The 424,372-nt window shown below is 49.4% G+C and overlaps 123 protein-coding genes across 123 annotated transcripts; 56 read left to right on the top strand and 67 right to left on the bottom strand.

Annotated features, from left to right (window-relative positions):
* Positions 1 to 4,931: 4,931 nt before the first annotated feature.
* T069G_06569 (uncharacterized protein) lies at positions 4,932 to 6,894 on the bottom strand (the record flags this gene model as incomplete). Its single annotated transcript, XM_056173779.1, has 6 exons — positions 4,932 to 5,093; positions 5,154 to 5,812; positions 5,884 to 5,945; positions 6,011 to 6,092; positions 6,145 to 6,390; positions 6,537 to 6,894. The coding sequence occupies 6 exons, from the start codon at positions 6,892 to 6,894 to the stop codon at positions 4,932 to 4,934; spliced, it is 1,569 nt and encodes a 522-aa protein (XP_056027358.1).
* A 12,624-nt stretch (positions 6,895 to 19,518) lies between these two features.
* Positions 19,519 to 20,561, top strand: T069G_06568 (uncharacterized protein; the record flags this gene model as incomplete). Its single annotated transcript, XM_056173778.1, has 3 exons — positions 19,519 to 19,539; positions 20,035 to 20,118; positions 20,286 to 20,561. 3 exons carry the CDS (start codon positions 19,519 to 19,521, stop codon positions 20,559 to 20,561), a joined length of 381 nt encoding a protein of 126 aa, XP_056027357.1.
* A 4,560-nt stretch (positions 20,562 to 25,121) lies between these two features.
* T069G_06567 (CLN3 protein domain-containing protein) lies at positions 25,122 to 26,474 on the bottom strand (the record flags this gene model as incomplete). Its single annotated transcript, XM_056173777.1, has 2 exons — positions 25,122 to 26,293; positions 26,384 to 26,474. 2 exons carry the CDS (start codon positions 26,472 to 26,474, stop codon positions 25,122 to 25,124), a joined length of 1,263 nt encoding a protein of 420 aa, XP_056027356.1.
* Positions 26,475 to 27,964: 1,490 nt separating this feature from the next.
* T069G_06566 (uncharacterized protein) lies at positions 27,965 to 29,395 on the top strand (the record flags this gene model as incomplete). Its single annotated transcript, XM_056173776.1, has 1 exon — positions 27,965 to 29,395. The coding sequence occupies one exon, from the start codon at positions 27,965 to 27,967 to the stop codon at positions 29,393 to 29,395; it is 1,431 nt and encodes a 476-aa protein (XP_056027355.1).
* Positions 29,396 to 29,873: 478 nt separating this feature from the next.
* Positions 29,874 to 32,030, bottom strand: T069G_06565 (uncharacterized protein; the record flags this gene model as incomplete). Its single annotated transcript, XM_056173775.1, has 1 exon — positions 29,874 to 32,030. The coding sequence occupies one exon, from the start codon at positions 32,028 to 32,030 to the stop codon at positions 29,874 to 29,876; it is 2,157 nt and encodes a 718-aa protein (XP_056027354.1).
* Positions 32,031 to 34,719: 2,689 nt separating this feature from the next.
* Positions 34,720 to 36,032, top strand: T069G_06564 (uncharacterized protein; the record flags this gene model as incomplete). Its single annotated transcript, XM_056173774.1, has 2 exons — positions 34,720 to 35,055; positions 35,166 to 36,032. The coding sequence occupies 2 exons, from the start codon at positions 34,720 to 34,722 to the stop codon at positions 36,030 to 36,032; spliced, it is 1,203 nt and encodes a 400-aa protein (XP_056027353.1).
* Positions 36,033 to 37,040: 1,008 nt separating this feature from the next.
* T069G_06563 (complex 1 protein (LYR family) domain-containing protein) lies at positions 37,041 to 37,728 on the top strand (the record flags this gene model as incomplete). The annotated part of the gene is made up of 5 exons (XM_056173773.1): positions 37,041 to 37,094; positions 37,269 to 37,433; positions 37,498 to 37,560; positions 37,618 to 37,664; positions 37,719 to 37,728. The coding sequence occupies 5 exons, from the start codon at positions 37,041 to 37,043 to the stop codon at positions 37,726 to 37,728; spliced, it is 339 nt and encodes a 112-aa protein (XP_056027352.1).
* Positions 37,729 to 38,591: 863 nt separating this feature from the next.
* Positions 38,592 to 41,180, top strand: T069G_06562 (uncharacterized protein; the record flags this gene model as incomplete). The annotated part of the gene is made up of 5 exons (XM_056173772.1): positions 38,592 to 38,603; positions 38,663 to 38,711; positions 38,770 to 38,940; positions 38,998 to 39,515; positions 39,573 to 41,180. 5 exons carry the CDS (start codon positions 38,592 to 38,594, stop codon positions 41,178 to 41,180), a joined length of 2,358 nt encoding a protein of 785 aa, XP_056027351.1.
* A 388-nt stretch (positions 41,181 to 41,568) lies between these two features.
* Positions 41,569 to 42,816, bottom strand: T069G_06561 (uncharacterized protein; the record flags this gene model as incomplete). Its single annotated transcript, XM_056173771.1, has 2 exons — positions 41,569 to 42,403; positions 42,473 to 42,816. The coding sequence occupies 2 exons, from the start codon at positions 42,814 to 42,816 to the stop codon at positions 41,569 to 41,571; spliced, it is 1,179 nt and encodes a 392-aa protein (XP_056027350.1).
* Positions 42,817 to 43,605: 789 nt separating this feature from the next.
* T069G_06560 (glycosyltransferase family 20 domain-containing protein) lies at positions 43,606 to 45,860 on the bottom strand (the record flags this gene model as incomplete). The annotated part of the gene is made up of 5 exons (XM_056173770.1): positions 43,606 to 43,923; positions 43,993 to 44,084; positions 44,133 to 45,132; positions 45,211 to 45,474; positions 45,528 to 45,860. 5 exons carry the CDS (start codon positions 45,858 to 45,860, stop codon positions 43,606 to 43,608), a joined length of 2,007 nt encoding a protein of 668 aa, XP_056027349.1.
* An 851-nt stretch (positions 45,861 to 46,711) lies between these two features.
* On the top strand, positions 46,712 to 47,005 carry T069G_06559 (uncharacterized protein; the record flags this gene model as incomplete). The annotated part of the gene is made up of 2 exons (XM_056173769.1): positions 46,712 to 46,910; positions 46,986 to 47,005. The coding sequence occupies 2 exons, from the start codon at positions 46,712 to 46,714 to the stop codon at positions 47,003 to 47,005; spliced, it is 219 nt and encodes a 72-aa protein (XP_056027348.1).
* A 241-nt stretch (positions 47,006 to 47,246) lies between these two features.
* On the bottom strand, positions 47,247 to 48,103 carry T069G_06558 (uncharacterized protein; the record flags this gene model as incomplete). The annotated part of the gene is made up of 2 exons (XM_056173768.1): positions 47,247 to 47,676; positions 47,751 to 48,103. 2 exons carry the CDS (start codon positions 48,101 to 48,103, stop codon positions 47,247 to 47,249), a joined length of 783 nt encoding a protein of 260 aa, XP_056027347.1.
* A 1,153-nt stretch (positions 48,104 to 49,256) lies between these two features.
* On the top strand, positions 49,257 to 51,405 carry T069G_06557 (uncharacterized protein; the record flags this gene model as incomplete). The annotated part of the gene is made up of 4 exons (XM_056173767.1): positions 49,257 to 50,089; positions 50,156 to 50,377; positions 50,443 to 50,735; positions 50,804 to 51,405. The coding sequence occupies 4 exons, from the start codon at positions 49,257 to 49,259 to the stop codon at positions 51,403 to 51,405; spliced, it is 1,950 nt and encodes a 649-aa protein (XP_056027346.1).
* A 1,539-nt stretch (positions 51,406 to 52,944) lies between these two features.
* T069G_06556 (d-isomer specific 2-hydroxyacid dehydrogenase, NAD binding domain-containing protein) lies at positions 52,945 to 54,251 on the top strand (the record flags this gene model as incomplete). The annotated part of the gene is made up of 4 exons (XM_056173766.1): positions 52,945 to 52,985; positions 53,084 to 53,298; positions 53,428 to 53,831; positions 53,907 to 54,251. 4 exons carry the CDS (start codon positions 52,945 to 52,947, stop codon positions 54,249 to 54,251), a joined length of 1,005 nt encoding a protein of 334 aa, XP_056027345.1.
* Positions 54,252 to 55,125: 874 nt separating this feature from the next.
* On the bottom strand, positions 55,126 to 56,607 carry T069G_06555 (s-adenosyl-L-homocysteine hydrolase domain-containing protein; the record flags this gene model as incomplete). Its single annotated transcript, XM_056173765.1, has 3 exons — positions 55,126 to 55,138; positions 55,206 to 55,641; positions 55,707 to 56,607. The coding sequence occupies 3 exons, from the start codon at positions 56,605 to 56,607 to the stop codon at positions 55,126 to 55,128; spliced, it is 1,350 nt and encodes a 449-aa protein (XP_056027344.1).
* A 1,344-nt stretch (positions 56,608 to 57,951) lies between these two features.
* T069G_06554 (JAB1/Mov34/MPN/PAD-1 ubiquitin protease domain-containing protein) lies at positions 57,952 to 59,188 on the bottom strand (the record flags this gene model as incomplete). Its single annotated transcript, XM_056173764.1, has 3 exons — positions 57,952 to 58,510; positions 58,593 to 59,059; positions 59,135 to 59,188. 3 exons carry the CDS (start codon positions 59,186 to 59,188, stop codon positions 57,952 to 57,954), a joined length of 1,080 nt encoding a protein of 359 aa, XP_056027343.1.
* Positions 59,189 to 59,935: 747 nt separating this feature from the next.
* T069G_06553 (uncharacterized protein) lies at positions 59,936 to 60,641 on the bottom strand (the record flags this gene model as incomplete). Its single annotated transcript, XM_056173763.1, has 2 exons — positions 59,936 to 60,146; positions 60,211 to 60,641. The coding sequence occupies 2 exons, from the start codon at positions 60,639 to 60,641 to the stop codon at positions 59,936 to 59,938; spliced, it is 642 nt and encodes a 213-aa protein (XP_056027342.1).
* A 3,654-nt stretch (positions 60,642 to 64,295) lies between these two features.
* Positions 64,296 to 66,076, top strand: T069G_06552 (fungal zn(2)-Cys(6) binuclear cluster domain-containing protein; the record flags this gene model as incomplete). Its single annotated transcript, XM_056173762.1, has 4 exons — positions 64,296 to 64,390; positions 64,462 to 64,571; positions 64,629 to 65,310; positions 65,377 to 66,076. 4 exons carry the CDS (start codon positions 64,296 to 64,298, stop codon positions 66,074 to 66,076), a joined length of 1,587 nt encoding a protein of 528 aa, XP_056027341.1.
* Positions 66,077 to 66,229: 153 nt separating this feature from the next.
* Positions 66,230 to 67,798, bottom strand: T069G_06551 (aldo/keto reductase family domain-containing protein; the record flags this gene model as incomplete). The annotated part of the gene is made up of 8 exons (XM_056173761.1): positions 66,230 to 66,259; positions 66,321 to 66,864; positions 66,920 to 67,044; positions 67,095 to 67,240; positions 67,310 to 67,405; positions 67,471 to 67,474; positions 67,553 to 67,604; positions 67,656 to 67,798. The coding sequence occupies 8 exons, from the start codon at positions 67,796 to 67,798 to the stop codon at positions 66,230 to 66,232; spliced, it is 1,140 nt and encodes a 379-aa protein (XP_056027340.1).
* A 1,087-nt stretch (positions 67,799 to 68,885) lies between these two features.
* On the top strand, positions 68,886 to 69,406 carry T069G_06550 (ethD domain-containing protein; the record flags this gene model as incomplete). Its single annotated transcript, XM_056173760.1, has 2 exons — positions 68,886 to 69,038; positions 69,125 to 69,406. 2 exons carry the CDS (start codon positions 68,886 to 68,888, stop codon positions 69,404 to 69,406), a joined length of 435 nt encoding a protein of 144 aa, XP_056027339.1.
* A 171-nt stretch (positions 69,407 to 69,577) lies between these two features.
* Positions 69,578 to 71,040, bottom strand: T069G_06549 (uncharacterized protein; the record flags this gene model as incomplete). The annotated part of the gene is made up of 3 exons (XM_056173759.1): positions 69,578 to 70,321; positions 70,384 to 70,527; positions 70,597 to 71,040. 3 exons carry the CDS (start codon positions 71,038 to 71,040, stop codon positions 69,578 to 69,580), a joined length of 1,332 nt encoding a protein of 443 aa, XP_056027338.1.
* A 1,538-nt stretch (positions 71,041 to 72,578) lies between these two features.
* T069G_06548 (uncharacterized protein) lies at positions 72,579 to 75,353 on the bottom strand (the record flags this gene model as incomplete). The annotated part of the gene is made up of 1 exon (XM_056173758.1): positions 72,579 to 75,353. The coding sequence occupies one exon, from the start codon at positions 75,351 to 75,353 to the stop codon at positions 72,579 to 72,581; it is 2,775 nt and encodes a 924-aa protein (XP_056027337.1).
* A 6,735-nt stretch (positions 75,354 to 82,088) lies between these two features.
* On the top strand, positions 82,089 to 82,789 carry T069G_06547 (erv1 / alr family domain-containing protein; the record flags this gene model as incomplete). The annotated part of the gene is made up of 2 exons (XM_056173757.1): positions 82,089 to 82,309; positions 82,399 to 82,789. The coding sequence occupies 2 exons, from the start codon at positions 82,089 to 82,091 to the stop codon at positions 82,787 to 82,789; spliced, it is 612 nt and encodes a 203-aa protein (XP_056027336.1).
* A 357-nt stretch (positions 82,790 to 83,146) lies between these two features.
* T069G_06546 (proteasome subunit domain-containing protein) lies at positions 83,147 to 84,339 on the top strand (the record flags this gene model as incomplete). Its single annotated transcript, XM_056173756.1, has 5 exons — positions 83,147 to 83,372; positions 83,446 to 83,491; positions 83,615 to 83,649; positions 83,721 to 83,961; positions 84,021 to 84,339. 5 exons carry the CDS (start codon positions 83,147 to 83,149, stop codon positions 84,337 to 84,339), a joined length of 867 nt encoding a protein of 288 aa, XP_056027335.1.
* Positions 84,340 to 88,438: 4,099 nt separating this feature from the next.
* T069G_06545 (cyclin domain-containing protein) lies at positions 88,439 to 90,013 on the top strand (the record flags this gene model as incomplete). The annotated part of the gene is made up of 2 exons (XM_056173755.1): positions 88,439 to 89,788; positions 89,849 to 90,013. The coding sequence occupies 2 exons, from the start codon at positions 88,439 to 88,441 to the stop codon at positions 90,011 to 90,013; spliced, it is 1,515 nt and encodes a 504-aa protein (XP_056027334.1).
* A 1,536-nt stretch (positions 90,014 to 91,549) lies between these two features.
* On the bottom strand, positions 91,550 to 93,045 carry T069G_06544 (uncharacterized protein; the record flags this gene model as incomplete). Its single annotated transcript, XM_056173754.1, has 2 exons — positions 91,550 to 92,163; positions 92,307 to 93,045. 2 exons carry the CDS (start codon positions 93,043 to 93,045, stop codon positions 91,550 to 91,552), a joined length of 1,353 nt encoding a protein of 450 aa, XP_056027333.1.
* Positions 93,046 to 100,977: 7,932 nt separating this feature from the next.
* Positions 100,978 to 103,053, bottom strand: T069G_06543 (common central domain of tyrosinase domain-containing protein; the record flags this gene model as incomplete). The annotated part of the gene is made up of 6 exons (XM_056173753.1): positions 100,978 to 101,414; positions 101,484 to 101,965; positions 102,014 to 102,165; positions 102,219 to 102,485; positions 102,570 to 102,700; positions 102,765 to 103,053. 6 exons carry the CDS (start codon positions 103,051 to 103,053, stop codon positions 100,978 to 100,980), a joined length of 1,758 nt encoding a protein of 585 aa, XP_056027332.1.
* Positions 103,054 to 104,247: 1,194 nt separating this feature from the next.
* T069G_06542 (RNA polymerase rpb2, domain 6 domain-containing protein) lies at positions 104,248 to 108,008 on the bottom strand (the record flags this gene model as incomplete). The annotated part of the gene is made up of 4 exons (XM_056173752.1): positions 104,248 to 106,287; positions 106,384 to 106,616; positions 106,671 to 107,469; positions 107,538 to 108,008. 4 exons carry the CDS (start codon positions 108,006 to 108,008, stop codon positions 104,248 to 104,250), a joined length of 3,543 nt encoding a protein of 1,180 aa, XP_056027331.1.
* Positions 108,009 to 108,872: 864 nt separating this feature from the next.
* T069G_06541 (uncharacterized protein) lies at positions 108,873 to 109,738 on the top strand (the record flags this gene model as incomplete). Its single annotated transcript, XM_056173751.1, has 2 exons — positions 108,873 to 109,440; positions 109,500 to 109,738. The coding sequence occupies 2 exons, from the start codon at positions 108,873 to 108,875 to the stop codon at positions 109,736 to 109,738; spliced, it is 807 nt and encodes a 268-aa protein (XP_056027330.1).
* A 348-nt stretch (positions 109,739 to 110,086) lies between these two features.
* On the bottom strand, positions 110,087 to 111,866 carry T069G_06540 (uncharacterized protein; the record flags this gene model as incomplete). The annotated part of the gene is made up of 3 exons (XM_056173750.1): positions 110,087 to 111,379; positions 111,437 to 111,740; positions 111,805 to 111,866. 3 exons carry the CDS (start codon positions 111,864 to 111,866, stop codon positions 110,087 to 110,089), a joined length of 1,659 nt encoding a protein of 552 aa, XP_056027329.1.
* A 1,010-nt stretch (positions 111,867 to 112,876) lies between these two features.
* On the top strand, positions 112,877 to 115,144 carry T069G_06539 (ATPase family associated with various cellular activities (AAA) domain-containing protein; the record flags this gene model as incomplete). The annotated part of the gene is made up of 1 exon (XM_056173749.1): positions 112,877 to 115,144. One exon carries the CDS (start codon positions 112,877 to 112,879, stop codon positions 115,142 to 115,144), a length of 2,268 nt encoding a protein of 755 aa, XP_056027328.1.
* Positions 115,145 to 118,531: 3,387 nt separating this feature from the next.
* T069G_06538 (ADP-ribosylation factor family domain-containing protein) lies at positions 118,532 to 119,501 on the top strand (the record flags this gene model as incomplete). The annotated part of the gene is made up of 4 exons (XM_056173748.1): positions 118,532 to 118,581; positions 118,755 to 118,827; positions 118,898 to 118,917; positions 119,093 to 119,501. 4 exons carry the CDS (start codon positions 118,532 to 118,534, stop codon positions 119,499 to 119,501), a joined length of 552 nt encoding a protein of 183 aa, XP_056027327.1.
* A 4,326-nt stretch (positions 119,502 to 123,827) lies between these two features.
* Positions 123,828 to 124,946, bottom strand: T069G_06537 (glycosyltransferase family 17 domain-containing protein; the record flags this gene model as incomplete). The annotated part of the gene is made up of 1 exon (XM_056173747.1): positions 123,828 to 124,946. The coding sequence occupies one exon, from the start codon at positions 124,944 to 124,946 to the stop codon at positions 123,828 to 123,830; it is 1,119 nt and encodes a 372-aa protein (XP_056027326.1).
* A 1,633-nt stretch (positions 124,947 to 126,579) lies between these two features.
* T069G_06536 (beta-eliminating lyase domain-containing protein) lies at positions 126,580 to 127,810 on the top strand (the record flags this gene model as incomplete). The annotated part of the gene is made up of 3 exons (XM_056173746.1): positions 126,580 to 126,643; positions 126,710 to 126,968; positions 127,048 to 127,810. The coding sequence occupies 3 exons, from the start codon at positions 126,580 to 126,582 to the stop codon at positions 127,808 to 127,810; spliced, it is 1,086 nt and encodes a 361-aa protein (XP_056027325.1).
* Positions 127,811 to 129,170: 1,360 nt separating this feature from the next.
* Positions 129,171 to 131,299, top strand: T069G_06535 (trehalase domain-containing protein; the record flags this gene model as incomplete). The annotated part of the gene is made up of 2 exons (XM_056173745.1): positions 129,171 to 129,364; positions 129,424 to 131,299. The coding sequence occupies 2 exons, from the start codon at positions 129,171 to 129,173 to the stop codon at positions 131,297 to 131,299; spliced, it is 2,070 nt and encodes a 689-aa protein (XP_056027324.1).
* Positions 131,300 to 132,603: 1,304 nt separating this feature from the next.
* T069G_06534 (uncharacterized protein) lies at positions 132,604 to 135,275 on the bottom strand (the record flags this gene model as incomplete). The annotated part of the gene is made up of 4 exons (XM_056173744.1): positions 132,604 to 133,541; positions 133,605 to 133,734; positions 133,870 to 135,073; positions 135,157 to 135,275. The coding sequence occupies 4 exons, from the start codon at positions 135,273 to 135,275 to the stop codon at positions 132,604 to 132,606; spliced, it is 2,391 nt and encodes a 796-aa protein (XP_056027323.1).
* Positions 135,276 to 139,140: 3,865 nt separating this feature from the next.
* T069G_06533 (putative heavy-metal-binding domain-containing protein) lies at positions 139,141 to 139,709 on the top strand (the record flags this gene model as incomplete). The annotated part of the gene is made up of 2 exons (XM_056173743.1): positions 139,141 to 139,249; positions 139,357 to 139,709. The coding sequence occupies 2 exons, from the start codon at positions 139,141 to 139,143 to the stop codon at positions 139,707 to 139,709; spliced, it is 462 nt and encodes a 153-aa protein (XP_056027322.1).
* Positions 139,710 to 140,806: 1,097 nt separating this feature from the next.
* On the top strand, positions 140,807 to 143,608 carry T069G_06532 (prolyl oligopeptidase family domain-containing protein; the record flags this gene model as incomplete). Its single annotated transcript, XM_056173742.1, has 3 exons — positions 140,807 to 141,349; positions 141,398 to 143,435; positions 143,526 to 143,608. The coding sequence occupies 3 exons, from the start codon at positions 140,807 to 140,809 to the stop codon at positions 143,606 to 143,608; spliced, it is 2,664 nt and encodes an 887-aa protein (XP_056027321.1).
* A 715-nt stretch (positions 143,609 to 144,323) lies between these two features.
* T069G_06531 (uncharacterized protein) lies at positions 144,324 to 149,579 on the bottom strand (the record flags this gene model as incomplete). The annotated part of the gene is made up of 4 exons (XM_056173741.1): positions 144,324 to 144,674; positions 144,734 to 148,966; positions 149,029 to 149,400; positions 149,493 to 149,579. The coding sequence occupies 4 exons, from the start codon at positions 149,577 to 149,579 to the stop codon at positions 144,324 to 144,326; spliced, it is 5,043 nt and encodes a 1,680-aa protein (XP_056027320.1).
* Positions 149,580 to 151,155: 1,576 nt separating this feature from the next.
* On the bottom strand, positions 151,156 to 151,776 carry T069G_06530 (uncharacterized protein; the record flags this gene model as incomplete). Its single annotated transcript, XM_056173740.1, has 1 exon — positions 151,156 to 151,776. One exon carries the CDS (start codon positions 151,774 to 151,776, stop codon positions 151,156 to 151,158), a length of 621 nt encoding a protein of 206 aa, XP_056027319.1.
* Positions 151,777 to 152,958: 1,182 nt separating this feature from the next.
* On the top strand, positions 152,959 to 153,292 carry T069G_06529 (stress-induced bacterial acidophilic repeat motif domain-containing protein; the record flags this gene model as incomplete). Its single annotated transcript, XM_056173739.1, has 3 exons — positions 152,959 to 152,996; positions 153,049 to 153,136; positions 153,194 to 153,292. The coding sequence occupies 3 exons, from the start codon at positions 152,959 to 152,961 to the stop codon at positions 153,290 to 153,292; spliced, it is 225 nt and encodes a 74-aa protein (XP_056027318.1).
* A 2,275-nt stretch (positions 153,293 to 155,567) lies between these two features.
* T069G_06528 (glycosyl hydrolase family 12 domain-containing protein) lies at positions 155,568 to 156,398 on the top strand (the record flags this gene model as incomplete). Its single annotated transcript, XM_056173738.1, has 3 exons — positions 155,568 to 155,977; positions 156,034 to 156,254; positions 156,322 to 156,398. 3 exons carry the CDS (start codon positions 155,568 to 155,570, stop codon positions 156,396 to 156,398), a joined length of 708 nt encoding a protein of 235 aa, XP_056027317.1.
* A 924-nt stretch (positions 156,399 to 157,322) lies between these two features.
* T069G_06527 (amino acid permease domain-containing protein) lies at positions 157,323 to 158,999 on the top strand (the record flags this gene model as incomplete). Its single annotated transcript, XM_056173737.1, has 1 exon — positions 157,323 to 158,999. The coding sequence occupies one exon, from the start codon at positions 157,323 to 157,325 to the stop codon at positions 158,997 to 158,999; it is 1,677 nt and encodes a 558-aa protein (XP_056027316.1).
* Positions 159,000 to 159,384: 385 nt separating this feature from the next.
* Positions 159,385 to 160,465, bottom strand: T069G_06526 (phytanoyl-CoA dioxygenase (PhyH) domain-containing protein; the record flags this gene model as incomplete). Its single annotated transcript, XM_056173736.1, has 2 exons — positions 159,385 to 160,019; positions 160,090 to 160,465. The coding sequence occupies 2 exons, from the start codon at positions 160,463 to 160,465 to the stop codon at positions 159,385 to 159,387; spliced, it is 1,011 nt and encodes a 336-aa protein (XP_056027315.1).
* A 197-nt stretch (positions 160,466 to 160,662) lies between these two features.
* On the bottom strand, positions 160,663 to 162,717 carry T069G_06525 (uncharacterized protein; the record flags this gene model as incomplete). The annotated part of the gene is made up of 5 exons (XM_056173735.1): positions 160,663 to 160,880; positions 160,949 to 161,173; positions 161,250 to 161,672; positions 161,741 to 162,118; positions 162,600 to 162,717. 5 exons carry the CDS (start codon positions 162,715 to 162,717, stop codon positions 160,663 to 160,665), a joined length of 1,362 nt encoding a protein of 453 aa, XP_056027314.1.
* A 3,933-nt stretch (positions 162,718 to 166,650) lies between these two features.
* T069G_06524 (subtilase family domain-containing protein) lies at positions 166,651 to 167,966 on the top strand (the record flags this gene model as incomplete). The annotated part of the gene is made up of 3 exons (XM_056173734.1): positions 166,651 to 166,932; positions 167,001 to 167,186; positions 167,259 to 167,966. The coding sequence occupies 3 exons, from the start codon at positions 166,651 to 166,653 to the stop codon at positions 167,964 to 167,966; spliced, it is 1,176 nt and encodes a 391-aa protein (XP_056027313.1).
* A 1,359-nt stretch (positions 167,967 to 169,325) lies between these two features.
* On the top strand, positions 169,326 to 169,774 carry T069G_06523 (uncharacterized protein; the record flags this gene model as incomplete). Its single annotated transcript, XM_056173733.1, has 3 exons — positions 169,326 to 169,357; positions 169,411 to 169,418; positions 169,476 to 169,774. 3 exons carry the CDS (start codon positions 169,326 to 169,328, stop codon positions 169,772 to 169,774), a joined length of 339 nt encoding a protein of 112 aa, XP_056027312.1.
* A 1,345-nt stretch (positions 169,775 to 171,119) lies between these two features.
* T069G_06522 (acetyltransferase (GNAT) domain-containing protein) lies at positions 171,120 to 171,902 on the top strand (the record flags this gene model as incomplete). Its single annotated transcript, XM_056173732.1, has 2 exons — positions 171,120 to 171,652; positions 171,740 to 171,902. 2 exons carry the CDS (start codon positions 171,120 to 171,122, stop codon positions 171,900 to 171,902), a joined length of 696 nt encoding a protein of 231 aa, XP_056027311.1.
* A 1,493-nt stretch (positions 171,903 to 173,395) lies between these two features.
* T069G_06521 (uncharacterized protein) lies at positions 173,396 to 175,063 on the top strand (the record flags this gene model as incomplete). The annotated part of the gene is made up of 1 exon (XM_056173731.1): positions 173,396 to 175,063. One exon carries the CDS (start codon positions 173,396 to 173,398, stop codon positions 175,061 to 175,063), a length of 1,668 nt encoding a protein of 555 aa, XP_056027310.1.
* Positions 175,064 to 175,322: 259 nt separating this feature from the next.
* On the bottom strand, positions 175,323 to 176,678 carry T069G_06520 (alpha/beta hydrolase fold domain-containing protein; the record flags this gene model as incomplete). Its single annotated transcript, XM_056173730.1, has 4 exons — positions 175,323 to 175,744; positions 175,805 to 176,011; positions 176,089 to 176,292; positions 176,354 to 176,678. 4 exons carry the CDS (start codon positions 176,676 to 176,678, stop codon positions 175,323 to 175,325), a joined length of 1,158 nt encoding a protein of 385 aa, XP_056027309.1.
* Positions 176,679 to 177,691: 1,013 nt separating this feature from the next.
* Positions 177,692 to 184,683, bottom strand: T069G_06519 (ATPase family associated with various cellular activities (AAA) domain-containing protein; the record flags this gene model as incomplete). Its single annotated transcript, XM_056173729.1, has 6 exons — positions 177,692 to 181,331; positions 181,379 to 181,734; positions 181,786 to 182,499; positions 182,551 to 183,459; positions 183,508 to 183,738; positions 183,796 to 184,683. The coding sequence occupies 6 exons, from the start codon at positions 184,681 to 184,683 to the stop codon at positions 177,692 to 177,694; spliced, it is 6,738 nt and encodes a 2,245-aa protein (XP_056027308.1).
* Positions 184,684 to 185,525: 842 nt separating this feature from the next.
* T069G_06518 (uncharacterized protein) lies at positions 185,526 to 186,974 on the top strand (the record flags this gene model as incomplete). The annotated part of the gene is made up of 2 exons (XM_056173728.1): positions 185,526 to 185,766; positions 185,827 to 186,974. 2 exons carry the CDS (start codon positions 185,526 to 185,528, stop codon positions 186,972 to 186,974), a joined length of 1,389 nt encoding a protein of 462 aa, XP_056027307.1.
* Positions 186,975 to 187,784: 810 nt separating this feature from the next.
* Positions 187,785 to 188,411, top strand: T069G_06517 (uncharacterized protein; the record flags this gene model as incomplete). The annotated part of the gene is made up of 1 exon (XM_056173727.1): positions 187,785 to 188,411. The coding sequence occupies one exon, from the start codon at positions 187,785 to 187,787 to the stop codon at positions 188,409 to 188,411; it is 627 nt and encodes a 208-aa protein (XP_056027306.1).
* Positions 188,412 to 188,539: 128 nt separating this feature from the next.
* T069G_06516 (uncharacterized protein) lies at positions 188,540 to 190,558 on the bottom strand (the record flags this gene model as incomplete). Its single annotated transcript, XM_056173726.1, has 1 exon — positions 188,540 to 190,558. One exon carries the CDS (start codon positions 190,556 to 190,558, stop codon positions 188,540 to 188,542), a length of 2,019 nt encoding a protein of 672 aa, XP_056027305.1.
* A 687-nt stretch (positions 190,559 to 191,245) lies between these two features.
* T069G_06515 (glycosyl transferase family 90 domain-containing protein) lies at positions 191,246 to 192,982 on the bottom strand (the record flags this gene model as incomplete). Its single annotated transcript, XM_056173725.1, has 3 exons — positions 191,246 to 191,683; positions 191,750 to 192,208; positions 192,263 to 192,982. The coding sequence occupies 3 exons, from the start codon at positions 192,980 to 192,982 to the stop codon at positions 191,246 to 191,248; spliced, it is 1,617 nt and encodes a 538-aa protein (XP_056027304.1).
* A 1,869-nt stretch (positions 192,983 to 194,851) lies between these two features.
* T069G_06514 (major facilitator superfamily domain-containing protein) lies at positions 194,852 to 197,062 on the bottom strand (the record flags this gene model as incomplete). Its single annotated transcript, XM_056173724.1, has 10 exons — positions 194,852 to 195,066; positions 195,121 to 195,249; positions 195,315 to 195,494; positions 195,550 to 195,686; positions 195,748 to 195,974; positions 196,043 to 196,216; positions 196,272 to 196,489; positions 196,547 to 196,737; positions 196,799 to 196,854; positions 196,907 to 197,062. The coding sequence occupies 10 exons, from the start codon at positions 197,060 to 197,062 to the stop codon at positions 194,852 to 194,854; spliced, it is 1,683 nt and encodes a 560-aa protein (XP_056027303.1).
* A 1,745-nt stretch (positions 197,063 to 198,807) lies between these two features.
* T069G_06513 (taurine catabolism dioxygenase tauD, tfdA family domain-containing protein) lies at positions 198,808 to 200,070 on the top strand (the record flags this gene model as incomplete). The annotated part of the gene is made up of 4 exons (XM_056173723.1): positions 198,808 to 199,021; positions 199,082 to 199,423; positions 199,484 to 199,858; positions 199,916 to 200,070. 4 exons carry the CDS (start codon positions 198,808 to 198,810, stop codon positions 200,068 to 200,070), a joined length of 1,086 nt encoding a protein of 361 aa, XP_056027302.1.
* Positions 200,071 to 201,672: 1,602 nt separating this feature from the next.
* On the bottom strand, positions 201,673 to 202,949 carry T069G_06512 (GDSL-like lipase/Acylhydrolase domain-containing protein; the record flags this gene model as incomplete). Its single annotated transcript, XM_056173722.1, has 4 exons — positions 201,673 to 201,923; positions 201,994 to 202,524; positions 202,608 to 202,664; positions 202,724 to 202,949. 4 exons carry the CDS (start codon positions 202,947 to 202,949, stop codon positions 201,673 to 201,675), a joined length of 1,065 nt encoding a protein of 354 aa, XP_056027301.1.
* An 872-nt stretch (positions 202,950 to 203,821) lies between these two features.
* T069G_06511 (PIF1-like helicase domain-containing protein) lies at positions 203,822 to 205,663 on the bottom strand (the record flags this gene model as incomplete). Its single annotated transcript, XM_056173721.1, has 5 exons — positions 203,822 to 203,896; positions 203,948 to 204,070; positions 204,131 to 204,470; positions 204,519 to 204,824; positions 204,897 to 205,663. The coding sequence occupies 5 exons, from the start codon at positions 205,661 to 205,663 to the stop codon at positions 203,822 to 203,824; spliced, it is 1,611 nt and encodes a 536-aa protein (XP_056027300.1).
* A 1,478-nt stretch (positions 205,664 to 207,141) lies between these two features.
* Positions 207,142 to 208,626, bottom strand: T069G_06510 (uncharacterized protein; the record flags this gene model as incomplete). The annotated part of the gene is made up of 4 exons (XM_056173720.1): positions 207,142 to 207,317; positions 207,389 to 207,977; positions 208,042 to 208,251; positions 208,318 to 208,626. The coding sequence occupies 4 exons, from the start codon at positions 208,624 to 208,626 to the stop codon at positions 207,142 to 207,144; spliced, it is 1,284 nt and encodes a 427-aa protein (XP_056027299.1).
* A 3,395-nt stretch (positions 208,627 to 212,021) lies between these two features.
* Positions 212,022 to 213,147, bottom strand: T069G_06509 (fungal specific transcription factor domain-containing protein; the record flags this gene model as incomplete). Its single annotated transcript, XM_056173719.1, has 2 exons — positions 212,022 to 212,854; positions 212,922 to 213,147. The coding sequence occupies 2 exons, from the start codon at positions 213,145 to 213,147 to the stop codon at positions 212,022 to 212,024; spliced, it is 1,059 nt and encodes a 352-aa protein (XP_056027298.1).
* A 1,382-nt stretch (positions 213,148 to 214,529) lies between these two features.
* Positions 214,530 to 215,010, top strand: T069G_06508 (glutathione-dependent formaldehyde-activating enzyme domain-containing protein; the record flags this gene model as incomplete). Its single annotated transcript, XM_056173718.1, has 2 exons — positions 214,530 to 214,595; positions 214,654 to 215,010. The coding sequence occupies 2 exons, from the start codon at positions 214,530 to 214,532 to the stop codon at positions 215,008 to 215,010; spliced, it is 423 nt and encodes a 140-aa protein (XP_056027297.1).
* A 2,093-nt stretch (positions 215,011 to 217,103) lies between these two features.
* T069G_06507 (uncharacterized protein) lies at positions 217,104 to 218,396 on the bottom strand (the record flags this gene model as incomplete). Its single annotated transcript, XM_056173717.1, has 4 exons — positions 217,104 to 217,501; positions 217,558 to 217,743; positions 217,802 to 218,174; positions 218,241 to 218,396. 4 exons carry the CDS (start codon positions 218,394 to 218,396, stop codon positions 217,104 to 217,106), a joined length of 1,113 nt encoding a protein of 370 aa, XP_056027296.1.
* Positions 218,397 to 220,362: 1,966 nt separating this feature from the next.
* On the top strand, positions 220,363 to 221,680 carry T069G_06506 (o-methyltransferase domain-containing protein; the record flags this gene model as incomplete). The annotated part of the gene is made up of 2 exons (XM_056173716.1): positions 220,363 to 220,587; positions 220,649 to 221,680. The coding sequence occupies 2 exons, from the start codon at positions 220,363 to 220,365 to the stop codon at positions 221,678 to 221,680; spliced, it is 1,257 nt and encodes a 418-aa protein (XP_056027295.1).
* A 95-nt stretch (positions 221,681 to 221,775) lies between these two features.
* Positions 221,776 to 222,324, bottom strand: T069G_06505 (scytalone dehydratase domain-containing protein; the record flags this gene model as incomplete). Its single annotated transcript, XM_056173715.1, has 2 exons — positions 221,776 to 222,236; positions 222,300 to 222,324. The coding sequence occupies 2 exons, from the start codon at positions 222,322 to 222,324 to the stop codon at positions 221,776 to 221,778; spliced, it is 486 nt and encodes a 161-aa protein (XP_056027294.1).
* A 1,506-nt stretch (positions 222,325 to 223,830) lies between these two features.
* Positions 223,831 to 229,308, top strand: T069G_06504 (methyltransferase domain-containing protein; the record flags this gene model as incomplete). The annotated part of the gene is made up of 3 exons (XM_056173714.1): positions 223,831 to 225,740; positions 225,804 to 226,486; positions 226,574 to 229,308. The coding sequence occupies 3 exons, from the start codon at positions 223,831 to 223,833 to the stop codon at positions 229,306 to 229,308; spliced, it is 5,328 nt and encodes a 1,775-aa protein (XP_056027293.1).
* A 2,661-nt stretch (positions 229,309 to 231,969) lies between these two features.
* On the top strand, positions 231,970 to 233,092 carry T069G_06503 (major intrinsic protein domain-containing protein; the record flags this gene model as incomplete). Its single annotated transcript, XM_056173713.1, has 2 exons — positions 231,970 to 232,015; positions 232,098 to 233,092. The coding sequence occupies 2 exons, from the start codon at positions 231,970 to 231,972 to the stop codon at positions 233,090 to 233,092; spliced, it is 1,041 nt and encodes a 346-aa protein (XP_056027292.1).
* Positions 233,093 to 234,991: 1,899 nt separating this feature from the next.
* Positions 234,992 to 236,221, bottom strand: T069G_06502 (uncharacterized protein; the record flags this gene model as incomplete). The annotated part of the gene is made up of 1 exon (XM_056173712.1): positions 234,992 to 236,221. One exon carries the CDS (start codon positions 236,219 to 236,221, stop codon positions 234,992 to 234,994), a length of 1,230 nt encoding a protein of 409 aa, XP_056027291.1.
* A 152-nt stretch (positions 236,222 to 236,373) lies between these two features.
* On the top strand, positions 236,374 to 237,341 carry T069G_06501 (uncharacterized protein; the record flags this gene model as incomplete). Its single annotated transcript, XM_056173711.1, has 3 exons — positions 236,374 to 236,491; positions 236,545 to 236,762; positions 236,880 to 237,341. The coding sequence occupies 3 exons, from the start codon at positions 236,374 to 236,376 to the stop codon at positions 237,339 to 237,341; spliced, it is 798 nt and encodes a 265-aa protein (XP_056027290.1).
* Positions 237,342 to 239,215: 1,874 nt separating this feature from the next.
* On the bottom strand, positions 239,216 to 241,065 carry T069G_06500 (amino acid permease domain-containing protein; the record flags this gene model as incomplete). The annotated part of the gene is made up of 4 exons (XM_056173710.1): positions 239,216 to 239,378; positions 239,434 to 240,255; positions 240,334 to 240,710; positions 240,796 to 241,065. The coding sequence occupies 4 exons, from the start codon at positions 241,063 to 241,065 to the stop codon at positions 239,216 to 239,218; spliced, it is 1,632 nt and encodes a 543-aa protein (XP_056027289.1).
* Positions 241,066 to 241,506: 441 nt separating this feature from the next.
* On the top strand, positions 241,507 to 242,778 carry T069G_06499 (fumarylacetoacetate (FAA) hydrolase family domain-containing protein; the record flags this gene model as incomplete). Its single annotated transcript, XM_056173709.1, has 6 exons — positions 241,507 to 241,536; positions 241,618 to 241,696; positions 241,780 to 241,889; positions 241,947 to 242,018; positions 242,082 to 242,525; positions 242,581 to 242,778. The coding sequence occupies 6 exons, from the start codon at positions 241,507 to 241,509 to the stop codon at positions 242,776 to 242,778; spliced, it is 933 nt and encodes a 310-aa protein (XP_056027288.1).
* A 116-nt stretch (positions 242,779 to 242,894) lies between these two features.
* T069G_06498 (fungal specific transcription factor domain-containing protein) lies at positions 242,895 to 244,752 on the bottom strand (the record flags this gene model as incomplete). Its single annotated transcript, XM_056173708.1, has 3 exons — positions 242,895 to 243,974; positions 244,033 to 244,203; positions 244,273 to 244,752. 3 exons carry the CDS (start codon positions 244,750 to 244,752, stop codon positions 242,895 to 242,897), a joined length of 1,731 nt encoding a protein of 576 aa, XP_056027287.1.
* Positions 244,753 to 245,683: 931 nt separating this feature from the next.
* Positions 245,684 to 246,098, bottom strand: T069G_06497 (chrR cupin-like domain-containing protein; the record flags this gene model as incomplete). Its single annotated transcript, XM_056173707.1, has 2 exons — positions 245,684 to 245,697; positions 245,759 to 246,098. The coding sequence occupies 2 exons, from the start codon at positions 246,096 to 246,098 to the stop codon at positions 245,684 to 245,686; spliced, it is 354 nt and encodes a 117-aa protein (XP_056027286.1).
* Positions 246,099 to 246,643: 545 nt separating this feature from the next.
* T069G_06496 (carbon-nitrogen hydrolase domain-containing protein) lies at positions 246,644 to 247,576 on the top strand (the record flags this gene model as incomplete). Its single annotated transcript, XM_056173706.1, has 2 exons — positions 246,644 to 247,154; positions 247,200 to 247,576. 2 exons carry the CDS (start codon positions 246,644 to 246,646, stop codon positions 247,574 to 247,576), a joined length of 888 nt encoding a protein of 295 aa, XP_056027285.1.
* A 350-nt stretch (positions 247,577 to 247,926) lies between these two features.
* T069G_06495 (flavin reductase like domain-containing protein) lies at positions 247,927 to 248,670 on the bottom strand (the record flags this gene model as incomplete). Its single annotated transcript, XM_056173705.1, has 1 exon — positions 247,927 to 248,670. The coding sequence occupies one exon, from the start codon at positions 248,668 to 248,670 to the stop codon at positions 247,927 to 247,929; it is 744 nt and encodes a 247-aa protein (XP_056027284.1).
* A 1,081-nt stretch (positions 248,671 to 249,751) lies between these two features.
* On the top strand, positions 249,752 to 250,538 carry T069G_06494 (isy1-like splicing family domain-containing protein; the record flags this gene model as incomplete). Its single annotated transcript, XM_056173704.1, has 2 exons — positions 249,752 to 249,754; positions 249,807 to 250,538. The coding sequence occupies 2 exons, from the start codon at positions 249,752 to 249,754 to the stop codon at positions 250,536 to 250,538; spliced, it is 735 nt and encodes a 244-aa protein (XP_056027283.1).
* A 3,121-nt stretch (positions 250,539 to 253,659) lies between these two features.
* Positions 253,660 to 256,171, top strand: T069G_06493 (uncharacterized protein; the record flags this gene model as incomplete). Its single annotated transcript, XM_056173703.1, has 2 exons — positions 253,660 to 253,709; positions 253,792 to 256,171. 2 exons carry the CDS (start codon positions 253,660 to 253,662, stop codon positions 256,169 to 256,171), a joined length of 2,430 nt encoding a protein of 809 aa, XP_056027282.1.
* Positions 256,172 to 256,760: 589 nt separating this feature from the next.
* On the bottom strand, positions 256,761 to 258,410 carry T069G_06492 (alpha/beta hydrolase fold domain-containing protein; the record flags this gene model as incomplete). The annotated part of the gene is made up of 1 exon (XM_056173702.1): positions 256,761 to 258,410. One exon carries the CDS (start codon positions 258,408 to 258,410, stop codon positions 256,761 to 256,763), a length of 1,650 nt encoding a protein of 549 aa, XP_056027281.1.
* Positions 258,411 to 258,984: 574 nt separating this feature from the next.
* On the bottom strand, positions 258,985 to 260,002 carry T069G_06491 (uncharacterized protein; the record flags this gene model as incomplete). The annotated part of the gene is made up of 2 exons (XM_056173701.1): positions 258,985 to 259,385; positions 259,438 to 260,002. The coding sequence occupies 2 exons, from the start codon at positions 260,000 to 260,002 to the stop codon at positions 258,985 to 258,987; spliced, it is 966 nt and encodes a 321-aa protein (XP_056027280.1).
* Positions 260,003 to 263,286: 3,284 nt separating this feature from the next.
* T069G_06490 (heterokaryon incompatibility protein (HET) domain-containing protein) lies at positions 263,287 to 265,274 on the bottom strand (the record flags this gene model as incomplete). Its single annotated transcript, XM_056173700.1, has 2 exons — positions 263,287 to 264,820; positions 264,910 to 265,274. 2 exons carry the CDS (start codon positions 265,272 to 265,274, stop codon positions 263,287 to 263,289), a joined length of 1,899 nt encoding a protein of 632 aa, XP_056027279.1.
* A 795-nt stretch (positions 265,275 to 266,069) lies between these two features.
* On the bottom strand, positions 266,070 to 267,568 carry T069G_06489 (uncharacterized protein; the record flags this gene model as incomplete). The annotated part of the gene is made up of 6 exons (XM_056173699.1): positions 266,070 to 266,389; positions 266,445 to 266,575; positions 266,637 to 266,884; positions 266,973 to 267,196; positions 267,268 to 267,307; positions 267,386 to 267,568. The coding sequence occupies 6 exons, from the start codon at positions 267,566 to 267,568 to the stop codon at positions 266,070 to 266,072; spliced, it is 1,146 nt and encodes a 381-aa protein (XP_056027278.1).
* An 876-nt stretch (positions 267,569 to 268,444) lies between these two features.
* On the bottom strand, positions 268,445 to 270,172 carry T069G_06488 (uncharacterized protein; the record flags this gene model as incomplete). Its single annotated transcript, XM_056173698.1, has 1 exon — positions 268,445 to 270,172. One exon carries the CDS (start codon positions 270,170 to 270,172, stop codon positions 268,445 to 268,447), a length of 1,728 nt encoding a protein of 575 aa, XP_056027277.1.
* Positions 270,173 to 270,624: 452 nt separating this feature from the next.
* Positions 270,625 to 271,684, bottom strand: T069G_06487 (phosphoenolpyruvate phosphomutase domain-containing protein; the record flags this gene model as incomplete). The annotated part of the gene is made up of 4 exons (XM_056173697.1): positions 270,625 to 271,256; positions 271,345 to 271,389; positions 271,444 to 271,489; positions 271,541 to 271,684. 4 exons carry the CDS (start codon positions 271,682 to 271,684, stop codon positions 270,625 to 270,627), a joined length of 867 nt encoding a protein of 288 aa, XP_056027276.1.
* Positions 271,685 to 272,073: 389 nt separating this feature from the next.
* Positions 272,074 to 273,555, top strand: T069G_06486 (mmgE/PrpD family domain-containing protein; the record flags this gene model as incomplete). The annotated part of the gene is made up of 1 exon (XM_056173696.1): positions 272,074 to 273,555. The coding sequence occupies one exon, from the start codon at positions 272,074 to 272,076 to the stop codon at positions 273,553 to 273,555; it is 1,482 nt and encodes a 493-aa protein (XP_056027275.1).
* A 261-nt stretch (positions 273,556 to 273,816) lies between these two features.
* On the bottom strand, positions 273,817 to 279,229 carry T069G_06485 (aconitase family (aconitate hydratase) domain-containing protein; the record flags this gene model as incomplete). Its single annotated transcript, XM_056173695.1, has 15 exons — positions 273,817 to 273,986; positions 274,045 to 274,509; positions 274,627 to 274,901; positions 274,961 to 275,398; positions 275,455 to 275,939; positions 276,004 to 276,130; positions 276,290 to 276,632; positions 276,707 to 276,884; positions 276,940 to 277,183; positions 277,268 to 277,310; positions 277,366 to 277,909; positions 277,971 to 278,330; positions 278,402 to 278,584; positions 278,656 to 278,858; positions 278,932 to 279,229. 15 exons carry the CDS (start codon positions 279,227 to 279,229, stop codon positions 273,817 to 273,819), a joined length of 4,356 nt encoding a protein of 1,451 aa, XP_056027274.1.
* A 574-nt stretch (positions 279,230 to 279,803) lies between these two features.
* On the bottom strand, positions 279,804 to 280,375 carry T069G_06484 (core histone h2A/H2B/H3/H4 domain-containing protein; the record flags this gene model as incomplete). Its single annotated transcript, XM_056173694.1, has 3 exons — positions 279,804 to 279,925; positions 279,974 to 280,126; positions 280,177 to 280,375. The coding sequence occupies 3 exons, from the start codon at positions 280,373 to 280,375 to the stop codon at positions 279,804 to 279,806; spliced, it is 474 nt and encodes a 157-aa protein (XP_056027273.1).
* A 1,681-nt stretch (positions 280,376 to 282,056) lies between these two features.
* On the top strand, positions 282,057 to 282,969 carry T069G_06483 (uncharacterized protein; the record flags this gene model as incomplete). The annotated part of the gene is made up of 5 exons (XM_056173693.1): positions 282,057 to 282,152; positions 282,219 to 282,443; positions 282,512 to 282,569; positions 282,628 to 282,795; positions 282,869 to 282,969. 5 exons carry the CDS (start codon positions 282,057 to 282,059, stop codon positions 282,967 to 282,969), a joined length of 648 nt encoding a protein of 215 aa, XP_056027272.1.
* Positions 282,970 to 283,062: 93 nt separating this feature from the next.
* Positions 283,063 to 284,645, bottom strand: T069G_06482 (uncharacterized protein; the record flags this gene model as incomplete). The annotated part of the gene is made up of 4 exons (XM_056173692.1): positions 283,063 to 283,363; positions 283,427 to 283,648; positions 283,714 to 284,491; positions 284,549 to 284,645. 4 exons carry the CDS (start codon positions 284,643 to 284,645, stop codon positions 283,063 to 283,065), a joined length of 1,398 nt encoding a protein of 465 aa, XP_056027271.1.
* A 314-nt stretch (positions 284,646 to 284,959) lies between these two features.
* Positions 284,960 to 287,451, top strand: T069G_06481 (sugar transporter domain-containing protein; the record flags this gene model as incomplete). Its single annotated transcript, XM_056173691.1, has 12 exons — positions 284,960 to 285,037; positions 285,286 to 285,339; positions 285,406 to 285,421; positions 285,494 to 285,771; positions 285,826 to 285,860; positions 285,910 to 286,045; positions 286,102 to 286,359; positions 286,411 to 286,442; positions 286,498 to 286,715; positions 286,776 to 286,987; positions 287,040 to 287,086; positions 287,154 to 287,451. The coding sequence occupies 12 exons, from the start codon at positions 284,960 to 284,962 to the stop codon at positions 287,449 to 287,451; spliced, it is 1,662 nt and encodes a 553-aa protein (XP_056027270.1).
* A 458-nt stretch (positions 287,452 to 287,909) lies between these two features.
* T069G_06480 (fungal specific transcription factor domain-containing protein) lies at positions 287,910 to 290,246 on the bottom strand (the record flags this gene model as incomplete). The annotated part of the gene is made up of 5 exons (XM_056173690.1): positions 287,910 to 288,504; positions 288,562 to 288,726; positions 288,799 to 289,382; positions 289,450 to 289,530; positions 289,593 to 290,246. 5 exons carry the CDS (start codon positions 290,244 to 290,246, stop codon positions 287,910 to 287,912), a joined length of 2,079 nt encoding a protein of 692 aa, XP_056027269.1.
* A 2,321-nt stretch (positions 290,247 to 292,567) lies between these two features.
* On the bottom strand, positions 292,568 to 294,208 carry T069G_06479 (oligosaccharyltransferase 48 kDa subunit beta domain-containing protein; the record flags this gene model as incomplete). Its single annotated transcript, XM_056173689.1, has 5 exons — positions 292,568 to 292,981; positions 293,047 to 293,217; positions 293,272 to 293,744; positions 293,827 to 293,937; positions 294,067 to 294,208. 5 exons carry the CDS (start codon positions 294,206 to 294,208, stop codon positions 292,568 to 292,570), a joined length of 1,311 nt encoding a protein of 436 aa, XP_056027268.1.
* Positions 294,209 to 294,674: 466 nt separating this feature from the next.
* On the top strand, positions 294,675 to 295,039 carry T069G_06478 (uncharacterized protein; the record flags this gene model as incomplete). The annotated part of the gene is made up of 2 exons (XM_056173688.1): positions 294,675 to 294,858; positions 294,993 to 295,039. The coding sequence occupies 2 exons, from the start codon at positions 294,675 to 294,677 to the stop codon at positions 295,037 to 295,039; spliced, it is 231 nt and encodes a 76-aa protein (XP_056027267.1).
* A 544-nt stretch (positions 295,040 to 295,583) lies between these two features.
* T069G_06477 (beige/BEACH domain-containing protein) lies at positions 295,584 to 303,682 on the bottom strand (the record flags this gene model as incomplete). The annotated part of the gene is made up of 10 exons (XM_056173687.1): positions 295,584 to 295,616; positions 295,680 to 297,875; positions 297,939 to 298,171; positions 298,217 to 299,992; positions 300,048 to 300,525; positions 300,603 to 301,000; positions 301,066 to 301,317; positions 301,381 to 302,128; positions 302,186 to 302,940; positions 302,986 to 303,682. The coding sequence occupies 10 exons, from the start codon at positions 303,680 to 303,682 to the stop codon at positions 295,584 to 295,586; spliced, it is 7,566 nt and encodes a 2,521-aa protein (XP_056027266.1).
* Positions 303,683 to 307,024: 3,342 nt separating this feature from the next.
* Positions 307,025 to 308,711, top strand: T069G_06476 (subtilase family domain-containing protein; the record flags this gene model as incomplete). The annotated part of the gene is made up of 2 exons (XM_056173686.1): positions 307,025 to 307,390; positions 307,461 to 308,711. 2 exons carry the CDS (start codon positions 307,025 to 307,027, stop codon positions 308,709 to 308,711), a joined length of 1,617 nt encoding a protein of 538 aa, XP_056027265.1.
* A 999-nt stretch (positions 308,712 to 309,710) lies between these two features.
* T069G_06475 (uncharacterized protein) lies at positions 309,711 to 312,734 on the top strand (the record flags this gene model as incomplete). Its single annotated transcript, XM_056173685.1, has 1 exon — positions 309,711 to 312,734. The coding sequence occupies one exon, from the start codon at positions 309,711 to 309,713 to the stop codon at positions 312,732 to 312,734; it is 3,024 nt and encodes a 1,007-aa protein (XP_056027264.1).
* A 220-nt stretch (positions 312,735 to 312,954) lies between these two features.
* T069G_06474 (protein kinase domain-containing protein) lies at positions 312,955 to 313,989 on the bottom strand (the record flags this gene model as incomplete). The annotated part of the gene is made up of 2 exons (XM_056173684.1): positions 312,955 to 313,466; positions 313,512 to 313,989. 2 exons carry the CDS (start codon positions 313,987 to 313,989, stop codon positions 312,955 to 312,957), a joined length of 990 nt encoding a protein of 329 aa, XP_056027263.1.
* Positions 313,990 to 314,448: 459 nt separating this feature from the next.
* Positions 314,449 to 316,227, bottom strand: T069G_06473 (the record flags this gene model as incomplete). The annotated part of the gene is made up of 2 exons (XM_056173683.1): positions 314,449 to 314,617; positions 314,666 to 316,227. The coding sequence occupies 2 exons, from the start codon at positions 316,225 to 316,227 to the stop codon at positions 314,449 to 314,451; spliced, it is 1,731 nt and encodes a 576-aa protein (XP_056027262.1).
* Positions 316,228 to 321,594: 5,367 nt separating this feature from the next.
* On the top strand, positions 321,595 to 323,442 carry T069G_06472 (uncharacterized protein; the record flags this gene model as incomplete). The annotated part of the gene is made up of 5 exons (XM_056173682.1): positions 321,595 to 321,679; positions 321,749 to 321,802; positions 322,054 to 322,116; positions 322,291 to 322,509; positions 322,829 to 323,442. The coding sequence occupies 5 exons, from the start codon at positions 321,595 to 321,597 to the stop codon at positions 323,440 to 323,442; spliced, it is 1,035 nt and encodes a 344-aa protein (XP_056027261.1).
* Positions 323,443 to 325,168: 1,726 nt separating this feature from the next.
* On the bottom strand, positions 325,169 to 326,169 carry T069G_06471 (uncharacterized protein; the record flags this gene model as incomplete). The annotated part of the gene is made up of 3 exons (XM_056173681.1): positions 325,169 to 325,394; positions 325,482 to 325,686; positions 325,830 to 326,169. 3 exons carry the CDS (start codon positions 326,167 to 326,169, stop codon positions 325,169 to 325,171), a joined length of 771 nt encoding a protein of 256 aa, XP_056027260.1.
* Positions 326,170 to 333,678: 7,509 nt separating this feature from the next.
* On the top strand, positions 333,679 to 337,775 carry T069G_06470 (cid1 family poly A polymerase domain-containing protein; the record flags this gene model as incomplete). Its single annotated transcript, XM_056173680.1, has 5 exons — positions 333,679 to 334,696; positions 334,776 to 334,847; positions 334,913 to 335,131; positions 335,215 to 335,889; positions 335,938 to 337,775. 5 exons carry the CDS (start codon positions 333,679 to 333,681, stop codon positions 337,773 to 337,775), a joined length of 3,822 nt encoding a protein of 1,273 aa, XP_056027259.1.
* Positions 337,776 to 340,613: 2,838 nt separating this feature from the next.
* Positions 340,614 to 343,934, top strand: T069G_06469 (uncharacterized protein; the record flags this gene model as incomplete). The annotated part of the gene is made up of 3 exons (XM_056173679.1): positions 340,614 to 340,748; positions 340,941 to 341,573; positions 341,643 to 343,934. The coding sequence occupies 3 exons, from the start codon at positions 340,614 to 340,616 to the stop codon at positions 343,932 to 343,934; spliced, it is 3,060 nt and encodes a 1,019-aa protein (XP_056027258.1).
* Positions 343,935 to 344,622: 688 nt separating this feature from the next.
* T069G_06468 (uncharacterized protein) lies at positions 344,623 to 345,888 on the bottom strand (the record flags this gene model as incomplete). Its single annotated transcript, XM_056173678.1, has 2 exons — positions 344,623 to 345,218; positions 345,333 to 345,888. The coding sequence occupies 2 exons, from the start codon at positions 345,886 to 345,888 to the stop codon at positions 344,623 to 344,625; spliced, it is 1,152 nt and encodes a 383-aa protein (XP_056027257.1).
* A 1,528-nt stretch (positions 345,889 to 347,416) lies between these two features.
* Positions 347,417 to 349,629, top strand: T069G_06467 (hsp70 protein domain-containing protein; the record flags this gene model as incomplete). Its single annotated transcript, XM_056173677.1, has 7 exons — positions 347,417 to 348,064; positions 348,123 to 348,167; positions 348,227 to 348,296; positions 348,396 to 348,876; positions 348,932 to 349,145; positions 349,211 to 349,346; positions 349,412 to 349,629. The coding sequence occupies 7 exons, from the start codon at positions 347,417 to 347,419 to the stop codon at positions 349,627 to 349,629; spliced, it is 1,812 nt and encodes a 603-aa protein (XP_056027256.1).
* A 538-nt stretch (positions 349,630 to 350,167) lies between these two features.
* On the bottom strand, positions 350,168 to 351,430 carry T069G_06466 (solute carrier family 35 domain-containing protein; the record flags this gene model as incomplete). Its single annotated transcript, XM_056173676.1, has 1 exon — positions 350,168 to 351,430. The coding sequence occupies one exon, from the start codon at positions 351,428 to 351,430 to the stop codon at positions 350,168 to 350,170; it is 1,263 nt and encodes a 420-aa protein (XP_056027255.1).
* Positions 351,431 to 353,785: 2,355 nt separating this feature from the next.
* On the bottom strand, positions 353,786 to 354,401 carry T069G_06465 (uncharacterized protein; the record flags this gene model as incomplete). The annotated part of the gene is made up of 3 exons (XM_056173675.1): positions 353,786 to 353,889; positions 353,997 to 354,167; positions 354,236 to 354,401. The coding sequence occupies 3 exons, from the start codon at positions 354,399 to 354,401 to the stop codon at positions 353,786 to 353,788; spliced, it is 441 nt and encodes a 146-aa protein (XP_056027254.1).
* A 2,540-nt stretch (positions 354,402 to 356,941) lies between these two features.
* T069G_06464 (uncharacterized protein) lies at positions 356,942 to 357,714 on the bottom strand (the record flags this gene model as incomplete). The annotated part of the gene is made up of 2 exons (XM_056173674.1): positions 356,942 to 357,427; positions 357,649 to 357,714. 2 exons carry the CDS (start codon positions 357,712 to 357,714, stop codon positions 356,942 to 356,944), a joined length of 552 nt encoding a protein of 183 aa, XP_056027253.1.
* A 4,190-nt stretch (positions 357,715 to 361,904) lies between these two features.
* T069G_06463 (uncharacterized protein) lies at positions 361,905 to 363,140 on the top strand (the record flags this gene model as incomplete). The annotated part of the gene is made up of 1 exon (XM_056173673.1): positions 361,905 to 363,140. The coding sequence occupies one exon, from the start codon at positions 361,905 to 361,907 to the stop codon at positions 363,138 to 363,140; it is 1,236 nt and encodes a 411-aa protein (XP_056027252.1).
* Positions 363,141 to 363,594: 454 nt separating this feature from the next.
* Positions 363,595 to 364,860, bottom strand: T069G_06462 (oxidoreductase NAD-binding domain-containing protein; the record flags this gene model as incomplete). The annotated part of the gene is made up of 1 exon (XM_056173672.1): positions 363,595 to 364,860. One exon carries the CDS (start codon positions 364,858 to 364,860, stop codon positions 363,595 to 363,597), a length of 1,266 nt encoding a protein of 421 aa, XP_056027251.1.
* Positions 364,861 to 366,765: 1,905 nt separating this feature from the next.
* On the top strand, positions 366,766 to 369,734 carry T069G_06461 (PQQ-like domain-containing protein; the record flags this gene model as incomplete). The annotated part of the gene is made up of 2 exons (XM_056173671.1): positions 366,766 to 369,636; positions 369,690 to 369,734. 2 exons carry the CDS (start codon positions 366,766 to 366,768, stop codon positions 369,732 to 369,734), a joined length of 2,916 nt encoding a protein of 971 aa, XP_056027250.1.
* Positions 369,735 to 369,959: 225 nt separating this feature from the next.
* Positions 369,960 to 370,748, bottom strand: T069G_06460 (short chain dehydrogenase domain-containing protein; the record flags this gene model as incomplete). The annotated part of the gene is made up of 1 exon (XM_056173670.1): positions 369,960 to 370,748. The coding sequence occupies one exon, from the start codon at positions 370,746 to 370,748 to the stop codon at positions 369,960 to 369,962; it is 789 nt and encodes a 262-aa protein (XP_056027249.1).
* Positions 370,749 to 372,029: 1,281 nt separating this feature from the next.
* T069G_06459 (AMP-binding enzyme domain-containing protein) lies at positions 372,030 to 391,695 on the bottom strand (the record flags this gene model as incomplete). The annotated part of the gene is made up of 5 exons (XM_056173669.1): positions 372,030 to 372,224; positions 372,280 to 373,904; positions 373,980 to 382,662; positions 382,723 to 387,188; positions 387,294 to 391,695. 5 exons carry the CDS (start codon positions 391,693 to 391,695, stop codon positions 372,030 to 372,032), a joined length of 19,371 nt encoding a protein of 6,456 aa, XP_056027248.1.
* A 2,094-nt stretch (positions 391,696 to 393,789) lies between these two features.
* T069G_06458 (uncharacterized protein) lies at positions 393,790 to 394,452 on the top strand (the record flags this gene model as incomplete). Its single annotated transcript, XM_056173668.1, has 1 exon — positions 393,790 to 394,452. One exon carries the CDS (start codon positions 393,790 to 393,792, stop codon positions 394,450 to 394,452), a length of 663 nt encoding a protein of 220 aa, XP_056027247.1.
* A 215-nt stretch (positions 394,453 to 394,667) lies between these two features.
* T069G_06457 (uncharacterized protein) lies at positions 394,668 to 395,231 on the top strand (the record flags this gene model as incomplete). The annotated part of the gene is made up of 1 exon (XM_056173667.1): positions 394,668 to 395,231. One exon carries the CDS (start codon positions 394,668 to 394,670, stop codon positions 395,229 to 395,231), a length of 564 nt encoding a protein of 187 aa, XP_056027246.1.
* Positions 395,232 to 395,933: 702 nt separating this feature from the next.
* Positions 395,934 to 399,696, bottom strand: T069G_06456 (ankyrin repeats (3 copies) domain-containing protein; the record flags this gene model as incomplete). Its single annotated transcript, XM_056173666.1, has 4 exons — positions 395,934 to 397,731; positions 397,797 to 398,403; positions 398,463 to 399,096; positions 399,154 to 399,696. The coding sequence occupies 4 exons, from the start codon at positions 399,694 to 399,696 to the stop codon at positions 395,934 to 395,936; spliced, it is 3,582 nt and encodes a 1,193-aa protein (XP_056027245.1).
* Positions 399,697 to 400,098: 402 nt separating this feature from the next.
* Positions 400,099 to 402,089, bottom strand: T069G_06455 (calcineurin-like phosphoesterase domain-containing protein; the record flags this gene model as incomplete). Its single annotated transcript, XM_056173665.1, has 2 exons — positions 400,099 to 401,797; positions 401,920 to 402,089. 2 exons carry the CDS (start codon positions 402,087 to 402,089, stop codon positions 400,099 to 400,101), a joined length of 1,869 nt encoding a protein of 622 aa, XP_056027244.1.
* A 621-nt stretch (positions 402,090 to 402,710) lies between these two features.
* Positions 402,711 to 403,994, top strand: T069G_06454 (pyridine nucleotide-disulfide oxidoreductase domain-containing protein; the record flags this gene model as incomplete). Its single annotated transcript, XM_056173664.1, has 1 exon — positions 402,711 to 403,994. The coding sequence occupies one exon, from the start codon at positions 402,711 to 402,713 to the stop codon at positions 403,992 to 403,994; it is 1,284 nt and encodes a 427-aa protein (XP_056027243.1).
* A 423-nt stretch (positions 403,995 to 404,417) lies between these two features.
* Positions 404,418 to 405,860, bottom strand: T069G_06453 (uncharacterized protein; the record flags this gene model as incomplete). The annotated part of the gene is made up of 1 exon (XM_056173663.1): positions 404,418 to 405,860. One exon carries the CDS (start codon positions 405,858 to 405,860, stop codon positions 404,418 to 404,420), a length of 1,443 nt encoding a protein of 480 aa, XP_056027242.1.
* A 1,336-nt stretch (positions 405,861 to 407,196) lies between these two features.
* On the bottom strand, positions 407,197 to 409,087 carry T069G_06452 (major facilitator superfamily domain-containing protein; the record flags this gene model as incomplete). Its single annotated transcript, XM_056173662.1, has 2 exons — positions 407,197 to 407,508; positions 407,573 to 409,087. 2 exons carry the CDS (start codon positions 409,085 to 409,087, stop codon positions 407,197 to 407,199), a joined length of 1,827 nt encoding a protein of 608 aa, XP_056027241.1.
* Positions 409,088 to 411,304: 2,217 nt separating this feature from the next.
* On the top strand, positions 411,305 to 412,413 carry T069G_06451 (pyridoxal-phosphate dependent enzyme domain-containing protein; the record flags this gene model as incomplete). Its single annotated transcript, XM_056173661.1, has 2 exons — positions 411,305 to 411,489; positions 411,561 to 412,413. 2 exons carry the CDS (start codon positions 411,305 to 411,307, stop codon positions 412,411 to 412,413), a joined length of 1,038 nt encoding a protein of 345 aa, XP_056027240.1.
* Positions 412,414 to 412,569: 156 nt separating this feature from the next.
* On the bottom strand, positions 412,570 to 415,437 carry T069G_06450 (fibronectin type III-like domain-containing protein; the record flags this gene model as incomplete). The annotated part of the gene is made up of 4 exons (XM_056173660.1): positions 412,570 to 413,400; positions 413,464 to 413,876; positions 413,922 to 414,021; positions 414,082 to 415,437. 4 exons carry the CDS (start codon positions 415,435 to 415,437, stop codon positions 412,570 to 412,572), a joined length of 2,700 nt encoding a protein of 899 aa, XP_056027239.1.
* A 528-nt stretch (positions 415,438 to 415,965) lies between these two features.
* T069G_06449 (uncharacterized protein) lies at positions 415,966 to 416,545 on the bottom strand (the record flags this gene model as incomplete). The annotated part of the gene is made up of 2 exons (XM_056173659.1): positions 415,966 to 415,979; positions 416,044 to 416,545. The coding sequence occupies 2 exons, from the start codon at positions 416,543 to 416,545 to the stop codon at positions 415,966 to 415,968; spliced, it is 516 nt and encodes a 171-aa protein (XP_056027238.1).
* A 1,227-nt stretch (positions 416,546 to 417,772) lies between these two features.
* T069G_06448 (ras family domain-containing protein) lies at positions 417,773 to 418,759 on the bottom strand (the record flags this gene model as incomplete). The annotated part of the gene is made up of 5 exons (XM_056173658.1): positions 417,773 to 418,155; positions 418,218 to 418,307; positions 418,370 to 418,419; positions 418,574 to 418,624; positions 418,710 to 418,759. 5 exons carry the CDS (start codon positions 418,757 to 418,759, stop codon positions 417,773 to 417,775), a joined length of 624 nt encoding a protein of 207 aa, XP_056027237.1.
* A 4,307-nt stretch (positions 418,760 to 423,066) lies between these two features.
* Positions 423,067 to 423,819, top strand: T069G_06447 (alginate lyase domain-containing protein; the record flags this gene model as incomplete). Its single annotated transcript, XM_056173657.1, has 1 exon — positions 423,067 to 423,819. One exon carries the CDS (start codon positions 423,067 to 423,069, stop codon positions 423,817 to 423,819), a length of 753 nt encoding a protein of 250 aa, XP_056027236.1.
* Positions 423,820 to 424,372: the final 553 nt, after the last annotated feature.

Genomic DNA, 424,372 nt, shown 5'->3' with positions numbered 1-424,372 from the left:
GAAAACATCTGACATCCCGTGTTAGCGTAAATACTGTATCCCTATCATAGCCGAGGCTTCTTCGCTGGTCAGGCACCAAACCCAACGCTTGGCTTCGCCTACTATGCTCTTGGACCAACAATACCTTAGGCAAATATGAAGTACTATATAGCTAATTTCCCAACAGCTTGCCAAGTAGCATGGCATTAAATAGATTAGAGTTACTTTTGATATGGAGTAGACGTAATTACAAGATGTTATGCGAGTAATCCTGCCTCCATCTGTCAGACCATATTCATTCCATTTCTATTAGAAGATCAATCTCTATGATAATTATGCAGCTTGTCGATCAAATGCTGACGCAGGATATCGAAGTTGTTACTCAGACCGGCTGTTTAGAAGCATAATGTCTCAAATTCAGAGTGAAGGATGAGTGAGGCTGAGAAGGTGTTTACGATAAGGCGTCCATTCTGCATTATTCTTTCCATCTTCTGTTTACTATGTGACGCCATCAGACCTCTCCAACGGTAGGTTCTTATCTAATGGTTCTTAATAGAGACTCCGTGCAAGCTCATATTTGTTCTGCGTTAGGTAGATGATTGTACAGGTCACTAAGCTTTATGAACGGCAAAGCATAATACTATGCAATAATGTTGTATCAGCCACCCTCTTGAATTCTTTTACGCCAAGGATTCGTATGTCTCCCTAGTTAATTGTGATGAAGCAAGAGTCCGACATCCCATATGTTGTAGGATTTCAGTGTGGTAGTAATGCATATCATGCGAAAGAATGAAATATGTCTATGACGTGTCTTCTCGATAAGGATGTCATTACACCCGATATCATCCGTTAGATGTCATGGTTTACTTCTCCCACCTCTCATGTGGTTGTTCTCATGTGAAAATTAATATACAACACCTAGCTCCTGTCTCAGGAGAAGGGATCCCACGTGTGTCGACACAGGGCGACGATGCCCACGAGGAACTGAGAGGATGCCTCACTCCCTATTCTATTTTTAAGGAGTAAGGGGTAAATTCTTTCTATGTATGCTCACTTATAGAAGAGGCTGATGCGTTTGAGATAGTGTTGTTCGAAAAGGCATCCTTCTCAGCTGCTCATGAACCTGTCAACACTCTTCGACACTTACGAATATTCGGCACTCTGACTTTTTAAACGGTCTAGAAAACCCTCTCATAATCTTCATTTTTAACTCATAATAGGGAAGACGACTGTACGATATCACATCGGAGTTCCCGCCACTGAACATTTTGCGAACATTGAAACTGAGGTTAGATGATCTCTGAAATGGAACTACAGAAGATTGACAACACGACCAAATTCGAATAGAAGTCTATTGGACCTATGTATTTCTCGATAAGTCTTGTTTTACTCTATTGTCAATGACCTGAGATACCATGTGCGTTACGGCACTCACATACAATGAGATTGTCTTCAAATCAAGCTCAATAAACAGCCCTTGAGACTCCAGATACTATGCTCTTTAGGCTACAGTCTTAATTGCTCATGGTCAGTATAGTTTCTATTCTCCAACAACATATTGATGCATTTCGATCTGGTTCTAACATCCTAAAGGGAAAGCTCTGTCCTCTTTCCGCTCCGAAATTCCTCTTCTCGACCTACGTGTTGAGCACGATTTTTTCAACCCTTGTACCAGCAATTATCAAAGACGGCCGAGACTTTACAACGTTCCCTCTATAAATACAGTTTAGAAACAAATCGATAGCCATGTATACGGATTCGTGATAAAGAGGAGGAGAATATTCCATCATGATACTCTTACTCGATGATATATGCTCACAACCCATCAATATCAATGCTAGATTTTTGAGTAAACAACTCTCAGAGACATATTAGGAGGCACAAAGGGCAGCTGAGACAGAAAAGTACAGTCTGGACTATATCTCTTGTGGGTATGAGCAACTAGCTCGGTTAAACTATTTCATCTTTATAGTTTTGCATCTTGGTTTGAACACAACTAACTATGCTTTCTTAAGGCTCTCATTATGCAGTCACACGCCGCACGCCATCGATGCTATCCTGAGCCACCCGCAAATGGCATCAGCAGAGAAAATCTCAACAAAGCGCTGAAACCGCTGCCATCTATCGCCAAGACAACCCAAAGAAGGGGAATCTTGCTGTTTTGGGCACCTAATTCATTGCATGGGGAATATATTAGATCTCCAGATCTTGTCCATAGAGGCTGCGATAGCCGCGGCCGACTTACTCTCTCAACTTCCAACCTTTGACACCCAAAGACAGGCAGGCGCCAATCCAACACTTATCCTGTGCGTTTAGATATACCACCGGCTCCCATATACATCTTCTCACTCCGGGTTTCACTCACTAACTCTGGAAGATACAATAATAAGCTTCTTCAAATTTCCTATCTGACCTCTCATTGGTAACCAACTCCCATTGCTCCCGTTCAGTCAGGCCTCTACTCTCGCTGGCCGCCTGGGGTACACGGCCCATCGAGGGTGCTGTATTCTCAGCTTACATGCACTCTACACCGTATTCATGCACTGTGTTTTTAGTGCTGAATGCAAATCCAACGCCTGTCAGACATTTACGATGTTGAACGAATCGACAATTACGGACTTCGAGAGAGAACGGATGGAGATGTCTCGTTGCTTTGGTCCAAGCTCTGCCGATGTTACATCCATGCTGACAACAGCCTGACGACTTTTTTCCCCAGCCTATTTACTGCAGCATCCATTGCCCAGTAAACAGAAACAATGCCAAACTACATAATAATAATACTGGGTTGGAGCTTATTCCCTGTGCCTTGGCACATACAAGCATTAGCTCTAACGTACGTCCAACCACTCAAAGGCGACTCTCCTTCACCGACTCATGGCATACTCTTCGTTATTGATCAATCCTCGACGTCCAGAGTAGCAGCCTATATCCACAAACTGCCTATTATTCGCCGAATGGTACAGATTGCAACTCACGCAACCAATATTACCCTCCTACGATGCTACCACGCCCATCCTTACCCCGACACACGTCAACCGTACTCCTTATTGCATACATCCAACCTCCAGCGCTTGGGCCTCTGAAAGCAACGCTGAATTATTTCTCCCCGACACCCCTGTCGGAAAATAGCATCATCAGCAGCAATAAAAGTCCCGGTAGCGGGGAAATACCAGTTCGTATGGATTGCCGCTTGCACCACCTACACTGCCATGAGACGCAGACTGCCCACAAGGGCAACTATTCTATCTGAAAGACAAGGATAACACTGCAGAATGGTGGTAAAATGAGGAAACGAATCAAACCGTTATACGGTTGTCAGCATCGCTTGCTAGTCCCCCACATGATTCAGCCCATGGAAGAGTTACATCGCAAGCACCCGCGTCTCCAATCTACGGCCGAACCAGGTACGCCATCATAAGGCAAGCGAGTCTCGAATCTTGCATGAAGAGAGAGAGAGAAGATGAAAGAAATGGAAAACAACAGGACGACATCGAAATTCTGGAAGGCTGATGGACCCAACTACCTACATGACTCTGGGTCTCTCCACCATTGGTCCTACGCTGAGTGAGCTCTTCGTATACAGCCGCCGCGCAAATCACCATGCTCTTGTTCTGAACCTATCAAAATAAGTCCATGGCCCTCCCTTTAGTACATACCAAGCGCTACACATCCTCTCCAAATAGCTGGAAAGTCTCGAGGTATTACGTTTCGTTATCACAAAGACACGATTTCTTTGAAAACGTCCCCTCCATAGCAGGGGCCTCAGAACCCATATCCCATACTTTGCTTACGACATCTTACAGGACAAAGAGGCACCTTGCAGTAATGAATCCCACCATCTGCCAGGAGCCCTGACTGTTGGTGGGATGAAGTCGGTAACGGAATGTAGGATAGCGGTACCAGATGATGCCAGTCCCGACCCGAAGCCTTTTCAGCTGGGTTTGCTTCGTTCAGTATGTCGATGATCTTCGAAGCAACCTAGTCTGAGTGAATGAGGATAGCGTTCAATTACTTCCAAGCTCCTCCAAATAACTTACTTCCTTCAGGCTGATGTTCTTATATAACACCGCCTAACACACTCATACTAGGAAGATGACAGCCAATGAGAGAGGTTATAGGGAAGGTTCTACGAAATATGAGGCACAGAACGGCGGACTAGCAAACAAATAAATTAACCTCCCGCTAACGGTCTGTGATTCCTAACTTATTTTTGGTTGCCAGTTCTGGCTGATATCCATAAACTCCCACAACGCCTCTCGTTGTAAGTTTTTGACCTGCTTTTCGCCTAATGTCCCCATTACAGAGCTAGTCTGCAGCCGTCCATCCGGATGTGTCCATGTACACCATGATGACATGCATCCCAAATATTTTTTGGTGGGATCTATCCCCGCAAAAGTCCCCCGAAATCTCACCAATGGACAATTGATGGATCATAAAAAACCCCGTAGCATTGAGGTGTTACCACCAAAGCGGCTTTGAACATGTATACTCGGGTATACGTAATTTATTTTGTAGAGGATCGTCTTCTCTTGTTGTAGTAAAGATATAAGAATGGAGAATCAAGGGAGTGTGAGAGCTCAACATCAGTTGAGAAGAAAAGGGAAATCAGAAAAAGAAATCCAGTGAAAAAAATGGCTTGACATAGCCAGAGCCAAATTGATCTCATAAAGTAAACCCGTTGTAGATCGTCACCGGATAATGTTTATGATAATCGCAGTGGTGTCTCAAATACGGGCTAGCACGCAGCTGCGATAGTAGTTTGATCTCAAATCTAACGACAGAGCTGTGCCTGTCAGCCGAAATTCCAAAGGAATATGGGCTGCTGCAATTGTCTTTTATAGGCAACGTACCAATTTTTGCGACAGCAGTTCAAGCCAACCACAACACCTGCATGTTGAAAAGCAACCACACAGGTGTGCCTTTAACCGGTAAGACCAACCATGCATCCGCTTTCAAAGACATGCACACAAAATCTGGAGCAGCTGATCTTTGGGCATCCGACCTGAGAAATTGACGAGGAGAGTTGTTGCCAGGGCTGTATTTGAGCGGTCTCTTTGAAAGGAATTGCGGGTGCCAGAAGCCAGAGCCATTGTTAGAGCCCATGAATTGGGTAGCTTAGCCGAGTTAGCAGTTCATTCTAAGATACACGACGATTCAACGGCGAAACTGCTCACCTCATCTTGAATAGATCGTTTAAGATTGATAAGAGCATCCGCAGTGGCATCCGGGTTAGTTGGGTCGTGTGAGTCTAGTAGAGGCTCAATCTTGGACATTACAGAAGACCGAGCGCCGTCGCCCTCTGATATCAACATAGCTTCGGAGGTTTTGAGTATCTCCTCCTGAAACCCACGGCGTTCCCACGTGCTCCATCCTTTGGTTGCTTGGAACACATCGGCAATCACCTTTGGAAGCCGCCTATTGCGACTCAGACGTTGTTCATTAGCCAGAGAAGAAGCTTCTCCAAACGTATCACAGTAATACGCAGAGACAAGGGCGTCAAAGCTATCAAATCCAGCTGCCTGGACGGCCTCCATGATACTTCCGATGCGCTCTCCTAAAGCAGTTTGGGTGACTGGCTGAGGCGCAGGCCGCAGGTTTTGATTGGAGCTCTCGGGAACGGGACTGTTTAGAACTGCGCTGGGAGTAGCGGCAGCAGGAAGTGGTGGGAAAGTAATGGCATTGTCAGATGCAGGCGGAGGGCGACTCTTGGGTATGGTATCTGTCTTCCACAAGTCTGCGCTGGACTCGTAGGAGAACTCCATAGCCTCCGCATTGGTAGGGGAAAAGGAATCTGAGCACTGGGCATGCTCAGGTTGGGCCAAGTTGTCTAGAGCTATAATTCAGTCAGCCCATGCTGTTTCTCTCCCAGCAATGTTGGAGTAGTGGATCTGGATTACAACTCACGCTGTGGCGGCGCAGCATTGCTCGGGGTGTAAGAAGGAGTGAAATGGGCCTCTTGCTGTAGACTATTAAGGCGGTTCAAAAGTTGCGTTTGAAAACGCAAACAGTCGAGCACGAAATCGTGGGGTACTTTGGAAACTCGTTCTGAGGGGGGTTGACCCAGAGGAGAGAGCAGGCCATTGGCTTCGGGGGAGGGCTGCGTTTGCGCCGGGCTGTTGAGTGTATTGCGAGGCAAATGCTGGAATACGAGCTCGGCTTCATTACCAGGCCGTTCATACATGGCTGGCTGCTGCACCTGGGATTGGCTAATGGGAGTCTTATCCTGGGGCATAGGAGGTGGGGATGATTCGACGCCGGAGATCTGATTGTTGATAGCTGTAAAACCTCTAACAGATCCGCTGGTCGAAGATGAATCGACGTTCTCCAAATTTTCTGTCTGCTGAGCCTTGTTCCGTTCGTGGCTATCCAGTCGGGCTTGTAGCTCGCCAAGGCGTGCCTTCATACGGTGACCTGTAGTTTTTGATGTACTTTGGTTAGCAATGCAACACCCCCTCCACAGCTATAATGTTGTATGAAGGTAATGTGGCTAACGGCCAATGGCAGTAAAAATGAAAGTAAAGGGTAGCTGATAGTAAGGAAGAGATGGGTAGTCTTACGGTATGTTCTTTGGGCAACGCGGTTCTGTATCCTCTTCTTTTCCTTGGGATCTGAGACCTTTGTCCAATCGTCTTCTTCTCGGTACGGGCCGTGGTAAACAGGCATCAAAGCCTTCTTCTTCTTGCTGGAACGAGCAGGAGTTGTTGAAATATCCGCTGGGTCAACCGTCCCTGGAGGAGTCGAAATAGAAAACCTGGGTGGTGATTCTAAAGACACTGGCTGTGACTGAACTTGGAAAGTTGAGTCTCGTGGTGAAGATGAAGGTGAAGTTACTGAGGTGGAAGAGGCACATGCCGTCATTGGAGGAGTGATGGAAGAGGGCGAAGGATAGTCCCAGATTCCAGATGTAAAGGACATGTCGTCTATGGAATCCTCTTTGAGAAGATGCAAGAGGATGTATGTAACTGATGGGATGTATAAAACAAGGCGATATGATATTATATGAGATGTGATGACTCGATCTTTATAGAGCTGGAATAGGAATACGAATCCCTCAACAGGATAACGGCAATGGCTTGATATATATACAGACGTCGAGGAGATGCGATGCCTCTGATATTATATACATGTAAATGTACTGAATACGATGTAAAAAGCAAGAGAGAGCACTAGCAGCATCCCACCACCTTGGACAAGGATAGCCCTGGGACGATGCTCCCGCATTTCCAGAGTACCTGAACCTTTCCTGAGCTGCCTGAAGGCGCAAGTATTCATCATGTACAAGTACGAGGAAAAGGCTTTTAATGCTTCCTTACCCGACCACAGTCGCACATCCGCGATGTATTAGAGACGCGGTCCGTACCTTGGCAACCAGGGGTGTCTTGGGGGTTCGCTCATCATCCAGGCTCAGGCTTACACGCCCCCAGCCAAATCGGTAGAATACACGCCTCCCCCGCCGTGGGTGTTCCACAAGTGAAGGATTCCCTCTGCTGCTTCGACTAGCTTGCTCAAGCCCTGGTCCACACCTCCTTCGACCCCTGTCAGCTTTTCTCAGCAACTTGTTTACGCCCAGCTGGGCGGCTGCCCAAGCCCAAAGCACGAGATACTACTACTCGTACCTACATAGTAGGTTGTATGCGGTGCAAGTATACGGCACGGCAAAGGCGAGGCCGGGCCCTGGTTATACTCATACCTGACATGGACCTTTTTAAAAGCGCGGGGGCAGATTCGGCTTGATGACACCTCTCCGCAAGCCTCTTGCTGGCTTGGCTTGAGGACACGAAGGAAACTCACCGTCCAGTGGCCATGCGGCCAGTGTAATTGAGCACATCATATTCAGGCACCAGAACACAGACATTAGTTACCACCTCCTCCTAGTACTGACCGACTGCTGTACTGCTGCAGAGCATCTGCAGGCTCAACTTAGGCTCCTGTAGCCCTGCTGTTGCTCTGCTGTACTTGGATATACGTGGAGATGCAGGCACAGGTTCAGGCACACCCGCGTACATGTAGGTACTTCATACTCGTACGTGCTGCACATGCGCTGGCCTCAAGGTAGGGCATCTATCCTGGTAAGGGTCTCGTTTTAGTAGAGTGTGCTCGTACAGCAGCTCTGTGGACTAGACAAGGGCTTATAGCGGCTTGAACGCGCCTCATCGTCTTGGTTTACAGCCGCCCGTTCGTCCATGTTTCATCCGCCCATCGCCGAATGATCCTAGCAGTTCCAATGGACCAATGACACCCATCAGCACATCAGTTCATCTGCCAGTGACGCTCTTATCGCCGACTATGCTTCTAGCTTCGAGTTTCCCGTTCAATTCGTCCCAATATGAAGTCATCCGGCAGCACACAATGCAATCCCCATGTGGATACCCCATCTCGGGTCCTCAGGAGAATGGCATCTCGCATACTATTGAAGCAAGGTATGGGAAGATGAACAGGTCGAGATATCAATCCTAATGGGAAGGCAATAAGTAAGCATCAATCAATGGGTGAATATGGAATATCTCGTTTTGTACCTATTAAAATGATGTAATAGGAGCGTCAAGTACTGCTGAAGGGAATTTCCACGCCCCTCAAGCGAGACATGGCTTGATGGAGCGATATGAGACCTGGAAAAACTAATGTAGGGACAGCCGATGTCAGATATCACATTTGGACTCTATCCTAATCGTACTTGTAGGTGCTTTTGATCTGGCATCCAGCAAATGGGTGTGCGGCCGACGGTTATGACATAGCGCTCTACAGCCAACAGGAGAGAAAACTCATCCTCCATTACACTCAGTACTACGAGATGCTGTAGAGATGCTGTATTAAGGTTTTTTGTCCAGCCGACCGAGGCATCAAACCAACAAGTTGGCGGCTTGGTGCAGTATACTTTGTACGACATCCCATCTGCCGGGTCTCTGGATCTCGACTTTAGAGCGGAAAAGCATGTTCTGGTCCAGCTAGCCACACGCATCCCTAAATCCACTTTCATGTTGTCTTGTCTCTTGTTCAACCTTGCCTTTACTCTGCCAGAGACGGAGCGGCTTCCGATTCAAGCACACTCTTCTCCAGTTAGTTCGCCCAGCCTTCAGTTTTCCCTTTGGATGTCTCGGCCGATCAGCGACGGCGTTCATATAGCCGCTTGGGGTCTCTCCTTTCCGCCGCCTAATAGCGGTCTGGCAATATCAGACGCCTAATGGAGACCACAGGAAGCAATCTTGTTCGTCGATGGCATGTCTTGCGCTAGTTGGCTAGTAGCTGCATGTATGAGATGGAGCCTGCATTCCCAAGTCGGTGGCGTAGGCTCGTATGAGCTCATGGGAAACCAATCTGGCAGCCATCATCTCGCTTTCTACTAGTATGTAATTCCGAAAATGGATCCTTATGCGCAATTAGTCGCAAACATCTTTTGAGATGGATATTCCGCACCTAGTTGTGGTAGTACGAAGAGCGGGCGAGCTAGCTCACAAGGCGGCTGTATTACCATCGCATCTGCCAGTTTAGCATCCAACTCCCGAGTTTAGAATGCCTTGGTCAAGAAACGCGCAACATGGCACATTGTCGCTGTCATCTCGTGGCTGTACGGGCACTGTCGAGTTGTACAGCAGGTGGCGAAAGGAGATAGGGGGGAGGGGACCTATGGCAGTTGTCCTTTGCCAAATCGTTCCGTCTGAGGTGTCGATGGGGAATGCAGAGCATGACGAAGCGGGAACTTTTGTGTTACCTGCTACCGACCAGGAGATTCACAAGAACATTCTAACAACTCTCTCCAAGCTCAGAGCCTAGGGAGAGAACACGCCTCTTGGATTGTCAGCAAGACACCCAAACAGAGTCCGTGCGGTGAGAAGAAAATGAAATTGGAAGAGAAAAAGAAAAGAAAAAAAACCACTCAGAAGTCTTAATCATGTGGCTGTCCACATTGATTCCCACTTGGCTACCTCGGCTCTCTTCCCGTGCCATCAATACCCTTGCCAGACTTTAGTTGAGTGGTACCACAAGGTCGCAGCCCAGCTGTCCAGTCGCAGGTAAGCTTTTCCTGACTGATACTCATGGCAGGGCTACGGCATACAAGTTCAGCACAGCAAGGGAAACACGGAACCAAATCCAAGCAGGTGCGTCCTTTTCCGTCCTACCGGTGCTTTGGTTTACCTTGCTGCATTTTGTGGCTGTCTCGGTGAGGTAGCATGAGCATCGCCTGAGACACGGTGCGTCCAAAGAGCTGCGCGCATCGCATCGTGTCTCGGGGTAAGTAACCACATTTTGCCGCCGCCCATCTCCTGTCCGTCTGTGCTCTTTGCGGAACCCGGTCTCTGCCGCCTGTGAAAAGAGACGGCAAAAGGGCTGAAAGAAAGAAGGACAAGAGAAGAACAAGGAAGATACACGGTACGTTGAGCTAACAGAGCGGCAGATGAGAGCAACGTATCTCGGAAGATAAAGACAGGAACAAGGACAAGGACAAGGCCCAAGTGCTACCACACGATGCTTGTGCCTACATTCCCAAGCTCAAAGTTCCGATAGGTACCCGCACCCATGAGCATCGGGTCCGCAGCTCATCGCCCAATGGGGACGATCTACTATCAGATAGAGGCAAGGGATGTGTTTAGAGGAGGCCCACAGAGCAAGGGCCGGGACCTGAGAGATCTCTCCTTCTCCTGGCGCCAGTCCAGTAATCGAGATCGCTTAGATGCGGCCAGAGTCCCCTCTCCTTTTGTGCCGTGCAAGACGCGAATCACAAACCTCCAAGTTGTAGCTGCTTAGACTCGTTGGCTCTAGCATGCTGCCTCTCTACCTCGCCCGTTCTCAGTAGAATTGGTTTCAATGGCCCTGGATTTCACACTTTTCTCAATAGGATGGGTGGGCCAAAGATGCAATGCGACGAAAAGGAGAAGAAGGGGGCTGCTGCAGTGCAGACCGGCCACTGGTGAGCCAGAGACGCCCTTCGTGCTCGTCTAGCCGTTGCTCGTCTTCCCTTTCGTCTCTTTTCACATTCACATACGCAACGGCAGTACTATGCTGCCATTATTACCTGCTGCTAGATAATTGCTCGGACATTTTGCACAATCTACGCTAGCAAGGACTGCCCACCGCTCCATGCAATGGGATCAACGCCATGATGGTCCCTTCTGGGGAAAGGGAGAATTCCTTGATCCCCGCTACGGAGCCGCTACGGCACCATCCGCCTCTCCATTTTCGCCTGGTTCGGTAGAGCGTCACATTGAATCCACAACCAAGACCTTTATTTGCACACGTGGGCCTTTTCTGAGGTCATGGCCCTCGATTCTGGTTCGGCCAGTCCATCATCCGGCTATCGGTGACAGCAGAGCACCAACTGATGGGCCAGGGGGTTCTCAAGTGCAGGACAGAGATGCCCTAGGCAAAAGAGCAGGCCTTCAGTGCTGTGTATTATGATAGGAGGCAGAGGAGTTGGGGAGACAGGCAACTGCAGCCACCATGTCGCCAGTTCACATGCATTACTCCTCGCCCAGCCCTGCTTACCTGCTTTCCGATATTGCATTGTAAACGGCGTGGTGCAGGTGAGAATTGCGTCTTATTCTCGCTGTCAACGCCAGAAATGCCCACTAGCTAGGATAGGTAACATACCTACGGAATAATTTTCTGGAAACATGTAATCAACCAGACCGGCTGAATTCTTAGAATCTCACGACCCGTCGCACCCCCTTAGTTTGTTCTTCTTATTCTCTTCTATTCTCTTCTCTTCTCTTCTCTTCTTTTCCTTTATTATCGGGATATTTTTGCAGAAGCAATTTCTTTTCGGTGACTGTTCACGTTGCTCAGCTTTGGCGGCGAACACAGCGTCCCATAACTCACATTGGTTGAGCAGCAACTCACTACTGCATCTATATCCAAGGCTCATATTGGAGTGAAACCATGGCAGGCACCCTAGGATGTCCAAGTAGAGCCCTAATGGCGTCATTATCTTCCCGCAAAGATCAAGAAGGGACAAGGAAAAAATTGTCCACTCCAAGACATACCAATGTCTATTCTCCATACGAAATGTCGTTGGTTGTGAGCCCGTGGAAATCGACTTTGGGCGCTGGTGGCGCACGGCAAGGAGATCAAGAAGAGACACGCATGCTGGGAACCTTTTGCTCAATACGCTACACATCATCACTACATACCTGCTCTGTCTGTCTCTCACTTCCCAGGATGTGGCGTACGGCATACAGGTTCTCGCTGCGAATGAGCATTGTGGGATGGCTGGCGACCGATCAATCAGCTTGGCACTTGACTCCTTGTGTGCTTGAGCTTCGACGAAGCTGAAGCTATTTTCTGCGTGTCTCATTAAGGCTGCATTACGTGCTGCAACCATCCAGGCACTGTCCAGCTCTTCGGCCTTGGATGGTACGTATAGTCAACGATTCTTCGCGAGACCTGGGCATGATTAACTCCGAGAGCTTGATTTCATCTAGAGTCTCTGAGACTAAGAACTAAATGTAAAAGCCCAAGATCTATACAATACTTCGCGAGCAGAATAAACGTAGCATCTTAACCCTGGTACGTGGTTACTAACAAAAAGATACAAAACCAGCCATCACGGGTAGTCATAGGGTAACAATCGGCACAAAGCAATACCTTGTCGTGTGACGATATTTGCAGCATAAGCTCTATGCCTCTTTGAAACCGGGGACGAGCAGAAAGGATTTTCGTGTCGGGGCCAAGAGCTCAAAGGGCTGATGATGCGACGCAACTTATTTGGAGGGTGCCAGGAATGAGATGTTTCATTGGCTTTGGTCTCAATTGAGGCTTCTGATTGGAGTGATTCTTTATGACGCCTGCAAGTCTAGAGCGGCGCAACCGCATCCTCTTGGGCCTTGAATCGGGCTGCCCGCCCTCAAGCGCTTCCAAGAGGAACCTTTGAGAGCTTTTGTTCAATAAACATGAACCGGATACCACTTTCATTGCTTTCCAAATAAGGCACGTAGAGAATCAAATATGAAGAGTTCTTGGCCCAGACACGCCCATGTGATACGCACACCACTAACATCTGACGAGGGATGGCATGCGTAAGAAGCTGAAAAAATTGTTCATACCCGCCGAGATATCCCCTACACTATTACAATTCTGTACTATTTTATGAAGCCTCTAGAGGTCACTTGCTCTCTAGCACAAGGCAGCAACTTGGGGGCAAGTTTTTATTCAAGCAGCTGCCCATCTTCAACGGTGGCTGAGCAACACAACAACATGCCTCAACGTCTGCCTCCGCGTTCATATTCCCTGACTGAGACCCGATCCGGGCGCATTAGCGGCGCGTCGTTCCGAGCCTAGGCGGAAGGGAGGGGGCTCCCCGTCGGTCTAACGCCGATGATGCCTCTAGCCGTACAACGGGGCAACAGAAATCTAAGCGTGTACTACGAGAGGACCTAAGCATTCCCTGTGGATGTACCTGGACCTCAAGTGTTTTGTACAAGATATCCCCGAGGAATGTACAGGTAGCATGTCAGGGCTGATGTCGCTTGGGCATCTTGCCCCTCCTAACAGCTCTTACAGAAGGTTCACATGGCTGCCCTTGGGATTCCTCGAGCCGTAGTGAGCAAATTGATAGACATGAACATATGATTAGCGGCATATAAGAATACCTAATATCTACGTGCGGAGACGCGGAACAGACTGCATCCAAGCTGGTCTGTTGGCGGTTAAGTGCAGCCCTCCCGGAACCGTCCCGAGGTTACACTCAACGTAGGTGCTTCCCATGAAGGCCGTTTGGCGTTGCATTCGAACGGCTGTGCAAGGTAAAACGTGGCAATTTACGTTGTAACGACACGTTTAGGAGAATACAAAGCCTTTCTACAATGAACGGCTAAAAGCCTATTAATCTTGGTCATCTTGAGGTGAATTGGGGAAGAGCCGTGGAGGTACACAGATACGTAGGAGTAATCGATCAAGATGGCTCATCAGCTAACACGAGTGAAACTGTGTAGTGAGGGTCAGAAGTATTATTTCCTTCCCACTATTCTGGTTACTCTGCAAGGGGCGGCAAGACAGAATTTGCAAAATATTTCCACGGAAGAAGACTTTGGGACTTGGTGGACGGCACATGGATCAGCCACACCTCGGTTGCTGAAATTGCAAACTTGGTGTTCTTGATTCAATGGCGTTTTCCCGCGGGCACATCTATTCCCACTTTGATTAAAAGCAGTGGCTCCTGCATGCCGTGGCAATCAGATAAACCTCGTAAATGCGAGGTACATGTTCATATCCTACTGCTGATGGAGGGCACCATGGCAGCATGTGCAGAATTGAGGGGTGGCGAGGGAGGAGGAGAGTCTGTGGGGTGTTAGCACGATACCACCTCACACCGCACGTATCTCAATCAGATAACACCCTTAAGCATTGAGGTAGTATTCGTTTTACATCAAAACATCAAGCTAGGAGAGCTAAGAAGAATGTTATTACTCGTACAACTCAAAACTAAGCCTTTCCAGTATCCTAGAGGCTCAAAATGTGAATGAAGCTCGAAGGAGCAAACCATCCCGACACTAGCCCTTCCACACTTTCGGAACACTACAGCCGGAGACGTGAGCTAGCACGAAAATTAAAGATGATGCCATGCTACCCACAACGGAAAGGTATCTATGCCTAATGACCAACCTTTATAGAAGATCTTGGGTGTTTGAGTCACATAGCACAGTATTGTGCGCAGATTGAGCCCGTATAGAGGTTGGTTCAGTGGCGCGTATGCAGATCAGGGGGCGAGCTGAGATCAAATGGGATTGTATAAAAGGGTGCCCATCTATAGACCGGAATTCCATGACGCTGTTTTGAGCTCAAGAACAGGCTGTATACCGATCTTGGAGTTGCGAGATGTTGTCTCAAAGTGACTTCCGGCGTGACTGTCTTATCTCTTCAACGCGGCTCCATGTCCTACCTAGGTGCCGCCCAGGTATCTACCACGACTGAGGTAGATATGTAGGCACAGGTACAAATTGTTCGTATGATGATATGTACACCAAGAAACATGCTTGCTATCTGTTAGTTCATTCGCTACTCCGGAAGCCCTTCATTTGCCGACAGGGTCAGGAGAGCTTGTGGCCCGTAGCTTATGGCCACGTTCCTGCAGCTTGCAAAGTGGGTTCGTGGAACACATGAGCTTTATGTTTCCAGTGTGCTTTGTACCCATGGACATTTTTGTGTGGTTCTCTGTGGGAGGGAGGGACCCTGATCTTTTATACGCAATACCTGGGCTACGAGCAAAAGGTCGGGTTCATTCTACCATTCTACCACAGACATCGGGTGTCATTTAGAATCCATACAGTTGATAGAATCGTTTTAACAAAATAATTGAGGCTCAAACTCAGTTAGTAGAGATGGATATATTACAGGCAGGGAGCAAGCATGAGCGCAGCATCGCACCCTACGAGCTAATGAACATCAGATGAACTAATGGGTGTTTCTCGTGCGGGGAGAATTAAACCAGATGAGACGCTAATTGAGGTTGTTCATCGCGGCACGACCGCTGGATTTGCCGCCTGTAACCACGGGATATCATGCTTGGCGTTTACAGCATGAGTACAACACCTCCTCCATTTGTAGACCCATGTTTCTTACAAGTTTTGTACAGAAACTGGATTTCTTTGGTATATTATAAATAAATTGAACCGATAATAGAAACCGAGAACTTCCCAGTCCAATCAAGGTGCTACAAGTACAGCCCGTATGCAAGTCTCAGCGCCTCTTGTCTTCTCGCCCCTGCTCTTTGGCCACACGTCAGGCGTTGCTCGGCGATTTCTGGAGCCCATTGTTTCGCACATACAATCAGTATCTGGCCAGCAGTATCAAGATTATATGGGCGGGAACAAATTCAATCTGAACTGGATGAGACACGAAGAAGCAGGAGGTGCAAGCCGTGTACTTTGACCATAGGAGTACGAGTACTTGAAAGATTCTGATATGGTGACGTTGAGAGTCTTGCTCAGATGGAAGCCATTCGTGGAATGAACACACTAGAGGTGCCATTTCTTGGTAAACTGCCAAAGTCCAGCATTTCCTTGATCCACACATCAGTGATTCTTGCCTTTCGATCGGGAATATTCTTGCTCAGAACTTGCTCCAACCAATGACCCCTCCCCTCATCCTGAGTCCTGGATATCACACACCATTCTCAATCCAGATGCTATTCAAACCTCGTTTACCGCAAATTCCTTCCTCTTGTACACAAAACACGAATCATGGACAATTTTCAAGACCACTCCACTCACATTGATTCGGTCTAATCGAAGCCCGACTGTACGGCCGAGATGCGAGCTGTCCATCTGCTGTCAGCAAGTGGCCGGCTCGTTGACTGCCCGAAATTCTTAGAGAGAGCCAGGCGGTTTATGCGTTCTTAAATTACCAAGAAATCTAAAATAAGAATTCCATGAAGCAATTTTCTTGTATTTCTAGTTCAGAGTAGCAAATGAGCCTATCCCTTGGCACATACTAAGAAAGGTGAGGTATCAAAGTAATACTGCAACCCCCCTGCATTGAATGGGAATGTTAGCTACTCACGTAATCGCGGCACATCAGCTGAAGGATGGTCAGCACACAACGCCTCTCACTGCCAAACGGCCATCCACGGTAAGGAGATGGTATGAGCCATCGCCGCTGCCTTCTCCTCCTCCTTGTATATGCTTCCCGTTGACCCGGTTCAGCTGAATCAACCTTTCTTGACACGGATATCCCGAATGAGACACCTAGTGGTTATCCCCCGTCTCAGCATCGGCCGATGAAGCTGGTAATCTAGTATAGTACATAGTATGCAAACCACCGTCCGCATCATGAGCCGATTACGCCTTACAAGATGAAATTAAAACAGGACTAAATGATCGGCACATCTCGGCCAGCGCCGCAGATCTCGAGGCTAGTTTACTGGGCCGCGGAGCGGCAGCAGGGGTGCTTTCGTACTAATACTTCATCAATCTGAGTATTACCCGTCCAGCCTCCCTCTGGCTTGCGCCGGCGTGCTGTCATTGCCATTAGCATGCTTAGTGTCGAGACGCAAGATTGTCACAGCCGCCAATAAAAAATACGAGGCAATTTGGGGTGCTGGCACTTTTCAGTAGCGTCAGTAAGATGCGTTTCAAATTCTCCGTAGGATTTAATAGTGTGCTACAGTTGTCGTGACTTCGTCCCTAGAGTGATGAGACAATTTTGAGTGTTTCAAAGCAGCCAGCCACCAAAAACACAAGAAAAATCTGCCAAGCCGCTCGTGAGGCAATCAAATCATCTTGACTTCATCAATTTGGCACACGATTCCAGCACACAAATACTCGGATATCGTCCTTCGTAAACCGACCCATTAGGAGCCTGCAATTCTGTGTCTTACTACGAGCCGTGGGGGGCTCAACCAAGTGAGGCATCTTTTCCTACCTGTCACAAAATAACAACTCGGGCTGCCATGCCAAGCAGGGAGAGAATATCCAATCCAACTCTGCCGTCCTCGGCACAAACCCCCAGCCGGAGCCTGAGTCCGCCAATACCATTGCTTTGTTTGAATCAATCGCCGAGCAAACGCTTTAGGCTTTCGAACCATCTAACTCCATGTCTTACTTCTCCAATCCATGATGCTTAATATTGGGCTATCACTTCAATAGTTCCTCGTAGGCTACATCGAGCTCACTGCGGACCGGATGCTGTGTGCTCTGTCACGTCATATGTCCAGAATACAACAGGCCTTCAGGTTTTTCTGAGGCGCTAAGCTGTTGAGCTGTCATGCAGAGACATTCAATACCGCTCCAGCTCAATTAGAGGTAATCTAGGGAGAACAGCCACCAGTGCTACACCATATAGTAGTAAGTTTTCACATGAATGAAGCAAAACGTAACACCCTACACTTCACTACTCGTTCTTTTTAGGTTCCGTTTTTATGCACAAGAAGAGATTACCATAGTTGGGGAGCGCTATTCGACGTGAATGCTCCTTTCTAATCACCTATATGCAGAATTTCTACAGAATAGAGTACACACCACTAAAACGGATTTTTGTCTTCATTTTACGTATGTTACATATACCAATAAAAAAAAGTGCTGTCCACACAGCAAGCCAAAGGCGTCATAAGGGTATCATTATGCGTAAGAAGTCTATTCATGTACGTAAAGATATTGCTTGGCTTCTGCATTGCGATGTCGGCACTCGCATCCCTTCTTTCAACAATCTTACCTAAGTCGTTATTCTACTACTAAGCTCGGTTACCGTTCAACGTTTCATCGTCGAGACTCGGATGCCTCAATCCTGTCAATCATGCATCTCCGGCACTCACATAGCCTTCTCCCTAATGAATAACCCTCCCTTCATTTGGCTGGGTCGTCCCGCTTCCTTTTCTTCAGACATGTTCTCGTTCTTAACCTTTGATCTGTTTTAGATTCACATGAATGAATACATTGAGACTTCTCCCATAAAATCTCGTTTGAGCATTTGGTACCTCCAATTCTTCGGTAATATCACTATTTGCCGTGTAACCGCGACTGGACTGAAACCGGTGCTCAGGCCAGGCGCGGGCTCACACTTGGTCTGCTGCAGACAGAGTTCAGCCTTACTGGTTAACCGACTTCACGAGGCCGGAGAATCTACCCTGGCGCTGCCAGCATTTTCCTTCGGAAGTGGTGTCGTGCGTGGAGGGCTCATTGGAGCTCTGGGGGTCATCTCATTGGCATTCCCTGTAACGAGATGCATTTGGGGGGCCACGGGTAAGCCCACGTTCTGCCTTTTGCCACCCCTCTTTTCTCCGCACTCGCTGCGTTTCCGGGGCGGCTAAGGCTACATCGCCCGCCGGTTGTTGTATGAGAGGCTATCGACGGCATGCGAACTGGTGTCGAGCGGCAGCTATATCCTTGACCAAGGGGACTCGGTCACTACGAGAGAAGCATTGTCAAATTGAGTACGAGCCTCTTTATCCTTTCTTGTGATTAAGAAGGGGGAGGAGGAGAAAAGAAGAAAATACTTTGTTCCCCAAAAGATAACTTCTGGCGTCTAATTTAGCTCCCCAGACCAAATCTCCGGACCTGCGTGTCATCTGCACTCAACCAGCCGCTACTTAATCCCTGACTACCTCAATGGTGTGGAGACAGCCTCTTTCTTGACCATTTCGAAGATACTCGACATCATATACATTCCAACGAATTCTACTCTCAAATCACTTAAATCGACTAACGCTGCGTGGAGCCGAACAACGTTAGAAGCACACGCACTGCCGTCATATCCTCTGCTGTTTTGTCATCCCCACCAGACGAGCAGCAATTCGTATATGGTGGCTATCAAAAACTACTGGCGAGTTACGGGTCATCTTCTCGCCCCAATTGTCACCGTCTCGACCACACCAGCTTTGTCCCAAGTTCCGAAGGAAGCAGGCCTCCGAGGGCGTGCGCGCACAACAAGTGTGCCACCAGACTAAGCCTGAATAATTGCTCTTGCTCCTTTGCTATCATCTTGTCGTTAAAAATCATCATCGACAGTAGTGAACCCCTCTCCATCTGACAGCAGGCTATTGAACACGTTGGGGTAGTTCGGAACGGCTAGCCGACGGTTTTGTGTTAGATGCCGCGCCAGAGAACTTCCAACATGACTTCAGAACCCCCAGCTGTGAGTATGCTCTTGACTCCTAAATTGTTGAACTAATTTGTCTTTTCGCTCATCAAGTGGCTAATCTCAACATCATTTGAAAGAAAAAGGGACCAATCTGGGCAACGCCTTGTCGGCCGTGCGCTGGGCGAATGGTCAAAACTCCCGGCCATGTATGTCGTGGACAGGGTGGTTCGTCTTCTCCCCCTTTTCCATATCAAACTACTTCATTCCTCTTTCTACCCGAGGGGTGTTTCGCTACGGATCCTCTGCGCATCCGCTGCGAGTGAGATATGATATAGCTAACATGGGCCCTGAACACTGGGCTGGCACTTAATATAGAGAAGAGCGCCAAGTGTTCTCACTGCGTCGCCGGCCACCATAAGTGCGAGGACGTACGTGGTCCCTTTAGTCGTCATTGCCGTTGTCTGTATTTGGTATTCTTACTATTAGACCGCCTCCAACGACGTCATTGCCTTGCTTACAATACTCCTGCTGAACACCTCCTGTACATAGTTGCTTGTAGACAAAGATGGCAGAATCAAGCCCGCCGCGCGCGCCGTTGCAGCTGCATCCCTCAAAGTGTCCCAGGGTGAGGAGGTCAGTGTTTCATTACGAAATTATTTGCCGGTCATGTTGACTTTTTCCACACTCAGCATTAGTGTGCGTATTGGAGGAAGTGAATGACTCTGCATGAGTGTTTCCCACAATGCAAACGTTAGCTTCATCGGCTTTGGCTAACAATTTCCACGTTGCTTATTCAACAGGTTCCAGAATACGAAGACTTAGCCACCAAGTATAACTTGCTTGCACGCCGAGAAGCCAAGCGAAGATCACCGACAGCAGCTGGCTCTGCTTCAGCTGCTGGTGCTGCCGTGAGCACGGATGCTCTGGCGGAGCTTATGCGCCGGCAAAATGAGATCCTCCTGGATATACGAGCTGAGCTGAGCGCATTGCGCGAGAAGACTGGCGCGGGGACGCCGCCAGTGGAAGACTCGGATACTTATGACGACGACTATGGCTTTGACCTAGCAGTAAATTGACAAGTTGGGGGGTGAAGAGTTGAATGCTTATACACGCAGCGCTTTTTATTGGATTACGGACTGGTTACATGGGGTTTCGACTGTCTTACAGGCAACAATCGTGTTGTTCGCGTGCATTTTGTGTGTATTTAGATTTATTTTGCTTAGAAGGATAGAAAAAGGCCATGTCAAAACTAAAAGTCAACGTAAATGGACTCATTTAGACCTTCTTGCTCAAGAGCGTATATTTTGAATATGGATGAAGTTGTAGCCCGTTTTGGTGGTGAGAGAAGCTGATCCAAATGTCTGCATGAAGACCCCAATCTCTAAATGCTTAATTCACATGTAAGGCAGGAGACCAATCTAGAGAATATTTACAGAGCTCGTGAAAAGCATCTTGAAACAAGCTACATAGCGTCGCCGACTTTTTTTGGTTGATACACGATTGCAATTGGAGCATCCATACGAATATTCTGCGTGGGGGCAACATGGTTTGCCACGGGACCTTAAAAATATGTAACTGTGACATGCATGGCGAGTTTTTCTAGGCCTATTTCCGTCGCCTACTTCAAACTATTAACTTGTGCATGCACGCCAAAGAAGCCTGGAAGTTGAATGGTGATCGCGGTGGCGAGGTAGGTCGGACACGTGGTTGATTTGCAGTAGGTTCAGTGCTTTCATTGCCAAGTATGAAGTATTCAGGCTTTTAATGAGTAATATCAACATATTTTTCAGCCAACTCGGAAAACAAATCCATATAACCAGAGATATAGATCTGCACAGGGGAAGCATGTGTGTTCCTCATGTCATGATGTATTTGCTTCTTTCTGCGAATTCAACTGCCGAACCCGGCGGATTGCCGAATTAGGAAATCAACCTGATGCATGGACCAATTATCGTTGAGCGGAAAAGGGAGGTGGGGCCACCATAGTTGGCGGATAAAATGACCGAGTCATGAGCGGCAGATTTCAGGATAAAGCAATGATTCAATAATTAATTTTCTCTTCCTTAGGCAAATAATTTGATTTGATATTACAACTGTAGCTCCCAACCCCAACTGCTGTGCTGACATGGATGTAAAAGAACTTGCTGCGGAATTGCACACCGTACGTGAGCGATAGCGGGGATGCTCCTCAACAAATTTCCTTCTCATGCATTCATTCTGGTCCCCCGCCATAGCTGTGATACACACCAGATACCCAATATTCCTCCCTTCAAGCCGCAAAAGTGAAACTAATAGACTTGTAATTTTAAATAGGGGACCATAGTATCTGCGAGTGAATCTTTCTTCCCACCCTTCCACTTCGTTCTCAGGCTCATGTGAACAATTCAACGACGCGATTGGTTCGGAGCCCCCAGGATTGGAGGGGGCTTCTGATGGTGTGGACGTAGTGAAGAAAACCGTTAGGAGAGTTGACAGACCGCATCCCCCACCAGTCCGCTTAGATCCAAAAGATGAGCAGTAAATTTTGCACTTTATCTCTTTGAGAAGAAGATCGTCTGCCGGTCAGATGCAAACTAAGTATCTAGCTTACGCTGTACCATGTACATGCTCTACGAGTATGCCCCCTGCGAGCGGAGAGTTGCTGGTGATAGGTGGATACAGCAGACAGGTTAGCAGTGAGGAAACAGAGCTAACGAGATGGTGAGAAAGATATTCCCATACCGAAGTTAAAGTAGATGGTGTCTAACCATAGCAAGGTATCATATAAATGCCGAACCCTTGCAGCGACTCGTCGAGAAGGTGAGATACTCGGAATGTAGGAAATAGCCTAGCCAGAAAATTCGCCGTAGCTGGAGGCTCACAGGAATCTTAGTGCTCCTTCAAGGCTAGAAGTTAATGCAAGGAAGAGGTGACTAGCTTGGCTTCCCAAATGAAGTAAAATGACCGTTTAAAAAGCGGAGAGGAGACCTCAGAAGTGCCACTAAACTCAGCCGCAAAGAATGCAACTGACCTACGGAGAAAATTGATGGTGACAACACTATTTGGATTGGAAGACGACGAGTCTCGTGTGTGCATTACAACTCTGGGGCTACTGCTCACGCGCAGCAGTATTTAACGCTTATGAGTACTTGCATCACAACGTCGGGGCTGCCGAGAAGCACATTAGCCCAGGCGTGTAGCAGCGTAAAGGCCAATCGGAACACTGTTGAAGCTGCCAAGCCTGCAGAGTGACGGCGCTGGCCGTGGCAGGACTATGAAAACTCGTATGTTTTTTCTCAAGATAACAGGGGAAAAGGGAACCTTCTTCCCCTTTAGCTTGCCTTCGGACTAATTATTCCGTTGGTACCTGTCATGTTCGGTATTCGATTTTGTCCGAACCATCTCGGTTGTGATAGTACCCCGCAATGATCTGCGACAAAGAAGCCATAATCATTCCACGCAGGCACAACTGGTTTGGTTTAAACCTCAATACTGTGTAACGGGACTCATATGGAAATATTTAATGGCCTAAGTCGTTTGAAGCTGGCAACCCATCACCAGCCAGACGTGGACACGATCAACATCAACAGCCTCAAAAACAAGTTTCACGCCTGGTTAGCCGGTTGCTTGACCAGGAATCCTTGCGTATACTACAGCAGACACTGGGGTTGCTGACCAACTCCTCATTTGAGCGCGAACCTGCGAACACCCCATGAAGCACTTACACGGCAGTGTGAAAATAAAAAAGCTTCAAATCCAGGTACACGTCGCTAACCTCCGAAGGAGTCCTACCCCATTCCACGAACCCATGCAGACAGCAAACCCTGCTCTATCTTCTTCCGGCTACCAGTGCAGACCTATTATATGCTAGTGTATAGGTCTTTTGCCAGAGCATTTGGTATCTTTAGAACCAAGAATGCTTGACACTCCTCTGGATCGCATTACCAGGCTCAGAGTCCAAACATGTGAAACTTACATTATTATATGAGTAGGGCCCTAAAAAATGCATTTATGACTTGTCACTTATTGCCGTTGTCCCCCGGATTGCGGCCTCTAGAGGATTGCGGAGTGCAATGTCAAAGGCGTGATGCCGTTTCTATTTTCACTCCCATACAAGCTTCTCGGTGACCGAATTTAGTCTTGGAGCATATTATACGTGGGAAAAATTGGAAGGGCTATACAGTAGTCAACAATCAACATGCCAAGATGGCGTATCTCTCGTATATGCCATGTTATACCTACGCCCAAAACTGCTCCAATTGACGGCAATTCATGATATTTTGGTGCCATACTTGTCACATCTTAGTCATAGTCTGGACGGGCGTGAGGCTGCTCAAGTAGCTCTTACATGTCGTCATAAAGACAAGATATTGCGGACATCTGCTAGATTGATCCAGGTCCCGATCGGAACAAAGCTTTGTAATATAAACCGTTGAACTTTTCTGGTATTTTCTTACCCACTCAATCAACAAAAAGTTTGGTAATTGTAATTATATCCGTATGCAGCCAATGCCACCGGTATCTGGGGTCTTTTTGAAGAGGGTGCGTGATCTTACGTGCTTGGATCCAGACAAACGGGCACTCGTCAGCATAGGGTTTCATCTGACGTGGAAGAAGCTAGAGTAAAATCCGAACTGATTCCGACAAATTAAAAAAGGGATATCTTTGCATGCTTAATTCGACCCTCCTGAGAACTTGTAAATGGTGGAGTGTGCATAACCGGTTTTAGTGCAATATGTTGTCATCCGGGAAGAAAGTATCCGGGGATAATTGTGATATCTTCGCCTCTTTTAGCGTTTGATATGTCAAACCAATGGAAGCACTTCCGTCTTAGCTCTATATGGAGTTGATAGGTTGAGCCTGAGGCAGAGTAGCAAGTACTGGGTAACTGCTGAAAGTATGCTCTTCATGAAGAAGGCCGTATAAAACTAGGCTTCAAGAGCTTGAGCATTAATATACCAAACTCTAGAAATACAGGAGAATGAGACTCGGCAAATGCGGGTTTGGTGTAGTAGCGGATTTTATAAAACCGAAGATAAAACCGAAGATATGGAGAACCCCTGACCTATCGCAAATAATATGCGCCGTATCGTTAGAGGTTCAATCATCGCCTGGCCAAAAGCACATATATACATCAGTAAACCTTATTGTTTGATCAAAGAGTAATATGTAAGAGCTTTCAAAGGCTGTATTTTATCTCTGTGCTCATCAAATAGTCGGTCGGCCTGCTGATTGCTCCTTAGTTTGAATGAGAGGTTTTGGAGTTCGGAACTCACATATAGGGGCTAATTCTACCTATGCTATGATAAGGTATTTATCTAAGAGTTTTGATTTATGATGAATCATCAAATTAATTTCATTATTGAGAAAAAATGGAAATGATTTCTATTAGATACTGATGGACTTTACTGATTCAATCCGTCCTTACGTATAATTGAAGCTCTTTCGAGTATGTCAGTGAGAACACATGAAAGACACATAAATGTAGAAGTCGACATCATTGTGGCTCAATATTGAAACATGGTAGCAAATAACATCTTACGAGCTTATTGTTTACTCTTGCAATATGCAATCAGACTGTTTAATTTCGGCTTAACATGGTGAGATTACGAACGCGAAAAATAGGCTTGAACACGAAAGTTATCTTTTCGATCAATCTATGTGATGGTGGAACACCACCGTCCCTTTTGACTGGCTAGTCCACAAAGTTGGGATTCAAATGTGACAGCAGCAAGGGATCCAATCAACATTCCCACTGTCTCTCCCACTCCAATGCTTCCAAGTGCAAATTCTGCGTCGTCATCTGGATTCCTGCTCAGATACTCCATTGCGGCATTATATATATGCATATACATCATGCCACTAAGCCAACCAATGGAAGATATAAGGCCAAGTACAACATATTTGTTGGCACTCAGCATAAGTGATGTGTTGAGGATGGCAATAAGACAACACACCACCAACAAGGCGAAGAGGAGTCTCGGTCTTCTGTTGCGAAATAACAAGGCGGTTGAACGAGCAATAGCATCTCCAATATGGAATGCGAGACCATATGTGGCTGAAAACGATTGATATCCTGAGAAACCTCGTAGTTTGCGACTGGCACGAGGTGTTCCTGTGGACACGAGGGCCTGTACTGCAGTAACAAGAAGAAGAGGATCTATACATAGCCGAAGGAACTTGCCGCTCATTAGCTGCATGTTACGATGAATGCGTTCCCAAAAGCCAATCGTTTGCGAGTGATTTTCCGCAGTGAGCAAGGAGGATTTGGGACTTTCCATCTCGATTGTATCTTCTTCTTCCCTGGCCAATTCATTGACTGCCATAGTGTCCAGCATAGGAGGAGGCAGCACCAGGAAATAAGCAGCTACCATGGCCACCAGCAAATAGTAGACATATCTCGTAGCATTACGCATCATAAGGCCCATGTGAATTGTTAATATTGTCGGCAGGACGGCGCGCAATGCACCGCCGGCTGCGGATCCAGTTCCCCATCCTGCCAGAGCCGTCTTGCCGTAATGGGATAGCTGGCTCAAGAAGAAAACCTCAGCAACTGCAGTATTCGCTGAAGCAAGTAGGGCAATCAGAGTGCGGATATGGGCGATAACGTTTGGAGGCGCGGCATTGGCAGCGACTGTAGCCAAGATCCAGCAACCAGAAAGCAAGGCCAGCCAAACCCAGTGCGGCGTGTAATGCAAGATGTGTGGAACGAGGAGCTTAACCGCAATAGCAGGAAGCAACTCTATGAGCAAGACAACAGGCAGCGAAAAGGGCACAATGAGATAAAGGCTTGAAAAGATGATGTATGGAAGAAGGGTATTCGCAAAGCCTGGAGTAGCTCATGTTAGCTTGCATGCGGTTGGTGATGGATGGCTCAAGCGACGGTGCCTCCACCAGCCAGCACAATACGTGTACTCACCAACAATTCCAAAAGCAGTAAATGTCCGCAAGTCCCATCCGGCAGTAAAGATGGATCCGGATCCGCGAGCAGGAGGCTTCACTGCCGGCATGACGGAGATGTAAGGCGGCAATCAGCAGTGTAAGCCGGCGTTGATGTTAGAGCTACAACTAGCTCAAGTAGCCTCACTACTCGGTGTAAAATCTGCCCTCTTTTCTTGACTCTGCGAGCCTATGCTGTATTGCAAAATTTGCGGCTCTGATCAATAGAGGTAGATCACATGGGTATCATGAGTTTTGAGCCGTGCTCTTCTCTTATCGGCACTCAACAGGCGTCAGCCTTGGCATCGATCACCCAGGTGACCAAGCTGCGGTGAACTGTCCTCAATCTTTCCAAAGCCGCCAATCCTTTGTATGAGGCACATTCAATTTCACACTCACAAGCAGAGAAACGGTCAAGGCCCAGAAAATAGGATGACGTTGATGGTGTGGAAATCGGCCCCTTAGAGGATGATCCTCGCCCACGTGCGGTAGCGCCAAACAGTCCCGGATCCGCCTGACTCGAAGCTGCAGAGACGGACGACGATAGCACGACTAAGGCCCCTTATGTATGTAGTATATACGGAGTGCCTCAAACCGACTCTCGGGTAATCGAGTGCCAAGTCCTGGCGACGCGCAAGCTAAAGCCTATATCCGCATTCTCCGTTGAATCCCCTTGGATGGAGAAGCCAATCACTGCTTGATTCGATTACCCGTCGCCGCAACGACCCACGTTTTGTAAGTTACATGTAAGCTGTACATAATGGACGTTGAAACTCGCATAATGATGGGCAACAAATCAATGGTACAGTACCACGAGGTGCAAAAATGAGGGGACTAAGATATGATCAGCATACAGAAACAGATAACCCACGCATATGCACCACACTAAACTCATATAGAATGGTGGGCGTATTCTCCTCATGTATGTCTGAGGAGCTACTAGGGGAAATTAATTATTGTTCCTAGTTGATACTATTCTTTTCTTTCCTTATCCTACCAATACTGTGACCAGAGAGACAGTATCGAAGCATGCGTTGGTTGCGGTGTTCTCTAAAAGCTCAATAATCGTTCAAAACGCCGAAGCATCTCGTCGGTGTTTAGTGAAGATGAGACGCGCGTCCTCTCGCATCTTTGCCAGTGTGTTTAGCCGATCCGCATCGAATAGAGAGTATCGCGTTCTACCAAGTCACGAGCATCATGAACATCAACCGGTGTCTACCAAAAGCACCGCATTGCGGCGATTTTCATTGTTAGTATGCCAAGGTGCGGTATGGCGAGTGTTGGGCCTGGTGGTTCTCACCATCAGCCTCTTCTTTTCCGCTCTGGTAATTATGTGGTTGTCCTTTTATTCTCCAAATTCCATCTAATCGAGCGATAGTCTGCTTCTGCACAACTGCGATATGGTACCTCTTCATCAGGTAAAGCACCGCCTTCAGGTGTCCTGCCGCGAGAAGCCCTAGAAGCCTTCAACTCCGTCGCCGCAAAAGATGCAGGCGGCGAGCGACAGCTGCGAATCTTCATGCCCGCTGATTCACCTCACATTAACTTATGTAAAAGCATCATGTCCGCGGTCGCTCTGGGCTATCCTCTGCCTACGTTGCTAAACTGGGACGGCGAATTTAACCGCCCGGAGTGGCACTTTGCAGGAAGCCACATTGCAAAACTCGAGAGCTTGCTCGCCGTGATTGAGGAAACACTGGGCGGAGCCCAAGTCGATGGAGGCGCCGACGACGATGACCTGGCAGTTCTTGTTGATGCGTATGATATATGGTTCCAGCTACCCCCCTCGGTGCTCATCCAGCGATACCATCAGCTCAACAACGAGGCCAACGAGCGGCTACGCAAAGAGTGGCAAGCAGCACAAAAGGATCCAGCTTCTGCCTTTCCAGTATCACCTCCGAAACAATCCATCATCGTCACCACTGCCAAGGATTGCCAGCCGGACAGCGAATCCGGCTCCGACCCTCACTATGACCACTGGCCGCAGTCTCCCATGCCAAGAGATCTATATGGAGAGGGCACCGACCAAGTTCTGCCTCTCCTCTTCGACCCAGCCCGCAAATACAAAAAGATCCGGCCCCGTTGCATCAACAGCGGCATGATCATAGGCACCATGCGCTCCCTCCGCCAAGTCCTCAGGCGCTGCAAGCGCAAAATCGAGACCGTCGCCCGCAGCGGCCGCCAGCTCTGGAGCGATCAGGCCTTGCTTGGCGAGGTCATTGGCGACCAGGAGATGTGGCGCGAGTGGATGCGAGAACTGGGCAGCTCGTGGGACGGTAGCGGTTCAAAGTACGACTTATCGACGCTCAGCCCCGAAGTTCGCGATATTGCTGCAAAGGCCCTCGTGGGCGAGCAGTTTGAGTTTGGAATTGGACTGGATTACAATTTTACGACTATTCCAGCTACGTGTTCTGCAGAGGAAGATGGTTACTTTGTCAAACTCGACGACAAGAAGGCTGTGAAGGAACAATCTCTGAAAGCTGGCGTGCCCAACGGCGCTCGCATAAGCGGCACCCCAAAGGAATTGAAACTCGACAATCCTATTAAAAGCCCCCTTTCCAAAGTTTCATGGGGCAAGGTTCCTCTCTATACCGACTTCTTCTTCGGCGTCGCCCCTGTGGGAATCCACCACAACGCATACATCAACGGCCTCAAGTCCTGGAGATTGAACAATTGGTGGTCCATGATGTGGTTCTATCCCCAGCTGCGAGAGCTCGTTTCTGCGCACCTAGAACCACCCCAGAACGATGATGACGCAAGACCGCTTCTAAACATATCTTCGCAGCAATATGGAGGCTCAAACCTGGTCTACTGGCCACCGAGGGCGCAACGCCAGGACAAGCAAGTAACCGTCTTTGAGCTAGCAAAAGAGGAGCACCCAGCTAGACTCAAACCCATAGATTGGGACGGTGTCTGCCAAAAGGGAAGCAAGCCGTGGCATGAGACGCTGTTTGGGGACGGAAAAGGACCGTTGGAAACACGACGGTCCTAAGGATTTATGACTGCTACACGGCTGAGATTGTTATTCAGCAGAGTTTGGAAGAAGATGATACACTTGGCAACTTTAACACTTGGATGAAATTGAATGATACCCTTTGATCTCTGGTCTAGTTCATAGCATAACTCGGATTTCATGACTATTAATGCATTACTGACGGTTGTCCCAAATACGTTATGTATTAAGGGTCAATTTGATCTTGTTATAAGTCACTGTGATCTCCGTAAATCTCCATCAAGATAATAGCACTCATATCTCCTTCATGGCGTTTATCCTGCTAGATTCTTAAACCTAATCCACATGGATTGTATCCTTCACATGAGAACTACATCAGTATGTTATAATAGCCTGATACGACACAAAATCCAAGAAAAGGCAACTCATTTAACGGTATCAACATAATAACATTTCTCTTTCGACTCATAGAATAGATAAGATTGATTTATAAACATACTCAAAATTGACACATGATTTACACATAAGCTGCTTCTTCATTCACCCTAACAATCTCACAGAGACTGCGCATAAACAGCACGTCCGCATCCTCAATGTCCATCTCCACCATTTTCTCATCTACACCGTCACTTTCAGCCATCAGTCTCGCGGTTGCAATCAGACGTCGTATGCACCGCAACAGCTCAGTTTGAATGCTCCTGATCGCCATATCCTGGTGAGGCGAAGTAGACAAAGGACTCGTGGCCATGAAATCCTCCCTACCCCAGTGCGACGAGCTGAATCGCTTTGCAGAACGGATGGATGCAGCTGAAGTGGAGTTGGCTCTTTCATTGAGACCCAAGAGAGAAGCTGCCTTCTTGGGGATGTCGTCATGTTGTGATCCAACGGGCGAGGAGCATGAGCGCCCACAGCCAAGTGATGTCGGATACCGCGCAACAAGGGCGGAAATGTAATTATAGGCAACAATGTGGGAGTAAAGCGCATCGCAAATGTAATCAGAGCAGTTGCCAAATACATTCTTGATCGATGTCCACGGCTTGGGGGATTCCAGCGAGCTTAAGCTGGGTGATTGCAGCAAACTTGCAGTTGGGGTGTGCACATCACGCGTCCGTTGGTTCGACTGCTGTGATCCGCGCTTTACCACCCTTCTCCATAGTGACTGCTTCGACGTAGGGGTCGAGCATCGTGACGTTGGGGGAGGAGTAAATTCTGCCCCAGGATTCCTAGCTTTCCTGGAATACGCTCGAATCGTCTCAATAGTCAAGCTAGAAGAGAGGAGCATTGTCTCTGGAAAACATGCCGTAGTGACTCTCAGCGTCTCCATAACATCAGGTGGTAGAGGCACTACCCGAGCCAACTCATCGCTCTGGAATGGCAGAGAAAAGAGCTGCGCGCTCCCGTTGAGCCACATCTGCACGCTAGGAAGAGGTGATGGAGGGGGTGAGGGGCGGATATAGACACTATCAGCCCTCGGTGCATACTTTGAATCAAGAGATGAGACAAATTGATTGTATTCCGTTCTAGCACAGTCGTCAATCACTGTAGCGTCGGTGGTATGATATATCGCTGGTCTTATAATTGACCGGTTGCTAGCACGCCGAGCGAGGCCACTCTCTGGCGTATAATGCATCTTCTGTGAATGCGGCGTGGGAGGAGTGTATTGGGACATGGGTAGATAAAGGCTTTCGGGGCTGTCGGGGCACTGCATTTGAGTCTGGGAGTGCCTGGAGTACTGCGTGGAACTCGGCCGCCACGCCTGGGCCGTCGAGTTGCTCAAGTGTTGCCCTGGATGTGACGCGAGAGCGGCGGCGTCTGCGACCGAATGTGATTTCCGATGCAGAAATTTATGCATGTTTCCGCTTGAGGATCTAGAGTCAACTCTGGATTCGAATTCTGGGGGCGTTGGCGGTCTTGGTGAAAGGTGAAGAACGGTGCCATAAATGGCATCTTCCTCGCGGTCATCCTCTACATCTGAATCGGTTTCAATCCAGCTGCTTTCGCAGCGAGAGCTCTCCGACGGCGACATTGTTGACAACCTTGGCGGAGCCATCTTTGCTTTTGTCGGATCCAGCGAGGGCACATTTGTGTCCATGGACTGGCGTCGTAAGAAAAAGGAGGGGGGAGCCGCGTCGTATACAGACGACGCATCAGTTTCGGTTGCAGAGCACGAATCAGATGCTGCATCACCAGACCTCTCATCTTCCTGCTGATCGAGGAATGAGACCATTGAGTTTCGCTCCTGGATAGCTCCGAGGGTCTGAACGCGCAAATAACCTGATTGGTATGGTGACAGAGAAGAGGCTCGATAAGGATTCATGGTGGCTATTGACTTGTCGGTGCAGTCGTCAGATGGTAAGAGTGAGGAAGAAGTAGGTGAGCCAGCTGTCATACTTCGAGCTTCAAAGATGATCTTGGACAACTCTAGGTCTTGAACCAAAACTTCGGGAAAATAGTCATCTACACGTTGTTCAAGAGCTTCTTCGGGAAGTTGATTTGCAAGGCTCGTACAGGAAGATGTCGACAAGGTAAGTGGTAGCAGGCCCTTCATACTTGATACCGATCTCCGCGTGGCCTTGGCCAGGGGCTTGTTGGTCGGTGCGCTCTTTAAATTGTTGGTAGGTCGTTCTAGAAAACCAGCTGGCGAAGTCGCGATTTGTGAGCTGGCCTCCGACATCTAGGCTACCTCTGTCGCAATATTTGTCCCGGCAGTATCAGACTTATACCATGAAAGGATCGGCCAAGCTATATCTATCAGAATTCCTCGGCCACTGACGGAGGGTAGGGTTGTTGAACGGGTGCCTGGTGGCAGAAAGAGCGAGACACGGACAGAGTCAAACCCAAGGGATGAAATGTTGGTGAGGCGTCTGTTGTGTTGCGTCCGTACTAGAAATTTTAAGAAGGGGAGGGGAGAAGAAGGAGAAAAGGGTCATATGATGGCGCTTGGAGAATAACAGCTTGAGATGGCTATATTTCCAACAGCATAGATCATACTCGTAAAATGTGGTGAGCGGCTGAAACTGAATACACTCAGGACCGGCTGAGAAGCCGATCTGGCACATGCATACATACGAGAGCAAGATATCTCAGGTCTCGACTAGAATAGCAGCGTTCCTGTAGGGAGCCTCATTGGGATGGATGGAGCATGGAGACTTTTGAAAAGGGTGGCTGCATCCTAGTTAGTGGCACAACCAAAACGAGCAAAGACCATCTCCAGGGGTTGGCGCGGACCAGAAGAAAGATGCAGCTCTCGTTTAGTGCAAGGGCACTGCTAGCCCGTGATTTATTGACTTCGAGGGGGAGGGTTACCAGAACAAAAGCAAAACTAGAGCATGGCCAAGATCCAACCGCTCAAGGTCAACGCTCAGGCCGCCACCTGGCCATGGATCCTCAGATGGCTGACTGCCGGTTCGTTCCAGAGAAGCACCGAGCAGGAATTCGGCATACTTGTATGCCGTCTGCCTCAGACTTGTATCATTTTTGTGAGTGGCATGAAACAACGGCAGCCCGTGAGAGGGGCATAGATGTTGGCAAATGTGTGTCATGGTCGAGAGAGTGCTGGCCCATGTTGCCTCTTTCATATGGTATCTTCCCCTCCTCCATAGCTTTCTGCAAGGGATCAATGCTGCGCAGCCAATCATCCCTCCTGGCTATCATAGTCGGGTTGAATCCCAGCTAGCGAGAGCCAAGGACGAATAATGCCTGCCCTCCTCGATATGCGCAAATGATGTATATCATGTCGTACCAAGATGGCGATGGCAAATCTCGGCTCGGTATGAATCCTTTTAAAGCGCGACAGTCATTTCCCGGAAGCCAGGAGCCTGCCGTCCTCGGGTAGCTTGAATAAGACAGTCTTGTGCGACTACAACCCGAAACCCACGGAAGCAGCACAAGAACCAAAGCCAGAGTACTTGACTAGTAGTGGTCCTTGTCAGTGGCTTTTCCTTTTTTCTTTTCGTCTCTTTTGGCCGTCAGAGAATGGCGTGAGGAGCGGAGTTTTCGGAGTCCTTGGTAGTACTTGTAATTAGCTGCATCATATCCGTCTTCGTGCACGGCCAGCAGGTCAGAGCAACAAGACATAGAGATGTGGGCAACACTCCGCAGCCAGAGTGAATTAGCCACAGCTTTCTGGTACGATTCCCGACAGGTGGGAGGAGCACGGAACTCTGTCCCGTGCGATATGGGGCGCTGAGGCTGCCACCCCTGCACTTGTTGTTGGCTGCTAACAAGAAAAAGAAACGAAAGAAAAAAGCAAGTAGAGCCACGAGTCCAGGCCTGGAAAGGACAGGGTCCGCAGCGTATCCCGTGCCTTGCAAGGACAATAGATAGCTATTGAAGCCGTGATGCTAATTGGCCCATCGACACCTCACCATGGGTATCCTTGAGGGCATCCAGGTATAAGCAATGCAAGCCATTTCATCTCATTGTGCTTCGGAGCTGCAGTTCCTGTGGGGGCTCGAGGCATCCACCACCACATGGCCTCGCTCTGGGTAATGAGCTGAGCAAGTCCGGAGACCCCACAGATCAACCTGCAGTTAGATTAGATATGGCGGCAGAGAAGGGGATCGGGGATTTGCCAAGGGAGAGGCAGTCCAGTCAAGACCAAGGCTTCTCGACGCAAGGGACGTAGGTGATGAGCTGGCATCTGGTTAAGAGCGATGATATGCAGGGGCACGGCCTTGAGGGGCTGCGGCAGCAATAGATGCAGCCATTTGGACGGGTGGACGAGACATTGAACTTGACAGCCACAGCAGCAGGCGATAGATTGAAGGCGGAGATGAAGTTGAGGAGACATAGATGAGGTCATGCAGGGAGAGGCGTGCTAGAGCTGCAATAAGGTACATAATCAGATAAGTCACTTGCATGAGCGCTAGATCGGGCGCCGCCTGGCAGTAGTAGCCACTAAGGATGGAGCGCTAGCGGCCGGCTTCAGAGGGCCGAGTGGGCTTGGAGGCGCTGAAAAGGCCTGGAGCGACAGCTTATACTGGCTGCAGCACAGAGCGGGTCACCATGCACTCCATCGGACCTCAAAATTCTTTTTTTTTTTTTCTTCTTCCAACGGCTAGCCAGCCTTCTTCCCTTGCTTCAAACATTCGAGCGTGAGAGATCATACGACGCCCACAAGACCAAGCGGATAGTTTGTCAAGCGCTTGTCACTTTAGTGTAACGCACGTCTGCAGCCAATTCAACCGAGGGAACCATTGGCAGTAGCATCTCCTTGGCAGAAACTGAGCTTGTTGTCCCGACTCGACCATCAACCGTCTGTCAACCCCGGCGGCATTGATATCAACCTGGTAACTTCAACATTACAGAGGCACCCAAAACGCCACTGTCCAACGTCTAGCCAATCTCAAACCATAGCCGTTATGCTGTCGGACGAGCTCTTTTCGTCGGTGTGCGGCCCGCCCATCGCTGCCAACACGGCGATATCAAAAGACGTTGGCATCTATGCCCACACACTCACTCCCACGTGGGCCGTCAAGGCATCCTTCAAGAAAAGCTCAGCTCCGGTTCACTGCCTGGCTCTAAGCGATAGCCACGTGTACGCTGCCCAGGATCAGAAAGCCCATGTCCATGTGTATTCTCGAGCTCGGGGAAATCAAGAAGCTCTTGTGCCCTTCCAGGAAAGGATTCGGTGTATTGCCCTCGCTGGTGATGTTCTCGTTCTGGGAACAGCCGAGGGCCGGCTTATTCTTTGGGAGGTATGTTTATCTTTTCTTTTTATGTTCCTTTGTTCCTTTATGTTTTCATGAAAGCCAGGGGCTTGAGTTCCCTGAGAGAGATGGTACGCATGCTGACAGCCATTGTCTAGACCTGTACTGGGCGGCAAATCACAACGCCTCCGTGCCATGTGCAGGCTGTAAGCTGTATTGCTGTGTCTCCCCACCATGTACTCTCTGCCTCAGATGACTCCAACATCAATGTCTGGTCTTTGCCGCGCCTCCTTGAGCCTGGGCAGGATATCGGGCATGAGCCAGACAGGACACTGTCCAATCACCGAGGTGCCATTACCGATCTTGTCCTAGGTCCAGGCTCCAACCCCGAGACAAATCTGTGTGTATCTGCAAGCAAGGACAAGACTTGCATATTGTGGAACTATCAGACAGGCCAAGTGCTGCGAACACTGCTGTTTCCTACGGCACCTCTTTGTATCTCTTTAGATCCTTGTGCCCGAGCCCTCTTTGTCTCTGCTGAAGATAGAAGCCTCTATCTCGTTGAGTTCTATGGCGACAAGCCGCTTCTGGGATCCCGCAGCGCCGAACTTGCATCTATAGTTATGCAAATCAATTCCCCCTTGGGGGTGGCTGATGAGGACGTCGGGCCCGCCTCTTGCATGGCAGTAAGCTATGATGGCACCTCAATTGTCACAGGCCACGTCAAGGGAAAGATTCTGAAGTGGAATCTCATCGACAACAATCATCCCACAGAACTAGCAAACCTCAACGCATCCGTCACCAATCTCGCCTTTACTCCTCTCCTCTCAGAGAAGCAGAACAGCCAAGCTGCCACAATCATCAAGCCGAACCAATCTCAACGTCAATATACTCTGACAGCTCAGTTGCAAGGTGACCTGAATCAGGGCACGAGATTCGATCGCATGCTTAATACCAATGGCTTCTCTGACGAAACCATTGCACAGGCTTTAGCTTCATTTGGTGCCTCTACGTCCAGCTCATGACCGGAAATAAACACTCTACTCTAAGAATTTCCCGGCTATGTCACGACTGGAGGGATTTCTTTCTTTTTTTCGCAGACAGCAGCGTCAACGCTTCAGACGGATCATTGCATTGGAGGATCATTAAAAGTTAATGTTATTTTGGGAGGCCCAGGAGGGCTTTGGCACTGCCTCAATGTCATCTTCTGATAGGCGAGCATACTATTCCTACACGTCCTTATTTTCAGTTCAGTTTCAGCGCATACCGTCTTGTTTCGATCAGGGATAAAGATCATACAGGAGTTTGGCCCTTGAGGATTGCATTTGGTGAGCGCATCAATATTCTGATACCCCAAGGGAGCCTGGCCGTGCAAAAGTTTTGGATATTCACAACATATCAAGTCGAGATAGAAACGCGAATCATATATTAGGTTTCAGCCCACCTATCCCCAACATTTCTAAGAGTTGGTATATGGTATAGGTGATATTATAGATGCGTATATAGAAATAGAAATCTGGACATTATTGTAAATACATATGCACATATTCAGGAAAGAATAGAAGTGTCTATAGCTTCATCGGCATTTTCGCTCATTCAAGGTGCAGGGTGACTGGTTCGTCCGGATGGCGAGAAAGCGAATGCTTCTTTTTTGGATTACATGCGTACTACAAGTCTGCGTAAGACGTACTGCAGTCACGCAGGACTAACGCTAGCAGGCACTTCCACGTAGGACATGATCAACTTGAAGCCCTGGCTAAGACGGGCCACAGCCTCAATATCCCGAATCCTCTCGGCTTCTCGGAGACAAGGCCAGAATCGAGTTGAAAAAAGCGGCGGCCAAGGCTCAAGATGCGGAAGAGATTTGCCGGGCAAAGCTCGGATGGAGCAGCTTTTTCGGAGCAGGGATTTCTCCGGCCCGACTAACACCGAACCGCAGGATTCCCGGCTCGTCATTATCAATTGTCTGGGATATGGGAATTTGAATGCCCATACTTGCCAGAGGCAACAACACGCCAAGTCACCAGCATACAATGTCTTTAGTCCGCACCTTACGGGGTGACTTACCGCAGCAGGCGCGATCACTGGTACGTTGGCTTATTGCGATCCATGCGAATTGCGCGAGCAGCTTTGTTGCGTCAAAGCGGCGTAAATGATGTAGTGGGGGAAACCGTGAAAAGAGCAATATTGGGTCTTTTTCAGCTTTGGATACAGTCTCTGGCCTCGCGATACAGCTCAGCTAACTCTACGACACTATTTAGTATCGACAGCTGCTGAGACAAAGCAACGAATTCGGCTCTTACAATTTCCGCGAGTATGCGAAGCGACGGACCCGAGATGCTTTCCGAGAAAACGCTGCGGTAGAGGATTCGCGCAAGATCCAGGAGCTGATTCAGAAGGGACTCAAGGAGCTTCAGACGATGAAGGTATGCTAGAGGATTGCTCACTTGTGCTCCCTCCAGCACGGAAGATGCTGACGGCGCATGGCAGCGACAAACAGTTATTGGACAGTTCTACAAGCTGGATCGATTAGTGGTCGAGGGAGGACAGTCGGTAGGTTTGACTGTAGCTTTATGTCGTTCGGCCCCATCTCTAATGCAAAGGGTTCAGGGCAAAGAAACAAAATCAGGAGAGATAGTACGGCAAAGGGAGCAAGGGTGAGTCAAGACTCTTCAACAGCGGGGGCAGCGCGCTAACATATTCACCTTCAGTTACGACTGAGTTAATGAAAATCATGCGAAAACGACAATGATAAATACGGAGGGATTGATGGCTGTATAGTAGGGTGGCAATGGGGCTTGTACATCATACATATATCACAGGAGCATCGAGAGACCGGCTTTTCGGCTCGGCTTGGGAGTATTGCGGGATCGTTACGGGACAAACTTTAGACTACACAATCTCAACACCGATTGCGATAACTCGCGAGCGCCCAAGCAGGGCTCACCCAGAGAGAGCTTTGGCTCGTCTATATGACCTCGATGTTCAGATTTAGTGCTGCAGGTCACCAATTGAGGGCAAAGGAATGCACTGCAGTATCTCATCTTGCACGCTAGATGCAGCGCTCAATCTAAGATTCTATGTGAACGGTTAAGGTGGCGGCTATCGCAAAGTACAATGCAGAATCTATGCCACTTATAAAAGTTTACAGGGTTCGCAAGTTACGCAGTTAATCATACCTAACTTCTCAAAACACCCCAAATCTTCATCACAATACCGCATCTACAGTAGAATGCTCAATTATGAAATTCCAGCCTTTCATGTATGCGCAGGCACTAAAATATTGATGCATTGAATCCTTCTCACTGCAGCATGCGTGCTTATGTCATCGCCTTACACTTGCTTCCAATTGGCTGATACGCCGTAGTCACATTCGTTTTCGCCAAACACTTTGGAGCGTGTTCACCATCAGTTGACTCTATCACTAACACGGTCACTCCAGCCGTTGCAGAATTACTCTACTCCAGGCATCGCCGGCTTTGCCTCGCCTTTCTCAGCACTCATTGATCCCCTGCCGCTGTGCTAATTCCAGTGTTGCGCCGTAACGGACAAAGGCCTCTACTGCTGCAATTCGCCCAGGCGCAATGGCCCCAGGAGTACGCTTTTCTCGTGTCTATTCTCTCGCGGCGCCCGTAAGCTGACAGTATTGCTCCAGACTAGACGCGCAAATCGCAGCGGCTACGTTGAGCACGACGATTTCGAAGGTTCGCCGCCATCGCGCATCCCATTAACACGCGACACCAGCTGAACTGATTGACGCAGGTCTCCCCGTCCGACAATGGCGCCACGAATGGGTCAACGTCGCGCCTCCGGTCCAGCAGGAGCAGCAGCAGCAGAATGACATCTGGGCCATCGAACTCATCCACGGCATGCCCAAGGACGCGACTCTGCTTCCTCCCCATACGCAAGAGCTGCTGCGCGCTGCGCGTTCCGGTCGCCTCTACAAACGACCACATCCTAGCGAAGACGATGAGGCAGATGGCGAAACAGCCATCCAGGACAAGCCAGAGAAGAAGGAGGAGGACGCGAGCGCCCAGGGCTACCAGATAAGGATCTGGAAGCAACTCCCTAAGAATGTTGAGGCACCGGGCATCTCGCACCTTGCGAAGCGGAGGAAGAACATCGTTACCATAGCGAGTCGGACCGTGGAGGAGAAGGTCCAGGGACCTACGGTGACGCGGGCCACGGTCAGGCGGATGGACGCAGCCGGAAATCCTTACACGGAAGAAGTTACACTGTCAGAGGGCCAGCGTGTGGAAGGCGAAGTCATTGCGACCAGAGTCGAGGCCATCGCCGCGCCACAGCAGAATGCCTTTGCAGCCCCGCCACCATCGGCAGTCAGGAGACGACCACCGCCGCCCAAGAGAAAAGCAAAGGCAGGACCTGGAAGAGGCAAGAAGAAGATTAAGCAGCCGCTGTCAGCAGAACCGCAGACTTCTGGAGCTGCTCCCGTTGCAGGGGCTGGAGCCGCCGTAACAACGGTCAAGACGGAGGCCAAAGACTTGCTCGTAAGTGGCATTGAGACAATTACCATCTAATGATGAAGCTAATTTATGTACAAATAGACGCCCACACCGAACCCGAGCGAAGCGCGGAACCCAGACAGCGAGATGGGTGACGTTGATGGCGACGATGACGATGAAGAAGAAGAAGAAGGTGACGACGGCGATGAGGGCGAGGATGGAGATGAAGGCGAAGGCGACGAGACTGAGCTGCAAGATGAATCAATCCTCGACGTCACCAGAGATCAAGACGAGGAAATGGTTGATGCTTCTCATATCATTGATCACCCCGACACCGAAATGAAGGATGAGCAGCCGGCACCATCAGAGCCTGCGCCCAAGGAGCCCTCTCCTCTTCCGCCACCAAGCATCCCGGCGCTTGAAGAGCCATTGGAACGTCCAACTTCTGTACCGCTCAAACAAGAAGACACACCACCCAGGAATCCCGTCATTGTGCCGTCGCCATCTGAGCCATCGGTAGTTGCCGAGCCCACAGCGGAAACGATTCAACCTATGTTGGATGCGCTTCCCGATAACACAGCGGACTCCACCATCGCTGAACCCCCTTCGACAATCGTCGGAGAGGCTCCTCAGGAGGCCATGGATCGTGACGTGCCACAGGCTGAGGATCTACCTCCCCCTGACCAAGTGGGCAACATCTCCAGCCCAAAAACTGAGGATGAAAACTCCCGAATCTCTGAGGGAACGCCCAAGGGACAAACGAGCAGCCAGCCAGATCTCAACATCCAAAAGCCGGTATTGTTACATACACTGTCTACCATGACGGAGGATACCATCAAGCCAGAGGACTCGGTCTCAGTAACGGCACCTTTACCAGAATCGGAGGCACCTTCAGAGGTTGGAAATGTGTCAATAGATGACGCAAAGGAGGAAATTGCCCCCGCTAACACCGTGGCAGAACTCACCGAACCAGAGCTGACAGCTCCCGAGCTCGATGGTGACACCCACATGACTCAGGAGAATGAGCCAGATCTGCTCGGTGGTTTGATGGGAGAGCTGGATCGTCAGGCGGCAGCATCACAGCTGTTGGAAGAAGCTATGCCGAACACTGCACCCGCCGCTGAGGTCAAGCCCGAGAGCCCTGCCGAACCGACACTGCCTGAGGTTCCAGAGCCGGCACCTGAAGCTGCACCACCCATCACCGAAGAGGCCCCCGAACCTGCTCCGGAGTCAGAGCAGCAGCCAGGGCCGGAGTCAAGGCCGGAACTAGAATTGGAGCCGGAACCTGAACCTAAAGCTGAACCTGAGTCTGAGCCTATGGTAGAGGCTGAGCCTATGGTAGAGGCTGAGCCTATGGTAGAGGCTGAGCCTATGGTAGAGGCTGAGCCTATGGTAGAGGCTGAGCCTGTGGCAGAGGCTGAACCTGTCGTAGAGTCCGAACCTGTGGCAGAATCCGAACCTGTGGCAGAATCCGAACCTGTGGCAGAGTCGGGCCCTGTTGCAGAATCCGAGCCTGTTGCAGAACCCGAGCCTGTGGCTGAACCTGAACCTGAACCCAAAGCCGAGGCAGAGCCCGAGTCTGAATCTCTACCTGTACCCGCACCAGAGGAGCAACCCAAGGAGGAACTATCACCTCCAGTGAAAACAGAGCCTTCTGCTGCAGAAGAGGAGAAGGGAGAGGAGAAGGAAGACCCGGCAGCCAACGCGTAGGTCGTCTTGGCGGCTCAGCATTGGATTCGACCTCTTTTGCACATGGGGAGATGTACTTGTATATGGCGGCGTTTGGATTCCTTGGGTCTGTTGGTTGTGCTCCCCCCGATATTGATATACGAGTTAGCTTTTAGATGAGAATGCCTCAGTTTCCATTCATGACCGTCTACGTTTTCTCTTTTTCGATGCCTTTTATGTGTCATGTTTTTTTCTTTTATTTGATGAGAGCATCTTCTATTGGTTCGTCTTGATACAACTGTTTATAAAGAAAGAGAAACCTGATATACATCGCAAAACAGAAAACAAAAAATCCGGTTGGTATCTCTCGTGTATATCTAAACCTAGCATGCGCCGCCTTTCAAAAACAGTCCGAAAATGAGAAACCTCCTCAGTTACTGACCACCGGCACAATGTGAACAGGCATCCCGTCCGCCGTCGTATCTACCTGCCCAGACACCGCCATGCCCGGGTCCAGCGGCGCAATCTTGACCTTTTCCACCTTTAACCGCCCGACGCGCCGGCCGTGCATCTGCATGCTCGTCGCGTGGGCGTTGCTCAAGCCTAGAAGGCCTGCACTGACAAGTAGAAGCGACATGAGCACCACGGCGCCCGCCTGGGAGAGATTGCCGCTCAGAGAAGCCACCATGTAGACGATGAGCTTGGACATTGCCTCGAGGTAGCCTTCTAGAGTCGTCTTCGCACGCAGCCAGGCTTCGGTAGTGACGGCTCGTAGATCTGCGTCCTCGCCTTTGAGGATCACGCGCCGGTTGTCCCCCCAGTCGATGGTATACTGCGTCATGCTCGAATCTTGTCGCTTGAACGTGAGCGGCAGCGCCAGCGACTGCTTCGACTCCCCCACCGCCGTCCCGTGCGCAGGAGGAGGAGTCGAAGGAGGAGGAGGTGGTGATTTGGGCTTCTCGTCATCATCCAAGGGAGGCAACGGCGGCGGCGGCGAACCCCCAGGCCTCGCACGCTCCTTGATGGCCCAAATATTCGCCAACCGCGACACCATGAGTGCAATCAAGAATCCCAACCCCCACCAATCCTGCAACAACACCATAAACACAATCGCCGTCACCGTGAGCAGCGGACTCAGCAGATACAGCGCGTGGCTCACCCAGTCCATCTCAAGAACCTCCCTGACATGACTCTTATGCTCCGCCTCAAGCTGCCTCCTCAAATCCCTCTGCCATCTTCTCTGACTCCTCCTCCGCGAATCATCCCTCCCCAACAATAACGATAACGACGACGCAAACGATATTCCTCCCACGCCATTCTCCGCCCTGACATACAGCGTCACGACCCCGTATTTCCCTTCCCTCTCCCATAAACTACGTAAATACTTCACCATGGCGACATTGCTCACGACAAACTGCCTCGCCCCGCCGTCCAGCGTCGACAGCACCAGCTTCCCGGATCCATATTCAGGCGTTAGCAAGTCCGCCGCCTGCTGGTAGTGCAGACCCGGCGCGAGCACAAAGGCATCTAGCCATGATGAACCGCCAGCAATCGCCGTGCGCTGGGCAATAGTGTTTAGATCCGCGAGCGCAAGTAGACCACCAGCAGAGAGTGAGAGGTTCGGGATCGGGGTGGATGTCCAAGCAGCGATTAACGGATGATTACTAGTAGGCTCCATAGAGGTTTAATGATATAGAAAAGATGCTTTAATGAGAAGTCTAAATGCGGGTGCGTAAGAATTAGAGTCCACGCCCATCAGCCCGAATCCCTACACATATATAACATATACCTACCTACCAGCTACCTAGATATATATAAGCCTCAAAACACATCATCCACTCACTCATCCAAACAAAGGAACATACAAACCCAGACATTCCTAAAAAGAACAAAAACACCTATTCCAGGCAGTCAACGTCATTCATCCATCCCCTCAAAAAAACGCCCGCTCAACACAAACCCAAAAGCCGCAATATCAACACAAAGAAGAAGCAAAAAGCAATCACTCCCCCATACGAGCTCACCTGGCCAAAAATCCTCTTTGCCTCCTCCCGCCCTAAACCACACAGGCAGAATCCGCCCCCACGAGACCAGGCCTTTGTTATCGTTTTCCTTTTACGGGGCCAGAGTGCTGATCATCGTGGTCAAAGGCTGTCGGCTGATAGGTGGTGATAAAAAGGCTTGATTTTAGTCCCGTGTGCTTGAGAGATCTTGTGACTTGAGCTGCACGGGTTCTGCGCATTTTAGGAGCCTCGATGCTACCCTACACAACGACGGCAAAGACACGGGACGGGCATTTGGAGATATTGATGGTTGCTGTACTCATTTATTTATTTATGCATGCTATCTAGGTAGTTGTTAATTTTGAGTTTAAACTGATTTCTGATCCGTCTCCAGCATCTCGCTTTGCATCGCTGCTGCAAACTTTCATACCTTATACAACCCATGTCGAGAATGCATCTCCAACTTAGCCACAACTATATCGTGGTAGCATGCGCCTGCTCAGCATTTGCCTTGTACTTTGAACAGGTTCAGATTGAGCCCTGTAAAGTACATTTATGAGACCTTCAGCGTTCTCTTCATCGCCGTCATCAGGCTCCGGCGTTGTCCTGCTTGTGGAATCTGAATCTTCTCCGTCGCTGCCATAACCACTGTCATCAGGCCAACTCTCATCCGAATCCCAGAAATCGCTGGAATCATCCATATTGCGTAGAGTGTCATCGCTTTCATTACCATCGCCTTCATCGCCGCCGTTGGGACGAGTTTCACCACGCTCAGTTGAATCCTAAGGAACAGGATTTGCGAAGCGACACTGTAGCACCCTGTCTACAAGTCTAGCCGTTATGCTGCTCACCCACTCCTCTACAGTGGGTATCATCAAAGGCTCCAACACCCTGTGTGGTGTCATCGACGGCCGGTTAGAGCACTCAGGGCACTCCAAGGCACCTGGCTGGTTATGACACATAGGGCACTCAAAGGAAAACTCCAAGGCACGGTCCAGTGCCTTTGCAATGCCGTCGACATCTCCTCGGGGGAACAAGATCGCTCTTGGTAGCTGGAATCTTAATGGACTAGTTTCCGATATGACGGGTCGTTTGTTGCTTCCTCGCTGGCAAAGCATAAAGTCTAGCCCTGCCTTTATCAGGGCCTCAGGCGCAAAGGGGAAGATGGTTGCGTCACTGGCTCGTAGCAGAGCATAGTGTTCGGTTTCTACAAGCTGGTCTTTGAATGATTTCTTGCTGCTGTTTTGGGCAGCCAAGGTATCGACGAGTGTCTCACCTGACTCAGAGGCCCCTTCGTCTCTGTACAACCATGGCAAGCTTGTAATCTGTAGCATGACTACCTTCCCTCTCCACCGGGGGAACAGCGTCTCGAGTCGATCAAAAGCTTGCGTCACATAAGCCGTCTCTTCGTTGAAGCCAGGCGTACTGTATGAAACGATAATCTTCTTGTCTTCGAATGCGCTCTTCAGAGAGTCACATATTTGGGAGACCTCTTCGCTCGATGCCAACGATGTGACTCGGGATGCGTCAATGGCCATTGGATGTACGAAACATAAATCTGCTACCCTCCCAAGCAGGAAATCTTGATGTGGTGCCCATGCAGGGGCCTCTTGTGCGCACCAGCCTAGAAATTGATCAGAGTGTATGAATGCCTGGAAGGTCAAGAGATCCGCGCCGAAAGGACCTTGCAGCACTTTGGAGAGTAGCCGCATATTTGTGCCGGGAGGTATATGACTGGGGCAGCTGGCGTGTAATGAAAAGGTGAGATGGATGTGTGGCAAACGAGCTCGGAGGATTCGAGGAAGCAGCATAAGGGCATAATCGTGGACCATGACTATATCTCCAGGCTGCCACAAGTCACATAATTTGTCGGCAAAGGCGTCCATCAGGCCGAGGTAATCACACCATCCGTTCTCTCCCTTAGTAATTGTCATCTCAGTGGAACGACCCTCGTGGAACAGCGGGAAGAGGAAGTCATCGACAAACCGTCGCTATCTGGCCTGGTCTCCCAAATTGATTCCTTTCCTGACAAGATCCCGTGAACTCGCCATCCAGACAGGCGCTGTTACCAGTTCTGCGCTGGCTAGCTGTTGATCTAGTACCTGCTGGTTGTGGCAACTAACAAACAGGTTATCTCTCGGTTGAGCCAGGGAATTTGCGTCGTTGCTTAACCGGGGGCTAGGATCATCCGCGCGGCTATGAGTTGCATCAGGACTTGAGATTTCTCCGGTCCAGCCGATGACAATGTGATGCTGAGGGCACTTTGCCGAAGAAAGGTGGGATAGGATATCGAACTGCACGGAATGTTCCATCCGGCTACGAATCGACACCTCCTGCTCGGGTTACTGACAGATTCTCAAGGAGAAGGCTGATTAGAGATGCTCACCCATTCTTGGCCTTGGTCTCCCGGAGCTCGTATAGAGTACGGAATGGTAAAAGTGACGGATATAACTCTCCCACTTAGCGGGAGTAATGGGATGTTGTTGCTAGGGATCAACGGTATATCTGAATATTCATGACTGGGCTGTGGAGCATCAAAATGTGAATATTCATGACTGGGTTGTAGCGTGTCAACATGTCCATATTCATGACTAGGTTGTGGTGCCTCAAAAAGCAATCGCTGGTTAGGATCCGCCGAGAAGTAGCCAGAGTTGTCTGACATGACTTCATCGCCGTCTTCGTCTAGCTGGACTCTAAAGTAGTACCTCTCGTCGTCCATTTTATCTTTATTTATCACAAAAGATTGGTGTCCTGTGTTGGTGATTTGAGATATGTTGTTGTAAATAGCCTAGGTGCGAATATGGAAAAGACTGGGGATCAAATATATTCGCTGATGGTGCTGGAGGAGAGATTTTGTTTTCCAACTGCATCGAACCGAGTCGACATTTGATCAGCTCTATAGAGTTTACCACTTTGTATGAAGGAAGGAAGGCTGACGAGACGCTGGTTTGGTCAAGTGCTGCCTGCTGCTATTTTCTCTGCTGTCAGCAACGATGGGAGATGGTGCAAGAGAGCGGCGAGAGCTGAATTGCCTGCACCGTCCTAGTTAATATTGATGGGATGTCCATAACGATCATTGCAGTTGAATCCCCTTGATGATTTACGTATCAACTACCTCTTTCTTTCACCTCCATCACCAAGGTCCGACGTTAACCGAATAGTTTATATGCAGTAATGCCTCAAACAATTGCAATTCACCTGCCATGCTTAGTACCTATCATTCTTTTCTCCAGTTTCATCAGCCGTCTTGCAGCATCTCCAACATTGACTATTGGTCAATAAACTAATGCCGAGGCACACTTTGTAAAGATGACTTCATCCCGCCCAACCAAAGAATAGCAGCCAAACCCTAAACAAAGTCCACAAGCTCCTTTCCCTCAGCTCGACACCACATGCCATAAATCGTCACTGTGCTGTCATACGCAAAGCTAAACCAGCCATTCCGTATAAAAGCGGCACGGATCCCATTTGCTCAAACTTCCATCCCTCAATCGCAGCATCATATCCATATTCTTGATCCAAAAACCAATTGACACCTAAAGCTTCAATAATCTAATTCTCTTGTTCACGATGAAGAAAGCTGCACCTGCTGCAAACGCTGCCCGAGACGCCGGATCTCACGATCATATGCTCCAAGGAGGGCATGCAATCATGAAAGACGACCCGGAGGACTTCAATGCTCCCAAGCTTTCCGAGAACATGTCGAAGCAGACTGGCCTTGGGGGATCCAAGCAGGGCAACTTGCTAGGCGGCCCCAGCACAGGCGATAGTATGAGGCAGCGAGACACTCAAAGCCATGTAGGTCAAACATGCGTTGGTATACCATTGTGCTGACTAGTATGAGTGATGAATACGGCCACGTAAAAAACGAGACTGCATTGCCGATTCGAACAGTTGATATCAATGGAGTATGCACACGATAATAGGGGTTGACGAGAATCCCAAGTTTGAAATATGTTGAAATAGGTCGTATAATATCATGGCGAGCAAAACAAAAATTGAAACTATTTACAAACGCTTTGGGTTCGAATGATGATTGTATAATGCACGATTATTCACAAATGCCCGTCATCTAAAACACCACCTCCAAGACGCATCATGTCTCTTACATGAGCAGTCTCCAAGCACCAAGCAGCAGCGCCGCAAAACCAGTACACACACCCATCAGCCACTGCAGCGTCTGGAACTTGACCTGCTCCAGCTTCTCCCTCAGCGCCGCCACCTCTTGTTCAATCTTGGTCTCAGTCTCCTTGATCTTGAGCTCCTGGCCCACGGCTTCTTCTCGGATGCGGCCCTTTTCCAGGTTGAGGTCCAGCCGCACGCTGGCCTGGGTGCGGCCAATCTCGTCTCGTAGCCGGCTGCTGAGCTTGGCAATATCGTTGGTGAGGCGCTCGTGCGCACTGCGCGTCGTGTTGGACTCGGTGCTGTCCGCCGAAGTGAGCTCGGAACGGAGCTTTGCAAAGTCGACCTTTTGCGTGTATGTGGTTCTGGCAGCATCGTCGCGGAGGACCATGGTTCGGGTCAGGTTTTGGATGCTGCATTGGAGTGTTGGTATTAGCATTAAGGTAGCACGCTCGTCGATGAGCCTCCAGAGATTGCAAACACAAACCTCTCCTGAATGACGTCGTTGAGGACCTTCATCATGGCGACTGATTGCTCCTCGGTAAAGCCCTCATCCTTGAGTTGTTTGACAAACTTGAGCGTGTCGAAATGATGCTCCCGGGCTCGTCGACTCGTCGCGTGAAAACCTCGCCTCAGCGCCGGTGTCTGGCCATTGTTGTATCGTCTGGCCGAGAAGTTGGTGTTGAATGCGGGCACTGCTCTTTGGTTCGTTCGTGCTTGTAGAGGGGCAAAGGGTTGGGCTGCAGCAGATCGAGATGCGGCGAGCGGCGCAGTCCAGCTGAGCCGTGGGAGGAGGAATCGGGGCAGCGTCTCGACTGCAACAAGGCCAGTGACGGCCATTTTGAGGGTGAGGCTATTTCTGAGAGAGCTGAGAGAGCTGGATATGAGATGCGGGTGAATATGGTGTCTCTTCAGCAGTGCAAGATGTAAATTGGAGCCTTGCTTCAATGGTGGTGGCTAGCTTCGGATAACCGCCCATGTGCCGGTTCTCGGCGGCGAAAACATTTGCCGAAGTGGCAGATGCGCTGCGGTACCTGGAGATTAAGGTTACCTGACCCTGTCCCTGTATAAACATGAATTGGCTTTGATCTCTTCGTGCTTACTGCTTACTGTAGATAGTTGCGATTTGCACGAGCTGCAATGGCCTGGATAATTCATTGCAATTCGAGTTGCTTCACTGCCATGGCTTGCACTTACGCTGGAGATTTGTGGTGTCATTCTTCTTGACAAGCAATGCTCCTGTTGGATTGACCACAGCAGCCTCATATGCTCTGAGCCTGTATGTTGACCTCGATGTCTAGATATTCGTCTTTGGTATCTTCACATCTCAGGTAGTGCCAAAGCCAAGACATCGCTGACTATCAAATGGCTTCCATGCAATTCGCCCATTGAACAAGCTGGGCCGGCCCCTTGAGCCCGTTTTCTCCTCCGGCCCCGCCCTCTCACGAACCGGAACTCCAGCAGGGTTGGTGATACGCAGCACAGCCTCAACCCTTTTGGAGAGGCACACAATCTACAAGCAATTGCCTCTTACAACGTGCTGCAGTATCAATGGTTTACGACTCTTTTGATTCCTTCTGCCGCCCCAATCAGGCTTGTTTAAATTCAGCGTCTGTTTACTCCCTAATGGCTGCATATCAATACACGGCATTGGAGGAAGCGCGCTTCTCTCTCGGACTTCGGAATGCTAACCGCCACCGGGACTCCGACCACATCCTCCCAAGATGCTGATTCAGCCAGGCCATCCAGGCCATGCTACAGGCCATGCTCCTACTAGGCACGCTCCAACGAACCCCGTTGCTCTCTGCCAAACGCGAGAGTTTCCATCCACCATCCTCTACGGAATAAGGGAGTCGCCCCAATCCCGGCTGCGCGTCCCCGTCGATGCTTCGCTCTCACCACTGCGAATCTTTGCGTCGGACGGGTTTGGCTCATCAACTGTGTTAAACGCCTCTCTGGTTCTGGTTTGGGCTCCATTGCATCCCGTGAGACAATGGCCCCGGCGCCGCCTCCCCCAGACGCCGCCTCTGCTGCTGGCATCCCGGCGGGCTATGGCCGTTCGTGCACCAACTGCTCGCGCGCCAAGTGTCGGTGCATCTTGAGGCCAGAGGGCGGCAAATGCGACCGCTGCCATCGCCTGGGCAAAGAGTGCCAGCAGATGGTGACATCGCGCAAGCGGGTGGCCAAGAGGACCACCGCCTCGAGGACCGCCCAGCTGGAGGAGAAGCTGGACGACCTGGTGTCGATTCTGAGGGCGACACAGCAGCAGCAGCAACAACAGCACCAGCATCATCAGCATCCGCATTCGCAGCAGGCACAGCAGGCTCATCATGTCAACCATTTGCAGCAGGCTCAGCAGCCGTCGTCTTCGCAGCCATCCATCAACGGCGTGTCCAACTGCGACATCCCTTCGTCGTCCTCAACCTCGCCCAACTGCCAGCCCTATGTAAGCCGGCTCGACTCGTTGGCCGACGCAGCAACGACATCGCATCCACGCTCCTCGAGCATCTTGAGTCTGACGCCCCGGCCGTTGGATAGCGACAGACTACCAGAGCCAACTCCTAGCGAAGCTGAAGTCTATCTGGTCAAGTTTCGCCAATGGCTCGAGTACTTCCCCTTCATACACCTGGACCCCGACCTCACAGCCGAAGCTCTTCATAGAGAACGTCCCTTTCTCTGGCTCTGCATTATGAATGTCACAAGCATGTCCATGACGCAGCAGGCGGTCATGCGAGAGAGAGTGCGACAGGAAATTGCGCAGCGGATGATTATCAATCACGATCGGAGCCTAGAGATCGTGCAGGGTTTGATCGCTCTGATGTCTTGGTAAATCCAACCTTCCCATGTGTCCTATTTCCTTCATATTAATGACTGACAACTTTGTTTTCATAGGGCAACGATGAGCGCTGGTGTCGGCGGCAAACCTTTTCTGACTCTGTACATGCATATATGCAGCTGCATCATCTACGAGACGAACCTCACAAAATTTCCCAACGAGGAGCAATTTTCGACTGTCTGTTTCAAGGCTTGGGGAGGCAGGGCTGCTCCTCCAGCCAAAGAGCGCACAATGGAAGAGCGGAGGATGGTGCTTAGCTTTTGGTATATTACCTCAATGTAAGTGACTCCCCCCTTCTCTCTCCTTCGTTTTTTGCCACCTTTCTTAACCATTAGCAAAGTAGATGTGCGGCTTTCCTCGGCAAAGCCGAGTCATTGGTATGGACGCAGCACATGCAAGAATCGTTGGAAGTTCTCGAGAGTGAAAAGGAGTACCCATCAGACGAAATCTTGGTGGCAATGGTGAAGCTTCAGTTGATTGGAGAGGAAGCCCGAAAACTCCTAGTATGCGACTTTGTCGGTCGTGATTTTGGCAGAGTCGACCCCGACAAGCCCCCCACATACGTCTACAAGAGAAGTCTACTCCTCCAGTTGCAAAAGATTCGTGATACTCTACCGCAGGGAGTAGCGTCCAAACGTAAGTCGCCAATATCTCGAGTCTGGCCAAAGTCAGTGTAAACTGTGCTAACTCTTGTCGGTTTTCAGCTGTGATACAAATGCAGCTCTACAGCACTGAAACACAGGTCCACTCGATTGGGCTCTTTGGCGCACCGAGAATTCCAGACACACCGCGAATCGATGCCATGTATGCAGGTATCATGGCTGCCCGGGCCTGGTATGATGTTTTGTTTGCCATTCCGCTCGCAGAGTTCATTGGCATGCCGTTTACTCTCTACGTGGAGCTTGCCCAGATTCACGCTTTGCTATATAGAGTCACGACCCTGGACGATCCTGCCTGGGACAAGGAGATTGTCCGTAGTACGGCAGATCTAGGTAACTACCTGGACAGGACCATTGACCTGTTTACAAAGGCGGATGCATTGTACCCCCTGAGAGGTGGACCAGAGGATATATCCATCTTTGGGAAATGCACAAAGGTGCTTCGCAATGTGCGCTCGAATTGGGAGCCAGCCATCGTGCAGCAACCTATGGGAGGGCTCCCAACGCCCAACAGCTCCGTTATCCCGGGTGCGGCGCCGCAGCCTCCCTTGTTGGTGGACCACTCTATGCTACCTGACCAAGACCTATCAGCCGATTTTGGTGACATTAACTGGATGACACAGGTGTTTGGGCCATGGGAGTTTTGAGAAGTGCGTACTGCACCTTTGATGGCGAATGCATAGGATGACCTTGAGCATCACCGGTCATACCCAATGCTACCTGCTAGCATGTATATATGCCCGGGAGAGGAGAAGACAAGAGGTTGAATGAAGACGCCGGGTTTGTCAACAAAAAAGTATAAACTTGGACGAAGGGGGCACACATCCTAACGGCATGGGAATGGCGGATGTTGTCTTCTGTCATTATATGGAGAAGAAATTGCTAGAAAGCAGCGGTTGAGACACTCGCACCTTGGACGATATTTTTTTTTTTTTTTTCTTTTGGAGTTATTGGGACCCTTTTCATCATGGATGAGAAGCATATTAGCGGCCGGGCAAAGTTTGTTTTGGTATTTGAAGATCGACTCCCTAGACCACGGCTTCATGTTGTGTATAATTCTCGGATCACGGTTTCGGATGTTTTATACGAATAAATAAATCTCTATTCACTATTTACATTGCAAGGTTGTGGATGCCATATGCAACTGTGATGAATTGGGTACTATGTCTACTAATCTTAAGGACGGGAGGTGTGAGTTTGAGTTGTCGCCCATAAGGTTGTATGGATGGACTATAAGCCGAGTTCCAATATGATGCGTCTGTTAGCCTCCGATTTCGCCGATGCCATGGATAAATTGAATTCGGCAACGGCCATCCGATGCGTAAATCAGCATGCCATGCGCTCTTACCTATAGCCGCGCATCTACTCGAGTATATATAGCCATGATGTTGACTGTTGACTCTTCAGATACATGATACATTCCATTGAGGAAACGGACAAACTTGATCAGTCCCGGGATAATTTCCTGCCGGCACAATGAATATTCTGAACGCGATGAGATTAGCTGTGAGTGTATGTGGTTGTGTCCAGCTGCAGAGGTAATTTCTCCGTCTAATGTCCGCCCGCTTTGTCTGAAAGGGGGGTCCAGTTCGGCGGGAGATGCCCGAAATAGCGATGTAGCTAAAAGATGTTGTTGAATTCACCAGATAGAGATATTCATTCTCTCGAGCACTTTGCTGTTAAGATCAGATACTTTATGTAACAAGACTTAAAATATATAGATCTAATTGGAAGTAGAGTAATTTCGGAATGGTTTTCTTTCACTCTATATGAAGCAACAACAGTCCTCAATCTCAGCACGACAAGCAAATGATAAGACAAGACAAACCCCACGCTGAATTTGACACCAAAAACCTCCCCCGCGCTACGGGGGCCAGTTTCTCAGTTTTTAGTGAACTTTTACCCCGCCGAAACGGCGCCTTCGCAACTACAACCCACTTTGACGGTGATGATGGGGACCCGGTTTGATGAATCCCATTTCTTTTTTTTTTCTTCTCTGCTCTGCTTTTCTCCTCTCTTTTTAAATCCCTAGACCTTTTTTTTTTTCTTTCACTTGATTTCGTCTTTTCTGTTAGAATTCCAATTCCTGTTTCCTTCTTCTAGATACCCCCCCTGACGCTGGTGCAATTGCATCATCCCCTCCTCCTCTTATCCAATTCCATCTATACAAGACAATTTCCTCCAAGATGAGCCGTCCCAAGGTTCTCCTCCTGGGCAAGATTGACCAGTAAGTCAGGAACCATAACCTTAGAGGCCTCCCTTCTTTTTCTATTATTCCAAGTCAAAGCTTGTTGCATCCAGAGCTGACAATCATCTCTCGTCCAGCGCTCACGTAGCATGGCAAACCATCGCCGACATCGCAGACGTGATCCAGCCCAAGGCCACCAACCGAGACGAATTCATTGCCGAGTGCAAATCCGGTGCCCTGGACGGCATCAGCGTCGCATACAGGACATTTGATTCCGTCAAGATCACGGGCAAGATTGACAGCGAGCTGCTGGATGCGTTCCCCAAGAGCATCAAGTTTCTGTGCCACAATGGTGAGAAACTCTCTCCTATCTATTCCTCGCTCGTCTCTACTCCCATTGTCTCTCTAGACTTATACTCCAGAAAAACCATGAACATACAAAACAGAACAGAACACTTGCTAACTCCAAACTCCATCACAGGCGCTGGCTACGACCAGATCGACATCCCCGCCTGCACCGCCCACGACGTCCGCGTCTCAAACACTCCCACTGCCGTCGACGATGCCACCGCCGACGTCACCATCTGGCTGCTCATCGGCGCCCTTCGCAACCTCCCCATTGGCATTGAAGCCCTGCGAGCCGGCAAGTGGCGCGGCTCGCCTCCTCCCGCGCTGGGCCACGACCCTCAGGGCAAGATCCTGGGAATCTTGGGTATGGGCGGCATTGGCCGCAACGTCGCTACCAAGGCGAGGGCCTTTGGAATGCGTATTCGATACCACAATCGCTCGCGCCTGAGTCCTGAGTTGGAGGATGGTGCTGAGTATGTTAGTCTTGAGACGTTGCTGGCGGAGAGTGACGTCCTGAGTCTGAACCTGCCTCTCAACGTAAGTTCTACTCCTGTTTTTCCTTACCTCGCGAACATCACCTTACATATATATAAACTAACACCCCATTCACAGCCCAGCACCCGCCACACCATCGCCGCCCCCCAATTCGCCCTCATGAAGCCCGGCATCGTCATCGTAAACACCGCCCGCGGCGCAGTCATGGACGAGGCCGCCCTCGTAGACGCCCTCGCCTCCGGGCAAGTCTCCTCCGTCGGCCTCGACGTCTACGAGAACGAGCCCGAGATCCACCCGGGCCTGCTCGCCAACCCAAACGTCCTGCTCGTCCCCCACATGGGCACCTGGACCCAGGAGACCCAGCAGAAGATGGAGGAGTGGACCATTGACAATGTCCGGTTGGCGGTCAAGGAGGGGAAGCTCAAGAGCATTGTTCCCGAGCAGACGGGGTTGGCTGCGTGACTGCATGGCGGTGCGAGGAGCTCGAAGCTGTGAGGTTTGATCTTGTGTCTGATTTGTTGAAAATGCGTCATGTCATGTTATAGAATTAGAAGGAAGAAAATAAAAGGCGTGGTCTGGTGAGACTGACATCTAGATGAAAGTTGTTTTGAGGTTATGGCCAGAAATGTGATTTGAGTGATGATGGTATAGAGAATCGCTATAATGTCGATAGCCCAACCACCCTGAGTGAGTCCTACGATATCTCTAGATACTAATTACGCAGACAGTAACTCAAATTAACAAGTCCACATACATACAACGAAATCAGTACCAAGTATAAGATCACACACATTCATTCATTCATGCGCTTGCAAGCCATGGAAACATTGCTTTGCCCAGACAAGGGACAAAAAATCTTTGCCCGCCATTTTCATTTTTTCTAATTGCTATGTCCATCCACTGCAGCCGCGGTTGACGGGCTTCCTCAAATCGCGCCCATCTCTGAGCGCCTCTCCCGTCTCATAATCTTTGTGTATCACGTTTGTCTCGCCATTGGGGGGAATCATCATTAGCAAAAATAAATTTACCCGACGCCGTTTTTGTTGAAAAGGCCATGTTCTTTTCTGCCCCATCCGCCCAGCGAGAAAAACCCCAAGTCTTTTGAGGAAAGAAGAAAAGGGGATGAAAATCAAATCATAAAAAAAAAAACCAAAACCAAAACCCATGGGCTTTTATATTTTTCCCTGCCCATATATATGCCCCCCTGCCAGTTCATGATGCTGTTGAAATCACAAGTGTTCCCATTGACCGGATGATTGACCCGGATGAAATGTCGTTACACGTAGGAGTCCAGTTGAAGGATCCTTGGGGGTATGTATGAATACATGAAAGGTGCTTAGTAGCGGTAGCTGTAGGAAGAAGCTTGGTCAGTACATTTTCGGTTTTAATGTCAATCATGTTAGGGGGAACGCTTACATCTCAGCCTTGAAGGGGCCCTCGACGGGAAGGCCAAGGTACTCAGCCTGGACGGGGGAGAGGGTGGTCAGCTCAGCCTGGACGTGGGCCAGGTGCAGCTTGGCAACCTCCTCATCCAAAATCTTGGGGAGGACGAAGACGCCAACATCGAGCTTGCCAGTGGTGCCGAACTCGACGTACTTCTCAGCCCAAGCCTTGTCCTCGGCCTTGTACAGAGCAATCTGGGCAAGGACCTGGTTGGAGAAGGAGCAGGACATGACGAAAGAAGAGTGGCCGGTAGCACAGCCAAGGTTGACCAGACGACCCTCAGCCAGGAGGATGATGTGGCGGCCGCTGGCCATGGTGAATCGGTCGACCTGGGGCTTGATGTTCTGGACAGACTTGGCGTTGGCCTTGAGCCAAGCAACATCGATCTCAATGTCGAAGTGGCCAATGTCTAAAGTGCGGCTGTTAGCTCACATGCAAAATAAATGATAGTCTTAGATTGTGGTTCAAACTTACTGCAAACAATGGCGTCGTTGGGCATGGCCTCGAAGTGAGCACCAGTCAGAATGTCACGGCAGCCAGTGGTGGTGACGAAGATCTGGCCGATGGGGGCAGCCTTCTCCATGGTGGTGACCTGGTAGCCGGCCATGGCAGCCTGGAGGGCGTTGATGGGGTCGATCTCGGTAACGATGACACGGGCACCCATGCCGTGGAGAGCCATGGCGCAGCCCTTGCCGACATCTCCGAATCCAGCAACAACGGCAACCTTGCCAGCAATCATGACATCGGTGGCACGCTTGATACCGTCAATGAGGGACTCACGGCAGCCGTACAAGTTGTCGAACTTGGACTTGGTGACGGAGTCGTTGACGTTGATGGCAGGGACCAGTAGCTTGCCGTCCTTGAGCATGCGGTACAGGTGGTGGACACCAGTGGTGGTCTCCTCAGAGACACCGTAGCAGTCCTTGAGCTGCTCGGGGTACTTGGTGTGGACCAGGGAGGTCAGGTCACCACCGTCGTCGAGGATCAGGTTCAGCTTCTTGCCGTCCTTGAAGGCAACGAGCTGCTGCTCGAGACACCAGTTGTACTCCTCCTCGGACTCGCCCTTCCAGGCGAAGACGGGGACACCAGCGGCGGCAATGGCAGCGGCGGCGTGGTCCTGGGTGCTGAAGATGTTGCAGCTGGTCCAGGTGACCTCGGCACCAAGAGCGACGAGGGTCTCGATCAGGACGGCAGTCTGGATGGTCATGTGCAGGCAGCCAGCAATGCGGGCACCGGCGAGAGGCTGGTCGGCGGCATACTTCTTGCGGATGGCCATCAGACCGGGCATCTCGTTCTCAGCGAGATCAATCTCCCTGCGGCCAAAGGCGGCCAGGGACAGGTCGGCGACCTTGAACTTGTGGGCGGGGGCAGACATTGTGAGGGAATTGAGCTGAAGAAGAGGCTCAAGGACTGATGAATAAAAGATAAAAAGACGTGGGAGGAGGAATTGAGGTGCGGGATGAAGAGAGCAGAGAGGTAGAAGAAGAAGAAAAATCGAGTGGGATGTGCCCAAATAAAAAGAAGTTACAAGCAGCGGCCGAGGAGGGGAAATCCCGTTGAAAAGCGGGCGGTGTGTTTAGAGGGGCAAAATTTCTCACCAAGCGGGGCAGATTAGATTCGGATGGATTTCGATTTTTCGAGGAGCGAATAAGAAGGGCGGCTGGACTGCACACTTGACGGCTTATGGTTGTTGGGGATCCCAATGGCACCGACTTGCTTGCACATGCAAAAAAGCGAAGCCAGGCCGGGCCACGTCTCACCAGGAGCCGGGGGGTTGATACGCAGGATGCTGGGATTCTGCGGTGATTATGGGCGGTTGAGCCTGTCAAGGCCTGTCAGATGTCAGACTGTGGTGACGCTGGATGGATGGATTGGGATGGGACATGGACATGGAGAGGACAGGCAGAGAATAGCCCGGGTATATACATTTGGGCATCAGCGGGATGAAGATTCATCTGCATTTCTGCATTTCTTTAGGCTCTCGACTCAATGGGGAGCAAATCAACAAAATACACGTATATACACACATTCCTCAAGCATTAGTACAGACAAACGCCGATGGGCCGACCAAAATTCAACTACTGCCTACTAGTACTAATAGAATCTCTCGCTCTCGTACTCGTATATACTCACTTATTTCCTTGGGCCTCGCTCAGTCGGCCTAATCGCCGTGTGTCCTGTCTTACTTACTTGACTGTTACGGCGATATTTCGTCCTTCTGCCGCATCCTGCTGCTCCCCTATCGGTGCTTTTCCCCTTCAGGATTCCCCGCATGCATCCTGCGTATCAGCAACAGGCCCAGGGGGAAAAGCCCCGAATTTCGATATAAGCAAACAGGAAGGTCCAAGAAAAGGCGAGGTGATCAATTGCAATAGATATGAAGCCAAAGAGCGAGATATGGACCGTCTATCTGCGGGTTTGACACACCAGCAGACAGTCAGGATATGGAAGCAAAAGAAGAAAGAAAAAATTACCTAGGTAAAGAAGAAAAAAAAGTTCACAGTGGTATCTACCTTAACAGCAAAATACAAGTCGAAGCCGTAGAAATCCTTCATTTCAAACACTTCTTTTTTATGACTCTCTTGTCGCTGCAGATCTAGACCAGAAGTACTTTATTATATTCCACCCAAACCGGAACGCCGTCAATGCACCCTGCCGCCAATTGCCTCACCCCACTAAAGACCTTTACAAGAGTTTTTTAAGTTGAGCTCAAATCCGCTTACTGAGGCAGCAGGTTTTCCCGAACGGCAAACATCTTTGCGCTGATGTTGGCCGTGAATCCGTCCACCTGCTTGCTGTACTGCTCAACCTGTTTGGCGTTGAGCATGCCCTCCAGCCGGCTGGGCTCCTGAGGCAGCTTGAACAGCCGCTGCCACTCGTCTTCCGGTAGCGGGGCCTGCTTGGCAAGAGTGCGCTGCGCATTCTCCGCCTTTCGCTTGGCCTGCCATTGTGTAATCTTGGTCTGCTCACGCGCCAGCTGGCGTTGGTAGAACTGGAAGTTGTTGAGGTCCACGTAGTGGGACTCGATGCTCTCGAGCAGCAGGTCGCAGGTCTTCTCAAGGAAGGGGTCGACAGACAGGTCCAGGTTGTCGATGGAAGGGTATAGAGGAGCCTTGATGCGGTCGTTGTTGAGCTCGCTGAGGGTTGGCTCCTTGGCCTCGGCGGCGACGGCGGGCGAGGGCAGCTGGTGGAGGAAGGAGGTGAGGAGGTGTGAGTTGTAGACGTTGAGAGGATACTCCTGGAGAATGTCGCGGAACGAGAGCTTGGACTTTTGCAGGCTATTTCAAAAACACGTCAGCATCATCATGTCCAACCCACCAATGCCGAATTCCCGCGCTGATTGCAAACAAACCGACTCACCTCTCAGTAGTAAACTTGCCCTCCTTGTAAACAGTCATGAAGAGGTTGGTCAGGCGGTAGGCCTTGAGAGCCAAGGTTCCCTGTGAGCTGCGGCTGGTGTCATATACCAGGGCAATGGTCTTCTCGTTATCCTTCTGGTAGTGGAACTGGTTCTCGATAAAGGCAAGGTTGACAAAGTTGCCCATGGTTGCGCTTGTGTACCATCCGACGTTGTTGGCATCCACATTGACCTCCTTCAGGTGTCGGATCATCTCGCCCTGGTAGGTGATGTTGGCCTTTGCGCGGGGTGCCGCGGCGGCAGCGTTTGTGGCATCGTTCTGGTGAGTGTCGGCGGCGGAGTTGTCGACGGTAGGGAAAGCGAAGGTGTTTGTGATCTCCAGGGTGCCATTCTGGTCCATGCCCACGAGGGAGCCGGTGGCCACGGTCGGGAAGGTCGACGAGCAGTGTCTGGCGATTTTCAGAATGACCTTTGCCAGGTGTCAGTCCTTGGATCATCATCGTCTTCGTCGAGGCAAGGTGGGGCAATGCGAGCTGCAACTCACCAGAGCATCGACCTGCACCGCCTGGAAAGGCGCATCTTTCGGAGCTTCGCTCATTTTGGGAGGTTCTGGGAGGCGAGAAGGAGAGAAATGGGCGGGTGACGAGCCGAGGTTGACGCCGAGAGTCGCTGGATGATGAGCTTCAGGAGCGCTCGCTCTTGGTGTTGGGAATATCGAACTTTTCGCCTACCAGATTTGTGGGCGTTGTGGGTTCGGGGCGGTGGGCGGTGGCAGAATTTGAGGGGGCCAAATACGCCGCCAAACCGCCAACCTTTTGCGTCCTCCAACCTTACCTTGCGACATTTCCAGCATCACACGGGATTCGCCGCCTCTCGAAATGACTTTTGCGACACTCTAGAAATAGCCATAAGTAGACGAATACATCAAGATTTACATCTCACAAAACGTTCAGAAGTCAACATGCCCTAGCCAAGCATTCGGGAGTCCTGATGCCCTGGCTGTGCCGGCGCGTTTCGCGTCTCGCGCCTCACTGCAAATCGCTTTCTTTTTGTCAAGTCATGCAAGTATTACTTCAATCTATTTCTACTCTATCCTCCAGTTGCTTCATTTTTGTTTTGAAATCCCAACACAATGCTCGCTTGCCCCTCATGATATCATACATAAAGAAAAATTGCACTTTTGGCAATGACGCTTTTCAATCCCAAACATATCCCAGAATGCTCCAAAGTCCCTTTGTTTCGTTCAAAAAAAAAAAAAAAATCATCGTCCTTGTCTCGCTCTCTCAAAAGTTAAGACTGGGCAGCCAAGCAAAGTTGCTTAGCTAGGTGTCAAATGCCCATTAGTTCACTCCCAGTCCTCAATCACCCAGTCGTCCACATTGTCGCGGATGGTGAGTCGGTGCTGGTCAATCTTCCAGAAAGCATACAAGTTTCGGGTGGCGCCGACTGCCTTGCGGTGCGCTGGTCCTCTACCACCGACCATTGCGTCCTCTCTCGATCTCCAAACGCAGGTTGCCAGATTTCTGAGCTCAGGATCAGGCGAACCAAACCAATATCTGTTTCATTCGGTTAGCGCGACGTCAAAGTGAGCGGCGAAGCACCCGGGCGTCTCTCTCTTACTTCAAGAAGCCTCCACTGGCAACGGCTTCAGCATGAGAAGCCTTATCCAACACGCCAAGGTCGCCATAATGGGTGCTCGGCTTAATCTGCGACCGGAATGCGACGATGTAGAAAGAAATCTCTTTGAACGGCCTTCCGGATTGCTGAGCCAAGCGCTTCACCTCCTCGAGGACTTCAGGCCAGTTGAATGATTCGACATAGGGTGCAGTGGCATAGTCATCGCGAATTGACTTGAAGGTTTGCAAAGCCCTCGCCACTATGGCGCCTTCATGAGAAAGGGTATCCAGGTCAAGCAGATGCTCCTTATCTGTGTATGGCGACTTGACGATGAACCTCTCTTCGTCAATAGGGTTCAATTCCAGAACCGGGGTGGCCTCCTTGGGCAATGAGGCCACGTCCAGAGGCTGCACCAACTCGACTGAAGCGGCCATGATGATTGATTATGGATATACTGAGGATTTTGTTCCAGAGAGAGAATCGTCTGCGTGGGAGGATACAATCCGACTTTTATCGAACCAATTCGCTTTTCTGGGGAAGAATAAAGACAGAAAGGGGGAAGAAAAGGGCTGAAGATGGATGGGAGGCCAAAAGAGTATTTATTTTGCAGTGGCTGGCTGGATGTGACACAACGCCGAGCCGTCTGTACACCGCCCGGACTTCGCAGAGGAACTCGTCTCAGCTCCCAACGGCGGCTAAGCTAGGCGGTTGAACAGGAGCAATCACGAGATATCTTACTCAATGATGCCACGACTCGTGGGGTTATGGGCCCAGAGGCAGATGCGTACCTACTATATCGAGTACCAAGATCGATTGCGTGACTGGTACTTAATGAGGTGGACCGTGGTTCAAATTTCGCAATACCGGATCTGCGCCAACAATCCTTCTACAGTACAAAGTGCGACGCACAGGACACGAAACGGTGGCCATTGGCATGCCAGAACTCTTTATATGAGATTCCAATCAGCTGGAATTAGACTTTCTGCTACGTGCTGATTCTTCAGATGGCCTCAGAGAGACCCTTTTGGACCCTTGGAGAATCTTACAGATAATACGGCTTTCCCATTATTCATCGGGATTTCTCAAGATTTTGCCCCGCGCTACTTCCAGCGGTCATCTTTGGAGAAGACCAGGGCGACAACGGATCCCGCTTTAGCGTGCAACGCCACGCATGGTCTGAATGACACCATTCTGGTGGCACCCAACCATGAATCAAGAGCGCATTTGTTTTAGGTGCGAGAAATTTTATGTCCGCAGTTTGACAGCCCAAGGGCTCGCTTGGCTGCCAATAGGAAGAAAAGGAGTTGAGATTTGGATGTGCGGCTCGACTCAGAAGAGGTTAAGCTGCCTACGCAACGAGCTGGCCTGCATCCCTAGGGGAGACAGAGGCATGAACCAATGCATCCCGGCTTCTTGCAACGTGGAGAGGGAGTCCCCGACAGCCGGCCTGCCTCGAAATGCTTTGGCGGACAGATTTCCCCTACTTACTGGACCCATTTCCCGGATCTGCCATTGGCCACTAAGATTTCTCCCTCGCAGAGTTTGCACAAGTCAAAGGGTTAGCCGGTGAGGACCCGAGCAAGCCGGGATCGCCGATACTGGCGCGGAACAAGGAACATGGTCCCTGAAGATCAATAGGGCCCCGCCCACACTGTTGATGCATTCACATCCGTACCAGCGTGATAGTTCACAGAGTGCAGACAAGAGGCGCACAAGCCGGCTTGCGAAGAGATTTACGGTCGAGCTGTTTTAGGGTCTAGGACGGAGACGGTACTGCGCTAGAAGTTTCGGGACGACTTGCCGGATCGGACACTGGCCGGCAGTGGCTTCGGAGTGCATGGCCTGGTCTCAACGCGGTGTCTGCAAACTTGAGAATCGGCGTCTGTGAAGAAATTCCTTTTTTTTTTTTTACCTCGTGGCAAACACTTAGCCCAAATCTCTTCAGTATTATGCCATTGGGTCTTAAGATGGTCCGAGTCGCCATCACTACTTGATGTCGAGGTTTTTTAAAGTCTCCCAGCTCCAAGTTGTCTACGCACCAGTTGAAAAACTAGCTGATACAACATGATAACGGCCCCCAAGAAAGGATAAATTAGTACAAGGTAGCTTGGACTTTCTTCTTGTTGGTTGTTTAGCCTATCCAAAGCGGTCATCCGTAAATGTAGCATAAAACTTGGAGCGCCCTCCCACGTCATCTCGATAGGGCAGCTTCTCACATGGTGTGGATACAGCTCCTCAAAGCATGCTCACCTCACACTACAGCAACAGCTCAGAATACTTTATACAAAAACCATCTCTACCGTTTGGCTCCATTATAGTTTGTTCGCAGAGCCATTGCAGCATTTAAAATTTCATCATATCTGAAATGCCTGCCCTACCGCCAGTTCACAAGTAAAAACAACAAACAACGACACAGATACAACTCATACACTGGATGACTCTTAATGTTTCCTTCTAGTGGAATGCTCATCAGCTTCCAATCCGGAAGGTGACATGCCCAGAGCTAGAAAAACTCGTGTTTCACCCCGCCATCAGAGTTTTATCCTCTTGGCACATCTTTTGTCATTCTTTTGTGCTCTTTCTGGTTCCATCCGGATGTCGCGAATACCGGTCAGCCGTGAGCCCTTGACGTTGTTGACTGAAGATTAATTTGACAACTTGCGGTTACATAATCGTTTGATGAGATTAGATGCATAGATGGATATGGAGAGTGGTTGGTTACAATGCCCCAGTGACAACGTGGAGTTCAAGAGTCTCAAACAATCGTGGAGGATGCGCCCTCCATCTACAAGATACCTAGTCCTTCAAGTGTCTTCTGATGATTGCTTGTGTTTTCTAGGTTCTAATCCCCTCACTACGTATCAAAATTAGGACATGAGATATCAGATGGCCACCCCCCATATATGAAGTTCGTCTGCTTCCTAGTGCACCAACGGCGTCTCTTTCAATGCGCAAGATGGTGGCCCACAGACTTGCAATGATTCAACCATAAAATATTAATTTTGTGCATTTATCCTGTTTTATTATGCGTGGTATCCAGATGGCGCCTCTGTGTGAAATAACGATGACGCTTGTTGTACAGCAGATTACTTTCATAAACTCACAATGAGAAGCTGCCGCCGCAGGAAGAGCTTTATCAAGACCCACGTTTCCATAGTCGAGGATTAAAGAAGGAATGCAAACAAAGTCTTTCTGCCACGGAGATAGAAAGTCTGCTCCGGTTTATTTCCTCGTTCTACAGCCCCAGTCATTTCCAGATGAGAAGATTTAACCGTAGGATGTTTTAGTAGCACTACTGATTAATGCGAAGATTGCATCGTCAAAGGAAGTGGCTAAAAAAGCACAGACACTGTTCTTTATGATCTGCAATTGGAATATAGATCCGAAAACACCTTTTGTGGCGTAAAAAAGCAATCAGTTGCGCCTTAATTGCACATATCTTTTTCAAGCGTTGTTGCAGCCACACAAGATCAGTTTCTATGCGGTATATCAGTAATTATAGGTACATCAAGGCTGTCAAGCTATTAATATATAGGTAACTACTGACTTTATAGGAGCCCTTCACGAGAGTCGTGATATGTCATTTCAGAGCACCAGGTCATATAGAGAGTTGCGTCTAATTTATATAGCTCATATACCGGTTAAATGTGTATATCATTCACATATTTTAATACATGGCACAGAGACGGCTATAACAAACAAAAGAATCGCATCAAAGATTTCCAGCTAAATACCGTTTCCAGTATCTTGACTGGATGAGGAATATTCCCGGTGAGATCTGGCACCGATTGGCGACCGGGGCTACGTGTAACTCCGTCCGGCACAAAAGGCGAGGAGGGTCTGGAGAGGACTAGTGCTGGATTGATACCGTTCCGGCCAATCATAAGGCGAATGATCCGAAGCAACCAGTGGATAATCTTTTAACAGTTTGGTATGGGGATTGCCTATCTCGTTACTTTGGCATCTGAGAGAAGTACATCTCAGCAACTTGCGACTCTCTGAAGTATTCCTTTTCATATATTTATTTTTCTCATTATTATTCGTTTCTTCTGCTTTCAATTATTCCATAGAGTTTTGCAAGCTCCTAAATGGGACTGAAGAGCGTGATGGAAGCTCCTGAGGTTCCGAAAACTAATAGGCCCCAAAACCGCCGCAAGGTGAAAACAGGCTGTCTGACTTGCAAGTATGCGTTCCTCTACCATCATTTAGCCCGGCCATTCCGCCACAGTTGGTCCAGCTGACGAACCAAAAAAGAAAACGTCGAGTAAAATGTGATGAGGCAAGACCTTCTTGTGAAAGATGTCTCTCAACGGGTCGTGTGTGTGACGGCTACGGAATCTGGGATAGTGTTAGCAAAGCCCCCAGCAAGCTGAAAGACAAGCGAGCCAGTGCGCTTTCAAACACCATTGTACTCTCTCAAGTTCAGGAGATTTCTGGAAAACCCTGCAGCATCGGATTTGAATACTTTCGCAAGTATACTGTCAACAAATTGCCCGGGGTCTTTGAATCCGGTTTCTGGAATTCGCTGGTATTCCAAGCTTGCGTTGAAGACCCTGCTGTTCTCCATGCGGCAACTGCTCTTGGTGCAGCGCATAAGAATGAGGAGGCAATCTCTTTGGTGGAGTATAACCAAGCAATACAACACCTTCGTCGACATCTCAATCGTCTCGACAATGACGCACTCCGCGTGTCACTGATAACATGCATGATCTTCGCCTGTCTTGAATTACTGAGGGGAGGCTTCAAAACCGGGCACGCGCACTTGACCAATGGTATGCAGCTCCTTCGAGAAATCCAAACACGTCAGGGCATCACATCGTTGGATGGTCCTATTGTTTTGCGGACGCATCCTCAGTCTGTCGAGGACGCGTTGGTCGAAGTGTTTTCTCGACTCAACATCCAGGCAATGCTTTTCGGACAAGTATCAAACCATCACATTTTTGTTAGTGAACGCGCGCCAGACGGACCGAAATACAATATTCCCTCAAGTTTTCAGAACCATACTGAAGCTCGAAAACATCTTGATTCTCTCATCAACGGCGTCTATAATCTAACCCAGCAGGGCAGAAATATCCTTCACAATCAGAAGCAGGTCTCAGAACAGTTATATCAATGGAAAGAGGAACTCGACATCGCCCTGATACGATGGCTGCAGGCTTTCAATTCCAGCCAGAGAGGATTACTTGCGGATCTTACCCCGCGGAAAATGTATCGTACACCACTTCTGCGTCTATATCATACAATGGCCACAATCATGGCCGCAACCTCTTTGCGTGGCACCGATGAGATGATCTTTGATTCGTATAACTCAAATTTCGAAGCCCTTCTTAGACAAGCCACCGAGCTATGGGACGTGATGCACAACGCGTACCTAGCATTCAAAAAGCTTACCGGATATGTAATGCCTGCGATTTGCTTCACGGCAGACATGGGGTTCATTCCACCGTTATATTTCACAGTTATCAAGTGTCGTCAGCCCAACTTGCGGCGAATGGCTATCGAAATTCTCATGTCAGCTCCTCATCGAGAAGGAGCCTGGAGCGGCCCTCTTGTAGCTCGTATGGCAGAACACATTATGGCTAGAGAAGAAGAGGGTATATATGAGGATCTTGATATCATGCCGACCTGTCAGCCAGGGAGTGCGCTGCCTGTTGTACCTCACTCATCACGGTTTAACGATATTAAAGTTTCTCTGCCTGAGCGTGTCGGCGGTAAAGCAGTTTTATTTTGTAGTCGATATCTGGGGGGAGGGGAGTGGATCGCAGACAATCAAGAGTTTGCCGTCTCATTGGAAGATAGCGTTAGTTCTCGCATCTGGGACTCTGATGCTACCGCATATTTTGCCAGATTATGGAATGGACAAATTTGAGAAGAGTCATTGTTTAGAAACCAGCTGAAGATGACTGAAATTTCTATAGCTAACAATCAGAAATTCTCTCAAATTCTATGCTGCAATATTCGTGGGATTGACCAAAGCAAAAAATATTCACAATTTCCTTCCGGCTTCCAAGCTAGAAGTAAGCTACTCTTCAGCCCAGGACGGTGAAATAGGCTATTGAAGTTAGCAATAATCCAGCGTAAATATATATCCAAGCTCATGGTCGATTACATACCTGTTGCTCTGGCACGTACTCAAAGTTACCAGCGTTATCGAGAAGACCAACATTCTGCACATTGTCAGGAACCTCCGCACCCCACAAAAGGTCATACGGAAAGCCCAGTTCAAACGGCACCGCAGCTTCAATCTCCGCAATGTCCTCCTCGGTCAGCTTGAGCGTCAGAGCTGCGATGTTCTCCTTCAGCTGCTCTACCTTGCGGCCACCAACAATAGGAAAGACATAGGGCGCTTTGTGCATTACGTATGCCAGCGCAACGCTCGTAATAATCGAGTTCTTGCGAGTAGCAACAGCCTCCAACACTTTGCTAACCTTGATCTCCCCTTCGGTTGCCTCCACATTGCGTCCGCCTGGAGCGTTGCGTTGCTCTTCGGTCTTGAATCTACCAGCTCCGAGAGCACCCCAGGGAGCTATACCCATACCTTCGGCTTTGCACATGGGGATAATATCTCGTTCAAATTCTCGTGCGGCGGCGGACCAACGTCCCTGGTATACAGAAAACTGTCGAAGGCCATGGTTTCTTGCATACTCGTTTGCTTTGCTGTATATTCCGTTGTTAATTCAGAAATTTGCACCGTTATACTTGATGAACATACCTCACGACCCATGCTGGGCTGTCACTGATTCCTAGATACAAGACCTTTCCGGAATTCACGAGATTATTCAGGGATATCATCAGCTCTGAAGTTGAGGTGCTAAAATCCCACCAGTGGACATAGAGCTAAAAGCAGATGTCAGCAGAAATGAGTGACTGGATAACAGGGTGCTCACGAGATCGATATAATCAGTCTGCAGCTTCTTCAAGCTTGCTTCGACAGAAACATGGAGACTTTTAGAGCCGTTACCGGTATAGTTGGCTTTCAATTTCTTCGAATCGGGATGGTTTTCGTAATTTGTCGTGTACTTCGTAGCAATCACTTGAAGCAATTAAGTTCGTTAGCATAAAACCGACTTGATGTATTCGTAAAGTCATTAGGGAATCACACCCATCTCGTCACGGTTTCCGCGTTTTTTCATCCATTCGCCAATAATCGTTTCAGACTCCCCCAATTGATAATTGTTGGACGTGTCAATGAAGTTGCCTGATATGAAGATGTGAGCCACGAAAACCCGTGAAAAGAATTCGTTCTATCCAAACATAACGAACCTCCCTAGTTAAGATTTTCGTTAGTAAATAATCCATCTTAATCGAACCTCAGACGCATATGACTTGCCTGTTGATAAAAAACGTCAAGAATCTCTTCAGAAGCCTTTTGATCACAGTCTCCCAAATATCCTTTCCTAACAACAAAGTCAGAAATGTCTACCATCAGCGGCGTACGCGACACAAACCATCCCGAGCCAAAGCTCATTGCTCCAAGACAAAGGGGGCTGACTCTCACAGCGCCAGATGGGGATAACAAGCGGTATTTGTTCAATGGGCCAACTGGAGTAGGTGCTGCCCCTAGAATCCTTCGGTTGACTTTCGGTGCCATTTTGTATTGTTCGGGGTCAATATGAGCAAGACTAGAAGAGTATCTTAGTATTTGTTCAGTTCTGAGAGCTCTGTTGATTTCGAGTGAATTGATCACAGAGAAGGGGGAAGAAGGGTTATTTATAAAAGCATTCCTTGCGATACATCTCTACTTCAGCCAAATTACTCTCCCTGGTTTGATAAACATTTCTATGACATCAACGTTGTTGATTATTTACGTCGTACTCGCGTTGTCGATGAAACGGAGATAGAGTGCACCAATCTACAATTGAAAGATCCGACCGAACCAATCAGGTGCGATAGAATCCAATTTCAGATACTACATCTGGAATTGGCCCATAGGCGGACTTAAAGATACTAACTCCAAAATTCCGTGATTGTGTTCTACGACTTGACAGATTTCGAGATATATATATTGCCACACTTATCTAGGTAGGCTATACACGCGGTGTCTCTCATTAGGATAATCTATCCTCTATCAATGTTCCAGACGTATCGCTGTTGGCGCTGAATTAGATAACCCTGCATATTTGAACATGCGATTTTTCTTACTAATCCAAAATCATTTTCCCCCCAATTTTGCCACTACACTCTCAATAATAAAGCATCCATGAGTATTATTCATTCATAGATGCTATGTAATGGACTCCAGTCATACATGTATACAACTTGCCAAGCATATTACATACAGAGGTGGGGTTAAGTAAGCCTTTCAACGCTCACAAATCCCAATTCCAGAAACGGCAACACAATCGTTTATTAGCGCCGCTTGTGTTATACACAAAATCCGCCGTTGAAAGAACCTCGGCACTCCATAGTTTACAGAAGAGATGGCTGAAAATGGAAGAAAACTCGCAGAGTAGCGCAACGATGTACGAAAGCCAGCTCCAACTCGCATGTTGAATTCGCAAATACGCTCGGGATCTATTAGAAATGTTTGCCCGATTCTCCTGTCCGCTTGCGTGTGACATCAAGTATAAAGCCATGCCGCCATGTCCAACGTAGTCGTCCATCAACTCAAAAACTCAACACCTAAAACTCAAAAGAACTTCATTACCTCCATCTTACCAGTTTATCCACCAGAAACAATGGCTACCAAGCAAAGACTCCTCCGCTTGACGCTCATGCAGTACAAGAACCCCAAGATCACCGATGAAGAATTCCAAAAGCACTGGAGCGAGCACCACGCACCAATCGCCTCCAGCTGGCTCGCTCGCAACGGAATCGTGGGATACACACAGGTAAAAACAAATCTGCCTCTCTCAAAATTAATCATATTATTCCTAGGAATTCATGCTAAAGTGAAAACGAATCAACCGTCATGTAGTACCACACACCTCCCGAAACACGCAACCTAGCCACTGCCCTCGCCGAGACAGTGGGAGCTACTGTCGCGCCGTTTGACGGCTACGTCGAGTTTTTTGTTAACAACCCCGAGGATCTGTGGAAGGCTACTTCGGACCCGGAGTATCCTGTTAAGATGCACCCTGACGAGCAGTACATGTTTGATAGTAGCAAGATGCAGGTCACGATTGGGTGGGTCGAGGTGTATATCCAGAACGGAAAGGTGGTCAACATTGTTGATGGCAAGTCTGCATATGCCCAGTAGAGAGCATCATGTAAACGTATATATGTCTTTGATAAATCGACTATAAGCCTAGATGTTTGCTTCAACTGTCTTTAGTTGTTTGTCTATCATAGTAGTCGTTGATCTGATGAACAAGCGACAACCAGGGGGAAGACACCCGTTATAATACAAGTATATCAACCAGTAACTCATTCAATCTTCTACACCCACCCGATTCTTTGCCCTGAGATATTTCCCCAGCACCAAAGCCTGCCCAATCCCCCACCGACTCCCCATGAGCTCAAGCATCTCACTCAACCAATCGGCATCCTCACGACCGATATCTACAACACCTATCAAGACCTGTATCGAGCCCAGTAGCCCAAACACCCCCGAATGCTCAGGCGACAAAGAATTGCTCGTCTTCGTCGTCTCGTACATCCCGAGAATATACGACACGCTGCCGCGAATATCGAGCATCATTGTCGCCAGAATCTTGCGCGAAGCTTCCTGTTGCGAGGCATGAGCCGCCATCAGCGCGGGGTGTGCCTGCGTGACGGGCAAAGAGAGTGAATCGAGATATCGTAACAGCATGGTATGGACAAGGATTCGGCATATGCGGTATTGGTTCCAGATGAACACTTGCCAGGCGCATGCGTAAACGTGGTGGGAATTTCCGTGGCCCTTGTCAGGATCGGTATATCTACATGCGGGTGGGAGATTTGACTCCCACGATAGCAGCTCCTCTTCCAAGCTCACAGCTCTGGACACCCTCTCGGTGATTTTCGTCACTTGGTCGGTATTCTCTAATGAATGCATATCCGTAAACCTACATATTCTGCCGAATAGTTGCCTAGCGGGCAAGAGATCCCCGTCTGATATTAACGCGGGAGAAGAGCGACAAAGCTCCCGGATGTGAGTAGGAACAGGTACACGTCTGATAAGACAACTCATCGCCTATGCAGCAAAGCCCAAGTTAGAATAAATCGTCATATATCATTTCGTAGGGCATCAATTACCAGCAAGTAGAACAAGTGCAGAAAGGGCCGCACATCAATCGCCTTCTTCCACTCATCCTCACTCCAATGCCGTATCAACGTCGCCGCCGCCTGCGTATGGCAAACCCAAGCCTCAAGCGACGAACTATCCCGGCATGCAATAATCTAATCAAAACTCATCAATCTCCCATTCCTCTCACCCCACACACAAAAACAGAGAAAGAAAATACTCACCTCAAACATGGCCATCATCACCACCGCCCCGACCGTACACTCCGTCGTCGCCTCCCCCCGCTTCTGAATAGCATCATTGATCGAATGCAGCGTCAGTCCGTACTTTGTCCTCGCCAACGCCATCACGCCATGATCCTTCTCAGAATTCGCCACGCCCGCCAGCCCCACGGCCCAGATCCCCAGCATCTTCGCCGTCGGCAACCCCGTCGCGCTCTGTATCGCGTAGAACTTGTTCGCGCCCGTCATGGAAAAATGGCGGAAGAAGAAGACCTGCGCCACTGACTCCGTGGGGATGGAAAAGTTGAACCGCGGAAGCGATAGCAGCTCACCGTGCTGTTGTCGACGACTTGATGATGAAGAAGCCTTGTCGGCTGTGGAATCAGAGTCATTTGGGTTGGATCGCTTCTTCTGCTTCTTCTTCTTGCCAACTTGCGTCCCCGCCATGTTGACGATGCGGAGCTCCGTCTGGCTTCTATATCCCCAGCAGACCAGTCCGGCCCTCGCGCACTGCGCGCACCGCGGCTTGGATTCATTGCACTGTCCTTCTTAGTCTTCGCTCTTCTTCACGTATAGACTGCATTAATGGGCAAAGAGGAAATGTATAAAAGGAGCAGACGTACTTTGATTCGCCGAGACCTGCAGTTGACGCAAGCTGTGCTAGTCGGTCGCGAACCCATTGTTCAATACCAGGTCACCGCTGTCAAAGGGGAAAAGAAAGCTCAGAACCTATGTAAATCAACTTCACTTATACACATATAACTCATAGAATTCAAATCACAAACAAAACAGAGTCAAATTGTCATGATGAAGTGATAAAGTTGAATGAATTAAAGGTCAGCAACTTCGAGGTTGGTTGAATCCCCCAACTTCTAGCGAATAAGCCAATCGCGCTCATAGAAATACCCAAGTAGTAATCTAGCGTATCTTTTTTATTTCCGACTCATCGACCTTTTTCCTAGTCAGCGTAACCCCTAGAACACTCATACAGTCGGAGCGAAACTCTCTCCCCTGCGGAATAAGTAAGCCACCTCAGAGTTATTAAGCGGTGTGGACTTCGAAACAGGGGCCTAAAGCCAAAAGTTCAGCTTCTCATCTCAGTTCAGCTTCTCATCTCAGTTCAGCTTCTCATCTCACACCGTGCCGCCAAAGTCCGGCCTTCACATCGCTCACCACCCCCTCTCATTCTTCATCTCATCTTGCAACACCAAAAAAAGACACACAAATCCATTTCCCGGCATCATCTGTGAATTAATTGATTTATTGTCGTCTATGTGAAAACATAACACACCCCTCCCATTCACAACTCAACACACAAAGTCCATTGAATTTTCAAACATTTTTGTTTTAAAAAAACCGCTATCTTGACTCTCCCAACTCTCTCTCACGCTCGCTCTCACTCAGTCCTATCTGACATGTTTGATTTCGAGGACGCCGCCTCAACGTCCCACCTCTTTCTTTCTTTCTCTTTTTTTCTTCTTCAAAGTAAAAAAAAAAATTCACTCCAAGAGGTTGCACGACAACGCTGGCCCTAGAAGGCATCGTCACAAGACCATCTATTCTCATTCCAACTCCGGACAAGGCTAAGAATATTAAAAACAAATGCCAAGATCCACCAGGATGGAGCCAAAGAAGAAGAAAGCAACGGTCGGCGCCATCCTGTAACAGGTGGTCGGCGTAAGTGTAAAAAATAATGGAGGAGTGGTCAGCGGCCAAGGATAAAACTCCCACTGCGCGCTGGACGAAACTACCACAAGGAGGAGGCCCAAGCAACCGGGGAGTGGGTTTTTCAAAGAGTTCCCAGTCAACTTGGTAAGACATCAAGAAATTCGTAGACATCGTCCTACATCCTCATGAGCAAAAGCTCCCCCAAGGGTATCGAAATTTAAGTAAGGAAAAAAAATATGATGCACGGATATCCAAAAGGAAAAAATAAATAAAAATGGAGGCGAAAAAAAAAGGCCGATATAAAAGCGTGTAGATCATCAGTTCCAGCCAAGGGAATTCTCAGCCGCAACAGGAGCGGAGATGTTGGCAGTGCGAGCAGAGCTCGTTCCGCTGTTGTGGCTGTTGCGAATTCCGGTTCCACCATAGCTGGACATGTCGCGGCTCATCAGAGCACCGCCCATGAGGGCAGGGCTTCCGTTGCCAGCATACTGCATGCCAGAGGAACGCTGGCTGCCATCAAGGGAGCTGCTGCGGCGGTGAGCCTGCTTCTTGCGCTTGTAACGACGAGCAATGATGAACATGGCACCACCATACAGAGCACCCAGGCCGACGGCACCGACGGCAATACCGGCGGTGGTGGCCTTTTGCTTAGAGGTCTGGCTATCGGTGCTGCTGGTGCCAAAGGCGTCGTTGTTGCTGGAGCCAGGGGCAGGACCGTTGCCACCGCTGCCGCTGCCGCTGCCATCACTGCCATCGGTAGAACCACCGCCGGTAACTTGGCCAAAGATGTTAATCTTGGGGTTGATCAGGGCGGTCAGGTTGCGGACAATGGGGTCGGGGTTGTTGTAGATGAGAGAGTTGGCAACCGACATGTCCAGCTGAAGCTTGTCAATCAGGTTCTGGGGGTAGTTGATCTTGGCAAGAGTGGTAATGTAACCCCACTGAGTTCGGGTGTCGTAAGGAACAAGCTTGGCAACCTGAACCTTCTCCACATCGATGCCGGCAGCGTTGGCGAGAGCTTGGGGAAGGTACTTGAAGATCTGAGCGGCGGCGACGGTGTTGCCGGCAACGAACAAGTAGTTAAGAGGATACAGGAATCCAACCTGGATCGGGACAGTGCCTTCAGCAGCGGGGGTGTTGGGATCATCGGGGTAGATGATCTTGGGAACATTGGTTGGCAGTGCTGTTGAGGCAGAGGCAGTCTCGGAGGAAGTAACCGGGGTGAAGACCATTGTGGTAGGCTCAATGACAATGGTTGTTGGCAGCCAGTCGGCGGTGTTCGTCAAGGTGGCAGTAGGTCGAATGCTCGTGACGGGTTCAGCGGTTGACGTCGGGACAACAGGGATAGTGACAACCGGGGTGGAAGATTTCGAGACAGTCACCAGTGTGGATGACGAACCGCCGGTCGCAGTAGCACCAGCACCTGATGTTGCCGGGGTCGACGATTGGGTCGCGGGAGCAGAGGTCTCCGTGTTGTTGCCCGAGACACCGGTCTCGACCGCAGAGGAAGAGGCGGTACCCGAGGCAGTGGCTGGGCCGGTGACTGAGCCAGTAGCTGAGCCAGTAACTGAGGCGGTAGGCGAAGAAGTAATCGGGCCAGTTGGCTCGGCGCTGGTGCTGTTGCCGACGGGGGAACCTGTCACTGAGCTGGTGGGGGCGCTTGAGGTGCCTCCCGGAGGGCCAGTAACAGTCGCAGAACCAGTAACGGGAGGCTCAGTGCTGGTGGAGTTGGCGACAGAACCGTCAGAGCTCGTAGCGGAGGTGGCCGAGTTAGTAACTGAGACCGGGATGGTGGGGATCGAGATCGAGAGCGGGATGCTGAGACTAGGAGTAGTCGAGGGCCCTGCGGAGGAAGTCGTGTTGGCTCCATCCTGGGATGTCGCCGGAGCAGAGCTAGAGGCGGGAGACGATGAGGTTCCAGTAGGAATCACCGGTGGCAGCGTCAAGGGCAGGGACAAGCTAGGAAGAATGCCTCCATCCGAAGAGGTGGTCTTCTGAGCAGACGTAGTAGATCCGGTGCCAGCGGGAGATGACTGGACTGGCAGGCCAGAAGAAGTTTCGGAAGCAGGTCCCGTCGTCTCGGCAGCGGAGGTGGCAGAGGTCTTTGTTGGATCCAGGATGGACTTGATGGGATCCAAAAGACCACCACCAGTGGAAGACGGCTTCGCAGAGGTGGAACTGACATTTTCGATGGTGGAGTTGCCTGAAGAGCTGCTATCGGGAACACCGCTGCTGGTGGAAGAGGCAGCGCTGGAAGACCCAGTTTCAGCCGGAGCGGTGGTCGAAGGGAAGCGGACGCCAGTGGGATCAATCACGATTCCAGTCTCACTGGCCTTGCTAGACGTGGCACGGGAAGAGGACTGAGCACTGCTGTCAGAAGAGGTCGTCTGAGGAGGTGTCGTCTCGGCAGAGGTAGCAGCAGAAGAAGTCGTAGAGGACGTTTTGCCTCCAAGGGGGAGGCTGAGGCCAATGCTAAGGCCCAGCCCATCGCTGCTCGAGGAGGACGATGGCGCATCAGAAGAGCTAGTTCCGGCAGGAGCAGAGGTGGAAGAACCCTGAGAAGAGGAAGCTTGGCTGGAGGTTCCTGATGGTGCCGTTTCGGACTGGGTGCTACTTCTAGTAGGCTTGAAAGGGGTGGGCGAGCTGCTGCTGCCGGTGCCTTCGGGAGTAGGCGTAACGATGACTGTTTTCCTCGTAACAATGGTCGTCACACTGCCCTGGATCGAAGAGGAGGTCTCGGAAGAGCTGCTCGAGCTCGACGATACACTGCTCGACGAGCTGCTGGTGGAAGAGACATCGCTAGAAGAGCTGCTGGTGGAAGAGACGTCGGTAGAAGAGCTGCCGGTAGAAGTGACGTCGGTAGAAGAGCTCGTGGTGGAAGAGCTCGTGGTGGTGCGATGATGATGATGCCCAAAGAGGCCAGGAATGCCATCAAAGTCCGACGACGTCGTCGTTGAGCTAGAGGGGATGGTTGAGTTGGAACCTCCCAAGTCGCGCTTGATCTTGTGGGGGTAGTAGATGCGAGGGCGATCAGCCTTTGCGGCCACCGACATGGCCAGGGTGGCCAGCAGGAACAGCGATTTGGTCTGCATGGTTGCGAATCGTTTCCCGGTAGTGTTTTTTAAGTAATGAATGTATATCCCTGTGATGAAGGAGTGTGGAGTTTTGTATTTTGAGGTGAATATACTGCTCCTCCAGTTAGCAATGCGTAATTGACAGAGAAACAAAAGCTGTCAAGCTGGATAGGATGCCTCACTGTCAGAAACAGTTTTCAACGAATGTACTTGACAAGTGTCAATGAGCGTGTTGGTCTAGAAGGCCATGTTAGCAGAGATTCTCGAATACTCTCGTACACCAGTAGATTTCCCATTCAAGGTTTGCGCCATCCCCGGGCCATTGGCGATTTCATCTTCTTTTTCAATTTTTTTTCCCTTCCTTTCAATCAAACAATTCCATAAATGGCAATGAAGAATACCAATTGCCGGCCGGACGACACCCTCGTATGCGTGCGCAACCATATGTCCATTGATCGCCCCTCATTTCCTCGCTCTTATTGTCCTCGCCCAACAAAGCCCTTTGATCCAACCGTCTGGCACATCTGATGAATACTCACATTTTATCTTCGTATACCGGTGCGTATGTGCGACGAAAAAAAAGCAATAAAGGAGCGTCTGGGTGTTGAATCAATCGTCATATAGCGTCCGTCACCGGGGAAGCGTAGCGGCGTATTGGTCCCGCAGAAGTAGTAGTCGAACGAAGGTGTAGAGTCGCGAGAAGCTCCCGAAGCCCCAAGGTCATTCAGTCATGAAAAACCGAATCTCGACAGAGGGCGTTGACGCGCGGGCGGCGCAGTGTCGAGAGCCGAAGGGGGAACCGTCGCCGAGAGGTTGTCGAATGAGCGGGATGGCGATGGATTGGGAGGGGGGAGGATGGGAAGGGCGGGAGAGGGAGAGGGAAGAAGGAAATAAGACGCAGCCCAGCCTGTGAAGATGACCCAGAGCCAGAGAGAAACGAGAGACAGTGGATGGGAGACACAAACAGAACAGGGCCCCAAGGGGGGTGTGGCATCTGGCAGGGGAAGGGAAACGAGAAAGAGGAGAGACGACAGGACAGAGATTGTGTGCTGCTCTCTAGCGCCCGTGGCAGTAGGACCGACCGTCGCGGATACCACCTGGGCCGTAGCAGGCAGGTACTGTTTGGCAGCGGCTGCGGTGTGGAGGTACGGGGCAGCGCACGAGGAGGCATGTAACAGGTACGGGGGGGTGCTGGGCTGACAGGGGATGTGCAGGTACCTGCAAACTGCTCCCCACAGAGTTTCAAGGCTACAGGCCGGAGAAGAAGCTGCTTGGCTTGGTCTCTGTAAGTACGGAGTACGAGTACCTGCAGCAGTTCTCGTACAGTACAGGTAGGGTATTCGTCACCTCCAGCAAGAATGAGTACAGTGCTGGACTGCTTCGCACAGGCCCCCCCGATGTCACACAACGGGCTGGGGTTGGCCCTGGGCGGCTTTGTGTGGAATGGATGGAATGGAGGGCACAAAAGCGCGAGCCAACGTCGCGATGCTTGGCCCAGTACCTCCACGATGGGCGTCCACAGGGGCGGCAGTACAGGGCGTCAACATGCGTGAACCGGCGGCAAAGCAGGTACCGTCAGCGGCAGCCGAAGGTCTCTGTCGCTCTGCAGGTACATAATGTGCATTCGCGATGGTACCAGAATCCAGGATCCAAAATGTTACTTACCAGGTTGATACCTGTACAGTTAGTTGGCCTCTCTCTGCAAGCGTAGCCGAGACTCCAGGCTTCTCAAGGATTCCCTTGTCCCAAGCGAGCGTCAAAGAAACTTTTTTTGATTCATGCGTGCGAGCCTCCAAGAGAAAGCACTGCCACGGTTGGAAATTGCACCCGCCAAAACGGGCCTGGTACCAGCTCGTCGTCGCACCGGCGTGGACGGCCAGAATCCCGAACAATAGCGCAGTACCTGTCCGGCGTTACGACGTTGCGGCCAAGCTCTGCGGTGCGCCCATAGCCGCCCTCCACCGGCCTTAAACACGCGTCAGGTACCGCCCCAACATGTCCCGGCCACGTTCACTTCGGGCGGGCCAGGGGTAAAACCAGTGACCTTCTGATCCATTGGGCCAGCGCCCCACCGGCCCACGCTACGGGTGATTTTTTTTTAGATGCTTGGTGCGGCGGCGAAACGGCTTCGGGTACCTCGCAAGTACCGCCGCACCGTTTCTGCCAACCTCGCCCTGGACTCTCTTCTTCGTCCTTCTGCACCTGTCGATCAATCGCCATGCCTCAGATTGCCGTGAAGGAAAGCTGGTCGAGCTCATTGCCGAAGGTGGCGGAGGCATGCCGTGCAACAACGCCAGAGGTTTGCGATTCAGCACCGGTGGCTTGCATTCACGTTCAGGTTGGTTGTTTACACACCACATTCAGTATACCTGTATGCACTTGTACTTACACCGACAGCCAACAACGCGCATGAGGATTCCTTGGGTGCAATTTCGTCCTGCGCCCAATGGCCGAACCGCGTGAGCTTCGTATTACACACTGGTTCGATGAATTCGTATGCCGCCACAAGCAAATTAAAGCACCTGTAAGCAGTAAGAGCTCACGGCATCTCAGCTAATGCATCCCGCACAGCACGGGTTGTCGCCTGATTCCACGGAAAGCTTGTGCATGTACGGTACCTACCGAACAGAATAGAACCGTACAGTATCGATTACAGAAGCATGTCGAAAATGCCTCGCTCGCGCCGTGGAATCCGGCACCGTCTGGCGGTGGAGAGAAAAGCGTTCCTGGAGCTGCCCTGCCCGTCCAAGTTTTTGTTTTGTTGCCTTGATTCCCACGAACAGGGATCCCAGCTCTCTTGGCCTTCTCGGTGATGTGCGACAAGTGACTTGCCAGATACCTTCGCACCCTGAACGAGCACCCGCGCGAACCCCTGGCGCCCGGAAGGGTTCCTGGACCAATGGCAAGGGCGCTAGGAGCCTTAGCTCGTCTCGGGGCAGGATTGGCGTCGTACCTTTAATATTAACGACCAGGGGGCCAGCAAGCAAGTACTCTGGCACTGTAGATTGCGTGGCGAGGTACTTGTTTTTCGCGGCCTTACTCCAGTCATGGCCCACGATATCCTCTTCTGCACGTACCACTTTTCTCTATCCCGTTTCTTCAGTTTTTTTTTTTGTTCTATCGTTTTCTGTTCAGGTGTTCCGTACACTCCCACCGCGGCTGCTTCAGGCTCGCCGTTGGCATGAAATCGCCTCTTTTCCTGCAAGCCATTTAGCTGTCACCGGGCTTAGCGTCGACGGCTCAATAGTTCCTGGCGCTAAAGATTCCATGAGAGCAAACGAGGCTCGACGCGCGCCATCGACAATGATTCAGATGCTGCAATGGAATCCTGCTTGTGTTGCTACTGTACTTGTGGTACTCTCAAGCCTAGTGTAGGTATTCTCTACATGATGATGGGTGTCCGGCATAGAGCTGTTGTAGGTACCCAGTACACGCTCTCACAGGAGCGTAGATCAATTACTGCTATCAGATAGTCATTTCCAAGGAAGCGAGCCGCTAAAAGCAGATAATTCATGCAAATCAGATCATCCGGCACCTTCCAGACCAGCGGATAATCAAAAGACATGCACAGCAAAAACAGCTCATTTAGATAGCTTCCACGGCTTATGTAACTGGATGCTTGGCCCAATAACCGCCCCCAATTGATACAGCAGTGTAACGAACGCCTTGCTGCGGTTTATTACTTGTGCTTGTTTAATGAGATTGGCGCATAGTACAGTAGCCAAGCATATGCATACATTCGCTCAATATTACTTGTTATTGCATTGCTGCAGGCTCGCTCACACACACTCTCATACAAGTAGGCACCAGCCAATGCGCGTGCTTTCTTCGACTCTCGTCCCAGAAATGAATGTCGAATGCACGTGCGGGCCTCAATTGGTCTCTGATCGTCAAAGCGCTCAGAAACGGCAATGGCCGTACTGTAACGTATGCAGCCCACCGCCTCCGTACGGAGCTTCAAGTTTCAATCAAATCTTTTTTTGGACCGCGGGAAAGGCGTGAGATTACGGGGCGGTGCCAAGCTGCCGCTATTGCTATTGGTACACACGCGCACCGTCAACACCGCAGACGCTCATTTCAACGGTACCTCGTACATGTAGCGGCTGTACAGTTTCTAACTCAGCTGGAATGTGTGCCAACTCACTCTGTAACAAGCCCATATTTTTGGTTTCTGCTTTTTTTTTTTCCCCCCGAATGATCATCCATACTGCGCTGAAGAATCCGTAGTCTCAGACCATCGGCGGTGGTGCCCAATGTTTTTGTTTCATCGAGGCTGAAGCCTCTCCTCAAACCGAGACATGGATTGGCCTCCTTTTTTTCAGGCATGCGATGCTACTCTAGTCTGCCGTAATCGACCAATGTCGGCGTAGTGCTAGTAATACGAGCAACACGCTCCCACATGCCGGACAAGCTGTAGTAGCTCCATCCGTAGCAGATAGTGTCACTCAACTTGTTCTCAAAGGGGACATCCATTGCGCTTTGACCTCGAACTTACAAGGCTAGGGAGCTATACGCCCTTGAGCTGTCAGAGGGCGAAAGAGCCTCAGCCTTGTCAGCTCGGCATCGTCACTTGCCGTCATCCGCATCCCGAACCGTAATATTCCGTATATGCCGTCAAGGATTGGTACAGCCTCTCCGTTTGTCATGTACTTGCACCTATTTGGGTTTATTCTACGACGCACCTTCGGTATAAGTGATAGTCGCACAGAAGAGAAGAAAAGAAAAGGGGCATTTAACTACCACATGTTATCAGAAGACTACTACGAAGGATACGAGCCATGCTAACGGAAATTGACCATCACCACCTAGCTTTAGGTCACGTCTTGGCAGATCCTTCATTGGTGCGCAGCGGTGCGAACCAGCCATGAATTACTACCGTTCAAGTGCCACGGAAGCAGGGGAAGTGTCCTTGTCAGACTTGAAGTATGTTCTAACACAAGTCTGGATACAAAAAAAAGAGAGAGAAATACGAGTATAGCACAGTGACTACAAAGGTTGTTAGTTGCGAAGCAGCAACTTAGTCTCAGACCATCTTGTTGATGTCGGGAGTGAGTGGCTTGAAGAATCGTCGCCTCCCTAGTGTTTCTCTCATCCGCCTTCCAATGATCTGAGTCGCGTCCTAGATGGGCGTCATTTATAAAATATGTAACGGCTTGTATGTATTACCCGTTATACGAGTATGCGGCAGAACCACTGCTGTGTTGACTGTTTGTGGTTGTTATCTCGCCAAACGAATGGCGAGATGGAATGTCAAGCAGAATGCATGCCCAGAGGAAGGCTGTGCAATACCTAGATATCGGCAGCTATCCGTGTATTGCTGACTAGGTACATGTTGCTTTCGTTTCCCGTCCCTTTCACTGTAATCATGACATAAACATCCGATATGCCCCCTTTCGAGTCCTATACGCGTGTTTGCGGCGAGTGATGTGGCAATTTGAGCAGTAATGACAAGTACGGCGGTCTATTGTTTTGTTTCAAGCTCTTTTAGTCTTCAGCAAGAATTAACCTACAGCCGCAAATCTAAACGTTATCATGATGGTAACTACTTGTCGCCGAGTTTAGAGCCCGTCTACCAGTCAACCCAAGTTTGGTCGCCAAACACTCGCCAGTCATACAACTCAGTGAATGTAATGAGCGGTAGACAAGTAGGGTACCTTCCCAACGCGTAGTACTCTTAATGGTGATCAATTTATGTCATTTGGATTCAGCACACTAAGTCGACTCTCTAACTCCTTCACAGTTGCATGGAGTTCAAGTGCAGTAGCAACATAATACCGCTTGTCCGGTACAAGATACATGGTTCCTCAAGTACCTGCTATTCTTGTTACCCTCTCCCAAAATTGCCACTTATTTCTGATTGTCTTCTACTGTCTACCAAATTTGGGATGTAAGATGTTGGATAGCCATCTCCTAAGTTTAACATACCGAGTGTATATGGATGCTTTCGCCTTTTGGATTCGAATTAAATCGTGAGCATCTATGCTTCGCTGCGTCATGTGCCTATTAGTAAGTATGGTACGAAATCATCATACCTTTTAGTACAATTATACCAATGTGGCTGGTAAAGGCGCTGCAGTTGTTGTACCATGACCAATGTTTCTTGTTGGGATATCATCACGAAGAAGTAGAGCCTTGGACCAATTGCTTAATACTCCTGCGTTATGATGGGCATCTTCTGTGGCAGATGTAATTCTAGCGGAGGCACTACTAGATTAGCTGTAGAAATGAAATTCCATGGCTTGTACATATATTGGATGAAGATTCTTATTTTCTATGTTTTTCGTTCGGTTCCCTGCTTCTTGTTGTTGTGAGTGATATATTGGCGAGTAAGCTACATGGCGATGTGATTCTTTATTCGGATGCTATGAAAAGCTTACACTCTATGACAACATGCCTTCTTGCAAATTGTTCAAATTACCATTCAAATAGAATGCTCAAAATCCCCATCCAACTCCATCGTTTGGATATAAGTAGAGCACAAACCGCATCTCCAAATTCCGCTGTAGGGTAGCCCGGTGCGATATCTCATCTCAGCCACAGATCGATCTCAAAACGTGCCTTTAATCGTGGCGTATTAAGACCCCACTACACCAAAAACGTGGTCCCATCAACCTCCCTTGTGGCGCCCCCGACCGCGGTGTGGCGCGAGCCCATCATGCGACATTCAAAACCGTGTCTGGATTTCCAACCCTTATCTCATGAAGCGGTAACCACTCACCAAAGGGAGCGGCTCTCCCTGACATTCATTCCACCATGGCGCGCCGTCAGCATCTCACAGCGTCTATCCTGTTGGTCGTCGTCCTGTTCTTCAGCATCTCGTATTTCCTGTCCGGCTCGTCTAGCCACGATGTGGACCGAATCCATGAGCCTGCGGGAGAGCCCAAGTCGGAATTCAAAGTGGACCTGGGTGGCATGCCAGCTAGTCTGCTTGACGGAGAGTCTATAGCCCCCAAGCTGGAGAATGCAACACTCAAGTAAGTCTCTACATATATAACGGCTGACATCTGATATCGTACCCTTAATCTACATGGATTACCCATCTTCTAACACTTGCAACGAATAGGGCCGAACTGGGTCGTGCAACATGGAAGTTCATGCACACAATGGTCGCCAGATTCCCCGAGGAGCCCTCACAGGAAGAGCGTAAGACCCTCGAGACGTTCATCTACCTCTTCAGCCGCCTATACCCATGCGGTGACTGTGCGAGGCACTTCCGAGGGCTGCTGTCAAAGTACCCTCCCCAGACGAGCAGTAGAAATGCGGCGGCTGGATGGCTGTGCTTTGTGCACAACCAGGTCAACGAGAGACTGAAGAAGCCAATATTTGACTGCAACAACATTGGCGACTTTTACGACTGCGGCTGCGGAGATGAGGATAAGAAGAAGGGGGACAAGGGCAAGGAGGGAGGGGAGAAGGAGGAAGCCAAGGCTGGAACAGAACTCATTAAGGATTAGACCGGATCAATTGTAATAAAGGCTATCTAGAGGTAGATTTGACGAACTCTTTATAATGGATATCATATTATACGACTAAGTAACGGTTGCTGTCTATATTGCCACTGGGGTAATGATCAAACTTGTCAAGGTATTATCTCAATGTGGCATATAAGACAGCTGCACCAACAACGCTCCGCCTCCAGCTTCAACAAAACATGATACATGATCATGTACGGCGATTTCGAGAGAAAACAGCTATATTATGCAACCTACTTTTTCTATTCCATGATTGTCGAATTGCCATGCTTCGTTCTTAATTCTCTTGCCATTATACCGAAATTCAATATCACGTGCAAAATCATGTGCCGATACAAAATGTGGGGCGACGGCGCGGCTGCGCGTTCTCAGAGCTGCCTGAGCTTTGATGTGGCGGAACTGCTGGTCGAGCTCCAGCCTTCCCAGACAACCTCAGAACCACGACGAATCCACAGCACACGACTCTTGTTTTTGCAACGCTTCCGAATTACCACTACCTCTACGATCCTACACTGCAATTCATCTGCAATCATGGAGTTTGGCCGTGCTGGTGTGCTGAATGAAGGTACGATTGCGGCACTCTGTCCGGCATTCTGCCGATGACCCCTCGCTGACTTGATGCTTGATGGGACAATTAGATGGCATTCATGTCGATATGGACCGGTTGAAGAAGGGTGAAGTCAAGTGAGTCGATGCTTTAGATGCTGTCCAGATTGCTTTTACTGACTGGTGTTAGCTTGGGTACTTCCATGTATGCTCCTTGACCCCGCCGAAGCGACCCATTGAATTGATCTGACGACATGATAGTATGGCTGTGACATTCAAGGATGGAGTTATCTTGGGTACGTGGGCATCGGCAGAGATGCACTGTTACATTTACCAGTTGGGGGAGGCGCTGACCACGAGCCTACAGGAGCTGATTCGAGAACAACGACCGGTGCCTACATTGCCAACCGAGTGACAGACAAGCTGACCCGAGTACACGACACCATCTGGTGCTGCCGATCCGGTTCAGCCGCCGACACACAGGCCGTTGCCGACATTGTACAGTACCAGCTGGGCCTCTTTTCCATGACCAGCGGCCGGCCTCCGATGACACAGACAGCAGCATCCATTTTCCAGGAGATTTGCTACGCCAACAAGGACATGCTATCGTTAGTAACGTGTCCATTTCCCTCGACTCATATCTGATACAGATGCTAACGCTGCGTAGAGCTGGTCTGATTATCGCGGGCTGGGACGAGAGATTCGGTGGCCAGGTGTACTCTATTCCCCTGGGAGGATCATTGCACAAGCAGGCGTACGCCATCGGCGGTTCAGGATCGACATACATCTACGGATACTGTGATGCCAACTGGAAGGAGGGAATGGAGGAGGAAGAGGCAGTTTCGTTTGTCAAGGGAGCGCTAAGAGAGGCTATCAAATGGGACGGAAGCTCTGGTGGTGTCATTCGCATGGTGGTGTTGACCAAGAAGGGAGCCGACCGACACCTGTACCTACCGGATACAGACTACAAGGTGCGACAGCAGTAGAGGATGGACGATGACGGAACAACCTGTAGCCATGGGTTCATAATCCGTGAGCTTTTTGCAGGATAGCTTAGGTGAAGCACCACGCATGTGTCGACATTCGACAAGCCGACTGGGACTAGGCTTAATAGAAACGAAACAAAGACAACTGAACAAGTGCAGACTACTTTGGTAGATGTTGAATTTAGTCAACGATGTAAGCGGTCAGAGCATCAAATACCTCACTGGTATGCGAATGACTAAATGAGAAGAGGATTGAACCAAGCCATTGCTTCTTTGCAGAATCAGGGTGTCTTGTGCACGAGCGTGATGTTGGAAAGAAACAAGGTTACGGGAGTGGGGATGGAGGCGGCCCGAGGCAGGATGAGACAAAAGAGGAAAAGGATGAGGCTCGTTGGGGGGTTTTGACGTTGAGTGATGTGTTTGTATTGCAATATTATCGATTTGTATGGATATGACGCAAAAAGGTTAAACACGGCTGGGGAAACCGGGCCGTTGGGAGCTTTTCTCGTGGAGGGAAAAAGCTTAGACTTTTAGGCTGGGACGTTGATGTTGAACCTTGACAAGTGACGTATGTCAGAAGAAGGCTGCTTGGCTGCTTATCCAGGCAAAGCTTCATATGATATGATAGGTATCCAAGGACTCTGCTGTATGTAGGTCATACGAGCACGCTCCATCTTTGGCACCGTGAGGGAGAGAAAAAGATGATGATCCGTGACTGTACGATGAAATCAGTGATCTCGATGATTGCGAGGCTCAACTCGCAGCAAGCTATAAACTACACACGTTGAATGGCCAATTACAGAGTGGACCATGGCTGACTTTGACGGAACTGATCTGCAACCCCACTGGCCGCATCGCAAGGGCCCTTGTGCGCGAGTCACTGGCTACTGGCTCTAAGGATGATGGAGGGCAGATCAGCGAGATTTAAGCATTCGGGTGACGCCTGAGCCAAGTCTTGGGAGGCGAATTTCTTCTTGATACGCCTGGTGTGTGCTGGAGGAGAACTGACGTATACTCCATATTCTATGGGAGCTGGATGGGCGAGGGATGGGCGTCATTTGGCATCAGGAGAGGGGTTCTGTATTACCTGTTTTTGATCTTTTCTTCTTTTATGTTCTCTGGCTTCAGTTCAGTTCAGCTCGGCATGTATCGTGTTAGTCAAGGGTCATCCATGCTATGCCTGGTAGCATCTGGTGCTGCACGAGAAAAGGGCAAGGCGAGACGGCACGATGCATGAACAACGGTATTATTAGAGTACAGACATCAATTTTTGAAGGGCCGCCGAAAATCGCCGTGGCGCTGGTTGCAGCTCAGGTTGTTGCTGTGGCGCTTTCAACTGCTTTAGCCGTACGCAGCAAGACAAAAAAAAAAAAAAAAAAAAAGGGACCCTGGTTTTGGACAAGCCCACGTGCGGCATGTCTTGGCTAGGAGCGCAGCGATTTTAGAGGGGTCCGGGGCCTTGGCCTATGAGATGCAGGGCAGAGAGGCACGAAGCACGTACAGGAATCGGGAGCTGGGAAAAGTGCTAAGGACCACGTTGGACGGGGGTTGGACAGCGCTGTATTTTTGTTTGTTTGGCCTGTGATTTTTGTTTTTGTTGGTGCTGGCTTTGTCCCTTTTTGCTTGATGACTTTTTTTGTTCTCTCTTTTTGCTGCTGGGATGGCGAGTATCTTACTGGTGTTGGCGGCAGTGACGGAACTTTACTTTGTTCGTGTAAGCGAGCTGAGAGAATGATAAGACGGAGCAAGTACATGTATTGAGCATCCAGTTGATCGAATTCATCGTTGTTCTTCAGGTTAATTACCTTAGTGGACACCCCGTTGTTTCCCGCTCCCGTGTTTGTTTTCTGAGCCCTGACCTGACCGAGGGTGGCCCCATTTCCCTTTGTTTTGACCTTGGTTTTTAATTCCTCTACTATCCGTATACCCGCTGCCTTTTGCTCATTCCAATACGCGCTCCCGATATACTCGTACTCGGTGCTTGTGCCTGTTGCTCTGCTGAGAGACAAGCTGAGATCGACCCCCAGAGATCCGAGCTTCGTCCCTATCGCCAGTTTGGCTGGACAGGCAAGCCGGCCATCTATTTGCCATCTGGTGGACGACATCTCCACCGCCAATCCCTTCTTGTCATACGTACTCGTACATATCCTCGTACATATACGCATACCTCACCTTACATATACCTACATAACACGGGCACATACTTGGTTGGCACGTCCGAGCAGATAGGGCCATTTCCCTGCTCTTTTGTCCTGTCCGTGTCGGCCACCCCCCCTTTTCTCTTTTCTCTTCTCCTCCTCTTGCAGTTCTGTTCCCCCCCTCCCCTCTTTTCGGAACCCAGAAACGAGGCCAACGGCTGTCTATCCACGCCATCAGCGCTGCTCGCGAGCTTGACGAACGAGCTAGCTACCTTAGTAGCTTATCTTGGACGCCCCATAGCTATACCCAGGCAGAACGGCCAAGTTGCTTCGCACGGAGCTGAGGCTGGCAAACTCGTGGTTAATAAACGGTTTTTGCCTCGCGCGGAGAAAGGCGACCCTTGCTTGCGAGATCGATCCGATCGCGAGCTGAGTTGAGCCTTGCTCGTTCTGTTCTATCCTATCTTGGTTTCGCCGGCGTTCTTTTATGCTCTGCGCTGTGTCCCGATCAGTCGACGGTGATTTTTTTTTTGTTGGAGCCCAACCCCTCATACGTTGCTCTATTTTTATATAAGATACCACGATACTTGCATCTGCTATCTCTTATACACACCCACACGCATACACACGCATTATATCATTGATATCAAATAGTGAGCTTTCCCTTGAACTTGTCATCTAACCCACCGCATCCACATAGACTTGTGAGTTGTTTCTTCTATTCTATTCTATTATTGTTTTCCCCAATTCTTTCGTCTTCTTCTTTTCTCTTTACTTTCTGCCCGCCCTGCTTCTGCCCCTCCTTCTTCTCGCGCATTGCATGCCCATGCCCCCGCTTTCATGAACCATTCAATCCATTGCATGGGGATTTTCCCGAGCTCAGGCACATGCTAGCAGTTTAAAGCCTCCCTGCCTTGCTTGCTCGCATCTGCTGCCATGCCCATACCTGCCTATCTCCGCCTAGCACGCACAGTTGAGAGCTCCATTGCCGTTCATGGCATTTGCCACCCACTGTGAGTGACGCTGAGCGGCGGCGCCACAGATGCGATGGGCCACGACGCCACCGAAGACCGGGCGAGTGCCATCGGGGTCGCCTTGAGGTTAATGGGGGATGCCGGCTGGAAGGGGCTGCTGTGCTTGTCGATTCATGAGTTGTTTCTGGGGGCCTGAAAGTATCAAATCAAATCATCACGGGCGGACGGAGAGCGATGTCGGGGGTTGTCGATCCTGTCTGCTGTTGCTGTTGATGATGATGATGGCTGAGACTCAGAGTCTGATACAGACCGTGCATGTTCAGAAGATGAACAAGACAAACAAAGCAAACAACAGCCTTATCAGCACATGCAAAACCCCTTGATGACAAGCGTCATCTCGTTGTCCCCCCTCCATCCTTTCCGCCGTCTCCGGCTTTTTGTCGCGACCTCTGTCTGTCTGGCACTTCGTTCTGCCTGCTGAGTCGTCGACAATTGCATGTGGTCGAACCACTCTCCTCACTGGCTGCTGAACAATCCCCACTGCCGATACCACTGTGGTCCCCTAACCCGCTCCCTGCAGCAGCGCTTCTTCACTGCCCGCCGCCGCTAAAGCAGTGGTTCGCCTGCCGTGCAGCTCCCTAAACCTCCATCTCCCCTCCCCAGTGCCTAGAACTCAACTTGCCTTTTTTCTCTCTCTTCCTCTTCCTCCTCTCCTCTTCTCAACCTCAACTGCGCTTGTCGCAGCTGTATTTGTTCGAATCCTTCCTTAACGACTGCCCACGTCTCCTTTTTTGCTAATTTTTAATGATTTGCCCTGCGCTTCTAGTTGGTCGCCCTTTTTAATATTCTTTTCCTTGTGCCTCTCTTTCCCACCTCTGCCGGTCGCTGCCGCATCTCCGCTTCCCCCCCAATCCAAATCTCCTCCATTATCTCCATCCTCAACTCCAAGCGCGCGCGCTCTCTTCCCCCGCCATACAATACGACGCAATGGCAGCCGTCATCGGCGACTTTGTTCCTGACCTCTCGCGCTTCCACAGCATGATCTCCAGCTCTTCGACATCGACAACCTCCATCCCACAGCGCTCCGATAGCCAGGCCCACGACTCGGCTGCCCCCTACCGTTCGTCCAGCCGGCACCGGTTGTCTGGCTCCGTGCCGCGGTCTCAGACACCAGCGTCAGACACCTCCAGCAGAGGAGCCAGATCGGCGCAGCAGGGCCAGGCGCTGGCAGGACAGCCCGCATCGCGCGCGGCATCAGGCGGAGCGTCGCGTTTCCCCTCGCCGCCGCCGTCGTCGTCCCCAGCAGCTGCCCCCGGCCCTGTCGCCGCCGACGATGCGAATCGTCCGTCCATGGCAACACAGATGGGAGACAGCGTCTCCGCACCGGCCCTGCCATCGCAGCCGTCATCCTCTAGCATAGCCGCGCCTCAGAACCAGCAGCCTTCTCCCACCTCGGACGACTATCCGCTGCGATCAGGCCCGCCCGACTCGTACCTGGTTTCCAACGCCGAGGCCGCAGCCGCCCCCGAGCAGAATGTCATCCACATCCGGGACCTTGCTCACATAGAACAGCTCGCCCAGGCCGACCTGGCGGGCGCCGCCGACCGGTCAGGTATCCTCCACGACCCGCCGCTACACCAGACCAAGTACGAGATCAGCGCGATGCCCATTGCAGACGTCATCGAAATGGTGGCTGCCCTGCTGACCAAAATCACAACCACAAACGACCTGCAGCACGATGCCATGCAGCGCAATGTTGCCCACCAGCAGCAGGCCAATCAGACCGCGGACCCCCACGGGAACTCCCAGATGAGTCCGCTCAGCCATTCGGTGCTTGCGTTCCACGGAAAGAACGTTCCGGCTATAACGATCCTGAGCTACCTCTCGCGAATCGACAAGTACTGCCCGACCACGTACGAGGTCTTCTTGAGCCTGCTAGTCTACTTTGATCGCATGACGGAGAGGGTCAACGACATGGTTTCTCGCACCGAGCGCAGCAGGCGGTCGTCCACGTCACGGACGCGAGGGTCGGCCTCAGTCGCATCACACGACACCCCGATGGGCGAGGCCTCTAGGAGTCCCGACGAGAGCGATGAGGATTTAGCCGACGACGACGATAGCGACGACGAGGTCATGGTGGACCCTCCGACCAGATTCGCTCGGGAGGCGGCCAGAAGTGCCGCGACGCACGTTCCCGAGCGCTCCCTCGGCGTGCCGACACCGGCAACGTATTTTGTAGTGGACAGCTTCAACATCCACCGATTGATCATCGCCGGAGTTACTTGCTCCAGCAAGTTCTTCTCAGATGTCTTTTACACCAACTCGCGATACGCAAAGGTAAGAGCCAGAGACTTGTGCAGATTATGTGATGATGCGATATTAATCTTTGGGTGATAGGTTGGTGGACTTCCTTTGCCCGAACTGAACCACCTGGAACTTCAATTCCTAGTGCTCAACGACTTCCGACTTGCCATTCCGGTGGAAGAGCTGGAGGCATATGCCACCATGCTAGTGGAGTTTTACGCCCGAGAAGTGGTGGCTCCTCGGAGTCGTCGCACTTAAACCCCCGGGGGACCACAGCGAAATCCGTGGTGTCCAGATAGGAACCAAGTCGGGGAACCAGGAACATGACGCAACGACAATCCATCTTTGTGACGGGCTCGGTGACATGGGCATAACCGTCACTGGACCTCAGTCGGCGCCACGATGCTTCAAATTGAATGCAACAACAAAGCATCGTGTGGAGCGTGCGCGCATTGGAAATACTTTTTTTTCTTATCAAAGGGTGGCTGTGGCCAGCCTGACCATGCAAGACCAAGACAGCCTTGCGATCCCTGGAGGATGTTATATGGCGGCCATCAGAACGATGAGAAAAGCCTCTTGGAGGCACAACCAACACCACTCTGTCTTTCTTTCTTTTTCTTTTCTTGATCTAAAGGACGCAAAATTTGGGTCATTATACCAGCGAACTTGAAGAGAGTAGGTGAGCACGCCGAGGATGTCTTGAGCCCTTACAGCAAGACTACATGGACAAGACGTTTTCTTAATTGAGGGCGAGAAAGAGGGGGAGCCGTGTTTGTGTGTATGACATGTTAGCAAACGACTTTTTGGTTAGACCTGGGAGAAAGGCTGCATAGGCAGGCATGACATGGCAAGGAGGACAGAGGGGGAGCTCTGATGGGATTGGCAAATTCATTGCAACGGCGCTGGGGTTTGTTAGGCCTTGGGATATTCTTTTTATTAACCTTTTTTATTTTTCTGTTCTTGTTCGCTTTGAAGGAGTGGGGGGTGGATGATGTTAAGAAGATTGCGTGGCGATGGGATTTTTTTTGGCATGCTAGATAGGTAGATTTTATGACGCACAATACGATACATTACGCTCTACTTGTCTTTGATATAACAGGAGAAAGCAATGTTGGGGGTATTGGATGGCAATAGTGAGATTTTGATTGAGAGAGATTTTGCAATCTGAAACCGTATATGACGCGTACCAGGCCGTGTAACAATAAAAAGCTCTATCTAGGTATATATATATAGTATTAAGGAAATTCGGTTCAATCGACTCATCGCTATAATGACAACCAAAAAACATGTAAATGATTAGGAAATTAAACAAAAAAAGAGAGAATAGTTTGAGCGTCTGAGCAAAAGGAGATGTGGGGGTTTATACAGGATAACAAAGCAGAGAGACCGTCTTTTTCGTTGCCGTGATAATATCAAAACACCACTCTTCTCTTATATCGAAAACGCCTCTTTTGCTCGATTAGGAAAAAAAGGAATTAGGGAGTGTATGTTGTTGTGTTAAATGACGACTGGTTAAAGAGAGTTTGTTGTATGTCGTGTTATATGTATGTGTGTGTATATGTTAGGTCCATGGATTCTTGGTGATTCAAAAGCCCCGATCGATATATTAGAAAAAGAAAATGAGTAGCCCCGGTTTGCCGTGTTGCCGTTTCTTTGGATTTCCCCGTTAATGCGCCGTCGTGTATATTTTGATCGTGGAAAAGACTGTTGCCCCCTTTCCCCTAAACCAACCGGATCTTTTTTTTGCTTCCCCCTAGTAGACAAAAATAAGAGGTTTTTTTGGTGTTTTGTTTTCTAGTTGAAATAGTCGTTTAGGAAGTTTCCGGAACCCCATTGTCTCGGAGTTTGTGCCGCTGCCTCTATATTTACTTGCTCCGGCGTAAAGGTATTTTCGTCCATCGCCCTTGGTGTTGTAGCCTCGCCAATCACGTCCCCCCTTTCCCACGTCTCCTCCGGAATCTCAAACGTCAAATCAGCGTCCTTCATCTTCAGCCCAACCTGCCACCTCCCCAACCAAGGCAAAAAGTTCTTGTGCCCACCACAAGCCTCCCCTCCATCGGGCTGTTCGACATCATACCAGCCGACGGAGCTGCTGGCGCAGTACTGCTTGGTGACGAGGCTGATCCAGCGCGAGGTGGCGGGGAGCTCGCCGTAGGAGCCGTTGCCCGCGGGCAGGGGCGGCATGACGAGGGTGGTGTTGAAGCCGAGGTGGTCGACCCAGCTGGTGGCGAAGGGGAAGCGCGGGAGGAGGGACATGGGCTTGAAGGTGGTGGCGAAGAAGGGCCGGGGCGAGGGCTGGGACTCGTCGAGGTTGGAGGGGTCGTCGTGGGGGAAGATTTGGATGGTGGTTGAGCCGTCGGGGTGGTGGTCCCAGACGAATTTGGCGAGGTGCTTGGGGGTGTTCCAGTCTGAGAGATGAGTGTTAGCTTTTGTATAAGTTGAGTTAAAGAGGACTATGATGATGGATAGGGGGGCAAGGGGGTTGATGATATCCCCCTGATTCCATCACAAAACGATATAATAACGACAAACAAAATCCAAAAAAACTTACTCGTCCTCCCGTTGAAGCAACTGTTTGGCGTTGATACATAGATTCTCGTAATCTTGGGGTTGCAGCCCCTCTTCTTCTCGCCTCCAGGCTCCGTCCTCTCCCACTCAAAGCTGCCCGGTGCCACCAGCATCTCGTCGTAAGGCCCCACTGGAGAGTCCGTGTAGCTCAGGATCTGGATCATGCTCAGGCCACCAACCGGCCTGCTCATTGTCTCGTCGGCAAACGACGTCTTTCCCTCGAGCGGTGAGTAGGCGTGTTCGGGCAGAGAGCTGGCAGCCGAAGGAGGAGTCCAGAAGGAAAAGGTGTAAATGTCGCCTTTGAGGGCCCATTTCGGCGGGATATGCTTGATTGGGCCCCCCATTGATTCAGGGGGCACCTTCACATCTGTGGTTTCTGTCACATCTGTGGTTTCTGAAGGGGGCGACTGAGGTGAAGGCTGCTGGGTTTTGCTGGGGAAATCTGGGAGTAGCAGAGGGAAAGAGGCCGTATGCAGAGCATCGTTGACGCTGACTTGCGTTGTGGGCGTTGACGGTATGCTTGCTTCGGTTGATGCAGCCGAGGCATCTTCCCAGGGCGACGCTGACACCGGTGACAGGGGTGAGCACGGCTGGTCGTTGCCGTCGTCTTCTTGCGGCTTCATGGTGGTATCGACAACGTAGAGTTGAGGAAGCTTTGATCTGGCGTTGGGATAGGGCGATGAACGCAGAGGAGGAGTTTGTGGAGAGTCGTTATGAGACATGATTGATAATTGGCGAGAGAGAAGATGAGTCTGAGAGCTACGTCCAAGGAAGAGAGGTATCGTGATAGAGAGAGATAGAGAGGGAGGAAGGGTCAGTTAAGAGCCTGACTTGCAGGCGTGGGAATGATGCCGTGGCCCAGCTACAAGCAGGAGAGAGACTATGAAACGGAAATTGTAATAAATCGTCCAATGTGACGACGATGATGAAGATGGTGGGATTGGAAAACAAAGAAGAAGAAAAAAAAAAAGGGAAAATTCCAGACTAAAGAACGAGAGCGAGAGAGAAGACGGCAGAGAAGTCTCTTGGACTACTGCATAGGCGAGGCGGTGGTGTGTGAGTCGGCTGAGAATGAGCCAAGGGGGGTGGGTATGCCAGCCGTTAAAGATCTAACAAAGAGACAGAGACGGAGTTGCAGGAATTCCGGTTGCGCTACCCAGTCTCTATCATTAACAAGCAGGACGCCAGCTAGTGCAAAAGGGCCTCGGGAGCCAAGTGGAGGCTGTGGACGCCCGGCCTCGATCTCGGCGCGGCAATAGGGCTTGATGTCCGAGTGTCCTTTTCAGCTGGTTTGTGCTTGAGGATCTGGAATGCTGGTGCGGAGCTCATGTATGCGCGCACCGGGATTGATGCGTATATACGGAGTATACGCGAGTATGTATGTATATATATGGAGTATATACGGTGTATATGCGTACTCAATGTGATGATGGCTGAGATATATCAAGCAAGAAGAAGAGGAATCATGAAGAAGAAGATGATGATGATGAAGGAGGAGGACGATGAGGAAGGAAATGCAAATGGTCGAAATAAGGTGTAGCCGAGGTGGATTAAGGAACGGGTACAATTAACAAGGACAAAAAAAGAACCAAGGCTAAAAAGAGAATGACTGCAGATGCAGCAGAAAAAAAGAGCCAGGAAAATAGTGCCAGACGCAAGCAAGTGAGACGATGCTCTGCGTTGCTGGTGGTCTCAGGTCTTAGTCTCTTCTTCGCCGCGGCATGCGGGCTTGGTTAATTGGGGGGTCCGGGCCCCAGAAAGAGACAAGATCACGACGGCCGGACGCAAAAAGGGCCTGTCCCCAGCTTTTGCTCCCCCCTCGGGTCGAAGAGAGAGAATATTGGTTCAGGATTGGTCCAGAACCAGCAGCTTGGCAGAGCTTGTGCGAAGCCTGCATGGGATTGGGAAGAGACCAACACCAACCACCAGTAATGCAATGCAGCTTCTCCGCACTGCTGGGTTCAAGGGAGTTCTGCAAACTCTCGTGCTTTTTGTATGTATGCACAATATAGTATGGATTTTCTGGGGGTTTGACACACAGAAAGCAGCGAGTTACTGTATGTAAGGAAAGGGAGTGTGTGTGTGTGTGTATGCGTGAGTGAGGGGGTGAGAGATGGGGGGAGGGATTGGCTGCAGAAAAGCTGACCGAAGCGTGTCAGAATGGGGGAGAGAAGAAAAGAAGGAGGAGGAGATTGGGCAGAGAACGGGAGTGTCCCAGCACAAAGTTTAGGCTGGCTTGGCGATCGAGCAGCGGGATGGATGGGATGGGATGGGATGGAAGATGGATATGGAAGATGGAATTGGATAGGATATACAGGTACTGTACCTACTAATACTAGCAGGCCTGGGTCCGGGTCCGGGTCCGTCTGGGCCAAGGAGCTTGTACTCGCATGTACATACACGGACACTTGTATGGATATGGGTTATGGAGATAAAGATGGATATCCAGGTAGGTATGGATGTTGATATGGATTGATAATGGATGCACGTACGAGCACTGTAGGGAGAATTGAGTGAATATGGAGATGGAATGGGATTTGGATGGACGTGAAATTGTTACTCTTTGTGCTTGTAAGTGATGTTGTTGGTTGGTGATACTGTGTCTGTGTCTGTATGCACGTACTTGGCGGTACAGCTGCGAGGCAAGACAAAACAGAGGCCTAGACAAGACAAGACGAGACAAACCAAGACAAGACACCGAAAAAAGCACAGCGAGAGAATGAGCGAGGCAAGAAAAGATGGTTGCGTGACGGGGCAGGCCAAAGCAAAGCCGTTGATCCTTGTCCTTGTCTTTTGTCTGAGTGATCCCGGTCTGGATACATGCTACATTGCTAAAGTCCAGGTACAGGTACAAGGGCCGTAGGGGTCCGGTTCTGTCCTGGGTTCCGGGTTTTGCAGCTGTTCCTGTACCGGTACTCGTACCTGCCTCTAGGGGATACTGGAAGGTTACTTGGCGGTACAATTTAAGATGACATACATGCGTGGGCGAGACGTATCGAGGAGTTGTGGCAAGGTAGACCGACGCGGGTGCGGATCCGACACTACATCTATATACCGCAAAGGGAAGCTGTAATTAAAAGTACTGGTAAGGGCTGGCACGGAGTTTATGCAGCCATCAAACTAGGGGGTTACTTCAATGCTCTAGTCAAGCAGGGTACCGGTACTCGCATAGAGGGTCTGCATCAGTATCTCATCAGTATTGAGAAGTACACAGACTCGTTCATCTTGCTCTGATACAGGTCAGCACGTGGGAATGCATGCACTCGGACGCGTGCATTTGTGACTAATACGCCACGATACCTTTTGTCTCTTTTTCATCTCGTCTTGCACTTTGTAGGCCCCAAAAGTATTCGCGACAGCCGGGCGTGGAGTATCCCGATTCAGCATCACCGCTTCGGGAGCCTCCAGGCCCCCGTATCCCGTACAAGTCATTATACAAAAAGGGAACCACGCTTCTCTTTTGTCTCTCTCCCTTGGCCGGGCAGAGCAAGGGAGACAAAAGAGAAGTACGAGTAAAACGAAGCAACGGAACGGACACTTTTTTTCGAACGAGCCCAAAAAGCCCACTAATAACGGCGCCTCCAAGCCGGTCTTGTGTCTAGGGCCGGGCCAAGATGCGCAAAACAGGGTAGAAACTCGAGCCCCAAATCTCAGAGGTGTCGCACGGACGGACGGGCTGGTTATTTTTTTTTTCTTGCTAGGCTTGACAGGGAACTAAAACCAGAGAGAGACGACGCGAGGCGAGATGGTGTCCATCGGGGCTGAAGCCCAAAGAAAGAGGCGCGATTTCGCTAGCTAGGCCCCGGCTTTGGCGCAAGTGTACGAGATGTACGAGTGTAAGTGATGGACCAGCGCTGCAGGCTTTGGAATACTAATCCTGCGGAAGCTACTATCAAATCCGGGTAACGGTAACCTGTCAATATATTGAGAGGAGCACATGGCAATAGACTCGTTTTGTCGGTTAGCTCCACGAAGGGCCGGTTGACAGGCTGCAGTAGCTGATAGAAACCATCTGTCTTGGCTATGTCTTGGTGTCTTGGGAAGACATCTCGGGAGCACACTAGCTAATTCTTACATGAGCGTACGTGTGCGTGCAGGCATTGATTTCTTGGACCTCGCTTGGCGCTCTCAGCAATTCAATGGTCAAACTTCCTTGCAGCATCTCAGCCACGGAACATGCTCCGGAGGCCACACTAGCAGAGGCCAGGGGTCCCGTCCTGCTGGCCAGATGACCACATCTCAATTGGCACTACGAGCGATGGATGATGGCTCTAGCTGGACTAAGACAACGTGATAGAAACTCCCCAAGCTTGCCGAGCTAGACAAAAAGATAATCTATCGTGCAGCAACCTCCGCGTGGCAACATCACATCAAACATCGCGCCCTTTTTGCTGTATCCGCCGTATGTAACACAAAATGGCCAATTCGAAGGGTCCAAAGGAGAAACATGAAACCTAAATAACAATACCCACAAGCATATGGGTACGGGTCGCCGTCTAATATCAACCCAGCTCCGTACTCCCTGCGTCCGCCGGCGACTAAAGAGAAAATAGCAGAGTGATCTACCTACCACTAATACGCTTCCACTCGACTTCGTAAAGGAACGAATAACTAATCTAGTTTCCTATCAGACGCCCCCCTGTCATTCGTCTTTCTCTCTTACTGTATTCTGCTTCACATGTCTCCGGGATTATTATTACAAAGCAAACCCAGCAAGAAGCCCAAAACAGCTGAAAAAGAAGGCGACAAATCCCAAAGTCCATGGACTTTCCATCACGATCATGTTTCCGCCTTTGTTGGCCCCCCCGGAGAGTTGCATTTCCCTCGCGTTTCCGTTTGGGAAGACGCCCCTCTCTTCCCTCCATCTACTTTTGGCATACAGTACTCCGTACGGAGAACACTTTTTTTTCTCTCTGGATTTTTTTTTTTTTTGCTCTGCCGGGAGAATTCACGCCCCTCCCCTGACGTCGTGTCGTTTTTTCTTTTGTTCCTCTGTGACTCTTATTCGAGTCGTGTTTTCCGTTTTGGCTCTTTATTTTCCCGTCCCGGTGGAGAGAACGAACGGGGGAGTGGAGCAATTCTCTGCTTCTTTTTTTTCCTTTCTTTTTTTCCACCCTCGTAAAACGGTACATCTTCCGCTACTGGACTGGACTCGTGGTTTCTTCCCGTCAGAATAGGTTCGCTCGCGTTTCATCTCCGCTGCAGGTCAGCACCTAAAAAGACAATACACGCACACACACGAGAGAGAAGCTAGCCCGGGACCTCGGCACGACTTTCAAGGGCGGCACTCCGACCCTACAAGTACGGCATACGAGTAGTAGTAAGAAAAAGAGCCTTTTTTTATGGAGGCCATTCTGGTTTATCGTACTCCGTAGTTTATTTTTTTTCTCTTCTGCCGGCGCTGTCGTTTCATAAGGCTAGACTGTTTTCTGCTATTTGCGCAAGGGGGCGTGGAACAGACGGAGAAAATAAAAAAAGGAGGTAAAAGACACATACAAAGACAGCATTGAAGTTAACCGCGATTAGCTCGCCAGCTGAAAAGTCCGCAGAGTTTAAACAACCCCCAGAACAAAATACATACAGTAAGAAAATACGGAGTAAAAGGGTTGGAACTCGCCGAGGTTGCTTATTCCTGCTTAGCTTTTTTTTTTTTTCTTCCTGCAGCCCAACCCGGTTTGCAGTGCAGCGTTGCATCCGCCGGCCACATGTCTGATATGTATGTACATTATGTACATGTACGGATACAGAGCGCTCCGTTTATGGAACTTGGACAAGCATTTCCTTTCTCTTTTGCGTTGCAGAAAAGAACCAAGGGGGGAGGGAGGTGGAGGGGGACGGGGGAGGGCGGGCATAAAAAAACGGGGTGGGAATGGGTTTGCCGCCATGATACGCCAACACGCGACTGTTCCTGATTTTTTCTCCGTTCTGGAAGGGAAGGGAAAAAAAAGGGCCAGCGAAGCATACAGATGCTGCATGGAGGGGGTGCGGCTTGTTTGTTGCTTTCTTGCCCAGCCTTTTTGACGTGCGGAGTCTCGGATGATCTTGTTTGACAAGTTTGCCTGCTTACACGGTTGGTGATGGACGAACTTTGGTTTTGAGTCTCCAGCAGGCCGGTAAGATGCAATGAAACCGTCCCGACGGCCAACAGCAATCTGCGATGATCAACCCCCCCTCTCTCTTCTCGAAGCAGAACCAACAGCATAAAAAAAAGAGGCTCGGACCGGGCCCCCTTTCGGTATCCCCGGCCAGAAAACCTCTTTGTTCTTCCATTCCCACACCCCCCTCGCTGCAACTCTGCGACTCTAATACGCAACACAACCAACACCGATTTTGAGTGCTTTTTGTTCCTTCGCCTTTGGGTCTCTCTCTTTTAATCTATTCGTATCTCGCCAACCCAACCGCAAACCCCCCCCAGTGCCGGATCCCGAGGAGCTGGTCCCGATCCCTCCGTTCCCAGCTCTTATTTTAGTTTCGAGGTGCTTTTTTGTAACCAACCCCCTGGTCGTGCTGGTTACTGCTCTGCTCTACCCAAGACGACTCAGCTCACTCACACACACACAAGCTTTCAAGCTCCTTCCTCTCTGTGTGTAGATGCTCAGCGTCCGAGCGTAAGTAAGGGAATGTTCGATCACGACCCTGTAAAAATGGATTCCGTTCCCTGTAAGCACCCCCCGGCGGCGCCGATTCTTCGGCATCAGAGCTTCTTCTTTCTGCTCTCCAGGCTTCCTTTTAAACAAGCTTCCATTTTTCGTATCGCAATGGGTGCTTAATCTCATCGTTTGGTTTGTTTCCACCTGTAGATATCCTCATGTCCACCATACCGAGCGGGCAGATTCCGAAGGGCGTATTTTCCCTTTTCCCTCTCCACAGTCACGTTGCAATGTAACAAGTCGAGTCCCTTACCTCCATACCTAGGTACCTTTCATGCCGCCGTCGCGATCTCGCAAGTGTCGGTGTACTCGTACTTTCGCTGTGCTCCGTTCCCGTACAGTAAACTGCACCTTGTAATCAAATTCGCCCATCCATCAAAACCAACTGCATAATAGCTTCTGACATAATGGGAGGGGGAGGGCTGACAAGTTCTCCGGAAAGCCCGCAATGTATGCATCATCTCGGGATATTTTCCGTTCTTCTTCATCGCATCATCGTCGCCTCATACAGTAATCAATCATACATTGGACCTTCGCATTCGCATCTCGCACTCAGTCGGAGATCCGGATTTCCATTTCCGCCCCTCGCAAGCCCTAAACGTGATCGGAGCATTTCCTTCTTTTTGTCGCTGTCTCTCGCAGTCTATTTTCCCTTTTTTCTCATGCTCGCTGCCGAACACCAGGAATCCCATCGCGCATACATGGCCGAAATATACGCATACCCATGTACTTGAACTTGGTGAACACAACAACAACGATTGGACCCCCCCTCAAAAGGCCCGCGGACCCTCCATCAGCCTCACTTGGGAACCTTGTCCGTGGGAATAAAGAACCTGGCCCCCGAAAACGTGCAGCAGCCACACCCTTCCACCGCGCTGGAATTCCGTACAAGACACGTCAAAGAATCTAGTGCGGCCCCCATACCCGTTTCTCCCTCGCCAGACGACCCAACAGCCAGGCAAATCATGAGCTCCCATCGGTTGTACTAGAGCATCAGTGCATATATAGCACCGTGAAACCAAATGTATGGTTGCATGCAACACACGCCGTTTGTATGGCCTGTGTTTCCCCAAGAACAGCCCAATGCATCTCATTTCCCCTCCCCCTTCCAGCCACCTGCACGTTTTGCTGTAAAAAGCACATTCCACGCAGAAACGCTAGACATACAGCATGGCTTCCAGACTCTCCAATCATCCGCCCCCTTCTATCCGAACAGCTTCCAACATGCATAACTTCCAAGACAAAAGATCCCCAAAATACCCCCTCTAGAACATACGACTCTGCATGTCTGCGTCATTTCCTAATTATCCGCATTCCATGGCGTTCCCTACCTCGGTAGCCCATCACGCACGTGTCTCCCGCCGGCTGATTCACATGGCCCTTCTGTACAACATGAGGCTGCAGAGCGCATTCCATTAGCTTCATGCTCTGCCGTCATCGTCCTTCGGACCCTTAGACTCTGCCCAGTGACTTCCCCAGGCATTGCCCTTGTCTGGTACACCATCAATTCATCTCGGTCATCGTCCTTCGTGTTCATCGACCCGCTCCTCTTCATCGGGACCCTCCTGATCAGCACCCCGCAAACCCTTGCTCGGCAGATCACTTCGCCACCATCGCAGGTTCCTTTACGCAGTGGCACATGCATATCTTTCCAGTGACTTACTTGCCACTGCAAATCTGATTGATCTCGCTATGATTCAATGAAAGCCGAGGTGGCGAATGAGAGTGCCTTCCATGTGCCGAAAACCACCCCGTAGGACCGTTATCTGTATCACAGTATCATGGACACGGCATTGAGTATCAAATGCTTTTGGTAACTAAATTGTCAACGTTAATGAACTCACAAGACATTACGTACATTACTTTGTGGTAAAACCACCACCATGCAAATACCGTCGTTAATAGACTCCCAAAATTACCTGCGACATTACGAACCCACAGTTCCATCTTTGTGCCCCCCTGACTTGAGATATTCGAAGAAGTAAAAGCGCCTATATCCTTTTTCTATTCCCATATTGTCAGCCTCAAGGCTGGCTGACCCCATTGCGGGAATTCAACCTCGCTCCCAGGCAATCTCACCCTACTGCTGCTGATGCCAATGTAGAGCCCATTCACCTGCTCTGGGTCGACCTCCTTGTTATCAATGCTAGCAATACGAAAGTGTAGAGTCTGTTGAAGAAACGGCACCACTGAGCTTGATTCAGTATCTTGGAGTGCTCCCAGGTCGACAAGCCTCATCAATGCTATGGTCAATGGCACTGTCCCGGAGATTTTAGAATGTGAGCCGCTCATGCCGCTCATGGTGAAGATTCCAACTGATCCTATGAGATTTGGAGCAATCCCCCAAGTGCCAGCATCGCCTGGTGGCTGTCCGGCAAACAAGTAAATGCTGAATGACCCGTCTAAAGCTCCGTGGTTCACATAAACATTCGCGATCCACTCTGTATAATGGTCATCTGCTGCATTATTCTTCGCGTCTGCTTTAAGGCTGGGCTGAAAGCCTTTGACACCTGGACTGCCCTTCCATAAGCCGCTTGGCCGCCGGTGTTGTGCCTGACTCTTGATCCGAATCATGGCCGGGCTGTTCATCCCAATCCATTTGTTGATCTTCCTGATCAACTTGTTTCGTGGGTTCTCGCCGTCTCCGGGCAGAGCTGATGTGTCTCCATATGAGTAGCCAAACACTTCAGTAGTCCTAGACATGTCAGAATCCCAGAACGTGCCGTCGGCAGAAGACATGAAGGGAGTAAGGGGCGTGCTGGAGTTTTGCATGGTTCCTTTCAACGCAGTGTATGTGGCCTCTCCTGATACCTGGGGTGTTATCCATGCCGTGGGGTTGAGAAGTTGCCACATCGATATCAACCTGTCTGTCATGGCGTGATGTAAGAAGAAGAGCGGATCAAAGGAGGACAGAGGAACATAGGTCATATGTCCCCTGGAGCCTCCATATATGTGAATAATGTCGTGAACTGCCTCGATGGAGTCTAGATGGCTGAGATTCTGGGAGATGGCGTAATTTTTGTTGCTAAACGAATCGAACTCGTGATAACTAGAAAAGAGTATGTATAAACGCTGCTGTATCTCGGGTAACTTGGCGAGCAAAGCAGTGTTCACTTGGTCATTCATCGAAGGAGGCTCAAGCTCACTGATGTCGGTATTTGGAGCTCGCTTTGTCTCATTCCAGCTTCTCAGCTATGAATTGTTAGTAATTGATGAGTTTCATGTCGCAATTCATTCACACGCACCGGTGGCCAGATGAGTGCCTCTGCATCCAACGGATGAAATGAGTACGAGTACAAAGGGTTACGAATGACTTGGACGCCGTTGGGGCCGTATTGAGCCATTGTGGAATTCCAGAAGACATCGGGGAAGTGGCTTTGGCCAGGCGGTGCAGGAGATGCCCAATCCCAGTATGGTATTCGAAAATCCGATGCAGCTTGCATATATAGCAAACGTTCAGTGACATTGCTAAACATGCGAGAAATAGCATCGGCAAGCTTGAACAGCTCTTGCTGTGAATAGGAGTTAGCATCTCATCCCAAGAATGGTTTACGAGCTGTGTTGACACCGGCTGTCTGGATCTGAGAATGGCTCACCTCGTACAGGGCAAGATATGGCCGGTGCCACGTTGGAAATAAGACTGAACTATGTGGACAGTAACCTGACTGGCTGGCTCCGGCTGCTGGTCCAACATCGTTCCATGTCACAAAAGGCACACCGTGTATCCCTAAACCCAGAGAAATCCGTCAGAGGAGCGAAGACAAAGACATTTTGAACATAGTCTCACTCACCGGCAACCTGGTAATACGACAGGGGATCGTCCTGACTGACTGACTGAAACATACTCAGAGCTAGAATGAACAGATCCCACTTGCGTTTGTCTGCCTTCATGTCGCGAACCTCGAGCCTCAGGGGTATGCTCCCGTTGGAGGCCAGTGGGAGGCGACTGACGACGATGGGCGCATTGGGATCTTGTCGACGAGTGAGAGACACTACATCGACACCAAAGTCATAGTCCTGAGCAGACACCAGAGAGATGAATAAGCTCAAGACCCAACCGAAGCAGACAAGGAAGCGCATGGCTGTGTTTGCCTTTTCGTCGTTCCAGAGACTCGATTATAAAGGGGTTGCCGAGTTTGGCGCCTATGCGGCAAATGCTGGTTCAAGCTCGCCAATATGCCAAGAGTGTTGAAGAGTGGACGAAGAGGGAATGAGAGTGAGTGATAGAGGAATAGAAAGAATAAATGACGAAAATGAGAGGTAATGGTGCTGATGACTGTTTTATCGTCTTGTGCCAAAAGATCGAAATAGCGAGAGTGATGAATCTCGCGAATGACGGCCAAGATTCGAAGGAAAAGGTTAAAAAGGAATATCGCCCCAGCGGTGTCTGATTGAGCGAATGCGCAACAGCCGTCAGTGTATTATGAGTCAAGAAAAGAAAAGGAAAACGAGAGATGAAAAGGAAAAAGATCCAATAAGAAAAAAAAGACGTTGGGGGAACAACAGGGAAGGTAGGCATCAGAGTGCCTTCGCAAACGACCCGACTTGGTACCAATGCCAAGGTACCAATTCGGCCTGATGATCCGGATTTCCGATTTTTGGGGAAACCACATGCAGCTTCAAGCCACGTGAGGATGCAAATCAACTCAACTTTCTCAACTTGAGATAACTCTCTCTTGCTTCCCATGCCCTGGTTCAGACGTCGATCTGAGCCGATGATGAGGTGATTCCCTCTTTGACGAGTGGCTTGGCCCTGTCTTGGCTTAGCAAAGAGATATAGATAGGAAAGACGAGTTTCTGTTTCTTACTCTCGCGTAGCCTGACAGGTTTCAGGGCTCAGGGGCCAAGACACAAGCATCTCATCTCGAGGGAAACAGCAACACGTAGGCACAGGAGCGTCTTGAATCGTCTGACTTTTGTTTCGTTACACCGATCTCTTATTAAAAGACACAATTTCAGCAGGTCTGGCCGCCTTATCCGTCCCCGCGCAGTCGACGGGAGCCTGCATATCGACCACCGTCACACAAGAAAATTGAGCCCCTGATATCATCAAGCATCAGTGATGCCTTATCACCACTGAGCCATTGGCTTTCACAAATCGAGACTTGAACTATACCATCAATCACAATCCAGCTGTAGTTCAAATAAACAGTAAATTCTGTATCACATTGCCCAAATATGCATCTAATACCTTACTAATGCAGCCATCATCAACGTATATACAACCCCGTTTTGTATCCCATCCAATCCCATTACTTTTGTGTCTCAAACAAACTAAGCAGCCGCCGTAATCTGCTTCAGCGGCTTCATCGGTCCCTTGCGAGGCTCGTCCGTCCGGTCTATTCTGTACTTGAGCTTGACGCCCATGGCCGCCAACTCCACATCCAAAAACTTGAGCGCACCGGGGACCACAACCTGCGTCGTCTGGTCGCCGCCCACCCAGCAGTTGCCCTGGCCATCCTCCCAAATCTCTCCCTGAATTTCCGTCAAGTCGATGCCCTCGCTGTCGTCGAGCCTGACGGCACAGTTTCGGCAACGGACCATGCTGGGAGCCTTCTTCTTTCCTGGTGCGAATTGAGATACTGTGGGCTGCACGGACAAGAATGATCCGCAGCGACGGCAGATCCATGATCGAGTGTAATCTGAGCAGTTGAGCAGTCTGTCTTGCAGCAAAAAGGCTGTGCCGTGTGCCAACAGGGCATCACGTTCCATTTCTCCCACACGGATACCACCACCTCTCTTTCTGCCCTTGATGGGCTGGCCTGTTGTGGGCACCACAGGACCAGTGGTTCGCACCTGGTACTTGTCGTTAACCATGTGACGTAGTCTCTGGTAGTAGACTACACCGATGTAGATATCGGCACCGAGCTCCTCTCCCGTGATGCCAGAATACATGGGCTCGTTTCCGTGGTAGTTGAATCCGGCCTTCATGAGCTGGTGTCCGAAGTAGTCTGCTGCCGTGTTCTCTTCGTCAAACCTGAATGGAGTAGAATCCTGCGCCAGTCCATGCAGAGCACCAGCTTTTCCGGCCAGCGACTCCACAAACATACCAATCGTCATTCGAGACGGGAAAGCGTGAGGGTTGATGATGACATCGGGCTGAATACCAGTCTCGGAAAAGGGCATATCCACCATCGGCCATTTTTGTGACAAGACACCCTTCTGTCCGTGTCTGGATGAGAACTTGTCACCAATGACGGGAGAACGAGGGATACGGATCTTGATGGAAATCGTCTGCAGAGGCTCAGAGCCTGATTCGGCACCAATCAGTCGGACCTCTTCGATGAATCCAATCTCAGAGTCCTTGTATTTCTCGTAGTGGGTGAGTCCGTCAAGGTTGACCAGGTTTCCGTTGTAATCGGGGGTGACTGTGTGCCATGCGCACAAAACATCATCTTCCTTTACCATTCGGCCAACGTGCGGCAAACCATCGTCATCAAGCATGCCCTGGTACGCCGCGCTGACATAGCTGTGAGGGGCGAAACCAAACATTTTGACAACGCTCTTGGCAGCCCTGGTTCTTGAGTCATCCTTGAGCGTGATCTTCTTGGTCTTGTAGACGGTACCGTGACCGAAGCCTCTTTCGTGAGCAGACTTATTGATGATCATAGCATCGTCCATGTCGTAACCGGTGTAAGAAATGACAGCAACCACTGCGTTCATGCCGTTGGGGAAGTTGTCGAAGCCATAAGTGTTGTGAAGAGGGGCACGGACAATGGGGGTTTGACCCGTTTGTATCCTATAGGACTTGTTGTCTGTTCGGTGTCGAATGGCCGTACCTGGAGTTCCCATAGTTTGTTTACCCATCTGACACTGGTACATGTTTCGGGGAGATTGGTTAAAGTCGGAGAACGGCGTCATGTTGGCAAGGATGGAGAGCATGTTGGTTGGGTCGAATTCAACGTGTGTAGACACACCAGACTCAATCTCCTGCGGAACGACAGCGATTGACATGTAAGGCTGCTCGTAGGGGCCGACAAAGTCTTCTTTCTGTAGGGGCAGGTATTTGACGGGTCGAACCATTCTGGACGGGGTGGATGTCAGATACAGACCCGGGTATGAACCGCCGTTTGATGGGGGTACGTATCCGATCTCGAGCTGCAAAGGTACGTTGTGCGAGCCCTCGACCTTCCAGTATCTCAAGCAGTCCCCGATTCGCAGTGACTCCTTCGGGGTGGACCATCCGAGGATCTTGCCATCCAGCATGACAACAACACTCTCATCAGTGGACGCGGATGATGTTTCAACAGCACCGAGCTCAGCGACCAGCGCAGGAATGCTGGAAACATCGATGTAATCCGTCATAATCTTGCACTTGTGCGTCATGTGGTTCAGCAAGCCGCAGGGAGAACCATCAGGTGTGTGGACAGGGCACATGAAGCCCCAAGATTCCGGCAGCAGTTTACGCACGGCTGTTGTCTTGAGTTGGGCGAAGAAGGCACCACGGTGAACCATTCTGAAGTGGCTGATGAAACGCAAAAAGTTGAGCTTCTCTGCCACCACAGTGAAGCCTGCTGTTTGCTGTAGATCCAGACCAGAGGCACTAACCAAATTACCGGTGGAAAGGAAGTATTCGAGGCCATTGGCGATATTTTCGTTTGACTTTCTGAAGATGCCACCAGGGAACTCCTTTCGGAATTCTTCTGAGGTGAAATTCACAGCAGGGTGTCTTCTCAGGTAGTCTCGGATGGCCGTACGAACGCTCACGCTAAGGAACTCGTCTAGCCTCTCCTTCAAAATCTGCGAGTAAAGGAATCCACCGAGCAGAATTTCCTGGTTCTGGATGGCATCGGGATTGTCGACGGCGCATTCACCAGCGGCCAAGGCGTAGAGCTTCCGAATCATGAACAGCACCATGTGGAACTTGTCGAGATCTTGCTTCTCAGTGACGTCGACATTGCCCAGATGCACGCAGACAATTTTTCGCAGGAATTCAGTTCCAACCTCGTAATCTGACATGGTCTCCGGAACTCCCAAGACGACCCTGAACTTTTGGCCCAAGTAGGCACGTGTTTCAGACTTGCTGTAGAGGCGATAGGCCTTGTATGTTCGCAACAGGAGTTCTACACGATCTGTGAGGAAAGTGTTTTGGGCCGACTTAGAGCCCATGGGTCCAATCAGTCCCTCAAAGATTTCTCGGTCGTTGGTTTCCACCAGTGCCTTGAGAATCATGATGACGGGGATAAGGTATTCGTTCTTGCGCCAAGAAAACCTGAAGGTCACATTTCCATCCTTCAAGTAATGCAAAACATTTGTCTGCGACGTCTCGTCTGGTCGTACTGATCGCAGAATGATACCGTATGTGGTGTATCCGGCACCTCGATTTGTGAAACTCGGACGGTTGATGGCCATGGGAAAGTTTCGCTTGTTCACCTGCAGGAGACGGATAATCTTTTCATTACCGTTGACAATAAAGTATCCACCAAGCTCTTCGGACTCTTCTTTTCGTGAAACCAACAAAGCAGGCGAGTTATTCTCGAGGTGACATCTGTTTGACTGTTTGTAACTCGTGAGTACGGCTCGTCGATGATAAACACGCTGGGAGAGATGTAGGAGCGTCATACCTTGATCATAATAGGAACCTGGCCAAGCTCTCTGGTAAATTCAATGACATCGCCTCCATTGATGCTGTACTCAAAAGTGGCGGAGAGCTTTCCTCTGTAGGTAGCGTGTCTCTCTCTGCACTCGGCCGGGAAAATTTCTCTGTTCAGGGCCAGCTTGTTGGATGGCGGCACCTGCGGCTTTTGCAGGGTCACCTCCTTGATCCGAATCTGGAGGCGGTTTTTGCCTTCTGGGCCAGCGCGGTCGTTGCCATCGAGGAAAACTTTTGTGCCAATATCCGCCAGGCCATGGGCCAGAAGGCCGGGCTTTCCATCGCCGCGGAAGATGGCGTTGAACGACTCAATGTGGGGGTTGACTGCTAACTGGAGAGCAGGATATGCGGAATGATCGGTAGGAGGATTGCGGAAGAGATCCTGGCGACGCAGAGTGTGAAACTGGTGGTCCCATTCCGTGCTGGTGGCTGAGGGCGCCATGATGTCGAAGTAGCTTTAAGCTCGGATCGCAATTCTTGCTTGAAGATGAATGACGAGGTATTGGGGTGTTTATGAGATGCAATGCCTGAATCTTAATGCATCGAGACAGGCAGCTTCTTCTTGCGCGCGGTGAATATTAATGAAGCGCCTGTCCCAACTCAATTGCAATTGGAGGCTATCCGGCAGACCCTTCACACAGGTAGCTTGCGATTGCAGAAGAAAAAAAAAAGTTGACGATAAGACTGGGTCACATGAGATAGCGCTATCGATAGTGGCAGTCCACAGTGACATATGTCAGCAAGCAAAAGCGAGGCGGGGCACGTTTGATGCCACTTTGTGCTGCGGGGTGGCTTCACTGTGAGGTACCTCTGTACAAACTGTGGCTTCACTTTGATGCGCCACTCCAGGAACAGCTTCTGATATGATGGATCCAATGGTTTTATAGGGAATTGCTAGCCAGTATCCCAAGTGTACCATCTAACATTTCGTGTCTTAGATCTAATGCTACATGGGTAGGTAGCGAGTGATGATACCAGAAACTAGAGGGGATTTAACGGTAGTAGTAGATACTAGAAAAATATAGGGATGGCAGCAGATACTAGAAACGTGTAGCCATAATAGCAGATACTTGAGCTGGATATTTATTTCTTAATAGACTAGTAACTGCCAGATAAAAGGCTTCCTTTAGCATTCTGTTCTGAGACTTGAACCGCTTACATGAATTCCCATCCTTACATCAACTTAAGCCTGTTAGTTCGTCAGCCATCTTTTACTTAAGTCTTTAGTGCTATAGGCAAAATATCACTCCTTCGCGTCTTTTATAGCCTACAAAGCCATCCATCGTATAAACTTCATCATATCATCATGGCAGCTGCGCAGTCGATCCAATCAGATGAACCTCCATATCCCTCATTCGAGGAGCTTCGGAGGAATGAGCAGCGTGTCCTCTTCTCTCCCGCCGCCAAGCGTCTCTACTGGCCTCTGGAAGGCGTCTTCCCTTCCACAATATCCGTCATGAGGACTGCTCGCAGCGTCGGCGAGCTTGACCCCTTCTTCAGACCAGACACCAGCGGCAGCGGTAGTGGTACCTGGCATGAGATTTCATCGCTGCCTCTGACCGACCCAAAGGTCTCTTCTATTGAGGCTTCACTGCGCGATCTTGACCAATGGGAGTCTGATTGGCTAGCATGGCATAGGGACCATATAGCTCCTGAGTTTAACGCCGAGTATACCACCTATGGAGATCTCAGCGATGAAGACCGGCCATATGCGAACGAGCCCAAGGAGGATGGGAGCTGGGAGGAGGACTCGGATACGGAGTTTCTCATACGATGTTGCGGAGACGATAGACCGCTTAGGAAGAGAGGGTTGAAGATCAAAGTGACACCTTCCGCCGGCAATAACTTTGTCACTGTGCATGACTATGTCCGTGGTAAGTCTTAAAGTCTCTCTCCTAGGATGTTGAAGAGCTTTTCCAACGATCACTCTTAGCTGTGCATCCATGGCTCATGGGCCTACGTGGGGATATTATACGAGCAAAGGCTGTTGCTCGTCCCATGCCTTATCCTGAGTCAGGGGTCAACCTCGAATGGATAGTTAGCAACCTGACAGCGCCGCAACACGAAATAATGACGAAAGAATTTTGGACTGAGATGCATCGCCCGCCACGTCCCATAGACGCTGCAACCTCTAGATTACTGCAAAGAATAGGCGCAAGGACGGCCCAGTAATTTACGGTCTATCTTGTCGTCTAGTCCAACCCTCAGCCATACTGGACACGAAATTCCTCATCCTACATGTAATATGGACGTTGAAGAAATGGTGCTCGGCTGTTAATAGGAATTGTGAAGGGTATCAGGGTACAGAGTTGAAGTGCTAACCACATGACTGAGTAAGTTTGTAGAATTTGTGGAATGTTGTGACTGACTGGGCTGCTAACAAATAATAGCATATGAACATACGAGAGATTCTTGTATCTTATACCACCTTTTTGAGTTCAATATAGCGACTCGGAAAGCTCTTTCAGTTTGATCTATCGGGCCCAGGTATCATCATAATTATATTAGAGGGGCTGGCCATTACCTGTTATACATGGCCTGTAACCCAACATTTCTTCTGGTCCTAATAATGGAAGAGCCCTGCTTGCGGGCCCTCGCTACAGATGCTCGAGTCTGTCTCACCCCACCAACCGACACAACGAGATCCTGACAATCCTTTCTGAACGGGCCTTTAAGTAGTGGTGAGCCATAGCTGATTAAAGCTACTTTGACAATTGTCCCAATATTGCGTGCTGAGAGCTCGGAGAACATTTTTAGGAATGATGCCGGCCAGAAATCCTCTGTCAATGTCCTCAAATTTTGGCTTAAGACTTCAACATCGATGATAATATAGAGACGCGGTATACCCTGGAGGACTGCTGCAAGAATATTAATCCAGTCTTCTTCTGACTTTGCGTCAATATGAGACTTGAGATGAGGGACCAGAGCTGCATCGGTGTGGATACTTTTGTTGACAGAAATGGCCTGTGAAATTATATACTTAAGTAGGTCGATTGTCGACACTTGTGCTTGATCGGCAGGTGTTTTGTCAACGTTGAGCGCTTTCAATGCCCAAATAACCGGACACTTTGCATCAAATAGTATCGCGATAGATCTTACGCAAAAACTCTGGAGATGGAAACGTGTCTTCCATGTTCCATTAATAATAACAAGAGACGAGTCTTTGTCTTTATTCCATTTTTGGATTCTTGAATCAAGCCAAAATGCCTCTCCTTTGATTGACGATTTCGGCTGTCGCTTCTTAGACACGAACAATAGCAACTGAAAAGCTTTGATGGGATCTGGAAGGACAGCAACAGATAATTGGCTCAAGAGCTGCATAAGCTGGACTTCGGATAGCCTCTGCCGAAATTCGATTCTCGCCGACGCATTGATGCCCTGTTCAGTCACCATAGAGATTTTCATGTCCGAAACTGCTGTTATTAGTTCTGTAATACTTTCGCGAGTCAGCTTTTGCTCATGCATCATTTGAGCAATACATGTGTGCATATCTCGCTGCTCAGCGTGACTGCTGTCTAGAGCCATCTTAGACATTGTATCAGATAGAGACGATATAGTTGCCAAAATATCACCATATCGCAGCTTAGTAGGCATCGTGATTGATTGCAGCATATGCGTCATTTTACTCTCTCGGTACCAGCTAAGGGCCCGCAAAAGAAATTTGAGTATATTGACATATATCTCAACAATGACTTGCCTGATTTGCCGAGTTGGGTAGAGTCGTATGATGAGTTGTGCGCGCGATATGACATGTGCGATGCTATTGAGCCCAACACAGAGTTGCGAAACAAGTTTATGATGGTTTATGACTGACTACAAGCTTTATCTCAGACAACCAGAAACGAAAGATATGACTAAGGATAAACCTACGAGAAGAAGAAACTTCATAGCACTGTAGGCTAAAGTCGAGTATTCCGGTTGTTGTGGGAGTAGCACGTCCATGATACTACTATAACTGTATAATTTCTCCGAGAGATGCAATAATCCTTTACGAAGTCTTGAATTGCCTTTTCGTTCTTCGTAGTAAACTCGGGCCTCTTCGACAGAAGCGAGGACGCTCTCAAAGTTCCCATACTTAGAATCAGTGATCCACTGCTGCTGCTTTCCATCTTTTGAGAACTCTGCAGAAAATTCCGCTAGAGCTTCCTCGAAAATGCGCTCAGCGCCGGCCGTACTTCGATGAAAATCGTATCAGCCACCGATATTCTTCTTTAGTATACCGACTGTGGAAAACTTACCATTGGGATGCTTCTGATGAAATATACCAAGCACTAAGCGCACTTGATTCCGAAGTCTCCATTGTCAAAAAATATCTTTAAGGTCAAATATCGGGGGATTAGTCAATGAACTGCTGTCGTTCTGCTACCAAAGGTCGACAATTTCATTAGCATAACTTGAGAACATTGAACGGGACACTGTCGCCTGCATGCTACGTGTGACTAGGTAGTTGGCCAGCCTCAGAATCATACCCAACATATTGTACATGCAGCAGCGTTCATAAAACTGCGCCACTGCGTGCGTTGTACTATACCAACTGGTAGCCTCTTACTTTCGGAGCACCAGGCTGATAAGTACATGCATGTACATTGCTGCCTAATGCCCAGGTACTTGTGCGTTGGGCAGCCTGGATTTGACACTGCCTCCATGTATGTATACCAAGGACCGCCGTGACGTGCAAAGTGAAATTGTATCTCTGTCAACAAAATACTCGTAAGAATACGCGCAAATTATATCGTTAATAACGCCCCAGCGAGCAAAGGATCTGGAACCGCTAGCACAGGTGAACAAAATGCTAGTATCCGTTAAGCCGCCACGGCACAAAATGCTGTCAGAATATAAAAGCAAACGCTCGGAAAATATCCATCACAGAGAAAATGATAACGACGATGGATATCCGGGCGGCGCAGCCTCTCCTAACGAAGAGCAAGTTGGTAAACAGAAGTCAAACAAGGCTAATCAGTTGCCATCTTCTGGGAGATTGACATCGATACAAACTACTATTTCAGATGACAGAAGTCAAGGAAGTGAATTTCATCGCAATAGCCACATTCTCTATGCATTAGACAGAACTACTGCAAATGATAAATCTCAAGACGAGAGGAGTTTTGGCCGTAGCCCTGGAAAGATAAAGTATGTAAATGTATTATGCATATCCATCCTCTTATACCCAATGTTACCGACTACCAAACTAGATACATATTTAGCTAAATGTTCTATTATAGTACTGTAGACATGGACACTGTACCAGACTCTCTATCGCTGTCAAGGTTGCTGGAAGAGCAAAATAAAACACGTCTTATGTTGCAAACAATGAAACATCAACTACAGGAACTTGATCTTCATCAAGAACAGCAGCATCAACAGCATCAACAACAACAGCTACAACATCAACAACAACAACAGCGACAGCCAGAAGAAAATTTTATAGAACACTCTGACTCACTGAACTCTGCTCTTCAATTGATCACAAGAGCCCTGAATATCCAGGACGAGCCAATGTTGACCATGGAAACTTTGCAGGCATACGTGCTGGACCTCAAACTGAAAGAGAAAGCGCAACAAGCAGCTTATCCAAAAGTTCAATTAGTACATCGAGTATTGAAACAGATCCAAGACCCAGATAGGGAGAAAGAAATGCACATGTACCTTGATCAGCCAATGTGGTTAGGGGGAGCGACATCACATAGGGAGGCTCTTGCTGGTAATCTTCCACTGCAGAGCACCTCATCTTACCTATCAAAACGCCCCGAGGTCTGTTGTCTTATATACAGAGATTATGATGTCACTTATATCAATCGAATGGAAGTTTTGGACGAAGACCACGACCAACCAGTTAAACCAAAGCATACTGCAGAAACTGTTGCGTTGGTAACCGCGAGCCTTACCACTGCGGTAGCCAAGTTCCTGAAATACTACAGTTTCAATACACCAGATGATGTTACGGTGGAATCAGTAGAATTTTCAGGTCTGTGCATTGCCATATATCATGCACGAGGCGACGCCTTGATACCATTTTTGGAAACATTGGAGGGCGAACAACGTGATCAATTGCAAGTGCTACTAAATTTCTTCATATCTCAGTATGAAGATGAGTATAGCCTTGTTGATCATATGACTCGCAGAGGTATAATCACCCAAGAGTACATTAAATATCTCTTCAAGCCTGGGGAAGTTATTGTGAAAGACCATGATCAAGACGCAAGAGGTTATTTGAGTATGTCTTGGCTCAAAGACATCGACACGGCAGATAAGTCAGACCGGAGCTCAAGCCAGACTAAAACTAAGAAAGCTTTCAGCATGAAAGCTTGGAGCTGGGAATTGGATAGCGGGTTCTCAAGAGAAGCCAAAAATCTCATTCTACAATTCGATACGAAAGACTCCCCAGAGAGAAAAATTAGTGATATGAACTTTCGACCACTCCGTTACGTGGATGAGCAAACGCAAACAAGGCTGAAAGCAAGAGGAGAATGGTTCTGGAAATGTCGTGTGAGACGCATGGTATGTTACGATGACACACAAAACAGCCAATATTACTCTGGTGATGAACGATACATGGTCGATATGATGATATATCACGAATTACACAAACCTGACTTCTTCATGCGGCGTCCACTTATTGACTCTGAAGCACTGAAGCAGGAAAATCCTCCTGACGAGAATTTCCTTTATCTATCGCCTCTGACAGTAAAGGCATACAATCTCAAGAGGAAGAAATGGGTGGATTTAAAACTTGACGGGCTCCGCGAGATTTCTTGGAACAAACAAGCGTTTGAGAGCCTTGTGCTCAAGGAAAAAACGAAGCGGCTGATTCGAGCTCTCGTAAGCAATCAAATCGAAGCAGAAAAATCCACAGATCTTATCAGTGGTAAAGGAAACGGCTTAATCATGTTACTCCATGGGGGACCGGGTACAGGTAAGACATTGACCGCTGAAAGTGTGGCCGAAATCGCCAAGCGGCCACTGTATCCCGTTACATGTGGAGATATTGGAACTAAGCCAGAAGATGTTGAGAGGTATCTCGAGTCTGTTCTTTATCTGGGAAAGACCTGGGGGTGTGTAGTCTTGCTTGATGAAGCAGATGTCTTCCTGGAGCAGCGCAGCTTGGAAGATCTACACCGTAATGCGCTGGTGTCGGTATTTCTAAGAGTTCTGGAATACTACGACGGGATCCTGATCCTGACAAGCAACCGGGTTGGCACCTTTGACGAGGCATTCAAATCCCGCATTCAACTGGCAGTCCATTACAATAGCCTGGACTTGGACCAAAGGACCCAGATTTGGCGCAACTTCACACGGCGTTTAAAAGACCTGAATGAAGAAGGCATCGATTTTGCAGATTTGATGGATAACATCCCACAACTTGCTCGCAAAGAGATGAACGGAAGGGAGATTCGCAATGCTATTACAACAGCGAGACAATATGCTAGATGGGAGCGACAGCAGGATCATAGTTTCAAGCTGGACTATAAGGTAATGAAAGAAGTGATTGAAACGGCTGGAGAATTTGACGACTATATCAATACTTTGAATGGTGGATTTACGCAAGAGCAGTTGGCAAAAGACGAGGGAATACGCTAGTGGTATCTTCAGATTGTAATTTTCATCAATATATTCATACTATTTTCATTAGTATATTCATATTATTTCCGTTAGTATCTTCATATTCTCTCCTCTAGTATCTTCATATTATTTCCTTTTTGGAACACTATTACTTGCACCTAGTTTTTCATGCGAGGATGTGATTAAATCTCGATCAAATAACCGTGACTCGCTTGTCAGAGCTTCAACAAAGTAGGCCATCAACACCTTATTAACGAAGTGTTATGAATTGATATTTGATAAGATGTCCATAAAGGCAAACATCATATGCTCTGTGTAGAAGATGTGATGGACATGTCTCTTCCCAGCCCTTGTCTTTGCATTAGTCATCTTCATCAGCAAGAGGCGATTCGAGGGAACATATGATATCGATGCAAAGCTGGGTCCATATAGCGTGATGGCTTAGCATTTGCCAAGCTGTAGAGTGCTGCTAGGCCTCATTGCGTATAAATCGACATTCCTAGCAGCTTATGTGTGTTCTGATTCAAAGATGGCTTTCGTATGCTGTGTCTGATTCCGAGTTTAGTGCCTCTGTACTGGGTGGGAGACTAACAGTGGCCGAGCATCACAGTCGTCAAAGTGACGGATGACCTCGAATGTTGGTTGGTGTGCCTAGTACTCTATTTGGGAGATATCAAGGTGTCATAAAGTGGTGCTCGACGTAATAATGCCTAGCTTCCCCCTCCAAAGCGGCCCCCCTGGTCGTGATATTTCCGCATCTTGTCTCGTACATGGAGCTTAGGTATCTGTGTTCCACATTCAACCCATCTTCTTCATCTTGACCATGCTAGGAATTGCAGGTCCTATTACAGTGCTCTATATCAGTCATCTTCATCATTTTTTTTTTTCCAGGCCAGCTGCTCTTACCAGGGGCACTCTAGCGTGCAAATGTAGCACTTATTCAGAGCAGGGTGCCAGAGATATTAAAAAGCTGCCAGGGTCCCAGCATCTCTCTCGGTTCTGTAGGCGCCGGGACTTTTGCCTCGAGGACTGAAACCTCGCTTTCGATGCCTGCACCTCACCTGTCGATAAAGTGCTAGGCGCCGGAGCAGGGGCTCCAAATCGGAAACGTCGTCGCATCCATTTTCTCGCAAGAGGCGCCCCGATCGTCCAGATCAGGATGCAGCCCTCAAAGGAGGCAAAAGAGAGCTAGCAGGGCCTCGTGAACAGAGCACTGGGCTCGATGTCTTCGTGTGTGACGGGAGGTGCAGCATCCAAGTTTATGCGGTGAAAGAGCGTGCCCGTTTTCTGTTTTCAATTTTCAATTTTTTCTTCCCATTTGACCCATTAGATTGGAGGGAATTTTGAAACGAACATGGATTCGATTACTGGAATTTCGTGATATTTGATACAGATGGAGCCTCTATTACTACTAGACCCCAAGCTATGGACACGGACATACTACATACAGTACAAGTCCCAGGTTCAGTGGCGGGGCAGAGGGACAAAGAAAAAAAGAACCGACGAAAAAAAATCAATGAAAATGGGCAAATAAATCGCTGCCTGTCATTGAACCTTATCCGGCCCGCCAAAGCTAGCAGCGGCAGGTACTAAGCAGGCCGACCACTTTCCACTTTCCAACCCCGCCATCGTCAGACGTGCATCTTCGTCCTCCTCATCCTTATCGATATTCCGCCATCAGTCATCCATTTCCGGCTTCACGACTCGTCTGCTCCTCCTCGTCTGCTCCTCTACAACAACATAACATCAACATCATCACCATCGCCATCACCACAATATCGATCACAACAGAACTACCGGCTGCAAGACACACCCCAGCACGGCACAGAGACAGAGACGAGACACCGCAGCAGCTGCCAGACCAGACCTTGCTATTCCTGTAGGCGCTGTGCTCCAGAATCCACCGTTGCAGGCGCTGGAAATGGCATAGCACAGCTGCAGCCTGTCACTGAGAATCACCACATACTCGTACATACTCGTACATCAGTCCTGCCCCAAGGCAAATCGTCCATCACCAGGCCTGTCCTCGCATTACTAGCCGCAGGACTAATCACCTTCTACCTTACTATCCCATACCTGCACAGTACAGTACGGGGTTGCTGCCAGTGAGAGTGAGTACTACAGACAATCCATCTGAGACACACTGGGCCAAAAGGTCCAGGTCTGCTTGCACAAGATACGGGGTGCCTTTTATGCATCCTCACGAGCCAAACCCCCGGCTCATGATCGGCCCAGTCTGCACAAACGAATGAAACGGCACACTTTGCACAGGGCAGCGGTTAACCTCGATTGGCAGCGTAGGTCTGGTGACTCGACAAACACAGCATACCCGCTTCCATACGACGTCCCGAAGTTGCGCACGCACGCACGGTACAGCTTCTCTTGGTGCGCCGCTGCGACAAACCACAGCTGCGCTTTGGTTGGCTGTCCCTTTTTTCCCTCTCTCTTCTAGCCATCCTTCTGGCCACTAGCCGTCCAGATAGCGGAGCAGAGCAGCTTGCCGTCCTCATGCTCCCAGTTTGCCAGCTTCGGACCTACGTCAACAGGTACTAGCTGTCGTTGCGATACGCCATCTCTACGCCAGGCCCTACGCCCTGCTCTACACTCCAATTTTTTTTTTTTTGGCTGCTCCATCTCCATCACCCTGCTCTCTACGCATCTTCTACGCATCTACGCTCATCTCTGCCGCCGCCCTCGCATTCCAGACGAGCTCGCGGCGCCCCAGGTTAGCTCTCCCAAGACCCCCAGGAGCTCGTGCTTCGACGCCCGTCAGCCCGCTCGCTGCTCTTGTCTCGACCACCATCCATCTCCCAGGTGGGGTTCCCTCTACTTCTGCCGCCAGGCGTCACCTCAAGCCCTCATGTCACTTGGACCAACCGTTGCGCAACAACCTTGAATCTTGCTCTCTCCGCATCCCTATCTTGCCCCATCTCTCGCTTTTTTCTCCCTGATTTTTTTTCTCTTCCCTGCAAGGGCATTACGCATCGCCCAAACGCAGTCGACGAGCTTCGGCACGAGCTTACCTATTCTTCCACAGTTATAGAGTGTCGACCTCCGCTACTGCTCCATCTAGCCGCATCGGCCCTATCGCATGCCAGGCGGCAAGCTTTGCACCCGCACGACCTTTGCGCCGTTGTCGGTAAATCGATAGATTTGTCCACGAGCTCACGCAGCGACGTTTCTCGACTGTACCATTCGTATTATACATTTGGCAACGACGGCCGCCATCGCGCGACTTCCTGAGACATCGACAAACGTTTGACCGCCGGTCGTACCGCCGAATCGACTTCTTGCAACGCCATCCGCTGATACCGTTTCCCCTCATCCTCATCCTCATCCTCATCCTCCCCCCTCCTCCCTCCTTGTACCAACATACGATCGACGTCTCGCATAAACGATTTAAACATGGCCGGGTTATTCAGAAAGGTGTATGACTGGTTGTTGAGGACGTTTTGGTGAGTCGCTCTGCTGCGCCGGTATTAGAGGCGGGGGTCCCACGATACACTGGGTGGTGGTGTGTGTGTGGCGTTGCTGTGTGTAGATGCGATGCTGGCCGTGCTGCGAACCCGAATCCTGTCCCGTGCTATGAGCCATGTGTGTGCCTGTGAAATCTGACTGGTGTCGATAGGGCGATGGAAATGGAAGTGACCATGGTTGGTCTGCAAAATGCCGGAAAGACATCGTTGCTGCGAGTACTGGCTGTAGGTTTCCCCCTTGCCACACCTTGCTGCTTGGGGCCAGGCTGACTGAGTTGTTGGGATGATCCTTTAGGGTGGAGAGTTTACTCTTGAGTAAGTGCCCTTCCATTGCCCCATCCCCCTTCTGCCTCTTCCTGCTGCCATGGAGGATCTGCCGTGGAGGATCTGCACTGGTCAGCTGCTCCCTCTCGGAACCATGGCAAGCATGGCAACCCCTGAAGATGAGTTGAACATGTCGGTCCAGTTACTGACTGCGAGTCTTGTGTAGCTCGATTCCGACGGTCGGGTTCAATATGAAGCGTGTGCAACGGGGGCATGTTACACTAAAATGCTGGGATATTGGTGGACAGCCGCGCTTTCGCACCATGTGGGAGCGGTATTGCCGTGGTGTCAACGCCATCGTCTTCATCGTAGACATTGCGGATGTAGAGCTCATCCCCCAGGCCAAGGAGGAGCTTCACTCCCTCATGGCCCACCCGTCCCTAGGGGGAATCCCCTTGCTTGTTCTGGGCAACAAGTCTGACCTCCCAGAGAAGCTGTCTGTCGATGAGCTGATTGATGAGCTGGACCTGAAAAGCATCCAGCACCGTGAGGTCTGCTGTTACGGCATCAGTGCTAAGCACGAGACAAATCTCGACGCTGTGGTGCAGTTCCTGGTGAAGTGGGCTGGTCGGTGAAGGACTTTGCCTTGTGTGCCTGGACAGGCAGACGACTGAGCAGCCGCCTGGTGGTCTCAAGACAGCACATGACCTATGCTTGGGAGCAACAAGACCAGGACGAAGAAGGATGCTGACCATTAATCCCCCTAATGCCCCAGAACTCCCCCAAGTGCAAGAGGTCGACTAGACCTGGCACCTTTTTGAGCGAACCCACAGCCTCTTCCCCCCGCCTGTGCGGCGTGGAGGCGAGATATTTCCGGACGGACGACAGTTGGTATATAAATTTCCTCTCTCACGAACTCTCATGAAAGATGATGGCGACCATGGCAACATTTTGTTTTGTTTTTTGCCCTCGATGGGGGCTGGCCCTTTTGACTAATCCCCCTTTGGCTCCTGGCATGGACGGAAGTAGAGACGGCGGCATCCGGAGGCATCGAGTGTGAGATATAGAAAACGGAACCGGGGCTTGGAGCATGGTGGGCACTTGCCCGGTGTGTTTGTGTGATTTGCCCCCCCTTTTCCCCAGTTTCTTTGGTTTGGATAAGTTGCGATGTTTTTTGTTTCCCCTCCCGCGGACAAGATCAACTCCAAGGCGCGCCTATGTATAGCAAGCGATCCGGGCGATGAGATATGAATGATGATTTATAGCATTTTGTGAGAACAAGGAAAACAAAGACAAGAACAAAAACAGAAACAGAAACAGACAGGCTCCTCAACCTCAACGGGACCCGGTGATGCAGGTCGATCAAGGCTGGCGACGTGCGAGAAGCGAGAGCTTCTCATTCACACGCCATCAAGCAGTGAGTGAGCTGTAGGCCTGTATATGTAGAATGTAAAAGAATCATTATCTGGAAACCTGGAAACAAGAAGATCCGTGGAGTGTCCCGGGTGTTTGGTCCTGGCAGCCAAGGTAGGAAAGGTTCATGGATGGGGATGCGCGGGGCTTGGACGAGGATGGAGTTGATTGGTGGGCGTGTGGGGTTAGTGATCCCATCACCACCAAAAAAGCAAGCCACGAAAGAATGCAGCTTGCTGATTGACAAGGAGGAAAAGCAAAGAAGAGGAGAGAGAGCGGCAGATGTGAATAGCACTGACCCAAGTATAAAAAACAAAAAGAAACGAACGTAGGGAGGGGGGAAAGGAAGAAGAAGAAGAAGCAGCACGGCAAAGACGGTGGGTTGACGGATCTCGAGGCTACACACGGACCACTTGATGCGTTGGCCAACTCATCACTGCAGTTGACAAGCGCCGCATTCCCTGTCTGGTGATTTGCTTGGGGGTTTGTTTTTTTGCTGGGGGTGGTTTTTTCTGGTTTAGGGATCGGGAGGGGTTACGGGTGGTTTTTTCTTCTTCTTTTGATTTGCTTGTGATTTTTGGCTATTTTATTTTATTTATTTTCTTTTCTTTTATTATCTTGTATCATGCTGTGGTTGTCTGATTTTATTTTATAGAGGTAGTAGACTGTAGCAGTGGTAGTAGCAGTAGTATATGGCGCATGTGCATGTGCATGGTGCAGCAGCGCATGTCTTATGCTCTATGATGCGATGGGCGTCTTCCGCCCAGAAGAGACAAAACATCCATGTATGTACTGTACATACACATACACGACAAGAAAGAGAGGAGAGAGCCGAAGAAAAAACATGTGTGTGTGTGTGTGTGTACCCGTCAAACGGTATCCGGAAACGGGGGGTTAAGAGAGACCGGGGTGGTTTGTGTCTGCTTTAGTGGTGGGATGAGCAGAAATGCCAGCGCATCAAGTAGGGGTGGGTTATTTATTTGTCGGGGGTGGGCATGGGAGGCTGAGAATGGAGATTTTGTACGAGTAAAGGTTACTGTGACTGCGGGTTTGTTTTTGTATGGATTGGATGGGGGGAAGATGGGGGTTTTCGGTGATGAGATGGGATATGTTTTACGGGGTTTGTTGATCTTTTTTTCTTAGGTGTTTTGTCCTCTTGTTTCTCTAACTGGGATTGTTTTGTATCATGGGCGTTTGATGGTGAGACTGAGTGGACGGCAGAGAGAGAGCATGGGGGGCTGGACCAAAGGTGAGTGATATGAGTACCATATGATGATGATGATGCAACGGAGCATTGAGCCTTGAAGCAGCTGGTCATTTGCCTGTCATGCTGGACCAATCTCGTGTCAAAGCGAGGAGAATTTTTTCACTTTTTTACTCTCTCTTCCGTCTCTTGCAGGAGAATTTTTGTTGAGGTTGCAGGAGGCTGAATGCATGCATAGATTCGCTGTTAAAACTGCTGCAGCGGCGGGCATTGTTGAGAGAGGCCTTTTCCTTTCGAGTCTTTTGCCCGAAAATGCCCATGCAATGTATATGCCATGTACATGTAATGTAATGTAGTGCGTAGCAGAGTGCATATGCAGCATGAAAAAAAAAATAATGTCAGAGGAAACGTACGAAAAAACGAATGAAGTGATGTGATATGATATGACAAGAGGAGATGATAGCCAGCACCGAGAAAAGAGGGGGGATGCGGGTGGTGTTTATAGGGTTCTGCAGGTAATAAAGTGAGAGCCCGGTTTGATGACATGGCAGCGGGTGTTTGGGCGGATAAGGGAAGCACGATGTAAGGGAGTTGAGGGTTTTTGTTATTCGTTTTTTAGGGGACATGCTAATGCGATGTAATGTATGTAATGCGTGTGTGCGTAGATGGGTGGGTTTGTGGGTGCGGTATTATGTATGTTATGTGGTTTGATGGGATGGATTAAGTTGAGGTCGTGGTTGAAGGGGATTTGTTCGCGTGAGGGCTGGGTGAGGAGGGGGGAAATGCGGCGATGAGGGGTAGTTGATTGAGGAGGATGACGATATTGGGATTAATTTTAGAGAGGGGAAATGAGAAATGGGAATAGTAGAGAAGATTTGTGGTAATATGTTATTGTGAAGAGAGGTACATGTTGTTTAGAGTTGGAGTGAGATGTATCTATGGTATATTACGGTGTAGAAGAGAGTTGTGATAACCTTGAATGTAAAAGTGATGCTCGGATCTCGCTGTGATCAAGTGCCACAGCCGCATCTCCCACGGTAGATAGGATAGTCACTAGCCGATACGACAAAGAGTCTAGATTCTACCAACAGACAGCTTATTCGAAAGATGCAGCTCAAATTCAGTTAGTTAGTCCGTTGGGCCGCCAGACGCTGCATCTGCCACTATCCTAGCTACAACAAACAGTAACGACGTCACTGTTTTGGGTGTCAACGAACAATACATCTCGCCCCCACCTTTGGATTGATGCAGGTATTTTTAGATATTCCCTTTCTCTCTCCTCATTTTTGTTTTCTTTCTTTTTTCTCATCGTGGCTTTTTGGAGTTTGGGGAGTAGACATTGCTTCTCTGTTTTCTGGGCGTTTTTCTTTTTCTTTGTTTAAGAGTTGAAAAGGGCGTTGTTTTTAAAGGTTGCAATTGCTTTTAAAAAAAGAAAAGAATTGGGAGAGGTGAATGTGAGTATATCGTGATGTTACTGAGAACGATGACTTTTAGGAAGAGAGGACTGACATGTGAAAATATAGCCAGGCACCTCTTAGAAAATGGAGTTTTGACATTTGACTGGCGAGACACACTACGCTTGACAGCAGTAGGTACCAACCAACACCAACATCCATCCCATATTGATGAGCATTGAGAGGCTGACTTCAATTTCTTTTGTTATACAGGACGTGTGTCTTTAATTTCCAAATTTCTCTTCTTCACCTTCATTTTTCGGCTTTGTTTCCACACGGTAAAACAGTGTGAGAACAACAGCCAGTGGCCAATGCACCTTTTGGCTGGGCTGAGGCGTAACAGACAACACGCTGCTCTAGTCGATAGGTATACAGAGAACAGCGTCAATGACACTTCTCACGCGACACTGACAAGTGTCACTGATGCTGCACATATGTAGGATAGGGACGGGGCAGTCTGTTCTTCTAGCTTGCTCCCAAAAGGAGTGTTGGCAGCTCTTATTTCATCATCAACTTTCTTTTAATGGACACCAAAAAATGGCATTAATGGTAATGGGATAATGGGGGGAGGCAGGATAAGAGAATGGCTGAGGCAAACTTTCGCTTTGATTCACGTTCGCTTCTTGGATTGTGTGCTCTTGAGCATGCATTGCTTGCTTCATTAGACAATATTGGTTATAATGGCATACACGTCTCAGCTCTATTTGGACTGTTTTCTAGTACAATATGCATGCGTGAAAGAATATAGTAATGCCCAAGACTCCCCTGTACACCTAGCCAAAAGAAAATAAAAAATAAAAAATAAAACAATAATCATAAAAAGATATCATGTCCTGATTGCCTCCCTTCCAAAAGAGAATATGCATAAATAATCAAGCATAAATAGGTATTCAAGGATAATCCGTAAACCCAGCCGACTTGCCGCTCCTGTCCAGCAGGTACTTGTACTTGTCGCCCTCCCTCCGCAGCACCGGCGGAATGTCCTGGTTCCGCTCGATCCTCTCAAACGTGTCGATATCCCGGCCCCAGACGTCCTTTCCGTCACGGACCGCCTTGGCAATGTTGTCCTTGTTACGGAACTCTTCGTCATTCATCCACACGTGCGAGAAGCTGGCCATCTTGTTGAGGAACTGCTCCATGGTGGCGAAGCAGCTGCTGCAGTGCCAGGCGGCGTTGCTGAGGCGCGACTTGTCGAGGTCGCGCAGGAAAGGAACACCGCCGTCGCCGTTGCGCAGGTTGGTCGGGCGGACGGTGCGCCAGCCAGTGTAGTAGGTGGCCTGGGGGTGCGGCCATTCGGGGCCCGAGTGCAGGAACTGGAACGAGTAGTAGTAGAAGCGCGAGGCCAGCGTCAGGCGGCGCGGGAAGTTGCACGTCCGCAGCAGGAACAGCGACTCGGGGCGCGGGATCTCGTCGACGTCGGCCACGAGGATGACGTCCCCATAGACGGGGGCGGCGCGGCCGGCCAGCTGGGGGAAGACCTGGTCGTACATAGCGTCGCGTTGTAGATCCTCATAGTCCCAGGGCCGCTTGGGGTCGAAGGAGGCGGGAAAGGTGAGCTGGTGGTAGACCATCTTGTCGTGGAAGCGGCGGAAGCGCTCCCAGCTGGCCAGCACCGTCAGCGGCTTGTCGTTGCCCTGGAACGTCTTGGGCGACTCGACAATGACAAAGTAGTCGACGTGGTCGTAGAGCGTCTCGAGGCGGATCTCCATCCAGTCCAGCTCCGTGTTGACCATGAAGAGGTCGTAGATCTTGCGCTCGCCCGACTGCGACTGCGGCGCGAAGACGGTGTAGCCGTGGGCGTCGCAAAAGGCCCGCGCCTGGGGGGAGGCGTAGTAGTCGCGCGCCCGGGACGAGAAGTTGAGGTGCGAGGGCAGCTCTTCGCCCAGCACCAGGTCGAGGTTGGAGATGCGGCGAAGCTCGGGGTGCGAGGCGAGGAGAGGCTGGCCGAGGAGCCAGTAGGACAGGCTGAGCAGCCCGGCGACGAAGACGAAAGTAACCCGGGAGGCCATGTTTGCGGTTCTATCTCATCTCATTGCTGGAGAGAAGGGAGCTGTTGGAGAGAGCTGTCGAGGGAGAGCGAGAGATAGAGAGAGAGCGCAAGAGAGATGATGAGCTGCGTAGGATCGCCGGAATACGATGGATGGGCGGAAAAAAGCCACGCACAGGGATCGACGCGTAGAGAAAACGCCGTGCAGTAGGCCTAGAGTATCGGATTATCACGCCAGCTCTGGCACTGCAGTCGAATCGAATCCCGGCTATTGGAACAAGGGTCTTGTCTCTCTCTTTTTTTCCTGCTGTCGCACCTCTGCCCTTTTCTAGTCCATGATTCGCACGAGTGAGATGATACGAGCAAAGCTACGACACAAACGGTGTTGGCCGTCAGCAGAGCATGAGGGTCCCCCCATGGCGGTGGTTATGGTGCCTGGATTTTAGTGTTTAGTGTCACGGTACATGTACCCGCAAGCGGAAGTTGTTAGGTTGGATTATTGATGGTGTCAGATTCATTGCGACGATGCCGGGGAGGCAAGGGATGAACAATTGGTGAGAGAAAAAAAGAGAGAAAGAGGTCTGAGGAATTGGTTTAATTGGGCACACACGAGGCCTTATAAGGAGGCTTTGATGCGCTGGAAAGGGGGAATTGATGCCAAGAAGCCGCTCTCCCTTGGCTGCGGTGCGACACGGCCGCTGAAGAAATTGCGTAGCGAGAGGCTTGCAGGGGGTTTGTCTTGGGTGGTTTATTATACGTGTATTTAAGAAGCTGCCAATTTGTGTCCTGTGACTAACATATTAGAGGAAACAACTTGAGGTTTGTGCTTTTTTTTAAAGCAGATAGTTGGATATTAGAACAGTTTGAATGATGCTGCATAGAGAGATGAAGCTGTAAGTACCTCTCTAATCTGTGTTAGACTCATTCATTGTAGGTGATTTGATTGGAATGGAATAGTAGCAACTTGGCGCAGAATGAATGACTAAGCTTCGGTTGTTACTTTTGTGTCACCCAGATAAATGCAGTTGTAAGGTGTTGAGGAATTGGTGCAAATGTAAAGTCATCAATAAATCCGGCATGTAACCACTGCATTTAACCGCCAGATTAAAAAGCCGAGTTTAATAATTGTTGCATTGCCCTTGTGTCCTTGTGCCAACAGAGTAGTACTTGAGTCTTGAGCCATTAGCCACCAAGCATACCTAGCCACAGTAAGTTATAGTGCTGATGATAACAGTAAGGAAACCAAGGATAATAGCAGTGAAACCAAAGAGATAGTCAAATTAACACTATACTATCCTTATCATATCCTTCTAGAAACAACTAAACAACCAAAGGGCGTCCGTGATTCCCACGGAGGGCGCAAGCGACATGTCCCGGCCCCCGGAGCCGGGGCGGAGCGGCTCATTGTTTAGCCCCTCCACAAACTGGCCCCTCGAAACCCCTCCACTCCATTGCAGGGCCGTTGAGTTCAATTTGTATATAAAAAACCACAGCATTCAATGAGGGGCACGCTGTCTTCCCTGCATCTCGCCTCGGCGTCAAGCTCACGAGCAATTGTATATAAACAAACCGGGCATCTCTTGAGACGCCAGTCGCCGTTCCTCACACGACGACATCTTTCCACCAGCCTCATCAGAAACAGCGCATCAACAGCCATGGGAATTGAAGTAGGAAATGCCTGGGTGGGCGTCAAGGGCGCTGGATCGCTCGACTTAAGAAGTGAGAACCGAAGAATTAATATTAATGCTCAATCAAGACCAGTCTGCTAACTTGCTTCACTCATAGGCGATGTCATGACGGTCCCCACGCCGTCCATGCTGGCGGCCATCTCCAACTGCACCCTCAGAGACGACGTCTTTAATGAAGATCCCACTACGCAGGACCTCGAGGCTCATGTGGCCAAGTTGGCTGGCAAGGAGGCCGGTCTGTTTGTTCTGTCGGGCACAATGGGCAACCAGGTGGCATTGCGAAGCCTCTTGGTCCAGCCTCCTCACGGCGTCCTTGCGGATCATCGCTCTCACATTATTCTCTACGAGGCTGGAGGGTTAGTGATTCATTTTCATTATCGCTTTCTTATTTTTACTCTTGTTGTTTCTATATATCATTAACATTCATCTAAACAGCGTCTCTTCCCTGACTGGCGCCACTGTCAAGCCCGTCGTCCCCAAGAACGGCATGTATCTCACCCTCGAGGACATCAAGGCCAACGTCATCATCAGCGACAACGTCCACGACTGTCCCACCCGCGTCATCAGCCTCGAAAACACCCTCAACGGCATGGTCACCCCCCTGAGCGAGGTCAAGCGCATCTCCCAGTTCGCCCGCGAAAACGGCATCAAGATGCACTGCGACGGCGCCCGTCTCTGGGAGGCTGTCGTTTCCGGGGCGGGCTCCCTGGATGAGTTTTGCGCGCAGTTTGACACTGTGAGCTTGTGCTTCTCCAAGGGGCTGGGAGCTCCCGTTGGTAGCATCATTGTTGGAGATAAGAAGACACTGGAGCACGCTCGGTGGACGCGCAAGTCTATTGGAGGTGGTATGAGGCAGCCGGGCTTCATCACGGCTGTGGCTAGAGTGGCTGTGGATGAGACATTTGGCACTGATTCTAAGGGAAGTGATGGCTTGTTGAAGCAGACTCATGAGATGGCGAAGAAGGTTGAGGCGCTGTGGACGGGCATGGGGGGCAAGCTGGTGCACCCGGTTCATACAAACATGGCCTGGGTGGACATTGAGGCGGCTGGTTGCAGCTTGGAGAAGTTTACGGAGTTGAGTGAGGCGGAGGGATTGAAGGTTGGCGGTGGACGGTTGGTGACACACTATCAGATTGCGCAGAACGGCGACGAGGTGCTCAAGCGGTTGGAGAGGGTGTTTAAGAAGGTGTTTGCTTAGAGGAGATGAGTTGTCATGAATACCTAGCACTGCTGTTCTCATGAGTACATACATATATACACACTATGAACGACACGATGCAGTAACATGAAGTCTATGCAAGCCTTTACCAGAGCACGGCATTCATTCACTGATACTGTGAAGCAACGTAAGCCTTCACCTAATAGCTTCGGTCAATTACACACCGCATGTCACCAATTGCCACCGATCATCACATCCCGTGAGCCCTTCATAAGCCACAACTGCCGACTATTTTCCCAAAACCTGTCCTTGTTTCCCTCACAGCTTAATTCTCGTTTCTTAGACCAAAGACACTAACGGCCCGTTTACCCCAAGGCGGATACTCCGAAGGTGGTCACAAAGGTGAGCGATTGACTTTTCTTGCTGCCAATGATCTTATTTGGATTTACCGTGCCGTTGAGTTTGAGGCCAACGGAAAGCGTCGGATGACCAATTGGTGCCGCCACGTTTGGGGGACGGGATTTCGGTGGGTGATGGTTTGTTGGTGCTTTTTGACGTCATGCAGTTTTTAAGTGTTCGATGGAAGCATTGGAGAAGCCTGGATGGGATGGTAAAGACAATACGACTTTATCCTTTTCCTCAATTGCTTCCTTGGAGACGTAAGAATAGGCGGATTATTTGTGTCGAGGGTAACTTGGTGAGACGTGGGAGTGTTATAACAATACCATGTCTCGTACATACATGCTCTATCCATATATGAAATTCCATGTCATACATCAGCTTCTAAATAAGCATCATCATTTTAAAGAATGGGTGCATACAATAGCGCGTGCGGGGGCTGAACTAGCGCTGAAGGCGTTGGAGATGCTGTGGAGAAGCGTCGTGGGGATTCGAATTGGCATCTGCATGTCTCACGTACCTCAATCTCCTTATGCTTGATTGAGATTCTATTAAAGATTGGTTTTAGAAGGAAGATTTGAAGACATCGTGTTGAAACTGTAGACATAATATGAATGTTTTCTTAAACATTCTATATGTAATTGACGACAGACCTTGGCTTCATCTCAACCACAAGTCCCTGGCCCAAGTGACAACTCCAAAAGCCTCATACGACATACCAAGCCACCACACCCCAAGCATCACAATAGTTCCCCCCGCAAACCGTCAACCACGGCACAAGCAAGTGCCAAGTTGGAGGGTGGACCAAAGACTTGGATTGGGCCATGATGATGCCAAGAGTCATATACTCTACTCTGCTTATATTGATGTAACCAACCTTTTCACTTATATCACAGGTAGTGAATTCCATCATCTTATAAATATCCCCACGTAGTCCCGCGTCTGTCGTTTTGTACCAATCCCTCCTTGATGAGAGGCAGCTGCTGGGAACAAGCTCAAAATGCCTTCACTTCAATCCCTCGTAGTCGCCTTCCTGGCGACAACTCTCTCCGTCCATGTACACATAGTCAATGCCCTCTTCATCAACGGCTCCGTTATCGCCCCGTGCGACTCACCCATTTATTGCCATGGCGATATCCTCCGCGAAGTCGAGCTGGCTCATCCCTTTTCCGACTCCAAGACCTTTGTAGATATGTAAGCTCGTCAAGAAACTCATAAAAAGAGACAATTGGAAAGCTCACATGTAATACCAGGCCCGCAAAGAGACCACTCTCCGAAATCCAAGCCGCCTTCAACAAGCTCAAAAAACCCCTAACAAACGACTCCTCCCTCCAAACATTCCTATCAACCTACTTCGCCGACGCCGGCGGCGAACTCGTCGAAGTGCCCCGTGCCAGCCTCACCACCAACCCGACCTTCCTCTCCAAAATCAACGACACCGTCATCAGGCAGTTCGTCTCCAAGGTCATTTCCATCTGGCCCGACCTCACGCGCCGCTACTCTGGCAGCGCAGTGTCAAACTGCACGTCTTGTCCGAACAGCTTCATCCCTGTGAACCGCACGTTTGTCGTTGCGGGGGGACGCTTTCGGGAGCCGTATTACTGGGATTCGTATTGGATTATTGAGGGGCTGTTGAGGACTGGAGGGGCGTTTGTGGGGATTGCGAAGAATACGATTGAGAACTTTTTGGATTTTGTTGAGAGGTTTGGCTTTGTGCCGAACGGGGCGAGGTTGTATTATTTGAATCGTTCGCAGCCGCCGTTGTTGTCGCGGATGGTTCAGGTTTACATTGAGCATACGAACGACACGAGCATCTTGAGGAGAGCTCTGCCACTGCTGGTGAAGGAGCATGAGTTCTGGACGAAAAACAGGACGGTCGATGTTAAAGTTGGCAATAAGACGTATGTCTTGCAACAATACGCCGTGGAAAATACTCAGCCGCGGCCAGAGTCTTTCCGCGAAGACTTCATCACTGCCAACAACCGCTCCTATTACGCTGCCTCGGGCATCATCTATCCGGAAACAAAGCATCTAAACACATCCCAGATGGAAGATTTATATGCCAATCTAGCTTCTGGCGCTGAGAGTGGCAACGACTACACCTCGCGCTGGCTGGCCAACCCAGCCGACGCAATGAGAGACGTCTATTTCCCACTTCGATCTCTCAATAACAAGGAAATCGTACCCGTCAATCTCAACTCCATCCTCTACGGCAACGAGCTGGCCATCTCAAGATTCTATAGACAGACTGGTAACAGAACAGCCGCCCGCACCTGGAGCGCCCTCGCTGCAAATCGCAGCGCTTCCATCCAGGCTGTCTTCTGGAACGAGACTCTCTTCAGCTACTTTGACTATAACCTCACTTCTTCATCTCAAAACATCTACGTGCCCCTGGACAAGGACGCTCTCGCCGTGGATAGACGCACAGCTCCTCCTGGCAAGCAAGTCCTGTTCCACGTTGGCCAATTCTACCCCCTATGGACAGGCGCCGCCCCAGATTATCTCAAGAACAATCCATTCGCAGTGAGCCGCATCTTCGACCGCGTGTCAAGCTATCTAGATACTCGTCCCGGTGGCATCCCCGCCAGCAATGTCAACACCGGTCAACAATGGGACCAGCCCAACGTCTGGCCGCCGCACATGCACATCCTCATGGAAAGCCTCAACAACGTCCCCGCAACATTCACCGCCCGCGATCCCGCGTATCAAGACGTCAAGCAACTCGCCCTGCGACTCGGCCAGCGGTACCTCGACTTTACCTTTTGCACATGGCGTGCCACGGGAGGTTCCACGTCCGAGACGCCCAAGCTGCAAGGGCTGACGGATCAGGACGTCGGCATCATGTTTGAAAAGTATGATGATAATTCGACCAATGCTGCTGGAGGGGGAGGCGAGTACGAAGTTGTCGAGGGCTTTGGGTGGACTAATGGTGTCTTGCTGTGGGCTGCGGATACGTTTGGGAACCGGCTCAAGAGACCGCAGTGCGGAAATATTACGGCGGGTCATCCTGCGCCTTCATCGTCGTCTTCGAAGAGGAGTGCGGTGCAGCTGGATTTGTTTGATGCGAGCAGGATCAAGAAATTTGGAAAGAGAGCTGGGGGGACGGTGAGGAGGTCGAATGCTTTTTGAGTTGAAAGCTATATATCTTGTGATTATAATCAATTCTAGTCTGAATTTATCTTAAATAAGCATTTCAACATAGCAAGTAACAGAGGTATTGCGTAGCTGAATGTTCAACAAAGTCGTCTCTTATATTCCGTGTTTTCTTGTCTGTATAGAATATAATACCCTCCTGTACGTAAGGCAAGGTCTCTGAAATCGAGAAACTTGAATACATTTCCCACAATTAGACACCTGACACGGCTTGACATGTATGACACTTCTTACCCTTTCAGTGTCATCATCGCCTTCATGATTCATCTCTTCTCTGTAAATGCTAGGAAGACCAGTCAAAAGTCGTGTATAGCCCTAACTATCTTCAATGTATAATGATAGATGTTGGATGACGGCGACTTCTATTGAGAGAATCTGACTGTCTGCAATTTTCGACGGAATATGCTCGATTGCCGAAACTTCTCATCAGAGCTCCCGATTATCTACGACGCGAAGTCGAAAAAGTCGCAAAGATCCCGCATGAAGATCGGAGGGGCTATTTTATTCGGACCTGAGTGGCGAGAATCCTGCTCACTGAGTGACAAGACAGTCCTAAAATCCGTCTTTAGATCGGGTGGTGTTATTGTGACCATAAATCTGCTTCCCACAACGTGGCTAACATAACCTTCCAGCCCCCGATACCTGGATAGATATATGTCAAGTAAGCATATAAAACGTGATAGCAGAGGAATATAGCAGATCTTATAGTAGCAAATGCTAGTAGAAAATAATGATAGTAGCAAAGAGCAGCGATAGCAGCAGATACTCGAGAGATCAGGTGTCTACCGCCTAAATAAGCATCTATAATTGCAGATTAAAGGCTTTCCATCGCATCCGACTCCGATACATAATTCCACCTAGTCGCTAGGCTGCTAGATAGTGTATTCAGGGTGCTGAATAGCAAACATTTTGTTTTGCGCATGGTGAAAGTTCACATAGCTCCATAGATTGTGGAAGGAGTGTCGTTGATTTGATCCAGAAAGAAGAGTAAGAGAGGCATGTATGGGGAAAAAAAATGTTGAATAGATAACTAGGTAAGGAAATATCGTGTCATCATGTCTGTTCTCATCGGCATCCATATCTGTCATTTTTAAGCATCCATCCGTCGACCCAATAAACTCGTGTGCTATTCGTCCACCACATTAATTTAAAACCCTCATCGCGTCGTAAAAACCCCAATACGTCTTCCTCCACATGGTTCATAAGGAAAAGATGAAAAGAAGGAAACCCATACTCTCTCAAGCCAAGTAAATGTAATCTCAGTCGTGTAACAACGTCTGTTATATCTGATCGCTGTCCATATCCGTCTTTGCCGTTGGTTGATCTTTAAAATACAGCCACTCCTCAAATCCCTCAATGCTCTCGAACTGTGGGAAGCTCTCTTGCACCTCCCCTTCTTTGTCAGGATACAGCACCGTCATGGTACGTATGCTTTCTTGCTCATTAGCGGGCAGTCGCCGTCTCATGTAGCAGAAATAAACGTAGAGGACCTGGCAGAGCTGCTTGAGGCGGCTCATAGTAGTACCATCTCTACCATCATTAAGTTGCAATTCAGGCTCGGGTGTCGTGGAAGGGGATACGCGTTCCCAATGGTAAGTCCACATGATTAAGCGGCGGCGGAGAGACATGAGTGTGCGGCCGACTTCAAGAACTAGTTCATGGCAGATGCTAGGGTTGGCAAGGGCCTTTTTGAGCTGGTCGTAGAATTCGAGCTCTAGCTTACGCCCTATTATTCGTGACAATTGGGCTGCAGCGATGATAACTTGTCTTTGCTGTCCATCATCTGGGGCAAGGGTTGTCCCAAATTCATCGTCTATCGGCCCGTAGAGGTCATGAGACTTTGGCCTTAGAGTGTATGTGGCCCACGGAGCCATGTCATCCAGCGCAAGGAGCACATCGCACAGGGTGTCTCTATTCAACGGTTGACCGTAGCCATCCCTAATGCATGTCTTCCACGTATCTTGTCTTTGAACCTTGAGTCCATTGATGAACTGTCGGAATGGATGGGGTATAGGGGAGCAGCTGGAGTTGATGTATACCCAACAGGCGCGGATGTCAAGCTCGTAGAGTATTCCCTGTCTTCCGTATACGCGGATGCTGTCGTAATTTTTTCGCAGTTCGTCCAAGATGTGGAGTAAGTGTCTTATATTTATCTCTGAAGGTAACTCGATTGGTTGACGGAAGCCGTGGGCGGAAAGAGGATAAATCATGTGGAGAGCTATCAAAGGGGTCTCTCGTTAGTAAAAGCTGGAATTTTATTCCTGCACAGGATGCCTCTTACCAAGTAACACGGTGCTGTTTTGTTGAACAAGTTCAAAGAAACTCGCAGGAGCACATACAAATGGCTTAGGGGCACTACTACTGCTACTGGAGCACCGCAAGCAGTCCTTCCCATCTTCTCGACCCTCACACTGGCAAGAAACCACGTTAGTCATACACTGTATAACGGAGTAGGCAAGTGGGTTAAGTGGGTGGGTATGTAGAGAGATCAACAGGAGCCAAGGGTCTGAGATGGCTCCGAGGCGTTCACTTGATTCATGACTTACAATGACTTTGGCCATCTTACAGCCAATGCATACGGTCCGCTCGTTTCTCCTTCTGGTTGCAAGCTGCCGCCCCCCTTCACGCAAAGGCCCAGTGCGTTTCCCGCGAGGCTTCTTTGGAATTGGCTTTCCACTAGTCATACTTACACCACCTCTATCAGCCACCCCATGTGGTGGAGGTCTGGGAAGTAAAGGGACTTGTCCATTTGACGGACGCCTCTTTGATATTCCAGCATTCTGGGACCGATCCTGGGTATGGGCTCCACGGTTTCCATAGGGATAGAGATCCGGATCTAATGGACGATGGGGCCGTGTCATACTTGCAGTCCGAGGACGTTTGCCTTTACCTTTACCCCGAGAGAGAGTACTGGAGTTAGTCTCCGATGAGGGATAACCAGTGCTTGGATCGACACTTGGCGATGGTTGCCAAACACCGGGTTGAGAGGAGAATCCAGCACTTCCAATGGCCTGGATATATGTCTGAGGCTTGGCGTCATGCATCAAGTGGTTTGATTTTCCATAAACGTCTTCCTGAGTATATTCTGGAATGTCCAGCATGGACATATTAGTCACTGCATCCTTCCTGTCGGTAGGATCGGACATAGTGACTGAGAGAGCGTCCTCTTGAGAGGAATAGCTAGAATTGGCGCTTGGGCTGGGCTGGCTGTAGCTAACGGCATGATGTAGCTGCCCTGGAGAGAGGGAAGGCTGTGCGACTGGGATACTTGACAAACCATCGGCTACAAACGTCTGCGATGATCCAGGCAAGGAAAGTGAATCTGAAAGATAATTTTCTGGATAAAAAGGTGTAGCTTTCTTGGCATGATACGGGACATCACGGTGGAGTTCTCGACCCGTGTGCTCATGGCCTTGTGGGGGTCCATATTGTGCCAATATGTGTGTTTCTGTTCCATGTTGCGGCCGATGGCTGCGACCGAGGCTGGACCCTTGACGAGAGGAGCTGAAAGCCCGGTCATCGTTATTGGCTGCACAGGGCTGCTGTCGAGGCCAATCAGAAGAAGAGTCAACTGGGGTAGGAACACCAAGAAAAGAGGAGTTCAATGCAGGCTGCGGGTTGCGCACATTGTTGCTCAGAAGAGAATTATGAATAGCAACAGGAAGAATTGGTTTAACAACTTCGGACGAGCTGGTGCCGCCGGATGTCACAGGGTATTTGTGCGTGTCGTCGGCCTCGGCGGCGAAAGAGCTACGTTTGAGAGTGAGTTAGCCGTAGCAATAATAGGATGCATACCGATAACATTAAATCGCCACCAACTAGTCAGTGCTTACCCATAAGAAATGTCGTTTGGGGCCGCTTCAAGCATGTTGCTTCCTCCGGTGAAAGAAGTAAGAAAATGCGGTTGTAAATCCACGACGATATCTTGGTGAAAGGATTGTGGGAAGGCCATGGCTGGTTCAAGCTCTTTTGTGAGCTTTCTTATCGAGGATAGAAACGAGAGGAAAGAAGATAGAACGGGAGAGAAGGGTTTAACTACTTCGTTGGAGCGTTGGAGTAGTAAAAAGGTCGAGGGCGTGTATCCACACAAACCCATGCTGCCCATGCTGCCCATGCTGCCAGAGCCTCGCCATCTGCTATTAGTGTGGACGAATGGTGCCCAGTGTGTTGCCTGACTGCCTTTCGGTGAACCAGTACCGCGCGCCTTAATTCTCTTTGCATCTCCATCGCTACCTGCATAGTCCTCAAGGTCCCCGTACATCTACTATACACTCCCCTCAGGAACATCACCTCCACCCCCCAGAGGCTCTGCGAGATGACATGGACAGGCGGATGCCAGGGCAAATGCAGGTCCTTTCTGACGATACCCATTGAGGCTGTTTGAGTGTTTCCACTGAATTGCGACAATACAGAAATAGCCAACAGCAACGGGAGGCCCGAGAAACAGTGTAATCGCTGTCAGTCTTTGTTTCGTCCAGTATCGCAATGCGGCTCTGCGTGGTTCCGCAAGTTCTGCGTTTCTAACTGGTTGAATTTCCAGCCCAACCTACGGCGCACCCGCCCATTAGAACCAAGGCGCAACCAGGCGTCGAAGCTTAATTGCGCAACTTTCCAGTCTCCTAATTCTTTTTTATTAATTGAAGAACCCCCTGGGTGTGTTTTCTTGATATCGGATCCCTGTAGAGCGCCTACCGCTGCGCTTTTAGTCCTTGTGGGCTGCCTCGTTTCGCCTTTTTCCTTTGCGCGGGGTGTAGTGTCGCGTATCGTTGCCCGCCCGGTACTCTGCAGGGGGGGAAAGCTTTGCCGGGTCCGAGGCGCAACCCAAGAATTCCTGTCAATGGGATGCCACGTCTTTGATGCTGTTATATTGCTTGCTAGATGGCTTAGCCACCGCTGTAAGATGGACATGGAGCTGATGCACAGCCAGAGGAGCGGTGGGAGAAGAGAACGAACATGATAATCATAAAAAGCCTTGAGAGGTACCTGGAAAGGTAACGATGTCCATTGCTGACCTAGTCACCATCTCGATTAACCAGTGTAAGTGTGTTGGCATGCAGGACGCCTACCAATGCTTGCGGCGCAATCAGTTAGCTGAAGGTGTGGCGTAATGGCCCATTTTCGTCTGTCCACTCTCTGACGGGGGAGCTTGGATCCCCGCCAACAGTCTCATCACAAGGCTGTGAGCTGCAGCTTCGGTCGCCACCGGCGGTTCAAGAAGGGACGGAGCACGGAAGACGAGTGGGCTCCTTGCATTGGACCGAAAACGATATCTGTTAGCCGAGACTTATAACTAACATTACGTACCAAACAGTGCATCCTGTAATTGGCTGGCGTTGGTGATGTGAGCAAAAAAAAAAAGGGAGGGGGGATGGTTGAGGGCATCCTCAAGGCTCTTGGCTTTGCGGAAACAAACTCCTTCCCGCATGTAAGAAGTGTCAAATACGGCCCGGTTACGCACATTGACAGAAAATTGAATGATTCAGGTGATCAAAGGCTGAATATTTTTGGTGCATGAGCAGAAGGAATTAATATCGGCACGGCCGAAGTTGTAAATGCCTCGTGGTTGTATGGATTGCGCCATGACTCGATTGTGTCAAGGATGGTCGTTTGTCGGGAAGCAACCGAGGCTATTCCAGACGATGTGCATCAACCTTGTCTGTCATGACTTTTTCCCCGTAGTTTGACTGCCCAAAGTAGTCGCTGTCAGTTTAGGAGTTGGTATAAGTTGACGGATCACCACGGGGAGGTGGAGTGCCCGGGGTCGGGGGCGGGAATCGTGGGTCCGGTCGTTAGTCCGACCCAAGCTGAGAGCGACGAGCCGAAGCGGGTGCCGAGTTGAAAGAGAAAACTTCCATTCATGGAAACTTTCCATGATGGAGAGGTGGATCAAAGGATCTTCTCCTTCTCAGCTGGTCAAGGGTTCTTTTGTTCTTTTATTCCGTGCCTCGCTAACGGTTTCTCCAAACTGAGCTTAGCAGGCTCGCTCCAACAGCCGGAAGGAAGGGGGATGCGACATTTTGGGAGCATCTCGACGCCTAAACGGTCATTTGTAAAAGTTGCCGAGTCGAAATTGTGTCGTTTTGTCGATTGATAGCGTCATTGTCGTGTTGCAACGGCTCGTCGGTGATTCCAAAATAGTATAGCATAAGTGTGGACAAGACGAAAAGAGTTGGGGGCCAGACTATAAAGGCAGTTCCGCCATGAGCATTAGTCCATTGCAGTCTATACCGCGGAGGCATGTGTGTGTTGTGGTGAGAAGTCATTGCTATTATACAAAAGTTGCTCGGGCCCAGAACTTGGCAATGACTCGGGGCATCTCGACATTTGGTCATGGCCTCCCAGGTCACCAGACATCCCACCGGTGAAGCTGCGACAACTGTAGCATTCACAGCAATTCTATAACAGTCTTTCATCCCCCATGGTGTCCATACGTACCTCGTCTCCAAGCCAGGGACAAGTCCAGACAAATTTGTTCTCCTCTGAGATGCTCTGAAAGCACTGGCAGCCTAAAAGTTCACAACCCCATTGGACGAACGAAATGCCTTTCGACTGGTCTTCTTGTTAAAAGAGATGCCCAGAGAGGCTGTGGCGTCTGGAGGTGGGCTGGTGTTGGTGGCGCGTCCCGCTGTCGGCTACGTATCATTTCGCAGGGATAGGTGGATGCATCGCTGCGCCTCAACCCGAGTTGTAAAGCTGCCCAGAGAGACGAAGAGGACAAAGGCATTGCGCCTCTGAATGTGACTGCGCCAAGCGAGGCTGGAGGTGAGTGAAGTGGCTGCTCGTGATGAATGTTTCTTCCAAGTTGTTTGTGCATGTAGTTGGAAGTTGAGATGAGGTGGTCAAAGTTGGTACCTCAGGCGTTGAAATTTGATACGTCCAGTGTTAGTGTAGGGTAAGTGCTGCCGTCAAAACCGCCGTGTTGGATGCATCCCAAGGAGAATTTCCATGTACCCGCCCAAGTATTAAATGTCCCGAGGGCGGTACCCCGTAATCTGTAAGGTACGGATCAGAGTCCGTGTGTCTGGCCTGATGAATCTCTCTTTGGTTAGTACCCGTCTACCAGGCCGCTACTTTCTAGGTAGACTGTATGCAACATGACTCTTAGCCTTTGATACAATGATGCACGGTCCTATTTTTGCCTTGTGGGCTACCTGTACCTCGCAGTAATAAGGGAGCAATAAAGCTATAGCGGTGTAATACTACGGAGTAAGTAGGTACCTGTATCTTACATGCTGGGCACCGCAGAAGGCAAGGTACTGCCCTACCTCTTAAGCAGGATCAGGCGATTTGCGCATATCATTATTAGTCAGATCATGGCTACGACATCTCGCATAAAATCCCCCTCGCTTGATGACTTTTGAGCGAAAATCAAGAAAAAGAAACAGAAAAAAAGTCTCTCTACAGCTCTTACGGCTAGGCTGGCTGTTCAACACACCAAATGCGAGCAATACGGCGGTTGGCTGTGCCCCCTGCAGCAGGATCGCCCTAATCCGTAGCGCTACTTATGGACCGCTGGAATTGGACGGATTGGGCTCTATGGCGCGATCGGCCGCTTTAGAGGCATTTCGCCCCAAGCCATGCCATCATCAATGAGGGGATTTGTGAGACGGACAGTGATGGGAGATGCTCACGATGGCGGAAATGGCCATGATGCCGGCCTTGGTTAGAGCTTCTAGAAGAAAGTATAAGTAGAGCTGGATTCACCTGGAGGACGAGCAGGACGAGCAGATGATTCAACAAGTCTCAGATGCTTTGAGCGGCTTCTATATTCTTGATACTAGTACCACTACAACGTCATAAACACCAAAAAAGCCAAAATGGTCTTTGGAAGAGATAAAGAGCCCAAGCAGCAGGAGACTGCGGAGATCCCCGATCATCTCACTGACTTACACTGCTTCACCGAAACTGAGGGCGTCGTGACAACCAGTAAGCCACCGATGTGATGAATAAGCCTCATCATTGTGTGTTGCTGTTTAAAAAAAAAAGATACAAGAGATTGCTAATGACATATTTTCTGTCTACTTTGTCTATAGCCATGATGGATCTCCCTGGTTACCGCATCGAGCAAGTCCTCGGCACAGTCTACGGCATCACAGTGCGATCACGTAACATTGGCGCCAGCCTGGGCATGGTCATGAAGAGCATGGCCGGCGGAGAGCTTCGCTGGTTCACCTCCATGCTGTACTCGTGCCGCAACGACTCCATCAGCAGAGTGGTGGAGGAGTGCAAGAAGCGGGGAGGCAACGCCATCATCTGCCTGAGGTTCGATGCCGGTGATATGGGCGGTTTTGCACAGACGGCGGCGTATGGAACGGCGTGTCGGGTGGTCAAGATTGACGATCCGAGCGTCCATGTCCCCCCTCAGCTGCAGGGCATGACACAGTAGCTGGAGCGGGTAGAATCCGGCGCTAGGAGAGGCTGATGGCGAACGAATCATGGCCATCTGGGGGATGATTGTGAGTTGTGAGTTGTGAATTCTGAGCGTCAAGGCTGCGGTAGCCGAAGAGGGTGGTGTGTACGGTAGCCAATGTTGATGCTTCTATTCATGGCGATTTGGGGAAGTTGAATGAAGCTGAATGATTGGATGATTTTGCTATGAGATTTGATAGGTTGCTTGTCTAGTTACATCTGTCTGCCTCATTGGTTCATGTATTTTATACTGATAACTTATTCTGTATTCATTTTGCGCTGTTGATTGAGATAGCCTTACACTTACACCCCATCTGTGCCTTGTATGATCCGCGGCCAACACATAGCTAGGCACCTTTGACCGAAAAAATAACATTGGAAAAAAAAAAAAAAAAAAAAAAAAACGCCGTACATACAGACAGACTTACAGAGAAAAGAGGCAGCTTACAGCCAAACAGGCCAAACAGCTGCAGTGGGCGTCCTCGTATAAGCAGTTTGGCAGCATCCAGACTCCACTTCGGGCGGCGATCCATCATGCGGAGCCGCTAAGACACAGCAAATGGCAGTAAGGCGATGCAATATGGACGCCTTGTTTTGCTGATTTGGCACTGCATCGATCAGATTAGTGCTCCATATCTGATGGACCATGTATAACCGTGCTGCGTACATCTTACTGGGTGGACACAGGCAGAATGAGACTGAGGCTGAAAAGCGCACATCTCTACTAGGTAGTACTGGACAGTATAATCGGGTACACAGCTTATGTACCCTGATAGGCTTATCGTCCGGCTGACCAATCGAGCAGCTCCAGCGCTTGCTCTATGCTCTGGAGAGGCGACAATAGTAAGCTTCAACCTCTGAATAGCAACAACACCAACACCAACACCGGCAATTGACCGTCTTTCTGTCATTGCACCCCCTGCAGTACTCGCCACATCTCAATCTCGATCGATCGTTATTCGCAGGTTTACGATGCTGCGTGATCCAAGGCGTTATTCCATCTAACTGAGACGAGTACACGCAAGCAATCCCCCTTAGGACCGCAGCCCCCCTGCGAGAGCTTCGTCTCCAGTCATGGCGCCCGAGCGATCCCCGTCGATGGATTCGCTCTCGTCCGTCTCGACGACCAGCATCGTCTTCGACCGAATACAGGAGGAGATGGAGAAGGGAAAAGTGCCGCGAAAGGCCCGCTCCAGGCTTGGATACACCGACGTGTACGCTGAGGATCCCCTCAAGGAAGAAGCCTCCGACGACGCCGAGACCGAGGCCTTCCTGGGCTCAACCGGCGCGGGTCTGCAGCGCCGGCCAATGGACAGGAAACTGCGCCGTATCCTCTGGATCGGCGCCCTCATCTTCGTTGCTGCCTGGATTGCGTCGCTCGTCGTCTTCGTCTCTAATGGATCGTACAAGCACGCGAGCGATGTGGAACACGACCCAGATGCCGACTCTCGAGGCTCCGGCAAGCCTGTCACCTTAGAGCAGCTGTACGATCGCTACTGGTCGGCCAAGCAAAAGTCCATCAGCTGGATTGCAGGTCCTAATGGCGAAGACGGCTTGCTACTGGAGCGTGGAGCAGAGGGCAAGGATTATCTCGTCGTCGAGGACGTTCGGTCAGCCGTAGGAAACGAAACCGCCGCTGCTTTGGCAGAAGATGCGGATTCTCAGGTGGCCAAGTCTCGCACCCTTATGAAGGACGCCGATTTCGTATACGATGGCCAGTCCTATGCGCCCCAATGGCTGGAACCTAGCCCGGACCAGACAAAGGTCTTGATTGGTGTTTCTCGGGAGTCAGTCTGGAGACATTCCTTCACGGCCATCTACTTTGTTTTCGACGTCGAGACGCAAACCGCCCAGCCGCTCATCTCATCGGATGCGCAAGCTCGAGTTCAGCTTGCAGGCTGGAGCCCCAGGAGTGACTCCGTATCCTTTACCAGGGATAACAATCTCTATATCCGCCGCCTCACCGGCGACAATGAAATCACCCAGATCACCAAAGATGGCGGCCCAGAGTACTTCTATGGCATCCCCGATTGGGTGTACGAAGAGGAGGTGTTTAGTGGAAACTCTGCAACCTGGTGGTCTGAAGACGGACAGTATCTGGCCTTCCTCCGAACCAACGAGACTGGAGTCCCAGAGTACCCTGTGCAGTTCTTCATCTCGCGCCCGAGTGGTCACCCTCCTCCCAGTGGCGAAGAATCCTACCCTGAGGTCCAGCAAATCAAGTATCCCAAGGCCGGTGCGCACAACCCTGTTGTAGACCTCCAGTTTTACGATGTTGCCCACGGCGATGTGTTCTCGGTCACAACTGGCGACGAGTTTCCAGACGACGATCGCATCATCAATAGTCTCATCTGGGCCGGTGACAATGTTCTCGTTAAACAAACCAATCGCATCAGCGATCATCTCAAAGTGATCCTCATCGATGTCGGTAAACGCGAGGGCAAAACCATCAACAGCATCGATGTCGACAAGATTGATGGTGGCTGGTTCGAGATCTCTCACTCCATGACCTACGTCCCCGCAGACCCCGAGAATGGGCGACCAGAGGATGGATATGTAGATACCGTCATACACGACGGTTATGAGCATATCGGATACTTTACGCCGTTGAACAACTCTGAGCCTATCATGCTCACCTCCGGAGAGTGGGAAGTAGATGAAGCCCCCTCGGCCGTGGATCTCGTCAACAATCTCGTATACTTTGTAGCCACCAAAGAGTCTTCTATCCAGCGCCACGTGTACTCTGTGAAACTTGATGGCTCTGATTTGCAGCCTTTCACAGACATTTCCGCCGAGGCCTATTACAGAGCCTCCTTTTCGTCAGGAGCAGGCTACGCTTTACTCACGTATCGCGGACCCAAGATCCCCTACCAGAAAGTCGTGTCTACCCCATCCAACAGCATCACTTACGACGTTGTTGTCGAAGACAACGCCGAGCTTGCGGACCGTGCCAAGAGACACGAGCTCCCGGTTCTGAAATATGGAACGCTTGATCTCGGTGATGGAATCGTCGTCAACTACCTTGAACGTCGTCCCCCGCACTTTGACCCTAAGAAGAAGTACCCCATTCTCTTCCAGCAGTACTCTGGACCCGGCTCTCAGCAAGTCACCAAGACGTTCGGCGTCGACTTCCAGGCCTACGTTGCCTCCAACCTCGGCTACCTGGTCATCACCGTAGACCCCAGAGGCACGGGCTTCCTCGGCCGCAAGCACCGAGTGCCAGTCCGCTCGCAACTCGGTGTCCTCGAGGCGCAAGACCACATCGCGGCCGCCCGCCACTTCGCTTCCCTCGACTACGTCGACGAGACGCGTCTCGCCATCTGGGGCTGGTCATACGGCGGCTTCACCACGCTAAAGACGCTCGAGCAGGACGCTGGCCGGACATTCTCCTACGGCATGGCCGTGGCGCCTGTCACCGATTGGAGGTTCTACGATAGTATCTACACGGAGCGGTACATGCGTACACCCCAGGACAATGACAGGGGATACTCCCTCTCCAAGGTGTCCAACGCTACGGCCCTTGGCGAGAACAAGCGCTTCTTGCTCATGCATGGCGTTGCGGACGACAATGTGCACTTTCAGAACTCGCTCACGCTCCTGGATAGCCTGGATTTGGCCGGCGTGGAAAACTACGACGTGCATGTTTTCCCTGACAGCGACCATGGCATTTACTTTCATGGCGCAAACCGCATTGTATATGACAGTATGTTATTCTCCCGCTTCCCCTTTCATAACTCTCCTCTTCCCCCTCCACAACTTCATACTGGACATCGTGGCTAATATTTTAATTTAGAGCTGAATAACTGGCTTATCAACGCCTTTAACGGAGAGTGGCTCAAGATCTCGCATCCTAAACCCAACGGCAAGAAGCTATAAATATTTGTTTTTGTTGTTTGTACTTTCGGGCATGGCGTATGTAGCAGCAGCCTTCTTGGATATGGCATAATAGAAATTGTTTTATATAAACGCTATATGATACTTTGGGAGAGATATCTGTGACTGCGTAGAGAATAATAACCCATGGATATTGCAAGATATCTTCTTGATATAGTGCGTCTACTAGTATCTCTAGGTATATATCCCAAAGCAACCGCTTTACTCATTACACAACTCCTCAACTTACACCATCACATATAAATGTAGTCAAGAATCATCTCAGACGTCGCAAAAATAAAAAAGTAACAAAAAATGAATTGCCTATCATACACATTCCGCACCCTCGCAAATTTCATTTCTGCGTCACTCGCCCCAAAAAGCTAAAAGGATTTTTTCTCCTCCATTCTAACTGCAAAGGAAATAGTGAAAAAACAAAAAAGAGAGCTCGTGATTAACGAGACTCTAGAGCCCAAGATCCTTCGCCTCCTCCAGACCATGATCCTTTTTCTTTATCTCTAACCATCATGATTCTTGATGAAGGAGTGTAAAAAAAAAGATGCTCACATATCATCAACCCTATATCGCCCTTCCAACTATCCATATCTCTCGCTCGAACAACAGCTAGCTATGCCGTAGCGGAAAATAATGATTACGCATTACATTTTAAGGAATAAACGTGCTGCGTCTCGACCCAGCACCACACTGGCACACGCATCTAGTAATTGTAGCCAGTAGGTTGTGGCGCAAAGCCATTAGGTTGGCCATAAGGAGCTGGAGGAGCAGCTCCACCCGGACCGGCGGTGATCATGAGTCGAGCACCGCCCAGGATGGGCGTGTTATCCTCCGTCTTCTCGTGGTCCTTTTCCTTGGACTTGCGTGCCTCGTTGTCAGCCTTGAGCAGTGCAAGCTCCTTTGTCTGCTGAGCCAACATGTTGATCATGTAAGGCATGGTGAAGTCGTTGAGGCCATTGCGCCATGAGAGTTCAAGAACCAGATCGGGTCGAATGAGGTCATTGCAGGCATACAACATGCCTGTGTAGCATTCGCGGTGACCAATGTCAACAAACTAAATATCGGCGTTAGTCATACTCAAGTCAAGCACACATATTTTGGGGAGCAACATACATATCTGAGAAGGTCGTCGACAATATCGTTCTTTGCCGAAATGGCAGCGGTCTCGATGGCATCCTTGTAGAGCTTGTCCTGCTTCGACAGGGCAATGGACTTTTCCCACCGCTTGTTCTTGCGGTAGATGCTAGCGGCAATTTGGCGGAAGAAGATGAGATCGTGCTTCTCCAGACGACCAGCCAGCTCCATGGCATCATAGTTGTCGTAGTTTTGCACAGAGTCACGCAGGGTCTTGTAGTCTTCCTCTTCAATCAGCAGGTCGTTGACTGCTTCGTTGACGATTCGCTTGTTCTGGCTCTGCACGTTCAAGAGGAACGGCTTGATGAGTGGCAGACTGTCATTCTTCTGGAACATCTTGACAACACGGTTCACGTCAACACGGGCAGTGAGAGCAGCCAGGAGATCAGTAAGCAGTGACGGGTGCTGCTCAACGTAGAATCGGATGGCGCGGTAGTAGATCTCCAAGTTGGCAACCTTGACCACAATCTCCTTGAACTGCTGGTGATCCCATGAGTTCTCGGGTCGCTCGATAACGGTAAGAGCAGCGTTATCAAACTCATCGTAGTGGTAGTAACAGAAAACCAATTCAGGCCACAGATTGGCCTCCTCGCACGCTCGGATCATCTTAGGCATGTTGACTCTGGACCAGAAGATCTTGATGTGCTCCATAAGACGCTCGGGGTGGTACTTGGACAGGGCAATACCCAGCTCGGTGAACATGCCCATGTGGGCACGCTCAAGACCCAGGCCCTGCTCGAGGAGGCTGATGAGCTCATCAAAGTATCCGTTGTTCTCGTAGTCCTTGACAAGCTCTTGGAGTTGCTCGGCATCGACAATCAAGTTGAGACCGCAAATCTGGGCAAGTCTGAATTCCTTCTTGGTAACGCAAGCTTCGTGGACCTGCTTCCACACCTTGATGTTGTTGGCCTTGCGAGCGCACTCGACAGCGGCCTGGTAGTCGCTGAGATGCACAAGGGTAGTGGCCAGCTTGGCCCAGTTGGAGATGCTGCTGTAGAAGATCTTGGATGCCTCGTACAGGCCCTCCTCATAAGCCTTGTCACCAGACTCCTCAATGTTGGCGACGTTGGTTCCGCGCAGGAAGTCCTCCAACTCGGAAAGCTGTTCGAGTCTTGCGTAGCAGAAGGCAAGAGCTGTGTCAATGACTGGCTCCCGAAGAGTCTTGCGAGCCATGCGGAGATACTTGACAAGATCCTCGTTCTTTCCAGCATGGGTGGCAATCTCAATCACCTCGGCGTAGTTGGATGGGTCCTCAGCCTTGATGTATGATTCGATACCGTCGGAAACACGAAGACCATCCAATTGAGCCTTTGCAACCTTGCTCCAAACCTCGGGAAGGTCGACATCTTCAGCGTATGCTTGAGCACGGTCAATGCTGACGACATGCTCAACGAGGACATTGACAGCGGCAGACTTGTTATCAGCCTTCTTGTAAATCTCAAAGGCTTCTTCAAAGAGACCGACATCGATACAGGCAGTCGCAATTTCGTCAGCATTGTAGTTGTCCAACTTGTGAACATAGTCCATCACACGGGCCTTGTCAGCCTTCGCAGCAGTGAACATGAGCAAGTTCTGCAAGTTCTGGTTGTCGCTGAACGGAGAAGGCTCAAGAACAATCTTCTCCAAAAGTTCAATAAGCTCCAGAGGCAGGTCATTCTCCAAGAAGCAGGAAACGGCAACAGACACCTTGGCGGGATCGGTGGACTCGGGAACAGCAGTTGCGGTGACCTGGTCGACAACTGATCGCCTGTGGATGTTGTTTTCACTGAGGACAAAGCGCCAGAGCTCGGTATCCTCTCTCTCGAGCAGGTATCGAGCCTGAGCCCTGTACATGGAGTTCTCATTGGTGATGTTGACAAGCTCAAGATCGTTCTGGCCCTTGGAATAGGCAATGTATGCCAGGTTGGGATCGCGCTTCTCGCAGTATTTACCGACGACAAGGGTGTCGTATTGGTCGTTCTCCTTGAGGAACTTCTCGGGGTTGTTGTTGGAGTCAATGTAGATCTTAGCCAGAGCGTTGTAGACAGCCTGCTGTTGGTTACCAGCCTGGAGAGTGGCCTCGAGGAAGGGCAGCAGAAGCTTCAAGCGGTTACGAGACTCAACCTCGGAAACAAGCTGGTCGATGTTGACCTGCTGGGCATCGACAGTGGCGAGAAGGTCCTTAATAATCTTCTCGTCGCAGTCAACGTCGAGCAATCCTCCGATGACGGCAGGAGTTCGGGATGGGTTGACACGCTGGACATAGGCCTCGATGGCCTGGAACTGCTGGTTCTGGTAGAGGAACAGAATCAAGTCATGCACAAAGTTGAAACGGTCGCACACGATGATGAGAGGCAGCTGTTCCGGCAGCTTGGCTTCCTTCAAGAAATTCTTGACCTTCTCAGGGTTGTAGTGAGTGCTGTCACGGCAGATGCGTTCCACCTCGTTAAACTGGCCCATCTTGGTAGCAGCCTCGATGTACTTGAAGTGAACATCAGGGTCCTCGGAGAGGTTGACAATGCTGCCGAGGTAATAGAAGAGACCTTCGGCAGTCTTGTACTTCTCAAAGAGATCAATCAAGCGCACAGCACCGAGGAGCTCCGAGTACTTTGTGGCAATGTTGACAACGGATTGCAAGTTCTGGCGAATGTTGTGCTTCATCATGGCATCGAGACAGTCCAGAGACTGCTCAACAGAGAGCTTGCCAAAGAAGGTGGACAGCCACTCAGGGTTGAAGTTGGCACTGCCAGGAATGTTGACAATGACACGCTTGATGGCCTCGGGATCTTCATACAGCTCCAGAGCCTTCTGGGCCAAGCCAGCCTGTTCGCACAGTTGGGCGATTCGACCCTTGTCAAAGTGTGTGAACATGTCGTTACCGAGGATAGCGTCAGCCACCTGAGGAGCGTGCATCAGGTTCATCTCCAGAAGGCGAGTCTGGAGACGAGCATGCTCAGGCTTGTTCTCCTTGAGAGCATCGAGGAGGAAGGCAGTGGCTTGCTGGACCATACCCTGAGACTGGAAGATATCGCAGACTCGCTCGAGGTCAACCAGAGCGCCGCCCTCGTGGTTGGCGAGAGCAGTGGCAAACTCAGTTCCCTTGTCGGGGTTGGTTCGAATGATGTGCTGGAGAAGCTGAATATAATCGGGTTGGTATCCGGATTGAGCAGCATACGGAAGAATCTTTTCAAACTGGCCAGTCTCGGCAAGGCCAGCAACGGCCTTGTGGTGGACCTTGGCCTGGAGGTAGATGCTCAGGGCCAGGTTGACGTCGTACGGACGCACCATGTCACCGAGCTGCTCGGAGCAGTCGAGCTTGCCCTCCTTGAACCACTTTTCGAGGAGGTGTTTTCGGTTTTGCTGCAGCACAGGCTGGGCCAGCTCGAGTGTTTCATGCATGTTTAGCGCGCCCTTGTCGAGCAGCATTCCGAAATACTGCAATGTAATAGCCATCTGGCCAGGCTGGGTAGGAAGTCGCTTGAATTTCTCGATCGTGTCGGCCGTACGCAAGAATCCGCGGGGTGAGCCGGCAGCAACCTTGGCAGCCTCGAGGTAGTTTCCGCTGTTGAAGAGCTGATCGAACTGCTTCGCGTAAAGGTTATCGGCACCAGGAAGGCCAGCTCTTGAGGCCAGCTTGATGGCAATCTCTGTGTTGGCGGGATTCTCGAGCAAGTAGGGGATGATGGTGGTATCATCGATGGTGACGAAGAGGACCTGACCCTTGCGGTTGATACCCACAAGGCCAGAAGACTCATCGTCAGCGCAGCTGGTGAAGATGGTCTCGCTAGAGATGCGGTTGATGAAGATTGACGAGCCCGTCTCGAGATCGTACAAGTGGATGAAGCCGTACTTGGTGACCATGAAGATGACACCATACTTTTGTGAGACTTGTAAAGCGACTGGGAAGTCGTTTGTGGCCTCGGGGGGGAAGAAGATGTCGACAGCCTTCTTCTGGAAGACTGGGTTCGAATCTGGGTGATCAACCTCGACAATGTGCAGCTTGGCGCCGGTGGCTGTGCGGACAGCAAAGCTGAAGATTTTGGTGTCCTGGGGAGCACCGTCGAGTCTCAAGGTGCCGAAGCCAGCAGCGTGACCTTCAATGGCCTGACTAATGCCACGGTCTTTGGAGTAGAGCTGCATGGCACCAACCACTCGGCCCTGCTGAGAGGAGATTCCCACGACCACCATCCACTTTCCATCGCTGTTAACTCGGTAGTTGATGATTTGGCAACCCTATCACTTTGAGTTAGTTGGGAAGGGGGGAGAGGGAAATACAGGCGGGAAGCTTGACGCACGTTGAGGTTAGCGTTGCGCTCGAAGACCTTGACGGGCGCATCCTGGGCGGCGTCATAGACGTCCCAGTGGTAAACACTGCTGGTTGTGATGAGGCCCAGAGTGGATTCGCTGATCCACTTCCAGAACTGAACATCCTCGTTCATTGTGCAGGACTTGAGCTTCTTCTTCTGTTCAAGGTCGAAGATCTGTAGAGTCCGGGACTGGGCCTTGAGGGCAATAACTTGCTTGTTCCAGTGCATGACAGCACTGTCGGCCTTGATGGGCCGGCGCGTTACGTGGTTGCCATTCTTGAGCTCGACAATGACAACTTCGGGCTGGGCGGCTTCGTTCTTCTTCTCCCGAATGCAAACGAAGGAGTCGGACTCTAGTGTCTGTTTGGGAGCAACGGCACGATCGAGTCAGCATGTTGTTCTGAAGAGAAAACACAACAAAGAATAGAGAAGACAGAGTGACTTGGACTTACGCAAGAGTTGAAGCCGATGGAGGCCGTGTCCACGCCCAGGCTGCTGAGCTGCACCAGCTCCTGGAACTTGATGGGTAGAGGCGCCATTGCGCCAGTGAAGCCAAGAATGAGATAGTATGGGCCGTCGTTGACTCGGTACTCCTAGGGAAGCCGCCTGTCGAAATTGCCGCGGCTCACAGAGTCGGTGTTGAGGCTGGGGAGAGCTAGCTTGAGGCTCGAGGGGCGGATGGAGAGGCCGTCGACAGCTTCCATGCGCCAAGCGGCACAAACGGACTGACTAAAACGGGAAAAAAGGATCGAAGCGAAGAAAAGGAAAAAGAGAAAGCGGCAGCAGGCGAGTCGCGATGATGCCCTGCCGATGCGATGGGGAGGGTTGATTGGCGAAAAGAGGAGAGATTTGGTTGGTTTTGGTGAGGGTAAAGGAGAAGTGGCAGGTCACCTCGCATTAACTGCTAGACTATTAGGTAGGTATGGAGTCTAGTTAGCAGCAACAGCCCACTCACTGCACTGCACTGGTCCAGTGAATTGGTCGTCAACAAAAGACACTTGGAAGCAGCAAGGTGGCAGGACTGGTTACGTGGAGGAGCGAGGACCCGGGCCGGCCAATCGCAGCGCGCGGGTGTACCAAAGATCCGCTCCGGGCACGCTAGGCCGCACGTGAATGTCATTGACAGTGAATCGCAGCCAGGGGGAGCTCTGGATGGGAAGATGCAAGCAATTGAGCTGCGCTGAGAAGAAAACAATGCAAATGGCATTTTGATAGTGTTCAGAGTTTACTCTACTCTGCAATTATTACCTCCATGTGCAGCATCTACGCGTGGTGGGATGGGCAATTGTCGTCAATTTCCTTTGCCTGCCTCACAAGGCTCAGCTCACACGCGGCAGTTTGCATTATTGAGCTCCCCAGTTTTTTTTCCAGCGGCAGCCAAGTCAGCGCAATTTCTCGTCAAACAATCAGCCATTGAACATGAACCCAGGCAGCGACATTCTCAATTGATGTGAAAAGCGACTGCCTGGGAGGATGTCCAGCTGATATTCTCATTCCTTACTGCCTCTTGCCAGCCGGCGGGCCTCTATTACGCATACCCAAGACTACCTACTGTAATTTCATGCCCATTATTATCAAGTGCTGAAGAGTGGCTGCAACCTGGTTTCACTTTGTTTCACCCTTGTTTATCCTGCCTGCTAAAAATACAGACACCCCGGTCCGTCGCCCGGCTTTTACGGATCAAAGCGACATGCCCGTTGCGATTGGGATCATGCACGGCTGCGGATACATACCCATGAGCAACACTCATTGCTGGGTTAAAGCCATGAACCCGTGGGATGCACATGCAGTAATCACTATCACCAGGATGAGGCTACGGAGTACTATCTCATTATATCACTTCGACTTGAGGTAGGTGCAATAAACACTATTACATCATTGACACATGATAAAAGAGCACAACCATAGTCTGTATGTGTATAGCTTTTAATTTTAGTGGTGTTTAGATTAACGCTGGCTTTAAAAGAGGAAGAGGTCGACCGTGAACGCCTGCAACGCCATAGTTTCCACCCAACACAGTTTGCATTTGCATATACGTCACAAATCTCGCCAAACTAGATCTTCATCGTCATAGGAAGATGCGGTTGGCATTGGTCATTAGAAGAAAACCGCAGTTCATCCAAGGTGTTCTCGATCCAGGTGGTGCGTAACCGCAGCTTCGTCTCCTTCAAACGCCTCACACATCGGGCAAACAACAGTGCTTTCATCTAAGCGAGCACCTCCGGCTTCACTAGAAGATGTGCTGGTTGTTGGCGGATCTAAATCCGGCATAAAGTCTGCCAGATTTCTCGGCGGCGGCCCCTCCAAATACTCAAAGTCTTCATCATTTCTGATGTCCGTATATCGGCTGCTGAATCTTGAACTCGACACATTTGAAGGGCTCGGAGCCCACGTTGTCCCCCCATTTGACGGCTCAGAAGACCCGTCATCAAGCCTTTGCACTCTACCTATTTGGCCGTTCCGTAATCTGACTTTAATGCCGCGAGGATGATCTCCCGATGTGAGGACATCTTGAACAACTCCTTGTGTTTCCCGGCCTGTCGGCTGGTCTTCTTTTAGAATGATAAAAACTGCGGCACCAGGCACCACCTGTCTAGACGTTGGTACAGTCCCAGCTGCTTGCTGCGGTGTCCCAGGTGCCCGTCGACCCGAGTTTGAGGATCTCCCTCCCCGGCCCCGGCCTCGGGGCTGGTTTTGTCCAGAGGGTCGAGGCTGACGATTGCGTGGCCTGTTCATTGCCCAAGAAGACTCATATCCAAGGAGTTCATCAGAAGGGGGAGCTAATGGAAAATGCAACGAATTGATTTTTATCCGATTTTTCGTTCGCATTGTCTATTGCCGGCTGATTTCACGCTATTAGTCAGCATCTTTTCAACATTCATTACCGCCAGAGAACAGCGTCCGTTATATGGTCGCCCATTTAGCTAGTGCAATGTTATTCACAATTGACCATCTCTGTAGCAGTATATTAGATGGTGCATACGTAGCCGGATATCCCTTTTCTTACTGACATTGGTATCTAATAACCAGATGAGAGCCCGATTAAGTGCGTCTGCGATACGGAGTACAAGTTAACCACCGAATACACTACGAGTTAGCACAACCAATTCTTACTACCCGGCAATATTCCACTGCCAATTGTGCTTTGCCTTAAACATGTCTTTACAACTTAAAGTGTGCCGATGATGTAATTAATCGGAGGCTCTCCGTCTATGAGCTTCTAGTTTTCCAATTTTACTTTATACGTTGGGTCTCTGCCCCGAGAGCCTACATCATTTAGGATCCTACAATATCCATGTATTAAAGCCACCTCTGGCGTCATGGATACATATCCACAGCAACCCTGATGGTTAACTGCACGTCTCTATCACAATGGACTTATAGTTACTTGTGCCACAATGTATTCTCGCCTAGGTAGCTCCGAATCAATAACCAAATCGAAGAACTATGACGGATTCTTACAGTGAATCTAGAAGCAGCACAGTATGGATCAATTGTGGGGAGAGATGGTGATTGTAGCGGCCCCCCGGAAGAGGAGGGCAACGAATACTGTCAGCATCATCAACATTGAGTATATACGTCATGATGTCGAATAATTGACAATTGAATGATTAAAATCCATTGTAATTGATTGTTTGTGGCGGCTGATTGTGCTTTTGACTGCTGCCGACCGAGAGTCGGAATCACATGGGAGTGACCTCAGAGGTAAATCAGCAAGACCCAATGACGACAGTCACTCGATGTCTCCGAGAAAAGGAAAGAGGGAGAAAGCAAAGAGTGTACAATATTGGAAGTCAAAAGTGGAGGAGATCAAGTATAAATACCTTACTTTCTCCAATGGTTTCCATTTGGTCGTGCTTCCTATCAGCAACTCATTGAATACAGTTTACAACAGCAACCTAAGCGCACACAGACACCATGGCGGACAACACTAACCCCGGAAACTTTGCCAACCGGTATGATATCAAAAACGGTTTCAAAAGTATATCATTGGCTAATTGTTGTTAGCCCCAAGGAGGAAGTGCAATCGATTGCATCCAAGGGTGGACAGGCGAGTCACCAGGGCGGCTTTGCTTCCATGGATCCTGACAAGCAGGTTTGTTAGCACTCGAGACAAAGTGGAAAGACATTGTGACTGACTCAACTCTTGCAGCGCGAAATTGCGTCCAAGGGCGGCCAGACCTCTGGAGGATCTTTTGAGCCCGGAAGCAAGAAAGCTCAAGAGGCGGGCCGCAAGGGTGGTTTGCAGTAAAGCATGAGCGTAGCTCTAGTGTCGATTCACTGGTTGACGGTGAGATTATCTCTTATTGTAGATAAACATACACTAGCAATTTTGCTCTAATACAAACTTCTCGGTCCTACATTCGTTCAAACTCACCTTCACTACTTGTTTCTACATAAGAAATTTGATTCAATGGTAGGGATAAAAGCTGCTTGTGATGTCGTAGGCTCATCGGATACATAAAACGGCGGCGATCTAGGCGCGCGATCCGATCGTACCTTGTTCCACCAACGGCCATTGATGTCGTCCGAAATTACGCAGGCATTTCTTATACATATTGTCAACAATTCTATGAGGGCCTCCTATTACGATTGCCAAACATCATGTGCTTTTCACGAATCTCGACTAGGCATTGGGCAACACCACGTTCATCGTTTTCTTACCACATCTCGTCAACTACCATTTGATCAAATCGTTAATCACTGTCAAGACCTGTATGTTTCCCTCAATTAGATCGCTGCATGTCTTTTGTAACCACTATTTTAGTAAATCTTCATCGTGCCCAAAGCGCAAACGCTACTACTACTCAAGTGTGGTGTTCCGGAAAAGATTTGGACTACCGCATCCAACTTACATATAAACTAACAGCATTTCAGACCTTACTATTCGAAGAACATATGGTTTCCACATTTTTGTCGCTTGTATTCAATAATTGACAACCTGCTTACAAAAAGCAAGCCCAAAGAACTCACAGAAAGGGATCTCTCATTCTTCATCAGGATCTCTTCTTTCTTTCTCGCCTCAGCCAGTGGTCTTTTTAGAGAATCTGTGGGATACATAGATGGCTATATAGTTATATATCAATTTGATGTGCGTGTGAGACCAGCTTGTTGCGAATTGCATGTAGATCTCGAGAGACTATTCCTCTATATGCACGAGCGTATTGATGCCGAAAGTATAGCAAATCTGCACAGCCTGAAATAATGGTATATAGCCTAGAAGGCAAGATATTCCCCATATTTTTAAGCTATTAGCCTCAAATTGACTCTAAGATTAATGTCGTAATTGTGTGGTAGTAATGATATTCTGGCTATTGTAAGCGCTGTATTGCCGCTCTTGGCCAGGTAGTGTGCCTTGAGTATGCCTGTTTGTGAAATAGGAGGATTGTGGGTGACAGTCACGCAACGGCTTGGCATAAACAGTAGCCAATACATCAATAGAGTAGGAAGTTGCTTCATACACCATGAGCGAGGCTTTCGAGATTGAAGCTGTGCGCCGTCAGCTAGAGCGCCGCGAGTTGGACCTGGAGCAACAGGTTGCAAAGCTGGTTCATGAGATTATTGCTATCCTCTCAATGGCTAATTCCATGTTAAGGAGATATTCCAATCCTTTAGAAGTACTTCGGAATAATATGCGCAAACTGTTGCATTCGATGCGGCCACTCGGAGCAAAGCCAGGGTAATCGGCAAATTGAATAAGCTTATGAACCAGAGGACTTTTATGTCATCCAATCAACAACCGTGATTGCGCCTAATTGATACGTTTCGAGCAAGTACAACGTGTCAACTTTTGTACCACGAAAAGCCCTAATTATGCATATAAGATACATTTCTTCCCATGTTTACCCCATGTCGGTCGTAATTTGGCATGGAGAGCTATCCCCATTCTAACTCTTCCCAGGGCTCTTGCAACTTCTCTATGGATGAAGGAATAAACGTAAATCTATAATCGCTTGCTCTGCCAATTCCTAGGCTGCATTGTCATATCACCAACTAACACAAGCCTATCCCTTTTAAATCCCATTAACGACCTGTACATCACGCACGTAAGTCATAGATAGATCAGCTCTCCTATGGGCATAGAGATCTAAATCTCTCAAGTTTCAAGTATATGCTTTTATTTCAATTAGGAAACTCAAAAGTGAGTTAATACATCGGGTATTGTCATGGTAATATACATACTTATATATCTTCGTAACATCGTTTCCAGGCACAATTCAGCCTAATTATAGTCCCTATTCAATCAGATGTCAAACCTTCCCGTTTATACTAGCTCTTAAGAAAGGATTCGGGACAATTCATATTTGCCCGATGAATAGATTAATTTACGGCATACCGCAATAGGCAGTAGGAATTGTTAGAAATGCCACGCCTTCATCAGACAGAAAGGTGTGATTGAATGACTTGTTTGGTAAATATAAGATGGCTTGGATCGGGTTTCTAGTCACAGACGTCTGCTCAATCTCCAACGGTCAAAGCAAGTTCACTACATTACATTCTTTCACGATTGCGATCACATAGTCGCAATGAAGTTCCTTCACATCTTACCTGTCATCTTGCCAGTGGCCGTAGCTCAAACCAGCTGCGAACAGTATGCAGTGTTCTCTGGTGGCAATGGCTATTCAGTCAGCAACAATCTCTGGGGGCAATCTGCTGGCAGTGGCTTCGGCTGCATCACTGTGAACTCACTCAACTCGGCTGCCTCCTGGCATGCAGACTGGCAGTGGTCCGGTGGCCAAAACAACGTCAAGTCCTATCCCAATGTTCAAATCGCCATTCCACAAAAGAGAATTGTCAACAGCATTGGCAGCATGCCCACCACTGCTAGCTGGAGTTACACTGGGAGCAACCTTCGCGCTGATGTAGCTTATGATCTCTTCACTGCATCAAATCCCAACCATGTGACTTATTCAGGAGATTATGAGCTTATGATCTGGTAAGTCTTGAGGACCACCTTTCTCGATATTTGACTAACCACAAATCCATCTTTAGGCTGGCGAGATACGGAGACATTGGCCCTATTGGATCTGCTCAGGGCACGGTGAACATCAATGGCCAGAGCTGGACGCTCTACTACGGCTTCAACGGAGCCATGCAAGTCTATAGCTTTGTGGCCCCTAGTACTGTCACCAACTGGAGTGGAGATGTGAAGAACTTCTTCAACTATCTACGAGACAACAAAGGATACCCGGCATCAAGCCAATATGTCCTCAGTATGTGGCTCTCATCTTTAGTTGACTCAAATATGCTTTGCGATCATACTAACCAGACGCCTCATAGGTTACCAATTTGGTACTGAGCCTTTTACAGGCAGTGGGACGCTGAACGTAAATTCCTGGACTGCATCTATCAACTAATGCAAACGTGTTGCAAAGTGCAGTTAGTATATACTATTTAGTTCAAATAATTGAATGCATCTACTACTTGCTCCTCCTTATGGTACTAGTATGCAGTCAGCCAATCATCTGATACCGTGAGCGACATGCTACGATATCGGTACCCACGAGACGGCTTTCAAACGAGCAAATAACAACCTACTCGGCCGCACTGAACCGAAGCCCGAGTAATTCAACCGGACGGTGGATCTGCAATCTACAGCCCGAGAACGGCATGGCCATGGCTCCAAATTGATCGGCCAAGTGCTGACTCCTCCTCTTCTGTTGCTGGTCCACAAAATGGCTATTCATTCCCCCACGTAGGCTGGCCTATGTTACCTGATATACCCCGGATAACCACAATCGTGCAGCTGTGTCGCCCGCCACCTTTCCTGCTTTGACTCCATGGTTGATGCATGAACGTGTTTCCAAGCATTTTAGTACAATAAACGAGACTCGGGGAAATTGAGGAAAAGACTTTCCGCGGGGGAATTTTGGTCTAGCGCAGTGAGCCACCAGCTTATACGAAGCTTTTAAGCGCGGTGCCTTGTTCAGTGTCTCTAATCTAGAGAGCTACGCTTATGTACCATCAGATTGCGGGGAAGCAGAGAACATGTGAGGGACGACGACGATAGCCCGCATTCTGAGGTTACATGAGTTGGCCGATGTGAAGATCTTACGCATTGATAGGCGAGATTTGTGTTTAGAGCTGATAAAGGTCTCCGATTACGGGTTGGATCTGAACGTGGTCTCTGCGCGCATGCATCCTTCGTGTAAGTCTCTGTGCATATAGTATTGCCTATATATATTGTATCCCCAGCATTGTCGATCCATCGTTCCAAGATCCAACTTCAAAGCTCCATCTTGAGAATTCTTTGCCGTTTTCCGAGACCGGCCTCGCAAAACATGGCCAAAAAGGCAGAGCCTTCGCCATACGGCGGCGATGTCGAAGCCCAAGATACCATCTCCGTTGCTGCTGCTCCCGTCAGCGCCTTCGACAACTATGATACTCAAAAAGCGGAAAACGAGCAACAGCATATCGGCACTCTTGATCGTAGACTTAAAGCTCGTCACGTTCAGTTCCTTGCTCTTTCTGGAGCTATTGGCACAGGCCTCTTTGTTGGTAGCGGACAAGTCCTCTCTTTGGCGGGCCCGCTCTCTGCGTTTATATGCTACATCATCACGGGCTTCAACCTCTACTGTGTGATCAACAGTCTGGGTGAGATGGCAGCCTGGTTACCGATTCCAGGTGCAGTGCCAGTTTTTGCTTCACGATTTGTCGATCCGGCGCTTGGATTCACGCTGGGATGGAATTATTGGTATCAGTTTGCTATTGGTGTGCCCATTGAGGTGTCTGCTTGCGCCATCATTGTCGACTTTTGGCCAAACGATGTGCCCAAGGCTGCGCTCATCACTGTTTTCTTTGCTGCCATGGTCATCATTAACTGCTTGCCGGTACGCATTTACGGAGAAGCCGAGTTTGCGTTTGGCGCCATCAAGTTGACTACCATCGTTGGCTTAATCCTCCTCATGTTTATCATCACTTTGGGCGGGTCTCCATCAGGTGATAGAATCGGCTTCCGATATTGGAATCATCCTGGCCCGATGAATACTTACCTGGAAGATGGCGCGTTAGGGCGCTTCCTTGCTTTCTTCAAGGTCTTTATCTCAGCCACATTTGCCTATGGTGGTAGTGAGATTGTGGTGGTTGCTTCGGGTGAGACTCAGGATCCGCGACGAAACATTAAGCGCTCCGTTCGACGAGTGTTTTGGCGTATCCTCATCTTTTACGTCCTTTCAATCTTCCTCGTTGGCCTTTGTGTCTCATCTGAGGATCCCTCCCTCCTGAATGCTATCAACAGCTCTGCTCCGGGTGCCGGTGCCAGCCCGTTCGTTATTGCGATCAAGAATGCCGGAATCAAAGTCCTTCCGCATATTATCAACGCAGTTGTTCTCTCTTCTGCCTGGTCAGCTGGCAACTCCTTCTTCTATGCTTCCACCAGAGTCCTCTATTCGGCTGCCTTGGACGGCAAAGCCCCTGCAATTCTCAAGTATGAGAAGTTTGGTGTGCCCTATGCCTGTGTGGCCTTGACCACGGCCCTGAGCTGCCTCGTATACTTGAACGTCAACAATCAGTCTGCCGAGGTTTTCTTCTGGATCAGCAACCTAAGTGCTGTCAGCACGCTCATCGTTTGGGCCAGCGTGTCTTTCATGTACCTCCGCTTCTACTACGCGCTCAGATACAACGGCATCGACCGTGATACCCTACCATTCAAGGCTCCATTCCAGCCATTTTTGGGCTACTTTTCCATCGTCTTTTGTCTTGTTATTGCATTCTTCAATGGATTTGACTGCTTCTTCCCTGGCCGATTTAGTGCCAAGTCGTTTATCCCACCATATATCGACATTCCCATCTTCTTGTGCTTGTTTTTCGGTTACAAACTTGTCAAGAAGACAAAGTTTGTTGGATTGGCAGAGATGGATCTCTGGTCAGGAAAAGCCGAGATCGATAGACTGGAATCCACGTGGGTCAAGCCAGTGCCACGTAATTTCCTGGAGAGGATCTGGTTCTGGATTGCCTAAGTCGGGCAATATAGTAGAGGGGTCGTTTACATGTAATTTATTTGCCATCTTAATGAAATATTCATGATATATCTGCCTATGTTCACTGATTCTCGATATTGTGGACGTGGATAGTTTCACGGTATAAGAGCCCGGCTGGCCTTGCCTACAAGGTCCTCTGGAATGTGAAGCGGTAACTGGTAAATAATATCGGCTGCGCCCTCTTACCACCAAGCTACTGTGAAGCTATTATCAACTGTGCATTATTAGCGCAGGTCCAGCCGCTTAAACGGCTATCACTGTGCGCCGCCACTGTTGTCCATTCTAGAAAGATACGATACTAATATATTACAGGATTTGTACATAGGCTAATTACATGAATACAGCGTGAGCCGAATTAGCGTGCTCATGGAGCCTGGTTAAAATCATAGCTGTTCCCGAAACCACGGTTCAGATACGTCTTCATCGCCTTCTCAGAGCTAACCCAATCAATGGGAACTTCAAGGCCCAACTTGCCCTCTTGATCGAGCTTTTCCAAGATTGGTTTCATGTTGTCTCCGAACTGCAACTTCATGGGATTCCGGTACCATGGGGCGAAATGGATCATGGCGAGCATGATCCGGACCTGATCAGATGGGTTGGGCATACCAGCATGCCACAGTCTGAGGTCTCGCAACACGACTGATCCCTTCTTCACGATGGGTTGGATGGGTGGGCGGACAGCCTCACGCTCACGCAAGAAGTTCTCTTTGATTCGACCACTTGCTCGCTCTCCATGAGCGCCTTCTTGAAAAGAAATGTCTGTCTTGTGTGTTCCCAACCAGAGCTCGGTCGAGCCATTCTCCGGTGTCATTGTTACCAGAGGTACGTTGACAACAAGAGCGAATGGGTGTGCTGGGTGAGCGAAATCGGCATCTGAGTGCACCGGCTGTCGCTGAGGAGAGGCGCCGGGGAGGGGAGGCATGGCCGAATTGGCAGAGCAAAACGTCCACTTGGGTCGAGGGCCGAGGACGGCTGAAGTGACTTGAGTAGCAACCGTATCTGTATAGAAGAATGAACGGTTAGAAGGCGCTGCTTCGCGGGCCCAGTCTTGTAAAGGCGTATGTCTTACTCGTGAATATTGATGGGTAAAAGAACTCAGCGACGGGGGGCGCATCTTGCTGCAAGTTTCCCTGGTTGTAGTTGAATGGCCCCTTTTCGCCCATGTTCTGAAGCACGCGGGCATCTTGGACCATTTTGGCGTTGAGACTGTCAATGTCCTCATGCGGTACGACATCATCAATCACCACAAGACCATCTTGATGGATGTGTCGCACGGCTTTTTCAAGGTTGCGCTCGTCAAGCCTGGCATTTTTTATCTCGCTGGCACTTGGGCGTACCACAGCAGGCCAGTGAAGACCGGGAGCTGGTGAAGCCTTTGTTGCGGAAGCAACTGTCGCCAGACCCCGACTGATGAGTCGAGGCGCTCGAAATCGGACTGCCAGCATCGTAACTTTGTGATGGGTGGTATCTGATAGCAGGCAGTTTTCTGATATAAATCAATTTAATAAGGGCTTGAAAAAAGATAAGGCGCTCATGCATTGATGCAAAGATTTACACTTTTATACCCTCCCTTCCTAGTCATGGGGCCGCAGTAAGTGATGCTATACTGAAACCCGAGCTCGGGATATCTTTCTCACTTGGATTAATACGAAGCGGGGGACATGTCGCTAAGCAGACCCGGACTCGGCCCCGCTTCCCCAGAAAAAGTTGGAGATTCCAGCTCGGGGAGTCCTGCTGCTGCCCATGAGTTCTTGAGGCTGGAGATCAGGCGTTCGACGGGCCACCCGACAGGCCGTTTACACGCTGCTAGGCGGCGGATGACTTCTTGTCTGGCTTGTTCGGACCGTATGAACTTGCCGCCTAAGAAGTTTTGCATCGTCAGATGGAGAACGAGGGGCGGGATATGGATTTTGTGGCGGGCGACTTACAGTAGGCAATAGGGCCGAAAGAGTTGACAATCACCGAAGGTATGTTGGTTGTGAAGGCGATCCCACAAATCTCGAGAGCATAAGCATCTAGCAGCTCTTCCTTGCTTGTTTCATGGCCGACAATGCCGACATCGTTTGCCACTGAATGGAGTAATGAAAGCTGGTCTGGCGGTGCGAATACGGCGAGAATCGAGAGCGAGACAAGAGCATATTGCCTCGCAGATGCTAAATGCAAAGCAAAGCCGACTATCAGTAACGCAGAGCCTACAGCAGCAGAGAAGGCTTATAATAGGCAACATACCGTGAAAGTCTTGGAGAAACCAGAAGCTGGGCAGTTCGCCAACCGTTGACAAAGTCACAAACCGGCCTCTGGAGAATGGTTTGACGTGCTGTGGAATCTCATCAAGCCAGGCGTGTACCATGCCAACGAATTGCCGCCACTCAATTGCTGAGATTTGATAGCTAAAGGCCTTATTGATGATCCGGCCAAGTATGAGTGAAATGGAGTGGAGTTGGTCGTGGCCATTCGTCAATCTCGGAGCGGCGGGTCCAGTCACGTCCATCTTCAACGGACAGCCCTCAAACAAGCTAAAAGTGATGTCTTCCCGAAGGTAGTTCCAAAATCCAGCGGCGAGGAGGCTTTCCGGGGGGCTCCCTGCAATGGAGCCTTCACATGATGCCAGCGAGTATGCGCCTCTGAGATGTCTGTTGGGGTCAATGTCCTCTGATCCATGTTAGCTTGGGTTCTGGAACCCCCAATTGCATCTGGTTCAATGGATTCTCTTGGCTCACCATCGAGAATCTCGTACGACCGCAACAAGCAGGCCGCTGCTAGCGCGACGCCATTCGTCAGCAACTCGCTCTTTTCATCCAGTTTGATGAGGTAGGCGACACAACGGCTGTGGTAGAATCCAGCCATTTCCCTTGCAATCTTGGGCCCCGTTGTCTGGCACAGGTGCTCAGCTGATAATGCAATCACGGCGCTGAAAAGGAGTGGCTCGTCAAGTGCCAGCTCCGGCACCTTTGTGGCGAATTGACGCAAGGCATCTCCAAGGTCGTACCATTTTGCCAGCTCCGTGATGTAGTTGTGAAAATACCAAGCCACATCTGGCAGCTCAAGAGCATCTCGGGGACTCTCGGGAGATGGAAATCTGGTTCTTCCAGCGGCCCCTACGGAATGTAGCGGCTCAGTTAGCCCGGAGGGTGAGATATTTGAGATCCGGGAAGGCGGGAAATTGCGGGGAGATGTAGCAAGGGAGTTTTGAGAAAATATAAAAGACCTGAGTATAGTCCAAACGCACCATTAACAGCAGCAGCGGCTGGTTCAGATGGATGATGATATGCCAACCATCTAGATGACTTTTGTGGACGCGCGCAGTATCTCCTTGACCTTGTGCATTGGCCACAAATGGGGGTTGCCTCGTCGCCTGCCAGAAAAAGGGGCACATGTCAGTCATTCCAATGGCGTGTATAACGAGGGCGAGCAAATATTCTGAAAGCTAGGGGTGTATAGGCAGCCCTGGGGGTCTGACAGAATCCAGTGCTACTCACATTTTACTTTGCGCTGCCTGCACGTATCGCTGTTAAGCAGAAACCGACGGCAGATATGATTAGACACTGGCGTCAATAGTCTGAAAGAATCATTGCTTACCAGGCTGTGATACCACAAGGTCAGTAAGAGTAACAGCGGCAGGGTCTGGAAGCAGGGGAGTCGATGTAAAGATAACATGTCCACACACACACACTGTTGCATACGCGACAGTACGCATATCAGGATACATGTATGTACACACTCAAATGCAAAGGAGCAAAGGAATGGGCCGAACCTAGCGTCTTGTTCGACCACCCAGCGCTTACCTGCTATATTCAATGCTCGAGGCATTGGCTCTCGATGGTATTCACAAATGTGATGAATTGAGGTGCCCTTACTCTTGACCAACCGCGTCTTCTCCACGGGTTTGTAAATTGGTAAGTAGTTGACTAGGTAGACAAAGGAACGAAACCGAAGTCACATCAACCGGTGGCCCACACAGACGTTCGTAACTGATGGAATAGCTTTTTGCGGGGAAGCAGATAATAGTAAAAATAGAGGTGGGAAGCGGCGCGTCTTGAGAGGTAGAAAACCTCCATGAACCGGCGTCTACTGTGAATAGGCGTTTTCTCTTAATTGTCTAGCCTGAGCACTAAAGAGTCTGGAGCCGTCTAGGGCCGATCGACCGTTTAGCCGCACAGTAGAGATCTAGTATCTGCATAAATGCGTGGCTGACTCTAGGTTTGGCCAGCTTGTAATGACACTCAAATGTTGTTTGTCTGTCTGTGTACGATGCATACCTTGGCCAACAACTCGGCAAATACATATGGCGCTGCTATCTCGATCTATAAATTCGACTTAGGTGCTGCAAATAATCTTTGGTATACAGCTTTATCCCTTGAATTTGCAGTCAATCTCGAATAGTTGAAGACGTGATAATGATGCTACTCTAATGCGTTTTCTGCTACCCTACAAACATCAGATGCAATGTCGTGATCTTTTCTGCTATGCAGTGAAACGAGGGACAATAACGAAATTGCACCGCATGACGCATGAATCCCTGCTGGATAGATGATACGTCGAAGTATTGTGCTACAAGACCCCGAATCATTTACACGTGCACCACTATCAGGATCCTAACTATGAATACCCACGTGCCCATGTTGTTTCTTTAACGAGATGCGCATATTATCTAAGGCCCTCAGAATAGGCAATTAGTATAAGTAGGGGTATCATCGTCCACCTCGCTTCTCTCCTTATTGACCTGCCCTTTTTGGCATCCTTATACACCTCATTGATAGTTATGAGGCAACGCCAACTTCAATAGGACGACGAAACAGAACTCGCGTAGCAAGCATTGCGGAGACTTGAGTAGTATAGGATTGAGGGGGATATCATTTGGTTACATCTAGTGGGTAAAGTTCAAGGTCTCTCATGCACACAAGAACCCGCGAACAGAGGCATCCATGCCTCGGATTTCCCATTTGGTGGTGTATTTTATTTTGTGCAACATGCCGAAGTTAGCCGAACAGTCTTGTCAATGAGTTGTCGCTTTATGTACTGCTATATCCTCTCGCATCGCTATCTATGGTTCTTGGCAGCCAAGCCGCCAATCTGAGACTTTATGCGACGATGTGACTGATAGGCCCAACAGCCCAAGGAAAGACGCAGAAGCTACCCCGTATTAAAGGATGGTTCCTTTGGTAATTGGCTGCTCATCAATATTGCTACCGATAATTTATTTCTGTTTCGCTATGTTGGCAATATGACCTGATCTTTTTTGTATCCGTGGTGAACGCTGAGTGGCCCTGCCAAACCACTCTATGCTACTCTCTCGCTTGCAAGTAAGGTTATTTATTTATGGTTCTGAACAAGCATCAATCGCAAGGTTAATAAATCCCCTAAGTACCCCACGGGCAGAGATGGGGTGCATGTGTACTGAGCGCGGCAATACGCGTGGGCGTCTCCTAGTTCGCTTCACAATGGAACTGAATCCGAAAGTTGGATCGCATGGTAGCATTAATGAGGTTACAACACAGCTAGAACGCATTGTACCAGCCAATCAAGCTACCTCGCATCCTCCGCTTTACTGACGCGCTGCGCAAAAGACCCTTTTAAAACTCGCTCAGTTCGTATTATTGTGAAGAGATTGGATGTCATACTGCATGAACTCTACCGGCGTCAAGCACATCGACTGACACGCTTGGAAGGCTTATGGAGCACGTCGCGGCTGTACATGGATGTTACTCATTGATAGGATAATGTATCCTGATTTGAGAGAAATATGAGCGCTACAGCTTATAGGTACAGCCAAATGCTGCAGTGATACAAATGCATCTACGGAGTCTATGCTATTGGACAAGCCGTAATATGGCGACCCTTTCGGCTTTTCCCTCCCGTCTCGGAGTCCCGGTATAAATCAACATTAAATTTCCGAGCCTACACTTCTCCAAGTGGTGCGTACCTGGAATCAGATAACGGCGAGCTCATTAAACGGGAAGGCCATTTTGAAGATCTGCAGCCTTCAACGGCTCTCATCTCCATCGGGAAGCTCATCTTATCTAGCCCCTCCTGACGTGCCCAACAACTACAACTTTATTGTATAACATTCTTTTCGGAGACTTTAATGCCGCTATTTGCAGCTAGGGACCTGGTCTCTTCACATGTTATCCTATGTAGTCTGCATTATGACAGATATCAGTATGCCCGGAAAGTGGGATCTGATGGCACGCAACTACATCATATTGTTGACTAATGAACAGAGTAACCACGAGAGATTGTTATCACAGGTCCGAAGTTTATAAGCATTCTAAGAATTTAAGCTGTAGAGCGTGGGATAAAGCTTGCGCATGAATAAATGGGCGGCAAAGCGAGAATGGGGGCCACACCACTCGGATATTCTTCAAATATCCGACCGTGTGCTTCTGGAGTGGCGGCTCCCCCAGAGTACTTATCAATCACAAAGAGGTGGTGTGGCGGATGCCGTTGCCGTTGAAATGAAGCTGGCATTCTGGTTGGTTCGGTTTCTACCGGCGGTATTTGATCGTAAGAGCATGATCATTATCCTGCGATAAGAAGATGAAAGCTGGGGTTGTAAGTTTCCCCCCTTTCGTATGAATCCTAGCCTAACTAGTAAACGGCCTATCAACTCAAGAGGAAGGGAAATGATCGCAACTTCTTGCATGTCGTCCAGGATTTTCTTGGCGTATTGTGACTTTGTGTGTGCGGCCCATCAGCATCAGATACGCAATATCCCCTGGCTATTGAGACATTGGTACCCAAAAAAGGTGTTCTCTCACAAAGTTCTATGCAGATGGAGATCGATAGTATCTGGCACGACTTCTTGGTTATAGAAGACCTATAATAAGTGAGTTACATTAGGATTACAAAGACTCGGGGTCTGCTGGCCCGTATTGATAGGCAGTGTTGCATCCAAACGTTAGATACAACACCGAGAAGCGTGATACGAACGAGAGTATATCACGACGTTCTATAAGATTCTTCATCCTAATGCTAATACAGAAACGTCAATGTGGAAATGCCTTGTATGACAAACTAGACCCATGCCCGATGTGCCAACGTGACGGCCATCAAGGTAGTATCGTCATTTTTATCTATCCAAAGACCAGTCTATCTTATTATTAGCCTCATTCATTGTTGGGTTCGCCATCGAAGCACCATAGAGGTTCTTGGAAGATGCCCTAACATTATCGCAGCTGTCGTGGATGGTCTGCTTTCAGCACAATTACAGCATCGTACATGCGTACTTTTGTCTTGACAGTCTCGCAATCTGCCTTGGCACCAATAGATAGCCATGCAACATCGGTGGACTTCCCAAACCACCATAGTCTATTGACTATTGGTGTCTCGGGGAGAAGTATTTAGTGTTACAATACGGATTGAGCTCGTACAGAGCTTCCAGACGAGGAAGGTGATGAAGATAAGGCTCGAACTCAACCTTTGGATTACGGGATTGTCGGCAACAATATGCTGTCCATCATTGAGATATCGAGCTCGTGAAAACACATAAATAGACGTGAGAGTCTTGATAATTGTCCCTTCTCTTCATCCTTGGATCATCAACAAAAGCTTCAAGGACATCAGATCCGGTCTCCAAGTACCTCCTCACAAGTTATCCTCTTAGAAAAGAACTCAATCACCATCCCTCAAAATGCGGTTGTCCGTCCTTCTTTCTCTCCTTCCCATGGTGCTGGCCGCCCCAGCCACCGAGAAGCGAGCAACGCCTGCACCTCTCCTCACTCCCACCAGCAAGCACGGCCTTGTTGCTGATCAGTACATTGTCAAGTTCAAGGATGGCAGCTCTCTCCAGGCTGTTGATGAGACTCTTACCAAGATTGCCTCTGATGCCCACCATGTCTACCAGCATGTTTTCAAGGGTTTCGCCGCAACCCTGGATCAGGAGACACTCGAAGTTCTTCGCAGTCACCCTGATGTAAGTATAAATCCTTTTGAAACGATCTGAAACGGAAAGGTATATGTACTTACAACGCTTTCGAACAGGTTGAGTACATTGAGCAGGATGCGGTTGTCAAGATCAACGCCTATGTTTCGCAGACTGGCGCTCCATGGGGTCTGGGACGTATTTCCCACAAGGCTCGTGGCAGCACCACCTATGTCTACGATGACAGTGCTGGTGCGGGAACTTGCTCCTATATCATTGACACTGGAGTTGATGCTACTCATCCCGTACGTGAAGCCCGAGCTTTGAAGGAGAAAGCATGAGAAGTCACCAGAAGCTAACAAAGGGTCTTTATATAGGATTTCGAGGGTCGTGCTACTTTCCTTAGGACTTTTGTTTCAGGCCAGAACACTGATGGCAACGGCCACGGAACCCACGTCTCTGGCACTATTGGCAGCCGCTCCTATGGCGTTGCGAAGAAGACCTCGATCTTCGGCGTCAAGGTCCTCGACAACTCTGGAAGCGGTACATTCGCCAACGTCATTGCCGGCATGGACTTCGTTGCTAGCGACTCACAGACCCGAAACTGCCCCAACGGCTCCGTCGCCAACATGTCTCTCGGTGGTGGCTACACCGCTTCCGTCAACGCTGCTGCTGCCGCCCTGATCGACGCCGGTGTCTTCCTGGCTGTTGCTGCTGGCAATGATGGTACTGATGCTCGCAACACCTCTCCCGCTTCCGAGCCTTCTGTCTGCACTGTCGGTGCTTCGACTTCTGCTGATGCTCGAGCCTCCTTCTCTAACTACGGCTCGGTTGTGGATATCTTCGCCCCCGGCCAGGACGTCCTCTCCACCTGGCCCAGCGGACGTACCAACACCATCTCTGGTACCTCAATGGCAACTCCACACATTGTTGGCCTTGGTGCCTATCTTCTTGCCCTCGAGGGTCCCAGAGACCCCCAGGCACTTTGCTCGCGCATCCAGGCGCTTGCTGGCCGTAGCCTCCTTACTGGTGTCCCCTCTGGTACCATTAACGCTGTTGCTTTCAACGGTAACCCCTCCGGCTAAGCAACAAAGTCAAGCCAATGAAAGAAAGAAGCAGAGCACGCAAGCATGTTTTACATGAGAGTTATCGAATAGGCTGAGGGATGATGGCACTAACTTGGGGTTGAACATTCCTTTCGATGTAGATAAAGCTTAGCTTAGCTTGAATCGACGATGCCGTGCTTATTGATATGAGTTGTTTCATTACGTATTAGGCCTATACTGTGACTACTATCGAGTTGAGCCATACGCGTCATTTGCTGGAGAAAAATAGAGTTTCAGGTGGTAATTGGAATGCCAAATTACCACCATGAAGCTGCAGTTAAAAAGGCATATCATTGCCTCGGGAAATAGTAGCACCGAGCATCAATAGTATGTTACAAGTTGGATGTGTTGTAAAACATGTTGACCCCCCTCACGGCAACCTTGATTTATGCTTACTCTGCAGATCGAATGTTTGTACCTACTTGATCGTTAGTGCTAAGAGGCAGGACAATGTGCTCCGAGAGCCTATTCTCTTACCATATATAGAAAAAGGGCAGTAATAGAAAAGGGCTGCTGCATCTATCTGTATCCATGGCAGCCAAATGATTCGTATTCGTCATCACTATAGACATTCGTGAAACTTTTTATCAGATCGTATCACTGCTCTCACTCAGGGCAGGCTTTGTGGGGAATGGACAATCTGCGACATATTGCATTCCAACACTGGAGCGGTAAGCATATAGTAGGGCCTTGTTGAAAATTATCGAAAAGCTTAGGCTTTAACTGGTTGATCAAAAGTTACGCGAAATTTGTTGGTAACTTGCATATCTTGAATTCATTGCAATATAACTGTGTTTTGAACATTTAGCCAATTATCATGGCCCCCTACAAACTGGTAGTATCGCCTAGTGTGGTTATAAATGTTGATCTTGCCAAAACTTTCCTAACGGTAAAGGATCGTCATCGTGTCTCATTATAGTCGAGCGATAGGTTGAGACATCTGCCCTACATACTGCTATAGAGACGGCATGATCAACTGAGTGCGACATGTCTGAGTCGCTAAGTCAAATTGTACTCTAACGTTCACATGTCAACCTGGCTTTTTATAGATGAAAGTCTGGAATCGGTCAATCAGCAGACCTTGATTTTGCCATGATATGGAATTAAACCTATATGCTAGGAATTCTACCTACATCAACACTGCATAACTACTATGGTTCAACACGTAGCCCTATAATCAGGGAGTAGAATACCTGGGGACATTGAGTATATATTGCATCGTATCTCCCCCCAATGCAAACATCTTTTCATCTGCATCTCGCTTCAGAAGCAAAAGAGCATCTGCACCTCACTCGATAACAAAAAAAATCGTTACTCAAGGTTTATAACTCATTCAAAATGCGTTATACTGCTGTCCTCGCTGTCCTCGGGTAAGAACATGAACTCATTGCCCGACAAGTATACACAATGCTAACCTCACTAGCTTCTCCGGTTCGTGATTGCATAACTTTAGATGTATTCATACATCTTCATACTAACTCTTCTTAGGAGTCATGGCCAACAACAACTTCGGACCCTTCGGATTTTTCGGACCCTGGTTCGATGGCGACTTCGATATCGATGACCTCGCTGATTTCCGCTTCCCCGAGAACCCTTGTGAGTTCATTGGCGGCACTTGCGAGGCCACGACCCTTGGATTCTGCTCTGGTCGGGGCGACTTCAGCGTTGACCTGCCTTGTGGCGGTCGCGGAATTGTTGGCGTCGGCTGCTGCTGGCACAGGGACACCAGCAATCTTTGGTTTGAGCAGTGGAAGGAGTGGCTCGAGCGACACCGCCGCCACAACTAAAGCCGCTTTAATGTCTTGACGCTTTAATGGCTTGACGCTTCTATGGCTTGACGCTTTAATGGCTTGACGAAGTCTTCAATTGGCGATGTATTGATGTACGGTAGTTGGTGATGGAGAGATTAGCCGTACTGAATTCAATGAGAGATGTTAACCCCGATTAAGTTGCAAAACAGTGACAAGTAGAGTGTGAGATGATGATGGAGCTTTGATTGCTCTTATAATTTTAAGATGAACAGTTGCTTATTTATCAAGTCGAACAGTTGAATGCCGCTTCATATCTACAGCCAGAGTTAACCTACGTAGTCTCTATTAACACCGTCATTGAAGTTATATTTGTTGAACTGGCCAATTTCCGAAAAAAAGTATCAGGTAGTCTATAGCAGAGGAACTAAGACGTGCCCTTATCAAATCGCGAATAGAGAACAGTCGCTAGAGTGAGATATTGGTTTCATCAGTTTTGACCTTCTTATGAATCGTCTGTAGTGGAATTCATAATGTGATATTTGTATTCATGAATACTCTCTCAATCTGCAATTTCGCAATTGTGACTCTGATAAGATGAAGAAAAGACTTTAGTATCTGACTACGCTGAAATGAATTGCCATGTGAAATGCGTAAGAAACAACTTTCACTCTCTCCGAAGTACTTAAATACCTACAGTTACGAATCTCATGTATGTGATATGTTAACGACTACTGACTAAATTATACTTGTACAATATATATCATCTTTGTACGAAGTAGTTCCGATTATTTTGCGTATTTACTTGCTCGACTTTTGCCCCACGGATGGGGCCGCTTTGTGGATTACGAGAAATCGCCCCTGAGTGTTCATCTTTAAAGTGGATTGGCCCACTGAGGCGAGATAAATGGGTGACGATTAAATATGTCTCGGAGTCGACTTCTAGGCTCCGTTGCGGATGTGTGAAGTTCAAGAAAGATGAACATAAGTTGCAGATACGCTCCGTCAGAACCAACCCTCAATCCTGAGGTCAAAGTAGAAGCTCCATGAACTGTCTCGGAGTACATATGGATGGATATGAAGTGCATTTGAATAGTAAACATGCGCTGTCAATCTAACTCTACTTAGTAATTAGATGGCAACGCTAATGGAACACACACTGCCTATTCCGTATATACAATGGAAGCCTTCTTTTTATGACCCAGAGTAGCGGCGCCCTATGAGTGGCATTTCACTACACATGAGTCATCCGCCTCATCTTCACATGGCTATAAACAACGCTGAACCAGAGAGCTGGAGAAGAAAGGAAACAAAGTTGAATCCTTCAAGCCGCGCTCATCAGCCTAAATAAAACTTTGTTTCTTGGCGCTCAGATACCCCGAAAATGGATGATTCGCTCGGTCCGCCTGTAGCGTCAGCTGAACCGGCCCTTCTGCCGCCACGGACGCCTCTCCACGGCCGCTACACATCTGTGGTTCCGTTACAGCCAGAGCATTGGCGAGCGATATACAAACATCTGGGAGGAGAGGAAAACGCCTGGAGATGGAAGTACATGCCGCTTGAGGGCCTTCTCACCGAGGAGGCATGTGAGTTAACGATCAAGGCTTGGTGCGCTTCAGCCGATCCCCTATACTATGCGGTACTTTCGGGTCCAGCTTCCGATCCCGCTTCGGAGCCGGCAGGCATCCTGTCATACTTGTCGATCGCTCCAAACCACCGTAGAATTGAGATTGGATGGGTGATTCTGGGCGACGCTTTGAAGCACTCCAGGGAAGCGACGGAGGCATTTTTCTTGTTCATGAAGCATTCGTTTATGGATCTGGGATATCTACGTGTCGAATGGAAAGCCAATCATCTCAATGAGCCGAGCTTGGCAGCGGCTCGGCGACTGGGTTTTACGTACGAGGGAATTTTCAGGTGAGATTATGATCAAACGTCAAACCGCAAAAAGGCCCATTCATTACGGTATGGTGGATATGCTAATTTTTCTTGGCGGGTTTACAGGAAACATATGATTGTGAAGGGCAGACGCAGGGACTCGGCTTGGCTGAGTATCATTGATGATGAATGGCCTGCTGTGCAGAAGGGATTTGAAGTCTGGCTGGATGAAAGCAACTTTGACGAGAATGGGAGGCAAAAGAGAGGGCTGAGAGAATGCAGAGAATAAAGCATCATAGAAAGAAAGATCTGCATTTGCTATAGGTTGAGAGCAAAGACTTAAGACTTTAAAGTGTTAGATGATGCAGTTTGGCAGTTATTGATAGAAGTTTGATGAATCAACACAGCGCTGTTTATGACGTCAAGGGCCAATGGCGACGGCAAAGCAGACATCATCAGTAGGGCTGATGACACGGGACGGAGATTCGCCGATCTATAGCACCCGCGACTCGTATTTGCTGGATTTCGAGATATTTTTAGGAATAGCATCGCAACGCCAGAGCGGCGAAATCAAAGAGACGGATTCTCAGATGCCATTTTCCCCGATACTAATGGAAAATGTTAAAAATAAAGCGTCCAAATGTGTTATCGCGTTGGTGCTCGATGGCTTCTCTTTGTGTGCCTGTCAGCTCCCGCTCCCAGCGGTTTGCCCGGTGGCGGCAGCTCTGCGCCGGCGATGGCTTCGACTTCCGAAGATATGGATCGACGCGCGTTCATGGCAATTGACTATGAATGGTGTTCTGGCTATTAACAATGAAATATAAGTGTTATCGAGTTTACAGCATCAAGTCGGCGTTGATGGAAGACGACATGTCCCATTGACGAGTATACAGTAGTGCATTTAGTTGAGGTAACATGAAGCAATAACCAAGACGTACAAGTAGACTCCATCTAATTTACTTGTACAGCAAGTGCCACAATAGAACACAAGTAACAAGCACATGCATTCCAGTTGATACTTACCCATTGACAGCTCTGCCAATCCCGCCCTGGGGCGCACAAAAAGAGCCGAGACCCCAAAAAGACCAAACCACCAAGTCAGCCACATGCCGAATGGCCGAAGCTTGGAATGGGGCGCGCGCTGAGCCCTTGAGTTATTGGACGCCGTGGCTGGCTGATGGGGCAAGGCAGCGGCACCTCCGGTTCGCCAGGACTCGTAAGATGGCGGCAAGAATTGGTGTTAACTAGAACGAGACAAAGGGTCTTGGTTGGATTCGTACTTGACTCCAGGTGAACGGCTGAACGGCAGGAGATGCGCCATCACCAAGAAAACAAGGCTGCTCCCTGGTCGTTTTTTTTTTTTATTTTGTGGCCTCTTGCTCCCTTACCTGCCCCCTTTCCATGAATTGATGAAGCCCAGTAGACAGAGAGATTCATAGTCTTCAAGTCGAGGGCCGGAGATAAAGAGAGACACAACTTGGAGATGAGGTGCTGATCTTCCTTCCCGAGCGGATCTTCGCTACTGCTCCTTCCCGTCATTCCAATCTAATTCTTTTCACCTTTCCAATTTTCGATTATCCTCTTTGTATTCTCCATTACTATTTGTCCGCCGAGGAGTCGGTTACTTCTCAGACGGTCGACACTGCCTCACTCTCTCTTCTAATCGGCACGCCCTCCGCCTGCCCCATGGCTTCAACCAAGAGTGACACAGCCTCAATTGAGGAACCACGGCACGCTCCGTCAGGTCCCATTGATGGTGCTACGACAGAGCGGACAGCACACATGGCGGCCATTAGCACTGACGCTGATGCTGCTGATGCTGCTGATGCCGGTACTAAGAATGCTGATCCCGTTGTTATCCCTCAAGACGATCATCGGAATGATGCACGGCAACAGTTGTCTCAAGAGGCCAATGAGAAACAGCAACAGCAGGAAAAGCAACAGCAGCACATTCCTCGTCGAGAGGAAGCTCACACTCCTGCATTGAACGAGAAAGTGAACGAGAAAGTCGATGCCTCTCTTACAGCACCAAAGGCCGTCGTCTTGCCGCGTGCCGGCACATTTTCTTCCACCCTTACCACATTGACCGCTGCATCTTCCTCTTATGGACTGCTCTCAACTGCTCCTGTATGCGAGATCCCGGAATCGGTGCCGCCAGATCGCGTCACCCTAGTCAAGGCTGAGAAAGGGGGTGACTATGAGCCCCAAGGCAGCAAACTGAAGAACAACCTCTATCCCGCAGTTGGTTTCTTGGAGCTAGCCAACGCTGGCGACTTTGCCGCCAATGTGTGGAACCAGTATCCAGTTCCGGTGTATGCAATTGTCTTCATGGCGGTTGGGGCGACATTTGCCGGCATCATGTCTGTCTTTGCCGCTCTTGACTCAAGGCGTGCCTGGCGGAATGTGAAGTTTCTTCGCAAGCAGCAAATTGAACTGAAAAAGGCGCATGCCGACAGAGTAGCAAAGTCTCAGCCGACTAGAGATCTGGATGTGCTGCTGTCTGTCATATTCCGCGAACTTGGCACAGAGGCCATCAACCGCTGGGGACTCAACATGTTTATGGGCGCCGGTGCTGTGCTCATCTGCGTAGGTACATATCTTGCCATTGCCGGAGCCAACGATGCCATCTTCTTGGCCAGTAACCTTCTTTCTGGATACGTTGGTAACGCTCCCATCGCCCTCTTTGGTACAATCAACGCTTTGTGGGCATATTACATTTTTTGCAAGGCCCAGGGACACATCAATGCGGCATCGAAAGCTATCCCTGGTACACGGGCCTTGGCTCTGATCAAGAGGCGCAGCAGAAATGTGCAAATCTACACCTCCATCAATGGCACTGCCACGCTTGTGGGAGGTGCTGGATCCATGGTCACCGCAACGAGATGGTGGGGATATGTCGTGTTAATTCCCGTCATCTTATCCTCTCTATTCTGCAACTATTGGTGGCGCACAAGAGCAGGCTATACGCGTCGTGATTTGGTACCCGCTGGGCTTTCAATTATGAATGCCGATTCGCTTTCTACTGCTTTGGAGTTTGCTTCCAGAGCGGAAGGCAAGATCAGGGAGCAGAAAAAGACGCCCATCAACGCCTTTGTCTCAGACCCAACATCTCTAAAGTCTATCCTCGCATTTATCCAGGAACATGAGCTGCTGGAACCGTTTTCCCAACGACTCGTAAAGGATGAAGCTTTGCGGAAGACTCTTGGCTTTAATAATACCCCAGCAGAAATCGAAATCGATCTTCTATCCCTCTTGGCTTTACCTAATGATCAGCATCCTGCAATTATTCAGGTCGCTCAGGACACGGTGCGAAAAATCGGATCAAAGCATTTTAAATATCGCGAACGTTATGCAGCTGAGCTGCTTGGTACATATTTTGCTGTTTCACGACACGAAGCAAAACACCGGGAAAAGGCTAGACCTCAATCCGAGAAATCTGGGTCGCGATGAGAGAACCCCATATAACTTTTAGAGCTGTTTTCTTTTTTAAAACTTAGATACTTTATTGTCTGGAAAGCATTTGAGCGAGGAGTTTTCATTGGCTTTATTTTCTTTTTTAAATTCACATGCATATACCGGCGCAATGACAAGGCTTTATCACATCCCTTGGGGAAGGTCTTGGGTTGGTGTAAAGAGTATAATAAATCATATTGAGGATTATCTCATTCTTAAATTGTCCGTATGCTGATATTTTGTGCCAACTGTTTCGTCAAGTAGACTCAAAAATACGGGCGACTCTAGCAGCACCGCCTTGTCTACCAAACATCTCCCTCAAGTCGCTAACAAGTTCATCGGGACACTCGTACGCAGCGAAATGCCCGCCTTTCTTATGAGTTGCATGAAAGACTACCGGGCCAAGATATCCACCCCATGATTTCGGAGGCACAATGACATCCTTCGGAAAGAGCGAAATGCCAAGAGGAACATTGGGGATATACTCCGCTATCTTGGTCAGTTCATCCCTCTGCTTTCCAATTAGCTCGTAATAGATCGTCACGCTGGACGCAGGGCCCGCGCGAGAGAAGTAGTATATGGATATCCATTCCAAAATTTCTTGATCGGTCCAAGGGTACTCGTCGGTCCATTCTTGCAGTTTCTCATATACCCATGCTAGTAGCGCGACTGGAGAATCTGCCAGTGCAAATCCGATGGTGTTAGGCTTTGTACTTTGTAGGATCATGTAGCCAGAACTATGTTTGAGATACCAGAATGAGCGGAATAGACCCTTCTGTTCGTCTTCGGATAGTAGGCCCAGATAATATTTAGCAGCAAGCCAAAAGGATCGCCAGGGCGTTGGCCTAACAGGCATAACGTTGACATGGACTGCAAGGCAATGATCCGGATAATGAAGGGATATGGCACGGGTGACCATGTAACCCCAGTCGCCGCCTTGCGTTACTGGTAAATCACATAAACATGAGTACCAAGTTGTGTAAAAAATCGTCAGAAAAAAAGGGATCTAAATCTTTACGCACCGTACTTGTCATATCCCAGCTTCAGCATGACTTTGTGCATCGTTTCTGCGTATTGTTTAAGACCAAAAGCCTTTTTTGTGACCTTGTCGGAGAATCCGAAATTTGGTAGAGAAGGTGCTACAACATGGAATGACGGTACATCGTCACCCTTGGGTTCCGAGAGTGATTGTATAATTTTCGTCACTTCTACGATGCTGCCAGGCCCTGGAGGAAAAATCTCAGTATTTTCGAGATTTTAAAGATGGAAACTTTGATGATAACTTACATCCATGAACAAAGAGCAATGGAATGCTATTCGGTCGGCTGCTTTTTTGATGTATGAAATGTATGTTGAGCTCCTCATATCCGTCCACAGAAATGTTTGTCGTGAATTGCGGGATTTGGTTCAATTTCGCTTCGTAAGCTTGCCAGTCGAAGCCGTCTTTCCAGTATTCAGTTAAACGCTTCACATCACTCAAGGACACGCCATAGTCTCGGTCATCGGAGAAGTCGGATTCAGATGGAAATGTGGCGTTGGAGAGCTTGTTCTTTAGCTGCTCCAGCGCAGAGTCTGGGATGGCAAGCGTGAAGGGGGCAATATCTTCTGACATTTTATTCACTTGCGATCAATTCAATCGGCTGTTGAGTTGTTTGAAAGATGGAAAATGTGGCGGTTTCATTGAATTAAATGTAAATGTTTTGTAGCGGAGAAGAGTGTTTCCCCGAATCCTTCCAACCGAGGATGCGGGGGAGTGATGATGCGACCTTACGAACACAATTGGGCGAGCATGCAAGGCTGCCAAGGCTGTGACGGAAGGTTTGCATTTATTATGGCAAAAGTTATCGACTGGCTGCAACTCATTTAAGCGATAGACGAAAATTACAGTTGCCAATTGGTTAGATCCGCCCTTTTATATACATGCTCTGCCTATCGGAATCCACTGTTGATGTGCTTCAAGGGAATAACAACTCAGCATACCCGATCTTGCTATCTAGCATCCTGTTTCGGAAATAAACCCGAATACCTCATGAACATAAGTATAGTAGCATATATTATGAATATACAGCCATACAGCAGATACGAGAAGAATGCAGCTATAGTAGTAAATACGCGAGGAACATAGCGATAGTAGCAGATATTGTTATACAAGTGTTGGATGCCAAGGGAGCCAAAGCCGGCGGCAACTCAGGACAACAAAAGTATTATCACTAGGTCGATAACCCTGATGATTGAACTGATCACTATTATGCAGTCGCAATGTGACCTTTATTACATATGTAATCAGATAGCTTTATCGCAGCAGAGTAGTCGTTATTAATTGGAGGATAAGCTATCCATCAACCCAACCTTAGGATATGAGAAATCGTTACTATGTGTGGAATCGGATATTATAAGAAAGTAAATGATAGCAGAAATTGCATATTGATCTCTCTACTCTCGCTTGAAGTAGAAGAAAAGGAGAGCTGCGACGCCAATAGCCTTTCCTTCCACCATTCTGCTGTCAATCAATTTACCAAACTTTCATCTACTTCAACAGTTTGTCTCAATGGATGTAGCAATTTTGCTCATGAATCATGAAAGCGAAAAGTGAACAAAGAAATTGATGCATATATCTAACTCAATCTACTGCATATGCTTATCAATCTCAGCATCAGACAAGAAATGCCCTCCCGCCGAACACCGGTAACCTCCATTCTGTTTAATCCAATTAAATCCCGCGGGACATATTCCAAGAGCTCTGATTTTTGCCTGTTTCGCTACTTCTTTTTTTCTCCTTTCTTCTTGTTCGATGAGTTGTCGCAAAATCTTTTCGCGTGCAGCTTCAGCCTTCTTCTTTGCTTCCTCGAGTCTAAGACGTTCTCCTTCTTCTTTCAACTCTTGTTCCTTGAGTAGTTCCTGTACAATCTTTTTTCGAGCAGCCTCAGCGCTTTTTCTGGCTTCCAAGAGGTCGCGATATTCTGCTTTTTTGCGTGCTTCCTTGGCTTGATCTTTTTGCAGCTGTTCCCATACTTCGTCGCTTACACCTGCGTCTCGCACTACTCGCCGAGATTCTTGATCGTCTGGTAATTCGGGCTCTTTATTCGCTTCTTCAGTCGACTCATATATATCATTTCGTTCATCCACAGTCGTGGATTGCTGAGCTTGCATACTCGTCCTGGTTCGACTTGGGCCCAGTGGAGCGGACGACGACTGTGCTTCTTTCTCATCCATAGGAACAGGGGAGTCAGATGTGTTCATCCTGGATTGACGCTCTTGTAGCATCTTATTAAGCTCCTGGATAACTCCTTTCTCTTCCAACTTGAGTGACGGCAGCACCAAATTTACGGTTTGGAAGACGTTTTTGGCAAGCTGTTCCACATCTCGTGCACTCGCCCATCCATCGGATTTTGATAACTCAGCAAGAATAGTTGTACAATCGCTGAGAAACAATGCAGAGGGATTTTCCAAGCAACTCATATCCAGATCCTTGCCTCTTTTTGAGATTTTCGTTTTTCTTTTTCGCACAAGGTGAGCAAGAAGTCTGAAACAGGCATCTGGCTCGAGTGGCTTGAAGTCGATACTTTCGGGGAAGCGGCTTGTCAACCCAGGATTCACGGCTAAAAGCCGATTTATATCGTGTTCATACCCTGCCAAGATAATGATGAGTTTGCCTTGATATTTTGGCGTTGTGATGAGGCCGACCAGCTCATCAATGGCTTCTTTGGCATACCCATCCCCGGCCAATCGGTAAGCCTCATCAATGAGCAACACTCTCCCCAGCGACTTTTCAAGAACCTCTTGAACTTTCGGTCCCGTTTGGCCGACATACTGCCCAATCAAATCTGTGGCTGAACGCTCTTCCACTGTAGCATTGGAAAGGAAGCCCATGTCATAATAGACCTTGCCCATCTTTTTGGCTGTGGTCGTTTTCCCTGTGCCAGGCGGGCCTCGGAATAAGAAGTTAAATGGGATCTCTTCCTTGACGTCCATTCCAAGAGCCTTCAGTTGTCGCACTCGTGACTGAATGTTTTCAAGCTTTTGAATGATATCTTCGCGCCCAACGTCGTCTTTGAACAGCTGTTTCACGTTCGTCTCTGTTCTGGTAGATCTATCAAAATCTTCGTCAAAGTCTTCTGCCTCCAACTGGTTCCTCTTTTTTATCTTTCTAGCGGAATACCGTTTTTGGTAAGAAGCCTTTGCTTTGCTCAAAAGATTTATCACTGCGCCTCCATTGCCGAAATGAGGCCTGTTTCGTTCTCTGATGAGCACTTCGAGTGCAGCTGTCTTGCCTTCGCCCGTGGTAGTGAAGCCCGAAGCCTTTAGCTTAAGATCCAGTACTTGTCTCAGCCCATCGTCGTCAAAATCTTCAAACACAAATGGCGTGTCCACCGAGAACCGTCGACTTAGTCCAGGATTGACGTTCTGGAACATTTCTTCCATCTGTTCCTGGTAGCCTATGAGAATGACGCAACGGTCATCACCGGGCACGTTTTGAACCTCTGCGACAATTGTATCTACGACGGACGTCTTGTAAGGATCGGTAACTCCCTTTCCGCCGTATAGTCCGTATGCCTCGTCAATCACTAGCACTTTGCCGGTTGTTGAGGCAAGGATCCCTTTCGTTTGGGACTCTGATTGCCCCAGAGCAGAGCCGATAAAGTCTGCGGGAGTTTTTATCACCAATTCTCCATTAGACAAGAGGCCAAGGGTTCCGAGAATCTCGCCATACAACTTAGCGACCGTAGTTTTGCCTGTCCCAGGGGACCCAAGGAAAACTCTGTTGAGAGTGAACTCCATCGGGGGCTCTTCAGCAAGTTCACGTTCATAGTTTGTCGTCAGCGAGTCGAGTAAGATTTTCACTTGCTCTTTCACCTCCTTGAGGCCTATCATCTCATTCATCTTCTTCCATGCCTTGCAACTCTGCAGAGACAGCGATGGCTCTGGGCCGATGATGTCTTCTTTGGTGAAGAGGAAGTCGTTGGGGGATTTTTTGGCCCGGCGCTCAAGTCGAATCCTGTTTGCCTGTCTCTTTTCGATGCGGGCAAGGCAATTTTCGATGCTTCGCGCATTACCAAATCCCTCTTTGCCTCTACCTCGTCCAACTCGGCGGGCAGCAATGCGAAAGTAAAGACCGTCTGGACCATCTTCAATTTCCATCTGGTTATTATACTTTCGATTTACCTGACGCTTAAGGATCCGCAGCAGCTCCTCGTCGGTATAGTCTTCAAAGTTCATTGTAATGGGGAACCGACTGGGAAATCCAGGATTGTGTGCAAAGAAGGACTCCATCTGCTTAGAATAGCCAGCAAGTACGAAGACAACTTTTCCTCGAAGATTTTCAACCTCGGCAAGAAGATAATCCAAGACTGCTTTGCCGCCTGGGCTATTGCCGGATGAAAGCTGATAGGCTTCGTCGATGAACAGGACACCACCGCCATCTTCTTTGATCTGTTCAAGTAGATCTTCGCAACCTTTGACACCCATGTTCGCTAACTTTGATCCTGTGGTTTCTTTGAAGCAATCACCGGGAATGGCTCCTATTCCGGTGAGGAACTTTCCCCATATACGGGCCACGGTTGTTTTGCCTGTGCCGGGATTTCCAAGGAGCGAGCAACTAAGCCTTGTATCGGAGAGAGCCACTCCTTGACGGATTTTGATGTCGACGTCGGTTTTGATTGAGAGAAACTCCCTCTTCACTGATTCCAAACCAATGAGTCCCATGAGATCATCCAAAGCGTCGTTGCGAGCTCCATCATCTCGCTTCATGTCCTCCCATTCTTGCGCTGGGAGATCCAGATCCGCATAATTAGTAGACGGTTGCTTCTGTTGGCTTTTCTTTTGTTCTTTGTCGCTGGCGTTCTTTTGTTTGCTGGCTGCGGCTTTCGAGGCTTCTATTCTGGCCTTTGTCTGTCTGAGACTCTCAAGGTGGGATTTCTTCTCCGCAAGTTCTTTTGCTTGGTCCGCCTCCTCCTGCTCATATTTCATTATGCGCCGATGATGATCAATCTCATCATCCATTTCTTGCAGATCACGCTGGTATCTATCCTGTCGCTCCTGTCGCTTTTTCTCCATATCCAAATCTCGCTGGACTCTTCGTCGCATTTCTTCGTCTTCTTTGGCGCACGACTTACAGCCTTGGTTCTCTTTTCCACATAGATATTTGATGTTGTGGCCTCGCTCGCATGTCTTCTTCATCATTTTAGTGCATGGCACTTGTGAATGATCTGTTAGTCGATGGCATCTGCGTTCGCACGTGTGCTTCCCACAGCCAAGAACAGCGCCGCTAAGATAGTTAGAAAGATGACGGCCAATTGATGAGCTGCAACTTACCATGATTCTGCGCAGCCCCCATCAGGACAGTGCTGATCAAAATCTTGCGGTTTTTGGAGAAGAGAAAGTCGGGTTGGATGTTGTTCGCAGTGAACTGGTAATCCATCGAACAAGAATCCTTTCTCCTTCATGGCATCAAAATACTTCTTCCAGAGCTCACCACCTTTTTTGCTAGCCAGGAAGGTGTTCATATTTCCATATAAAATGATACCCTTTCTCGCTCGTGACATGAGTACCACTAATCGTTCGCAGGCAACTAGAAATCCAATGTCGCCATTTTTGTTGCTTCTGGCCATTGATATAATCACAATGTCGCTTTCTTCTCCCTGGTAGTTATCTACCGTTGACAATCGTAGCTTTGCTTTGGCAGCCTTGGAAGCAGCTTGTGTCATCAGTCCGGCGCGTACTAAGTCATGGGTGTCTAGTTCGTTCAGATATGGGTCATTTATCTCACTCAGCGTTTGTCTCAGCAATGACAGCTGACCCATGTACGGAGTCAAAACGACCATATCCTCGGACTTGTAACCTTGTTGACTCAGATACTTGACCGTTTTCAAGACCATCTCGGCTTCAAAGGTATTCTTCTTGCTGGTCTTTGAGGTCGGATCTCTCCGGTCAGAAACATTATTTAACTGCTCTTCTGGATGTTCGTGATGCACAAAGACAACTCTCTTTTGCAGTCCGCGTATCGGCTTGTAGTGGTGTGTTTTTGGTACATCTTTTAGTTCCGGATATGCTAAAAGACGAGCAAATTGTGAGATGTCAGGGTGAGAACGAAACTGTTCTTGTAGGACGGCAAATCGGTGACCCTGCCTGATGAGGCGTTCGAAAAGTGAGACATTTAAGTCAAAACCTTCGCCCTTTTCCACAGTGAGATTGTAGTTGTTGACTTTTGGACGAAGTTGCTTGTGGTCGCCAATAAGAATCAGCTGCTTGACAGATGGGCTGAGAGAAGTGATGACATGAGCCTCTAGGATTTCACCGGCTTCTTCAACAAGAACAATATCTGGGCTAGCCGCTCTGATGATAGATTGGTACATTGCTGCACCAGTCGTAGTACAGCCAATGATTCGTCTATTTTTCACGACGTTCCTCTTACTTTCTTTGAAGAGGCTGTCGATCTGTCGGTAGAGGTTATTGGCAGTCTCAGCCAACTGGGCAAAGTCATTAACCTGCTCTTGACGAACCTGATTCGCCCATTCGTTATAAAGGGTCTGTCGGCGTTCTGGTGGAATATTCCAAATTGGATAGTCTTCAGGATCAATATGTGCCGCCAACATCCCTAGAGACCCTAAGTTCTTTCCATTCAACCAGCGATCAAAGACGTCAACAGGTTTTAATGCCTTATTCTTCTTTCCTGCTATTTGATCCCCATCAGGGACTTGGAAAGCGCTCCAGTAGCGCATTCCAGAATCGGAAAATTCCAGCGTATCCAGAATTTCCTGTAGCGGAACCTGGGACTTCAATGACTGTATAAGATTGTCCAACCGTGTCGCCGTGTCTAGCTGTTCGCTCCTCGTAGCATTTAGCATTGGCCTGATATCAAGGCTGGAGCGACCCTGAGGAATTCTTGAGAGGTTGTCGATTCGTAGGGCATCGGTCCTCGATGTAGCTTTGGAACCAATTCGTACCATGTTGTTTTCATCGATTCCAATATCCATGAGATCTTCGAGGAACTGATCCAAAGCATGGTTTGTATAGCTGAGAACCAAGATTCTGTATTCCGTAAGTTGCATGAGGACTTTTGCAATTATGGCCCCGATAAAAGATTTGCCAGTTCCCGGGGGACCTTGAATTTGGCCCACAGGATTCTCCAAACCCTTGATGAGCGACTCGAGCTGTGCATCTTGAATATGTATAGTGCGCTTGAAGCCAAGTTTAGGTCCCAAATCTGCCCCCAATCCCTTTTGACGACAATTTCTGAGTTCCCGGATGAAAGCCTGCAACCTTGGAGGAGGGTCGTATGTCGATGGAGGTCCGGCCGGATCAAGAATTGCATTCTCAATCGGAATCTCTGTGACTTCCTTCAAACGCTGTAAAATTGGCTCATAGGAAAACGTCGCGGTATCGACGACGTAAAACTTCAGACGAAAAAAATCTTGACTCGAAAAATCTTGACTCAATAATGCCTTGACGGCCAGTTTCAGACCAGCATTGTCGGTGACTTGTATGCCCACCACTGGATGATCCATAATAAGGCCATTTACATCTCGTACGATGGAGCCAAAAGCAATGATGTCTTTCTCCAAACAGAGAGCTCCGATTGCACCGTGCTTCACAAAGTTTTTGTACTCCTCAAGGTACTTCTTTTTGGCCTCAGGAGAGCGTTTATTCTGAGGAAAATTGATCCCCTCTCGACACTCAACCATTAGGGTGAACGGTTTCGCTCGAGTGCCGGCTCCGAGATCATAATTTACCAAGCTGAGACCGCCCAAACAGAGCGGCTTATACTTGGCCTTTTTCTGACCCCATGCGATCTGCAGATCCTCTCTCAAATCTGCCAGCATATCTTCGCGAAGAAGCCTGAATAGCCAAGAGATATAGCTGCTTGTACGTGACTCTCTTGGAATCTCAAATACATCATCCAATCGTTGGAGAAACGGCTCTTCCTTTGAGCTCACTTCATCCGCTGTTGGGAATATGGAGATCTTGCGAAAGTCCTCGAAATCATTATCATGTCTGCCGCCAGGGCTGTAGTTCATTTTAACCGATGCAGTTGCTTGTCCCTTGCGTAGCTGGATCACCTTCTCGATGCGATAACCAAGAGTGCGCACCTCTTCCAATGGCGATTTCGTCAATGGAGAGATTTTCATGAGGGATTCCACATCGTGTGAAAGGATTTGGATATCGGGCGATGACGAAGACACAATCTCCAGACAGAGAGATGCAAAAGCAACCAAAGTGTCGCCTTCGAGTTGGTTGCATTGATAGAATCCAAGGAACGTAGTCCAGAAGGTAGAAGGTGACATAATTTCGACAAGCAACTTCTCAAGGAACAGACCGTCATTGATGGTTTTGACATCATGATGCAAGACTCGTTTGAGGAAGGCCGTTGTAGCAGTTGTGATGAATGCACGCGAAAGGTTGCTGCGAATTGCGACCCTCACAGTGCTTAAGCCCTCTTTTTTCCCAATAATGTGTTCGATGCAGGCTACAGCAGAAGTATGCTCGCATACAACATCCACTGCCTCAAAGAATTGTTTGGCCTCTTGCGAATTCTGCACAGAGCGATCGCCCTTGATGAACGAGTAGAAGAGGTTCTCAAGCTTTGCAGCGCGACCGGAGAGAGCTGGCTTTGTGGACATTTTGTAAAGGTGTCAAAGTCAAGAGACTCAATGGTATAGAAGGTAATTGTGAAGAAAATTGTGAAGGCAATTGTGATGTGTGTCATGTGTTGATGATTAGGAGAGACTGCGGTAGTCTCCGTGATATATATGGCATCGCCACGCCAGTAAACTATCTTTGTATCAGTGAAATACTCCAACGCATTCAATTCAATAAGTCAGGCATATCGAATTGGCGCCGTGATGTAGTAGAAAAGATACGTAGGGAGCCTTGCTGCGTCTCATGCTATAGAATTGGTGGGGTGATGTCTCCTCTTGTTGGCCCGAAGTTGTAGACCTCCCGCAGCAGCTTCTGCAAGTCGCAGCCTCGCCATATGATTCGGCCACGACAGGGGATTTTCGCGCTTCGTTAGGCTGCAGTGACCTGTAGGAGGCCAAAAGATAAATGAGTGGCCCAATGTATGGCCAACTGACATTTTTTACAGCGTAACCGCCAGGTGTTGGCCAAAATGAGCGGCCAACTGCGCCTCTACACGTCTGCACGTCGCCAGGAAGTCGTAGGCCTCCCGATATGAATTCACAATGACGAATTTAACCTTGGAAGGCCTCCGTCATCTTCAGGCGCCAGAAAGGATGGGAATAGGTATGCTGGAGGCCTTATTTGATATATATAAAGAGCGCCTATTCAGAATGCCAAACGTGTTATCTACCATTCCAGCTACAAGTATCACCTTTGGTACTATCTACCACTATCTACCATTATATGCTACTATTTACCGCTATCTACTACTATCTGCTACTATTTACTATTGTCTGTTTGTTTTCGGCGCATTCGTATTCTTGGAGAGTGATTAGCAGCAATTATGTCTTATTACAACAAAAGATGGCACGGCCGTGGGGGCCATCAGGACATCAGACCTCGAAACCCTCTTGCGCAATCGGAGGAATCACCACCGCCTCCTCTAGGTGAACTGATTGAGATAATTAACCAGAAGGATCTTGAGGATGCATATGAAGGAAATGTTGTCTTTGGAATCACTGAGAGTGATGTGGTAGCCTCATACAATTGGGCTGATCAGAAAGCTCCAAAAATCATGGTGCCAGGTACGTTTCTAAACACAAGCTCCATTGAGAATGGAACACAGCTAAGTTCAGTCACCATAGGTCGCCCACCTCTGTGGACACCACTAGAGAAGCCTCGAGCACTTCTTGAGGATAATGGCGTCTACTTTCGTGATAACAACTCGGCATTCTTCCCAAAACATCCCCTCGAGCCGGCGATTGTTGCCACTATGAAGATGCATCCGACTTCACTTCATATCGACCTTGTCGCATGTAACAGCACCATTGGAAACCTTTTACGGTTCGTCCAGGGCACACTTGTTCGTGGCGTCGATCGCTCATTTCGTATGATTGTGGAAGTCATGGGTAAGACCGTCCATTTTATACGAAGGGAGAATTCGCCGACAGAGCAAATAATGGGGGTCAGAGGATTTGGGCATGCATTTCCAGAGGCCTATACCACATGGACTCCTGACGTCCGACCTTCCAAGTCGCACCATAGACTCATCAGATACAAGTTCGGTGGGCTTGACATACTGTTGCGGTCAAGTGCTGATGGGTACATCGAAGAGAAAGACACACATGCCCTGGCAGTTGGTAAATCTGCATCTGTTGGGGACAAAGATCTGACGAGTGTCTTCGAAAATGTCTCCATTGGGACCTCATCAGCTTCACCAGCCGATGCAGGCAACCTCGAGGTAGTTGATGGTGGTCAGCCAACGTCTCAACAATCTGTTTTTGATCTAAAGACTCGGTCAATTAAACTTATCGAGAACGACACTCTCGCAGAGGAACTACCACGCTTGTGGCTTGCTCGTATCCCCAATTTCATCCTTGCCCATCATACACGAGGGACTTTCAACAAAATCGAGATTGCCGATGTACGCGAGGATGTACAAGATTGGGAAAAATCTCATCAGCAAGATCTCAGCCGTCTGAGCACTCTTTTGCATCGGATAATCGCCACGGCTTTAGAGAAAGAGGGCACTCTGTTAGAAATTGTGAAGTCACAAGGAGGTCCTTTGGAGATTCGAAAACGTCTCCCAGATGCAGGCGTTGCGTTCTCAGACCAGGTAAAGGACCAGTGGCTCCAGTGGCTCGGGCACAGCGATGACGTTGAAGAGGCAGATGACGGCGGCGAAAAGTGCGGCGACTGCGGCAGTGACAGCGACAGCGACAGTGACAGCGATGGCGGTGACTTTACTGCTTGCAATGAAGAATGTGGATATTGTGGTAAATGCAGGTCATGAGTGTATGCCAAGAATCATTGATAATTCTTAGTCAACCAGCTTTATTCTTTTCCTGTTGTCACTCGCAATGTGAGATAATTTTACTACGGTAATGGGCAACAGTTGTTAACGAGCAGCCACAAGTAGTGGAGAAAGTTCTGTATCCTGAACAACAAAAATCGTCATAAGCTTAATTGTCTAGAACAATACGAATCAGTCAACGGTAGTGTCGTGGGTGAACGATGAGGACAGTTCGGACGTCCGTATTTGCCGAAACCCCCGTATTATCAGCTGTTGACTTTGTATGGAAGATTTTCGCCAAGTCATTGCAACCCTCTGGAAACATTTGAACATTTGATGAATATTCCTAAGCAATTGACAGCTGCCATCCCATTCTCTCGCCGATTGAGCTCGGCCATAAGGTTAATGCTAACAGCAACACCGCTGAGTAAGATTACATATCGCCTTCTGAAGAAATCACCGCTCAGACCCGAGAGCGAGCTAGGCGTTAATTGCTCGGCACAGATCGGGCCTTGTAGCACGCGAGTTGTCCGCTCGCGAAAGTCGTTAAGCATAATTTGTCGTGAGTACACACAGTGGCGCCGCATCGTGACAATTTCGACTGTCATTGCATTGAGAGCTACGTCATCTTGTGTGTACGGTAGTTGTTTATAAGATCCAATTTCCCAGTCTCAGAATCTACAATTCATCCATTCGTCTCAGAACCATCAACAAGTACACAACTACCCACCAACCAACCAATAAATCCAACACAGCTTCACCTAATCTCACAACTTATTCAATCTCAAAATTTCTCTTCCATAAATCGAAATGGCCGCTTTTCAAGACCACGAAGAGATTCTTGAAGCAGCCTTCAAGGATCCCAACAACACCCCGATTATCTTCGAGCCCTCCAACGTGAACCAAGTCATCAAAAGCCGCCACTATGATGCTGATCCGGATTTGCATTACTCAAAAACCCAACTTTGGGACATGGAAGTAAAGAAAGCGCACAACCCGGCCAAATACCTACGACATCTCTTGCGGCCAGGAAGTCTTCAAGTCTTCAACCTTCAAAAGAACGGACCCACAGAGACTTTTGTGCGCGTTACCGACCAGGGAACTTGGGTAAATCCCACCACATACAACACCGTTATAGAGCAGGTCTTTTTAGACAATGAAAACGAAAGGGTCTTCTTTATTGGTGTACCGGAGGTTGAAGGCCCGGATGGTCGCAAGATTGTTGCTGGAACAAATCAGCCTCTCTTCCACGTTGAGCACTCTGTGACTGGCACTGAGGAGGAACCTCTGAATGTTTGGCGAGTTGTCCATTTGGACAAGGATGAAGACGGAAAGTTGAGGGAGGCGTTTAAGAGGCTGACAGATTCGCCCTACTTGAGGGAGTTTAACGAGGTCTACATCCGTGAGGACCTTGGCAAGAAGTTGGAGCGCAGATAAACATTTGGGACATGAAATTAGGGATATGTCGCTTCAGAACATATACCCTAGTGTATAGATATTTCACATAATTCATTTTAAGAAAATCATCATAATCCATTAATTCGTTCAAATATTAAGGACTTCACTTAACGACAAGTGTTCTTCTTCACTTTGCAAGTCGCAGTTGCCACCACGCTTGGATCAGACTCTGATGTAGCCGTCAGCTTCACCACACCAGTCGCATCCTTTGCGTGAGTCTCAGCAGCCACCGCTACATAGGTCTTTGCGGTTTGTCCATACTTGACAGGAATCACGGCGTTCGGCAAGTTCGCTTTCCATCCAGAACCCTTAACATCGGCCTTCAGTCGGAAAATATCCCACTCAAGGTGATCGGCCTGGACTTGGGCATTGCCCTCACTGGAGGCTGCATAAGTGCCATTATTCGTAAGTTCGAATTCGCAAAAGATGCCTCCGGTTACTGGGCTGCTTTTGCCGTATGTGAATGGAACACCAGAAGACAACTGAATGCCATATTGGCTCGAACTGTCGTCGACCAGAGAACGCACGCCAACGGTATAAGACAGAACGCCAGTTTCATCTCGATGGACATCCAAAATGTAGATGTGAAGGCCATTTGGCTCATCCACAAACTCATACTTGCTTCCAGATCCAGTGCCGGCATGGAAGAGCGCATCAGCTAATTGACGGTAATCGCCCATGGTGATATAAGCATCGGTTCCGTTAGGTCGGGTAAAGTCGACGAGTGTAATGTCTTCGGGGTTGGCATCGATGGTCCACTGGAAGGGCTGGCTGTTGCTAGTCTTTGACTTGCTAATCATCACGCCTGAGTCAGGTTGGAACGAGTCGGCGCCCATTCGATCAATCACCTCGATATCATAGCTGTTGTAGCGACCTCCATCACAGAGCACATCAGTCGAAATGTTGCATGCAGGCGAGCGATCCTGGTCAATTACAACTCTCAAGCCAATGAGGTCAGACACGACGGATCGCGCTGTGATTTGCGCCACGACAGGGCCTGATTCCGCCAGGGCGTCTCTTGTAATGCTCACCACGCTGTCGTTGGAGATAAGTCCAAGAACGAGCTTGTCTCGAACAGTGTGTAAGGAGCCCATGGAGCCACCCTGAAGCGCTGGGATTTGGTATCGAGTATGCGGGCCTCCAGGGCCATTGAAAGACCCGCGGGACATCATTGAGAATGGGCCGGTATAGGATCGCCGCAGAGGAATGCCGAACGGGTTATTGTAGTTGTCTCCAATGTTCAGCAGATGGCTGAGCTCGTGCGCATACGTTCCCATCCCAGAGCTTTCGCATTGAGTCGACGAACCACCTCCTGCATTTGGCCAAATAGTGGAGGCAGATGCCCACGATGTCCAAGGAACATATCTGGTCGATGCGTAATTCGGTATCGAAGAGCCATCGACATTCTTGGGAGGTCCGAAGGCATCGGGCACGTCCTCGGGGGATGAAAATCTCATCTCACCAAACTCTTGCCACGTCGACGATTCATCTTGTCCAGCGGAGAGGATGAAGACCAGTTCAAATGAATTGCTCGTGGCGTTGCCTACCTCCGCTCGCCAAGCCGCATAAGCATCCGTTCGAATATCGTGGTTACAAGTGTTATTCGTCGGGCATGCTCCAGGGTTAAAGCCACTGTCTACGCCATACTGATACGACAAGGAAGGCATACGGTACGGTCCAAATGCTGTCAGGTCGACTCCATATCGGCCGTGAGAATCTTCCATCCAGTACTCGTGTAGTGTATGACCGCGGTTAAGGTCAGTCGGCTTGTTGAGTAAGTCGCGATAGTAGGCGGGGACATCTTCCCGGTCGATACCGGATACTATCGGAAGAGGATTACCAAAGACCGTCGAGTTGGGTTCTCGGGTTACAACGAAAGTCTCATCGGCGTAGTCCACGGCTATCAATGCAATGTTGAAGTTGCGACCAGAGCCCTTCTTCGTCGCGTCGTTCCATTGAGTACCAGGCGGCGCTTTGAAGTCGTCCCATGTCATGTCATCGGGATTCACCCAGACTTGTGGATCAATGGGTTTAAAGGGATCACCCCATGGTGTTTTTGATGCTGCTTCTGCTGGGAGGCCAAGCAGCCCGATCAAGAGCACTGATGCAAAGGCAGAGGCTCCCATCATAACACGATGCGGCCTGTATATAGAGATTGCCATGTTCTTTTGGAGCTGTCGCGAGCCTTCGACAGATGGAATATCTTAAGAAGTCTGAGGAAGCCGTATTAAGGAATTCACACCGCCCTTATATACGTTTTCATTATCGTGGCTACGTTACCCAGCAGGCATCTCGTCCAACATCAATCGACCCCGCCCTCGGAATCGTTGAGTATTCAAAAATCTGCATCATTGAGTGATCGCTCTACTGTTATGTTGCTGGGTTCATCCGTTACCGTTCCCACCTGCTTCATCTGGGATAACGGCCGGGTGATTGATACAGTGATCCAATAGGAGTATGGCTTGGCAGTTGATAAAGCGCGTAGAGTTGGAGCTGTTGGTGACATTCTGTGCTAGTGAGAGCTACTTGGATAAGCATAACATAACAGTCTATTTAGTATGAGAGACAAAAGTACTTCGACACTCCATCCAAGATACCAAAGTGCCGCTCTCTTTGGAAATGGTATGTTCTTGGCAAACATGGGGTATTTCGGGACTTCGGTCGATTTAATATGTCTAGGCACGTATTAGATGGTCATAGATTGCCATTTTGGCGTAGTACCATGACGAAGAGTACTACTGTGTGTAGTGGTTTCATTTGAAATCAATTGCGATCTTTCGCTATGTGTATTGTATCTGCATGTTAAATATACTCTATCCTTCTCTAGCAATGGAAAATCCTAATCGATCTCTTTCGTCGTGTGTAATTCTTCCCCACTCCAACAATAGGCGGAACATATAGATTTGCATGTCCTCTTTTCTCAGCGCTTTCTGCGTCCACTCTCTCCCCTGCTCTGCAATCTTCTTGGCCATCTCAGGTCCCTCGCCATCTTTATCATTAGCACCCCCACTGAAGAACTCTAAAATGGACCAAAAACCCGATCCAAGTCGAATGTCCACTGGAACGTAGTGGTGCCAGGCTTGGATTCTCTCATCATACCAAGTACGAAAGAACGCCGCGCGATAAGGCAAACTGCGGCTCTCTAGAAAAGGCAGAAAGCGACCGCTAAATCCTGCGCCATCCAGGTCCATCAAGTGCTTAAATTTCCAGTGCTCTTCAAATGGAACGCCAGGGGGGAGTTGATTTGCTTCCTGGTTAACAGCCGAATCGTTGCTCATTGTGACGAGACCCCATTGCTGATAGTTTTCTAACTCAACAGTGCAATCCCTTCCATCACATTTGGATATATCCCCAGTAAAGGAGACATTGATGTGAACAGGAGTCTCAATGCCGGATAATTGTAAAGCCACAGTCTTCTCATAAGCTTCATGCACGAATCGCGGCCGTAGAAATCCAGGCCATCGTCCATGGGCGGAGAATCCATCTGATCGCGATCCGCGCCAGAATAAAGCGTTCTCTTTAGCTTCCCACGCCACCCCACTGTCCTCCTTGAAAGCGCTCTTGTCATCGAAATGCCACGGCGACGGTATTAAAATATCTGAAAAGCCGCCGACGCGTGCCTGGCTGAAGATGGGGAAGAGTAAATTTGTGCCCACCAGTGCGGATGGCGAATTGAGAAATCCATCCAAGTATGCGACGTCTGGCTGATGGCAAAGATCATGAGCAAGTGATACATCTGCTAATATCGCACCGCTGGTCGTAAGCAGCGAATGTGGCTTGAGACAGCCAACACAAGTACTGCTCCAGTCCCACCAACGGCTATTGTGTACTGCCGATCTTCGTGGACAAGAAGCAGCAACAAAATCGTAAAACATTGGCCTCCGGATATAATTTGTAAAAAGAGGATCAATGGCATCTTTTCTGCCTTCAGTGGCCCGAGGTAGAGGCTCGGGGAAGTCTTTAGGCCATGGAAATTGCGAAAACATGCTGCTCGGCCAGTCGTTCTGTTCCATTTGGTTGGAAACTCCTCTTATCTTCTCCTGTGCGAAGTATTTGAGAGCTTCCAAATGGCCAAATGGCACGACCATACGGCACTCGTCGGCCAGATTGATGGCTATATCCACGTCTGGTAACCACTTGGAAAAAGGCTCAATCATCCTTTGAAAGGAGTCGGTCATCCAACGGTGCGATCCTGGAATATATGGCGACTGCTCTACCGAACCATTCCTGATACGCATGCCGCCCATTTCCGAGCTTCCGTAGTTGAAGAGCTTTATAGTCAAATCGCGTATTTGTGCAGGCTCCATCCCCCAGAAAGGAAGTAAGTCCTTGTTGATCTGGTCGAAGTCGTCCACAACGATAGAGTTATGTTCCTTTGCAAATTGGTACCATTTGTCGAAGTTTGGTGGCGGTGGGAGCGTGTATCTTTTTGTGTATTCATTCACAGCGTCAGCCAGTGATTTACTAGTTGCGGCTTGTGACTCCCACGCGAATATCTCCGCAGATGCTTCTGATACGAGTGACTTGATGGCTATATTGATCAGAACCATAGTTGGGGGCCCAATAAAGAACAGTTGCGCCAATACGACCAATGCAATTAGTGCAAACCCACTAACGGACATTATTAGCCCCTTGAAGATTCTTCGTGACGCGTTGGAGTCTCCAGTATGGTGAATGTTAATGGCAAGGTACCACAGAGGCACTGCTAAGACAATTGCAAGTGTCGTATGCTTCACAAATTCTCCATAGGACACAGGAGATAGAAGCGGAATCGCCTGGTGGACAGGTATCTGTAAGCCCGTGAATATGGCAGTAATTATAAGAAGCGCGAAGCATGATGGATGCACAGACGGCAACAGTGTTAAGCCGGAGAGTACACCAATCATCGCAAAGAAACCATCAACAGCAAAATCTCCATTATCGAGAGCTCGAAAGGTGAATGCCATGAGAAACTCTGAATCGGAAAGCCAAGATGGGAATGAGAGCAAGAGAATGCTCCCGGCTGCGACAAGCGAGAGCTTACCCATGAATTCGGAAATGTCGATTCCATCTTCTGTAGCTGTGCGTGCCAGATGAGATGTATGGCTTATGATCACGGCATCGATTAGGCATTTGAGGAGCTGAATGAGTGAGATGAAGCGCCCCCATCCAATGGGACACACTGTCCCGGTAGCAATTTTGGAGCTTTCTTCTGCTGAAATGACAAATAGTGGCCACACTGCGGCTAGAAATGTGAAGATAATCTGCGATTTGGATGGCATGGACCATTGTGACTGTCGCTTATTTGGCTGTAGTTTGAGGAGTCCAAATCCAGGTCCTATTGCCACGACAAGAAAGGAGAACAGTGGTAGAAATGCCTGCACGAAATGTTCAGTTTGGAAAAGAGCCATTCATTCAAGGAGACCTACCTCTAAACCAGACCGCGAGCATTGCGAAGTTCGGATAATACCCCAATAGAGCAGCGTTCGGAATGCTATGCAACATAGGAGGAAAGGAAAGGACGGATGTAAATGTTGAAAGTGTTCATGCCCAAGTCTGAAATATTTGACAATTGCGCTTGTTGGATTAATAACATCAGTCGAGCTCTTGTGGTTTGCAATGACCGTGAGATATTGGGAATCGGTTTGGAGCCCCCAGTAATATGCAGAACCCAATAACCAAACTCCAGTGGAAAGGAGAGTGATGATTGTAAAATGAACGGGGCGTTCTGTAAGTCGGTCAGAATTATGGCTGTTATAGCCACGCAGGGGCGCACTCCATACCAAAAGAAGCACTAGTATAATACCTAGCGGATAGAATGAAGACAGAAAGAGACAGGCATCTTGAACAAGACGTCAATAAGCAGTGATATCAGGATACATCTATGGGCATACATACATGAAAGCCCTTGTGTGAGATACGGCCCCTCGCATGCTGAAAACCCACGTGTCGAAGTAACGCAGAAGATTATGCGAGTGTCGATCTCAAACAGCTCGCATTCGAGATGCGCAAGCGAATACTTTGCGCATTCGCGAGTCACTCAAGCAAAATCATGAATCTCGGTCTTTGCCAGCATCTGCATCTGAGGATCGCCGACTGTGATGATAAGAGAAGATTCTTAGGTGCCACTTGTTTCCTCAGCAAGAACCAGAAATCACCCCGTTAATGGTCCTACTTTAGGTCTAGTCGCACCAAATTTCGTCAGCAAAATGCCAAGCCAACATTGAATCCGGTAGGATTGGCAAAAGTAGACAAACTATTCTATAGGGATCGACATTAATATTTTTTTTTAAGTATATTCATATCATCGTAATTGCGAGACTTTTAACTGAAGAAACACTAGTCAAAACATGCGTTATAACCGCTCCGTAGCTCAGACATAAATACAGAACATTGCCGCACTGCGCCTCTCAACGTCTAATACTCCATCTAGAAACACTCTAATGCTGAAATCTGAAGTCGAGCCTCTTGTTTCCTTCGTCAGTTGTCGTAGCGAGATAGTGTAGTCGCTGTTCTTCAGTCATCGCTTCCCATTTCTTTGCTCGGGACTGGTTACGCCAGACATAGTACAACTTCGTGAGAATATATATAACTATGTTCATGCAGGTAATGCCAAGGAGTGCGCGATTACCGTGAACATAACGAGGAGCATCACCTATCAGAGCTTAGTTAGTAGTATAGTATAGAAGTGGAAAGGGGAGCTGCTTACTCGCTACGTAGATGTTGGCGGAGACGATGCCACCAGCCTGGACAAACATGTTGTAACATGCTGCTGAAACCGTTCGAAGTCTGACCGCATTGCTGTTGCGCGAGTTCCAAGCTACTTGAATCGGATGGGCTACATTGAGCTGTTAGTGGGGATGCGTGATATGAGCTAAACTTCCTGACTTGGGATGAACTCACCATTCGGGTATGCAAGGAGAAGTGTAACCACCACCCAAAACACCCACTTGTTTACTTCTGTAGTATTGACAACATTGAGGTAGATCAAGAACGGAAGCAGCCAAATTTGACCAATTAGAGCCGTCAAAGTAAGTTCGCTCCAAGCTTCAGCCAGATATGTAAGGGCCAGCATCATGAAGACTGGAGCAAATAAGTCAGTAAAAGGTATCTCTTAAACTGCATAGATATATCTTACCATGCAGCACCGTTGATGGGATGGTGAGCAAATTGGTTTGGAAAGTGTCAAAGCCCAAGCCTTTAAGCGTAAGAGTGAGATAATTAGCCGGTGGTGTGGCAGGAACTTGGAATACAAGTCCAAGGATGTATATCGGCCTATCGCATTGGTAAACGTTAACGATACTCTTTCGATTTCTCATTTTTGCTCGAGACTCACCAGAGATCATAATCCTTAAGACTCTGCCATAGTAACTTGGGCGTGACAGGTTCGCGGTTGTGCATCGAACTCTTGCTGGGATCTTCGCGAATTACTCTGTTGACGATGATTTTTTCCTCCCTTTCAGAAAACCAACCCTTTTTGCCTCTGAACCAACTGGCCGTTTGACAAGGACCAGCGGGCATGAGAACCCAGGCAAGTAACCCAACAACGAGCGTTAAGAGGCCCTAATGATATCTGTTAGCATGTGTTCTAAATCGCATCACGAGAACGAGCATCACCACGCCTGACTTACTTCAATAAGGAAAAGCCATCTCCATCCAGAACGGTTCGCAATACCTCGCATGTGCAATAGCCCGTACGCGAGCAATGCCGAGCATATGTCTGCCAAGCTCAGAGCGGTCCAGAAGAAACCCAGGCGGATTGTCAACTCTGCGTGTCTGTAGAAATAGGAAAGGTATAGGATCACCTAATTATCCCAATTAGTGAATCGATCCAGGTGATTACAACGTTATGTAGCTTACATCTGGAATGAATCCGCCCTGAATAATGCCAAGCAAGGCTCGTGTGGCAAGGAACGAACTTCGACCCGACAACCAAAACTGGGCGCCTGCGACGAGACTCCATAAGCACATCTGCATCGGGATCCATCGATCCGGGCCCATCCATTTCGACACTAGCTGCGAAGGGAGCTCTGCAAGAAGAAACGATAGCTTGAACACCGTATTGCCCAAGTTGTAGTCTTAAAGATGGATTGTTAGCGCTCTTGTAGGTACTGGCTTGTGGTTATCGAGCATACCATTCGTAGTCATATGAAGATCCGAAAGGAAGTTATCGGTCAATGCTTGTGAAAGGTTGGAACGATCAAGTTCGAGGGCCATGAACATTATACAGGCCCAAAACGTAATGTAGAGGTCCATTTTCCGGATGAGTTTGCCCTCTTCGCGCCATGTCCATCGGAAAGAAGGGTCGAATCTGTGAATATTTTCCCTAATCAATTTCCACGTTAGCTGTCCTGCCTTTTGGACAAAGTAGAGTTGCATTTAATTACCAGTCTGGTCTCGGCTGGTATTTCTCAGCTGTGTCTGGGTCGTCGAATACTGAAAGCTGCAGTCATGTCAGTCCAGCTACAAGAAACAATTGATCCATAATAGCATACCTGTGTTGCAATGGCATCTTTGTCGACTTTTGTTCCCTTCTTGAACCATGAGCGTCTCTCAACTATCGGAGCTCCCAGCGGTGGCGAAATGCTATCTAATGAGGTTGTTGAGACCGAAGACGGGTCCTTTCCGCCTCTCGCAAGTACGGTCGCCATGGTGTTGACAGATGAGATGGTGAATGCTGAAGAGGGAAAACAAGAGGGCAACTCTTCAGTATTTACACATCGTCACTTTTTTCCCAAGGTTGGTTATATAATACTACTATCTTCAAAGTCCGCTTTGATGTGTGAATGTGGCGATCGCACGCAACGAGCCAAGGAACTATTGGAGACCCGGCAGGTGCGGGAAGGTATGATGAGAATAACCCAAGCAATTACGACGAGAGGGCTAGACTCGATGGAACCTAGGACAGCTATTATTCAGATATATCGTCTGGGGTACCAATGAGCAGCTAGTTGTTACCAATATCGAGGTGGACTTGGAAACCCGGACCCCGGTCTCCATCCCTCAGATCGCTACCCCGGAGGGATGAGATCATGCATATGCGCAGTAGATACAATTGCAGATGCTCGGCAGTATACTTCTTATCAGTTATAATCCCAATCAGTTACGTACTCTGCCGCTCTTTTTAGGTATTGCTTTGTTACTATGGAAATCGACTAATTGTGAGAAGTAAGGTAGTTGAGGTCAGCTTAATAACCAAGCCTTTTGTTAGTTACATACGACTTGGAGTTTTTAATCACAACTTCAATTGTTTCTCTTTTTTTTCAAGAGCCTATCTGTGGAATAAACTTTTTTCTTCATCTTTCCTTCATGGAAGCTGACATATCCAGGCGTTATGCAGCGTGATGCGCCTTATCTCCAACAATTCATTATGCGAGTGGCGGGCACAATCACGCCATCAAGACCTTGATTCTCACCACAAACGGCAACCCGCGATTCACCAACAATCCAACACGACCCGAAGCACGCAATTCTAGGTTATTTACAGGAGCTGCCGAGATAGGGGGTTTCGGGCACATTTTATCCATTGGGGGCGCAACGCACATGTCGCTTTTGCCGCACGCGACTTTCATATGACTTACCACTTACCCTCGTCTCGACGGCCTAACAGCCTGTTATGCTTTGGTGTCGTGCTTCGACAACGAGTTGATGTGATCCTATAGCTGAGGGGTCTCATGCATTGCACCCCCGCGTCCGAGAAGCGCAGCTGATTGCCGTTCGAATACGCCATACGGTGAATCGCTCTGTTTGCGGTTATCGCGTATGATGCGATATTTCCAGGTTCAGAGACATCCGCACCGTCGCTTTGGATATGTGACTAGTCGTGCGAGGTCCCGGATGTTGGCCTTGGGATGCGGACTTGTCGCCATCATGGATGCCTCTACTATTCCTACAGGAGCTAGGTATCATGCAATGCAACTGAACCTACAGCTTGCTGATGACCTGGTTGAACCGACAGTCCGACTGAATGCTCCAATCGCATGCTTCGTACGCCGAAAGTTGGAATGACCGAGATCCCTAAATCCGTAGGGCTACATGGACTTCGATATCACAGGCTCTTTTAGTGAGCTTCTCTCCCCTCACTGACGCAATTTGGGAATTGATGTCGCACAAATCGGCGTCAATTATTGGTTTCATGTGAATGAGCCTAAAAGATGTCAACATGGATGGTGGTTTGATTCCTAGCACGCAAGAAGATGGCTTGAACGTGTTGATGGCATGCTCATGGGCAACAGACTTGGCAATATCCAGGGCAGGATACGAGAAAAAGATTGGTACTGCCATATAAGTATGGATTGAATTCCACAAAATCATATCTTAAGGAGATATCAACCTGTTGTTCATCAGATATATCGACAGTGTGCAGATCTTTGATTATACAAATACATCAGTAACAATGGCTCCCGCAGCAGTTGAAGCACCTGTGGTCATCCACGATGTCCCTATCAAGACCAAGGTTCAACAGACCATTCCCCTCGCTGGAACATTGGACCAGTTTGAGTCTTTCGACATCACACCAGTCATTGGTCGTGAATTCCCCAAGGCCAATCTCGTAGACTGGCTCAATTCCCCCAACTCCGATGACCTTATTCGAGAGCTTGCCGTCACCAGTAAGTACACTTGAAGAAAACGAAGAGTGAAATCACAATGGATCATCTGACTCTTTATAGTTTCACAGCGTGGTGTCGTCTTCTTCCGTGCCCAGGACAACCTCACCAACGACCTCCAGAAGGAGCTTATCCTCAGACTTGGCAAATTGACTGGACGACCTGCCACATCTGGCCTGCATATCCACCCTCTCTTGAACAATGAGCGAGAACTTGGTGGCAATGACCCCGAGATTAGCACCATCAGCTCCGTTCAGTTCGACAAGTACTACAAGCAAACCAAGCCCGATGAACTTAGCCCCAAGAGGCAAAAGGCCGCTGGCTGGCACAGTGATATTGCCTTTGAGCCTGTTCCTGCTGATTACACTTCTCTCCGACTTGTTAAGCTTCCTAAGACTGGAGGTGGTAAGTCATAATGAGCATTAACATCTGCCTTTCGTGATACAATTTCTAAATACGAGACAGATACTCTCTGGGCCTCTGGTTATGAAATCTATGACCGTATTAGCGAGCCTTACCAGAAATTCCTTGAGTCCTTGACTGCTACCTTTGAGCAGCCCGGCTTCGGTGACATTGCCAAGCGATCCGGTTTCGAGCTGTATGACAAGCCTCGTGGTGCTCCTGAGAACGTGGGTTCTGAGCTCAAGGCTATTCACCCTGTTGTTCGAACCAACCCTGTCACCGGATGGAAGAGCATCTTCCCAGTTGGTGGCCACGTTAAGCATATCAACGGTCTGACCGATGAAGAGAGCAAGAAGCTCCTGCAGTGGTTCTTGGATCTCGTTCACGACGGCCATGACCTACAAGTCCGTTTCAGGTGGCAGAACCCCAATGATATCGGTAAGTCTCTTGCATTTACATCCTCATAAGGTTTTCAATACTAACTCCTTGGAACAGCCATCTGGGATAACAGGAGTGTCTTCCACACTGCTACCTATGATTATAACGGTTTGGGCGAGCGTTTCGGAAATAGAGCCGTCGGGCTGGGAGAACGTCCATACCTTGATCCCAATAGCTCATCCAGACGTGAAGCATTGAGCAAGCAAGCATGAAGTCTCTATAGTTAACATAATGAAAGTTGTGATGAATCTCCAACGAAGATGTGGTACCTATGAAGATGTATCTTTTCTGGCTTACGTAATATCACCCACACTAAAAGTGCGCTGTATTGGTTGATTTATAGCGCCCATAGCGCTAAAATCACTTACAGGTTCCAGGCAGATACATTGATCCATGTCCATATATGGAGTAGAGAGCACATGCATCCATACAATAGCTCCCTACATAGGTTGCATACACGATATGGCGTTTATACCTGAAGACCAATGCTCAATTTCCCTTGTTGCTATTCATGAGACATAATGGTTCAATTATACACCTGCAGCGAGTATATTGTGCTGATATCGTAACTAGATTGAAGAGTTTCATCTACATGCTATAGCATGAAATCATGATCGATCCGACAAACTCCTCGATTTTGATCTATGTAGATGACTTCAATCTCTCTGCTATTTGTATTTTTATATCAGGACTGGAACATCCAGAACACTGGTTTGAATCTACGTCTTATATACAATTCCAGATCAGGAATATCCCCTCGGTACCTCACACGGTCTCACCGAGGTGGCCAAGAAGTCCATGCCCACCCTACAGCCAATCTAGGCGGCAAAGAAGACATGTAAAGGAGATAGATCTATCGAAAGAAACCGAAACAAGTTAGAGAAACTCAGTCGTATAATGATTCATAACTTAATTGATTCCAATATCTAGCGAGTAATACTATTTTCACCGTAGAATATTGCTATTTTCACCGTAGTACTCCACATCACGAGCTAGATTTACCCCCTTAATCGCAATTACCACACCCGCACACCAGAATACAGTGCAGCACGTTAGGAAGGAAGATCACCATATAAAATTCCACATTATAACATTATAAAATAGAAATCTACGCCAATTCCCGTCCTTCCAATTCAATATAAACACTTCTCACTAACTAGCTACCTAGTAGTTCTATCCAGCTCGTCTTCTTCAATCTAGGTAGCCGAGATAACCTCAATAACTTCCACTCAGATTAGGCCTCGGGGTCGGTCTCAGAGTCAGTCTCAAAGGCGGCAGCAGCTATCGCAGCCAGCGTTATATAACAGCTCTGACAATAGAGGTAGATCAACGGCATCATCGCCAAGGAGGGAATCCATCGCAATATCAAACTTGTAATATTAACGGTTTTATCTAATGTCGCAAGGTATAGTCCATAGCAAGCCAGGGCGCCGCACTATAATTAAGTATAAATTAATAGGATCTGTGGTGTATATACATTAATTTTAGTACTGACATAGACCACTACGGTAAAATAGCAATACTCTATCTAGCTACATACTCAAATGTATAAATTCAGGCCCTCTCAATATCTCGTATTTAGACAAATGGCCACCAGCATCTAGTTAATGTCCATTGCTCATAGAAGCTGCCACTTTGAAGTGTTTGTTATAAACGACATGAACAAACTGTTGGAATACACGTCAAGCAGAAATAAATGAGGAAACCCTAGCTAGCACCCTTGAAAAGCATATCCTAGGCGTTGAAGTGTTTGCTATTTTTGCATGATACCCGTCAAACTTAGATATATAAAAGAGTAGAATATTCGATACCAGCTACCAATAAGTTGCAAATTTACTTCCACCATTGATCACGTCCATAAAATTTTGAGCTACCACACGGTGGACTTGTTCAGAAGGATGAAGTGAGTCATAGAACATGAACGAATCTATATCACCTGGTAAGTCTGTGCAATTTGCCGCGCCCGCCTCGCAATGATGTATAAAATCGAGTACATCCAGAGGCGCTGTGCCGTTTAGATATTTTTGCGGGGTCTGATGGATGTCTTTAAATAAAGAGTTTACATCTAAAAGTCATATCAAAGTTAATTAGCCAATACTGGAAAGGCTACAACGAGACAACCAGCTCATGCTCACCATAGATTGCCCACTTAGCACCAGGATATCGCTTGGCAACATGTTGCTGGAATGGGACTTGGAACTTGAAGATCTCATTCACCGCACTCGTATATTCATACATCTTGAAAGAAACCTCGGTTAGGTTAGACGGCTTATTTGGCCAATCTGGTGTGCCTGGGGGAACGCCTTTGTTTTCGGGCGTCGCGTAGATCGGATGCAGCTCAAGCGGAGGGACGTTCATCAACACAAACTTCCGGCCACCATTTTTATAGATGCGGTCAAAAGCGGTGAACACACAGTCAGTAAAAGTTGTGAGCGAAGTTCCAGGTGTCTGGCTGTCAACGAATATGTTCTTCTTGCCAATGTCATTGACGCCAATCCACATGGCATAAAGAGTGTCATCGGCTGAGCCAGTGTAAAACTTTTTATGTGGTGAGTGGGCGCTCGCTAAGTGAGATTCAGCGAGCCAAGTAGGCATTTCTGTTTCTAAAATAGCGGCATAAAGGTCTTTAGGAGTCGCTCTTGCTTGTGGCACGATACTTGTTGTACCTAAGCGAACGGATATTTAGTCTTCGTTGTTACTGTATGTGCTCTCGCAACAGATGCTGAGTAAAGTGCAGAGGATTACCCACATATCCCGCCAGCAATGGCGTAATTATAAAGCTTTGCGCCTGAGTATTGGCTGACATCTTTTCCTCATATGTTAAATAGATCTTTCGCATAGTAGGGCTCAAATGGCAATCCATACATCTGGGCCAAACGCGTCCGCCATCAGAAGCATCAAAAGACTCGGGAAGCAGTAAGCCCACCGGTGGAGGCGTGTTATTATGGGCTGTGAAATAGTCCAACCTCGATTCATCCGTGTAACTGTCTCCAAACACAACAAGATTCTTAAATTTACCTCCAAACCAAGAATGCTTATTACTGCTTGATAGTTCCCTAATCTCGGCATAATTGTTCCGAACACTAACCATGCTAGCTGCCGCAAAAGGGAGAAATGAAAGTAGCAGCATCTTTATACGTTGTGTATTTGGGTACTGAAATATGAGTTAAACAAAGTACTCCCAGAAGGGAATTCGAGAATAATGATGTTGAAGACACCGGAAAAGGATGGTAAACATCGGACATGAAATCTATATTAATAAATACTTTTGTCACGATAGGTAACCCCATTGCATATAATCTTTGCCAATAGTGAGGGGTAAAGACAGAGAACTATGAGGCTTCCAGGGTCGGCTACTTGTTTATTCTCGGTCAGTATTGCCAGTTTTAATGCGGTTAACCTGTATCCCTGCAAATCTGCATCCTGATCCAGCTCTCGCCGACGTAAGTCATGCGAGAAAGCGGCCTAGACAAAATAATTTTCTGGTTTGCGGTCACACATTCACCTAAGCAGGGAAAATTCTCAACTAATGGTGAGTGGGACTTCCTACCATGGGGTTTGTAGCCTGCCTGTTTAAGAAGCTTCAACCGGAGATTCTGTGAAGCTATGCGACGTTGTGGGGATGACACTACTCTGTTACTATATTAAGATCAAATAGCATAAGCGTATTAATGTGTTAGGGTGACCATTTTTACAATAGCAAGAGGAGGCTATGAGGGCCTATTACCCCGAAAGACGTTCTGGAACGTCTTTCGGTCAACTGGTCAATTCTTCAATGAAGCATAATGAAGGTTTGAAGCAAACTCGACGACAAGTTGCTAATCGTCTCTGTTTCTAGTTTTCGTAAGTAGCGCATAGTGTTTGCACATAAGTTACAATCGCATGGAACTTTTCTATGTCTTATTCGAATGATCATAACAAATTGAACACTCCATTAGAAAATATGGCATACTTATTCCACAATCATTCATCCACGACAATACTCTGACCAAACTTTTCTTTCAGCCATCGCAGTACTTGCAGATTTCCTCTGAAACGCTGCAGAGAAGCTAAATCGCCCTCTACCTTCAATCCCGCCAATGTCCTCACTCTAGATAGGGCCACATATATTTGACCATCTGTAAATGCTCGGGTCAGATTCACAACTGCGTTATCCAGTGTCATTCCTTGTGATTTATGGACAGTCAGAGCCCATGCAGCCGCTAGGGGGATCTGAATTCGGCCCAGTAGGGTATATGGCCTCGTGTCTCCATACAAAATTGACTGGCATACAGGATAGATCGTCCTTGTCACGCCGTTTTGAAACCGAACAATCGGCCACCCGTTAGCCTCCCTACATCCCATCATAAACTCCAGGATCTTTTCCTTATCGACGTCGTATGCTGGCCAGTATACAGGCAAGTCTTCATTAAGTATCTCTAATTTTGGTGGCTCATTCTCAAATGGCTGAAAGCCTATTATGACTCCTTGAGCGCCATTGACCAAGCCCAATGATACGTTGATATTGTGTAAGAGCAAGACCTGCATCCCTTGTTTAAGATTGAGTTCAATGTCGAATGCGTGGTCTTTTAATTCTTTCAGAGAGTCGTCCGTGTTTCTAATTCCCTTGCCGCTCAAATGCGGATGTTCTTTCTTACTCCACAGAAATACATCTACACACTTGTAAGTCTGTATAGGAGTTCTAATGCGCCGAAACTCAGCATCGTTGACTTTTCGAACTTCATCCCGTGTGGGAAAGAGTCTCACTGCATAAGAATCCGTCGTTTTGTTACAATTGGCCAGAAGGTCGAGCTCAGAGTCGTTCATCCCCAGACCCAGTCGACATTTTTGTAGGAGTCTAACAAACTCTGGGTCTTTTTGCCGGTGCACCTCTTTCAGGTACACATGCTCAAAATTGCATTCGTCCCATGCTTTGCTTCTAAAGGCCCATTTATCATCATCATGGTAAGAGGCGCCGCACTCGGTGCTTGGGCATGTGTATATGTCTTGTCGTCTGTTTGGTATAAGGTCACTGCCGCATTCGAAGCAGTGTGAGAACGGTTTGACTGGGGGCAACTGGCAAAAATCCCCTGTAACAATGATCTGAGTACCGCCAAATGGAAGAGTAGATCTCTCGTCGAATGGAGAGTGCGCGGCCTTCATAATTTCATTTAGTCGGTTGAAATGCATGGCTTCCACCATGCTAATCTCATCCACAATGATTGTGTCGGCGTTCCTAAACCTCTCCAGCAGAATGCGACCTGTTGAGAATTCTTTCAGCTCGGATAGACTGAATTTGTGCGTGTTGGGCGTCCATCCGGCAAACGACCAGGTTGTCTTGCCGCCATTTGCCATCGCCACCTTGCCTGTCGGTGCCAAAACATGGACATTCTTATCCATTCGCATGAGACGCTGCCTGATTTCTCTCAGCACTGTCGATTTCCCACAGCCTGCCGAGCCGGTGTAAAAGATGTTGTGACCCTCAACTGCACGTGAAACCAGGTCCTCCTGCTCCGGCGATAGGGTCGGACCATCTCCTATCCTATATGGTTGCTTCGGCACTAGGTCCACCGTGGTAAATGCTTCGGACAACAGTGGCGACCCAATTTCTATAGACTTGGTGGTATCCGCAGGCTGGGCGATATCTGTAGCCTGTTTCTTCTTCTTCTTCTTCTTTTTAGAATTTGCGTATTCTCTAGTGCAGCTTGGTATTTTTAGAGCGTAAATTGTTGATGCCTTTAGCTGCTGGCGGAATCTCAACTGGACAAGGCTACTAGGCGCCAACACATATAACGCTGAACGTCGCCATGCTGCAGCGAGTAGCATAGCGATGGTGATGGTACCAGGCCACGGCTAGAAAGATTTCACTGGTATTGGTGCGATTGAGAGTAAGTAGCTCTAGGAGATGAATGTGAATGTGATGATGGTAAATGGAGGCAGAGAAAGCGCCTTGCGAACATGCATTGATGTTAGGCTGTCGTGTGGAGATGCCCAACATGCATCAGGCTGAGGTACGTACCTCGCCAACACGACGAAGGATTTCCGGTATAGTTGACGTTATGTACAGGTTGTATCGGTTAGAAGTAGCTTATTCAACGATATGATTTATAACAACATGGATGGTCCATAAGACTAAGGGCAACAAGAGTGCAATTAAGAGACACGAGAGTTTGCCGATATAGAAACATTCCTGTGGTTATCCGAGCTCGCAAAATGCGGTATATTTGGGGTGTATATTCCAATAAGAAGTTTCCCAAATGGTATCAAGGTGTTAGTAATTGTCCATCGAAGAACTATCTGAAGCTGGACTATTGTAGATGCAGATGTTGATGACCGAGCCCGCGTCGGTCAAGTAGCTCACACTTGGGATGTGCACAGGAATATCACCCATTCAGAAGCCGCTTTTTCAGGAACACTTGGCGTGCTTCAGCTATTGCCTCTTGGATGGTTGTGGTGATATTCGATTCGGAATCATTATTAACTCAAATATCCATTCAGCTTTAATAATTAGCTATGTCCGCCTAGTAAATAAAGGCCTCCATATATCCTGCAGGCCGCACACTTGAACTCCACACAGTCGCTGTGATGCTGGATGGCAAACTTGGACTCAGAATAGCTACTTTCTTTGTTTACCGCCGCACCCGAACATTTAACCCAGAATAATGGGTTAGCAGATTAAAGGGTGATGTAACAAAGACAACTAAGCATGACTTGCGATGACCAACTATGTTTCCCCCCCTTTGTAACTAAGAAGTAGGATAGTCAGTTATGCCACATCGATCTATGGTGAATCATAGTGAGCTGAGCAATGGGACTGACTCAAGTTTCTTCAAAGATAACAAGAAGCATGACACTTGTCGCTCATATTCTTGGTTGTATAGGCTTCCTTGATTCTCACTTCCAATGCAAAATGTACGTACCGATACCATCTATCCAGGTAAGAATCCTTATCTATAAGACGGCATGTACCGAGTTCATTATATTCCTATGTCGGCATTCTAGATATTAAATGTGCCTTGTTTGTGCCTTATGTTTACAAGGGTATTATTTGCCCAAAGAAAAAACAAAGACCACCAAATTGGTCGCTCTCCCCGATGTAGTATTTCTCCCCCCATTCAACTCCAAGGTTTCTCCCCTTGCAACTTTTTGGTGTTCCCAAAACCGTCTAGAAATAAACCAATGCCACAAGCCCAACTCCATATTCGCCTGAAAGAAAGCATCGCTTCGAAATTTTAGAAGAGGATGTACATAATACATGTGTCGTGTGAAAATAACAGCGGGGTCCAAGAAGAGAAGATCCCAGGTCAAGGGTCGTTGTGATTATCTAAGATGGGATCCCAAAGTAAGGGTCCCTTGCAGATGTTCTCTTCAGCATAGATCCGGTAGCGGTCAAGAACGTCGGTTTGCTCAATTCGTTCGTCGCCGGCTTGGGCACCGAAGCTGAAATGTGCCACAACGCCACCACCATCAGCAACAGCATCTGTAGACGAAAATGTCAGTCATTGTGAATACAACTTCATTAGTTTACGGGGGGGAGGGGGGGAGACATACGTCTACCAGTCTGCTCGGGCATAGTGACGGCAAAGTGATGCTCGTCGTCGGCTGCAATGGGCTTGGCCAGATTAATGTCCTTGCCCATCATGCAGATAAACTGAATACCCATGCGCTTTAGTTGAAAGTCCCATGTTCCGAAGCGGTATTGGCGCAGATTATTGTTCTCGATATTCTCAAACAAGCTGTAGTGCTCTTGGGCAGCGACCTGCCACTTCTTCCAACCAGGACCAAACGGGTCGTACTCGGTCTCCACGATGGGGGTGCGGTCGAGAATGTGGTCGCTGTGGCCTTTGACGGGGAGCCACCGGTGCTTCTGGTGGTCCGGGGGGTTCCACTCGCTGACTTGGAAGTCGTCGGCCCCTTGCCAGGAAGGGAGCAGTGAAGGGCGCCAATTCAGTTTGCTGCCGGGCTGGGGAGCAGGATACGCCTTGTTCAATTCGGGTAGGTAGGCCTTGACGGCGCCGAGATTCCAGTGTATCCAGCTGATGAGAGGCTGGTTGATGACGTTGGAGGAAACGACAAAGAATTCGGGATGCTCAGCTCGGGTCGTGACGATGGAGGGGATGGCGGAATCTTCGATATAGACCTGGCAACACATGTCAGCTCAGCAAGTCCCAACACACAGTGCATTTTTTGGATTGAGTTCATACAATATCGTCGTCCATCTTGATATACATAACGTCATCTTGTATCCGGTCGTATGATGAGGCAAAGCCGCCCTCGGTCATGTCAATTACCCATTTTATGTAGTCGGGCTCGCTTTCGAGAAGTTTGTCGAGGAACTTGAGATCGTCTTCGTCGGTTGTTCGCTGGAGGAAGATGACGCCGTCGAGGATGCCTCCGTTCTTGACCAAGTTGCGCTGTAGTTTCCGCCGATTAGCACGCACCGCCTAACAGACACACACACGCCGCATTGACCGCCTTACTTTGAGATAGCAATCGAGAATGGACACGGTCGACCGGCGGCCGTAGAAAATCAGGCCCATGATCTTGCTGGCATCGGCCGGTCGCTTCCACTTGATGCCGCCAATTTCCTTGGGCACGCAGTATGTCGAGTTTCCATGCCGCCGCGACCCCCTAGGGCACATGTCGTCCCGGTCATGGTCTCTGTGGTTGCGGAAGGCATCGCCAGGGACCAGGTGGACGTTCCAGACGTAGATCAGCAGCGACACAAAGACGAGCGATGCGGCGAGCAGCGAGTGCACAATGTGCTTGTTGTTGAAGCTTAGCAGCATCGTTCAGGTTTTGGGGGGCCTCAATCTGCCGGTCCCAGCGATTAGGGAGGAAGAGAAGAGGCAAGAAAAGCCCTGGATCAAGACGATCAGGCTGTTGTGCGAGGGTTGAAGCGTTGCAAGTTGCGCGCGACAGGCGCTAGTAGGGAGGCGATTGAATAGCGCCAGCAAATTGAATGCTGGTTACCCACGGTTTTAGCGTCCGACCGAACAATTTCGACGCGACCCGCCCACACCCTCTGGAGATTGGGGATTGGAGGCTGAGAGGTGAGAGGGGGGGATCCGGACCGGACAAAATATCTGGGGATCAAAGGGCAACGATGGACAAAGAAAAAAAGGGGTCGAGTGTACGAGCAGGTATGTCCAATCCAACAACTGAATTGGCCCGTAACTGCATCAAGTATTAGAAGTATAAGAGGAAGATCAATGATGATTATAATCAGCCAGCAGGGTACATGTCCGGACATATGATAAGCTTCGAGGAACATGCACCCGACCGACCTTGAATCCCTTGTATCCCACCAATGCGACATCAATTACCTTACATGTAACCTTTTCCAGTATCCACAAGGTCGCAGCCTCGTATTGGCGAATGCCTGCATCAGAGTGCCGAAATTGGGACACTAGCTCTTTAGATTTCCATTGGGATTTGACCCCTCGATTGCCATGGCGTGGGTGCCAAAAGAGAGCGAGTGTCAGATGCAGTTGTATCAAGGGAGTGGCTACATCTACCAATTCTACAGCATCCCATACCACAAAAGTTAATAGCACTAAATGGCGGATCCAACAGAAAGAATGCCAATACTCTCTACCAAGTTCTAAAGTACGGGTGGCATATGTTAGATTCCCCAATCGCTTCGTGATATTTGAACGCCATTCCCTCACTATTACCCGAATGGATGGATGACAGACAATTAAGCTCCGCATTAGTAATTGCTGCGTGTTTACAGGTACAGTACCCGTACTTAAGTTACGCATCAGGCACCCAGTCTCTACACTCAGATACCTCCCTGTACATCCGTCGCCTGGGTGGCATCTCTTCCATCTTAGTCTCCCAGTAAGGGAGTGAGATCAAGACATGTGCGTTTCAATGTCTCCTCAACCAACAGAGGTACTTGCTATCAGACACTTCGTTCTCCACGGATGAGTCAGCATCCCAAAGAGGCAGTACAACTTCCAAGTGTGCCTCAACCAACACCATCACCGCTCATTTCCCTTCTGGGCCCTGCATTGGTCTTTGAACAGGGTGACAACGAGAATCACGCGGGCTTCCGCTGGGGTCCTTGAAGGAACAAAGGCAACTAGTAGTTGACAGGCCCATTTTGAAGTGTCATTAATTGATACATATCTGGCTTGTGTAAAAGTACACATAGTAGGTATATAAGAGAGTGGCTCTTCCGCACCACAGGTCATTAGCGATTGCGCGAGGTTCAATCCTCGGAACAAGATGCAAATAGAAGCTCTTTACCAAAGATGTAATTACTTATATACCACCCGGTAGGTAATAGACACTGGGCTACTGCCATTACTTTTACGACTATAAATACTCTATTATGCTATATATTTCTGGTAGCTACTGCAACTGTGAATTTCCTCTAGTTCTAGTATTACTCCTACTTACAGACATATTGAACAGCAGCTTGGGCTGCGGGCTAGTAATTCCCTATACCAATTGCATCTGAACTTTGCTACGAATAATAAAGAATCTCAAATCATGTTCTTAGCCACAACCAGCAAATGCACAACATCTGCTCGACGTGGACATGTCGCGTATTCCCTAGGTCCAAGAACAAAGAAAGGAGCCATCGGAAGTGGGCTCAGGGAAGCGAGTGTTATCTCAACAAATGTTTCTTGGTAATATCACCCAAATCAAGGATTATGACAGACATTGAGGACCAGCACCCCCTTGCATCGCAGTCTTTCGGTGTAAACATTCCTACATAATTCATGCCCTCCAACTCCTCCTGCTCTCCACTTACCAACACCGAGGCCCCCATCCCTGTATTTGCGCCATATTAGTTAGCTTCGTGTTACAATAATTTGCCGTGAATATGAGGGGGCGGCAATGTTCAGTATAGGAAGCACGAATGGAGAGGGCGTTTCGATTGGGCACTTGGCATTGTTGTGAGATCAGGGTATCAGAAGAACAAACATGTTGCTATAAAGAGCTTTCTCCCTCTTTTCTTTTTCTTCACCCCTCTAGTGTGGCATCTATACCTGAGGTTGCCAATCGTGATCATGGTTAATCATTGCCGCCCGAAGCGTCGAAATTTGTATCACTCCATGGAGTATATTTGAAGTCTGACAAAGGAAAAATCTCATATATCGCCCGACCCAATGTCCAAGTCTAGACCGCTTGGTAAATGCAGCCTACTGCTACACGAATATCGTATCCTGCCGTGCCAACTAGACGCGATATGGAATACCAAAAGGACCTCGTATAGCATCGAGGCTATGCCGGGTAGCTAACCTAAGTGACAGCTTGTGCATGCGACGATGCTGCCATTTCCCACTCTTCTGCAGATCCACTACTCAATAATCACACCAAGAAATACGAGTTACCAAACAGGACCAGGCGATACCTCATGTATTGCGGGCATTCTTGCCCTTTCGTATCAACATCCAATGAAATATCACCAACGTCTCTTTTGGGTAGGACTGCTGTGATTCACATGCATGTTGTCTTGCTCCATCTAAACCCATACTCAATGAGAATATAGCACCAGCATCCAACTGAGTAGAAAATGGTGGCGATAGTAGCGGCCGCTAGAAAGCATTGCTAAGTGATAGGAGGAGATGCTAAAGAAAAAGAATGTCGATCCGTATCCTATCATGTCACGTCTTGGCAGGGCGCAAAAAGCTTGTTTCGCAGACCCATACCATCGATCCCGGGTACACTTTTTAAGAAGTGTGGGGTTGTTGCAACTTTGATCATCATCTCTTGGCAGATCGTCGTCGCTTCACTGCGATTAACCGAAATCACGTCCTTTTCACACATTGTCCGTTTGTATATTCTTCTAGTAAGAGCTAACAAGCTCTATGTGCCAGGTGTGCATTGTTGTGTGTCCACTCTACGCTTGAACCTCATAAATACTGACTGCTGCCTAACGACCCGTTTACCTCTAATCGAATTAAAATTCTGTGGTTTCTACGAATTTATTCCATTTCTCCTATAATGCATCATGTTAGCAACGAAAAAAAGCCGTTTGTTAGGTAACCTTACCCAATCCACTGTCGCTGGACTAAGCCATCTGGCTGCCTGCAGCTGTGCCGCCAGCATTGTCGAAAGAGGAGTCGATGGTTCACTCTCACCAGAAAGTGGGAGCCGAACATGGTCCGATATTAGAGATCTAAACGAAAGATTGAGCTCCGATTCTTCAACTTGTCGGTAAGGATGCTTACTGAAGATACTTGAGAATTGTGTATGCTTTGGCGCAGATTGGACTTCTTGCCGAAAGAGATTGGAATCTGTTGGTGGTTTCGTTTAAAACTGATTGCATCTCGTAGGTTGATTCACCATCTCTGTCCTGAAGGATAGCAGCCGCCAAGGTCACTGCACCATGGAATGCATGGAAACTCCCCAAGCCGAATCCGTACCATCGGAATTGTCGAAAGCGCTGTTCATCAGACAAAAGTGCATGGATATCCAACAGAGCAGTCGCAGATGTTATACATCTAGCCCTAGATCGCTGTAGAAAGCCGCTCTTGGCCGGTTCGCCGAAGAGAGGTCGGTGGATGAGCAGGTAAATCTGATGTGCATGGCTGTGCAAAATGTTCCAGTGAACTCGCTGAAATCCCTGGATTTTGTCGCTTCGAAGGTGGCTGCGATATATTTCATCCCAGTGTTCTTGCTCGCGCTCAATGGCCGCGTCAAGAGCAGCAATGTTTGCATGTGAAGGAGCCTCCACGCCGAGGATTTGGTCAGCTATCTGGTCCACGAGGCTGTATAGCTTGACTTTGAGAAGCATGTAGGTCATCTGAGTTGGTCCATCTACCTGAGTTGGTAGCGAATCTGGACGTATATCCTCATCGTCCACATCCATCGGTAGCTTGACTTGGAACTTTGGTAAGGCGAATAGACCGACATTGCCGAAAGATAAAGCCTGTATCATATAGAGCACCTTCAGGCCGGCCCAGCACCGTCTTCGCTGCTCAATTTCTATATAATTCATCCCTAGACGTTCACCATCGACATGGCAGCCCAAGGATATAGCAACATGTACAGTGAGCCCTTTTGACTGTGTGTTAGTATGAACCAACGACGGAGAGCTGACATGCTGAATGACCCTGCTGCGTACCTAACAGAGGCCAACTTGAACCACTACCTTGAGAGTGATTGATGGCATATATCATCAGAACCAAACACTGTAGAGTAGAGAGCCTATGGCGGGACATGTAATCGTCTGCTTCAAGGCAGCTCATAGCAGCCTTCCTAAACCGGGTGGCAATGGCCTTGACGTTGCTCGGACCGTCGGCTTCTCTGCCCAGATCGTCCAATACCCAATCATCATCATCCAGCGTCATAGTTGCAAGTGACAGTATAGTGAATAATAAAGCTAGCCATGAAAGCGGGACGGATTTAGGATCTTGTAAAAAGGTTTCGTACTCGCGATGGAAAGTGGGATCGTGAAGCACATGGATCAGCGGAGAAAAGACGGCAAAAAAGCGCGACACTAAATATTTGCAATGCTGTTTGGCGGGTAAAGATAAGAGGAGATGAGAACAGGCTTCTGTATTACCCGCATTCCGATTCGTTGAATCAGACTTGTCAAGTTGTAAGGGAGCGAGATGTGGCGATGTAGTCGATAGCGTTGGGGTGCTGAGTGTTTCTGACAAACTTGGCAAGGCAGATGACCAATGGGATTGCCGAACTCTGTATGTAATATCCCCATTCTCATGCTGATATAACGTGCCAAGGGAATTATAATTAGAGCCATTTTGTGAATTTCTCCATTGGCCGGTATTATCCGGGAAGGACGTGGACGAAGCCGATGCTCCTGGGCTGTCAGATGACGCTGCTGTGATAGCATCGCGGGCGTGTTTCCGCTGCTTCGCAAAGTAATAGCACAAATGCACCATTTTTCGATTTTTGCAGCCGGAACATGGTATCTGCCTATCGCACTTTGACTTGCGCTCCCGGCAAGGAACACAGCTCAATGCTGCTCGATTTCGACGCTTCTTCTCGCCATTGCGTTGCCGGCCTCCGGAGATAGACTGCATTGTCCACCATGCCAGTTTGAGCTATTATTTCACTGTATAGATGTGGCTGTGGAAAATAGCTTTCCGATTAGTAGTCGTACTTGGACAACATAAAAAGGGAAGTGTTGAAAACTTATGTCCGACAATAGGGGCCATGGGTGGTTCGTGGGCTTTATATCCGAACCCTGCAAAAGGTACCGGACTTATGGAGGGGGCCCCATTAGCAAATATCAGCTGACACTGGCAGTTGTCTGCTTATTCCTGTGGGACGATTTGCTTATATCCGGCCCTTGAGTACACTAAGTATCTAGAAGGTAAAGCCAAGAAGACCTTCTCTAATAATACTCTACCACAATTCTGCACTGCTTACACAGTAAAACCATCAATAGCAGTTTATTATGACAAGTAGTGGCATCAAGCGCACAGGGATCACTAATTCTAAACACCAAAAGTAATGCTTTCACGATCCCTGATATAATTATCATATCTCCGGTGATTTACGTCATGTGCTGGATTAATGCTCGGAACTTTGAGGAAATACTAGCCATCTGCGTGATAAGAAGGAATGAGTTGAGTTATAAATACTGTCAGAATCTCCTCAAGAATTGAACCATTCTTCACCTCTCAAGCTTTCCAGATACATGCGCCAGACTGAATTAGAGTTTACGGGACAAATTTTATCTTCTGAGCTGCTAAATCTCTTTATCATGTTCGAGTCCACCTGTCTTTGCGGTACGAATCGCGTCTCTTTTGAAGGCGACATAATTGTGAGAGTATGTCCTGGTTTTTGACTTCCTGTACCTGTATTATGCTGAGCTAAGTCTTTTCTAGATGCGATGCCATTGTATTGACTGCCGCAAATTCTCCGGCTCTACAAACACCAACAACATCCTTCTGCCTCTCGATGGGTTTAAAGTTATTCAGGGGACGCTCAAAACCTATGCCAAAGAAGTCGCTACTGGCAATGTTATGACGAGCTACTTTTGCGGAGACTGTGGATCGACTCTGTACCGCAGGTCAAGCTTCAACGACACAGTGGCTGCAGTGATGATTGGCGGAGTTGACGGATTGGAAACTATAGAGAAAGGCAAAGCGGATGTTGAGCTTTTTGTGAAAAATCGCCCGAGTTGGATGAAAGCGATTGAAGACGCAAACCAAGAGCAAGGCACTTGGCTTCCGAAGCATTAGTTGAGCTACTTTAAACGAGGAGAAAAGTTCATGTAAACTTATCTTTGCAAATTTTGCAAATGTATTTGCAAAAAGACAATACATCATTTCTGGTACAGATATTGAAACAGAATCGAACAAGCCGCACAATATACAGGAACTAGAGTCATTCATTTGTTTAGACAAAATTTCGTTCTGTTAGTGATATTCTTGTGAAAATTAAATCACTTAAATCACTAGTGAAGCCTTTTTGCCTTCGTGAAGTTACTTTCCTTAGAGTCCGTGCCATAGTAGCGGTTGGGCAGTTTAGCGGCATCCGAACTAAAACATGGGAGTGGCTATTCATAACTCCAAGCATACTATCCAGCATCCCTTATCTCACACTTAAAGCCGTATGGAGTAATAGCAGCAGGAAGTAGTAATAGTTACGGATCTGTAGAAACCGGTTGTATGCTGTCTAAGTAGGCAAGTACCCCTATTTGGGCAGTAAATGGCAAGCCGAAAGATGCAAAACTCTCTGTGTTCTGCTATGCTGATCTATGTAGGAGGCTAGATGCAAACAGCAGCAAACAGAAAGTGAGCTTGACCAAGGAGTGGTCACACAGATCCACGTGACAACTCAACAGTAGATAAAAGACTTTCTTTCCCATCCTATTTCGATGCTTGAACTTCAAGCGGTCCCCGGGACGCTGAGTACCTACTCCCTATCGGGCCCTAAAATGCAATGATACGTCTTGCAGAACCTTCGATACGGCTATAGAACTATCAATAGACTATATCGTAGCATAAATACACTATCTCAGCTGTCTACATTAGGAGACAAACTCCTGCAACCTCGGCTCTGCGACCCATAAGTTCCATGACCTTCCAATTAGCCCGTAAAAACTTGTTCTTCGGAAACTGCGCCTTGACCGTCAGCAATTAAATGAATGATCGGCGTGGCAAATCGCCTATTGGAAGGTGACATTGTCAAAGTACTGGTATATCTCCGAAGAGAAGAGTAATCGTAGCATGATAGCAGAAAAGGAAGGTCTGATGGAAATAAAACACGATTATGTCTGTAGCAACAAAGGTGGGACTATCTTCAACATTTGTTACAGGCTAACAGCATGAATTTCTAGAGTATCAATGCTGAGGTCGCGATTCCTCTTGGGGAATGTAAAGATGATGATGATACCTTTCAGTTGTTCGAGTTTATGGAACCATTCTCACTGTCTGTGCACCAAGTACGAAGGTCCTTGTGCGTTAGGTTACAGGAGGCTGTGCGATGCTACATTGAATGAAAGCGCTGCAGTGCTTCGGGTTTCTTAACCTCATAGGGCTTGTCTTACTCTTTTCATCGACAGGGTCACTTGGTTTCTTACCATAAACAGAAGTCAAGCCAGCCATCTGCAACGACTAAATAGGATCCCTACACGTTCTCGTCATGGTACAGTTGAAACAAGCTTAGAGTTTACGGAGAATTATCTTCTTACTTACCTAACCACGTCTTCAAGTGTCTTCACCAGGCACAGTCTGCTACAAGCTGCGAATCATCAACGCGGTGAGATTTTTTTGTGCGCATCATATATCCATATGGGGTAGAGTGTACAACTAGATCTGCACGGTGAAGTTCTGTAAAAGTGCAGCAACTCCAATACAGATAGTGTGTTTACTATGCTACTTTTGTTGATACGCGAACGTTCTGGAAACTAGACTGCTCTATAGTAGGTCCTTAGGTCAAGAATGCTGTTGAGAAACTTGAATCATACAGAGATGTTTCATCTGCTTGAGACTGACTGCGCTTGACCTTTTCATTTAATTTCTACATGCAGTTATGGTTTTTGCAAATTTGGGTATATCTCATTTCGCTAATCTCATCCAGACTGCCACCATACTCCTTGAACCTATCTCTACATGTTATGTATGTACTCATGATCCATCAAGCTGACTCGCATAACAATAGTGGATACAAAATACCCATGTGCAGCATGACTATCATCCGCAAACCGCGTATCCATGCTATCACTGGCATGCAACCTTCCATCCCAAGCTCTTTTGCGAGCGTCTTAAAACGCCTTAAACTAACCAAACATTGTATTCATTATAAGAAAGAGAAAAAAAAACATTGAGCTTTAATAAGCGTAAGCGCGCTGGACCGTGATAGTAGCCCCAACATCGGCTTCTGTCTGTATCGTCTGTGTCGTTTCCGTCGTCTGAGCCGTCCCTGTCACCTTTATCGGCTTGTCATCGCGGTCTTCAAAACTGACCCTGTAGGATTTGGATTGGTAGATGTTGAAAGCTCGGTCATCGAGGGATTCGAGCTCAATACCTCTACTGTTCCGATTCGCCAATCGTCCAAATTTCCCAGAGCCAGTCCCATGCTTTGACTCATAGTCGGATACCGCCTTTGTGCTTTTCGAACTACTACCAACGAGCCACAGATAGAGTGGGCCGAGAGTAGGAATGCAGGCAGCCACGTTGATGGAAGCCAGCTCTACACACGACCAAATGACCAAAGGGACGGTATCATCTGTATACAAGTCAGTCTCCATTTAGTACATTGACGCCAATCATGGGAGGAATTACAAGTAAAATCTTGGTGTGACCCTAGAGTCCAAGTATAATAGATCTTAAGAGAAGAACAAACGGTGGCGAAGAAACCCATGCTGAGGGCAACGCCAATGGTAATTTTCTCTTTGAGACCCATTTGAAGCTTCCTGAGGTAGAACCAGGGCAGGACCGCAAAGCAAAAGTCCGTAAGGGCGCCGATAGCTAGATATCATGTCAGCTTGGAATTTGTATAGCCTAACGAGCATGAGGCGAGACGAACTGCCAGTGAGAAATCCCCAGTCAACGACAACTCTTGAATCCCAGCATTTGCCTCCCGGGATAGTGTGATCCCACTGGAATGCCACTGGCTGGCACTGGACCAAAATCAAGACGGAATCAACGTAGAAACAGATGGCATTTGCAGCAACAAATGACCACAAGAACCATTGTAGTTTCTTGCCAGGAAAAATACGCTGTAGCAGATATGCGATGGAGGCTTTGCCGGATGGAAATGAAGCGATGGCAAAAAACTGGCCGATGACTTCTGCTTTAATCGCCGACGTGATTTGCGCTTCCGTCAAGGCCTCGCTGCGTTTTCCATAACCTCGTTGAATCGAGACGAACATGCACACATTGTAGCCTAGAATAATGAACTAAGACGACAAAGTCAGTTGACGTCAACGAGACATTTTGCGCCGAGAAGCGCTTCCGATACATACCCAAGTAATGACTATGAGGCCATCGTCCCAACCAAAATGTGGTCTGATGACTGTGCGAGTGAGGACGCGAGTGAAGACGAGGATGCCTCCAACAGCCAATGTGGCGATGATAACTGCGAGACAAAGAGGGCCTTTGTCGCCGCCTACATCGGCCATGATGGAGCGTGACGAAAACGACTACAAGAAAATAATACAAGAAACAAAAGAAAAGAACGAAGAATTTCCACAGTCGAAGCACTAGCCGAGGATAGGTTTACGACTAGTATTAGAGGAATTAAAAAATAAAAAACAGAAAAAAATGACCGCGTGGGATGACGAGGCTAAAATTGGGAGTGATCAGAGATGATGGCGCTCTTGGCTCAGTGCATGCAGCAGTTCGCATCCTTGTCACTGTTCGCAGCGTGGATTCACGAAGATCGATCAGAATCTCTACATATGCGGCCCTCCTCCCCACCATATGAATATGGCTGAACGAAAGACATCACACCATTACGCCCCCGTCCACACAGACAAAGATTGCTTCGACGCAACACAGTACATAAACTCTTCAGCCAACACTATGAATATGAGGGAAATCCAGTATATCTCAGTCTGTTGGTAAGACCAAGTCGTACTGTACATCGCCAAGGCCCCCCCGGAGATGCGATTTGACATGCCTGCTTTCGTGGTGGAAGGTAGCAGCGGTTGTGGCTCGTGTGTGAGCAGCAGCTTAAGATGCGACATTTGAGCGCGGAGCAGGCCTCGCCGAGGTGGTGCTCCAGGTATGATGTTTTCGGTCTGTTCTGGGATAGTATGACTTGGGTGTACGGACCCTGGGTGGCATCAGCTGGTCATCCTCTTTGCCTCTTCGCTCCAGCGTCGTATTGAAGACAGAAAGTAGGCACTCGGATTACGCCGTCCAGGGCCAATGGGGGCCAAGGATGTTCCGTACTCCGTATATTAATATACGAGTAGCCTTAAGCGAGCAAATCCCTCTACAGCTCTGCAGAGGGTACCATGTCAGCAGTCTTTGTATGTTTGCATTGTCCTTCTGTAGTTGAAGAAGATCGACGTTTTCTGACCCCGTTATCTTCTTAGCGGCGAAAAGACAATATGACGTATCTGGGGAAGCAAAATATCGCATTGACATTGCTACGATAACGCAGGGAAATATTATGTTTGATGTGATTAGTATCGGCTTTTCCTATTCAGCCGAGAGGCGGGAAAAGAAAAAAGTTTTCTCAGCTGCATGTAGACCTTGTGAATAGGGGGATTCCTCAATCCTGGCAATAATATCATACCTATTGCATACCATACTGGTCTGCACATGCATTAGGCTCCTCGATAAGATATTAATAAAGATTCGGCTTCGCTTTACAAGTAAGTCTAGCTGGCTATTTGATGAGATGGTGGAGCCTGGCGTCTGATTTTTGCCCCGGCTGCAAATCTCGTCCCGTCTCGTCCCGTCTTACTAGTACACACACAAGTGCTCCTTTGATAGACCAGGTTGTGTGTCATGAAACGCCATTCCCGGCCCACTCGGCATGGGGTAACTCTGTTACAGCATTAGAATCGGTGAGTTTCTCTCGAGGGAGAATCCAAATCAGACCTGCTTAATTGAGTCTGCCGTGATGGTCTGTTCAATGCGCTTCGGCTTCTGGATATGGGGCATCACCGAGCCACATGAACCTCCGCTCCGTGATCCGGCTTGGCCGCCCTTCGCCTACGGCCCAGGTCAAGCCGCTTTGCCGTGGAAGGATTTCATCCAGCTCCGCACAGTATGAAGTGAATCATGTCAGACCTTTCGACGGCATTGTGTCTTTAGCGCGCCCAGGCATCTGACCGGGATGTGGCTCTCGTATCCGCAAATGATCAGGTTTAACCCAGAATAGGAACTCGATCCCAAATGAGCCCAGCTGGTTCTGCTTGGCCATCGAAAAGGTGGCAGATCATCCATGGCAGATATGGATTAGATCGCCAAAGCTCGGTAAACGTGGCTGCTGCTGTTTGTGATATGTGACTGCTAAGCAGACTCAGGGTTGTCCCTTGAAGAGCTGTCTTCGCTCATCTTGCATAGAGTTCTGCTATGTGTATCAGTATCGTAGGTCATTGCGTTGTTCCATATTGAGGAATTGTTTCAAGAATGTCTTCATTGGTAGCATTGGCAGAAGAACTGCTAGCTCAGGCAAAAGAAGTTGAGCAGCTCCTTGAGCAAAACAATCTTCCACCCACATCTTTCGACAAAGACACCCTCGAGTTACTGCCAGATAGTGCTCAAAAGCTACGATGGGATCTTCTTGATACTAGTCACACAATTACGCAACTCCTCAGAGGTGCCAGACTATCTGGACTCGATATAGCCTTTGGGGTATTAACTCCCATCTATCAATGAATAAGGGAATGCCATTGCTGATCCATATGTGAAACAGTGGACGGACCAACTTATTCTTCGTATAATATGGCGATACAGGCTAGCTTCTGCCGTACCCCTCGATGGGACGGCAACCTACGATGAGATTTCGGCCACCAGCGGGCTGGGCAGATCTCTCGTTACTCGAACGATTCGATCAGCCATGACGCTGAACATATTTGACGAACCAGAGCCGGGCCATATTTGCCATACTGCTATATCCAGGCTTCTAGCTGCGGACGATGGCTACTACAGTGCTATAGGCCTTCAACTTGAGGACATAGGTCCTGCGAGTTTGAAGCTAATTGAGGCCTGGCAAAAATTTGGTGACGATGCTGGAGAGCCTGATCAGAGTGCGTTCAGTCTGCAGAACGGCGGGAGATCGCTCTTCAAAGTTTTGGCTGAAGAGCCGGAACGTGCCAATCGCTTCGACGGGGCGATGAAGTATTGCGTCGAAGATAAAGACTTCAATTTCTTTGACATCATCAACGGATTTGACTGGTCAACTCTGGATAAACCTGGCGCCCGACTGGTCGATCTTGGTGGTGGCTATGGGCAAATTTCCCAAGCTATAGCCAAGAAGACTCAAAATCTGTCTTTTACCGTTCATGATCTTCCTCATGTTGTGGAAAAGGGTCGAAAGTTGCTTCCAGCCGAATTCAGCGAACGAATCTCTTTCCAGGAACAAAATTTCATGGAACCTCAACAGTCAGAAAACCCGCCAGACGCATACTTGATCAGCCGATGTCTTCATAACTGGAGCGATCACCACAGCGCAATCATTCTTCGTGCTCTCATTCCAGCCTTGCGAAAGGGCTCCAAGATTCTTATCTGGGACTCAGTCTTGGAGGACAGGCCAGTCAAGAAATTATCTGGCAAGTTCAATTTCCAACAGGACTTCATCATGGCAACAATCTCCAATGGAAAGGATAGATCAGCAGAAGAATTTAGACGCGTCTTGGAGCTAAGCGATCCACGGTTCACGATGGAAGGCGTACGAAGACCTGAGGGTTGTAAGCTCGCAATGGTTGAAGTAACATGGAACCCGTAGTGTCGATCTCTAGAATAGAACAGTCACAAATCACAAGTTTAAAAGTTCTCGTATCAATAGCATATATTGAAGTGACGCTGTTTTTATTTGACCTCTTAATTAGCTGCTTCAGGCGAAGCAAGAGTGCCGAAGATGTCATACTCGGCAAAGTCAAGTCTAGGTGCGACGCCCTCCAGCTTCCAAACCCCGTCAATCTTCTGGTACCAATGAGTGGTGACACCGTGGCCATGCCCATGGTTGATCACCTCTGCGAGAGTCTCATCGGCATATCGCTGATGGGCTGCCCGGATCTGCCACGCGACGCGGACAAGACCGTCCTTCTGGAGCTCCCATTGTCCCGCGCCAAGGAAATGCTGCGTCTTCAATCGCTTGTCTCCGATCATGCCAATGAGGATTTTCGAGTATTCTTCCGGGTTTAGGTTCTCATGGTATGCTCCACGGAGACTGCGAAAGTCTAGCCGGACCGAGGGTGCAAGGCATTCTTTCAGACGGCCCCAGTCCTTAGTGTCGTAGCTCTCTGCCCATTCAAAGGCGACATTGCGGATGCTAAGATAGTCTAGATCCACAGTCATCAGCATTGGATATGCCTGTCGGTGAGGTGAAACGGGGTGGTTCATACCTGAAATCGAGATATCGACAGACATTTTGTTCTACGGGCGAGTAATCGAATAGCGAAGAGTTCTCGTTTTGCAATTGGCATGTGCGAATTGCGTTCAATATGCTATTATATACAGAGGTTTCACCACCGTCCAACGGTTGAGGGGATTTACAGAAGATCCTGGGCGGAGGTTGCTCCGATGCTGCGTCTGCATCGGAGCGGGTTAGGATTGACTGGGATTCAACTCCTCCAGTTGGGTCACCCCGGTTTCAGTTTGATCTTCGCTAGGTCCGTCCGTAGTGGTATATGTGGCTCGATTGACGCCGCTGTGCAACTACTACTTCGAGTATTTACTATCCATCACGAACCCAGTACAGGAACGGTTGCTATCATACTGCTTGTACTTCATTCCAAATACCCGTCCTAGCTTGTCAGGCAAGTGCCGCGTTAGCATTCTTGTATCATTTAGCCACCAATACCGTAACGGCACGGAGCGACCCTCGGTGGAACCGACTGGTGCTGATATCAGCGACAGGTGGTATTGCATACAAGTTGGTTCGGTTGGCTAGCACAAACCTGTGACAAAAGTCCTGGCCGGTGTAACTCGGAGTCTTAAGATGTCAAAGTCTTGTGGCGCCACTTGAAGCCAGGGGGAGTGTCAGCACGATCTATGAACTTGCAAGGGCCCCCACCTTGAGTAAATCATGTCTTATCAAAATGATCCATCTCTTTTACGCTGATGGACTAATACTTAGGCCTCGGGACTAACTGGTTGACATGAGGCTAGTATTTGCCGGGTTCCTGGCCCTGGCGAGAGACTTCAACGGTGATCAGGACCCTGTATCTCAGAGCATGATAGAGCAGGATAGGATCAAAACCCCGAGAAAAGCACACAGTGCTTGACAATTAGCGCCGTTGAACCCATCCCACTAGGTCGCAGCCGATTTACCGGGGGTTAAATCTACACGGCCCACGTCAACCACTTAGGCCGGTTGCTAAATATGCAATACCACCTGTCGCTGATATCAGCCCCATGTAAAGCCATCAGGAATTTTCAGTCTTCAGCCTGTGAAACAATGTGATTTGTTATTGTAGCGGCCGAATTACGGTCACTTCGCATGTGCCAACATAGCTATGGAGTTTAGGAAAAGACCGATGAGGAAGTGTTACTTCCCCTTTTTAGTTAAGAGACCGCTGATCGCGAGACTCGTTTAATTGCCAGCTTCCTTACGTTCACATTCGCATAGACCGGATATAAACTGGATATGAAATCGTCTGAAGTGGCAGCCTGAATCACAGGTAGGCAAGCTTGCCTATTTATTTTGAGCCACATTGACTCTTTTGTTGTTATTGTATAGTTTATGTATGGGCTTTCAGCAAGATGTCCAGCATCTAATACATATTCTCAGCCCCAAACTATCGATCTTTTTGGTACGTATGCCAGCATCCAACATTTAAGTTCTTATTTATCTCACACGTTACAAGGATTTTGGAATAAACGTCTCGAGTAACGAGCTGACCCACGCCATTCTGAACTGGGCTGCCCGCAGAAATGGCCGTTCATGATGGGATGGGCCATGGCTCGTCCACCCAAGGCATGGATAATGCCTGGAGCAACAAGAATGGGAACGACACCTTGGAGGGTGGAAACCCAGAGATGGATGCATCTCCCTCCCTACCATACTCTGAAGACTCAGCCGTTGCCGTAACGGGAATGGCATGCAAGTTTGCTGGAGCTGAGTCTCTGGAGCAACTATGGCAAATTCTCGAAACTGGGACAACACTATATCGTGATCTCCCCAAGGACCGTTTCCCAGATGCCCGTTTCGCACGTCGATCATATGAAAGGCCGTTCAAGGCCAACACGATTGACGATGTAGATGCTTTCGATCACAAGTTCTTCAAGGTTGCCAGTCGCGAAGCCACTTTCATGGATCCTCAGCAGAGACTGGGGCTCCAGGTCACATACCAGGCTCTAGAGTCAGCAGGCTATTTCAGCCGTGACACCTACACAACGGGGACAGAGCGGGACATTGGCTGCTACTTTGCCACATGCACAAATGAGTATGCTGAGAATGTGGCGACCCATCCACCCTCAGCATTCTCACTTACCGGGTCAATCCGGCCGTTTATCGCAGGCAAGATCAGCCATCACTTCGGTTGGACTGGCCCTGCCATCATGTATGACACAGCATGTGCAGCGTCAGGTACAGCTATCCATCAAGCCTGCCAAGCCGTTGCAACTGGAGACTGCAACGCTGCCATTGCAGGGGCCACGAACATCTTTGTCAGCCCTGATACCTTCCAGAACCTTGCCAGTGGCCAGTTCACAAGTCCGACAGGGGCATCGAAATCCTTTGATGCTGCAGCTGATGGATATTGTCGAGGAGAGGGTGTGGCAGTTGTCGTGCTGAAGAAGCTCTCTGCCGCTATTCGAGATGGTGATCCTATCATGGGAGTTATCGCTGCTACCGGCGTTAACCAGAATGCAAACGAACACTCCATCACGGTACCCCATGGGCCTACTCAGATGAATCTGTACCGAAAGGTTCTACGGCGTGCTGGTATGCATGCCGATGACATTTCGTACGTCGAGGCTCACGGAACTGGCACCGCCCTTGGAGATCCAATTGAGTCTCGAAGCATACGAGGCGTCTTTGGCAACCATTCTCGCCCACACGGTGATAAAACTTACTTAGGTTCACTAAAGAGTAACATTGGACATACAGAGGCTACTTCTGGATTATCTGGACTTATCAAGGTTATTTTAATGATGCAAAAGGGAATGATTCCGCCACAAGCATTGTTAAAGAACCTTAACCCAGCAATTGGACCCATGGAACCCAGTGGAATGGCCATTGCTACGAGCAAGGTTCCATGGAACGCTCAATTCAAAGCTGCGTGCATCAATAATTACGGCGCCTCGGGAACCAATGCAGCAATGATCGTTGCTCAGCCGCCAAACATCAAGAGCCGATCTTCGTCCACATCGGTAGCGACCTATCCCGTATCAATTACGGCTTTCAGCCCTTCCAGCATGTCAGCATATTGCTCCGAGTTGCTGAGTTTCATAAGCCAATCAGACTCAGCCAGCGATGACTTGGCATTGGGCATTGCTTACCACTTATGGCGCCGCAGGAACCCCAGTTTGCCATTCACTGCATGCGCAACGGTTTCCTCGCTCCAAGAGCTCAAGGATTTTCTCTCGTCAACAATATCTAGGGAGCCTCTAAAGAATGAAATCGAACAGCAGCCAGTTGTATTGTACTTTGGCGGGCAAACTGGCAAGATGGCTACCGTTCCTCGGTCCTTTTATGACTCTTCTGCCATCTTCCGCAAGCGTCTGGATGATTGCGATGCTACGCTGCGTGCACTTGGATCTCCAAGTATCTTCCCGGACATTTTTGAGCCTGGTCCACATGAAGATGTTGTCCTCCTCCACTCTATCTTATTCAGTGCGCAGTATGCGAGTGCCATGGCTTGGATAGACTGCGGGCTTCAACCAGCTAAGCTTGTCGGCCACAGCTTTGGCCAACTCACAGCACTCTGTGTATCAGGAGTATTATCGCTTCATGACGGCTTGCAACTGATCACTGGACGTGCTAGGTTGATTCAGGAGCATTGGGGAAATGACTCTGGCTCAATGATTGCAATCGAAGCGGACCTGGGCACAGTAAAGAGTCTTCTAGCGCAGCATGCGCATCTCGGACTCGATATTGCTTGTTATAACGGGCCACAAAGTTTTGTTATCGCAGGTAGTACTTCTTCAGTGGACGCTCTAGAAGCCTTCCTGAAGTCTGCACCGCAGCCATTCCAAGCGAAACGATTGCGAGTCACAAATGCCTTCCACTCTTCCTTGACAGAGCCCCTGCTCCAACCTCTACAAGATATTACCGAACAATTAAACTTCCAGTCTCCAAAGATTCCCCTAGAGACTTGCTCCGAGCTTGGCACTTGGGAGACTGCCACTCCGGCTCTCGTCACGTCACACATGAGGGATCCAGTATACTTCCACCAGGCAGTAGAGAGGATTGCAGAACAACTTGGGCCCTGTACATGGCTTGAGGCTGGTTCAGGCTTCGGCGCAGCCATGGTACGGCGAGCTCTCGGAACACAAGCATCTGCAAACAACATCAAGTCTATGAGTCTGGAGTCTGCGTCGTCCATAGAGCCTCTAGCTGAAATGACAGCGCAGCTTTGGGAACTCGGTTTGGCCATACAGTATTGGCCGTTCCACCACAGCCAACAACAGCAGTATAAAGTGCTGAATCTTCCACCATACCAATTTGACAAAGCTCGTTTCTGGCTTGAATGGAAAGACTTGGCCCCTCCAGCGGTCGAGGTTCCAGTTCCAGTCTCAGAGCCAGCATCACTCCTACAGTTACTGCAAAAGACCAGTGATGGAGGCGAATTTCGCATCAATACTCGTTGCGAGAGTTGGCAAACCATCTGCTCCGAGAACTACATTCTCGATGTTCAAATCTGCTCCATTGCTTCGATAATGAACCTGGTTTCCAAAGCTATTGACACAATCCAAAATTCTCCCGCCCAAAAGAACAATGTTTACAATGTGGAATATTTAGCACAGCAGAGTCCGATACCAGCCAAGTCAGAGGATAATCTCAATCTGACAGTCACCAGGGTCAAGCATTCGCAGTCTTGGAACTTTATCATCACTAGCACCGCCAATTCCAGCCAAACTTACGTTTCCGGAATTGTCTCCGCTCCTTCAGTCAGCAGCGAGAGAGTCAAGGCGGATTTTGCTCGCTTCCGAAGACTCATTGATACTACTCTTATTAAAAATCTCACGAATGACGACGAAGCTGACTCAGTCAAGGGAAAAGCTGTCTATAAGAGTGTTTTGAACGTCTTTCAAATCCCAAAATCTGGGCAGTCCGTCAAAGAAGTGTCTGCCAAAGGCAACGAAGCCGCAGGCTACCTAGTGTCTTCATTCAATAACAAGTATGAGGCCATTGAGCATTTCATCCAAGTTCCTCTGCTCTGCTTGAACGGCTTGCAAGACATCCAGGAGAATGAGGTTTTCGTCAATATGGCAATGGGACAAGTCATATTTGAAGACTCTCTTGACTTGTTGTCTGGTAAAAACGCTTCTTGGGCGGTATATCTCAAATTCTTCGGGCTTGACGGCCCAGAGACGACTTGCGACATTTTTGTATGCGATACACAAAGTGGTCAACTATCCGCAGTCATTCTGGACGTCACGTTCTCCAAATTACAGGTTGAATCTCTACGACAAGCTCTCGGCGGCTCTCTCACGGTTGCAGCCCCTCAGTCTAACAAGCGGGCTACTCTTATACCTCCTCAACCCAGCAGACCTGTTGCAATCGCAACCCCACAGCCAACCAGGCATATTACTATTACTGCTCCTGCTTCAAACGCTTCTTCTACTATTCCATCCCCTCAGTTCACCCCGAGACGTCACTCAATTTCATCAGAGGAGGTCATTGAAGATATTGAACCCGTCACGACACGACCTCAAACTCCAGATTCGTCCGTCGACAACGAGTCAATCCTGTCACCAGACTTGCCGGATGTTTCTAAATTGCTGTTCGAGTTACTTGGCCGCATTGCCGACGTCGATGTTGGCTCCCTTCGCAGCGACATGTCCATTTTTGACCTCGGCATCGATTCATTGATGGGAATGGAGGTTGCGGACGAGATCAGCAAAGTCTTCTCTATCAAAATCGGCGTGCGGGAATTTGAGAGTGCCCACAATGTCGGCGCTTTATGCAAACTCATTGCGGACCGAACAAGCGGCTTCTCTTACAATTCGGATGTTAGTTCAAGATCTCCATCTGATGTTCCAGATACGACTGGATCCAAGAACACAACACTAACTTCCGCGACGTCTAGCATGAAGCTTTCAGGGCATGAGGATCCACGGCCAACCAAGGAACTATCCACTGCAGCTCACAAAGCTTTCGACCTAATACGTGAAGAATTCGATGTCATTGCCCAAGAAACAGGATGTGACAAGTTCTGCTCAGAAATCCACCCTTCTCAAGCGAGCCTGATTGTTGCCTACATCACTGAGGCATTTGCCAAGCTTGGGTGCGACCTCTCCGCCATCAACGCCGGCCAGAAGATTCCGGATATACCCCACTTACCAAGAAACGAGAAGCTCATGGCTCAGTTAATGCGCGCTCTTCGGGATGATGGTCTCCTCACTCAAGTTCATAACGACTGGGTTCGTACGTCCAAAGCTGTGGCTCTTCAACCAACATCATCCGAGAGATATGACCGGATAATTGCTGAGTTTCCGCAATTTGCACCTGAACACAAGCTTCTCCACGTTGTTGGCTCCAAGTTGGATGAGTGTCTCTCTGGCGAGTTGGATCCACTTGTATTGCTTTTTGGTAGCCCGGAAAAGCGCAAGTTGATGGCAGACCAGTACCTCATCGCCCCCATACAGGCTTCTGTATCTCAGCAGCTTGTGAGCTTTATCAAGACATGTTTCGGCTCACAGACACTACGCCAGACTGTCCGGGTGCTGGAAATCGGAGGGGGCACCTGTGGGACTACTCTTCCCGCAGTCAACGCGTTTGCTCAGCTTGGCATCTCTGTCGAGTATACTTTTACGGATATTTCGTCTTCTTTTATTACAGCAGCTAAATCCAAACTACGAGAGCACACGTTTGTTAAATTCAGAACCCTTGACATAACGCAAGACCCTTCTGCGGATATAAAGGGCTATTTTGACATGATCATTGCGACAAACGTCATGCATGCAACTCCTGATGTTTGCAAGAGTTCATCGAATGCTCGCCAACTGCTACGCCCAGGTGGATTCCTCACTCTTGTGGAATACACTTGGAGGAATTACTATCTCCTTGATGTCATTTTTGGACAGTTAGATGGATGGTGGCTCTTCAATGATGGCAGAGACCATGCTACTATGGATGTGAGTGATTGGAAGAAAACCCTTCTTCGTGCCGGCTTCGGGGAAGTAGATTGGACAGAAGGACAGACTGAGGAGTCAAAGATCTGCAGGATCATATTAGCTTATTGAACCAGCGTGTTTGTAGTCGTATAATCTTTCGTATATAATCTTTTGTAATTTCAGACAGTAATACAGCCAATATTCTACGATATCACGGGTGATCCTTCTACCGCGTAACTCGGCTGTGTGACTTGTTAAAGATGAACGCCATCGTTTGGCTGATCCTAGTGAAGCTCAGCAACTGAGCTGCGAACATGACAAGGATGATATGCAACGATATCGCCGTCTGCTGATTGGTGCAGCGATGCAGAGTTGCAATCTCAACGAAGCCTCATCAGCTCTAGACAAAGTTAATTAGACGAGTTACACGGGCGACGGCGCATGCAGGTCCATCAACATGGCTGTTGATCGTGATATCCCGGCTGCAACACAATACATGTAGTTTGATGACAGTGCTATGCCTAGCTGGTTCATGCAAGCCAACCAAGGGTATCATTCCTTCAACCGCGGTTCAGCTATATTAGTGCCCTTTTTATTTACCTTTATTTAGAGGCGCAGCCACGTATGACCCCAAAACGGCTGATATAGGGAATTTTCCCCCTCTTTGAAAGACAGCCAGCCGCGGCTTTTCGACACCAGATCCGCGGAATTATCGTGGTGGCTTCATCGCATATCGGTGAACGCAGGATTAAGAAACCGAATAGAGAAATCACGGTTTGCTTTTTGAGCTGATCCCTAAGTCCGATCTAAAAAAGAGTCTACTCGTACGCCCTTGCACAATGCCGTCCAGCCTAGTTCATGCTCGTCCTAGGAGAAAATCGGCCCAAAAAGTCTCCGTCGCACGAGACGAGCTGCTTTCCCCGAGAGCGGTCCGGTCGACGCTGATTGGTCGCACCCAAAGACTGAGAAACTCGTCAATCGTACGAAAGATTCGGAGACCGGTGGCTAGTCGTTGTCGTTCGGCGGCGTCCCGACTTGGCGAAACTCGTTACTGGCTGGCCAAGATATCTTGGCTGCATTGCCGGAAAGAAACGCCACGCTTCAGCGTTCAAGATGGGATGGTTCGTTTTTTATTTTGGCGTGGAAAACAAAGAGAATGAAGTTGACGAAAAAAACGCCAGTGGCTTTAAAATTGAAGCGCTGCTCGGCAATAGCCCCGGGAAGGAAGCTGGCTAGACTGCTTCTCCTCATTTTTGATGGAGACGTGCCTCGGCTCAGATTTCTCTAGTGTCTGGTGGCTGTCGAACAACTTCCCCATGAGTCATGGATTGGTGATGCCTTGCCTCCAATCAACCACACAAGTCCACAAGTCAGCGGAACCAGGCAGACGTCCGTTGGCTCGCCAGAAACGCGGGGGTGGACCAAATGTCGTTTAGCACAAACGGTCAAGCCCGTTGGACTCAACGGAATTAAACTATCAGATAGACAACTGCGAGAACCTGGAGTTTGTCTTGGGGTTTGTGTGGGGGGAATGAGATGAGGTGAGGTTCAGCACAACGGACAAGGGTCTCCCCACACATCCACCATTCCGCAGTACGGGGTAAATTCCACGGGCGATCTGGCCAAGAGAGCTTGCCGACGAAATTCATCAAGATGGGCTGTTTAGTCTAGACATGCAGTAACAATGTTGGGGTGGCTAATAGTCTAGTAGCAACAGGGCGCTTCTTTCGCTCTTTTAGCCTTCTGCCTGTAAGTACTGTACATTCTCAGGTTGACTTTGGCTCGCTAAGAATTGAACTTCAAGGAGTTCGAGGAGTTTACACCGGTTGATCCGCTTTTGGCAATTGGTGCCCTAGTTTCTGCTAGTAATGGGGGCGGCAGACAAACAAAGACGGCGAACCCAAACAAGTTTCCGGACGGTCACGCCCTTTACACATCGCGACACAGGTCAATAAAAGGAAAAAGGCCACTTCCGCATACAAGTGTCCACGTAATGAATTTGATAGCCCTAGAACACTTGCCCATTCCGCAGCCACCAGTTGGGCTTTGTTAGTCGGGCAAACTAATGGGGCCGCCTTCTGTTTAGATACAGCCAGGAGGCGGACTTTGTTGATATATCCGTCTCAGTTCGTCTTAGTCCTCGTCTCGCAGCGGGAGCAAGCTGCGTGACTTTGCCTCGTAACCAGCTCGTACTTCGTACTCCCGTTGTTAGGGCTAGCGACAATCCGTCATGCAACCCGGAGAGATGGCCTGAATTATCGTTAGACTGCGGGGGAACATGGAGGCGAGGAGGGGCCAAGGTGGGCACCTGTCCGGGGTAAAGAAGCAAGACAAGGAGTGGGCTTTGTTGCGAAATGTTGCCTCCAATGGGCGGCCGGCCGAAAGAACCGTTTCATGTACAAGTTCAGCCACCTTTTGGTAGGGGGGAGATAGTCGACGCAACTCCTGTCAACTATCGAAAGCAAGCGATCCAATGCCACCAACGTAGATTCAAAGCTGGGGGCGTCTATTTCTGGGGAGGGGGGCGGGCAGGGTTGGATCCCGTACGGAGTGTGCGAAGCTTCCGACAGGGTCTGACCGTACATTCATGGTAGTTTGTGCTGCTGATGCTTGGATGCGTGACGTGACTACGAGCATCTTGTCGGTGCCCTGCATGAAACTATATAGTCTCATACCTCTTCCTGTTGTGACGATCCTTTCTTATCTTCTTCCTCCATTCAAGCGCCTAATTGGCTTTGATATACACAGCAGAGGTGAAACATCAAGTTACTGTTACACAAGTTAAACATCATGTCGTCGCCAACTGAGCAGCTGAATCGTCTGCACACCCATGACTGTAAGCATTGTCTCCTTCCTCTATTGGCTTTGAGTCAAGCTCTTTTGTCAATCTCAGTGTGGTCAACTAACACTCCATGCAGTAGAGCTGGGAACAACTGATGCAGTCCAAAAACATATCAGCCGTAACGTCGTACCCCCAAGACGCGTCTCGCAGCGCCGACTCGACTTTGAACACCGGCGTCCTCGCTGGCTGCGTGAATGCATAGCTGAAGCCACCGGAGTGTTCATGTATGTGCTGCCCGGCATCGGCGCCATCACTTCCTTCACGATCAATGCTACAAACCCCATCGGCTCCACTGCCTTTGGCAGTCTCTTCTCTATTGGCTTTGCCTTTGCATTGGGCATTGCCTTTGCCATCATTACATGCGCACCAACCTCTGGAGGCCACTTCAGCCCGGCTGTTACCATTGCGCTGTGGTTTTGGCAAGGCTTTCCCCTCAAGAAGGTGCCATACTACATCTTCAGCCAGCTTCTCGGAGGTTTCATTGCCGCTCTTGTGCTCATGGGCATCTACCACCAGCAACTTGAGGAGATGAAGCAAGTACTTCTTGCTGCCGGCGAACCTCTTGTTGCAAACGGTGCTCCAGCCAGTGTCTTATGTTCGTTCCCTAACCCTGGCCAATCAATGGGATATGTATTCATGACCGAGTTCTTCTGCGACTGTTTCGTTGGTCTCATCATCTGGGCCTGTCTCGACCCGGCGAACCCCTTTGTCTCTCCATCTCTCGCCCCTCTTGTCATTGGACTGGCTTATGGTGCCATGGCTTGGGGTTTTGGAGCCAACACTCTCACCATGAACATGGCTCGCGACTTTGGCCCCAGAGTTGTTGCCGCCATCTTCTACGGCAGGGAGGCCTTCTCTTACATGAATTATGCTGCCATTGGAATCTTTACCAGTATCCCAGCTACACTGGTTTCCAGCGCCTTTTATGAGTTTGTTATGCGAGACAGCCTGAGTGTCATTGGAACGGGCCATGCTGTTCACGCAGACGGAGATGAGGCCTTGGTGAGGCACATTACTAGAACTACTACTGTCGATGGCATTGAGGAGAGAAGAGGCGAATATAAGTCTTAGGTACCCATAGCTACGTAGAAAATTAATGACATAGAGCTACTCCAATAGCTTCTTAAATAAAATAACTACATATTAACACACTATCTTGCCTTATACCGAAAGTGACACTACCATGTACACAACTCATTAAATTATGTCCTCTTGGCTGTTGACTAAGCGCAACTAAACCTTCTCTTCTTAGTGCCGTAATCGTATGCAGGCGGCATGGCGATATAACTCTACCCAGAACCCATATTCAAAAGTCTTTTCACAACATCTCAACCATGTCGTCAATTCTTGATGCTTATTCATCTAGACTATCTCAAAACAATAGGTTTCTTACTAAGATAAACCCCCACCCTTTCCGTGTCATTAAGATTTAATGTGACGATCTGCCGGTACCTGCATTTCTGATTATTAAACACGGATCTGGAGCATCACAAGGTTTTACCTCGGTCAAGAGCTAGGCTGCACTTGGCCACGCGATACTACTTCAAGACGAGCTGTTTATCATGGGTATTTACCTATAAAGGCAATAGGGGAATTTTCCGATTGCAGCTTGATCTTGTTCGGCGGTATTGCGAGATGCAACTCATGATTCTCAGATTACTAATCAGTCTCGAGCGTTCAAGTGAAGATATTCACAAACTATGTCAGCCGCGGATTTATCAGCCAAAAATTCTGAAATAATAGTTTTGTAAGATATTTATCGATTACGAGGTTTCTTATAATGGTATTTGTCTTCATCAGCTTTAGATATTGAAGCCTCTCATTGGCAACATACAGACGAAGTTGCCCAGGGACGATTCATTGTCTGCTCAGGGCCTTGGAACGCCAATAGAATATCCTTGTGATGAGCAAATTTTCTTTTGACGAAGAGCTTTGCGAGACCTTTGTATCCATCCAGCGTTTTATATCGCCTTTCAGTTCTTGTCTCTTGGAATAGTACCATGCAACCCTGGCGCATCGTGATGCTCCCAAATCTGTGCGTTTTCTCTGGCTGTCTCCGTGAAGAGGTCTGCCTTAAAGCGATCTTCTCTCCATAGAATGAATGGCCAGCGGGTCACCATTAACAGTCGATTCGACAGGTTCTCTTCCGTTAAGGTTTTTTTCAGGCTCTAGAATAAAACCCACCCGGGCCCAGATGGAATATATATTTTAAGTACCCGATGCATATCCAGAGGTAAATAAATAAAATAATGAATTAAATACTTATTTTAAAAAAAAAATTAATTTCAAATATTATTAGACTTTATTAATATTTACTTTTTTTTAAAAAAAAAATAAAGTAAAATGCTTTTAAAATTATGTATTATATAGAATTATCATAACATAACTATGCAACCCGGGCCCGAGTGAAATAACATATATCACCTAACGTTGGCTTATTAAAGATAGTATATACACTACGTGGTAAGTTTATCCACACATGTATAGAAGTATGGAATTGTTTGGTATCAGATTTGGAAAATTGGTGGTCAAAATTAAAATACAGTGAGTTGCCCCTCAAATGACCAGCTCCCTGAAACTATTGGCCCACACATTTGCATTCACTTAGATCAAACTCGGAAAGGCACATGTAACATTATATCACAGCGAACATGGCGATAGCCCACGAGTTATGTGTAAACTTTTCGATTAACCGAATAAACAATTGCATTATCGCCAAATGTGGTGTGGAGGCTCTGTGCTGACGCCCAGTACCGCAGGTACATGTCCCTGCCCACAACCTTCACATGCGAAATGGATAACTACGTAGTAGCTAAAGGGGCTGTCCTGCCCAAATCTCAATACTAAAAGAAAAATCCCCGTCCCGAGGATCGAAAATTTGATCCTGATTGCAAAACTTTTTGATCGGATAGATAGGAAAAAGCAACCCGTATATGTCCCCCAATTTCTTTTCCCCCGAATCCAAACCTTCTACTCAATGGCCTCCTGGTTGGAGGGAGGCGCGTCTGAAGCACCCCCTTCTTCGACACCATCTTGCTCTCCTTCATTAGCAGAGGCGGTCTTTTCTTTGTTGGTCGCATCGACCTCTCCTTCAGCGGCAGCATCATGCTCTGCCGGGACAGCATCAATATGTTCCTGGGCGACAACGCTGACCTCATCCTGAGCAGCTTCAGTGGGCTCCTGGGCGGCAACGCTGACCTCAGCCTGGGCAGCTTCAGCAGGATCCTCAGCAATAACGTCCTTCACAGCATCGGGTGCGACTTCAAGTTGTTCTTGAGCGACAGTGTCGTCAACATCGTCGGGTGTAACAGCAGCGTCCTCGGTGTCCGAAGCGAAATCCAGGTCCTCGTCTTCTAAAACCTCACCATCAGGGTCGTAGTCGTCTGCAATCTCGATTTCCTCAGCTAAGGCGTTCTGGCGCTCTTCCATTCTGCGACGGTAAAATTGCGCTTGCTCCCCCTTCGCCTTCTTGGCCTCTTCGATGAATTTTGTGAGCCTCAGTTCGAGAACCACTCGGAGCCGGCCTTCCGCGAAAGTAAGCCACTCCTCGAACACACTCATGGGCTGGCTGGCGACCAGGTCTAACATAGCAACAGCCAGGTAGTCGTCGTGCTCAGTGTAGTAGGGTTGGTTTTCGGAGATCAGGATGAGTTTCGCGACGAGTGAGCAGGCGTATCCTAGCTTAATAGACTCCTCAGAGTAGTAGTCCATTTGCTTTCCGTCTCGCCCAGATAAAATGACCCAACCGTAGCGATTGAATGGTTGATTGAAGTAGGAACGGACAAGCTCGTACAACATAAGTTCACGTAGAGCTCCCGTCATCCATTCGGGCAAGTTGCACTCAGCAGAAAGTTGTTTGACCCATTTCATCAAGAGCATGCGCTCTTGATGGTCATGAAATGAATCTTTCACCTTTATGTTGTGCCAAATAACGGCCTGCTTTTGTCCCAAACGGTTGAGACGACCGTGAACCTGTTGGAGTGTTTTAGCATTAAAATGGAAGGTGGCCAGAATTCCTCGATCGCACGCGTGATGAAGATTAACACCAGTCGACATGATATTAATATTTGCAATAAATATTTGCGTGTCTGACTTGGGGTCGGAGAATGACTGGATGGCAGCGAGTTTGGCTGGTGGCTTGTCTGAAGAACGGACTGTCACAGTCTTATAACCTGCCATGAGGAGGGCGCCCAGCATCATCCTACACAAGCTTTCCACGGCCGCTCCTTCCTACTTGTGCTATCCATTGAGATAAGCTAAGCGAGCACAAAACAAGCGCACAGCCAGTTAAAGGAATATTTTTTTTCCCAATTCACTCTCGACATCAATTTTCAGAGCTCCAAACATTCGCCATGGAGACTTATAATGATACTGAAAGCTTCTGGTCGGAGATGTATGAGGGACTGCCACCACCATCGTCAAGTCCCCCTGTTCCAGCGATGGCAGCGATGGAGAGACAGTCAACTCCCTGTACATATTGCCTCAATCCAAATGAATACTCACAGGTACTAACATAAACGTAGGGGAAACGCTTCAAGCGTTTGAAGACGAACGGCTCTCCACAAACAGTTCGGTCATGAGAGTGTCCCTCTATGGACCTTTTTATGCTCACCTGCCCAACGTTTACCTTGATTGGGAGCTCGAAAGCTATGTTTACCGGGTTCTGGGGAGCAAATGCTATGGCCTCAAATTGCCAAAGCCAAGTGTCCTTCAACAGCATATCCAGAGTCCATACCACATGGTAAGTAATATACTGATTCATACTACTATCTATGAGATGCTACTACTTTATACTGCTATCTATGAGATAATACTAGTTTCTACTACTGATATATGACATTTACTGACATTCTTCAAGAAATATAACGAGATGCAAGCTCCCCGACAGCAAACACCACCCCCACTGACAAACTATGTCCGTCAAAATACCGAGGCTGCACCTAAGGAGGCGACAACTCCAAGCCGTCAATACATGCCTACAGAAATTGAAGATAGTCAAGCTGAAGATCTTTGGACAGCAAGTCCTACTTCTATCCGTCAAAATACCGAGGCTACACCTAATGAGGCGACAGCTCCTGTCGGACCCCTGGACAGTCAAGACATACCTGCAGTGATCGAAATCCTGGACAGTCAAGACATACCCACATTTATCGAACTCCCAAACAGCCAAACCGAAGACCTTTGGTCAGAAACCTCTACTCCTGTCCATCAAAATATCGAGCCCACACCTCATGAGGCGACAACTCCTGTCCATATCCTGGATGGTCGATACACACCTACAATCATCGAAATCCCGGACAGTCAGGCTGAGGATCTTTAGTCAGAGATTTTCACTCCGTCGAAAATTGAAGACGGTCGGGTTCTCCTGGACGAAGCCACTGCTCCTGAAGTCTTACCTTCGGAAATAGAAGACAGCCAGGGGGGCAGACAACATCTTTTGACTGCGCCCCTTGTTGCCAATGAACTAGAGAGCGACGACGGAACCGACAGTGAGAGCGTGAAAAGTGTTATATATATAACGCCATGCGAGTTGCCCGACTATGAGAGATGTACTTTGGGCTTTACAACCTCGTAGTAAGGTAGATAGCAATGTCTTTCATGAAAATGCATGTAAAGCAGAAATATATTTGAGCAATCACCTATATAGGAGCAAGTAGCGTTGAATCAAATCCAGCTCAAATCCCCATAATGATCCATGTTAATCCTCGCCTGAATTCTCTCCATCCATGTCTACCCCTGGTGCTGTCTCCCCCTGTAGTTCTTCCCCATCAATCGAATCTGGGTCTGGAAAGAGCCCCATCAACTTCTCACGAGGCTCGGGGGAGCAAAAAACGCCCTGGCTTCTGGTAGAATAAAACGCTAGGAAGCGGAGGGGTCCGGTTGGATACAGGTCGAGAGGAGATCTCGGTCCCACAGCTGGGGGAGCAAATCCCCAAAGATCAACCAATTCCCTTCGTCTTGTAAAAGTGCAGGGTCGATTAAAGAGCGAACAAAGCTTGCAAACGTTTTCATAAGGGGAGGAATCACCCGGTATGTAGGTAAGCGGAGGACAAAAAATTCGAGACTGAGAAGACTTCGAATACTCACGAGTTAAATCATACGCCTACGAAGGGAGTCATACGCCTACGAAGGGAGTCATACGCCTACGAAGGGAGTAGCTGCTATATTTTCATTTCCCCAATAACTACTACTACATCTACATTTCTTTAATAACCGCTACTACATCTATATTTCTCTAATAACCGCTACTACATCTATATTTCTCTAATAACCGCTACTACATCTACATTTCTCTAATGACCGCTACTACATCTATATTTCTCTAATAACCGCTACTATATCTACATTTCTCTAATAACTGCTACTACATCTATATTTCCCTCATAACTACTACTATATTTATATTTATCTTGTGATTGCTACTATATTCATGTGGTAAAATTCGGCTGCTGGCTGAATACTGGTAGGCGTTATTCTACAAAAGCGCTCCTCGACAGCTTAATTGGGTGCTTATATTCCTGAATGTATGTACTCATTCATTTGCGGTCCTACCTTTTCTGACCTTTGCTTAGCAGCGTATAATAACACGTGCTGATGAAAGAACATAAAAGTCGCGTTTGTTTCCGAATTTAGTACCGTGTTCAACTCCAAGAAGCGGCATACGTCCTGGGGGGAATAAGCGGTGTCTTGAACAAGAAGATCGAAGCATGTACGTGAGAGTTGAAAGGTGAAAAGAGGAAAGGCGTGATGATCTGGGAAGAAAGAGCAATAATAATATATTGATACTGAGGAGCTCAATCACGTGCGAGCGGGCATTCACCTTGAAATCACAACGAAGACAGTGAACCACACTCGAACCCTAATCTCACAAGCTTGCAGCAAGGAATCATCTTTAATAGCAAGTTCGTTTTATCAAAAGTTGTTTCCACAACAAGACTACATGTAACTAAAAGAAGCTTTAAGGTGCTGCTCCGAGGCGGGGGTGTCACTCGTGAGAAGTTGGTGGTCATAGGCGTCTATGGCAGTCAGTAGAAGAGAAGGAGAGTCAATTAGATGTAAATGTTCGAATATCTATTTTCATTTAGCACTCGATAGCTGTTTGCACTTAGAACTAGTGTAATAATCGCGGTGTATTTCTACAAACCCCTCCCGCGAGGCTATATAGTTAACTATAATGGTTGTCGTAATCATATCTCATGCTGCCCATGCCCAAAGCCGGTCGACTAGGTTTTTTGGCTTTTCTTCATAGTCTGTAGACTCATCCAATTGCCTTCCAGTGTCAAGATCAATCTCTTTGGCGTGGCGGAATTTGGTCTTCTTGATGATCTTCCATCCGAAGAAAAGTGTGAAAAAGATTCTACAACCACAAGTCAGCAGAAAAACAAGAGTATTGCGTGAATATTAAGACTTACGGTATGCCTACGTACGAAACCACGAAGTGTTGAGTGTCCCAATGGCCGTGAATAAACGTACTGAAGCCGTTGAAGATGAGGACGATGATGAAAAACCCAAGACTGATGTAGGAGAGGTAAGGTTGGAAGCGGCCACCAAAGGCCAACTCTTCCTTCCGGTTTATGCCTTGAGCACGAAGTGCACGGTCAAAACCCATGTAAGCAATACAAATACTACACCAGGTAAACAGAGCAGCAGTTGTGACGAGGTTGGCGAACCACGAAAAGACCTTGGCGCTGTCGGAGCTGACGGCCATGTAAGTAAGAGGTGCAAGAGCACCCGTAAAGAGAACACAGTAAATAGGAACTCCTCTCTTAGTGCATTTGAGCAAAAACTTTGGCGCTTGGCCACCTTCAGCGAGGGCAAGGAGATATCGGCTACCGCTGTATAGCAACGCGTTTCCGGCCGAAGCGGCAGACACGAGAACCACAGCGTTGATGATGTGAGGGAGAACCTTGATGCCAGCACGGGAAATACCAATAACCCAGGGTGAGCTGGCAACACCAGCACCGCCGTTTAGGAGCCTGTCATCGGTGTATGGGACAAGCACGCCAACAGCAAGTGTTCCAAGGACGTAGAAGAAGAGGATACGCCAGAAGAGTCGGTTCACTGCCTTTGGAATGTTGTGTCGAGGGTTTTCTGTTTCTCCTGCTGCAACAGCAATCATCTCGATACCCGCAAAAGCAAATCCAGCGTTGATAATGGCGTTGAAAAGTCCGAGGAAGCGCCCAGTGTCGCCACTGACGATATATTCCACCATAGCTCCGGGATTCTTCCAATAGCTATACAAGGAGTTCAGATTAATTTTTTGAGTCTAAAAAAGATAACAAAAGAGAGTTCCCAATGAAAAGAGCACTTACCGGAATCCAAGTCGGTCGTGAGTTGGGCCACCACCCAAATCAATGACAAGGGACAAGATGAGAAGGCCAACCAGAGCCACAATCTTGATGCAGGAGAATACGAATTCGACTTCCCCAAATACTCCCACATCGATAAGATTGAATATGAAGATTAGAACGAGGATGATTGAGATCCAGACGGCGGGCGAAATTGTGTCATTCCAAAATTGAATCACAGCAGCTGCGGCCGATATCTCTGCGCATACAGTGATTGCACAGTTGTACCACTGGTTCCAACCAACCGCAAATCCCAATGCCTCGTCGACAAAGCGAGAGCAGAATCTTGGCGTAGCACCAGGAAGTGGTATCCAAGTTGTCATCTCTCCTAGACATCGCATCTGAAGACAGAGTATGTTAGCATTATCATGATACCCTTGCGCCAACTACACAGCCTTATGTAAGGAGTAGCCATATAAAACTCACCATAGAGAATATAAACACACTAGTAATTGAGTAACCCAACAAGAGAGACAGGGGACCCGCCTGGGCGAGGCCACCACCAATACCCACGAAGAGACCCGTGCCAATGGTACCGCCAATGGCATAGAACTGCATATGACGCGATTTAAGCTTTCTCTTTACTGTCTCCCTCTCCACCATTGGGATATTAACCACTCCCTCATAATGGGTTATATTATTGACGGAGGCATGTTCTGACAAGTCGGATGGAGTTGCAATCTTCTTCTCGTCCATTGTAGATGCAAGGATTGAAACTGTTTACTTGAGTGTTGTCGAGTTTGAGTTTCATTGAACAACTCTATTCGTATTTGTAGTATTTGAAGAGGACTTACAAGGTCTTTTGAATGCCTGTTACTGTTATCACGAGAGTCGCTATCGTGAACTAGGATGATACGAATTTCCCGATTTTGCCGATGGTCAGGTCTCAATATGCCGACGAGCCATGCAGGCTGACCCACGCTAACATTCAGCGCTATAAGCAGCATTTACCGATGCCAAATGATTCCCAATGCCCGAAAAGACGGCCCCGATGCGCCTCCAAGGCTGGGAAATAGGAAAGGGGAAGCTTTTATATACAGATAAGGAACGCCGCCATGGAACTGCCCTAGTGTTGTGGCTTTAGACTTGGTCCCAGTGTGCAGCAACTGTATTTGCATATATCGCTTGGCTTGAACAATGACTCCTATACTATTGGAAGACCAGCCTGTAAGTATTGGTTCTGCCTTGAATACCCTGGCCCATTCTTATCTACTATTGACTTAACTTGGACTGACTGTTCGCCTCTAGGTCTGGAATAGGTTAATTAGATTTGAAGATGTTAATGGTCAAGAGAGATACGGTGAACCTATTGACGATGACCTCGATGGTACGATGCATTACACTTTGATTCCAAAGCACGGGATAGTTACAGGCATTTGCTGCAATAACTAACATGGGTTTTACGTTTAGTTGGCATTGCCTTACACCGTGGCGAAGACGTATATGCTAGGATTGTTCGAGCCGAGTCAGCTCTAGACCTATCCGCCGCCCTATCAGAAGACGTCGTGCAAGTTAAAAGGGTCAGCGGAGAATCCTACAACTACCGGACGTGGATCAGCTTGTTGACGGAGTAACAGATATTGGCACCGCTCAGACCAGAGGAAGCGGGTACAATACGATGCATTGGACTCAATTACCGCGAACATGCCGTAAGTATTGGCACAACTCTGAGGAATAATTTTGGATAGAGATATCTAATTTTATTATAACAGGCAGAAATGAAGTTATCAATTCCTAAAACTCCGACAATGTTTCTCAAGGCAACCGAAACAATCAATCACCCTTCAGGCCACATTGTTGCCCCTCACTGCGCAGATCTACACGACTGCCATTTGGACTACGAAGTGGAACTCGCCGTTGTCATCGGAAAGACATGCAAAGATGTCTCCGAGGATCATGCCATGGAATATGTGCTAGGTTACATGACCGCCAACGATGTCACCGCACGGACACACCAGAACGAAGTCTCGCAGTGGGATCGCGGCAAGGGCTTCGACGGATTCGCACCAATCGGACCAGCTCTCGTTTCGTCAAGGGTCATTCCCGACCCGTCGGTTTTACAGCTCCAGACCGTCCTCAACGGACAGGTGATGCAGCAAGGAGAAGCGAGTGACATGATTTTCACCGTTCCCAAGATAGTCTCGTTTTTATCTCAGGTAAGGAAACTAAGGAGAATTTACATGGTGTATATTTGCTTACGATCGGATATAGGGCTGCACGTTGCAAAAGGGGACTATTATTCTGACTGGGACCCCTTGCGGAATTGGTGTCAGCCGAAACCCGCCAGTTCGGCTCGTCGAAGGCGACGAGTTGTTTGTAACTATTAGTCATGGGCTTGGGTCGCTGACAAACCCCATTGCGTTCAAATCTTCAAAGCATAATGGACACCTCGTTGAAGCGAGAATCTAGAATAGACGTTTCTCTCACGAGCGTACATCTGATGGGACAGTTAGGAAGTTTGGTTTAGAGTACTTTCGACGAACAGAGTCGAGTTGGAAATCTAGAATAGCATTACTATGTAGGCGTTATTGCCCAATATAGCTACTATCTTCCGCAATATCTGATATCATCTGCTCCCAAGTGCTAAAGTCTGCTGCACCAGGAAATGAAAATTGGTTATCCTCCCAAACAGTTGGCCAATATATGGAGCTCATATCCGAAGACATGGCTGGAGATTCCAAGTCTGGGGGTCGTATACGCGCAGAACCATCTACAGTGTTGGTTCTGGTGTTAAGAGGCTCAGCCGGAGAGCCAGATGTATAAACACTCATCGAAGTACATCTGGAATCTCTGGCCTTTGCAATACAAAGCTCAATTACCTTTAGCTCCGCCATACCAAATTCGTTTAACCAGGGGTCTTGGTGCAGGTTTTCGCAGTATGCTTCCAGGTCTTCTAGGATAGCACCAGCTTGTGACGAATGAGGATTCTTAACCGCAATAATTCCTAAAATCATTGCACTATTGAATAGATTGTGAGCTCCGAAAGCCCATCGCAAGTTGTCCGCAGTCGTGCTATTCATTGTACGAAGTCTGATTTTCAAATCTGCCAACGCTGATGACATGCACGCCTCGTGACTCGACCGAAATCGATCCGTGATAGACTCCCGGAGCAAAAATGGCCGATGTAGGATGATTCTTGCAAAGTGGAATGATGTGTGTAGGTAGAGTCGATGCCACGGAAGAAATGGGAGGGCCTCGTCTCCTGCAGTGTCCGGGTTTTCTAGGCTGAAATATGGCGGTAGCTGCTCACTCCACATGACCAAGTCGGCATCGAGCTGAAGAACAGCTTCGTAGCTGGCTCGTTCTAATCCAAAGCATTTCTCCTGAATCTTGCCAATGACCTTGGCAAGTCGATAGAGTAGGAATGACAAGACGCTCGGCGTTGGTAGATTAAGCGGCTGCGGAACAACGCGAGCAGCTTCTTCGTCCTCCAAGTCATCCAACCACACATTCTCAGCCTCGTGTGTTAGACAAAATTCGTCATTGATAGCATAGGGTCGGCCTAATGCGAGGGATATCATACGGTCGATGGCGTATATATGGCTCCAAAGTCGTCTCCGCTGTTCCGTGCCTTTCCGCGACATGCGCCATCTTTCACCGTCAACCTAACATATGTGAGCTTCTCTCATGTCATGAACAATATTGGACCTTTGAAACTCTTACGTGCATTCCCTGGGCTTGTCCCATTCGTGAAGCAAAGCCGATGGTAAGCCATGATTCTGAAACTCGTCGAGTGTGAAGAAGATAGCGAGTGACCAGAAGCCCAGCCCGTACAATATCTGTGCTTTCTCCGTAGAATGATGGAGCAATAACGATTGCTCTCCTAGCTGCCCACTGTATAGTATCCCGTCAGCTGCTGAGTACTTGCTATAATCATTTGCACCAGGATCAGTAAATACGTACGTAAAATCTTAGAGATGCCTCTTCCCGCTCTCGTTGTACATCCAGCGTTAGACGCGGTGGAGTGTCGAGCAACACTCCAAATGCCAGTATTATGAATAAAAGTCCCAGCCAGCGAAGATCAACGTTGGCCAGATCGTCAAATCCAAATCGTCGTCCCCAAAACTCGTCATAGCTGCTCCTAAAGGTCGCCTCGTGAACCGCATCCAAAGACCAGTTCACTTCGGCCAGGAAAATGTTCACCAGACGATCAACTGTCGATTTCTGACGAGGCAACAAACCAAGTAGGTCCCAAACCTGAGCAAAAGAGCTGGATTCATCTCGAAAAGACTGCAGCGTGTCCCGACCCCGTGAGATTCCTGACGGGAGATCTTGACCCTCTTCGCTCAGTATTCTAGCCGCTACTTGGTGTCCAAAGTAGGAAGAGCCGTAAAAGGCCCTTGAGCCCCTATTGGCGAACAATGACCCCAAACGAGGACTCATGGGCGTCTGTATGATCCTTCTCGGTCTTGGTGAATATGGCTGGGTGATGGCAACCACCTGGGGGGTCTCAGACGCCTTAGAGACTCCATTGGTCGTAGAATCGCCGCACAGGTGAGCAACTCCACGCTGCAGGCAGCGATTGCACGGCTGATTACGATCGCACTTCTGCTTCCTCAAATGACATTGCGTACACGAGGTGGGTTTCCGGCCTCGTCTGCTGCCTCTACTGGCCGGCTTTCTCGGTTGGGCCACCACAACGTCCGTCATCTCGGGGTTTCTCCACATACACAACGGGGTTCCGGTTCCGAGGGCGATTGTTTCTGATAAAAAAGCAGTGTCGGCAATTAGAATATTGTTGGTGTGAGGGAAGATGAGCTGTTGTGTGTTGGAGGCGAATTTGCCGATATAAGAGTCTTATGACTAAAGAGGCCTGCTCTAGATCTGGGGGTTTTTTCTGGGGGATCTGGGGAAGGGTCCCCGTTCTTAGGGATAGCTCGGACGATTGTGTCGCCAAATCACCAGCTGAGGATGCTTATTGAGTCAGGGAGTTGGGGAAGCTCGACGCCATTCCGCAACCTCCGCAGGGTTTTTTGGAGAAGGAAATGCGAATGCGGAGAAAAGGTTGGCTCCATGGAGCGCCCGTTTTCAGCTTGGCCACAGGAAGAAGCCGGCACATGTACGTAATCAATTGTTCGCTGTCAATTGCTGTCATGGACAAAACGACAATACTACGGGATGCTGGCGAGAGAAGGAGAGAAGGCGAGAGAGAAGAGTTGAGCATACTTCGGGGGGCTTGCTAGCTATTTGCACAGTGATATCGAGTCAAATCATACGTGGAATATTATTTTGCGATCCATTTTCCCAAAAGGGTTCGCGCAGGATGACAAAACAATCACTCAGAAACCCATGATTCCACCAGCATTGAACCAACTCATGCAGCCAAGTCTATGTTACAATGCATCATTGGATCGTTCAACCCTTGCAACCGATTGATTTCAACTCGTACTTGTACTATCAACTGCCGCGCAAGTGACAAACATCAAGCAACCGCGCTCTGAAGACCACGGCCCATGTTCCATCCCCGGGTTGCGGTATGCATACATGCCCTTGTCAAAGGTCTGACGCAATGTCTTATCCGTAAGATCGCCCTCCACGATATAAATCTCCTCAATGAACGTATGCACAAAGGGGCTTGAGGCCGGGTTTGTTGCGCCGGGTTGCCATCGCTGGAGTAGTGTTTTGCGACCAGTTGCTTTGTCCTCGTTTAGAACCAGCTCCTCGATTCCTGGAGAGCACTGCCGCCAGGTGGAGCGCGTTGTGGGATCATGGAATTCGAACTGCTCCATTGTCGAGATTGGTGATGATTGTCGCGTTTGCTTTGTGCCAATTGGCTTGAATGCGCAGATACAACCGTTGATTCGTTTCGTGATTTGCGTGCTCGCGTGGACAGCTCTCCAACCCGACTCTTTCTCTTCTTACTGTAGCATCGACCGCCACCTTTTATCACCAGCTGATATGAGGAGAAGCTGAGTGGAACCGCCGCTGTCGGTGAATGGGCGATTAAGCCGATGCTCACACTGGGCGCGCTATTGAAGCCTCTATATGGAGCAAGACAAGAGTACTAGAATGCGCTATGGGGCAATAGATTGGAACTGTGGAAAAAGCCGAAAAGCCGAAAGACATCAAAGCTGGTATTGCTTCGCCTCTGGCATATCTTATTCTTATCATTGCATGGATAGATATTTTGAGAATACTGATTATTATTGACAAATTCCAAGTGGCGATAGACAAACAGCTATTCGTCAGCTATCCAACAGAGCGTTCAATTACAGTCTAATTCTTCATTAGCTGTATAGGGCCATTCTCCAAGTCAACTTCATCTTTCATCAAAATGGCGTCCATCGCTCGCAGCATTCTGAAGAAACCCGTCAAGATTGCCATTGTGCAGCTGTCTTCGGGCCTTGACAAGGCTGCAAATCTGAAGCATGCTGCTTCTCAAGTAGCAAAGGCCGCCTCGGGGGGATCCAAGATTGTCGTTCTCCCAGAGTGCTTCAACTCACCTTATGGAACCGATTTCTTTCCCAAATACGCAGAGACCCTGCTGCCTTTGCCTCCAGTGAGGGAGCAAGCCCCTTCCTATTATGCTTTATCGGCAATGGCAGCAGAGAATAAGGTATACCTTATTGGAGGCTCGATTCCTGAGCTCAACCCTTCTACAAAGAAGCATTACAATACTTGTCTCATCTTCGGACCCGATGGCGCCCTGTTGTCGATTCATCGCAAGATGCACCTATTTGATGTTAACATTCCTGGCAAAATTACTTTCCGGGAATCTGACGTTCTCAGCCCAGGCAACAAGGTCACCCTCGTCGACTTTCCCGAATATGGAAAAGTCGCTATTGGTATTTGCTACGATATTCGGTTCCCTGAGCTTGCAACTATTGCAGCTCGCAAAGGAGCATTTGCTCTAATCTACCCTGGCGCGTTCAACCTCATCACAGGCGCCCTTCACTGGAAGCTATTAGCCCAGGCACGAGCCGTTGACAACCAAATTTACGTGGGAATGTGCAGCCCTGCACGTAACCTAGATGGTCCCTATCATGCCTGGGGCCACAGTATGATTCTCGACCCAATGGCTGGTGTCTTGGCGGAGACTGAAGAAGGGGAGGCTATCATTGAGGCTGAACTGAACGAAGAGAGAATTACGGAGACACGAAGAAACATACCTTTGGAGACACAGAGGCGTTACGATATTTATCCCGATGTTAGCGAGGGCAAAGTAGCATATGAGGATCCCGATCTTCTGGGTCAGATTCGTAACTAATTAGAATAGTCTATAGGTTGAAATGTTACAAGCTATATATATTACAAGCTATATATGTTATTGTTTTCTCATAGTTTAAATATGCTGCTCCTGACTGAATGGTTTATTATTTCTGAGATGGGTGTATAGCTTTGGTATTTCCTGTTCGATACGTCCAAAAGGCTACATGCTTTGTTACTGACATATTCACTACCGAGGCTATAGTATATTATGATGCTTGTTGTGACAACGGATGCCGCAAACTGGTCAATTCATATAGATAAAAGCTCAATTGTAAGAAATATCCTGTCTAACTCTATACTGCGTGTACGTTCTAAAACGAGAAAAGCGATCGGTCAGTCTTATAGTATCTAGTTTCCATCTTCAAGGCCCCCATGTGCCTTCATATAAGCCGCCTCGACTTCTTCCTTGTCGTCATCTCCAGGCAATTTAACAACGCCACTTCGTGTAAGTCCACGATACTTTTCTTCCTGAACCTTGCCCAAAGTGCTCTTGGCCAGCTTTCCTCCTCCCAGGCCATACAATTCCTGGAAAGACATAATCATGGGCCGCCACTTGTCGGGATCGATACGGTTGGGATATCCCGGCATACGAATCGAATCCACAACATGGGTTCGAAGAATCTTGAGCTCAATGCAGACGATGACGCCCTTGAGATCGGGATAGTCCTTCATAACTTGATGGGCTTCGGCTAATTCGCATTCCATCTGAACAGGACATTCCAAAATTCGACGCGGGCGAACAAGATCGGATATCTGAGGCGTAAGATCCGCGCAGGTCCATTTGTCCTTGACATAGCGGTATCCTCTGTCCTTCTTCGAGTCAGAGACATTCTCGGTGCCAGTTGTATCGGCTAGCAGGTTGACATGGCGAGCCATGCTGTCGTCGGGAAGATTGACAACACATTGACCAGTTCGAAGAATGTTCACTGGTGTCTTGCTTTGGGCTGCAAAGCCAAGGATGCACCGATGTCCCAGCCAAAAAGCAGAAGAGATGGCACAGATGTTTTCAGACCCATCTTCGTTCTCGGACGAGACGAGGACAACGGGAGTGCCCCAATAGAGGATAGCCGGGGAGATGATGGAGTGTGACATTGTCAAAATAGTTTAAGGTGTGGCAAATTATTAGGTGTTTGAGTTGTTGATTGAGTCAGGGAATAGAATATTGAAGTAGGAGGGATCAGGGCGATTTAAGCTGTTGTGTCTGTCCTTTCTATGGCTGCGATTGTTGTGATGAATAAACATTGTCGAAAGTGAGAAGAAAGGCACCGTCTTATAATCATTTCAATGTGCCTACTTTACTATCTGTCTCTGTTTTCTTCGTAAATAACATTGCTTTGAATACTTATCAACTGTCTTACTGCCTGATTGAGCACTCAAGCTTGAATGGTCATATCAAAAGCAACCCAGCTCCGTAGTGGGGCCATGGCCGGCACGGCTGATCTAAATCTGAGCTCCGGCAGATTCCTTCTGGCAGCTCGTTTCAATAGTCTAGCGTAAAGCTGGCTTTTGCTGGGTGTCGCGGAGATGTTCTTTTTCTCCTACAAGCTACTTCGCGAGCAACAGCGGAAATGCCGCGGAAATGCTTCATCTATCATTGGGGCTTTGCGTGAGCAATTAGGTGTTCACCTGAACTCGGTGAGCCTTGACAACCGGAACAAAATAGCATCCTATTGGTGGATAATTATGACTAGTTTCGAACAATTGAAGCAAGCTGTACTGTTATGTTGTTTGACACGAGTTGAGGTTTGCTTTCAATATTTTACCAATGTTAGGATTGCGATGACGACTGTTAGGACATCTCACTACATACTGAGTAAGGTTGATTCAGAGATGATCGTATGAGTATAGAGCAGCTGCGCAGCTGAAAGAAAATGATGATGATAATAGCAATAGAGAATCTAGCCGAATTTAGTTTCCCCAATGGTCATTATTTGAAAATTTCACTGAAAAATAATGGAAACTTGGATATTGCAGGGTAGGATATTTGCCGGGTCGCAAGGCTGGGGACTCTCAAAAGTGTCGGGTGGCTAATACTGCTGGTGGCTGGTGCCTCAGCCACAGCGGCCTGCGCAAGGCTGCACATTGGCTTAGGCAAAGTTCCAAAGTGAGCTTCTGCCAGCTGAGCGATCGTCAACTTTCACAGCAACTTGGCCCTCGTGTTCCCACCGTCAAAATGGTAAGAATCTGTCCTTAGTTATGGCGAAAATTTGCTCATCTATTTTATATAGGCTCGAAACTCGGAAAAGGCCCAGTCTATGCTCTTCCGCTTCCGCGAAGCGCAAGCAGCAGACCTGGGCATCATCGACGCCGGACGAACTCGCCGCCCCAAGGTCATCACCGAAGTCGACTCAATCCCATCGTGCGAGAGATGGCGTGGCCAAGTGCTCAAGGAGATTTCGCGCAAGGTCTCGAGGATCCAGGACCCCGTGCTCAGCGACTACCAGATCCGCGACATCAACGATGAAATCAACAAGCTGATGCGGGAGAAGCACATGTGGGAGGTACAGATACGGAATTTAGGCGGGCCGAATTACATGAGAGGAGGCGGGAAGATGTACGACGAGCAAGGCAGAGAAATACCGGGCGGAGGGAAGGGATACAAGTATTACGGACGAGCCCGAGAACTGCCCGGCGTCAAGGAGCTCTTTGAGGCGGCCCAAGCGAAGAAGCAAGAGGACAAACCACTCGAAACCAGCAAAGACTTGAGGAAAATTGTGGACGCAGCGTACTACGGCTACGCTCCTGGCGAAGAGGACGACGCCCTGCTACAATACGAGGCAGAGAAAGAAAGGGAGGCGGCGGAGAATCTCGTCAAGACAGGGCCTCAGGGGGTCCCCGACGGCTGGGAACCATTACCTGGGGATAGTGGGGATGGCCATGGGTGGGCATTGCCAACGATGGAGGAGGTTCAGATGGAGCTTCTCGAGAGAAGAAGACGGAAGCTTCTTGACCAGCTTTAAATCGACATTTCCTTGCACGGCCTGGGAATACGATGGAAGTCATTGCATGCGGATCGATGACAGAGACGCAATGCTTGGTGCAAGAATACCACCCGACGGGAAAACGGGGGAGATGCCAGCATTCAAGACATTACCGTCTAGGCAAACCCTTTACTGCGTCATGGTTTTATGGGAACTTGGGCACGATGTAAGCCCTACTGATTCGCTTCGTGCGGGCTACTGCTGGGAAGCAAGTACATATGGCATCGGCATTTCAACACCCGCGAATGCTTGGTTGTCTGATTATCCTGGCAAGGATCTCAAGGAGGAAAGGGAAAGGAAAGAGCCAGTCGGCCCTGTGAATTTGAGAATGATCCGACTGTTGCGATGCTGTGGAGATATGAGAAGGACGTTTTGACGATGTGGTTTGGAGATGCTGGTGCTGTGATAGATGGGCAAGATTCAATAGGATCTTGATGGCGTTTCGGGGAATTAGTGTCTTGGCTGCATTTTGTACTTTTGATGCGATTTTCCTTTTCACAGCTTTGTTTAGCGTAAGGGGAATCATACCGCTGTATTCTCGCCACTGAAATATTGATTGCACGTGCCCTTCATGTTATCTGCCTATCTGACCAATATTCACCTGGTTTGGACAATTGCTTGATGAGGTGGACTACTCAGCTCCGAGCATAAGCTGCCAAGTCTCGAGTACAAAGTGCCACTGTAAGCAGCGAGTTGCTGCCGATGCTAAAACCGGCTCTCGCCTAGCCGAAGCTGACGCGTGGACGGAGTACAAGATACATCGAGAGGATCAATGGCCGATGCTTGTGCTCCGTGCTGTACTCGTACGGCATATTCGTACCTAGCACAGGCTGGCCCCCGGTGAGATGAACGTCTACCGGAACGGTGGTGGACATTAAGATGACCTAATAAGGCCTCGCGGTTGAGTTGAACCGAGTCTCACCTGGCCTTGAGTCGCCGCCAAGCGAGCAGCGGTGCAGAGTACAGACCAGACGCAGAATCACATGTTGATCCATCAATTCAATAATTGGATCGCGTTTGTTCAATGTAACTGTACCACCTTGCTACCTGGTACGAGTACTCGTTCATGTATCAAATACTACAGTATTGGTACTTGCGCAGTCCTAAACCGGAGCATTGCCTGGTTGAGAAATCGACGGAGCCCTTCCATGTCGGATTTGGCCGTGCAAGCTCGCTGCCTATCGTTATCGTTATCGGTACCTAATCTTCTACGGAGCACTGATATGAGTCTCCTCTTAGCTCCCTCTTTTTCCCATGATGACTTTGAGGAGATGCCTTTTTAGTTCTCATGCCCTTTCCGCCAAGTTTTGCATGCCAAACCTTTTTTCTACCAGTAAAAATCCCCCCATGCAGGCCATGTGCAAAAACGGTCGAGCCGCCAAAGACGTGCATTAGCTTCAGGGGCAACGCGGGCACTGGCCAACCACGGGAGGGGGCACTGCAAGGGACCCATGGCGCTAGAAGACGGCGGACAACGTTCTTTTTAGTGGGCGCTAGCGGTGAGGTGAGGGAGCTCGTTCTTTGGCTAGGTGTTTGGAGGGCCTCCAGGGCTTTGCTGTTTTCTTGGTGCTCGTACCTGACATGCGCATGTACATGTAAGCAGCAGCAGTGAGGGAACAATGCCATCCAATCCATTGATGTTCATGTTGATTTAATTGCCCGCTCGGGCGATTTATGCGAACCGGCAACATTTGATCCATTCGGGCTTCCATTCGCTGTTCCATCATCAGCGGCTACAAGGCATCCATCCACATGTATGTACTGTACCTCATGCAGGATGGGCAAACTCCCCAACCCACCCCTGTTCGGCTCTGCACAGACACTGACCACTGTTTGTTTGTTTATGTCTTTGTTCTTCTTTTCTTTCATCCTTTCTCCCATCCTCGCCTCTGTTTGCTGCACCACAAAATGGCTCGAGGGATGCGCTTTTCAACGTTCCCTGCTTGTCGCCATCGTTGCAAATGGCATAGCGCTGTCTAGCGCGCGGAGCTGCCCCAGAACCCCCTGGCCTGCCAATAGCGCCAGCATGTCGCCGCTTCATTTTGCTGCTCTGGTGAACACCAACAAATTGCGAGGCGCGATGCCACGATCCACCAACGTCTGGTCCAGAGCCGGGGGCCCTCCCAGTATCTGTACCTGGGCGAATCACCTGTGAGAATGCGTAGTCGCTCAGGTACAGGTACGAGCATCGTTCAACCCTGGCCCGGGGCTAGGCGGCACGTCAGTCAATTCGTATCCTCGCTTCCCCGTGCTCGACTCGTGGAGAGCATCCAAGCCCATCTCGACCAGTCATTTCTCTGCAGCCAAGGTACTGGTACGTGCGCCCGCTGGCACCTGGACCTGGACCTGTACTCGTACACACTGCAGGCACTGGCCAGAGGTCTGTCTGGTCGCATTGAAGTGGACGGATGCCGCACTCCATCCATTCAATCGGCGCTCGTTCCTGTGTCTGTACCTGTACCTGTACCTCCACCTCCACCCTTACCTGCTGGTACCTTGCAGCCTTGGTGCTTGTGCTACCGCACGCTTAGGGTCTGGTAGCATTAGCAGACAGTTCGCCTGGGCTGGACTCAACTGCCTCCTCCCCTCTTCTGTTTGACATCAATCAAATCTCTGATTGACCGGCGACGGCCTCTGAGACTTCGTTTTTCCGTCTCTATTTTTGTATGCTGATTCTGCGGCTGGTCGCGCGCTTGCACATCCCTCGTTTCTCACTGTTGCCGTCGCCTGTGTCACACTCGACACGTCCGTTCCTTTTCGCATTTTCTCACCCAAACTCAAGATCCACGACGACGAAAATTTAACACAATAGAGCGTGTCTACGAACATACCGCATACGAACCACGAACCCCTTGTACTATACTGTGCCGGTTTACTCTACGCTACTCCATTCTTTACCGTTCTATTCTATCCCTTCCTGTTGAACCCCGGACCATACACTACATACCGCTGGGGTGGAGAGGAGCCTTTCCATCTGTTCATGGCACCTTTGGGTAGCCAGGGCGGAGACGGAGACCACAGAGACTGCAAAACAAGCAGGTGATTATTCATCGGGAGGCACCGACGGTGTTGATCAAGTCGGGTAGCCAGTCGTTGCAAGATGGTGTCCTTTTTTGGCCTCAGGTTCGGCAGCGACAAAAAGAAGTCCCAGTAAGATGATGATTACCTTTGCTTCCACCCATTCTTAAGCCACCCGGCTTCCCTTGCAACTGACTAATACTATTCGGCACAGGAGCAAGCAGTCCGACAAGAAGCAAGTGGCCCAGCAGCCACAACAGACTCCACGATGGAACGGCAACGGCGATGACAGCTTCAAGTTCCCTAAGCCGCAACCCCCATCCTCGCGATCAGGCACCTCTACCTCGAATGCCCGAAATCTGGGCTGGCGTGCCACTTTCAAGGGCGTGCCAGCGGCGTCGTCTATGGTTGATCTATCAGTGCCCCGAAAACCCAGCGAGAGCAGCCTGCGCCATGGCATTGACGGCGCTGGGTTCAAGCCATGGATGAAACCTAACGCGAGCATGACCAACCTTGCCGTACCAGATCCTTTTGGGGTGAACGGCAGCGGCCGGCCGGGGATGCCTTCACGGCCTGCTGGCTCTAGGCAGTCGGAGTGGGTTAATCCTCTAGACGTTCATTTTAACAAGAAATCTGGAAGTACATCAAAATCTTCCAATCGTGCCAGCAGCGGTGGTGTTCAAGCGGTGACGAGCAAGAGCCCGTTGAGTAAGCCTGACTCGAAGGCTGAGCCAGAACCGGAGCCGGAGTCAGCCAAAAGAGCCTCGGCTGGCTTGGATGGACTTGATGATTTTGGTGAACCTGGGCCCGATGTTGGAATTCGTGGTTCTGGATATGCTGGATATCCATCTCCTCCTCAATCAGTCGAAACCGAGGACCAGTGGCCCCCGATGGCCTTTGCAGGCGGAGATACTGGAGCAGAGACCGACATAGAGGCAGAGGTGGAGGCAGAGACGGAGGGAGAAGTAGAAGTGAGCACAAACGAGTTGCAACAAAACCAATTTGTCGCTCCAGGATTCGCCAACGGCCCTGGTCCCACGATGCTGCCTAGTCCGTCATCGTCAACATCACGCAAGAGCGAAGACAAACGAGCGTCGCCTGTCGTTAGAAATGTTCAAGCGAAGCGAGACACGCTGACGTTCCTGTCGCCACGAAGGAGGAGCTTCACAATGGCCATTGAAGCAGACGACCTCGAGAAACACCGGCAGCAACAGCATCCCGTAGAGGGACTTACAGGCAACTTTTCCAATTTTGATTTCGGCGACGGGGTGACGAAGCAGCCTACCGTGGCTGTTGGGACACTCGGTTTGGAACTGGTGGAGAGCCCGATCCAAATGAAGGGGCCACATCCATTTAGAGAAGTTGCGAGAGCTGACGAGGGAGATGTTGAAGAAGCCATGGATACTCAGGATGCTGTGGGCGCGGAGGATGCCGAAGATGTTGCTAGCGATGGCTTGACTGAGCCAAGCGAAACTGCCTCTTTGGTATCGCCCATAGCATCGCCCATCGGCTCTCCTATGGCATCACCCATGGCATCACCGAGATCATCGCCGAAGCAACATCAGATACACCATCAGGCCCAGGAATCAGTCGAACAAAATAGCCCCCAGCGGCTCAAAGTGGCGATTCCTGACGAGGACTCGCAGTCCCTATCGACAAATGCGCCATTGCCATCGCCCTCTGCTGTCTCGGCTGGCATCGAAAGCCCTCGACAAATCATCCGGAGACCATCTCAGGCGAATATTGAGGCTCCAGTCGCACTGGCCTCGGTGTTGAACTCATTCCCGCCATCTACGCCACAAGGCTTCAACACACGAATGACGTCTGATTCTCGTTCTCGTTCTCGAGGCCCTCCACAGCCGCTACAGCATGCTACACTCTCCAGCCTCGTGGCCCGCATGGAGACGCCCACACAAAGCCCCCGAAGTCCATACGGGCCTGCTGCTGCAGATGAGGACACCTATGTACGTACATACGAGGCACCTCGGCCGCCCATGGACCGTGTGCCACTGAGCCCCTTTGCTGCCAGAACGCCCATGGAAGGAGAGTTTCCCGTCATGAAGGGCCTTCCCCGAGGTCGACAGCCTCCCCGCCCACAGATCCCTCCTAGCGATTCCCCGGAGAGACAATCTGAGGAGCGAAGCCCTCGACCATTTTCCAAGTGGGGAGGCTTTGGCCGTGACCGCTCAGAGTCAAGAAGCGCTACAGTGCCAATGCCACGAACCCCCAAGGGCCAACGACCGAGTTCGCCAACCTGGTCTCTTTCCACCCCTACGTCGGATGTAGCGCCACGCATCCCCAGTCCGACGTTCCCATCGCTTGAAAAGGCCATTTCGGCATCGAGTGAAGACTTCGCCAAGTCGTTTGAGATATCCTATGATGCTCCTCCGCGTTCGCCTCTTGCGAACGAATTCACCGTCAACGATGTGCCCAGCCCCAGCATCAAGCCGAGCCCCGTCATACGCGTTGAAGCAAAGAAGGCGCCTCCACGACCAACGCCTTCACCCATCAACTTGCCGCCGTCACTTATCAGGGATAAGGGCCCATTGACGCCAAATAGCCTGTATTCTCCATCAGGATCGACATTTATCTGAAAAAAGTTTTCCTTTTCCATTGCTTTTGTCCCATTTCTTTTCTTACTCTCGCTCTCTCTCTCTCTTTATTTGTTTTGTGGCTGATCATTGGTTGGGTGTACTTAACGACCGTGTTGACATGGGATGATGGAGTAGGATTTGTTTGTGATGCTTTTTTGCAAGCGTTGACCTTTATATTTCATTCACGTCACTCGTTTTTCCTATCTGTCTGTACAGAAGTTTTTATTAGATAATTGCCAGCTGGACTAGTATTTGAAGTCGATTGCCGCAGAGATTGTCAGTCTACTTGTGGGAAGGAGTGATTATTCTCCCCCCCCCTTTTTTTCCCTTCTGAGAAAGACTTGTATTAGTATGCCTGGAGGATTTTTGGCGCACGACATGTATATGCATGGGAATTTTTGAAAAAAGGAATATTTTTTTTCTAAACATTGTATCCAACAAAGTCATGTGTGCTAAATACGCAAGATATCCCGAACATACTAACTGTTTGTTTCAGGAGGCAAAAAAATAAAAAAAAAGAAATATACATTGGTTAACAAAAATGGCTGTTTCATGTTTCTATCATACACCCTGCTCCTTTTACGCCTTTTTAGTCGAGGAACAACCGTAAGTTCCCTCCTACGTTCTTCAAGTCTAGCAAGAACGTGTCGTGTCCGAATAAGCTCGTCTCTTCGCTCAGTTCTACGTGAGTGACGTTTCGGTTTCCGCCTAGGCGGAGAGATTCGGCAATCTCACGCTGCTGCCATGCCGGGAAGAGGATGTCGCTGGCAACGCCCATGACGAGCGTGGGGATGTCGCGGAGGGGAGACAGACCACGGATCAGGTCGTCGGGGGGACGAGAGGACGCGGGGTTTGCCGGTGACGAGAGGGCCTCGGAGGCATCGCTTGCTGAAGAAGACGAAGAATCGGGCTGCTCCTGGTACGGCTCGTTGGGGAGCGTCAGGCTGCAGTGCGGGTCGGCGGCAGCAGATTCTGAGGGTGAATAAGATGCTGTGGCAAGGGCGTCCTCACGAGCTCTGCGGCGGGCCTGGGTAGCTACTTGGTTCTCGTAACCGAGGTCGAAGAGGTCCATGGCCTTGCTGACGTAGAGCAGGCTGTTGGGATCGTACGTCAGGCACCACTTCTCGCCGGCGTGGTCGAGGTACGTCTCGATGAGGAAGTCTGGGCACAGGGCGGGGGGTTTGCTGGGGTCAGCCCTGCGACGGCCGAAGCGCTGCTCCCACTCCGGGCCGGAGCGGTACGTGACGGTGGCGATCTCGCGGGCGAGCTTCATGCCGGCGTGGGGGGGCACGCGGCCGTAGTAGAAGCCGCGGTTCCAGTTGGGGTCCATCATGAGCACCTGGCGCTGCGTGTGGCGCATGGCGATGCTGTACGGATGGCTTCTGGCACAGCCGCTGATGGTAGCGACACGGGATACACGGTCAGGGAACAAAGTTGCTGCGGCGAGGGACTGCATGCCGCCCATGCTGGAGCCGACGCTGGCGTAGAGACGGTCGATGCCGAGGTGGTCCAGCAGGCGGAACTGAGCGCGCACCATGTCTTGCATGGTCAGGATGGGGAACCGGGTCGCGTAGTTCTCGCCGTTGCCCGGATCGACACTGCCCGGGCCGGTTGAGCCATAGCAGCCGCCGATGACGTTGGTGCAGATGATGTGGAAGCGGTCCGTGTCTAGGGGAGCTCCGGGGCCGATGAATTTCTCCCACCAGCCGGGAGCGGGATTGGCATCCGTCGAGTGGGCGTGAGAAGAAGCTGAAAGCCCGGTGTGCAGGAGGATGGCGTTGGACTTGTCAGCGTTGAGACGACCCCACGACTCATAGGCGATGTTGAAGGAGGGCAGAACGCCGCCCCAGTCAAGCAGCAAGGGATCACGACAGTGGTAGTTGAGGGTGTCGCCGGAAGTGTACGAGGGCTCGGGGCCGGCAGATGAAGATGATGAAGAAGAAGATGAGAGGCCGGCCCGGGAAGCGGAGCTGGAATCGGCGCTGAGCCGTGCGGAGCGGGACTCGATTGCGTCGAGGCAGGGGAAGTTGAGGGCAGGATTTGACGGGGCGGGAGCAGCTGGCCGGGATGTTTGTGTTTCTGCTGCGGAGGATGAAGCTGCTGCTGAAGCCGGTGATGATGAAGACGACGAAGATGAGAATGAAGAGGAGAGCAGGATCGTTGAAGCCGGTCTCGGTGGTGACAGAAGCGGCCGCTGTAGTCGTCGACCAGCCAATCGGAGAGCCTGATGCGCCCTCATCTTGGTTTCTCTCTTACTCTACTCACAGAAGGATTCTCACTCCAAACAAACAAACAAAGCTGAAATCTATGCCAAAATGTCTCAAGGATAACACAAGGAGAGATCCACCCTCTCAGTGAAAAAGAAATCCGGGGTATTTCATCATTTTAAAGGAACGATGGCGCGCTTTGTAATGGGACATTCAAAATTGCTGCAATCCGGGCCATCGGCGTGGGGCGGCGGATTCTCGGCCTCGCACACCATTTCACGTGCCTCTGGCGCTATTTTCACCAAGACCTTGAAGCGGTTATTATTGCGAATGGTGATTACAGTAGAAGGCGAAATAGGTGTCGCTGGATTTTTAGATAGCTTTATTAGTGAAGTAGCTTAGGTCAGCTTGTGGCTTTTTTTATGGCTTTGCGAAATATCCCTTGTAGATGAAGGTTCTCCGTACATAATCTGGCATCCCCTAACAGGAGCCAGAAATCGCTGCGAATTTGCTGAAAAATTCAAGGTATGCTCCACTAAAGAAATAACGACCCCCGGAAAGTTGCTGGTCTGGTGTTTTGTAATTCCACCTCTCTAGACTGCACTGTTAGGATCTATGGGAACGCTTGCTACATTTAGATTTCATGCGGCCTGATCGAACGCAGTGCAAGCAAAGCCCAATGCTCTCATTAAAGTCATCCAGACTCTCGGTACGGTTTCTCCTATATGCTGGTGCGGTATGCTTGTACCCATAGGTACACGCGGTACTTGATTCCTCAGGTATCGGATCAGGCATTCTCTCTGCTGACTGTAGGGCCTCGGAGATGGAGATACCGGGTAAGTGTGCTGGCCAAAGACGCTCTTCTTCCAACAGCTTTATATATGCATATGCATATTTGCTTGTCCATCCACAATTGTGAACACAATGCCCAGTCCAGTCGTTTACTCCTGCCATGAGAATATCTGCCACCCTCAGCCTTGCAGACCCTCTCTGCTCTTCCAGCAGACCTGTTCATTTGCCCGTCAGTGATATTTCCAAACCGATCCTCTGGGTACTTACAAAATACCTTCCACGGCATAGCAGATTCAACTTCTCTGCAAGAGAGAGTAAGATAAGGATCTTTATAGTCAAGTATCAATGCTTTCGTGATCTCCTTGAACGCTTGTGCGTTCTGGAATAGATATGCCGCGGCAGTGAGGAGTATTAGATTGCCAGCTTCGTCTCCAGAGGGTCGAAGCCAACCATCGCTCGCAAATCTCAGGGCCTCAACACAATCATACTTGTCTGCGGTGACGGCAACTGCGAGGACATCGCCTGCGGCGAGGGATCGGGGTACTTCCTTGTTCTGATGGTGAATAATAGAACAGATAATCTTCATCGCAGCAGCATTATCTTCAGGCAGTGGTATCTCAGCAGGTCTATCGACAGGTCTATCGCAATCGAGCAAATCATGGCCTTCTTTCCAGTCTGACTTGAACATGGCGGAGAAAGGTTTTGAGACTGCTCTCAACATCATAGAATTAACATGGAGTTTTGCCTCTTCTGGCCCAACTATTAGAATAAGGTCACCATCTGGAGCAATTTCGACGATTGTGTTTGTCTGGGTGTCATTTGGGTCTTCCATTCTGATTTTGATTGTCTGCCACTGTTTTATAGAGACGGCGTTGAAATAGCATAGATAGTTGATCTTCGCGGGTACCCTGTTGTGCCTGTTAAGCATGGAACGCCAGTCTTAAAGGCCGCCGTGAAACCCCGCATTTTACTACATGTATATTCCTTAGCCTGCTGCAGCGAACACAGATCAGCCAATAGCCAAGCACCTCAGGCAGGTTCATCCTTGCACGCCGAAGCTACGCCACAGGCTCTCTTGTTTTAAGGAAAAGATACACAGTGAGCCTTGCGCAGTACCTTACACAAAGCCTAGCGCGGGGCGCTGCTTGATTCCCAAACCCGATATTGATGGCGGCATGGGTTGGCCGCTGATTCTCGATATTGCCTGTACAGTAGGCTGTGCTCCTTCACAAAACCGTCCCACTTCGACGGCGGATCTACCTAATGGCGCCACGGTTCCTTAGTGCTCCGCTCTAGGATGGTGCTACTAACACACCACCTCTTGACGACGCGCCTCTGCTCTAAGCTCACTGTCCAATGCGTAGGATCCCATTTTGCTCCCTGCCTGTACAACTATAAATCGTCTTTGTTCTCTCTGGGCCGTTAAATTCCTGGATTTTGGCGCGCCATTAAAATTCAGCCGAATGTTCGGACCAAACGTCTATTAAGTTTCAATATATCTCCGCCCATCATCGCGAAGATGCGTCTACTGAGCACGGAAAATCTCCAATTCTTCGAGTTCTATGGCAATGATATCCCACAATATGCAATTCTGTCGCATAGATGGGAATCCGACGAGATCTCTTACCAAGACATGCGCGACACAAAGAAGCATGAGATCAAACAAGGCTTCCGCAAAATTGACCAATTCCGTCAGCTGGCGTTGAGCGATGGCTATAAATATATATGGGTTGACACCTGTTGCATCGATAAATCCAGCAGCGCTGAACTCCAAGAAGCCATTAACTCTATGTACCAATGGTATAGGAACTCTGGAGACTGTTATGCCTACCTCTCGGATGTACTTGCCCCTAATCACAACGTCGATCGGCGAGGCAAATTGTCGTATAGGGCGGCATTCCTCAAGTCATTTGAGGCTTCTCTATGGTTCACTCGCGGTTGGACGCTTCAAGAGCTGATCGCTCCAGAAAATGTTGTATTTGTTGATGCGAATTGGAAGAAGTTTGGCACGGCCAGAAGTTTGAAAAAGAGTATCAACAAAAAGACGGAAATTCGTGTCCAAAACTTTATTGGAGAAACGAATATACAGACACTCCGAGTAGGACGTGTTATGGCTTGGGCCGCGAAGCGACAGACTACTCGAGTTGAAGATCGGGCTTACTCGCTACTCGGCCTTTTTGAGATTGACCTACCTATGTTATATGGCCAAGGAGAGAGAGCATTTCAGCGTCTCCAAGAGGAAATACTTAAAGTAAATGATGATGCCTCTATACTAGTATGGGGCTCTATAGATACTGACACTGACTTTACATCTAATGGCCTGGCTGCTTCGCCAGCCAATTTCCAGAAATATCCAATTTTGGTACGCCCAATGAAGCAAATACATTCATTTGTGAAGCTTCCTTTTACATTGACGCCGCAAGGTCTGCAAACGACATTAAGGATCCGAAGAGATCCAATCGATGACGCAATTGGATACGCTATTCTGGTAGACAACAAAGGCCAACGTTTTTGGAACCGGATATCTTTAATTATCCCTTTAATGTTCCCCAGAACGGCTCCCTCTCAATTAACTGCGGAGAATGAGTGCGTTAGGTTCTCAGATCCTGTTTGGGTCAGTTCGAATTTCATGGAAACGGCCATGCCAGAACTAGTTTGTTTCATCAGAAAAGTTAAAGCATTGGATATCAATTTCAAGCGCGATGGATTCAGCCTTGGCTCGAGGGTGTGGGAGAGTTATTCTACGACATTTACATACCCAGTCCAAACACAGTCTGGAAATCGGCATTTTCCTGCCATTCTTGGTGGATTATCACGAAAAGGGAAAGTTAATCAACGAGGTTATACCTTCATCTTAGAATTGAGGGCTCGCAAGCAGACGTCAGCAAGATTTGTTGTCTTGGTTGACTATCAGTTACACAACCAAAGATTGGTCGATACGCCAACCGTCACAGTTATCAACATTGGAAGGCAGCTGTATCTAGCAAATGCGGTGCGGTTAGCGGAACGCCGGACGGCACGGAGCGCATACGTCCCGTGTGATCTCCTTGATAATAATGGAAGAGCAATTCCAATAAACGACATTATTCGAGTACATGAATTTAACAGTTACTGGATTCATGCTGAAGATAACAAATTCGACAGGCCATCGCCTCGCCTGGCTGGGGAAATCTTAACTAGGGAACTTAATACTCTCACTGCCAAGTGGTATGATGAAAAATAGGGACCGCAAAATGAAAATACACACATGTACATAGGTGATTGAAGAGAAGAGAGGGACAGAGAGCAATGAGGTCAGCAGCGCGGCCACTGGAGGTAGGAATCAGGATACAGTAGGTCTTACTCCGTACAGCCAGCACTGGCCGCTGTTAGGCCCCGCGGCGCCAGTACCTGGCTGCACAATGAATAGCGCAGATCCACTTTTGCTACTCTACGCCTGGTATTTATTTAATTAACTTAACAAAAGGCGACACTAATTCCGCTTTTCACTATACAGATGGGTTATGTTATAGTATTTGAGAGAGGTACATTAAGGAAAATTTACTGGCTAAGGGCAAGGCTTGGTACCTAGCTACGATTTGCTGGTCTGCTACCGCCTAGGTAAGGTACAGAATATATAAAATCCAGCACAATATAAATCCGGTTTCAAGAGCTAGTATTTTGATAGGAGGATTTAACAGACCCGTGATCAAGTTAATATTTGTATTAGAGGGTTAAAGGGGCATTTTATTATATATAGCATCTGGTTTATAATCTAATAGGGCCCAGGGAAGACTGTCGCTACTTCCGTTATACTGCAAGTCAGCCGATAAGGTAATAGCGACGGTCGAACGAGGCGCCAGAAATGGCACATCCAAAAACGGACGGAACTCTTAGAATCGCCATAAAACAGTACATGGTGAGAGAAAATTTGCATTGTACCAGCCACAGGTTCGCAAAGTGGTTCGTGCGGGGAGAAACTTGACATTGACAAAAGCGGACACTCATTTCGGTCGCTACTGTAGTGTATAGCAATCAAATCAATACTGAGTAATCAACTCAATGATTCGTTCATTCATTCGTTTACCCATCATTCTTGTGCTATTTCATGCCATCTTATCATCTCATACCGTCTTCTTACACCATGACAACTTCCCCCATCTCCCATCTCGCCCGGTTTGTCATCCGCTGTCCCTCTCGGAATATCCCGATCCTCACAAACTCCTCCACTCCTACGCCATTCTTCTTCTTCAGCATCAATGCATCCTGAGTCATGATCAACGCCAATAACACTTGCTCATCCTCCACAACCTCGCCATCAACATCACCTTCCACCACGTCAAACATCAACGATCCATCAATCTCATCCTTCATCTGCTCGTCCCACAGAAACCACCCGTAAAATCCCTTCCGAATCCTCGCCTGGAATATCAACGTCTTAATCTCCAATCTCGCACTCGTCACCGCACTAAACTCATCATTGGGAATCTGTGTCTTCACCTCGCATCGCACAAGCTCCAGCAAATGCATCGTCGACCCAAACGTAAAGTCAATCTCCCCGCTGAATGACGCCCACGACCACGACGGCGCAACATATGTAGCATGTCTGCTCGCCTTTTCCTTTGCATCTGGCCCGTGATTCGGATGCCACAGCAGCGTCTCCCCCAGAAACTCCGTCCACAGCCCTGCAATGTAATGCTTGTCCGTCATTTTGCTCATCTTTCGGGCAATGGCGGAGATGGCTAGTAATTTGTCCTGATACCAGCCTAAACCGCGGCGCGTGTAATGAGACACGAGCGTTTGCCATACCTCGACAAACTTGTAAGATTCACTTAAGCCCGTCCAATCGATACTCGACGTGAGTGGGTGAGACATGTTCAGCTGCGCAAAAGTCCTTGAGTGTCCGACCCAGCCATCAGACTGTAGTTTCGACTCATCTGCGCGACTCCGAGCGCAGTGCCAGCGAATGTTGTGCGTTCCGTATTCAAGTACACGCGGCGACAAGATGGACTCTTGAAGACACCAGGATCGTTGGTCGATGGGCTCCCATGCGTCCGGTTCTCTTCCCTGCCAGAGTATCACGGCGCTCATCTGGCCATCTTTGCAAGTAAATGGCATACGAAACCCCTTCTCTCCAGCTACATATCGATTGTGGAGGAAGCCTTCTGGTACAGCAGTTGCTCTGGCCGCAGATATAGTTATATATGCCTGCTCGTAAATCTCAGCCATGCGTGATATCTGCTCTGCCTTGTCCTGATTCGAATCCTGAATGATGCACAAAGCGTCAATCCAGAGATATTCTAGGTCCAGAGCCATTGTTACTTGAATAGCATCTTTAATTGTTTGTGGAAACTGGTCGTACGGGACGTCTTTTATCCATGACTTGACGAGATTCTCCTTGAGCTTTACCGGTTGATCTCCTCCCCAGCAGTAACTCAATGCGGCATATTCGACAAACTTGCTAGCAGATGAGTTTTCTTGAAGTCTCACTTGGGGATGTGCAGCTTTTCCGGAGAGGTGCAAGAGGCGCCGAGGACCTGTTAATGACCCATCGGAAGGCCGGTTGCTCTTCTGAAGCTGTTGGCATTCGGCATGTGTTGTGAAGCATTCCTGGAGCCAATACTTGATTGTTTCTACCGTCTCGTTGGACGACGGGAACAGATTGGGAGGCCTATATGTAACCTCTTCTACAGCCAGTTCACTTATCATTATCAGTCTTTGTAGTAATTGAACCCATTCCAACATAAATCGAGATCTCACCTCTTTTCCGCACAAACAATCAGCTTCCGCTCCAGCGTTCCCCCATCAATGTGATCATCCAACTCATCCACCCAATCTAACACCATCTGCTCCCTCGAGTTATGCGCGAAATACGCCCTCAGATAGCTCTCAGAGTGCGTATCGTCCCGTCGCAACGTAACAAGCCATTTGAACAGTTCGCAGCCTTGGTCCGCCAGCGAAACGGCCTCGTCATATGCGATATTAAAGACATACGCTTCTCCTGTAGCGAAGTAGTTCTCGTCTATGAGCTCGTACCAGCCTTGGTCGGAATAGTAGTTGCCAAAGGTGAAAATTAGTCTCGATTCGCATAGTTCGCATGAGTGAGGCTCTGCGGGAGAACTCATCGTGCTTCGATTGAGTGAAGAGTAAGCAGAGAGAGAGAGAGAGAGAGTGAGAGTCTACTCCATATGGCTAACAACCCCGCAGAACAGCGAATTAGGCGGCGACATCTGAAACGAGATGCTTCGCCACGGTGTGGCCCTCTTTAACAAGCTGCTTACTGCAGATATAGCGCAATCGCCGAATATGTGAGAAGCTGTCATTGAGTGACATCATTGTGGTTATTCAGAACCTCAAATTTGCTATTCAGCAACACATTGCCAAACGTTAAGCTAGTAAAAGTTACTAGATACTAGAGGACTATAGCTATAGTAGCAGACTGTAGTACTCGTGTTAAACCCTTGAGAAACCAAGTATTGACTACTTAGATAAATATTCGTAGTAAGAATAAAAGGGCGTCCTCAGCATTCTGTTTCTTCTTGAATCTACGGAGTCGCAGCGGTGTTGGATAAATGACTTGGGGTGTCGAGTAGCTATTCCCTTCATAATCTCGGAAAGGAGCATTGTCGATAGTTAGACCGCATTGCTCTCTATAAAGAGTTTCATCTCTTTTTGCTATCAACAATTGGGTCAACATCTTGGCATCCTGCGAATGGTCAGCGAAACTGCAATATGAGCGCCAAAAAAGCTCACGACGAGTTTGTAGTTAGAGTAACTGACCCGTACCGCGTATCCAGTATCACATGCATCATTGTCTCGATTCTTGATAGCAGCAGCAATCCAAAAGAATCGAGGGTATATGCGCATTCTGTCGACTGACGCACATAATAATCGTATACTGCTTGAGAGTAGATCATCTCTCAACCAGTTTCCTTGGAAATATCCCTAGTATTCTCCATCTCAATACCCGGCGTGGTATCCTGCGTAGTCGCAGCTTCACTCGCAATTTCGCTCCCAGACAGTCGTTCAAATATATCCGGATCATCCATCGCTCCCCTCATCGACGCAAATATATATGCGCTCGAAACATTCGCAACCGATGGGCGCCGATATCGCCGCTTCGTTGCCTCGGCAATCTCAAGAATGGTTTGCGCGTCCGTTACACTCGGCCTATGCGACTTCGGGTGAACTCTTCCATACAGGATAAGATTCAGCAATGGTTTTAGTGATGGAAGACAAGCTGTCATTTATATTAGCCGAACACTGCGATGAGAAAGCGCAACGGCAAGACATACCACAAACGGTACCAATATTCACCTCAACCCCAGTCCATTTCATTTCCGTGCATTCATCCCACGTAACATCTTCAGACGACAAATCTAGCTCGAGCACAAACACAAATCGCACAATCGAAACGACGAGAACACTGCAATACACTATCAGACTCAACCTCACTAAGTCATGCAAAGAAAGGCAGCGAAACTCACAAGATACCCAGCATAAAAACACACGCCGTCGCAATCTTCTGCGACATGCGTAAATGCAGACCCCAGATATACGGCACCGGGAACAACAGAATGAATATGTCAGTAATAATATGAGGAACCGTCTTCCCGATGAAAAGCTTGTGAATATTCACGCCACACGTAAACGTCGATGGATCCGTCGGATGAACGGGGTCAAACTGCATCCAAAGAGCAGATATCGGTACACATTGAAACGCCGAAGTAAGAATCTGCCCCAAAAAAGTCAGCCTCAATTCTCACACATAAAAGTAAATACCCAGAAAAATGTCTGAGCTAATAGAAGAGAGAGAGCCATACAGACGCAATCGTCCAGCAAGCGACCATCCCGGCCAAGATCCAGAGCAGAAGCTTGTCTATAAACTGGACGCTAAAGATTCTCCAGTAAAAAGCCAGAATCGAAAACTTGATAAACATGAGGCTGAAAGTGTAGGTGAACTCCGTCGTGAATAGTCCCAGCGCCCAGTCTCGAGTGGCATCCGGTGGCCCAGCCCATATATGCTTGCAGAACCCGTTGTTCACCACTGCCAGAGAGTATTAGCCATAAAATGCCTCCATGTAAATCGGGAACGCGGTTAATTCCATCAAAACTTACTGTAGATAGTGACTGTAAAAGTAAATCCGCCAGAAAACAGCTAATAGTATTTGGCATCTCGCGTCAACACATCTTCCCATATATCACCACAGCATAGATAGAGCGGGATGACGCTTACCAAAGAAGTGATAATGAACCAGTCGTCTAACCAAAACCGAATCTTTGCCAGCTTCCTACACAACACACGCAAAATAACCGCCGCCACTGCCAAACCCCATGTCGCTGCCCATGATGCAACAAGATTGCCCTGTCTGCTCGCCTGGAGGTCGATTCCAGGCGGCGGAGGCCCCAGAGAGGCCATGACGCGTTCAAAGGGGGTTTCAAACGCTCATCTCGCCCGTGATTCGACGTCCTTTGGAGGCTTATGCCTGCTATTGCGCTGGACATCGAGAGCGACTGCGATTCGCCGACGACTTGAACGAGACTTCCTTCACCAACTGAGCGAGCGAATGATTTGGTGAAACAAGATGAATTGAATTGATCAAATTTGCCTGCCTCTATGGAAATTTAGCACTGCCAACACAGCATTCGGACCGCACGGCCGCTCCAATATTCCGCTTCGGAGAAACAACCAATCTGTTGGATCCGTCGGCCAACACATTAAGCTTCACGCCATCTGAAACCATTGACAGCACCGCTTTATAATGATTCCATCTCGACTTGGCTAGTGCATCCGCTAACATTGCACTGCCGAACCAGCTCTCCGGAGTGGTGATGCGCCCATGAGCTCTCCATTGGCTGCTCAGCCAGCCACCGCGATCGAGAGTAAGCAAGCTGTCATCTCAGCTAAAGATTGTGAAACTTGATGCCGAATATCCGCAACCGATTGGGTGTATACAATTAGTGTCTCACAGGGCCGTTGATGTCAATCGCGTCGCGAACTTGCTTATGCCCTTTTATCACCGGTGTTCGTGTAGTGGCGTAGAAGCGCCTCTCGAAGGCCTCTCAACTCCATTCACTTCTCAAAGGCAGATCCAGGCAGCGTGGCTTCACAGCGGTCTTCAGATTCGCTCGCTTCTCTCCTCAAGGGCCTACCCCATTGTATAATCAAAGGAACAGTCCACGTTGTATCAGATATAGTTTTGAACAAGATCTCATGTGCAACTTTGCAGTTTCTGACCCATCGTGCCCCAGATCCAAGCACCTTATAAATAGGGGCTTCTGTTTTAGACTCCCATTAGTCGCCGGTGCTGGTCGAGTCAACGATCTGAGACCCATCGCTCGTTTCGAGTAAGTTAGCGTAAAAGTCCATCAGCTCGTCATCAGTCTCTGAGAGATCATCGGTGTCCGTCATATCCACATCTCCGTCATCGTCATCTTGTTCGGAGCCGCCGTCCTCTTTAATATCCACTTCTCCGTCATCGTAGTAGTCAGGGTCAGGGCTGGGACCCTCTGGGTCAGCATCGGAATCCTCTGGGCCTTCAGTATCATAGTCAGCGTCGGAACTTTCTGCCTCTTCAATATCAGGGTGCCCCCATTCTCTCAGCTGGATATAATCGATCCTGTCCTGATTTAAAACACGATGATTACTGTCAAAGAACGATGGTTCCCGCAAGGGAGGTCCAGTGTAGTGGGTATATATGTGAAAGTCTCTGTCTTTCGGAGGCCAACGGTGGAAGAAGTTGGTAATAGTTCCGTCGAGGACACCCAAAACTGTCTCCTCCCTCAGTAGCAGGCCCGTTAAATCCCAGTCGTCATCCCTGTCCCAGGGTCCTCTGTCCGATATCACCATAAACTGCTCGAGCCGTAACTCGGGTACCTTTGACAACATTTGTAGTAGCTCAAGGGTAACAGGAGTGTTCTCATATCTAAGTATTTTCAGCGAACTAGCCACTTTTTTGATGAGATGAAACACTGCACGCGTTGAGGGCATTTCTACCAGTATCAAAGTGCGGAGACTGGAATATATGCCATCATCTGGGAAAAGATAAGGGAAGAAATTCCACGTATGGCCAGAACATACTCGAGAACGTTCGAAACATAACCGGACTTCCTCAAGTGGCGTTGCTGCTTTGAGGCATTGGCCCAGCCACACAAATTGGCTGGCCTCAAGGAAACTAGAGACGCAAAGATCTAGGTGCGTCAGATTGTCAAAGCTTTTAACAAAAGTTTCATCAAATCTCCCAGTGCATGTCCAATTGGATTCGTCGACGAGACGGAGCCTTGTGATGGGCTCGAGGGTATGTAGATTAGCCCTATGGGCCATGTATGGAATCAGAAAGGTGCAGAATCCATCATTACGCTGGAGGCCTCTCTTGCTCATGGTTCGAAGAAACATCTGAGACGTGAATGGATATTGTGACGGCGATAGTCCAAATGGCTTGACGAATTCACGTCGGGGAGGCATTGGCTGAGATGTGAGTTCTCTCAGCCTGGGCATATTGTCGAGCGCGGCGAAGAAATGAGGTGTAAAAGTCTGGATTGCTTCAGTTCTTTGTCTCTCCGTTTTTCGTATGTTTCGCATTGTTGCTCTCTCTCTCGCCTCTTCATTTATATCAGGCACTGTTGATGGCCCTTGGTGGTTTTCCTCGCTTCGTACAAGGTGCTCCTCGAATGGCAGCCAGAACAATGCACGTGCCAAGGGTCGCAAAAGAGAAAATAAGTTGACATCAACGACGTCTTGGTCCTCCGAACCTGGTTCAACGTGTGTGAATGAGGTCTCATCTTCCAACATCTCCAGCCATGTCACAGTCTGGACAGCCGCTGCAAGATGCGGTCGGGCCGCGATGTTGAAGAAGGATTCGCGGTCAGATTTGAGCTTCGAAATGTATATCCTGGAGAACAAGAGGCCGGTAGCGAATTTACAAGTCCATTTCGAAGCGAGACGGAGATTTTTGAGGTCCGGCTTACTGATGCATTCGTCGGCTAGAATGTTCAGCACGATCTCGCCTGGGATATGGACCATTCTAGCGTGCAAACTTTGGTGTCGTCGACCAGAGGCTTGAGATTGAATATAGATAGAGATGTTAATGCTGAAAAATGGTAGACAGAGAAGATTGTGAAGGAGAAGAAAATAGAGAAACAAATTGGCAGAAGAAACAGTGTGTGTTGTGGGGAGGAACGACACGAGAGCTGGGAGGAAGGCGCGAAAGAGCGGCATGAGAGGCAGTACATGTACATGTACATGTACCTACTTGCAGATCTACTTCAATTTCTTCAAATAAATGCAGATATTTAGTATAGCTTGCAGTAGCAAGATACCTCTATTGACGGTATTCCCTAGCAGGTACATGCGGTCACTGTCGCGTGGAAACACGCAGATATAGTACGAGATATTGGATTGGCGGGTCACAGCAGAGCCAGAAAGGAGGAAGAAAGTACACATATTCTTCTTCAATACATTCTGATTGAAGAGCCTCAGACGCCTCCGGTATATGATGCACCGCCAGCAGCGGCATCGAGTCCGATACACTCGCGCAGTCCAACCACCTCAAACAGCGCCTTGGGAGAGCCCTTGCGATCTTGCCCAGACTTTGGAGGAGCGCCATCCTTCTTCAACCCTTCCATAGCCCTTGTCACGCTTTCGAAAACGGGTTCAAGACATAGTCCAGGATATATAATGAGTTTGAAGCCCAATTCTTTAGCCTCATGAGCCGACAAGTCTGGAGACAAGCCCCCGGGCACATTGTTGTACATCACAGGGGTAGGTGCTAGATCCTCACAAATCTGCCGAGCTTGCTCCTTCGACGTGATGCCCTCTAGAAAAGCGATATCTGCTCCCACTGCAATGGCGGCCTTGAGGCGATCCCTTGCCACTTCGTAGCCCTCGGACTGCAGGGCATCTGTGCGGGCGATGATGAGAATGTCGCCAAGATGCTTCTTTCTGACGATATTGGCAGCTCGGATGCGAGATATAAACTCGTCTTCAGGGACGATTTGCTTGTTTAGGAGATGGCCGCAGCGTTTGGACTGGACTTGATCTTCTAAATGCAGCGCGGCGACTCCCGCTTGCATGTATTGAGATACTGTTCGTCCAACCATTACAGGGCCTTGAGAAGCATAGACGATATGCAATTATTAACCATGTATAAAGAGATGACGTGACGCGCAAGAGCGTCTTGATTAAGTGTTACCTACCGCCAAATCCAGTGTCTGCATCTGCGATGAGAGGCACACTTTGGTCTAACGAGGCAATCATAGAAGCCGAATCCCGCATATCGTTCAGTGTAGCTATACCTAGATCTGGCATTCCAAGCCGAGACATTGTCGTGCCGGCTCCTGTCTAAACCTGTATCTTAGCAAAAGCATACTGAATACACAACAACGGACTGACCATGTATAAACAGTCAAAGCCGGCTTTAAGAGCTATGCGAGCCGTAAAGCCATCGTATACACCTGGACACACAATGATATTGTCAGGTTCAGCCAATTGAGCTCGGAGTCTAGCTACTGCCGTCTGCTGCGTCTGATTAGCCATGGTGATGATAACGATACGTGCGTCAATGATAATGTTCTAAATTGAGATATCTACTTCCCCCCCTCCCCATGCATATTTCTATTATTTATCTTCCCATAGAAATACGTCGCGAATCGTCATTAACATCCGCTATATCCAGCCAGAGCTGGCGAGATCCGGCCTGCCGAGACTGGCCGCCTCCGTCGTCATTGTCAAATGCCGATATTCGCCGAGTGCGTAGTGCTGACACTGCAACAAGTGTTCAACAACACCGCGATATTGTCTACTCAAGATGTCTAATAAATAAGTGCATGTTCTAGCTTTATATGATTGTTTTCTGGAGAAATTAAGTACATCATTATACCATTGAACCCACTTCTTCAGCATCGCCGAGATACAGTCAATCAATCATGACCCATACCGCTGTTGCAACTCCATCGGACACACCCTCCGATCCAGCAAGCCCAACAGGACAGCTTTGCACATGGATATCTTCCCTCACATATAACGATATCCCAGAAAACCTTCGTATCCGTGCCAAATATCTCATTCTAGATGGCATCGCATGCGGCTTAGTCGGCGCCCATCTACCATGGTCCGAAAAAGCGACCCAAGCTCTAATAGACCTGGAACTTACAGAGGGCTCCGCCGGCGTCATTGGCTATGAACGCCGAATCAATGCTCTCAATGCGTGCTTGCTAAACAGCTCATTCATTCAAGGATTTGAGCTGGACGACTGGCACACCGGAGCTCCTCTGCATTCGAATAGCATCATTCTTCCTGCGTTGCTCGCCGCATCTGATCATTTGTCACTGAAGCCAAGTGCAGCTTCATCTTCTTATTCTGGATCTGGCAAGGATTTCATAGTATCATACATTGCTGGACTGGAAGTTGGACCTCGCGTTGGCCTCGCTCTTCATGGACCTCACATGTTGTCTATGGGATGGCATTCCGGTGCCGTCTTTGGCCCTCCAGCATCCGCCGCCGCGGTAGGAAAGTTCCTCGGCCTATCAGCTGGTGCTATTGAAGACGCTTTTGGCATCGCATGCACTCAGGCTGGTGGATTAATGTCCGCGCAGTTTGAGTCTGAAGTAAAACGCATGCAGCATGGCTTCGCAGCAAGAAACGGCCTCTTGGGCGGGATTCTCGCACAAACTGGCTACATCGGGATCAAGCGTGTCTTTGAACGCGAATACGGCGGCTTTCTGAAGCAATTCACCAGTGGTAACAGCATGGAGCCACAGTACAAGGTTGATGAAATTGCCAAGGGGCTTGGTCAAGAGTGGTTGATGAAGGGTGTTGCAATCAAGCCATATGCCAGCATGGCAGGAACACACAACACGGTGGACTGCTTGGCAGATTTGCGTCAGGTTTATCCCGAATTGTTGGATGATTTCTCTGGGATTGAGAGGATCTTGATTGAGTTGAGCAAGCCTGCTTTCGAGCACGGAGGATGGGAAACTAAGCGTCCCTTGACAGCGACGGGAGCGCAGATGAGCAACTCGTATGTTGCAGCCACATACATCGTTGACAGTGCAGTTCTTCCACCTCAGTTCTCTGCTCAGGCAATTGAGCGAGATGAGGTCTGGGATTTGGTGGGCAAGACGACGTGTGAGCTCAACAACGATTTTGACAAGATGCGAACCCGAGTGAGTGTCTGGTTCAAGGGCAGGTCGGAGCCTATCATTGCGGACCGGCAGTTGGCGAAGAGTGTTAAGCCGCTGCTGAGCAATGATGAGATATTTGAAAAGTGGAAGAATATCACGGCTAATGTGATTGACGACGAGCGAAGGCAAAAGATTGAAGATGTTATTCTAAATCTCGAGGATTGTAATGATCTTGGAGTATTGAGTCAGCTGCTCATGGGCAAGACGGCGAATCCAATTGGATGATTAGACATTTTTTCAGCCTTGGTTTAACTTTAGTTAATGTTAGAATAGACGATATATCGACATCAAAATAACTAAACACGGATTCTTCTTCTTATACACATTTGGACGTATCCATCACAGTGTACTTTACCACAAGAAAGAGAGTGGCTATTCAGCACCCCAAGTTAACTAACCAGTATCCGCATTGCCCAAATCCAAGCGACATGTAGTAATAATACTGAATACGTAAATGCTAGTTAGTAGTATCTATATCAAGTTATGTTACATAGGCCAATCAGTCATATCTAGGTTCATAGCCCAATCGAAGTCAACAAACGGTTCATCAGCAAGGAGTGCCGATTGCTGAATGTCTGGCACCGCATTTACATCACCAGTTGCTGGCAGCGCATATGAAGTGACACTTTCAGTTCCAGTCAAGGTCTCGGATCGGGCTGTATCTCATATCAGTGAACGGCTTTTGGACAAGAAAAGGCGCAATTGGAATCATACTCTGCTGTCTATTCTCGTAAGGATTGCCCAGCCCACCAAACTCCTGTCTCCACCACCATAGGCAATCAAAGAGGGTGCTCATTGACAACCTGCTAGAGATTCGGCTGGTCAGGCTATCAACTGTACCATTCTTGGTTTTAAATATTGATTGGCTGTTCCATAATTGACCGAGTATGGAAGCAGCCCTGGCGCTCAGATCATTATTTTGCAGTGACTCTTCTCGGGCAAAGAATATGGCGGCAAAATAAGCTTGCTCACCAGCCTGAAGATCCAAATGCGGCGCGAGCTCACTGCGATGGATTTTCAGGATTGTGAAAGCTGCCAGCATAACAGATTTTTGAACAACGACGGGTGCATTCTTGGCGGTAGCCCCTTCGTTCCAGGACTGCTGACACGCGGTGTTGATGAAGCTGCATGCAACTGCAAAAAGAGGAATAAAGGCTTCGAGTTTGCGAGATGCTGGGTCTATGAGAAAGTGGCATGAAAGGAGATGTAGGCGAAAGCACTGAAAATAAATAGAATCTTGTTTCTCAACCATTAGAACTATGTTAGAGTTAAATTCTCGGAAGGAATTGTTCTTACCAATGGCTGTTTGACCTTGAGATGCAGCTTTCGTTAGCTGCGCATCGAACAAACTAATACACGACAGTAGTGAAGCAGCTTTTTCAGGGTCACGACCGCCATGGATTCTCCTCAATGCTTCAGTTGCACATATCATAATTTCGCACAATCTGAGAGGCAGTTTGGTCTCTTGTTGAGCGTTTGCATCGTCACCACCATCTCCTCCATCTGAGAGAACTGGTAAAGTGAAGGCATCACTCAATCCTAGGGGCAAGATCCCTTCCCCAAGCCCAACGCTATAACATGAATGAGTCAGTTTAGCCGTAATATTAGTGACTAGGGGCTGGAGATTCACATGTAACAAGTTATGCAGCATTGCTTCCATAGCATGGCGCGATTAGCTCTTTCAAGCCGGTTGCCGTCCAGTATCGTCCTTGCAAAATCTTGACCAACGCCAGCGACATGTAGTCCGATTTGCATGGCGAGGTGTAGCGCTGCACCTGCGAGAACAAGACTAATTCCTCTGTGCATAGTATTAACCGGAGTTGGCCACTGGCATAGTAATAATATGCCTTGGATGGCCTGTATGGGGCTACTCCGCGATTCCAGGGATGCAAAGGCCATCGAATTAATCTTTGGGGCGAGTCGACCCAGCATAGTTGGGTCACCAGTATAGCGTCTGCTGCCGATATAGACGATGACCCAGAACAAAAAGGGAGACTGCTCATAGCATTGGTTTGGATTTGGTTCTAACTGGGAGGTCGGCAAGAATGGGGCATACAAGCTAAAGAATCTGCGGGATAGTCAGTATCGGTGTTCAGACGGCCGAGAAGAAATCGGGGCGTGTACAAATCGAAGCAATCTTGAATTTTGCGACCGGAAACCAGTTGGCCATCAAACTCTCTAGAGTTGGCTATCGATTCGTTTGAATCATTCTGCAATATGAGAGACTGATGACTACCACCCTCCTTAACTGTTGAGGGTGTCGTTGCTGGCTGTGGACTAGCAAGCACCGCATCTGGAGCCGATGCTGAAGCCAGGGCCGGAACAAGCAGTGGAGTCAAGAATGGAACTTCTGCCGTATCTGGGATAGAAGCCGGAGCTCCAGCTGTAACATCGACGCCGGAGGGTCTCGCCATCCCTCGCCCGGAGGTGGGGCTGTCTAACACGCCATCAGTCTCCTCATCCGCACCAGAGCGGCGTCTCATGGCCTCCAACTCGCTTTGTAGCTGAGCTTTGGTCCGCCGAGATGCCGGTGTCCGTTCAACAACACATGAAAGTTGCATGTGACGGCATCGCGTGCACGAAGCAGGAGGCTCGGCATCGCATTTGACCTACACGGACGCCATATATCAGCGATTGAAGCATGATATCATAATGATGATAATGATTGCTTACCTTTTGAACTCTACAGTCTCGGCATGCTGGATGACGACGCACTCGGACTCGTTCAGGAGCCATCAATACATGTTTCGTGAGAAGTGAGTTTACAATGATATGAAGGAGGGCGAGATTGGCCGATTGGCTAGAAGGGAAGTGGTGAGTGCTGGCACGTGACTTTGTAAGCTGCCCGTTTCGTGTTATTGAAATGTCACGACAATGACATACAGATATAATCACGGAGAAAAGAGAACCAGTAAGACTTTAGAGTAGCTGTATTTTGGTCACTATCCATCTCATTCACCATTGCATACCGGCAGCTTGGCCACCGACTTCCACAGCTCTCCTGCCATCCTTGGTGCTGCCGCAGATCATGTCAAAAAGCTGTTTGCCAAACTTCTTAAAGGCCGGAGTGATGCCTCCTGCTTCTACCAATTCTCTCTCCATGGTGGACAACTGGAAGGAAAACTCGGTTTCACCAATATGAATCCGATTGTTTTCCAGGTCAATGCTGATTTCTGCACTGTCTACAGCTGCCTCGAAGAAGGCCGGATCGTCCATGGTAAAGCCTAAAAGGCCGAGGCTGGGCTGATTGCGGCCGTAGATGAAAGCAAAAGATTCGGCAATTACACATTTGATTCCACATCCTTCAGAAAATCAATCATCAATATCCAGGCCAACGAAATAAAGGGGAAGAGTATGAGGGCTAAACTGTACATACCAAGTAGTGCGGATACCGCTTGCTCTCGTGAAGAGCCGCAGCCGAATGCCTTGCCTGCCACCACGACATCAAAGCCTTCTTTGGCTCGAGCGCGGAACTCTGGATTCGTATATTCAAGGCAATGAGCTCCAATTTCTTCATTAGTTCGAGATGAGACAAGGAACTGGGCCGGTGCCAACTGCTAATTGTTAGGCTCACTGCAAGCGACATGCTGTGATTCAAGGGAGACGTACCGCATCGGTATCTACAAAATCTCCAAGTCTTTGGATCTTTCCGTGTATAGTAAGCTTTTCTCCCTTCTTCTCATGCTGGTCGGAAACCTCTGCCGCTACCACAGCTGAATCCTTGGAATCATCATGTTGAGTGAGTGGTGTTGCCGATTGACTGTCGCTCAATACATTTTCAGGCAATGCTTCAACAGTACTTGCTGGTTCAACCCAGTCCGGCTCTTTTCCTGACAGCTTTCCTTTTATAGAACTGCGGCCGTTCAAAAGCTCCCATCTTTCTGGAGGGATCATATCAATGAAATGTTGTGGGTTTGTCACTGTCATTTGAAAAGACGACGCTGCCACAGTCGCAGCCGAAGCGAGATTTCCGATAGAACCTAAAATCCCATGATGAGTTCCTTTTTCTGTTATCTGGGTTAACATTTCACTTACCTTGACCCATACGGTTCTCAAAGTTCCTATTTTGAGATGACAGCCAAACTTCAGACTCTTTTGCGCGGTCTGCAGATATACCCACGCAATAGCTGCATCCTGGAACGCCAATCTCAAAGCCAGCATCTTCATAAATCTGTGCAAGTCCCGATTTTCGCAGCTTATCAAGAATAGGTAGAGACCCAGGAACTACTTTTCTCTTTTTGCCGTCCTTCGCTGGAGATAGTCCACTCTTCAGTCCTTGCTCCAAGACCAAGGCGCCGAGGATAATGTCTTCTTCCGCTGTGGTGCAGGCTCCAATGAAGCATCCGTCCAGCTTCATGCCCAGAACATCTGTCACCGGAACGACATCATCGGGATTCGGATATTTAGCCACAAAGGATTCAACCTTGGCTAGATCGATGACGTGCGATTCAGCGTAGACTGCCCCCTCGTCTGCACGAAAGTAGGTTGATGCGTTCCTATGCCGGGCCACTCTTCGTCCGTCAATGAATGCCTTGGTTATATGATCCGGAGTAAAAATCCCAGTCACACCTCCAAGTTCCTAGAGTAAAACATCTTGTTAATTCGATTCATTCCAACTGTAATGCGACTCATAAACTTACTGTCGTCATGTTGGAAATTGCAAAACGTGCATCTGGGGAAAGATAACTTAGACCAGGCCCAGTATACTCGACCACGCGATCCGAGGCAACTGTGTTCCTCTTGAGTTGCTGTAAGACGTATAAAATGACATCTTTGCCTCCAATTCCACGACTTGGTTGCCCCACGAACTCAATTTTGACAACTTCAGGCACCTTGAACCACGTCTCTCCCGTGATGAGACCCATGGTGACATCCGCCGCTCCAAGCCCAATGGCAAGACAGCCAACTGCGCCAGAAGAGCATGTGTGAGAATCGGAGCCGATGAGGAGCATACCCGGCTGGGCACGCTCTCTGAAAAACTCTGTATGCATAATTGTGTACTAAAATGTCGATGGCGTTAGCAAAGTCTTGTTTTAAGCATGGATGTGAATCTGATGTTGGCTTAACTTACATTCATACCCTGGTACTCAGTCATTTTGAAGACCTTGCGCGCTTTTTCAGATGACTCAATTAGCCTCTTAACTTGAGGCATGCCTTTAATTCTAGGATCCACGACGTGGTCACCGGCAAGCCAGAAGCGATCATTGCGGAAGATGCCGGGACTTCCAAGGCGATTATATGTTCCTTCCATACCCTTGAGTAGTATTTTAGCACCAAGTTGTTCGTGAATCAGTATTGACGATGGAAAAAGTCGGGGTTACTTACAGCCCATGACGCCTCTGAAGCCATGATCCAGTCCAGAGATACCCGAATAGTATCGCCAGTTTTTACATAGCCTTTGGAGTCAATAGCGTGCATAGCGAATATTTTTTCAGTAACATTCATTGGTGGTCTATCTTTTGGTGCTAGCTTTTGGGTACTGGCTTGCGTGGATTTCTTTCGATCATCCGAGTTGAGTGCCTCCAGCCCTGAATTAAAAGGTCAGTACAAGGCATAGACAATAAGGAACATATATAATATATCGATATGAAAGCTGCTCACAGGCTGATATGAGAAAGCTAATCTCGTGTATATCATCTTCAGTGATTTGAACATCTGTATTCAGCCCAAGTCCTCCATAGTTGGGCGAGGTTGAGGCGATTTCAGATATCTGAGAGAATACTTGGCTTTCCCGAGAGGCTCCCTGCTTGAGGAGTACCTGGCCAACGTTGTCAAGCAGAATAAGCGGATGTACTCCTTCATTAGTTATATCCGCTACGTCAAGCTTGACAGCCCGAGATTTGAACAACAGATCGGACCACTTGGTCAAAAGTTCGTTCGTATTGAGATTGGCAGTCATTATGTAGATAACGTAGGGGAATGATAAGTGACAATGAGGAGATTAGAGTTGGAAGAGGGACCGGCTTCCCGCTCTACATATGCAGTGACTATATAAGTACACAATACCGAGTTGATATTATTATACGTCATCGTTTGACTATATCAGTCTTACTATTGAAAGATCATCGTTTTCGCCTATGTGCGTGGCTACATTATCGTCTACGTCTCACTCAAAGGAGTGGCCGAAAATGGCCGAACGCCGCTCAATTTCGGCGATGTGCATCACATATTGACTAACGAGCCGTTCTTTGCCAAATTCGATGCCGACTTGATAATACATCCGCACGGCCTCTAAAGTGCTTAAAATATGGGTCAAAAATAGTTGTAGGAAACGTTTGTAGGAATCAATTATAGGGAACAATCGCTAGACTGAGACAAGTTCCGAACAAAATGCTAGTACTGCCAAGAGCAAACTACATAGCTAATTCGGTATCTACTTAGTAAACACATGTTTAACTGTAACCCCCTCGCAATAAAGCCAAGCGGTTCACCTTACAGAAACTCTGAGGCCGTCTCAATTGGTATAACCAAATCTAATTGCTTGTAGGTTTTTCTTTCGGAGTAAGCTCGAGGACGTCCAACGCCTGCTTCAAAAGTGCGGCGTCGGTGAGCATGACCGTGGCACGGTTTGCACGATTCTCAATAACATTAAGGGCTAGAGACGTTAGTGTTCAGTTTGATACAGAGAATGATAGAGAATTACCGGAGAAATAATTGACGAGGAAGGCTCCGCATACTTCTTGAACCGCGTTCATTGCAGCCCCATCAAAGCGAAGGCGACGATGACCAATCTCAGAGGCAACAGACTGGCAAAGCCTAACGAAGGCCATCTTGCCAATGACTAGGTTCGATTTCGCTGAAGTTGTTAGAATTGTAAGATAATACGTGCAACAAGCATGAACTTACTGCCAGGTCCGAAGCGCCGCACAGAATTTTGACGGATAATGAACCGCCTGCGAGCAGCTTTCTGTGGGATCATCTTGGGAGTTGCTTTCGCCGCGAGAGGCTTGCAAAGATCCTCGTCTCCTTCTTGCTTGACCATCGCCACCTTTCCTTGCGAGTCGTTGTCCGGGGATACGCGAGCAGTTTCTTCCGTTCGATCCATCTTGTCACTTCAAAAGGAAACACTAATCAAAGAATTAGGATGAACGGATTGGGGATGGATGAGAGATGGCACGTACCAAAAGAGCGAGCAAGAAGAGCTGTCTCTAAAGTGGTGAAAGAAGAGAGAAGCTGAAGAAAGAAAATAAGATAAGGAAAAGAGGAAGAAAAAGGTTGCAGTTGTGCGTTGATATCTTATCGCCCGACTATGCAGGTATGCCGTTTGGTTTTAATCTGCCAGCTGTTGATAAAATATTCTGCCAGCTGATGAATGCATGTTCTACCAGCTGTTTGACTGGCAGCGCTTTTTCACTGCAATTTTCATTGTATCACCACCATCTTTGTAACAAGAACGGCTTGGCTTATTGATGACCAACTAAATGTCTAGAGTAAGAATTCACGGGCTTCATATCGGGTTCATCATAGTCCGAGATTAAAAGTCTTTCCAGAATTCGTGCTTTCTTTTGACTTCCTCCGGAGGCTGTATATGTATATGGCCTCATGCGGGTTTCTTACTCGAGCTTTTACATGTATTTGGAGAAGCAACATTCCCGCTTCGAGGAATGTTTTGTGGTTACGATTGAGTATCAACTAGCCACAGAGAAACTGGATGTTATATCTTCTGTTTGTAATATGCTTTTGAGCTATTCGTCAATCACGCAGTGTATACTCAATGAAAGCAGGAGATCGAAGTTTGGCGCTCAATGCGCTTGTAACGAATTTGACATCACCAAAGCAATGACTAGGGTTTTAAAGTCCGATACTGTTAAGTTGGGCTACTATTGGCTGGGGGGAAATCATGCTCTATGAGTTATTTTGGTTCATGAAATGATCTTGATTGAAGTGGTTGACAGCCAGTACATTACATACAAAATGTCTCGTACCATACTCTTGGGTTATCTTTTAGGAGGCTTGTAGTAGAATATAGTATAGAGGAAAGCTGTTCGTTTTGTGTATCGGGAAATCCATGTTATCCATACACTGGAAGCCAAGATTGATGGACCGAGAAGAAATGAGTTGGGATCGAGTTGAGGTTAAGAGTTGTGCATTGAGTGGCATTCGGAGCAATTTTGCAGAGTAATATGTAATCTTTAGCTAAATATTGAATGGTTGGATCGTGCATGTATGACGTGAACCTCCAAGTACCATTGCAACATAATCTTGCTGGATATCTACAAGTCGCGTATCTGCAGGCGGTATGTTTCCCGTATAAATACGCACCAATTCGTTCCAATGTGGGCCAAAAATTATTCAGCGATTTTGGCTCTTCAGCAAGAGACTACCAACTGACGTACATGGTGGTGGGCCATGTTGCCCTGTTACTAACACGCATGTGACAAATCGTCCGTTACTCAACATTACGAAACCGCTAAAGGGCGGAAAGAAGACGGGAGATGTGAGGCTAAACCGATCCATGTGTAAGTAGTTGTCCAGGCATTAACAGGGCAAAAGGTGGGGGATTTCCGACTTGGATCCAAGAGACTCTCTGTCATACGGATTGCCACTCTCTAAGCTTAAAACCATAAATCAGCCACGTCGTTCAACCACTTGAGCTCCCCAAGACAATGCAACCAACATTGAGACAGAGCTTCATCCGCCATCAGTTACAGTTTTTGCCTCGTAGACTTACCCTTGAGAAGAACAAGACACCTTGTTGTGCACAACGACAAGTCCGATCAGTCAGCATGTCTACTAAGACCAACATTACGCTTTACACCGCGTCAACTCCAAACGGCATCAAAGTTCCGATCCTGCTTCAGGAACTTGGACTCGACTACAAGGTGCGAAGAGACATTGGTTCTTCTAAATAAATAGTTGCATAGAGCCAACAAACTGACACATTTTAGCTGTACCACGTCAAACTAAGGGAGAACGAGCAGAAAGAGCCATGGTATCTGGAGATCAACCCCAATGGCAGAATCCCAGCCATGACAGATGAATGGTCCGACGGACAGAAGATCCGCGTCTTTGAAAGCGGACCTATCCTTGAGTATCTTGTTGACCGCTACGACAAGGACAATAAGGTCTCATATCCAAGGGACTCCCGTGAATACTGGGAAGTAAAGAGCTGGGTACGTTTGTGAAGCTCCGGGAACTAGTCAATATGCCTCGGGACCAAAATGACTGACATTTCTTCTAGCTCTCATGGCAGATCGGTGGCTTAGGCCCCATGCAAGGACAACTGGAGCATTTCCGAAGTAAGCTATTGTAAAATGCAATCCCTCGAGAGTTCATATACTAATGAGATACCCGCAGGATACGCAGCCGAAAAGATTGAGTACGGCATCAGCCGCTACGCCAATGAGACTAATCGTCTCTATCGCACCATGGACACCCATCTGGCCAAGTCTCCACACGGCCTGCTCGTCGGCGACCGCGTTACTATTGCCGATATAGCCTGTTTTGGCTGGGTGGTCAATCACGGTAAGGCCCTTTCCTATGTATACTATGTGCCTAGGTTATCATGTTTAGCTAATTGCGATGACTCAATTTCTAGACCTGGACGGTGTTTCTCTTCATGAGTTCCCTCACCTAGAAAAGTGGCTTGAGAAGCTCCTAGCTCGCCCAAGCTTCAAGAAGGGCCAAGAAGTCGTATAATCCGGGTTGGCAAATAGCCACTCCCTCATTTATTTAGATATCCTTAAATTACTTTCTGTCTATATCATACGCCTTTAAATCTTATTTGCAATGTTATATCTTTGGCTCATTAATGATAGCCAATCCCTGCTCACTCCTCCAGAAGCTACCCGCAGGATATGTGTACTTCTCAATCGCCTCAGGCTTATACTCTACGCTGTATCCCGATTCATGTGGTGTGACAAAGTGGCCATCCTTGGTCTGGCAAGGATTCGTCAGCACCTCGCGGAACGAAGTGATGTGTTCCAGCAGGCTCTTTTCTCCCGCCACACACAGGTAGTTAATCAGAGCTAGGTGTTGCGTGTATTCATTCAGGCCAATGCCACCGCTGTGAGGAACAATAGGCACATTGAATCTGTCGAATAGGTTAGCTATATGAGCTTGACGTCGTAGAAAAAATATTCGCTTGTAGACTCACTTCTTGGCCATTAGCAAAACGGCCATGACTTCGTTTACGCCACCTAATCTGCAAGCATCGATTTGGCAGTAGTCAATCGATCCGGCTTGAAGCAGCTGCTTGAACATGACGCGGTTCTGGCAATGCTCGCCGGTAGCAACACCGACGCCATGCGGCTTCAGTGCCTTTCTAATCTCAGCGTGGCCGAGGATATCATCAGGTGAGGTAGGCTCTTCGATGAAACTGTAAGATTAATGCACGTCAGTATGCTTGCCCATGACGAACGCGTTTAAAGGTAAACAACTTACAGTGGCTTATACTTGACAAGATGAAGCATGTAGTCGATTGCCTCAGGTACGCTCCACACCTGGTTGGCGTCCACCATAAGCAGGCGGTCATATCCGATGGTATCACGAGCAATCTGCAGTCGTCGTTTATCATCCTCAAGGTTTCCGCCAACCTTGAACTTGAACTTGTCCATGCCTTGATCAAGATTCGACTTGATCAGCTGTACCATCTTCTCGTCCGAAAAGCCCAGCCACCCAGCCTGCGTCGTATAAGCCGGCACAGCCTTGCTAACACGCGCATCTTCCAGCCTTGCAGCTTTAGTCTTCTCTTGCTCGCGCAACAACGCAATAGCCTCCTCCGGAGTGATAGCATCAACAATATACCGAAAGTCAATACAATTGACAAACTCCTCTGGCGTCATGTCCGCCACAATCTTCCACACCGGCTTATTCAAGTACCGCCCCCAAAGATCCCAGACAGCATTGACGCATGTGCTGAGACCCAAGTGAATGACGCCCTTTTCCGGACCGACCCAGCGCAGCTGCGAGTCGGAGACGAGGTGCCGCCACGTCTGGCCCATGTTCTCCGTCAGCTCGGCGAGCGACTTCCCGACGAGGCGCTCGGCGATCATCTCGGCGGCGGTTGTGCACAGGTTGTTGCCGCGGCCGATTGTGAATGCGAAGCCGTGGCCCTGGAGATCTGTGGTGGTTTTGAGGATGATGTATGCGGCGCTGTAGTTGGGGCCGGGGTTCATGGCATCTGAGCCAGAGAGGTCAAGGCTGGTGGGAAATCTCAAGTCTGTGAAGGTATAATGAGTCTCTGATATTTGTAAGTATGAACTTAGAGATATCTTACCATGAGCTTCAAAGCCTGTGATCTTGACTTCTGAGGCGGCTGTGTAAGAGCCCAGGAACTCTCCACTGCCGTTTGTGTCTGTTCGTGAAGGCGCCATTGTGAAACCCTATTAATGCTGTCGCAACCTGCAAGTGTCGACAAAGAAGAAAAGCCAGCGCAATTGTAGGTCTTTGTACAATACTTATACGCAGAATAAGCTTCCACAGTCGCAGGATACACAGCTTTGAAAGCTCAGCGACATGCGATTAGATATATGTCGAAATCGCGACCTGCACCGATGGTATCACGGCCAATCATGGACCTCCCACCGGCACTTCGGCTCCTGGAAACTCCCGCCGGTAGAAAGTTGCTGCTGGATGCCATCTTACCCCAGACGTTGGTCGGGGAATTATCTGGAGGATCCAGTTCACGATGATCCCGTATTTGGGGGTCTCGGCTAGCCGGCCGACTAGACGAATCTGGGGTGATGCGGATGTTGTGGAGTCTGGGGTAAGTCGATGGTCTTGTCCAATCATGGTGCTCGTGACGGCATTTCGGGTATTTCTAGGCATGGCAGTTTGGTATATAATTGAGCTGGTGATGATGGGTGTAATTGATGTATACGATAAGATGAAGTTGATTGTTTAAGTTTCCATGTCAATATGGTAAGAAAGGTAAAGATATTCTTGTTGTCTTTGTTGTGTTGAGTTGAATTGGAATGAGAGGGATGCTGACGTTGTGGTGTTGTGGTGTATTAGGCAGTATATTTCTACGGCATTGCGCCATGTACCGGAGGCTTAGCCTTTGGATATGTAAGTGCGGAAGCTATATTACGGGAAGACTATTGAAAATCTGATAATTAATTGCTTATCTTTTAGGACACGGGCTCAATGAGTGAGTTTTAAAATACACACTGAGAAAAAACGCCACGGTTTCGGGAATAATGTCGACTAACTCAACACCAAGGCGGCATCTTGGCCATGCCACAGTTCTTGACGTACTTTAAGAATCCAAGCAATTTCCGTCAAGGAGGAATCACCGCGTCAATTTTGGCAGGGGCTTTTGCTGGGTCTCTGTTAACGGGTGCGTTCCTTGCGGATAGGCTGGGAAGAAAGAGGACGATTTTGCTGGGCTCAGCAATCTTTACGATTGGCTGTGCCATTTCTGCGGCGGCGAATAACATTGAGGCTCTTGTTGCGGGGAGAGTCATCAATGGGCTAGGAAATGGGTGCTTGACGATGATGGTGAGGAATTGATTGCTGCTCGTCGCCGTAGTAGATGGATGCTGACTGGTTTAGGTTACTATGTATCAAAGTGAGATTGCGCCGCGAGAGTATGTCAATTCATCTTATAAGTGGGAATTATTGTTAATGATGTTGTAGGATTCGTGGTCGTATCATCAGCGTTTTCCAGTGTTTTGTCAATTTCGGTATTCTCATCGCTTTTTGGATTCAATTCGGTACAAGCCACATCAATGGCTCCGCAGCATGGAGACTTCCAATGGGCCTACAAATGATTGTAAGTTTCCTCTACCCTAAGCACATCTAAAGGCTAAAGTAGCTAACGATATGCAGGCTACTGTAGCTCTTCACGTCACCATGTGGTTCATGCCCGAATCGCCCAGATGGCTCGTCCAGAAAGACAGACAAGAAGAAGCCCTGCAGGTCCTTGCCCAAGTCCACGCCGGTGGAGACATTAATGATCCCTACGTGCAAGCAGAACTCGCAGAGATTGTGGCCAAGCTTTCATTTGAGAAGAACCATCCGCCACCTAGCTACTTTGACTTGTTACTTGGATCGCAAAGACGCCGCATGTGGATCGGTATTGGTGTCGTAAGTTCCACCGAACTTTGGTATCCTATAACTAAGAGCTAACGACAACAGCAATTTTGGCAATCAATGACTGGTATCAATGTGTAAGTCAGCCTTGCAACATCCACTCTCCAGATACCTGCTCCTAACTCGATATAGGATCATGTACTACGCCGTCTTCCTCTTCCAACAAGCCGGTCTCGGAGCAACTTCCTCGTCTCTCTTGGCAAACGGCCTTCAAGGCGTTGTCCTCAACGTCTTCACATACCCAAACATGTACTACATGGACAAATGGGGACGGCGATGGCCCATGGTTATCGGCGGCGTTGGAATGGGCATTTCGATGATGATTATCGGTGTCCTGATGAAAGCCTACGGTATGATTGATGCCGACTCTCGTGCAGATTTTGTCTCGTATACTGATTTGGCGCTGCTAGGTGATCCCGTCTTCGATTCGCTTACGCAAAAGACCAACTTCGACTTTACGAATGCCGCGGCATCCCGAACGATTATCGCTTTCGTGTATATATATGTTGCATGGTTTGCGATTACTTGGGCTTGTGTCGCTTGGGTCTATCCGCCCGAGATTTTCAGCATGAGCATGCGTGGTCGAGCCACATCCATGACGACTGCGACGAACTGGTTCATCGTAAGGGGAAGCTAACTATTACTGTGATGAACACCAGGCTAATTGAGTGTAGAACTTTTGGTTTGCCTTGTATATTCCCACCGCCATGGCAAAGATCAGGTACGCATTTCTCTCCATACTTCTATTTGATTCGATAGCATGCTGACGTGGTTTCCAATGGCAACAGCTGGAAACTGTACATGATATTCATGGCCCTGTGCTATCTCATGTCCGTCGTCGTATACTTATTCTACCCCGAGTCGGCCGGCAAAACACTGGAGGAGATGGACTTTTTGTTTTCCAAGGGCCGATCTGTGTGGACGTTCCTCGATCCCGAGGCCACCAGGATCGGGGCGCTGTTCCAGCGAGATTTGGAGCATGGCGAGGCGCTCACTGTATTTGATGAGGATGGTATGGTTTTGAAGGATAAGGTGAGGCAGGTGGAGGATGTGGTGGATGCGAATGTTCACGGTGAGGAGAAGTAGGCTGCTGGGATCATCTTTGCGGCGTATCTGATGTGTACGAAGATTGTGATTATATTTACATACTATGGACGCCACTTGGACGCCTCTTAGATGCCCAACCATAAGTTGGACTAGTTTATGATCATGCAGCTATACATTAATGCTGAAGAAAGAGACTGACTGTTCAGCACTTCAACTCTGATATCCAGCATCTCGTGTCTCGATTGTAAGGCTAGTGATAATACCACATTCTAGAGAAATACAGCTGTAGTAGCAGATACGAGAAGAAAGCAGCGATGTGTAACGATACTGGAAGGAAGTAAAAACAGCAGCAGATAGTCAGGGAGCTGAGCGTCTGTTACCTAGATAAGTACCGGTAGTAGCAAGAAAGAACTTTCCTTAGCATCCTGTTCTTACACTTGAAGTCCACGCAGTCACTGGGGTGCTGAATAACCACTCCCATGAAAAACGAGGTGCACTTAGGCAGACGGGAAGATGTTGTGAAAATACCCATACTCATCCAGCCAATCTTCAAAAAGTTGGAGATTGGTGTCTGGAAGGGCAACGGCCCCAAGGCCCAAATCATCAGTGCCAAGCTCGTAAGGTACGGAAGCCTGCGTTGTTGGAGCCAAAAACCCGGTCTGGGTGGCGGCAGTAGTCGTAGCGATTGTTGCGGGATCAGCGATATCATCGTCCCGACCTGATGTAGCTGTAGGCTTTGTAGGGTTGTCTTCGACATCATCCCCTGTCGGTGTACGCCGTCGACTGGCGTTTTGACTGTAGAGTTCTGTGCCTCTGAGAACAGGTAGCTTGACGGGCATGTGGTCGTTGAGAAATGCAACAAGTGGATCTTGCTCTTTTCCGTTGGTGTATGCTGCTGGTCCTTGTGAATGCAAAACTGCGAGCTTGAAGAAGTCGTGATAGAAGCTCGCATGCCAATAAATATCGCCAAGCTGTTCCAGCAGCCCCATACACTTGTTGAATCTGTCGATATGGGGCTGTCTGCTGACTGGGTCTGGGGAGGATCGCATCATGAGAAGGTGAACGATGAGCGGTGGCAGGATAGCGGTTACACTGCGAAAGGATCAGCACATGTTCAGCTCGCAACATGGATGCAAAAGAAGCAATTACCATATTGTCGGACAATACTTGATCAGATCCAATCTGACGAGCTCGCCGGCTAGTCGGGTCGAGTCTTCGGCAGCTGCTTGAACTTTTGGCAGTGGAGGCTGTGCACCACTGGGGCGGCTCTCATCCAAAACCTGATGTGACTTGTGAAGAGCGATGACGACAATACTTCGACACGTTAGCTATATTGGCAATTCGAGAGAAAATTAATGCAGAGATCAGGGACCCGGATGAGCTCACTTGTACATGAGATGTAGGAGCGCCCTGTAAAGAGTGCAGATGCCCCGTTTGTCAAAATCCCTCCCATACTCTTCGTGCAGCCTCGCACTGGGGACTAAATTCCGACGCCAGTGCTGAAGGGTGTCTTCGCAGAGGCCAATCTGCTCCTCCAGTGATCCTGGTTCTGTAGCAATGTTATGAGGGAGCGACAGCACTCCTTCCATGTACTGGCAAAGCTTGACAAACTCGATGAAAAACTCTTTGACTGTTCGGTCATCTTCGCTGTCGCCATCCTCCTTGAGATCGTCGAGTGTGAGCATTGGAACTGTACAATCCAGACTATTGATGTGCATTGGGCGTCCCGTGCCGAGCGTGGTGAGTCTATCTCTGACCAGGCATGCCCACCATAATCTGGCCCAAAGTTTGCGCTGGGGTTCCTGGGGAGCATTTCGGTGCAGGCCAACTCCTTGCGCGAGGCTGATGGCCTGGTGAATCCAAAACCAAGTGTGCTTTTGCTCAACCATGGATGGGTAGTAGTGGCTCATAAGAAGAAGCGCTTGGATATTTGTAATGTTGTCCGACTCAAAATCAAAGTCATATAGATACTACGAGTAGAAGTATAAGTACAAGTGCGAACATGATGCTAACGACTTGGTCTTGAAGGAGACTCACCCGTGCTCTTTTGTGGAGTGCGATTCTCGCTTCTTTTCGAGTTGTGAAGCCAGCGTCTCGTACGACATTTATGGGCACCGTCTATGAAACCACCAGTAAGCACACCCCCTTCCTTGCTTCTCGAATAATGAGTGTTTACATACCGCACTGGCCGTGAAAAGTATGGTCTGTAGAAGCAATATACTTGGGCCCTGTGAAAGAGATGCAGCACCACGATCGCTTCGATAATAGGTGGCCAGAAAGTTGGACTTGTCGATGATGGGGAAGAATGGATGGAAGAGCTGGAAATAGTTGGAAATAAACTCGTCCATCACTCCCTTTGGGGGAAGACTGAGAGCGCCTTTGCGTTTGAGATACTGGATATCCTCTTCATCCAACCTAGAATGCTTGATGGACCCCGAGAGACGACGGGGATCCTGTGAGACGGCCAGCAGAGACGGCTGGCTGTCAGGGGCAAAGCTGCGAAAGAAGGGATAGTGAGGAACTTGATGAAGCATGGCATGCGGCGGGATTGAGCGAGGCGACGATGGCCTTGCGGCACCGGTGATGGTCAAGTCCTGGCCCGGCGATGGCGACTGCTTGTCCATCTCATTCTTCCCACGCCTCTTCTTACGAGCCTGGACGACGCACTCGAAGCCATCGAGCTGGCACTTTGTGCAGGGAACTCCGGTCTTGAGCACATCGCAGCGGATCTTGCGAGTCCGACAGCATGAGCAGGCTTTTGAGGCGCGCTTCTTTTTCCTGCTAACGAGGTGGATGGTGGCCGGCGATACAGATTGCTCGTCTGAATGGTCCATCTTTAGCCGAGGGACTGGCTCTTTGACTTTCTGTGGCTCTCTCTCTGTCAGGACGCGAGTGGATTTCCACGGCACAGATGGATCACGACTGAATGGATTTGAAGCCCCGAAACAGTAGTAAATCCGTATAGATGAGGTTTGAAGAGTCCAGCATTGTCAGACACAAATTAAATGGATGGCTGCCAGGCATTTTAGTCCAGAAGGGGAATGGAATCGTGACGCTATTGCTTGCCATGGTCGGTGGCTGAAGAGCAACTTTTGCCGGGAGGCGGTGCTGACTAACTGGAGTCAACGACGATATCGCAGCAGTGACTTGATGCTTCGTCAATTCTCTACAAGATGCCTATATAATCAGCCGTGAAAGAAACAAGTTGAATTAGGTACTTGAATCACATCATTTTGACTCTTCCCACTCCCTTGACGGCATCACCACCCAAGCAAGTCCATTCAAACTGCCTCCAGATCTGCAGCTTCAATGACCAACAGCCAGCCAGACACTGATTGACAGGCGGCAACGCGCCTAACTCCCCCAAATCCACAGTCCCTCTCTAGCGCTAGCTTCCCCCAAATCCCTGTCACTAGCGGTACCTGCATGCCCCCAATCTTGCCCAATCCCACCCTCCCACAGCGCTAAAACCCCCATAAGCGCGTTCCCAAATCCCCGCGCCCAATTCACCTCCTTTCAAACCACCAAACCTCGTGCAGCTGTCAGCTGTCAAACGACATCTCAACCACGCCTCACTTTTCGTTCACATCGAACACTCCTCGCCAGCTGTCAACACAAAGTGAAGCTGCGCAACTTCTGAATGCTTCCACTGCGTTCCATCGAAAAGCCCGGAACAATCGCCTGGCCGGCACCCGGTTTGAAATTTTTCTTCTGCTATAAAGCAAACGCCCTCGTCACCACAACCTCTTCCTCTCTTCTTCTTCCTTTCTTTCTTTCTTCATCATGCATCCCTCGCACAGCAGCCTTCTTCCGCCTCTTCTCCCCAACTTTGTTTCCAACTTCTCATCACCACTTTGTTTTCTTCACTCTGCTGATGCCCGATGCTCCTTTGCTCAAACCACTCCCCCTTCTCCCAGCCCATCTCAACCCGTGCTCTACCCAAACCAGCCCGTGCTACTTACTCTACGGAGTATCCCTCCCCCCTCGCCTCGCCTCGCCTCGTCTTGCCACACTCTTCGTAGCTTCCACTCCACTTCTCCCCCAAAACTTCTTCTTCAAAACTCTTTTTCACTCCCTTGCCTCTACCCATCTCTACCCATTTGCCTCCCCCATGGATTGGGCATCCGACTTGTGCTCTCAGTGATGATATCTCTTCACACAAGACAAGGGAACGCCTTTAGGTTCGGTTCTGGTTCACCCCAAAACCACCGCTGGCACCTGTCCGCCTTCCAAAGAACAGAAATCTGAGCGAGCACCAGCTTTCCCCCTTCTCCTTCCTATTCACTTCCTTTCCTTTGTGTTTTCCTCTTTGTCCTGTCAGTTCCTTGTGTAAAATTCCCCGTTTGTTGAATTCCCTCACAGTAGCCGCAATGACCGACACCTTAGCACCTCAGAGAAGTCTCTTTCCTTTCGGTCATTTTGACCAAAAGGCTCAACAGACTCGTGATTCTTTCCTCCCCTAGTGGGATATAGTTTTCAATCGGAGCAGGCTGAGGTTCAACAGATAGGATTTTCCCTTGAGGTTCGGAACAGAACAAATGGTGCATTGGTGGGAAGTGAGCTGGGGAGAAGAGAGGGGGACTGGTATATTTTCTTCTTGTTTCATGTTTGAACAAACTGAGACCACCTGGTGATGATTCAAGGTCCAAAAAGCCAAATTTGCAGACAACAGCAGCGGGTGTAAAAGCTCGTGGCTGCGAGTTGCCGATGAGAACCTAAGAGAGCTAATCTGAGGGTGCCATGTTTGTTCACTTGATGTTGTTGTATGGAATGTCTTTTCTTTGTTGTAGTTTGATAGCCACCTGGGCATTCAGCAAGGGTAGATAGATAAATGGGAACATGATTCTTGACTGGTCAGTCATTCTCGAGTAGATCACGCACAACTAGTCCAGTGAATCTCTTCAAAGCGCGAAAATTCTATTCCATCTCGACTGTTTTTCGTAGTCTCTACTCTACTCGTAAAGATCCTCCCACCCCGGCGGATTTCAGTGTGCCATCCATGGGTATTTCGTGGCCCGCCAGATTGCAAATCGTACATAAAAACAAAATCTACAGCACCCCATCTCTCTCGCAAGGGCGTGTCTCAAAAAATCCACCGCTCTGCTCCTATCTCTTCATCCCCTCCACCTAGCTATGGTAATGCCCTTGCAACTCTTCAGTTCTTCTTGCCCTTGCCCACAGGCTTGCTGTACATCCATATCGCGCAGAAGCCAACAAAGCCCGAGACCGTCGCGCCGATACCGGAGATCCATGGCCAGGCACCCGAAATGACGAAGCTGCGAGGCCACTCGTCGTGCGCAAAGTGGCGGACGCTGACGGTGTTCTTCTCCTCGACGTAGGTGAGGTAGGGGCGCTTGTAGTTGACCTTGAAGTTGAAAATTCCATGCTGGTCGGGAAGAGTAAAGGAAACGCCGTAGACGGCAGCATCGTCAGTGGTGCCTGTGAGAGCGAGGTTGAGGCGGTGGAAGGGGGAAAGCATGGAAAACTCGAGCTGGAGAACGTCGTCTTCAGGAAGGGTAAAGGGCACCCACTTATCCCAGCTGTACTCGGACAGGGAGATGGCATAAGACTGGATGATAATAAACGTCAGCCGAGATGCGATACGCTTCATCAGGACTTCATGTGCAAACTCACCACATCGTTCTTGATACGGTAGATTTCGGGGTTAAGCTCCTCGGTCTCCTGCAGCTTGTGCTCAATGCTGTTGACTCGCAGGACGCCAATCTCCTGGAACGTCCAGCCAGCCACTCGTCGGGCAAACTCCTTGTTATCAGCCTTGACGCTCTTGCCGCCGACCTTGGTGACCTTGGCATCGAGCCACTTGTCCTGCAGCATCTCAGCAGAGCCGAGAACAGTCACGCGAGCAGAGTTGCGCGCCTGCACCACCGACACAAGCGCCAGCTGCTGGCCCGCAGCGAACAGGTCATCAGCGTCAAGCACCTCGGCCTGCTCCTTGGGGTTATAAGTGTAAGCAGTGGCAGGAGCGCGAACAACCGGGGTGAGAAGAGCTCCAGAGCCAAGAACGTGGCCAACAGCGTGGGGGAAGGCCAAGACACCACCGGGGACCTCAAAGTAGGACTTTAGGCCAGGGCGAACGTTGGAGGGCGCATCGAGGACGAGGACGTCGTGGGATTCGGCAGCGGAGACGGTGTCGTAGTTGAAGTGGTCGACAACGGTGCCGGTGCGCTCAATGGGCAGGGAAATGTCGAGCTCGGACAGAAGAGAGACGAGCGAGGTGGATGTCGGGACGGTGGAGGACAGCGCAAGCAGGATGTTGCCCTGGGCGTTGACGAAGTCGACGAGACGGTTTGGGGTCAAGTTTGGACCGAGGCCTGCAAGCAATTGGATCAGCAAGCCATTGATGGTGTTGACTGCGCAAGCAGATATGGAATAGATATAGATATAGCAACATACCCTTGACCTTGGACGGCAGGAATAGCAAGTGGTCGTATTTCCTCTCGCCAAGATGGAACAGCGTCAGGCCCTCACTCCGCGGCGTCTCGTACGAAACATCAAAGCCTCGCGCTGTTGCAATCAGTCAGTTTTTCAGCTTCAATCTCCCAATGTCCAATCCAATCCAAGCTCCATCTCTAGCTCCAGCTCCCCAATCCAATTGATTACCCTCCCTCCAAAAGAAAGAAGCTCAAAACATACCTGTGAGATCCCCCAGAAACTGGCCATACGTATCCTTTTCGGCAACATCGTCCAGCACCACCAACAAGCGGCTCCCGCCCGTGCTAACCGCCGAAGCAGCCGCCGCAAACAGCGCCGCAGCCACGCTCAGAAGCGACCACATCTTATCAGCAGAATTGAACAAAAAAGAAATGTGGTTGACAAAGGACAATGTTTGAAAGAGGTGCGAATCCAAGAGCTTCCCACGCTACAGTAATACCACAAGTACAGACCACTTGGGGATACGTAGCCTCGTTCCCGCTGTGGGGCCCCAGACGACTCTTGGCAGTTCGTCACTTTACTGCAATTAGTTACAAAGGTACATCTGCTTAGGTAGCTTTTTTCTTCTCTCTTTTGCCGCGGTTAAGCCGAAGCAAGCAAAGCATCACGACTCTTTGAGCGTAAACCTCATGTCACCCAAATCCGACGATATCTGATATCTCGCACCTCCGAACCTCAGCAGCCCTCACACCCCCCCAAACTCGGTACGTAACGCCCTCTATTCTATCCTTCTCTCCTCAATCTCTACAGCGAGAATCACTCACTAGCTTAAGCCAATTGATCGCTAATTCCCCATCGCTCAGTCCATCATGTCTTCTCCCCTCTTCTGGTCGCAGCCCCTCAAGTACTGCGCCTGGGCAGCCCGCGAGCGTCCCGCCTACTTCTGGTCCGTCGTCGTCGGCGCCACCGGCCCGGCTCTCATGCCCATTGTTCCTCCGATCCGCCACATGCTCGGCGACGTCGACCCTGCGCCCGTCCCCGTCACCTATCCCGGTACGTTTACCCGCCAGTGAATCGGCACTTATGGAGGAGAATTGAAAGATGAGAGGGAGAGCACTTGTGGAGAGAGAAAAGAGAGAGAGAGAGAGAGAGAGAGAGAGTTTTTCAACTAACCTCCTGCTATACAGTTCCCGCCGGTCCTCGGAAACAAGTGACAGGCTACGACGACAAATAAACCCGCTTCACTCAATCCAAGACAAAAACGTCACTTTCCAAAAACCAACCAGGGAAATTCTGCATCGAGTCATAAAAGGGCCGGAATCGCAGACCTAAAGTCCCTGTATATACATACATACACACACAAACAACCACGGCGTTACTCAATCATGTAAAAACACACTCGGAGGAGGAGGAAGAAGGGCCAAAAAGAGCAGGGTCAGGAAACATTTACCAGACCTCTAAATTCAACAATTGATGCAAATTACATAAATCCGCTCTTCTTTCGTTTCTACTTTGATGCCTCCCATCCAAAAAGCTCTTCTTCACTTTCTCTCCCGCTACAGCATGCAATGTCCAACTTTTGAGCGCCCCTTTAAAAATCTAATTATTTCTCTCTCTCTTCTCCCCACTGGCCGTTGAAGCACCGCTACACCACACAAAAGGAAAATCAACTCCCATCCCCCTTTATCCTCTTCCCTCTAAGTATTTCACTTTCATCCAGATCGCGACACGGCGCGACGAATGTTTCTTACAGATGTTCGGCGAGGCATGCTCAGGCTCTACCTGTCTCTGCCAGCGAAATTCCACTCATACTGTATGCCCTCGTTAGCAAAAAGAAATCGTAGCCACTTGTGAATTGTAAAAGCTAAACTTACTACTCGCCCGTCATCGTCTCCAGTGTAGACACACATGGGCATCGGGCTAATGCAAGTAATGCCGGCCGCCGTGTTCTCTCCCTTGTCGCTCGTGTAATCAATATGGTCCAGCCGTCGCAGCCGCTCCAAGGTCCATTTCCCACCCACCACGCTCTTGCGCCATACATTGACGATGCCTCCGCGGTGCCCCGTGAAGATGAGGTAGTTCTCCAGCCACTCGTTGCCAGCGCCTTCGTAAAAGGCACAAGAGTGGACATAGTCCTCCGAGTCCGAGCAAACGTTTTGTTCTAGGATAAGGCCGCCGTTGAGAGTGTACAGGAGCACGTTAGGTCCCGAGCATAGCATGATATCGCCCGACACGTTGTGGATTTGCGCGCACTCTACGTGCCGCACAAGAGGTAGCTTGCGAATAAAAGACAGTTGGTTAAGATCCCACAGGAATGCCTGCCCATCCGACGAAGCCGTGACGAACGTGCTAAAGGCTTTGCCCACCGCAATGGCAGTCACCGGCGTCTTGTGGCCAAAGAGGCTCGATTTGGGAATCAACTCTACCGCTTTGCCCGGTGCCGTATGCAGAGCATGTACAGAAACGACGCAGTCTTCTCCTGCAGTAATAAGCGTCTTGGAGTCGGCAAAAGCCGCGCAAGAGATCTGGCCAATGTGAAGGTTCTCAAACAGACCGGCCGCCCTGCGGTTGTCGGCAAAGAAGAAGCGGATGCTGTTATCTGCATAACCCCACTCCAGATACTTGTCATATGGCGGGAGGTTGAGGCGGAATGGCGAGGCGCACAGCAGGCGGTCCAACTTTGGCGCATAGATGAGTGTTGAAACCCTCTCGTGGCTCTCCAGCAGCGGATTCGGCAAGCATACCAAGGAGAAGATGGCCGTGTCTAGCCTTTTAACAGACGACTTGAGCTGTTCTCGTGGCGGGTGAGGCTTTTGGAACACTTGGTGTGGCGTCTGGCCGAAATTGTGAATGACACCGGCCGAAATCGCCCTCTCGTTGACGTCCTTTATTTGATCAAGGTCGACCGAGCCAGCGTAGGAGAGGTTGTGGAAAACATTGAGATTCTCCACCGCCGCCTCGCCTCGCTGCTTGAAGCCAAATACCAAATCAATCCATTTGTGTAAGCTCTCACTCACGTACGGACTCTCCAGCGCCTCGCGATGCTTGGCAATGAAGATTTTAGGGTCGCCCTTGGCCCACGGAGGCAGCTCGACGTTATTAACCTGGACACCGTTGCTTTGCCGACGCCCAAAATCGTACCCGTTGATGTTTGTCAGAAATTCGGGGAGGCAAAAGAATTCGGGAATCAGTTCTCGGACATCAGTCTTGTTGTTACATGATGCCGAAGTCCAAGCGTCGCCAATCGATTGGAACAGTCGGTCTGCGTGGTCAAAGCTATCTCCTTGAACAAGAAGATAAGACTGCACAAAGGGCGGCAGTCTAATTAGATACGAGGAGACAATCATGGCAGACGAGTAATGGGTGCCGTAGTGGAATGGCGTCTGTCCAATTTCTTCAAGCGCACTATAAGTGTCAATGAAGCCTTGAATGCGGTTGACAGTCTGGGCACCCATGGGCTTTGACAAGTCTCGAAACACTTTCGGATCCTCCAGGTCGAGATCCTCGCTAGTATAATCGGCAAGAATCCACGGAAAGACTGGATACTGGGTCAAATCGTTAAAAGTTCGCCCAGCCATGGTGTTTACCACCATGAGATAGTGAAAGTTGGAAATTTCTCCCCTCTGCCACCGCTTCATGATGGAGGTCCACGGCGATGCGTTAAACAGGGTGCCGAGCCGAGATCCCAGACCTTGCGGAGAGTCCTCAAACCCCTTGAGCATATCAAACCTCCACGCATCTTCTGGATTGGGCAGCGCATGCGCCGCGCTGGTATGCGGTGCTTTACTCGACATCTTCGCAAATAAGCCGTCTCTAAGTCCAGTGCTAATGGTGGTAAGAAGGTAGCTTCGGCCGTCAGTGAAGAAGATTTCGATAGCAACGTCCCGGAAGAGGAACCGGCGTTTCGAGACGCTAATCACATCCTGCCACTTCCAATGTCTTGATTCTTGCTCTCGGCCGCCGGCGCTCTGCCGCTTTTCAAGCGTCTTGGCACCGGTCACGATTTGCGTAAACGGATCGCGCTCTTCTGGCGGTGCTTGCCACACGTTCACGATGTCGCCGTTGGCGCACTGGAACACATTGTCCATGATGTACAGTGCGTCCTTTCCTACTATCAAAAGGCCTTCACTGGCCTCGAGGCCCGTGACACGAGATATGTTGTACGCGGCCTGCACTTGATCGCCATGCTCCAAACGCCGCATGACCTTGCGGTTTTTGTCTTCAAAATTCTCGTCGCCTTCGTTTGGCTCGTTGGGGTCATCAACAAGCTCAAAATCATCCTCTGCCGTGAGCCCAGGCTCTGGATTATCGGAGACTGGTTCAGGCTCCATGGTAAGAGACGCTGAATCGTTATCATTGACGCCATCTAGAATAGCGCCGGAGCGCGTAGGTGGCCGGCTCCCTACGGCACCTGGGTCTCGCGAAACAGGGACGGCGCTCAATGTAGCTCCAGAAGTAGTAGTAGGAGTTGTAGCAGAAGAAGCACTGGTCGATGGCAGACTGCCTTTGGCCTTGGGCTGATATCTGTCCTCGCCAACTGGGTAGTCTGGGAGAAGACGCAGACGCATACGGTTTCGACCCTCTGTTCGATCCAGCTTCCACTTTGGCGCCGTGGATATGCTGAACACGGCCCCGGGCCGCTGCAGATCTCGCTCCATCTTTCTATAGCCTGCCGTGAGGAAAGCCAAATCATCTTGCTGGTCTTGCATGAGACGCTGATACTTGAAATACTCTGCGTTGTAGATGCTCTTCATCCATGCGCTATTACCGATTTCATGGTTGAGAAGGATTCTATCCGCTCCGACCACTTCTATGTTCCAAGTCTTTAGTTTGTCTTTGCGTTTTGTCAGGCGTGATTTCGCAGACTCAAAAGTGCGATGGTTCTCTGCGCTGACAAAATCTTCCCACGTCTTTGACATGCCGCCAAAAAAGAGCATGTCCAACGCCGGTCTATGCTTGTCCACCCAAAGTACAAATGACTCGTCGTCTATCTCTGTCAACTTTTCAAAATCACGAACAATCTGCCGCTGCTCAGGTGCAGAAGACGATCGAATCAAGGCAATTGATTCTTCAGGCTTTTGCACGAGAATGATGCGGAGAAAGTTGGCAGCAGCGCCGCGGATCGAGGCTTTATCGTCGATGAGTTTTGTATAAAGCTGATACCAGAACAGCTTCAGGTACTCGTCATCGGCCCCTAAGCAACCCAAAATGGACATCTGCCAGTAGGCAAGCTTGTTCATAAACTCCTTGGCCTCGGCCTCTGAGGTTTCCCGACTGTCCAAATCCGAGAGCTTGAGCAGAATAGTCCTCAAGAGACAGCTGCGTATTGTTGATATGGCTGGGCTGCACAGACGAACGCTCTTCAACCCCGCAATCTCGGGCCGCTGCAAAAATTCCAAGAGCATACCATTAAAGTCGATCATAGCTTCTGCTCCGTTTAGGAACCATCCTTCAAAGATTGCTTCGCAAAGATGGGTACAAAGACGGCCAAGATTCGTCAAAATCCTTGGCTCGCATATTCCCTCGCGTCTCGTCTGGATTACATGTGTTACCTCGGCAATCGCTCTCTTCAAGATGTACGATTCAAAGTATGCCTGATGCTCCTGGAAGCCAGGAGGCATTTTGGTGAAGAGACCGAATCCCGAAAACTCCTTGCGAACGAATATTTGATCCATGAAGACGTGCATTACCAAGTCAGTGATCCCATCCACAATGGCATCACCGGCGCTGCTGCCGCCAATAATCTTTTGCTGTTGAGGCAGAGGCTTTGTCACGGGGATGGCGAGCTTTGCCTCTGAAGCAGTTTTCTGGGCAGTCAGGAGAACGAATGATGACGCCCTTCTAAGAGGCGTTCCCTTTGGCGGCGTCGACTGTGGCGATGGCACGAGATCAATGTTGGTCGTTCTGACGATAGGTGCTGGCATAGAGCTACCGCCCATGGGTCGAATAATGACATCGCTGCCCTCAAAAGTCAGAGCAGAGTCTCGAGAGTTCAGTTCCACGTCAGGAGTGACAGCATCAGCGCTGACAATGACCGGGTACAAAGCCGCCAAAAGCAAACGAATCCACTCCGATGACAGAGCAAAGTCTCGGAATTCAGATGACCGCTCATGGAGATTTCGCAAAACTTGTATAGCATTTTTTAGGAAGCCGGCATGTGCCCCTACGCTTTCTCGAGAGAGTATTACTGCAAATTTGGTCAGAAAAGAGTGGTTGTCAAGGACACAAAGGAACAGACTTACACCTAGGTTCCACACCTCTGACAAGATCTGAGCTCGCCCTAGGCCTAGAGTCATAGGCAGAGGTGGGTCGAGATAATGCGTGAGATGGCGAGAGATTGGTTGCCGGAGAATCTGGGTCTTCTTGGTATTTCATCACATCCTTTAAGCCATGCTGCAGCATCGATGTGATGATAACCAGAGACTCAGGATAGACAACCTTGCGCTTGTCAAACTTTTCAGCTAGGGTGTGGAAGTCAGCCCTGCTATCAAAGTTGACATCAGCCACATCCTGCCCAAACAAGATGCAGAAGCAAATTGTCCATAGAGGGGGGACATCCCAGAATCTTTTCAGTCGACTTGCCATAATCGTAAACCCGCCAGATTTACCAGCAAACTTTGACGTATAGGCAGATCCATGGACAACAAGGAGGCGAGCTAGGATTTTGCACCCATGGACGACAGTTTCAGAGTCATCATCGGCAAGTAGATACAGCAGCCACTAATTGAAATCGAAATGTCAATAAAAAATCCTGAGCCACTGCATACTATTTGGGTAGAGGATAGCTTGTGCCTCACCTTATTCGTAACCGTCTTTGCAAACTTCTTGATATTGTTAAAGTTGCCTTTCTCGCACAGAATTCTAGAGTAGAGGCTAAGAACCTTGGTTCCAAGTTGCTTTTTCGATACGCTTCTTGTGCCATAGGACAGACCATTGCCGTCGCCTCCATCCGCTGCCCCCCGCTTGAAGGGGCCAGGGGTACTAGACCGTGAAGTGTTCAAAAACAGCCTCGGGGTTCGCGAGCCTGCCGAAGCGGGTAGGTGAAAGGCGTACGTAATGAAAAGTGACAGGGATCTCATGACTTCTTGGCTTAGATTCGATCTCACGAGCGCTTCGAAAGCACCCATGAATTGCGGCACGACTTCTTCAGAAATGGCCTCGCCTTTCATGGCATCTAGCAGCCGCTTTACAATTCCTGGAGCAAGCAACGGTTAGAACACACTGTTGATTCTGAGAAGAGGAGGCGGCCAAGCTACTCACTCATACGTATCAACCTCCTACTGTTGAAGTCATGATGTTTACTGTTAACGGCAAAGGTCACGAATTGTTTATAATAGAGCTCCTGAACGCGTGGCCCTGATTTGCGCCAAATATCCAGGTCGATCAGGAGGATGCGATAAGCTAAGGGGTTGATGATGAATGATTCAATGGGTTCAGCATGATTATATCCGACAAAGCCCAGTATCAGGCTAAGGATCCGGAATGCAAGGCTTTCTCGCTCCTCTTGGGAGGCTGAAAGCCGAGAGATTTGTGCGTTTTCGCCGGCAGCGCCAGAGCCATATCCGATCTTGAAACGCAAGAGCATGCCCAAGATGCTGTATCCATTATCTCTCTCCATTGCTTCACTATTTCTCCAATTCCGGCGGATGCAGTGGAACATGATCTCAATAGCATGAATGGTCTCTTCGACAGTTGTCGCCTTTTCCAGGAGCTTCAGGGCCAATGGGGTAAAACCGGCCAGACGCCAAAGGTTCTCGTCAAAGTAAGAGGGAACAGCCACAATCGGAGTCCCTCGGAAGGATGCAATGCCTTGTGGTCTAAACAACGCATCCGTGAGACTTGGAACAGCACAGTTTATGGCCAATGGAGATGCTTCTTTGCTTGACATGCGGAAAAGATTGCGCGTAGATGCGCGAGGAAGAGCGCGGAGAACACCTGTATCAATATATTGCACATTCTCAGGAAAGGTAGCAGACGGGAGAATACCAAGCAGGATTTTCGCTTCCGGTAATAGTGAGCTTGCCTTGTCACGCACCGCTCGGAGGATATCAGAGTTCTCGTCTTTACCAGAATGAACAATTTCATTCCGCAAGCCCAGCATGGCCGACGCCTCGTACGTCTGGAAGCCACCTAGGGTGTCCTGGAAGTTGCCTTGGTACCGTGGGCCAAGCGCATGATGAACTGCTATGTAATCATCACTAAGAACATCCTCGAATAAATAGGCAGATGCTAACGACCATCTCGAAAAGACGAGGCCCGAGCCGCTCTGGTTCGATAGATCGCGGGGTGTCCCAAGGAATGCCTGGACGGGGTTGTACTTGTTCTGATTGGAGTTGAACGAGGCAAATGTTTCCGTACTTCCGTTTGCAAGCGGAGGCACATGTGGGTAATTGCAGCGAATTTGTTCAGCAAACTCGCCATTGACGTAGAGAGACGCTTTGCTGGCCGACATTGTCTTTGGTCGGCGATGGACAACGGCAACGTGATACCACTTCTTTTCACGAAACGTTACCGACTTGAATCGCACGCTAGGCTTATTGGAGAAGACTGAAGTCTGGAGAATAAAGTTGTGGGTATCTCGTTCCAAATACATGAGCACGAAACAGGTTTGGGAGGAATCAAAGACGCCAAAGACAGTGGTATGCGCCGTTGGGTCGAAAGAGTCGACACGTATCCACGCCGCAAACGTGTATCCAGCCGTGGATTGAGGGGGGAATGGGCGGCCCAGGGTCGGGAGTTCCAGCGATGAATGGCCATGAAGCGAGAGGTCAAACTGAAAAAAGGGAGGGCCAGTGTATTTAGATGTCATTTCTAGGAAAAAGTTGGCCGCCTCGGGGCCCGGTGCTGATAGCAGGAACTGGACATCGGCAGGTTGGTTCACACCAAGGTGCATAAGCAATCGACACAAGTCCAGGACAGTCTCATGCTCAGCTCGCGTCAAGTTGGACTCGGGAGAAAAGGCAGCCTCGAGGAACTGAGAGAGAACGCCGGTGGAATGGATAGCGGCAAGGTTGTAAATCGAGACGGATGCTGCACTGAGGATTGTCTCTACAACAATGAGGGAAGACGGGCTTGGCGGCGAATTCTCTGACCTTGGAATGGCACGCCAGAAGCTCACGACAGCTCTGAGCAGCTCTGGATGACGTATTATCGTCTTTGGAGTAACCACCTCGCGCACACTCGGGCCAATATTCCCAACAGAGCGTGCAAGCACGAGATCCCATTGCTCATCGGCTGCATCCTCGGCGTCGTTTTCAGGGGTGTCGCCCCCGCTGGTCTCGGTTTCGACATCTGCACGCAGGGCCTTTGCGGTAGACTGGCAGAGCAGGTCCAAAGCTTCATCGTCCAGCGAGAAAGCCAGCAGCTTGCCAAAAACATGACAGCTAACCCAAGCGTCGGGTTCCGCTCCTCCCAGGCCGATGCTTGCAATAATCTGTTCGAGAGCCTCCCATCCGCCCCCTGCGACTCGATATCGGAAGAACCTCTTGTTCCCAGAGTGGTCTCGAAAAGCGGCTGACAGGACACTTAGGAACGCACCGAGCAGCTTGAATAATGACATCATCTCAGCCTGGTTCCGCTTCCGCGGGTCATGGTAGCCCGCAAAGCTGCGGAGGACATCGAGGATGCATTCAAAGCCGCCGGCATGTCGAAAGGCATCTTGGTTTGAAGCTGTAGGAGTGGAAGCTATCAACTGGGCCACGTTTCGCAGGCCCTTGACAAGCTTGGGGATTTCGGGGTAGCCATCGTCGTTTCGAGAGGTCTGTTGGTGGCCAAGATCATCGAGCAGCGTCTGCAAGACTTGTATGTATTTCGGGTTCGGGCTCGCCGTAGCTGACGCCGAGGTCGACGATCGATATCGCGTGGGAAGAGTCGCCATGGTCCCGTGTCGGCCAATTTCTCATGCCAATACCTATTAGGTTGCCCTCCAGGGCCCGTCAAGGGTCCAGGCCGCCAACTATCCGCAACAGCATTGAAGGGCAAGATGAACAGGCAGCTCGGAGCTCTGGCGCGGGGCGCATGAAGCTCTTGGGCGGGCGGTCAGCTGGCCGATGGAAAGGCTGCGGCCCTGCGAGAGAAGCCCTACAGAGATGCAAACGATATAAGGGCAAGGCAGCGTCCGAATCGGTGTTTCCAATGCGTGAAGCCAGTATCCGGCGTGGTTGGGCGGCTTTGCTGCGATTATCTCGACACTTGTTGCCCAGCTCTGGATGTTGCAGCCTGCCAGCCAATCCGCCGTCAGCCTTGAACGTGGCTGAGATTCGGCATTGCGGCTAGTGGACACAGTAGTAGCCCCGCCGCGAGCCACTAAACGGCTCCTTCAGGCCTTCAGGAGCTGCACTGCAGGCTTCAGTGCTTATCGCGCAGTGGCTGGTGGATAAGGGACCCGTAAATGATTCGATAGCATCAAGTTTAGGGAGTCCTACATGCATGCAGAGGTACAGTAGTATGGATCCCATATGTACAGGCAACGGCAACGGCATCGCTGCAGTTATGGATTGTTTGCTGGAGGAGGGAGATGGCTTGATGATGATAACAGATCCAATCTGAACGTTGGGCATTGGGGTTGGTTATCGATGCAGCTCCGGATGTTCCCTACAGATACCAGCAGATACCAGCAGACGTTGCCATGATGACTCCCGTTCCTCTATGCAGCTTAGGCATTTCCATGTTGTGCATGCATGTATAAACGCCCGCAAGGAAAAGGAGCCATTGTAACGAACGCAGTGCTCAGCTCAGACCCGAGTCGCACGTGCACAATATTCATGTCCTAGGAGCAATGCTGGCAGAGTGAGCGGCCGATCGCGGCCATGGATACGGGCCAGAATCAGGAGAAGCGTTGAGATGGAAAGGGGCTTTGGACTCGGGGGCATTTATGCTGATGAAGCGCTGGACAAAGCGCCGAGTACGAAGACAAACAGCTTCAAATCCATTGAGATTATTATTCCAGGTTAGTACGGAGCGGTACGGAAGTAGTCGAGTCGTACTACTCGTATGTACGAGTTACTAGCACGGGACGCGGGAAGCATCCATTCGCTCAGCCGCTTGTTAGCATTGGCCAGCACTTGTAGCCGCGCTGAAACGGCCAAGGTCTGCTTCTCGACACTCCCTGTGTCACATCAATCCAATACTTGCTCATCAAATGCCTGTCCCCGTCACGACCGTCGTACTCGTACCGTGCCTTGAATATTTCATTATTTGATGGATAGGTACCCGGCAATAAGCCCAAGCTGTCGTGATACCTGCTTGTACCCGGTACCTGACGATAGGGTAATCTTGAGGTCATCTAGGCCGATAAGCACGCAAGTCATGGTCACGTCAATGCACCGCCTGCCTAATTCTGAAAACGGCCATGTTCCGCTACCGAGTGGCTGGCATTTGCGTCCCTGATTCTTTACATCCAAACGTCATTATTCATGTTCAACATAGCGAACATTGCTGAGATTCAAATACAGCATAAACACTCAATACAAAGACAGAAGTGGCTTCTGGTACAATAGACAGACGTTGGGAACAAGGCGTTATGCATAGCACCGTTCTGTTTTAGCTTACGACGCCCATGTTCGAAGCACTGTGCAACTGTCTGGATGGGATGGATCTGATCTTGAAAGGGAGGCGAATCTTAGTACCTATCAGCAGTGACTCCCTCCCTACTCCGTATTGTACTGAGTAATACAGCGCATCTCATGCACAGCGGGCTCTAGCCAGATGCAGCCGCGGCTAGAAGTAAATAACGTTGATCAGCACGGCGTCACTGGACCAGCGTTGGCAAATACCTCCCTGGCCGCCGTCACGAGTCCCTCCAACCCTCCCCAAATTGGCATGAGGAATATTGGCTGAGAGACTCGTGATCAAGAGGCACGAGCCGGGCCAGTTTGACGCAGCGGATCAACGGGTGCAGTGGCGACCAATCGGAGCCACAATTATCCCCGCATTTTAGGACGGGGAATGGGCCCAGATGCGCACCGCTGTGGCCTGGAAATGCAGGGCTTATCGTCTTGTTGAGCTGGGGGAGCAAGGAGGCAGATTGGCAGAAAGAGGCTGGCAGGCTGGGGGAGGCTGTGAAGCTGCTTGCGCTGGCGATGGTACATACGGAGAAACGGTAGATACGGAGAGTCATGGATGGGCACATGGACATCAGCTGCCGAAGGGGAGCCCCTGAATGGATGCCAATCGATCCCTGGGCCGTCCGCCATCGTTTGCGTATCGTTTGCGTCTTCTCCCAGAAGCTCTTCTTTGCGAACAGTGTGTACGAGTACACGCAGGTACCAGCACACGACACTCGCCCGTACAGTGCCAGCCCGGGATTTCCGTCTCAGGGGACCGGTGGCGCCCATGTACCTGGCACGAGCTCCTTGCCTTACGTGATGCGGCCTCCATCCACTGCTCTGCAAGGAACCAAAGGGCATCAAGGGACTCGCTGGCTGGCCTGGGGCATAAAGACGGAGAGACACCAAGACAGGCGGTGATGCGCTGTTCACATTCGTAGATTCGCATCGCATCGGCATCGCATCCCTTCAGAACGGTCACGAAGCAGCATCATCAGCGGCCATTGTCTGGCACCCCGGGCGTTCAATACTACCAGGTACATACTCGTAAGTCGTGACGGAACAATGACTCTTCCGAAATGAGCGCTGTAATGGTTCCATGTTGGCCTGTACCAAATGTACCAAAACCTTGGAATAACTCTGGCGTCGTGCCTGTAGCTGATACTTTTCGACCGGGGTCAAGCCACACTGTAAGCCCATGTACCTCTTCTCCCTCGACCAAGGGCGCCAAGTACCACCGCAGCCAAAGAACAGCGCAGAGGTACCGGCCCGTTCAAGGCTGAGTACCTACGCGGTTCAGCGTTGCGTTATCGCATCGCCCCGGGAACGACGGGCTAAACCTAGTTGGGCGGACCCCCAAGACCCCGGCCACAGCGATGCGTCACCGCGGCTCACTGTTCACGCCCGCTGAGGCAGCACTGGAGCCTCGTGCCGCCGCCCTTATCTACCGCGCCATCGCTCGTCTTCTCGTTCATCTTCTTTCTCTTCCTTCCATCATCTCTCTCCCCCTTCCATCTCCATCTTCATCTTCCCGTCTTTCATCGTCGCGTCCCGTGCAGGAGGAAGCAGGAGTTTGTCTGTCTGTCCGCTGCCTTTTCAGTGCTTTCAGTGTAGTTTGTCGCAGGTTGACACTCTTCCGTTTTTCATCACAAATCCCCATCACAATCGTCACGATGCGAACCGCTGTCGCTCTCTCTGTGGCCGCTGTTGCCCAGGCCAGCACTTTCCAGATTGGCACCATCCACGAGAACTCTGCCCCCGTTCTCAGCACCGTGGAGGCCAATGCCATTCCCGATGCCTACATCATCAAGTTCAAGGACCACGTTGGTGAGGCTCAGGCCGAGAAGCACCACGACTGGCTCCAGAGCGTCCACAGCTCCGGCGAGCAGGAGCGCCTTGAGCTCCGCAAGCGAAGCAGCATCTTCGGCTCAGACGACGTCTTTGACGGCCTGAAGCACACCTTCAAGATGGACGGCTTCAAGGGCTATGCTGGTCACTTCCACGAGTCCACCATCGAGCAGGTCCGGAATCACCCGGATGTAAGTTTCACAGTGCCCTTTTAGTTCCAGCCATGAATCATGAGCAAAAGCTAATTCTACTACCTTGCAGGTCGAGTACATCGAGCGCGACAGCATTGTCCACACTATGCTTCCCCTCGAGTCCAAGGACAACATCATTATTGAGGATTCTTGCACTCCCGAGACTGAGAAGCAGGCTCCTTGGGGTCTTGCTCGTATCTCTCACCGAGATACCCTCAACTTCGGCTCCTTCAACAAGTACCTCTACACCGCTGAGGGTGGTGAGGGTGTCGATGCCTACATCATTGACACTGGTACCAACATTGAGCACGTCGACTTCGAGGGTCGTGCCAAGTGGGGAAAGACCATCCCCGCCGGCGACGAGGACGAGGATGGCAATGGCCACGGCACTCACTGCTCTGGTACCGTTGCTGGTAAGAAGTACGGTGTGGCCAAGAAGGCCCACGTCTACGCCGTCAAGGTGCTCCGATCCAACGGATCCGGCACCATGTCCGACGTCGTCAAGGGCGTCGAGTTCGCTGCCCTCTCTCACCAGGAGGCCGTGAAGCAGGCCAAGGACGGCAAGCGAAAGGGCTTCAAGGGCTCCGTCGCCAACATGTCTCTTGGTGGTGGCAAGACCTCTGCTCTTGACGCTGCTGTCAACGCCGCCGTTAAGGCTGGTATCCACTTCGCCGTCGCTGCCGGTAACGACAACGCCGATGCTTGCAACTACTCCCCGGCTGCCGCCTCTGAGCCTGTTACCGTCGGCGCTTCTGCCCTCGATGACAGCCGTGCCTACTTCTCCAACTACGGAAAGTGCACTGACATCTTCGCCCCCGGCTTGAGCATCCAGTCCACCTGGATCGGCTCCAAGTACGCCGTCAACACCATTTCTGGTACCTCCATGGCCTCTCCTCACATTGCTGGTCTCCTGGCCTACTACCTATCTCTCCAGCCCGCTACCGACTCTGAGTTCGCTGTTGCCCCCATGAGCCCCAACAAGCTCAAGAAGGACATCATCTCCGTCGCCACCGTCGGCACTCTCTCTGACATCCCCTCTGACACCCCCAACCTGCTCGCCTGGAACGGTGCTGGCTGCAGCAACTACAGCCAGATCATCGAGGCCGGCAGCTACACTGCCAAGCCCAAGGCCAACAAGGCTAAGCTCCCCGCCACCATTGAGGAGCTCGAGGAGGCCATCGAGGGTGACTTTGAGGTTGTCTCTGGCAAGATTGTCAAGGGCGCCAAGACCTTTGGCTCCAAGGCCGAGAAGTTCGCCAAGAAGATCCACGACCTTGTCGAGGAGGAGATTGAGGAGTTCATCTCTGAGCTTTCTGAGTAAGAATCTCGAAGCACATATATTATTATTTCCTTATTTTGTTGTAATGGCCATAACGTGCCGATGAGATTATCAAGTACGAGGGTTCATGGATCGGTACTAGGAGAGACTTGTTTTTGTTTTGGGTATTTGGCATGCACTATGGGCGTGAAGCCACGGATTTAGTATGGAATTTTGCCATTGACTCTGTATTCTACTGCACGGTCCTACGTTCTTCAGACGGAATGCTTGTACAGGAGTATTATATAATTGATAAATTGCTTGTTAGAGCACAGTAACTGCGCACAATAACTGCTTGCACCTGTGATTTCCCGTATCCCAGCATTCACTGCCTCTGTGATCAATAGATGTTTTTATCCAACATACATAGCCGAGCTGCGTTTTGTATGTACTCTGCCCCTATCTTTGTTTAGTATTGAACTGTAAGCCTAACTAAATGTTGGTAGTGTTTTGGCGTCACTTATACTCTCGAGACTCAACAATAACAAGACAAAAGCTAGACTCTGTGCGGTTCTATTGTGGGAGAATGCATTGAGCATCTTTGCAGCGATCTTAATAGCATATGCCTTTATTCATCCTAAGTTAAGAAAGCAGTCTAGGTACTTAGATACCTAGGCACCACCAATTTGGCAGTTCAAAACCTAACGGCCGCCAGCTGCCAAAACCCAAACACTCACAATACAGGCAAGAGCAAAGAGGTGCAAAACAGGCTCTTGCCATATACTCTAGCAAAATGGATTCTTCCGATACAGGAGACGTCATCGTCACCTCCTTCCTCACAATAAACAACAAACCAAAGACAAAAATAACTTCATCCGCCCATCGAGCTCTTTTGACTCCGGAAAGTCACATCCAACCATCTGAATCTTATACTTCTCGCATCCTCAGCCCATCTCATTATCACAACACCCATCATCGTCATCAAACTGCACATAGTGTTCGATTCGATCACGATAAAGGCAACATCTTTGCGCAGCATCGTCGAAATCCGCATCAGCGATAATGCTTCGCAGGAACAGCTGCAGAAGCCAGAACCGCCCCCTGAGCAGGAGCAGGTCGTCCGCCTCCATTGTGCGAAACCCAGTCCACGAACTCACGAGCATCGAACCTTATGTCGCCGAGCGAGACGCGTATCTCGCCGCAACTCTCTCGTACAACAGAGCCCAGCCACAAAGCAATGGCGGCGGAAAGACTTCACGCTTGCAGCGTCAACAGAGCGTGAGGTTTGTCGGCCCCAACGCCCAGCCGCAGAGAAGATTAGCCACTCGAGCAAGCATGGCTTTGGTGGGCAACATAAATATGCCTCGGCGCCCTGCCGGCTCTGACTCTCACCATCTTTCTCCCTCTTCGTTTGGGCCACGCGAGGACGCTGCATCATTATCATACGCGAGACTACGCAAGTCGAGATCGATGTATACTCCTTCAATAGCAAAGACTCCAAACTATTCGATGGAAAACAGCGACCACTCCGAAATGTTCAACGGTTGGGTGCCGACGCCGCGCTATTCATCGTTGGTCAGGAAAGAAAACGAACCCTTTCGGAGCTCTGGTGGACCGACGCTGAGAACACCCAAATCCATGGGCTTCCTCTCAAGTGACTGCGAAAGATCCATGTCTCGAGACAGTATCAGTAGCGGTCATGAAACCATCCAGCGGACACAAAACAGGCTTTATGAGCCGCCAGAGCGCTCGAGTCGCCTACAAAGCCGGCCATCAAGTTTCTTTCAGTCGAGTTACCGGCACGCCCCGAACCCGACTAGCTTCCCCAAATCTCTCCGGGGTAGCAGCAACAACACCACCTCAGTCCTCTCTTCAGAACATGTTTACGGTGCCAATTTTCCTCCTATTATTCCTTCACAACAGCCAGGATTGCGGACAAAAGCTCGCAAAATTTCCAAATCGCTCAAGAGTAGGCTCAAGGGGTTCTTTAGTCGTCCCAAGAATAGGGATGACCTTGCGGACCAAACTGGAGAGCATCACCAGGACCTTGAGTCGGATGATGGCAGCTGCTACCGTGCCCAGACACCAGGATTACCCCAAGAAGCATCAGTGTATCGTGTAGTCTCCCACATGCCTTCTTTCCATGCCGTGCCACCTAGCCAACAGCCCAGGTCACGACAAGGAAGCTTGGGAACTATTGAAGCTGAAGACAATGCGCTCGACGACGACAAATCACGAGTCACTAGCTGGACCAACTCTACAGCAGACACAATTGCAAATCGACCAATGTCTGCAAACTGGAGTCGGCAATACCCATCTAACTTTCAACAAGACGGCACAGAAGCTGCATTCTCGTCTCACAACCAACCCTCGATGTATCACAATAGCGTGTCACATGCCGGCCCCATAGTCAATAGTGACCGCGTGTACTCGGCACTCATGAAGAGGCTAAGAGAAACAAATGGGGATCAAAATCAGTTAACGGGCAAAGGCCAGAGGCCTCGAGATTCTGTCGAGACAAATTCACTCCAAAGCACTTCGACAATAAGACGGCAACCCCGCCAGCCCACAAATGAAGGATCCGCTCATACAATCCGCCATGTTCAGTATGAGGACGACATTTTCCAAGATAGTACTGAAGAGTCGACCGCATCGCATTATTCTTCGGAATCTACAAAGAGCGTCATTAGACGACATCAGTCTTCGGATTCACTGCAAAACTACGGCCATGAAACCTGTCCCAGCCTGGGCTACGGCGGGGGGTCAGGATTGTCTCCTAACAGGAATGACATGAAGCCACCTGCAGCTGGCGAATCCCAAAAACCAACGCTCTCTGGACGAAGCTCGGCCTTTTTTGCCAGTCCGACATGCCACCTATTTCGTACGACCAGTCCGTATCGTCGAGCTCTGCAAGAAAGCATGAAGGCCGCCCAAGCAGACGATCAACTTCAAACGCCAAACGCCAAAGATCTCAGCTCTCTGTCTGGGATTAGCCTGCCTACGCGCCGTCTAAGCACAGAAGATGATTCTGATGACGATGTGCGAGTGACATACGCAGAGAGCGTGTACTCCAACTCTAGTGAAGAGAATGAGCCACATGTTTATAGCACCTCGTCTGCTTCGAGATCGACAGAAGACGAGCCAGGGCACCAAGTTCACGGAGATGCCACCATTTTCCTCAACACAGAAAGACGGCAGCTGCCGCCCACGAACCACACTCGAGATAGCTCTTCTGCCAGCTCTGTCGAGTGGAAGACGTGGCTCAGCGCCAACGTGTCTAAGCTGGAGACGCCTCCAACGACACTGAAACCTGATTTCCCACAAGAGCCTTCATCTGCCCCCCAGGATTTTAGTCATGTCAGGGAGAAGGCAGAGATTGAGACGGGTATTGAGTCTGATGCGGACGATTATCCTCAAGTTGCAGCATGTGCGGGCCTTCCACCTAAGCTGGCGCCAAACAAAGATTATCGTGGTCCCTCTGTCTTGACAGCGCTGGCAAGAGAACAATCTTTCCTTGAGAATCCCTGGCAGCCCAAGTCTACGACCACCAACGAAAACTCACCACCGGTGTCAGGGGCACGACCCAAAAGCCTATATTGTAAAGACGCCTCACCCATGGCTGCAACAGACAATCTACGCACCATCCCTTCAGTGCCCAACGTCAACACCTGTGTAGCCAACCGTGATTCGTTAGTGATTGAGCCGCGAACATCCTCTCTCAACACATGCTCTAGGCCATTCGACCCCCTCTTAGAAGAGGCGCGGGGCCTCAAACGACGCTCACGAACTCGCTTGAGAGCATACGACGGGTCGGCCAAGTCCAGCCCAGGCTTTACAACCGCTCTTGAGAGGCAGTTTGGGGTTAGTAGGACAGGCTCACCACGGGTATGGAAGGCGGAGGAGTCGTCAGGCGAACTTGGGTCAGAGGCAGATCCGGGAATTGACGAGCTGGGGCGTCGAGACTTTGACGCGCAGGCCATGGGAAGCAGGAGGATGGTGGATTTGTTTCTGAGCAGCCGGCAGCAGAGAGTTGCGGGCAGCCAGACGCGACAAAGCAGCGATAGTCTGTCGGCCGCCTTTGTCTAAGTTGAGAGGGGGTATGAGAAGGGGGGTGAATTAGAGCATATATTATTTCTGGATGCTGCATGATTTAGAACGGCAGGTGTTAGTGTTGGCAAAGCAAAAAGTCGATATTGCTGAGTTCATGACTTATTATAACTAGGTAGTTTAGGTAGCTAGGCCACAGAGACATGGTTTCAATAGGGGCTAGATGGAATCTCTGCAGTTTTGACGTTGACCAAACAATCTAGATGTTTGTGGGTTCTTCCGTAGCATGTATAAACTCAGTTATCCTGCCCAGAGCCTGTAAATCGCCTTCCCTCGTCCCCGCCAATCCTTGCTCAACCCAGCCCTCCATATACCCTCCGCCAAACTCAATGATCCATGCATCGTCATGCTGGTCAACCAAGACATTTTCAGGCTTTGCATCGCCCCAAACAATTCCTGCTTCGTGTAGTTGAGCAAGAGTATCGCCTACCTGAGTGGCCCATCGGGTCCGCAAGTTCGCGGGTGTTTCTGGTTGCACGGCACAGAAGAGCGTCATGTGGTCGCAGTCGATGTACGTGAGTAGCAGGCCGTATATTATCACCTCTTCGTCATCTCTGGCTTGGACGAGACCGATGAGACGGGAGATTCGGAGGGTTTTGTCGAGATGGGCGTCGTGGATTTTGCGGTACGTTGAGATTTCATGAAGTAAGCTGGATTTATTTCCTGGGTCCATGAGCTCCATATACGCAGCGGTTCCGTCGTTTAAAAAGACTTTTCTTGGGGTATGTGATGGACCGGCGCCTATTTATTCCTTACTTCTCCGAGTTTCTGACTGTGTGAATGTTGGCCACGGCGTGAAATCCGTGTCCTCTGGAAAAGAGACTCCAAAGCCTTGTGGGATATCCTCAGCTTCTTGTTGTTCTTCAGCTACCATCTTGTCGCCATCCACGAATAACTCATGAACATGCGTCTCTGGAAAAAGAAACTCATCCAACGTCGATCCGATATTATCACTTGACGATAATTCTCTAAAGATAGGCAGCATTGGCTCGGCAACCCAATCGTAAAAGTCGTCCACGGTATACCCACCCAACTCAAACTGTTCAGCAACATCCAGGAAAATGAGGTATTTCTCTCTTAGCTGCGGTGAAGCGACGAATTGGTTCACGGTGAGACGAACGACGAAGCGGTGCTGGTGACACGTCATTACGAATTCGGAGTCTGTGGAGCGGTTGCTGAATGTGAATTCCAGGACACTCCAGAATAGCAGGTCGTTCATGGGTATATCCTCCATTGTTGTTGGGATTGGGCTGAGGTTTTTAATAGTTGTGAAGATAAAACGACAAGTTGGGACGGACGGTTATCATGTGTTTGTATGGGAGTGAATGAGGAGGTTGGTCATGATCATCGATGCCTTGTGGGTTGATTGCAGCCTAATGTTGTTGGTGCGGCCGGTTGCTGATCATATAGGGAGAACAAGAGGCTCGTATAGAGTAAGTGTATATAATATCCTCATATACAATGCTTAAACGTTGCTTGATTTTTTCGTCATGAACCAAACTGCCTGAGCAGTAGTACTGTTATATATTAAGTATTTGTTTTTGTAACCAAGTATTATACAAGCCATCTTTAAACAAAAGCGGTCCTCTTATATGACGGGGATATTAAAGGGGGTAAGTAATTAGTCGTAGGTATCTCTATACGCAAATCGAGCCAGAAAACATGGAGGAGAGAGGAAAGGCAATCATTGTCATCACTGTTTAACATCATCATCGCTATCGTCTTCGTAGGATACGGGGCTGACGTGAACTTCCCAGAGCCGAGCCATGGCCTTTGGAAACTCGTCCTTGCGCTCCTCGCTGATCCAAGTGCCGTATTCTTCATGCGTCACCTTCTCAGCCAGGACACCCCTCATCTCACCCCTATCCACAAGCTCATGCTGCGTCCGCGAGGAGTTGACGCTGCGCGACGTGCGCAAAAAGTGCCAAAAGTCGTCCGTCACGCGGACGTACTCCCGCAGGGCCTCCTTGGTGTTGAGCGTCGCGCCGGTAGTCCAGCTGAGCAGCAGGGGCTCGATCAAGGGCGCATCGGAGACACTGGGGTGAGAGGTGCCGATGCTGGTGAGGAACCAGGACGAGTGGCTGGGGATGCGGTTCAAGACGCTGAGGGCGAGCTCCTTGACGGTGTCAAAGTGCGGGCGGCCATAGAAGACGCTGCTTTGCTTGGACCAGGTGTTTGAGTGGACGATGAGGAGGGGCACATCGATGACGGCGTTGAGAGGGCCGCTGGCCTTGCCTGGGTCGAGGATGATGCCCCCGACAGCAGGGTTGATCTCCGAGGGGGCGTGCTTCAGGGCCTGGAGAGCGCCGGTGGCACCAAACGAGTGGCCACCGATGGTGAGGTTGCCAAAGTCGAGGCGGCCAGCCCAGTCGCCAAGGTGGGAGCCTTCAAGACGGGAGTTGCGGCTGAAGATGTCGTCGCCTTTGCCACTGTTGATGGCGCGCAGGATGTTGATCGTCTCCAGGATTTCGGCATCTCGGAAGGCGAGCTGTTCACGCTTGTATCTGGCGGCGTCCATGGGAGGATCGGATAGCAGCTCTGCTTCTCTAAAGGTGAGGAGTTTCTTGTCGTCCTGTCCCTTGATCCTCATAAGAGACCCGGGACAGCTCCCGTCTCGGTGCTCTATAGCTGCGACGACGTATCCACGACTGGCCAGCTCGCCGACAAAGTGAGTGTAGTCGGTCCGGGAGCTGGCATCGCCGTGAGAAAAGACCATGACGGGGAACGGCTCGGCATCTGTCGCCCCAAGCAGCGGCGCATCGACCTTTGCGGGAATCGTGATGCCGCCCGCAATCGCCCACAGCGCAAAGGTGAATATCGGCCGTACGATGAAATTGTCGACATGGGCGAACTTTGCGTAACCAGCCGCCGTCAGGCTGATTGGCCTGGCAATCCAGTCATGTCTGCGCCGGTGCTCCTTGACACTCTTGTCGACGGGATAGTAGACGGTGAAGAGCGTCGTCTTGTGCTCAAACGCCGGCCGGCCGGTGTCTCTGAAGACGGTCTCGGACACCAGCCGCGGCTTCTCAAGGGCAACCTCGACGTCCACGGCGCCGACATGGTAAGGGCCCGAGTATGCCGGCAGCGGCGAGGCCAGCAGCGGCACGCCACGCACGAGACACAGCAGGGCGTACACGGACACGAGCACAAAGGCTGCGTACCGCCAGCTCCGGCGAGGGCGCACCAGGTCAGCAAATGAGGCGAGAGAGCGGCGCCACCAGAGCGTCCACCGGCTGCTCCGGTCGAGACGGAACCATCGCGGGGGACGAAGCCATTTCGGCTGCGTCTGGGCCGGGACGAGCAGTGGCGAGTCGGGCAGTGAGACGGAGTCGTGTTCCCGTTGCTGTTCCTGGTTCTGCTCTTCTTGTTCTTGTTCTAGGACCGAGTCAAGCTCCAGCTCGGAGTCGTCATCCGAGTCGGAGACGGGCTTGGAGGAGATGAGGGGGGCGGATTTTGATTTGGAAGAAGACATGGTGGGAAGAAATGTGAAGTTATCGATACATTGAGTTATAGAATGGTATTGGAGGAGTTGGCATTTACGCCGTTGTAATGAGAAAAGATGAATTATTAGGTAGTATGTACAGAGTAGGCATCATCGATGTAGGAGTGAACGGCCCAGGGTCGTCCGATGACGTCGTCGGGTTTGGAATTTTTTGGCCTGCCAATTCCATTTTACATGCCATTGAAAAGGGTACTTGCTTGTTTTAGGAAAATGGCCGTTGGTTCGGGTACCTAGGCGGTCCATATGCCAAAGAAGCTGGACGACAGCCTCTCACCACAATTGGAAAAAAGATTGAGGTACGAGACGGAGTATGAAAATTCAATAAAAAGTAAGTTGATGAGCAGACAAGAAGACTCAAGAATAATATGCTTTTGATGAAAAAGGTGTGTTGATGAGCTGATTGTGTCGATGTGCCTGATTATAGGGTAGCTTAGAAGCAACTCTGCTGAAATTCAATCTTGTGGCCATATCGTTTGGCTGCTGATACGCTCGGTTATAGATATGATTAAGGTTAATCAAATGAATGCCAATCAAGGAGTTTCTGTTCTATCTACTGTAATCTCTTGTAAATGATCTTGCCAATGACTGTATTGTCTTCTGTTACGGCTGCATATGCACAAGCAGGATATACTATTGTCTTACAGCATACTCTTACTAGCCAAAGCATGCAATGTAAATCACACAAGTATTGGCAACGTCCCAACATTGCACGCAGATGATGAGAAAACGCACCAGTAGGCTGCAGGCTATTCTGTCAAATCAACTCACCAAGCTTGCTGGTTCCATCCACGAGGCCTCTCACCTCTCCTCCATAAGACAGAGGCAATTTAACTGTGACCTATTAGCAATGCTCTAGATATCAAATAATATCCGGCATTTGTGGGCCGTCCGTTCCAGAAAGCGCCACACCGGAACCAATCACCAATATATCGATACAGCTGCTCTCGCGAACATGCACCTCTGGCTTTTAGCTCTTTAGCTTCACGGCCTGCTCGGACAAAACAGACACATCCTTTTTTGCCGCGAGTGCATTAGCTCTGCAATGCACCGTAGGCACCGACGAAATGGGCTGCCAACATCAACTGGTTTTGCTTTCCCAGCCTAAGCCGGGCAGCAGTCCTGAGATAAGAAGCTAAAGTGGGCTGAACTCCGGACTCGAAATCGTCTCGCCAGTCAGCCCCAATGAGAAGACGAGGCGACTTGGGTGAGACTGGGGGCGGAACTGGGGATCGTCTTGGTTGCCCTCTGCACTGTGTATGAAAGACTGGACTGGATTCTTCGGCAGCATTCTTGCCGGCTTGCTATCATGCGGCCAAGGAAACGTGCAAACTGCCGCACGAGCACGAGTACCGACGGAAAGCCATGGGAAGCTGAGAGGGTTTGGGATGAAGCCGGGATCCCCGCACTTGGCACGCTCAGCTCTTTCTTTGGGTCTCTCTAAGAAGACATTACCATAGACATCGGATGATGGTTTGTCACTGTAGTAGACCTTTGCTACCAGGTACTGTCTGTACTCGTGCTCGACCTGCTGCAGGCGAGGAAAGATGCATGCCCCGTGGGATAGACACAGGCAAGCTGCAGCTGTGAGGTATGGACAAGCAGAGTACTTGCACATGCCGTGGAGCATCCTGCGTCATCACAGTGTTCACCCAAACATGTTGGCCGTTAGTCTATCCGTAGTTGCAGCAGAGAAAGACTAAAAGAAAAACAAAAATTCCAGTAAGAGGAGAGGATTCGGGGTGAAGCCGGGCTGAAGGTGATTCATGCAAGTTGGATGCATGAAGCGGGCGAGTGGAGCGGCGAGGGATGGCTGGCGGCTTGGACCGAAGGGCTAGAGGAGCCTATCATACAGCCTGGCCGGCCATCGCGTGAGCCACAAAGAGAAGAAGAAGCAGGGCGGGGAGTGGAATGGGGATGAAGATGGCGGCTTATGTAGAGTATGAGTGCCATCAAATGGCCTCACCTGGGTGCTGGTCCAGTCCGTGCCGTCGGTATTAGGCATTCCTATTCATCCTGTCTCGCCACATAGGCTATATGGTATGTAGTAGCAGGATTAATAGTACTGCCGGCAGCCAACACTGGTAGCTTGAAGCAATATCGACAGTCTCACTTGGTGTAAATGCTAAAAGTACACTTGTAGCTTGGAGCATGACGGAAGAGGCACAGCAGGCCAAACTCTGAACGACTGCGCCTTGGACGGGCCGCAGCGGGAACCGTGGCCTCGGGATGGCATGGCAAAACGCCAAGAGGCAAAATAGAGAAAAAACGTCAATATTTCCATCTCTGTGTCTGCGCCTCTCTCTCAGCCCGTGTGAAAGCAATATCCCTAGGGCAAGTTTCTTCTCCCCCACCTTGACACGCAAATACTAGTCACGCCGCGCGGTAGTTGTGTAATGCGTGAGCACTGTAAAAAGCAATCAGCCAGCTCTGGTTCGCGAAGAAAAAAAAAGAGAATAATCCGGGTATAAGTCGGGGGGCCAAGTGGCGCGCATCTTGACAAATGGAGACAAATATCCGTTCGTTGGTGGCCTCGAGGAAGAGCTATTGCTGGGACAAGTACATTTACAGTTACAGTTACAGTACGAGTCCCATCAGCTTTCGGCCCCTCCATACCCCACAACAAACAGGGAACAGAACAAATGGAGAAGAGGCCACAGGGATTTGCGGATTTGCAAGAGGTAGTGGATGAAATGGGTAGAAGAATGAGGAGGGAGATCAAAAGCCGAGAGTGGTGCTGTGCTTCGTAATCCAACTGATCTCCAGTGACCCCGTCTACTGACTGCACGGCTGTACGAGATGTGTTCCCGCAAGAGGCCAACCAAGTGAGAGGCCAGCCAAGAGTCATGACGTCTTATCGCACCACGACGATGGGCCAGTTTACCCAGGTAGGCAAAGCGCGCGGGAGGCCCTCTTGTGATAACGGGGAACGGGTGCTTACAGCATCTGGTCTGGGACGGAAGTGCAGAAGAAGGACGAGAGAAGTTGAACAGCAAATGAGCAGCAGTTGATACGAGCGCACAGAACAGCAGGGCACAGGGGCAAGTAGTGTACTCAGCATGTACATCCATCGATCCATACAGTACTGACTGCATCCAGCATATGTAGCCGGCAGAAAGAGGCAATAAATGTGATCAGATGTGTCGGGGAAGACGGATTACTCCGTAGAAGCCCCAAACGGGCAGGCGGCGGGCCGGGGTGATGGGATCAATTGGACATTGATCTTTTGTGGCTGCTGCGTACATGTACATGCTGGCATCAATTGTAAATAGTTGGGAGTACTATGGACGCTGCTGTTTAATCAATACAACAGCCCCCAATCTCATGAAATCACGGCAGTTGTCCAGATGCCTTGTAAGGCTGAGCGAGCAGCTCATCTCAACTCCCCCTCGCACCTTGTGGCCGACAGGATTGACCAGACTGATCCGTGGCCTCGCTGGAGAGCTGCATCCAACAACCGAGTGCCCAAGCCTTGCTGCTCCCGCGGGTGGCTGCTGTAGCTCCCCCGGGCTGCACCGCACCGTGCTGCATCGACTTGTTACTGTTCCGCATGACACCTAAAGAAAAATTGGATAGACGCCCTAGAGCACATCGCCAACGAGGGGGATACCTGAATGCTTCGTTACATAGCTAGAAGCCGGCCATGGTAGCAATGCTCCATAGTAGCACTAATAATTCTCCAGCTATCATATCCTACCGAGTTCCTGTACCTTTACTTGACATGTCCGTGTCCCGGTTTCCCTTTCTCTGGTCTCTCTGGTCTCTGGTCTCTCCGCCCATCTGCGCCAAGATCGAGCCATCCGTGGTGGAGTTGCGGAGCAGCAGGTAGCGGTACAAGGGCCGATACAGGTCCTGGGTATTCGGATATGACACTTGACGGATTTCTTCTCCTCTTGTTCCAACGTTCCTTTTTGCTTCTTCCGTTCATGCCAGGTGGCTGGCTCTTGGGTAGGATACCATCAGGTAGTAGTATAGTAGAAATGCCATGATCCAAACGAATATCAAGTTGACAATGATCCTCCAAGTGCAGGCGAGCTTCGGAGACTTAAACCCGGTACCAGGTCCATCATCTCTCACTCCAGCAGCCAGAAAGAACATGGATCGACCAAAGCCTTGTTCCAATGTCCAACAAGGCGGCAGTCACCTGCAATTTAATCCAATGAAAATCTAGTAAAAAGGGCCAGCTGCAAACCAAAACATGAACATGGATATCCATACAGTGTGCTGTACATCTTCCATGCATCGCTGCTCAAGACCTTGATGGATACAGATGGTGCATTTCTATCCAGTCCATCCATTTCTTCGCAGCGTCCGATAGGCCTGTCAGCCACTGGCCCGTAGCACTCTCTCGTACTGTACATGCCCCCGTTGTGCTGCTTGTACAGGTACCGTACAGTGCTGACCACGGCACCACCTGCCTGTGCTCGCTGCATCCTCTGGCCACTTTCAGTTCATGTCAAGTTTTTTTTCTCTCTTCCCCCCTACTTGCAGTTTTTTTCCTCTGCTCCATCACGAATTTCTTCGTTCCGCCTTTGGCCTCTGTGTAGCGCCGCTCTCTTTTTTTGCCCTCAACTGCGCTTCTCTCCCCTCTCTCTTCTCCTCTTACTTCTCTATTCTCTTTAGACTCCAGACTCCCAGTACAGATACAGCAGCGCCTTGTCCACCAAACAATCTGCGCGCTAAGCCGGTTCCCGCTGTCCAGAGCTGGTTTGGCTCGGCCCCGCTTCGTCTTCATTTCTCCCGAGACCCCTTTACTTGACGATTTGACGCCTCTGCATTTTCGTCGCGCCGCGGCTTTTTTTTCTTTTTCTTTTTCCTCTCTCTCTGTCCTCCTTCGCCCGACGAATCCCCAGCCGACGTTCAAACAGGCCGTGTCCTTGTTTTCTCCCGGGGGTGAGTGTCTCGTCTCGTCTGTTCTGTCCCGTCTCCTCTGGCCCGGCTGTGAGGCTGAGCGGAAATTTGCTTTGCCACGACATCTGGTCCCTCTCCCGCATCGCTTGATCCAGGCCCTCGCTTCCCCTCTACGGTACGGGCCTCGTCGGGCCTGGCCTGTTCCTGGCCTCTCTCTGCAACAAGGCACTCTTCCTCCTGGAGACGTCGCATCTTTCAGCGCCCACCCCGGCTGACAGTTCCAAATCTCTTGGCCGTGGGGAACCTGATATGACGCTGTTTTCCATATTCCATGGCCCCACAAATAGCATTTGACCGCAACTTTTGATGGATTTTATCTCGCATCCTCACCACTAACACTCTTTGAATCTCTAGCCCAAAAGATAGTCGTCCATCGCCATCGCCGCCGTGTCTCCGTCCCTCGACCGATTCCTGTCCCCGACGCAAACAATGTCCTACTACGACAATCCCCAGTGGTCGGCTCCGGCCCAGAACAACTGGGACCACCACGGCGCGAGCACTCCTGTTCGCGCAGGTACGTTGCGCGCCCTCTCTGCCTCTATCTTCGACCTGGGCGCCGCGACTAACGACTTGATGCCCACAGGTGCCAACGGACCGCAGCCCCAGGATGACTATGCCTTTTCGTATCAATTTGATGGTACGTACAGACGGATGGTGGCGTTTCCGACCCCTGGTGCAACAACGTTGCAATTGTTTGAATATCCTTTTTTTCCTTTTTAGGTTGCTGTCGAGAGTGCGCCACATCTGCCACTCCTGCCGCTCCTGATACCAGGGAATTTTGGAAATTTTGACGCTTGCGATGACACCTCGCGGGCCTCTACTCCCCCCCTCTCTCTCCTCGACTTTAACATAATCATCTGGGAAAGCTGCTAACATGTGGATGTATAGAGGTTGATCGTGCCCACGAGAACTTGCAGAAATCCGGCAAAGGCTATGTCATGGGTGCGCGACGTGAGTTTTCCATGCCCTACTAGCTGTTCGCTGGTTACAAGAGAAAAAAACCAAACAAAACCCCCTTCTTCTCCTCTCATCCCTCCCCTCCTACTTGTCGTAAGTAGCCAAGGGCCTCGAGCAGGCCCTCAGAAGAGTCCTATGGCTAACCACGTAACTCTTGCCCCCCTATAGATGGTCGAATGGGTGGTCCTCGTGCTCATTCTGTTAACAACTTCGATGACGCTCGTGGCTCTCAGGGAGCAAACCTCCACAATTTCTATGCCGCCCAGCGTCACCAGTCTTCTCGAGGCTCCAACGAGGCGGAGCAGGTCATGCAGGCTAAGAGAAGGATGGCAGCTCAGCGGGAGCGTGAGCTTCGAAACCTCCACACGGAGCAGCAATATCAACGAAGTAGGCCTCCCTCAACTGTGTAGCACTTCCTATCTTCCTATTCAAAGGGGGTTCCCAAGCCAGAAAAAAAATAATTAAAAAAAATGTTATTGGCCAATGGGGTGGTTCAAGATGGACACCTGCCTGTTCCGCCGAGTCTTTTGTCTTTCTCACCCCGAGCCATTTTTCGTTGCCGGGAAGGCCGTTCCTTTTCTGAGACGGCGTCTCGGGTTCTGTTTTTTGTTTGGATTTCTCTTGTCAATTGTCTACGTCGTGTTTATGGTTCAGCGTCGAGGATGGTGGGCAACACGTGCTAACGACTCTTTTTCTTCTGACGTAGGTGTCTTGTCTGATGTTGCCACCCAGCAGGGAAACAACAAGCATATGACGGAGGAGGAGACTCGTGAGCTCATTGCTCGCCAGCGCAGCGCTCTGTATGGAGAGGGCACCTTTGCCGACAAGGCCGGCTACATTGACGAGACTGGCAACATCCGCACCGGAGCCCCCGGTCCCAGCGGCCCTGCCAGCCTGCGAGGCCACTCTCCCCTTGCCTATGACAGCATTGGCCGCGTCCCGGCCGACGTGGGAACTCCGGGATCGGGCGCTGATCTCAACGCGGCTGACCTGGGCTCGCGACCTCAGAGCACCACCAGCCCTCAGACCGCTGGACCGACAAACAAGGTGTTTGACAACGCCGTCGGCTCCCAGAGCCGTACCAGCACGTCCAGCCCGACCAACGCGTCTCCTCCCCGCGGCGACTTTGGACCTGGTTCCAAGGTTTCTCAGGGAGCTGCCGTTGCCCCCATTGGAACTCGTCCCACGGGAACGCCCACGGGCAACGCTTCTGCCAAGCGCTCCAGCACTCCCCATGCTGCAAATGGCGGCTGGGGCCGTGGTAACGGTGTTTGGGGCCAGTCTTCTGGTCTCGGTGCTCAAGCCAGCGTCTGGGGTTAAAGTCAGTCAGTTTATCATTTGCGGCGGCGTTGAAAGGCGGTTGTAACCTTTTTTTCTTTTTCTTTTTTTCTTTTTCGGCTGGAGGAGCAAGGTGAAGAGCAAGTTGAATTGTTGCATTAGTAGAAAAATCCAAAGGCGCTGGGGAGGCAAGGGAATGGAATCATTGGCATTTTCGTTCGGTCATTTTTGGTCAAGGCGGTTGATTTCGGTCTTCGCGTTTTGTTTTTCGCTGGGTAGTCTTTGGTACGATATTCGGCGAAGAAAGGTATTGCGAGGCATTTCCGGGCGATTACGACAAAGGCAAAAATAAGGGGGAGGGGAGGCTTGCTCTACTCTATACCTGGGATCTGGAATTGGGATGGCCTGTTGGGTGAACTCGACAGAGGAGCAAGGGCATCCGGGTAGGAGTTTTTATCTTGCTTTTGGCGCAGGATTGGGACTGGAATGAGGAGTTGCGTCCTTGGTTGCGACAGCGGCGTATCCTTTTTTGAGTTTTGGCGACTCGATTTACATGCGGCGGTGGGATTACAAAATTGAACAGGAGCACTTTGGAGAGCGTTGGCTGGGAGAAGGAAAGGGGGGTTCGTTGGCTGGAGTCGGCTATGGAGTAAGTTCATTTGCTGGCAGGGAAACAAAATTTGATGGTCAATATCCGGGACATATGGAAAGGCGTTCCATTGGGCTACCGGTAAGACTGGCAAAGATGGAAAACAAAAAGTACACGACATGCGCGCCTTTTGCTGGCTAGGATCTTGATTTGGGGGGATATGGGAACGGGGATGTTCTGGTGCTCAAAAGGACACGAGAAAAAAACGACAGAACTTTTTTATAAAGCAGCACAAAAAAACAAAGACATAAAACGGTGGGTGAGAGAAAAAGGGGAGGAGTTGAGCACGAAGCGGGACTCTTTGGGGGGGATTTAGGACTTGGCTTTCCTTGTGTTGTTTTTTCTTCTTCTCTACTGGGCGGCTCTGGGAATAGGCTTGGGCTCTTTTTTTACGGATTCTTTTTATTGTTTTCTCTCTTTTGAGGGACGGGAATATGGGTTTTGCTATCAAAGGGGGAGGTGTTGCTTTCAGTGTTGACAACGGTCTGCTTCCTTTATATAAGTTGGGGGAAATTACAGGCGCAAAGTCCACTTGATGGTTGTGGGAAAGACGATAATTGGGGGCAATTTATAGGAAACCTCTTTTTTTAGTTGCAAATGCTAGCAAAGATAATGGGAGAATTGGGTTTGGGAAAACGCTGCTTCGAGATTTTGATTGATTTTGAACTACGGTATACCAGGAAGTCATCACGATTTACAAAGATTGATATGAAGATTGATATATATGGAGTAGCTATACAGCAACTCGTATCTTACTGTTAGTATATATGATGATGATGTATAGACCACTTAATCATTTGACAATGTATAGTTACGGCCCCTATACTTGATCTACAAATGCTAGATACTCGAAGAAGGGGATGATGACAGGTATTCTAAGAAAGCAACCGTAACAATACAAGGAGAAAGACATTGGTAGTAGCAGATACTCAAACCCGTTTGTAGCAGTAGATACTCAGAATCATGTAGATAAAAAACATATTGCATCTATATCCAATCCTGCAGATATAGGTCGCCGGGGTATCGAATAGCCAAGTTGGAGTGCTTGATAACAGCACTCTCTAAATAAAACATGTACAAGAATTTTCCCTTCTTCAACACAATGGTATCACATCTCAATCACAGCATCAGCAGCTTCGCCCCTTCATCCAAATCCATCACATCATCCGCACTCGTCGCCTTGCCGCCCCAAACCACAGTCCCTCTCCCATCCACCGCAAACGCCCCCGCCTCCTGCCACTTACTCCCCAGCTCCGTCGCCGAGCCGTTCTCCGCCGTCTCCTCGACTGCACGCCCTTTTCTCGGTTCCGTATATCTGCCAGCCATCTCCTTGCTCCTGCTGTTACTTCGTTGTATGGCCCCGGCCACTCGATCCCCCAGCCAGCCCGTTTCCTTCCACGATTGGACTTGGGTCGACGGGCTGAGGACGTACCAGATGCTGTTTGCGGTGCCGAGGCCCCAGGCGGCGTAGATGGAGCGTTCTTGGTCGATGACGATCTGGACGTTCCATGAGCCGCCGAGCAGGTCGATCCATTTGTATGTGGCTCGTTCAGACGAGTGTGAGACGGCGATGCAGGTGATGGAGCCGGCATGGCGGTTTGCTATTGCGCGGAGCTTGAGGAATGTCTTTTGGGCGACTGTATATGTATAAGCCTTTTCGTTAGATGGGTTCAAACTTGAATCATGATATAGGTATGTATGATAAGTGCATATTGGGTATCGAAAGCAGCTTCACCACACATGATGATGACAACGACAAGGGGTTACATATAAGACTTACAAGCACATCCAACACAACGCAGAAACACAACCAGGCATTTGGTCCTCCCTCCCAGCTGAAGCCTCCTCTGCCGATCCAGCGGCGCAACCTGTCCGATCCGAGGCACCGGCGCCAGCTTTACCGGAGGCGGCGGCGGAGACAGCCAAGGGGTGACTTTCAGCGGCAGCGACGTGTTCGACATCCATGTGCCCCAGGCGCCGCCGGCCTGGCCATCATCTCCGGTACCTGTGCGCTTTCCTGTGCTTGTCTGGGACGGCGCGGCGAATGCTGACAGGTCCAGGTCTTTGCTTGAGAGGCCGACCTTTTTCAGCGCGAGCTTTGTGCTGAGGCTGGAGAGCATGGCTGAGTATGTGTGTATGTGTATTAGGAGCCAACTGAAAGGGCGTTGTATGAAACTCTTCGCTCGAATCGCCCAAGTCAACAGTAGATCATGAAAAGTTGGTCCTTCGGCCGGCCAAAGATCCCGTCAATGAAGAGAGACAGAAAAAAAGCGTCTTTGGTGATTCATCTCTTCAACCTCAATGCGTCGCTCCCCTTACCCCCCATTCTTGGTAATAATGCCACTAAGCAAGCACTGTCCTGTCAAAAGCTGTATCCAAGAAACAAGAAACAAACCTGATACACAGGGGGTTTCCGAGGCTGCTCCGACGCCAACAGCAATTAGAAACATTAGGCAGCCCCGAAACAATTTGCTACTGAGCACTGACACCCTGTTTGTTTCTTCATTTTCCCTCTCATTTTCTCAATGGCCTGTTTCTCTCCAGTAGGATGGCCTGGATGGAATCATTGGCTTTTTAGGGGTCCTGGCCGGGGTTCTCTTGCGACAAGGTCTTCCGATTGGTTGGCGGATTGCGGAGGCGAAATCAAATGCTCACTTGAGAACATAGCGAGATAAAGCCATCTTGTGTTTTGTCTGGGTATGTCTGTGTGCTACTACGTTGAAAAAGTCGAAGCCTTGTTGGCTTAAGCACAAGGTCGCCTTTTCTGGAGTTGCCCCTTGGTACCTTTCGAGATTTGAAAGGCTGCCAATTTGCCACTAACTCCTACATGAATCATAGCTCCTAAGAGTGTCTTGACAAATTCCAAATTCTCAGACACGGGGACAAGGTCAGCAAAGCCGTGTCTGTCTGGGGATTTATTTAGAGATTCCGTCATGGTTAGCCAGTCAAAGAGCTTGTGTGTGAAAACGTTGCCCAGGCACGCTGTACAGCCACTTGCATTTGGCAGATGAGTTACACCGGCCAGTGTTTGAAGTTTGAAGCAGCACAAGGCTCGTGTGACCGGTAAGACAAGGCGCATAGTGCCATAGGGCTGAAAGGAATCCCTCGACTTGGTTCGAAACCAGAGACCTGATGGACAGGCAGATTGACAACGAATATCGTACTGACTGCGCCTCACCCAGCCTGACATAAGATGAGGTTTTGGGCAACGGAATCAAGATATCAGCCGAGAATATCTTGGAACTTGTAGCCCCGAGTATAGCATAGTCGCACGTAGTATGCTGACACTAATTCGATCGCCAAAATGGAGACCCGAGTTATGTTGTGCCTGGGTAACGAGAAGGTACAAGAACATCATATTGCTTATGCATATATGACGGAGCGATTGGCCCGAATGTGTCTGCGGATATTAAATATCCGACATACATCTAATTCAGCTTGACTCTGGTTATGTCAAATTATGGTCATATGTGGCAAGGCTACCAGGGCTGTTTCTCTAAGCAGGATTCTGCAAGTAAATGGGCCCAAAGAGATTATTGATTTGCAGTTGAGTCGTAAGATCAACAAGATATGGCAACGGGATCGCATAATTTAGCGTCTCCTAAAAAGTAGGACCTTGCCATGCTTCGTTGCAGTAGTATTGGCACTTGCCAAAGTCAAAGAAGTAGATGAACAAGTCATAGTCAGCCCTCTACAGTTGAGATTGTGCACAAAAGCTTGGCCGATTTGCCTGTTTCCCCCCCTTGGCAAGCAAAACAGTTCAACACCAGAGTACGGTAAAACGGCAACGGCATGTAATGAATGGGCCCGTTACATTGCATAAAGTGACGGGGTGATGCGCGGGTCTGGCACAAGGCGGAGGCATCTCGGATCCTCTTCGCGATACTACTTGGCAACGGCTATGATTATGATAGCTGAAAATCCAGATTTGACGCGGCTAAATGGCATCCCGGCGACATTGCGGCAAATTTTTGACAAATGGTGAATCAGCCTGATAGCATACAGTAGTGCACGAGGACGATTAAGAAGAGGAAGAAGGAAGAGACAAAGAGAAGAGCAGAAACTGCCAAGCCAAACGAAACAACGACGATGATCTGGGCAGCCGGCATCACTCATTATTGGTGCTTACAGCCCTGCACAACATAATGCTTTGGGCATCTCACATTGGCAAGGGCGCTGTGGTGAGCATTTAGCTCAGGCCAAAGGCACATGCCCTTCCGAGAAGACCTGCTGTATTTGCCAGGCATCGTACGGCTATGGTTCGAACAGAGAACGATCAGATATACTTTACCTGGTGAGCGACGAGCCGGAGCCTGCCGGGTGTTTGGAAAGATCTGCCAGCCTAGTCCCAAGCAAGCTCGTCTGGGCCCATTGAAGCCCGCATGTCTATTTTCCCAGCTGCAAATCAGACAGTGAGTGGGTGGAGCGAGGATGAGCGTCAGGATGCAGAGCCGTGTGAGGGACGCGAGTGTTCTGGACTTTGTGTTGCGTGAGAGATGGCTTTGCCGGAATTCTTGCCAAGGCGCCGAGTACAATTTGTATGACGAGGACTTGGTGAGTCTTTCCCCGAGGATTCATGGATGCCTGGCTGCACGAGTATGTATACTTCGTGTTCTGGAATCGTACTGTCTATCAAAATCGTGAGTCGAGATGTGACGACAAGGAGGATGGCAGCCAACGCTGCTGCGCCCACTCACCCGCAGCAGGTGACACATACCATAACCTACAGTGAACAGAGAACAAAGAACAGAATGGCACATGCAACCTTTGGAGATCGTGGCAACCAAAGGCCAGACAGACACAAGCACCTGAAAATAGCCACACATGCATCTGTCACAGTCACCATCTCGGGCTTCCCCAGAGCGGATGACGGCCTACCCGTTGCACACTAGCTTAGCCGCCTTGGGGTGCTTGTTACACCTGTGGAGCGGGAGGGAGTCCAGAAAAGAAACATCCAAATCGAGGCTATTGCAAGGGCTCAGGCTGGGGTTGCGGGCGCAAGCGTATGAGGCGAGTGAGTGTGAGGGTAGAAAGCGATGGGATACTGTGCTGTAGATACAGAGCGTATGATTGCCACCAGCAGGTCATATCAAGGCAGCAGATGGCGTCTGCTAGCAACAGCAGCCGCATTCAGGTTCTTTGCGCTCTGTCGCCTGTAATCTGCAGCTCGTATAACAACTTTGGTGGCTTAAGCTCGTATTGATGTCCGCTGCACCTTGAGGGCCTTAGGTACTAAAGTCAGTACCTGAGCTTGCCGAAGTGGTGGATTTGAGGCGTTTGCGGGTCGGATAAAACAAGTTGAAGGGCGACGATGGTGATGTTGGAGATGAATTAATTGATTGATGGGTAAAGCTGAAACTGGACAAAAGGTGTGCACACTAAAGCCGCAGGTACGATGCGGTGCGGTTGCGGTAGGTACGGTACAGCGAGGGATTGGCCCAAAGGAGTTGAATGAGTCCATCTACATGTACCTGCACAAGGTGGGAGTACCTATGACTACATTACCTATACCTGTACCGATACCCAACACATGAAGGATGTTGGCACCGGTGCTGGATCACCAGGCCCTTAGCCTGTATGTACGGGTATTAATGCCAGATCGATTGCAAGTTGCAGTTGAGGCGCTCAAGAGGCGAAGATGACGGCTGGCTTCGTCATATCCGTGATGTACGGCACAGCACTTCCATCTGTCTGCAGTCATTTAATATCTAGTAGGACATAAAAATCCCTCCACTGCATCTCCATGCATGCGGATGCGGCGGGCTCTCACCAATAACCGGCAAAACAAGCGTTGCATTTTGGGGGTTCAATTCCACCTGCCAAACCGATATCCATGCTGGGCCACATTGGCATTTGACGGCGGTTCATTTGCTGACGAGACCTGGTGTCAATTCGACATGTATTGATACTGTCTACCTTGCATTGATGCAGATGTACACGTATGCCATAATACCACTACCTAGTAGGTAATATCTCTATCTATTCAGCATTCATCGTTCGTCACAAGGTATCCGAATTGATTGTAGAGCAGCAGCACTGGCACAAGCACATGAAAGCCCGCCATTCCTGCTGCTAGCACATCGAAGAGGGCACAGGCATTCCCTCGTGTTCCCTTCAATGAGCTAATCCTCCGTGTTCCAGATTGAGAAACATGGACCGTCATTCAACAACCTGAACCTTGGCTACTACGGGACCCCGTGTTTCCGGCTGCTAAAATGCCCCTTGGTAAGGCCCAGCAAGGTACATTACCACGCACAGGCGAAAGTCTTTGTACTTGTACCTGCAATCCATACCGCTCATTACCGTCGAGTGCTCGTACATTTTACATTTACCCAGCCCAGGAGGTCATTTTAGCAATCGTGCCGAGCAGCCAGCCACTGCCTGGTCGCACTAACCCATTTGATGGAATCAAAGCCGCTCATTGGTGTTCAGAGGTAATGTGCAATGCGGGAGACGGTTGCTCTGCTAATAGTATCATGCAGATGTATCAGATACGATAGTGTGCCGTATATTGTTGGGAGCAATACCTTATGACCAACAGTCATTCATTTGATTCACATGAAATGTCAATACTACAGGTAATATGCCGTCTGGTACCTTAGAGCAAACTCTAGTACCCATCTTTTGTTGCGGTACGGCTGAACTCTGCGTCACGACGGGAGCTGCCCGCGCCGTCGACAAACAATCACGTGGCGCATCTCCCACAATATCATTGTACTTGAAGCCATGGGCGGTGGCGCGCCAGCATGTGAAGTAGTGCCCTAGCACCGAGCGATGATCGAATTGGATCCATTTGATGAATTAAACGCGTCTCTGCTAGCATGGGCGAGGTAGCGCGTACAGTAACAAGACTAGGTACATGTCTCGGTACAAGCCCAAGATCAATGCTTCGCCTTAGGTAAGGCAATTATAGGGATAGCGCCAAAGCTTCCATCGGATTTAGCATCAATCCATATGATCAACCGAGCAGGCGGTCCGAGATTGCTATTGGATGATGTTGCTCTGTATGTACGAGTACAGTACCTAGGTATGCTGTCGGATAGGTTAGTAGACAGTTAAGTCCAGTATCTTCATGCCAGCTGCTGTTGCCCCTCCAACTCGAAATGTAGAAACGGATGACGGGGGCCAAGTGTCTTGCGGAGACACCCGAGGCGAGCAAGCAAGGTCAATACTGGAGTGCCGGGTCTCTGCAGCAGAGCCTTGGCCAGCTATTGTACCCTTAGATATCCATTGTAGGTACAGGTACGGAAAGGACCCTGAAAGTGGCATTTACGGTCGATATCGATACTAGCACGGTACGGTAGAAGCAAGCATGGAAGAGCTTCCAAGTTTTGGCGGATGCTGTTTCTGGCATCCATGGAAATTCCCCAGTTTGAGTGATTTCGGCCTCCCCTGAGGGACGACGGAGAACATGTTTGGAGCATGGGGGTCAGGTACCTCGCATGTACCAGGTAATCAAAGGGACCCCGTGTTCGACATTTGCTCGTACGAGCGCCAATGACCACTTAGTAATGCTCACACGGGTATTGGAACTGGTCATCATGATCATGCCGTCCGTCTTTTTGAACAAATTTGATATGGGCTGTGCTGCTATAATAAGCCTGCTTCTCTACTCTACCTTGTAGCAATACGTTCGTCTCCGCGGATACAAAATTAGCAGCATCTGCAACGGCGCCATGTTCATCTTGACACGCGAGATTGGCGAAATTCTTCAATTTGGAGCACCCAGAATTGAGCGACCTGAAGCGCGCAGCGGTACCTGGTAGGTACGAGTACGCGACCATGGCTCTCCAGAAGGTGGCTCTGGCATAGCCCTAGAACGGGCAGGTCCTGGTACCTAGACCGGACTAGCAGATTCTCTAGAACCCCCTAAGAAGCACCGCACGGCAGCTGTCGATTCCGCGTTTACCTGGAACCTGCACTGAATTGATTGATCGAAAATGTACAGGGCCCCGACCACCCGCTGGCGTCACTCAACACGGGGCCCGTCATTGACCTCAACTGGAACCACTGGGCAGGTCCCCGCTAGGGCCTAGGTGGTGCGAGGAGGTACCGGTACTTGCGCCCTGTGAAATTGATTGGATTGGGGACATTGATGGATGGAGCACCTGCGGCGCGAACCCTCTGCCTGAGCGACCAGGCACCAAACTATATTGATGCTCGTTAGTAGATGCTTCAATAGCGTCTGGTTGATGCTTATTTTTGTTCGTACAATTGATTGTATGAATAGACGAATCATCTGATCGAGTGAATCTGCTTGTCTTGTCTTGCACGGCCTCGGCACTGAAATTGCCCAACCTGGTTCCCGGGAGCCCGCCGCAGGTCTGACTGAACTGGAAATTCAAGGGCCTGCCTAGCAAACCCAGCGTGTCTCGTCTGCCTCCTGTCGCCAACAGCCTGCCGACCGTCTCGTCCAATGGCAGCCTCCAAATGGACGTTGATCCACTAAGCCTTTCAGTGGGTGGCCGGACACTTGGGCAAAGTCGAGAGTCAACTGGAACAAGATTTCCCGATGATCTAGTGTATATGTAGTGTAATTATACGGTGATTGATTGATGTTGATATACAGTAGCACCATTCAACTTGACATGAACCTCTACATCGCTGCTGGGAGCAAATCAATCGCACTGTCTTACCCAAGCACAGCACAAAGCACCGCCCAACTATACCGCTACGGGCAGCAGTTCTGGTGGCAGCTGTCACAGTCACAGTCACACTTTCGAGCACAGTACCGTAAGTATACTCGTACTTGCTACCTCCACCGCGTTACGAGTACCCGCTACTTTGCGTCGCGGGCTCGCAAGTACCGCTACTCCGTGCCACCACAGCCAAGTGGAGGCTTTGCACCACACCTCACCTCTCTTCGCTCGCTGACCTGCATTGCATTCACAACTAGAAGTTCCCCATCCAGCAGCAACGGCTTGCGGACGGCTTCTCGACGTTGTTCTACTTCGTCGGCCCTCTGTTTTGTCATCACCATTCTTTTCTTTTCTTCTTGTTCCTTTTCTTCCGCGCCTGTTGTTTGCCTGCCTCTGTCCTGCGAGCCGCCGCCACAGACGCCTCGAGAGCAATTCCCTCGACGCCCGTCCGCGAAACCCCCTTTTGTGTCTTCAATCGCTCGCCCTCCTCCAGCTTTCCCGTCTCGACAGTGGCTCGTCTCGTCCTCTTCGCGATACCGTCTGCCTTTTCCCATACTCGCGCCCTCTTCACCGAGTCTGGGCCCGCGTCTTTGCCGTCGCCGATTCTTCCTGCCGCCCATCTGTGGGCCCGCAAAGCATTCATCCATTCGTCTCTTGTCTTCTGTTCTCTTTCGTCCGTCGTCAAAGAGACACGACACACAAGTCCAGCCAGTCCTTGCGCTATCCGAATCCTGACTCTGCTACGACCGCTCCCCTCCTCGCCTTGCACAATCCGCTCCTCTGATCGTCCCGCCCCTTGGCGCTTGACAAGGCAGGCGGAAGCAACCACAGATCGCAGCCCACCCCTCGAATAACCGTCGCACCGCCCACCCCCAGCGGCAGTTAACCGATCCAGTCACCGACGAAGCCAGTGCGTCCATCTCGGTCAGCTGCAGACGTCGCCTCGGCGGCCTACTCGCATCTAACACAGTCGGGAGTCTTCCTCGTTCCATGGACGCCCGGACCCAAGCGTCCGAAACCCAGCATTCTTACCCCCCAAGCCCGTGGACGTCAACACCGACGACTCCAAACGGGCTGACGGCGCACCTCCCAGACGGGTCCCAGGACTCTGCCTCTGCTGCCGCGGTCAACAACCTACAGTTTACTCCCCACATCGGCTTCCTCCCGTTCATCTTCCCGCAGCAGTCCGTATATCAGGCCCAGCTTCTCCATTACAATAAACTCATCTCCCCGGCAAGAGGAGGTGGCCTACAGTCCGCGCCACTTCCTCCCATCGTGTCCGTTCCTCACGTCCAGGCCACGCCAAGGTCGCGATCTTCTAGCAAAGCATCGCTCAGGGATAGTGCCACCACCGCCAAGGGGAGCGCAGCTGGAGGCCATGGGAGCCGCGCACATCAGGGCTCAGACAAGAACCGCCCGGTTATAACGTCCAAAGAGGTCCCGCCCAAGATGCCTGCAAAGCTGGCGGCCGACTTGCCCAAAAACTTGCCTCATCGAGCGATAGCCAGGTCCTCATCGCCCCACGGACTCTCCCACTCTAGCTCCGTGCCTTCTACACCCCATCAGCATGCCCGCCAGTTCTCCTTTGAGTCCCGGGAGCCATCCCCCAATGCTGGCAACAACCACTCGCCGCGCTCAGCCTACTCCGAGACCAACAGTGCGCTGCCTTCGTTACGGCCGCTACCCCCGCGATTAGGGGGCTGCAAGTACGAGACCGCCCAGGTAAACTCGAGAAGAAGGATACCCTACTCGGTCGGAAGCGAGCGCCTGGAAAAGCTGGATCTGCGCAATGTCAAAAGCAAGCTGTCGGAGAGCGAAGAGAAGCAGTTGGCTGCAGATATGAATGAAATATATAATAAGCTGCTGCCTACAGAAAAGGTTGAGGAAAATAGGAGGAAGCTGGTCAATAAGCTGGAGACGATATTCAATACCGAGTGGCCAGGGCATGACATCAAGGTGCACCTGTTTGGATCGTCTGGTAATCTTCTATGTTCGGACGACTCCGACGGTATGTCTTTTTCCTTCTTCCCCACTCCCGGGGATCTTTTTAACGCTGGGTACCACGACCTCTAACACATGTATGGCAGTTGACATTTGCATCACAACATCATGGCACGAGATGGAGGATGTTTGCATGATAGCCGACCTTCTCGCCCGACGTAAGTTGCTCTTTTCCTGTCGCTTTTGTCAATCTCTTGATGACGACGCTAATGCTGTTGAATAGGGGGCATGGAAAAGGTTGTCTGCATCTCTGCAGCCAAGGTTCCCATTGTGAAGATTTGGGATCCTGAGCTCGGCCTTGCTTGTGACATGAACGTCAACAATACCTTGGCGCTGGAGAACACTCGCATGGTGCGCACATACGTCGAAGCTGACCCGCGTGTGCGAATGTTGGCAATGATCCTGAAGCACTGGACGCGGAGGAGAATTGTCAACGATGCCGGTATGGTTCCCCTTTAACTGACGCGAAAATCTGACGGATTTCACTGTTATCTTCTGAATCTTCTTGTTCTAACTTGATTCCAGCTTTTGGAGGTACTCTGAGTTCCTACACTTGGATATGTCTCATCATTGTGTTTTTGCAGCTGAGGAACCCTCCTGTTTTGCCAGCGCTGCACCAGTTGCCGCACAAGACTACCAAGCCTGATGGAACCGTCAGCGACTTTGCCGATAATCTCAAGAAGATTAAGGGATTTGGTAGCAAGAACAAGTCAAGCGAGGCAGAGCTTCTCTTCCAATTCTTTCGATTCTATGCTCACGAATTCGACTACGACAAGCACGTCCTCTCCGTGCGTCAGGGCAAGCTAATCACGAAGCCGGAGAAAAAGTGGCATTATGCTATGAACAATCAGCTTTGCGTAGAGGAGCCGTTCAACACGTCTCGCAATCTTGGCAATACGGCAGACGAATACTCGTTCCGTGGTCTTCACCTGGAGCTCCGAAGAGCATTTGATTTGATCTCCGCTGCCAAGCTCGAAGAGGCCTGTGAGCAGTACGTATATCCAAAGGAGGAGGAGAGGGTTTGGTCTCGGCCGGCCCCCCAGTCCCGACCCGTACTGCTGCGCAGCTCCTCGCAATCCAATTCTGGGGGGCGAGGTGGTCGTGGTGGCCATCGTGGCGGCCGGCATAGCAATAACTACCACCGTAATGGAGGCTCCAATAATAGGAGGGCGTCGTCAACCACGCCCAACTACGACCCCAGTATGTTTGTTCAGCCTGTCAACATGACGCAAGACATGTGGTTCGCAGCCAACAACCAGTACCCGTTTCCGTTTGCTCAGCAGGACTTGATGCAGATGGCGGCTTACCAAGATGCCATGCGCCAGCAGCTGCAGCACCTTTATGCGCAGCAGACGCCAGCGTTCATGGCTCATCAAGCCATGGGCCAGCAGAGGATGTCCCCCAATACCGGGTCATCTAACCAACAGACGGCCACCGATCGGTCTCGAACAAACTCGTTTGACAACGCACCCATCAACACCACGATGCGGCCTGAACTGTACGCCCTCTACGGCATGGGCATCAACCAACAATTCTACGCGCAGACGGCAACGGGCTATGGAACTTATCCCTCTTCGCCGGTAACGTCCAACGGCATGGGGCAAGAGTTCCGTCGCCCTTTGCAGAGGTCCAACGTTGCATCGGATACCGGTCTCTCGGCTTCATCTAGCTCGTTGAGATCGCAGTCTCAGCCTCCCTCGCGATCGCCATCTGGAGCACACAGTCGGGCGGCTTATACCCCTGGGACCGGCCCTTCGAGTGCACCAGGCTATGCTCCGAGACAAATGAACGGCGTACCCATTCCCAGCTTCGTCTCCGACGATGCCGATCTTGAAGATCGATCCAAGGCCGCCTCTGTCTCGCCGCAGTCTGATGAGGGCAGGTCGAACGGGCTCCTGGGATCACGGAGCTCGGGTCTTGGCCAGCCACAACTTCCCCAGAACCACAGCCCCACTGCAAACGGCCTTGCCTTTGGAGATGTCGTCAATCAGTCATCCAGTCCCAGGCGCCGTCGGCTGTCTACGGATCAACTGCCCCAGACCATCCTGGACAGGAGGATGAGGAGAACGTCGCGGTCACCCTCGCCACTCGACCACAGTCGGGCCATGGCAACCGGGACGACTGCTTCATCGCCCCTCGCCTCGGCTCCGTTCCCGGGTGTTGGCCAGGCTCAGAATAAGAACTTGGCGAGACCTGTGGTTGTTAATGGATCCGGGCTCAAGACTAGCATGCTTGCTGCATCCAATCAGGCGCAAAAGGAGCCCCCGGCACCTGAGGAATGTGCCACTGCAAAGATTGATAACGCTCTGCATATCAATTCGTCGCCGTCAACAAAGAGTACCAATGCTTCGGGCGCGTCGAGCGGCCAGCTGATGCCATCGCTTGCACCCGCTCCCCCCTTGCCTGCGGTGGCGGCGGATCGTCCTCCAGTTATTGTCAACGGCACCAATGCCAAGCCGGCAGTTCCCTCTACTGAAGATGCCTCGTTCAGGGATAGGGTCGCAATGATGAATTCGTATCAAGCAGGTTCATTTGGGATGACGCAGGATGTTCTGCAAGTCAACGAAATGACACAGCTGCCACTTCAAGCGAAACAGCGGCTCATGTCCAGGCAGGCCCAGAATGGCGTTATTGCCCCCTTGGACCTTGCCATAGCCGACCACCGTAAAAACTTGGGTGTCGAGCAGGCCCATTTGTCGCCAGTTTACGAGGCGCAGACATCGTCTCCAACAATGCTGCGAAAGCCGGATGTGCCCGCACCCGTCGCCGGCAAGACTGCTCGTGAAAAGGCAGATGCTAAGGCAACGCGCGAAGAGACGGCCAAGCCCGCGCCCAAGGTGGAGGACAAGCTTCAGCCAGCCCCGGAGGCTCAGAAGCAGTCCAAGGCGCAGAAGTCGGCTGGCCAGAACCAGCGTAACAATGCGCCACGGGAGAATGGCGGCCATGTGCGGAGTGCCAAGAGCGAGAGCGACAGCAGCTGGCAGAGAGCTGGTGGTAAAGGGAAGAAGAAGGGATCGAGTGGGCTTGCGCCAAACGCACACCCGGAGCAGTTACCAAAGAGTGAATCAGAGCGAAAGGGAGGTTGAATACGCGAATATGCATCTCGGATAGCGATGACGATGACGATTTGTTTATTTTTATTTTACATGTTCCATGGGGGTACCGGAGACTAAGCGGCATGAAATTCGAAAGTGATACCACAGCTACAGGAAGCTCGATAGCTCATCTCCCTCAACTATGAGATGAGCAGGAGGATGGTGGCGATGTTGGATAGGGAATCGCCCGCGGCATGCATGCGACAATCAACGTAGAATTCTTTTTTTGTTAGGAGGGAGGGAGGGAACGACGCTCTGCTTGTACAATGCCAATTCCTGACGAGAGACGGCATAGCCGCAGAAAGGAAGGCTTGGACATTATTCAGGATCTGTCTCTGTGAGAATTTGCATTGCGGAATGATTGAATTGTAGTGCACGTGTGTACGTATGGCCCTGGACGCATGAGACTTGTGGGAAGCGAAATCAAAGCATGAAAAAAAGACAAAAAAAGCACAAAAAAAGAAAGGACAGAAGAAGATGGAACCATACAAAGGACAGAAAATGCAGCTCCATGAATGAGACACGTCACACAGCAAAGGATCCGGGATGAGCTGAACAGGAAGGGGGGATTAAGGAGGATTGATACATATACATGGCCGGGTGGAAAGGCGTTTGCATCAATGAAACTCATCTAAGAGGGAAGGGCTGGAACTCCGATTTTTTCAGTTTTTCGTTTTTCTTTTTATTTTTCCTAGTCATTGTTCCTGCAGGAAGCACCAAACCCAGCGGCATAGATGGATGTTACAAAAGCATTGAGAAAGATTATGGACAGCCTGAGACAAATGAAAGCGTAAAACAGATACATGGAACGCGATATTAATAAACTGTATGAAATGAAACTCGCTGAATGGATAGACTGTGTGTTGTTCGTACCCTTGATCCTAGTGTATTGACAGCTTTGAGATTGAGAGAAGGGGTATTGCTTCGTTTGGTTGGTGGATAAGAGCATGTGATTGATTGCTATAGGCGTTGTTGACGGGATGCAGAGAGTCTAGATGCATCGCGGCCCGGCAATTAGTGCCGCGGATAGGAAAGAAGTAAGTACAATTTATGAGGCTCTCTCAATTGTTGAGCTTTGATTGGGCGGAGGCTCGGGAGATGTGATGTCTATTGTGGTGATGCCTACTTTGATCGTATTTTGATGCTATTCTTGGAACAAGGTTGGTTGGATGGATGGATGCCTTACGGGATTCGGGGAGTGATGACATCAATACCCTCGATATTCTGTATAATGAAGCAGCTATTTGTTGCGTTTCATCACATATCTATCGTCTATACTGTCTCGTACTCCAGTCAGCAGCGTTTCATATATATCTGGTTGGTGTTTCTAGGCAGCTGTTGATTCGCTGAAGCCAATCAATCCCTTCAATTGCTTGAGTGTCTTTGTCGAGTTAGGATGGGGTGCTATAATTGGCAGTATTTGTCCCGTATCCGTATCTGCAGTGTGCAATCTGCAGCTACCTATGAGGTAGCTTGCGTTTGAGCCTCTTCTTTGATCATTTTCGGATTCTTTGTTTCTTCATTGTATATTTCTTCTTCTTATGTGTGTCTGTATACATATATATAAATCAGTACCTAGAGTTGCAAAGCAAATCAGTGGATGTGTAACACTGTGTCGCATTTCCATGTAGCTTCTAGTCTACATGTATTTGATGCTACAGTACCTACAAAGTACGCACATCCAACTTCATGTTCCATTGATCTTCCTTTTCCCCTCTAATTAAGCTTGTTCTGTGGTCCCCTAATTTTTTTTTTCTTCTGCCGTCCACGTTAGCCTCGGTCCCCTGGTTCCTCATCCCCCCCGACCATTTTTTTTCTCCCTGAGTCGTGTCCATACAAAAGGCAACCTATCCATTGATCCGTTGGTTCGTCCGGCTGGGTCTAAACGGCTGCTCACGTGCGGCCCTTGCTTCTGCCCTGCAGCCGCGGCACGGCGCTTTTATCACAGGCCTGCATTTTGCTGCTGCAAGCTGCGGTACGGTAGCATTTGGACGAGTTGCTGGTGTTTGTTGTGTTGTATGGAATCAACGTGCCTGTTACAGTGAGAGCCTGGTCTGGCCCTTTCTTCGCCCCCTTGCCCTTGCAGGTCCACCCTGATACATACATGATAATACCCGACACGACATCAATACGCAGCATCGGGGTTTTCTTACACAGTGACGACGATAATCCCGTTGGAGCACGCAGGACAGGCATTTGATTCCTCCAGGGCTATTTGTTGTATTACAGCGTGTGTGGCGCATCAGCAAATCTTACTACACTATAGTTACAGCACAACACAGCACACTGTCGCCCCCTGTTGCTCAGTCGCTAGCTCTGCACCTCCAGTTTTAGTGTTTCCAGTGCAAAAAGTCTGCGACATCCCGCTTTTCTACCCCAGATTCCCCATGTCTCCGATCCCACGACACTAAAGCCGCCCCCGAACTTCGAACATCCCATCCCGACGAACGAACGAACCTGGACGACACGGCACGGCAACGCAGGCGCATCTCGTTCTGAGCCATTCGATTCGCGATTGTTCGTCACTTGCGGAATCATGCTGCCGACGGATGCTGGCGCCGACGCTGCCGTGGACACTGAGGCTTGACGCTGCCATCTTGTTTGCCGTGCGACGCGCATCACCACCATTGTCACCGTCGTCACAACCATCACCACCTCTCTTCTCCCTCTCTCTGTCTGCCGCCTTCTCTTGCCTTCTCTCGCTCTCCTCTTTGCTCTCTCCCATCCTCTCCCATCCTCCTACTCCCTTCTCTTCTCCTCTCCGCTCAAGGTCCAATTCCATCCCGCCTCTCTCTCTCTCTCTGAACCCGCACCCGCATGAAGACCGACATGATTCACCGGACCAACAGCGAGGGCGGCGCCTCGTCCAGCGGCTCGTCGCAGAAGATATGGCGCTTCCCCTCGGCCATCCGCAGCAAATTCGGCAGCATCAGCGGCGCCAGCAAGGACGACAAGAGCTACTCTGTACGTTGACTCTCCCCGTCCCGATCTTCGTCTTCGGCATTCCCCTCCCGACTTTCTGTGCTTACTGTTCCCTTCCTTGTCTATCCGTCTACTGCATCGCCAGATGGAGTGGCCAACGTTGCTCGCTGCTTACGTTGCCGCTCCGCCTCGTCGCCCCAGCATTCAATAATGTCAGGCTAATATGTTGTACAGAGCAAACAAGGCGGCTCATCCGTTGACACCGAAACCCACGAGCCCTCCATCCACGAAATCTCCTCGATCCATGAAACCGCCGAATCCAATTACCGCCAGCTACAAAGCCTTGTTGCGCGCATGCGGGCCGCTCCCTCCGGCCCTAGCCACGTCGACGGCGCCTACAAAGAGTTTACCAAGATCAACGAACGATGCGCTGCTCTCTGCGATGCGATCCTTCGAGAGGAGATCAAGACGCCTCGCACACTCTCCAATGCCGCCGCCACCGAACCCATCCCATTGACCCGCCAGGATTCGTCCGCAGACACACCTCGCAGCCCGAGCGCTGTGTTTGACCAGAGGAGTTCCTTTAGTGGCCGCAGCTTAGCCGAGGTCATTACAGCAGGCGGAAGCAGGAGTCAGAGTCATGGCGGTGACGTGTGGCTCACGCCGATCCGGGACTGGAAGACGTGCCTCGAGGTGCTGGCCGAGCACTTCAAGACCAGCCTTACCGAGACGTACACGAGCTATGAACGAGACGCCACACCTGAGATGCTAGAGGCCCTATTCACGAGCAAGAAATTCAGGAGAGATGCAGTCCATCGTATGCGCAACGCAAGCGTCACCAAGATTTTGTCCGCTGACCCTCAATTTGTGAGTAACCTCATCTTCCTGCATCCTCAAGAAATTACCAAATGCTTGGTCTAACTTGTATCTGTGCAGTTTCCGCGATATGAAATTCGGTTTAGAAATTATGAACGTGTCAAGCTGGAGCTGAGAGATATCCGAAAGCTTCTTCAAGCAGGAGAGTCGGGCATCTCACCGAGTAGAGTAATTGAGGAGTTTGCTATTGCGCCCCGTGGAGACGCTGTACTCGAATTCGCCAATCTAGGGCCTGACGCTACAGGCAACGAGCCGGCCTTGCGATTCCGTGTTTCCACCGCCTTGCTAGCAGAGACGTCGCCCATTTTTGCGCGGCTGTTCTCTGGTCACGCGAGCAGCTACTATCTGCACGAGGCTGACGACATTGGCGATCAGCTCCCGCCGCCGCCGGTGCCGTATTTCTGTGACGATGGGTCCGAAGTCAAGCTGTATCGGATGCCACAGCAAGAGTTTAACCACCACGGCTCGCTGGAAATCCTACTCCACGCGGCGCACATGCACAATGACAAGATTCCCAGGGATGTCACCTTTGAACAATTCGTTTCCATTGCCGAGTGCTCTCTCAGGTACAAGAGCACGTCACCGTTGGAAATGGTAGTCGAGCATAGATGGCTGCCGCAGTGGATGCACAAAGGAGCCGATGACATGCCCGACGGACTTCTCATCATCAGCTATGCATTTGGACTTCGGCAGCTCTTCACTCGCATGTCCAAGAGCGCGATCCTCAACCTTGCGGATGAAAAGGATCTGCACAGCAAACCTTGGCCCAAGAAGATTCGAGACAAGATCTGGGCGGTTCGTTGCGCCAAGGTCGACCAGCTTTACGCGAGCTGCGCAAACACAATACAAGAGTACATCCGCCCACCGGAGCAGGATTCATCCTCGGAAGAAAAGCAACACATATCCCTTTCCGATCTCGATAGCCACCTAGCCTCGCCAATCCAGCCCGCCATGGCGCTTACGAGCACACCGAGATGCCCCAAGGGCAACCATTGGTGCGATGCTTCAAATCTAGGGTGGCTAATGCTGGTGTACAACGAGCTTGGCTTGCTCTCAACCATTGTGCAGCCTTCTATCATGTCGCACATTCCGAATGCCCGTCCTCCATCCAAGAGCCTGGCGCAGATGATGGAAACACTCCGCTCAACACCAAGTCCTCCCGCGCCTCTCCACCCCGGGAGCGTCTGTGACCCGGTTCCCGCGTTCCGCGCAGCAATAGCAGACATTTACAACAGTGTTACCGGCTTAACTCTGTTTGACATTAGCGGCAAGAGCCATGGTTGGGCGCTCTCGAAGCACAAGATATCAGAACCACAAATGCTACTGACCGCCGGCCTCAATCGGATGGCCGCCCATGAGAAGATCCACAGCGTTGTCAGTGAATTCCCGGAAGAGATTCGCCTACAGATCCTTAGTGAGATGGATGATCTAGAGGATCTGCAAGCCGCGGCCAGGATCAACCGAGCCTTTTACGAGACGTACAAGAGAAACGAGCTCCAAATTATGCGCAATTATCTACGTGCGGATCGGATGCGCTGGGGAAGCATGGGAAGGTCCTCGATAGAAGACGAGAGGGTCGAAAGTAAGGTCTTAAAGTCAGAGTCGGACATGCTCAAGGAGAGAGGCTTCGGCGACGGTGCCGACGCCATTACTTTGAGGAGCGAAGAGGACGAAGGGCTGTACGAATCAGACGAAGACGACGACTCCAGTATCGATCCGTTGACTCGTCATGGCTCTGTGTCTTCACAAGGCGGGCGGGTCCGTGCCGACCATGACGACGACGATGATTTGGAAATCTTGACCCATGATCCTCCGCCGCCGTTTCAGCCAAAGGAGGCTAATCCTCCTCCGCCGCTGCTCCCAGTTGCTGAAGGGAGTAATGAGGGCTCTGATGACGATGATACCGCCACTCCAACTACGCCTCGGCAGCGCGCTTTTGATCTCTCGGATGAATCCACTACGCCTTCAGACCAGAGCAGTCTCATTTCGACAGAGGATATTGACGAACCTCCCATGACGGAAGAAGAGGCACGCAGAATCCTGTGGCCCGATCACTTGGTCGTGACCCCACCGCCGCAGCAAAGCACAGTCTTGCCTGGCGTAGAGGTTATGCGGGAGAAGTTCCGGGTCGGCGACATTTCCTTCATCGAAGGCCTCGAAGACAAGACGCTGGCCAGGACGGAGACGAAACAGCTGCGGAGCGAGCACGACGAGAGGGTGGGCTTGCTCAAGCAAGACGGGCGGCCAAGCTCCAGCTCCTCGACGGCCAAGAATCCAAATGGCGTTGAGCATATCGAAAAGATTGACGGCCGAAAGGGCGGAGATGGGGAGATGGAGTCGGCCCTATCTTAGGCGTGCCTATTAAATCGCAACACGCCCGTCTAACAAGATTCTTTCTTTGAAGGGGGCGAGACAACGACTTTAAACGAAGATACGCAATTGCAGAATCGCAATAATGATAGCGCCTCTTGTGTTCAAAGGAAGCGAACCGCATATACATGCATATAACTAACATACACGTGCTGAAATGTACAATGCCCATCTTATATACCACCACCATACTATATCTATACCATACTACTTACTTACTTCATTGGGTAATGAAACTTTGGCGCAGCTTTGGGATATTGGGAAATTTGTGTTATAACTAGGGATGACTGATGTGTTTATGGGATGAAAGGGGTGTTTTTTTTTTCACGATGGATTTGGTTGGATGAGCGGAGGGGTTATTGGGAATTAATTTGATTTGTGTTTTATATATGATTGCACGTATATAGGTGTGTTTTTTGAGAATCTAATCTAAGTAGGATTCGATTCTACTTATTGATTCGAAGTGCTGGATATTGTCCCTTCTGTGAACAACTCTCAAGTTGCTACATTAAGTATACTGTTTAAAGTTACAACCCTGGTAGACGTATGTTTATATTCCCCAAGTTAAATCTGTTGCGTTGTGTTTGAACTTGTGGTGTCCAGATCTCTGTACCCATTTTGGAGTTTGCTCTTGAGCCTTCTTAACGGACATATTATATATATCTATAACCTACAATGTCATTGTCATCATCATTGTCATCATCCTCATCACATCATCATCATCACCACTATCGCCATCCTCATCACCTTCATCCTCATCACTTTCATCATCATCACCATCATCAATCACATTTTGCGCTGGAGTATCAACTAAGCCCTCAGAGTCAGACACCCAGCCCGCAGCTTTAAGCCACACAACCTCTTCACTCACTCCGCCATCCTGTCCAAGAGGCTCCGAGACAATAAGTGGCCTCACCACAACTCCAACATACCGCCCCTGCCGACGCTTCCGTGCATCAGGCGAGCCGACAACGTCAGCCTCGATAAAAGAAGATTCAGCGTCAAACCTCTGCTCCGCGAATCTCGATAAGCCGTGTGTTTTGATGACGGTGCGCATTTTCCAGAACTTGAGCGCCAGGTTGCCAAAGTCGAGGAAGAGCTGGGATAGGTCTTTAAGGGCTTGGTCGTCTACTTCTTTGAGGAGGAAGTGGAAGTCTTGGACGAAGTTTTTCGCTTTGTTTTGTACGAGATGTAGATTGAATGGTGTGGCTTTTTCTAAGGATTGGACGGTTTGGATGCGCCAGTCGACGCCGGAATTCTTGTCAACTGCGGTGTTGAAAGTTGTTAGTAACTTAGATACATGGCTTTCGTCGTCTTTCTTTTTTCATTGCTGATGTATTCATTTTCACCTCCAAGGTCTCAGTAAAGTTGTCAGCTCACCTTTGCAGAGCATATCTTCAACCTCCTTGAGCCAACGGCGGCTATCTGCATGATCCTGACCTAGCACTTTGGACGTCTCCATCCCATCTGCCAGAAAATAAGCATCTCGCAGAAAAGTGTCGCAAAGAGTTTGCGAAAGAACGGCTTGGAGAAGAACCATCGGGCTCTTCCCATCAGGTAAGTCCATGGAAAACTGTAAGTTGGCCGGTTCGTTCATATAACTTTTGCAGTTATTAATGATGCCTATCGATTGTAGCTTCTCTTTTGCCTTTTCTGGTTCGTCAACTTCCATAGAGCCCAAGTCTCCGCACCATGGGAGAAGATAATTCTCATAGAAGCACTTCAGTTCGTCTTTTATCATGTCGTCGGTAAATGGTCTTGAGACGCTCTTGGACAGTGACGACATGTGGGTCTCGTGAGCTCTTGTGACGACTGTCTCATTCTTTTCAATGTATTTTTGAAGTTCAGCCACTTTGGCCTTTTCATCTTTGAGTTGAGATGAAACGGCCTCCACCTTGGACTTTTCATCTTGAAGCTGAGATGAAATAGCTTTCATCTTTGACTTTATAATCTGGAGCTGGGATGGAATAGCTTCCACCTTGGATATTTCGTCCTGAAGTTGGGATGAAGCAAATTCCATAGACTCGCTCCATTCCGCCTCTTTTTGATCGATAATTTTCTTATGTTTTGCTTTCAAACTCTCCAATTTCTGCTCGCATATTTTTCTTTCTTGCTTTAGGCTTTGTTTAAGATTGTCTCTCTCTCGACGTACCCCATCAAGCTCCCTGCTTTGGGCTTCATATTTCCTCTCGAGATCTTCTATATCTTGAATTTCGGCAATTTCATGGCCAAAGCAACTCCCACCAAAGAATTGCCATAGAACCATGAGCCTACTTAGGCCAAAATCAAATCTCTTGCTTGCTTGCTGTTGGGGGGATGTAGGGTTCTCTAGCAGTGGACTTGTTTCATCTGTGCAAGAGGGCTTTGAGTCACCATGCCGTCTTTGAGCCTCGATGTCGAGATCATCCAGATAAGGAGAAGTACAATGGTCCCTCAAAAGAGGAAAGATGAAGTAGGGTTCTGTTGGCGAGTACATGTATCCCCCATCCTAGAGATACATGACAGTAAGTTTCAAAATAGGAAAGTCAGCAGTAGAATGTTTGTCTAGGATGCATACCCCAGGTAGATACCCGTCTGCCATGTTGTTTGATTTCTCAGCAGGATATGCTCAACTTCTGCTTCAAAGTCGGCGGTTCAGAAGGAAACAGTTGGTACGTACGGAGACTAGACTCTGAAAATGATGCCCAATATACAGTCAAGGGTATCCCTTTTATAGATACGGCAATTGCTCAGGCAATAAAAAGCATCCGATTACCTTATAGTGGTGACACGGCAAAAATTGGCCAAATCATATAACAACCACGGCATTTACTTTCACCACTTGACATCTGATAGGCCAGAATACGTTACAAAGCTTTGCGATGAAAAGGCAGCCAGTTACAAATTGATGCATGATTCTAATCAGTACTTGATATCACATCGACCAATACCAGATGAGAACGTGGAGGAGGTGTCTGCAACCAACGCGCAGAATTGCTTTGCTGCCTATCCAATGCCGCAAATCCACGTAAACTTGACTTTCGTCACACGCAGTCATCATACGTTCTTTTTCAATGTCTTTAGATACAGCTGCAGCAGAAGCAACGAATAGACTCAGGAGAAACTTCTTCAACTGCAGCCGTCTCCGGGCGCAAATAATGGAGCGTGCATGTAAGGCTATGACTCAGGGGTTTGATATCCAATCTTGTTATAATTTCATCAAGGAAATGTTACACACAAGTGCTAGTAAAGAGTGTGCCGTGCCGCGACCTAATGCAGCTGCAAGTGGCACGCATTGAAGCCCAAGTTGGGTAAACATGAAATCAGGCTGGGAGCCTTCCCAAGGCAGCTATTTGGCACAGCCGTCGCCTTTTGGTCCCGACACCTCTATGCTGGACTCTAACAAATGCCAATTCTTCCTAATTTGCTTTAATCTATCAGAGAAATCCAGGCATCATCTCATTGGCCTCGAGAATACATAGACAATGGCCATCATTACTCCACGCACCAAGCTTTTGGTCGGGATCGACTACGGAACGACATACTCGGGGATATGTTTCGCGCTCTCAAATGCCTCTGATTTCAAAGATATAAATACCTGGACTAAATACCCCGGCGCGGCCTCGCATAGCGCCGAGCATACTATCAAAGCCCCGACGAGAGTTGCCTTCCCAGAGGAAAATGCCGACCTCGATAGGACAGCATGGGGCTACGAAGTCGAAGCAGGCATGACATCCTATTCCTGGACAAAACTGCTTCTGGATGATACTCTACCTTCCGAGTTTGATGTCACAGATACATACTCTACCATGAATCCTGAGATTATGCGTCTCCCCAACAATATGTCGGCAAAGGATGTTGCTAGGGAGTATCTTACGGGAATGAGAAAGATGTTTGACAAGAATATCAATCAGTTTATCGGCGCTCATAAACTGGATGATCTTCCAATGGAATTCTGGATAACAGTCCCCGCCTCGTGGAACGAAAAGGCGAAACTTCTTACAAAGAGCGCGGCCATGGAAGCAGGGTTTGGCAGGAGGGAAATTGACAGTATCAAACTCATCCCAGAGCCAGAAGCGGCAGCACACATGGCATTGAAGACCAGCATCCATCGGTTCGAAGGCTTCGTCAAGGTATGTGCTCTCAAGGGTTAAACATGTCGAATCAGTTTTTTTCTAAACCCAGGGTTAGCCCAAGACAGGTGTATTGGTGTGCGATTGCGGCGGCGGCACTGTGGTATGCGTACCCTATTCATACACATGTTAGACAACTCGCTCTCTTTTAACCATGACTAGGACATTACAACTTACGAGATTGAGAGGACGGAACCGACACTCACGCTCCGAGAAATAGTTGTTGGTGCAGGTGAGCCCGAAACGCGAGCCATGACTAACGAGCCTCCGATTCAGCTAAAAAGAAGAGAGAAAAAACCGAAAATGAATGCTAACAATACTATTTCTTCAGCCGGCAAATGCGGCGGCACATACGTCGATCGAAACCTTTTGAAACTCCTCTCCGAACGATTCGGCGAAGCATTTACAAGCCTTCCCCCCGAAGAAATCGGACCAGGCAGCAACTTCATGGACTCATTCGAAAGCAAAAAGAAAGACTTTAAGCTGAACAATCTGGCTACTCGGCGAGATGCCAGAGTTCAGCTGTTCATGCCGCTATTGAAGAGGACGCCGGATCTCGAGCGTTATTACGAGAGAAGGTCACACTCGATTCTTTTGAGCAAGGCTGATTTCCAAACTATTTTCGATCCAGTGATTGACAAGATCATTACACTATTAGAGGATCAGATCAATCGGGTTAAGAAGATGGATGAGAGACCTATTGAAACTATTATCCTTGTTGGTGGATTTGGGTCCTCGCCGTATTTGAACGAGAGATTGACTGACTGGTGTGAACCAAGAGGAATTCGTCTTACGATTCCTGCCACTGGTGCGTAAGTACAACTCCTGCTATCTAGGTTAGAATAAATGGAAACTTGACGAGAATAGCTGGTCTGCTGTCGTCTGCGGCGCCGTACTTCGCGGGTTAGAAGGCTCCATCGTCAGAGAAAAGAAGTGCCGAAAACACTACGGCCACGCGCTCGCCAAAGTCTACAATCCGTCCCTCCACAGCAACTACAATTCAAAAAGGAGATCTATTTACAAAGATGTCATGGACAGGGTTGACAGACTTACCGGCTTCATGTTCTGGCAGATTCCAAAGGTACCAAATCTTCTTGCACTCTCAGTACTGTTTGTTGCTTGACCGACTAATTTTACCTTCAAAAGGGCACTCTCATTGATTCGAAAACCGAAATAAACTCAGAGTTTGTCAACAATTACAGGGGTCCTATCATTAAATCTGGAGAGCATTTTCTATACTCGTGCGGCTTAGACGCTGCGCCGGGTACCATCGACGATAATCGTACACACTCACTCACTTGACCAGGGAGAAAAGAGAGCATGATCAGCTAACCAGATGGTATATAGGCGTCGAGACGATCGGTAGAATCCTGTATACCCTGCATGACATGGATTGGTCCCAAGTCCCCAACGTCAAGCGGCTTACAGAAGAGAATGGGGAGACATGTACCGAGATTCCTCTGGTTCTCAATATTCGCCTGGATGATGAAGTGGGCCACTTGGTGTTTCGCATCCTGTGTAACGGAAGAGAGGCTGGTAAAGCAAAGCTGGACTTGGATTATTAGCGATAGAGATGCCGAAGCAAAAGACAGTTATTTGAGTTTAAGGAACGAGATGTGAACCCATTGGTCACCCGACTACATGTAGACAACTGCATAATAACCTAAGGGATAAATAGACTGTATAAAAGCTATACCGGGATATAAGATGGCTATTCAAGACCAACTCCAAGTTCTACCGCCTCCGCGATTATGTAGATCCAGTATCGTGATAAAATGCGGAACATACAAGAAAAACATGATGTAGGCCTTCCTCAAAGGGCTATTGTCAGATTTGTCTAGATACTTGTCTCGGCAATAGCGAATCAGGTAATGAAATGTGCATCACGACTTTGATGGTTTGCATCGAACAAATGGGGCTTTGAGCGTAGTATTATCGTATATCCAAAATGGACTGCCAATAATATAGTAGGCATCACCCGGGTATCTATCTGCCTCTCCCCATTCACATATACCAAATCCTCCTTTTTCTTCTTTCCAATTATTTACTATCATTATTACTTTCCCCCCTCTTACTTATAGGTTTATGAGCTTGTATGTTCGTTTACTGAACAGTAGGAGCAGTCTCAGTATCCAGCTGGGCCTTCCTGGCCGCATTAATGGCACGCAACTTGGCAGTGCCAAAGCCAGCCACGCCGTCCTCCTGGTTAGCACCCAGCCAGGGCTTCTTGGAGTCGCCGAGGACGCTGCCGGATAGGAAGTAGATGACGAGACCGATGATGATGCAGACAAAGGCGATGGGGTACAGGTAGTGGATGACGTAGCCAAAGACGTGGATGCCGATGATGACACCCCAGAAGTTGGCCGTCAGCAGCGAGATGTCGAAAAAGGCGGCACTTCCCATACGCAGGATGAGGGGAGCCAGGGTGTAGAAGATGAACAGGCAGAGGGTGTAGCCGGCGAGCCAGCCGCCGACGGAGTTGTCCCAGTGAGCATCGCGGAAGGACGTGCGGTCGAAGATGGCAGCCTGAACGCCGTTGATGAACATGCCAAAGAAGCCCATAAAAGCCAAGACGTGGTGCATGGGGCGCTTGGACACGAGCCACTCCTCGAAAACGTTGGAAACACCGTAGAGAGTAGCACCAAGAAGGCCAAAGAGATCGCCCTTAACCATGTCGACTCCAGGGCCGCCGTTGGAGCCAGTGATGTGATCCGAGGCGAGCAGGATACCCATGCCACCGCAGCAGATGAGGATACCGATGACTTGGAACAGCTTGTAGCGCACACGCAGCAGGAGGAAGGAGATGATGACAACGCAGACGATGGACCAAAAGTTGAGCAGCTGAGCGGACAGCAGGTTGGTGTAGCGGTAGGCCAGGACGGTAAAGTAGTTGCCCTCGACGTCGAGGAAGGACATGATGAAGTAGCGCCAGCCATCCTTGACCATGATATCCCACCAGACACGGGGGCCATCGCGCCACAGGGTGATTGTGGTGTAGACGAGGAAGAGCAGAATGTAGTTGAAGACGGTCTGGAAGGCGGGGATGTTGGTGCCGGCATTGGCAAGGAACGAGGTAAAGGTGTTTGTGCCAGTGATGCACAGCGACAGGACCTGGCCAACGGCGATGACGGCCCAGAAGTCGGCCGTAGCTAAGTAGGACCACCAGTGGACGGACTCGGCCTCGAGGATGTGGATACCTTGAGAGACGGTGGCATCAGTGACTGCGGCGTCATTGTTGACGTTGTCGCCATGGTTGATGGCTTGGCTGTTGACGTTGCTGCCCTCGTTCTTGTCTCCCGAGCCGGAGGAGACGACGGTCGTGGTGAAGCCGAGCTTGGAGTCGGCCTCGATAGGGTTGACGGTCATGTTGACGGCGCCGTAGAAAATGTGTGGATGGGAAGATGAGTCGAGGAGAGGCTGGGAGGAAGAGGAAGCTGCTGAAGTCGACGAAGAAGCTGAAGCTGAAGCTGTAGCTGTTGGTGATGCTGATAGTAGTTGAAGGCGGGGGTTTTTTGAGCGGGTCATTCAACTGCTGGCGGTGGCGTTAGAACGATGTCAAAGTCTATTTTGATGTTTTGAAGTTGATCCTCATAGAATGACAATGTTCATATTCATACCTGTTGTAATTGTATATCTCCTGGGGCACTGTTGTCGATATGGATGCTGAATATCTCCCGGTTGGTGGAGTCTTTCTTCGTCACCTAAAGATTGCAGCAAGCGCAAAGACTCCAAGTCGCTTGCCGGTAAGCCTATGATTCTGCAGGACAGCACATAAAATCCACTCGAGCAGAGCAGATTTATAATGCAGCTATACAGGGAGAGAGGAGGATTGAGGCGAGAGAGGACAAGGAAAAAAGAGAAGAGAAGAAAAAGAAAAAGAGGCTAGTCGGCGGCGAGCGCGACAAGATCAATTATGATATGATCCATGGTGGGCAGAAAAAAAATGATAAGCTGAAAGCAGAAGGTAGGCGGTGGCGGGTGCTAGCGGGAGGAGGGACGTACTAGGCAGTTGGCGGTGGAAGAATGCAGTTTAGCACGGTGACTAGAGGGGCGGGGGTTGCTTGGGTTGATTTTCTTTTTTTCTTCTATTTAATCGACTATTGTCACGGTAGAATGAATACGAACGATTACAGTATCGCACAGGTAAAGTGAGAGAATGAGAAGTATAAAAGAGAAAGAAGATGGAAGAAATGACAAGAGAAGAGGAGAAGAGAAGGGAGCGGACAAGTCACAACAGCTGCACTGCTGTACACATGCCCTCGCCGAGGCTGAACGAGCTGAGACAGGCCACAGGACCAAACAGCCCGCCCAATTCTGATCAGTCACCAGCAATTCTCCAATATCACAGGGCGAGTAACAAGCACAAACGGCGCCAAGCAGCGGCCCGTCGAGTAAAAAACAGAAAAAAATCCGTCTAGTGGACGCCTTCGCCTACCCTTGCAGCGGGTCATGCGCCATTCGGGCCGCTGTGATTGGAGAAGGGCTCCCATGTTGCCATGCTAGGTGGTGCTAAAGCAGGATTTTATACAGTAGAGCGATGAATGGGAAAATCTTTTCTATTTTTCAACAAATGGTCAGAAAAGATTGTTGGAGAAGAAGAGAGTGTGTGTGAGGAGGCGAGGGAGCTGAAGGAGCTTGGCCATGTGGCGAGGTGGGAGTGGGCGTGGGGAAAAGGGAAGAAGAGGCAAAAGAGAGAAGAGGGAATATAGGTATATCAAATGAATGGTAGTGGTAGTTTATTGGGTATATCAATATCAACCCTTGGTAGCCATCTATCAGTATCATCATCATAGCCATCATCCATCGTGCAAACATTGTATACTTGTCCTCGTACAATCCATCTTGCATCTTGTAGTCAACGAATCATGCACCATCAAAGCCCCGGCGTATAAGTGCTAAAGACTCACAACAGCATCTCCACTGCGCTATTGCCATGAAGCCCATCCACAGACCACGTGCGTGGGGGGCACCCAAGCTTTGGTAGACAAAGAACCAAAACTCATCAATGCGGATATTCCCTCTTTATACCAAAAAGCCAAAGGCGTAAAAGAGGAATCGACTCTCACTCTCATGACACTGTCCCTCATGGTAGTCCGCGGGTGCCGTAGAACACCGTAGGACGCCGTGGAGGCCGTGGAGGCCGTGGCACCCCGAAGCCGCTTCTCCAGTTCCAGACTCTTTCAACCCTCTCCAGGTTGGTCATCCCAAATCCACAAATTGGTGTCAAGCCGAAGCCGAGCGCCGCACCAATGATACTGGACCGGTTTTCTCTTTCCCCCTTCGGTCATCTGCAACCCTCGGAGCGCGAAGCCGTTAAGAAACGGACGGTCGGCGAACTCCGATTCCTTTTTGGGTGGTGCTTTTCCGACGCTTTTGCTGTTGTCTTGGGTTGCCAAGGGCTGCCAAGAGATAGATAGATACCTATACGACATTCGTGTTAATTCCTTGCCAATTCTTGGCTTGATAAGAACAAAAAGAGAAATTCTCTTTTTTTAGAAAAAAAAAAAAAAAAAACTCACAATTTGAGAAGTATGTTGTTTCCGTGACTCTATTACGCACGGCTTGCGACACAATTGAATTGCGGCGGCTATGTTGTGCCGATGATGACTGGGCAGATCCTTGCCCGGTCTCGCAAAAGCCCACCGAGGAAAAAAAAGAGCCGTGCCGTGCGTGCGTACGGCAGTTGTCAATAGCTCGGCAGGCTATTTTGTGACTCTTAATTCACGAGCTAGGTTTGATGTCCGCCATGGCCGCGCGTATCGTTTTGGCGACGAAGTTGTTCGTGGGCGTGTTTGGTGAGATTTTGTGGTCTGGAACTGCTCTTGCTGTTGGTCGAAGAATTCTTCTTAGCTGTCTTATACGAGTTCCCTTGCATAGATAGATGGGTGTTGTGTGTTCTTTAGACTTTAGAAATGTCTTTGGTCTGACTTACATGCTGCGTTTGTGAGCTGCTGCTGTTGCTGCTGTGCGGCTACTGGATCCGAGACCTCTGGTGGCATTTCACGGTCTGGGAGTGATGCAAATTCCAATGCAAGGCGCTCGAAGCAGTCTTGCTCTGACTTGACTTGAGTCGCAGACGATGCAACAGACGGTGGCACCATGACTAGAAAATAAGAATATATATAAGCATTGTGTTGACTTCTGTTTTTTTGTCAAACAAAAGAGACATACCTGGAGTTGTCCCTGCAGACGTGTTCTGACTTGGTAACTGATTTTGATGTTGCTGATATTGACTCTGGGTCTGATACTGGAGATTGGAACTCTGATATTGATATTGGTTTGGCTTCTGGTAAGGACTCTGGTTCTGGCCCTGGTTTTGGCCTTGGTTCGAAGACATTGCTGCTGCTACTCCAAACTCAGCCGCTTTAGTTGCATTGGCCTGCCAGTAGCCGTCTCCAAGAAGAGCAGCCCGAGCAATGGAGTTATATATGGCAGTATCCATGCCTCGTTTACTGCTCCAACATATACGGAGGAGGATCAGCTTTGTAATTATATACAAGGCCAACCCAGTCAGTCACCCACAACAAGGCAAGCCCGCTTTTTTCCTAGTCGCGTTAAGATTCCCTTTCTGAAAGGAACGTCCATTCAGACAGCTATATACGTACGTACGTACATACGTTACCGCTTGGCGTCCACCTGGGCAGGATGGCATCATCGAGTATGAGTCCCCCCGGATAGAACCTCTCCCCCAGAAAAAGCAGCGTTTCCTGTGTCCAGGAAAGCGTGTAAGCAAGCCAAGCTTTCGCACTCACCCCACTTAGCCCGAGTAGCGAACTCGGCTCCGAAGCCGATCCCCTATTTTTTTTTTTTGGTTTACAGTGGGTTGCTGGGCTGCTTTTTTCCGTGGAGGTTTTGTGACTGACTGACTGACTGACTGACTGACTGACAGGACCACCTACCTAGACGAAAGCGAAGACGTTTGAGTCTTAGCTTTTTTGCTATTCCTGCCTAGGGGCGCTTAGTTATCCCGGGCGGAGCCTCCCCGTTCCTTCTTTGTATGTGTTGAATGAAGGATCGAGCGTAACTCAACAACTCTTGCATGCTCGTATAGAACCCAGACCCTCGTCTTACAGACTTCAAGCGCGGGTTGTATCTGTTTCTGTCTAAACGCGAATCCGAGATGCGAAACAAGAATAGTACCTACTTACTGTACGGAGTAATTTGAAGAAATATTCCGAAGAGCCTTTCTGCTCGAATCCTGCCGCTCGTCCGTCTCTGCATATACACGTGTGTTTTGTCACCTCTACGCTATTTTCTATCCTCCTGTAATATTTTTTTCGGCGAACGACTCATAGCCTGGATGTGGCTCCTTAGCCCGAACAGGGAAGCGTGCACCACTCTTTGCCCGATACACTCTCGCCGAAGGCACTGAAGCGACATACGAATCAGCATCAGCGCTTCCAGTTTCCAGAATCTTCATCGTCATACAAAGGGCGCGGCGAACTGAACTTTGCCTTCTCCTCTGGTGCTACTTTCTGAGCTCAGCCGCTTATTTCGCATCTTTTAAACCAAGAGCCTCGACCCTTTGTCAGCGAGGGCGAAATGGAGACTACCTTACCTTATTTACAAGTGTATACTATGGATATCTACCTCTATAAAATAGGCTACGCCAAGGCCTACGTTGCCCAGGTTGGGAGTTTGCACGAGTCAGAGACGCACTCACTTGCTGCAACGTCAGCGCTGTGCGCGGCGGCCGGTTCTGGACAACCGGATGGAACAACGGATGCAACCTCTCTCTCTCTTTTTAATTTGATTTGATTTCTTCTTGGACCGTGTTTTGAGCCTTCTTATTTTAGACGCCTCTTTTTGGGGGGATGCGATAATTGTCAACATGACCTATTCTCGGCGTTATAGTGGGCTGCTGCTGTGACTCTTCTTCTCTGACGTTGGGTGTTGGTTCTATTCACAGTTAGCTGCTTTATTACTACCACGGTTTGATCCCGACTCCGAAGCCGCGACTCGGCTTTGTGGCAGCTTCCGTTCATTTACAAACTTGCTCAGCATTTGTAACCTCCAAAAGAGTTCGAGATGCACGACGTCGCGCAACGTCGGTATCGTCAGCTGCTTCGGCATAGGTCTGACCGGAAGTTGCTTTTGAGATTGCACCGACTAGTCGCTTGGCTGTATTTCAAGGATCCATGCTATATGTTGCTGCATAGGGCACACACGTATTGGCTAATTTATACGAGGCCGGACTTATTGTTCTTGGCACGGCTTAAACTCCAGCAGTCCAGCAGAAGTTCTATATTTGTTGACATTGCTTCACAAGAGACTATACGATGGCGAGTTGACACCATCAGGCAGGAAGAAAAATTTTCCAAATTGTATATTGCAGAATGAAGAATGATGTTTATCGAACCAAAAATGTGTTGAACAGGAAATGATGTCTAATAACAGAAAAGATCCCCCAAGAGAATGTAAGAATACAATGGTGATGAAGAAGAGAAGAAAAACAAGAAAACCAGGAAGAACAAGATGCATGTTAAAAACAAGGGGTCCGTGCCCCAGCAGCGAACGTAAGAATAAGAGAAACCCTAGAGCGCATTGCTTCTTCGCCAGAGATGCATATGCAGACGAATGATGTAGACGCCGTCGTCCATGAAGAAAGGAATCCCTCCCAAAACATCGCTTTTTTCTTTAACAAAAACAAAAGACCGACACGAAACAGAAATAGAAAACAAAAACAAAAACAGCAAGCAATAACAGAAGCAGAAACAAAGTCAGTCGCTCTAAAAAGAGAGGACAAAGGAACGAAAGAAGGATAGAAAGCAAGCAGGCCCATCAAACCAAATCACTCCCCAACAAGAAGAGAAGAATACAACGCAGTGCAATGCAATGCAATGCAGAAGGCTTCAACGCTCAGACTCATGCATGTGCTTAGTACCAGGTCGGCGGCGTCGCCCAGTGCCTCAGCATCGTCTCAATCGCCGCCCTCCACTCGTCCTCAAAGCACGTCGCCAGCTGCTGCACCATCTTCTCGCTCGGGCCCTTTCCTCCCCACATCTCCGGCTTGCGTGCCTCGGCGTCCGAGAAAATCCTCACCAGCCCGTCGTCCCGCATCCGCGTCAGGCACAGCCACGCCAGGTTCCAGCTGCGGTTGCTCTCCGGGTCCGAGCGAACACGCCGGTGCGCCTCGGCGACAATGTCGGCGCTCAGGGGATAGTTTCGGGTCAGGCCCCGGAGCTCAATGAGGAACTGGTTGCTCGATACGTAGTAAATCCAGGCTGAAGTCATGGGCTGCTGAAAGGCTCGTGCCTCTGCCTCCGAGTCGCACGTTGCGGCGATGCGCTCGATGCGGCAGAGTTCCGTCAGAGTGTTGATCCGGTGAGTGTTGAGCGAGTCGATGAGCTGTGAAACGGATGACTGTGCCGTTGTGTTAGCAAAGTGCTTGCCTTACATCGTCAAGCCTCCCCTGGCCTCGTCTTGCATATAAGCCAGCAGCTTGAGTGTATACAAGAGTTTGTGTATAACTTATACATGGTAGGCCTAGTATTTGCATACACATGTATTGATGTATGCACGCTTATGCTCTTTATGCAAGACAACCCAGGGGGGAGAGGGGAACCAATAGCATGACAACTTACCCGAGTCTTCTCTGGAGTCTTGGAACCCCTGGAACTCGAACTACCGCCGCTTCGAGGAGTGGACATGGTTGGTTGGGTTTGCTGGCTGATGTTGAGACAAAGTTTTGTATGAGCAAAGAGGAGTGAGGTTTTGTCGGGGTCGTTGTCGATGTAGTTGTTGTTGTTGTCGTCGTTGTCGTCGTTGTGGTTGTTGGTTGTTGCAGGTTGTTATCGACTCTGTTGGTCTTAGGGTTGTTGGTAGATGATGCAAGACGGGGATTTTTGGTTTATATCTTCTGTTGAAGCTCGAAAAAGTGTGAGGCTCCAATTTCCTATCGCAGAAGCCCTCTTTGACAACCCTTGCCTCGGTCATGCCTGAAAAGAATAGGTGTGTGTGTGTGAAGCCTATAGTTGTGAGAGGTTCGGAAAAGTCTGCCTGCAACCAACATGGATGAAGCTTATTGTGTCTATAGTTTCGCAGCATCGAAACGCTGCAAGTGACTCAGTCTGAAATGATGAGGATCCTTCGCAAGGCGTTGTCGATGGGGGTTCATCATGAGAATGCCAATACACGGCCCGGTTGTCAGCGGATGTAAACTGTTCCGTTGAGATGGAAATGGATGAGCAACAAAAGACCAGGTGAGAGAACAAGGTCCAAGGTGTCAAGTCCACAGCTCAAGGTGGCTGCATGGGATGGGGTGGGCTTCCCGTGCTGACGATGGGCCAGACTCCCCACGTCTTTGCAGCCTGAACTTATCGTTTGCAATGGGCAATGCTAGTCGGTCTGACTCTAGGGCCATCTGATACCATCGCCAGACCAAGCCGGGTACTAGGACACATGGCTAGCTCCAACGTCTTTGTCGTCTACCCCCGACCCCCAACCCCCATAGGGCTTTCTCTCATTCTGCCCTGAAGGTGGATCTGTGAGATGCGAGGAACCTGCCCGGAAAGCTGCTTTCCCTTCATTGCAATGCCTGATAGTCGGTGCCAATAGGAGTTTAGAGTGGACTTGAAGCGTAAAGAGCTGCACCGGTAATGGTTTACCAAGCCTGGTTGGTGCCGGATCCACCGAGGCGATCGACTGCAGAGTTGCAGCGCTAAGACCAATACCAGGATTAGAAGCATCAGCAGTAAACAGCACCAAGACTTCGGTAGTGGTGGCGGGTGTGGAATGGCGGGTGTGTGAGAAGGGGATCAAATGGACTAAACGGCGAAGCACACCAAACATGCAAGCTAGCAAGGCGTTGCTGAACCACTTTTGGCAAATGGTAACTCCGCTGGTTCCTGGCCAGGGTCTGAGCTAAGCCGAATCGATGGGCTCATCTTGCAGGTCAGGGCAGGGCAGGGCCAAGGAACATTCTCCCAGGGCGGATATGGCGGACATGGCGGGTGTCAGCGCAAGCCGCATCGTTTTCGTGGGTGGGCAACAAGTGCCAGGCAGGGCTACGGAAGCGCGCCGCGGAGGCTTGCGGCGTTTCTCTGGCGGTGTTTCTTGACGGTATTTCTCTGCTGTGCATGCGCATAAGCCCGCTGGAAATGGCCAGGGTTGGGGCGATAGAATAGACGCGCTAGGGATCTGTTCTCGTATTCGAACGATTCGTGGCCTTGCCTAGCCGAGTCAAAAAGTTGCCGTTGATTTGAGTTGAGTTGAGTCGAGTCCAAGGACCTTTTGGTAGGTTGTCTTGGCCCTGTAATGCAAATACTGTTTCCCGTAGCAATCAATCCAAATAACGACTCAGTTACTGGAAGCGGCAACTTTCTCCACGCCAGCCCCACGTCGTTCCAAAGATACCAATCCTTGCGAGTTCCTGGTTTGGTGCCATGCCTTGCAGGGAAAAGATGGCGATGATGGGTGGGATAGCGCAGAAAGATGCGAGGCGGCCAATGGGAGTCGTGGTCGCCGGATATCCGAATTAACCGTTGTGCGCAAACAAGCCAACAAGCGCCCCTGCGCGCTTAGACAGGGTTAGACGCAGCACAGCCACGCAATTAACCGCGATGGTGGCTAGGGGAGGGGGCTGGAGACGCTAGTAGAGGGCTGAAGTGGAAAAGTCTCCGACCGCCGCTAACCTGGAGCCCGCCTAATCTCGAATGATGCACAGCACCAGCCCGGAGTACCCCGTAAGCACGCGTCACAGTGATGTGAGTTCATGAGACGTAAATTCTGCCTCGCCTGAGCTCGTGCTCCTTTCGGATCTATCCTCTTCCGCGCGTCTACGCGCCTATCAGAGCTCGAATCCAGCAAGCGCCAAAACCCACGCGGGAGATGGAGCCGGTAGCTCGCATCCGGGCTGAGTCATGCCTTTTTAGGCATGCAAAGATGGTTGTGAGGCCTCGCGCTTGTTTGGACGACAGCCTGGAGTTGCGTCGCCAGTTGTTTCTACGATCGCTTCTACCGATTTGCACACACACACGCACACACTTACACACCGGGCGCAACGTCATTGGGGTCGGCTCTCGCAGGCGCTATGGAGGAGCTGTCCCATCTGCCAATGCATAAATACCGGCACCTTTGTCCAGCTCATGCAAGATGATGCCGGCAACACAGATGCTCTCCGGTGTGCGGCTGTCGGGGGGCGGCCGTCGCGGCCGTGGTGTGCGAAATACGGACGTCTGCCTTGCATGACCTAACAATTCCGCCCGTATTATTCCACAATACCTTACTCAACACTCCATACTGCCCCTCTGCTCGCGCCGGAGTGACATCTAGGCGGCAAAGATAAAAGGTTTATTGCCTACTACCTTTTACTATACCGGTAAGCTTCTCCATGGCTGGGTCCGTGAACTCCTTGAGCAGTCAATCTCGCTTCACTCGGTGCTGTTTCGGCCGAGGCAGTTTCTCCCTTTACTCTGCCGCCTAACCCTAAGCCAGTCAATATTTTCAGCAGCCCCTTGCTGAAATTATTTCCAAGCCCTTATTACTAACAATATTTATTTTTATCCCCCTTCGAGAATTAATATAGAACGCTGAATCGCTGGTTGTGGGTGCAGGTGCCTATTAATTAGCTAGGGAGAGCAAATATTGGAGCAGCAGGGGCTCAGCACTTTATATGAGCTGCCGGCCTGCCACGATTGCCCAATGCTCACTCCTCGTTAATTGGAACAATCTCGGTCGCTTTGCCAATACTACTTCTAGTATTATCGCTACTCCTAGTAGTAGGACTAGAATGCTGTTTGTCTCTGCCAGCACGACAACCATTTGGCCTGGGCTGTTTGTTTCGTTTCTGGTGCGACCGGCGGGGCCTGGTTCTGCACCGAGCTATCAAAACATGGCCCCAGCACGTTCGACTTCTCCCTGAGTGCACCAACCGGCATCAATTTTGCTTACTCGTATGCTTATTGCATCAAATGGTTTCACATTGGGTGGTTTTAGCACTATGATGCGAGCTTCATCTGCTGCTGTGCACGGGCAGATGCGCGCTGAAAGAGGAGAAACGTCTGGCAACAGTAGGATACTCAGGTTAGTATGGTTTCACAGTGGCCTTGATACTACATTGATAAGTAGAGAGACAGTATGGCGTCATATTAGGGTAGGAGTTGGTTTGAGAAACAGAAGATTGAGAAAAAAAAATAAAGAGCACTTGAGCACGAAAAAGATAGGGAACATAAAGGGAAAAGGAAAATAACATCAGCAAACAGCAAACGGGCATCATCACTGCAGATCCCCATTCAAGTGGGCAGCCCCGTTGTCACGGTACCTCAGCTCCCATCATTGGTTTGCTGTGCTCCCTCGTATTGTCCCTTGTTTGTGACCTTCGGCCATGGCCGTTCAGCTTCCAATTAGATCCAAGATGTGCTCTCTGTGCTGCCCAATCCGGCTAGACGCTCTGAGGCTATGCACTCCTGTTTCAACTTGGGGAGTGCGGATCCCTCCAGGGGATGCAGGTACCATTACTTGCAATTTACAGCGCTGCAGGCACCGCTCCAGGTACCTGACAGAAGCCAAGGGACCGCTACAGCAACCGGCACGGTCCCTGAAATGCACGTGATCCCAGCTGTCACTCCCCCTGCCTGCAATTTCGCCATGGCGCAGCTCAAAACTGCCGTCCTTTCTCTCATCAACTTTCTTTTTGGCCTCGACATTGCAAGCCTTCTCATTCTTAGCATTGCCTCGTTTTCTTGTTGCGACGTTCATTTCCTTGTCCACAGACGTTCTTTCATTTTAACACTGCCCAACACGGCCCAATAGACTCACTCAATCGCTCTTTAGCTACTTTGCTCGTCACACACCACGCTCTTTGCACTGCATCAGTAACATTCAATCACTACATTTCACCATGAAGCTGTCTTCGACCATCGCGACTGGTGTTGCCCTTGCGGCCGGTGTTTCTGCTGGACAGAAGAACTACCTCGGCTTCAACTCCGGCAACACCCTTCCCGACGAGTCCGCCAAGTTCGAGAAGGACTTCTTGGCCGAGTTCAGCACCGCCCAGAAGCTTGTTGGCGCCCCCGGCACCTTCAACGCCGTCCGACTCTACACCAACATCCAGGCCTACTCCACAAACACTCCCATCGAGGCCTTTTCCGCCGCCGTCAAGACCAAGACCTACATCCTCCTTGGTGTCTGGGCCTCTGGCACCACCAACATCAACAATGAGCTTGCTGCCCTGACCGCTGCCGTCAAGCAGTTCGGCACCGACTTTACCGATCTCGTCATCGGTATCTCCATCGGTAGCGAGGATCTGTACCGTGACTCGGCCACTGGACGAACCAACAAGGCTGGTGTCGGCAACGGCCCCCAGGAGATTCTCGGCTTCATCAACGACTACAAGAAGGCCTTTGCCAACACTCCCATGGCCAGCGTCCCCATTGGTCACGTCGATACCTGGGATGCTTGGGTCAACGGTACCAACAAGGTTGTTCTCGACGCTGTCGACTGGATTGGCGTTGACGAGTACCCCTTCTACGAGACCGGCAAGGGCAACGACATTAGCAACGCCGGCAAGCTCTTCGACGCTGCTTACCAGACCACCCTTGGCGTTGCCAATGGCAAGCCCGTCTGGGTTACCGAGACTGGCTGGCCCCTGACCGGTCCCGACTGGGACGAGGCCAAGCCCAGCGTCGCCAACGCCAAGTCGTACTGGGACCAGATTGGTTGCCAGAGGCTGTTCAACAAGGTCCCCACCTTCTGGTACAACCTGCGTGACTCCAACCCTGCCAACCAGGTCAAGTTTGGTATCAGCCAGAGCCTGTCCTCCACTCCCTCATTCGACCTGACCTGCCCTCCCGAGTCCTCGGAGTCCTCCAGTGCCATCACTAAGCCTACCGGCAAGTCTTCTTCCACGGCCACCACTCTCGTCCACGCCACCGGAACTCCCTCCCCTGTCAAGAGCGGCTCCGACGACAGCTCTTCCAACAACGCTGGAGGTTCCAAGTCTAGCAACGGCGATTCTTCCAGCACCACATCAGGCGCTCCTGCTGCTACCACCACCAGCGCTGCTGCTGTGACCCGATTCTCTGGAGCTGCCATTGCTGGTGTCGCCCTGGTTGCCGGTGTCCTGGCCTTGTTCTAAGCCTGAAGATGTTCTTGTAAATAAGGGTTCGCAATTTGAGGAGGATAGATGTTGATGGGTTTCTTGGGAAATAGAATAAACCAACGATAGACTGGTTTTTTGACAATAAATGCTTGGCTATAATTTTTTTTAAAACAATAATCCTTTTTCACCATGGTCTCCTAGTACGTCTCGTTCGTCGTAGATTAGCATCAGTGCCTCAGTATTTGTAGATGCTGGTGAGTAGAGTTTGAACTAAAAAATGAAGTTTTTATCATTTTCCCCTATTATACTATGCTAAATCTATTTCTACTTTTACTAAACTGAAATCAACGCTATTGCCATACATATCCATACATCCAACGCCCAATTTGAGAGGAGACACGCACATCCACGAAATCTCTACCAGTAGAGACTCTATACAGGTGTACTTCTTTTTCTTCTTCCATCATACATGTACAATTTGGCTGTTCATCTAGACAGTGCCGGTGCGGAACAGCTCCAGGTGCTGCTTCTCAAGGCTGACGCCCTTCTTGAGCAGCTCAGCTCGCGTCTGGATCATCCACTCCTCAGGACCACAGATGTAGTACTCGGCGGAGGCATCGCTCACAGGCAGCACGCCCTCAGCCTCGAGGGTGTCCAGGCTAATGCGGCCGGCGTAGTCGTACTGCTGGCCCTTGACGTCGGCCTCGCCGACGTTCTTGATGAAGATCTTGGTGGACAGGTTGCTGTGCTTGGCATCAGCCTCGCGGATGTGCTTGCCGTATGTCACGGCTCCAGAGTGTCGAGCACCGTGGATCCACGTCACGGGGCGAGCACCCTGAGACGAGTTGTCGAGGATGGTGTCGAGGATGGACAGCAAGGGAGTGACGCCAACGCCGGCAGAGAGCAGCACGATGGGAGCGGTCACCGGCGTGTCGGCGGCGCTGAAGGTGAACTCGCCGTGGGGAGGGCTGAGCTGGACCTTGTCGCCGACCTTGTACTGCTCATGCAGGCGCTGCGAGACGAGGCCGGCGATCTTGCCGGCAGCTAGTTCCTCGACGGTGTACGAGTCGACGTCCTTTTCCTTCTTGACGGTGACGCGGTACTGCTCGGCGCTCTGGTGGGGGGCCAGGCTCAGGCTGAACTGGCGGCTCTGGAACAGGCCGTTGAGCTCCGGGATGGGGATCTGCAGGCTGACGTACTGGCCGGGCAGGAACTGGGGCAGCAGGCCGCCGTCGGAGGGCTTGAGGTAGAAGCTGGTGATGCCCTCGGCCTCGTCCTCGCGGCGGGCAATGGTGAAGTCGCGCCAGCCTTGCCAGCCGGCCTCAGAGTAGAGCGTCTTCTCGCGCTGGATAAAGATGTCGGCCAGCAGGCCGTAGGCAATGGTCCAGGCCTCCTCGATCTCCGGGGTGAAGGCGTCGCCGAGGATCTGCTTGAAGGCGCCGATCAGGTACTTGCCGACGATGGGGTAGTGCTCGGGCTGGATGAAGAGCGAGACGTGCTTGTGGGCGATCTTCTCGACGGCGCCGGCGATGACGCCCAGGTTGTCGATGTGGGTGGCGGCGGCGAGGACAGAGTTGGCGAGGGCGGCTTGCTGGGCGCCGGTCTGCTGGTTGCGCAGGGAGAAGTAGTTCTTGAGCTCCGGGTGGGCGGCGAGCATGTTGGCGTAGAAGGTGGTGGTGACGGTGGTGCCGTGCTCGCGGATGATGGGCACGGTGGACTTGATGATGGCGATTTGCTCTGGGCTGAGGGCGGCCATGGTGACGGTGATGTTTGGTTTTTTGGTGTTGCGGTGGATATGTGGTCTAGTTGCTGGAGTTTTGTTTTATACTCGAGAGACACGGGATGGTTGCGGATTGATGTCTGCCTTCTCTGCCGTGTGTCTCACTTTTTGGGCTCCTGATTATTATTTCCAAGGTTTTTTTCTGTCTTTCCTTTTTTTTCGGGTGTGTGTGCTGGCAATAGCCTATTGGTTTTGTTCCGTGTGGCTCTATAGTTCTATACGGAGTCTAATAGAGGTCGCAAGTCTATAACAAAGACAAGAAAAAAAGAGCAATTGATGTTGTTGTTATGGTGTGTTGATGATCTGAATAATAAACCCAAAAACCATCACGACAGCGTCATTCCCTTATATATCCATCCTAAACCAAATAAAAAATCTCTTCTAGTCTTTTCCACGCTGCATCTCCATTCTGTTCAGAACGTCTCCGCGCATCTGCAGGCCAGCCTCTTTTGCGCTTACTTACACACGCAAGCGCTGGGGGCAGCCAATCCGATAGCCGCCATTACACCAGCCCGGAGATCCGGAGACGCTGGATTCACGCCGCGCCCGGCTACTTTATAAGAAACCTTCGGACGACCCTTTTTTTTTTTCACGCTCCTGGTCCCTGGATTTTTTGCATTGCGCATGACGGGCTCCACTGCGGACTTGGGTGGGCTGATATTTGGAAATATGCGAGGACGGACCGGAGCGGCGCACATGGAAATAATCGGAATGCTTTTTTTTTTTTTTGTTATACGAGGACTTATTAGTTGAGTACGGGAGGTACCCGGTTGAGAGCTGAACTAAGGAGAACACCAGTGGTGCGATCCGATTTTGCGGCAAAAGACAAGAGTAATAAGAGTCATGGAACCCATCGATCATACGAGATTTCGTCAGGCGTGATATTAGTAGTCTTGGAGATTCGAAATAGAGCATATCCGCGGAGAATGAGATTTCTATACTCTTTTCTTCTGCTTTTTTGCTTTTGAGGTTATCTTGATTTGCCTTTCTGACGTGATGTGACGGATGAGTCGATGTTTAGTTATTGCTTGATCACACCTCGTAATAGGAGTGCGAGTTTCGTTCACTACACTTTTCGGCTTCTCTTTCTGCCTCTTCTTTCCTTTCTTAGCATTGCCTTATATTCATTATTATTTCTCCTAGATTGCACTATTTCTTTTCTTTTAAGATAGTTGATTGTATGTCCTGTACAGATTCAACTGCCGGCCTGTAACTATCCACTGTCTCTATTTGGCATTGGTGTAGTAACCTGTCTAGAATACTTATGCAGGTGCTCACCCGGACTTCTTCGGAATGACGTTATCCCACCATTCAACGGCTGTCTAACCGGGCGAGCCATTGACCCCGTACTTTATGCGTCTCTGCAAGGCGTCTCTGCAAGCTATAGAAACTTATTTTGCAGTTATCAGCTCTCAAGTGGGCCCTAGCCGAAGAATTGCTTTCGATGTGATCAATTAAAATCCTGGTTCGCGATAGTACAGGGTATGCAAGCATGGAATATCATGCGTGGAGGATCGGCTTAGCCCCGGATTCCAGCTTGTAAGCTCACGGTCAGAACTCTTTTGGCCGAGTTGGTATCAGTTGGCATCTTTCAGTCGTAAGAAAGTTAAAAAAGACAAATCACATGGGAGATACTATTTTTGTCAATACAAGATAAATGCAGCATTGATGGGGACTTATTTTGGCTGGCAGCACTGCTGACATAGCAAATGATGCTCTCCGAAATCCTAGGCCTAATGCGTCAAGCTTGCCTGCTGATAAGCTGATAAAGCTCCTGCTTAGTCATCTTGGAACGGGGAAAGGTGGCCGTTGACGACATCCAGCCCACCAAAGCTGCTCCAAATGAGGCATCCAGCTATGAACACCACATAAGCTGCCAATATGCGACGCTCACTGCAATCGGCCCTGCTGCTGGGCCTGTCGTCGCTCGTGGCAGCTGTCTACAAGGACGAGGTTGGCCAAATCGACTTCCACCACGCCCTCGTCGGCCTGCCCCAGAGCGAGACGACCTTCTTCCACCGGCCCAAGAAGGACGAGAAAGCGAGTCTTCTATATACACTCAGCGATGTGGGAGTCCTGGGCGCCGTGAACCCCAATTCGGGCGCTCTTGTCTGGCGCCATCAGATTTTCCCTGACATCTCCCATGGAGGCGGCCACCTGAGGGCCCCCGAGGGCGAGAACTGGATAATTGCTGCACACGGCCAGCAGGTCCAATCGTGGGCTGCGCTGAGCGGCAGGAACCTGTGGCAGACCGAGTTCAATGGCCAAGTCAAGGATCTAGAAGTCATGGAACTGACCGAGAGCGCGAGAAAGGACGTCCTCGTCTTGTTCGAGGAGGATGGCGTCACGGTTCTGCGCAGACTGCACGGCGTTTTGGGCTCCGTGGTTTGGGAGTTCCGCGAGGTCTCCAAGGATATCCCGCTCCAAGTGTCCACCAGCCTCTCCAATGTCTACGTCATCAGCCTTCATGGATCTCCCTCTTCGTACAGCTTGAAAGTCACCTCGTTGGAGCCCGCCACGGGAGGACGAGTTGACCACTGGACGGTTGGCACCAAGGGCGATGTCCATGGACCGCAGGATGTCATGTTTGTCGGCGCGAACTCGGCTGCTCCAATCCTGGCATGGGCCAGCAACGATCTGGCTAAGCTTAATATTCACATCTTGGGCACAAAATCAAAGCAAGACTTTGCGCTGCCCGCGGATACCGTCTCCGTCGAGATTCACGCCCCGCACTTGACCCAGTCTCAGCCTCACTTCTTGGTTCACACCCGTACCACTACTGGCAACAAGGGCGAGGTCTTCCATACTAACATAAAGTCTGGCCAGATCACCAAGGCTTATGAGCTTCCCCTGCTCCCCGGACTTGGCGCGTTCTCCACCAGCTCCGAGGGCGCCAATGTTTACTTTACTCGCGTTACTAACGACGAAGTCCTCGTTGTTTCCTCCGACTCTCACAGTGTCTTGGCTCGTGATCCTCTCAAGTCCGACGCCCGCGTTGAGGCCGTTCACGCCGTTTCCGAGGTCATCAAGAAGGCTGGCGGTAAGGAGTTTGCTATCCGATCTGCCACCGTCACCAAGTCTCAGGACTGGGTGCTGATTCGAAACGGTCAAATCGACTGGACTCGCTCCGAGGGCCTCAGTGGCGCCGTTGCCGCGGCTTGGGCTGAGATCCCTGAGGCCGAGAACCTGGCCAAGGTACTGGCCGAGGAGGCACACACCAACCCATTGGACGCCTACATCCACCGCGTTACTCGCCACATCAACGATCTCCAGTATCTTCCCGAGTACCTTGCTACTATCCCAACTCGAATCATTGAGAGTGTTACTGGTGGCGCTGTTGTAGTGTCTAAAACTACAGGTCTTCACCGTGACTCGTTTGGCTTCAACAAGATCATCATCGTCGCCACCCGCCGTGGTCGATTCTATGCCCTAGACACCGGAAATCATGGCGAGATTGTTTGGTCCGCTGATGTGTTCCCTCAGGCTCCCGGTTCTACACTTGATGTGAAGGGCATCTTGGTCAATGATTCCGAAGGCACAGTCACAGTTCGCGGCGCTAACGGCGAGTACGCTGTTATCAAAGTGGCTGATGGACAACTTGTCGAGTCTCAATCCGGCAACGACTTGGCCGCTGTCTCTGCTACCGCTGTAATCGAGAGCGAGGGTAACAAATGGCTGCTTCCCCTTGGGCAGGACCGAAAGCCGACTAGCGATGCCCTGAAGGATCTCGCTCTTGACCAGACAATTGTTATCCGAGAGGACGACGATTCCATCAAGGGAGTCAAATTCGTCAACCAAGATGGCGAAATTGTCAAAAATGAGATTTGGCAGCTCCAGCTGCTCCCTGGCCAGAAGATTGCCAGCATTGCCAAGACTCCTGCTCATGACCCAATTGCGTCCATCGGCCGTGTGTTGGGAGACCGAAGCGTCAACTACAAGTACCTGAACCCCAATGTCGTTGTCATTGCTGCCATCGATACCGCTGCTTCAGCCCTTTCTGTCTATCTCTTAGACACGGTTACCGGCCAGCTGCTTGCATCCCAAGTTCACGAGGGTGTGGATGGGGACAAGGATATCTCATGTACACTGTCGGAGAACTGGTACAGCTGCGCCTTCTTTGGGCAGTATACTCTTAACGATGGCACGGACCGCGACATCAAGGGGTACCAGGTTGTCGTGTCTGACTTGTACGAGTCCCCCTCAGCTAACGACCGTGGTCCTCTGGGTGACGCAGAAACATTTTCGCCCCTGGATCCCGTTGATACCCCAACCGGTGTGCCTCTTCCATGGGTTGTTTCCCAGACATGGATCCTGTCGGAGCCTCTGAACAACTTGAGCGTTACCCAGACACGCCAAGGTATCAGCAGCCGACAGCTCTTGGCTTACCTGCCCGAGTCTCACGCTATCCTCGGCATCACTCGCCATGGTATCGACCCTCGTCGACCTGTTGGCAGAGACCCGTCTGCGGCAGAGATTGAAGCTGAGGGCCTTGCCAGGTATACGCCTGCCATCTTTATTGATGGGCGGAATCTGCTTAGCCACGAGCGGGACGTTGTTGGTGTTCGGGGTATCGTGACCACGCCGGCCGTGGTTGAGAGCACGAGCTTGTTGGTGGCATATGGTATTGACATCTTTGGATCTCAGATTTCACCAAGCGGCCAGTTTGATATTCTGGACAAGGGATTCAACAAGGTTACTTTGCTTGCCACCGTATTGGCGCTCACTTGGGGAGTCGTGCTATTGGCACCCATGGTATGTTTACTCCTTTTCACGAAAAATTGGGAACGATAACTGACTTTATGCAGGTTCGGAGAAAGCAGATCAATCGGATGTGGGAAGCATTTTTGTAAGAAAGGAACACGGCGATGTGATAGAGAGGATAAATCACGGATACCACATGCTGGATTTATAATTAGGTGGCGCGCGCGCGCATTTGCTTTAGGGGCCTGCGCTTTAATGTATATGAACAATGAAAGAAATGGAAGGCATTTTTGGATGACAAATTTTTGAATGAAGCTCTATCTGTTTTGCTTTGGTCTATTCATCGCTCGCTCTAACTAATGTCATTACCACACCTAGGCCTCGGGCCAGTTACCAGTGAAGGCGATACAGCTCCCGTTGGCACTCTGACCAATGCCGTCCTCGCTCAGGAATGCCACGTATCTTGCTACGTGGTCGACTGGCACGTTGTTCATCTGGGGATGCGCCGCCTTGACAGCCTTAAAGCCCTCGACGTTCATGCCCGCGGCGAATGCATCGCTGATGTTGGTCTCGGTCATGCCGCCCGGCTGTAGCGCAACGGAGTAGATGCCCTTGGGGCCATAGAAACCCGCCGTGTGCTTGGTCAGCGCAATGAGCCCGTGTTTGGACGCAGTGTAAGCTGCTCCAGCAGTGAGGCCCGAGAAGGAGGCTGTGGAGCCGATGTTGATGATGAGGCTGCCTGGTTTGCCGGCTTCCTCTACGCTGGCTTGCAGGTGCGGCAGGGCGTACTTTGTGACGAGGAAGGATCCGGTGAGGTTGACGCCGAGGATGGCATCCCACATCTTCTTGTCGCAGTCGCCGACAGGGTCGAACTTGTCCATGATGCCGGCGTTGTTGATGACGATGTCGAGGCGGCCGAAGTGGGCTACGGACTTTTCGATCAGGGCCTTGACGGACTCCTCGTCGGCGACGTTGGCCTCTAGGGCGAGGACGCGGTCTTTGGAGTACTTGTCTGAGAGCTCGGATGAGGCGGTGGCGAGGCGGGATGGGTTGATGTCGCAGATGGTGACGCTGGCGCCACGGGAGAGGAGGGTCTCGGCGATGGTACGGCCAAGACCGGCGGCGGAACCGGTGACGAGGATGACTTTGGAGGTGAGAGACATGGTACGTATTGCGATGAAGATGGTTCAAGAATGACAGAATACAGAGGGAGGATGGGAGGGCCGAGAGAGGGTATATATGGTGTGTATCAATGGTTGGTTACGCAAAACCAATGCTGGCGATCCCCCTTCATATATACACAAACCCAGTCCGCAGTCCTCCAAGTCCCCGTTTCCCGCCCAGCCCAGTTTCTGCCTGCCAGCCTCGTCCAAAGAGGATCAAAATAGGCAAATCCGGCTCCCGCCCTGCCTTGCTCCTCTGTCGCCGCGCATGTGAGGCCTCGCCTCACCTCACCTCACACTTTCGCCCGCAAAGCAAATACGCGTATAGACGTTGGTTGCGAGCCAAGCGCAACGAAGCCACCCCCAATATTGGCTTCAGCCGCAGTCGGCATCGGGAGGATTGTCCGACTGCTGCGGGCGATGCCAGCTGAGGACTGGGATTACAATCTGTCTTTCTAGCTGTGTTTGGGTATGTTTTCGCATGTGACGGCTTATATTTAATCCAGTCATAGGCATATTTTACTCTTGGTTCTTTCTGCTCACTCTATGATTCCATCGCAGCTGGAGTTTGAGAGAGATTGTCACTGTGTGGAGCTTTGGGGACTCTCTTTTAGGTGAGACGCTTCAAGCGGCCGCCTTTTGCGGGAAAATTACCGTATTAGGCATTTCTACAGATTGCAACTTGTCGCTCCAAGTTGGAGATGCGAATACGACTGGCAGCGAGGACTTGAGATTGCGAGTTTCTCCTCAATTGTATACGAAATACGTGTATAGGATATTGAACTACGGGGTGTTTTATGGAGAATATAGAAGAAGTACGCGTATTTGCTTCTCCACTGAGCGGCTCGAGGCGGGCCCATGGCCTGGGAGTTTCAATGCCCTTGTAGATGAGACGATCAGGGGCGGCAAGCGTGAGGGGCATAATCGGAAGCTATGGACAGTAATTCCGAATAGAAGCAGTAATGGATTAACATAAGGTAGCTTGACACGAGCCTTTAAAGCTGCGTGTTGTGAATCGATCATCGTGGTAAGAAGCCGAGGAAACGGCTACGAGAAGAGTCACAGGAAGACATAGAAGTTAGTTGTATGGACTGCATAAACTCTTCGGATTCCAAACCAAAAGTTGATTGATGGCATTCAGAGAGCTGCATTCTGTGCTGATTACATAGATGCCATATGAGCCATATTCTAATTCATATCTCTAACTGGGGATCTTATTAGCAGCCATGGATAAAAGGCCACCATTACTATCTAATCTTAATCTATATATTTTTCTGTGAATTACATGCTCTCACTGGATACGTCATTAATAAGGCTCCGTATATCACGCTCAGGGTGCGATACAATGAGTGATGTTGCTTTGCCCAATTCAGCCGCCATCTTTCTACCATCTGCTCTGGACGTGTGCTCTTCCCAGAACTCCAATGAAAGGTATACACACTCATCACCGAGTGCGCCTCTAACGTAAACGGCGTACTGTGTCCCTGTTAGCTTGTATTCACTTATCATAAATGGGCGTTGAATTAAATACCTCTACTGGGTCAACAGCATCTCGTACTTCGAATGTATGTCCGTCACATGCCTCTTGGAGCGCTCCTGTTTGTCTAGCGATAGACAAGGCTGTGTTGAACATTTTGTCAGAGCCACAGGCTCCCAAATCACGCCAAAGTTGGGTCACAGAGTAAGCTTGATGCTTCGTATTTTGCACAAACTCTTCATGGGCGTTCCTCAAAACACCCAACACAGAGCAGTTATCATCTAGCAGAACGTGGCTTGGCATTAGATGGAACAGCGGACCCATCATCTCGTCGACTCCATCGACTGGGACATCTCGCGCCGAGACAATATTACCGAAGCAGGGAGCTCGCGATCCTGTCCAGCGCCTCAGCACGAGGGCCCAAGCAACTTGTAGGATGTTTGCCAGTGAGATCTCTCGCTCTGCACAGAATTTTGTGATTTTTTCCGAGTCCAAGTCAGTAACATCAACACGGAAAGTGCCCCGCGGGTCGATTGCGGGCTGTGTTGAGGCAGGCAGCAAGCAAGGTTCAATGCCATCCATATAAGTCGCCCAGTGGTGACGACTCTGCTCATGTTCATGAGACTGAGTCATAACATACTGGAGAAATCTTGAATACGGTGGACAATGAGATTCAAGACGATTGTCGTACGCAAGCTGGAAATCTCGGACAAGGATGTCGAAAGATTGGCCATCTGCAAGGGCATGGTTGAACTCAAAGTGGAGATAGGCGCGTGTCACATCCGTCTGATAGACAGATAGGTGGTGTTGTACACCAGAATCAGAGAATGAAGCGCCCATAAGTGGTTTGATTATTGCCGAGCGTTTAAATTCTTGCCGCAAGAGGGAGATACTTGGAACTGGATCCTTGAGAACGATCTGGTATGATCCACCTTCCTCTGGAGATCTGCGTACAAAAACGGCACGCAGTAAACTGTGGTGTCGTACAACGGCGTGCCATGCTTGCTGAATTCGTTGGAAATCGACCGAGTCGTTGTCTCTCGAGATGATCTCTAAGCCAAGTTCGGTTACATAGATTTGGGGATTTCTTGCCCGCGCCTCTAGCATGCGCTCTTGGATTGCAGTACATGGCAATACATCTTCAATGGAATTGACGTTAGGAACCTCCAAGTGAGGTAGAAGTTGTTTGTACGCGCTTATAATGACCTCCGGAGACGAAAACCTTGATGACAATGATGATTCTTGTTTGGGTTCTTGCATACGGGCGACTGCTGCAATTTTGGCAATCGTTTTCCCCTCAAAGATATCGCTGGTTGAGATATTGATTCCTTCAGTACGAGCTATTGCCGAAATTCTCATTGCCAGAATGGAGTCTCCTCCAAGGCGAAAGAAGCTATCATCAACTCCTATGATTTGGGGATCAATGCCTAGAACTTGTGCCCAGGTCGTATGTAACAGTCGTTCCATCTCTGTAGATGGAGCACGCTTAAGATCTGAAGAAACACTGCCTGACTCCGCAATCTGCGTTGCTGTCAAGGTAGATCCCATCTTGCGCAGGAGGCGACGATCCGTCTTGCCAGAATGCGTCGTTGGGATGTAATTCAGTGCAAAATAAGCCGTTGGAATCATGTACCCAGGTAGGCTCGCAGATACCGCATCTTTCACTTGCTCGGGCAAGCCTATCAAGCGGGCATTGAGTAATATCTTGGAATTTTCTGTGAGCCCGTTGGCACATCCATCTCCCCTCGCGTCACAATGCTCATCAAAGGATATAAATGCTACCAATCGATCACTAGGAGCCCCGTCACGTTGCGCGATTACTTCAACGGCGACGTCTTTCAGATTTGGGACGGAGTCCCTCAAACGCTTTTCAATTTCGCCAAGTTCAACTCGTTGACCACGGATCTTGACTTGGGTATCTTTGCGCCCCATGAATACGAGGCTGCCGTCTGAACTGTATCGAACCAAGTCGCCTGTCTTATACAACCGACCTTTCCGTCCAAGATTACCGGCTGCGCCATGGAGCAACCAAGCGGGATCGTTGACGAAGACCGATTCTGTCTTTTCCGGCTCTCCAAGATAACCGAGACCGACTAGAGGCCCCTCGAGAACAAGCTCACCGATGGCCCCAATAGGTGACAATCTTTGTGAATTATCCGGATCTGTTATCCATGTGACTGTTCCCATACCAAAGCCAATGTTTGAAGGGCTAGTGTTATCTTGAGAGTAACGCCGAATGGTGCTCGTAGGTGTGCATTCACAGGGGCCGTATAAGTTTAATATGGAGACCCCTTTCGGCCAGCCTTGAAAATCACCATGACTGGCCATCTCGCCGCCGAGAACCAAAACTTTGAGATTGACAAGGCGCTCTCGCTGAAGCGTGCGAGCCACAGAGGGCGTCAGATCAAGGTGGTTGGCCTTGGTCGCCACCACAGATGATGTGAGATTATTCTTTCGGTCTGCATCTGATGGCACGCACAAACACCCTCCAGATGCGAGGGTCATGAATGCCGTACCAATTGCTACATCAAATGCATAGCCGGTAAAATCGTAAGCTCTGACAGAAGAGTCATAGCCCATGGCACCGGACTGGTAATGAACAGCCGATGAAAATGCTCCATGGGATATTACTACGCCTTTTGGAGTTCCGGTGCTGCCCGAGGTGAAAGTCGTATACATGGGGGATGAAAGAGATGGGGAAGATGGCAGATTTTGGCATTGTTTGGGGAGATTGGCGAACAACGCTAAGTCAATTGCCAGTACTCTGCTGGATAATTTGGATCCCAAGCCCTCCAATGCTTTTGATGACAGCATCAACTTTGTGGTGATTTTACTGAGCATTGCTCGAAGGCGTTCATCTGGGATGGAATGATCCAAAAGAGCAAATGCTGCACCAGTCTTTAACACGCCGAGCATTGCGACAGTGGTCCACATGGATTTCTCAAAGAAGAGCGGTATCGTCATGTTTGGTCTGACGTTGAGGCTTAATAGATGTACTGCTAACTTTGTAGAAAGACGAGATAGCTCTTCGTAAGTCAAGGTGCCATCCCAGGCGCAAATGGCTTCTGCAGTTGGCGATTGGATGGCCCTGTCCTCGATAATATCATGAATACATCGATCTACTGGTGATGGAACTGTTGCATTCCATTTCCAGATCTGCTCAAGGTCTCCAGGTGTGGCCAGATCAACTTCTGATAATGGCTGGGAGGGTCTCGCACAGTCTAATTGATGCATAGCACTTTGAAGCTGAACAAGCAGCCTGTCAATCATCCACGGTTCAACGACTCGAGAATCGTATCCTACTGAAACTAGGATTCTTTCCTGGCCAAGCTGTACTTGAAGAGCGATGCTATAGGGGTCTGGCCGCTGTGAATCTTGTTCATCGTCCTCTAACTTTCCTAAAATGTCTGGGATCTCACTCATTTCTTCGGGTTGAATTACCAGTATCGTTTGGAACTTGCATGCTGCCTTGGCGCCTGGAGACGTATGAGATATGCGAGACAATCCAAACTGTTCAAACGGAATCATGTCTGTAGCTTGCTGCTGCACAGTCTTTAAATATGCCGAAACATGTTGAGTAGGGGAATACTTGATACGGATAGGCACAGCTGCAAATGTTGGAGCAGCTAGTGTGTCTATGCCAGACACAGGCGCATTTCTGCCGGAAACAATGGCTCCAAAAGCCACATCTTGTGTGTTGGTCATCCGACTAATCACCAAAGCCCACGCGGCACGGATCAGATTCGACGTGGTGATGTCTGATCGGGTTTGCGGAAGAGGGATGGTGTGTTTTACGAATGTGTCCGTCCTGGCCTCTGTGACCGATGATGGCAGAGCTGGAAATGGTAGAGTATCGTAGCCTTTCAGAGACGTCTCCCAGTAGTTTATCGTCTGGGTCTCGTCTTGCTCCTTGATGAACTTTATGAAAGCTTGGAATTGGCTTCCTAATTCTATTTGCTTGTCTCGGTAAGCTTTGCCCACAGCATCCATGATGAGAGAGAGAGACCACCCATCATATAAAGCGTGGTGCACAGTGCATACTAGCCGTTTAGGTGTCCCTGTAGTATCACTGACCACGGCAAAGGCGGATAGTGGCTGGCCGATGCCCATTGGTAGCTCCCGTAGAGTCTCGAGATAATCCTCTAGGGATGTTGCCTCAACCCAAGGAAGCGACTCATCAATTACTACCTGTACGATGCCGAGATCAACGTGCTCAACAATTCGAGTGCGCAAAAGTGGCAGCGCTTTGTAGACTGTTTCCCATGCCTGGCACAGTTTCTCAACTACTACTCCAGGCTGAATGTTGAAGACCGCTTGCATTACGTAGTCACCTTGTCTCTTGGAGGTCAGGGCCAATAGACCCTCCTGTAACGGAGTACAAGGGTATGCATCAACGATCTTGGCGGGTTGTAGCTGACATTGTTTTGATACATCTCTTTTGAAGGAACTTATATCAAGATCCTTGAACAACTCAAACGGTTTGACGAGTTTGGCGGCCTTTGTGATTCGCTGAAAGCTGCACGAGACGAGTTCTCCGAGCTTCGGGGTACGGAAGATGTCTGCGACGGAAAGCTCATATCCAGCTCTGCCGGCCCCAGCGACGACTTTCATGGCGGCTATCGAGCTTCCTCCTAGGAAGAAGAAGCTATCATTAGTTCCAATGCTCTCGGGGGCTATATTTAGCACGTCGGCCCATATTCGTTGCATTTCTCTTTCGTTGTCTGAAGTCGGCTGTGCTATAGCTCGTTGTCTTTGTGTTGGCATGCTCTTGACAAGGGATCGACGGTCTACTTTGCCATTCTCATTTATGGGCATTTGGTCTATCACCGTGATGACGTGAGGTACCATATAATGTGGCAATTGGGATTGCACGAGGTCTTTGATTTCGTCTTGGATCTTTTGCCGAAGGTAATGTTTCAAGGGATGGCTGGTAAAGGAATGGTAGGGTCGGTCAAGGTGATCAGTTGGGAATTGGAAGAGTCTTCGCGTTTGGCTTTTAGTCTTGCTTTCCCCCGACTTATCACGGTAGAACACAGCATCGAATCCGCCGCGTTGAGAATGTTGACGAGCCCAGCTGATTTCGACTTGATATCCGGAGTCTTGGGCAATGGAGGCCAACTCGATCGCGGATAGTGACGAATGGGCTGCGGCCATTTTATAAACTGAAGGGAACCATGAGTTTGTCTCATTCCGGGTCTGATCGGATAGTGATGCAACGATATGCCGCTCAAGGATTGTCTTTGCGTTGGGAATATTGGCTACTGGTAGAATGGATGGAGATGAAGGATCCTGTAGCAGCTTCTTCATTGCTTCAGTGTCCAAGCCTTGCGTTTCGAAATCGATCCATTTATCACCTTCAATCTCAACAACTTCCCGCTCACTTTCCAAAGTTAGATGAAGAATAGCAGCATAGCGATAGCAACTGAGTTCGTTGGTTGCATGCATTTTCTTCGGTAAAATCTCCACATGTTTTATGCCCTGTAATCTGTTTGGTAAGGCAGTGAAAAACGCAGGATCAACAAGCAGCTCCGACTCTGCTCGCTCCATGTCGGAGATAATTCGTGCCACTTCTTCAGGCGTTGCACGACCACCTAACAAGTGTAACGCTCTCGAAGCCAAAAAGTCCTTGTGAAGTGCGTAAGAGCGGATATCGCCGAGGAAGATTGTCTTGATGCCGCCGAGACTAATAAGCTTCTGAATGGTTTTAAATAAGTAATCTTGACTGGGGAAATACTGCACAACGGAATTGAATACAGCGAATTCTGTTGCGGCGAATACTTCTAACCGATTCACATCTGCGGCAGTTGCCTTGTATATCTTTGTCTTCTCCTTCAGAGCTGGAAAGCTTTTGAGGTGGCTGGATATCATGTTGACAGCGCGCTCCGATGGATCAAGGCCGACGTATGACTTCAACGTGTCTGTGAGATTGAACAGAATCATTCCGGAACCCGAACCTAGTTCCAAGACATGCTCGGCGGAGTTGCTGCCAAGTATCGCATCCATCGTGTCATTTAACCACTCATTCATTTCAGTCTCGTCGATGTTCTCGCCATCGTACATGGATGTCCATCCAACAAAGTCTCTTCCGAGCTTTTCAGGATGTAGATCAGTGAGGGACTCGTATGTTTCGACGTCAAAACGCTCTTCCCACTCCTTAACCTGTTCATATTCCTGTGTATTATCAAGTGCTCCACCGTCATCCTCGTCGCGCAGTGTAACATATCCCGCAATTTGTGGCTCACTCGTATCACCGCCTTCTTTTTGTATCAAAACTGCAGCTGCGTCGTCAACAGATCTGTGGGTTCTCATAGTATGTTCAATTTCTCCCAACTCCACACGCTGGCCTCGAATCTTGATCTGCCCATCTTTCCTGCCAATATATTCCAGCTGTCCGTCACAGCGATATCGCACATAGTCGCCCGTGAGATAGCCTCTGGTTGTTTCCCCATTTACTTTAAAAGAGACGAATCGGCCTAAATTTTGTTGTGTATTTAAATACCCTCTAGCAAGACCATCACCTGTCACTAAGAGTTCGCCAATAACTCCAAGAGGCACCAGTTGTTGCTGCGAATCAACCACATAAGCGCCGGAGTTTCTTAATGGGTGGCCTATGGGGACCCCATTGGTCATAAGTTCTTCATCTGGGATCTCGTATAGCGTGCTGTAAGAGGTGTTCTCGGTTGGCCCGTAAACACATACCACTTTTGTTTGTGTAAGGCTCTTTACAATCGCAATATCGCGAGGATCAAGACGATCTCCTCCGACATATAGTACCTCTATTCCACTAATCGGAAATGGGCGATGTAAAAGATGTTGCTTAAGTAGAGCCGGTGTAATGAATAGGGCTTGAATGCATTCCTCTTCAACGGCTGTTCTCAGGATCCGGTAATCTAATAAGGTCGAGTGACTAAGGCAGATCAATGTCCCACCGTTTAGCAAAGCGGTATATATCTCCCAAGTCGAGGCATCAAATGCGATGTTTGAGGCATGCGCAATAACTAATCTAGGCAAAAGGTGTTGCATTTCGGTGACTATTTCTGCAGTTCGAAGGATGTTTCGATGCTCAATCATCACTCCCTTCGGCATGCCGGTTGATCCAGAAGTGAACATGACATATGCAAGGCTTGTTGCACAAGGCTGCCTTGCTAATGTGAGGGGTTTCACCGCTTTTTGTGTCATTTCGTCTATAATTTGTTCAATTGAAGCGAATTCCAAATCGGTGCTGGGGAGAGACAAGGTTGGGCGTGCCACCCCAGGTCCGAGTAAAATAAGCCTCCGTCCTGGTATAGAGGACAAGATTGTCTCCATACGGCCAGCTGGGGTTCTTGTATCCAGAGGCAGATAGGAGAGATTGGCTTTAATGATTCCTAAAAATGCGACAATTGTAAGGCATGATCGATTCGCGAGCACTCCGACCAATGTCTCTGGAGCCAGCGCACGACGTGCCAACCAACTTGCTAGCATCGTAGATTTCTCATCTAATTCGCTATATGACAATTGGCTAGTCGAATCTTTTACTGCCACTTTGTTGGCTTGCTTAACTACTTGCTGACTGAAGACATCAACAATGCTGGAGTCTCGCGGGTAGTCTGTCTGTTTGATATGAGATATTCCTAATTGTCTCATCTTGAGTAAACCGTCGTCTCTGAGCAGCGGCAGAGAGTCGACTGCCATGGTAGGAGAAGCAATACCAAGTTCTAGAACGGTGCGGAAGATGGCTATCATATTGCTAATTGTGTCGCTGTAGTACAGATCTGTTGAGAAAATCACCTGGCCCTGCAAAGCCTCGTCTTCCTGAAAGAAATGGAACTCGAGATCGAATCGTGTGGTAGTCGCAGGAGCAATAAGCTCTGCATCAATAGATTCAAGTTTGAGTTTTCCGAGGTCTCGCTGTGAATGAAGGGCAAAGACAATCTGCACCAGGGGGTGGCGGGACAAATCTCTATCTTTTTCTAGGCTTGCCACGACCTTTTCAAATGGCACGTCTTGATTCGCAAAAGATAACAACATCTCATCTCGGACTTGGCTAACGAGCGTTTCAAAAGATTGTCCGTTTATAACAGTCCGAATACACTGCATATTGACGAAGAATCCGATGAGATCTTTTACTTCCCAACGGTTTCGATTGGCGTTGGGAATCCCAATAGTAGCATCCGTAGCACCTGTTAGGCGATACTGGCTGATTCTGAATGCCGCTAACAATACGGCAAATGGAGTCACGCCATGAAGTTTAGAAAAAACCTGCAAACCATGATACAGAGCTCCGTCGATCCTAATGTCGTGAATATCTGCTGCGCCTGAAGGAGACTGTGGCCTTGGTTTATCACAAAGCAGCTCTGCGGGAACACTTGACTGCAGGTGTTCAACCCAAAAGTTCAGCTGATGTTGATGACTCTCAACCTGGTCCTGTTGCTTTTGCCAAACTGAATAGTCGGTGTATTGAATAGGTAGCGGACCAATCGAAGAGGTTGGATCTTCGTCACCTCGAAGAGCTGCAGAATAGAAGGCTGCCAGGTCTCTTTGTAAAACATCAACTGACCAGCCATCAGATATTATATGGTGCATGATGATTGACAAGACATGATCGTCATCTGAGCACCTGAAAAGTGTCACCCTCCAACCAGGTTCAATCCCAAGGTCGAATGGTTTTGTTAGTTCTAGCTCTAGCATCTGGGTAAGATACTTGTCATTCAAAGATGGTATCTCCGTCACTTTCAGCTTACGGGGCTGGAAAGCGTGCACCAGCTGCATGTTGATGCCGTCCTTTGATTCGAATGTGGTTCGCAGAGTGTCATGGCGTCGCTCAATTGCCTGAAGAGCAGCTTCCAAAGCATCATACTGGAGCGGTCCCCGTAAATGAAACGTCAACGGCATCATATACCATTGCAGATTGGAGTGAAGTTGGTCTAGGAACCATAGGCGTTCTTGGGCAAACGATTGCTCCACATGCCTAGACTGCTGTAAGCACGGAATTGTATCGCAGCCTTTTAATACAGAAGCCTGTTCTGCTACGCCGCGCAACGTTTGACGACCAAATATGTCGGTAATGCGAAGTTCTATTCCGTATTTGCGAGCTTCTCCAGAAACCTTCATCGCTGTGATGGAATTGCCTCCCAGATGAACGAAGCTATCATCAAGACCGATTGATTCTGCATCAATCCCCAGCGTGCTTGCCCATATTTCTTGAATCTGTCGCTCCTTTTGCGATCTCGCAGGCTGCTTTGGTTCGTCTCTGGCTGTTTGCATTTCAGCTAGCTGTTTGTTTGTAAATGAGGCACCTATTTGGCGTAGTTTTTGACGATCAGTTTTTCCTGATGCATTCTTGGGCATGTTATTCAGAGTGAAGAGGACTGTGGGCACCATGTAATGAGGCAATCTCTCGGACAGCCTATGGGTTACATGTGATGGCATCGCTGATATAGATACATCGTTGTCCTTGGTGCCATCCTGAACCAAAACCTGAGCATCTGTCTTTTGGATGAACACTGCGAGCATCGAGCTCGAATTGTCGCCCTGTGGTTCGATGATATCTGCTATTATTTGACCTGGGTGATTCAACAAAGTCTCCAATTGATGCTCCACCTCACCGAGTTCTATACGCTGGCCTCGGATCTTTCTCTGAAAGTCTCTTCGGCCGATGTATCTCAGGCTTCCATCCATGTTGTAGCGAACCAAATCGCCTGTCTTGTAAACTCGACCATGTCGTCCCACCTGCCCCGGCGCACCTTTCAAAAGCCACATAGGGTCTTTGATGAATGCTGTTGCAGTTTTCTCTGGATCGTTGAAATATCCCGGACCAACTGGAGGACCTTCGATAGCAAGCTCACCTACACATCCAGGAGCCACCAGGATGTTGTGGTCATCTTGATCCACGACCCAGGTCACCAATCCAACTCCCATCCCGATATTGCAGACAGCTTCAGGGCTCGTGGCCGAATTATTAATGGCAGTTACAGGAGAGCACTCGCTGGGACCGTATAGATTGATAATCTTCGCCTTGCCCCACCATTCTTCAACATCCTGGCGACAGGCAGCTTCTCCTCCTATCAGTATGGTCCTCAGACCAGGTACTTGACTTGGGGATAGCAAACGAAGCAGCGAAGGTATCGTTATCAAAGAATTTATTTTCAGAACGTTCATGCTTCGGGCGAGATCGGATCTAATGTCATGCTCACTCGGCACGCATGAGCACCCACCAACGTATAAGGGGCGGAAAATGCCCTCAATCGACGCATCAAAACTATAAGATGCAATGCTAGAAAACCTCGAGGCCTTGGTGAGCCCATAGTCCAATTTTTGATGTTCGAGCGCCGTTGCATAATTTTCATTGGTAACAACAACGCCTTTCGGTGTTCCAGTACTTCCTGATGTGAATACCATGTACATCGGTGAAGTCGGATTGCAGCGGCGGAGTTGCGAATGGACCTGTGTCTGGACCTGCGAGTGCATTGCAAAGAATTGTGGAGTGATGGCGATGACTTTAGAAGCTAGACCAACACATGATGCTTCCTGCGAGGCTGAACACAAGACAAAATTTGGTTCAACTTGTTGAATGATTGCTTGTCGTCGCTGTTCCGGGAGCGATGGGTCAAGTAGGACGAAGCCCGCCCCAGATTTCAGAACTCCAAATATCGCAACTATCGTCCACATAGATTTCTCAAAGCAGATCGGAATGATTGTTGCATCATTTGGCTGCAGTGACGTTAGATACTGAGCAAGGCTATCTGCAAGGCGCATGAGCTCCCCATAAGTGAGTTCTCCATCCCAAGCGCAAACCGCAGTAGAGGCAGGATAGGCCTTTGATCGCTCCTCAATTAGCTCGTGGGGGCATCGGTGTATCGCCGAAGGGACAGTCCGATTCCAATCCCAAATTTGCTTAATATCTTGAGATGATGTCATTACAACTTGCGATAATGGGTGCTCTGAGTTTGCCTGGTCCAGCTGATTCATGACGTTGTCGAGACGTTCCAGTAAGCTCTTTACCATCAAGGGTTCAATCATCCTGGAGTCGAACGATGCTGAGACTTGGATGGAATCTTCCATAATGTTTAGTTCAAGAACCAATCCGTAGGTATCGGCTGGCCGTCCTTGTGTGCAGTCTTTGTCCAACTCAACCCCGTCTTGCACACTTGCTTCACCGACGGGCTGTGACTGGATGACGAGGAGAGTCTGGAATCTACAAGCATGCTTTGCCTCCGGAGACACGGCAGCAATTCTCTGTAAGCCCGTCTGCTCATACGGAATCATCTCTGTTGCCTGTTCCTGCACCATTGTCAAGTATTCGCCCACGCTGTGAGCGCGAGTCAACTTGATCCGTATTGGGACCGTTGCAAAAGTTGGTGCAATCATCATGCCAATGTCGTCCACTGGTGCATTCCTCCCAGATACTGTGGCGCCAAAGACAACTTCTTCGACAGCAGTTGTTCTTCCTACCACAAGAGCCCATGCTGCGCGGACTAAATTAGATGTCGTTACACCAGAGAGTCTTTGCCGTGGTTGTAAAATGGAGTACTCAACAGATTTATCAGCTGCAGGTTGGTCTATAAAAGGAGGCAGTGTCGGGAAGGAGACGCATCCACTGCCATCCAACATCTCCTTCCAGTACCTGGTGGTCTGAGCATGGTCTTGATGCGTGATATAGTTAATGAATGCCTGGTATTGTGGTCCTGGATTCAGTTTGCTGCCTTGGTATACCTTCCTTACTGAATCTAGGATAAGTGGCAGTGACCATCCGTCATAAAGAGCATGATGAACCGTCCAGACAAGCCACTTATCCAGCCCTGAAGTATCTTGAACAACGGCATATCTTGTAAGCGGCTTTCCAGGTCCCATTTGACGTTTAGCATCTGCCTCTAGATATTCATCCAGGTTAGATGCGGTGGCCCATTGGATCTTTTCATCCACGACGACTTGTACAGTACCATGTGTGCTATGCTGGATAAGCCTGGTGCGTAAGATGGGCAAGGCATGAAATACAGTTTGCCATGCGTCTCGTAATTTCTCCACCTTGATTGACGACGGTAGTTTGAAAACTGCCCGCATAACATAGCCGGTATCTTGCTTGGAGGTGAGGGATAAGAGACCCTCTTGCAACGATGTAGAAGGGTATGCATCTCGAACAAGCGTGGGGTCTATGTTATATTGACTCGAAACCTCTTGTAAGAATTCCATCTTGTTAAATGCGCTACCTAAGAGAGAGAAGGGTGCAAATATTTCCGTGACACAACTCGCTATCGGTTGAACTTGACTGGATAGATCACGGAGGGATGGATGGTTGAAAATATTAGCGACGGTAACATGGTAGCCAGCTTTTCGAATCTCAGCGGCCACTATCATCGCGGCAATTGAGCTTCCGCCTAAAAGGAAGAAATTGTCATCCAATCCCACGGTTGACGGCTCAATAGCCAGAACTTTGGCCCATATCGATTGAAGTTGTCGCTGTGCCTCGGTTGATGGCTGCTGTTGTATTGGCCTCTTCAATCTGCCATCGACACGTTGCTTAGCAAGCGCTTGACGATCAATTTTACCGCTGCTATTGATGGGCATTTCGTCAAGAATAGTGATTGTCCGTGGCACCATATAAGAGGGCAACTGTTGACGAAGCATTTCAAGAACCTGGTCTTGGGCAGCACCATCGTCTTCCGTAAGAGTAATAAAGCCATGAATTGTTGCTTCTTGATTCGCTTCATCATCTTGACCCTTTCGAATCACTGCGACGGCTTCATTGACAGCCTTATAACTGAGCATGGCATGCTCGATTTCGCCAAGCTCAAGACGCTGACCCCGAATCTTGATCTGATTGTCCATTCGGCCCAAGAACTCCAGTTGCGCGTCCTCTCGCCGGTATCGTACGTAATCTCCGGTCCTATAAGCTCTCATCTCTTTTCCCGCAATTTTGATTGAGATGAAACGGTCTAGATCGTGATTTGGATCAATATATCCTCTCGCAAGACCGTCGCCAGTGACAACAAGTTCTCCAACTACACCGAGAGGAACAAGTTGCTGGTGTGAGTCCATTACAAAAGCTCCAGAATTCGGGAATGCACGGCCGATAGGTACCCCATTAACGCAATTCTCTGGAGTAGGACTAGAAATGTGGAAATATGTACTGATACAGGTGTTTTCAGTTGGTCCATAGCAGTTGAAGACTTTGCCAGTGATTAGTCTCATCGTAGTAAATGCGTCTTGCGTGTCAAGTCGGTCTCCGCCAATATGAAGTGTATGTATTCCACGAAACAGATCGGGGCAGTGAACAAGATACTGTCTCAATAAAGCGGGCGTAATGAACATCGACTGTATGTTCTCATCGGCAAATGCTTTTGGTAGTGTTTTATAATCCAGCAATTCCATAGAACTGAAGCATATTAGAGTACCACCGTTCAGTAGCGTGGGATAAATTTCCCACGTCGATGCATCGAAAGTCACACTTCCTATATGAGCTGTGTTTACGGCATCTGGTAGATCTTGGACCATCTTCTTGTTTTCGATTAGTCGAAGAATACCGCCATGTTGGATCATGACACCCTTGGGCTGACCCGTTGAACCTGAGGTAAACATGACATATGCAAGATTATCTGGTGCAGGAAAGAGGTTGGTGAGTGGCTTTTGAACGTCCCCATTGGCGTAGATGGGACACTCGAGGATGTTTGTGATGCTCTCAGAATTAATACTGTCCAGCTGCGTCGCATAATCCTCAGCATCAGGTCCAACCAAAATTAGCCTACAGTCCTTGACTGACGAAAGAATGACTTTGGTTCGACTCAGAGGGCTTGTTGGGTCCAGGGGAAGATAAGCTAAGCAGGCCTTGAGTACACCCAGGTAGGTGATAATGGTGAGATGAGATCTAGAAGCAAGAACACCAACAAGTGTTTCCGGAGCAAACGAGTGCCTGCGCAACCATTGGGCCAGGTGATTTGACTTCTCATCCAGCTGGGAATACGTAAGACTGATAGGGCCATCTCTCACTGCCACTTTATCCGGATTGGCAGCGGCTTGCTGCTGAAAGACTTCGACGAGACTGCAATTACGAGGGTAATTTGTTGATTCTATCTCCAAGAGTCTCATAGAGTCGAGCTTCGCGTATTCTTCCTTCGTCATTAAGGATAGCGATTCGATTGATACATTTGGGCTGGTGAGTCCCTGTTCTAGAATTCGAAGGAAGATCGACTTCAGATTGTCAATTGTATTAAAGTTGAAGAGATCAGTTGCAAATCTTATTTGTCCTTTCAAGGCGTCTTTTTCTTGGTAGAGGTGAAACTCGAGATCAAATCTTGAAGTCATCGGCGGTGTGATCGGTTCAGCCTCTACACCTTCTAACGCAAACTCCGCAAGGCTTAGCTGCGAATGTAATGCAAACACAATTTGAACGAGTGGGCTGCGGGATAAGTCTCTTTCTTTCCTTAACGCCGACACAATTCTCTCGAATGGGACATCCTGGTGAGCAAAGGACGCAATAGTCATTGCCTGAACTTCTTTAACTAGATTCTCGAACGTTGTGGTATTTTCGACCCTAGTCCTTATGCATTGCATGTTAACAAAGAGGCCAATCAAAGCATTCAGCTCCTGATGGTCACGACCTGCGTTGGCCGTCCCGATTGTGGCATCTTCAGCGCCCGTGAGCCGATAATGAGCGGCCCGGAAAACCGCAAAAAGGACCATGAATGGCGTTGCTTGGTAATCTCTGCAGAATTTCTGGAGCTTCTCATAGATTGCGCCTTCGATTCTGAATTCTTGGAGGTCTGCCCTGCCCGATATCGTAGCCGGCCTGACCTTGTCACAAAGCAGTTCTGCAGGTCGACCTGATTCAAGTTGTGTTGTCCAATACTCGAGCTGACGGTTGTGCTCATCAACCTGGTCTTGTTGTCTCTGCCAAAGAGCGTAGTCGCTATATTGCACAGCCAATGGCTCAATGGCTGAGAGAGGGTCCTTCCCGTGTAGGGCGGCCTTATACAGAGTGGCCAACTCTTTGCGTAAAACATCAAGAGACCAACCATCACATATGATATGATGAATAACAATAGAGAGCACGTGGTGTTCGTCGCCCAGTTTAAACACAGATACACGCCAACCTGGAACTTCATGCAGATCAAACGGAGTCGTTTGCTCTTTATACAGCGCTTCTACGAGGCTGTTCGGCCGATCGGCCTGAATATTATGAACTCTGAGTTTATTTGGCTGGAATAGATGTACTTTCTGTACATTCTCGCCCTCAATGGTATCGAATGTTGTCCGCAAGGTTTCGTGTCGCTTTTCAAGGGCAAGAAGCGCAGAAGAGAGAGCATCTAGTTGAAGTGGCCCCCTAAAATGGACTGCACATGGAATCAAGTGCCATTCCAAGCCAGGATAGAGCTGCTCCAGAAACCAAAGGCGTTCCTGCGCATAAGATTGCGCGACAGAGCCTATTTTGGGAGTTACTGGGATCTTTGTCATGATTGAGGTAGACTTGGAAGCCGTCATTGACAAATTAGATAGGGTTGGGCTGTAGAAGATATCAGCTACTGAGAGCTTCCAACCAATATCTCGAGCCGCCGCGGCAACCTTCATTGCAGCAATCGAGTTTCCTCCAAGATTGAAAAAGTTGTCATTGATGCCGATTGCTTGTGGCTCCATATGAAGGACCTTGGCCCAGATAACCTGCATCTGTCGTCCGACTTCGGATGTAGGTTGTTGTATCGACGCACGCTCTGTTATCTGAGACTGAACAATGTTTACCAAAGCTCGGCGGTCAACCTTTCCGTTTTCATTGACGGGTATTTGATCTAAAACTGTGATGGTCTGAGGTATCATGTATTGAGGCAGCTGTGTCTTCACCAGCTCGTAGAGCTGCTCTTGTGTTTTTCGTTGAATTTGATGTTTCAGAGGGTGACTGCTGAGCGATTGGTATGGACGACTCTGATGATCGGTAGGAAAGTTAAATAAAATTCTTTTCCCTCTCTTATCCGGCGCATATTTGTGGAAGACTGCATCGAGCCCGCCTCGTTGGGAGTACTGCCTGGCCCAGCTAATTTCGACGGAATATCCGACTTCCTCCGCAAGAGCGTGCAGATCAGTGACTGAAAGATGAGAGCAGCTCTCGGATCTTTGCCGTATGTAAGTGATCCAATTTCCGTCAAAATCATTGCTTTTATCAGTCTTGATTGACTCAACCATATGCCTCTCAAGTATGGTCTTCGTATAAGGGATGTTGCCAATGGCTAGGGTAGAATCAGAAGAGTCAAATGATGCTTGAAGTAAGTGTAAGAGCGATTCTCGATCTAGACGTTGTTCCATGAAATCTATCCAGTCACTTTGAGGGATATGTCGAACATGTTGCCTGTATGCAGCTGCAGAAGCTTGATGGCTGCCAGCCTTCACATGCACAACTGCCGTATATCTGTAACAGCTCAATTCGTTCGTGGCGCTCATCTTCTTTGGTATGATCTCGACATGCCCAATCCGATCTGGTAGGCGCAGCGCCAGGCCGGTGAAAAAAGCTGGGTCAACGAGAAGCTCCAACTCGGCCTTCTCCATATCTGCCACCATGTGGCGGATTGTATCCAACTTGACTTCTTCTCCAACCGTTCTTAGCACGCGAGCAGCGAGAAAGTCTTTATGGAGCGCATAAGACCGAATGTCGCCAAAGAAAAGGGTCATATCCGTACCGATTTGAAGCAAATCCTCGACAAATCGGTACAGATATTCCTGACTGGGGAAGTGCTGAGCTACCGAGTTCAGAATGACTAGATCAGGAGGTGTAGCAACCATCTCCAATCGGCGAACATCTGCGGCAGTGGCCTTGTACATAGTCACCTTGTTATTGAGCTCGGGAAATGATTTTGATATCTTTCCAATGAGATTGATGGCTCGTTCGGAGGGATCAAGTCCTACATAGCTCTGCAGACCATCACGAATGTTGAAAAGAATCATGCCAGATCCCGAACCGACTTCAAGGACATGACCTGGAGGCTCGCCGTTGAGAACTGTGGCTATTGTAGCTATTGTATCATCAAGCCACTCATTCATCTCGGCCTTGTCGATGTCCTTTCCGTCAAACATTGATGTCCAGCCAGTGAAATCTCTTCCGTAAGCATCCATCTGAATGTCATCGAATCCTGTATACGAGTCGCCATCATATCGGTCTTTCCACGTAGAAACAAGCTGGTGTTCATCACCATCCTGGGCTTCATCTTCAAGGTCTGCGCCGATCGTGACAAATCCGGCAATGTGAGCATTATCTGAGTCCCCATTCGTAGCGCCATGAAGAAGAACAGCAACCGCGTCATGGACGAGCTTGTGGCCTCGTAAGGCGCATTCGACTTCCCTGAGCTCAACACGCTGCCCTCTGATCTTGACTTGTCCATCTATACGCCCTAAGAATTCCAGTTGCCCATCTAAACGCTGGCGAACATGGTCGCCTGTTCGATAGCCTCGGACCGACTCGTTGCCAATTCGAATCTGCATAAAGTGTTCATCGTTTAATTTAGGGTCAAGATATCCTCTGGCAAGACCATCGCCAAATACGACTAACTCGCCTATGACGCCCAAGGGAACTAGACACTGCTTCGAATCCATGACAACTGCACCAGAGTTGCTGATTGCACGTCCGATAGGCACACCGTTACTGCAATGTTTCGTTTCCTGCAAGCAGTACATTGTACTGACCGTTGTGTTTTCCGTTGGTCCATATAAATTTACAATCTTTCCGGGCATTGCTTTCAATGCTGTGGGAAGGTCGTTGGTATCAAGGCGTTCGCCACCAATAAAAACCACGCTGAGACGGGTCACGACTTCCGGGGCATTTTGAGCGTACGTCTTGAAAAGTGCCGTTGTAAATAGAGCAGTTTGAATATTCTCACGAAGACATGTCTCACTCATGGAAGCATAGTCCAGTACTGTCGTTTCGTCAATGCAGACCAGTGTACCCCCATTTAGAATGGCACTATAAATCTCCCAAGTAGCAGCGTCAAAAGCTATATTCGATATATGTGCTGTAATGCTGTGCGAGGGAACGTGCGTCATGATGTTACTATTGGCAAGCCGTACAATGCCGCGGTGATTGATCATGACGCCTTTTGGCTGGCCGGTCGAGCCAGAAGTAAACAAGACATGGGCAAGACTTGTAGCAGAGGGTGAAGTATAACCAGAGGAGTCGCATGAGATGTCTTTGTTATCATCGGTATCATGGAGAACTTGAGATATGCGTACATATTCGATCTCGCCCAGGTCATCAGGAGCTTCCGTTTCAGGGCCCAGGAAGATAATTTTTCTTCCTGTCATAGAAGAAATAATGGATTTCATGCGATAATGTGGAGTCTTTGTATCCAGCGGTAAATACGCCAGGTTTGCCTTTAAGATTCCGATAAAAGCGATAATGGTCTCGGAGCATCTTGATGACAGAACACCAATTAGGGTTTCCGGGGCTAAAGATTGCTTCAAAAGCCAAGAGGCAATTTTGTTTGATCTTTTATCCAACTCAAAATACGTGACTGAGCCAGAGCGATCTCTAATCGCCACTCCAGTAGGGTTACCCGAGACCTGCTGCCGGAAGACATCTACCACACTAAGTTCGCGGGGGTAATCAGTTCTGTCGGCTCGAAGCAAACCCATTTGGTCGAGTGTTTCAATGTCTTTAGTCCCCAGTAGAGATATTTCTTTGATAGGAGTTGTTGGCGCATACAAGCAGCCCTCGAGTGTCTTCTGGAAAATAGCAAGAATGTTGTTCACGGTCCCCTTTCCATAGAGATCCGTAGAAAATACAGCACAACATTCTAGGCTGTTATGGCTATCAAATATTTGGAAGCTAAGGTCCGTATCACAACTCATAGAAGTTCTCGGTGGCGGAGCATCCTGAGTATAGAATGAAAAGGCTACCTGTAGAAGTGGCTGACGGCGAAAATCTCTTTCTTCATCTAAGCGGGCGGCAACCTTCTCAATAGAGACATCTCGATTGGCTCTCATATTAGCCGCCGTTGTTCCAATTTGATCTACCAGATCCTGAAATGTTTCATCATCAATGATGAGACGAAAACATTGAAACTTGTGGAGAACATCTGCCACATTTCTCGAGTCCTCAGTCCGATGACCCTCCTTGGGAACGCCAATTGTAGCGTCTTCCATCCCCGTCAAGCGATAGTGAGCAGCCCTAAAAGCCGCCAGCAGTGCTGTGAAAGGAGAAACTTGGTGGGACTCGCAGTATTGTTGCATTTTGTTATACAATGAGCCCTCGATCCGCAGGGTTTCTTGATCAACATGGCCAGACAAAGTCTCAGGGCGTGGCATGTCGCAAATGAATTCCGCAGGACGACTCAGAAGCAATTGGTCCGTCCAGTGTTTGAGCTGGCGTTGCTCTTCATGCAGCGTTAATGGTTCTTTCTCCGACCATTCGTTGGCTGCATTCCCTGGGCGAGAAGGAAAGCCCCCATCGGGCCGGGCGAAGGCGGCGCCATGGAAACCATTGTGACCACCAAGCTTATCACTTTCATTGATAGTCATTGTTGTATCTCTTTCGGTGGTAGAAATCAGATGTGAAGAGAAATAGTAAGTTCAAGTGTAATTTGAGAAAGATGTGGTCGATAGATCACATTAAGGTGATTGAAAGCTGGACTGCGACAGCGGTTTAAATGTATATACCAGATGTCTCAGATCCTCAGATATTCCAAGACAGCAGTGATATCATTGGTGTGTGAAACAGCAGAGAACCCAAGACAGAAATGAGATCATGGGTTCGTGAAACAGCGTATTAATAAGAGAATAATAAGACAGTAATATCCTATTAGTTACTCCTATGTAGGTGATGAAATAAATCTCACTATTTTACGGTTACACAGCATACCAGTCACGTATTGCATCCTCGTAACTATAGCTCATGTCCATTCACACCTTAACTGCTATCTCTCTCGTCCCTTCTCTCGGTATGTGTGCCTTCTACTCCCTACTCTCATGTTGAGTGCGTAAACCTTTTATATAACATTGCCAAGCCAAACCGAAACCCCAAATTCATCGCCGCCATCTACCCAGATATACGTTCATTTATAGTGATGAGCTTCACTTTCAACCAGCAGTTTTGGTGTTGGCATTCCGAAACAGTAGAACAGCAACCATTACAAGCTGTGGCGTTAAAATTCCGAGACAGTAAAACAGTTGCTCGCTCCAAAAGGAAAAGAGGAAAAAAGATCAGTGAGGTTCGGATTAGTTATGTATACACTCAAAAAACGATGGAGGATCACTCGTTGTATCGATCGTGATGGCGAGCAACCAGTACGATTATTTTTGACCCGCAATGAATATTCTAGTTTGTAAAGATAGGTGACCTATTCTTGAGATGAGTAATGCGTTGTTTGTTTCTGAGAGACGCAGTCTCAACACTGGTGAAATTCGGGAAATTCAGGCAATTCCGCACAATGTTCGGGCAAAGTGTCCTCTACCTAGTAGACAAACAAGCGGTCTGGTTGAACGCCCTTTGGGTTATGCAAAATAATAACCTAGAGGATCCGCTGATTCTGAGGCTGAGGGATAGATCCGAGACAATGATCCAGATCCGGCTGACTACATGTGATTAAGGGAGACTTGGAGCAGCGTCGGGTTAAAAGAGCAGTATAGGATTCAACAGGATAGGTACAGGTATTACCAGCAGTGCTATCAATAGATGCGGTGATACGGAGTACCAGCCTCAATTCTTCTCAATTGAGCTGGTTGTCCGACCTATGATAGCCAATTGTGACCAACTGGCATACTTATAGTGTAGGCGCAGTGAATACGAGCTGAACGCCGAACAGAACTGGAACATTACACAAATTCAGTCGAGTAGCCACACCGCTCTTGCGCTCCTCCAATGTCTTATTCGAAAGGCTGCGGATGACCGTGAGTAATGGCACGTACGTGTGTAGTAAGATGCCATGATTGATCGACCAACGGATATTACTATTGTCTCAGTCCACGTACCCGTTGTTTCAACGTCTGGTGACCACAGCGGCTTAGAGTCTTTGCCTTCAGGCTGTCCCTAAAGCCCCTATAGTGTTTTTAGAGGGGCCACTACTACTTGAAAGCATGGAGGCTTATTTCCAGAAGCAAGGGTCTGAACTTTCAGCAGGGGTCCTATCAGGGACTGCCTTAATCTGGTAATTGAGAACGACGGCCAAGTGCCCTGCTTTAACTATGGCCACTAGAGATGCCGCGAACGCCGAGTTACAAGGCATTGATGAATCTCCGATACGAAACTTGCCATAGAGTTCAGGTTAATATGTTTATCTATGCCCTAAGCGTCTGCTGAAGCGTTCTCCTTATGAATGGATTTGGGTTCTCTGCGTATACTATACTCAACAACAATATTCAAGATGCGGCAAGGTGTTCTCTTGCCCATCTCAAGGGCTTTATTTAGCCGAATTATGATTCTCTCTGTGACGGCCGTGGTAATGGCCCAACAGACAGCAATGGCATCCACCAACATCGACGTAACTTTAACACCGCTGTTCACTGGCTCTCAGGGCAGCACTTCAGCCCTCAATGTGAATCAGGTCATCTGGGGGCGAGCATTCCGACAAGGCCAGGATTATTTTTGAGCTGTTTATCAATACCGCTAGCATTGACATGGGATACGTCTCAGATGCTGGGGTTTTGTTTTCTGATGCCGAGGGTGAACTTCAGGTAACAGAGCGTATCAAGAGGTCTGGCCCAGTCACGGCCCGAGTCTGGAAAACTGGCCGCCCGACTGTTGGAAATGTCAGCGTTATCTACACAGCCCTTACACGGCGCGTCTCGAGAGATACAAAGAACGGTCCTGCTCTCGACCTCCGGGTTGATCAAGGCGGGCTGATCGGCTCGGGCATGGCCTTCTTGAGAGCACCGCCGAACGAACCGGAGGTGACAATCCTCACGACTCTCCGCTGGTATCTGTCCAAAAGTCCCCAGGGAACGTTGGCCGCATGGTCGATGGGGGACGGCGAGGGTCCTTTCGAAATAGCGACCAAGAGCCTTGTTGGTATTGCTTCTGGTGTGCAGGAGGCGTACTTTGCCGTGGGGCCCTTGCATCGGATGACGTCTCCCGACGACTACATGCATATAGACGAGGCCGATGTCTTCAACATGTACTGGCTTGGCACTCCGACATTTGACCCTTTACCGCTGGGAACGCGCCTTCAGAAACTGTTCCGAGAAATGTCTGCTTTCTTCCGAGACAGAGGGAACAGCTATCGCATATTCCTGCGGCACAACCCATTCCGGGGCTCATTAACAGGGACTGCACTCCGATGATCCTTCATGTACGGTTACGACGACTCGGAGCGAGATTGTTATCCGAGCCTGCAGGATCGCGAGGCTGTGCTGGCACATGAGATGGTCCATAACTGGGTGTTGCTCGCCCCAACGAGAGGCTGGTTGCCTATTATACGAACCCTTTGGCTACCTGATCGCTAGAACGAGTCCAGAAGGTCATCTGGAACACGACGGATGCGCAACACATGCCGTATATGCGGGGGTTCGCTTTTGCGCTCCAGGTCAATGACCTCCTTCGCACCGCTGGACATTCCATCGACGATCTGGTCGGGCCTCTTGCAGACAGACTGCAAGGCGGAGAGAGTGTTGGAGTAGAAGACTACCTGCAACGTCTCTCACAGTTGCTCGGTGGCGACGAAACTAGAGCAGATACGCTCGTGACGGAGATGAAAGAGGGCGGGTTGCTGGTTCCGGGGGTTCACGGCCTGGAACGGCTCCCCTGGCAAGTTAGACTTGTTCAACGAAAATTGGAAAAATTCGAGCTTGGATTTGATGAGACCTCATTGCTCCAAGGACCACGCATCGTGAAGGGCTTGATTCAGGGCTCCCGAGCACAACTGGCCGGGATACGGGACTGGGACCGTATTGAGCTGGAGTGTGGATCAACGCATTTGACAGTGCGATCGCAATTCAGCGCGACATTGAAGCTCAAGGTCATTCGAGAGGGCAGCGCGCCGTTTGTAGTCGAATTTTGGCCTAGGTCACAGGATCAAGTCGAGGGATATCAGTACGAAGTGGTTGAGAATGAGGAGCTATGAAGAAAGCTGATATGTAAGATGAGAGCAAGATATATATAATGTATCGGGCATTAGGATGGGAACATGGAGTGGAGTGATGGAGCGGTACTCGGCAGGAACTTTGTCTCGGCCCCAACGAACTTGATCTTGGATTCGGCTATGACTACGGTGCCTGGCCTGAGAGGCTCACCGCGACCTGATATAAAAAGGTCTGCTTGTCTGACAGTTGCATCTGGCGTTGTAACGGGCATCTCGTCGTTCAGATGGCCTGCGGTAGTCGTGGAATGGCTGGGCAGCTGCGGCACGATTCAAGTAACGGAAATGCTGCATGAATGACTGCAAGAAAAGTTTCAAATGAGAACTGTCAACTGCTTGCGATTGGTTATTGTAAATGAATTTTATTAGAAGCTCAAAGCCTTCGTGTATGTCAGCGCAAAAGCATGCGGATCATGTTTTTATATGTATATCTGAAATGAAGACATAAGAAGCTGAGTAGGGATGGTCAACATGTTACCGGGATCTCGTTTCCACTGTTTATGTTTCATATGAGTGCTGGGCCAATGATCTACCAAGAGCAACGAGGCAAGCACGGGCAGATGTCGACTTCTTCTTTCTTAATGTTCGTCGCTAACAACTGCCGGAAACGTACAGGCTCAATCCACCATTACTATCGATCCGCATCAATAATCTTGATACGACAAATAGTAGTAGAAGGGCCTGAGATTAATCGTATTCAACAATAAAGAACCTCCTATAGCCGGGTATTATTTCCTTGGGCTCGACATCCCGCAACCCAATTCTGTAAAGAGTCTCATGCTCCACTGCGACTTGGTTGGTGAGATATGTGATTATGTCTGATCTGCCTTGCTTCCATGTCTCAACATGCTTCTCACCGTTAAATCGTTGCACCCTGGGGCATCTACTGTGGCCAAGACATTCAATTGCCTGTTCCCTGCCAGTAACATCAATCATCATCATTAGGAAGTCTTTATATCCACAACATGCGGCGGCGGCGAGTGCACTTCCATGATCTCCCCGGTCAGATATGATTGCGGGATCAGCGCCAGCTTCTAGCAAAAGCTCAAGCGACTGTTTGCTCACAGCCAATTCATCATCACCCATAAAGAAAGCATTGAGAATTACCGCTTCCAGTGTGCTGCCATATTTGCCGCCTTTCATGGGCTGGTTGGGATCTGCACCGTGGCTGAGAAGCAACTGGATCTTTTCAATGTAATCATAGTGCCTCGATGCTGTTGCTGCAGCAACAAGGGCACTACCATAGAGGCCACGCTCCACCGTGGCATTCACCTCAGCTCCAGCTTTGATCAGAATCTCGACCGATTCGATTTTAGAGCTAAGTGCTGCTGCGATGAGGGCATTGCCATATAGTTCGCCGCCCTCCCTGTTCACATCGACCCAGCCTTGGTCTACAAACCACTGCAGCATATCAGTATCATTACTCCGACACTCTGCCACGAATTGCACAGCTGTTTCGCGGAGGTAACAGATGTTGACATCGACGTTTGCTTCCTCCACCAACAATGAGACGATATCCTTGTTCTGGTCATCTATTGCCTCTTGCATGGCCCAGCAATGTCCTTTAGTAGGGGGATTGTCCAAACCAATGACTTCCACCAAATATCTGCAAATCGGCAGGCATCCACCTTCAGCTGCAAGTGCAAGTGAGTTATAGCCATCTTTAAAACTAATATTGCATTTCTTGAGCGCCATTTCCTTAGTGATTTTACCCTCTTCCCACCAGTCACGCAAAACGTAGTAAAACCCATAGCGGCACATGACGAGAAAGGTCATATTTTCGGGCGTCAGTTCCGAGTGTTTATATGATCCATCAATTTTGTTTAGCCATTTCCGATAGTAGTCGCCATTCTCTTCTACAGAGCCGAGAAAGCGCTTAAGCGTGGTAACGAGTGTTTGGTCCGGATCTGCGCCCTTCATTGATCCCAGCCATTTATCATATCGTTGAACGTGCCTTGGCCATGTAAATGAAACATACTCTTCGAAAGTGTCGAATTCATAAACTTTCCATTTGAGATGGGAGGTTTGTGATTTAGATTCCATCATAAAGTTGAGCGATGTAAGAGAAGCAAAGACATCGCATTTTTCTAGAGTCATATTTCTAGACTCGAAATATTCAGCCACTGAAGCATGTGGTAGCGTCCATATCCGTTTCTCTGGATCAATCGTCAGAAGATCTTGGCAAAGTAACAAAATTTCTTCTTCAGAGTGCTTTTCCTTTTGTACCAGTCCATCTCTTTCTAAAGAGTATTGGAGGGCTTCTAGGAGGATATCGGATTGAGGTGGCTCAAAAGCACACAGCACCCACTGAATGGCACGCTCGGCTAATGCCACGTCGTCTTCGTTATGCTGCTCTTGTATACTCTCCCATAACTGGTCGTATGCCGCCATTAGATCGCGAGGCACCATTTTGGCCCATGTCTTGACTGCATCATCCGAGATGCATTTCAGCAGACTTTTGACTTGTAAATAGACCCATCGAAACCTAAAATCAATAGATTTTACTGATTAGACGTGTAAGAACAGTAGACAGGTAGCAGTTTAGCTTACATCCCGCCATTTCGAGATCTAAAAGTTTCTTTAATTAGTTCCTGAATTTCCGCCTGGCGCCTGTTGAAAAATAACTGAGAGTATAGTGTTTCGTGAAGAAATTTCTCAATGTCGCCTTGCTGATTATCGCTATTAACTGTAATTATATATTTGTCTTCAAGGACCTTTAGGTATTCTCGATCAGGGCGAGTCGAAATAAAAATTTTGACGGGTTTTGTAGCCTTTTCCATTAGCTCAATCAGAAGCTCTGCCAAGTTATATGTTGAAATATCAGATTCATCCAAGGCGTCGAGGATTAAAGTGGTTTTTGGATAGAGGTTTAGAGAGATTAAGATGAGCTCTTTGCAATCTTCATAGCTCAAATCTCTCCCTTCTCGCTTTGCCAATTCACATTTCTGGATGACGCTGGTTTGGATGCGGTCGTAGTGGTATGCTTTGTAAGACAATTGGCGAACAAAGCTCCTCAGAACAACAAGGGGGTCCAACATTAGGGGACCGGATCGGTTGCAATAGAAAAAAGCAAAACCTTCGTCATGAGGCGATGTCTCCAAGGTTTGCTTTACATGATCAATTACCCGAGAGGTAAGATACGTCTTACCAGTACCGACTAATGTGTGTTAGAAGTAGAAATGCATGAGCTAACTAAGTATTCCTGGAAGAGCTTACCAGTTCCTTTGAGACATAAGAGCGTTGAAGAGGATGGTATCGCTTCCCAATCGCGAAGTCCCTCGTGGTTAATCAACCAGTCTCCAGTCCCTTCTATCCTCGATTCTTTGATAGTAACGTGGCCCTTACCAAACTTTTCTGAGCTAATAAAGTCCATGAGTCCCTCTAATTGGTTCTTTTCAACCTCCTCTAGAAGATTATCGACTCCCTTGTCAATTCGACTAATGGGCGTCGACAGTTTATCTAGATTCGTCAACAGGGCCTTTATTCTTTCATCCGTTTTTAAACCAGTCTTAGCACTGCGAGAAGCCTCGTAGACTTGAGCTTCCAGTGAAACCTTTTGCTCTTTCATCAACAAGTCAGAAACAAGGTCTGAAGCCTGCTCAGGTCGAAGAATGGCGTTTAACGTTTGTTTGACCAATCCACCTTTAATCAAGATATCAGTCCGAGCCAGTAGCTCTATTGCCGTAACGTATAGATCTCGCAAGGCGTCGCGTAGATTTGATACAGCTTCTTCATCTGCCGTTGTTGCGTTGTATAAATGCTCGTATACCTGACCCCTCTGGACAATGCGTGTAAATAATTGAACTGTTCCAGCAAGTGCTGCCATTTGCTCAATTTGTTTAACCGGAATCTAGTTCAATCAGTAAATTAGAATAGTAGTAGATTCCTGGAAATTTGGCCGTCTTACCCTCAGCAGTGCCTTTGCCGCGGCCCATGGCACACCAGCTTGTGGGGGTGCGAAATTGATCGCGATGTCGCCAACCGTGGTAAGAAATGTGACAATATCAGAGATATATTCGCGGAATACCAGCTTTTGACTCCCAATTTCAATTTTTAAAAGTGAACCTGTTTCTTCGGAGAGTAATTCACTTTTGTTCTTAATCAGCTCAACGAGATCTTCTGACTTTGCCCGCTCTGATGAATCGAGCCCATGGTTTTTAATCCATCTTTGTGTTTCATCATTGACTTTGCGGAATGCCTCGTCCCAAAGATCCGAGACAACTGGTTGTTGAGCTGGAGATGGCAGGCAATTTGGCTGCTGGAGATTTGGCTGCTGGAGATTTGGCTGCTGGAGATTTGGCTGCTGGAGATTTGGCTCGTCAAGGCGGCTTTGTAACGATGCGTGAGATTGGTTTGGACTTGACAGAAGGCTTTTGTTAGGAGAGCGCCCAGAAGACTTGAGGGAATTCTTCCACTCTTTTAATCTCTTTCTGACGCTTGTCTTTGCCATGTTTTCCTGTATCCCATAAAGATTAATGGATAAAATCTGGCGCGGGATAAGAAATTCATCGGAAGAGAAGATTAATCACAGAGCCGCCGTCAGCAGACCCCGCAGCATATGTTGCATGCCTATACATGGATGTTCTAACAACTGATTGGACAGCAAAATGCTTCATTCTGCCTGACCAACTATTAGGCGTAGATAAAACGCCTTGGTTGTTCTGAGTACAAGATGGCAAACCATGGAGTCACTTATGAAAAGGTAGCATCAATGCGCGTAGACGATTCAAAGTTGTATCATTCATATAGCAATCTATCATGTTAAATCGCATCATCACATTCCAAATTATGAGAAACAAAACTCCTTCCAAAAACAGGCCTATGCAAAACTTGACAACTGGTCAAAAATCATCTAGTTGCATTCATCCTTCCAGTTGTCGCCAATCCAGTTAGCCAACTTGTCCGTCAACGTTCCCTCCATATACGGCTCTATATCTTTGGCACTGTAATCGCCGCCGCTAAACTTGAGGGCGGGTATCATCCATGGTTGTAAGAAGTCGAGAAAGACGAGGTCTACCGTCTCGGGCTTTTCTTCGGTCGGGAAATCAATCTCGGCCTGGATGCAGTTGGGCACTGCGTAAAAATCAATGGGCTTGTGGACGGTGTCATCTCCGTCTTTGCTGATGTCGTCCTTTGTCGTATAGCCGCCAAAGATTTCATCATTGTCCCCCGAGGCATCCACTCCACGCAGCTCGAGGCGAGCCTCTGATTCATCTTCGACTTGTTCAACAGTCTCAACTTCAGTCTCAACCTCAGTCTCATCAAGATATCTCGGGCGTGGATACATTAGCTGCGGAATGGTCAACTGTCGGGTGTCTGGAAGTCCAGCAACAAAGATTCTCGACTGGCTGTTGAGAAGCCCGATAACCTTGGCAGCAATTTCGTACGGAACATCGGGCACATAGCGGAAGCCACTAGTGAAAGGGCTCACGGTAAATGTATCGTCTCGTGTAAAAGGACCCTTGAAAATGTCGAAGCGAATGCCACCCGTGTTGGCTATGGCCAGTCGAGGCTTGTCCTTCCGGTCCTTGTTGACAACCACGTCGGGGAGCACTTCTTCTTCAAGCCAAGTGTAGATGCTGTCTTTGCTGGGATACGGGGCCCTGGTCATCCACAAGTCTCGGGGTGCACAGCCGTAGCGATGGCCAAGATTGAGAGTTTTGCGGGCATTCTCAATCATTTTGCTCGTTTTTTGGCCCTCTTTGGTGGGAAAGGTTGTCTCGTTTAAGCCAGTGTGATAGTACATTCCGTACAGGTTGTTGTCAATATACTTGCGTGTGAATGTGGGACCCTTTTTAATCTCAACTTCTTCGTTCTCATCGTCTTTGGGCTGCTTCTTGACGATGCCATCGATAGACATCCAGCCGATGGTTTCAAGGTATCGACCGGAGGCGATGGCTAATGACTTGGAGTCATAGCTCACGGCGTCTCTAATGTGTAGGTGGCCGCCGAAGAACGCGATGGGCGTGTCCCAATCCTCCTTGCGAATAGCCTTGAAGACAGTTCTGAATTCTTCCATGCGCACGCCGACATGGCCAATGACCACAAAGAGGTCGGGCTTCTCCTTGATGGCCTCTTGGAACCAATCCTCCTTTACGGTATCGGCCACCGGCTGAACGATGCTGTTGTTGGCATTGCCTGTAAAGTCGAAGAGGAAGCCAAAGGACACAATGTTAATGCCTAGGTTCTTGGTCTTGAACTTGCGGTATCGCTGGGCTTGGGGCACGCGCTTGCCAGTCTTGGGATCAATGTAGTCCAAGTTGGATGTGATGTAGTTCTCCTTGAAGTTGGGAATGGTGGTATTGTGTTCCATGTCGATCGAATAGGATTTGTACAGCTCATGGTTGCCGGTAGTGATAAGATCAATCTTCTGCTGAGCGTAGATGTCGTACTGGTACAGACCTTTTGGGATGGAGCTGTCGTAGATGCCACTGCCCTCGATGCGGTCGCCGGTATCGATGAGGAGGAGATCGGCGCCTTTGTCGTCGGCCAGCTTGCGCATATGCTGGGAGAAGGAGATGTAGTCACCCCAATCGGCAGAGAAGGAGGGCCTATATGGAAGAAAGGATGTGAGCACGCGTTGCGACTGTTGCGACTGCTGCTTCAACTCCCCGTAGCCTCTCCATCCTTGGAGATCCGAGCAAAGAGATCAAGGCTGAATTGAGCTACTTACTCGAGGAAATGCCCGCTGAGCCAGGCGTGCGTGTCTGTCGTGTGCAGAAAGTTGAGCTGGCCCCAAGTCAGGTCTCGCATGGGTGCCGCCACCGGCTTGACAGCGCCGGGCTGCGCGGCTTCGACCGCGGCGGCAGCGATGAGCCCGCCGAGAAAGAGAGATTCAAGCATGATGCAGGGAAAAGATGAGGTTAGGATTCCATGGATAACGACAGTGATGGCGATGGCAATGGCGATTTGGTGATGAAGATGGCGATGGCGATGGCGATGGCGGGTTAGGATTGAAGATGGGAGGATTAGATGCTGGAGTCACAAGGGAGCTCAGGTGCCTGGTTTAGGCCATCAAGGTGGCCCAGGTGACATCAGCGGGGGGCTAGCCGCTATTGAGCCACTGTGATCCACTAACGGCGTTCCTCGGACACGGAGGTATCCATTACCCGAATATCCAATGGATCACCCGAATATCCATCTCCATCGTCCATCATCCATATCAACTGGGTAGTAATACATGTAATCATTGCGTACCTGTTCTCCGACAATTATAATTATAGTGCTCTGGGATCGCCGGCTAGGCCTAGCAAGAGCAAGAGTTGGGGTGAATCAGCCAACATGCAAAGTCCGACATCTCTTTTCGTATAAAAGACGGGAGCCTCGCGGACAAGACAAGCCAGCAGAGACATTCATTCCTGAGCGCGAGTGCCACCACATGCAGTCTTTTGGCAATTGAGCCCGATTTATCAATACTATTTGCCTTTCCTGCGTTTCTTGCCTTTCCTATCCAAGGTTGTTGCTATGCCACTCAATATTGTCATCGTTGGCGCTGGGTTTGCCGGCGTCTTCAGCGCTCTTTCAGCCAGGCGGCTCATCTCCCTGCACCTCAACAAAGATCCAGCGGCGGCTGATATACAAGTCCTTCTCATTGCGCCTGAGCCACAACTCGTCCTACGGCCTAGGCTCTACGAATCAAACCCGGCAAACCTCGTTTTCCCACTCACCGACCTCTTCAGCGCGACGGGGATTCGCTTCATCCAAGGCACAGTCGAGGCTATCCGTGTCGAGGAAAAACATGTCCTAATTGCCAGCCCCTCTGGTTCTACATCAGTACAGCCCTATGATCGTTTGATATTCGCGGCTGGGAGCTCCTTGATCCGAGCTCCCATCCCCGGCCTGGACGACCATGCCTTTGATGTTGACACGTTGAGTTCCGCGGTCAAGTTGGAAAACCACCTGCAAAGTCTCAAGTCAAAACCTCCGAGCAAGGCTCGAAACACCGTCATTGTATGCGGAGCAGGCTTTACGGGCATCGAGCTTGCCACAGAGATGACAGGGCGGCTTCGGTCCATCTTGGGCAAGGATGCCGATACCAAAGTCTTGCTTGTCTCGCGGGGGGGAGAGGTTGGCGATACCCTTGGACAGGGACCCCGCCACGTCATTTCCCGAGCTCTTCGTCAGTTGGGAGTAGAGACGAAACTCGGGACAACAGTCACCGCCATCGACGCTCTTGGCATCACGACCCAAGCAGGTGAGCGTATTGAAGCCATGACCGTCGTCTGGACGGCCGGTGTAGCAGCCACAGAGCTCTCAAAGCAGATTCCGGGGGACAAGGACGCATTGGGCCGCCTACGCGTCGACCAAGATCTTCGCCTACCGTCGAATAAGGACATCTTCGTAGCTGGCGACTCGGCTTGTGCCCCGACGGGTGACCAGAGCCACGATGCCCTCATGTCATGTCAACACGCCATACCAATGGGCCGAGCAGCGGGCTACAATGCTGCAGCAGATCTTCTCAATCTGCCAACCGCGCCATACTACCAGCCATCATATGTCACATGTCTTGATCTCGGCCCGTATGGAGCGGTTCTCACGCAAGGCTGGGAGCGCAAGGTGGTGCTTTCTGGGGCAATAGCCAAGAAGATCAAGACATACATCAACGGAACTTTGATATACCCTCCAGAGACAACTAATCCGACCAAGGCGCTTGCTGCCGGAGATCCAGCGCTTCAATCAGCTACCTCGCAGCAGCTTCAGGGCAAAGCTTTATCACTTGTCAGTTTCTTTACTTCCAAGCTCCTGTAGCAGGGTATGATACGTGTTTGTAGAGTTTTGCCTTTGAAGAGTTGCGTCTCATAACATCTACCTTATCTACTATAACTCATTTGCGCCTTTCGCTCCTACACCCATATATGTTAGTATAGGCCCAGATTTTTAAAAGACAAGCTGTTTGTTATTTTAAGCCTTTTTTTTTTTTTTATTTCTCTTCACTCTCCTCTGCTAGACCAACTTCTGACATAAGTCATCCTCGTATTGAGTTCAAGAACCGTCATCTCAACATCAATATTGTTATAATAGACATAAGATATCTATTATCGATATACATGTACACCTAAGAAACATAGATCCGAATCATTACTATCTACAGCTCAAATTAATACACTGGTAATGCAAAACTCTCTCGTCACTTGTCACTCAATCATCCATCACCGGCTATTAACTCATCATCTAAGCATCTGATTTAGATGTCATCACCAAATCATCCATATCATAGACGCCGATAAACTTGAAAAACGCCAACACCTGCGGCGCAGTCCCGCATCCATCTCCCATCGGCGCCGTCGCATTGAAATCCACCAGCGGAATCATCTTGTCCCCAACCGTTGCCGAAACGGTGTAAGTCGTGTTGAACGCGAGATTCCGCCCAATCACCTGGAACATGTCCAGTCCAATCTCCGGCCTCACCGTAACGAGACACGAAGGTGACACCTTTCCAGATGCCTGGGGCTGAGATTCCGTCAGGATCTTGTTCAGTGCCGGCTTGTTGAAAAGGCCCTGCTTGCCCAGGTTCTGCGTGCCGTTGCTGGCGGAAGACACTGCGCCTGACACGTAGATGATGGACTGGCCCTCCTGGGCGACATTGATAGTCTTGACAATCTTTGGGGGGGAGACGGTCAAATCGATAAAGTCGACCGTATCCGAGTGCTCGTTGACGACATACAAGTGCGTGTTGTCCGCGCTGGGCCACAGGCCGTGAGGCTCGACACCGCTGGCCTGGATGGCGCCCAAGTAGACGGGCATCTTGTCGGACCGCGGCTGCGAATACATTCTCGTCTCGTTGAGCGATGCCACGGTGACGAACGCGTGCATGGTGCCGTTGATGACGGCAAAGTTGGGGTGGTTGGTCTCGTCCCCCGTTTCCAGGACGCCAACGACTTTACGCTTGACGAGGTCAATGATGGACACCTTGCCCACCATCTTGTGCGCTGTCCAGAGCCGTTGTCCATCTGGCGAGATCATCATGTCGGACGAAAAGACGTCGCCTAATCCCGTGATGTTGGCGATGACTTTGCGCTTGGCTACGTCGATGACGGACAGCGAGGGGGATCGCACATGGTTCGCATACGCCGTCTTCCCATCCGGGCTGAAGACGACCTTACTCGGACCTCCATAGGATTCGACATAGCCGACTACGCCGCCCTTGAGCCCGTCGACGATGTCGATACGGTCAACGCCTCGCGTGCCGACCCAGACGTGTCGGTTGTCCCTCTCGAAGAAGGCCTCATGGGAGCTGCGGTCCACAGACGTTTGCGAGACAACCGAATTATCCTCGGTGCTGAATACTGTCACGGTATTGCTCGTAATGGCCAGAGACACAATAAGTTTGCCATTGGGAGAGAAGCCGAGACCGTGAGAGTTTACGGCCTTGACGTACTGTGGGTTCAAGTCGTTTGTTAGTCGGCTGTCTCCCAAGCTGATGGTGCCCAGCACCTCGCCTGTAGTCGGCTTGATGACGGTGATGGTGTTGGATGACTGGTCGCCGGTGTAGAGGCGGTCTGAGTCGGAGATGGGTGCGCCTTTGCCGGCGAGGGCGGGAGCTTGGTCCCATGCTGAAGCGAATCTAGCTCCAAAGCCCAAGGCAAGTAGTGCGAGTGTTCTAGGGGACAGCATTTTGCTTTTCATTTCTTTGTCCTCAACTTGTGAGCCTGCTGTCTGTTGGTGTTGCCAGCAAGTTGATTTTCTGGCCTTGTATCGAGGAACGAAGGGACAGGCCACGGACGTAAGAGCTGCGATGCTTATATATTGTTACACACGGAATATTATTTTGTTACATCCTGTCCGTCAACATACACATGGGGACGCCGATCTCAGGGCTGCAGCATCACTGCATGTTCATCACAAACTTGCTCAACTCCATAATGTGTATACTGTCAAGGATACGAAACAACACAAGATGATTATTCAAATAGATTCGTCCAATCAGCAAACTGCGTAATACATTGTTATTAAGTCCGACATGCTTGCCCTATTAACCTTTGAGTAACATTCCAGTCTTTGACTCGGCTCGTCGGTCTCTTGGCATATCCCTTGACTCAACTCGACCAAAAAAGGGCAATACGTACAAAACTTCTGACATCTCACTAGCTCTAATCATATTACTCTTTATTACTTGACAAGAATTATCCGCGAATCAGCTCTTACAAAAGACTTCCTCTGTTCATCTGTTCCTCTATCCTCTCTCCTATTGCCGCAAACTCTTGCCCCGTCGGACCATCGGCATAACGCCCAAACGTCAAAAAAGACATCCACTTCCCCCATCACATCACCCTCCCCTTACCGCTGGCCCTAAAATCTCACTCCGTCACTCAAAAGGCGAGAAAAATAAGCTAAAGGGGCCGTTCCTAGGGAAAATTGCCTACCGTGGCCTAGAGCCCGTTCGATTGATGCCTTGTCGTTGGATCTATGAGCAGATTTTGCGGAGTATGCCTATGTGCCTTGGCTGCCGATGTCCCGAGCAGGGCGGCGAATCACGTCTCAGTGCTTCGATTTTTACGGTCATTTTGGCGTTCCCCGGGTCCGGCAGTTGATTGGCACGGAGGAGATTCTGGCCTCCGTCTAATGGGAGTACTGTTAAAGTGCTGTTAAAGTGATTTAAAAGATGTGTCGTTATGACAGTTGTGAAAGCGCTGCCGGTTGTCGGTTTCGGCTTGGAACCCCTGCTGGTGGAAGTAGTATAAGTTGAGCCTATCCGACATCCGATCCGTTGTCACGAACGGCCTATACAAGCTTATGCTTTGAAAGACACTTTCAATCGCATATACGACATGGTTTAACAACGATTAGGGAACATACTACCCTCCAGGAATTTCTAGTACATATCGGGTTACCATTTTCCTCTTCTCAAGTGCAATTAAATCTTCACAGCACTATATTTATTATGATATTTATCCTGTCTCCCTGGTATCTTTAATTACAGCTTTCCAATAGTATATATCCAAATCAGCGCTTATTCCCGTTGTTGTTCAATGTCAGCATGCCCGTCATCCTCACCCCTTTCGCCCTCCTCATCCTCCCCGTTATACCAGTCGTCGCTCTCAAGCCCATCGCCTCGAATAAAGATTGACCCAATGCATCCCAAAAGAGCCAGGCCCCCAAATAAACTCCACGCAAAAACCTCGCCTTTGGGCTGAATACCCATGGACAACGTAAACAAACTACCCGAAGCAAAAGGACCAATGCTGCGGCCTAGAGCCGATAATGTCTGGGCTACTCCGTTCAGGGTTCCCAGACTATTGTGGGAAGGCGCCGAGTTGGTTATCTGGATGACACCTGTTAGATTTAAAGGCGAAAGATGTCGCATCTTGCAATTTAATTTGACTTACCAATAGCATCACACACGAAAGTCCGCCCACAGCACAGATGGTCTTCAAAATCAGTACAACGCCAAGCTCGATATACAGCCACATGGTTCCAGTTCCCAGGCCGAATAGGGGCTTATCATCAACATTGCCAACCCACGGCATAGCAATCATGCTGACTGCTAGGCCAAAGAGGGCGAAGCGATATGTGCCCAAGTTTCCGAACCGGCTCTTGAGTGGCTGGAACAGAAACGCTTGAAAGAGAATAGTAATCAGACCTGCGAAACTCAAGCTGACGCCAATTTTGCCGGGGTCAAGATCTCGGCCCGCTGGAGACGGAGAGGCTGCGAAAATGGGATACAAGCTGTTGAAACTAATGTTGGCCAATTGGAATATTAGATACGTAACCAGGAGGGTCATTGTAGTGCGATTGAGAAGCTCGCGCCATGGCTTGTGTTCCTTGTGATTGCCGTTCGCCGGCTTTGATATCTCAAGTGCCTCGTCATCATCGGGACTGCCGTCATTGTCATCAGAGGCAGCCTCTTCAGAGCTTGGGGATAACAAGGGCTGGGTTTGAGAGGCGGCTTGAGGACGAGGCCACCTCGAGCTCCACGATTCTCGTCGCGGAGTTCGACTAAAGATGTTTGAAATGCGATTGGAGAGCCGGGTAGCCCATGTTGGTTTCCACGGATCATCGTCGACATCTTCCAGCGTTTCCTCAAACCAGATGCCCACCACAATGACGGCTGCCGCAAGAACAGCGGCGCTCAGCACGTTGGGCCCAAGGTAAGGAAATTCTTTGCCCATGCGCCCGACTAGTATTCCTCCCAGCGCAGGGCCCGTAAGTCCTCCCAGAGAATAAATAACGGGAAGATATGTAAACGCCTTGCTCTGGTTGGATCGATCTGTTACTTCGCCCAGAACAGTTGGCACGCAGGCCGCATTGCCATTGAGCAGACCCATGGCGGCGTGAACCAAAATCATTTGCCAGTACTGCTTGCAGAAGCCAAAAGCGCAAAAGCAGCACATGAGCGAAAAGGTCCCGGCCAGCAGCACCGGCTTTCGGCCCACGACATCCGACATGTAGCCCCAGACGAAGTTTGTGGAGAGCTGCGCCAGGGCAAAGACGCTGGCCAGCAGACCGACATACAGACCGCTCTCTTCCTTGGGTATGCCCGGCATGGACGTCACCATCTGTGGCAGATATGGCCCTATCGAGTTGAGCGCCGTCTGCTCTGCCAGTGAGAGAAAGGCCAGGAGGAGGAGCTGGCGCACGGGCAGAGGCGTCTCATCGTGATCGCGGGAGGACGAGGTGGACGACGAGTCGGACTCGACGGCCGTGGCGAAGCGGTCGCTGGAAGCATCGGAGGGCGGTTTGGGAGGAGGCGTCGGGAATGTTTGGTATCGCGGGATCGAGGGCCGTCTCATGGATGCGATGATGGGAATGGGAGCGCCGGCGTGGAACGAGCCGGAGGACCTGGACGATCTTGACCGAGTCGTGACGCCCGGTCCGGGTCGAGCGTTTGCAGGGCGCGTCATGATGCCGCCGGCGGACAATCTCGGAACGCCTCTTCTATTGTGTTTCTTTGTTCTTGGTTCCGAGGCGTGAGATCTTCAACAGCTTTCTGTAGCTCGTCTACTACTCGTCTTTTGCGCGTGATGGTCCGATCCGACAGTTCGTTTGCTTGTGGGTGGTTCAGACGGCGGGCGTGTGAGCCAGAACCTGCGCGCCAATCTGCCGCCACAAGATCATGCTGTGTCAACGTCTTCAGCACGATGCGAGTGGATTGAAGGCAGATTGTGGCGCTGTGGAGGAAGGATTCGGAGGATGTAGAATGGAAGACGTCAGGGCTGGGAACGATGGAAAGCTTTTTGAGGTGGGGACCTCGAAAGGTGGTGAGATAAAGGGCGATAACGGTGCTCCGGGATGTACAGATACGAGACTTGGATATAGCCATCAATCAGCCTATTTTACTCTCCTTTAGTAAATATGTCATATTTTAATCAACTGAAGCGAGATTGGTCTAACTTTATCATCATTGAACACTCCCACTCATGCGTGAAGCTGGAGAGCTTCGCCTTTTGGTGAGCGGCACGGACCGAATAGCGGGTCGGTTCTGCAGCTGTTTTGGACGGTGTAAGATGGAGTCTCGACCTGGCACTGTGAGTGGCTGAAGCCAAAATAGCCGACAAAGCTGAGACGAGTTTAATTGTTGAAGAGAGCAGGATTAGTACCAGATTTGTTGAGAGAATGTCTCGGACAGTGTTAGTATTCAAGGGAGCTTGAGATGTTGCATAAGAATGGCGTGATGCTGAAGATGATATGGTGGAAATGTAGGATTTCGATGGTCCCTAGAAGCTGTCTAAGACAATGCGTCACAAACATGCAGATAAGTGGCGACGACTCGGTAGTTAATTCTTCTTCTTTAAATGACCCATTTACCGCATTAATCCTATTAGAATATCGAGTTGTGTTATTGATGTGGATGACTTGACGTTGGTGCACTAATTCACCTATCAATAAGAGTTGCTCTATGTATGGAGTCATCTAAGTACCTGCATTAAGACAGCTATCATTACTTAATTTTCTGGGCTCGATAGCGGAGTATTTCGATCTGAAGATTTTAATATATAGATAATAATATGGATATCTGAGTGTGATAAGGCCAGCGTTTTCCCGGTGTCGAAGGAGAGGGCCTCGTGTAAGCACACCGCGGACGATTCGACAACGCCCTCTGCATATACTTTTGATAGACTTGTTAAAGTGAGTTATCAAATTACTTGTTTACATATTATTAAAATATTCATTGAATATCTCATGAGGTCGGGTAACATAACAGATGGTCACATTGCATCATAGCCCCTCTGCAGTGCAGTTATCTAGAGCCCACCACATTGAGAGGATAGGAGTAGCGGATTGAAGACTTGGATCAACGCATAAAAGCTCTCAATTCTTACCCATTACTTATATTGATACATTATGTGTAATAATTTGTATCCTAATTAATACATAGTCTAACGATATAATACCTGTCAATCCTAGCCTTGCTCTGCATATACGCATACCCCATATCCTCACATCATCCACCAATAGCATCCCCTTCCATCATCATCACCATCAACATCAACACAAGCCCAAAACCATCAACATCATCCCATCATCAAACATCCCCGATCCCGCATCACCTCCCTCATCCATCCCGCCCTCACATCATCCCATCGTCCCCCAAAACCCCCCCAAGCCGCCACTATCCGCCCACGCCCTCTCGACAACCTCCCGCGCCCTCCAAACACACATCACATCCACTATCCCCAGAATATGCCCGAAAGTCAGCCCAAATCGCCAAATAAACGATAGGCAGACCCGCCTTCAAGGAGATTTACAAGCTTTCTAGAAGATCCAGGCGTGCCAATCATGGGCGCGGGGGCGGCGATTAGCATGAGGTTGCATTGTGGGTGGCTGGCTATTTTAATACTATTTTTACTCCGCATCTTCTGTCTCACATTAGCGCGAGATGGATACAAGATATATCATGGATGCTGATAAACCTCATTATCCGAGATCGGTGATTTGAGAGAGAGATAACCGAGGATATGGAATTGTAGATTGCCAAGTCTCAATGGTATATATCGAGCCATCATCACTTTCATCGAATACAACATCATCCTCATCATCCTTACCATCATCATCACATCTACTGACTTACACCAGAGAATCTTCACACTTAAACCCATCTACCAACCAGTATCATCACCATGGCCCTCACTCTCCCAGAGCCATTCGCCAGCATCCCCCGTGAATCATTCCTCTTCGGGCCCTCCCCCATCCAGCAACTCCCTCGCATATCCGCTGCTCTCGGCGGCAAAGTCAACGTCTACGCCAAACGCGAAGACTGCAACTCCGGCCTCGCCTATGGAGGCAACAAAGTCCGCAAGCTAGAGTAAACCATCCATCTCCCTCCCCCCTTTCATCCACCCCATCTTCTCCCATCATCTTGCTAACAATACACAGGTATCTCGCCGCCGAGGCTCTCTCCCAAGGAAGTGACACCCTCGTCTCCATCGGCGGCGTCCAATCCAATCACACCCGCGCCGTCACCGCCGTCGCAGCAAAACTCGGCCTCGCCGCCGCCACCGTCCAAGAGCACTGGGTGGACTGGCACGACCCAGGCTATGAGAAAGTCGGCAACATCCAGCTGTCCCGTCTCATGGGCGGCGACGTGAGGCTCGACCCGTCGCTCTTTGGCATCGAGCACAAGCCCACGCTGGCGAATCTCAAGGCGGAGCTCGAGAGCGCCGGTAAGAAGCCGTACTATATCCCTGCGGGAGCGTCGGATCATCCGCTTGGAGGGCTTGGGTTTGCAAGGTGGGCGCTGGAGGTGGAGGCGCAGGAGAAGGAGATGGGCGTGTTTTTCGATACGATTGTTGTTTGTGCTGTGACGGGGTCGACTATGGCGGGCATTGTGGCTGGCTTTAAGCTTGCGCAGGTGAAGCTTGGTTCGGCCAAGCGTAAGGTTATTGGGATTGATGCTTCGGGGAAGCCCAAGGAGACGTTTGACCAGGTGTTGCGCATTGCCAAATTCACTGCTGCCAAGATTGGCCTCTCGGAAGACGATGTGACTGAGGCGGATATTATATTGGACGACAGGTTCAACGCCAAGATATACGGCATTCCGGATGAGACGACGATTGAGGCCATCAAGTTTGGAGCGAGCACTGAGGCTTTCATTACGGACCCGGTCTATGAGGGGAAGAGTTTGGCGGGCATGATGGCGCTCATCAAGAATGGCGAGATTGCGAGTGGGAATGTTTTGTACGCTCATCTTGGAGGACAGATGGCTTTGAACGCATATTCGTCTATTTAACAAAGCTTTTGTACGTCTTATATCTCTTGTTTCTTAGTTTCTCCTTGTTTGTGTAAAGAATGAAATATCCAAAGAGTTTGATAGCCATCTATAGTGCTTCATCCAGTGAGCACTCCAGTAACATCGCCGCATTTTTATATCTCGTCCAATGAAATATCACCATGTCCCCGTAACTTTCAAATCTCTCGAGCTCTCCCCAACAGCAAATGTAAACTCTCCGTCTGGAATGACCCAATTCTGCCTTTCTACATCCCAGTAGCTCAAGTCTCTTCTCGTCACGTTAAACACCACCGTCTTCGTTTCCCCCTTTTCGATAAGGACCTTGTCAAACCCGCGAAGAACTCTAACTGGGAATTCAACCGTATCTGAGGCTGGGTATGAGAGGTATAGTTGGGGCACAGCTTTACCTCCAACCTTGCCCGTGTTGGTCAATTCCACTGATATAGTTACGTGAGATTCCCATAGGGACGGGTTGCCACCTTCGCCACCGCCGGCACCAGATAGGGGCTGTTGTACGTCGTAGCCTTCAGGGTACGGATACTTGCCTTTCTTAATGTCACCCACAGAATCGATGTACGGATATATGTAATTCTTGAGCTTGCGAATACTCGATGGAAACAATGCCTCTTCAGCTTTCGGGATAGTAGTATCAAATTTCGGGGGCTCAACCTCTGGAGCTGCCGGACGCTCATCAGGTAGAGGCGATCTTGGCTTGGTCTCCGTAATCTTGAGGTTTTTGTATTCGAAAGTTGTGTATGAGAGCCCAAATCCAAACTCGTATCGAGGCTCGATGTTATACTTGTCAAAGTGCCTGTAGTCAATGAAGAGGCCCTCGCTGAAATCTTGTTGCGGGACGACTCCATTTGGCAGATACATGACTTGACCGCCTTGTCCGTAATCACCGAGGGACTTGCCAATGGTGTACGGCAGTTTGCCGCTTGGATTTTCCTCTCCAAAGATGATGCTTGCAATGGCATTTCCACTCTCCTGTCCAGGCAAATTAGCAGCAACGAGTGCTTTGATGGTGGGAAGATCGACCCAAGGGTCTACCGTCACGGGCCCGACAGCGTGAATGATGACAATTGTCGTACCTGAACCGCCGCCGCAGTTTTTTGCGACCTCGGTGACGAGTACTTCACCACCCTTTTGCGCCTTGAGGTCAGGGCGATCAGCATGAACGCTATCCCACGTGCGATATCCTTCTCCAGAGTCAGAGTTGATAAACACCAAGCATATGTCCTGGTTCTGGATAACGTCCTTTGCCGGCTTATCATTCTTCAGATGCTCGGTAAGCTTGACCTTTTCCTTGTTAAACTTTTTTCGGAGAGCTTCGATTGGAGAGACCAAGTACGGAAACACGACAGCGCCGCTTCCCCAGCCGGAGCCTAGGGTACCGTCATTGCACGCCTGATCCTCACAATAATTGGGCCCCTTGCCCGGTCCAGCATCTTCTCCAAAGATGCCTATCCGTACTTGGCCGTCTCTCTTGCTTTGGGTTGAGTCATCACCACTCAAGCGACCATCAAGACCGAGAGGAAGGACACCGTCGTTCATGAGCAAAACGGTGCCCTCCGCGGCGACCTGACGAGCCAGTATGGAGTGATTAGCCTGCACGTTGACGAATTTGTTAACCTCGACCTTGTCCTGAGGCGAAGAACTGGCAGGTGCCGTAACACCCATTTTGTCATTAGTCCATGAAGAAAAGTTGGGCCCTTTCCTGTCAAACAGCTTCTCGTCATCCTGACCGAGCTGATACCATGAGGCAACAATGCGAATAACCATGTCGTTGAGTCTTTCGAGGGGTAATGAGCCGTTCAAGACAGCGCGGGAGAGGTTAGGGCCCCATAGGGAGTTGCCGTCCTGCCAACGCAGGCCATCTCCTGGCATGCTCATATCGAGGCCAGCCAGGGCACTCCCAACGCCGGATCGCTGTGCCAGCCAGTCGGACATGACGAAGCCCTGGAATCCTAGTTCATCTTTAAGAATACCATTAAGTAGCTTAGAGTTTCCGCAGGCGTATGAGTTATTGACCATGTTGTAGGAACACATGACGCTGGCAACTCCGGCCTTGACAGCATCGCCAAACGGCCAGGCATACACCTCGTGCATGGTGCGGTCGTCAATGTTGGACGAGAGAGCGTTTGGCAGCACCCATTCCCAGGCTTGGCGGAAATGCTCCTGCTCGTTGGCAATGAAATGCTTGATGGTAGCCATGACGCCCTGGTCCTGAATGCCCTTGATGGTCTCGTAGCCCGCGACACCCGAGAGATATGGATCGGCCCCGAAGCCCTCCCAGTTTCGCCCGCCAGCAGGCATTCTACCCAATGGGCCAACAACGGGTCCGAGGAGGACGTTGATGCCCTTGCCACGAGCTTCAAGTGCGTGGGCTTTGCCTCGCTCATACATGAGCTTCCTATTCCACGTCGCTCCAACGGTCACTCCAGCCGGGAAAGCCGTGATATTGTCCGAAAAACGAATGCCCAGCGGCCCATCCTGGAGAGCCAATGCAGGAAATCCCACATGAACCGCCGGTGCCGTATTTCCAACCGCAAGCCCCATGCTCCATCCGGTTCCAGTGGTTATGTTAACTTTCTCCGCCAGGGTCATGTTGGCCACCATCTCAGCGGCCTTTTTGTAGCTATCAGCCCATTGATGCACGGAACCGCCCCTTGGAGTGGGATACCACGGCGGAGATTTTCCATCGAGCGGTCTAATCTTGAGCTTCTTGTATCCGAAGGCGCCGCCAGCAGCGAGCAGCATGATGATGATGGCCACAACAACAAGGACGGCGATGCAGCACCGGCTCTTGCGCATGCGTCGAGGCAACATCCATGACAGGCGGCCGGGGATGCGCTGCTTGGAGTCTGTCAATCGCGATGAGTCCCTTGAGGATGAAGTGATGGCATCGCCATCCTTGGTCAGCTCGTCCAGGTCCAAGTCATCATCAGATTCGGTTGAGGTGCGTCGGGAGCTTTCATGCTCTCGCAAGAGACCCTCCTTGGCGGGATCTCGGGCTGGCGCCATTAGAGAAGAAGAAGCAGATGGAATGGCGCAGCTGCGGGAATGGCCATGGATCTATCTGCACTCTAGAGGCGATCAATCTAGTGTAGTTAGAGGGGATTGGAAGAGGTGAGAAATAGGCATCAGATCAAGATCAATCAATGCCTGATGGTAAGGCAATCAAATCAGTGCACATTGCGTCACAGTGCCCACTGATCTGCCAAGCTGATACGATAAGGCGCCTGTGCTAAGCATGTACTTGATAGCTGAGTATTGACTGTAATTCATCACCATCAACTCAGCATAAATATAGATGCAGTTCAATAAAACAAAGTAAATTAAGCGTGTTGAAGAATATAAATTCTCGTATAAATTACAGTAGTAGTACAATTTTTTTTCCAAGAGGAATTCCAAACGTAAGGAGAGAAATATTGAAATCAAGCTCCGCACTCATATCGTACACCTAACACAGTGCTCCGTGCTAACATCAATCTTACAACCACCAAAGGTATCGGGTATTGCTCATTAGTATTGACCAGTAATCGTCACTTCTTACAAGCCGTGACCTGTAACACCACATAGTCAGCAAATGTAACACAATCAGGTACCGTATCATGATTCAAAACTTACGTCCAAGTCCCTGTCCTCTCTTAGACACCTCACGAGCCTGCTCCTGCTTAATCTTGGCCCTCCTCGCCTCCTCCTTAGCCTCCTCCTCCAATCTCCAAACATGGTCCTTCGCAGCCCTCACTCTCATCCTCGCCTCTCCCAGCGCTCGATCAGCCTCCACCTCAGCTGCCTCAGCGTGCATCACATGCTCCCTGGCCTGCAAGATGCTCGGGTCCAGGGACTGCATGCCGCCGCCGTCACGGTGGAACAGGCCTCGACGCCTGCTGCCCGCCGAGCTGTCGGTGCTGTGCCGGAAGAGGCCGCCGCCCGAGTTGCTGCCGGCGGCGTTGTAGCCCGGGCCGCCGTTGTTGGAGCTGGCCACGGAGCCGGTGCGGTGGGACGAGGTGGGAGAGACATCGCGGTTGCGATGGAACAGGCTGTGCTTGCGGCTGGGAGGCTCGGCCACGGGCTCCGGCTGGTAGACGGGCTCTGGCGATGGCTCACTGCGGCTGAAGAAGGGCATTTTGGTTGTGGTAATGTATGGTATGTACTACTAATGTATTGTAGATCCTTGGAGTGAGTGGTGTCCAAGGGGTGGCAAATAGATGCGATATATAAAGCGTTGTGCAAGTGTAAGTGTTTGTGTAATGAATAACTCAGAAAGAGAAAATGAAAAGGGTCGTATCTTCAGGGTCTTTTTATTTTTTTTCTTGGCCCCCCTCCATCATCTTTCTTGTCCACGCCGATGATGATGTTGTTGTGCTCGTCCGGCCATCTTGGGGCAAACCTGCTTTGATCCCTAGAGCGATGATCGCACGATCGCCGCTGTGACGTCAAATCTTGGTGTAGCTAGCCGCAACAAACAAATGCTTGCCTTGGACGAGAACCAATCAAGCCCTGAGCATGACGATACAGGTGCAGAGGTGATGAAAGAAGCAATTTATGCAGACAGTTAGCTACGTGCCTTGCGTGCGTTGGCGCATCGGCCTTGGGACTAGATGTCATCATGCCTTATGCGATGAAGGCCTGATGAGCAGACGACCAAGCTTGCTGGTTGCAATCAGTGCGCATAGCTGAAAAGGCCATCGAGATGCTCCTAATAATAGCGACCATCTTGCTCCGATGCTCATCGTACTACGCCCAACCTGTCACTTGGTGCATTGTACTTCATTCACGTTATCAGCCGAAACATGTCGACGACTTGCCGCTGAAGCCAAGACGTCACACACCAGTTAGACAAACGAAACGTTAGCATTCAGTCGATCCTGGTCTAAGACACAAGCAGAGCCCCCTTCTTTAGTGTATAGAGCTGTAAAGAAAACAATAGAAATCAAGAAGATGGTAGTAAAAAAAAAGAAAAGAGAAATTGTGACGACAAATCTAGACTGCGTCGGAAATACGCTACATGAGCGCGCTGTGTATCGAACATTTTTCCCGCCAATCTCAGCTCCTGCACTCCATTCCAGGAAAAAATTACAACAAAAATAGAAACCGCAAATCGGTCATTCCGCAGTCGAATATGTACGGTGAAGGTCCATGGTAGATTGATGTAGCTTTGGGGGAAAACCAACAAACAAACAAATTGGGACAGAAGCAGATTCAAATGACAAAAAAAAAAAAAGAATGCGTCGTTGCATGGAAAGTTGCCTCTTGCTTTTGCGCGGCTTCATTGCAGCCGGTCTGCAAGGCACATCGGGGGGGTATCAAGAAGAGAACCCCGACATGAACGGGGTAAAAAGCCACATCATCTTTACATGATTGTGCATTTGTTGTCTTCCCTCTCCTTCTTGACGCTCAGCGCCACACGGGCGGCCTCTGTGAAGGCCTCGTTGACTCCGCGGTTCTTCATGGCCGAGCACTCGAGGTATCGGGATGCGCCTATTCGCTTGGCGACTTCGAGGCCCTCGTCGTAGGAAATGGTGGGGGGCTTCTCGCGCGGAGGGTTGCCGTCGGCTGCTGCGCCTTCTTCGGGTTCTTCCTCCTCTTGCTGGCGCAGATCGCACTTCAGGGCGACCAGGACCAGCTTGACGCCGGGGCAGTTGTCGGCAATCTCACCGACCCATTTGGATTCGACGTTTTCTAGCGAGTCTTTGCTATCGACCGAGTAGCAGAGCACGATCAAATCGGTGTCATCTGGATGTATGCAACGTCAGCATACGCAGTGGGATGAATGCGGGGGTGTCTGTCTGTAATACCGTAAGAGAGAGATCGTAGACGGTCGAATTCCTCCTGTCCAGCCGTATCCCAGAGTGAGAGCTCGATGTGGACGTTGTCAACGAAGATGTCTGCGGCAAATGGTGGTTAGTGCTTGTCATGGGCGAAAAGAAAATGAGGAGTCGCAGCGTACCGTGAACGTAGTTTTCGAAGACGGTGGGTTCGTAGACGGTCGGGAAGTAACTATCGTGAGAGAAAGAAAAAATGTTAGAATTTGAATGGCATTATAGATTCGATTGATGGCAAGGCGGAGGCGGATGCGGATGTGGTTGATGAGGGAGAGGGCGGAGGCGGAGGCAAGGGCAAAAGCAAAGTTGGGCGCGAGTGGGCGACAAACCCTCTTGTGAAGACGTTGAGCAGCGACGTCTTTCCGCTGGCACCATCGCCCCTATAAATTCGCAAACAAGGCGATTAGCATTCATTGAGATTTCGCCGATGGATAGGCGACGAAATTGCCGGGCTCGTCGACGCACAGAAGAACCAGCTTGCGCTGCACAGTCTTGGATCCGCCGCAGAGAGGCATTGTGAGGGATGCTGAAGATGGGTCGAGGATGGGACGCTGAATCGGTCGATTGCGCAGGTAGAAATACAGTCGCTTTCGTGCTGACGGCGAGTATCGCGTAGATTCGAGGTGACGCGTCGAGGGAGTGGCGCTGCCTTTTGGGTATCGAGGGCTGACGCTGGAGACAATGAGGCAGAGGCAGAGGCAAGAGGCAGAGCAGATGCAAAAGCGGAATCAGGAGCAGCAGCAGGAGAACGAGAGACGAGGCACAAAGTTACAAGTCATGCAAGCAAGCAGCTCCGGATTATTGGGTGCAAATGAGAGCGGCGTGGGACCTGAGTGGGTAAAAAATCCACCTGGGTTGAATCTGTTTATAGAAGCCCGGTTTTTTCTGCAGAAGGGCAATCGACTCTAGTAAAATAACGGGCGGCTATGCCTTGAGTGGGCTTAGCGGTGCCTCTTAGTCTCTGTTTTTTCCCGCTCTGGCTGCTGTTAATCTCTCTTTACAGTGCCAGACAAGGGTCAATACTCAGAAGAATTGATCTCCATCTGCTTTCATTCTTACCACTGGAGACGCACAGCCAACAAGAAAGGTGGCTTACATTGACATTCAACATTTGAACATTTACACCTTCACTCCGCCCGCCATTACTCCATATTATATGTCCCAACAGCGCTGCCACGCTGACAGAGTTCAGGCACAGCGGCTGGATTCCATCAATCCATCAACCTAAACTTCTTAGTCGGCGGCTACACTCTGTCCGCGTAATGAGGGGCAGCCAGTCACCATCAGCCTCAAACCCGCACTGCCACGAATAAGGTTCAATAGACCGCTGGCCTGGCATAAGCGCCGAGCAGCAGCGGCGTAACTGCACTCCGTCTTTTTACAGACTGGATGGTCCAGTGCAGTTGAGTGAGTACCTGGAGATACCGTGTGAAGCTGGCGGGTTTGATACGGCGTCGCGTAGGAGTAGGTACTTGAGATGAGCCCAGCCAGCCCAGCCAGCCCTTAATCAAATGAGCAGCATGGATGGCTGCTTAGTCATGATTCAAGGTTACCTGACAGCCGAAGTATGTCTAATGCATCCCCGAGGCAGATAGTGTGGCGTCCATATCATTTGCAATCAGTTGAGTTGTCTGAGTAGATACAGCAGCGAGAGTACAAATACTACTAACACATTTGCAACTCAACATATTACTAGGTATGCAGGGCTCTCATGCTTATCATCGTCTTCGATATCCGCAAGCATCAATTCCATCACATCAAAGTTATCACGCACGTGCCCTTGACATGTCCTTAGTCAGCGGGGTCATGCGCGCTAGGCTCAATACGACAAGCTGCAATTCCATTATTTCAGGGCCACTTTCTCACACGCTCTCTTGCTTCATGTTGCTCCGCAAGGAGCATTAGGGGTCCAGTACCTGGTAACGAGTATATCCTAACTCCGTACCCCTTCTCGCCTTATGTAACTGTAACTTGATCACATAGATTTGATTGATGTCTATCATGTACGGCTGAGATACATAGTAGATACCTACCTAAGCATTGACGTCTTGACGCTCCCTGCTTTCATTTTCTCAAACACACACGGGAGGACACAGACCATGGAAATGTACTAGAAGCCTCATTACCGAGCAATTTCATACAACTTGATGCAAAATAACTCCCTGCTTTGCAAAGTATAAAACTCGAGTGTAACCGAGGTCATCGTTTAAGCACCAAAGCACAGATATAAAAGCACAAGACTGGGTGCCCCCTTGTTTGAAGCTACGCACTCATGCTTAATAGCGACGGCCGTATTTCGCTTACCCTTAGCGACATCAAAAACTTCATCGCTAAATGCAGGGACGTGATGATCCAAAGCGCAAGTGCACTGAATACTACCACAACCTGGAAACATTACTAGCGGTGTCGCCCAGAGTTCAGCCCCAAGACTGCACCAGCCACCATCGTGCTTTCAGAATGCAGGGTAGGGCAACTGATCATCAGGAGGTTGCAACTCTTTGCAAAAACCGTCAATAATCTGCCGCCACAAAGAAAAACACCAACAAAATGAATTGGACAAGATTAAATGAAATATGTAAGTGAATAAACAAATTTAAATAAAATTGGGTGCCATGATATGAACTCCTGAGAATGCATGCACGCAACTGTTGGAGTCGCCCCAACCACACACTTGCAAGTACCTAGATATGTATGTACTTGACCATCACATTGTTGCATTCAATCGATTCATTATCGGTCTATTTTTACAATAGAGGCAATGGTCATGGCCTTGATCTTCAATTACTTGGTTCAAACCATGCGTTACTTCTTCGCCGCATTCAACTTCTTTAGCAGTATCTTGTCCCCTTTCTGAGGGCTCAATTAGCTCTCTCGCATTATAGCATACGTGTGCAGTGTATGTCCGCCAGCCATTCCCAAAATCAATCTAATGCATCTTGGTTAAAGATTATTTACCGTTAGCGGTGAAGTTCTAGGCATCCGGCATGTTGACGACTGGATCTAGCGATGACACGTTTCAGTCTCTGTGGATGAGAAGCTTGGATTGGATGATCGTGCCTTCGAACAACTCATCAATCCATTGATTGACGATCTTGCACCTGATATCTATGCAATTCAAGTCTTTCCTGATAATGGCGTATTATCGGCATCTACATACCCGGAAGAATGACAAGACACGCTGTGTTGGCTACCCCCCTATCAACCATGATCCAACGCCCAGAAAATGTTACGCATGAAATTGCAAGACTGGTACGGCATGATAGAGTTTAGAAATATTTCTGCGTAATTACCCAGCATTATCTCTTTTGGCAGCATATTCGCGAATGAACTCGAAGGGTGTTTTGTTGGTTTTAAAGCGGCTTATTTCGAAAAGAAAGGGGGGGGGGGGGGGGGGAAGAATTTGGGAGAGAACAAAGTCTGTACATCCATACGGAAATGGACCCCTAGATATATTAACATAATCTATGAGTCAAGTTTCTATATTGAACTTGATCATCAAGATATTACCACGGAACCCTCTTTCACATGCGGTGACGGAGTCCTCAGTGACTTTTTGTCTCTAATTTCTCAGTGTGTATTGGAAGACGGCGATACTCGGAGTCGAAAGGTGCAAACTTTATTCATTATGCACAAAGTCATCATTTGAAGAAACGACCTGTGTGCCATTAGATATGAAGGTCAAGACGTTTCGACTGTTGGGTGTGAGGATTGGGTGAAGCATCTTAATGTTCTGTTGGACCACCTAATATCAGGATTCCGCTGGTTCTCAAGGAATGATATGAAAAGAGGCAAGCATAAAGACAACTCACTACGGAAAGGACGCTCGATGTTTCCTAGACTGGCCACCAGTCCTTGATTCGCTGCTCTTTGAAGTCGAAACCGACTACGGAGGAAGATTGTGAACGAGATCAAGATACTATAAGAGTGACAAAGTAAGATGATGTTAAATCAGTAGCACCAACCTCAATGGCCTTGGTGGAATTGGCATTGGATCAGAAAACTGGCTGAATGTGTGTGAAAGGCGATGAAGTGAACAGGAGCCCTTCGCTTCATTTCCCCCGCGCGTATTCCGGCTGGGCTCCTCTGAGCCCCCGAACTTGAAGATGGTATTACCTAAAAAGGCAATGTTGGATCAAGCCGTAGCGATCGTCTGTTAGTGGCTAGCATTGGGTCTGGGGAAATGCAAGTTCGCTATTTCTTCTGCATGGCACATCTGCCGTAGCCGGTGCGCAGAGCGTTCATGGAGATATATTCAAGAAATCCCACCAATGACCAATTTAACCGTCACGGCAAATGTGTAAGTCACATCGATCTGACAGGAGGTCCGGCTCAATCACATTGCGGGGAAAAAAGCTTGACATGACCTAGAGTGCATGCTTGGATGCGGAATTTGTCAGTCGGCTTTCCGCACTGAGCTAGGGTACTTGGGGCTGCTTGTGGAAGGGATTGACGATAGTCTTGGCGATGAGAGCCGATGAGCATGTGTGTTCCATAATGTTTCCTTCATGAAGCAGGAAGCGTTTCGGGTTGACAGATGCGGAATATTCCATTGAATCACCAGGAATAAAAGTAATTGGTGGAAAAAAAGCATAGACTTTGAAGGATAGGATTCTCAACTGATACTCAACTGATTATAGAGAAGGAGTATCTTGGCAGCAAGAAGTAAAACACGGAGTATAGAAAGTCTCTGGTGATGAAGTATATAAGAGAGACGACGGAATCTTAAAAAAAGGAAGTAATCAGCCTCAACAAAACAAGCCTCGCACAGAGATTCTCACATACAACTCCCTGCCAAAAGAATATCACCGAAACATCCTCTACAATGGCTCCCAAGTCCATCATCAGCTTCCTTTCTCTCCTACCTGTCACGGCTGTCCTAGCCTTGAACCCCAGCTGTGCTCCTGGAGGCAACTTTGACCTCAGCGTCTGGAGCCTTCAGCTACCAACTGGCAGTGATGGCAGTGTCGACACTATCAAGAGCAAAGACCTCCAGGGCTGCAGTGGCTATACCGGCCCCACATTCTTCACAGACAAGTCCAATGGCGAGCTCATCCTGACGGCGCCTGGCAATCCAGACATCACCGGCTGTGCCACCACCTCTGGTAGCGAACACTGTCGTACTGAGCTGCGCGAGGTCGATCCCAAGAGTGGCAAAAACACGGATTGGGCCCCTACAGGAACCAACACGCTTACCGTGAGCATGAAGGTCGTCAAGGCAGACGACGGCTCTCACGGCACTGCCATTGGCCAAGTCTTTGCGTCCGCAGCCAGCAAGCCGCTTGCAGAGATGTACTACAGCACCAAAGGTGATATTGTCGTTGGTGTCAAGGAGAGTCCCGATGACAACCAGATTGTCACGAAGCTTGGTAACGTGCCTGTGGGAACGTACTTCACTTATGTGATGTCGTATTCTAAGAATGTTCTGAGCATCTCCATCAATGGAAAGAAGACGACCCTCAGCACCTATGATTGGGATTCTCCCAACTGCTACTTCAAGAGTGGCAACTACAACCAGGGCAAGACGGCCGTTACTTCTGAGGTGCACATCCAGTCCATTGCCGTCGTACACTCCTAAAAGAACGCAGCGAGAGTCATAACAAGGAAATATTTGGAATAGATGCAGGACTGCTGTATGGCGCGAGAGGCAGGGGATTAGTGATACTGAGGTGGCAGAGGATTCAATGTAACATTGGATGAGAGCTAAAGTAGTTGTCGTATATATATACGGTCATTCATTTGATGATTATGCCAAGATTACTAGTTCTCGGATCGAACCTTATAAGCCGGGTAACTTCCTTGCTATAACCATGACCCCCTAGTGTAAGATGCTGCAAAGCACCATACCAATAAGACTACCTAATGCAGGTTATTGATGATTCATAGTATCTCATCAGCCCAGCCGTATCATCGATCGCGCTCCATCTTGGAGGGTGTGTGTCGCCCGAGGGAAAATAGGGTGGTAATGGGCGTATGTAAACGATTGCCTATACTGCTTTGGGCCGTGCAAAACAGGGAGCTGACTCTTAAAAAGGATTCATTACAGATAACGGCAGTTGTTTTGGGAAATAAAGAAGATCGGCCAAGAAGCTACTGGTGGATTTACGGCTTTCGCCGCCGCCTCGGCTTTC

This window comes from Trichoderma breve, chromosome 4, assembly GCF_028502605.1.
Source record: "Trichoderma breve strain T069 chromosome 4, whole genome shotgun sequence".
Lineage (NCBI taxonomy): Eukaryota > Fungi > Ascomycota > Sordariomycetes > Hypocreales > Hypocreaceae > Trichoderma > Trichoderma breve.
Note: the sequence above shows the minus strand (reverse complement) of the source record. Positions and strands in the feature narration are given on the sequence as shown.